At 39.8% G+C, this 576,716-nt stretch overlaps 3 protein-coding genes, 1 long non-coding RNA gene and 1 pseudogene across 23 annotated transcripts; 3 read left to right on the top strand and 2 right to left on the bottom strand.

Moving 5' to 3' along the window:
* Positions 1-58,543: 58,543 nt before the first annotated feature.
* LOC123837168 (uncharacterized) lies at positions 58,544-73,900 on the bottom strand. 2 transcript variants are annotated; one of them, XR_006789157.2, is made up of 3 exons: positions 73,810-73,900; positions 60,316-60,480; positions 58,544-58,793 (listed from the first exon to the last, which is right to left on the bottom strand). It is a non-coding gene; the product is annotated as an uncharacterized LOC123837168 (long non-coding RNA). The 2 variants fall into 2 exon arrangements; XR_010413443.1 differs by lacking the exon at positions 73,810-73,900 and adding an exon at positions 60,722-60,915.
* Positions 73,901-120,316: 46,416 nt separating this feature from the next.
* Positions 120,317-130,071, top strand: SMLR1 (small leucine rich protein 1). Its single transcript, XM_045865442.2, is given in 4 exon segments — positions 120,317-120,357; positions 120,974-121,099; positions 121,101-121,252; positions 129,089-130,071. Coding segments are annotated over 4 exon segments (405 nt in total). The 3' UTR covers positions 129,175-130,071.
* A 5,107-nt stretch (positions 130,072-135,178) lies between these two features.
* On the bottom strand, positions 135,179-345,926 carry EPB41L2 (erythrocyte membrane protein band 4.1 like 2). Of its 13 annotated transcripts, XM_064598102.1 has the most exons (24): positions 345,767-345,865; positions 340,733-340,810; positions 247,132-247,613; positions 246,206-246,415; positions 217,901-218,005; positions 203,828-203,870; positions 199,888-199,963; positions 196,496-196,714; positions 195,060-195,147; positions 189,992-190,144; positions 189,347-189,444; positions 181,513-181,685; positions 176,604-176,776; positions 171,987-172,049; positions 169,928-170,074; positions 168,495-168,596; positions 164,655-164,822; positions 162,581-162,634; positions 161,791-162,354; positions 159,806-159,928; positions 157,882-157,980; positions 156,219-156,299; positions 152,036-152,145; positions 135,179-136,439 (listed from the first exon to the last, which is right to left on the bottom strand). In XM_064598102.1, the coding sequence occupies exons 3-23, from the start codon at positions 247,597-247,599 to the stop codon at positions 152,041-152,043; spliced, it is 3,312 nt and encodes a 1,103-aa protein (XP_064454172.1). In that variant the 5' UTR covers positions 247,600-247,613; positions 340,733-340,810; positions 345,767-345,865; the 3' UTR covers positions 135,179-136,439; positions 152,036-152,040. The 13 variants fall into 13 exon arrangements, with proteins under 13 accessions (XP_064454172.1, XP_045721495.2, XP_045721489.2 ...); XM_045865539.3 differs by lacking the exon at positions 340,733-340,810 and having other exon boundaries at positions 162,040-162,354; positions 345,767-345,926; XM_045865533.3 differs by lacking the exon at positions 340,733-340,810 and having other exon boundaries at positions 345,767-345,926.
* LOC123837977 (U4 spliceosomal RNA) lies at positions 294,778-294,894 on the top strand (annotated as a pseudogene).
* A 40,592-nt stretch (positions 345,927-386,518) lies between the features above and the next one.
* AKAP7 (A-kinase anchoring protein 7) lies at positions 386,519-531,812 on the top strand. 7 transcript variants are annotated; one of them, XM_064598107.1, is made up of 9 exons: positions 386,519-386,672; positions 392,575-392,703; positions 407,781-407,920; positions 416,907-417,043; positions 424,958-425,118; positions 446,265-446,377; positions 468,122-468,269; positions 493,505-493,573; positions 530,678-531,812. In XM_064598107.1, the coding sequence occupies exons 1-9, from the start codon at positions 386,654-386,656 to the stop codon at positions 530,881-530,883; spliced, it is 1,122 nt and encodes a 373-aa protein (XP_064454177.1). In that variant the 5' UTR covers positions 386,519-386,653; the 3' UTR covers positions 530,884-531,812. The 7 variants fall into 7 exon arrangements, with proteins under 7 accessions (XP_064454177.1, XP_064454178.1, XP_045721499.1 ...); XM_064598108.1 differs by having other exon boundaries at positions 529,804-530,819; XM_045865543.3 differs by lacking the exon at positions 493,505-493,573.
* Positions 531,813-576,716: the final 44,904 nt, after the last annotated feature.

A 576,716-nucleotide genomic window follows, 5' to 3' on the forward strand; every position in this document is an offset into this window, starting at 1 on the left:
CATTTATTATCTGTTTCTGTGGGCCATAGTTCAACTGAGCCCTCTGTTTAGGGTCACACAGAGCTGCAGGCAAGGTGTCGATTGGGCCATGTACTAATGTGGAAGCTTAACTGGGGAAGAATTCACTTCCAAGGTTACAGATATTGTTGGCAGAATTTTTTTTTTTTTTCCTCTGTTGTAAAACTGAGGGCCCTGGCTTTTTGCTAGCTGTCAACTAGGGTCACTTTAGCTGCTAGAGGCTGTTCACAGTTGCTAAGGGCTCTCTGCACTTCTTTGCCAGTAGGACTTCTCCAATATGGCCACTTGCTCCACCAAGCTAATAGGAAGAGTCTATAGAGCAAGATGAAATATTTTGTGATACAATGTAATCAGAAGTAGCTTCCCCTCTGTGGCCTAGAAGCAAATCACATACTCAATGGGAGGAGAATATAGAAGGGTGTGAATACCAGGAGGCAGGATCATGGGGCAGCCAGCCTGGAATCTATCTGCCACACCTCTGAAAGATTAAAATTTTGGCTGCTTACATTTTAATAATTCTATAGAAATATTATTGAATATAATTACTGAATACAATTGTTAAACTTACAGAATATCAAGCAAAAAAAAAAAAAAAAGAACAACAACAACAACTTATGAGACAAAAGGCAAAAGAAATTAAGGTGGTTTGACACCTGAGGAACGAAGATATAGAGTTTGCTTTGGGGGAAGATGCAAGTGGGAGAGAAGGGATGTAGGAGGAGGAAGGGCATTAATAACCCTGGTAAAAATGAAAATATTTTTTGTTCTTGTCTTTATGTGTTCTAGGAGCCTGGAGGGGGGCTATTTACTACTAATCATGTGACTTTACACAAGTTACTTTTCCTCTGGGAGCCTCACTACACTCATCCATAAACTGAAGATAAGAATATTTCCCATCACATCACTTCTGAGGACAAAAGCAAATAATGCAGGTAAAGCACTTGGCACAGGACCTGGTTCAGAGTAAGCTCAGCTAACCTTGATGCTCTATGCAGTGCTTCTGCAGATCATGCACTTGCTAGAGCCTTCAGCAAAGGCCCAGAGACTGTTTCCACGTCTTTGGGAATTTGCATCTGCTCACACCAGAGTGAGCACTGCCTCTCCTCCCAAACTGGGGGATTAAAGAGCAACTTCAGGTCTTCTGTGAAAATAAGACCACCAACAGGGAATGTTTTGAACTATGACTTTTGCCATTACTGAAAGATCTGCATGCACGGAGAAATGAGGGGAGCATCCACTAGCCAGACTTCTGTACCTTGATTCTTAACACATCTGTTTCAAAACCAGCTTAGAAGCCTCACCCCTCCACACCCCCCAACACAGATACATCTATTTGGAACTTATAGACCTAAAAGAAAGAGACCCTTATTGCCCTCTTCTAAAAAAAAAAAAAAATAGACATTTCATGTATATTTGAACAGTGATGCAAATACACATTTTGCAAACTAAGACGGTAAGAATAAGCAGAGAGTAGTAAAATCTACCTCTGGAAGGAGGTGGAGACATACATTTGAAATGAAATTGAATCAGGGTATTTTTATCAGTTGTGATTTTAGCTTATAGAATACCTGACATACCTTCTTTTGAATATGGAATCGCTGATTTCCCTCATCACTTTCAGCATGTGCACTCCTTCGTGTTTACTTTATCATCAAGTTCTTCATTTGCTCAGAAAATCAGTTCCCTGGGGCGGCATGCAACCAAATCTCTACCGTAACGCTCAGACTAGTCTGACCCGTGGATACAGGCTGGGCCCTGCCCTGGAGACCCCTCACCACAGGCACGGTGTTCTCAGGTCCTCTAAATAAGAGTTTACAGTTCTCTTGTTCCTCTCCTTTACCTGAGTATTGTACGTTTTTTAAATTATTTTTTAAGTAATGCATGTATATTTATAAGCAGTACAGAAAGGAACAAAATTTCCTTCCCCTCTGCTTAAACACTGAAATCACCACTAACAATTTCTGGTGTGCCGTGAAAAAATTTTACATCTGTATTTTATCTTTTGTTAACACAAGACAAATAGTGATGAGACACCAAATGATCAGGCCATTCTTTTTTGTTTTGTTTTTTTTAATGGTGAAGGACAGTATTTTTTTATTATTATTATGGTAAATTAGCCACCATACCATTCTAACATTTATTAAGATAAAAACTGCCACCTAAACAAATTTTATCTGAAAATTCTAGTGCTTAGAGCACAAAGTGTAGCAGATTTTCATGTGTGGCTCTTAAGTCCTTCTGTATACCAGTCCTGCCTGAAACTGAAGGGGTCTTGATACACCGATATGAGGAAACCAGCCATTTTCTTTTCTGGTTAGAAAAATTCAAATAGAACCACCTAGTAGTTTGGGGAACTCTGGTAATGAAACTCCACTCAAGCAGTCTGATATTATTTGAGATGTCAAAAACCTTGGGGAAATACTTCCCGAGGTCATAACAGGATATAAATAGCCCCATAGTAAAACAATAACAGTAATAGGACATAAAAGCATTGAGTCAGAAGTGCTAAAATTCATCCCTATTTTTCTGGAAAGGTTGAGGAAATACCTTGCTACTCACTTAATCTGGTGCAGACTCAGTTATTTTTATTATAAATTTACATATCCTATTTACATCATATGGTTATTATAGGATTAAATGAAATACTAAGTCTAAAAATCCTTTCAAAGCCAAAAATCATCATTGTCATCATTACATTTTAAACTTGAATGGCTTGTTTTCATTTCCACATTGAATTTTTCCCCAAGAAAGAGAAAAATGATGGTATACCACGAAAAGCCTTTTTGTATTCATGAATAATCCTATCCCAAGAGAGATAAAAAATAACAAACAAAATGCTACAAATATAATTTCTTTTTGCCTGACTTCTAGTTGATAATATATATGCACAATCATGTCAACTACTTATAAACACCTCACTGAAGGGAATATCACATTTATAAAACCTTAGCTGAACTCACTCATTAGTAGCCAATAATTATGAAAAGAATACACTGGTTCTTTACCTATAACATGTTTTAAATTGATATTTTTATTAGATAGTAAATTCAATATCGAGTCCATCGATTCACACACTGTGTTTGACAGGATGGCAGGAACACTGCAAATAGAAATAAGGTGATCTAATAAAGCAGTGTTTGAATCCTTAACCTTTGTCAAAATTGTAAAATAATGTCTAAACAAAGGTTTCTAATACTAAAGTCTGGGTGAGTTGTCCCTTTCATCATGATTAATAAACCAGCACGTGTTGTTATTCAAATTCTGAATCATAAGTTGAACAGAATGCAGTAACATCACAGGATTCTTGTCAATTTGACAGGTTCTCTGCCCCACCCTTTCTTCATTTTGCAGTGATTTACCATAAGAACATCTATCAAGTGATGAACAGCACAACACCAGAAGTACAATTCTGAAATGGGAATGTAATAGCATCATTTGAATAGGTATACAGGCAATTCTCAGTTTGTTTGCCCGTGGGGAGACAGAATAGATACATGAAGTCGTAAAAAGCGCTATAATTTCAAAGCCTCTTGTTATCAAACCCATTCATCATCACCACCATCTTGATCAAAAAAGACAAAAAAACTTAAACGAGCAGGTTAACTTTTCTATGCCCAACACAAAACAATAACCAGAAAATGTCTCTGCCTCAGAATTACTCAAATATTCATGAGATTCATTTCTGGCCCCTATTTTTCCATTTCATTCTCTTGAATAAGTGTTAGTTCAAGAGGTTGACATGCGAGACAATGGAGGAATCTGGACCAATCAACCAGATAATTGCTGCCACCATGAAGGAAGCCAAGAGAAGAAGGGCCAAAATCCAAATATTTTTGTCCTCTCAAAACTTGTCCAAACAAAGCCCTGAAAAAGTGATGTAGCTTTGAATTTGAGCCTAGGTAGATGCTAAGGCAAGACCTCAGATGTGTTGTTTTTCTGGAAAGAGAGTATGGGGGAAGCCATGGCCTAAGTGTGGGAAGTAGGAGATGGGGGATGAGGTTCTCTGTCCCTTTCCCCTTACACAAACACACACACACACACACACACACACACACCCAATCCCACATCCAACGTTGGATATTGTGGAAGGAGGAAAAAGGGCCCATTGTGAGAACCATCCTCACAGCACAACGTGCCATGTCTTGTGCCCTCCTTTCTAGCCATAAGCAGAAAATCATTGAGGCTGAACTTTCCAACTGGCTGCCCATCAACAGGCTAAACTAGCTGTCCTCCCACCACATGGCTGGGAGGGAGAAGACTCACTCCCAGGGGAGGGTGAAAGTAGAACTTGGAGCGGGGGGAGGAGTACACAATTCTGGCATCCTCCCATCCCCATCAAATGAGCAGGGACTTCAGAGCCTCTTTGAACACATCCTCAGACATTATGAAATGACAATAAGGCACACTCTTGGCAGAACAAAAAAAGTACCCCATCTGTTTTCTGGGTGTGAGTAAAGAGCTGACCCAACTGTTGCTAAACAAGGAAGGTTTGGGGATAGAGCCTATGGATAACTTCACTTCTGGGTACAGCATCTTTTTCCTTTTCTCTCTTTCTCTGTAGCTGATGAGGAGGTTTGCGATGACAGCGGCCTTCTCTCTCAGACCCAGCATCCACATAGGATCTTAATAGGAAGATATGGAGGCAAATTCATTATCCTCTTTTTCCTACTGGGGCCTTGTGAGTGTCAAACAAAGGGAAGGAATGAGAAGGGAGAAATTCCATACTTGAGCCCCTCATCCTACAATGCAACCTTTTCACAACTTCAGGGAAGAGGCAGATATGGGCCCATCCCAGGGGAGACCCATCTCACAACCACAATCTTTTACATGAGAAAGGATTTAACTCTGTCAGGACTAAAGAGAAAGGGGATGGAGCAAAAACACCTATCCAGACCCATCAGAGAAGGCTATACCTGACACTCTCCTCTCTCTTGCATGAAATAGAGCTATTTCTCTAGGGTTGAGGAGCTCTGATGTGAAGGCTGTGTGTGCATGTAGCCAAAGGAGAATGTTTAAGCCTGCTGAAATAAATCAATGTTTTGGCCTCCTCCAGCGATCACATAAATAAATATGCTCTGAAAAATATTATTAGAACTCATAGCCCCAAGAAGTTATAGGTTTGCGTTGGTGAAAGTAATTAAAGAACTAATTCCATTGTGTCACTGTAAATGCCTTCAGCTTGGTAACCTGTTGACATGACAAGAATGGCTACTGGTGAAAATAAAATCCAGTTTCCTGCTTTCTTGAGTTTACTTTGGACAAAATGCTTCCTTACTTTGTTAAAACGCAGGATTTTGCCCATGACAGTCAATATAATAAATGAGACAAACAGTCTGTGCCACATTTATACTCAGGATCTATGCAAAATAGGCACATAGACTAATGGGGACAAATCAACAGATACTACTGTTGGGCAGAGAATGACTTAGACCAGTGGGTCCTAAACTACCTGTGCATCAGGTCACCTAAGGAGCATTTTCAAACTACAGACGTCCATCCTCCACCCCCAGATGTCCATGTGAATTCATCTGTCTAGGACTAAGGCAGGCACGTTTATTCAAACTAAGTTCATTGATTCAACATTCAGTACATATTTACTGAGAGCTTATTATGAATCAAGATTATCAGCATATAGCAGTGAATAAAACAAAAACAGTAATCTCAACCTTTATGGAATTTACATCTGTTGAGGGAGAAATGCAATAAATAAGATAAATAGGTAAAATATATAGCACATTAGTGGGGCTTCTGGGTGGCTGAGTTGGTTAAGTATCCCTCTCTTGATCTCAACTCAGGTCTTGATAGGGTTGTGAGTTCAAGCCCTGCATGCCCAGCGTGGAGCCCACTAAAAAAAAGAATTTATATATATATAATGTTAGGAAGTAATAAGTGCTAGGAAGAAAAATGAAATGGAAGAGAAGAGGAAGTTTGGGAGGGCACAATTTTAAACAGGGTAGCCAGAGGGTGATGCTTTAGCAAAGAAGTAAAAGAGGTTAGAAAGTAAGCCAAGAAAAATCTGAAGGGAAAGCATTACAGTAGATGAAACAGCATGTGCAATAGTCCTGGGGTAAGAATGTGGCCAGCCTGTGTCCAAGAATAATGAGGAGGCAGTGTAAGCTGAATTGAGTGAGGGCAGAGGAGAAGAGCAGGAGATGAAGACAGAAAAATAATGACGGGTCTTGCAGGCAGATGTATAGACTCTAGCTTTTACTCTTAGCAGGTCTGAGCTGAGGAATGATCTAATCTGCATCCACTCTCCAACCAGTGTCACTCTGGCTACTCTTGACAATAGACTGAAAAAGAGTTAAAGGGGAAGCAAGGAGACCCCCTAGAAATCTATTGACATAATCGAGGCCATAGTGGCTTGGACTAGGAACGGTAGGCATGGAGGTGACAGAACATGGTCAGAATTTGGATATATTTTTAAGGCAGAGCCAGTAGGATTTCTGATTGATTGGGCAGGGCTGTGAGGAAAAGAACTGAGGCAATCATGTCTTTAAGGTCTTCACTTATACAAGTGAAATTGTCTTACTATGATGAGAAGACTAGGGAAGGGACTAGCTATAGTAGGGAGAAATATTAAGAAGCCAGTTTCAGACATGCTGCCTTTGAGCTTCCTATTAAAGTCCAGGTTGAAACATTGAACAGGCGGTTGGAACAGAGTTCAGGGACACATCTGTGCTGGAAACATAAATTTTGGCTTCATCACCATATGGATGGTATTTAAAGCTGTGAGTCTGGGTGGCATCTGCAGGGGGCTGAGTTAGCTAGAGAGAAGAAGCCCAGGGACTGAGCCTGGGTCACTGCACTCGGAGGTAGAGCCTCTGTGGTAGATACGGTAGATCTGGATTTCAGTAAAATATTTGTCTGTTTCCCGTCAAAAAAATGTTGGTATCAAGCTGACTTCACTCATGACACAACTGGGTTCAAAACTGTAAGAAAAATTATCATTATTCCATTCTGTGGAAGAACATGATTCATGGAAAACTTTAAGGTTCTTATCCGCATTTTAAATCACCACCTTGGGGGCGCCTGGGTGGCTCAGTTGGTTAAGCGACTGCCTTCGGCTCAGGTCATGATCCTGGAGTCCCTGGATCGAGTCCCGCATCAGGCTCCCTGCTCGGCAGGGAGTCTGCTTCTCCCTCTGACCCTCCCCCCTCTCTTGCTCTCTCTCTCTCTCTCATTCTCTCTCTCAAATAAATAAATAAAATCTTTAAAAAAAAAAAAAAAAATAAATCACCACCTTGCAGAAATCCATGAAAGTATACATCCCATCCCCTTCTTCCTAACTGAATATTGATTAAACTTGGGTACCCCACTCCTTCCTCCCACAGCCCCATGCCTCAAGTAAGCTCCAGGGTTAGTCCTGGCTGGTTTAAGGATAATCTCATTCTCCCTTGCTCCCAGAATGGAAATGGGACTTTCGGTCAAGGAGAAATGAAAGGTTTAGCAGGCTGCTGTGAAGAAAAACCTCAAGGCTCTTAAGAGAGAGCCATGGGCCTTATTTCCTTCTCCCTGGAGTTTCTGAAGGGAACACTGGGGACTGTATCCTGTGGCCATCTTGCACAAATGTTGTCTGAGAAATTAATAATAATCCCCATGAGATGCAAGAATCATGGAGCTTAGAGACAGAACACAACCCAGAAAAGTTAAGCGAGGAGTTCAGAGCAAATTAAGGTCAGGATCCAAAGCCTGGTTGCCCGACCTCCAGGCCAGTTCCCCTTTGCACCCCATGGCCCCCTCAGCTCGGCTTTTTTCAGTTCTTACTCTGCACCCTTTGGTCAGGCCCAACGCTCTCCCGAGAACTCCTAATTGGTGTTTCCACCATCTGCTATGAAATATGGCCTTCAACAAGCAGCCGGCAAGTCTGTGATGGAATGCTACAAGGAGTCTTCCTTTATCTATCAGCAGAAAAGATCAAAGGCTCTGGAGGATGCAGATAGAATACCAGTGGCTTGCCTGTCTTGTTAAGCATTCAAACAATTCATGAGTTTTCAAAAAAAAATTAAGAACTAGATTATGCCCTCAGTCTGTGCGTGTTATTTTTGTTTATATCACCAGAAGCTGTTTATCCATACCAATCAGGAGATTCAAAGCAACAAATCTAACCATGGGGAAAGATGAAAACACATGGAGATGGGAAAAGTTACAAAACATGCCCTACTGTCCTCAGATAAATTGGAACGTGGCTTGGAGCTAGGAAGAAGAGGAGTTAGGATCTCGGAGGGGACTGTGCCTGAGGAGGCAACCCAGGGAGGGAGGCCCTGCTGCCCTCAGAGGACAGTGCGTGTTTTTAATCATATGCAAGCAGCGTGGGTGAGTAGGGAGGGAGCACTTGGTTACCATGTGGAAAGCTTTCATCTCCCATAATAAGAATAATGAACATTTATATGGTGCTTAATACGTGCCAGACTCGATTTATAATTTACTACATTCAGATGATCTTACCTATTTAAGACACGTTTGTAGGTACGTACACACACATCCAGAAGTATACATGGTAACTTCTAAATTCTATTGTTCTTTCCATTTTATTTTTTTTTAAGATTTTATTTATTTGATAGAGAAAGAAAGAGAAGGAGCAGAGCGGAGGAGAAGAGGAAGAGGGAGAAGCAGACTCCCCTGCTGAGCAGGAAGCCAGACATGGGACGGGGCTCCACCCCAGGACCCTGGGATCATGACCGGAGCCAAAGGCAGATGCTTAACTGACTGAGCCACCCAGGCATCCATGTTCTTTCCATTTTAAGGAGACACAGAGAGGTTAAGTAACTTGTCCAAGCTCACACAGCTGGGGAGTTGCAGAGCTGGCTTTAAAGTCCATAGTCCTGATCATTATGCTAAAGTCTCAGATACCCCTCATTTTGGCACACAATAAAGGCCCCTCCTAAACTGGCCAGACACTCTGATTATCCTCACCTCTTGGGCTTCTCACATAGCACACCACACTGAACTTTTCCTGATCCTCTCACACTGGCCTTTCAAAACTCTCTGCACAGACTGCTGCTTGTTTCCCTGGGATAAATGCCTTCCCCAGTTCAGCCTGGCCAATTCCTACTCATCTTTTGGCACCCATCTCCAAAGTCTCTTCATCTGGGAAACCTTTCCCAGCTCCAGACAACTCGTAGGCCTCTGAACTCCCACATTGGCTCCTAGAACCCATCCTTTCCTCTGGGACAGCCTTTATCTTATAGCATTGATTTCTCTACTGATAAGTCTGTCCCTCCCACTTAACTCTGAGTTCTTTGATGAAAAGACAATATCCCACACATCTCTGAATTCCCAACCCCTAACAAAGCATCTAAAATACAGTAAGTGCCAAACAGTAAGGAACTGTTTGCTGAATGGATGGATGGATGGATGGATAATGCAAATATATTTAACAGCTATATGGAATTTTTCACCAAATGACTAAAATACTAGATCCCAGGTTCTGTTCTATTCGGTAAGGGGAGTAATTTCAAAAGTATTTTGGAAGTAGAATATAAATTATAACTCTTAAAATACTACATATGGAGATAAATACTTTGGACAGACCACAGATTAAAAAAAAAAAAAAAACAAAAGCCAACATGCAACTAATTTATGCATGGACAGAGATATCAAAAGGCAAGCCAGGGGCGTGGGCACCATCTCTGGGTGTCCTTCCACATCTGTGGCCAATTTCAGGCCTGGAGCCAAGCCTCCCCTGCTTTCAGGTCCTTTGCCTAAAAACCACACCAGCAACAGCACCTGCCGATGGGCATCCAAAACTGTGAAATGATTGGTCAGGGCAGAGAAGGCCTAAAGGTTCTGCTCACTAGGGCAGTGATAAAGAGGACTCTGCACTTCAGTTATTTATATTATTCCATACCTGATCAACAACAACAAAAACCTCAGCTTTCCAAGAGAGGAAGAAAAAAACACCTTTTACAATTTCTTCCTGCCCTAAGTTACTCTGGTCTAGATCACTTCTGAAATTCCATTCTGAATTTTGAAAAAAAATTGACGCTTCCATTGAAGTGATGTTGTGGTGTTTTGTTTTCATCTTCAGGTTTCACTGTGGAAATTAACACATCAAGGTTATAAATCACTTCGGCATATTTAACAGAGCAAGAATGCCTTGGGTTCTGCATCCTAGGAAGGTTTTATATGCCACGTGTGAACATTCGTGAGAAAGTGACTTCAGTTGCCAAGGACCAAAGAAGGAGTCACTTAACCCATTATGTCTTGCTTTCCTAAGAGCGCGACGACAGGTAAAATGCCTTAAAATTTGCCTAGAACGTTTTACCTAGGCAGTTGGCATGTCTTCCTTAAACATTTGGCAGTTTCAATAAAGACTCTTGATAGCCAGGCTGTTCAAGCAGGTGACTGCTTCAGAATAACTGATAGCCAGTAAACTATCCAACTCTGTAACATTTGTCCTCATCACTCAATGCCTTTTTTTCCCCTTTTAAAGTCATTCATTGTAAAGGGATCACCTTTTTATTTAAACTAATATTCATATTTCCCTTTCATCGAAGCATTTTACACTGACTGTTTTTTTAGGTCCAATGGATATGATGCACTCAATCAGAAATAGACACCAATAAAGTACTCAAAAACCCCAAAAATAAGCACAATGTAATACAGCGTCCAGGGGTTACAAATCACTCAGAAAAACCCCCAAATTTTTAGAACTGCTCTTGGATGAAATTTTACATTTTATGCAAGAAAGTTTTCAAATGGAAACATTTTTCTTCTCTGGGTGCCATGAAGCAGCTGTTCATGTGACAAGAAGGCTATTTAGAAGAGTGATGTGAAGCTTTAATTAAAGCCCGTCTGCTGCTTCACTGTTTCAGACTATTAAACACAGTTTCTGTTATTAACATAATACTGGAAATGTAATTGCCTTCAGGTTTTGCTTGTTGAGATGCGAGCCTGCCGCTTTTCTACGCTTCCTTCTTTTTATCTGGATATTCTCCAATCAGTCTCAACTTAGATTGAAAAGGAAAAAGCTCAGGTTCACAAACCAATAAGGCAATCAATGATCAAGAAATGAATGAAATAAGTTAGAAGTTCACCTTGCTCCATAATTATAACTACATTTCATGTGGATCGGAACCACATAGGGAATTCTCATCTTAAGCGCCCGGGAAATTAAAAAGGATTTGTTGATTACACAAGTCTGGTTATATTCTTCCTCTGCCCGTCCTCTATCAAATAATATATCTTAGCACGTTAAATGCTCTGAGGAGTCCCGAAGTTTGTTTAAATCAGCGTAATGTGTAACTTGGTGTTTCTGAACTGTTTGACTATGAAAAACTTCTGTTTCTCACTTATTATCACAGAACTAGTGTCACTGAAGACACAATCAAGTAAAGGCTAAATCAAAGTGTTAAATTAAAAAAATCATAAGAACCAGAAAAATATGGGTAAATAGTTACTGACTACTTTTACATCAGATTTCAGATCAATAAAATAAAAAAAACACAAAGAAAAGAAAATGGGGTGCCTGGGCGGCCCAGTCAGTTAACTGTCTAACTTGGTTTCCACTCGGGTTGTGATCTCAAAGTCCTGAGATGGAGCCTCGCCTGGAGCTCCATGCTCAGCATGGAGTCCGCTTGAGGATTCTCTCTCTCCCTCTCCCTCTGCCCCTCCCCCCAACTCGTGCTCTCTCAAATAAATAAATAAATAAGTCTTCTTAAAAAACATGTAAAGAAAAAGACTACTAACATTTGACTAAACATTATCATATCCATACACCCCAAGATTTTTTTTTTAAGATTTATTTATTTATTTGAGAAAGAGAGGGTGCATGAGTGGGAGGGAGAGAATCTTCAAGTAGACTCCCCACTGAGCATGGAGCCTGACATGGGGCTCCATCCCATGACCCTGAGATCATGACCTGAGCTGAAATCAAGAGTCAGACACTTAACCAACTGAGCCACCCAGGTGCCCCCACCCTAAGATTTTACATAAAAGTACATGAGTTTTGGTAAAATTTGATAGTCAATACCATTAAAAATAGAAAGAGCATTAAAAATCAATAAGGTACATGTACTGGAAAAATGAAAAAAGAGCATCAAATTCGAGTTTAATGATATTCAACAAATGCAACCTAAATAATAAGATGCCATCATTCTTTTGCCAAACTGGCAGCAACTGTCTTAAATATGATGCTTCGTACTGAAGTCCAGAAACTAGGGAACACCCTTGCCCTCCCCTCATAGAGCATAAATTGAACAACTTCTCTAAGCCATCATGCCATATCTTTTGCACATCAGTTCCCTTTCTAGAATTTTATTAAATAGATTTATGTATACAGTTTATCATATTATTTATTGCAATGGAAAGTGTACACATCTAAATATCTGACATTAGAAAAAATCATTAAATAAAATAACTAACATAGTGGAAAATACTCCATGATGCTCTGAAAAGAGTTTCCCATATCGTATGAAAATAGGCACACTGAAAAAAGCAGACTCATACTGGTTATATCTCAACTGCATTTCAGTAATTATATATATATATATGAATAGAAAAAAGACTGAAAGTAATATATCAGCACACAAATAACAATTCTCTCTGGATGGCATGTCAGACGATTTTTCTAAATTCTCTCCAATGAAAAGGAAAGAATGGTTAGTGCTGCCAAGTCCAGAGCTGACTCAACTTTTATTAATTATCTAAGAATTACCCCTAATTAGCACATTATTTAATCATAAGCAGGTGCTAGTAAAGTGGCTTTAGAGATCCTGTTAAATAGTTTTTTAACTTGCTATCTCCATTTTTATCCTTAACTAAAAGGTTTTTTGTTTTTGTTTTTTTTTATATTTTGGGCAAAGATAAACTACACCCTAGTCTGTGTATACAAGTGACAACAAAGATCAATTAATACTGATTCCCTATTAGATGCTACTGTAACTCCTCGCCGAGGAAAAGATTTGAAACAGAAAAATAGACAATTCAACTCCAGTGAATGCACATTCTTTCAAATTACTTAGAAGAGAGTATATTGAAACTTCCCTTGGCTTTGCTTTTCTCAGACATACAAAGGAAAGATAACTCTTACTTCGTGGAATAATTTCAAAAAAAGAGCTAGAATAAAATGGGAGTTGTTGGGGAATTCAGAATTCTAAGAAGAGATGTAGCAGTCCGCTTGAGTTGCTCGGGACCTCTGCAGACATTATTTCACGGACACGTCCCCTGTGCTCTGATTGAGCAGCTCACTTCTCTGTCAATAATTACATTCATGACTAGCAAAACTGAAGACTGTAACAACCATATAAGAATGACAGACATTGATCCACTAGAAATATATACAAGATTAGAATGCACCCTCATTTTCAAGTACAAAATTCAACTCCTATTTCATCATTGCTTTCCTGGAATAACTTTTCTTTTTTTTTTTTTTTTTGAAGATTTTATTTATTTATTTTACAGAGAGAGAGTTAGCGAGAGCAGAAACACAAGCAGGGAGAGTGGGAGAGGGAGAAGCAGGCTTCCCACAGAGCAGGGACCCCGATGCGGGGCTCGATCCCAGGACCCTGGGATCATGACCTGAGCCAAAGGCAGACGCTTAACGACTGAGCCACCCAGGCGCCCCCCCTTGGAATAACTTTTCTAAAAGATAGAAACCACAATTCTTTCAGGACCTTTAAAGTAACACATAATGGAATCCCAGTGTTTACCACCTACTTTCTCCACATTTATCATGAACCTTAAAATCAGAGGACAATTAATTGTGTTTTACAGGACTCTCCTAACCGCCACATCATTTTTGGAGTGATGAGTTTTTCAATCTCATTCTTACATTGTAATACAGGTTTATCCCACTTTAAATTTAGTTCTTGTCAACAGATAAAAAAGGATCATTATCCACATTACAAAAGGACCCTTCTATTTATCAAAGGGATCACTGCAAGAAGATTCCTTTCAAGGATGAGTTCTTACATTTAAAATGTTTCCATTTAGAACAAATTAATCTGCCTGTAGCTTTTCAGTACTGAAGGTGGAACATCAATATATTGTGCATGTCTCATTATAATGCTAGAACTTCCCAGAACAAAAAGCCACTCAGCCATGACTCAAATCAGGGAAAGGGAAAGGAGGCTCAGCCAAGGAGAATCATGGAGAAGGATAAGCAAGAAGAACAGAATAAGATAAGAAGCTTCAAAAGTGCTGAAGATTCTGAAATGAAGGCTCTGAAAAATGTTAATCCTCAAATACCTGGAGAAACAGCAAAATATTAGAGCAACTCCAAGGCTTGTTGACATCACATATATATGTAATTAATCTGCCCCAGAGGCTCCATCTCGTTGTCAGGCCCCACCTGGCAATGAGCCCACACATAGTAGGCCCCAATAAATATTTGTGGAATGGAATTATTAACAAATGACACCAAACAACACATTTGATTAAATTCCACTGAATTGACCCCTCATTTTTGTACATCTGGAAATATGGTGCCAGGGGAAGGATATCACAGGGATTAAAAATTTTGTGCAATCCTCTAATACAAACAAAACACCAAATCACAACTATTGGCAAGGTGATTATTAATTATTCTCCTGACAATGCAAGGAAAGAGTTACCTAAGTTCTGTAGCAGTTAGGACTAATCTAGTTAGTGTCTCTGACTACCAATGCATCCTATGTAATAGATTCCATCCAGATCCCTGGATCAGAAACCAGTAACGCCCTGACTCCTTACCCCTGCTCCACTACCCAACCCACAACCAGATGGGGACCAAAAGGTCTCCCTCGAAGGGGAGGGTCCCACCTGCTCTTGCTTCTGTCCCTCTGCAAGACAGGACCCCTACCAGTGTGGTCTATGACTCTGGCTCTTATCACTTGCCTCTTGGAGATGCAGAAATACTGCAAACAGCAAATGGCTGGCACTTCCAGTTCCATGATCTTCTCTTCAAAATGCGGAGAACCTGGAAAGAGATAAAAGGAGATTTATGTCGTCATATCCAGAGGTCATGGTCCTAATCTGTAAGCCAGGAAGCGGATTACAGTAAGTATTGTGACATCCACCTCTCCTGATCCCATAGCCAAATCTCCATTATTTTTGGTAGTAGAGGAGAGGGAGTAAGTGGATAATAAAAGCTCAGATAATCCCAAACCCAATTTTAGCCAGTAGTTACCATCTCATAGCCTCCCAATCCTTGACCAGAGCAGCCCAGCAAGAAGCCAAATTGCAGCGATGCATGGCTTCAGTGCCAGCCTATGTGTAATCTTCCATCAAGCCTGCCAGCCTTTTATTTTCTCCTGCCATTCACCCCACCACCACGTCCGTTTTCCAGCGTGGGCACTTATGAGGCAAAACAGTAGAATTCATGTGTCCAGAGGAAAGGGAAGGAGAAAAGGACCTTTCGAACTGGCCTCTTGAAAATGGCACATTGTCTTCGTCCTTTAGGCAGCTATGGCATTGGGCTTCCTGAGCTCATTCAGGGGTCTCCACAGGCTTCCCGCCTTGGGAGGAGTACAAATTGGCTAACCAGCTAAAAGGCAGGAACCCTCTTGTGGCTGACAGCCTCCAAGATGGCCCCAGGGATTCCCACTGACACACCCCTTAAAACCAGCAAACAGCAACAACAGGACTTGAAGGGAACATTGAGCAGCACGTCTGTACTTTCAATGGCTGGAAATGGGCCATTTCTTTGAGAGAAAGTATGCTATGGCCAGTTTTTGTTTTGGCCTCCACAGAATAATTACCACCAACAGTATGTTCTATGTATTACCTCTAATGCTATCACTTGCCCCAACCATTTGGTGTGGTAACACAGAGAATCCCTCCCAGTACTAGGACTTGTCATGGCTAGGATGGTGTGGCGAATGTCTCTCTTGGCCCTAGTCTCCACGTCAGTCTCCAGAGCTTTATTCTTTTGTGCGACGTCTCATCCTTCCTTGCCACACTCACAGCCACCAGCTCAATCTGAGCCCTTCTGGCCCCTCTGCTGATTTCAACAGTTTTCCAATGAATTCTTATCTTTCCCACTCCTCATCTCTACATCAAGTTCCTGAAGATCCTCTCATCCCCTTGTTTAAGCACTGCAATGCTGAACTTAGGGAAATGGTTTTATAAATTTTGGTTTAAATACTGCAATGCCGAACTTAGGGAAATGGTTTTATAAATTTATAAAAAATTTATTTAAAAAATGCTTCTGATATAATGTTAATTGAAAAAGACCCGAGTAAGTCCTGAAGTTTCTATTTTCAAAATCCACCTTGAATCTGAGCACGTCTTGTCACCCCCATTTTTCCCCTTCCTATGCCAAGTCACCATGACAATATCGAAATGGTTCTTATTATTCTCTCTACACATGCTACAAAGATCATATATGAATTTCATAATCAGAATAGCCATTATTCTGCACACTGAATGAAGACCAACAGTTTTAGTCTGACATTTAAACTCCTCTGAAATCCAAACTTAACTCTCATTTTCCCCCTCAGTGGAAGCTTCAGGCCTCTTTGGAATCACTGCCGAGTTGGCTGGCCCTGGAAGCTAAGTGCCCAGCATCACAGGAACTGACTGTCTGGGCTGAGATGTCATCCCAGGAAGAAAATATCCCAAAAGAACCTGCCTGACAACTCGAAAAATGAATGTCCTGAAGCCACGCTATGGACGTAGGAAGCTCGGACGACCATGACACTCACAACTGTCAGCAGCGGATAAGGACTGAGAGAAAGACCAGCCATGGGCTGGTCCTTCCTTGTAAAAGCACACCAGAGAAACCCAGGCCCATGAGCACACACGGCAGAATCGGCAACATTCTGCAAGAGCCCCACCAGCTAACCACAGTGTCCAAGTGGGTGAGTGCCATGTCAGATCTCACGGGAGCATAACCACCCCCCACCACTGCCCTTCCAGGCCCGGCTTAGACACATACAGACCCCCCCACACACACACACCTGGACCAGATCCTCACTCTTGGAGTTATACAATGCTAACACAAGTACTGAAGTAGAGGAAACAAAATAAACATCTACCAGCCACGCTAAGCCTCCACAGGCTAGCCCCGCCTGATCCAATTTTATCCTTGAGCCTCAGTGGCCTCAGCTGTTCAAAAAATCAAACTTAACAAGCCTTTCCGCCAGCCTGATCGGGCTAATTCAACCAGAAACATGGGAGAGAGAGAGAGACAGGTGGGAGTAAGTTCAGCTGATAATTCAAATAAACTAATTAAAAGTTTAAGGAATTAGTGTGGACCCTGGGCATAGGCAGAGATCAGGAGAAAAGCAAGAAAAACAATAGCAGCAAAGGGAATAAAAAGAGGAAAAGATGTCATCTGCAAAGTGCTGATCTGAAAGAGGGCAAATATGAAGAAAGGGACATTAAGATCACTCCTTGCTACAAGGGGCCAGCTTGTTGACTAACGTTAGTCACTCATGCTTTCATAGAAGACAAGGGAAGTTCAAACCAAATGTCCATCTCCTGGTCTGGCAATAAAAGGAACAATACCGGGTGCCTGGGTGGCCCAGTCCGTTAAGTTCCTGCCTTCGGCTCAGGCTATGATCCCGGGATCCTGAGACGGAGCCTGACATTGGAATCCCTGCTCAGCGGGGAGTCGGCTTCTCCCTTTCCCTCTGCTCCTCCCCTCCCCTCTCCTCCGCTTGTGAGCGCGCGCGCGTGCACTCGCTCACTCAAATATATAAAATCCTTAAAAAAAAAAAAAAAAAAAGTTGGGCGCCTGGGTGGCTCAGCCGGTTAAGCGGCTGCCTTCAGCTCGAGTCATGATCTCAGGGTCCTGGGATCCAGCCCCGCATCGGGCTCCCTGCTGGATGGGGAGCATGCTTCTCCCTCTCCCTCTGCCCCTCCTCCTGATTGTGCTCTCTCTCTCTCTCTATCAGGTAAATAAATAAAATCTTGAAAAAAAAAAAGAAGAAGGAACAATATAACAAGCACGTGAAATAAAGAATCTTGCCTGAGTCTGCTGTCCAGAAACCATGGACGGAAAAGGAATTACACGGTACTGTTGGATTCTAGCGGGAGTCCTTGGCCAAACCTCTTGTGCTGCTAAATCTATAAAGACATAATTTCAACTTAAAATTTGGAAATAAGTATAGTAAGTGGGCTTCATTTTTTTCTTCCCTAAATGATAACAATGTAATAATGAGTATTATTTCTTAAGTGGACTGTAGGTTTCACGTATGGGAGGCTTTCCCTTAACAAAGAGCCAAAATCATGAAAGGAAAGGGACTTCCCATGGAGAGGAAGGAGTGCTCAGAAATAGACTGTGTGGCAATGAAGACCCAGGTTCTGGGGACGGTCTTCAGGGTTCAAATCCCAGCGGCACCATTTCCTTGCTGTGTGGCTTTGCACAAGTCATTTAGCCTCTACAAGACCCATTTCCTTATGTCTTAACTATAAGAATATTATAATTACAGCATTGTGAGGATTTATGAAAGTCTTACGTAAAATAAGAAAGAAAAATAAACTCATAAAGTAATCTGTATGACACACCACATAGTACAATACCCTGGTACGTAATAAGCTCACAATAAATATTGGCCATTACCATCATTTTAGTCTAATTCACAAAGAGCCTACCGAGAACACAGGGCACGTGAGGATCATAGAATGCCCACGTTAAAGGGGTCTAAGGAACCTTCTTTCTAGTCTAGTACCAGCTTCCTCTCCCCCGCCACACTCCCCTATTTTGACGAGGGAAGAAAATGAGTAGGTGAATTCAAAGCCCATTTTTCTCAAGAAATGACTACCTTATGCTTTCTCTTTGCAACTCGTTAGGAACTGGTTACCTCCAGGACGGATCTTCCAGCAGTGCTGGCTCTTACTTTCTGGTGCCACCAAGTGGTCGAGCTTAATGGCACAACGATGCTTCCCCCAGACAGCACCCCAAGTTCGTATAGTGTAAGATCTGTTTTAGATAGCATTCGATGGCCCCTTCATGCTCCTCAAAGTAGTGGCTAACACTCTGGATTGAGCAAAGATGCAAAAGGTACCAGTGGCTCTATAGAACACGAGGAAAAAAAAGAAGAAGAAGAAAGAAAGAAACCCCTAGTGAGAAAGAGGAGGGCTTGGTGTTGGCCAGCTTCAGCCATTCCTTTGATGCCTGCGAAGTACTTTGCTTGTTTTAAGAAATACATGCCTGGCTTTCTGAGCAGGAAGGAACCCTTTTTATGAGAGACGAGCCCATAATACACATTTGGAGGGAATGCTGAATGGTCAAGTGCTTTTCACAGTATTGGTTGAAAATTAAACCCAAAGCTGAATCTAGCTGTCTAACTTCTCAAATGCAAGTACAAATATGAAATTTCATGCCCCAAATTGCAATTTTATTGCTAACATTTTTAGTAGTCAAATTTTAAAAGGGCAGAAACATACTTTCATAGAATTGTCACTTGTCAGCTCCCTGTGCTACCCAATTACAACATCGTAGTGGACAGTCACTTTCAACTGGCTCATCCAATGCTACTTTTAACCTCTTTATGCACAGTAGAATAGAATTCAGGGAAGTTATTTTCAGAAACATTTTCTCTAAGGAACTTTGTACCTTTAGATTCACAGATTTGGGAAACCTGACAAAAATCCTCCAATTTTTTTTTTAAAGATTTTATTTATTTATTTGAGACAGAGAGAATGAGAGAGACAGAGAGCATGAGAGGGAGGAGGGTCAGAGGGAGAAGCAGACTCCCTGCTGAACAGGGAGCCCGATGCGGGACTCGATCCCGGGACTCCAGGATCATGACCTGAGCCGAAGGCAGTCGCTTAACCAACTGAGCCACCCAGGTGCCCAAAAATCCTCCAATTTTAATTACTAAAAATGATTGGTGGTCAGCACTCCAGAGCAATCAATTCACCAGTCTTTTGTTTCAAGTTCTAGCCTCTGTAGAAGGAAAATTGTAAGACACTATCTTCTTAAAACATCTTCTGATAAGTCTATTTTTTTAAGGTTTGATTAGTGACAGTCGTAGGTGCCTGATGTACTCACTCTCCCCTAATACTTTTTTCTTCCCACTTTTAAAATTCTTTATTCTGTCTAGACCGAGGATGATTCATCCTAGATGCTGTTGTACATGATTTGAAAGTTTTAATTCCTCATTGTAAAATTTTGAGGTGACAATATTGACATTCCACTTTTTAAAATTCTTCCCATCAAAATGAAAGAAGTCCAAAGAACTTTTTTTTCTTAAAAGACTCAATGTCTGAGTAGACTTAAAGGACCAAATATCAAATGTAGTTCCTAGAGGTTATATTTTAACGGGCGCCTGGGTGGCTCAGTCTTCAGGTTAAGTGCCTGCCTCCGGCTCAGGTCATGATCCCAGGGTCCTGGGACCCAGCCCCACATCGTGCTCCCTGCTCAGCAGGAGCCTGCTTCTCCCTCTCCTCCCTGCTGTGTGTGCTCTCTCTCGCTATCTCTGTCCCTATCTGTCTCTCTCTCTCTCAAATAAATAAAACAAACAAACAAAAGATTATATTTTAAAAACATGGCAGCAGAGCAAACAAATCGTTGAAGAGTAGAATTATGATATAATCTAATTTCTTTATTCCATCTTGTAGTGTTATTTAAAATTTTATAAAGTTTTTTTGTTGTTGTTTTTTATTTATTTATTTGAGAGAGAGAATGAGATAGAGAGAGAGCATGAGAGGGGGGAGGGTCAGAGAGAGAGGCAGACTCCCTGACGAGCAGGGAGCCCGACGTGGGACTCGATCCCGGGACTCCAGGATCATGACCTGAGCCGAAGGCAGTCGCTTAACCAACTGAGCCACCCAGGCGCCCTAAAATTTTATAAAGTTTTTGACTCAAAATGTAAATAATGATCTTTCTAAAGCTATCTAGCTAAGGCATCTACTTCATCCATATTAACTATCAATCCAGTTCCTATTCACTTGGCCATTTTAAAGTTCATCATAACTCTTTTGGTACATAAAGCTAGCAACTCTACCACCTGCAGCACTTCAGTCTTGCCATAATAAATATCTCAATCAACTGATAGAACTTAAACATATGGTTGAGAAGGAAATTTTCATTTCAAGTTACATTTGGAACGCTTACTATGTTTAAATGTGAATATTCAGATATTGACAATAAACCAAAATGACAAACCTTGTTCACACTACTTGTGTTGATATATTGATTAGACACAGTGAAAACTGTGTGATGTTGATCAAAAGTTCAAGGATGCCACAAATAACAACGAAAGGAGCATTTAGCTGCTTGGCCTTCCGAAGGTCAAAGCCAACGCAAACTTGAATTATAGATCTGGACCAAATCCAAGGCCCAAACTCAACATTTAGTACAACCCTTATTATTTGTAGTCTTAGAGTGCCCAGCGACAGAGACATTGAGACTGATTCCAGTCTCCTTCCGTCTGGGAAGCGGTGGGCACGTTACAAAAGCCTGACTTTCCTCCTCAGTAAAACAGGAACAATGTAACCAGAAGATGGAATGAGGCTGCGCAGGGGCAGCACTTAGCATAGGGTCTGTCCCACAGATGCGTAAATGCTAGTTGCTGCAATTATTGTAGTTATCCTGATCATCATCGCTAATATTAGGATCATATGTACGTTGGGGGTTGTGAGAATTAAAGGCTACCTATAAATAGCACTTGAAACACTTTGTGCTCATTTTATAAATGGAAGCTGATATTACCTAGGCACCTATAGAACTTTGAAAATTGCTGTAAATAAAACCTTAATTGTGAATTCAGAGCAAATGAAACTAACAGGTATATATACTCTGCTGAAATAGGCATGTCATTTCTTTTTAACACAGTGCCCTTGCCTCCTTCCCCCGTATCGGGAACTCTGCACCTTAAAAGTCCTGGGAAAGGCAGAGCCTGTCTCTTCCTAGAGAGGCTGAAAACACTAGAAGGTGCTTTCACAGCAGTCCTGGAAGCAAAGCCTAATAAGCTCAGCCAATCCGATGCACCCTCTTGAGATTTTCACATCGTGAAGTAGTGATGTAATGCAACAGAAGCGGGAAAGCTAGCTAAGGGACACGGAGGAAGCGATGACATCCACTTTCCTGTGCAGACGACCTGTGGGATTGGGTGCCCGGCAGCAGGGGCTCCAGTGGTCCTTGCCAGTGTGAGGCTGGGACAAGAATTTGCTGCAGCTCTGATGGGCAGCTCTCTCTCTCTCTCTCTCTCTCTTTTTTCCTTGAGCTCGACTTTTTCCAAACCTAGGACTCCAGACTTCCCAACATTTCTGGAAAGTAGCCAATACCTTTTCAATAAATTACTCTTCTGCTCAAATTGACCGAAGTCCATTTCTCTTGATCGCGGCTAAGACTTACAGAGAAATTGGCAGCAAGTGTTGGGGTGCTGATAGAGCCCCAAGTACAGCACCGACTGAGTGCAGGTAAGGTAATGAGGACGCCGCTATTCCTCGCAGGTCGCCGTCCATAGCCATGAAGACAAATAACAACCTGAACGTTGCCCCCTAGAGTTGAGCTTGCAGACTGGGATTCCCAACCTGAAAGTGGGGATGCTTGTGATGCAGGTAGAAGATAACTGTTTAGTTGTTGCATATTATGTCTGGGGTTAGGGCCTATGTGTCTATGAAGGCTCTCATATTAGGAAAGATTCAGGATGTTGGACTGTGTCAGCTACTGTTTATGGTGTTCAGTAAGATATATTGAAAACAACAGACAGATTTAAGTTGAAAGCGTCTGGTTTTATTTTTCGCAGAACCTTGATCCCTAAAGTGGCTATTTTAAAAGCAGAGAAGAAAAGCAAGTATGGCTTTGCTATTTGAAATATGTGAAAAGGAGTCAGATGCACAAACTTCCAGTTATAAAATAAATAAGTCACGGGAATGAAAAGCACAGCATAGGGAATATAGTCAATAATAACGTAATAAGTGCACGGTGACAGATGGTAGCTACACTTACCGTGGTGAGCATTTCATACTGTATGTAATTGTCGAATCGCTATGTTGTACACCTGAAATTAGTATGTCAGCTATACTTGAAAATTTTTTTTAAAAAAGTTCTTTCTACCTGTGGCCTGCAAGCTAAATTGACTGAAAATATGATAATTTACTGCCTTGCAAGATTGTAAAATTAAAATTCTCTATTCGAAACTAAAGTTTTCCAACTAAGGCAAAGACTTAGGCAGAGACTAGGCAGGAAAAAAGGTTGGAGCAGAAGACAAGCCTGATCACCTGGGCCCTGCCTGTGAGCCTCCTGTAAGCCTCATCCAAGTGTTAAATATGCTCCATGTGAAGAAGCAGCTGGAATAAGCAGCCTGACTTTAGATTAAATGGTTGCTTTGAAATATCCTTTATCCTGGATGCAAGGGCGATCAGGCGAAGAACAAAGGCAGATAGGAAGCGGACAGAAAAGCCAAGCCACAAAGGTGATGTCTGGGTAAGATCTCTGGCTCTGGTGTCTACTCCATGGAATTAACCAGAAGCAAGTAAACAAAATACCCGCTCAGTTTCTAAAGCCTCTGTATTACCCAAAATGTTCTGATTCGAGCTAGCATCTTGTGATCGTATAACCCTTCAAAGCAATCACAAGCTGTCTGAATTTGTACCTACGATAAATAAACTGCTCAAGATTTGCACCTCGAAGAAAGGGCATTCCTTTTCCTAAGGCCCATCACAGAGTGCCCACAGAGAACAGTGGACAGAACATTAGCCTGTAGTGCAGAACTAGGGTGTCAGAACGGCTGCCAGGGCATGGGGCATACACTCTTATGATCCAACATGTGCTTTGAACCAATGACCACTAGATGCTATTTCCATTCTCCCCCCGACACACACACTAAGTGAGTATTTACCATTGTGTTCATTTTCCACCATTGTATATGAGATAATGTTGGGGAGGGTGGTGAGCAACTTAACTCTTAACCGGAGATTTCTGCACCAAGAGGAAGATATTACTGAGAGATATTGAACTTGGAGCCGGATGTGGAATCTCAACGAAGCTTTGAGTTGGCTCCCTTTGGGAAGGAGTGACTGCATTAACCCAAGCATATTTGAATTTATCTTAGCCAACCCATATCATACTTGCCAATGGTTGGTTCAGGAACCCAGAGCATAGCATTCCCCCAGCAAATATGGTTATTGGTTTGGGGATGGGCACATGTCCTAAGTAGACCCAATTAACTTAAGGGAAGGTCTTTATAACCCACGGCATGGGAGAGGTTCTTTCTCCCGGCCCCCACTCCCACACTCCTTGTTCCCTCTACCACCTTCCTTCAGTTAGGAACCATCTTGCAAACTTGAGAGAAGCTCACTGATGAACATATGAAGAAAGGAAAGGCAGAGCGGAGAAAAGAGTAGAGAAATTGAGGCAGAGCTTCCATCATACTATACCTGAGGCATATGTTATCTCTGAACTTCTTGTTATTTGAGATAATAAATTTCCTTCTTGTCTAAGACAATTCAAATTGAGGTTTCTGTTCATTTTGACCCCAAAGCATCCTGATACACCAACCAAGTGGAAAGTTAAGGTTTTCAGCTGGAAATTATGTGCCTCAAAACCTGGGATGAGAGAATATTAAACTGGTACAAAGGGCACCTGGCTCCTATACCAGGAGTTATCCAAAAGAGAGCTGAAGCAAGCCATGAGGTAGTTCATTGCCAAATACGTTTAGGGCAATAATTTTATATTTCTCCTATATTTATTTTATATGTGGAAAATGTTATTGCTTCTCCATGCATAATACTGCTGCTATAAAGTTTACTTTTTAAATGAAGTTATCTATTTAAAAAAGGAATCAATTTAAAGAAAAATATTATCTAAATAATAATACAAGTTATATTAGTTTCCTAAGGTTGCTGTAAAAGAATATCACAACCTAAGTGGTTAAAACAACGGAAATTTATTCTTTCACAGTTCTGAAGGCCAGAGGTCCAAAATCAAGATGGCGGCAGGGCCACGCTCCCTCTGAAGTCTCTAGATAAGGATCCTTCCTTGACTCTTTCAGCTTCTAATGGTGGCCAGAATCCTTACGGTCCTTGACTTATAGAGGCATCACTCCCATCTCTGCCTCCATCCTCCTGTGGCCTTCTTGTCTCTATGTGTCTGTGTCCACATTTCTGCCTTATTATAAGGACGTCAGTCATTGGATTTGGGCTCACCCTAACCCAATATGACTTCATCCTCACTTGATTCTATCTGCAACTTCCAAATAAGGTCAAGTTCATAGTTACTGGATGTTAAGTTGTCATATAGAGGCCACCCATTTGGGGCAGCATTTTTCTGAGCATCCGGCCCTGTTCTAATCATTGATGTCTTCAATTGGAACTTAATTCCATTATCTCTGACTAAAATTAACCATCATTGTACTCTGATAAGGCCTTCTGTTACTCTGGGCACTATTTCCTAGTACCTGGCATTAGCTTCTGATTTCCTAGTTCTCTGGTGTCCCTCCTCACAGGGAAACAAAGGGCTTATAATTTGAGACTTAAATCAATTATAGAAAGTAATTATTACATGCTATACTGAAAGAGTTGATCCACAATTAATTACATGGCAAAAACAGGGGAGGTGAATTTAGGAAGAGTAATTTTTCATTTGGAAGACCACAATTGGAATGGTCACTATTTAAAATTGAGAAAGACAGTCTGGGAAGAAAAAAATAATAAATCTTTTAAATGGTTTCATGAAATCTTGGGAGCTTTAGATATTGGGAAGGTTTTCCTGTCCCATTTGTTGAAGTAATAAAGTGTGAAGAAATGTTAAATCTGATTAGCTACGCCTGTCTAGCATTAATCTATGGTCTGAAAGGAAAGAAAAAAATATTCAAAACTTCAATCACTGTTCTTTCCTGTGTTTAATCAGTATGTGTTTAATAATTAAACATTATGTGTTTAATCAGTTAAAAAAATATTCTCCAAGGCTGTTCAGAAAACAGTGGTGTTCAGGTACTCTGAAAAATCATTTAGGAACCCATGGGCCAGTGACCAAGGCAGATACATTTTTCTGAGTATAGTCAAAAGCTGTTTTCTCTTCACAGTGTAAGTTCAGATGCTTCTTAGCTGTTTGTGAACCACCTGGTGTTCACAGACCAATGCAGGAATGCAAAAAGCTGTTTCCATGGTGATGAGACTTTCCTCCTAGCAACCACCCCTCCCCCACCTCCCATCTTTCTCCACTATCTGGAGTTTAAATAGGATTTCTGGGAAGAGCAGGGATGGATGTACAGTAAGTATGTTGTGGTTTTTCCAAGTGCAGTTACTCTCTCTGTAAGTCCTGGATGAGTCTCCCCTGCCCCCATTTGGAGATCGTCACAAACCCATCAGAATCCATCCAAATCTCACATTTGAGATCACTCCATCAGTAGCATTTTATTTAACATCTCAGTATATGAACAGGCACTTCTCTATAGCAGGGGTCAGCAACTACAGCCCAAAGGCCAAATCCATCCTGCCACATGTGTTTGTAAATAAAGTTTTATTGGAAGATGGCCACACCTAGTTGTTTGCATATTGTCTATGACTGCTTTCATGTTCCAGTGGTGGAGGCAAGTAGTTGACAAAACAGAGACAGTATGGTCCACAAGCCTAGAAACATTTTCTTTCTATCTGGCCCTTTACAGAAAAAGTTTTATCAGTTCCTGCCCTAGAGGATGTGCAGTCAAAATCTGGTAAGGGGGGCGCCTGGGTGGCTCAGTTGGTTAAGCAACTGCCTTCGGCTCAGGTCATGATCCTGGAGTCCCGGGATCGAGTCCCACATTGGGCTCCCTGCTCGGCAGGGGGTCTGCTTCTCCCTCTGCCCTCTTCCCTCTCGTGCTCTCTCTCATTCTCTCCCTCCCAAATAAATAAATAAAATCTTTAAAAAAAAAATCTGGTAAGGAAGACTGCAAAGTATAGAAATAGGTACGATGTGCTGTCATAAACACAGAGAATTAAATGAATGCAACTAGGATTTCCCACATACCACTGAGGACAGAGTGGGTTGGAAAGAATCTCTAGAAAAGGTAAGACTGAAAGATGGGAAGCCTTGGGATGTACAAATCTGGGGCAAGGGGAGAGGCATTCTGGGCAGAGGATGGTGAAGGAAACGCTATCCAGTATCCTGACACGTGGAAAACCCATTAACACTGGAAAGAACAATGCAAACATGAGGTGCGTCTCTCACGGTGTGCACAAGTTCATAACAGCTGGAGGAGAGAGAGTGTGTATAGCAGGAAGTGAGGTTGGGGCCAAAGATAGACAGGCTCTTGAAAGTCAAGCAAAGAAAATGACCTGAATCTGTAGGGATGAGGACTCACCAAACTGGAAACTGATCTGATGAAATCTTTGTTAAAAGCAAATTCAGAAAATCTAATGAAGGATGAAGTACAGAGAAAGGAAGCAGAGAGGGAGGGAACCCGGTTACTATCTGTCATCTATGTCGTCCTGATCATGTGCCAGCCACTATTCTAAGCACTTCACCTGTGTTAACTCGCTCACTGCTCCTGACAACCTTATGAAGTAGGTACTGTCATGATTGCCACCTTCTAGATGACAAATCTGTAGCTAAGAGAAGTTAAGTAACTTGCTCAAGGTCCGACAGGTGGAAATTTGCAGAGCCAGGATTTGAATCTCCGTAATCTGGCTCCAGAGTCCAGCTTCTGCTGTAATCAGTTATGAGATTGTTGCAAGAGTATGAAAGGGAGGTGGTAAGAAGTCACTTAGACTTGTTGCCATGGCACACACAAGGGTACTCCATAAATATATTTGATGAATAAATGCTGAATGAAAGAAAAGAAGAAAAAGAAAGTAAGAGGAACAAAGTGTGTATTTTGCCAGGGGTGGGGGATCGGCGACGGGGGGATTCTGTAGCATTCAGAGCCTAATATAAAAGATAGGAAGGAGAAGGAAATGGTAAAGATAATTCTAGTAGTTCTCCTTAGGTTGATTGGAAGAATGAGGGAATTCACACACACACACACACACACACACAATAGAAGGAACTCTGGGAAAAAGGTGATAAATTCAATTTGAGATTAAACAGGTAAAGAATTTGATGAGATGGCAGAGCATCCAAGTAGAGAAACACCAAGCCCTTGAAGGTGTAGGACCAGAACTTAGGAGGGAGCTTGAGTCAGAACAACAAAGTTGGTGGCTGGGCTGCATGGAAGTGATGGAGGGGACAGGCTGTCTTTCTCACACTGATGGAAAAAATGAAGTGATCTTCACTCATGACATGGACACTAAAGAAAGCAAAGAAAACCATCAGATGATGACAAGTTGCAAAACTGGCCTAGTGAAGAGAGTGTGGGGCTGGCTCTAGAGGAAACTGGGAAACAGAGGAGCATGTCCATTCATGTAATGCCTGTTCCATGCCCGGTGCTCTGACACTGCACCCGGTGATCACAGTGGGTCTGAAACAGGTGGTGTGTCTCCCCTTGAGAGCGGAGGAAACAGAGTTAGAGAGGATAAATTCCTTACAGGAGAACACAAGCCAGAAGGTCACAGAGCCAGGATTTAGGCCCAGGTCTGCCACTCCAAAGCCCACACTCTAAATACCACCTGGCTGCAAAAGGGTCCTTCCACGTGTTTCCCAAAGTTCCCTCAGACTCTCAGCACCATCTGATAGTGTATGATTCTGTAGATTGTTCCATGATCCTTGCATCCTGTGAAAGGACAAATCTCCAGTAACTGCTTATGGAGCCACCCCTCCACGGGGTATGTTCACTAAAATGCTCATTTCAGACCAGTTGTTGGGGAGAACTTTGGAGGAATATGCTAGTGTTCCTAAACCTTTGAAAACCCACCTGCCTGAGGCACAGTGATAAGCTCTGAGGACTGGATCCAGGGTATTGCCCCCAAAAACTGAGTCCCAGGAATCTTTCCAAACCTTGGTGTTTAGCATAAAGACATATAATAATTCATTTGGAATAACAAAGATAAGATGCATTAGTCTGCTTTTAAATACGAATAAAAGAAATACCATTAAATGAAATAAAGGTTATTTTTAAAAGGGAAAGAGCTGTCTCTTAATTGACACTTTCTTTTTATTGACCTGGTTTGCAAAACACATATAAACAAAGTTTGGGTTTCAGTTCCATATTAAAAGTATTTTGTGATTTCTAATTCTTTCTTTCTGAGATCAGGCAGCCTATCTCACAGATGTTGGAACAAATTTCTTCTTTGATACTCTCATTTTGTAGTGAAGTCACACTGACTCATTGTATACCTAAATAAATAGATTTCTTCACATAAATATCAAAGTTCACCAACCTCAGGAAAGAATGAAGGAAAACTTATCCCAAGACTGGGATGAAAAGTCTGAATGCCTAGCAGTGAAGAAAATAGAAGTACTGCGTCTCCAGAAATTCATAGTAACAATAATAGTATGTAGGTTATTTCTTCTCATAGAAAATGAAACCAAGGAGCAGCAAATATTTCAGGCAAGCAGCGCGGTGCTACAGACACAGAGCAGATCTCCAATTTCTCTTAAAATCTCACACCTTTGCATGCTGTGGGCAAAGGGAGAGAGCTATGCAAAACTGCACAAAGCATCTGGCTTGACATTTCTCAAGCCTAATTACCCTCCAGGAAAAACAGATCTAGCAGAAAGTAACAGCCTTCCGACCGCCATGTTAGGAGCTAGGGTTCCAGTATCTCTAGGACATGACGACTGGCCACAGTGGGAAAGGCCTCTCAGGATGACACTTCAGAATATTGATAATCTCTGACCAGTCACGAAAGCCCTTGCTGTTGAACGGCAGCTGCTCTAAACGAAGTGGTTAATGGGGACTGAGTAGGAACATTGCGAAAATGACCATGAGTCCACGGAGCAAGGCATGTGCCTTTGCCAAAAACTCACCTGACAATATTCTGGCCTTCACATCTATGCCAAATCTAGAATACACACTCAACTTTCTAGACCTTTCTCCTCCTTTGAGAAAAGGGGTAGTAATTTTATAAAATCTAGGGGCCCTCTTTCTTTCTCTAATGGTTGTTTCAGGTCCTAATCTCAGCATCCACCAGATGCACCTCTACTCTTCATGGAAGACAATGCAGTATCCCCCCTCCCCCCGGTGGACTTTCCTGACACCTTCAAGCTGCCCTGCTCCATACCTTCGTCTAGGTTCCCTTTGCATTATATAATCTGCTATCAGTTCTCTCACTGTTCAGCCAGCACTTGCTAATTTGTCTTCACTCCTGGACTGTGAGTTCCTCAGGGCAAGCAGTTATATCCTCATCACCCAACACAGGTACAGGTGGCAGACACCTTCTCAGGCATTCTCCAAGCCCTGGGAACAACCACTCTCCCCTCCTGTGGTGGGTTGAATAGTGTTCCTCCAAAAATTCCTAGACCCCTTAACCTAGACCTAACTTGGAAATGGGATCTTTGCAGATGTACTTAAGGTAAGAATTGAAGTGAGATCTTACTGGCTTGAGGTGGGCCCTAAATCCGACGACAGTATCCATGTATGAAATGGGACAGGAGACATCAAAAGCTGGAATAGACAAGAAAGGATCCTCGCCTAGAATCTTCAGAGGGAGTATGGCCCTGCCGACACCTTGATTTTGGACTTCTGGTCTCCAGAACCACGGGAGAATAAATTTCTATTATTTTAAGCCACCAAGTTTTTGGTGATTTGTTACAGCAGCCCAAGGAAATTAACATACTTCCTTTCTCTGGAAACTGGCTTCCTACCAATCCACATGGTTTTAGATTTTGGGCAGCCGTGTTGGGACTACAAGATTCTGTTCCCTCACCTCACCCCCAGGGTCCTCACAGTGCTGGGCACATATTGAATCTAGGCCAACAACATTCCTTCCCTGGGAGTTTGGGGAATAATAAAAGAGAAATGTTCTTTTCCCATTCTTCTATGTCATTCAAGTTTCTGCCCAAAGGCCATAGACACATTCCCAACATCCTATCTAGAATTCTTCTTCTCATGACTCTAGATCTCTACTCATGTGATTTTGGAGTCCTTATTTCCACCTGGCATTATATTATTTATGTACTTGTTTCTTCTTTTTGTCCTCTGACCTCCCTCATAAGTATGTAGCCTCCACGAGAGCAGGGACATGGTCTGCTTGGTTGGCTACTGTATTTTCAGCCCTAGGACTCAGCCTTGCACACAGCAGCTCTGCAGTGAGACAGATGAGGCTGACCTAAAGAGAGAAATCAAGGTGAGAGATGAAGAGCACAAATTTCCTGTCAGGGTTCCCATTCCCTGTTTCAATTCCTTCTGAGGCTTGGCCATATTTCTGCCTTTAGCTTCTGGGGGACAGTCTGATTAAATGTTCCCTCCTAAACTTAAGCTAGTTGCTTTATGCTTCTTATATCTACACAAGAAATCAAAAGAGACCCATCTAATACACCATGGCACTTAGTAAGAGCTCTAGCACCTCAGAGGAGTAAATAACAGAATGAAAAACTGAATGAATAGATGTATAATTTAACTACTTAATTCAGTTTGACTCCTAACAGGATTCGTCTTATAAGTAACTAAGGTGATTTGAGAATTGTAGGATGTATTCACCTCCTTCAGAATTTATCTTCTTACCACCAACGTGAGTGTCTGAAATTCTATCACTACAGATTTTAGAAACACTCTATTCAAATATAAATACTCCTGGAAAAAGCAAACCTTCAGCCAGTTACTATTTTAACAGATCTTAGAAAGCTAGGCTTTTCTGAATGACGTATAGTCCCTTTAATGAAGGACATGGGAAATGGCAGGATAGCAAAGATGAATTTTAACCATTTTTCTAGCATATACACCTGGGGAATTATGGATTCTATATTCATGGAAGACTGATTGCATTGATGGCCCAATGAATGGCCTTTGGATCTTGCTTTTATAATGTGATTCTGCAACCACTTCCATCAAGAAGCTGGGTCTGTTTCCACACTGCTTGAATCTCTGTCCTGTGACTTGCTTTGGCCAAAAGAATGTGACAGAAGTAACATTGTACGCAGGCCTCCAGAGGTCCTTCTGCTTCCACTGTTTCATGGAAACCTGCCATTTCCATGAAAACAAGCCAGCGCACCCTGCTGAAGAATGAGACAAGTGGCTACCCAACCCATTCTCTTGGCCAGCAGACAGGTAAGCGAGGCCATCCTGGACCAGCCAGCCTCCAACTGATCTGCCAGCTGTTCACAGATGCACGATGAAATCCAGCCAAACTAATGCCACGCTGAGCATGAGTGATGAGTGAACAAATGCTTGCTGTTCTAATCCATTGATTTTTAGAGCACCACACAGCAATGGCTAAACGACAAAATGCCAGCCTACCCTGGAAATCCCAAATCTAGGAATATGCTGCTTTCCAAAACCATCTGGAAGTCTTAGATTCTGATAACACCTTCTCTGAGAGAATGTATACTGGAAGGCTGGGTTTTCCAGGTTGGACACCTACCTTCTACTTACCCTTCAACAGCACAATATCACCAAGTGTGATGGTGTTTCTAAGGAAATTTCATTCAGTTTCTCACTTGGATGTCAGGAACACAGCTCCCTTTACCACAGGTCTGGCCTCACATCTGGGAATCTCACCTTCTCCAGCACCTACCACTGACATTGACAATGACTCTTGAACCTGGGACAGAGGACTCAGCTGGAAGACAATTGTTCTAGAAAAAGGTATAGGAGAAGTATTGAAGAAAAAGTGGAATAGAGCAGAAGGCAGTGAGCAATTGACACTGGGCTAGAGTTGGAGGCAAAATTGGGCCAGGAGACAGGGCATGATGCAGAATCTCAACAGAAATTGGGAGAGCAAAGGGGTAGAAGTTGGGCTAGTGAGGAGCGAATCATAGCAATGAGATCATATTTGTCTCCCCTCTTGTTTCTTTCATTACAGTGTCTAAAAGGGAGAGAAGGATAGACAGAAAAGCAACGCATCTTCCTCCCAGCCTTTTCCTGTGCCTACTGTGAGTTGGGAAGGAGCCCCAGTGTATGTCTGGATAGAAACAGCTGCCTTTGCCACCAGCCTCCTCCCTTTGCTCTGTCCTGCCCCCTCCTTATTACACTCTCACTACCTATGGTAAGAGGTGAACACGGGGATTATTTGGGCATGGCAGAGGTGGGATTCCTCTAGACAGTCTGGTTACCAGCCTGTCGGTCATGGATAAAACTATGGGGGGTGGGGGGGTCAGGCTTCCATGGCTGGACAGAGAGACCCTTAACAAATGAGGATGAGGATCTCCTAAAGACTTAGTGTGTGTCAGCTGGAGAAAACAGAGGCAGTGCTCCTTGTCATGAATGGAAGAAGGTTTGTTTTATTTTGTTTTGTTTTGTTTTATTTTAAGGTAAGAAAGGAATCTACAATCATCGTCAGGAGCCTGTTCTAATAAATACCCTAGCAGGATAATTTTTTATAATAACGTGTGGGTTTTTTCACTTTGGACCTCTTTACAGGGCAGAGGGGCAGGTTTATATTTGTGTTACAGACTTCAAAGCAGACGTTGCTTGAAAAGACAACTATTGTTCTCCTAAAGCTTCAGCCATTAAAAATATTATGCTTCCCTGTGGTCCTGGAAGGAAAGGAAAAAAAGGAGAAAGGGAGGCAAGGGAGAAAAAGGGGCAAATCTACTGGGTGACCAGTAGACCCATGCTCTCCCTGACTCCCACCACTCGAGGAAGGGGCAAAAACTTAGAGTGGATGCACAGGTGCACCCAGAAGTGAAGAACCCCAAGCAGAAGTGATCCAGCCCCAGCAAAGATTCCTACACCCTGTGGGTAGAAATACAGAGCAAAAATTTGGAGACCAGTAAGGATCTCAGCAATAAGGATGTCAGCAGAAATCATGCTGCCCCTTCTATCATCAGCAAGAAATGAGATAACAAGCATGTGGGAAACAATGGGGAAATAAATGCTGTACAAGTTTTTGAATTTGTAGAGTTGATGGAGATTGTCTTCATTGCATTTCACAACTATGTCATGCTCAAAATCACTGATTCCTTTTACCCAAAGAAAAATTTTGCCCAAAAATATATTAGATGCCCTTTTGAAAGATGTATACTTCATTTCCCCTTGTCATCTCCTGATAAGATTAATGAAATAAGGGGTGCCTAAGTGGCTCAGTCAGTTAAATGTCTGACTCTTGGTTTTGGCTCAGGTCCTGATCTCAGGGTTGTGGGATCCAACCCCATGTTGGGCTCTGTGCTCAGCACAGAGTCTTCTTGAGATTCTCTCTCCCTCTCCCTCTGCCCCTCCCCCCACTCTAAAATAAATAAATCTCTTTTAAAAAAAGATTAATGAAATAAGATAATGCATTCAAAGAACCTAGCACAGGATAAGAGCTGGGTAAATTATGTTGTGTTGTTCTATCTTTATAAGACAGAAATACTCATGCATCAAACTTCTGGTGTCTTAAGATGAAATAAGTGCAGAAAAAAACCTCAGCCCATTCCACAATAACCTTTGCCCACAGCTCATTATAGGAGCAAGTTAACAGACCACTTCGTAGGCAGTAGGTTGTCAGGAAACACAAAGGCCTGGACACAGAGAAAAGAAGGAAAAAGAAAAAGGCACTTTCTCAAATCCATGGAAACTGGAGACTTACATAAATTTCATTATACAATTTGCCATTGCTACAGACTCATATACTATTTTCAGCTTTATTTTGCTTTTGCTTTAAAAAACAAAAGCCATCTTGCAGCTGCCAAAATATTAATTGGGACACCCGTCCACCTGTCACCTTCACCTAGGCTCAGACCCCCTCGTGACTCTGTCACCATTCTCCAGACTCATTGTCCATCTCTGCAGCTCATGGCTCATGTTGCAGTGGAAGGTAAGTGACAGTGACCCTTTCCTGTGCGCCGGACCTCAATGAGGGCATTAAAAATGGAAAACCATCATTCACATATCACTGAACCTCTTCAAGGAGGATGAGGATGTGGTAACTCTGATGATGTAGAGCAAAGAGGCTTTTAATTCCCAGATCTTCATGAATAGAAACCAGTTGTGTCTGTATCTTGACAACCATATAAAAGGGGTAGGGAAAATGGTTAATTTGTGTCCTGACTTTTGGTTACTGGAAATCTTAAACTACAACCCACTCTGTACACCGGCCCCCAAATATCACATAACATATACCTGGCAATCTTTTTTTAGGGCTCTACATCTACCTCTTTATGTCAGCCAGTATCCTTTACTTTTAAGGGGGTGGGTTCTAGGCAGTGGTTATGTTGCAGTTGGCTCAGAGTCAATAGCGTGAATCTCTTCCCAACTCTGCATTCTGTGTTGCACATCAGCAGCTTCAAATCAGCCACAATGGGAACGTTTACACAACAGAAAATGCCAAAAGCCACAAACCAGGGTTGGTTTCTCTTTTTCTTTTTTCTTTTTTTAGATAGATTTTTTTTTTTTTTAAGATTTATTTATTTATTTGAGAGAGAGAGAGAGTGCAGGGGAAGGGGCAGAGGGAGAGGGAGACAAGCAGACTCCCTGCTGAACATGGAGCCCGATGTGGATCCCACAACCCTGAGATCATGACCTGAGCCAAAAATCAAAAGTCAGATGCTTAACCAGCTGAGCTACCCAGGTGTCCCCAGATAGATGGTTCTTAAACACTAATTATCATCATAGCACTGGTTTAAGGAAGGTGAGTGGGAGCAGAACAAGGAATTGATGGTGTTGGAGATGGAAAAATGACAGAAATGAGGTTCATAAAAAAGGGAGTCCAGGGCAAAGAATACCATCACCTACTTCACCATTTCTCCTGAACTCTCTGCTAATGCCCTACCCCAGACTGTAAGGCCTTCCCTGTTCCATACCTACCTCACACATTCATTTACATAGGTACACCTTCAACTTGAAATTTCTTATCAACCCGGCGCCTGGGTGGCTCAGTTGGTTAAGCGACTGCCTTCGGCTCAGGTCATGGTCCCGGAGTCCTGGGATCGAGTCCCACATCGGGCTCCCGGCTCAGCGGGGAGCCTGCTTCTCCCTCTGACCCTCTCCCCTCTCATGCTGTTTCTCTCTCTCTCTCAAACAAATAAATAAATAAAATCTTTAAAAAAAAAAAAAAGAAATTTCTTATCAACCATCTCCAAAGATACTCATAAAAGCCATAGATCTTATTCTCTGAAGCCGTACCCAGATAAAACTTGTGTATCACATATCAAATAATCTTTCCCGAGTATAATACTACCTATTTGCAAACTGATTAAAAATTTTGATGAAAAAAAATATATTTTATATATATGTATTCATTTTTATTTTTTCTGTCAAATGTAATTAAACTTCATTTTTGCATTGAGCTGTCAGTGTTCAAGCAGAAACCCGATGCCTGCCTGTATATTATTTTAGCTGCTAAATTAATTGAATTCTTGCGATAGTGAGAAGAAATGAACTGCTTATAAAGAATCAGTATTTCATGCTCTTCACCACTTTAACTGCCAAGGGCAACCTAATCTATACTTGAGGTAACAGGTATGACTTCTAAATTATTTATTTTTCTTCCCTTGTTTACTAGAAAGGGAAAGCTTTTGTGATGCTGGAAAAAGAAAGTGAATAATACAGGAAATTATATGTCTATAATGTTAATATTGGCACAAAGTTGGGCTCTCAATTAAACCTTATCTACAGAACTAAAATAGTCAAACAAAATACACAATACACATTTATTCTGAAAATCTTTGGGTTGATTTCAATTAGGCTATGGAGGGGACACAAAGACTTAATGAACTATTGGACTAATGACATGTTTATTTGGTGATCAAGAGCAAACACAGTTAAATTTTAATGACATTACCTTCTTTAAAGGACACTTCTTTGTAGGATAATGATAAAAGTGGAAGGTCTCTTAAAGAGAAGATGTTTAATAATACTAAAATTCAACTCTATTGCACATCCATAGCCTCTAAAATGCAATGTGGTAGATTGCATTACTGGCCCAAATTATTCATCCCTCTATATAGCCATGCCCTTTCCCCGGAGACTGCAATTCTGCAAAAATATGTATTTCCTGACCCCTTGACTCCAAATTCAGTCATGTGTTTTGCCAATAAGTAAAGTCTTACATGTTTCAACTTGCTCTCTTGAGCTTCTGTCATCACCAAGAAAGGGAATACCTGGGCTAGTCTATATCTCAGTAGGAGGATAAAAGCACATGAAGAAGAGCTTTGCCAGATAACGCACTAACACACTCTAGCCAAGTCAAGCTTGAACAGAGACATCAGCCAACCTGCAGATACATGAGCGGGCCCAGCCAAATTAGCCAAGCCTTCAACTAACCGGTATATAAGCTATAATAATATATGGCTATTATAAGCTGTGGAATTTTAAAGTGGTTGGTTACACAAAATAGCTAAACCATACATATATAATGTCACTCCCTTTCACAGGTTCTTCTTGAAGAGTGAAGAATTTTACACACACAAAGGATTTCCTGATCAACATGCAAGTGATTATCAAAATCAGACATTTCTACTTCATAACCATAAGCATGGAACACTTTCTTTAAGAATCAACATTATCATATTATATCTATCAAGTCTCAGAATTAGTTCAATACCAGAAACGTTGACCAAACTACCAACATAATTATGTGCTAGGTCCTGGGAACACAGAATTGATGAAGAGCTCTGAACTAGAGTTCAGGGTCTATTTGGGGGAGGAAAAGCTTTTCTCTACCCTTTAAGATTCTTTTAGCTGGTCTGGTCTAAGAATTAAACAGACATGAGAGAGAGTAACAGGATGGGGAAAAAAATGTTTAATTATGTGCATACAGAGACTCAATAAATTAAGACCCCCCAAAAAGGTCAAGACAGACAGCTTTTATACTTTTTAGACAAAGAAACAATAAATCTGTGAGGAAATGACAGGACTAAGAAAACTTATGCTCGGGAGCTTTAATTAATAAGGAATTTAAGGGGCGCCTAGGTGGCTCAGTCATTAAGCGTCTGCCTTCGGCTCAGGTCATGATCCCAGGGTCCTGAGATCGAGTCCCACATCGGGCTCCCTGCTCGGCGGGAAGCCTGCTTCTCCCTCTCCCTCTGCCCCTGCCTGTGTTCCCTCTCTCGCTGTCTCTCTCTGTCAAATAAATAAATAAAATCTTTAAAAAAAAAAAGGAATTTAAATAGAATTTGGGCTAGCAAATTAGTAAAATTTGGGGTAGTAAATTAGTCAAAGTAACAAAGTTTGTCAATATGACCTTTTCAGCTCTGGATTCCCTATCTCAGGTGATAAGACTGTCTTTACCTCCTGGTACGGGGAAGATACCTTTCACATGGGAGATTTATTTCCTGATTTCTGATTTCTGGAGACAAAGAGAAGTCAGAGTGTTCTTCTTACATTGGCTGTTTCTTAAGTAATGTTAATTCAAAATAATCAATATGCCAAAGTGGCACAATTTGGCGTGGCCTGCCCTTGGCCCCCACATCTATCAAGGGCCTGGTGATGCCAAGACAAAGAGCCAGAATCCCTGCCAAGTGCCTTCCTAAATCCAGATATGTTTAGTTCTAATTTCTTATATTGGAAGCATCACTTTGAAAAGACCCTCTTTATCTAGAGACTTGAGTTTTATAAGAGGCTTCAAAGATTCTGATAATATGCACTATTTGAAGATTATAGGCAGATAAGAAGTTGAAATCGTAAACCAGGGATATCCTAAATTCCAGGGAAAAACTCAGGAAGCAATCAGTATGTTTTCATATTGAAGGTGCTAAGATTGGATTTTTTTTCAGTTAACAATAAATTTTCACCAAGTTATCTACTTTCTCCATAACAGCTGGAAATTTTTTCTTCCCAATTTCCCCTGAGTGTCATGGGTTCAACATGTGAGAAGAGAGGAACTGACATTACTCTGGTAGCTGTGGGGTGATTCCAGTGAACAAATATGAAAGGAGATCAATTTTCTAAATCCTTCTCAGTTATTTTTCTGAATACAATATGTAAATACGCTTTTTATACTCAAAATTCATAGTAAGTACATCTGTGAGGAAATCACAATCTTACCTATTTCATAATATTAATCTTCCCTCATAGATAAGCCTTGCAAATATGGTTTTTAAATTCTTTTCTATTAAGAATTTCTATATTCTGGGCGCCTGGGTGGCTCAGATGGTTAAGCGTCTGCCTTCGGCTCAGGTCATGATCCCAGGGTCCTGGGATCGAGTCCCGCATTGGGCTCCCTGCTAGGCGGGGAGCCTGCTTCTCCCTCTGCCTCTGCCTCTCTCTCTCTCTCTCTCTGTCTCTCATGAATAAATTAAAAAAAAAAAAAAGAGTGCCTGCATGGTTGCTAATAAAGAATCTCATTTTTTCTAAAAGTCATCCAAGCCAATAAGCATCTCCAGACAGTGTATTTCGTTTCAACACTACTTAAGACTAAAGTTGCAGATTAGGTGGGCACATGATAAAGTAAGTGTAGAGAGTTCCCATGAACCCACCTTCCTCCTCCAGCACAGGCTGCCTCCACCTGAAGCATGTATGATGCTTCGTCAATAAAGCAGCCCCCTTCTCCACTGTTCTGATCCCACATCCTCAGGATTCTGAAGGAAAACTGGACTGTGGCTTTGAGGGGTTGGGCAGAAATGAGTAGTAAGATAAAGCAAGGCTGCCTCTGTGCAAAGTCTTTCCAGCCCCCTTTCTTCCCTGGTCCCCACGCCTTTTTCCCTTCCAGGGCGAAGCACTGTCTGTCTCTTAGAGCCATGAGGGTTATGTGGCCACCAGCTACCTTTCAAACCTCCTGCCCATTACATCAAATTGCCATGCTTTCTGTACTCCTCACCGCTGAAAACTCCAAACTACATTCCCTGAATCTCAGCTAGGTGGCAGAAGAAAAAGAATTCAATCATACTGACCCATAGCATTGACTCATTCATTCATTCAACTTGCATTTTTTGAGATAGACATCTCATGACAGGTGTTATTCAACTCCCATTTCTTGCCTTTATGTCAGATGTTGAATGGCACAATGACATAGAAAGATGTGTCTAAATGATGTTTACAGACTAAGGATATCTATAAATAATTACCCAACTCCTCAAAGTGTTATCAACCCAAATGATTTTCTGTTGGCAAAATTTTAAACTGTGGTGTGTTGGGGCAACATGAAGAGGGGGAGCTGATGGTGGAGAGGAGAAATTTACCTAAGTCCTACCCTTTAGGCTACTCCCCTTATAATCAGAAAAATCCAGGGAGAATGGAGAGACAAGTGTTCATAAATCGATTTCCTTCCCCCACAGAGAGTTGAGTTTCACCAAATCCCTTTAAACCACTATGTACTTTGTTATTGTAACTGAGGGGACAGCCTTAGAATCAGTGATGTGGAAAAAGTTGGCCTCCGACAGGTGGTTTAGAGGAAATGGATTGTTTGTATGGTAGGAACTGGATCATTCTCATCTTTGTGTCCCCAGCATTGTGTAAAATCAATCACTGAAGAATTGGTTCTCTACTGGGGGAACTAGATAGAAATAATCAGCTATAGAATAGTCCTTTCTGATCCCTATAGTGTAGCCTACAATGGCCCCAAGTGCATTGTATTTGCCCCTCACTGAAAGGGGACAACTTTCATTACAGAGGGACAGACACAACTCTGTCTTATAGTCTTTAGTTTCTGCCTTGTGCCAGCTACCAACAGCCTGGAGCAGAAGCATCACCACTAACCAAAAAGCGTAGAAACCATGGCACCTGGGACTCTTGATTATGGCCCTAGAGTAAGGCAGCATCTTCCAGGTTCTGTTTCCCTTTATTCAGCAGCCCCCAGATATACCCAGGGTGGGTCCTGCAAAAGAAGGGGAGTTACAGTCATTTCCACAAGCAGATTTCCACTAATGTGGAAGTTACTTGCATTTCCATCATGAACACTAACATAACACATTTTATTGTCAGTTGTATGTGATTATAATGCTAAACCCTTTCACATTTTCCCAGTTTCATTATGTGTTGGTTATCCATCACTTGTTTATTTCAAGGAAATATTGGCTTTAGACCAGTTAAGAATGCTATGCTGGTAATAACCCTTTTTTTTAAAAGAAGATTTTACTTATTTGAGAGAAGAGAGACAGCACAAGTGGGGGTGGGGGGCAGAGGGAGAGGGAGAAGCAGACTCCCTACTGAGCAGCCCATCCTCGGACCCTGAGATCATGACCTGAGCCGAAGGCAGATGCTCAACCAACTTAGCCACCCAAGAGCCCCAGTAATACCTCATTTTTTTTAGAGGAAGATCTATAGAGAAGCAGGAAGGTAGAAACTGTCATAAAAGAAGCGCATTGTTAAGGACAAAAAAATTAAAAAGTGTGCTGTTTAAAAACAAATGTTATGCTTATGTTTAAAAGTTTGTATTAGCACTTGACACTGTCTATCAGCTAAGGCATCTAAACAATTTGGACAGTCTAAGAAAGTGCAATTGCAATGATGCCAAAAATAGCTACTTCTGTATTTTTAGACAATACCATTTTAGATCACATTCCTGTGTATTTTCATTTATTCATGAGCTGCCAGATTCTATTAAAGTAGCAATTAGTTATTCAATCAGCCAAAAAAACCCCAGAATTTCCATATCATATTAAGCAAGATGAGATATTAACCTTTTTGTACCTTTTTATTATGACTTTCTTGTACCTTTAAAGGAAAAAAAATGACTTAAAAAACATCTTTTTAATCAAAGTAAAAAGTTCACATGATGTCATTTTAATAACCCTGGAGAGGAAATGTGTTCCTAATGTACAATAAATATTCTGATTGCAGGTTTTGAGTGTGAACTTTTGATCAGGTGGTGTTGCCTGAGTGACAGACTATCAATTGAAGAGGTATAGCTACTGGGTGGCTGGAGCAATGATACTTCAGTAGCCTTACAAGTGACAGAGATACCAGAGCAATTGCAAGAGAGCCCCCAGATCATCAGGGCCTGGTTATGAGGTTTCTTGCTCCCTTTTCCTCCTAACATCTGGATAAATGCAAACATTCTGAACTTCAGAACCAGAACTCTGAACTCACTGTCTAGTAAAACAGAAATGGGAAGATCATTTTTCAAACCACTTACTGTGAAATTTAGGGAAGTCCAAGCATCTACTTATACTAGTGTTCCTTCTAAGGTGTCCTAACTCTCTTCATTGTGTGCTTTTGTAAAGGTGGATTAGAAATCTACAAATTACAGTATTAAGATTTCATGATCAAAAGAGAGAATAGGCTGCAGTTTTAAGATCTACTATTGCTAGGAATAAATGAAATCTTATAGATATTTTTAAAGACACCCCCACCCTCACCTCAAAACCCTGTAACAAGCATTAACTATTACAATTCAATGTAGCTCAAGAGGAAACATAGAGACACAGCTGTACTAATAAGAGAGACCTATCAGAAAAGTGAAAATCACCTACGAGAATATCCTCAATAAGGAGAAAAAACACCATCAATTGACATTTGACAGGTGTTTTAGGTCAGGCTCTCTCCAGAGAGCATTGAAGAAAGAAATTATATCAATATAATATGTAGACAATATAGAAGTTCCTCTTTATCCACAGTTTTACGTTCCACCTTCAGTTACGTGAAGTCAGCTGTGGTCCGAAGCCGATGATCCTCCTTCTGACGTAGGATCAGAAGGTCTATGGTGGCCTAAGAGTACAACAGCTCGGTCACAATGCTTACGACAGTCATCTCACTTCGTCTCATCACTTCACCTCATCACACAGGTATTTTATCAGCAATATAGATATTTTTAAAGACACCCCCACCCTCACCTCAAAACCCTGTAACAAGCATTAACTATTACAATTCAATGTAGCTCAAGAGGAAATTTTGCTCTGATCAAATACAGAAATAATTAGGCTATGGAAACCAAGTCCATGTGCAAACAATAACAATCAGCAAACAGCTATTGAGTATCTATGAGCAAAAATACTATCCTCAGTGCTATGAAGCAGTTCAAGACTAAATACAGTTCAAAACTGAGTAAGCTCTCCAGGGGCTTTGAATCCCATATGAATGATGAAAGAACCCATTTATAAGATAAATTTAGAAAACAGAGAAGCTGTGTTGATGCTAGTTTAGTTATATCTAACAAAGAAGGGCAATAATGCCTATTCCATGGGATCATTGAGAGAATTGTGTCAGATGAGTGTCTGTAAAACATCTAGGGCAGTATTTGGCACTTAATCGACATTCATTAAATGACCGTTGGGCTGATGGCTGGTGTTGTTGCTGTCTTTGCTGCAGCTCTTCTTGCTGCTGATGTTGTTAATGAAGAGATCACACTGAAGAGAGCAATCAGGAAACTCCTGTTTTACACATGACTGGATTTAAGGGACAGATTATATTTGAATTCTAAACAAATGGGAATAAACAATGATGTATGCTAAGGTCCCTATTGAAAAGAGAGTAGAGGGGCGGGAGAACCTAGGAGAGGCTGCCTGGGACTTCCTTCTAGGTCTGCCCTTGGAGAGACCACACACTCAGGGCATGGGGAGATTAATCAGGAATTCAGGGTCAGGAGGGATCTCTCTTCACAATGACATATTTATTCTTGTTGTCTCAGGAATTGAAAGTCCTAAAAGAAGAACAACAAGACAGATCATTTTCTAACTAACACAGCTCAGAAACTATCTCTTCCATATTCCCCTAGAGTGAAGCCCAAAACACTAGAGGGGGAAGTGGGTAGGGAAACAGACTGGGCCTCTGTTTTTCCCAATCTCTTTCCCTTTATCTCTGGTTTTCCCTTTCCTTCTTTCACTCAGAAAATCTCTCCTCTCTGTACTGCAATCCCTAGGCTTTTGAACTCTAAACTGACTTACTTTTATCACAGTCCCCACAGTTTAATGCCCCAGAAAAGGGTAATCTGGGGGTATCACTTACAGTTATGGAGGGGAAAAATAAAACTTTTCCATCTACCCTCTTAGGTTCTTTTCCTGGGGTCCTATAAATTAAAGTGACAAAAAGCAGATTAACAGATGAAAGGGCATACAAATTTTATTTGATGGTAATTTTTACAGGACATAGAGGCCTTCCTACAAAAGAAGTGAAGAGGGCGCCTGGGTGGCTCAGTTGGTTAAGCGACTGCCTTCAGCTCAGGTCATGATCCCGGGGTCCTGGGATCGAGTCCCGCATCGGGCTCCCTGCTCTACCTGCTTCTCCCTCTCCCACTCCCCCTGCTTGTGTTCCCTCTCTCGCTGTGTCTCTCTCTGTCAAATAAATAAATAAAATCTTTAAAAAAAAAAAGAAGTGAAGACCCAAAGAAGCAGATAGGTGTGAGAACTTATGTACCATTTTTAACAAAGAGAAACTGTGGAGACGTGACAAAACAAAGGAAAGGGGATTTTAGGCTTCTAGTGGCTACAAACTGTGAAAAATAAATACATATGGAAAACAAGGACCATTTTAACAAAGTTTGTTTATATGGATCCATCTTGGTGCCAACTTTTCCTCTTTTTCACAGCCATAAAACTGTCCTGGGAGAGGAGATTTATGGCAATCCTTATTTCTCAGGAGTGCCTGCTTTCAGTCAGATGAGGAAAGTTCTGGGAGGGCTTCTTTCTGCACCTGTTGAATCTCAAGTGACTTTGGCTCAAAATAACTCTTATGCCAAAGTGGCATCTTTTGGGGTGGCATATTATAATCCCCTTGAATTACAATGACAATTGTTAAAAAGAAACAGGCCCAAAATGGAGTCACTCATATTAAGCCCCACCGAGACTTAACACCTAACCTAAGGCAGTTTTAGCCTCTCCTGGGAGTGGAATTTTAAACCAGTTTTAAACCTGGAATTTCCTGATGAGCACTAGTGAATTCATATGCATGATAAGACCACCAGCCCTTCCCCCTGAGGGAAGGTGACCTTACCTGCAACAATCCTTTCTTTTCTTTTGCTAATAACTTCCTGGTCCTGCCTGGTTCTGCCTATAAAAGCCTTCCATTTTGTATAGTTCCTCAGAGCTCCTTTCTATCTGCCAGGTAGGGGGCTGGCTAATTCATTAGTCTTTGAATAAAGCCAATGAGATGAGATCTTTAAATGTACTCAGTTGAATTGCTTTTTAACACATGTAAACAAGACAACATTACAAGTTTCAAACTAACTGCTTGGCCCAGGCTCACCCTGTTCATACTCCATACTCCATATGAAAAGGATCTAAGATTGTCACAAAGGTAATATTTTAACTGTTAAGTGGCTATGATGTGAGAAACAAAGGCAAAAGAAAAATTATTAAATTTCCTTACTACCTACAGCCCATTGACAAGTCCTTGAAACAGGCAGAATGACATTCCTCTAGGGACTCAACTGCCTTGATGTTAATACTTTGCTAAGGGCAAAAGGCAATTCTAGTCTGACCACCCCCCTCCCCATTCCTGTAAGTCTACTTTAACATATAAGAATTCCTTTGAAAACTTCCTTTATCTCTAAACCCTCTAAGATACATGTTGGCAATCATCCCGCAAGCATATGGTTCACTGATATACATCTGAAGGGTCTCATCACTGTTTTATTAGACAGTAATAATGACCTTTTCCCAACAATAGCTAGCCCCCTCAAGGTCCTGGAAACCTTGCTTCCAAAATTCCTTAGAGACTTACGCTATCCCTAACCCCCTCCCAAATTGAAAGTATATAATGGGCCACTCCTCATGACCCCATTGCAGCTCTTTCTGCCCATGGGTCCTGTCCCCGTGCTCTAATAAAATCACCTTTTTGCACCAAAGACATCTCAAGAATTCTTTCTTGGATGTCAGCTTCGAACCCTAATAACGTGTTTCAGTTATTTTAAGATCTCTGAGAGTACAACTTTAGAAGGAGCTTCTACATGGCACCTTCACTAATAAAACCTGAACTACAGAATATGCATAAAATCATCTGGACTGTCTCTGCTAAGGTTCCAGGTCTTTGGACATGTGGCATAAGTTGGGCTGGAATTTTAGAGAACAGAAGTGGAAATACTTATTTTATTTATTTGTCAAAATAATGATCTCAATTCTGGTTTTTTTTTTTTTTTTCATGATCTTTAATAGAACCATAACTCTAAATTTATTTCTTTCAGGATATGCCTGATGCAGAAAAAGAAATCAGTGTAGGCATCAAACATAACCTTTGGGAATTAATGCCCGTGCCTAACTTCTAGAAAAGGCAGACACCAAGCTTTTCTTATGATACAAAAGACCACATATAAATTCTCAGTAATTTTTGGTGAGAGTGCTGCATTTTCAAAACAAAATGCCTTTTGCTATTTAAAATGCTTATTACAAGTTTCATGTCAGGGTTACTGCATGTCAATGGCAGTATATGTGTGTTTATGCATTCCAATATCGCCAACACTTCTCTAGCATTCCATTACTTCAGCACACTGGGTTAAGCTCAAACTCTGTTACTATGACAACAGAGATCATCTCTGCTGCCACACCAGTATGCTCCTTTGTAAATCACACTTTTGCAGGTAATTTTTCTAACAAAGCATTGTTTAAATTGCTTCAAAGTTATAGCAATTATGTTTTAGATTATAAACATCAGAGTAGAGAGAAAAGCAAATTGAGTAACTCTAGGATTATAATAGTGCAATTGCAGACAGATGCATTTATACTGGATAGGGCTCCTCACACTCCACACACACTATTGTTGGTTCTGGGCAGAGCAATGCAGACAGCTCATTTCAATCCGCTTTGTAGAATAGGAGAATATCTACCCTGCTCTTTCCTTCCATTTAATCTTCTTTTCATACTGTGGTTTTTCAACGTGTTGCCAGGAACATGGCCCCTTGCATACAACTGAGATGGAAATAACTTATTTTCTACTACTAATTTAATTTCAGCCCTTAAAACTGTATAGTACTTAAATTGTCACATATGGTTCCCACTTGTTTTATATATGTATGTAATTGAGTGGTCTCTCATGAGATTACAGTCAGGCAGGGCTGCAATCACCTCCCAGCTCAAATGGGGCTGAAGGGTCTGCTTCTAAGCTCATTTCCATCACCACTGACAGACCTCAGTTAATCATGGGCTGTTGGCCAGAAGCCTCCCTCAGTTCCTCTCCAGTGGACTTCTCCACAGGACAGCTCACAACATGGAAGTTGGCTTTCTCCACAGCAAGTGATCCAGTGGGGAAAGAGAGGGTATTCAAGGGGAAGGAAATTAAGTTCTACCTCTCAAAAGTATAGGTATTGGGCGCCTGGGTGGCTCAGTTGGTTAAGCGACTGCCTTCAGCTCAGGTCATGATCCTGGAGTCCCAGGATCGAGTCCCGCATCGGGCTCCCTGCTCAGTGGGGGGTCTGCTTCTCCCTCTGATCCTCTTCCCTCTCGTGCTACCTCTCATTCTCTCTCTCAAATAAATAAATAAAATCTTAAAAAAAAAAAAGTATAGGTATTAACGTATTTGTGGACATATTTTATACAAACCACATCAAAGCAATGTAAAGTGATAACTAGTATTACTCTTCTGATGCTTTTTCCAAATCTACTGTGGCTAGATAATACTTTAAGACATTCATTTGTTTTTGTTCTATTGTATCTTCTCTTCTCTCTTTCCACTGTTCAGGAGGTAGCTGGTCAACCTCTCATTGCCCTTAGGGACTTATGTGGCTTTGGGGAAAGCAGAACTGGCCTACAAGTCTAATCCCTTAAAATAACAAAGTATTGGGAAGCCTGGGTGGCTCAGTCAGTTAAGTGTCTGCCTTGGGCTCAGGTCATGGTCCCAAGGTCCTGGGATCAAGTCCCGCATTGGGCTCCCTGCTCAGTGGAGAGCCTGCTTCTCCCTCTGCCTGCCACTCCTCCTGCTTGTGCTCTCTCTCTCTAACAAATAAATAAATAAAATCTTAAAAAAAAAAAAAAGAACAACAAAGTATCCATAGACACTAAAAAGAAGGAGCATTATCTGTGGGTACAAACCAAATATTACAGGGTGAATGCAGGAGGGGAAAAAAAGGGGGGTGGGAGGCTCTGGGGAGGTCGCTAAGCTGACCAAGCTGCACCAACCTGACTCACCTCATAAACCATGAGATGTTAGGGAGACGTCTGGCTGTGGTTTACCTGGAAGATGGGGCATAAGTTCCCTCACAAAAGATCCCCACAGCTCTGGTGAGGCAGAGGAAGCTGAGAGAGCCCCCAGACCTGGAAGGGCCAAGCAGACAAGAGCAGTGACATGTGCTTTTTTAATGACCTAGAACACTCTTTCTCCAGTGACTGCCACTTCTTTGTTCCTATACAAAATATACAATTGGGGGTGGGGGGTTGTTGCCCAGGGAAATGGAGGCATAGAATCAGAAACTGAGTGATAGAAAATGAAAAAAATGCCATCTCTTTCATACTTGAGTTATAACTGAGACCCAACAGCTGCATTCCTATAGTAAAGCCCTGGCCAATGCTGGTGCCAGAACCTTCATGTGAATGATCTCAGCTGATCCTCATGCCAGCCCTCACAGATGAAGCAATTGGCTTAACCAGCTTCCATGATTTACCTACGTTCATACAACTGGTAAAAGACAGCACCAGGATTTTAACCTGACTACAACTCCAGTGTCTGGGCCTTAACATAAAAGTAGACAGAGAACATTAAAGATCAAATGTAAGACCTGGGGGAGCCTGGGTGGCTCAGTCGTTTAGCGTCTGCCTTTGGCTCAGGTCATGATACCAGGGTCCTGGGATCAAGCCCTACATCGGGCTCCCTGCTCAGTGGGGAATCTACTTCTTTCTCTCCCTCTGCTGCTCCCCCTGCTCGTGTGTGCTCTCTCTCTCTCTCTGAAATAAATTAAAAAAACCCAAAACCCCCCCAAAAAAAACCCAAATGTAAGACTTGAAACCATAAGACTCCTAAAAGAATATACAGGTAGTAATCTCCTGGATATCTACCTTAGTAACATATTTATGGATATGTCTCCTCAGGTAAGAGAAACAAAACAAAATTAAACTATTGGGAACACACTAAAATAAAAAGTTCTGCACAATGGAGGAAACCATCAACAAAATGAAAAGACAACCTACTAAATGGGAGAAGATATTTGCAAATGACATATCCAATAAGGGATTAATATCCAAAATATATAAAGAACTTACACAACTCAACACCAAAAAACCCCAAATAATCCAATTAAAAAAATGGGCAGAGGACCTGAATAGGCATTTTTCCAAAGAAGATATACAGATGGCCAACAGACTCTTGAAAATATGCTCACCATCAGTAATCACCAGGGAAATGCAAATCAAAGCTACAATGAGATACCACCTTATACCTGTCAGAATGGCTAGAATCAAAAAGATAAGAAATAATAAGTGTTGGCAAAGATTTGGAGAAAAGGGAACCCTCATGCATCGTTGGTAGGAATGCATATTAGTGTAACCACTGTGGAAAAGAGTATGGAGACTCCTCAAAAAATTAAAAATAGAAATACCATACAACCCAGTAATTCCACTACTGGATAATTACCCAAAGAAAATGTAAACACTAATTCAGAAAGATATATGCATCATTATGTTTATTGCAGCATTATTTATAATAGCCAGGAAATGAAGCAACTTAAGTATTTATCAATAGATGAATGGATAAAGAAGATGTGGGGTGTGTGTGTGTGTGTGTGTGTGTGTATACATATATATATGTATATATATATGTGTATATATATATATATATATATATATATATATATATGATGGAATATTACTAAGCCATAAAAAAGAATGAGATCTTGCCATTTGTGACAACATGAATGGGCCTAAGTCAGACAGAGAAAGACAAATATCATACAATTTCACTTATATGTGGAATCTAAAAAAACTAAACAAATGAATAAATAAATACACATACACACACACAAACAGAAACAGACTCTAAAATACAGAGAACAAATTGATAGTTGCCAGACAGTAGAGGTGGGTGTGGGGTGGGTGGGCAAAAAAGTAAAAAAGAAAAAAAGAAAAACAACAGAGAATAGGAGCATAATAAGTGCTTATTAAATATGTAGCACTCATCCATGAGAACTTCTGAAGGCCAAAGACGATGTCCAATAAAAGTGACCTTGCACATACATAAAGAAAGACAAGATGGTGCTTCTCAGCTAACAATGACATCCTGGGTCAGAACACTGAGTGCATTTGTAACTATGTGTCCATGTCTGTCTCCCCATCAGACAAGTTCCTCAAGAGCAGAGCCCTGGGTCTGTTCAGCTCTCTCAGCTTGGTGCCCAGCAGAGTAGACATAGGTACTCAAAACGGCTTTGTTACCATTAATTTACAATATCATCACTTTGTAATTCTTCAACTACCCCATTCTGCTTCTGAGGAGGAGAAAAGAAGAGGCTCAATAGAAATAATGTATTTAAGTACAGAAGTTTAATTTTCTGTTTGTATTTAGGTACAGAAATAATGTATTTAGGTACAGAAGTTTAAATTTCTGTTTGTATTGCTCATCAATACAAACACAAACAATAAAAATATATTGGTTTCTAGCATTTTGCCAACTGGAAATAGCTATTGTCTCTTTAACTCTGGTATTTGATTCACTAGAATACATCTCTTCTAAGTCAGAGCTTGCTGCACATTAAAATAGAGATTGAAGAGAGTGTTGCAAATATAGAAGGAGATATGCATATGGTAAATTACAGTTAGAGTTCTGGTTAATAAAGTGTTGAACAAAATGACTTTTATTATGTCAAGTTACCATATGTGTTTTGGTAAAGTAGCAATTAACCACCATTCACCTTTATTTAGAGATTTTTGTTGTTATTGCTTTATTTTACTTTAAAGAGAAAATTCTGAATCTCTATCTCACACACATACTTACCCACATATCCACAAACACACACACACAAGGCCTGCAAAGATGTGTTTTCCTTCTTAAATTTGCTTCTGATTACAAAAGTAAATGTTTTGAGAGGTTAAAAATGTTAAGATTTAGAAAAATCAAAAAAGAGGAAAATTCATATAATCATCCAAAGATGGATGCTTCTACCATTTTCCTATACTAGTTGAAATGATACAGTATATTCAATTTTGTATTCTGATTAACATCATAGCGAATGATTTTTTTCCTGCATTAAGAACTCTTCAGATATATGTTACTAAATCAGGAAAGTTAATGAGGCTTGAAACAAAATAATTTCTTGACTTACTTTCATTTAGCCAGAAAACATAGCAAATTTGAATATTCTGATTCCCAGAGCATGCAGGAACATTTTTTATGTAGTCAAATGCACTTCGTTCTGTTTAACTCAACAAATGTCTATTGAATGCCTAATATCTGAGAAATAATAAGCGAAGGGTTTATAAGATGTTGCCCCTGACCTCAAGAAACTGAAAATTTAGTTGAAAAGACAAAATTTTAATACACCAAAATGGTAAGTAATATTGCAAAGCAATATATAATAAGGAATCCAGAGGAGCTGGGTAGACCATAAGGGCCATAAGAGTTCAGGTGTAAAAAGACTACGTGAGGTTTAAGTGGAGGGCAAATGTGTGTGGGTGTTACCCTGGAATCATACATTCACAGGTGTGATCACAAACAGCTCCTCGGGCTATACGTCCATCTAGGACCATTCTGCAAATCTACTCTTCCCCAGTCCCTGGAACTAGATGAGGCTAGTTCCACCAGCATCCATATGACCAGGCAGTGGGGGAACAAGGATCAGTACAGCCCTTCAGAATGCACACACAGGGATGGTTGGCAGTGGCAGCTTATCACCTAATTTCTTCTTGCCCTCATCCTTTGTATTAATTGGCACATGCAAATTATACATGCAAAAATGGATTGTAAACAAACAGTAAAGCCATGCATTCATGATTGAAAATATACAAAAAGATGTGCAACTGTCACAGATTCCCCTTAAATACACCGACCACATAACAGGTTCATGCAGATCACTTTTCCTTAATTTCTAATTTAAAAGATTTTATTTATTTATTTGACAGAGAGAGCACAAGCAGGGGGAGGGGGAGAGGGAGAAGCAAGCTCCCCACTGAGCAGGGAGCCTGATGCAGGGCTCGATCCCAGGACCCTGAGATCATGACCTGAGCTGAAGGCAGCCGCTTAACCAACTGAGCCACCCAGGCGCCCCATCTTAATTGCTAATTTAAACATGAGCTCTGCTCTGAGCTCAGAATGGGTTTGGCTCTTTCTTAAAAATATGGAAAAGATACTTTTAATGTCTTTAAAATAGCTGGAAAAAAATGTTGTTTCAGAAAATTCTATTTGAAACCAAGAATCAATGTTGAAGCTTTCAACTAAAAGATTAATTTTTAGGACAAGAACTGAAAAAAGGGCTCGAACAAACACTGTATCTGAGTGTTAGCTGTTACAGTAACTGTCACAGTGATTGCAATTAAAGTGAAACCACATCACACCCCTGGAAGTATGAGTATCAACAGAAGCAGCAACATTATATACTTAATGTGTAATCTTTCTGTCTTCAGCTTTCTAAGCTCCCTGAAATATTGGAGTCAAATATTGGGTCTAGGACACAAGAATTATCAGCAGAGTTTATAATCCCTGTGCAATATCCTCTATAAACTGCAATTTCCACAAATGTTATTTTTACTGTGACCTTTTAGCATCAAGTCATGGCCTTAGCAAATGAAAAATCATGCCATTCTGTAATATCTAGAAATGCAACACGAACATATTGTAATGAATCTTGTTTCAAATCATTGAATAATTATTACAAATTACCTTTACACAAGATTATCCCCCAAAAGACACAGCACAGGAATATAAGATTTCAAAGACTCCGTAGCCATATAACCAACTTTAAATTGGATTTCATCTATGGCATTTATCTATTTTTAATGTTGGAAAGGTTGTCTTTTGTATTAGAAGAACTACTGAAATAGACATCTGAATGGACAGGGGGAAAGTTTCCATACTTTTATTAAACCATTCATTCTGAAATGAGCAATGCCCCCCCACCCCCCCAGGCACTAGCCTCTGTTGGAGGCAGCCACACCTGCAGCCCATGGGGGGGGCAGCCAGAGCGGGTGGGATACCCCCACCCTTACTTCTATATCCTTTCAGAAGCTGCAACTCCTAGATTCAATAGGGTATAAAGTAGGGGGAGATAAGTTGGCACCGGGAAGGATGGTTCCCACAAGTACTGTTTTTCAGACAGAAACGGAAAGTTTGGTATTAGTGTAGCTCACATTTTCTTGTATTTTATTTGCTCAGAGTATCAAGTTGGAAGGAAGTAGGGTCAGGGGCAAAAAAAAAATCCCATCTCCATATCACAGAGCCACCCTGGAACTTGATGAATATGCCAAAGCTTGGAAATTGGGTTGGAAGATGCACACGTGGACTTGGCCCCCAGCTGTGGATCTAAGAGGCTAGTTCTGCCAGCACCCATGTGGCCAGGAATCACACCCAGGGCATCCACACCCTGGCTGCGGACAGACACTGAATCTAGAGTTCTCCTGTCTCAACTAAGAATTTAAGAGCCTCCATGGAGCTTTAGTCCTCAAGTTTCAGAGTAAGATTAAACTTTTAAAAACATCTAATGCATGAGCCAAACACCTTCTGAATTGTTTTGGTATCGTTAGTTGATTGCAAAAACACACTCCTCAGGGAAAAAGGAGCCAAAAGTCATAGAAAACCAGTTGAGATTAAAAGAAAATCAGAAGCAAACGAAAAAGGAGTTGGCTAAGATAATAAAGACCTACAAGGAAACAAATGTACAATAGAACTTCTGTGGTCTGAATGTTTGTTTCCACCCAAAATTCCTGTGTTGAAATCCTAACCTCCAAAGGTGATGGTATTAGGAGGTGGGGCCTTTGGAGGGTGCTTAGGTCATAAGGGTGGGGCCCTTACAAATGGGGTTAGTGCCCTTATGAGAGATCTCATAGATCTCCCCTGATCCTTCTGCCCTGGAGGACACAATAAGAAGTCTGTGACCCAGGAGGAGGCCCTCAGCTGACTTACAGCCTCCAGAACCATGAGCAATAAATTTCTGTTGTTTATAAGCCACCAGTTCTGTGGTATTTTGGTTTAGCCACCTAAGACAGAACTGAAAGGTGCTTTTCTGGTAGTAAAAAACAGAATGCACACAGCAGAAAAGTGAGCCAGTGATACGGAAAACCAACTTGAGCTCTCCCAGATTGCAAAGGAAAGGGAGAAAGAGATTTTTTTTTTTTAATTAGAGGATAACAGTTATTCAGAACCTAAAAATAAGATTTTTTTTTTTTAAGATTTTATTTATTTGACAGAGAGAGCACAAGCAGAGGGAGAGGGAGAAGCAGGCTCCCCACTGAGCAGGGAGCCCGATGTGGAACTCAATGCCAGGACCCTGAGATCATGACCTGAGCCGAAGGCAGACGCTTAACTGACTGAGCCACCCAGGCGTCCCAAAAATAAGATACTTCTTAAGGATTGTATTTTGTTCCTGAGAAAAAAATAGCTATATTAACAGCAGTACAGCACAACTAAAGAATTTCTTCTGAAATTGATAAAATAACTTCAATATGAAGATGAAGGGAGTTTACTGAGATACAAGCTAAATCAATTAAGTGATGGTGTTATATCCCAAGTAGAAAATTCAATTACCGCCATGTAATTAGACCAAGTTGTTTGTAGTCCTCAACCGTTCACCCCACACACTCAGCTGCTGCTTTACTTGTCATGTTCAAGAATTCATTTTGGACAGTAACAGATTCCAAGCCAGGTGTTTCTCCTTCTCTGATGAGTCGGGACTTCATTGCAAAATACTCCTCTCAATCTTGGCATGAATTCTACCAACCAACAGATGAAACATTCAGTCACAAAGACTAATCCTGAAACTTTCACTTCAGTCTCCCCATGGCCCAGAACACCCACCCCAGCCAGAGGCCACTGATATAAGCGATGCCTGTCTTTTTTTTTTTTTTTAAAGATTTTATTTATTTGACAGAGACAGAGAGAGAGAGGTAACACAAGCAGGGGGCAGTGGGAGAGGGAGAAGCAGGCTTCCCACAGAGCAGGGAGCCCGATGCGGGGCTCGAGCCCAGGACCCTGGGATCATGACCCGAGCCGAAGGCAGACGCTTAACGACTGAGCCACCCAGATGCCCCTTGATAGGACCATTTTCTTTTTTCTTTTTTCTTTTTTTTTTTTTTGAGAATGAGAGAGAGAGAGCACATGAGAGAGGGGAGGGTCAGAGGGAGAAGCAGGCTCCTCGCCGAGCAGAGAGCCCGATGCGGGACTCGATCCAGGGACTCCAGGATCATGACCCGAGCCGAAGGCAGACGCTTAACGACTGAGCCACCCAGGCGCCCCGTGATGCCTGTCTTTGAAACAGCATATTGAAGCTGTTCGGTTGAGGGTTGGTGAGGCTGTCCTATCTGGACATGAGAACCCATGTGTTTATGTGCATATATGGATAACATGGTATCTTGTTGCATATATAGTCTTGTTGTATACAAATCCCTAATGAATGCTTTGGGATTGAAAGGCAAGCCAGTTCTTTATTTTCAATATCAGAATCCAAATGACAGTTTAATGGGCCAAGACTGAAAAATAAGGAAGAAAAAAATTAACAAGAGATCAAGTGGGAATTACCAATTGTTTACAAATACACCCCAAAAAAGCTGATTTATGATGTCTCCCCAGCAACCCCAATTGGCAAAACACGTTGGAGAAATGTCTATGGAATTTACAAGGACAGGATTATGACTCAGGAACATCCACAAAGACATTCTCAGGTACGAAAATGCCCCCAAAAGTCTACACGTGTACCTCTCTTGGAAAAAAATACTTAATAGAAAACTCCGTAATAGTCCAACTATATAAAAGAGTTCTTGAGACTTAACTTACATAGTTTGAGTTCCAAACTTAGAAATGCAATTGAATATGTGTTGTCAGAAGCATTCGATAGCCTGGCAACAAGTCTTTATAGAGTTAGACCTTTCTCAAATATTTCTCTTGTGCTTCTGGGTTTGTTTGTGTGTTTTCCATAATTCCAGAAAATGTGCTTCTTGAGCTGCATCCTTCACCCCCGAGTTCAGCTGGAATCCTTCATTTGCTGTGTTTGATGACCATTTAAAAGACTACCTATGGAAGTCAGGTTCCAGTTCTTGCTAACGGAGGCTAAATTCTTTCATGTAGTTATGGCACCGGACAGGGAGAAGCCCCCAGGCCAGAATTTTCTTGTTTCCCCTGCCTTCAACATACACAATCAGTTTCCTGGAAAAAAAAGTAGGTCCTAGTTTCTTAGTCAAGTAACCCAAAACCTTATTTTTTATTTCTTTAAAATTCATTTTTAATGACCTGAATTACTAAGTTTTTCTATGAAAGATAAGTAAACACACTGTCACTTGCCACTCTGCATCACATCATCCATCAAAATCATTTGAAATAGGGCACCTGGGTGGCTCAGTTCGTTAAGCGACTGCCTTTGGCTCAGGTCATGATTCTGGAGTCCTGGGATGGAGTCCCGCATCGGGCTCCCTGCTCAGCAGGGAGTCTGCTTCTCCCTCTGACCCTCCCCCCTCTCATGCTCTATCTCATTCTCTCTCTCAAATAAATAAATAAAATCTTGCAAAAAAAAAATCATTTGAAATATTCTTCTGCTCATTATGCCAAAAAATCACTATTGTGTACCTTTAAGTATATATGAATATGCAAAGGAAAAAGATTATAATTAGAAGTAAAATATTGATAGTGGTTATCGCTGGGTGGGATTCTAGTTACTTTTATCTTCTTTTCTTTATTTTCCAAATGTTCAGTAATGTTACCATATCACTTTTATAATCCAAAAAAGATGATTTAAAGTCAATTTGTATGATGTATAGGTCATATGATCACAATTATTTCTGAATATATAGCAAAATCTCTGGGCCCAAATACACAAAAATATTATTAAAAGTGATTATCTCTGGGCAATGGATGGTGGATAGTTTTTCCCTCTTGTGCATTTAAAAATTTTTTTCTGTAATGATAAACTATTTTATTATAGAAAAGGCTGTTGGCATAAAACTCAAGGGTACAGGATGGCTTCGAGGAATATATACTCACCCATACCATAAAATATTTATTGAGTTTTATTTCTATTTCACATTTAGAATTTAATAGACTGTAAGACACCCTACAGGATAAGCCACCTGGTGCCCAACTCAACATAATCAAACAGGCAGAAGGAGAGAGGTGACACATTAGGACTGTTTTGTCACACTGCATGAGTCACAAGAGAGCAAGGACTGCTTTAATTACTAGTCATTGGAATTTCTGATTGATATTACAGAAAAATTTAAATCTTGTTAATTTACTTTGGCAGCTTGACAACAGGCTCATTTACAATCCTTTGAGCAAATTGCAAATTTCCCATGCTTCAATTTGGGATGAGGTGGCATTATTCATATAAGAGCATGTGGTGGAATTCAGGGCTAAATGTTAGTCAGAATATATTTTTAACCCATCAGAAGCCTAAGTCATGATTTTTCATGTTTGGAAGAAATGAGACAGGGAAAAAAAAAAAATCGATGATAAGCTTAAAAAAAGATGTGAACATGGTCCAACCTGATATTTATAGCTCTTTAAATCTAAAATTTTATTGTTGGAATATTTTCATAGAACCCTAAGTTATACTGACCCCTCCCAAGAATCTTCCAAAATTCTTTTAACTAATATCTTGAGCAGTGGTTTCTTTTAGAAACTAAGATTTTTCAATCTTAGAATGTGAACTCCACAAGCAGAAGAGATTTCCCTTCCTTCATTTACCTCCATCCAAGCCCCCAGTTCAATGCCATGAACATTTGGAATGTTGGATGAACTCTATTTCTTGGGAGTGGGAAAGAGGTAGGGCTCAGACCAGGTTAAAGAAAAAGAAAAGTGAAAAAATTCAAAGGTATATTTGTGGATGCTCTGAGAACAGTGAAGCCTTTTCATTCATAGAAGATATTTAAAACTTCCATGGGGCGCCTGGGTGGTGCAGTCAGCCAGGCCACTGACTCTTGGTTTCAGCTCAGGGTCAAGAGATTGAGCCCCACATTGGGCTCCGTGCTCAGCATGGAGTCTGCTTGAGATTCTCTCTCTGCCCCTCCTGCTCATGCTCTGTCTCTCTTTCTAAGAAATAAATAAATCTTTAAAAAAAGAAGAAGAAGAAGACATTTAAAACTTCCAGGTTGTGTTTTAGAATCTTCTTCATATAGGCCGATTGTCAAAACAGACTTGAGTGAATATTTATGAAGCATGGATATTCATCTCAAGGGGAAAAAATTTCAAAGCAAAAGATGTGTTCAATTTTTTTTTTCTTTTTCAAAATGCAAATTTATCTTTTCCTGGCTTTTTTGTTCATGATTTTTTTTAAAGCCAATAAAGCTCAAGTTCGCAGGTAAAAGTAAGTAGTATGTTCAGGATGATCATATTTCCACCTCAAGGTTTGGGAGCACAAGGAAATCAAAACCCATTAAAACTAAGACCAGGGGGAGGATAAGCTTGATACCTAAACACATGGTGGAACAAGAGACTAGCTCTCTGGCGGGAGTTTCAACTTCCCCACCACTCCCTCTGGTGCTAGGTACGTCTTAATATAGTTAACTGCCTGCCTGCGTATGCTTTATATTACTCAAAATTGGCAGCCTGGAAAAGCTGCCAGAGTACAGGAAGAAATATGTCTTGCTTCATTATATCTATCCATTTCCTCTTGAGTCTCTGATCTCAGCGGACTTTCAGCTAACGCAGGAAGACAAAGCTGAAGAAAGAACCGGCCTTTATCTTCTCAATAAGTAACTGACAAGCAAACACAGATGCAATTAACGAGTAACTTTTCATGATTTAGACTTCAATATTTTCAGATGCTTAACTTAAAATAAGCCGTTTAAATTCAACCCTCCAGCTTTGAAACTTGTTGTCAGTTTAAGGGTGCCTTTTACATTATTTTACTTTGGTGTTTCGGGTTCTTGATGGAAGAGACCTCCTTCCAGAGTCGCCGCCTCATTTCTTGGATTCAGTATGAGCTCTGGCCTGAATACTCAGGCTCCTCTTTTCCCTCACTCCTGAGACTGGTAGTGTCCTTGCCGCAAGGCAACTTTTCACCTTCTCGCTGATCATCAGTCTCGATTACAGAGTTCAACTCTGTGGATTACAAAAGAGTCAGGTAGTTGATATTCGTATGGACACTCAATCCTTCAGCAGCCCAGACCCATGAGATGATTTCCCTGACACTGCTGTGAATCGAGGAATAAACACGGCCTCTGTAATGAGGGGGCAACTCTATTTCCTCTCTGATGTGCATCTGTGATAAAAACCAGAGGCGCCTGGGTGGCTTAGTTGGTTGAGCACCTGACTCTTGATTTTGGCTCAGGACATGATCTCAGGGTGGTGGGGTCAAGCCTGTTCGGGGCTCCGCACTGGGGGTGTGGAGCCAACTTAACCTTCTCTCTCTCCCTCGCCCTCTGACCTTCCCCCACTCTCTCTCTCTCAAACAAACAAACAAAAAGCCCAGAAGCAGAACAACTAACTATAAAGAGCCCGCAAAAAGCCCCTATGCAAATGCAACAGGGCACTAATAAAATTAAGAGCTACCATCTCTTTAGCCAGGCATTGCTCCAACACCTTTGATGGACTGAAGCCCTGTAATCCACACAACAGCCCTATAACAGAGGACCCATTCCTATCTCCATTCCATATAGGAGGAGACCAAGACACTGGACAGTTTGGTAATCTCTCCAAGTTCACACAGCTGATAAGACAGCATTAAGGGTCTGGATTCCAAGCCAGGTCTGGCCCCAGACCCCACGCTCTGAACCACTGTGTACACTACCTTTCTACGAGTGGCTTTGTACAGACATATATTTTTTAAATGAAAGTCATATATTGTCAACAGTTCCCAAACCCCAAAGGAGGGCACATGCCTGCTTTAGTGATTTTTCTTAATTTCTGGATTTGCTTGAAAAAAAATTAGGTTACTTATATTTTTTAAAACTATAAAAACCAAGTTGTTCAGTTATATGATTAATGAATCACCTTAACTTAAAAAGAATTAAGCTGGAGTGGTGGGGGGTGGGAGGGATGGGGTGGCTGGGTGATAGACACTGGGGAGATTATGTGCTCTGGTAAGCGCTGTGAATTGTGCAAGACTGTCGAATCTCAGATCTGTACCTCTGAAACAAATAATGCAATATATGTTAAGAAAAAAAAAAAAGAAGATAGCGGGAGGGGAAGAATGAAGGGGGGGAAATCGGAGGGTAGACGAACCATGAGAGATGATGGACTCTGAGAAACAAACTGAGGGTTCTAGAGGGGAGGGGGTGGGAGGATGGGTTAGCCTGGTGATGGGTATTGAGGAGGGCACATTCTGCATGGAGCACTGGGTGTTACGCACAAACAATGAATCATGGAACACTATATCTAAAACTAATGATGTAATGTATGGGGATTAACATAACAATAAAAAAATTAAAAAAAAAAGAATTAAGTCATATGAAAAGCTAGACTGTTTCGTTGCCAGAGTCACAATGAAGGCATAAATTTATGAATTAAAATGTATGTCAGCAACATAGTCCTAAATTTTATTCAGGGATGACTTTCTTCCCTTTTTTGAAAAAACAAAAACAGTCAAGCATGCTCTCAGCGGGCAGGTCTAAGTTTAAAATACCTCAATGCATTTGTACCCTTTCCATGATAGTCCATGTTTGCCTCTTGGTTGTCCATCATTTACTTTGCTTCTGGTTGGGTCACTTAATGGCTCTGATCCTTAGCACCTGCAGGGTTATGGAATGGCTTCGAGATAAACGGTGTGAAGGGCTTCGGCGATACCTGCCTATGATAAATCACAGTTATTATCACTGTTGCCATTTCCATTATTAATAATGCTTCTCTCTAGAGGTTGTGCTGGCTTTGTCTGCTCAGTCTGTCTCCCTCCTTACTTCTCCTGGTATTTGTGCCTCCCACTCCCTTCCTCTGAGGGATTCTTCCTAGTTTTGTGGCTGTCCGTCACAGTGCCCACCCATGCTGGCTATAAGGGTGGGTGAGGACTCACGGTGGTCCCGTTAGACACTTACCTGGAATTCCCAGATTGGAGGTGAAGCAAAGTTCTTCTTTTACTTTGAATTAAAAGCTCGAAAAATGTAACCCCAGAGCCGTCTAATGTCACATTTGGGCGGCACACCCGTAGAGGAGCCAGAGGGAATCTGAAGCCAAATCATGGGTGGCTAAGCTAAGGAAAAATATACCTGAGTACAGCTTGGCCCTTATCCTTCCAGGTATAGTAATTACTAATGTCCCATTTATATTCAGCTTTCAGAAATTTGTAATTGACAAACTTCTGACCGAATAGGTTATTCATTCATTCATTTATTCTTTCATGCATTTATTCATCAGATGTTTATTAGATGTCTACCACATGTTGGATTTAAGTGGAAATTTATATATCTGGTTCTTGATATATATATTTGGTTCTTGATATTTATAAGAAACTGAGTAGCTGGACAGGTTTCAGAGGAAAATTATAATTCTGGGTCTGTTTGAATTTTTGGAAGGTCTTAGGCATGAGGGATGGTTTATGGCTTTCTGAAGCAGGGCTGGGGGCCTTGGCTCAAAGTAGGACACTGACAGCCAGACTACCATATCCCTCATTCTGTAAAAATCTGAGTCCAAATGTAATTTTTATTATTTTTGAGAAAACAGAAAGTCCAGAAAAGTACAAATAAGAGAATAAAAATCACCCATAGACCAAATACCAGGAAGTAACCTCTGTGAAAATATCAGTATATCTATTTCCAGTAAGACCTTATTTTGTGAGTAAATTCATGGGTTTGTATATTGGAATTATTTTGATCCTTCAAAAATATTCTATTTTTTGGTCCTCTTCTGTCACAACTAAATTAGATGGCTGTTTAGGATACAATAAAAGATCTTCAACTGGATAATCAGAGCAGCATTTAGCTGTGACTTCTCATCAGGGGCATAAGTTCTGCCTAAGTGACAAATGTCCACGGCCAACAGGTCATGTTCAGCAGGAGATAATCAGAAACTCTGCTTGTAGCTGCCGCTTGAGCAGCTAAGCATGAACTAGATGACACATGTGAGAAACTGGCCGTCCTATTAGACCAAAGAAGAGGCAGTGGAAACCTAAAACAGCTAAGTTTTGAGGCTCAATTAAACTCCACCCTCTTCTTCCCACATTCAAAGAACATCCACTGATCCACTAGTTTCTTCATAAATGAGTTCCATCAGGAAGTGATCCATTACATCCCTCGTAGAATTTAAGGTCACCCAGTCCTGTCTTGATGTTTTGCTAAACTCCATGACTCAGAGGTGCCATGTCCAGAAGGATATAGGATTCTATCCCTGTAGGTAGTTTAGGAACTATTCTTGTGATCATATTTATAATATTCATTTCCTTCAAGAAATTATGGCTAAAATTCTGCCTGAATTATCACAAATCCTGAAGTGATGATATCTTAATTATTAGTTCTGAACCTCTTAGTTCTTATTTTTCACACTAATGAAATCTGTCATAAAGTGGCTCTGGTAATGGTGAAATATCTTATTTCAGACTAACTGTCCTACCAACTACAATTATATATTCTAGACAAAATGTAAAGATTGCCTGTTCAAAGTCACTGGAGAAAGTCCAAAAGGAGGCAGAATCGAGAAGTTATTCAGCACTTAAAAGAAGCAATGATAATGGGTAAGACCCTCATTATTCAGTTTTTCCCTGGATGGGGTGGGGGGCACACTCCAATCCAGGGCATGGAGAATGGTCTCCAATAGAAAGCCCTGATCTTAGTAGCCTGAGTATTTGTGGACTACCACAGTAGCTGGACATTGAGAGAACTAATCTCAAAAAGGAGGGAATCAGAGTAATAGGAGCCTCCAAATCTGTGTATTAACTTCCCTCAAAATCTTAGTTAACCTCTGAACTGTATTTGTGCAGGATAAGAGTCTAAGAAACTCAGAAGGAGAGTGATAGCTGGAAAAGTTGAAACACCTGTGCATTGGTTTCAGTGGCCACTCACCATAGGGAACACAGAGTTTAGACTTCATGACCCACCCAATTAGAGGCATTGGGTAAATGTCCCAGGCTTCCATTAAAACTCCACAAGGGACATGCATTAGGACTTACTCTCAACCTTGAAAATATGCTAAATGAAAGAAGCCAGATGCAAAGAACTATATACCGTACGATTTATTTATTGCATGGTTAGAGAAAATAAATTTATAGAAACAGAAAGCAGATCAGTGGTTGCCTAGGGCTGAGGGTAGGGGTGGGGATTAACTGTAAACAGGCACAAGGCAGCTTTTTGAAGTGATGGAAATGTTCTAAAACTGGATTGTGGATAAATAAAATGTCATATATATGAATTATTCATACATATATGGATAAACAAAATGTCATATATATATGTATATATGTATAGAAATTATTCGCCTTTAAAAGGAAGGAAATTCTGACATGTGCTACAACATAGATGAACCTTGAGGACATTTTGCTAAGTGAAATAAACGAGTCACAAAAGGACAAATATTGTATGATTCCATTTATATGAGGTATCTAGAGCATCAAATACACAGAGACAAAAAGTAAAATGATGGTTTTCTGGGCCTGGGAGGAGAGAGGAATGGGGAATTATGGTTTGGCAGGTATAGAATTTCAGTTTTGCAAAATATAAAGGAGTTCTGGAGATGGATGGTGGAAATAATTGCCCAAAAATGTGAATGTACTTAATGCCACTGAACTGTACATGGTAACATAATTTACTATGAAAAATCATTGAATTATGCACTTAACAATAGATGGGTTTTATGGTATGGAAATTATACTTCAATTAAGCTATTAAATAGACCCTGAAGAAAAAAGTCTTTATCCTCAGACTAAGAGATTTTCCTTGGGACTAATGACAAAACTAAAATAAACCTACTCTAAGAAAGGCTAAAACCAAGATTTCCCAGCTCAAGGGGATCTTTAGGGTTAGGATTAGGGTTAGGGTTAGAACAAAATCACACACTCTTCAGAGAAAGATAACAGAATTCAGGTTGTCTATAATGCACTACCACAATACCAACTATGCAATTAAAAATCACTAAATGTAGCTCATAATCAAGAGAAAAATTAGCCAATAGAAACAGGCTAATAGATGGTGTAGATGTTGGAATTAGCAGAAAGAGATTTTGAAATAACTGAAATGTTTAAAGCACCTATAGGAAAAGATTAGTAGGAGAGGTGAGGAGATAGGGAATTTTAGGAGATATACGGAATTTGTAGAAAACCTGAGAAAGAAAAGAACTAAATGGAAATATTGGAACTAAAAAATGCAATATTTGGAATAAAACATTCATTGGATGGCATTAAAAGATGTTTGGCCATAACAGGAAAAAGGATTAGTGAATTTGAAGATTGGTCAATAGAAGTCATCCGAACTGAGAAAAGACTTTTTAAAAATAAACAGAACCTGAATTGCCTGTCAAATAATATCAAGCAGTCTAATACACATGCAATAGGAGTCCCAGAAGGAAAGGAGAGAAAGAGTCAGGCAGAAAATTATACTTGAAGAAATAAGGACAAAAAATTTTCTAAATTTGGGGCACCTGGGAGGCTCAGTCGGTTAAGCATCTGCCTTCAGCTCAGGTCATGATCCTGGGGTCCTGGGATCAAGCCCCACATCAGGCTCTCTGCTCGGTGGGAAGCCTGCTTCTCCCTCTCCCACTCCCCCTGCTTGTGTCTCTGCTCGTGTTCCTGCTCTCGCTATCTCTCTCTCTGTCAAATAAATAAATAAAATCTTTTTAAAAACATTTCTAAATTTGATCTAAATCAGCAACCTACCAATCCAGGATACTCAGTGAAACCCAAGCAGGATAAAACAAATAAAATCACACCTGACAACATCATAAGGAAGCTTCTAAAAACGAAAGATGTAAAGAAAATTTTAAAAGCAACCACAGTTTAAAAAGATTCATCCCATAAAGGTAACAATAATAATTAGGGTTTACTTCTCATTAGAAAAAGTAGAATCCAGAAGACAATGGAACCACATCTTTAAAATGCTAAAAGGAAAAAAAAACAACAACAAAAAAACCCCTCTCAATCAAGCATTCCATATCTGGTAAAAACATCTTCTGAAGTGCAGGTGAAATAACCTACCTTCAAATAAAAAGCTGATAGAACGTGTTGTCAGCAGACCTCTGCTACAGGAAATGACAATGACAATTCCTCCAGCTGAAGGAAAATGGTACTAGATACAATTTGGATCTATCATTAGGAAGGAAGAGCACTGGCAATGGTAAATATCTTTAAAAAAGAGTAAACTTTTTTTAATTTCTTTTCTTACATTCTTTAAATGTCAATTCACGGTTTAAAGCAAAAGTGACAACAATGTATCGTGATTTATTTCATATCGAGAGGTTGAAAATATGAAAATAGTACAAAAGGTGAAAAAAGGTGTTAATGCAATTACACTATTGGGAGATTGTTGCACCATATGAAAAGTGGTATGTTTGTTCAAATTACAATGTGATAGTTAAGGATGCACACTATTATCCCCAAAGGATGCACAGTATGGATTAGTTACTACTCCAATTTAATAATATTTCCACTAAAACTAAGAACCATCATGTGAAGATTACTTTAAAAGTTACTTTTAAAACTCACTGGAAAACATTATAAAGTTATAATAGGATGCAAACATTTCCAATAGAAAAAGAAGATTTTTCTCTGAGTATTCAGATATTTTCTAAGTCATTCTCTCTCACAGACTCAGAGAAGGTTCAGAATAAATCAAGGTGATGTATTTGATGGAAAGATTTAGACAAAAATACCACAATCTTTCAAATTTTATTATAATTTTTTCCTCATCCCAAGCCTTATAATGCAGAATAAATTTAAAATATCACTATTTTAAAATTCAGTATGCAGGTTTGGACTAGAGAGCAATACTCTCCACAGAGAAACTACCCTGAGAAACTGGTCATATTTTGTGGCTTTATAATAATAAAAATAGTAAATAATTATTGAATGTCCATCATAGGTGCCAAGGATAAGAGTTAAGTACAGAGTTGATGACCTCCCTTACCTTCAAGGAACTCTTCATCTAAAATAACACATAAATAATACAAATATAATACATAAAATACACAAATGACTAACATTCAAGACAGAATGCAAAAAAAAAAAAAATCCAATGAGAAAATTATCAAGTTTAATGGAGATGAGATCATCTCTAGTTGCAGAGATAAGGAAAATCTTCAGAGCATTTGCAATGGACCTTGAAGGACAAGTAGAATCTTCTTGGTGAAGAGTGTGGAGCTAAAACAATATGCACAGAGGCACAAAAGTGGGAAACTATGAAGTGCGTGAGTGGACGATCCAGTTACTCAGTTCATCTCTGTTACGAGGGACTAATGGAGGAGTCGTCAGAAATAACTTGCACAAGCAAATTGGGGCATCCTCTGAAGGGAGATGCAGGTCACCCCTAGAATTTAGAGCTTTGTTCTCTGTGTTATAGGAAGTTATTTCCACATGCCAAGGGGCTGGCATAATCAAACTACATTCTTGGGGAAGATAAATATGGCTGAGGAGCTACAGAGAAGAGAGACTGCAGAGTCCCATAAATATGTCCTGCTTCCCTGAAGGATCACAGCATGCCAGGGGCTCAACTCGGATGACATAGAGACAGAAGCCAGAGCTAATGTCGAGGAAGATGCTGCCACGGGACTCCCAAATCACCTAATGTCACACACGGAATGCCTCCAGAGTCCTAGCTCCACGTGGTGCACAGTGCAGCATATAAAGCTGAGTGGCATCTGACTATCAAAGAACAAATTAAAACACATTCACAGATCACCACAACACAAGCTAGAACAAAACAGAGGCTATATAGAAGTTTTTCCATCCTTCAGGACATGAGCAACCGCGGCTGAACTGGGCAGACAGGAAGCAGCTGGAACTTGAAAGTAGACATGTCTACTAGGATAGAGTCACACTGAAAGGATGGATTCAGCTTCAGGTGGAAGGGGAATTCTAGCTGGGCAAGCAGAACGTGGAGGCTGGAAAGCACAGCCATCAGTGATAGGAAGAAATCCAGATAGGCCATCTCACCACAGGGGGGTCCAATACCCAGTAACACTGTGGCCTTCCCTTTGGACAGAGCAAAAATAGGGGAAGCCAGCACAGCGAATAATCACAGATGCACGTGAAGAGGCAGAGCCACGAGGGCACTAGCATCTCTGTTACCACTCACAAGAGTGAACCTGTTAGGCTTGGGGTCAGGGGCAAGACATCAAAATGGGGAGGGGGCAGCAGCTTGCTCTATGATGAGACTGTTGAGAGTGCCCACATTATAGACACTCTCATCTAGCAGAGTCTAGTCAGGTAAAGAACAAGTTCAGAGGCACAGAGAACAATCACCAAACCTGGGCCATAAATTTGAGAATAAGTGTTAGGATGCAAGCATAAAGCCAATTAACAGAATTGGGGTCCAGAGTCAGTATCAGTCTTAGATATTCAAAGCTGAAGGGACCAGTTAGAATTCTTTAAATCTCCCCTAATCCTGGTCAGGATCTGTCCTAGAGAATTGGACACAGTTCTCTAGAAGGCAAGTCATATGAGTAAGGAAAAGAGGAGGGTGGTCAAGGCTGGGAAGCCAGGCCTCCCCTGGCTGGAATGCGTCAGCCCAGTGGGGAAGCCATTGATTCTGACTGGGAGACTCCCAGCGAAGCATCATTGATGAGACAATATTGGAGCTGGCTCTTTTCTAACAGGTAAGATTTTCTCAAGATGGAGAAGAAATAGAAAGACTTGCCAGGCTGTGGGAACAACGCAAGCAAACAGGGTGGCCAGGATGTCAGTGATTTGCAGGGTAGTAGAGAGGGGTGATGTCAGGGAGATATGGGTAAATGAGGCCCCAAAACCAACCTAAGTAATTGAGACTTCATTCTATAGGTAACCGGTGGACATTAGAGATTTTGAGGTAAGAAGTGACGGCGTGCCATTCTGGACAATAAGCCTGACCATTGTATCTGAACTCTACCTCTCCAACTTCTCAATTTGTGTGTGGGGGGTTTAACCACAGGAATACTGACAATGCCCTCCCTGCTCCAATATTAGATCAAATGGGATCATGGGCCCTTGTGGCTCAGTTGGTGTCCCATGTCTGCCCTACCTGTCCAGTCTGATAAGGAGGCTCCGTTCTCACTTCTTGTGGTCTCTGCAGCCACCTTTCTCTTTCTCCTTTGTCTCAGGGTCTTGACCAGTACTTATCTTGGAGACGACTCTTCAGGCCTTATTCTGTGGGCTGGTATCCCCACATTGGTGCCTGCCCTCTATATAACCCTTGCTCCGCATATTTGTGTGCAATACTCTGGGCTCAGCCTTGCCCACACCTACCCACCTAAGAATTCCCTTTGAGATAGATAAATCTTGGGATCATGACTGTCCCAAGAGGTCACAGTGGGGATAGTAAGGTCATGCCAGATGCTGTTTATGTTGGCACATTGCCCCACGCAAGCTCTGACCTTGGCTTGATGTTCTCACTAGACAGAGGACTGTCACAGCACTCGTTCTCCAGAGGGCTTCATTTTTTAATTTAATTTAATTTATTTATTTGACAGAGAGAGAGAGAGCACAAGTAGGCAGAGCAGTAGGCAGACAGAGAGGGAGAAGCAGGCTCCCCACTGAGGAAGGAGCCTGACATGGGGCTCCATCCCAGGACCCTGGGACCATGACCTGAGCTGAAGGCAGATGCTTCACCGACTGAGCCACCCAGGCGCCCCAGAGGTGCTTCACTGTGTTGTACTGAGTGACATGAGGCCTCACCTGTGCAAGCTGGGAAATGTAAGAAGTTTAAAAAGAAGAAGGAGGAAGTAGGAACGAGGGAGAAAAGAAACAACAAATAAACACATATACAATAGGCACTATTTGTCTGTAGGCTTCTGACTGAGCACAGAAAGCAAGTCATTCAGCAAAAAGTAGAGTCATCCTTGTGAATATTGCATAGCTCCCTATTGCTTCCTTCTCAAAAATGCCTCAGGATAAAGCTAAAAAGTCTTTTTCATTTTCATTTCTCCTTAAAATCGGGAGGAAAGAGGAGAAACATTTCATGGATACAAAGATATCTGAAAGGAACCACAAAAATAAAAATTCGGAATCAACCTTTCTGGTCTAATTAATACATGTATTTGGGTAGAAGAACATTTATTTAATTCATAAGCATATCTATGGGTTCTTTAAAAATTCAAAGCAGTAGTTATCAGGGGTATGTTTGGGATAAGAAGTATACTATGAAATTCCCTATTTCATGAGCCTAGTAGTCTGAATTGAAGTATCAGGCTTGAGATTATAGATCACCATGTTTTGATCCAGTCATACACCTTGCTGCTAGAACTCAAGGTGAGTAATACTTGGCTGCTTCTTTTTCAAATACCTCTGGGAAAGAATTTTGTCAACAGTGTGATAACATAGAAGTGTGGTGTTCTGCACTTCTGATTCTCTGATGAGTGAGATTTTACACAGAAAAAGTGAAATTTGGTAACATGAACAAATCCCAAGAATATAAATTAGTATTCATCTGAATTCAGATAACTTGAAGACCTCTTTGCAGAAAATAAAGTTTTCAACTTTGACAGAGAGCTACTTTCAACTACAATATTTTTTGTAGGCTGAAGAACTAAAATTATCATTTGGATTTATAGAACGGCATTTCTGGGTAAAGCAGCAGAACCTAAATCTGGCTATCTTAAGCAAAAAGACAATTTAATGGGAAGAGTGAGGGCTCCAGCAAGGCTGGAGAATTGGGTCTGGAAAACAAGGAACACAGGGCCCCTGTGAGGCATCAGGAATCCCAGTCCAGGTTGTGGAGCCCCATCCTCCCAGCCTCAGGCCACCACCACTGCTACTCAGACGAATGATCTGATTCCATCTCCAGATTCTTGGAGCATTTTCTCAAGGTTGAAAGTTCCAGAAGGAGTGCCTACCTGGTCAAGCCAGTCCCATGCAGTAGTAAGATGCAGGGACAGGCAAGGACCTGATTCCTTTAGCTTCCAAAAGGGAAGGTAGTCTCCAGCTAGACTACATATGATGGGAATCTTCCCAAAATGGAGAGTAGGGTGCAAACAGGAAGGAGTATTAAAGATTGAACAGTGAAAAAATCACAAGTGTTCATTACAGTTTCCCCGTTTGGGTCCACAGATTTTTTCCTGACTAACACAAATGTAATAGAACTGAGAACATCCTCACTACTTCCCAAAGGGAAATGTCTAAATTAAGTAGTTACTGCTTCCCAGCTCTTAATCCAGGATCTCCAGATGATGTATGTTTCCCACATTTGCAACATGTGACTTAAAAAAAAAGAATTCATCCTAGAAAGTAGGTGAAAGAGAGAGGAGAAAGAAGAGTTATCAGTTAAGATAAGTATGTACACATGATAGAATAGAAAGTCAAATGTAATTGAGGTTCTCGTCCTAATTTCTGTAAATAATCACAAAGTTATTGCTGATATTCCACAGTCAATGTTATCAGAAGCAGCTACCCATCGATTTTTGGCTTTCCTTGTCTTTGGCACTTTCCATGTTCCCTTTGCTTCAGTCAGCATAGGTGGTTGCAGTTCTTGGCTTTCTTGAGTTACCCACAACTTATTACCTGAGGAGCTAAGCCCCTGGAGGTACTGTATATAGGAGGTTGCATTAGGAGGAGGCTCCTAGAGACGATATGGGTTTGATTCATGCTCTTCCCTGGCACTATTAAGAATAGAACTGTATTTTTCTTTGATAGCCAAGGCCTCTTTCTCAATTCTACAACACAGTAATCCCTTTTGATCCTGATAGTCTTAGGGCCTGATGGACATGGACAGTCCTAGGGCATGGAAAGTCCTAGGGCACAGGACAGTGTGGCACCCAATTCACTAACATCATTGTTGTATCCAAGTTGGAAGCATTCCTACCTTTAGGCTAAAGCAGTTGAATCAGCTAAACCCAGCATGCAGGGATAAGAAGTTAAAAAAAAAAATGCAAACAGATTATTAGGGGTAATTATCCTTCAGTTCACAGATCCTAGTATCGATAATCTATATCAAAAAAATCTCTTTGGGTCAGACCATTTATATTATGATGCTGACCCTACTGACCATTATGGAAATAATGCCCATTTTGTCTCTGATAGTTAAGTGGTCTCTGCCACCTCTGGATCCCCCAGTCGACCGTGAAATTAGGTAGCCCATTTCTACTGTGTGGTCTCCTACCAGAATCTCCAGTCTTCAGAAAAGAGCCCATTCCAGAAATGGTGTTTCCTTTACCAATGTATATCTGAAGACCTTGTTGAAGGTAGTAGATTCTTAAGACAATTTATGATGTATTTGGGTAAGATGCTCCCAAGGGATCACTCCATATTCCCCATGTATAAAATAACACATTCTTTTATTCTATGTCAAGACATGTTTTCATCAGGCCCAATATTTTGTGGGCTAGAGTTGAAACCAGGTTTGGGTTAATGAGCCAAACAAATTACTGGAACCACATATGTCTACTCAGGCTTGCTCTGAATGCAAAAATACCTGGTAAGTGCATCCATCTTTAAAAATTCAGTCAGATATATAATTATATTACCCCTGATTTGTCAAGCACCATCCCCCATCCCCCCCACCCCACTCTACAGATTATTTTCCCATAACATTAGCAAAGCCCTGGAATTCTTATGGTATATAAACCTTCTCATCAAAGGAGTGATTTTGTAATTTGCGCTCAAGTCATGTTGAGATTTAACTCCAATTATTTCTCTGCAAAGCGAAGTGTTAAGGCAGGTAGGGAATTTAGAGAATAGGTATCTTCCTTCAAGAACTCTTCCCTCAGACAAAAGAAGTCTTGAAACAAGAGAAGAACGATCTCATCACAGCAGGAAGTGGAAATTGTGCCCTTGGGAAACAGAAACTCCATATAGTAGAGGGTGAGGATTTGGGTTCTTCAGATGCGAGTCCTCTCAATGGACCCCACCCCACTGTCCAAGGGCTGCCTCTTCTTTGATGGATGACCACAGTTTCATGGAAATGACATACACAGCAGAACATTTATTGAATTGATGTCATTTGGCATCTTTCAGGATCAAAAATCTGCTTCTGAATTTTGGCTATTACAGCTTTATAGCTGCAAGATAATAAATTCTTTCATCGTGGTCATCCCTAAATTTCTTTCCATGGCTTAAACTGAGAATTTAGAGATTTGAGTTTATCACTCTCTGGCTTTAAGCCATCCAATGTTATCAGAAGCAACTACCCATCAATTTTTTCATATCTCTCATACCGTTTTTATGGTGGTGACAACATGGTCTGCCAGAACCTTCTCCTCAGTGGATCCTGGAGCACAGATGTCCACAGGCAATCATTTCATTCACTATCTTATCATTGCAAGCTATGGGCTACTGGATTACCATCCCAGAAAAATAATAGGACATTCAGTTCCTCTACACTATCTCAGATTGAGATTGTCTCCAATTCCCCACATTTCCTTAAAGGTCTATTACTTAAAACTCCACTTTCTGATACAAATTTCTGAATAGTCTGGTTAAGAGACTGGGTGGATTCAAATCCTGGCTCAAATTAGCCAATTTGAGCAAGCTCTCTGCATTCAACTGTCCTCCTTTGGAAACCAGGACAATAGCGCCTACCTCAATGGCCCTCATGAGGATGAGGAAGTTAAGACATATAAAGGCTAAGAACGGTGCTTGGCATTGTGAATGGGCTCAGTAATTGTTAGCTTATCTTTATAAAAATAATGGTGATTAATATTACTATTATATTTATTATCAGCCAAAATCCTTTTATAAATTTTATTTTATTGTTATGTTAATCACCATACATTACATCATTAGTTTTTTTTTTTAAAGATTTTATTTATTTATTTATTTGAGAGAGAGAGAATGAGAGAGAGGACATGAGAGGGGGGGAGGGTCAGAGGGAGAAGCAGACTCCCTGCCGAGCAGGGAGCCCGATGCGGGACTCGATCCAGGGACTCCAGGATCATGACCTGAGCCGAAGGCAGTCGCTTAACCAACTGAGCCACCCAGGCGCCCACATCATTAGTTTTTGATGGAGTGTTCCATGATTCATTGTTTGTGTATAACACCCAGTGCTCCATTCAATACATGCCCTCTTTAATACCCAAGCCAAAATTCTTGTATGTAAGTGAAAGAAACCAAATCTGGACATCTTGAGCAAAACAAGAGAAATTATTGGAATATCTGGCATCACAGAAAGGATGGGAAGTGGAGGACCAGCCCTGAGAAGCATGAAGAGACAGGAGAGGGCCTGAGGGCGAGGCCACCACAGTCAAAGGACAGACAGGGCAGCACATACCGCTACTGCTCCTGCAAAAGACAGACCCCAACCAGCTCTAGGTCCTTCTGTCAAGACTGAAGTTGCAAAGCACTCATTAAGCTAAACCTATGTCACATGCTTCTGGGAACTAACTGCCACCAAGACTACATAATGGGAGTTTCTGCAAATGGTAGTTGGGGTGCTATCAGGAAAGAGGAGTTAGATATTGAAAAGCCAAAGGATGACAAGTGTTGAAGTCATTAGGTAGCACTGGTGTCACACAGTGCAGATGACCAGCAATCCATGGGTATGACAACATGGGACCAACACGAAGTTTCCTCTGATGTGAGTCTGAAATGCACGTGTCAAAGAACGGAGGTTTTCAGCTTTCCTGAATATTTGAAGTATCAAGTCCTACCATCTACACCAGGAAATGTCCCCAAAGAGCTAGCTCCACTCCATCTGACATCTTCTCCTCCTCTCCAGACTCACTCCATTTTCCAGGTCAGGAGCCCAGCTTCTTCTCTCCAGCTCTAGGAGAGGGGGGACTTGCGAAACAGAAAGGTCAGTGATGGCTTCAGGGAGGGGGCAGCCTTAGCTCATCTTTGAAGGATGGGTCATTCTGCATGAGAAGGAAAAGATACGGCTGGTCTAGCCACTGAGATGAGGATGAGCAAAGCCAGGCCAGCAGGACTTGCCTTGTCTTTCTGGACGTTTTATCATGAGGATTCTGAGAGAGGAAGACTGAATAGAAGGCTAAGTCAAGCGTTTGTAGGCCCTTAGTTGCCAAGCTAAGATGCGAAATTTAACCTAAGCATAAACCTAAAAGAAAAAAAGGGGATCAGACTCACAGCCTTGGTGACCGCGATGTTTCCAAACGGAGGCTTAATCTGACATTCCTGCAGCATGGGTTAGAAAAGGAAGAGCCAGAGGCAAGGAAACAAGCTAGGGCTGCCAATAATCCCTCCCATCCCACTCCCTTCTTGGGTTTTGACAGGAAGTCGTTCTGGAAGAAACTTAGAGTGTTTGCAGCAAACGAAACTAGAGCTTTTATTATAAAGTCAAAGAGCAGCGAAAGCCCACAGGAAGTATTGGGTGTGATTTGGGTTAAAGAGCCAGCCTGACATATACGGGCAAGGCCCAATTTTGAGAATGCTAGTGGCAGCGGTGCAACAGGGTGAAAGTTCGTCTAATGAGAAGTTATCTATCTTGTGTTCAACTCTAGAATTACTGCTCCCCATTCCCACATGCCCACATTTCACAGTGGAGTCAGTCCTCTGAGTCCTTGACATGGAGAACATTACCAGCCCTTTGTGGAGCTGCAGAATGTAATCAAGAATTATCAGGAGAGGTACTCTGCCAGGAAGGCAACTCTTAAATCAACTGTAGTTTTCAGATCCCAGGTCTATCAGGCATTAAACAGGACCATCAGAAAGGGGAGGGAATAAATGGAAGAGGGGTGTGGCCCACTCATAGTGACCTTGTTGGTTTCCAGGGCAGGTGCCAGGACCCAGGCTTCCAGGATCCATACAATCATTCCCATTTTAGGGTCAGCCACTCCCAGTCAGCCAAAAATGAGTAGACTTGGGTTCTTGCCTAAGGGTGACCACACTGACCCCGTTTGCTCTTGGGGAGTTCCCAGGAGTCAGAATTTTCAATGTAAAACTGAGAGAATCCTGGGCAAACAAGGGCCAGTTGGTCACCCTCCTCTTAGGAGCCTGGTTACAGACAGAAGGGAGCTTCTATCAAAGCTGTGTGTTTTCACATGCAGTAAGGTGATGGCAGTCCCCTGGTGTACAACCAGGAACTATCCACCTCTTCCTGCACCGCATGAGCTCTGGAGGTTCTTACGCAATAGAGGGCAAGGACAGGAGCCTGACATTTGATTTACATTGGATTTTTTGCTAACCTTGGCAGGTGGAAACTTGCAGTCAAGTTAGAAAGACAAGAAAGATGACAGGGGCGCCTGGGTGGCTCAGTCGTTGGGCGTCTGTCTTGGGCTCAGGTCATGATCCCAGCGTCCTGGGATAGAGCCCCACGTTGGGCTCCCTGCTCCGCGGGAAGCCTGCTTCTCCCTCTCCCACTCCCCCTGCTTGTGTTCCCTCTCCCGCTGTGTCTCTGTCAAACAAATAAATAAAATCTTTAAAAAAAAAAAATGACCTTTTCTTGAATAGCTGATGGTTTGGAGCAGTTCCTGTCTCTTCAGATAATATTAACAACTATTTCCTGAGCATTTTGTATGTGTTAGGCACAATGCTAAGTATTTGTGCGCATTATGTCAATCAATTCTCACAATAGTCATATGGGCTGAGTACCATAAACATTCCAATGTACAGCTGGATCAACAGAGGCTCAGAAAGGCTAAGTAACTTGCTCAAGTCCACATGGCCAGATGTTAAGTGAGGGAGCCTGATGGATTTTCAAAGTCTAAACCCTTTGTTATTCACTAAACTCTACTGTCTTATTTATGGATGAAAGTCAGTGTTGACAGGTCTAAAATTTGTGGAAAATATACACAAGAGTTTTTTCTCCTCTATACCTAATAATATTCATAAACTACCATGTTCATTTTTTTTTTAATTTTTTTTTAAAGATTTTATTTATTTATTTGAGAGAGAGAATGAGATAGAGCATGAGAGGGGGGAGGGTCAGAGAGAGAAGCAGACTCCCTGCCGAGCAGGGAGCCCGATGCGGGACTCGATCCTGGGACTCCAGGATCATGACCTGAGCCAAAGGCAGTCGCTTAACCGACTGAGCCACCCAGGCGCCCTACCATGTTCATTATTATTTAATGATGATTTAATGATTGTTATTCTTACAGAATAATTCTTTACTTGATGGAGGGGAATTCACTTACTGGGGCTTCTTAACTGTGACATAAACTTTTTCCCCCTTCTTTCAAGATTTAATGTCAACACAGAGAAAGAATGACATTTCAGGGCAAGGTAAGGATAGTTTCAATTACATTTTAAAGTATCTTTTTTTTCAACTCTTGTATCTCCTTCCTAAGAGGACTGATGACTTCATCCAAAACCATAGCATCTAAATCTCTCCCCTCCTCTTTGCAATCACTCAGCTTCACAAAAAGAGCCATACTCGGAGAACGCTATATACCTTGCATTTTGTTTTGTTTTTGTTTTTGTTTTTTAAGATTTTATTTATTTATTTGACAGAGAGAGAGACAGCGAGAGAGGGAACACAAGCAGGGGGAATGGCAGAGGGAGAAGCAGGCTTCCCGCGGAGCAGGAAATCCCTCGCATTTTGTACACCAGCCCAGTTGCAATCTCTTTGAGGACAGAACCATTTCTCATTAGATCTTAACTCCCAACATGAGATTGGCTTATCAATTTTAAAGGCCATATACATTTTGTAGAAATAATCTTCTCTTGAATGGAGAACTTAGAATGGAAATCCTTGGAGGTCTACAGTGTTCTCAGCTTACTGGTGCTTTTTTAGAGAACACAGACCAAGTAAGAACTTCGCAAGTCACAGCCTCAATTTTGGCAGAGTAATGGTTCTAGAAGAGCAGCAAGTTTTAGTGTCATGGAGGGAGGTATTCAAAAGCAAATACATTAAGCTGCTATCCCAGAGTCTCCTTGACTTCCATCCTGTCACTGAGTCTTAGAAAGTGAACAAGCTTAGAAGTTTTTGAGCTCCAGAGGATGGGTCTCATCCAGAGCTCAGTGTTGGAAACTCTCCACACAAATGGGGCTAAAAAGTCATAGCCACAGGCCAAACAGCAGTGGCACATAAAGCAGATATAGCTGCCTGAATTACCATGACAAGGACTGGTTTATGAGGAGCCATGAAGATGCAGGACTCACATCTCCTTCCAAAGAATCTGCTGCGGGAGCGTGGTTGACTGACTGCCTCCAGCTGACACCCCTTTGGGCCCCCCACTGCCTTCCCACCCAGGCCACACTTCCCCCAGGATGGCCCAGCCAATGACTGAGTATGATAGGGGTGCTGGTGCCAACCCAATCCTGCACAACGTGGGACACTCCCAAAGGCCAGCCCTTGCTCAGGGACTCCCCATCAGCCTGACTCCAACTTTCTTAGACAAGCAGCCCGCCTTCCTGCCCCATCCTCCTTCCTCTCTCCTGTCACAAGTGTGACAGCAGAACTGACCAGAAGAAATATAAAGTGAATGAGCCCCATGCGTAATCTCAAATTTTCAAGGAATCACATTACAAAACGAAAAAGAAACAGATGGAATAAATTGCAATTATAAATATATATATATATAGAATGATATCTTTGGGGCACCTGGGTGGCTGAGTCAGTTAAGCATCTGCCTTCAGCTCAGGTCATGATCCCAGGGTCCTGGGATCAAGCCCCGCATCAGTCTCTCTGCTCAGTGGGGAGCCTGCTTCTCCCTCTCCCTCTGCCTGCCGCTCCCCCTGCTTATGTGCTCTCTCTCTCTCTATCAAATAAGTAAATAAAATCTTAAAATTTTTTTTAAAAGAATGATATCTTTTATTTATCCCAAAATATTATTTTAACATAGTGTCAAATTTTCAGAGTCATTAAGGAGGTACTTGACATTCTCATATGCGTGGCGGATTTTTTGTTTTTCTGTTTGGGTAGTAAGTTTTAGAACTCCAGGGAGTGTTTTATACATCTCAGTTCAACCTAGCCACATGGCGAATGTTCACTAGTCCCGTGTGGCTAGTGGCCATCTTGTCAGCCAGTGCAGCTCCCAAGGCTCTTCCTACCTTCCCCTGCTCCTTTATCTTTCACAGCCACTCTCCTCCAAAACCCCCCGTGTGAGCCACTGCTTCTCGGAGGACCTGAACTGACTGGGTCGGCCTCATTGTCTCTGGTCCATATACTGTCATCAGATGCAGATTCTTAAAAAACCACTGTCATTATATCACTCTCCTGCTCAAGATCCTTCAGTGGCCACCCTGTATTCCAGTGAAAAGTTCTCCCCTAGATTCCCAGCGGCCTCTACAGCATCATGACCTTCCGCACAATCTGTTGGGAGCACTCCCAGACCCGTCGCCCCTAGCCTGCAAGGTCTCTTTCACGCCTTTAATCGTGCATGTTGTTCCCATTTCCTAAAATGCTATTTCTTCTTAGTGAACTTATCTGAGGCTAATTTTTAAAGAATCAATACTGGTATTGCCTATCTATACATGTAATACTTAAAAATTATATCTGGGGGTGCCCAAGTGGTTCAGTTGGTTAAACGTCTGACTCTTGATCTGGGCTCAGATCATGATCTTGGGGTCCTGGGATCGAGCCCTGGGTCGGGCTCCATGTCCCTCTCCCTCTGCTCCTCTCCCCGGCTCTTGCACACTCTCTCTCCCTCTCTCAAATAAATAAATAAATAAATAAATAAATAAATAAATAAATAAATAAAACCTTTAAAATTTATATCTGGATACTGATGTGGGAAACAAACACAGAAGAAAAATTATTATATTTCCTTACTATCTACAGCACATTGACAAGTCCTTGAAATAGGCACAGTGACGTTCCTCGAGGGACTCAACTGCCTCGGTGTTAATTCTTCACTAAGGGCAAAAGGCAATCTTAGCCCAAACCCACGGTCCTGTAAGTCTACTTTAACATATAAAAATTCCTTTGGAAACTTCCCTTATCTCTACCTCCTAAGATACATGTTGGCAATCATCCCCCAAGCATATGACCCACCAATGTTCATCTGAAGGGTCTCATGACTAAGGTTTTATTAGACAGTAATAAATGACCTTTTCCCAAGAATAGCCAGCCCCCTCAAGGTCCTGGAAACCTTGCTTCCAAAATTCCTTAGAGACTTACGCTATCCCTAACCCCCTCCCAAGTTGAAAGTATATAATGGGCCACTCCTCATGACCCTTGAGCAGCTCTTTTTGCCCATGGGTCCTGTCCCCGTGCTTTAATAAAATCACCTTTTTGCACCAAAGATGTCTCAAGAATTCTTTCTTGGCTGTCGGCTTCAAGCCCTAACGTCTTTCCTACATCAGATACCACTGGCATTTTCATTTATGAAGTAATACATGTAATTTTCAGAAGACAAACTAATATTCATTTAGCCAGTGTGTACTTAGCCAGGATATATTTATCCAATAGACAATAAATACTGTGGCAACCCACAAAGAAGTAGAATCTGTAACTCCTGTTCTCAAGGTGTGATGGTTAATTTTATGTGTCAGCAGGTTGGCTTATGGTGCCCACGGATATGGGCACCATAGGCAACACCCATAGTATGCTAGTTTAGATGTTGCTCTGAAGGTGTTTTTTAGATGTGATTGACATTTACAATTAATTGACCTTACATAAAGCAGAATGTGAATGGGCCTCTTGCAATCTGCTGAAGGCTTCCAGAACAGATTGAACTTTCTGGAAGAAGGAAGTTCGCTTTCAGACTGCAGCACAGAAATTCCATCTGCGTTTCCAGGCTATTGGCTTACCCTTCAGATTTCAGACTCAAGACTACCCCAACTCTTACCTGAATTTCCAGCCTGCCCTTCAGATTTCGGACTTGCCAAACTCCACAGTTCCATGAGCCAACTCCTTAAAATAAATCTCTGTCCTGTTTGTATAGACATAAACCTATTAGTTCTGTCTCTCTGGAAAGCCCTAATACACAAGGGTTTTTCTTTCTGTTGTGGAGAGGAAAATTTGGAAAATTAAATGACAGCCCAAGACAACACTATGTTGCCAAAATAAATCATTAAATTGCAACTGTCAAATCTATGCTACAGACCTTCACATGCTCAGGTGTTCAGAAGAAAGATAAATCACAATGGATTAGTGATCTCAGTGAGAGCCCTATCACTCAAGCACTTTGGTATTTAAATTTGAAACTATTTAAAATGATAAAACTAATTTGTTAACATTCCAAACCCACCTTTTTTAAAAAGCACATCCCACATTTGGTCTGTCTGGCCTTTGATAAAGTATGTTTCTGCTGAGATAGAAGAGAATAGAAAGCATGACCTAGTTAAGCTCAGGCAAAACTAATCTTGCAAATTGATCAAAAAACTGCTTTGCAAAAATTCCCTTGTTGAAGTGTCTTGGGAATACCTTAGTAAGATTTTAAAAGATCCCAGTCTAAATCAGTACAGAAAACTGTGGTTTTCCAACATCATACACACACACAAAGACTGTGTCATTTGCTTCATTAGAGAGGCAATTTTATTTTAACATGACATTTTTTAGAAGGCTATGTTGTTTCATCCTCCCTGTGTCACCCTACTTTTCTGCCACACCTACACCCTCTCATGCAAATTTCTAAATTTGGCAAACTCTGCTTTTACATTGCAGCTGATATTGTTGAGTTGTGGTTGTTCAATCATAATCAACCAATAGAATACACAACGCAGAAGAAAAGATCAATAATAAAGCAAACATTTTTTAAATAAAAAGCCTCTTCTAAAGGACTGTTGTCCAAAATATACAAGGAACTCTTAAAACTCAACAATAAGAAAACTAACAACCCAATTTACAACTGGGCAAAAAGGCCTAACAGACACTTCACCAAAGACAATATATAGTAAATAAGCATATGAAACCACGTTCCACCTTGTATTTCATCAGGGAAATGCAAATTTAAAAACCAATGAGATACCAACCCACACCTATTAAAATGGCCAAGTCTGGAACAGGAAGTGCTGGTGAGGATGTGGAGCAACCGGAACTCTCATTCATTGCCTGTGGGAGTGCAAAATGGTGCAGCCACTTGGGAAGACATTTTGGCAGTTTCTTACAAAACTAACATACTCTTACCATTCAATCCAGTAATCATGTTTTTTGGTATTCACTCAAATTAATTGAAAACATGCCCACACAAAAACCTGCCTATGGATGTTTATAGCAGCTTGATTCATTATTGCCAAAAACTGGAAGCAACCAAGATGTCTTTCAGTAGATGAATGGAAAAATAAATGATGGTACATCCAGACAATGGAATACTATTCAGTGCTTTAAAAAAAAAAAAAAAGTTATCAAGCCTTGAAAGGACATGGAAGAAACTTAAATATATATTACTAAGTGAAAGAAGCCAATCTGAAAAGGCTACATACTGTATAATTACAACTAGATGACATCTGGAAAAAGCAAAACTGTGGAAGCAGTAAAAAGATTAGTGATTGCCAGGGGCTAGGGGTGAGGGAAGGAGGAAAATGCCATGATCTGAACTTAGGAATCATATTTTCAGGAATCATAGTTTTTGAAACTCTGCTAAAGGAAAATTTTCTCACTATGAATCTGAGTATAGAATATACCATTTAGAATTACAAGGTTCCAAATGTTCAAATATCTTCCTTCTCGGGTGTTAAGAAAGAATTTTAAACATTTATCAGCCTTTACTGTGTTACTTAATCAACCATTCCATCTTCTCTTTGCCATGTGTGTCTATCAAAACTCACTTCTCTTCACATCTCATGTAGTACTTGTTGGGAGAAGCAATCCGTTATTGGCCCTGAGCTCCCCCGTAATTCCTTGCTGGATGCCCCAAGAATGCAAGGTTCTGACCACTGTTTATCCAAGCCATTTTTTCAGGGTTGAGTTTTCAACTGTAAGAGAAGAAGTGACAACTACCCAAGACAAAGAGCAGGCTTGCTTCCACTTACTATGAAAGTGGCAGATTCCCCAAGTTCAATGTTCCTTTCCTATAATGCAACCCACTGCAGGGCCAAAGCTTCCATCTAGGTCCACTTGGGCCACCCCCTTGTGCAACTCTGGGGCACCAGTCTCTGGCTCCTGCTTTTGCTGTGAGCGATAAAGTTTTTTTTATCTCTAATCCAGGAGTCTCATATCTTCTACTCTGGCAGAATTTAGCCAGGAAACAGAAATAGGCAAGTAGGATAAGTAGGATAAAAACCTTAGACCATTCACAGTTCTTGACAGTATGATTCAAGAAATGCTAACAATTACACATGTCCCACCCTCCCAAAAAGTTGATCTCCACATTGGCTCAAACAGGTCTTAAGCTGTTGAATGGAGAAAAGTATTTAAAAAAGGATCAGAAAAGAACTGGGACAGTGTCTAGAAGGGGTAGCCAAAATTGGGCCCTGCCATGCAAGTTCTGAATAGAACGAAATGCTGAAGACCAACGCTGTAACTGTGTTTGAGGTCAGGCTGCCTACCTCCTTCAGAAAGAGTGCCAAAGTCTATGCTTTGTGCCTCTTACATTTCTTTTGTTAATTTATTCATTCAAGGAATATTTATGGAAGGGCCTGGACAAGACTAAAGAGAGAAATTTTTCAAAAGACATTTATAAGACCAGGTAGGTTGGTATTCTCGTTTTCATTCTGTAAGTTATTTCACATTCTAAATAAAATTATCTCTCTCTTCTTCTACATCTATTCATATGCTCAGAAAGCACCTTTTCAGGGGTCCCTGCACTCTACCCCAATTACCTCTTTATTCTTTATCTTGTCTACAATACTAGTGTTCTAAGTTTGTGAACCTTTTCCAGTGAGATGAAAATGCACTGTTCCATTGTCTGCCAGGTCAGGACTTCCCTTATCAGAGAGCTGCCCCCACTAAGGTGAGTCTCCTATATTCATGCAGTCACTCAGTCACTCAATAAATATTTATTGAGCACCTTCTGTGTACTAGGCACTGTTATAAGAGCTGGAAATCAGCAATGAACAAGATAGAAAATCGTCCATTCTAGTGGGAGATTGGAGAAAGACATTGGGAAGCAAGCAATAATGCATGTTCTTAGATATGGAGAAAATAAAATAGGGTAATTGGATAGGGCATACAAAAGTAAAGGGTATTTTATATTAGATTACTATAGGAAGTGTCTCTGAGGTGATGTTATCACTGGCACTTAGAAGGTGAACGAAAACCTTCATGGATGTCTGGGTACCCAGGGGTAGAATGTTCCAGAGGAAACCATAAGACACAGTAATGACTAGACTCTCCCCCAAACAGAGAGAGTCAGGGTAGCCAGAGGAAGGGGAGAGAACTGAGAGATCTACAAGATCCTTTCCCAATAATGTGGAGTTAATACCCAAACAAAATAAAGACAAAAGTTGTATGAGCAAAATAATGAAGTATCCAATCTTTTACGTTCTCATAGATCTCTCCTAGAATTGTTAAATCACCTGAAAGCAAAGCCTCAGAATCACTTTATCTTAACTCCTCAGTAATGGATATTCATCAGCTTTGCAACGAATTGTAGGACGTGCTGTATCACTGTGTTTCCTCTGCCCTGTCATATCCTGTCCAACATCGTAATATCTCCAGAGGTAAAAAGAACAAAGCACAGAGGTAAATTCTAAGACATCAGATAAAAGTATTAGGGGATTAAATATTGTTGTTGCTAATTAAATAATGCCAGAAAACATTGTCTATGCCCCTGTGAGCCCTGGGGTAGAGAGAAGAAAGGATCCTCCGGGAACTAGCATCAGATCCTTTAAGAGTATTAGGGCCTTAACCAGGGAAAGCATGTTATTTAGAGGACAAGGAGGGAAGAGGACAAACTCGGTTCACTTCATTTGCCTTGGGTTAGTCTTTCCACTGGAGGCAGAGAGATGGGAGTGTCAAATATAAGCTGTTGCTAGAAGCATTTTTTGTTAAACACATTAAAGCTGACTCTGGGTCTTATCTAACTAACTTAGCTGGAGAAGATGGAAAGCTTTTTTCTTTTCATCTTCTTTTTTCTTTTCTTTTTTTTTTTGGAAAGCTTTTTTCACATTTTTACTCATTGTTAAGATTTATCTTAACAACCAAGCAAATTTTTTTGTCTTTTTAAAAAATTTTAATTCCAGTAGAGTTAACATACAGTGTTATATTAGTTTCGGGTGTACAATATAGTGAGTCAACAATTCTATACTTATTCAGTGCTCATCATGATAAATGTCCTCTTAATCTCCTTCACCTATTTCACCCATCCCTCCACCCACTTCCCCTCTGGTAACCATCCGTTTGTTCTCTAGAGCTAAGAGTCTGTTTTTTAACAACCAAGCAAATTTTAAGACCAGAAATCATTGACCCCAGAACTCTACCATTTTAATAAAACTTAATTTTAAAAAATTAATTTTTTCTGTTTCTAGACTTTCTCCATAGACTCACTTATATGTAAAATTACTGTAACAGTTTTATAGGTACGATCTCATGTTCTAATACAGGTTTTTTGTTTTTTATTTGAAGGGGAAGGGAAGTTGGCTCCATTTCTGGTCATCTGAGATAAAGTAGGCTGACTGTCTGGGTGGAAGACAACTCTCTTCTAAATTTTCACAACAGAATGACAACTGTGCCTTCTGTGCATCTGGTCTCTAAGCATATGGTTTGCACTTTTATCAGCAACATAGACTTCATGCAGAACAAGCACTTGTCAGAGAAATCAATTGCAGTCCAAAAGCTCCCTTATATCCAATATGCCAGAGTCAAGTGGACAAGTAAACTACCTATTCTTTTAGGTTCCCCAAGCTCTCTATCAACAGAACGTGCAGTTCCAAAACCACACTATCTCAGCTCTTCAATTTCACACTATCTTCTTTATAAAAGGTTGATAGTGGAGGATTTCATGAGGAAGCACCTTTGTCTGTTTTTCCCTGTGAACCAGATATACCTATGAAAAAAAGACTCACAGTGTAAATGTATCATGAGGTTTCGTTCCTGAAAAATGTTGCTTTCTGTGGAACTTTTTCGTGTGCTTTCTTTTTCTAAAATTAAACCATAAAAGAAGTATGATATAACTCAATGTGCTTGCAGTTTGGCTCAGCTGCTTCGGAAGTCAGCCACATTTGTGACCCATTACAGCAAATATTTCATCTCAGATTATCTGTTAACATCTCTTCCTGCTCTTTATAAAGAGTTTCATTCTCATCATTAGTCTTACATTGTGTTAACTTTTCCAAGTCACATTAAATCCTCTATAATATATATAATATGTACTAAAGAAATGGTACACACTCAAAATATAAAGGAGTCAAGACAAAATCATTCAGGGAGTCAGGATAATTCTGTGGTGGAAGGGGCAAAACCTTCCCCGACTTCATTCCGATTAGAGTAAGGAGGACATTTCTGCAGAAGTATTACTTAAACAAATACGGTGAAGACATATTCTCTGTAGTAGTAAATACATGCCTGACCACAGTGAAGGATTCATAGGGGGAAATAGTGGGGCATGAAGTCGGAAAGATATCAGGGTTAATCTGAAGAGCGCTTTGAATGTCAAGTTTATGAGTTTTAATGTCCACTCTGTAAGTAGTTTCTGAACAGGAAAGAGGCTGATGAAATTGCCTGGATAATTATGACCAAGATGGCACCATTGATGGGTCTACATCCCTCTGGAGGATAGGTCATTTGTTATAGGGGATGTTGAGAGTTTGTTTTTAGACATTAAATTTTAAGTCCCAGCAGGGTATCTTGGTGGAAGTGCCCAACAGATTGTAAGATAGGCATCTGGAGCTTGATACTGATGTCAGGGAGACAGATTTGGAAATTATCAGCATAGAGGAGCGTTAGAGAAGCATCGAGTGGAGATGAGTACTCTGGGCTCACTCTCTTTCAACAAATATTTAAAATAACCCCAGAAAGCTGTGACATCTAAGAGGAAAAAGATTAAGCTCTCCTAAATTAGAGGGCATGGGTGGACAATAGGGCACCTGAATGCCCTCAAAATTCATACTTCCTCTCCGTCCAACAAACAGGTTAAACTTAGAGCAGTCTTCAGTTGCTGGCATTGCTAGGATTAGAGAGTTAATGAATCATTTCTGGGGGGGCGGTAATAAATAATGAAGTTGAAATGCTTGAAAAAAAGAGACAAATGTACGTTGTCTATAAACTGAGGAAACAAAGTCTTCGGAGAATAACAAAAAAGCAATACCGCCAACTCAGCTGGGAAAAAAATGAACAGGGAGCAGCGCCTCAAGGTTGTTCAGGGGCACCCTTATATTGCAAATATTACCCAACGTCAAGAGAAATAAACTGCCACTATGAGAAGCTACAGCCCTCTGTTACAATCACTAGAGAAAACAGGAGGAAAGGGGGCAATAAAGGTAACACTGGCCCTTTTATAGCAAAGGAAGACCTTTGGGATGTGGGACTCAGACACATGATAAATGAGCAATGTAAGTTAAATCCAAAAATAGCCTGGTGCTAATGGGATATTGTCAGAACTGGTTTGCCTGAAACTGGCTGAGTGTAAAAGACAATGTTGCAGAAGGGGAAGCTCAATGTGACCTGTGGGGGGTCGGCGGTGAACATTAGAATATAGGGATGAAGCGATGGAAGACAAAACTGGAGAATGAAGGGGCGAGATCACAGGACAGGGAGTTTGGGCTCCACCCTGAAGGCAATGGGACTTATCAGAAATTTGTAAGGAAAGGGAACAACAGATTCCTATTTATGTTGGAAAAGGGACTCCCATGCAGGTGCCCACAAATGCCTGGGGTGGGCCAGAGGCCAGCAGAGGGAGGCCAGTTAGAGGATTTTGCAGTAGGTTGGCAAGTGCTGCTGAGGCCTGTGGTCAGGAAACCACGGGGGAATGAGGGTGGGTGGGAAGAAGGGTATTGACCCTGATTCTTGCGTGCCATGCACTTTAGACAGCCGTTCTCAGTTAGCTTTTTAGCCACCATCCCTCTTCTTTCCTCATGTCTTTCTACAAATCAGTCTGCCAGGTGATACAATTTTCTTAGAGGTAAAGATGAAGGGCAGAGCTAAGCACTACCACCTCACTTAGCAAAATAAAATATAGAATCTCCAGGGCCTATTGTAGAGCTTAAGAGCAAGTGCTAATGCATAGGCTCCTCCATTTCCTCTTTCTTTGGAGAGTTTCTCTTTTGATTATCATACTCCCAACACATGGGTTCCAGAGGATCTGAAGTCTGCCTTTATTATACATGGGCAAAGCTCTTTCCATGCTTTCTCTTAGCACTGCCGAGAAACACTATGCCAGTTGAGATTCAAAAAGGAAAGCTTCAGAGAGAGACCAGCTCTTCTAAGCTCAGCCCCTGTAGCAAGCCTTCAGATCCATCACAACTGTATTGGAAACATCAGTGCTTGAATGCATGCAGACAAGAATGGAGTTCAAATTCTAAGTCCCCTAAATAGTCTTAGGACCTTAGCCAGGTCCACAAACGCTGTAAGTCAGTAATATATGACTCAGAGAAGAGTTGAGTAAATTTGGACATACCCCTGGAGAAGCAACGGACACTACATGGCTGTGCATATCAGTGAGTAATTTAATTTGGCTACTAGCAAAAGTGACCCAACTCTAGTGCACTAAGCATATAAGGTTCATTCTCCTACAGAAAGGAAGTCCCAGGGTAGGCAGTTCAGGACTGCTCTGACACCTCCAGAAGTCTTCAGGGGTCCAGACGCCTCCTATTTTCAAACTTCAAAGTTACCTCCTGGTCAAGATTGCTGTTGGGCACAATGAAGGAAGAATTCACCCCTCCCTTCTGGGGAACCTTCCCGGAAGGAACTTTCACTTTCATCTCATTGGCCAGAACTGAGTCACAAGACCATACCTGACACTAAGTAGGCAGGAAAAATCTAGTTTTCCACTGGTCACAATGCACTTGATTCTTTTACAAGAAAAGGGAGAATTGACATTTGACAGGTAATTAACACTGTCTGCCATAACTCTTATTAAATGTTAGTCCCCTTCTCTTTTAATTAAAAAACATTCAACATGGAATTTAATAACATATCCTTGGTTTTTCTTGATCTGTAACATAATAAATGGTCAAATGAAGAGTATTTCTGCATCTTTTATTTTATTTTATTATTATTATTTTTAAAGATTTTATTTATTTTTTTGAGACAGAATGAGAGAGCTCATGAGAGGGGGGAGGGTCAGAGGGAGAAGCAGGCTCCCCGCAGAACAGGGAGCCCGATGCGGGACTCGATCCAGGGACTCCAGGATCATGACCTGAGCCAAAGGCAGTCGCTTAACCGACTGAGCCACCCAGGCTCCCCTTTCTGCATCTTTTAAGAAACCATTGAAATAGGGCACCTGGGTGGCTCAGACAGTTGAGCGTCTGCCTTCGGCTCAGGTCATGATCCCAGGGTCCTGGGATCGAGTCCCGCATTGGGCTCCCTGCTCCTTGGGAGCCTGCTTCTCCCTCTGATTCTCTCTCTCTCTCTCTCTCTCTCTGTCTCTCATGAATAAATAAACTCTTTAGAAAAAAAAAAAAAGAAACCATTGAAATATCATCCAAAATGGTCAATATTCCTTGACTCAGACAGTAAATTAGTGCCAGAACAAAAATCCATCTCTCCTGATTAAAGAGGTTTTTTTGTTTTGTTTTTTTTTTTTTTGGTCTGTTTTTCCTTTTATCAGATGAGAGCTCTATTTTTTATTTTGTCATATTTTTGTTTGGCTTGCTATTTTGCACTCAATGTTAACATGAGTCTTAGTCTAAATTCCAGATGCAATCATCTCCCATTAATTTTTTAATTGGCCCTTGTACTTTTACCCTGATTTTCATGATTCTTAGAGCATTTGCACTTCAGATTGTTTTGAAAGTGTCAGGAGGCTAAAATGACAAATGAATCCAAAGATTCAGCACTTGTTCTGAGTATCCATTTGAATGATTCTTGAGCTCCAGTGCTTAAATAATTAATAGAGCATTGAAAACCTCAGCTTCCAAGGCACTATATGAAGAGAATTGCCATGAAACTCATGCCAATGATGTCTGAGGATCTGGAAATATGTAAAGAGTTGTCATTCATTTCAAGTGTAATGCTACAGGGTAGGCAACAGGCGACAGTGAACTCTATCCTCGAGAACATTAAAGCCTTAGAAAAACTTCCAGAACTGGAATAGGTTGTGGCCAAATCGTTTTAAGGAACTAAATCTAATATGACAAGAAACAGGAATTGCTACATGACTGCATTTAATAAAATGGACATTTAAGAGAGGAAAAAAAATCACAAGAGAAATGGAAAAATTCGTAAGATAAAAAGCAGACTGTGACCTATGGTACTATTTAGAGGGCAAAATGCTGAAAAGTTAACAGATAAAGATTGCTCAAAGATCATAGCTTAAAAAAAAAAAAAAAAGCAAAATAGTAGAACTCATCTGGTTAGGACAAGTGAAGACATTTCTTTTTTTTTTTTCTCAACCGCCCACTGTCAGAGAGACCACATTAAGAGGTAAAGGAATGAGCAGAGGCCAAAATGAGTTCCAATCATCTCCAACGAGAAAGCAAGCCGATTTTTAAAATGAAGCTGCTGTCCTTTCTCTTCACCTCACATAGCTCCCCTGATTGCCCATGACACGCTCCAACTTCCGCCCTGTCTGGGCTCACCTGTCTCCTGCAGACTACACGTGAGCCGTGCACATCATCCGTGCACCGGGCACACCCCAGCCTCCTCCTCTTATCTCACCATCTTCCCTCCTCAGGAAAGCCTCCACATAGCTATGCTGTAACCATTTTTTTTCAGAACCAGCTAAAGCCCTACGTTTTCTGAAGTTACTGCCCTCTTATAATCTTTTCTCTCAATTCTGCATTCAGGCTCTGCCACACAATGCTGCGCATCTGCCGACTAACAGCATTCGATGTTCTTTCACTCATGTTGGTCTTATAACTAGAGGGGAAGTCCCCTGGGAATGAAACCACATTCCGCGTCCAGCTGACCTAACTGTACCTGATAAAAGCTGAGACAGAGTGGCAGCTACAGAAAGGGCAACCCAGAACCCGATGCCCTACGGATGCCTCTCCCCCTTTTCTCTTTCTACGCCATTTAATACATGCAGTTATGAACTCCCTCCCAGTACAAGTCCACCACTGGCACCTGACCATCTTTTCCTTTCCTTGGTGGTTCTCCTCCTTGAGAACGAATGCAATAGGGAGATGAGAGGTGAGTTGAGGGGTTCAAATTTCAAAGACTGAGTTGGCTTTGCTCTAAAGGACTTTGCCCTTTGATACACTCAAAAGTATCTTCTCCCTGTTCCTATAGGATCTGAACAAACTGTTATTTTATTTCATATCTGCCAGAAGTCGAAGGGTCCACTGCATTTTATGCCCTTTCTTTTTCTTATATCATTCCAGACACTGGAAGAGGCAAGGAAGGACTGTCCCCCAGAGCTTTCAGAGGGAACTCGGCACTGCCAACACCTTGATTTCAGACTCTGGCCTCCAGTCCTGCAAGATAATACATTTCTCTGGTTTTAAGCCACTATGTTTGTGATCACTTACTTCCACAGCCCTAGAAAATGAACACATCCTCTCATGAAGCTTACCATTACAGTGAAGAGACAAATTAACAAGAAAGTGTAACACAGTGAGAGCAAGTGTGTTAAGGAACCAAAACAGCAATGCTCCAGAGTGTCACCAAGAGCTACTTTAGATTAGAAGGTGAGGAAGATTCGATTTAATCTTTCAGTATTTCCTGGGAAATTTTATCTGGAAAAAATGTATTATATGCAAATTAACTAACTTGTTAAACAATTTTCCATGTACATGTTAAAGATTATTTTCTTTGGGTCATTTTAAGGTGTAAGTGAGGTGCTAGCTTTTCTAGATATCTGGTCTAGGGCACATTAATATATATCTAATGACCTGGAAAGGACAGTGCAAATTACCCTGAGTTGTGGTCATAACATCTAACTTAAGACTAAATGAAGTTGTGAAATAAATCACTTATCGAGGAAATAGATAACAAATGTCATCACAATTCATCATCATCCATGTTATATTTTTTCATATAGCTAAGTAAGTATTGTTTTCATGGTATTATGCAAGTGTTGGGGATACAAAAAAATAAAATGAAAGAGATATGGTCCTGTGCTAAGGGAGTCTGTCATCTATAGGGAAATGTTGACATTAAATAAGTCATTTCAAGTTAAACCAGAACAAATTTGGGTAAGATGCGGGAGGCCACACAGGGACTGCTGACAGTAAAGACATCCCAGGCTCCTATGGTTCCTTTATTCAACAAATATTTCCTGAGGGCCCACTATATCCCAGGCACTGTTTGAGTCACCTGGGATATATCAGTGAATAAAACAGGCCAAGAACCCTGTTTCTCCCCCTCTCACCCCTTCTCAGGAGAGACAGGCAAAAATATCAATAAATGAATTGTTTAATATTTCACAAGAGATAAGTGCTATGAGAAAAGAAAAAAGTAGAGCAGAGTAAATAATATTGGAAATGAGAGGTAGGAAACAGGCTGGCCATTTGGATAGGGTAGGCAGGGAGAGTGTCATTGAGAAAGGGACATTTGAGCAAAGATCTGAAGGCAATGACAAAGTTAGGCAGACAGATATGTGAGCAAAGAAAATTCCAGCAGTAGGAACAGCCAATGCACAGGCCCTAAGGCAGAGTGTACCCGACATGTCCAAGGAGCCACAAGGCCAGTGTGGCTGGAGTGAAGGGAAAAAGAAGACAGGAATAGGAGACAGTGTAACGTGGGACAAGATCCTTTAGGGCCTCCTAAGCTATTGAGAAATGTACTTATCTCGTAATGAATGGAGAGCCATAATGAAAATTGCTCTTTCTTTACCTTCATATAGTCTCAGAGTTACTCCATGGCTCAACTTTAATGTGATTCTTAACTTAATGATCACAGATATTTGCTATTGCCTACAGAAGCCTTATCATTTTATTTCCACATAATAACCACATATATCCTCCTCCCTTCTCCCACTGTTACCCACACACAATCTAGGAAAATTGCATACCAATGAATATAAGGGCTAGCCAGAACTGTGACAGGAAAATGGCATTAATGCATTTATTAGAGATGAAAGAATAAAGCCCATTCATAAATCAAAGTGAGCTGATTTTAAAATGTCACCTAGCCCACTATCACTCTGGGAAGTAGTGGGAGCAAAGATGAATGTCCCTCGATTGACAGGGGGTGGGGAGCCACCTGAGCACCAAGTCAAATGCCCGTGTGTTGTTAATCCTGTCAGCAGTATAAAGTAAAACTGAGCCAAAGGAACATTTGTCACTTTGAAGAGGACAATGAGAAAAAATTGAAATGGAACATTAAGAGGAGAATTTCTCCTTGTTTGAAGAAATCATTCAAAGGCATGACCTGACAAGAAACCAAAATGACCCAGAAAACAGCCAGTCTTTGATGCTGCTCTTCAGACAATAGTTCTGAGAGAGACAGGACTGCCCTCCTCGTCCAAAGGAGAGCCATTAGCTGAGGAACAAGGGGAAGAGTAATATTGTACAACAAGGTCGAACTCTATGCAAAGTGCCCACCTTAAACAGAAACCTTTCATGCAGTTTTCTACTTCTAATTAATAAAGATCTCTAGTCTCTAAACAACATAATTGTAAGCAGAAAACCCCTGCGCCAGAACAAGGTTTACAGCCGTAGGTCTCAGGCAAGTCAGCCTCTTACACCTGGAATGGCCAACTCAGGTATCTTTCACATGATATTTCCTTCATGGCTACATAGCCTACAGCTGCATTTTCAAAGCAGGTGCAATGGTCTTAAGATAACATTTTGCTTCCAGTTATAAAATAAGTAAGTCCTGGGATGTAATGTACAACATGGTGACTATCACTAATACTGTACTGCATATATGAAATTTGCTAACAATGGCCAACTAATCTTCGACAAAGCAGGAAAGAATATTCAATGGAAAAAAGATAAGTCTCTTCAACAAATGGCGTTGGGAAAACTGGATTGCAATGTGCAGAAGAATGAAACTGGACCACTTTCTTACACCATACACAAAAATAAATTCAAAATGGATGGAAGACCTAAATGTGGGACAGGAAACCATCAAAATCCTAGAGGAGAACACAGGCAGCAACCTCTTTGACCTCAGCTGTAGCAACTTATTAGACCTGTCACTGGAGGCAAGGGAAACAAAAGCAAAAATGAACTACTGGGACCTCATCAAGATAAAAAGCTTCTGCACAGTGAAGGAAACAATCAACAAAACTAAAAGGCAGCCTACAGAATGGGAGGACATTTTTGTAAATGATGTATCTGATAAAGGGTTAGTATCCAAAATATATAAAGAACTTATCAAACTCAACACCCAAAAACCAAATAAACCAGTTAAGAAATGGGAAGAAGGGGCACCTGCGTGGCTCCAGTCGATTAAGCATCTGCCTTCGGCTCAGGTCATGATCCCAGGGTCCTGGGATCAAGTCCCTGCATGAGGCTCCTTGAAAGGGGAATATTACTCAGCCATCAGAAAGAATGAAATCTTGTCATTTGCAATGATGCAGATGGAGCTAGAGTGTATTATGCTAAGCGAAATAAGTCAGTCAGAGAAAGATATACCATATGATTTCACTCATATGTGGAATTTAAGAAACAAAACAGATGAACACAGCAGGGGGGAAGAGAGAGAGGGAGAGGGAAACCATAAAAGAGACTCTTAACTATGGAGAACAAACTGAGGGTTGCTGGAGGGGAGCTGAGTTGGGGGAAGTGCTAAATGGGAGATGGGTATTAAGGAGGGTACTTGTGATGAGCACTGGGTGTTATATGGAAGTGATGAATCACTAAATTCTACTCCTGAAACTAATATTACACTACATATTAACTAGAATTTGAATAAAAACTTGAAACACAAAAAAATAAATTAAAATAAAATAAAATCCCATACAAAAATTATGTAGTCACACATCAGAACAAAAAGAGACATGAACCCAAAAAATACACTTTAAGAAAACAAAACGGAACAGACCAAAAGATCTGGTTTTTAGCTTTTCAATATGTATAAAGCCCTACAGTAATTACACAATAAAACACCTTGTAGCTGGCATGTCCCTAAGATGTCTGCATTTTAATTTGGGGATTTTGGATCCTGTCTTACCGAATAAAATTTTCCTAACAAAATTTGGTGGACTTGAGCAAAATTTCTGATGTGCAATGGGAAAACAAGAACCTCAAATAGTTAGAAAGCAAATCACCTTTGTGGATTTAGTTGCCATTGACAGAAAAAGGCCATTGGGCTGGAAAAATAACCATCATTTAGCCAAAAGGCATGATATAGTCTGAAATTAAGGAAAAAAAAAATTCTATTAAGTTAAAACAGCTGGAAAATGAAATCTAATAAAGAAAATATTTAATTAAAAAATTTGCTAACAGAGTAAATCTTAGACGTTCTCATCACACACAAAAAGTTGTAACTGTATGGCGATAAATGTTAACTAGACTTATTGTGGTGGTCATTTCACAATATATACAAATATAGGGCGCCTGAGTGGCTCAGTTGGTTAGGCGACTGCCTTCGGCTCAGGTCATGATCCTGGAGTCCAGGGATGGAGTCCCACATCAGGCTCCCTGCTCAGCAGGGAGTCTGCTTCTCCCTCTGACCCTCCTCCCTCTCATGCTCTCTGTCTCTCATTCTCTCTCTCGCAAATAAATAAAATCTTAAAAAAAAAAAAAAAAAAAACAATATATACAAATACCATATCACTATGTTGTACATCTGAAACTAATATAATGTTATATATCAATTATATCTCAATTAAAAATATATATACCATCTTTTGTATTTTTAAAGAAATTCTCTATAAAAAGGTTGAAACCTTTTTGGGGTGGGGAAGTGGAGAAGGGTTAGTTGTGCTTTACTTTCATTTGAATGATAACTCTTATGACTGCGAACAATAGGAAACACATCAATCCCCATCAGCACAGACTCTTCTAAACAAAAGGTCCTGGAGATTAGCTTAGACAATAGCATTATTTTACTGAGGAAATTGAGCTCACTAGACAGAGTATATAAAATAATTTCATGTCTCTATCCACTGGTTAGTGTTTTTAAGGGGTGAATTTTGAAGCTTTGAAGGAAGTCCAATTCCTAGAAACTCTGTGCTTAAATTTGTTTCTTCTCATGTCCAAGTCAATTCGGTTCCAAAGAGGGGCAGTTGCATTACAGCTGCAGAAAGCATCATTCACGTTGGGGCTTTCCTTCCAGACATGTGCCACACAGAGTCTGGGCGGGATGACTCAATGGCCCATCATGAATATTCCTTTAGCTGTTAGTCTTGGGTTAGGTAAAAAGGATGCACTGATTTCCAGTGTAGATTTTCAAATGAACTGCTCTGGCTTTGTTCTTTCTGAAGTTGGCTAAATTTGAAGTTTAAAACAAATAAGAAGAGCTATTCGGAAGACATTGCCTTTATAAAGGAAAAAACAAAAACAAAAAAACCCTCCTCTACCCTCTCCTAGGTTCTCTGGCTGGGGAACTGGAAGTTAACTAACCAAAGACAGATTAACAAGAGAAAAATGGTTTATTAATGTATGCAATGCTCATGAATGTGGGAGAATCTTGATGATGAGTAGCTCAAAGCGGTGGTTAGATCTTGAGGCTTATATGCATCTTAACAAAGACCAATAAATTTGTAGAGAAGTGACAAGACAAAGGAAAAAGGGTTTAGGCTTTTAGGAGCAGCAAACTGTGGGGAGGTAAATAGGATTATTTTCCTGTTTGTTATGTAGATGACTCTCAGTGTTTCTCTGGCTACTAAGAGTCTAGATTGTCTCTGGTGATTAAGAATCTAAGAGTTTCCTTTCCTTTCCTGGTATGGGAGTGGGAGACCCCATTACAAATGGAAATTAAGGTTCTGCTTTTAGGCAAATGGAAAGGGAGGGCAGAGAGCTTTCTTGGCATCTGCTGTTTCTCAATTGTCTATAGCTCAAAATAATCTTACACCAAAGTGGCATAATTGGGGGTGGCATATTCTGATCTCCTACATTTTTTCCCAGCTGAACTTCTGACAACCACTGCTAATAAGAGATCATGGTCTCCATAGGCAGAAGTGATCTCTATTCTTATTTCCACAATCGCAATTCAGGCCATCATTAGCTAGGTCTATTGCTATGGGTTCTTCGTGATAATATATCGCCTCTCTAGCTTCATCTAGTACTCCTTGCCTTGTATTTCCCACTTTATTAACTCCAAATTATAGTCCCCTACAACCACCTTCCCATTTTGTGCCTCCGTGATTTTGCTCCCATTGTTTCCTCTGCTTAGAATGCCCTTGCCTTCATTTTTCACCTGGCCAACTCTCATGCATCCTTTGGGACTAAGATTAGATCTGATGCTTCAGAAAGTTTCAATCATCTTCTTCTCAACCCATCAGCTATGAAAAGTGACCCTCCTTTAGCAAAAACACTCCATACATTAAAGTACTTATCTCCCTACTAAATTGTAAGCTCCTTCAAAACACAGTAAAAGGAATCTGGGACTTCAGCAAACACATTGTACCTTTAGCCCCTTCTCCTGGTCAAGCTCCTCTGCCCAAGTAACTGGGGAGTTAATCCTCAGTAACATTCACCATTGGCTGTAGTCACTGCCATAGAACATCTCCAAGTAGGTTATAATTATATCATCTAATCACTGCTTATGGGCAATGAGTTGCATATCATGATTCACTCCCTGACACCCTAAAAGCTTTAGTCCTGAGATTCCAAGGCTAGGCAGAGAATTCATTTTGGGCAGTGAGTAGACTGAGTATTTATTTATTTATTTATTTTAATTTATTTATTTTAATATTCAAAGTACCCAGGAGTAAAGCTGGCCTTAGTTACAGGTATGATCAGCCATTATTTGCCTATTTGGGTGATTTGCATTGCAGTAAATGCCTTGGAGACAGAAAGACCACCCTTAGAAATAAATCCCTGACAATTAAAGTATTTCAGCCATCCATGCTCAACTGATTTCGGGAGGATTAGCTCACATTGCCTCAGTATTTACAAGTCCGGTTGGTACAAGAAAAGAAACATGTACTCCATTCTATTGATCTTACATGGTTTCAAATGTTATTTGGTGAGCCAGATCAATGATTGTTCTTAGGTCATTCTTACACAGAAGGATGCTTACTGACATGGATCTGTCATTCAGAGAAGTCTCTAAAGAAATAGTAAAAGTTTAGTGCTCATAACCAAAACTTGTTTCTCATGGTTAAATTGAATAAGCTATGCAAAAATACTTAGAAAAATTTTTTAAAATATTTTATTTATTTATTTGAGAGAAGGAGAGAGCACACGTGTGAGTCGTGGGAGGAGCAGAGGGAGAAGGACAAGACTCTGCACTGAGTGCGGAGCCCGACGAGGGGCTCAATCCCATAACCCTGAGATCATGACTTGAGCTGAAATCGAGAGTCAGACACTTAACTTACTGAGCCACCCAGGCACCCCAAAAATATTTAGAAAATTTTAAAGCACTATAAAATTATAATAACTAAATTGTTTCTCTCTAATTCCCCTTTTTTTAGATTCTTGGTATGGTAGAAAAATTATCCTTCTTTTCTTTTTTTTTTTTAAAGATTTTCTTTATTTATTTGACAGAGAAAGACACAGCGAGAGAGGGAACACAAGCAGGGGGAGTGGGAGGGAGAAGCAGGCTTCTCGCCAAGCAGGGAGCCGATGTGGGGCTCAATCCCAGGACCCTGGGGTCATGACCTGAGCCGAAGGCAGATGCTTAACGATTGAGCCACCCAGGTGCCCCTTCATTTCTTTTTTTTAAAGACTTTATTTATTTATTTGACAGAGAGAGAGAGCGAACACAAGCAGGGGGAGCAGCAGGCAGAGGGAGAGGGAGAAGCAGGCTCCCTGCTGAGCAAGGAGCCTGATGCTGGACTTGATCCCAGGACCCTGGAATCATGACCTGAACAGAAGGCAGACACTTAACTGACTGAGCCACCAAGGGGTCCCGATCTTCTTCATTTCTTTAACACATTAGTAATCAACACAGAGCAGGCATTCAAAACATATTTATGGGGTGAATGAATTGATGAAAGAACAAGAAAGATACAAAGAGAAAGAAAGATTGAATTATTGACCTAAGCAACACCAAGAAAGCAGGCACCCTAGCTCTTAATAACCTCATCTTTACTATAATGGGGTTGAACTAAGTGATCTTGAAAGTTTGCTTCAAGAGTTTTGTGACAGTCTCTTCAACAAATGGTGTGGGGAGAAGTGGACAGCTACATGCAAAAGAAAGATACTAGACCATTTTCTTATACCATACACAAATATAAACTCAAAATGGATTAAAGACCTAAAATTGAGACCTAAAACTATCAAAATCCTAGAAGAAAGCACAAGCAGTAATTTCTCTGACATCAGACTTAGCCACTTTTTTCTAGATATGTCTCCTGAAGTAAGGTAAACAAAAGCAAAAATCAATTATTGGGCCTTCATCAAAATAAAAAGCTTCTGGGGTGCCTGGGTGGCTCAGTTGGTTAAGCGACTGCCTTCGGCTCAGGTCATGATCCTGGAGTCCCTGGATCGAGTCCCGCATCGGGCTCCCTGCTCGGCAGGGAGTCTGCTTCTCCCTCCGACCCTCCCCCCTTTCATGCTCTCTCTCAGTCTCTCTCTCTCAAATAAATAAATAAATAAATAAATAAATAATCTTTAAAAAATAAAAAGCTTCTGCATAGTGAAGGAAACAATCAACAAAACGAAAAGGCAACATACAGAATAGGAGAAGATATTTTCAAATGACATATCTGATAAAGGGTTAGTATCCAAAATATATAAAGAACTGACACAACTCAACATCCAAAAAACAAATAATCCAATCAAAAAATGGGCAGAAGACATAAACAGACATTTCTCCAAAGAAGACATCGAGATGGTCAACAGACACATGAAAAGATACTCAACACCACTCATCATCAGGGAAATACAAATCAAAACCACAATGAGATATCACTCACACCTGTCAGAATAGCTAAAATCAAAAACACAAGAAACAACAAGTGTTGGAGAGTATGTGGGCAGACAGGAACCCTCGTGCACTGTTCATGGGAGTGCAAACTGGTGCAGCCACTATGGAAAACAGTATGGAGATTCCTCAAAAAAACCACAAAAAATAGAACTATGCTATGATCCAGTAATTGCACTACTGGGTAGTTACCCAAGAAATACAAAAACACTAGTTCAAAAGGATATATGCACCCCTATGTTTATTGCAGCATTATTACAATAGCCAAATTATGGAAGCAGCCCAAGTGTCCATTGAAAGATGAATGGACGGGGCGCCTGGGTGGCTCAGTCGGTTAAGCGGCTGCCTTCGGCTCAGGTCATGATCCTGAGGTCCTGGGATCGAGCCCCACGTCTGGCTCCCTACTCAGCAGAGAGCCTGCTTCTCCCTCTCCCTCTGCCTGCCACTCTGCCTACTTGTGCTCTCTCTCTATCTCTCTGTCAAATTAAAAATAAATTAATTAATTAAAAATTAAAAAAATGAAAGATGAATGGACAAAGATGTAATATGTATATGTGTATATGTATATGTGTGTGTGTATATATATATACATATATATATATATATAGTGGAATATTATTCAACCATAAAGAAGAATGAAATCTTGCCATTATGCAACAACATGGGGCTAAAGAATATAATGGAGGGTAAAATAAGCCAGTAAGAGGAAGACAAATACCATATGATTTCACTCATATGTGGAATTTAAGAAACAAGCAAAGGAAAAAAAAAAAAAGGAGAGAGAGGAAAACCAAGAAACACACTCTTAACTGTAGAGATGGTTACCAGAAGGGAGGTGAGTGGGGAGATGGGTGAAATAGGGTGATGGGGATTAAGAGTACACTTACCATGATGAGCACTGATATACAGAATTGTTGAATTACTATATTTCACACTTGGAAACTAATATAACAGTGTATATTAACTATATTGGAATTAAAAAAATTAATTTAAAAAACCTTTTTTGTCAAATACCTAATTACCTTGGAGTAGCCCTGTAAGGTTTAAGAGTCCAACAACCCCAAGATTAACCCTCAAATCACAGAGGACCATAGAGCATATTTGTCATGAAGACAATCAAAACCCTCTGCAAGGTCCCCGAATCTACCAGGATTATCAACCATGACACCCATCTTCACTACACATTACTGACCTGTGTACTAGACAGGGTATGTGTATCTGGAGAATCTCAAAACAAGTCCTGGCCTTCGATGACTTTATGATACTGTGCAGAATTCTTTATTTAGTCAAACCTCATTCCTGCAGAAAGTCAGCAAGCTATGCCTGACAAAAGTAAGGGATCCTCATAGCTGTGGTCTGCAAAGAGAGAATGTACCACTGCTGTTGAGAACTGAGTTGGAATGAGACAGAGAGAAACTGGCAATCAAGCTGGAGAGCTGATGATTCCGTTAAAAAAAGACTAAAATGCCTCAAAGAAACTTTTGCTTAGGGCATCCCAAATGTCTAGGTCACTGTCAGTCGCTTTGCCAGCAATTGTGAATTTTTGCACTTAAAACAGAATATCCGTAGACACCAGAAAATACTACAGGGGGCTTGTGCTATATCAGCCTAATTCAATCTAAAACAGAAAGTGATTAATCCTCAGTAATCTTTCAGAAGGAAAACATTGGTCTCACATTTGTAACATCAACATTTAATGCTTCACTTTTTTTTTTTTATCTTATGGGGAAAATTCTTCTTACTGATTTGGCATAGTATTGATGAAGACAGAGAACATAATTGAGGGAGGTTAAAGAAAAGTGAGCAGAGAAAGAAAAATGTGTCAAATATTAAAGAACACTATACCGCTTGGTTTTTTTTATAAAAGAGTCTAGCTTTGGTAACTGTACAGCTACGGGACAATAGTTATCGTTGCATAACAGTCAAGTCTCATTAGCTTGGAATTCAACAAGTAGGAGAAATAAAATCAATTTTCAGCACTGGTGTGAATAATCCAGTATGTCATTTTACCTGCACTATAACAAAGACCTCACATAGGCCCTTCCTTCCTCAGCCAGGAAAGCTTTGAATAAGACAAGTTGATAGTGAGAATTAAATTATTCTGTTGTTTACTCTCCCCTCCTATTGACAAACCATGATCATTATTCATCTATCTTCTTTCTTTTTCTGGTCATAGCACCTGATGCTGTACTTGTAATACAGAGCAGACAGTCCTAAATATTCGTCATGAAGACAATCAAAACCCTTTCCTGTTGGCTGTGAAATGTTTTTGGCTTTGAAGAAGGTGTTATTAAGCTCATCAAATATATACAGCTAAGATGGGTTTTACCTGAAAAGAAACCCAACTTTCTCTAAAGCAAATGAATATGGGAGTAAAATAAATATTTTCAGGGTGAGGGACCAGGACAAAAAAGGGAAATGAGAAATAGAAGAGGAAAAAGAAAGGAAGAATATAGTGTCTTATGCAAGAATTAAAGTTATCAAGGTGTAAACACTTTTTAATCCATCTTTCTAATTCACTTTACTCATGTAAATGGTTGTCGTGAATTTCCAAATTCAACTGGAGACAAGTAAAGGAAAAATCAGAAGGCACTCAAGTAATGTGCTACAGCCGTCTTATGGGCACTTTTAATCTACTTACTTTTTGGGGGAAAGCCTTTTTCTGAAGCCAGAACATATAATGGGGTACCAGACAACAGAGGGAAGAATATGGAGATTTAAATACTATTCCCAATTCTATTCCTAATGGCCTGTCTGATCTTTAGCTTTCATTGATCCCTACGCTCACAAGTATCATTGAACTTGCTCTTCCAATAGATACTGGATAGGAATCCAGCTCCTGAGCAGGCCTTACAAGGCCCTTGGTAATCTAACACAACCCATCTTTCCATCTTCATCTCTTACCCCTGCCCTCATCCTACCCAGGGTAGTCCCCCTTCCCTAAACACACCACCCTCTTCCTTTCAGATGGGCCATTCCCACTGCCTGGAACCCCCCCTTTCCCCTCCCCCACACCTGCATGACCACATGACAGCCACCTGACACTCAAGTTCCCTTCAAATCCTGGATTGCCTTGGGGACGATTTCTCCAAGCTTCTAGGCCCATGTAACCCCTTGTTCCAAAATGCAGGTTTGTTATTATTCAGACAAGGAGATGATTGCCATTGAAAAGATCATTTGTTATTCACATTTCCCCAGGGGAGGAGGCACGCAGTGCCACACAAGGCCACCTGGGGAAGCACCACAGTCAGGAGGCAGAGGGAGTAAGGAGAAAATGTGGGTAAAAGCCTCATATTTTGGTTTCTGCAGGAAAGGCAAGCCAAGACAAGGCAAGCCAGTTTAGGATTGGCTAGTCTGAACAATTTCAACAGGCGCTGGGGTGCAGGGGCTGTCTTTGGTTGTCTGGAGTCTGGCCCTGGAGTGATTAGGGCAGAGGAAAACTAGCCCTTGAGGGCGACTGCCCCACAGAGGAGGCGGTGGGATGGGTGGGTTCTGGATCACTTAGTTTGCTTGTGAAAGGAATGCTCCCTGGTGGGCAAGTTGTTTACTATCTCTAGGAATTGGCTAGCTCTGGGAAGTGTCGTCTTCCTGGAGTCAGCAAAGCCTCAAGATGTCAAAGCATCAGAATTACGGAAAATAAAAAGGCTTGATTAATAGGCCCCTTCCTGGTGTACTTTGTGTGATACCTTTATAACATTTTGTACTCAAATTGTTTGTCTGTTCCTCAAGATCAGAGATCTCACCTTTGGAACTTGGATACACAAAGATCTAAAATTAAACAAGAAAAAAAAACAAAAAACGAAGGCAGATCATCCTTGACAGAGAACCAGAGATGAGTATTTTAAATAATCTCCTAATGTTGAATTTCCTGGAGTTTTCAAGATCACAAAATTGAAATTGATGACTGCACTGGGAGTATTTATATATAAAATCTATAGAGTCAGCCAGCTATTGGCAGTCCAGTGCAGGTATAAGAAGCTCCAGCCAGGCCCAAATAAGCACTCCTTAAGATTTCACTGCCTTTGGGCCTGCAGACGGGGTCCTCTATCATCTGTATGAGCTGAGCAGCACCTTATATTTATACTATTTCCTCAATATGGATTAAATCAATCATGACAGCAAATAGTATTCTTCCCTTAAATCGTTCACTCAATCCCGCAAATGAACATCCATTAGCCCACACTTGATTTTCACAAGAATAATAAATCAGGAGACAGAATGAGATGGAGACTCCTATTTTTCTGTGAAGATATTTCCCCTTTAAGAAACAAAATGGGAAAATATGTAAAGTAATTGCAGAATACATCTCTCTTAATGTCCTTGATTGTAGCCCATTCAGTAAGAACCCCAGAGAGCAGTGTGTGCCTGATTGGAGGAGAGCAATATACAATAAATGAGGCCTGAGGATTAGGGGAAACAGCAGGTTCCCGATATATGATGTTAACCAAAAGTAAGGAAGGATGGGGCAAAACAGATCAAGAAAATCAACAAGGGGAGAGAAAACAGAACCAGGACCAGTAGATGGAAAAAAAGAAACGCATGCGCTAATGATTGAGGTCACTCATTTAAGACCAACTTTCACTCACTGTGATTGGCAACCAGAAAACACAATCAACACTAAGTGAAATTCATTACTGCCATTGAACAAAATCTATAATAAAAAACAGCCAACTCCTCCTCTTTAGGTCAAATGGAACCACTTAGGATTGCTGTAAATGAGACAATGTATGTGAAAGCATCTAACATACTGAAGAGCAAATGGGGCTATTCAGTAAATGTTAGTGTTCCATTTCCTCCCCTGCATGCAATTTGGGAAAGGCTCCAAAGTTGTCCAGTACGTGGTCAATGGATAAGGGATACATTTATCCCACCAAAATTAAATTTCATGGCTGGTGAGAAATGCAAGATTTCAGAGTAAGAAGGTCACAAAGGGACTCCATGTGTGGTCCTTTCCTACTATTACTCGCACTACCTGGCATTGTCCTTGGCTCTCCCTCAATGACAGCAGACAGCTTCTACCTTTCTCTTTGTGGCCAGAGGTTAGCGGGTGTATGTCCACCCACTTGGCAAATGTGGTGTTTCCTTTGTGTCTTAGCCAACCCAAACATGCCATTAATGGAAGACATCAGCCGAAGATTTGCAGTGTCCTGGCTCTTATCCCATTACTTCTGCCTTACTAAGTGGATCATGGGAGGGGAATCTCATTTCCCTTATTTTCTACCTTTAATTTCCTTTGAGCTTTTTTTTTTTTTTTCCAGAGGAGCAATCACACAACTGAGATTTAGATAACTCTAACATATTTTCACAATTCATACTCACATGTCTTATACGCAGTGGAGGATATCAAATCTGTTTTTACCTCCTAGAAATATGCCAAATTGTATAGAATAAAACAACTGTCCTAAAAGTAAAGAGGTCATCATAGAGCTACTGTGTCAGGTTATACAAATCATGCCCTATCTGAGGATTCCTGATTCAGGAGATAAGTGGGGTTATAATCTAGCCCTTGTTCTGTTTGCTAAGCGATGCCCAGAAGAGGTGCATTTTCCTAATGTATGCAAAGGCACTGTATCAGACAGAGTGACTCTTCTCATGGCAACATTAATATAAAAGAAGAATTAAGTAAACATATGAAGCTTGGTGTTATATAGCCAAATAGATATCGCCAATAATAATAGCAATTAACGTTTGCATTTTCTTCCACATTATCCCCATGGAAATTCATTTTCCATCCAATTTATTTATGGCTTAATTTGAAAACAATAATCTAATCTAATAAAGATTTCTGGATTTAAAAGCTGAAATGGTATAAATAGCAAAATTCATCAAAATTAAAGAATTTCACTTCTGAAGTACAAATGCCTAAAGGCAGAAAGGCACCACCAAATTCTTCTCCCTGAAGGACAAAATTAATTAAGTGCAAAAAAAGATTAGAGACCTGAAATGAATTCAAGCCCCACTATAAATAATGTAATACAAAATACAAAATTCCTCTCCCACCCAACTGACTTATGGAGAATCTGAAAACATACTTTTTTTTAAAGATCTATTTATTTATTTTAGAAAGCGAAGGTGTGGTGGGGAGGGGCAGAAGGAGAGGGACATTCTTTTTTTTTTTAAGATTTTATTTATTTGACAGAGAGAGAGCATGCACAAGCAGGGGGAGCGGCAGGCAGAGGGAGAAAGCAGGCTCCCTGCTGAGCAAGGATTCCCGATGCAGACTGGATCCCAGTGTCCTGGGATCATGACCTGAGCAGAAGGCAGACACTTAACCAAATGAGCCACTCAGGTGCGTGGGAGAGAGACAGTCTTAAGCAGACTCCACACTGAGTGCAGAGCATGACAGGGGGCTCGATCTCACGACCCTGAAATCACAACCTGAGTCGAAACCAAGAGTAGGATGCTTAACCCACTGCAGCACCCAGGTGCCCTGAAAACATACTCGTTACTAACAGAAAAGATTTTCAATAGAACAGAAGATATTTTTGGCCACAGAACACTTTCCAACATTAAACTCCAGAATGGCCTACCCAAATATAATAAATTTGAAGTGCAAAACACTCCGCTTAATAATAGGAAGAGATGATTAAAGAAACCAGCCCCTACCTTCCAGGGATTAAAATCTTAAGTAGAAACAGACTTAAAACTCTAACATGACTATCATAGGGGTGTACGTGTGCTGCAATGGGAATGAGCAGAAAGGAAAAAGGATGACCCTGAAGGGTCAGGAAAAGGTTTGGTGACATTTGAGCTGAGATACGAAGATGAGAGAATCTAAAGGAGGATTAACTTCTAAACCTCAGTGGCCTGCAGTCACAGCCCACTCAGGAAAGGATAGTGTCTGTGTGGCACGCTGGGGTAAACTGAGGGTGCTGACCCCTGCTGGAGCAAGGAACCTGGCTAAGATAGGCTGCCCCCAGGGATGAAGAGATCTGTAACTCAGTACATCTGTAAGCCATCTTGGCCACACCTGGATGTCATGGAACACTTATTGACCAGTTCTGTAGAGTTTTGAGAGTAAATTGGTAATTCTCAATCTCTGTGACACATTATAATCACCGGAGAGCTTTAAAAAAAATCGATGCCATTTAAATCAGAATTTCTGGAGGAGCAGCCTAAATCTAGGTGTGTTTTATTTTTTTTTAAGATTTTATTTATTTATTCATAAGAGACAGACAGAGAGAGAGAGAGGCAGAGGGAGAAGCAGGCTCCCCGCTGAGCAGGGAGCCCAATGCGGGACTCGATCCCAGGACCCCGGGATCATGACCTGAGCAGAAGGCAGACGCCCAACCAACTGAGCCACCCAGGCGCCCCAGATAGTATCTATTTCTAAGCACAAAGGAGTAACAAGCTCCAGAATTACCCTTCCATTGTAAACAACTAGAAAACTAGATAAAATACAGAAACAACTATTTTGAGGCACTAGGCAGTAGAGGACTGTGATCCTTTAGAATAGGGTAAAAAATCAGGTGGTTCCTACCATCACCCAGGATTTTTGACAATCTCTAGACTGCAGGACAGAAAAGGGGAATACAAGTAGAGCTTGAGAATCTTGCTGAGTTTAGGATTCAGAGGCAGGAAATTGGGGAGGATAAAGCAGCTAGAATTTGTGGGGCAGAGTCCCCAACAGGAGGAAGCTAAGCAGAAAAACAATTCCAAAAATCTGCATAGGGATCCCATGAGTTTTTTGCAAATACAAATCTGTGCATGCAAGACTGAAATCCCCAGAAAGTAGGCAGAATAACTTCCAAAAAAAGAACAATTGCCCACTCTTTTATTTGTTCAACACTGTACTAAAGGCTCTAAACAGTGCAATTACACAAGAAAAAGAAATGACAGGCTTGCAGATTGGAAAGAAAGAAGTAAAACTCCTTATGTACACATGACACATAAAAACCCCTAAGGAATTTACCCAAAAAAGCCCTTACAACTTATAAGCAAGCTCAGAAAGTTCTCAAAATACAGAATCAATATACAAAAATTAGTTGTATTTCTATATACTAGAAACAAACCATTGGAAATGAAAATTTTTTTAATTCGATTTATAATAGCATGCCAAATATGAAACACTTAGAAGTAAATTAAACAAAATATGTGCAAACCTGTATTTGAAAAACTACAAAAGATTCCTGAGAGAACATGACAAAGGCCTAAGTAAATGGATACATAGACCATATTTATGAATTAGAAGACTCAATGCTATTAAGATTCTCATTCTCTCCAAATTGAGTCATAGATTCAACATAATCCCAATCAAAATCCCAACAGGTTTTTGGTTTTGTTTTTAATAAATCTGATTCTAAAATTACTTGGAAAAGAAAAGGACTTAAAATAGCCAAACAATTCAAAGTTGGATGACGCACTTTCTTATTTCAAGACTTCCTATAAAGCTACAATAATCAAAAGAATATCATACAGGCATTGAAGGGCAGACCTACAAGTCAATGCAACAGAATAGAGAATTCAGAAATAGACCCACACACAGGTGGCCAGTTGATTTTCAATAAAAATTAATATGCCAATTTAATTCAATGGGGAAAAGAAAGTCTTTTGAACAAATGTTGGGGAAGGAAAATGAAACTTGACCCTTATTTGAAGTGATACAGAAATTTAACTCAAAATGGACTACAGACCTAAATGTAATATTTAAAACTAATATGTAAACTTCTAGGAAAAAACAGAAAAACATCTTCATGATCTTGGGGTAGGCCAAGATTTCGACAAAACACAAAAGGCATGAACCATAAAAGAAAAAATTGATAATGTCATCGAAATTTAAAACGTAAGCTCCTTGAAAAACATTTTTTTTAAAAGATTTTATTTATTTATTTGAGAGAGAATGAGAGAGAGAGCACATGAGAGGGGGGAGGGTCAGAGGGAGGAGCAGACTCCCTGCAGAGCAGGGAGCCCGATGCGGGACTCGATCCAAGGACTCCAGGATCATGACCTGAGCCGAAGGCAGTCGTTCAACCAACTGAGCCACCCAGGCGCCCTTGAAAAACATTTTTGAGAAAATCAAAAGAAAATGAAATTCTCTCCCATGGATTGAGAGAAAATATTTGCGATATGAGTATCTGATAAAGAACTTAGATCAAAAATTCATATTAATTCGTTAGAACTCAGTAAGAAGGCAATACAATTTTTCTTTAAAACAGGCAAAAAAAATGAACACTTTACAAAGGAAGCCATATGAATGGCCAATACACACATGAAAAGATATTCAACATCATCAGTCATCAGGTATATTCATCATGCCTTTTTATTCTGTGTTTTTGATGTCTTAATACTTTGGTTCCTTTGGGATGGACTGCTAATGGCAGTCATCCCTTGATCTGCTGGCCTTACCATACCTAAATAACAATAAAAGGTGCATTTTAAAACACAGGGAAATTCAAATTAGATGCTCAGTGAAATGCCACTACATATTGGCTGACATGATACAATGTTTAAAAGATAACAAGACCAAGTGTTGGTGAGGATGTGGAACATCTGGAATCCTCCTCCTCCGTTGCTGGTAAGACTGAAATGCTATAATCATGGAAGGCTGTTTGATAGTTTCTTACAAGGTTAAACATACATTTACCATAAGACCTGGCAATTCTATTCTTAAGTTTTTACTCAAGAGAAATTAAAATATATGTCCACACAAAGACTTGTACACAAATTTTTTCATAATAGCTAAAAACTAGAAATCGAATGTCCATTATCCACAGATGAATGGATAAACAAATTATGGCACACCTATAGTGATATGGAAGGATATGGAGTGAAAGTGAAATAGTACTCAGCAACTGAAAAATGCGACAGCATGGATGAATTATGCTAAGCAAAAAAGTAGGATGTCAAAGTATACATACCAGGGGCGCCTGGGTGGCTCAGTTGGTTGAGCATCCGACTCTTGATTTAAGTCATGATCTCGGGGTCGTGAGATGGAGCCCTTTGTTGGGCTCAGCATGGAGTCTGCTTGTCCCTCTCCCTCCTCCCGCTTGTGTGAGCCCTCTCTCTAAAATAAATAAATAAAATCTTTTTAAAAAGTATATATACCGTTAAGATTCCGTTTCTATGAAACTCTAGAAAAAGTCAATTTAATCTACACTGACAGAATGTCAGAGGTTACCTGGCGCTGGGGTGGGAAGAATCGACTGGGAAGGGGCACAAGGACAATTTTGGGGACTGATAGAACTATTATATACCTTGACTGTGGTGGTGATTGTATGAGTATATAAATGTGTCAAAACACAGTGAAATATAGACTTATATGGGCAGAACTTATTATATGTAAACTATACCTCAATGAAGTTGATTTTTTAAAAGTAGTATCCTTGAAATAGAATCAAATTTTATGTCAGTCTAACTTATTATTCTTGTACCCATGATGAGGTAATATGTCTGATTATTCTGAAAATATCATGAAAAGAAAATAAATTATATTTGGAAGCAATTACTGAGACCAGATGGTTTCCCGTTCTTCTAGGAGTTAAGACAATATTAACAATATTGCTTTATATGTCTATAAAGAGCCTTATCTCTGTGTACTTTGTATTATTATGTATCTACAAAATACCACTCTGTAACAGTAGCTATACTTTACAAATCTCTTTTTAGGAAGCTTAACTGTTAACTCCGATATATAGGTTCTGTGATCCATCCCCTCCCACCTCCCATCCACCCCCCCAACCAATTCTGAAATTAGGAGGCTTTCGCTTTCCAGCTCCAACACAAAAACCGTGTCCCAGCTCAGGAATCCACTGTCTGGACAGCTATCTACCCTGCATTCCCCAAAAGGAGGACTGGGAACTCTGAGCAGTGGGATGGATGCCCATGAAAAGAATGTCCCCATCTCTGCTTCTTTTTAGGGGCAGTGGGGAAGATAAAATACAGCCAGATGGCTACAACTCATTACTGCCTGGCAGCATTCAGGGTGAAATGAGAGTAAATTAATCAGCATTCAGGAGAAATGAATGGCAAGGGGCAATGTGTATTGAAGCTATTTTAGCACAAGTCAAATTAAACTTGTAGCACTGACAACACGCATTAATCTCCCTATCGCCTCCAGCATCTGTGCAAATGAGCTCCTAGTTTCCTTATACAAACAGCTGTATTTTCCTGTTACTACCTTGGCAGAAAGTTCTAGTAATGGCCTGGTAGCTTACCTCTAGTGATTAACACAGACTTGCGCATTATACTCACTCTGCTCGTGAAAGAACTTAGTCTTCATTGCAGGGATGAGTTTTTAAAGTGCAGCGTCTAACAGAAAGCCGGGCTGTGCAAGGAACAGTCAGATTTGTCCGTCATCTGCAAACACGGGTTTAAATGGCGCTGTGGATGAACTGTTTGGATACCTCAGAAGTCATAAGGACTTTTTTCTAAAGGGAAATAGAAATCAAATTATGTTTTTTTCTAAAAGGAGCATTCTGACTTGTATTTCAAAGATCAGCTATAAATCTGTGTAACAGCATTGTATTAGATTATCTTCTCTGTGACATACATTTAGGAATAGTACTACTTAGCGGGAAAAGGTTGCCTCCCAATTAAAAAAAAAAAAAAAGGCATAGGGATGCCTGGGTGGCTCAGTGGGTTAAACATCTGCCTTTGGCTTAGGTCATGATCCCAGGGTCCTGGGATTGAGGCCCACATCGGGCTCCTTGCTCAGCAGGGAGTCAACTTCTCCCTCTCCCTCTGCCGCTCCCCCTGCTTGTGCTCTCTCTCTCTCTCTCTGACAAATAAATAAATAAAATCTTTAAAAAAAAAAAAAGCCATAAAATCAATCAATGATATCTGGGTTAGATTTCATTTCTGCTTAACATTTTGCTCGGACGTGAATACTTATGTTTTCATTACTTTCATTAGAAGAATAAGCCTTGTAACAATGACTTTCAAACTTTCAAAGGCAACTAATGGTAAGAAATACAGTTCACACATACACACACACCCCACACACACCCTGTTCCCAACACTAAAACAAGTTTCATAAAACAGTTCTGTCTCTTACCACATGAAATGCATTCAAATATTTTTCTCTTTTATTTCATTTTTTATAAAATTCTGGTTGAGACTTGCTAAATTGATTTCATGACCAAACACATGGTACATGTTTAAAAACATGTTATAAAACATAAATGTTATATTTGTACAAATGTGTGTATCTTTTATATAAAATGTAATCCTTGGAACGGACATTGGGTGGCAGAGATTGCCACAATAATAATGGAAGCTCTTCTGTACTGAGCACATGTTATGCTACGGGAGAATACGATTTAAAAGGGTAATTATAGGGGTGCTTAGGTGGCTCAGTCGGCTAAACGACTGACTCCTGATTTTGGCTCAGGTCATGGTCTTGGGGTCATGAGATTGAGCCCCGAGTCAGGCTCTGAGCTGGGTGTGGAGCCTACTTGAGATTCTCTCTCTCCCTCTCCCTCTGTCTCTCACCCCACCTCCACTCACACACTCTAAATAAATAAGTAAATAAATAAATAGATAAAATGTAACTCTTCTAATTTTTTTTAAAGATTTTATTTATTTTTTATTTATTTGAGACAGAGAGAATGAGAGAGAGAGAGCACATGAGAGGGGGGAGGGTCAGAGGGAGAAGCAGACTCCCTGCTGAGCAGGGAGCCCGATGTGGGACTCGATCCCGGGACTCCAGGATCATGACCTGAGCCGAAGGCAGTCGCTTAACCAACTGAGCCACCCAGGCGCCCAAAATGTAACTCTTCTAAAGCAGAAAAAAAAAAAAGCTCCTCTCTGACTTTACTGCACAGAATCTGTGGAATCACTTCAAACCACCTCCCCCCCGGCCCCCGCCACCTCCCAACCCCCCTGCCCTTTAATACTGAACATGACCATCTTTGGTGAATGTTCCTCTGGTGAGAGCCCATTAAGTCAGAAGTGCCTTCCAGAGCCTGCAAATAGCCAGAAAACCAATGAGAAGGGTCATTATCCTTCTGAAATTATGGCAAGAAGCCCAAATTAGAGCATTTAGAAATCACAAAGTGGTCTGCAAGGCTGTCTGGTACTTCTCTCAGGCTTTTCTTCTCTGGAAAATTTCTGTTCTTCAGCAGTGGATTCAGGTTTTGCAGGTATGAAGCTTTACATTTTGTTGCGGGTGGGGGGCTTCCCTATTTCAGAGAAAAAAATACAAAGTTGCAGACAAAATTCTGTATGAAAATGAATATTCACATAGACTGAGAAAATAATAACAAGATACATATTTTAAAAAGCTAACAGCTTTTTTTTTTTTTACATTTTGGAGGTTTTGTCGATCTTTCAGCTTTTGATTTTGGCCTCCACTAGGAATTTCCTTCTTATCATATTTGAGTTTTGGTATAATCAATAATTTTGAAGAACACAAAACTAATCTGAAATCAAGGCATTCCAAGAGGAATTAAATGTTTTTTAAAATTGTCATTATATTATATTGTACTATATAACCATATAATAAAATTTATATTACATACACTGAACTTTCATAAATATGTATTCTTTGGTATTAGAACACAGGTTTCTTCATGTAGTTCTGTGCGCTCTTTTGTCCAGAACTGCCCCACTTAGTCAAGACAAGATCCATCATATACACTAAAATGTAATCCAATACTTGGGGATCTGTAAAATCGCACAAAGATACAATTACTGTTTGTAGGACTGTTGCTAACCGTTGTTGTCCTCAGACACAGTACTGAAAAATTCTATTTTACCCAATTAACTCCAAAATGTATATTCTGTTTGTAATTGTATATACGCTGTAGGAGAGAACTTCCATTTTGACTGAGCACGAATGAGAATCAAATCTTCCAGTTATAATTTTACATGCATGATATTTGGGAGAATTTTCCAGAGTCGCTCTGGCTCCATATATTTCAAACCTATTTCTCTTCCACTTCCCATATACTTCTGAAGTTGAGTACCATAGGACATGTTCAAACTGAGGTATGACCTTTTGCCCCTGAACCTTTAGGTCACCCACTAAGAGTTACTGCACAGTGGATGGTAGGAGTATTCCCGAAGCCTTTCACACACCACAGCTAGACACAACTTAACTATATACCGAAATGACTGCAAACCACATATATATTCTACTAACCCAATTAAATGTGTCCCCAACTCATCTTCCCCAAGACCTGTCCCAAATATGTCTATGGCTACTCCCAACAGGACATGACACAAGAAGCATGGCAGAAGGGAAGTTGAGGTGCAAAGACAATGAGTCTTAATCAATTGCAGTTATTATATTTTTCTTTTGCAAACTTTACAAAAACTATGCCCAAGTATCTATATTTTCAGTACCCTTCCTTGGGTCTGGAAGAGCCTATGCAAATGAGGGGTGCTGGCACTGAAACTTTATTAACCTAAATTAGCATAAATCAGTGTTCTGATCTCTTATTTCATAAACATATTGATTGATTAAAACAGAATGGGTGACGGGAGAAAAAGCCTGAATTGGCAGGACTTCCACCTCTGAGATTCCAAATCTGTTCAAGCAACACACAACTTTTTGGTGTCAAAATGCCCTCATTTCCCTGCCACTCAGAAGGGCAAACATTCACTTTCATACAAACCCCAGAGAGCCGCCTACTTCTGTGATAGCTTATTGCTAATGACCAGAAATACCTGATGTCTAAGGCCACCCTAGATGGGATGGGATTACAAAGAATCTGTGTTCAGGTGGGCATGTTCTAAAGGTCATTTTCCAATGAACAAAATAACCTTGCAAAGTGGAATGAGCTGACAACCGGAAAAATTTCATGAATGAGACAATGTTGATGCTTCTTGAATTGTGGGGGCCAGTGTATGCTAGTACAGTTTCCAAAAACAAAAGCAAATGAAAATAAAAAAAAAACCCCACCATCATAATTTTTCATAATTTATTCCTTATCCATTGTTCCCTACCTAAGAATCTCAAACCTGTATGTTGATACTTAGGGACAAGCTTTATGTTCAGAGCACCAGGACAAATCTTCTTCTTCTTCTTCTTTTTTTTTTTTAAGATTTTATTTATTTATTCATGAGAGACAGAGAGAGAGAGGCAGAGGGAGAAGCTCAGCAGGGAGCCCGATGCGGGACTCGATCCCAGGACCCCGGGATCATGACCTGAGCCGAAGGCAGACGCTTAACCATCTGAGCCACCCAGGCGCCCCAGGACAAATCTTCTTACCTAGTGGCCCATACCCAAAAGCACGGTCTGTATGTAGACCTTAATCTCCCAGGAGCCTCCTGGCAAAAAAGACTTGATGGTCCAGTAGGTTTGGAAAAGGCTCATGCAGTATTCCTTTTGGGGATTCACAATGCACCCTACCAAATTAAAGGCTCTACAAAATCTTGCAGTAAAGAAACCTGCTTACCCCAGTATTCTCTATATTTAACCATTTTTCAAGCAATGTTCAATGAAATGTGGTAGAATTCGAGCTTCAGAGATTAGACACAGAGATGGGCACATTTTCTTGGCCTATTAATAGTCAGTGTTGTCAAGTTTCTAGATCAGTATTTCTCAAAAGTGTAATTTCTATTACTTGTCCTCTTTCTCAATGTGCTCCAGCCACCATAGGTCTCATTACATATCTTTGATCATGCCAGAAACATTTCCATTTCAGAAATTAAGTACTTCCTAGTCCCTCTGCCTAGAACTCTGTTCCTCCAAATGTGCACATGACTCCTTCTTTCACTTCCTTCAAGTCTCTGCTCAAAAGTCAACTTTTCAGAGAAACCTCTGAATTGTGTCCCCTCCCAGAATTCATATGTTGAAGCCCTAAACCCCAATGTGACTAGGGCCTTTAAGGAAGCCATTAAGGTATAATAGGTCATAAGGGTGGGATTCTAATCCAATACAACTGGTACACTTCTAAGAAGAGGAAGACAGCAGGAGTGCCTGTGCACAGGGAGGAGGCCAAGTGAGGACACAGCAAGAAGGCGGCTCCTTACAAGCCAAGGAGAAGGGTCTCCACAGAAACCAACTCTGCCAACATCTTTATCTTGGATTTCTAGCCTCCAGACTCTTGTCTCTAGAAGGTTGAGAAGCAGAAGAGTACAGTGGATAAGTGTTTGGGCTCTGGGTTCAAATCCTAGTTCTGCCACTTTCTAGTGGTGTAATCCTTGATGAGTCATGAAAACTCCGGGAGCTTTTCTGTCTGTAGAATAGTGATGAGGAAAACGGCCCTTACTTCAAAGGCATTCATGTAAGACCATAATGAAACACAGCACAGGCAATGATGAGACCACTGCCTAGAACAGTACACGCATTCCAAAACAGGTCCCTACTATCGCTTACTTCTGTTTACTCCACCGGGACGTAAGTTCTGTAAGGACAGGGAATTGATCTTATCCAGAGATATGTTCATAGTCCCCAGATCAGTGCCTCCAGGGCACATGTTAAGCCCTTAATAAATATTTTTTGCCTGCAAATGTAAATAAATAAAAGCTGGTGGACGCTCTCACAAAGTTCACGAAGAATGGAGATTCTGTATTATCTCTTCCGTGATCACCTTTTTTATTGAGTGAGCACCTTATAACCCATCGCTGCCACATGATTTCAGGGCACTCATTTTTGTGTTGACCGTAGTACTCGTGCCCGGTCATAGTACTTAGTTATGAGCCAAGCTAGGAGAGGCGGTTAATAAAGGGCCAAAGCAGATAGGCTTTCCTACTCAAAAGGGCTGTCAGGACTACATTTACCCTGTGGGTCAGGCTTCATTTCAGCAAAATGTCATGCATATAATTAAATCAAAACACTTTATTTGAAATTCACTAGTTTTGCTTGTACTGAATTTTTTGTATTGGTTTTGTAGCTGTACACAGTCTGATAGCCCAGGTATCAGTCAATGGAACTTTAGCACCTTCCACTGCTGGACTTCAGAACTTTCATTGGCCTATGACATGTCAGTGGAATGAGTCATTCTTTATGGCTCAGGCAGACTGATGCAGACTCCAAATCAGGGCCCTGGTGGGTTTGATATTATCTATAATAGGTCACAATTACCTGAGGTAGGCTTTTGCCCATGTCATTAGAATGAGTCATTCTTTATGGTTCAGGCAGACTAATGCAGAATCTAAATCAGAGGCTTGGTGGGGTTGGTATTACCTGCAATAGGTCACAATTTTCTAAGGAAGACTTGTCCAGCTCTCACCAAGAGTATAATAGGTGATGTACAACTAGTCCCTAGGCATTTTATTCCCAAATATCAAAATCTGCAACCACTTGTTTCTTAAATAATCATGTAAAATCAACAATGGGAGGATTCGCTATTAAGGAAATCAATAGGAGAGTATAATCCCCAATGTGTTAATGTCCCTCAGTTTTCACAGATGTATATTTTCCAGTAATATTAATGATTTTTCGTACTACATGGTAAAGAGCCAGGTAAAGAATTTGCTGTAGTTGTGGTAGGAAATTGCACATTGCCTATGGAATCCCACCCTGAATTCCAGTAAATCAGATAGATTACCAGTGTATCCACTGTCCCCATCCTTCTACAGCTGCTATGCCTACTAAATATAACTCCAAGCAACCAGTTTGGATTGGGATAAGAGCCTTTATAAATAAAAGTTCCCAAGCTCGGAAGGATGTTTTAATCTATTCTAATATTTTATCTTCTAGAAGTTCCCAGTCCTGTGGCATTTTTCATAATTTAAGAAAACCTTTAATACTAGCAGTAATCACGAATCAAAATCTAAAAAGCAATACCTTTTGCAACAGCATAAAACATATGAAACACTTAGGCATAAATCTGACAAAAAATGTTCAAGACCAGCACATTGAAAACTACAAAACACTGCTGTAAAAAGCTAAAGAAGATCCAAAGAAAAGGGAAACACATGTGGTGTTCATGGGTCAGAAGACACACTATTGTTAAAATATCAATTATCTCCTCATATTGATTCTCTGCTCATTTACAGATGCAATGCTATCTCAACGAAAATCCCAACAGGACTTTTTATAAAAATTGGCATGGTAATCCTAAAATTTATATGGAAATGAAAATGACCTGTACTATCCAAAACAACTTTGAAAAAGAACAAAGTTGGAGAGCTAAGAGTACCTGATTTCAAGACCTATTTTAAGGCTACAGTCATCAAAACAGAATGACACCGGAGTAAAGATTAACAACTGGATCAATGGAGCAGAATACGGAATGCAGATATAATTGGACTTCTGATTTTTGACAAAGGTTCAAAGGCAATTCAGGAGCAAGAACTGCTTTGTCAACAAATAGTGCTGGAACAATTGAAGATCTGTATGAAAAAAGAAAGTACTCTAACCCATATCTCTCATCATATATAAAAAATAACTCACGATAGATCATAATCCTAAATATAAAAGCTAAAACTACAAAACAGTTAGAGGAAAACACAAGAGAAAGTCTTTGTGACCTTGAGCTAATCAAAGATTTCTTATCTTTATCTTCTTAAACATGCCATGAAAAGCACAATCCATAGAAAAATAAATTAGTTAACTGAACTTAATTAAAATTTAAAACTTCTGTGTTTTCAAAGACATTGGTAAGTGAATGAAAAGACAAAGCTAGAGTGGGGGAAAAAATCCTTGCAAATCATATATATGATAATTGACTTGTATCCAGAGTATATGAAGAATTCTCAAAACTCAGGAAGAAATAATCTAATTTTTTTGAAACATGCAAAAGTGTTGAACAGATACTTTATGAACTAAAATACATAAAATGGCAAACAGGTACCTGAAAAGATGTTCAACATCATTAGAGAAATGCATACTAAAACCACAGTGAGATTCCACTACCTATCACTGGAATAGCCCAAAACCTGACCATACCAAGTATTGGTGAGCATGTGAGGAAACTAGAATTCTTATAACACTGCTGGCAGAGATATAAAATGGTATAACTAGTTTGGAAAACGGGTTGACAATTTCTTAAAAAGTTAAACATACACTTACCATATGATCCAGCCATTTGATCCCTAGGTATCTACCCAAGAGAAATGAGAGCACATAGCACATGTCCATAAAAAGAATTATGCAGGAATGCTCATAGCAGCTCTAACAGGTTAATGGGTAAAAAATGGATATCCACACAATGAAAAGCTGTTTGGCAATATAAAGCTGTGTATTGGAACACAACAACATGGATGAATTTCAAAATAATTATGCCAAGTGAACGAAGCTAGACAAAAAAGAGACATACTGTATGATTCCATGTGTATAAAATTCTAAAAAATGCAAACACATAGTAACAGATAATAGATCAGGGGTTGACTGCAGATTGGGGGAGCAGGACGGGTAGGAGACTGAGATGGGAAAGGAACAGAGAAAACTTTTGGGGTGATGGATAGGTTCTTCATTTGATTGTGACAATGAGCTCACAGGCATATACACATAGGTCAAAACTTACCAAGTTGTATAGTTTATTATGTCAATTATATCCCAAAAGAGCCTTTTTAAGAAGAGAGTAAACCTTTAAGTCCACTTCACAGATTGCACCTCTTAGAATTCTCCACGTGGGTCAGAATTAGCTCAGAACCAGTCACTGATACTACTTCTCACCCTCTCCTTTTTGGAACTTTCCTTTGCAACCATTTCCTAACTTTGCATCCTGTGGGCTCCTCTCCTACCCCATAGAGCCATTTGGTTTTCTTCCCTGGTTCTCATCCTTCCTCCCATGTCTTAAGCGAGAACGTTCTTTAGGGTCCGCAGCTGGTCTCTCTTTTATTCTCATGTACACTCCTTCCTGAGCAACCTCTCCACCTGCTCGGCCCCAGCTGCCATCTGTACTCTAAGAACTCCCAATCTGCACTGCAAGACTTGTCCTCTCTCCTGACCTCCAGATTTCCACAAGCTTCCCCTTCCATTACCTCCAATTTAATGAGTGCAAAACTATAAATGTTCCCCCATCCAAACCTGCTGCACAGCCTGGTTCAGGTCTCCCCTTCCAGCACTACCATCTCCCCAGCCACCCACAGCCGGCACAGTGCAATGGATGAGAGCACAGGTTCAGGAGTATGGTCCCGGATCTGTCACTTATTACATATGCATCTTGGGAGAGTTATTTAACCTCTCTGTGCCTCATTTCTTCATTTGTTTAATGAGTCTCTTCCTTATAAGGTTACTCCGGAGATTAAATAAGATGCACATAGAGTATTTATGAGGTGCCCAATACAGAGTAAGTGCTCAGTGATTAGTAGTATCATGGGTGACATTTACCTCTCTAATTATTCACCAAGGACTGTTCATATGATTCCTGCAGCCTCTTGTCCTCCTCTTTCCCTTCCCTCTGCCGCCCCCATCTCAGACTCATTATATCTTGATACCATGTTGAGACAGTCTACTCTGATCTTCTCTTCAGTCCATTCTGTCAAAGGCTACCTAAATGAACCCAGGTCAGCTCATGAACTTCCATGATCAAAGACCTTCCATTGGCCCCCCTTGTCCAAACAGTGCAGTCCTTAGCAGGGCTTTCAAGAGCCTATGCCTTGATGCTACCCCATTTTTCTACCTTCATATCTCTGGTCTGAACCCCATATCATTTGGGTACTCTTATTTTTTTCCCTGTCCTCCATAAATCTTGCCCTGACCTACTGTCATGTATTTGTCTAAGGAGGTCATTCCACAGCTCCCCATCCCCAGGCTTAGCTCAAATGCTATCCTTTTAATGACCTTGGTCCAATTCCCTAACTGGAATCAGTCAGTCTCTCCTCAGTGCTTACATTGCACTTTATAGGTCAAATTAGGAGCTTACGTTATTGTCATTTATATATTTGCGTGTTACTCTTACTTACCTTTGCTAGGCATTCAGTGAAGGCCTGAATGCTGAATGGAATAAGATGGAAAGAAAGAACATAACAAACAGTCTGCCTAAAAGCTGCCTAACATCTCCCTGGTAATGTCACCTGCTCATGGAGTTTCTTTGTAGACTGACCCTTTACAAATTAGCATCCTGTTCAAGCTGAAAGAGCACCAGAGAGCCATCTCACTGGAAAGCACCCAAGAGAAATAGCAACAACACCACTCCAGGGAGTGTGGAGGGGGAGAAGAGAAGCAAATAAGGTACAACAGATGCTGACTTAATCTTGGCTATTCTAAATGGCTCTTTCTGCAATTAAGATGTCTCTCTTCCGAGAGGAAGCTGTTTACTGTTCATTGCTTAGGAATGCCAGCCAAGCATCCCAGAGATGCTCTCCATTCTTCTTATTTTATAAATTAGGGTGCTGCTTTACAAGGGGGACTAAGACTCTGCATGGCCATGCAAAATCCCTGGTGAAAAGAATTCAAGAGGCACTCACAACAGCATGTGCTTGATAGAATCTGCCAGTCACTCACCCAGGCAGCTCCCCAGTGGGGACAGGGACAGGGTTAGAACATGAAAAGAGGTTAGAACGTGAACCCAAGAAGGTGGCTGTCAATTTCCCCTCCAAATTTCCCAAATTCTCCAGGAGATTCTTTGATTATGGAAATGATTCTTTCCATTGCTTTTAGTTTAGTAGACCAGTATCTTTGAACTTTTTTCACTAAAGCAGTCTGTGGCAACTCAACTTAGTTAATACATCAGTGTCAAAATGATTTACTGCCCTTTCTTTTCCCAGAAACTCTGTAGTTACCACACAAACCACAACACTAGCATTCAGGGCCCACCTTCTACTGCTAATGGTGGACCACAGAAATGTATAAGCAAAAGATAACTAAGAGTACAAACTACCAAAGCAGTGAGGAAAAACTGATGCATCAAGGGGAGAAGGAAAAGGGGCTATATTACTATCCAATCCATCACTATAACACTTGTGGCAATTACCTCTTTCTGTGTCTATTTCCACTCTCAGAAAGCAGGGACCATGACTTACTATTCTTTGTACAGCCAGCATCTAGCCAAGAGGTTGGGTTCTAGTAGGATTAAATATTTGTTGAATAAATAAATATACCAGTGCACCTCTCAGAAAAGTATTCAGAGGAGGACATACTAGGAAGAGTTTTTACATATGGAAAGAATATTGCTCCTCCTTCCTTGATATTAGTTATATCAACTACATATGAAGGAAAATTCACTCTTTCTAGACACAGGTTCATAGGTACATGAACATGGCTACTAAGTAATTTTCAACTCTGAAATTTAGAAAATGTAGGAAAAATTCTTCCCATGTCTGGGAATATATAAATAAAATATCTATAACAATGAGTTTTGCTTGGAGTCAGGTACTTTTCATTCCAGAGAAACTGAATACAAAGAAATCTAGGCCTCCTGGTGTCATTCCCAACCCTGGCCAGATAAATGCTCCTCTCTGGAATGGTTTGGAGGAATCACATTCAAGTCAGGTACTTTTCATTCCAGAGAAACTGAATACAAAGAAATCTAGGCCTCCTGGTGTCATTCCCAACCCTGGCCAGATAAATGCTCCTCTCTGGAATGGTTTGGAGGAATCACATTCAAATTCCTCTACACTTTGTAGCTGAGTTATAGAGTAACCTGCTAGCAATCCTCTCAGAATTCACAGGGCTGTTGAAATAGAGCAAAGTCCACAAGATTTCCATCGAGATGTGCTGAGCAAAGGCCGGAGCCCCAGAAGAAAACAAGTGCAGACTCAGAGCAAAGCTGCCCTCACCCAGAGCGTGAACTTGCTGGCCCCTGGGGTCTGGGTGATTGGCAATGAGCCCTGTGATGTTGGCATTCATGAGGGAGCTCCCCGGCTGGTTCCTGCTCGCTGGGGTCTTCCTACCTGTGACCTTGCTGCTGCTTCTTCTCATCGCCTACTTCAGGATCAAACTGATGGAGGGTAAGTGTGAAACCACACCAGGCAGTGGCTCGAAGTCCTTTCCCATGGCACACCTTTGCAACTAGCCGATGCACGGTCAGTGTTTCTCAGGGGTGTCTGGGGCAGTACATGGTTGTGATCTGTAGGTACTTCTCACTAAGCGCTCTCTCCAGATACCTTCATTGGTGAACAGGCAGTGCGATCCTTTCAGCAGTGTGGATCCTGAGTGAGGCTCTGCAGGCCTGCGGTGAGGACCCCTTAACTGCAGACCCCGCCCCAGAGATCGAACTGCGAATCAGCCATTTTGACCCATGATTACTTATCTCTCTCTCACAGGGCAATATATTCCACAAATGGTAAAACACGTATCATGGTCTGCCTTCTCTACCTGACAGACACCTATTGCGTGTGACGTGTGTGCACACACACTACTTTCTCACCCACGGAACTTCTATTAAGAAAATGTGCCAAACAAACACTATGCTATCACACTGTTTGGCAAATGTCAAGCCTTAATAGATAGTTGAGGGCTTGGTGTAAGCTTTTCATGAATCTTATAGTCTTAAGGAAAAACAAAACAAAACAAAACAACTCAGGAGCTCAAAGTGATTTGGACACAGGCAGTGGGGTCCTGGATTGAGACTTGTTTATCCTGCTGTAGTTAAATTAATGAAACTGAACTGTGACTTCATAGACTAAGTGTTAATAATGTGCCCAGCAAATATTAGATTAATATTATAGAGGTTAATAGTTATTTTAGCAACAGCAACAAAAACCAGTAATATCTAAGTTGGATGGTGTCATATTAAAGCACTATAAAAACAAATTTGAAAATCATTCCTTTTCCACAAAAACTTGCCAAGTCCAGGCAATGCCTTTATGTATGTCATTCTATAAACAGATATTCAGAATCTTGAATGAAGACTGCCATCATATATGACCTAAAATCAAAGAGAAGTACAACGGGGGATATTTCTTTTTTTTTTTTTATGGGGGATCGGTTAAGGGAGAGGGAGAGAAAATCTTAAGTAGGGGCGCCTGGGTGGCTCAGTTGGTTAAGCGACTGCCTTCTGCTCAGGTCATGATCCCAGGGTCCTGGGATCAAGCCCCGCATCGGGCTCCCTGCTCGGCGGGAAGCCTGCTTCTCCTTCTCCCACTCCCCCTGCTTGTGTTCCCTCTCGCTGTGTGTCTCTCTCTCTGTCAATTAAATAAATAAATAAAATCCTTAAAAAAGAAAATCTTAAGTAGGCTCCACGCCCCATGTAAAGCTTGATGCGTGGCTTGATCTCACAACCCTGAGATCATGACCTGAGCCGAAATCAAGAGTCAGATGCTTAACTGACAGAGCCACTTCTAAGTGGGATACTTCTTTTTTTTTTAAACTTTTTATTGTTATGTTAATCACCATACATTACATCATTAGTTTTTGATGTAGTGTTCCATGATTCATTGTTTGCATATAACACCCAGTGCTCCATGCAGAATGTGCTCTCCTTAATACCCATCACCAGACTAACCCATCCTCCCACCTCCCTCCCCTCTAGAACCCTCAGTTTGTTTTTCAGAGTCGATTGTCTCTCATGGTTCATCTCCCCCTCCGATTTCCCCCCCTTCATTCTTACCCTCCTGCTATCTTCTTCTTCTTCTTTTTTTAACATATATTGTATTATTTGTTTCAGAGGTACAGGTCTGTGATTCAACAGTCTTGCACAATTCACAGTGCTCACCATAGCACATACCCTCCCCAATGTCTATCACCCAGCCACCCCATCCCTCCCACCCCCCACCACTCCAGCAACCCTCAGTTTGTTTCCTGAGATTAAGAATTCCTCCTATCCGTGAGGTCATATGATACATGTCTTTCTCTGATTGACTTATTTTGCTCAGCATAACACCCTCCAGTTCTATCCATGTCATTGCAAATGGCAAGATCTCATTCCTTTTGATGGCTGCATAATATTCCATTGTGTATATCTATCTATCTATATATATTATACATAATGTATATATATACACATAATATTCCATTGTGTGTATATATATATATATATATGTGGGATACTTCTAAGATGAGATTTAGAACATAAATTCTAGAGGACAGGGAGCACCTTATAGAATCATAAGTTTCCAGTCATAACATACTCAAATATCCCCTTAGCCTTTCATTTTTTCCCCTCATTTTTATGAACAACTGTCTTGTTGAATGACCCAGCTATATTCTGTCTTGCTCTACAGCATTCATGTGATAAATATTTTTCTTTATTAACTTAGTTTATCTTCCAAGACCTCAAGACCAGTCTACCGGATGTTCAGTCACCTAGCCATTCATTAACACTGACTGAGTCCTGGAAAAGAGCCTCTGAAAAAGGAAGAGAAAATTAGAAACCCCCAGGATCCTAACTATGGGATTTTAGCCTTCCAAATTGGTTGAATGCCAAGCCATTGCAAACATTTCTATTTTGGAAGTCTTTTAAAGCTGTTGGAATGGCCATTGTCATTCACAGGCATGCCAGGCACCCAGTGACACTGAGCACCCTGTGGAGCAGTAACAGGATGCTGATGTCACAGAGACTTGAATCATTCATGTCACTCCCAAGTTTCATCTCTGGCTGCCTATTTGGGGAGATAAATGTTTAGTATCTCAAAAATGTATGAAGCCTTAAAGGAGGCAAACAACAGACCAAGATAGCCTCATGGATTCCAAAGTCTCTTACTGGCCTCTACTTATCAGTTATTATAGGTCAGATCATTCAGCAGGACACCTGGTATTTGGGACAGACTCTTCTTCAAAAAAGGATGAATCTTGGTTTTATAGCCTTACTTATCCCTGGGTGACTTTTGGGGGAAAACATCTGTAATCTGCAAAAATTAAAATTAAACAGGTCTACAGTATTTTGCTTATTTAGATAATGTAGATAATTACAAGGTATAGACATATCAATCACATTCCTTCAAAAGGTCCTGGAGAAGGCAGCCTGCCCTTGAAAGTGTGGCCCGGCATCACAGAGGGCTGATGCAGGACAAAATACAGGCAATGTGTACACACAGTACCAAGCCCCAAGGACATGCTTAACGTGAGTTCTAGGATCATTGCACGGTGACCCTTCATTCTTTGACACATCCCTGCCCTAGACAATGTAAGGTGTCTAGAGATCAAAGCTTCCATGTTTTGCAACACAGCATATAACCCAAAGGAAAGCGAGAAGGTCAGCCCTATACAACAAAGGCCAAGGCCCCCCAGGTAGAGTCTTTTCACCAACTTTGAGGCTTGTTCCAAATGTGCACCATACTTTTGGGTAGGAAGATTTCTCATGCATTCATTCAACACATATTTGAGAAGCTACCATATACCAGGGATTGTCCTAGATTCTGGAACAGATTTTTACTATGGGCTTTCAGAACTGAGAGAACAATCCCAGGTATAGAAAACCACAAAAGGCATCTGGCAAAATTATTAGAAGTTGGAGGAGAGACATTGCAAATCTCTCTGTTTCTGGCTCTGGCCTCATTTACAGGTCTGGTCAATGGCCTGAAGAATGACCTGCCCTTCTCCCTAAGTCTTGTCCCAACATTAGAGCAGAGCACTCCCACCAGAAGCAGAACCCTCCAAAACAGCTAAGGGGCCCCCACAATGATGTAATAAGCCTCCACTTTCTGTGGTTCTTCTCCATGGTTCCCTTTTGTTGGCTCTCACTGAAGTGTGCCTGGAGCTTCTGGGCTATAGGTAAGGAGCACAGGAGGGGTGAGTGAGGAGGTGGAAGGAGACAGCAAAACTCTCTGCATCAGTCACTTAATGCAGTAGGGGTCCCATCTGAGGCTTATTGTTGGAAAGAATACTAATGACTGTTAGCACGCTCTTGCCAGCAGCTTGCCAAGGAACCATCTGCAGGATACCAAGGGAGGACTGCCCTGCTGACTGGACCAAAGCAGGCTTCTCTGTTGTCGGTTTTCATTCAGTTGAGACTGGGTCCCAAGTGTGGTGGGGTAAGACAATGAGGGTCCTGGGTACTATTCCTTGTAGGTACCTGGCCAGGATAGCAGCTGAGGGGCACCTTGTACTGTATTACTCTCTCAAGAATTTTCTATTCCAACTGTGCTTTGCTTATCTTTCCCTCTTCTCCCCAATGAGAACTGTGCATCCTTTTTTGGAATAATTCCTGATTACGTTTTCCAGTGTTAGCAGACAACCTTAGCCTAAACATATTTTCATTTTTATGTAGATCTGTTCCCTTTATTTTCCAAATTTTCCTTTAAAAAAAACTTTAAGAACACTTTTAAAGGTTAGTTCTTTCTGTAGCTGTTTTCCTAAGTGTAAGTAGTAATATCTTTTCTATAGTTTGAGGGCAATTGAGATCACTTGACCCCAAATAAAATATCACCAGTTTATATCTTCATTTAGCAGTTCCCACTTAAAAACTGTAACCAGATGGTCAAATGTCATGTCATTAATCTTCCAACTGGGTTATGGCAAGTGTAATCACTCCTAATTTGTTTCTGTAAAGAAAAGGACATTGACAGATTAACTGGTATGTTCACAGAACCCCAGAGTCCTACATTCTGAAACAGAAAATCAGCTTGCCAGCTCCATACATCCTAGTTCATCAGCCTAGAGAGGCATTTTAAGATGTGATGGAAAACATGTGGAGGTATTGCAATCACTCAACATTAATCTCTAAACTTGAAGCCTTGGGAGGTAATGATGCATGTAAATTTAATTAGTATGTAGACAACATCAATTTTCTCACAAAGGAAGAAAGAAAATTCTCTAGCATCCTGCACTCTTCAATCTCTGTCAATTGCCTTGAGGAGTAGCTCTTGAGGTGGATGTCTGAATCTTGAACTTTCCATCAGCAAAACCCTTCATCAACCACTCCCATGGACCTTTCATACCTTCTAGAGTACAAGTTCTGATTATCTTACCTCCCCAACTCCTGAGATTCCTAAACCTCTACTTCCAGTATTATTCTTTGCCCTCCAAATACCATCACCCTGATCAGGGACAAATTGCTCTCTGAATAACCAACACTGCCCAAATAATCATTATTTAAAAAAAAAAAAATGTCTATTGAATGCCTGAAAGTTTTTGTATAGAGTTAGATCCAAAATAAGGTCTGGTAAGTGATCACATTCCGGCCTTCAGCAACTTAACATTCTAAAACAAACATCTCAAGTAGCAGATGGCTAGACATCTTTCACTGAACTTCATATATATGCTTTAGTAGTCAGCAGTCAAAAGGGAAAAAGATAAGTATTTGGAAAAAATCAGAATAATTTAAGGGTTATTAGAGTAAAATTGTTAAGAGCTCAGACTATGGAATCAAACCAAACAGGGTTTGAATTCCCAATGTCACAATGGCCACCCAACCTTTTGAAGATCAATTTCTTCATCTGTAAAATAGAATAATAGCAGGAAATAGCTATAAGGTTGGTATGGGGATTAAATGAAGTGATACATACAAGGTTCTTAACAAGCCTATTCCAAAAACTATTAGTTGTTATTATCCCTGCTAACTTATAAATTCCAAGAAGCCATGTTTTGTCATTATAATAATAGCTATTATTAAAATTACCTTGTAACAATTAAGTAAATTGCCCAAACCACTCACCTAGAAAATGGTAGAGACAGGAACTGAATCCTGGCCAGCCAGCTCCAGAGCCAGCCTTCTCAGCCAGCACACAACTCCTGGAGTATTGAACACAGACGACATATTCAATAGACATCTGTTGAATGGATGAATACTTTTGGCCCAGGCAAACAAACTTACCACAAACAAGGAAGGCAACTGTGGGAGAATTTTAAACAAGGCAAGGATTTTATGAAAGCTTTGAGAGGCTTTCATCTCTTCATGTAACAGGAGTAATTATTTCTGACGGTGATTCCTTAGCATGAAGATGTCACCCTGAGTCAAAGAGGCTGCATTTCTTCACCTGTGGCCCAAGAGGAGAACTTCATGGCCTGCAGAATGTCCACAATACCAAACTCAGGTGTTTTCAAGGCCACCTGCCAGTCTCACCTGTCTAGTACCTCTCAGCACGCTCCTTAATAGGCCGATGAAGTAAAGCGATAGGGTACAAGCTCCTTCAGGAGAAAGGTGAATTATCACTCTTGTTCTCTGTACCTTGCACCAGACACCATGTACTGGAGAGCTAACTCCTTGTGGATTGATGAGCTTCCTCTTGGTCTCTCTGTTCTGCTTCTTCACTCCTACTAGAGTTCTCTTCCTTCAATCCCATTACTCAGGTCACCAATTTTCAGATCTACAATTTGTATTCTGGTTCCTCATTCAAAGCACTTGTCGTGTAGTTAGTCTTCATTAATGAAGACTAAAAGGGAAGAAATTACTCACATTTCAATGAGTTTATTATCTAAGCCAGGGGCCATCTCAAGCAACGCCTTTGAACTAGCAATCATCTAATGGACAGGCAGTGTAACCGAGTGGTGGGAGTGTGGGCTCTGGAATCAGACTGCCTGGGATGGAATCCTGAATCCATCCATTTCTGGGATTGTAGGCAAATTGCTTCCTCTTGATTTCTCCCTGCCTCAGTTGCTCATCTATAAAGTAAGACTAACAAGGATGACTACAGCATAACGCCATAGCAAGAATTAAATGTGATAAGACATGCAAAGGGATTCACACAGTGCCTGGCACATAACAAGTACTCAATAAATATTAGCTATTAAATCTTGAGGCTCATGTAGCCTATGGCTTGTCATTATCCAATGCATATGTAACACCTCCTGACTATGATGGCAAGCCGTCGTGGAGGCCTAGAACTCAGGTCAAGGAGAGTGCATGTGTCCTGGGGTACATTGCATATAAAGTGCCTGGCAAGGGGTAAATTGCTTGGATTTGATATTGGAGCCAAAGGGAAGATTTCCAGGCTCAAGTCTATAAACATGTACTACCTCCCATAAGATTATAAGCTTCTGATCTCGGTTTTAGATGATATGAATAATTATAATTCTGAAAATAAACAGATTCAGTGGTGTGTGTTGGTGGTGGTCAGGAAGAGAGATGTATTTTTTTGATGTACCAGGAAGATCCCAGATCCCAAGGGATACTTGTTGGGATCTCAAGGGATATCTCAGGGCTAAAGATCAAATGTGTTATTGCCAGCAAGATAACAGTTGAACCTACAGGCGCAGAGAAGAGGACACAGAATGATGGTATATAATAAAAGCAAAAGGGAAGAAAATAACTGGAGCGTGGTGGGGCTTGTGTCAAATGTTCCAGGGAAGGAAGCTGGGGGTCGAAAAATGCCACTAGATTTCATAATTAGCATATCATTGATGAGCTTTAATAGTTCAGTAGAGTAGCTTTAACTGAGGTCATATTTTAAGGGGTTAGGGAATGTGCAGGTGGTAAAAAGTTGAAACTGTCAGTTTTCAGTAAAGGATGTCAAAATGTAAAAGGGAGAAGACTAATTTGACATATCTAAAGACCAAATGCCCAACACATTTTTGGGGGCAGGGAGGGTCAGAGACAGAAACTCTATCTTACTCATTTCCACATCCCCACCCCCGGCCTACAGACATTGCTTTATCAATGCTTATTGAATGAGGGAGTCTTAATACATTTAATCAACACTTAATCTGCTAAATATTAAGTATACTTAGCTACAGTTATTACAGTGGTAATTTGTCCACTACAATCGGGTCCATTCTTTCAAAATAAGCATTTCATTTCTGTTGGAAGTGGTTGGGAGGTGAGGGGAGACCCTGCAACGGCCTTGCTCTGGGGACCTGGCCTTGAGTAACTTGCAGAAATGCTGGCCAACAGCCACGCATGAGTTGTACATGACCAATGGCAGGCACTCAGCTGCCTCCAAAATACTAACTGATAATTTTCCTTTCAGTTAATGAAGAACTGTCGCAGAGCCCCCATGACCAGCACAAACGCAAGGCTGGCTCTTACCTGTACCAGCGGATGAAAAGAACGTGACTTGGGGACTGATCGATCCATGGCTAAAGTGCAGCGAATTTCTACTGGTCAGAGAGCAACGGTCAATGGCTTAGCTATTAAAATAAGTTCATAAATTCGAACAACAGCACAAATGGAATACTGAAAAGCTTGTTCTGAACCACTTTGCAAAGTGGCAGCTATTACCCAGGGGTACATCTACGAGACTCAGTTAAATAGCAGTTCGTTGGAGAGTACCAAGAATATAAGATTCTCTTGGATGTGCACTATGGGCTGGACGCTTGGCAACGTTTTCACTTTTATAGGACTCCGTCTACTCTGAAGGACACTATTTTAAGTAAAATTCTTAAGTATCCTTATTACATAATCCCATGGAAGTGTACATCATTCTGATTTTATAGGTGAAGAAATTCTGGTAGAGAGCAAACGGAGAGCAAAAGACAAGTGCCTTGAGAGCACTGTGGATTCCCTCTGCGAGAGTATTCCCACTTCCTCCGCCTGCCGCATGGCAACTCTAAAATGGCGCACTTCCAGGCATCACTTCCGGCCCTGAGTTTGCTTCTTTCCCTTTTCCAGCTACCTTCACAAACCACACCACCCTTGTGATGACCCACAAAACAAGTGGAGTCTCTCCATACTAGATATGGATCACCCACGAAGGCAGCTTTCAAGCAAGCAATGGCTTGGGAATATTGTCAATTTGCTGGTGGGTAAAGGGAAGAAGAGGACATTCACATAACTCATATGGAGAATAGCTCAAGCATTTGCCTCTAAAACCAAAACATCAGGGAGCTATTTCTCAATACGGAAGGAAGTCAACATTTCACTAGCAGAATTCTTTTCTCAGTGGGAGCCCCAAGGAGCCAACATAGATAACCAAAAAGAAACACTTAATCCAAAGTGGTCATTAAAATAGATTTGAGTACTCTTGTGCTCACCACAGTTTTCTAGTTAAGACCACAAAAGATGCTCCCCATGTCCTAAGTGGGAGTCTGGTTATATTCCAATCTTTGCATGTGAATCTAACAAGCTATTAGAGTGATTAACTTTATAAAATGTACTGAGTTTGGTCACCTGTAAGAAATGCACCGACTTTTGTAGTGACATACAATCTTACGAAAGATGGTATGAATGACCAAAAGCAAGGACGGACCACTGGTGCTGGGTATTTTCTTAGCTACCCCTCTCCCCACTTCAAATTCTTCACATATGTCCAGAGGCATTAGTCTCCATTTGCCCCTCTTGCATAATGTAAAACCCAGTGTTTGAAGACACTCATTCTGTGTTTTATTGCATTTGATTACAATGGAACTGTCTGCTGGGGCTTTCAGACTGAGGTAATTTAAAATAACAGCGTTCGTGCCATATGGAAGGAATAATAATATTCTATCAGTTCTGGAGGGATCTCTTTTTAGCCCCCGATGGAAATCAGCTTATGTCAAAATGCTTTCTTTAACAGAAGGCGTGAAAGGATGCATCGTATTCCCAGCTGCCAGCCAAATCTGTGGTTTGGCCACCAGGGTTGGCTCCACCTTCTTCTGGAAAGATGGGAGCCTGGCTTTTGGTCCTGGTGGAGGCAAGCCCACCATCTCTTCCTGCCCAGGGAAAAAGCATCCCAGCTACTGTGATAACGGATGAGCTCCCAACACGTGTTTTCAGCGATAGGCATAACCAAGGAGTTTAAAGCAAGACCCATTTCTTTTGTTGCTGTTGAGAATAATTTCCAATGAAGTCCTGAGCAGATCCGTGGTTTTTATGTGTAAAGAGAAACAGAAACATGTTTTCCCATGGAAAGACCAAGTCCCAAGGGTTTTGCTACAATCTGCTTGAAGGCACGGCTGCTCAAATTGTCAAGGCCTTCCCAGGCGCTGCCAGTCAGCTACACTTGCTCTTCAGATGCTCACGGCCCAGTTTAAGATCTTCTTCTGGCTTGGCTTGCTTTGGCTCGTCTGCAGGGCTCCTAGACCAGGTGGCAGCCTCCTTACGTTATCCTCTACTCTGCTCCACCCTGTGTTCCAAAGCCTCTCACCAGGGGCCCCAAATGCACACACAACCCCACAGGGTCTCACAAGGGCTCCTTATCTTATTTCTAATGTTCTAGTACCTGAAAGAATTCCCACCTGTTTCCCCAGCCCGAGACCTTCAACAAAATAATGCTCTTGTTATGTTGCCAGGTATTCAGTGAAGATTCACCGAAGAATTTTTTTTCTTTTTTCTTTTTTACAGAGCTAAATAAAGCTGTTAATACTAACTTCCTACCTCTCTTGTTAACAGTGCTGGGAAACTGCAATCCCATACAAGTTGACCAAACAGAAAATGGGGCAAGGAAGGACACATGTTATGTTCCCTGAAACGTTATTCCCAACCCTTAAAAAGCAAACTTACTTATAATTAATTCGACCAGGTAATAGCCTCTAGTATTTTCTAGAATTTAGTAGCAATTAGAAAATCAAGAACAGATAAAGACTCCCATACACCAAAAACAACTTTTCCTTGAAATCTTAAGCTCCTTGGCAACGTTGTGTCTCAGAAATCAGAATTCATAGCTATTAAAACACATTCTGGAAATTAATTTTCTGACTTGTTTAGGAACAGAATTTTTAGAACAAATACTCTTGAGATTCTTGCTTTCTGACTTTATAATTAGTGTGCTAATCAGAAGAGACCTTATCAGAATTTACACAATGGTATTTTCCCTGGCAAATGAGTGACGAACAACAGAACAGAAAACATGCATTCAAAGCATTTTATTTAAAATTACCACCAAACATATTGGAAATTTAAAAATGCCTTCCACTGTTGTTGTTTTTTTAGTTATTCAAACCCATATTCCCAAACCCAGATTATTAAAAGCAGAGGTTCCTAACTTTTATTTAGATAATAAAGAAGCCTTTTGAGAATTTGATGAAAGCCAGGAATTTATTCCTAAGAAACATGCATACACCCACAATTTCGCATATATTTGGGGAAAGTTCAGACCCTTGAAATCCATCCAAGAGTCTGTGGTTAGGAAGCCTGCAGCTAGAGTCTCGGAGTATTTGCACTGCCTCCACATGGTGGACAATGAGTAGACCATAAGAGGTCCCTGACATTGTGGGGTTCTCAGGGAAGTGAGTCCACATACCTCCAAAGCCAAAACCTTTTCAACAGACTTCCCAAGTAACCCTAGAATAGCACAGAATTGTACTAGGGAAAGCCCTCAACACAGCTCAGACTGGCATGATCTTCCATAAATTTGCCAGTGGTGGATCACCTCATGCACAGTGCTTTTATTACTGACGATGCCTGCCATGTTTGGAGGGTTATTACTGTGCTAGGAGCTCCGGTCGGCATTGTACACATTTTTATCAGAATATCCCTGCACTGAGATGTAGAAGTACCCTCACTTTAAGTGCCTTCATTAAAGTCACATGGTTCAGTTACTCTGAGTGGGGGACTCAAAGGTCCAGCTGCAGGGTTCTGAGGCCTTTGTATTCGAAGCAACAGATCATTTTATACAACCTGAGGCTGCTATAAATCTAAGCTAGCACCATAATTATACACAGGGTCGGTGTTTGACCCTGTGGCCAAGGGTCAGGAGTGCAGCACCTAGGATTTGCCAGCTGGCCATGTTTTCTTCCGGAGCTGGTGCTGCACCACAGCCTGATCCCGGCAAATACGTGAATGGGTGCATGCAAGAATCCATCCAAGTCCAGGCTGGCTTCTGTCAAACTAATCAAGGTATATTCCCTCCTGTTACTGTCTCAGCAGTAACATTCAAGTGTCCCAGTCTCTCGTGCGAGCACGGAAGACAGGCGGAAACTGACCAGAGCTCCATGCAAAGAACAACCATGTATTCTTCTCTAACAATACATGGAGGAAGGGCTTAAAAAAAAAATTATGGGGCTTAAGGGTATTTTTTTTAGCCTTTTATTTATTTTTTAAAGATTTTATTTATTTGACAGGGAGAGAGACAGTGAGAGAGGGAACACAAGCAGGGGGAGTGGGAGAGGGTGGAGCAGGGAGCCCGATGCGGGGCTCGATCCCAGGACTCTGGGATCATGATTATTTAGGAATATTTTAACAGGATGATATAATAAACCCTTATTTACCATCACCTGGCATTAGCAATTACCCACTAATGGCCAATCTTATTTCATCTGAACCACAACTCACTCCTCTCTACCTATAATTGAATCTCAATTATGTTTTCAGATATCAAATAATTATGTGCATAAATAAGGGGAAATACTTAATGAAGTCCATGTTGGGCAGTGGTTATGGCTACAGTCTGCTTCATTGCTGGAGTCCTGGTGATAGTCATTCCACGAACTGTGGGTCTATGCAATGAATAATGCAATGTACAATGTATCATAAAACAGAAGCTACTCATGACAGTCAAATACCAAACATCTACCAACTCTACATATTTTAAAAATAACCTCATTTTTTATCCAGCTGTGGCCCATGGAAAACGCACTGCTATTTCCTGCATTCCACACAGGATTGCTTATAAGGCTTATGTATGATGTTACCTGTAAAAACCCCATGCAACTAAAAGGAATTATTGCAAGGAATTATTGCTTATCACCCCAAAATTATATGGCTTTTAAGATAAACAATTACACCCAGACATCTCTCACCTCAGTGAACACTGCCGACCTATTTCTTACTCTATCACTTGGGGTTTTGAAAGCTCAGTTTACAGAACAAGCTAATATCCTGGGAAATATTTTCTAAGAACTACAAAATATTAAGAACGGCAGCCTTGCTGCTCCAGCTACACATGGCATGACTTATCAACACTGTTCCCAGCTGCTCTTTGGGTCCTAGGCCCCACAGATGCTCTAGGTGTCTCCGGGACCCCAAGCCCTGTCCTTGCTATCTCAGCTGACTGAAACTGAGCCCTAATCAAACACAGCATTTCCTGTTCCCTGGAGCTGCCGTGGACACTTCCTATCAGGGCAATTATCACTGGAAGGATGGACGGATCTGGTTCTCAAAGAACTCTTAGTAAATCCAACCTCTGCTTTAAATATGAACACTATCCATACAAGCTTTCTGATGAGAAGTAGATTCACAGAACCACATTTGGCCCCTTAATGTCACTAAGGCTTGGCTTGCGGAGATCGGCTTCTCCAAAGAGGAGTGGTTTCTGTAATAATTCTGCAGGAAGTGAGAAAGACCTCTCACAAGGTGAGAGATAATTCAGTGGGAACAGATCCCAAAGAAGACAGTCATGTAAATTGTATTCAACGTGCTCACTTGAAAGGACTAGAGAAATTCTATGTAACATTTTAAAACGGAATAGACCCTGTTGGTCATTTGCTGTGTAATGTTTTCAATGTGTAGAAGAAAATGGAGCACTTAATCCGATGTGTCTTGGCAAAAGCTTCATAATGAACCACCCCAATTAGACAGGGACGCGGCCCCCTTGGCAGAACCCATTCTGCTTGTTAAGGCCCACCGGACAGTAGAGCAAAACATGAAGCAGAGGAGGGTTCAGATGGTGGAACTAAAATATTTTCTGAAAACAAAACAAAAAATACACAAAGAAAACACGTGGAGTTTTCCCTCGGAAGATCTGCAAGGCGGTGGTGGGCTGCGTACACAGGCTGGAGGAACCTGGCATTCCAAGCAATGCATTTCCAAACCTTCAATGCCGCCTTAGCCATTTCGCACTGGTGATGCGGGCCACAGCAGCAAATTATTATTTTTTTTTTTTTTAAGATTTTTTTATTTATTTATTTGAGAGAGAGAGAATGAGAGAGAGCTCATGAGAGGGGGGAGGGTCAGAGGGAGAAGCAGGCTCCCCGCCGAGCAGGGAGCCCGATGCGGGACTTGATCCCGGGACTCCAGGATCATGACCTGAGCCGAAGGCAGTCGCTTAACCAACTGAGCCACCCAGGCACCCCACAGCAGCAAATTATAAAAGATCAGAATAACAGAGTCTAAAAAATGCTGCATTTCGCCACGTAGTAAGACTTTTACCTGAAAATATCGCTCATTTGTTTTTTAAACCTTTATAAAAAAGAGAAGCGACAAGTTTAGAGAATAAACACACTTTATTTTATAACAGTATTACAGAAAGCAAAATATCATTTAATACAACTTGAAGCTGCTATAAATCTAATCTGGCATCGTAACTATACATAGGGTCAAAAGCAAAGGAAAACATGTTCAATACCGTTAATAGGTCCCTATCAGGTCTCTGGTGTCAGCTGTAAATGGTATCGCTTCCTTACAACCATCAAAAAAACCCCACCACAGCCCCTGCTCTTCTCCCCAGTGTCCTCAAACCTGTGTGAATCATCCAACTATCTGAAAGAGATATACCTGCTCAATAACAAAAGGTCAGTTTTACAAGTAGACAGGGAGGTTTAATACAAAGCAAGTGTTCTACACAAAGTGTTCAAATAATGGAAAGTCTTGAAATTTGGACATGTTAAGAAAGAAAGCACTAAGGTTTTAAGCTGCCTGAATTTTTAGCAGAAGGGAAGAAACAGTAGTTTCTCTTTTTCCTCCCTCCTGGTTCTGGAATGCTGCCGAAGAGCATGTGTCTGAGAAGAGTTGGCACTGTGGCGTGACAGGGTCTCGAAACACAGTGCGTGGTCAGTGAGCTTCTTTGTAATTCTCCAGTCTGGAGCGTCTCTGACTTTCAGTAAAAAGTCAGAGGACTGGAAAGTCAGAAAGGGCCCAATATAAAAAACAGCCCCGATGAAATTCTCAAACATTAGAAAATTTTCAGGATGTAAGAAATGCTTTTGATCTGTATTAATATTTTCTCATACGGTATATTTACCGCAATCGGAAAACTCCGTAAATATTTACTGTAAGGATTCAATGAAAAGGATCCGGAAAACAGGAAAGCCACTATTGGAAATTAGTCACAGAGTTTCCTTTCCACACAACAGCACCTGTTCAAGTGAACACACCTTACCAGCATGGGGCTGGCTTTGTTCACTATCATTTGATCAAAATGAGTGATAAAAAGCAGGTAGTTGTACACAAAGTAAACAGGAAACAAAGACAAAACTCCCTAATTAAAAAGAAAAGAAAAGAAAGAAAGAATTAAGAATATTTAGAAGTGGTTATAAAACAAAATAATGTATTAAAATGCGAGGGAACGGTATAGACCAGAGCTGTTAAGGTAAGGTTTGGTTGTTGGCATTTTAATTCTTCAGGCTTCTGGTCATTGTTACCAGTCGTAGTATAAATTCGCTGGAGTAGTGGTGTGGCATTAAGACTTGGAATGGTCAAAATTCTTCAGGTTCACAAAGTTGAGTGTTGTTTAAAAAATGGAATTTCTAGGAAGAAAAAAGAGAGAAAAGACTTAAATATTCCAAAGACAGGGGCTTGAAAAACCACGTTAAGTAATGTGCCATCCAATTCCAAATCAAATAACCAACAGTTACGATTTGCCTAGTTCTACAGTAAATAGCATGCTGACCAGAAGACAAGCACGAAAGTCTATTCCACCCCCAGGGGCCTTACGATACGTGGAGGACTGACAAGCACATAGAAACAACTGGCAAATAAGAATACACACACAAACAAAGAGTTAATTATAGAACAGAGAGAACTCATTCATTAACAATCCAAAACAGAGAAACCAATGTAGGCTTTAACATTAGATTCAAGGAAGGTGGAAAAACAAAGTCCATTCTGACTTCTTTGAAATGAATGGAAAAGGGGCTGCAGGTGAGGAGAAGAGAATGGGGCAAGAGGCCAAGAAGTGAGACAGCACATGGTGTTAGTGGGCGTATGCAGAGTATAGGGGGCAGGCAGCAAGAACGAGTGAGGAACAGGATAGTGAGGAAATGGACATTACTGGAGAGAATAACAGGGTGAGGAATGGAAGGTCGGGTACTCTTTAATACCAAACTGAGGAGTACAAACTTGATCAAACAGACAAAAAAAGGACTGAAGTCAGAAAGAGCATTCAGACAAAAGACCAGCTGCCAGTTTACTGCTATGATCCAGAGGTAGAGTGCAAGGGGCAGAAGACAGGTCAGAGAGCCCAGGGGGCGAGTCCACATAGCGCATGACAAGCCCAGGAGAGGGGGAGGCTGGTTTTGAGGAAGGCTTGACATTGCCTGGTTTATGTTCTGAAAACATCACTGCAGCTTGAGTCTGATGAAGAGGCCAAGGGTGGGGAGGAGAGAGACAGGAAGGCCAGGTAGGACAGCTAGGTGATGAGGACTCAGACTTGAGTGAAACCAGGTGGAAGGGTGGACGGAGAGGCACCAGGTAGGAGCGCAATCAGAGGGCGGGGACGAGCAAGAAAGTACCAGGGAGCTCGACCAGGTTTGGAGTCTGGGACCTCAGGACAGGCGTAAAGCCCAGGTGAGGTCTTAGGACCAGGGACGTGGATTTGCAGGCTGTCGCAGGGGGCAAGTGAAACTCACAGGTGAACTAGTCTTTGTAGGTATAAAGAAAAATGAGAGATGTGAGCCCCGGGGAAGCCCACAATCGGAGGGAGGGAGGGAGGGAGAGAGGGAGGAGAGAGGACTAAAATGGGAGTGGACAGGGAGGCAGAGAAAAAAATAAGGATGGTGCATTATTCCCAACAGAGAAAAGGGTTTTGAGAAGGTAATTTTTCACTTTTTAGTTGAAGTTTTGGCAAATGGTAGGTGATTACAGAAGACAGTGGAGAGTGGTAATTAAGGTCCTTTCTAAGAGACACTGGCCCCAAAGTCAATCAGAATAAACATTCTTTTGGTTAGATAAAATTAAGTCTTGTTTTCATAGAAAAGCTCTCCACCATTGAGATTTATCACAGGTATTATTTTAGCCTCTTCATTATACAGGACAGATTGACTAATCAAATTCATTGTCTCCCCCCTGTTGTCTGCTTTAGGCTATTTCATTACTCATTAAGACTTCTGCTTGATTCTAGAAGTGGGAGGGGGGAATCAATGGAGAAAACACTAAGTCCTCTTTTTTTTAGGCTAGTAATTACGAACAGAAACTTGGGGGGATGGTGATCAGGAATGGATCAAACTACCAATCAAATTGGATTTGGGAGTTAGCTGTGACCTCAGTCACGGGATCTATTCTTGCTCTTTGGGAGCTGGTTGCTCTGTTCTCTTTGCTCAGGGAATATGCCTCATTTGTTGAACGGAGCTATCACTTATGCCCAGCTTCTGTTATAGAAAAGGAACCTCTCATGTTACCAGTGCCTGGAAACCCAGAGAAAGAATGAGGTTTAGGATCCTATCCTCCATCTCCTCTAGACTCCATGTCATGTTATTTCACTGAATCTGCTTTCACCAAAAATAAAATTTCAATTTAGAAAGGAAAGCTAAAATTAAACTTGTTTCCAAGTCATTAGCAGACAAGTAAACAGGAATTAGGAGTGTGTAGGAAATGAATGAGAGATCTTGATTTCAAAGAGCTTCAACATTTATTGAAATATATGTGGAGAAAAAGACAGTTACCCATGTAAACTCAAATGTCATTTACTTTCATTTATTCTCAATCAAACCACGAGAAAGAAAGAAACCAATTTCCTTTTCTGGTAGTAAGTATTACAAATGACAATCTTAACACACTCTTAGAATTCCAAACAGTTTTCAGAGAGAAAGAAAATTACATTTATTGTAATTTTAATGTTAAGTACATTTTTTTCCATCTCATTCAAGTGCATTTTTTCCTCGTTCTTTAAGAAGCAGTAAATCAAGTGTAACTCTGAGCTAATTAGATATTCAGTATTTCAGAACATCCCAATTCCTCATGTTCTGGGTGAACAGGGAATAATTTATTGTAGGAAGTTTATAATTGACACATCCACCTCTCTTCTGACTGCTTTCTGTACTAAAACACATACAGAAATATATTCCTGCAAGTAGTAAACATCTAAGGTTTTGAGCTGGGAAGGAGAAAAGATAAGAACGGAACCACCAATTCCATTGGTACACAAGCATCAGACATTTATATTTTTCCTGTTCTGGCATTTATCTGTGAGGAAAACAAAAACAACCCAAAACCTTCATATTTGGCTTTTTTTTTTTTTTTTTAAACAGATTACATTTTGGGTCTAAATGATTTATCACCCATTCCAATCAAACTGAAGACTGTGCACTGGTTCTTCATGTAAGACCTTCATGCAAGAACTCGTTTTTGTTTTTTTTTTAAAGTCTGAATTCTACCTCATATTCGCTATAGTCTGGACATCTTATTTTGTCAATACAAACGGGCAGGCATTATTATTTACTACTGGCTTTTTCCTTTGGGCGACATCATAATGTTCACATAATGTTCACCTTGAGTTTGGATAAGATCACAGCTATGAAGTATATGGATTATACGTTAGATATCAGAATTTTGGTCAAGTAAACAATAACAGAAGCCCAAACCACTTCAGTTTCCCTCCCCTAGACTATACAATGTCAGTGAACATTTGTTAACTCCTATAGCTCCATTCCTTGGCCTCTGTCCCCCCCTTTTGGCCAATGTGGGAATAGGTCCGTGTGGCGGCCTCATCCAATCCCAGCTCTAACTCTAGATCTAAATTCCTCAAGGACCTGCGCCGCTGCCTACCTTGCCCTAAGTCCTCACAGAGGGTTCCAGAACACTCACATTTATCTTAGGAGCAGTGGGCAACCAGTCACATTCAAGGACAGAGCTTCTATGACTTTGAAAAACACAGCTTTAGAGTTTCCAGAGACAGGGGCTTGTAGTGTGGGGCTCAAACTTGAGCGTGCTCTTCTCCAGAAACTGATTCAGTAAACTGCAAATGGGCACTCATAAAAAAGCATTTGACCGAAACCACTAGAAATACTGCCTGTAAGTGGGAAAGCGCTTATCCAGAGGGGTCTCAATAAAAATGCAAAAATGTGCTTTTTATCAAAAAAATAATTAAACTAATGCAAGATACCATAACATTTGTCCTTGGATTAAGTAAGATTCAATTACTGTAGGGCAGTATAGCCAGAGATCTTGAAAATATGAATAAAATATTCATGTGAGAGACAATCCAACTATTTCCTAAATAAAAATGAGATCCATGCACTCAAGTGTTCAGTTTTAAATATAATAGTTTATGGTTATGGACGTCAGTTACTCCTACTGCTAGACTTTCTTCCTTGGGCCTCCAATTTGCATATTTGATTTTCATTTTTTAAATAATTTCCACTGTAAGATAGGAGTCCTAGAGCCAAAAATGCAAGTAGGATAAATCTCTATTTGGGGGGGCCTGGGTGGCTCAGTCGGTTAAGTGTCTGCCTTCTGGTCAGGTCATGATCCTGGGGTCCTGGGATCGAGCCCTACATCTGGCTTCCATGCTCAGCGGGGAGCCTGCTTCTCTCTCTGCCCCTCCCCCAGCTCATGCAGGCACGCATGCTCTCTCTCAAATAAATAAAATCTTTGAAAATAATTTCGATTTGGTTAACCCAGGAAGGTCCATTCTTAAGTGTTTATAGCATCACTATAGATCCACCAGTTCTCAGTGAGTTCTGCCGACCCTGAGGGTCACTCAGACTCTTTTCAGGGGGTTGCGAAGTCAAAGCTATTTAAAAAAAAAAAAAAAAAAGCTATTTCATCATCACACGAAGACGTTAACTGTCCTTTTCAGGGGGTGGACATTTTCACCGACAGTGCAACAAGGGGGAGGGAGTACACCCGATGGCATCTTGCCACGTGTCAAGGCAGTGGCACCAAACTGTACCAGAAGTCGCTGGACTCATAACCACCGCACGCTCTCAGTAAAGTAAGAAACAAAGAAGGCAAGCCAGCCTCACTTAAGGATGTCCTGGATGAAACACAGAAAATTACGGTCTTACATCTCAACCGCCGAGTTCGTGTCTTTTTAACATTCTGTGTAATGAAATGGGAAATGGGCACAGATCACTCCTGCTGCATACAGAAGTACAATGGATGTCTAGAGAAAAAAAAGAATGCTTGAATTGTGAATTGAAGAAGCTGCCTTTTCACAAACACCTTTTTTATTTGAGAATTATTGACGGACAAACTGTTATTCTATCTGGCAGGCATTTTCTTTTTTTCTTTTTTTTTTTTAAGGATTTTATTTATTTATGTGACAGAGAGAGACACAGCGAGAGAGGGAACACAAGCAGGGGGAGTGGGAGAGGGAGAAGCAGGCTTCCCGCCGAGCAGGGAGCCCGATGCGGGGCTTGATCCCAGGACCCTGAGATCATGACCTGAGCCGAAGGCAGTCGCTTAACCGACTGAGCCACCCAGGCGCCCCTGGCAGGCATTTTCTTGAAAATGAGGTGAGCCTGTCATTTCAAGGAAAACAACTGACTTGTGGCCAGTGATAAAATTCAAGCTTTCAGGTGAAAACTGGAATTTTGGAAGACTGTATTCTGGCCACCATGAGCTTGATAGCTTCCCATTATTATTATTATTATTATTATTATTATTATTATTATTATTATTTTATGATTTTGAGAGAGAGAATGCTCACGGGTGTGCATGCAAGAGCAAGCCGGGGGAGGGGCAGAGGGAGAGAGGACAGAGAATCCTCAAGCAGACTCCACGCTGAGTGCAGAGCCCAATGGACGTCTCGATCCCATGACCCCAAGATCATGACCTGAGCCAAAATCAAGAGTCGGACGCTTAACTGAGCAACCCAGGTGCCCCAATAGCTTCCCAATATTTAAAGACTCTTCCTAGGAGCTCAGTGGCAACCAGTAATGTGTCCCAATCACTTTGCCTTTTCCAGGATTTCATATCATTGTAACCACACAGTACATGTAGCCTTTTCTGACAGATTTCTTTCACTCATTATTTTGAACTATTTTAATAAATATTTTTAATTTGTTCTGTTTCATTTATAATATGGTAATTTTGATTTATACTGTGGTAACTTTTGATATGTATAATTCACAGCAACGAAAGCTCTTTGGGCCCTTCAGTAAATTTTAGAGTGTAAAGTGTTCCTGAGATCAGGAAGCTTGGGAACTGCTTGTGGAAAATCAGCTATCCCTAACCTATCACCCTCCTTTCCTTCTCTCACACAGATTTGTATGTCTGCTGAACTCAGAGGGCAACATTAAATCTAGTGTTTTCTTCCTTTTTGGCCAAATGAAAGACAGCACCCGTTCAACAAATAGTTCAGGGAAATAACTTTGCTTCGCCTGGTTTGTCTGAACGTATTAATGATGTTACGGTGCCCCTCTGGTCTCAAGAGGCTTTCACGTGAGCCCCTAGAGACTCCCATCTCACATTTAGGTCTTAGACTAGGTTCCCCCGTCCCCTCCCCCATCTCGGTCTCCTCTGAGCACCAACTATATTGTGCTCGATAACATACTTCAAAGACAGAAGTTCAGTTCAGAGTTTGCTAGAATCACATCAATTTAGTTAAGTATTTTTGCTTTCAAGAGTCAATTTGAGATGTTTTCCCCAAATTTCCACGTGTTAAAAACAAAACAAAACTGTCTACCTTTCACACAACTGTAGTTCTTTCCCTTCCAGAGGAGGTGTGAGGAAGAACATCTTCCTTCCCTCCCCCTGTAATGGTAAAAGCTCTCTTCTAGCTTTTAAGCCAATCACACTCCCTTTACCTTCGAGGAGAGGGTGAGCCGTCAGTGTCACCATCGGGCCAATTAACTGGGTTTTCTTTAAAGCTAACAGTAATTTTTCTATTAGAATCTTTATACTTGGCACATTTAAGTCCCTTTACTTAAAGAATTACTACCACACAGCAATTGCAGAATATCCTGTCAAACGAAAACATCAATTTTACCTCATTTTAAAATATAATTATTTTGTATTATGGTTTTACTTGTTCACTTAGCTTTATATCATAGCAACTTCAAAGACATTTTGTACAAAATTAATTTTTCTAAAACGCGTTGTGTTTCAACTACATTGGTGGGAGCTTGTTATTTCAAAGATTCCCGTCATGAAGCCTTCTGCAAAGCAGTGTGTAGTGTGCATGCGGGCTGACTATGGGTCAATCCAGCTCCGCCACTCACCCACTGTGTGACTTGGGTGAGAGACTTGCCCCCTCTAGGCCCCCGTGTCCTCATCTACACCTTGGATGATGGTAAGAACTAACTGAAATTACAAATGGCAAAGTTCTCAAAACTGGGCACAGAGTAGGCATTCAGTGAGTGTTAGATAATATTTTTATAGATTTTCACTTACCATATTTCAAATTTTGCTCAGTTTGCTTCCAAATTAAGCTCAGTTCTACTCTTAAAGATACAGGTGTTGGTTTCCCCCATTAAAAATTGCCTGAACCAGAATAATGGTTTCCTTACAGGTACTTCATCTAATCTAGCACGCTTTCAATCAATCCTACCGTCTACCGATGAATTAATCTTCCTGAAGGCCAGTGCTGAAAAGGCCCTTCCCCTGCTCAAATACCCTATATAGATGACCTACAGAGCAAAGTCTAAACTAAGGTACTGACATGGAATGTCATACCCTCATCAATATGCCTTTGACAACTCCTTCCAGCTCTGCTGGGAACCCAACACACAGCTACATGTAGGAGCTGCTCTTCCTGATACCCATCCCGTTGCTTCTCCACATGCTCTTTCCTCTCTGCTCACCTCTGTATGTGCAAATCCTGCCCCCCCCCACCTTTCTGGGGAGGTCTCAGACCTGCCAATCAGAAACTGTTTCTTCTGTCAACTTCCATAGCCCTTTATCAAGGGTTCTCCTAAAACACTACTTTTCACCCTATATGTTATTTACATTCATGTTCTTACGGGTTTACCTCTTTCTTACAACCATCAAAGTGCTTCAAGCGTGGTATTTTCACAAGAGTATACATTGATGGATCTATGAATGAATGTAATAGGGACTGGGGTGCAAAGGCAAGAACTAAGAACAGGCGCTTGGGAGGGGAAAAAACAAAATTGGACTTCATTTCTAGGAAGAAAGCACTACTGCCTGTCTTTTCCATTACGTTCACCTGCTGATTTAAGCGGAAATTTTGTGGTTTCATTTTTCTCTTCTTTTGTTAAATAACTACATCTATAATATCCTGGGAGGACTCTGCCTTCTTTTTAAAAATGGCTTTCCCAAATCTCTGAAAGCTCTGACAAAGATTTCTATGTGTAGTTTTAATATTTGGCCCTAAAGCTAGCATGAGGTCTTCTGGTTCATTCTGCTAGGTTTAAATCTTGTGGGAACTTGATATGAAAGCATTTTACAAAATCTTAAAGCTTCTTTTCAGTAACAAATGGACTAGAATAAGGTTACACTCAGTATACTGTATTCTGGCTAATAAGCCTATTTCAATCTTAGGTTCATAAGAGAGCGAGATGAGGAAAACATTTCTCTGTAGCATCAAATAAAAGTTATGCTTAGAAAAACAGCATCAAAACTGTTATCTTTTAGGGAAAAAAACCCTTGGAACCATATATGAACTCACTAAATATCTGTCTTGTGTTTTCCTTCAACAGGAAGCTTAGTGGGAATCAAAAGAATTCATCTCTAGACCCAACTCTCTAGCTTATTATTAGTCTATACTTTTATTCTAACGTCTTCAAATCCAGTATGTTACTTTCTACTTATAGCACGTCCCAATTTGGAAAGAGCCATTTTTCAAATAGCCACAGGTGAGGACTGGTATTATACTGGACAAGTCTAGACACATACTTGCTCCAAGGCTAACGGAATTATTTTGATGCATGAGAGTGAGACAAACATAGGGCCAACATGCCCTCAAATGTAATCCTCCTGGGGTCAGGAATATCTTAAGCACACACACTGCTTGGTTACCATAGCAAAATTCCCTCCTAATGCCACCCACAAATTTACATGTTTAGAAAATGGTATCTGGGATGACCAACATTTGAGGTTCTTCAGACAGAAGAAACTATCCTTAGGTGTGCACATGGATGGCATTTATGAGGCCTGAGTGTAAGTGACTGATGCAAATTACTTTATTCTCTAGGATTCTACTTCCTTGTTAAAAAGGGTTGGGGGGAAGAAGAGACTCTAATTTTAAACTGTTTATAATGAAATATTCTTTCGATTTTCATACTCCTCAATATGCCCTCATCTAGGGTATAATAAAGTCACGACCACCACGCCCACCCCCTCAGAGGCCAGGAAAAAATGCTCTTTCCTCACCAGACAGGCAAAGATTTTTTAAATGTTTTACAATCTTTAGTGTCAGCAAAGGTGTGGGGCAACAGGGATGCTCATAAACTGCAAGTAGGAGTCTAACTTGTTCGAACCTTTCAGGAGGAAATACTGGCCCTAGAAAACGATGAAATTCGTGCTCCCCCCCCCCCCAAATGTACACATGAATATGATCTTTGCAGCTGCGTGTTGAATTGTGAGAACTGAGGAATAACCTAAATGCCCGTTAACACGTGTCACGTAAATCCTCACGTGTCTGTTCGATGGCTGACGAAAAATGAGGAGATACTGCCAAGGAAGATTACCTCCAACATACTGTTAGGGGGAGAAGAAAACAGGCTATAGAACAGAATCAACAGTACCAGCCCACATCTACAGAGGCGGGAGTGTGGGAGTGTGTGTGTGTTCACACACATATACACTGTGAAAAGGGAGTATCTATCTCTAGGAGCAGAGGAATTATGGATCATTTACATTTTCTGCTCTCTCTCCCTTTTTAAAAACTATAATCGCCTCTGTTATTACCAGAAAAAAAAAAAAACCCAGTAACAATAGTTCCATTTGCAACAACAACAGTCAATAATAATTTTGTCCGAGAGCAGACCCTGGGGAATTAGTGACCCTCGTGCTAACGAATGCACGACAGCAGTGGCGTCCAGCGCCTCTTTTGTTGGGTAGTTCAAATACATTGTAACTGTCTCACCGATAGCACCTGCCAGGTTATGAACGTGAAGCAGAACATTCCACAGCATTCCAAAGTGAAAACTGGCTGTGTCTGAAAGCCACTGAATCCGAAATGGCTTTTCATGTCTGTGTATAAATCTGCATTTTAGCATTGATTAATCTACATTGAAAACTAATGCTAATTTTAGGTATGAGAGTCATAGAACTAGGCAAATCGAATAAAATTAAAATGCAACACATGTGATATGCCTGAAAAACTCCTGGCTCCTTAACTGGAAATGGTCATCTAGAAGTCAATAGGCTTGGGCTTCTCCTTCAAAGACAAAGTGATGCTCATCAGGGCCCACACGTAAACGAGCAGCTCGTGATGAGCGAGAACTCAGTTCAACCAACGTGGCTCTTTTCTCCTTCGAGTCAGTTAGATAGCAAATGTTAATTTCCTGTTTGGCTCTCAAGTTCACCTCGAAACTCTGAATATCACCCTGACTCGGAAATGTTAGCTTGAAGACAATATTATCTTATTTAGAAATTGGTGTTCATGGATGCACAATAACAAAGAAAGCTTCTTGAAAGCACTCTCCATGTAAAATCCCCATTTCCTCAACCTGTGACAGGGCTCCATCCCACCACCTGGCTGACGCAGCTCTGACCAAGTCCCAGGCTGATTCTATACCAACAATTCCAGAGGACATGTTCACTTGATTTACTATTCAATACTTACTCTCTCCTTCTTGGAGTTCTCGTCTTTTGCAACTTCTGTGGCATCCTTTCCTCCCCGTTTTCTTCCTACTTCCCCATTCCGCCTCCTGCATCTCCTCTGACCTGGCCCAGGGTAACATCACTCAAACCAAAGGCTTCCTCACTAGAAGACACATTCAGGTGACCTTCAAACCTCTACCTTTGGCCCCTCAGCCTGTTGTGATTTCTCTCAAAGCTCTTGGATACCTCCTGGACCTCTCCCTGTAGACATTTCACGTCCATCTCAAACTCAGAATCTCCGGGGAAGGATATTCCAATGTTTCTTTTATTCTTAGGAGCAAAAAGGGTTCCTACAGCTGACTTGTTACGCTATAAAAAGCTCTTACAACGTGCCTTGGAAATAAACTCCTATAAATTCTATTATCATCCTCAGGTCTCAGGTCACAGATGGCAGAACTGAGGAACAGAAACGTGGAAGAACTTGCACAAGTCACATACCTATGAAATAGATTTGAACCCAGCAGATCTGCGATGCTGCATTTCCTCTTAACACTCAGACTATGGTAAATTTCCAAATAACCATGCTGTGTGCGTGTGTGTAAGACAGGGCCTTACAGATTCACTTCCAAGCTTCCTCCATACTGTCTATGGCAGGTCCACTCTCCTGTGGTACCAAGAACAAAAAACACACCTCTGCTTCAAGACAGCTGAGCTGGGAAGACTGGCCATATTGCGCGTGGCTTGTGGAAAAATAACACCTGTGTATCCCAGGACTGAAATTACAGGTACCACCATCAACTCGTTTGTCATGCCAGAAGCCTGGGATTCTTCCCTGCTCTGCCATCTTCCCAAGTCACTAATTTCCATATCGTGAAGCAAACAGACACTGAGTCACAAACCTCTACCCCCTTATCATCTCTCAAATACATGAGGCATACCCTCCCCTTCACTTTTCCAAAGAGAGCTTAACCGTTTTAGCTTGGCTTGTTGAGACTATGGTCAGGCCTCTGTCTCTCTGGCCCCCTCACCTCCCATCGCTCTCCTCCTGCACGTGTCCTGCAGCCCGGCCACGTCTGATTTTGCACCATTCTCGGAGTGTGAGGTTCACCGTACCAGCTCTTGCCTGGAATGCCCCCTTCCGTGCCTTTCTTCCCTGAGCTATTCCTACTCCCCTGGGAGCTCAAGTGCGAAGCCATCTGACACCCATCCTAATGTAGAGATCTTGCCCTTTGGCTCCCACCAAACGCAGTCCAGAACACATCCTCAAACCAGAGACTCTATTCTGCTGCCATGATTTATTGTGAGTGCAGACCTTGTTTGAGCTGAACCTTCAGGGTACACAGGGGACACACAATGGGCATTCTGCATATATTGGTGTAATGAGCAACAACAACAAGAGTAAAATGAGTGGGCGGATGAGAGAGGCTGCTTCCTCCATCATTCCCTCCTTTGGCTGCTCACTGCTTTCGGCTGAAAAGGAGGCGTCGTTTGCTTTTTATCCTACACATCAGTGACGACTCCAGGAGTCACAGGGACTTGTCTGAAGTCTGGCTTCAGAGGGGACGGTGCCAACTGAAGCAAAGTTGCGAGCTCCCCGTCCTGGGGCTCGTCCTCCTTTCTGAGGCCGCACAGACCAAACCAGCAGTCAGGACTCTTCTTCCTCGCGGGGACTGTTAGGGGGACACCATTCCAGCGGCGACAAGGCTGCTAATATGGGCTCATAAACATGCATTTAGGATGAACCGGGGAGGGAGGAGTCCTTCAGTTACAAAGATTTAGTCAAGGACTCCTCTGAAGCGTATGTTTCCTTCTTCACGGAGTCTGTGTGTGGCTCCTCTCGGCCTCGCAGTGGCCAGCACCCAGCGGAGTGCGGCGGCCTCAGGAGGCTCGGCCCCCCGCACGCTCTTCTGGCACCATCTTCCCGTGTGCTCCCCTCGCCCCTACTCTCAATGCTCCATCAGAAGCTCAGAGCTCCTCCAAAGGAGGAGGTCAGGTCAGATCAGGACGAGAGCTTCTCATGTCCGAGAAAGGGAGACGGGGCAGATACATCACCAAGAGTTATTTATTCTTCTTTTTCTGGCGTTCAGCGACTGGCCTGCTCTTTGCCTTGGCCCACCTGCTGCCTCTGTGGGATCCTGGCGGGGCAGCCAGTGCGTAGCTGAAGGAGTACACGCGCACTCGTCCTCCCAGCCCTGACAGGCACCAGCGAGGGAAAGTCTTCAAGAACAAGTTGAGCCAGCAGGAGGTGGGGGTGCTACAATGACTCGAGACGCTGGGGTAACTCCTATTCGTCCTTCAGATCTCAACTCAAACTTGGTTTCTCAAGGGAAAGCTTAAATTTACAGCAGCGTTAAGTCTATTGGTTCTCTCCTATCCCATTATTTCCTTCAGAGCATTTATCACATTTGCAATTACATTTTGTTTCTTAATATTTACACCTCCCCTCCCAGCGCAGATCCTTTCCCGAGGAAGGGGACTCTGTTTGTTCGGTTTACCAGTTTGACCATTTGAATCCTCAGTGCCTAGCTCTACCCTAGCACACTTTGGTTCTCATATTTTTTTGAATGGATGAATGAATCTTCCCAAATTTATCTAGTTTGCTCACCTTACATGTGAATTTACATTTTAACTGCCTAAATCTGTTTAACAAGGCTGCCTATAAAAGGTGTCCTTTGAGACAGGCAAACTTCAAAGGCTCTGTGTGTGTGTGTACATGCATGCCCACTGCAAAGATGAGTATAGGGTGCTAGGAATAACAGATATAACTCATTCACTTTAAAACTTATTAAAATGCCACAAATGAAAGTGGGGTATTGGTAATGCTCACATTGGTCACTAATTTTTGTCTTATGTTCCTGATTAAGTAACATAATTCAGGAGAAATACCCAATATTTTTATATTTGTGTTAACACTAAATTTTCTCATTCATTACCTTATTATATTCTTATAATAAAGCCTACGAATTAGGAAAGGTAGATTGTACCAGTCCTGCTGACTTGCCCAATGTCACACAGTTTGAGATCTAGCAAGATTAAAATACAGCCCTTGTTATTCTGATGGCTAGCCAAGAAAGTGCTCAGCCTTGCACATAACACAGCACATTTATTCGGTTAAATGGATATTTTGCTTATGCTCAAGTTTTAGATGATTTCTGCTTGTAGGCCTTTTGTACACCCTGTGTTGAAAACAGCATCTAACATATAAAAAGTAAGGTTGCTAGACACAAGGCGAGTATTGAAAAGCCAGTTGTATCTTCCTATACCAGCAACAGCTAGAAAAGATTTATAAGACCGCTTCTGGGTAAAAAATTACACAACTTTATTGGAAGACATTAAAAAACACCTATATAAATGGAGAGAGATATTTTATGTGTGTGGGAAAGAATACTTAGTATCATAAAGATGTAATTCTTACCATTCAAGCTACAAACTAGATGCAGTTCCAATTAAAATACCACAGGTTTATCTTAGAACCCAACAATCTGATTCTGAAATTTACATGGAACAGAAAGAGCCCAGAATAGACAAGATACTCCTGAAGAAAAAAACACAGTTGGGGAGACACATCCTACCAGATACCAAGACTCATTTTAAAGCTATAGTAATTTAGACAGTCTGGCATTAGATCAGGGACAGACACATGGACTAATGGAAACCAAAGTGCCCAGAAACACCCACCACACATACAAGAAACTAGATATATGACCTGCAGATCAGAGGGGAGAGGATGGGTTCTTCAACAAATGGGGCTGGACCACTGGCTACTTTTCGAGGAAACAAAAATAAAAAACAGTGAAGTTTTTCACCACACAGAAAAACCAATTTCTTACGGATAAAGAATTGATCTATGAAAAGCAACATTCAAATACCTGGATCGATAGTATCCCTAACATTTCAGGCTATGGGAAGAGCATAAGCCATAAAGGAAAGTGTGATAATTAAACTACATTAGCTTCCATTAATAACAACATTCAATATACCAACAACTATATTGACCTATATCGAGAATAAAAGACAAACCACAAACCTGAAGATATTTGCAACACATAAAAATTAACAAAGGACTAGTAGGCAGAATCTATCAAGATCAGTAAGAACAAGAAAGTCAGATGTAATTTCGTATCAATCAGTTGGGCATAAATTAAAAAGTCAGAGGGGAGACAGGTGCAACGGTGGGAGTCCTCACTTCCTGTGATGGAAAAGCCCTGGGCCTTATCACAAGCTGGAAGATGTGTATTCTGTGACCAGCCATGCCTGTGGGCTATTAACCAATCAGTGTACGGATCATTTTAAAAACAAAAAAACAGAACAAAACAAAAACAAAACAAAAAAACAATCTTGGTATATGTGCTATGCAATAAAACCTACCTTTTAAATACATACATAATTCTGAACATTTCTCATTTCACTTAGAATTCTTCAGCACAACTTTTAATGGCTATATTTTAGTGATCACAGGGAAGCAGCATTAAGGCATAACCAATCCCTACTGTGGGCCATTTAGATTTTTATACATACTAGCAAAAAATTTGAAACAATGTGAGAAATACTCTTGTAGGTAAGTCTTTGTATACATCTCTGATTATTTAAGATAAATTCTTAAAGTGGTTTAAATGTTAGGCGCACTTAATGTGGGTTTTGCCAAACTCTCCTCCAGGAAATGTTACTAGTTTATAAAGCTGCAGAGGAGTATCATTTTCCCTCTCACAAGCTACCCAACACTAGCTAAAAACATAAACTTTGCCAGATTTATAAGTGAAAACTTACACACTGAATTTTTAACTTGTATTGATTTAAACAATGAGGCTGAACATTTTTTATTTATTGTTCACTTAGCTTCTCTGTAGTTTACTGGATTAATCCTTTGCCCATTTCTCTACTTAAGTGCTTGAATTTTTTGATGAGACAGAAGAGTTAGTGACAGATTCACGATATTGACTCCTTCTCTGCCAGGTATATTGAACTTTGTCATTTTATCCTTTAAGTTTTAAATTTTTATATAGCCAAAGCAATCTTTTCCTTTATGGTTCATTCTCTGATATACAATTCTTCATGTATATTTTAAGGGAATTAACTCCTCTCCCCTTTGTGCCCCCTACAACAAAAATGCCTCATCTAAATGAAGGCAATGGCACCTTCCTCAAAGGGTCACTGTAAACGTTAATAAAGAGAACTTACACTGATGTACTTGTTAATAGTAAAACAACACAGAAATGTCAATTATTAGCAGTTCTCAATACATGGCGGTTATTAACATCACATGCCCATCGGTCAAGAGAGTTCATAATTTTATGCAGGGAATGTGAGCAGAGGTGCTTGGGATAATGAAGTCTGAAGACTCAAATGGACCATAAGAGAGACAGACACTGTGATGGAGAAGTACATTTCACGTCCGCCGGCAGGGTGAGGAGCTCGAACTGCCAGGACAGAGGCCCCAGACGATACGGACTCTTACCTTACTTAGTCGTCCCCTTCCTCCAACTCCGTTTCTTTGTGCACCACCACTCTGGTGACCGACATGTCCGGGTGCTGCTCTCGGGCTTCCCGGATGGCCTGGGCCAGCGCCTGCCAGGGTCAGGAGAGAGCGCCGTGAGCGGGGGAACAAGCTGCTTCTCGGGATGGCAAAACACACGCATGCTGCTCAACCGGGATTCCATCTCCAGCAAAGATGGTTTTATTGCTTTGAGGAAGCAGGGATTTGAAATGGGCTCACAGTTCATTTTAGAGAACGTTTCTCATTTCCCCCAATTCCCATTTTCCAGTCTTTTCAAATAATGGTGCATGCAGAAGAAATGCGCAGACTCTGAACCCCAGCCTTGTACCTGCCGCGAAACTTGGAGGTAACAGATCTTCTCTGACCCTGATCTTCTCCCCTGTAACCCGAGACTAATGCTAAGCTGTGAGGATCATTTTAAGGTTCGCTGTACCGTCTGGAGGGAGGATGTAAAGCATCCAGCCCAGCGCCTGTCCTGTACACTCACGGGGCACTTGCCGTCACCCACTGCCTCAAACGCCCAGACGCAGGAGCAGGCCTTGCTCATCCCTACCCCCGCGGGCTCTCACTAACTGACCGAGGTAAAATGTTGGCTGAGCTGTTATGTTGCAGGAGAAAGATCTCTAAACTTCGAGGGCACAGAACAATAAAAACAGCCGCAGCAGTGGTGACATACAATCAGCAAAGGGAAAGGAGAGAGAGGACTCTTGAGCAAGTGCTGGTATTTTACAGGCAAAACCACTGGGGGTGCAAAGGTCAACAGGGGTGCTCAAGGCCAAGCTGCTGCTAGGCTGTGGGCAGGAGCAGGACCCGGGGTCCCCTCCGCTGCCGCACAGGCTCTTCCCAGACCGGGCGATGAGGAGGCTGGCAAAGTTTCTACGTACAGGTGCTGTGACAAAGTGGAAAGAACCTATTTTTTTGAGGGGAAACAAGTTTAAAGATGTCTTGGGGAGAAAGTAAAACACCACGGAACATCATGCAAAGTCTAGGAGAGACGTCTAAGACAAAAAGGAAAGTTCTCGAGGAAACCACGCCTTTGAAAGTGGCAGCACGGGTTTTCCCGTGCCTCCGCCATCCGCTGGAGGGGACGGCTGCACTTCTGACCGCTGAACGGTTACTGAACAAAACCTGGGGCCTGAGTCCGCACACGCACAAAGGTAAAGCTACAGAAAAAGAGGTTTTACACCCCAAATTTTTACACAGAGCTCGGAAGACACTTGAGGGTGCTTAAATTTCCACTAGGGAACAAACTCTGGTGACCCACCAGGGTCAGGACCAGAGCGAACCCAAGCAGGGGACTCTCGCATTCGAGCAGCACAACTGTGGTGGGCGCAGGCGGGCTGGAGGGCGAGAGTGGGGTACGGAGAAGGGCGGCGTCTGATCCTGGAGGACGTCGGAAAGTGTTTCCAGGTGTGTTTGGTGGGGATGCGGATGGGAGCCAGAGTGCAGCAGACTGGCTCCACAACTGCGTGTGTTCAGAGGGAAGTGAGAGATCGGAACAGTCAAAACGGGCTACTCCATTTCGGTTCGGGAATCCAGTTTGGGAAAGGGACAGCTCCGATAGGAGCCAAATGTAGCTACAGACGCCTTGTCAGATACTTTTTAATTCGCGTTCATTACAAAGATCTGCCTACATTAAACCAGTACAAATGTTAAAGGGGAAATACAAATGATGCCCAAGGGAAGGGAACACATATGAAACATGTTTTAATTAGCAGAAAAGTAGGGAAAACCAAAAACTGCTTAATCGTCTTCAAACACATTTGAAATCCGTGTACCATTAGTTCCATTCATTCTGTATTATCAGTACATGAAATTAAATACTGCAAAATGTTAATTTACGATGGCAAGAGTAAAGACTGTGAGAAAACTATCACATCCTCCTGCCAAATTGAGAAGTTATTTTACTAGAAAGAAACACTCTGAGGAGTAACCGCAGTGTCCTACGTCCCTGGTGTGGAGCTGAGCGTCAGGACGTACACAGGGTAAACGCCTGCAAAGCAAGGGTCTCTAAATGAACGATTCCTTTTTTCCTATCTTGCTCAGAGGAAGGGTTTCTTTCCACTATTAAAATTCTTTTAATATAGGGCAAGGAATTGAAAAGGGGGTCAATGATATTCAAGTCACTACATGATCGGCTTCTGTTGTTGGCAGGGAAGGGATTTCCCTCTAATTTTAAATACTTCCACGGTCTCATTACAGGCCGTAAGGACAGAGGGAGCTTCATGAGCTCCCGGTGCAAGCATACCAGAAGCCACAATTAAACATACTCAAAAAAAGTTGATGCATCTTATAAGTAAACATGAAGAAGTTACGAGAACGTTAAATATCTCTTCTCTCATTTGGGTATTTGCCCTCGGTTTTAAAACAGGCTGAAGCACCACATTGCACAAACAAGGCCCTGTCCCTGCAGTCACAGGTAAAGCTACGGGTTTTTTCCTAACGTAAGAGTCAGGAATATGTGTTATTTTGGTACTTACATTTCAAAGTGTGTTTTCATTACTTGCTATTCAGAGGCAGTATTGTTACAACAGGCCCAAAGACAAGAGAATGCACATAAAACCTGAGAATAATCCTTGGAAGGAAAACATGGCATCAGAAAGCCAGAAAGTGCAAAGGTTCAGTGGAGGCTGGGAGAAGACCCCGATTTTCACTTTCCATCATGCCAAAGAATGTGGGCTCCCGCCTCTCACACCATAGGAATTCAATAAATGCTGGCTGGGCTAGAGTCCCAGCGGGGAAAAAAGAACAGAGTTTGCTCCAGCTTAGGTCAGAGGAGCTCGAAACTGTCCCAGCAGAGAAGAAATCCTCTCTACGGGGAGCTGGAGGCTTTGTTTCCACGGGGTCATTCATTTTCCCATGGCGAACAGACACAGGTACTGGTCAACTCCTAGGAATCTCAGAGTCAGGGCAACCCTTTAACCTCTGATAGCTCTCAAGGAATGAAAAAAATACATCAGGAAAGACGTAAGGAAAATCACATTTACAGGGATTTACAAAATGTTGTTTTCTTTTTAGGCAGAGAAGAAAATCTATTTCTCTTTGGTCACACAGAGTGAGCTTTTTTTAAATGAGAAGTTCTGTTCTCTAAAATTCTCTTTCCTGAGTTCGATGTTGTGTTGAAAGCTGGGTAACCCTCATCTGTTCTGACTCCCCAGCTGAGATGGTCAATTGAACATTTCCTTTCCTTCAAGTTGTTATAAAAGAAAATAGCTTGGTGTCCTTTAAAGTGGAGTTAAAATCACTCAGAAAATGACAAAACAAAAAATTCACATCACTTGGGACCACAGCCTAAAATGAAAGCTACCCTCGGGGTAGTAGGTGGCTCAGTCAGTTAAACATCTGCCTTCGGCTCAGGTCATGATCCCAGGGTCCTGGGATCGAGCCCTGCATCGCGCTCCCTGCTTCTCCCTCTTCCTCTGCCCCTCCTCCTGCTTGTGAGCACACGCACTCTCTCTCACTCTCAAATAATCTTAAAAAACAATTAAACTAAAGCTACCCTCAAAGTCACCAGATGAGTTCCACTCATCACCTGGTTGTTAAAGTCACGCAGCCTGATCAAGTTAACATTAAAATGGAAGCACAATTCTTTTAAACGTGTTTCTGAATCCATGTAAATTCTCTACTTTGTAAGAGACTTCAGATTTCCTTCTCCCACTCCTCAATAATAGTAATAATTAGGGGAAAACACCTAAGGGTAAAGAGCCCAATTTTTCTAATGTTATTAAAAAAATACTTTATAAGTTCCTAAAAGTAGGCATAAGTCAAACTTAGAGACTTTTCTTAGTTTTTGGAAGCTAGTGTCATTAAACTGCCATTCATTTTTTAATCTATGACTTGCCTTTAAGCCAGGCCCACATGAATAACCAGTGGTTGCCAGGAATCCTCTCGATTATTTGGATTCAAAAGTGCACGTGAAGCCAGTGGGAAATAAACAGCAATCCATGTTTTATGCTGGTTTGGCATTAGGAAGGCTGAAAGGACAGGCTGTATCTAGGTTGGGAAGTGTCTCTGTGCCATGCTTAGGAGGTGGATTCATCCAAGAGGCACTGGGAGAAGGGGTCTGACCCGGGGATAGGACGTGACGACACATGCCCAACTTAGAGACATGGTCACTCTCAGAAGCAGAACTTCAGGTCTTTACCTGGTCATGATCGATGTCTGCATCTCCTGTGATCACGATGCGTTTCTCAATTCTTGTTTCAGATATTCCACCTTTCACAGTCTAAAGGTTATAAAGAAACGAAAGGGGGGAGACAGCAATCACTGACGCATGTGTATACTCAATGAGAGGAAATAGAAGGGAGCACATCTAGACCTTCTGGTCATTAAGGCAACGCACACTGAATGGAGAAGGCGGACATTCCAGACACTGTGTTTAAGCTCAGCAGAGATTCCTATTGATAAAGTTGTAGCACCCATAAGTCTTCCTCAACTGAAAGCAACTTTAAAACTAATTTATCGAGATTCAAGGGAAATTGAGATGAGATAGATACCATTTAATCCCAATAGTTCTGTTGGGACATTCCATTACAATTTCCCGGAGTTTCTTTACTCCCAATTGGCCAATTTGTTAAAAGAGGAAAGAAGAAATAATTCTCTGGTTTATGTAGAGTTACAAGGAATTCTAACAATTTAGGTCCCTGGTTTAGGTTTGGGAATTGCTTGATGTCATAGTTTTGACTGCCTGATTCTCAGACAAATCCATGGGTAATTTTGTTCATTTGGTTTAGGGCAAGAAGATAAAAGAATCTGGCTTAAGATACAGAAGATACATGAGGGCGATATAAAGATTTGTGGTCAGTGATAACTTCTGTACGTCGCTGTGCCTGCTAACAAAGACCGCGTGAGCAGACCGGGGACAGGAGCTCCGGCACGAACCACCACCCAGAGTCACTGGCTCGGAGCAAGCTGGCAGAGCCTGGGACATGACTGAGGCTGACGGGATCATACGGCTGTGACGCTGAACTACGAGCAAATAACACACAGTCCTGAGAAAGCACAGCTCTGATAAATTATACACTACGTCCCAAGTGATAGCACTTTACTGTAAGAGACCAGGTTTATCGCAAGCCTGGATAACTGGATAGCCCTTAAAATGAGCACCAATACCATCTTGCATTTACGTGGCATTTTTTTAATTCATAAAGTTTCTGGCTGAAATACAGAGTGAGGAGGGTATAAAGGATACATTTAAATCCTTCAAGCACTAACAAAATGTGAGAGATAGGAGTAAATCTGATGACAGCAGCATGCGTTCAGAATCACCTGGAGGTCTCCTACAACCACTCCCAGGGTTTTGGTAGATCTGGAGTGGGGCCATGGGACTCACACTTCGAACAAGTCCCAGGAAAGACTGCTACTGCTAGTCCAGGGACCATACTCTGAGAACCATTGGTCATCTGGTGTTAAAACTTTAGAGGATGAGAGAATGATCTGGAAAAATGCCCCATATCCAACATATGAGCATCTTGAATCAATGAAGGGAAAATTATATTACTTCGAAAATTCTGAATGATGGTCTTCATTCACTTGCTTCGGTTGGGAGGGTTCATTTGTACTTACCAAACTTATGCTTCCGCTTCTATTATACTCTCTCTCTCCTGTAGCTGGCTGATGTATGACCTATTTTTATCCCCTTGTACTTTACAAAAATACATTTGTCAATGGAGCCCAATTTCTTGGATACTTTAAGTCCGGGCATTTTTATTCCACCGGCATGGTCTATTACTTTGAAGCTTGTACAGGAACAAAGAAACAACTCAGAAAAGGTCCTGTTTGCAAGGTCTCACCCTGGATTGCTTTACCTTGGTGATATGCGTTGTTGTCGTTGTCGACACAGACTCAGATGTGATGGTTTGTGCCGTGAGTAACGTCCCCGAGTCACCACCGGCCCCGCCGTCAATCTTTGGATAGTTGGAGGAAAAATACAAAGTAATGCTTAATTTCCATTATGTTGTCAGAAAAGACCCCTCCCCGTCGAATATGCATCTTGTGAAATCTTCGAGGTCGGCAGAAGACGTTTTCTGCCCATCCTTTGCATGTTTGTAGCGGTGATTTACTGAGCAGGAGGTTGGCTGGCCTTTAAACAGAGTAAAGGCAAAGGCTAAATGCACGTGGAGAAGCAAACCTCCTGGGAGGGAGAAAAAAAAGGAAGAATCAAGTAGAAAATGGGACTGAGAGCTACAAGGGTCATGAGACAGTTTGACCGAAGGCCTTTTGCGGAAGCTAGAAAAAGAAACTAGAGAACCAGACAGAGAAGTTTCCACAGTGACCGGAAGTGCTGAGTTCATTGTTTTTTTAGCACAGGTGGTAAAAACAGATAAACATTTTCTCATTTACGAAGCCACAGAACATGACTAGGATAGACTAAACCTATGTGATTTGGTAATTTGCTTATCTCTAGTAGATTTTTTAAAATAACATTGTTCCTGTAATAGTTTGTTATGAGCATATATGTGCGTACATAGATTTTAATATGTATGCATGCATGTGCTCGCTCTCTACATATATCATATATAAATCCCAGGTATATATCTAAATAGGTTTTGACTTGTTTGCTTTGATACTAAAAAAGGTAGAAAGTTGTAGAGTTTACCAGGGGAAATAGGAAACAAATTAATAGCCTAAGAGTACATGTGAAGATCACCAAACATACTTGTTTCCCATATCCTGACATTATCACAAGGAAATAACCAGAAAGCCCAGAGCCTCTTGGACTAAGTTACGGGGAAACTTCTCTAAATTTGAGTCATGCACCTGTATTTCTTTACTAGGGCACTTACTATATACTACAGACACACGAGTACATGCTCTCCCACCACACCCATTCATAAGAAACCTGTTTTGGTTTATGTGGATCTATGCACACACATGGATAACATGTCTAAAATAATTTTGAGGAGTATTTAAACATACCCACATTAAACCTTTTAAAAAAGATTCTGAGAGAGGTCGATAATCTGCCACCCTCCACCATGGTACAATCCTACTAAAGAACACTAAATTTCTCAGATGAGAAAATAGTTGTGTAAATTTCTAAACAGCTCCATTTTGAAATAATGAACGCTTTCCCCTTTTTTTATTACCCTTAAGGCTAGACATCTAAATGCATATTTCAAATCTTTACAGAATCAGTGTCTGAATAATGTCTAAAATTAAACCCACAAATCTGATCATTATTTTGACACACAGTATATTTACATAAGATCGGCAACATGTCTTCAGAAAATAATCCCACGTGAAGGAGAAGCACAGAAGTGTGTGTGTGTGTGTGTGTCTGTGTCTACACCTGGCAAGCAAGAATGAGTTGACTGGATCTATCTGCACGGAGTTTGGGGGGTGGGGTGGAAGAGCCTAAATCTTACGAATCCACAAATTACAACAGATCCAATAAACTTTGTAAGCGACCTGATTCCCAAGTGTATATCAACATGGACAGAGAGATATACATGAACAACTTATAATATGGACAAGACTGCTACTGCCTATCCTAAATAATCCTGTGTATGCCCTCTCCCCCGCCCGTCCCCGCCCCCCCAAATTGCTGGGCCACCAATTTGACTGCAGCTCTGTCGTAATCTAAGAAACAATACAGCAGGTTCGATTGCGATTATGACACCGAGATACGGAAGGCTACATCAAGGTCAGAAACACGTAAACTAGAAGACAAATAAAAACAGACACAAAGTAAAAAAGAACTCAAGTAGTCCAAATCTAGAGTTTTTGTACCTGTGGAGACTCATATGTGATGGTTTTGGTCTCAGTTTGAACAATAGGGACTTCCTTGGTGGAGATTTCTGTCCTTTGTGAGGCATCAGAAATTGTTACCATCTCTGTTTTTACCACTGGTGGCTGAGGTGGAAAGGAAGGGAAAAATAAATTCTAGAGGTCATGAAGTAAAAGTGTTTAATGGAGCCTTCAAAAATAACTGCAAAAAATATATCCAAACACACACTCAAGCACAAGAGTAAAGGTAAATAAAAGATACAAAAGAGAAATGCTTTCCTTCAAATACCATATATATGTATGTGTGTATATGTATGCATACACACACAGACACACATATATATGTATGAAGACTAAGCTAACATAATGGCTCCCTAAATTATGGTACACTTCAAATTACCATGGTCCCAATTACATGTCAGACGTGGTGTGCACTGTGATATATAAACTTTAGCTTTGGGGCAAGCTGTAACAAAATGGAAAAGAAAACAAAACGGAATGAACTATGTGAAGTGACCTGTCTCAATTTTTACTGCAGTTTAAAGAACCACGTGGTTTGTGTGAAGGCTCATTGTCTTTAATTGGCACATCAGGTAGGGAGACTAAGCTCTTCCCCCAAAAAGTCTCTTCTACCCTACCGACAAAGAGATTCTACTCTAAGAATATCTTCAAGTATGATCTTTTCAATTATAATTGTCTAAAACTTGCAGTGCTTCTTTTGTGTTATATAAGTTAAAATATTACATCTAGAGTTATTCCACCAACATGGCATTAAGGCTTCGAACAATGAAAACATTAAACAACAGGGTCACGGCCTGTTAGCTTGGTAGTCTGCTGAGCGTGTAGGTTTATTACAACACCAGACCATACTACTACCAAAATACTACAGTACTTTGAGAGAAAATTCCCAAGTGTAATTATTTAAAGAGGAACAACCATATATATGTTAAACGCAGAAAATAAGAATTCAGAGCGTTCAAAGACTTTTGAAATGTCTTCTCTGAAGTGAAGCGGGAAGTTTAAAATATAGTAAAAATCCATTTAATTATTTCAAGACAAAGTCACTTCAAGATTTTCCAGCCCATCAAAGAGAGCCTACATCGTGGGCATTTAATTTTAGAATCAAGAAAGTCTCATGACTCCTAATTCAGAGACACCCACACCTCATGACCGAGACTTAATTTACCAGGAGTGTGGAGAGTTCTCTTTCTTGAAGAGAAAAAGTTAAAGACTCCTATCCAATGTAGATAATCCACAAAACAGATGATCAACTTGCAAATCATCCAGAATTGAGGGAGGACAGAATGAGAAGAGTGTCCTCCTATCAAACAGGCTAGCCTCTGGCCGCGCACAAGAAAAGAAAATGCTCTTAAAGCAATCTGTACGCTCTCTGGAATCTAGAAACAGCAATCACAGTGGTATTCGAGAAATATGTTTTCATCACTGACGGATGCGGGACTCCGAGCACCACGGTAATCAGAACCAGCAGCCACCTCTAAACATCTAAAGCTGAAGGGAGAATCAGCCAAAAAGTCAAGCCCAATCATGGTAACGGCCACACGCACACGCTCACGCTCACATTGACCGTTTGTCAAAAATACAGATACAATTTTTCTCATTAAGCCAACGAAAAAGGCTTTTAGCACAAGGAAGCAGTGCAACTAAAGACAAACAGTTGAAAACATCCAAAACGTGCAAAGAAAACTTTAAGTGTGAAACGAGAAGGGGGAAAAAAAAATGGTGTGGCTGCTGAAGGCAAGTTTACTCTGTCAGGTGGATCCAGGTGCAGTAAAGAAGCCAGAAACCGTGAACAGAGCTGGCAGAGAATCTAGAGAGCAGTGCTTTTCCCCTTCCTCCCAGGAGAGACAAAGACCAGAATCTCGTAGAAAAAGCTGGAGGAGGATCGGGAGGACAGGAGAAGGAAGGCAGGTGTTCTCCACCTGAGAAACAGCTCTAGAGTTTAGCTCCCGCTCGGGTCTCCCATTTACCTCTGAACAACAAATAATTTGTGGCAAAACATCAATGTCAACATGAGACACCTCTCCGTTAACTGTGTGTTGCTCGTCCTCTGTTTCTTCGCTCATGTCTTGCTTAACAGCGCCTTCGTTTACACTCTTCTCTGCAGGTATCTGTGGGGCACCTACATTCTCCCGGATCACTGTTTCTACTGCGCTTACACTGGCACCTGCTTGTCTGACTGGGCTGGCTTCTGGTACCAGTTCCTCCCTCTCTACTACCTGGGCTGCTCGGCCGGCTTCTTCCTCCACCTCTTCGTCCTCCTCCTCCCGTTCTTCCCGTATGGTGCCCGCGGTCACACGGTGGTGGGGCCGGTACTCGCCCCCGTCTTCCTCCTCGCTCTCGCTGCCGTGGCTGCTCTCAGAAGACAGGGAGGTGGAGTCTTTCTGGGTCAGAGGCTCCACCTTACGCATCTCCCCAGGACCACTCCCAGGTGATAGCTCTTTACCGTTCATTTCTTCCGTGATTACTCTTTCGTCTTTCCCAACCTCTGCCTGTTTCTTCTCCTCCACTACATTCAGAGTCTCATGTGAACTCTGCACAAAAAAGAAATGGATGAGGGAGAACAAAAATACATGAATAAATAAAAAACAAAACAAAACAAAAACAAAACCGATGGAAACCAAAGTTAACCAATGATGGTAGGTTCATGTCATGGAGAAAAACACAGATGATTGTGATGGCTGACTGAAAGGGAAGCGGGGAGAACGTGAGGGGGTCAGAAACATCAGGCGATGGCGTTAACATGGAAAAGGGGAGAACCTTAACATCATCACTGGCTCCGGTGCAAGGCCCTTCGGACTCAGGAGCGCGTTTCTGCGAAACAAAAAGCAACCGAGGACACAAATCAATACAGTTTTACACCTCAACACCCACCAAAACAAACATCTGACACTGCAAAGACAGAACAGCAAGAATCCACATCCACAAAAATCTTTGCTCAAGGTCACATGGAGGACAATCCAGACAAAAATGCGAAAAGCTTACGAAAGGAAACAAAAACACAAAAGAGCCAGCATCCTCCCAAAGACATAAAATGCTCTTATTGTAGTTATACCCATCAGCTCTCCTTATTTAGTTGATAGGGGAGGAAAAAAAAAATGGAATTATACCAAAGCTGCCTGATTAAAGTTGAAATTGCAAAACTTTAAAAAACCTATTCAATAAACGGTTTTGATTTTAAGCAGACTACAAAGCCTGGCCTGAAACTCTGATTCCTAAGTGAATACAGCCTTAATGAGATGGCACCTTTATTTTCTGCTGGCTCATTTAAAAAAAAAAACACCTGCAATTGGCAAAATTATACTTGGTGTCAGATAGCTATTAATACAAAAATGTTTCAGAAATGGTTATTAACCTCCCAAACTATATTATAGATTGGCAAAAGGGATATTTTAACATTAGGGTGGATATCAATGATAGCTCCAAGTGCCTTCTTCTAGAATTTAGCTCCTCCAACTAGCATCTTTGGAAACTGAAATGAACCAAGTTTATTATCCGAGATGTTTATTCCTGCCCCCCCCCCCCCCCCCGCAGACATCTACTTCTTGGGAGTAAATTCACTCTAAGTAGTATACTACCTAAATGTTTAATAAATACCTGTTGACTAAATACACTAGTAATATAAATAATTATGCTTTGCTATTGATAACCAGTGTAGAAACTTTCTTGCAAAGGAGTTTTGAAAGCTTACACTTTTCCTTAAACTTGTTTTGAAAGGAGGGGAGGGGCTATTTAAACTGATAAAAATGAAGCCTCGCTAACTTTTTAACATTCGGGTGACATTAGACCCTGTGATCTCACTGGGAAAGAGTTCTGCTAGCGGTAGTAGCCCTACTTCTTCAAGAAGGTATCTCCATGCCGCACGGAGCGGGGCAGTGTGCCTCTGAACCCTGCGGCCAGAAACGAAGCCTGCGGCGGAGCTGCCAAGACTGCATGGGCAGGAGCTGGGTCCTGGATCAGACAGCAGCATCCCCCATTTATCTGCACCTGTGACGTGGGCAACCGTGAGCAAAAGGCCCTAAAAGGGCACACTTCTGACAGCACCCGTCAACATGTACTCTCTCTCGGATCTGTGCTGTGATTCTTAGTTGCGTGGTGAGGCCACGTTTTCACGGCTCGAAATCAGTAGCGTGTACATCGGTACAAGAGAAAGATCCTTCCAGTTTTTACTGAAAACCCAGAGGTTTCAGATATTAAACTGGAAGACCCTGAAACTTTTTTGATGAGTAACACTTAACTATAAACTTCTTTATAAATAAAGATATCCAGTGGTCAGAACAGTTCTAAAGCAGACATCCCATCATTATTATTCCAGGTCAGTAAATTATTATTACTTAACCCCAAATGGCCAGATGGGCTCTGCCCAAGTTCAGGGAATCCCTAAGGGTCAGTCCAAGAAATGAAAATATTTATTTCACTGGGCATGGCAGGCACTTCGTATTTTTACACATGAACAGAATTTTAAAAATAAGCAGCCATCAGGAGAGGCCTGAAAGGTGTTTCGACTTTAAAAACTTTTCTGCCAAACACACTTCGCTTCCCTTAGAGTGAGGGCTTCCTTTCCCACAACAACTCAGACTCTGGGCCTTACTGCTTTAGAGGAGTCTCTGAATTTAGGCAGATTTTGTGGGCCGGCAGGGGACCAAAAGCGGCAGGAGAAACATCCGATCTGTGGTTTTCCCTCATGTCCAAATTCAGTCACTGTTTCTTGAATGTTTCTCCCAGGAAGACTTAATTTTAACCAATGAAAGCACTGGAGAGAGGGGTTCCTAAATATTCGGGGGGAAAAATCATACGTGGCGTTTGAAAACAGGGGAAACAAAGTAAAATGCACCTCAGGCAAGCGTGAGAAGGGCGAGGAAGAAAGCGGTTCGGGAGGCGCGCTACAGTTCACAACAGCGCCCTCTGCTGTCCGAGTGGTGGCTGAGATGAAGGGGGCTCGCAAGCTATCAGCAAAGCCCTTTTCACTCAACAAAATGGACGTTATTTCCTCTTCTAGGCTCTGGAGAAGTCAGAAAAGGAAGAGCAAAGAATTAACAAGGAGTCAGAACAGACAGCAGTGACCTGCTGAAAGGAAAGGAAAGGTTACACAAGAGAGAATCACAGAACAGCATAAACTGAGAGACAGGCGAGGAGTTGGAAAGATTCTAGCAGGCGTCTGTGGCGTTTTGCCTAAATGCTAGCTTTCCACTCTGCTTGAGAATCTGAGAGCTCTCACCTCCGGGAACTAGCTTAAAAAAAAAAAAAAAAAAAAAGCCTTAGTTTATCCCTGAAGCTTTATTTACAAACTGAGCACAACTGATCTACCCACACATTGAACGTTATTTCATATATTCCTGAAGGGGCTGCTCGGCTTCAGCCTCTTTCTGCCCAGAATGGTCTCTTCAGGGGCCCCTACTCTTGGCCACGCTTGTTCCTGTGTAAGAGCTTGAGTGACCCCACCCTCCTGCCTCCAATGCCCTTCCCGGGGCACACTGGGCCTTGCCGATTTTGTCACCTCTCTGAGGTCCACTTAATAGTCCCTATGTTGTAACGGGCCTCCCTATCCATTCCAGCTCCTCTAGCCTCCTCCCTTCTCCATACCGCTTGAATGGTCTGTACGATGAGCGCTCTGACAGCAACCCACAGACATTCCCTCAGACATGCTAAATAGGCCACAGGATGAAGAGACAGGTAGAGAAAACAATTCTCAGTAGGAAGACAAACTCAGAGGTGAAAACTCAAGTGAGCAATGTGAAAACCATGTGTCCCTGAGAAACCATGAAGGCAAAGTTCATGTTGCCATTTCTGGCCCTGAAACAACAGTCCCTAACCCACCTGAGGGCACGACGGGAAAGCCAGGGACTGTCCCAGGTACCTGTAATGCCAACAGCAAAAAGTCGCCATAAAGCGAATGTCAAAATTGTGTAAGGATACTTCCTAAAAAACCCTAGTGTTCAGAGAGCCTAAGGATGAATGAATAAATAAATGGCATTTCCGAGATGCCCCTTGCAACCCGGCACTGAGGGGGGAGTGAGGAGTAGGGACAATGAGAGGAGATGGGTGAGGTGCAGAAGCACTTGCAATATTCAGGAGAGAAAAAAACATCTTCTGGGTTAATTCAGCTTAATTATAATCTCCATAATTACACCACCCCTCCGGGCCGGGTGGGTGGAAAGAGTGTCCTTCCTGGTAAGAGCACTGGGGAGCTCAAGTGCCATGCATTTAATTATTCAATAAAACATCTTCAAAAGTACCTTACAACCACAGTCCATGTAATCTCTACTAGACTCATGAGAATACAAGTATGTCATAATGCTTACAAAAGAGGATATACAAGAGTTATTTACTAAATGTAAATGTATTCTACTAAATGATTTGGTTTCCAATTTTCTCTCAAAATCATATTCAAACTGAAGCCATTCTGAAAGTTCAGGGTATTTAAACAAGAACTACTACTGTTTGGGGGAGCCGGGTTGGCTCAGTTGGAGGAGCATGGGACTCTTGATCTTGGGGTTGTGAGTTTGAGCCCCGCACTGGGTGTAAAGATTACTTAAAAAAAGAAAAAGAAAAAAAAGAAAGAAAAAAGAACTACTGTTTATATTTTATCTATGAAACCCGTATTATAGAAATCTAGAAACTTTGGTCAAATTAGACTACTCTCATGCATAACTTTTTATTTTACATTCATTAAGGATTAAAATTTAAGGAAACCCTACAAATCAGTAGCAAAATGAAGATGCGGCAAAGACAAATTTTAAAGGTATTCTGTTAAAAGCCAAACACTCCGGTAGACTTAACTGCTCACACACTTTCAACTAATAGTAGTGAAAGGTTATTGGCAGGGAGACGGGGGTTACCATGTAAGTGGTCCATAAATGTTGGGTGAATGGGTGAACGGAGGCGTGACTGCAGTTACAACAATCCACATAAATGCCAAATAAGAATATATTTTCCTGCAGATGCTGGAGAGGAAAACAACAAAAAAGCAGCCACTTCAAGTATAGAGAAACCATTCAGGAGCGTTACAGGAGGTCAATTCCAGATTTAGATTCCACATAACAGGATCTTAATGTAACTTCTACGACAATGAGTGAATGAATGATTTCTATTGTATATGGTTTCTGTTGGACGATTCTAAACCATGACAGCCTGGAAAAATGATAATTTTCAACATCTTCACCAAAATTCCCAATCTCCTATTGCAAAAAGTACAAAGACATCATTTTAAATTGATCAAATGCTGTCATGTGTCTTGCTTCTGGAGGATAAATTTTCAAAATTATGTAATATTTCAAAGCGTATGATATTAAAGTCATTTTACACACAGTCTGACAGGCTTTGGATTTCAGGCTAACCTTTAAAGTATATAAATATGCCACTTGGTTTAGCTTTATAACATTATCTTTCTCATTTGCGGTCCTCTGGAAATATTTCATCTCAGCCACACCTCCAATTCCTTTAGGGCAAGGCTTCATCTTCCAGTCACCCTGCCTCCTCGCCCACCCCACTGTATCTTCTGATGAATGTGACTGTCTATGGATTAACAAGACCAGACTTTGCGGAACGGATACATTTTTTCCTTATCACTGATTTCTGCTCTCATTCACATCCGCCCTAGGACACATTCCTCATCCAGCACCAGAGGGATCTCTGTCCGACATGTGCACTAGGTCATTACCCAGCTTAAAACTGTCCAATGGCTTCCCATCATTCCTATGATAGAATTCCAAGCTGTCAGTCTGGTCTTTAAGATCCAGAGTGGACCTTCTGACCTCTTGGACTTTTCCTAAGCCCTTGTCATCTAGACTTTCAGTTCCTTGAACTAGTTCCTGTCTTGGGGCTGTTCCATTTCCTCTTCTTTACACATGGAAGAATCTTCACATGTCTCTCTCCTTCTCTTCATGTCAAGGTCTCACCTCCAAGGCCATCTCTTTCCTGCGCACAACGGGAAAGCCGCCTTCCCAATCACCCTCTAACAGGACACTATATTTCATCTTCTTAACCCTTATTCCTTAGTACCCTACATTTTCTAATTACTGACTAACATGTCTGCTATCTCCCCCACTGGACTCTAAGCACTCTCGTCCCAGCAAATGACAGGCCAGTCAGCTGGCTAAGCAAAATTAGTAGAAACAGAAGAGGTCTGTAAAAGCAATGGAAAGCTAACTTCCCCAGTAATATCAGATATTTCATATATGCGGGGAGCACAGAGATCTGAGTGGCTATTGTGACACACATTAGATCTTTCTCCCACTAAAAATCTTAAAAATGAAAGTTCGCAAGGTTTCCAAATGTAGTTAGAAAAATAGCTACCTACATCACACATGCTTGTAACACCTCGACAGTCTGCACACAAGCGTTGTACTAATGGGTGCATCTTCCCACGAGATCATGGTCTCCCAACTGTCAGCCACATACACAACAATGTGGGGTTACTGATCACCTAAACTGGTTGACATGTCTGCATTTCAAATTGTGGATTTTCAAATACAGTCCTCCTGCAATATGGTGTTTCTCACTAATGATCCTATGTTTCTCTATAAGGAAATTTCATTTTTTAAATGCTCAAAAAATTATTTCAACAAAATTTTAGGTGACTACATAAGAAAAAAAGGAGTATCTTACGGCTGTGGACAGAAATAAAAGGAAAAGGGGAAAAGCAAGAGTAGATCCAAGAATGCAAGGTGAACACCTTGTCTGTCTCCTGGACTTTTCCTTCAACTGTCCGTGTTGCTGCCATCTGATGCTTCTCCTTCACGGATAAAATATCCTTGAAAAGATGATCTCCTTTTCTCTATTGTTTCAAACAATAGACATAATCAACAAATAAGACAAGTACATTACATCTATAGCAACACAAACATAAAACAACTGTGTGGGTCAGCAGAACGGACCGGATAAAGCAGCACATAAAGGGAGGACAAGATCTTAGCACGTCATTATACATGGTTTCTCCAGAAAACGCAACCCTCTAGAGCTGACTGCTGACATAGGGGCATTAATATCTTCAGGAAATCTGAAAATAAGAATGTAAGCTGTATACAACTTTGTAAGACCCTGGTGTTTTCGAACTTAATGTTGTCATCCGTGGTTTTCTCGGTTCAGCGATTATTTTTGCGTCTGTTCTCAAAGAGCTATTCTCCTTTCACTGTCACAAACTTACAAATTTAAAGCAACTAACAGCTTTGCCTTTTTCAGAAAAAGTGAATAAAAATAGCATGCGACTAACACAAGTGCATACACATTTGGTAACACTCGAGCCAGATGAGAGAGATGATGAGCTTCAGGGGAAGAGAGGGCTGTAAGGAAAAGGGGAAACACGAAATTGTTGGGTAAAACCTTCATATGCTTTTTAAAACAGCACATTTAATAGAGTATGATCATTATCTCAAGTATGGTAAATGAGTCCATGAAAGTTCTTGGTTGATAACAGATTTTGGAGCTTCAGAAGAGAAGAGATGCAGATGAGAACGAATGGAGAAATAGATGGAGAATATCCTCGAAAGGCAACACTTATATTGGTAGCGGGAAGAAATAAACCATGGAAAGAAAAAGAATGAGTTCGAGAGATGTTATGGTTGAAAATCCTTTTAAAACAGTAGTCTACATTTCATTACTAAGAAGTTTCAGTTTTAAGTTGTATAACATTCTGCAGATTTTCAACAGGGCTCATTAGTTTTCAGAGCTAAGGTTAACTCTGTATCCTCACAGTAATTACCTTAAACCACTCTAAATACGATCTATATTCCTACATCCCTTTAATTATTAATTATCAAGTAAACTCTTATTATTTCAGTAGTCCATAACTGAAAACCTTATTAAATACAACACAATATCAGTTCCTAAGCCACCCTATAGAACATTTCATTACTACTCATTTACTTGAGTAAAATAGTGAAATTATTCTGCAAGTTTTGAAAATATTTTGAAACTCACACAATTTATTAAGAACTATGTCAATAAGTATTACATTGTTAATATTTAGTATTTAAAACATTGTTAGCAATTACATTAAAAAGAAGGGAACGTTCTAACCCTCTGAGAATCAACATCATAGATTAGCAACCTGAGTTCTACCGAAGAGCTGGAGTGAGACATACAGCCAACAAACAGCTATTGACATACCCCTTGTGTCTGTAGGGACAGAGGTGTGATACGTCGTTTTTCCCATTCATTAGGGCGCGGCTCAGGTGTGGATTCCATAAAATTGCGCTTGAGTTCACTAATGCTAGCCTGATGTCTCAGTATGTCCTCCTGGGCCTTATCGAGGTCCTAGCAATATGTAACGTAACAAAGGGCGGAAATCCAAAAGGAAAAAAAAAAATATCCCAGCAGGACAAAAATAAAAAACCAAAAAATAAGACAAAGCAAACTTATGATTAAAAAAAACATAGTAAAGCAAGAAAAATGCCAAGTCTCAAAAGCCATGTTATCACCTATGAATAGAAATAGTTTATCAAAATTTGAAAATAGAGCCAATGCATATATTTTTTTAATGATTCCCATTTTAATAGGTTCTGGTTTCTTCTGCTTAGAATTTTTTTAAAGAAATAGTTACTTATATTACTCGAAGGAAGCCATGGGATCACTAGTACTCGAAATGGCTAATCACCTTCTTTCTAGTAACTGGATTTAAAATGCAGCCTAGGACTTCGCTCCTGCAAATTTACCTTTCTCATTCAGGTTATTACCACAGCTGCATTCTGTGAATACAGTAAATGAAGTAAAAACAGAGAAAGGTATTCAGAAGCACATTTGGCCTGATGGGAAAGCCAGACCAAGATCATCAGAGAGAGAGAGAGAGAGAGAGAGAGAGAACCAAGGGTTGACTTTTTCTAGGAAATTCCAGCAATGGCTTTTAATCCTTAAGGAATAAAAATACTGGCTTCCAGAGGCTCCTTCTGTTTGGCCTCTCTATAAAAGAGGGAACCTCGTATACTGGTTTCGTGTACTTGCCAAGCACAACTGTGAGGCCCAGCCACCCCACACACCAAATGGTCCTTATACAAGACAAAGATACAAGAAAAACTATCAGGTCAATTTTCACTGGACTAGGCCCTGACAAATGGTATCTGTGGGAATTTTTAGATTGGCCCTGTCTTTGTGGGAATAAAAGGTAATTAATGTTCAGGAAACACTTTTAAGTGAATTTTAAATCTTTTCTTACATTTCAAAATCATGGGGCCACCTGCGGATTATAGCTTTCATCCCACTCCCAGAGGAACAGGTCATGCATCTGATAAAATTAGATCTTCCACATTCATGCACAAGCATAGTTGCTCCTCTAGGAGCTTCTATAGCCATTTGCAAAAACTCATGATAATCTAAAACTCTTTGCATGGCATGGAAAAATGACTGTGGCTTGAGATCAGGCACATTTCTTGCATTTGTTCAAAGCAAGGTTACATATTACACTGTAGAGCATTTTAGTAAGTTATGCAAAATACATTTCCAATAGTTATCAAAGCTGCCAAAAGCAACCAGATTAGTCAGATTACTGAGCATTGCAATTCTCCACTGAATACATCACCATTTTACTACCATAAAAGAAGAAGGGGAAAAACAAAAACAAACAAAAAACGTTCTCGTGTGACACGGGGAATATATTTTACACACCTGATTGGTTGGTTAGTTTTTTTTTTCCTTTCTTTCTTCACTTTCTTTTTAATCCAAACAATCCCATTAATCAACATTTTCTCAAAGGTAATTACTTTAAGTGAACCACATTCCTAATTGCATGGATTTAATCAACTTTCCCCCATAATTGTGAACACGGATCTAAAGCCATTTAATGCCAAACCAACAAATATCTATTCTGGGTGAATATATATTAAGGATGGGATGTTACTTCAGATTCTATATCGCAGAGATGACCCCTTAGGAGAGAACAGATTTACCTGTAGAACTTTAAGAGTAATAGATAAAAATTCTACTCATTCGATTGAACAGAATTTTTTTTTTCCCAGTTGTCACTTTGAGAACTTCTAGTAGATCTATTCCTACCGAAGCCACTTTAAAAGAACAAAGTCGGACAGCTAACATGCACTCCAAGTCGAACTGTCCCCCATGCAGTTCATGCAATGTGCTTGCGGGAAGTTGCCGGCCAGCCAGCCTGCGCGTGACCTCCCGTCCACAGCAGCCTGGCAGCCATGAGGACAGAGTTGTTTTCTTAAAGTATACAAACCTCCAACATTAAATTGCTATGTCTGACATAAATATTATCCCCTTCTACTCTCAAGGAATTTTTCTGTGAAATTAAATCACACACAGGGGGGAAAAGGCAAATAAACATAAGTGTATCAATCAGCAAGCACCAGAAACAACCCTGAGTTGGATAGTCCAAGACATTAAAATACAAGAGGAATAAAAATCTTAAGAACCTAGAAGCCGTAACAAGCAAAACTCACATATCAACCCCGAAAGTGTATTACCCCGAACCCACGCGCACGTGCACACACACACACACACACAATAGTTATGGCAGGCAGCAGTCACCGGGTATTTAATTTGGGGGGGGATGGAATAAATATCCACCTCCTCCAGCTGTGTCTCCTCTTCTTCCATTTTCACCTGAAAGTCATACAGCAAATGGCCAGAAAGAAGGGGAGCAGTAGTAGAAACTCTACCCATGGGTGCAAAGATGTATTTGAACTGAAATGGTGAACTAGAATTACCAACCTTTACTGTTTGGCCCTCAGAAGATGCCGAACATAAAGCCACTTTGGTCTTTCTTCACCTACAGTGTTGCACGAATGGTGGAAGGAATCCTTTGCAAAGGTGGAATGGAGAATGGAAGCTTCACTCTTTCTCAGTCCCTAGATTATGTGCTGTTTTTGAATGTTTTTGCTCAGAAATGAAAATAGGAGAGTGTAACAACGGCATAATTCCATCTGTCCTAATGTGAAAGGTCTAAATCAACTAGGACGAGGGCAAAGTAGAATGATGTGAAGTGAAAACCAAATTTTACACCAGGGACAAATATTCACCCTCTAATTCAGTTTTTTACCATAGATTTCTTTCCTTGGGAGGAAAATTGGTTTATTTTGCTACCTGCATGTTAAAATTATATTTAAAAGTACTCATATTTTATAGCCACTTTTCTTTCATAAAAGTCTTTAAATAAGAATAGTTTTTCATAGTTGGATAATCCTCAGTATCTAATGACCCAAAAGAAAAAAAACCTGTAAATTTAAAACTAACTCATGGAGATGAAAAGCACAGCGTAGGGAATATAGTCAATAATATTCTAATAACATCATATGGTGATAGATTACAGAATTGTCAAATTGTTATGTTATACACCTGAAACTAATGTAACACTGTATGTCAATTATACTTCAATAAATTTTTTAAAAAAGCATAAATCCTGATAACTACTGACTCAAGGAAAGGAAGAACAAGAAAGAAAAATAATGATTCTGAGACCAAAGGACAATAGTGTAACCTTCACATGTTAATTTATAGCAGGATCATACATATTCCTTTTCTTCTTTAACTGGAATGACAGTGTTAAATCTGAGAGTTCAAAATGCCTTTTTTTTTCTTTAAACCAAATATTTTTGAGGTGAGCAGGGAGCTCAGAGTATCTTTTTATCAGAACGGAAAATAAGAGCTATCCAAATCTATTAAGGATCATGTGCCAATTCCTTGGTCAATACTTAATTTTCTAAAATGCCAATCTTCGGCATTCTTCAGGTAACCTTTAGGAATAGTGGTTTCTCCCAGTATGCCTAATCATAGCATCGTCTTTACATTTTTCTTTATGTTTGCTCTAAATTGTGATTTTTCCTTATGTATGGCCAGTACCCACAGGATATGAGACACTAAGTCACCAGACCACATGTAGCAAAACAAAAACATCCTGCACATGTTAGCACCAACCTAGTAGTGCAGAGGTGGCCCTATCCAGGGGTAAAAATCCTCAAACTGGACACCTAATCTTAAATAAAAGGACACTAAGTAGCCCAACCTTAGGGCGAATAGTGTTAAATTTTCAAAAAGCCATGTTTCATTTTTCCAAATGTATTTCTTAAAGATAAGAGTATTATCTTCCTTACAAATACCTGACAGTGACTCTTTCCTAAAACTACATGATTTAGAGTTAAAAAAAAAAAAAAAGCTACCTGAAATTCATTTGGTTCCCAAATGTTACAGTAACAGGGAGACAAGGAATTTCTGAGTAAAGGTTACAGATGCATCCTCATAACTGCAAGAACGAGCTTGGCTTTCTAATGAGAAATAATAATACTAAGGAGTTCTACTAATACACATCAATTACAGTTATATCCACTGCATCCTAAGTTCTATATTGAAACAAGTTTCCATCCTAAAGGAACAGCATCGATAGCACTGATACTTGTCTGCAAAACGAACAGAGCCAATATGGATTGTTAAGGGCAACACAGGTTTCCTGTTATTGTTTTGTTTTGTTTTGTTCTGAAGACCTAGTATGGTCTAGGTATTTACAAAATAATCCATAACTTTGCTCTCAACTTCGAATGTGTGGACCTGGTCCATGGAAATCAATGAAGGGAAAGTACTTATTTACATGTATTTCTCATGCACTAAAACACCATGTATGCGAAAATGTGCGGATCCTACTATTTTGAGGGTAATCCGTGGTGAAATTTATGCACATGTTTACACTCTACATTAGGAATATGTAGTTTTGTTGAGCCCACAAATTAAAGCTTATGGAGGAGTGTCGGCTGCTTCCTCTTCCTCGGTTTTGTCATTCAAGTCCCAGTCATAAGAAACGTTGAAGGAGGCGGCTTTAGCCTCCAGATAGCAGAGGGATAGAGCCAGAGGAAGGGCAAAGGTGAGAGAAAAAGGCACTGACTGAGAAGCAGAGAGAAGGAGTCCGAAGATGAGGATGAGGGAAGGCAGGAATGAAGGGGAGGTGATAGGAAGGTAGTGCTGGACGTCTGTGGGGAGGAAGGAGACCCAGACCTTGGGGAGGCTGGGGAAAGCGAGATACCCATCTTCATCGAGAAGGGAGGGGAAGCTAGGTGGGAAGCATTTGCAGAAACGGAAGGAAAAGTACCCAAATTCAGAATCCTTGTGGTCAGCCTCGTTTAGAGGCTTCTCCTGGGTGGGAGGACCATCAGGCTGGGGAGGGGCTGCAGCAGGACCCGAGAAAGAATCAAGGGTGGGGACTTGGCAGTCCCCCAGCTCTGACGGCTCACCAGTGGAAGGGAGCTCTAAGCTGTCTAGCGTGATCTGGTCGGCCTCCCCAAAGGGGTCTTCCTCCGAAATGTCTGAAAGCAAGTCCACTTCAGGGACTGGCAAAAGGTTTGGGGAAAGAGATGAAACACAGCGAATGAGTGGTGAAGGTGGGCACATGGAAACAAGCTACTCTCGGAAGCAAACCCATGATTGAATGTGAAATCGCACAACAGATACATTCAAAGGAGAAACAAAGGCAAGAGAGAAAGAGAAGAAGAAATGGGCAGTTAGTGAAAACTTGTACTGGCAAGTAGGGATTGTTATTAACACAGCACAGTTAGAACATGAATTAAATGATCCACTTTTAAAGAGAAAAACTGGACTACTTTTATCACGTAATTTTCTGACTAGTTGCAAATAGATCCAATGAAACTTAAGATAACATTCTTCCTTTTAGACCCGGCTGCTGACAAGCATTCAAAGCTTTAGCAGAAAGACCAGCACACCTAGTCATTTGCTAAAGATAAGCAGAATTTCCTTTGGAATTTAAGGTTAACTTTTTAAAAATAACTGCATGCATCAAATTAACTAGGCAAAATGGTAGGGAGACTCTGAGAGGCTGAGCTCCTATGTTTCAGATGTAAGCAGCCACCCTCCTGGGGGCCTCATTAGCATAATTATAAAAGATTTATTTAACAAGGGTATTCAGAGGACGTGATGGCCGAGCCCTTGGGGTGTAAGGGTCCCTGAGCCCTCCTCTATGCTGACAGGTTGTCAGGGCAGGAATTCCTGAGCCACTGGCAACTCCTTCATCTAGTAGGTTCTTTATAAATTCATGTTGCAGGTCTTTACATTTTTCAAAAGTTAAAATTTAGAGAACATTATAAATCTATAGCAGAATTTCATTTCCTTCTTGTGTTTACTTCCAATGTTATCTATAAAAAAGGTGCTTTGTGCAGATACAGAAGAGAGATCCAATGAACTCAAAGCCTCTTCAAATCCACCTCCAAGTGACTTTACTTGCCCAAGGTAAAAAGCTATCATAATATAATAGTGACAAATTTGAAAACACAGTATAAGTTACTTCTCCATTCAGTGGGGTGTATGCCCCAAATAAGGAGATAAGCAACACACCATCTTCTCATTCACTATTCACAAAACAACCACCCTTTGCTTAAGGATTTCTTCTTCATCAGAGATTAGTGAAAAATAACATTTTTCATAAAGACTATCTTTGTTCATTTCAAAAAAAAAATTCAAGTCAACATAATTAAAAACTCAAGAGAGGCTATACTTTAAAATTTACTTGTAACAAATATAAATTTCAAGTCACCATAGCTCTTATAATATAGGGATTTAACTAAAAAGGATGATTTTGCAGATAGGCAAAAATTTTAGGCCACTGAACTACTTGTTTGCATTAATATAATTTACATGGAAATATTTTGCTTTGAACAATCAGAGAAAGATTAGAGACCTTGTTCAAACCAGTAGGAGCCTACATATTGGGAACTTATATCAACACAGAACATACACTGACTAATTTTAAATGATGCCTGAGTTCTGAAACAACAAATGTAACAGCCTGTAGTCTAAGTACACATTTAAAATCACATTTTCTTCTAATTTACCATACCTTTCCTTCAATGAATTGCACATGTGGGGCTTTAGTTGGGCTTCTGAGCTCCCTTCTGCCATCCCCATCTTGTACCATGGCAGGGCTGACAACTCCGGGGCCGTAGGCTGAAACCTCCCCAGCAGGACCAGGAAAATTCTTCATAAGACTTTGATCAACAACACCAACTGGAGCTAGGAAAGAAGGGTCACTTGGGATTACTTCAAGACATTTCAATGGTCAAACTTACAAAGATAAACAGGCAGCATGCAGACATTTAGCAGGAACACTGCTTGAGCTCTGAAGATACGAACACATCAAACCCATTTTTAAACTTTTACCAAATTCTAAATATATTCTAAATTTTAACCGATTAAACTACACCAGGCTCTCAAATCCGATTTTTGAAGGTTTAGAGTCTGATCAAGGAATTGGCCAGTAGGAGGAGCTCTAAGACCAGCTTAAACAGACATGGGGCATAATGTCAGAATCCCAACGTGAGCAGTATTTGAGTTCTCTAGGGTCTCTTTGATAGTGCCTGAACTTATTTCTGAATCTATTTACTGCAACAAATAATTATCTAGAAATTAAAATGACTTGCTTCAATAAGTCTTTAGGATTCTTCCATAAAGAAACCTTTAATTTGAATACCATTCAAAATTGTGACAAGACAGTCAAGGTCGACATTATAGAATTGTTTAATAGTTTTCATTTTTCTAACCTCCCCTCTGAATGCCTCAACTTGACCTACAGTAAATCTAATACAGAGACACCCTCCTGACCCAGCAAACCTGGCCCTCATGTATTTCCTTCATCCCTCCTGCAGATGAACAGGAACGGATATTGTGTTGAAATTTCGGTCATATGGCAGATCAACCTAAGACGGCGTCACATTTCAACAAATGCAAGTGAGAAGCAGCGACAGAGCCTCTGTCCCTCTGTAGCTTCTCCCCCAAACCCCCAATCACTGAGGTTATTTCACCTGAATAAAAAGTGCTTGACTGACAGGGTGACTGACATTGGTTCTATGCCCCCATAGAAGCGCAGTAAACACAAAGGCCTCTAGGCAGCAAGCTCCTGGAGGGCAGGGATGTGTGTGATCCACCATATTGAACTGCGGAGGCATCAAGCACCTCTAATCTGTGTATTACAAGAAAGCTCTTGGCCCACACCCTTCACGTACCCTGACCAAACCTTCCGTCTTCCCCAGCCTTGCCTTTTCCACCACATACCACGCTCATACTCACACCAGTTACCCAAGCCAGAAACCTTGATGCCTCTGGCCTTCATCCCTCAACACCATCAAATCCAACTGAACCTAAATGTGGCCAGTTCTTCCTCCTCTATTTTTACCACCCCAGGCCATTTTAAGACTTTGACAGTCCTTAAGTACTCCCACTTTTGAAAACCCACGCCAAAATCACAAAATGAACTCACATCTTCCATGAAGTACAATTATTTTCCAGGATTTTTAACTTTTGAGAGGATGTTAGTAATTTTCCTTTGGAAAATCTACGACTATGTGTAACTCTTTTAATTTATGATTATGATTTCTAAGCACCCATTACGCATACTCAAATTATTGCAAATGGAAAACTCTGACCTAGAAATGGTTTTAGATATAAGGATATCAAAATGTTAATGAATATCAAATTTAAAGTTATATAATGAAGTTGACAAAATATTTATTTTGCATGCCTTTACACACTTATTAATTTCAGTGTGCAGGGGGGCAGGCTGTTTGTTTTGCATTTTGAAAAAAATAACTTTTTTTAGGTCTTAAGCACTTGTAGAACCCTGAGAAGCCTGTAGGCCCCAGGCCCTGAGCTTATGGTGCCAAATGGCTAACTGGCTACAATCATCCAACGCAAGATCCCCATTCCTCTCACCTGGAGTATTCTTAACCAGTCTACCTGCTTCCTGTCTTGTCCTATCAATCATTCTCAACATTGCACCGAGTAATTTTTTTTAAAAAAAGGTAATACTATGCACTTACATGCTTGTGTAAGTGTGCACACGTGTGCAACACACACACACACTTCAATAGCACTAGAATAAAAACCACATTCTTCCTCATGGCCTGCAAGGCCTTGCATGACCATGACCTGCCCCCAGGCTACCTCTTCCCATCAATTACAAAGCTCTAACTAGTCTTCGTTCTGTTCCTGGACTGTACCAAGCTCTCCCTCATCTTAGAACCTTCAGACCTGCTGCTCCTGCCACCTGGAATGCTTCATTTCCTGCTCCTCCTCATCCTTCAAGTCTCAACCAAAATGGTTCTTCCCCAGATGGGCCTTCCTTCTCTCATGACCCAATCTCAGGTCCCTGCTTATTATTATATATTATATTCTCCATTTTCAGGAAATCACTGTCTCCCCCACTCTCAAATGCATCTTGGTTGTTCTCTTAAATGACTGCCTTGTGTCCTTTTTGGTTTGATTTTCCAATCTTGGAATCCACTGTTTTAAAAAAGCTGTTCTAGACTGATTTTTATTTTAATGCTTCATCTTAGATAGCACATTCATTTTTAGGTTGCATGCAAGCACTGAAGATTTATTTTCATTTGTCAAAGCTTAAAGGAAGGAATATTTATGAATCTAAATTAGTCTGGTCTAACTTAAAAACTAAACAGGGGCAAGAAAATACAACACATGCCGTCAACAGCAACAACAACAAAAAGGTATATTGATGGGGAGTGGTGGTGAAAATAAAGTTTAGTACCAGGTTATAGCCTCACTTTGCTTTGGGAGGGAAAAAGCCTGGAATCCCTAATCAGATAGTTCAGTGGCTGTCTGGTCATGTATTGGCACGAAAAGCCTTTATTTTTCACAATAACACAATAATCCTTTTGATGACTTGCCCATCTGATGAATTACAGTGTCCAAAACACGAAAGGAAAAATAATGGATCACTGTGCTATGCTTGTTGCTTTTACTTGTAAAAATCATTGTTATCAGATACAGACCTACTATAACCCTCCGCACTCACCACTCACACAAGATGGTGGGTTTCCTTGAGCAGTGTTTTATCTATGTCAAAACACAGTGGTTTACTGCTCTTTCTAAAGTCTAGAATTTGCAATATAAGAGTTATAAAGCCTCACAGTTTGAAACAAAGGCTGAGACAGACAGTACTCCAGCAACAGGAATGACTTGTCTCAGGGCATTAACCACACTGACTGCAGTTACACAGCACTTAAATAAATTCTCTGTGGTAAGGGGCAAGGCCTGTCAAATATTTCCATGAGTGGGCACATTTTTCACATTTACTTGAAAAAAGTGCTCAGTTGTTGATGAGTTGAAAAATACACTGACAGCTATCGTACATTAAAAATTCACTAAATTTAAATTACTACCTTTGGAAATGTGGACATTTATTTGAACCACAATTTATGACCCCCTTGCGTACCTGTCATCTCAAAATTAAGGGAGATTCTCCAGAATCAAGATTTAATCACTATATATACAAAATGCCCACCAACAAATCCCTGGATGTATCTGTGTGTCTGCCTGGACCTGTTTTCCAAATTTATTCTGGGAAAAAATAGATCAAGGCTGAGAAGTGTCTATCTTTCATTAATGAGAGAGCATTTTTAGGATCAGACCTATAAACACAGAGAACTGATGGTCGCAGAGAAAAATGGGGCCAGGGATGGGCAAAATGGGCAAAGGGAGATACAGGCTTCCAGTTACAGAATGAAGAAGTCATGGTGATAAGAGATACAGAAGAGAAAATACAGTCAATGATACTGTAATCGTATTGTGTGGTGACGGATGGTAGCTTCATGTGTGGTGAACACAGCATTACACAGAAGCTGAATCACTGTTGTACACGTGAAGCTGATGTAGCATTGTTACATCAACTATACACAAAAACTCAAATTTTATTTATATATATGTACATATGTGTATATATATATATGAGTGCATTTTTATCTATTAGCATATCTGTTTCAGCTACTAGAAGTTGTTCTAGTTCATATTTCAGAAAAATGTCAGTAATAAGGAGCAACCAAGAAAGGTTTTCAGTGATCAATAGTAGTGAAACAAATTTTTAAATTTAATATTACTATTTTTGTATATGTTTTGAGATCAACCAAAAAATGTTGGAAAACTACTTCTGAGAGAAAGTCATCCACATCAATTACTTTCTTCCAGGAAGAAAGTAAAATGAAGTCTCTTAATAAAGCATTGTAATATAAAATTAACTTTGGGTCCTTTACAGAAAACCTGCTATTAACCCAAAATAATATACATATATGAAGGGAAAGAACATCAATTTATTTCCATACGTAAAATATATAAAACTACAATTATGTAGCTAATTCTAATAAAATAACATACAAAATTTATACATATCTCACCCCCCCCACCCCCCGTCTTGGCTGAAGAACTAGTGATTACACTGTATTTCCTTTCCTTTTGTTAAAGCACTCCATTCCAACTAATCTTTGGAAGTTATGGATGGTTTCTCATATGCCAGAAAGTTTGGTAAGCTTCAGTAAGGGTTTTTAAACTCATAAAATTAGAACATTTTAAGTTCCTTTGAATAGAGGTTCTCATCATACCAAAACCCTTGGAATTCCACTTTTGCCATTAATTAACAAGTTCAAGAAATTAAGACACATAAAATACATCACAATTAAGTCAGATCAGTAACAGTATATCTGTCCAACCTCTTATCCACGAGAATTCTCAATATTTGCGTACACTGACAGTACAAAGAAAATTTAGGCTCAGAATTACAGCTGTAAAACACTATAAAACTTTCCTTGTGAGTATAAGAAACACCATTTCATTTATGCAGAAAAAAATAGCTGTCCCTCTAGGATGTTTCTGAGGACCTCATTAACTATAATATATCAACCCTTTCTGATCCCACCAGATTAGAGAAAGATTAAAGGCATCTAAAGCATCATAAATGTGTTTACCTCCATCTAGACTCCTGGAGACCCGTTTGCTAGAGGTACGCTCAAAGTGTGGCGCGGGCCTGTCAATGAGGGTGCTTGCCTGACGGGTCTGGGCTTGGGTGCGGCCGCTGTAGCGGAATTTGGACCCCAAGGTCAGGAACTTGGCCTTTGGTGGCTGCTCCGGAGACACAAGCCTGTAGGGAGAAACAAAGAACAGAAATAGGAGCCTTTATGAATTTTCTCTTTTTAAAAAAAACGTTGAAACTTTCTATTTTAATATCCCACTTTAGTAAGATTACTCAATTTAAAGAGCAAAAGGCTGCCTAAAGTTTCTAATGAAAAAGAACATTATTTATAAACCCTCCTACATACAGAGCTTTAGGCGAGTGATAAGATGACTAAATCCACAGCCATGAATTCATGAATAATAGGTTTCCCTCAACCTGAGCAAAAGAGCAACTGTTCTCAGCGTATATCAAATGCTATTTATTTGTATTAGCTTAAATCATTTATATAAACACATATGTCTGAATTCTTGCTCCTCGCTCTAAGTGCCAAGTGACAATCCATTACCATTAGTAATTCTCAATATTTATGTCTATTTCTCCTGGGAAAGAACTTCCAAATGCAGGACTCCACTGTGTCAAGTGACGCTTTCCCATGAGGAGACAGCACGCGGGAGACCGGTAGAGATGACTAACATCCTCCCTGCCAGCACAGCTCCACCGCTCACACCCAGGGCTCACGATAAATGAAGGCCAACTTTCTTGATGGCAAATACTTTCAGACTTATGCAAAACTATGCTTTTAGTAAATAAAGCCAATCTTGTCTGGCATACAACTGGAATTGTCTCACTTCCATTGTCTAATCACGAGTTGGCAAAACGTCTTAACAAAAAAAGATAATCTTGGAGCTCGTATAGCATTTATTAAACAAGATGGCTTTAGTTGCCAATTCCAGAATATGCACTTCATCAGAATGGTTCCTTTCATTCTCCAAGGAGTGATTTCCTATAGAGTTCGTTACCATTTCAAGTATTTTTAGTCCTTCAGCTCAGCTTTTTTTGTTCGTTTAGAAATCTTCTTCTGCTTAAAAGCAACAAAAACAGATTCTAGTGGAGGTAAAGCTACTGTGATAATAGAAGAGGCAATCCTCCATCAATTCTCAATGATATTAACCCGGAAAAACAATGTATTGGGATTAAACTGATGAAAGAAGAACCAATACTCTCTGGCCCTCTTGGTGGTAATCTATTCACTAAGGTAGCAGACGACTTTCTTGAAAACTTCCATTATCTGCAAAAGATTTTCAAAGGAGACACAGAAGATGCTGCTGAGAAAATCTACTCTTATGATGGCCAGTGCCTCAAACTGTACTTTGGGAAAAGCTATATATTCTTAAATTAGAATTCTGGAATACGGGCGCCTGGGTGGCTCAGTTGGTTAAGCGACTGCCTTCGGCTCAGGTCATGATCCTGGAGTCCCGGGATCGAGTCCCACATCGGGCTCCCTGCTCAGCAGGGAGTCTGCTTCTCCCTCTGGCCCTCCCCCCTCTCATGTGTTTGCTCTCTCTCATTCTCTCTCTCTCAAATAAATAAAATCTTTAAAAAAAAAAAAAAGAATTCTGGAATACTAGAAATTTAGGCCATAACAGAACTCTTATTTGTGCTCTGAATTATTTTTCTCAAACAGTTGAGGAAACTAAGGCACAGAAAGATTAACTTTCTCAGCATCCTGATGATAAATAAGAGAGGCATGGTGAGAAATGTGGTCATTTACCTTTCTCTCTCTCTCTCTCTCTCTCTCTCTCTCTCGTTAACTATGACAAGGTTTCCCTACCTAGCAACCAGTTAAAGAGGATCTAAGAATGCTCTGTAAGCAAGCAATAATCTACAGAAAAGAAAGAGTCACTGGCAGGCTCATCACTGCAATAATAAAGAAATATTCATTCTTGGGGCACTTGGGTGGCTCAGTCAAGTGTCCGACTCTTGATTTTAGCTCAGCTCGTAATTTCAGGGTTGTGAGGTCGAACCCCACATCAGGCTCTACGCTGAGTGTGCAGTCTGCTTAAGATTCTCTCTCCCTCTCCCCTTCCTAACCCTCTCTCTAGCTCTCTTGCCTCCCTTCAAAAAAAAAAAAAAGTCAAGAAATACTCATTCTTGAAAAACAAGTTAGCTAAATCACATGTATCTTTATCATCTATTCATGAAGTATACTCTATAGTTAATGGAAAATCAACCAGAGGAAAAAAGAAGTATTTCTAAAGAATACCTCAAAGGGAAAATACGCATTGGTGACCCCAAAATAAACTACCCTATCCCCCAAAATTATTAAACTAAAGACAACAAGCATTGGCAAGGATGCAGAGAAATTGGGACTCTTGCACACCATTGGTGGGAATGCACAATGATGCAGAAGTTATGGAAAACAGTATGGAGGTTCCTCAAAACATTAAACACAGAATTACCACATGATCCAAAAAATCCCACTTCTGGATATTTATAAACAAAACAAAACAAAAAAACCCTGGGGGGGGAAAAACCCTGAAATCGGGATCTTGAAGAGAAATTAGTAGCACTCCTATGTTCATTACAGCACTATTCGCAATAGTTAAGATGTGGAAACAACATAAACATTCACTGAGAGGAACGGATAAAGATGATGTGGTCTATGTGCAGGGCAGAGTGCTATTCGGCCTTACAAGAAAAAGAATTCTGCAATACTTGACAACATGGATGGACCTTGAGGACATCATGCTGAGTGGAACGAGCCAGACACAGAAAGGTAGTGCATGATTTCACTTATATGAGGAAGCTAGAACAGTCAAATTCATAGACTCAAGCACTGGAATGGTGTACCAAGGGCTGGCAGGAGAGGGAAATGGGGGGTTATAAGTCACCGGGCATAAAGCTTCAGTGAAGATGAGTAAGCTCTAGAGATCTACTGCATGACACGCGCCTACAGTCAACAATATGTCATACACATGACGTTTAAGAGGATAGATCTCATGTTTTCTGACCCAATAAAGTGTAATTATTCAAAAGCAAAAATAAGAGACGAGAAGTAAAGAGAAGAGTGAGGTTGGGGGTATCTGGCACCCATGTGTAGGGTCACCTCAGTGGACTGCATCTCTCAAAGGCCAGGTCCTCCTAGAATGATCAGCTTCACATGAGGATTTACTTACTGGTAGCTCTCATTTCCAGTTCTAATAACTGCTCCCCACCCCCAGCAGTGACAACACCCCTTTAGGCCTAGGGGTGTTACCAAATCCTATTCATGAAACCCTACTCAAATTAAAAAATAAAATTTAAACTAGAAACAGGATACCTGATTGTGGGAATTATGAAAAATCTTAAGGGACATATAGGTAAAGGGATAGATCTTTTTAAAGATTTAGCTTTCTTCTTCTTTTACAAAATTAATTGAATGCACAAAAAAAGAAAACTGAAACTTCAGTCTTCAGAAAACAATTTTAAACAAAATTAAGAAAACCTCCATTAGTGTTTTCTGACTTTCTGGTTATTAGTTTATCTTATATAACTTCACATGGATCTGTGCTAGGTCCCATATGTTATTATTATGTTATTATTGAGCAGGTGCTCAATAAATACAGGCTGGACCACTAGAGAGAATCCCATGGTCACCTTTTCCTAGAGGGCACTTGAATTTAAGTAGCCAGAAAATCCAAAGACATGTCTACCTATCCATTTTTCAGAATCCTCTTTCTCACTATTACATAGTCACAGCATTGAAGAACAGCTTTTGAAATCTCTTACGCCGGGATTTTAGAGAAGGGGAGTTGGGCTATAAGTTCTAGAACTTCTAATACACAGCAAGAACTACTGCTGAATTTTCAGTCTTAATTTAGTAAACAAAACAATCCCGCTGCTAGAAAAAGCCCTTTGTAAAATGAAGTTCTTGGTTTTATTTTTGCCCCCCCCGTTATGAAAGTGGGCTCTCATTTATATAGACTGGGATATGTAACCAGTTCAATATCTAAGTCCAGGTGAGGAGAGTTCTATACAACCATATTTCTTTAGTCTAATTTGTTTTTAAGGTAACAGACGATTGGTTGCCATTTAAATACATATCAGATTATCCACTTTTGCATTTTGTAAAAGATATTTTAAAAATATAAACCCAAGAAATACAAGGCAAGTATTTTAAAGGCATATATCTATCTAACACAATGTAAGTTTAGGAAAGTCATTAACTAGAGGATTTTTATTTTATTTCAACTTGAGATAAAATACTTCCGTGTCCAAGTGGCACTGGTGTATACATACACAAAATATTAACTTACAGATTAATTTTCTGACAGCGAAGAAATCCTCAGTTAAGTTGCAACTAAACAGAAGCAAATACTAAAACAAAAATGGACTGAACACAGACATTTATTAGTTTTTTCTAAAAGAGTATGTTTGGCGGCTTAAGTCAATGGTAATGCAAATAAATTTCCTACAAAAATGTAGGCTAAGCAGCAAAATGTTTCAAGATCACTGAACAATTATTTCGTCTTGACATTACTTTTATTTACCAACCGAGACCCTACCATCATAAAAACAACATCAAAATCACTACAAGACCTCAATCATTTCTTTTGGGCATTTAAAAGCTGTAAATAAGGACCTAATCATTCTAGAGTTTTAATGGTTCTGAGCAAGATGATCTAAGGACCAGCACAAAAGAAATCAACTTTTACATATTTTACTGCTTAAGAAGCACAGTAAGGATTTATAATGGGAGGATTTTTATAAAATTAATATTAATGTTTTTACCTATGGAAAGTAAAGGAACGTTTTAAGAAAAACCCACATTTCAGTTACTAAAGTCAATCAGACATTTAACAATAAAGCTATGAAGCAGCAGATGAGACTAATTCACTTGGAATTACTCTGGATCTGCAATGCCAAGTTTAAATGACCGTTTAATGCCAACCTACGGGAACCTCGTGTGAATCTTGTTTATACGCTGCCGCCACCACCACCACCACCACCACCACCGAAGCACATCCGCTGTGAATACGGCCAGGGAGTATAGCACAGCGCGTATGCAGCAGGCCCTGTGAGCTGCAGGGCCTGGCTCTCAACTCCATCTCCACCTGTGACTGTCTATAAAGCCACGGGCACGTCTCTTAACCTCTCTGTTCGCAGTTTTTCCAAGTGTAAAGTGAAGATTACAATGATGTTGTAAAGATTAAAAGAACTGATCCATGTACAGCACTTAGAAGGGTGATAGGCCCTATCAAACACTCAAAGAAGAATAACAGCTTTATTATTATGTTCTTGTTCCACTAATATTAGTCTGGCTGAGTGGCTATCAATCAATAGAAAGATCTGTGTCTTTAATGGCTTCAATCTGAAAGCCATTTTAATTTTCTGAAGAAATCCTTTGCATCTTTTGTGATAAAAACAGAACAAAATCCAGATGTGACTCAAAGCACTCTGCAGATGAATTATGAATGCTCTGCTTTAGATACACTGCTTCCTACCATTTGTAAGAAAAGCTATACAAGGTTTAAAGATCTAAAAATCCTTTTGTTAACCATTATCTCAAAAGTCTGCAGAAGCAAACTGGTCTACTTTTAAACTGGAGTCGTGGCATGTCAGCAAAAATGGAGCAACCTAAGGCTTTGAAGGGCTAACAGACATTTCAGAAACACTTGCTGGAAGAATCCCAGAGGAAGGACCACACAGAGGTGACCAGTGTGGGCTTTGGAATCACAGAGCCAGGTCCCCAGCTCTGCGCAGGCGCCTGGACCCTGTGCCCTCTATGGGCATCCAGCTCTGAGCCACTTGCTCAGTGGGGGTGAGCAATAAATGAGACAGTGCAAGGTAAAGCAAGGGGTAATGTTTCTGACAACAATATACGCTCAACAAATGTAGCGCCTGTCATTTCTAAAATAATTATTGTTTCTATTATCATTACCTGACAGGAAAGCCTGCTATCTGTCCTGCCTTGATCTGTGGCATTTAACTCATAAATGTTATCTACTAGCTTTATTTGAGGCAGGCTCACGTTGTCTTGAGAAATGTGTCATGGCTTCCAAGAGAAATTACAAACTTTTCACAGATTTATATGCTCAGTGTAACTATGTCAGATGGATTCAAGTATATTTTAGGAGTTACATTTCCCTAAAATGAGTATATTAGAGCAGTCCTGAAAACAGATTATGTGTCAGTTTAACTTGAGTCACCTGTATCAGCTAATAATTCACCTTAAAAATAGCATACTGAGGTACCAGACTAAGAATAATGATGATACTGATGGTGACGAGAAACATTATTATATACCAGAAATAGTGATACATTTGTTTTGTGTGTTTTCTCACTTACTTTTCAAAGCAACCCTATAAGTAGGTATTATTTTTACCATCGCACGGATGACGAAAGTGAGACTCAGAAAGGTAATTTATCCACAGTCACACACCCAGTGTGTGGTGGGACAGGAGTAGCAAGCAAGAGTCCAAAGCAAAAAGCTTCAAGATGGAGGATCCAGACACTTAGCTATATAGGCCACAGTATTATGAACTGAAGAAATAGGGAAAATGACCAGGTAAGAAGAGTAATGTAGAAATATGCCCTTGAAGACGAGGATAAGAGGAGATGGGACCCAAGCTGAATATAGCTAGAGGGTCTAAGGCGATCTTCTGGTTTTCTTATTTGTCTATTTTGATTTTTACAGGAGTAAGACATGGACATGTTTATTGGCCAAAGAAGGCAAAGGCACTCACTGGAGAGTACATAATATACAAAGCATGATCCTATGTGAGGCATAAAATGAAGGATCAAAACTCCATAGGGAATGACTGTATTTTCCTTGAGACAGGATAGAGGGAAAGAATGAACAGAAAGAGGAGGAAATGCTACATAATTACGGGCAAAAGAAGGAAAACAGAGGGTATGTGAAACCAAGAATGCTCATGACCACAGCTTTTAGAATCCGCGACCCACGCAAAAGGGGCATCTGAGGAGAGAGGCCAGGTTCCTAGGGGCTCAGGAAGATCATGAGTATTGTAATGGGAAAGGTAGTAAAAGGTCTGACTGTCTGGTAGCTCTGAGGATCCAGCCGATATGGGAAATAACATATCTGTAACAGCACTAATCCAGAGTTGTGCGATTTGCTCTTACAAGGAATGAGTGTGTATACCAGGAGAGCTGTTGCTGAAGGCAGCGTCTGCAAGCACAGACGCAGAAGTGGTGAGGTCGAGACATGGGACTGACCCAGGACCAGCAGCCTGGCAGGCTGATGTGCACAAAGGGCACATGGTTGGATCATCCTGACAGGGCAGCAAAGGACAGACCCCCAGGGTTTGGGCTAGTTGGGCAAAGAAGTTAAACAGGAGGGAACTGGTAAGAACAACGAAATGAAGCCTGTGATGAATGATGGTGGCAAGAGGAATGACAGCCAGGTTTGAAGAGCGTGGTGACAGTAGGAAAGGTAGCTGTAGTCTGGAGTTTGGGACCACTGTAGACACAGATCGGCTCTGAGTGAGGACAAGGCACAGCCAAGGAGATCTGGCAGGGAGGAGAGCAAAAACCGTAAAGTAGGGCGTGGCTGCATCTGTCCTCTCCACGACCACCTGTTAATCTGCACAGGTAACCAATAGCTGTTCTAATGAATTTTAAGCCGTTGCATTAAAATTACCTGTAGAGGGCGCCTGGGTGGCTCAGTTGGTTAAGCCTTCGGCTCAGGTCATGATCCCGGAGTCCTGGGATCGAGTCCCACATCGGGCTCCCGCCTCAGCGGGGAGCCTGCTTCTCCCTCTGACCCTCTCCCCTCTCATGCTGTTTCTCTGTCTCTCTCTCTTTCTCTCAAATAAATAAATAAATAAAATCTTAAAAAAAAAAATTACCTGTAGAAAGTATGATGTTCCACGCACACTTTCCATAGCCTTTTTGCTGCCCGATGGTTTAGCAGTTTGAATCCAATGGTGCTCTCAAACTGTTCGAGCTAGAATAAATCAATAAACTAAATCAGCATATTTCCTTAGAAGTTGATTAGAAGCTACTGAAAAACATGGATTCAGATGTTTCTGTAAGAAGTTAACTTCTCAAAAAAAGGAGACATTCGTATACCCAGTGTAATTACACAAAATGAATTTTTCGTAGACTGCAATACTAGTTTCTATGAAAAGCAAGTACAACTACGGACTCTAACCCATGTCCACTACAACTCATTCTACCACCCTCCTATTGATCTCTATCACTTAGCTGTTTCGACAACAACAAAATAACGGCCCCCCCAACTATGTGGCAGGCACTTACTACCCTTCCTTTTTGCTGAAGGGTATGGGTGGCTCTTGCTTATTTATTTATTTTTTAGCAACATGGAATTTCATGCAGGTTTATCATTAAGAACTCTGACCTTTTTTGCCAGGAAAGAATACAGAATAGTTCATTTTATTAAAATTCAATGGGAAAAATTCAGCGCACGGCCATAAAGAAGAACACTGGCCAAAGCTGTTCAGATATGCCCAGGTGCACGTGACATTGCTTACCTCTGCTGGCCTAACTTTAATGTAGAAGTTACTGCGCTTATAGGAAATTTTCAAGATTTTCGGCCAAGCGAAACGATTGATTCTCAGTCTGTCTTTGTAAATGAGGAGCCCGTTAGCGCACACACCCAGCTTGATGTCCACGCCTTCCGAGTCCTGCCAAGCATAAGCCATTTGACCATGGTTAGAGCTGTCAAAGTTACATAAGTCAGGAAGCTCATTATCCCGCCCTCTCCTTAAACCATGACCAGGAACACCAACTTTACAGATTGGTATTTAAATCTCAGTGACAGTACACAAGTGGACACAGAACACCTTAAATCTATTATCTTCCGGGATCAAATCTGATTTGTCAAAGAGGTGTAGCCACCTGTCCACAGGATACAATATTCTCCAAAAGGCGTAACTTTTATGTTCCCAAGCCTGCCTGCAAGAGCTGATGGGAAAGAAGGGAAACAGAACTCAATGTAGACATTCTGAAGAGATGGGGTTTTCCTGGAGGCTATTCCAGCCCTTGGGGACAGTCTGTCAGCCCACCCTCAGGTGCGGTCAGCCATTTTACTTCAGGCAAATTTATTTCAGATGGACTATGCTAGCTAAGAGCTGTTAAATTTATGTCTCTATTCGGCAAAACACCAATCCCTCACAGAAAAGTTCTCTTGGAGGCCGACTGCTGAAATCTCTGAATTCTTCCGAGCCACTTCTCAATAACTCAGAGGGCTGACCTCCAGTCTGCATTATAGCATTGCTTTGGCTGGCATATTTCAACGGACTGCAGACTAATCTTGAATTTATTCAAATGGTTTTCGCTCCCAGCATTTTAACTTGGAATAGATGACAATCGAGAATAATCACAAGCCTGAACGATTTTTAAAAATCAAATAAATTACAGATCAAAGTGAAATAGTGTCTCCTCACATTGCAAGTAATATTTTTTTTTAAGATTTTTTTAAATTTATTTGAGAGAGAGAATGAGAGAGAGAGAGCACATGAGAGGGGGGAGGGTCAGAGGGAGAAGCAGACTCCCCGCCGAGCAGGTAGCCCGATGCAGGACTCGATCCCGGGACTCCAGGATCATGACCTGAGCCAAAGGCAGTCGCTCAACCAACTGAGCCACCCAGGCGCCCCACATCGCAAGTAATATTGAGGACACAATAGCACGACACTCAAAATACACAGGTCGTTGTCTAACTTTTAAGGGAAGAACTGGATCTCATTCAAGATACGTAAAATTGAAGATTATTATTCAGAGAGATCCACATTTTCAGAAATCATTTCCAACATGGCAGAAATTTTTTTTTCTTTTTTTTTTATTCTTATGTTAATCCCCATACATTACATCATTAGTTTTAGATGTAGTGTTCTGTGATTCATTGTTTGTGTATAACACCCAGTGCTCCATGCAGAACGTGCCCTCTTTAATACCCATCACCAGGCTAACCCATCCTCCCACCCCCCTCCCCTCTAGAACCCTCAGTTTGTTTTTCAGAGTCCATCGTCTCTCACGGTTCTCCTCCCCCTCCGATTCCCCCCCTTCATTCTTCCCCTCCTGCTATCTTCTTCTTTTTTCTTTCTTTTTTTATTCTTATGTTAATCCCCATACATTACATCATTAGTTTTAGATGAAGTGTTCCATGATTCATTGTTTGTGCATAACACCCAGTGCTCCATGCAGAATGTGCCCTCCTCAATACCCACCAACAGGCTAACCCATCCTCCCACCCCCTCCCCTCTAGAACCCTCAGTTTGTTTTTCAGAGTCCATCGTCTCTCATGGTTCGTCTACCCCTCCGATTTCCCCCGCTTCATTCTTCCCCTCCCGCTACCTTCTTTTTTTTTTTCTTAACATATATTGCATTATTTGTTTCAGAGGTACAGATCTGAGATTCAACAGTCTTGCACAATTCACAGCGCTTACCAGAGCACATACCCTCCCCAATGTCTATCACCCAGTCACCCCATCCCTCCCACCCCACCCTACACTCCAGCCATGGCAGAAATTCTTACTGAGCCTGCTGAAACAAACACCACATTTAACCTAAGTCTCAAATTCAGTGGAAGTGTAGCATTTCAACAGCCTTGTTACTGAATCATCTAATACAAATCAGATTACTCTTTTAAAAATAAAAGGACAGTACTAAGTAACGCATGCCAATTGCTTTCGCTGCTGCCATACCTGAATAATTCATATTTACACATAAAATTACATTGGACAATCCAAGCAGGTTTAAAAATCTCATCTATAAGGTGCTTTATTCACCCATATCTGGCAGCCCCAATTCTCTCTAGGAACAGAGAAAAAAAGCTGGGATGGATCAGGCACAGGTGCCCAAGCAAGTTGGCACCAGTCACAAATGATGCGTTTGCCAAAAACATCACTGGCCATGGCCACAGGGAGGAGGCCGGAAGACTGCCCAAGACAGCATGTTCTAACCACAAGTAAGGAGGCAACACTGACTTGAAACATTGAACAAAGTCATCTCTAGTCTGAAGCAATCTTCAGACAGGACACTGAAGCTATTTTATCAGACTTAGGAATAAACACAATCTGGAACCAAGTAAATCGGTTCATTTTCCGTTGTTCCATGTACTGCTTCAGAATTATCAGTATTTGTGTGAATACGAATTACAGATGAAGAGTAACAAGCCAAAGGGAAAAAAGCATGCCTTAGTCCTCCATATTTGACTTCTGCCAATCACTCCACAACCAAGTCAGAAAAATAAACTAACAAAAAGGAACACCTCAGGGAGCTGCCACCTATGCATATCAGCAGGATCCCAGGCCCTCTGACCTTGGAATGGGCTCAGCCCATGGAAAGTTCTCATAGATGGGAGAGAGGAGAGAGAGAAGGGAGGTCAGGGATGTGTCCCTGTGAGAATTGCAGCTCCTCTGAAGACCGTCCTCCCCACACACAGATCTCTCCTTCTGGGTTCTGGCAACCACTCTCTCCACCCTCACCCCTTCGGAGGAATTGGGAGGGCTGCTGGTATGAGCCCAGAGGTGTCCCAGGCTCATGGTTTCCCTGTACCTGTGTGTCAAGAGTCTTTCCATTCAACACTCTTCGGCCTGTCCTAATGGGAATGTGCTATTAAGAACTTCTAATAAAAATAATTTTTTTACTTAAATATAATCAAGACAATGAAAGATGTATGAAGGCACAAACTTCAAACTCCACCCAAAGTTCTTTTAAATTGCTACAGACTTTCTTCTCAACAAGCTACAAGTATCTTCCTCATCAAATATTATGAGTCTATCAGATGACAAACAGAATGAATAAATGTTACTCTGAACTTGTTAAAAAAGCAATCTGTCCTAACCCCACAGCAAGAATGGAAATTATACTGAAATAGAGCCCACAACTTTTTTTTTTTGCTTTTCTAAGGTACACCTTAAAAAACAAGAATCGTGAAACCTTGCCAAGTATTGCCATCTAAGAATTGGTTTTTAACTAGTGATCAACAAATTAAAAAATTTACATGTGGCCAGAGTAATGGGGTTTAAGAAGAGGAGAGACCCATGGGCTTTTTGGTCCCAAACCTGTTCTCTCCTGCCTCCCCTGTCTGGGTCTCTTGGCTGACCCCGCCTGTCTCCATCACAGAGAGAAAGGAGCTGGAAGACACACAAGTGGTAGGAAGCCCCATTTCACCTCCTACAATTTATCAGAAGGTATCAGGCAAATATGGGAATGCTTAACAATATGCGGCTTAAGCAAGTCGTTCTCTGCACTCTGTCTTACGCAGTTGTAAAATAAAAAAAACACTCAAATCTCAAATGAGGTGGTGTAAGTGGAAGGACTTTGAAGAATTAAAGGCATCTAGCACCTAGCAGTTAAAAATGATGATGCCAGAGACTATTTACTGACATGGAAAAATCTTTTAACAGAGCAAGCAAAAAACAATCAACCAAGAAAAAACAAACCCCTCACAAAATGATACCTGTAGTATGATCCTACTGAAAAAATGCCTCAGAGTTCAAGTGCTCAGAGATGGTTTTTGTTTTTTTTTTTAAAGAAAACAAGAAAATGTTTCAAAATAGCAATAGTGTTTATTTCTGCATAAAGACATTTCAGTGTTTGTTTTTTTTTTTTCCCTTGCTTGCTTCTATTTTCTGTAATGTACACCTATTTACTTTTATAACCAGGAAAAACAGTTAAAGAATAAAGGAAGCCACTGGAGAAAAAAAGTGCTTTGCAAACATGAAGTACTATCAGCACAAGAGCAGGAATGATTAATCTGAGGCCTAGGGAGGGAAGAGATCTTTGGGTGGGAGGCTTTCTAAGAGATTTCTCCAATCACACAGTCAGAGATTCCTAGGCTACATGTAGGGATTGGCAGGCTCTTTTAAAGCACATTTTTCAAAACCAAATTCATCTTTCACCTTACCTCCTGCTTTCCTCCTGGGCTCTCCGAGCTCTGTGATCATCCAGACTAGGGTCATGAAGCACGTGATGCTTATTAGTGGCATCCTCCCTACTCAATCCCTTTCTCCTACCACCTAGCCCATCATTCCATCCTCCTCCCACCTCTCAAATTAGGCTGCAGGTGCTGCACCCCCTGGAGCCTGGGCCAGTCTCCTCCATCTTACAAGAAGTACTAAAACAGACCTGCGGAGAAGAGCCCGACCCTCAGGCTCATTCACAAGCCCAAGTTTTTTTCAAAAATGGTTACATCCATACTGCTTTTGCCCTTTCATGGTTGCTAGGAACTGCTCTTTTCTCCCACGACTGAGGTAGGAGAGGGGGCTGGGAGAGAGGCAGCACTTGACACAGCAAAAGCTGGGATGCAGAATAAGCCAGGACAAGGGGTAAAGATGGCTGACAAGGGGAGTCTTACGATAAGTACGTATGAAAGGGTATTAATTGAAAAGACTGAGAAAAGAAGTAGGGCGAGAATCAATGGTCCTTCCCACAAGCATAAGCCCCACCGTTAGTCACAGAATATTACAGACACCCTTGGGTGAGGGCGAATAGCCTTTTCCTAAAAGTGAGCTAGGCCACTCTGAAACTGGAGTCCTCTCAGAACTTCTGTCAACAGTTGGGAAAAGATGCCACTTCCCAGGACACGGACAGTACCTTGGCATGATGTAGGTCAACACCATACATGGAGAGCCTCTTTGCATTTTCTAAGAACTGAGAATCAGCTTGTGCTGGAGATAAACCCCTGAGAATCAAAAGAAACAATATTATCTTATTGGCAGGTGCAAGGCAAAGGTGGCCAAAATGGGAAAGGAGCTTATGAGCTCAGAGCATCCAGGCTGGAGACGGTAACCCGCAAAATCTGCAGACAAGCAGGAAATGGGTGAGAAGGCTTACCTCTGAACCTCAGGCATTTTTCCTCATAAGATAAAAAGGGTAAGGGTAGAGATTTAGATTATCTTAGAAAATTATTTTCAGGTTTCTCTCCACTGGGGAAATGGGTGTAACATAAATTACCTGAGAGTAAAAAAGTGATCTCATCTTTCTGAAAAAGGCAAATTCTTGCTTCCTACTCCTTCATTTTATTTCACCAGGACTGATAATAATACAGACCACAAGTACTTGTATTTGATTTTACACCTACGGTAGTTAACACAGATCACATCCTGCCCATATTAAAATTATTTCCATCCCCCTCTCTAGTCACAACTCCACAAATTTTCGGCTCCCACAGAGCAGGACTCCATATTCACCGTGGCATTTCAGGACCTGCTATTTCAAATTCGAATTATACAGTAAATACCTATTGAGTAGAATTGGAATAAAATTAATAATATAAGAAATACTGCCTTTTTTTTTTTTACAGAAAAGTCAATGAATGAGGTCTGTTTAAAAATTTCTAATCTCTGAAAGTTCCTTTCCAAACATTTTTGTCAAATTTTTACATAATTTCAACCCTGCAATATGGGACAAACTATGATTTTGTAGTGAGAGTTTTTTAAACTTGTGCTAAAAAACACATTTATTTTCACAAAGATATAAAAGTTCTTGAAATGTAATATGGTATATTTACTATGGTATTAAGTAAGTAAAGCCTAGCTGCTAAAGCAAAGCTCATCTTTTGTGGATAGAGAAAACCCCTGTGTATTTTAGTTACTGCTCCCAGATCCATCACCACCCACATTTCTGATCCAAACCCTGAAGCCTCACTCTCTCTCCAGCTTTAGCAAATAGGATAATAAAAACAAAAGGCAGAATACATAGTAAATGCCAAACAAGGACGTGTGTGTGTGTGTTAGGGGACAGGTTTGGGAGGAGGCGGAAGGAGATGTCCTAGGGAGAAGTAACTTCTTCCAATAAATGAAAACACTGGGGATCATGGGATCATGAGCACTGTTCTTCATAAGAGAATGATGAACACAATGAAAGGCTATCGCAAGGGCTACAGGTTGTTTGGATTAGTACTAAGTGAGGTTCCAGAAGGAAAAGCTGGATAATCCCGTAAACTATGCTCAAAGGTCTCTCAAGCGTTAGAAGGGAAGCTGGTTAAATCTCCCATGGCTGTTCTCTCTCCGGGAAGCGAGTCACCACACCTGTGGGTTTTATGCAGCTCTGCCACCTTCTCTTCCAGCTCCTTGGTCTGTGTGGGGGCAAACTGGAAGTCACTGAGGTCACTATTGCCATGTTCTTCTAGATCATAGTCCCCAAGCTCAGCCTGCAGAGTATAAGATCCCAGGAGGGCGTGCGTCACAAAAGAGCAAGGCAGGCGGCCAGAGGCAATGTCCTGCCGGAGCTGAAGGCACAAGAAGTATCTGTGAGGAGCAAGGGGGAGCAAGGGGGAGAAGAACATCAGTTAGGACTGTAGCACTAGTAATCCTTGAGTTTTCAGATTCCTTTGAAAACAAACACGATATAGGCAACTCTTTACATCCATAGCAAAAACGGTCTTCTCTAATAAGAAGTCCACCCAGCTCCTGGGGCTCCTAACCTGTGGCTTATTTACAGAAAGTGAGTCTAATGGGCTCCATAACAGAAGGGGAAATCTGAACTGCTATTCTGGTCACAGCGTATTATTATAATAGAGAGTTTTGTGACTGAAAGTAAAAAATTCTAATCACTTAGACTGTTCTCCTTTGATTTAAAACTGTAATCAAAATTTGCATGTCCCTCAAAAGTTGTAAAGACTAAGGAAATTTTACCAACACCTGCAGTTCTTATGCATTTGCCCAAAGAGCTAAGGTCACCCACCCTTGATCCTTCCTAACCTTTCAATACTAATCTCTTTTCCTGGAAAAGAAAACTGAACAATTATAAGTCAGTCTTTACTATAAAGCCCTTACTTGCCCGTTCACTCCAGCTAAAGCGGCAACTAGTTCAGTTTAGAATAGAAAAAGCATGAGCTTCAGGGCCAGGCACAGCTGATGCTGCGCGACCTTGAGTGAGTTCATTCACTTGCCTGAGGCTAATTCCCCACCTGTAAAATGAGAATTCTACCCCCCTTTGAAGGTGAGGATAAAAATTAGATAATATAAATAAGACACACTGCATGTTACCTAGGAATCAATACCTAATAGCCATAATAATAATAATCTTTATAATAATGTTGTTATTTAATGTTCCAAGTGGTTTTACCACGCAGTTAGTTATAAAACATTCCGTTTTCCACTAAATGACACACAGAACCATGTTATTTATATTCTATGAGGATTGGGGGGGGGCAGTACCAACTCCTTTGCTGACATTTTAAAACCTGAGTTCTACTCTCGAATTTAACAACTTGCTAATAAGATTACCATCGACCCCTCCAAACTAAATGGCCCCACGTTCTTGAAGGCCTTTTACAGAGTGTCATCCCTATGAGCAGTTGGCCACCTTCTTTCGTTGCCCGGCTGGCATCCACGGCCCGGTCCCACTCCTGCACTCCGTCCCACATGTTCCAGCCGGAGTACTGTCGCTGGGCCAGCCCCGTGGCTGAGGGGTCGGACAGCACAACCCCCGGCACATGCTGTCAGCTCTTCCCAGTCCAGTTATACCTAGATTACCACCAAGCCCGCTGTCAGGCGGGACAGAGACCCGGTGTATCGTAGGCCTAGTGCCACAGTCAGCAAAGTACTTGCCACGCTGTCAAGTGCTCAACAGTCTTCTGAGGGAATGGAAGTCCCCTCACTGTCGCTATAGTCTGAGGATTTTTATGCACTGCATGCAGGAGCTCTCTTTCTAAGGAGGATTACAGTCCCTTGATCCCTGAAACACCACAAGCACAACTGCATTAACTCTAGAAAACTCAATTTTAAACTGGGCTTCCAGGGTATCCTTCGATTCTCGAAGTCTAATCAAGAACAGTGCTAGTTCTCCATATTTTATGGCACTTTGAAGACCTCAGCACAAAGATTCCATCTATTTCTATTTCCATCTATTTCTTGCTCCTTTTTAGATAATAGTCTCGACTTTTCACATTGGTCCTTTCCTGTTTTCAAAGATGAAGTCGAAGGCCCCAAAACTCACAGCTTCTTCTTCTTCACAGAGCAGGACCCGGTATCCTTCAAACATTATTCTGAACAGTGTTCCTAGACTCTTCAAAAGCCACCTCAGCTTCCAAATTTTCACTCAAGTCATGGGAAAGATTTCAGTCATGACATTTAGGCTACCGGGCAGGGGGCTGGTCTCAGGCTGCCTGCCAAGGCTTTTGGTTAGTAGCTCACCAAACTATCGCATTTCTCTCACCACACACAGTGAGACTGTTCAAGCCCCATTTCAAAGAAAATCCAAAGCATTTACTGATGCTGTAAATTGCAATCACCAGAGGATTACCATCCCCCAAACAAATTACTGCAAGAAGTACATGTACAGAGAGGGTGCTGGGTCACAAAGCCCCAACTGCAGTGCTCAGCGGCATTCCTGTGGTGAGGCTCTGGATCCAGAGCACATCCCTCTGTTAAGTTTTATGCTCCCAAGCAGCTCACTGTGCAGTTACGAAAGCTATGGTTTATTGTTTACTAGCTGAAGCTAATTCGATCACAACTTTCTTAGTATCAGAAAACCCCTATCTAGCAACAAGTAGCAATGCGGGGGAGGGAGGCTTGTCATTTATCCAGTCTTGGAAAGGAATCTCCGTTATTCCTCTTTCACGTGGGTATCATGCACTCTTAAGCACTGACAGGACCTGATGTCTGACAACAAAACTGAACTAGCAGAAAGCATCAGGGGCACAGGAACCACAGGAATCAAAAGCAAGACCCTGTGGTTTTCTAAAAGTGTATTCTGAACACAGTTTTCCTTGGCCATGTAATCTATGCACCTATTCTTACCAAAGCTAATAAGTCCTATCGCTGGTAACCAAGCTGAATAGGGCTAAGATGTCAAGGCTCTTGTGGATTAAAATGTTCCGTGGTTACTATTTAAATACTCAGTCCCTCTCAGAATCAGTAAATGCTCTCTTGCTCCTCAACTGAATCTTTTATTTGCAACTTAAGCATCTGTTTGTATAGCCCAGACAATCTCAAAGAAGATGGAAATGAAATAGCTACTAAGAAAGCCTACCTTATTAGTTTTCTTTCCCCTTTGAGGTAGGGGACCCCCCAAAATTGGCTTTTTAAAATAATTTCCTTTTTGTACCCTTCTATCACTTTTGTGATTGATCTGAGACTAGTACACAGGTACACAAGGGTTATATAATAAAAACCATCTTAGTATTGACCTGAAATATTAAATATCAATGATTTTTAAAAGTCTAACAAGAAACAAAGTTGCCAGCGATATAATTTTTTTAATGTTCCATTACTCAACTATAAATAGAGAAATTAAAGGAAAGTGAATAAAAATTTTAAAACTGGCAACATTTCCAAGTATTTCCGAGTACACTCATTTCCAAGGAAACTTCTAGAACTCAACTTATGAAAAAATATCTTGGTTTTAATCCTGAAACTACCATTCTTCTCCCAGGGCACAGAAATATATAAGAGCTGTATTTTAAAATATAACTTACCTGGTGAGATCTTCAGTCAATTGAGAAGGATCAGGAGGATAAAACTTCACATTAAAGGTGAACAGCCAAGGAAGATCTGTAATTATTAAATATGGGTATTTATCCAACCAACAGAATGACCACTTATTTTGATAAAAATTAAAGGTTAATGTTCAAACAGTACACACTAGTCCCACTGTAAATCAGTTTGGAGAATTTCATTTTTTAGTTTTAAGAAAACTATTTACAAAAACAATGAAAAATAAAAATTACATAAATGACCCAACTATTAGAGAACAGATTCACTTTTGTTTTTAAAAGATTTATTTATTTGAGAGAGAGAGAGAGAGCACACATGTAAGTGGGGAGGGAGTGAGAGAGAGAAAGACTCCAGGAGACTCCTCACTGAGTGCGGAGCCCGATGTGGGGCTCGATCTCAAGACCCTGAGATCGTGACCTGAGCTGAAATCAAGAGTAGGACGCTTAACAGACTGCCCCACCCAGGTACCCCAGATTCACTTTTTTATAAACATTTACTAATACTTCAAATGTTTTGTATGGTGATATAGTATGCAAAAATTTTACTATAACCTCCATGTAATCGTTTTAAGATTTGTTTTAACCACATTATCTCTAAATGCCAAATATTTCCTACTGTTTTTTAAAAAAAAAAAGTATTTTAAGATTTGTACATTGTTGGGAGAAGGGAGGCAATAATTGATCGCTATAGCCATTCAAGAAATGATTAATGGGCTATCTGAAGAAAGTGTTAAAAGAAATCCCAAAGAAGGGAAAGAATAGTAAAACACCACAAAACTTTAAGACAACAGAATTATTCCCAGGTTTTTATGGAGTGGGTGTAAGGATACTCATCATATGTAACATATGCTTGGCCGTACTGTGCCACAAAGAATGAATATAGCAAACAACCATGTCAGAAATGAATTATAAAAAGTACAACATCGCTACCTGTACACTAACATTTAATTAGTGTTTGATATGTCATGCTTTGGATGGCTTTAAAAATAAGAAAGAAAAACACAACTCTGGGCAGACGGCAGGTATTGTTTTCTTAAAGGAATCCAAATAATTCCACTGGCCAGAACTTAGGGTTGTGCTCAAAGTTTATAGTATTTCCAAATATCAACAAAAGTGTGTGCATGTTATTTCATTCTATCCATATCTGAAAGCCTCGTGGGTGCTTTACTTTGTGGACTTGGAAGAAAATTTTACTGAATCCCAGTCTCTTTTCCAACGTGTCATTTTGTTCTTTGTTCATCATCAGTACATTACACTTTTCTCACTCAAAAGTCAGCAAATACTCGTTGAATGGCTACTGGGAACACACACGCACTTGTATTGCATTTAGGTTCGGTACATCACTATTCCACTAATAAAGCCAATCCTGCATTTCCGTCCTGCGTCACACATTTAAAATACCATAACGGGATACGGGACTTTCCTGAAGAGCGAGACTTCCCGGTCCTATAGCACATGCTGGGTGGGAATATGAGCTCTTCAAGGTGACTGCTAACCCATAATGAAGCAAAGTCAACACAAGATTATCAGTTCTTAATGGATCCTTATTTTCTGTTTTCCAGGTATTACCATAAGCAAATGCTTGCCTGGATAGGAATGCAGGGATAAGTTTCTAATAGAACACTTATATTTTAGCACTAATAATGCTAAACTGTAAATTAAATATTACCACAAAATTTCCTAGCGATATATGAATAGTCCATCTAGCTATGGACCATTTATATAGTAATCCCATGCAGGTCTTATTCTCGTCCATCGGAGGAAGCTTTTCAGGCAAATTTTAAACAGGAACTAAGAGGCTGTCAGTTTTCAAAAGTAACTGAAAAAAGATTAACGTTTACCTTTGCTAATTGCCTATTAACTGAAAAGTAACAAAGTATAGCAGTAGCTTGGTGAAGATAAAACTAGCAGTTCTTTGGTCCATTTTAACACGAACAGAAAGGAAGAGGTGAAGGCAATAGCTAAAACTTTGTCCTCAGCCAATTTCCCCATCAGGACAGCACAGGATTCCATTTAGAGAACTAGCTCCAATTGTCCAAAAAGCCAAATCCTAATTGTTACTGTTGTTCCTCTTGCCAAACCACAAGGGCAAAAGTCTTGAAATAACTCTAAAAAAAACTTCACAAATAATCAAAACACAAGACTGTGATTGATTCATAATCAGCAAGAGTCTTGCCTTCCAAAAATTAGGAATCTCCATGGTTCTCAAATGAGTGACAAACAAACACAATCAAACACCAAAACAAGACCATAGGAAACAAGTCAATGGAACATCGATCACGTTTCAGAGGTTATCCTGTTCTCTCTACGGTGTGAGTCACTTGGCAGGTCTGGTTTCAGGTAAAGTGAAAGAACCAAGCATCCGTACCTTTTTGAATTCACGTACTCTGCAGAGCATAGAACAACTGTACAAAAGACAAAGGAAACATTCCAAGGCTCTCCTGTACAGTTTCTTCCATAATGTCAGCATAATGCTTGCGTGTCTAATTACTCCTTTTCTTTTTTTCCCCCTTTTCCATTATGAACCAAACATAAATGGATGAAACACCAAGATAATAAATGCAGGGGGGAAGAGGGGGGCTGCTGGAAAGAAGGGGTAATAATAGGGTGGCCAACCATCCCAGTCTGCTTGGGATTGTTGGAGTTTCAGCACTAAAAGTCCTACATCCTGAGAAATCCCTGTCCTGGGCTAATCAGGAAGGTCATTCTATTCAAAGATATTTTCTTAAAAAAGGAAAAGAAAGAGGAGTCTACAAGAAGAAATGGGAAAATAAGGTATATGCTCAGAATTTTAAAAGGGAGCAGAGAATGATAGGAAAACTACCACAAAGATGAATGACTTCAGGGAGAAAGAAAAGGAAATGAAGAAAACAACCGTAGAGAACCTAACACAAGACATAAGGGAGATAGTAAGTGACAGAAGGGAAGCGTACAGATTCGTTCCAGCACATTGACGTCAGGAATAATAAAGAAGTAGGGGATGAAACCAACCGTACAAAGGGCGTTGCGCAGGCCGGCGCTCAGGGAAATGGTTTCTCCCTGGACAGCTCTGGAAGGGAGTCCAGAAAGGCTGGTGACAACTGTGTTCTCCTGTGTAAAAATTTCAGCTCTTCATGGCTCTCTCCCTTTTCTGCTTTGGTCATTCACCCACCCTAGAGTAACTTAAGTATCCAGAAACCTAGCAGAGAGTTTTCTGCGGTGATGACAGTTCCTGGCACAGATACCCTAAAGCCGGCCACAGGCAAGGCCCCCTGCAGAGGCAGAACCCCTGCAGGAGCTGTAGTTGGTGAGGGGACACGGCTCAAGTCACTTCGGGAGTCTACCATGAGAGCAAACGGGAAATGCGGCAGGAGGGACTAGAAACCCAGACGCAAAGATCACAAAGAGTGGCCTTGGACAGTGGAACAGAGGAGGAGAGAAGATGATCATCACAGAGGACTGAAGAGATGGCTCTCTAGGCTCTCCTGCCCTAGTCTGCACTCCAGGGCGTCTAGGAGCAGTGTATCTACAGCTCTGCAGCCAGAGACAAGCCTATTAATTAAACTAGCTACACGCTTCCAAAACAAAGGAGACAAAGCCATTGTAACCGGTTGCCTGGAGTAAAATTTACATCAACAGTGAAGGTTACAGAAAGCAGCTCCTCATTCTTACCCCCAGAGGAAGGGTCAGATATCACTTCATAGTGGTAGACACTGTGAGGGAATATTTAGGACTAGGAGTCTAGAACCTCTTGACCAGAAGAGTCACTAAGCCATGTATGAAATAAAGTCAGGATTCTATAAAAATAATGTTAGTATCCTTAGCTTCCTTCACGATATAAATGCACTCTATCACTAGTATTCTAGTCTACATTCCTATGAATTTTATTACAGACAGAAAGAGATGTAAAGATGAACTTAGATAAGTATGATTATTTACTCACTTCGCAGTTGTCTCTTTATTTCTTTTGCAGGATCTAGCCAGTTCTACAGGAGGAGGGGGGAAAAAAGGTTAATTAAGCCATAAAACATATTCCAGAGTCCAAAATGGAACAGTTTACAGTTCACATATTTAAGTGTACACATAAATTCCTATTCCAAGCAGCCTTCACCTATTAGCATTCCACTGGGCTAAGTACTGATTTGTTTTTGAATCTGTGCGTGTTATAAATAAAACATTAAATCACTTTTAAGGTGGGTCTCTTGGGCCTCATTTGCTTGGATCTGAAATCAAACATCTATCCAAATGATGAGACACAATATATCCACATGTAGTCTTTATTCTGTAACAGAACTGCCAGCAATCAGCCCCTGAGGACACTGAAATGACAGCTCAGCCAAGGACAACAATTGGCTCTTTAAAATATATACACCCCAATCCAACACAATTATCTCAACTCCTAAAGCCAACTTCTAAACTTTCTTTTTCCCTGCAACTATACAATGCTATGGAGAAGTACCATCAGATTGGAGCTGATTGTGTCCTTCCTGCTCTTCATGTAACATCCTTTTTAAATTTCACGTGAAGTGGGAAGTCAAATCATAAGGAACTCCCTTTCACTTCCCCCTTTCTACCCTTTGAGAAAGTTAATATAAAAAAATTCTAGGAAACCACTATATCTTAAAGCAAAAATGACCAAATTGGAACTATATACTGATTGAAATAGTTGAGTTTTAAATATTGTGGAGGTTAGGGGTGCTGACCCCCACATACAGTCAAAAATCCACATATACTTTTTTTGACTCCCCCAAAACTTAACTGCCATAGCCTACCGTTGACCAGAAGCCTTACCAACAACATAAACAGGTCAATTAATGCATATTTTATATGTTATATGTATTACACATTGTATTCTTATAACAAAGTAAGCAAGAGAAAAGAAAATGTCAAGAAAATCACGAGCAGATACAGAACCATCCTGTATTATTGGAAGAAATCTCTGCATAAGTGGACCCACACTGTTCAAACCTATGTTATTCAAGAGTCAACTATAATTGGCTTTACAATAAATAAGTTTCATTCATTCTAAAAGTATCCCAAATAATGTAACATCTGTGCTTAAACAGAATTTTCTTCAGATATATACAGCAAATAATTAAGATGTTTGTTGTTAGACAGAAAATAACAGCCCACTATCTTAACAATATACTGAATTGGTATAACAGAACATTAACTCCCACTATTAAAAAGTAGTAACAGGAGGCTTTGCAACAAAGCCGCATAGACCCCCCGGGTTTTACTACACTGCTCATGGCTTGCACTCAGGGCAGCAAGGATCCAAGGTGTGCATGCTCTGTTTTAACACTGGTGATATTCAAATGTCTCAATAAAGAACTACCAGAGCTTGGTTAAGTTTCATATTACTGGTGTCCCAGCTGCATGGCCCCATTGACGAGGAGGGCCAGGGGGATGCTCCAATGGTACCTCCGGTGCTAAGTTAGGAAGCAGCTCGAATTCTCCCCTTAAGAAAGAGCCTGGCATTCAGTTTCCTTGCCCTGCAGCTGCTGTCCCAACAGCCGGCTCACAAATGGCCGGCTATGAGGCGTGCGCAAGAGCGAGAAAAACACATCATTCAGTCTCTAGCCCAGGCAGGGGAGAAGCTGGGGAAGAGGCGAAGGAGGGTCGGATGTGTTATGGCATTTCATCCAGGGAAGCAACAACCACAGTAAGGAAACTGAATCAGAGACAACGGCTGCTCAACTGAAGGGGGGGATCCCCTCAAAACATGAACACAGAGAAAGAAGAGAGTAGAAGGGAAATGACTTCACTGGTCTGAAACGACTAGACAGACCCTTCTAGGTCTCTGGTTTCACTATGTGACAGTTGCTACAGATGCCTGGCCGCAGAAGAAGGCGGAGGAGAACGGCGGGAGCAGCATCATCTTCTGTGACCCCAAGGAATAACCCTGTGTCCCAGTCACTCGGCACCTTCCACTCTCACCTGCAGCCCCAATCCCTTGCACAAATTCCCTGCTGGGTTTCTGCACAGCATGGAGAGTCAAAGAGCTCTACGGGCCCAGGAGAATGAGTGAGAAGTTTCCTTGCACCAGCCAGCCAGATGCAGACGCGGTGTCATTCTCCCGGCCACTTTCCACAGTATGGCCAGCCAGAATATTGAAAGGCTGAAGTGGCTTCTTTCCCTTTTTTCAGATCCCTACCCACACACGAAGTGGGCCGAGTTTACCTGCTGTGACCAAACAGCAGCTGCAGAAGGGACTCCTGCCACTCACCTACTGGTTTCCCTTTGCTCACCACGCTCACTTCCACACTGTGAGCTCTGCTCCCACCGAGGTCAGGAGGCCTCCTCCTCCCTCACACAACTTTGTAAGGGTAATCGTAGACCCTATTCCTTGTACTTCCTCCACAGTACTTAGCAGCTTTAGACAACCAGTAAGTACTAAATTAATAGCTGTTGACTGATAATCTGCCCACTGCCATGCTCTGGTCATCTTAAAAAACCACAAGTTATAGTATTTTTTTTTAGGGTTGCTTTTATATGAATAATTAGCTCCAATGAGTACCAAGATCCTGAGTAGGATAGAATTTTATCATCTAGGGTCATAAATTCATAAGTAAAAAGGCAAAAAAATGACAATGTGACTTTTAAAAGAAATACAAGTCTATTATCTGCATTATCAACTACAAATTAATAACATATAACATCTAAATATATAACAAATAAATACTTAGCAAATAAAAATAAACTTCTTGGTTTTGACACTTGAAGAGTGCTGGATGGATCAAGAAGTAGACACAAAAGGAGGGAAAAAAAACACCAAGAAGGGCATAAATGCACACGGGTATATGAATGTGCATGCACGGACACACACATGTACACACATACCCCCCCCACCATGAGAGATGATGGTGCAAAATCCCAATTCTTTTAAAGATTTGGCCACCATATATATAGACTTTGGAATGAGAGCTACATGGAGTCCAATTCTGGCTTTCACCAACTCTGTGACCTTGGGCTCATTCTTTGGCTTCCTTTAGCCTCAGTTTGCTCAATTCTAGATGAGGATCACAGTATGTACCTCATAGGGTAGTTCTTTTCAACCATTCCTTCAAATGCCTCCTGAAGAGTTAAGTACAAATGCAAAGTCCTTTACCCAGTGCCTTTAACAGATGGGCTTTTTTGCAATGATAAATTGACCTATCCCCTTTGGAGAGATATCCCTTCTTCATACAGTTTTATATTTCCAAAGGTAATATGTTACCTAGATTAAAGAAGTTAATAGTTATATGATTATTTCTAAAAAATTAATAAATCAGACACTCTATATTCATGGGCCAGATGAAATAAAAATCAGTCCCCTTTTTCTTAGAGAAAACTGTCTGGATAATGTCAGCCCTTTAAGCTGTCCTTCTATAGGAAAGAATCTTCGTGGAAACAAAGGCTACACATTAAACAGCACAATCCCTTCTCTAATTACCAGTATGACTAGTCCATAGCCTTCTATGTACATGTTAAAGTATTATCTAGCTAACCTTTACTACGTTTTGCCTGATAAGAATCCATCTGGCAAATTTGTTAAAAAGACAGATTTACCCATGGCCCACCTGAAACATTCTCCAGGGAAGGGGCCTGAGAATCTCTGTCTTAAGTGACAGTTGCAGGCAATTCATAATCACGCAAAATAGGGATTTTTCTCAGTGTTTCCCAAACTTTAAGGTATAGGCAACAATGCAAAGCTAAAAAGAGCTAAAACCCACACCGGATGTCAATAAAATTTATCTTGGATTCTTAGAAATAAAAGTATATTGGCAGCTACACTTAAGGACAGGGACATTCATTCACTCAATCTGGTATCCTTCTCCTCACCTTCCCCTTTTTACCCCCACTCTGTACCCAAAGTATGAACTCAATACATATTTATTTTCTGAATGAACATCAGGGAAACCAAGGAATAAATAAAAATTACAAGGAATCCTATCACAGGCTTCCAACAGAAGTAAACTAAAATTAAAATGGAGTCCTAGAACCCAGTGTTATTGAATCATCTTAGAACATGAAACGGGAAGACTATGAATCAGTTGGGGGGACAAATGATGTATCTTCACTTCCACTAACCTCTCATTGAAATTTAGCATTACCATCAATTATGAATGTAGGAGAAAAAAGCCTGGTTAATATCAGCAGTACCTTTAGCTTTGTCATAGAATTCACTAGACTGCCAAAGGAATAAGTGACACAAAAAAAGGTTAAAAACAAAACAAAAACCTGCCTTAGGTTACAGAAATCTAAGGAGCAAAGCAAATATCTATACACATATTTCTTTTTACACTGAAGTCCTTCTATCAGTTAGAGAAGCTCCTTTACCCTACTCCTGATCACTACAAATCTGAGGGTGAAACAGTCTTGGTTAACCAAGTCTTCTCTACAACACTTCTAATACCTGTTACCAGAAAAAGGGTTTAAAAAAAAGTGATTTTCAATTATCCTCTAACAACAAAAACATCTACAAAAAGATAAAGCCCTGATCACAAATCATTACATTTAGATTCACAGGATGCTAGTGTTAGGAAGAACCTCTGAGACTACACGGTCTAAATGTCCACGAATAATGGGAATGGCCTAACGCCTACCTAACTGGCTACAGCTGTTGGCACACTTCTGGAACCATGAGCCACTTGGGCTTATTAGGGCCCACTACTCCCTTGGCTTTTGTAACATTCCAAACCTCTACAATTCTGTCACCTCAAAGTGATCCCCTACATCGGTGCTTCTCAAACCTTAAAGGTTTACCCGAGTCCCCTGAAGATCTGGCCAAAACACAGATTACAACTCAGTACGTCCACCGTAAGGACCTGGAATTTTCCTTTCTAACAAATTCTAGGTAGTGCCAATGCTGGGGCCCCCTGGATCACCCTTTGAGCAGTATAGCCACAGATTGCTTTTAATGTCTTTTCCCAGAAGTCAAAGGTAGAGAGACATTTTTCAAGTCCTTTAACTGGCTTGACCAGTAGATGCCCAGGCTTCACTGGCTAAATATTCTATTGTTGACAGCCTCCTGCAGAAAGCCCTAGCACATCACACTGCCTTCCACGTTCCTGTGTCTTTGAACTCCACCCATCACTCTAAACAGCTGTATCCAATAATGTCAAGCCCTACAGTCTTTATTCCACCAAGGTGCTAACCACTTTCACCTGACAAAGAAGAACAGCCAAGCCCATCAACCAACAGCAACCCATTTGTGGTCCTCAGTGGTCTGCAGGCCACTGAGCAGAGCAGACCTAGATATGGACCCAGGACACCCTCACAACATCTACATCCAAATCCCGCCCTCCCCCCGCCCCCAAGAAACATCCATCTCGCCTGATTCCCTTTCAGGCTGGATGCTAAGACCCCAGTGTTAGAAGTTTTTCAAAATGCTTAGCTGTGCCTTCCTCACTCATGCTTGGTGCTTGTCAATCTGGCCAGGTGAGAGACATTAAATTCACCCGACCCTGTATTACCAAACGTTAAAAGTATAAGTAAGTTTGCCTAAAATCTGCAATTTCCCTTAAGAATTTATAGCACTGAAGCAGATCCCTTTTATTATACCTCTGCCTAAATTAGGTCTAACAGAACACCACCCTAATGCTGGTGTTAGCAGAAAAGTTACAGACTTTCTACGTTACAGCAGAATGTTCACTATGCATTTGGGAGAACATGACTCAAACTTCTGCTTATGGGATTAGAAGGTACCACTAGGCTGAATATAGAGTTTTATTAAAGAATAGTTTATATATGACAAAGAGTCTAATAGTTGTGTTTTTCTAGTTTCTGGAGGGAAATGGTCAGGCTATCAGACAAACACTTTAATCCATTTTCATAAAGTTAGCTGTGGATATCAACTACACTTCTAATAAGCTCCTCTTTCAATATGGCTTGAAGCAAAATAACATAATCACTGGGCCAGATACCAAACTCTATTAACATCAAAAATTCAAGACAATATTTTTCCCTTTAAAGAGAGTCCAAAACCCTTAATGATGGTTCCAGTTAGACAGGAATACAAGAACTATATGGACTTGAAATTCCATATATAAACGAGTAACATGTTGCTTGATTCCACATATTTTTAACGGCATTTTCCATAGTAAAGTTTACATAAAACTTCTCAAGAGACATTAAAAAGTTCTAACACTAATAATGATAGATTTTCATACTTAGAATAAATTGAAAGGCTTCCAACTCAAGATCTCAACCATGAGACACAGTACTACACTAAAATCGAAGGAAAGTTTAGATTTTCTCTCCATGGAAAATTTTCATACAAATAACTATGGCTTAACCTCACCTTCAATTCATGTCGAGATAAGTGACTGAAACTTCTATAAATACAGGTAATATTCAGCATGAAGCAAGCGGCTTAAATTCCTTTACCCTATAGCATCCTATTGTTGAAACTGTATGGGTTTCAAACACAACAGGACTCATTAAGCTAAGCTGATACAATGGTAATGATATTCTGTGGAAAAATTTAGGACACCATTCAAATCTATATTAGAAAAATAAGAGTTCTTTTGCCTAGATGTCTTGAGGACTGAATTTTGTTTACATCTCTGAGAAGGAATAAAAAAAATTATACAAAAGTTATGAAAGCCTATCAGATTATATATGAAAAATATACTGCCAACTACATGTGAGAGTTCTATTAGTTTTTTTTTTAACTTTAGAATTTAAGAAAATGTTCTGAAAAGTTTCTATCTCAGAAAAGACACCCCACTGTTTATTCCCTCAATGTTCTACGTTAAAGCCTAGATAACAAAGTGTGTGCCTAACTGTAAGGGCATTTTCATCTCCCGTTTCACAAGAGAAACTACAAAGTAAAATAAGGACTTAGGAGTTCCTTATTTAACATTAGCATTTTTTTTTTTTTTGTCAGTGAGGATCCTATATAGAACCCCTCCAAACTTAACTTTATCCTAATATTCTCTGCCTCAAGGACCTGAGCCTCTCCTGGACTCCGGCCATCCCTGCTCATGCTGAACGCGAGGTCCTGTCATCATACAGAATGCTCCACCTCGTTAGACTTCATCATCCCATTCTCAGATACAACCTCTTCCTCTCCTTCTAAGTTTTCTACCCATTTATTGTCACTACACCTGCTCTTCAGCTTCTTTGGACTTTCATCCCTTGGCTCCAGCCATCTTCTCCCAAACTGTTAGCCCAGTTCAGCTTCAGTTATGTTCCCTCCCGGGTCCCCCGTGAATAATCAGCTAGATTACCATCCCAGCAGCAGTTCCAGTTTTCAAGATCTTCTGTCCAAATTATAGTAACCACCGTGAACACAGCCAACTGGGAACCCCCACGATACTCCATTTCTCCACTATTACACCCAGGGTGCAGGTGGCACACACCGATTTAGTCTGTTGCCATCCCAACTGTACGATCTCCAATCTTGGCTGCACTGTCAACAGCAATCCACATACCTGTCCTTAGTCATCAGCCTCTCTGGGTCCCCAGTGCTACCCCCTAGTCACTCTTAGCAGAGGATTCCACCCTCTATTTCTCAGAGCTTTGAGGCCTCACCTCACTTGACAAAGACTGACTTCCAGCTCACCACTCCTGAGCTTACTCCTTACAGACTCAGGGTATGAGGCTGCCCACTTTATTCAAGGCTTAGCCTCTTGACTTCGGAACCTTCCATCATCCTTTCTTCCTCTCTCTCCAACCTCACCCTTTCCTCGGGCATTCCCACAGCCGAAGTCGAAGTTCTTTCCATCCAAGCAAATCTGTCAACCCCCAAAATCCTTAGTAAACGCGCTGCACTGTCCTATATAATAGCCAGCAGTCACAAAAGACTACTTAAAATTTAAACCTGTACTAATGAATAAAATTTCACTTCACTTCCTCAGTCACACCAGCCATATTTCAAGGGATCAGTAGCCGTCTGTGGCTAGAGGCTGCCATACTAGATAGACAGAGCAGGTCTAGAATATCTCATCATCACGAAAAGTTCAATTGGACGGTGCTGGTCTACATTCTCTTGTCATTCTCCCACCTGTCCTTCTCCTCACAGCCAGCTTTCCTTAAATAATACTTTATACCCACTCTCACATGCTTTTTTTTTTTTAAGATTTTATTTATTTATTTGAGAGCAAGCGAGAGAGAGCAGGAGCAGAGTCGGGGGGGGGGGGGAGGGCAGCAAGAGAGGGAGAAGCAGAGTCCTTGCTAAGCTGGGAGCCCGACTCGGGGCTCGATCGCAGGACCCCGGGATCATGACCTGAGCCAAAGGCAGACACTTAACCGACTGAGCCACCCAGGCGCCCCCATCCCACTCTCAAATTCTTTACTGTTAACTTTCCTTACCCCTCACCTACTCCCTGATCCCCAAACATCATCTAGCCAACAGCCTACAAGCATTTCCAACTTAGCAAAATGAAAATGAGATTTTATCTCTGCCCCCAACCCCAAACTGCTGTTCCTCCCCCAAAGTCCCAGTGTAAAAGTCCCCAATAAGCTCCCCAGCTACCCAAGCCCCAAGCGTGGGACTTACCCCCAAACCCCCCATCACCCTCATGCCGCAGAGATGATGGGTCACAAAGTCATCTACAGACATTCCCTACTTAGTATCTGTCTCTTCGTCTTTCCTCCTCATGTCACTGCCCTAGTTTCTATCACCTCTGGACTAGACAACTGACCTTCCTGCCTCGGCTCTCAGTCCCCTATAATCTCCCTTCACACCACCAACAGATTACGCTTTCTGAAATGCAAATCTGGCCATGTCACCATTTTTTTTTTTTTTTTTTAGATTTTATTTATCAGAGAGAGAGGGACAGAGGCAGGCAGAGGGAGAAGCAGGCTCCTTATGGGACTCAATCCCAGGACCATGGGATCATGACCTGAGCCGAAACCGACTGAGCCACCCAGGTGTCCCTGGCCATGTCACTTTCTAAAAACCCTTCATATCAGGATAAAAGCCTAGATTCCTTAGCACAAGATACAAGACCTTCCAAAAAATGTTTTTTGCCTAGCTTTCCCAGGATCATCAGCATTCCCCACAAAGCCAACCGAAATTAATCCATGATGTAAGTTAAAACACTGTGCTTGCTGAGAAAACAGAGCTTCAAGACAAGTACCCAACTCCTCCTTCCAACTTGCCAATTGCTCACAGTTAAGAACTGTTGCATTTTCTATTTTTTTCCTTCCTAGTTTACCTGGTTTTGAATCTTACCCTCAATATTTACTGCCTCGGTGGCCTTGGGTTAATTATTTAACTTCTCTATGCCTCAACTTTCTATATTTATAAAGTGTGGTTAATAATACCAACCTTTTAGGGTTGTATGAGACAACATGTGTGAAGTGCTAAAATAGTGCCTGGTGCATTGTGAGAATCCCAGAATGATTAGCTATGAATAGTCACGTCTCTTTTATTTGTGTTTTTTTTTTGTTGTTGTTGTTTTTTAAAGTAGGCTCCATGCCCAGCATGGAGCCCAGCCTGGGGCTCACAAACTCACAACCCTGAGAGCAAGACCTAAGCCGAGAACAAGAGTCAGACGTTTAACTGAATGAGCCACCCTGAAGCCCCTGTTCGGAATATTTTTTATGATAAAAGCCATCTGGCATCTTTTTAAATCAAGTTATAAATAAGTATGCCTAACTAGGAGCCTCAATATAAATAGGATATTCCCACCCAGAAATAGAACCACCCCTCTCTACTCTGGAGTTCCACCTGGAGAATTTCTTCTGTGCGAGCAGCCACTCCCCATGAGGGAAACAGGGAGGGAGAGGAAGGGAGAGAATCTTAAGCAGGCTCCACACCCAGCGCAGAGCCTGATGTGGGGCTCAATCTCACAACCCTGAGATCATGACCTCAGTGGAAATTAAGAGTCGGATGCTCAGCTGACTGAGTCACCCAAGCACCCCGAGCACCCATTCTTTAAAGCATATATAAAATTTACTTGTTCTTCCAAAAGTTGTTATCTGACCTAAAGTCAACATGTCTTAAAATGACACTCATGATATACCCTGCCATCCCCCTGACCGGGCCCTCACTGACTCACTAAATGGCACCTCCATCCATCCAGAAATCCAGGCCTTATGGTGTTATGTCATCAGATTGATTCTATCTCCTTCCTTAATCTCTCTTAAATTCTTTACTTGATTGGGGCGTCTGGGTGGCTCAGTCGATGAAGTGTCAGACTCTTGGTTTCAGTTCAGGTCATAATCTCAGGGTCCTGGGATCGAGCCCCATGTTTCTCTAATAGAGAAATAAATCTTAAAAAAAATTGTCTTTTGCTACCACGACTTCAACTGAGGCCACGTCCTGCTTTGGGTGAGCAGTGCTGTTCAAATCCCTCTCATCCAGTCCCCCTGGCAGCCCAAGCCCACCCGCTTTAGGTCACTCCTTCCTTTAGCAGCATTCTCTCCTAGCCGTCCTCACCATTAATACCCTTTCCTACAGAGTGGTAATCAAAATTTAATAACTATGTAACTCAGTTTTTCACGGAACATAAGTGGGGATATCCGTGAAGGCAGAGTCTTTGTCCTAACTATTTACTGTTAGATTTGCAGTAGTATGCAGTAGTACATTGGTTTGCATGCAGGGAGTGTTTTTAACCTAAAGTTTACCATCTTCTATTTTTTTAGCATATAGTTCAGCAGCACTAACTATATTCACATTATTGTGCAACAGATTCTGAAACTCTTTCATTGTGCAAAATTGAAACTCTATACCCACTGAACAACAGCTCCCCATTTCCACCCCTGCCCCAGTCCCTGGCAAACACCGTTCTACCTTCTGTTTCCATGAGCTTGACTATGGATACCTCCTATAAATGGAATCACAGTGCTTGTCTTTTTGTGACTGGCTTATTTCACTTAATATCCTGTAGGTTCATCCATGTTATAGCATGTGACAGGATTTCCTTCTTTAAGGCTCCATAATATTCCATTCACCACATTTTGTTTATCCAATTCATTCATCGGTGGACACTGGGTTGCTTCCACCTCTTGGCTATTGTGAGTAATGCTGCAATGAACATGGGTGTGCAAATCTCTCTTCAAGATCCTGCTTTCAGTTCATTTGGATATATACCCAGTAGTGGGATTGCTGGATCATATAGTTCTATTTATAATTTTCTGAGTGACCTCTATACTGTTTTCTGCGATAGCTACATGATTTAATATTCCCACTACCAATGCACAAGGGTCCCAATTTCTTCATATCCTTGCTAACACTTCTTATTTTATATTTTTGCTAGTGGCCATCCTATTGGGTGTGAGATGGCACAAAGGCAGTATTTAATAAATATTTGTTAATGTCTACATAGACTGAGATTACACAGATAAAAGGGTATGGAGTTCCTACAGTAATGGGAAGAAAGACTGACACAAATAAGATTTGTGCTAAATGTCTAGATAACAGATGGAAGAAATGGTCAACTCTCCTTGAGTGGGGAGGAGGAGAAATGATGGTGGAAAGCGGTCAAGGTAAATTGCCCAGAGGTGGATACTTAAATCTTAAGTAGGCATTCAAATAAAAAAAAAAAAAAAGGAGGAAGGCTCTTGTTAGGAGAGAACCTTGGTGTGGAGTGAATCCAGACTGTATGTGGTTGGTTACTGAGAAATGAAACAAATGAAGTAGAGCCTTGTCAACCATACTAAGAGGGTTAGATTGGATCCATTCAATGGAGCTAAACTAGGGAGTGCCAAGATCCCATATGCGCTCCTGAGAACTCAGTCTAGCAGCAGTGTGAAGCATGATCCTAGGGACCAGACCGTGCATCCACATAGGAAGCTAATAAAATAGTCAAAGCAAGAGAGGACAGGGGTCTAAACCAAAGCAAAAATGTGGACCAAGAGAACTAGGAGAGGGATGTTAGCGAGTAGAAAAGACAGACCTTTCTGACTGATAAACAATGGAAGGAAGTGGAAAGAGTGGAAGGGGCCAATAACCCCTCTTCAGGGGACACATGAAGTTTAAGGGGAAGATGCCAGTTTGCTTGAGAGAGTTGAGCACGGTGTACAGTATGCAGTTAAGAAGAGTCTGAGATTCAAGTCAAAGACACGGATTAGACACATATATTGGAAGTCATAAAAATAAAAACTAGTGAATCCTACTACCTAAATAACATTCTTTCTTATGTAAATCTAGGGTTGCAGAAATACCAGATGTCTTTATGTAGCATATCCTATTTCTACTAACAGAACATGTTTTTCTACATGTTTTACAACATACTAGATGGTTTCCCTCTTTCACAAAGCTTGAATGCTCTTACGACCCTCCCCATATGTAATCTCAGAAAAAGTGGATAATGATAGCCAAATTCCCATCACTTTCTCTTTGACAGTTTTGAGGACCAGCAGAAGGGCACATGGTTAGAAATATTATCAAGACCACCTTTTAATTTCAGGTCTAAAAAGAGCACCTAGTTTACTTAGTCGAATATCTAATATGTTACTACTTCTGAGAAAAGCATTCTAAACAGGATTCTAATAAGAACACTTGCATACTATTCTGCAGGCAGGCATGCAATTTCATTGTCTTTCATTTAAGTGTGGAATTAAACCAACAATTAAGTATCAAAGCTTTAAAATTAGGCAAATTGGGAAAACTTAATTTACATGTAATTATTACCCTTAATACCCTGTATTTCATTACCAGGACATATAAACAATGACAGCATGTGGGCAAATAAACTTCACCACCTATGTGCATCTACTGACTATTTTGTTCTATCGACTGTGACATAAATGTTAGATACAAGGAAGGAACTTCTTTCCCTGTGACCAGGTGCTGGGGAGGGCATCCTCAGACAGCACCATCTCAGCAAGTCTGTCCACAGCCACAATCGAACAGACCTAAAAGGGCTTCACTCTAGGGTGCAACAGGACCAAACCTTTACCCTTCCGTCCTACACTCAGTATCTTCACCACAGTTACATCCCATTACTCAAAAGTCAAGTAGAAGAGGAACAGTCCTTTCTTAACAAGGAGAAGGGTGCTAGAGACTGAATGGATGTGCGAGGCCCCCCCCATTCATATGTTGAATCCTAATCCCCAATGTGACAATATTTGGAGGTGAGGCCTTTGGGAGGTGATAAGGTCATGAAGGTGGAGCCCTCGTGAATTAGGGTATAGTAAGTCCCCTCATAAAAGAGGATCAGAGAGCTCCTCATCCCTTCCACTTGTTAGGACACAGAAGGCCCTATCTATATGACACTGAACCTGTTGGCATCTTGATCTTGGACTTCCCAGCCTTCTGGTGTTGTTTATAAACCACTCAGTCTACGGTACTTTGTTAGATATGCCCAAACTAGTCGACTAAGACAGAAGGCTGCAGGTTATCTGGTTAATTGCCAGACTGGATTAATAGTTCTCTCTTTAATTTACACATGAAACTGAGAAGGCCTGACATTCCCTGGAATGCGAATGCTTAGCATTAAAGCATTAGAGTACTCCGATGCTCCTGCTTAGTGTCTTGGGAAATTCCTGGAGCAGAACAATCTCAACACACTTGGTGTCAGGCAGATTTGCACAGGGTCCTGGCTGGTCAAATCTACCACCTGAGTCAGGCTGGGCCCCACCTCCTTTTTTGCCTCCCAGTAACCCAACAACAGGGCAAAGACCACATTCACCCCACACAGCCACCACAGTCTGTACAGCAAGGCAAACGCGCCCTCCCAAGCCTCCAGATAAATACACATCGGTACTCTTGACATTCCTTCCAATATGCTTCCTTCCCGGCTTTTTAGGCATGCTTAAGTACTAGCATACAAGTGAATTCAAGAGCTAAAAATTCAACATAAAAAATTTTTAAATCAGTTCTTTCAGTCTCTAATACTTAACACAGAATAAAACATTCTATTCTGTCTGCTTACAGTATTAGTGGAAAAACATACACACAATAGCAAAAAGTTATAGGTGATTCTCTCTGCACAGGTTTTTAATATTTACCAAATTTCTACAATGAATATAAAAATATGTCATAAATCATTTTAAAGCAAAATTTTATACTGCTTAAGAAAAAAAATACAGTATTTTTCTAAGATGATACACATGAACTTGAAATCATTCCACTTACTTTCTGCTCAGGGCTTTCCTGAAATAAAAGTCCAAAGTAGTCCTTTTCCAGGAGATTGAGATGTTCACACACTTTGTCAAATAACACTTGTCCCTTCACACGTTTCTGCGGGAAAAGAAATGGTATCTTTACTTTTCAAGCACTAAAGATTCCATGAGTACTGTAAATAAAGGACTTCACATCGGATAACATTATTTAGCATAATATAAAATATTTGTTTCCCAATCTTTTATAATACAAGAGTGATTAACAACTTTTTCACTTTAGAATCCTCCCTCCCCGCAGCACATATACAAAGCATAAATTCTAGAATGAAAGCATGATCAAATGCTCTATGCTTTATTCCCTACTCTACAAAAATATAAAAAGGACTCAAAAAGTAAGGTGCTAGGAGTTCATTTATTTTTAAAATAGTACAGAAATATGTCCAAACTGCCTCCCTCAATTCCTCAAGGTGGCTTATGTCCTTTCTATAAGGTATACTCCCCCAGGAAAATCATTTGGCCCAAGTCTTCACTGTATCCTAACATGATTTATCCCATCGGTACTTAGGTTTGATTTCTGTTCCATGATATTGGTAGAATAGGAAAAAAAATTGTTTTCAATTCAAGCTAAGCTTTTTCTTGAGAATGATGAGACATTCACTCTTCAGAACAAAATTTTAAGATACAAGGTAATGGAACTGGGAGAATAAAATCAGTTGCCTCCAAGGATGTAACATACTTTTTTTGCCTTAAGTACTTTATTCTGTTTTGTTTTTGTTTTGCTGGGGCCCCTGGGTGGCTCAGTCGGTTGAGCGTGTGCCTTCAACTCGGGTCATGGTCCTGAGGTCCTGGGATCAAGCCCCAAGTCAGGCTCTTTGATCCTGCTTCTCCCTCTCCCCTCAGCTCAAGCTCTCTCTCTCGCACTCTCTCTCTCTCTTAGATAAAATCTTAAAAAAAAAAATACTTAAAAAAAAAAAACTGCTATCAACAGAGATGTAAAAGCCTTTAGCAGCTACAAAAGAAAAGCTCATTGTCTAATCAATGGCAAAACATAAAGTGGTGACTCATTCCTAATTAAGATGCACACCCTGGGCAGGCCCAACTGTGAGGTCAGGTCAGACACATGCTTTCTCTTCCCCCACATGGATATAAGCAGCCACTGGACCTCACGTGAAAACTGAATGCGCCCTCAGACATTTTCATCTTCCAGATGAATGCCCTTACACTCTCAAAATGGATACTCATTCGTTCATCCACTGTGTGGAAATTAATGTCTCCCACAGATGTATCTTAAACAATGCAATAAGATATGAAGGACATTTCAATTCAAATAAGTACAACTCTGATAAGGGATCACAAAAGATAGTCTCAGAGAAACTCAATTCAAAGGCTGGTTTCTATCCTCGGACCTTTTCTTCCTCCTTTTTGTGGAAAAGAGGAAGCAGAGGTGGAAAACTCATGCCTAAAAGACGTGCAAAGGAGAATCTGGAACTTTCATTATTAAACCTTTTATAGTAATGTTTCTTTAAAAAAGAAGAAGAAGAAGAAGAAGAAGAAGAAGAAGAAGAAGAAGAAGAGAATTACACCAAATAGTAGAGGGAAGAAAGAAAAAGCAAGAGATTATTTCAACATAGCCAGCACTGTACCTTCACTGTATCACTAGAAATTCAGAAAATTAAGTACATTTAAAATATGTCTGCATATTCAAAGTACATAAAATAGAGTAGTAAGGAAGAGTACTGAATTCTGGATTCCAAATGACAAAGTTACACATACATTTCCATTATTTACAAATTATGTGACTAAGGACAAGACACTTTACTTCTATTTGCCTTAATTTGCACATCTGTGAAATGGGGTAGTAGAAGCCACCACAGGGTGCAGTGAGTGCTAAATGAGCTGTAATACATACGGGAGCTTGGAACAGTGTGTGTGGCACATAGTGCTTAATCACTATTGGCTCCTATTGCTAGAAACTGGAGAGTTCTGTAACATGAAAAGTGACTAATTTCGCCTACACGAGATTTTGGCTTAAGCGTTTACAATGAATGGTTCTAAATTTCATTATTTGATCTGCATGAAATTATTAGCCTATATAATTAAAACTTTGAGTTTAGAGGTACTTTAAATTAACTTTATGAGAAGGGAACTCAAAGCATGACAGCTGGCTTTCTTAAATGTACAGTAAAATCTATGGTCTCTTTTTTATAGGAACCTGGAGTAGATGTGAAGAGGTATAGTTGCAAATAATAGCAAAGAATTTTTTTTGAGAGACAGTGTGTGCATGTACATGGGTGGGGGAAGGGTGCAGAGGGAGAGGCAAAGAGGGAATCTTAAGCAGGCTCCATGCTCAGCACGGAACCCGACACAGGGCTCAATCTCACGACCCTGAGATCATGACCTGAGTGGAAATCAAGAGTAGGACGCTTAACTGACTAAGCCACCCAGGTGCCCCAAAGAATATTTTAGAGATAATCAATAATTTAAGATAGATTTAGTGAATTTTCGGACATTAATTTCAACAACATTGTTTACTTCTGAATGTTCAGTGAGTAGAAAACTGCCCATCATAATAGGTGGTCAAAAAATACTGAGTCAACTGAGAAAACATTACAGTGTACTATACGTAACATACTTATTTTTAATGAGATGACATGTAACCTATTCAGGCTTCTAGTGACTGACCATAGCTATAATTTCAGCATCCATTTTGTAATTAGTAACTTTCCTTATCTGAGATAGCAAAGACAGCAATCAACTATAGCTCCTGACACATCTATCTACTTGGACGTCATCCCCTATGCATTTACAATGAGATATAAAGGACTCGCAGGGGACATTTTATCTACTACAAAGCAGAGATTATCTTCTTATTTAGAAAGACACTAAAAACTCAACAGAAGCTCATATAAGAAGTTGACCTTTAATCAGATAAAGCTCCCAAACTTACCATTTCTAAAAATATCTGGCTCTATGTGACAACTACTTTCGAATGAGCAAACTACTGAAACCAGTTAGCTGTAGATATCATGAAGAAATGTTAACAGAATCAAAAGGAGAGTCATGCTATTTGGTGATAATGCTATTTGAAATTAGGGCAAAAAGGATATTTCAGACAACTAACATCTATGAGCACATACCTCAGTTCAAAGAGAAAACATATTCCAACATAGGCTTAGAGTAAAACCTTATTAATAAATCATACTTTCTCACTGGTTTCCATTTCAAAAATAGAAACATGCTCTCATGGACAGAATTCCCCTAAAGAATTAAGAGAAAAACACGCACAAAGCTCACCACCACAATTTGACTTTGGTATGCTGGGCAGCACACAGGGAGCCACACAGGGGCTGGAGTCAGACCCAGTCCCTCCTTCATTGAACAGCCTGTAGGCACTTTACTATTACTACACAAGCGTGATGATAGCAAACCACTGAGTCTCCTTAACTGTAAAAGGAAATCACAAGTATCTCACAGCTCACTGTGAGGGTCAAATTAACCCAATGAGACAGTACATTCAAAGTGCCAAACCAAGTGCCTTACTCGGTCAGCTAAATCCTGTTAGCAACTGTTCTTTCACTAGCCCACATCTAACAAACACCAAAGTATCTTCTAGATGCTCAGATTGCTTCTCTGCTATACTCTCCTCCCCTTCTCCAAGAAACAGATATTTTAAATGCTTGATTAGATCTTAACTGCACACAGATATTACTTAAGCTTCCATTCAGCAACTCCACCCTCAATGAACTCAAAGTCTGGCTGGAAGACAAAAATGCACAAAAACCGTGGGACATGTACTGAAAGACGCATGTACCAAGGGCTACGGCAACACCAAGAACAGATGAGTAACGGGGTCGGAGAAAAACCACAGCTTCACCAAGACTGTGGCATCTGAAATGAATCTGAAAGGAAATTATTTCTGTCACAAGGCAGACAAAGAGCATATTCAAAAGAACTTCTTTTTCACTTCGGATGTTTATAGAATCTGATGGAGCCAATTTCTCTTCAAAAGATATTGGAGAATATAGTAAGATGAAAAAAGTAACCCATCCATAATGGTCAAACCAATATGACTGCCAGGTGTACTATTCCACCCTCAGATGACTGCCAGAGCTTGCCAGGCTAAAAGGCTCAACACAGACTGATCCAGCATCTAATATGTATCAGTTCCTCTATTAAAACGTCATGAAAACAATGATAAATAAGACATAGTGGTCCTGGAAACGTTACAGTCAAATGACAGAAAATAAAAAGGAAATCCCCCAAGGGAAAACAAAATCCTATGAATCTACCTCTCTAGAAATAACTAGCTACCTGGTCCAATTGGTCCAAAGAATACTAACCAAAGGCCTATGAGATAGCTTCATACAATAGCTCTACTCAAAGACAGTATCTTACTCTGGGGATAAAGATTACCACATACAATCACATCTTCCCTCAGCAAGTTTAAATATAAGGTGTGCGTGCGCGCACACACACACTCATACAGCAGAGTGGTATAAACACAGAGGTGAAGACAGTGAGAAGGCAATAAGCAGAAGCCAAGGGTATCAGGAGGCAGACTTCTAGTAGGCAAGCACGTTCCATTGGTCCCGCTAGTCCCATGAGATGTTTCATATATACCTACATCCCCCGAAAGGGGAGTAAGAGTGGGATAAAGGAAAATTCTGCTTAACTACTATGCATCAAACTTCCTGTTTGCATGTAAGATATCCTGAGTTCTATGATGAAAAAAACTTGTTTTCCATCATTCAACCTGATGTTTCCCAAAATTATTTGGCTAAATAAAGCACTATCTTGTTTTAATACAACACTTACTAACTTACTCCACATCAGAATTACTGTTCTACAGACCACATCTCTAGAAATGAGGGAGAAAAATATTACCATGATCTGGCACACAAGCAGATTTGGAGACTGGCATTAACATTTTTTATTAATATGATTTATTACACACACACACACACACAGTTTACTCATTATCTTTTTGATTCAAAAATACCAAAAAAGAGAATTTGGTTTAAACTGATTCAGAATTGGATACGTCCAGCTGTCTGGCTGAAGCAAATGATTCCCAGATATAAAATCCCAAGAAATATAACCAAAAAATCAAAGCACACACAAGGAAACCAATTACTGTTATTGAGTATTAGACACAGTATCAAAATTAGATCTTCAGGGACTGTAGATAATGGAATTATCAAGTACAGAACACTTTTTTACCTGTTTAAAGAAATATTATATAATATCAAGAAATAACTATCAAAAAGCAGATTCTGAAAAGAACCAAATAGAATATGTAAAAGTAAAACCTATAACAATAAATTGTAATCCAAATGGACAGAGTTTGACACAGACAGAAAACCAGTGACCTGGAAAATGGATCTTAAAAAACCAGAACACAGCAAAGAAAGATGGAAAATATGAAAGAATTTCAGACATAGAAGACAAAATTCTGATAAAGTCTATGTAGACCTCCTCATTCTAACTGAAGGGGTACCTGGCTGGCTCAGTCAGTGCAGCATGGGACGCTTGATCTCGGGGTTGTGGGTTTAAGCCCCACGTACGATGTAGAGGTCACTTAAAAATAAAATCTTAAAAAAAAAAAACCTCTAATTGAAAACAATACAGAGAATAAGTGAGAGGCAACATTAAAAGACATAATGGGAACGACTGGGTGGCTCAGTCAGTTAAGCATCTGACTCAATTTCTGCTCAGGTCTTAATCTCAGGGTCGAGAGATGAGCACCACGTCTAGCTCTGCACTCAGCACGGAGTCTGCTTGAGATTCTCTCTCTCCCCCCTCCCTCTGCCCTTCCCCACTGACGTGCACATGAGCACTCTCTCTAAAAAAAAATAAAATCTTTAAAAAAAATTTTTTTTAAAGATAATGGCTGATTAATGCCTAAAACTCTCAAATTAAGGAAACTCCATGGGTCTCTAGCCACATAAAATGAAATCCAGTACTCTACAATTACTTTCTTCCATTATTTTATTATTCTGACTCATTAATATTCAAAAGGTTTTGACATTTTTAAAAACGATACAGCAAAGCCATCAAGACAAGAGGGAAAGAAACATAAGCTAAAGAATAAGGACTGACCAAAGTAAATGATAACAGAAAACCCAGAGAAGTTACTCTTAAGCAACCTAAAACTGATCTGCTTTTGGAAGCTAATTCAACAAGGCAAACAAAATAGCACATTTCTTCTTCTCTCATAAAGAAAATATATCAGATTATCCCATATTAAATACTACATATAAAATGTAGTAACATGGAACATTTAATAAGTACTCATCTGCAATCAAACTTGCCTGAGTATGCTCTGTCAGCAATATGAACCCAGTGGCTCACAACTTCTCTTTGCCTTCACTCTGTTCACAACACACTCCACAAAGGAAAATTCACATCATTCAGGGGACAGGAACCAACACACAACTCGTAATTGTAATATAAAAAGATGTGTGGGGGGTATGCCAGTTGAAATGATTCCTTCTCCCCTCCAGATTCTTGTATGTACCATCTTTCATGAGAATCACTGATTCTCAACCAGACTAGAAAAGATATTGCAGGAAAATGCCAGTGACCTGGATCTGAATGACAGCCCTGAATGACAGCCCTACTTCTTAACAGTTATGTAACCAGAGGCAAGTTACTTAACTTCACCATTCCTCAGTTTCTTCTCTTTAAAATACAAATACTCCTTGTATAATAGCAATAATTAAATGAGGTGTATTTAAAGTGCTTAATAAAATATTTGACACCTTATATGGATTCATTAAAAGACCACTGAATCACAGGACCTTTCTGAGTTGCTCTAAAAATAATTGATTTTAAATATGATTAAAGAACTTTCACACTTATTTCATCCAATCTCACTTCACAAATGAGAAAACTGAGGTTACAGAGAGTTTAACCTACTTTTCAGACTGATTTCCTGAATTTCTTTTGAAGAACTGAATTCTCATCTGTGATATCCATAAACATTAGTACTCTATATTTCTATCCAGGAAGACAATTTTCTTTTTTTTTTAAGATTTTATTTACTTATTTGAGAGCGAGAGAACGAACATACAGGAGCAGGGGAGGGGGGAGGCAGAGGGAAAAGCAGACTCCCTGCTGAATGGGGAGCCTGACACAGGGCGATGCATGGCTCAATTCCAGGACGGAGAGATCATGACCTGAGCAGAAGGCAGATGCTCAATCCACTGAACCACCCAGACACCCCGGCAATTTTCTCCTATTATCATTGTTTTGACTTTTTTAATAAACAACAATTTGGATTCTATTGCATGAAAGGACTACAAATACACATTTGTTAACCGAGCAAAAAACAGATTTTGTTTTACTATCTACACCTAAGATACCAGTACAACCAGTTGTCATAGCACTTTGGGGTATTGCCCCAGATAAAGAGGATTGTGGACTGGCCAAGACATACTCTAAATTTCTTTTTTACCTTGATTTATTTCTAACTGTTGAAACCGTACCTCTAGACAAATCTCCAAATTCTCCTTCCCTATGAAAATTATTCCAATCTCCCAATATTCATCTTTCTCCTTCAAGCACTTTATTGCACATTTATGGTACTTACACTTATATTCTACTCCTTTTTTGATACTATGTTTGGAGACTGAATTCTTTAGGCAAAAAAAGTATGTCTTACTTACTTTAACATCTCTTAGGGCAGCATTTCATTGAGTAACTAGCTCACCAGTAGGCCAAAATATATCCGTTGGATGGAATGGCTCGGTGCCATAATGCCAGCCAAAAAGTTGGCAGAGCTGAGTCTAGAATTCAAGCCTCTGGCTAGCAGTCTTAAGCAATCTCCCGGATCTAGCTCATGGACTACCACCCATAGCTATTCAGGGAACTAAACCAAACACACACTGCCAACTACATTCTGGGAGAAGAACAGCCACAGACCTACATTTCATCTTCATAATTCTACAGTGTACTTAAACTCTTCTTTAGTAATTAGAACATTTCCAAACACTTCTTGAGAACTAGAGGAATGACAAAAGCAGAAAAGTGAATCTGCCTCTTTCTCTTAAGAGCAGGCCATGCCCCACGTTCGCACAGAAGGGGACAGTGAGGTTTTATAGACTCTTTACATTCCTTCACTAAGACAGACAGCAGTTTCACTGTCATTTCCTCTTGCTAACTGAAGGCTTGTCTTTGCTTTGTATCCCTTCTTACACTAGAATCTTTACGGACTACAATCTGTGTCAACTGCGATGCTAATAAAGCACCAAGTTAATTAAACAAAACCATACAATAGTTTTCTTTTTTAAGATTTTATTTATTTGATGAGAGAGAACACAAGCAGGAGAAGCGGCAGAGGGAGAGGGAGAAGCAGGCTCCCAGCTGAGCAGGGAGCTGGACCAACGGATGAGGGACTCGATCCCAGGACCCTGAGATCATGCCTAAGCCGAAGGCAGACGCTTAACCAACTGAGGCACCCAGCCGCCCCAAAGCCATACAACTGTTAATAAAACTTGCCAAGTGCACTTCAAAGAGAAATCTTACTTTCTACATTAAATGCCAACAAGCTTTACAATCTATTCTCCCCTATCTGCCTCTCCCTAACCCCATTTATAGCACAGACCAGCAATATAAAAATCAATGGGCTGAAAAATTAAACAAAAAAAGCCCTTTGGTCTACTTGCTAGGTTATCAGATTTTTTTTTCTTCTTTAAAAAAAAAGCATAATATATTAGAGCTATCCAAAAGAGAAAAAAGAACAAGACAATTTAGATGGGTTTAAAATATGTTATTCAAGGGTTGGAAGACTAACTTTTGGGGCCTTTAAAACAAAACAAAACAAAGCCATCTATGGCAGACCCAGCTGAAGGAAGGCCGGCTGGAATTTAAGAAGCTGAGCAAAGTTCCCTGAGCCTGCTGTTATTTGTGGCATTCACGACGGAGGCCAAAACATGACATTTCTGGAGGCCTCTCAACTTGGAGGAATTTGTGCATCTGCTTACCCGGCAGATTGCAGCGGCCGCCACACCCCACTGGCACTGTGTAAAGCCCCACCGCTGTCTCCGTGTAGGCCCCTCCACACTGTAGTTATTGTATGCCGAGGACACGGTGCTGGGAAGCGCACAATGCAATCCATACATGACAGCCCTCGAGCTCTGTATTTTGCACTAGCTCTAAACTACACTATGCAAATATAAAAGGCCAAGGAAAGAAAGGTATGCAAAGAGCAAACGCAACAACTGACACATTGTCACGGGGGGGCTAATCAACAAAAACCATACAGAAGAGGAAGAGAGCTCTCAAATAGTCTAAGGCCATCATTTTCCAGATCAATCTTTTCCTACCAATCTGAGTGAGCTGTCGATACACCTCCAGTTCATTCAAACCCCAATATAAAGGAAGACACCATATCCAATTATTGTGTGTGTGTTGAAAATGTAAATTCCAGAAATAAATGAGCCATTTGCAGCAAAAAAAGGTTTTTAAGTTTCCCTGATAATTAATAAGAATTAAGTTTGAAAAAGTTTCTCCAACTACTCAAAAGGATGTGTGTATTATATAATATATATGTGTGTATAAAATGTGTACAAATATACATACATTATATACAGATATGTATCTTTCTTATTTTGAATAGAATGAAAAAGTTTTCAAATTCTTTCATTAGTGAACAGGGAAACTATATATATATACATACACACACACACATCCATAGATAGATAAACATGCATTATCAAGATTATGTAGCATGTAGGTTTCTTATAAATCACCATAAAGTATAAGAAATTTTTCTTATGTAGTATTCCTTCAAGATGAGGCTACAAAAGGAAAGAAAGAAAAAAAAACCTCTCATAGACCATTATAAAAATCTCTTCTTTTCCATTACACAGGATTCAGGGATTAGGATAAACACGGAGCAAATTCTGCATGATGTGGCCATGAACAACATAAAATAATGTAGTTTTAGATGCCAGAAATACAAAGGTGAGCCTCTATGCTAGGGTTTCCTTTGAAATTATTGCAGAATGTAGGTACTCGAGGGTATTGTGCCGGCTATTCTGGCCTAGTGTTTGTTTTTGTTTTAGTAGCAGCCTTTTTTTTTGAGAGAGAGCACATGTACATGTTTCAGAATTCTTAACTGAGCATACAATTCAACTCATAAGCAACCAGGTAAATTTAGATTGCAGACGAGATAGAAAAATAGGATTCATCTTTATACTGTGTGGAAAACAGCAAAAACAACAAAATCCTGCTATCAATATTATAAACAAACAAAACACACCATCAACCACAAATTCGAGTCTATGGACTTGGCTTTTTTTCCTCCCAAAGCAAATAAATGCTTACTTTTCAGCCTTAAAAGATAAAACATTGAATCTTTAATCCCTCATCCACAATCACATTCTGTATCTCTAAGGTGGTTGCAGTTTTTATTTCTGGCAACCCAGAGGTTTTCATCAGTTTTCAGGATACAAGAATCGCTCAGTGACCAGAGAGCACCCCCTCGGAAGATCTCTACCTCCACAGTGCATAGCAGGCCCGCTCCCCTCACCAGCATGTGGGCTGGCCGGTGAGGGGGTGGTAATCCCAAAGCCACGCCCTGAAACGGAGATGCAGAAAACCTCACAAAAGCCCCAGAGCCGTGGATCTTGAAGCTTGTTACACAAACCCTATTTGTTGATGAAATGTAAATATCTGCACACAAATTTTATGCAAGGGATTTTACTTATTTTTTCACTTTAACCAGATGAAAATAATAAATGCTCCTGTCAGTTCTAACATCTGTCAATTGCTCAGCCATTCATTCAACCCATTCATTCATGGTCCTTAAATGCCTTCCTTTTGTAATAAAAGTTTAATGAAATGGTATTATAGTGTATGAGGAAGAATCATCTCAATCTCTATTTTCTCTAAGTGATTAAGCTGTCAGATAGCCTGCAATTTCTCCTATGCAAAATCCAACTATATTTCTATTCCTAGAGTTCTAGTTTATTTTGGTGGTAAAATAAAGGAATTCATCTTTGACCTCTTTTTTTAATCCAACTGGTTATGGACAATGTCTCCTGACTCTCCAATAAGAAGGCCTTGTACACTAGGCATTGGTTTATTCAAAATTTCAAGATAAAGTGTATCGTTTTCAAATCTTGTGGGTTTTTTCTTACTTGTAAAAGTACTAACTGAAGTTTAGAGTCTAAGGAAGTTCTTTAATTAACAAAGTCATTGTGAATATATAAGTAGTGTATATTTCCCTTATGGGCCTTCCAAGTCACTAAATTATTGATAAAATATAAAAATATTATCAGGAATTTATCCAAGGCATGGGATTTTAGTATATTCATTAAGAACAAGAAAAATAGTAGGATCCTGAAAAAACAATCAGGGTTTTAAAACATAACAATTGCAGCTAGTGCTTATCAAGCCTTTACTATATGCAGAGCATTGCTCAAAGCAAATCCTAACCAGACAAATTCAGCCACAAATCATAGTGAGGAAAAGGCTATCAAGTGAACCCAGACAGACACTTAAGACCTCCTGCAGTCTCAATGGAGGGTCTCTACTCCACTCACTTTCCTGCCACTAGACGAAAATACCTCGCCAGCCATAATATTTCAACAAGGAGCTAATTTATGAATTGCCCCTCTCCCTGGGGAGCAGATGCTCTGCACGAAGTGCCCGGCAGACAGGACGGTACAGCCTTTCCAAGCAGTTCTTAACTCGGGCTGCACAGATTTAAGCCTGGCATCAAAACCACTGAATCAGCATCTTCAAAAGGTGACACATGGACATCTGTAGTTTTCTTCATTTTTGTATCAGATTTTATTTCTTACAACAGTTTTAGGTTCATAGAAATTGAGAAAGTACAGAGATTTCCCATAAATTCTCCAGCCCCACAACTGTGTACCCTCTCCCATTATCGACAGCCCCCCCCCAGGTACATTTGCTACATCTGATGAACCTCCATTGACACACAGTCATTATTACCCAAGTCCATGGTTAACAGCAGGGCTCACTCCTGGTGTGCATTCTATGGGTTTGGACAAATGCATAATGACATGTCTCTGCCATTGCAGTACCATTCAGAGTAATTTCACTGCCCTAAAAATCCTCTGTGCTCCTCTTTGTAAAAAGCTCAACCAAGGATTCTGACCATGAGACAAGGCTGATACAAAGGTCACCAAGAGATCCCCTCTGCCCAAGTAAGACTGTCTGCCTCACACCCCAAGACCGCTAGCTTTCAATCTATCACAACATCCAATGCACTATACTCCCCCTTTCCTCCCTTTCAAAGGCTTAGACACAAAAGCCAGAACCCACAGCATAATGCATCGAGTTCAAGTTTTCACTTCAAACCCTTTAAAAAAGGACTGGTTCACAGAGCCTGGTAATATACAATTTATCTGACAATCTTTAATGACAACTCTACCTGAAAGCTACCTTTGAAATAAAAAGATCTCCAGGTGGAAAAACACAAGACACCCACCTGACCCCAGACCATATATAGATCTGATCTCATCAAAACCAGGCCCAAGAAAACTGTTCTTACCTCTACCGGCCAGGAGTGCTTAACATATTTTTTTTTTTTTTTAATAACGGACCAAAGTGGAAGTCAAGGTGTAATGCAGAATAATCTTAATCGCTTAAATATTGACTTTATGACAGCTGTGAAATGGAGGGCAACGGATCTGATGCAAAAAGAGAGGTCTTGAGTTTCTTAGCAACAAAAATTTCCTTTATACCTCACCATCTGAATTTCTGATTCTTGAATTCAATGACAAGCAATTCTGGGCAATCTGAGAAAAAAAAATATGTTTCATTTTGAGATAGCACAGTTTTTAAACATTGATCTGAGGCAACAGTGTTTCCATTCAGCTTGACATTTTTCCCCATTAAAAGTTTTTCATTCCTGGGTGGGGGAATGGGTTAGCCTGGTGATGGGTATTAAAGAGGGCACGTATTGAATGGAGCACTGGGTGTTATATGCAGACAATGAATCATGGAACACTACATCAAAAACTAATGATGTAATGTATGGTGATTAACATAACATAATAAAAAAAAAAGTTTTTCATTCCTGATGGGTGACTAACAAACTAAAGTAAAACCAAAGAAAAAGTGACAACAAGGTCTTTGTTCACCAAGTTGGGGGGGGAGAGGGGGCTGGGTGAATCTTCAAGACTTTGCCTGACTTAAAATACACATACACATAAATTAACTCAACTATATAAGGAGAAAAACTGAGGTTATCCGAGAGAAACATAGGGATTCAGAAGCAAGAAAGTCAGGAAGTGTTTGGGTTAATGCAGCTCTGAGGCATGCTCCCCAAAAGGCTACCTTACCACCACTGTGTCCACCTGACCCAAAGATGCCACAAATCCAGCCTTCTAGCCCCCCCACACAAACTGCCTTAATTGGCTTCAGTAGTGAAATTTCACCACTTAGGATTCTTTAGAGAGAAGAGCTTTCTTTTAAAATGCAAATATCTCTTAGAAGGCAGTACAGGTAATCAATCATTCACACATTGAAGTCATTCACTCAAATCACTGATCTTCTCATTACTGAGCTGAGAAGTCTGCTACATTTGAGGAATTATTCTAGAAGGAGAAAAAGTAGGCAGGAAACATAACATTTTTTTGTATTACACTGCAAAAGAGTAATATCATCATGAAAGTAGGAACAAGAAAGTCTAAGGGAGAAAAGTACCAAGAAATAGGAAAATAATCTGGGGGGGGAAGAGGTTTACATTTTTGGCCTGAGTTAAGAAAGGGAAGTAGAAATTCTGTCTTTACCAACCTGCTCCGAGCACCCAGAATTCAGTTCAAAAACGTAAGGTATGGACTTTCACAAATCGACCTGGAAATGTAATCATTTGTACATTGTCTCTATATGAAAGCACACTTTCCAAATAAATCATTTGCTGATGTATGGCATGTCCAGACAACCTGTTCATAAACTGGAAACTTCCTTTACAGTGCCTCTCTGCACTATGTATTTGAATACCCAAATGGTCAACCCCATGCCATCCTGTATTATTTCTTCCCTAAAATGCAAAGTGACACGTGACATCTATTTGAAAATCACAATTTTTTCCAAGAGAAATAATATTTTTGCCTGGCAAATAAGTTTCAGGTCAATCATTCTTCCCAACATGAACTCCCATCCTAAGTCTATCAGGTGAATAACACACCCAGCTAGAAATACTGAAGTCCATGGTACAGTTTCCAACAGAACTTAGAGATAGGTTCCCCAGTAAACGTTATGCTAAGTAAAATCAACACATATGAGGGGTCAATGTTCTGACTGCAGGAAACCCAGGAATGCATGTCTAAAATGTTAGGGAGGGAGGGAAGGAGGGAGAGAGGAAAGCGTGTGTGTGTGTGTGTGTGTGTGTATGCAGGGAGAGAGGAAAGCGTGTGTGTGTGTGGGGGGGGGGAAACCCAGGAATGCATGTCTAAAATGTTAGGGAGGGAGGGAAGGAGGGAGAGAGGAAAGCGTGTGTGTGTGTGTGTTTGTGTGTGTGTGTGTGTGTATGCAGGGAGAGAGGAAAGCGTGTGTGTGTGTGTGTGTGTGTGTGTGTGTGTGTGTGTGTGGAAACCCAGGAATGCATGTCTAAAATGTTAGGGAGGGAGGGAAGGAGGGAGAGAGGAAAGCGTGTGTGTGTGTGTGTGTGTGTGTGTATGCAGGGAGAGAGGAAAGCATGTGTGTGTGTGTGTGTGTGTAATCCCAGTTTACAGACCCAAATGGGCTTCTTGGAGGGGAAGGAGTGGGAACAACAAAAAGTGAGAATATATCAGCATCACTTGGATGAAGGATACTTGGCCTAAAAGCATAATTATTCTTGACCTTGGCAGATGTATTCACCCTCCAACAGTGGCTTTGGATCAAGCTACAAGTGGGTTGAAGACACCAGTTACCATGTTGATGTAATACCCCTTGCTCTGAATTTCATGCTCACAAAGATATTTTAGGATTATCACCTGGCATCATTCAAGGACTTTATTATGAAGAAGAGAATCAGTTGACCAATCACCTGTACACATTTCATTCTTCCTGGCAGTTATCTTTAACTGTAAATCACTTCCTGGCATTCTAATGATTCTGTTCATAGGGCTGATCACAGCAAGGGCCAACCGTCTTCTCCCTGACTGCCTTGGGCACAGTGAATAAAGAAGTAAGGTATGCATGTATGCCCCGAACCAGACCCTACACAATGATCTCCCATGTCCTATCTTGTTGAAGCCCCCAGCCCCTGCGGCATCCTACTGGTCAACACTGTGAGCTTACTCTGCAAACTTCAAATATTATTATCAACTCTACAAAATTATGAAAGACTTCAGCAAGGCAGGGGAAAACAGTAATCTAAGTTTCTTTTGACATATATTGCAAGATATATCCAGATTTCAAAATGTTGAAATGAAGCGAACTTTAAGTTTAAATTTGAGAACTACTATACCAACACAGAGCTTGGTCTATAACAGCTCACCTTCCCTCCATCAAGTTCTGTGGGGAAAATGAGATAAAATTCCACAAATTAAAAAGCTTTACAGAGAGGCACCTGGGTGGCTCAGTCTGTTAAGTGTCTGACTCCTGGTTTTGGCTCAGATCCTGATCTCAGGGTCGTGAGATCGAGCCCTGCTTCGGGCTCCTCCCTCAGCAGGGTTTCTGCTGGAGATTCTCTCTCCCCCTCTCCTTTGGCCCCTCTCTCCCCTCTCTAAAATAAATAAATCAATCTTAGGGGGAAAAAAGCTTTATAGAAATGTTAACATTGGATACTTTCCCAAACCACCACATCCAGAACAGCTTCTTCCTATTGGAAAGCAGCCTGAAATCCAGCCTGAACCCCGGTAGGCAGCCTTTACCCTCTGCTGCACAGGCTCTAACCAGGAGACCCACTACTCCTCAGCAGGATCACCAATGCTTGGTCCACAAACGCTTGGTGAACAAAACCATACCTTTAGGTAACAGATAATGACCCAAATCAAATGAATTAAGAAATGAATTACACCTATTACAAAAACCAGTAAAACATTTTCAGTAGAATAGCGTTCCCATCCTTCCATTTCCTATGACCCACCTCCACATGCAGAATAAAATGGATTATCCAGACACCTGCAGGAAATAATGAGACAAGAAAATAAACTAACAAAAAGCATCTGTGAGAAAATAATGAACAAAATATCAAAACAGACGCTGCTAAAGCTACCACAACCAAGTAAAAGTCTTTCTATGGCAAGAGAACCCAAGAGCCTCCTGAGAGCTAGGATATGTGCTATATTGAGGAGGATGGCCTACCTCACTTCATCCTAGAGTTCAAATGTGCTCATTGCTCAAATTTTCTTAAGTAGAAAGTGGACTGCCAATTAAAGACGGTAGATTAAACATAACCCATTTACTTCTGCTCCATCTGGAAGCTAGTTAGAATAGAAAATGATGTAAGAGCACACATGCATATATTCATTTTTTTCCCCCACCCTGAGATGGGGGTGGGGAAAAAAAGAACAGAATCTGTGCCAATGAAATTTTGGAAAGCAGATTGAAAAAGGCTGGGAGATCAAGTCCATGCATTTATGTTTCATGTTTTCTTCACAACCTCTCCGAGCCCACCTCTTCCGTGATGTTTAGCAGAAGTGACCCCAGTGATACACTGAATTGTAAAATGGGAGGATTTCTAGTTAGAGCCAAGCCAAGAAAAGCCTGAGTCAAAACTAGCAACACTGGCTTGCTCCCAACCAAGGTTTACTATCAAGCTATCCCTGACCAAGGAGGAAGTCGGCATTAAAATCTATTCTTATAACCCCCTATTTCTGCTTGGATATTACTATAGAGCCATTTGTAAATAAAAAATGTAATGGGCTAGGTGTTGCTGGGTTTTCCTAAATATTTCATTCTTCAAAATCTAGAGGAGTTCCTTTCTCCCCAGTGAAGAGTTGCCAATTTTAGTCCATGATGTGATACTTCTATGTTATTTATCTAACCCCTAAACAGTACTTTATCAATTACGTTAAGATCATACTCTTGGCTTTGTATGTATAGTTTACCCTTGAAAGTAAAATTCATAAGCAGCTTGAGAGGAAAAATAGTATCTTCAATTTTTATCTTCTCAGCAAAAGTAGGAACCAAATCAATATTTGGGGATAAAAATTATTTCTGAACACAAGATATATGTAACTGAATATGATTTTTAAAACCAAATTTGCAAAATACTGTGCAAATATGACTTTCTTAACTTCCTATTTTCTTAAAAATGACATATCATCATGAAGGGACATCAGCAACCCAGGCATTAAAATAATTCCTAAGAAATGAAAATACAACTTTTTGTCTAACTTTTTCTATTATTCACTGTAAATAGCAGGAGTTGGCATAAATCTATGAAAAAGTATAATCTCTTTAAAAGTGACTAAAACTGTTAGATAAATAGAGGCTGGTATCAAACTTCTAGCCAAATTTTTTTAATATCTTCTTTTAAATGTTGCTCAGTACCATGTCCACTAGGACTTATTTCAAAATTTTTTTAATATCTTCTTTTAAATGTTGCTCAGTACCATGTCCACTAGGACTTATTTCAAAAACCAGAAGCAGCAACTTCTGTAGGCTAGCACATCCTCTGCAAATATTTGCTTAGAATGTATTTTGACATTTGATTCACATAGGCTTTCTGTGCTACACAAGAATAGCTTATAGAGCATTCTTATTTGATTCACTTTAAATTGCTGCTGACAGAAATATGAAAAGAGATCAATATGACAAACAGATCATAAAATTCAAATGAATTTTCCTAAGTAAATAACTAGGGGATACACAAAATCAGACTCAACCTCAAAACAGGTTAAAATGGCATATTCCATAAATGAAATGCAGTTGGGAGATGCCATGAATAAGCAGAATGGAGCTTTTGTCTGGAGGTGCCTCTGAAGAATATGAGAGTTTAAAAAAAAAAGTTAAAAGTAATATTCCTCATAACTTTTCTGTCAGAGTCCATGTATAACTGTTGTAGAACATAATGAAACAAATCATAAAAACAGCAATCTGACAGATCCTTTACCAATGCTTGACTCATTTAGCTACCTTGCATGAAGAAATTTTTTCTGAGTTAATCTGGTGCTTTTTATACATCAGATTTTATGATGTTATATTGAATTCAAACCCTTTAAGATCCAAATGTTAGTATACTGTAATATATGGTACTATAAATACTAATATTAATGATACATTCTGTCCATGTTCTTACTGGACCAGAGTATGTATCCTGCTGTAGAAGGGACAGGATGAAGTGAATGGCCCCATCATTTGTGAAATAAACACAGGGATTCCCAAATCCCTGACCCCCTTCAAGCTCTACACACACCTCCATAGGAATCTGGAGGGGGAGGGGCAACAAGGAGATGGGATCAGGGAGGGGAATATTCAACAAAATTTCTACAGTTGAGAAATACAAGTCAGGTACCTCATCTTTAATTTCCTCAGAATAAAGAAAGGTAACTAAAAATAAGAGTAACAAAAACAGAGGGATTCTGAATAGTGCGTTAAAAGATTTTTTATGTTTTTTATTGGCTGAGAGAAATAACATTGCATTTCTTCATTTGATGAATCCTGCCAAGGAACTAAAAAAAAATTTTTTTTGAGAGAGACAGAGTGTCGGGGGGGCGGGGGGGGTGGATCTCATGCAGACTTCCTGCTGAGCACGGAGCCCAACATGGGGCTCAGTCTCTCGACTTCTGTGATCATGACCTGAGCCGAAATCAAGATCGGATGCTTACCTGACTGAGTCACCCAGCTGCCCCAAAGAGCTAAAAATTTTTAATGCCCATATATTTTAGTGAATGAGAAAAATGTATCAGAACAGATTTTAAAGTACAAACCTTATTCTGAAAATGACCTTCCCCAGCATTTCTAATCTTACTAATAAACCTTCAAATAATTTTCCAAACCTTCCAAAACAGAAAAATAATTCAATGACCTGGTGCCTGTTCTACCACCTCCCTCAGGTTAGAGTGAAAACGTATTACCTGGTATTAAGTGGTAAATGACCAAGGAGTTAGCTTTGCCCAGCGGCATGCGTGAGAAAGGGCCAGGAAGAGAAGGAAGTTGCCTTCAAAATGATGTGAAGATGGTCACTCAGGGTGAGAAGTTACTTTCCAGTGTCACATTTAATGCTTTCAAAATACCATTGACACAAGGGCAACCCCCAGCTTTTGAAAGCAAAAGTAAGGGAGAAAGAAAGGATAAAGCATGTGATAGCATTCTTGCCTGCCTGGAAATGAGAACTGTGTGCCTAAGAGCAGCACTGGTAAAGAGAGGCAGGGAATAAGGTATTCATTATATGCCCTCCACGCCCAGCCTACCCTCGGCCAGCAAGCCACGCCCCACGACTGCTCCCATGTAAGTGAAAGCACTCATCTGCTCTGGCAGTCTGACATCCTGGACAGGTCCTGAGCTCCTACAGGGCCAGGGCCACACCTCACCTGCCTCTGCCCGGCTCTCCCCTAGCGGTTTCACAGCCTTTTACACGAGCTTAATTGTTCTCATTCATTCAAGCCCTTGAAGTGTTTCTATTAGAAGTTAGCCTGCTGTTTCTAAGTATTTAAAAAGCAGGGCAGTGGTAGACAGAAGTAGCAATAAGGGGTGGGGGGGTGGGGGGAGCAGGGAGGATACACATATTTATACGCACACCCAAATCTTTTCTAATTGGAGGGTGGAGAGAAAAATTGGGAACATAAATAAGGAAGTGTGATCACTTGGCTTAGATAAGAAGGATGAAAATTGTATACATATACAAGAAAGTAGAGAAAAAATAAAGCAACAATTACATTCTATGAGTAGTGTATAAAGTCCAGTGTTAATGCCCCATGGGGAGAGAGAAGAAAGGTCCTTTTCTCAAGGAACTAACAATCCAGGTGAAGAAATAACAGGAGAAAAATCAAACAACAATGCAAGAGTTTACCAGTTTTTCAACACAATACAAGTGATTCTTTCAGAAGCCAGTGAATGACTGACTGACAAGTTAATGGTGCAAACAAGTTCACAGGAAGACAGAGTTGGACATGACACCATAGTGAGAAATCATGTGGCTAGAGAGGCAATCACAATGCAGAGATGTTCTGATCAGAAACTTGAAAAAATCATTGAGGAGGTGCCTAATTAGAAGACCGAATAGGCTGGCAGGGGGAAACTTGGAAAATCCACTAGTGATAGAGTTCAAAAGACAGTCTGAGGTCATTCCTGAGAGAGTCCTGAACACCCAGCTAAAGAGGGGCATGATAAATAGGCCATGCTCTGCCCTGCTCCTGTGACTCCCTAGTGTTCTTCAAGCTGAACCAAGTATTCAACCACTCACGTGGTACGGCAGCCTCTTGCCACTTAGTCAATACGAGTTATTGGACAGAATTATCATCTTAAATTTTTTAAGCTAAAGCGATAGTTGGATAGACAGCCAGCAGCATTCCACCTGCCCCTATGCTGTTGGAATTTTATATTGCACATAATATGTGCCAATTAAATTGTTCCAAGTTCCTAATCCATATTTGAATCTAACACCATTTTATGGGAGTGTATAGAGTGAGACAACTTCTAGATCCTCCAGGAGTATGTAGATAGTTAAAACTATTTAACTAATAAACCTAGTAAGGGTCAGTGCCAGAGGTCTGAAAAACCACCTTGGAGAGTGAAAGCAGAATAAGCAATCAAGTAAATAACACCCACTCAAAAGCGATGATCTCAAATTGGACTTCTGAGACCAGTCCTCTACACAAGAAAAGTCAACCTTGACACATTCTACTTTCTGATAAATACTTTTATCATCAGAACACTGACGAGAAGAGCCTACATTCTAATTGCCTTATTCACAGTGCTAAGGAAAAACTGGTCCTGGCATTCCTGTGTGGGCAGAAACAATGCCCTCAATTCTCAGACTAAAATCAAACGTGGGAACGACTTTCAGATGCCAGAGGAAAATGTGAGCAACTCTAGCTCAGAATGCACATTCACTTTTGCTCCCAAAGTCTTGCAGGAACTTTCACATTTATTTTCAGGCTCAAAAGATATACAGACTTATCAGCTGTAGTAAAACCAGCGCAATCATAGAAACAGAGGAAGCAAGTATTCTCATTCTTACTTTGCAATCTGAGGATAGAAAAGAGGAAGTGACTGCCCCCAAGACATCCAGAGTCAAAAGAAAAGGAAACATAGGTCTCCTGACTTTATATCCACGGCTTCAACTAAATCTTACTGTATTTTTTCCTGAGAGGAAAGAGCCCCGCTGTTTGAACACACTGAATGTAGAAATGATCAGCAGCAGGATCACAAGAGTCCTATAGCTGAGTCTCTGGAACATGCATGCAGAACCCAGGAGACTCCCTAGAATTCTTTCCATTCAATTTCCGGTATTAAAGGAGCTTGTCGCATACCATTAAATATCCCTATAAGATAAAAACAGATGTTATCAAAGAATAGAAATTATAGTTTCTTCATTAAAAAATATAATCCTCAAGGGCCGTCTGGGTGGCTCAGTCGTTAAGCATCTGCCTTTGGCTCAGGTCATGATTCCAAGGTCCTGGGATCAAGCCCCACATCAGGCTCCCTCCTCAGTGAGGAGTCAGCTTCTCCCTCTCCCACTCTCCCCTGCTTGTGTTCCCTCTCTCACTGTGTCTCTCTCTGTCAAATAAATAAATAAAATCTTTAAAATATATATATAATCCTCAAGAGTTTCCAAAAAAATATTTGAGAACTTTTATTATCAATAGATGATAAACCAGTATAAAATATAAATTGTAATTTTCACCAAATACAATGAAAAAATACTTCACACAAAGATTTGGAACAAATGCACACAGACTAGGCCTTGGGTCAAAATTAATGCATGGCTTAGCAATAAGCTTATTGTTACATAAGCCAAAAATAACATTAATTACTGTCAAGCCACTTCCATATTGTTTTTTCATGTAACTATAATCATTCTCTAAAAATGCCCTCTTATCCAATATTTATGCTCACAAATACTGTACTTGTGAGGCATTTTTATCCACTCTTAACAACATATACTGTTACCTCAAAAGAATGCAGACTCAAAAGATGATAATTACTTTTTGAAATAGTGCTGCCTTGGTTCCCTGAGCAATCTTATTCATTTAATTCCTGAGGTTCAAGAAAGAATAGGCTCAGATGGCCCACAGGAGAAAAAAATGAGGAAACAAGCCTAAAATGAACCGAACAAGGAATATAGGGATATAGATGGACATATGGAGATTCAGCTACCTATTTTAAAGAAGTAATTGGAGAAACAGATGATGTTAGGACACCAAACAATAATAAAAAAAATAGCTACCTATTTTAAAGGAGTAATTGGAGAAACAGATGATGTTAGGACACCAAACAATAATAATAAAACTAACTGAAAAATTATTCAGTTAGTACAGTAACATTTGCATGAAATGCCTTAAACAGGGTACTTCTGCTGACTAAAGGTACTGACAGGTACCACAAACAGGAAACTGTCTAACTTTCCCAATGCTCGAATCACACTGATGAAATCCTATCTATAAAGACCACTGATATGCATCTTAAATGTAGTGAATAAAAAAGTCCCCCTCCTGGGGCACCTGGGTGGCTTAGTGGTTAAGCGTCTGCCTTCAGCTCAGGTCATGATCCCAGGGTCCTGGGATTGAGCCCCACATCGGGCTCCCTGCTCGGCGGACAGCCTGCTTCTCCCTCTCCCACCCCCCCTGCTTGTGTTCCCTCTCTCACTGTCTCTCTCTGTGAAATAAATAAAATCTTTAAAAAAAAAAAAAAGTCCCCCTTCAATTCCTGTGGCCACACAGCTGCCTACTGTGCTCTAGAATCTAAAATCTAAATAGCACTCTTGACCTTGCTGGATCCTTTGTCCCAATGACTTTACAACCTCTTCTGTGTCTCCCCAGCAAATTTTGCTCTATAGGTCAGCTTGAATCCTCCCATCCTGGCATTTGAATGCCCTCTAGAACCTCATCTGACTCTATAAGATCTCTAAGTTAGGTCATTCCAACTCCTTGAGACTCCTGTACAGACCATGCTTCCCTCCACTGTTGTAGGTGCCCTAGAAGTCAAGACAATCAGGCCCTCTTCAGTGGGGATGCTATAATCTAAAGGTCTAACTGAAAATGAGACACATGTGCATACAAAAAGAAAAGAATAACCAGCATCTAAAAAGTCACAATAGAATCTTTAATGACAATGAACAGATGGAAACAAATCTAATCTCCCAAACCAAATAAAGTGAAAGTATTTATTTCCCACACTGTAGTCATCTTCCGTGAGTGCTTGCAAGTTCATCAATAGCTACGGTTTCCCACAACATACTTCCCCAAGTAGTCCTTAGACACTGATTTCCGGTGTAGAGCTGCGGAACTACAGATAAGCAGCATCAGCACATCACCCTCTGTCTAAGGTCAATGCTGGGACAGGAAACACGAGAGCACTCGAACCACATGATGGCTGTCCTCTGCGCTCTGCTCCTGAAGAGGAAGTAACAGAAGGTCTGATGCGTATCAGACTCATACTAATGATACTAAGCAAGCAACCAGAGAACCAAAATGGGAAGAAGCACTGGATAAAAGAAAATCAACCAAAATAGGAAATACAACTTAAAACATGTGCATTGTTAGAAGAGCTACTATGGGGGCGCCTGGGTGGCTCAGTTGGTTGAGCAACTGCCTTCGGCTCAGGTCACGATCCTGGAGTCCCGGGATCGAGTCCCGCATCGGGCTCCCTGCTTGGCAGGGAGTCTGCTTTGCCCTCCGACCCTATCCCCTCTCATGTGTTCTCTCTCATTCTCTCTCTCTCAAATAAATAAATAAAAATCTTTAATAAAAAAAAAAGAAGAGCTACTATGACACTGATGAATTATGGCTTATGGTCAGATATAAAGTCACACTGCTTAGAATTCTAGTGAAACGCCGGTACCTGAAATCTGCTTTGGGATCACATCACTGAAGGCTACTCAACATTTCGTTTTTTCTTTGTACTTAAAAGGAGAAAAAAGTTTACTCAACACATACATGCTATACACTAATTTCAAATTTATCATTCTCAAAAGTTCATTTTTAATGATATTTTAAGTAATCATTTAAATGAAAAGACAACTGTACATTAATATAGTCATAAAAATAAAGATTCCTATGCTTTTACAACCAATTTAAGTCTCAGTGAATTTAACTTTGGTTAATTGCAAACTCTGCTGCATTTAACTTTGCATTCTTTCTCAACTCTGCTCCAAGCAACCCAACAACTTCATTCCCCATGAGTAGCAAAGTCATAGAAGAGGGAATAGTCATACAGATAAGAATGTTATTTTGTACCATTCCAAAATGAGATCTGACATCTAATAAATGAGTGCTAAACAGATGGGAAAAAAGTGGGTAGGCACAATGATTAATATCAGACTTTATTAAATCAACTGTGTCTATCAAACACTTAAATATTCCTAGAAAGAGTAGCAATAAACAAAGAAAAATACCAGACAAATCAAAATTAGATGGCAGAATATGGCCACATATCAGTTATCATATAAAATAGCTAGCCTAAACTCACCAGTTAAAAGACTAAACTCTCAGGGCACCTGGGTGGCTCAGTCAGTTAAGCTTCTGCCTTGGGCTCAGGTCATGATCCCAGGGTCCTGGGATTGAGCCACGCATAGGGTTCCCTGGTCAGTGGGGAACCTGTTTCTCTCTCTCCCTCCACTACTCCCCCTGCTTGTGCTCTCTTCCTCTCTCTCAAATAAATTCTTAAAAAAAAAAAAAAAAAGACTAAATTCTCAAAGGGGATTAAAAAACATGTCTCTTCAAAATACAAGGGCACAATATCTAAAACCAAAGAAACTGAAAAAGTCCAGGCAAATCCTAACCAAAATAAAGCCAGAGCAGTAATATTGATGTCAAAATAAATTTTAAGGTACTATATGATGGTAAAAAGGGAAAAATTTTGTCCATGTAGGCATCTAATAATCTAGCCTCAAATTTTATAAAGCATAATCTTACAGAAATATGAAGAAAAATTATCAAACCAATAATTATAGGGAGAGATCTCAACACACCTGTCATATTAGTTGATAAACTAAGCAGTTAAACAATTAATAGAGATAAACAACATGAGCCACATAATTAATAAGACTGATCAAGAGGACAGATCTGAACACCAGACCAAACTGTAATAGAACAGGGAATCTGAAGATTCTTCCCACAAGACATACACACATATATTCACACACACACACACTTCGGAAATCTAAAAACACACTTAGAAAAACTTTAGTGGTCAAAAATGACATTAAGGAGGTCACGTGATGTAATAAGCACTGGGTATTACATAAGACTGATGAACCACTGAACTCTACATCTGAAACTAATAATACATTATAGGTTAATTAATTGAATTTAAATTTTTAAAAAAATAAATAAAAGGAAACAAAGACCCATAACGGGATGCAAAAATATTAAGAATTGAGTGGCAATGTAAAGCCCTATGTTCAAAATTTGTGCTTTCAACAAGAGATACTTGAAGGGAAAACTAGAGCCAAGCACTTGTATATTTAATATTCAACTCAAGAAATTAGAAAAACAGCAGGGTAATCCCAAAGAAAAAATAAAGAGCAAAAGGGAAAAAAAAATTCTACAAAGTAGAAAAGAAAATACAGAAACAATAAACCCAAGTTGTTTCTTTGAAAAAAAAAAATTAAAATGGTAAATCTATAGGAAGAATGGATGAGGGGGAAGGCAAATAACACTAGAAATAAAAAATGGAATAAAAATTGAATGCACAAGACGACAATGCTATGAAAAACTTCATGCCAGCAGATTTATCAAATTAGATGAAATGGACAGTTACGACCAAAAATTTGAATGACTAAAACTGACTCAAGAAAAAACACTATAAGGAAATTGAATCAATGATTTAAAATAAACAACAAAACAAAAACAAAAACAACAAAACCTACTCTCCAACTCTCCTCTTTCCACCACACCAAGATAGTTTTACAGGCAAGTTCTACCAGATCTCCAAAGAACAGATAATCCCTCTCTTATCCAAATTTTCCAGAGAATATTAAAAGGGACGCAACTTTATGAGGCTTATAAAGTAGGTCATGAAATCTCATAAAGTGGATAGAAGAAAATTAAAAGTAAGATATGCAAAAACCCTAGATTAAAAAATACAAAATGAATGCCAAATCATTACGAATAAGTAGAGACAATGTTGAAAAATTCACCTTGGTGGTTATTCACTGGAATTTAAATTGGCACAACCACTTTGGGGATCAGTTTGCAGTGTCGGGGAAATCTGAGGAAGTAAAACTGCATCCTATCAACATCCAAATTCCACTATGAAGTGTCTACCCTGAACAAACTGTTGCATGAGTAAACAAGGCAAGGTGTATGATTATGTTCACTGAAGCACTGATTGTTACACTACATAAAGAAATGGAGCCTCTGGAGAGGAATGGAGAAACTGGTTTAGTCATTCACAGTAAGCTAGACAGTAGCTAAACAAAGTAGATTTACATGCTGTAAAAAGGGACATACAGAGCAAGAGAGGAGGGATGCAAAGGAAACTTCAGCCAAGTCTTCAAGGTTTTAGTTCTTAAAAAAAAAAAAAAAAATCTGAAACACATGGCAACATGGGAACATCTGATGAAAATTTTTATGGTGAATATACAACTGTCAATTATTTTCTAGATTTTTGTAGTTTTTACATACATCGTGACTTTAAAAGACCACAAAAATAGATTTAAACCATAAAGCACACTGGTAAATCTTGAGGTTTGGTGATACAAAGAGATTCAGAGATAACAGGGACCTTCTGAATTATCTAAGCAATCTTATATTCTATAGATGAAGTTGGTTTCTGGCTCAAGGTCAAGTTATCATCAAGCTGGTTCTCATATTCTAGACACCCTAACTTCTAGGATAGGTAGGAGAAACAAGGGACATGTGGTCAAGTGTAACTGAGTCAAGTTCAGACCAGCATTCCATTGTTTTCCTTGTTGTCCCTGCCCAACCCCAAACACACAGTGTCAGTCGGTCTCCCCGCCCCCCCCAGCCCCTCCCTGTCTCTCTCAGAGCTTTAAGGATTTTTAATCCTCTTTCTCCACTCCTGTTCTTGAAATAACTGAAATATCGGAATAATTATAACTAAAACGAGTAAAATAGATAAAGGCAAGGACTAGGAGTCATTCATCTTAGCACCCTCCAACCTTGTACTCTAATACATGTTTAAATATATAATAAACTACTGTTCAACTAGATAGGTCTATTTCACCAAGCTGAATGAATGCTTTCATTGTAAAGTATAACTTCTATTTTTAATAAGCAAGAATGCAAGGAATGAAGAAAAAGTAATTTTAATATTTAAATAGATGAGAAGACCCCTCTTCCCCTCAAAAAAGACTACTATTTAGAGACCATATTTTAAGTGAACAAAAGAGGTCCCACGTGTAGCAAATGAAACAGGGTAGTTTGGTGGTCAGGTTCATGACGTCCGGAGTCAAACTGCCAAGTCTGGAATTCTGGCTCACCCACTAGCTAGCTGGGAAAGTCTGGGCAAGTTATGCAAACTCTCTAAGCCTCACATTGCCCACTGTAACAAGGGGAATACCCACAATCATACCTAAATACCTACCTCATACAGAGTCTCACAAGTGTTATGTGAAATCATCCATCCAAAGTAGCTGACACGGTTCTTCAGTGAACATCAACTACTAGCATATGTTCTTGTAAATAAAGTAACTTAGCTATGAAAAGCAACAAGCTCTTCTGACAAAATTATAAGGCACGAGACGCTTTAAAAAATGATATTGGTTTTGGTCACATCCACACTAATGAATTATATGCCTTGTAAGTCATAAGTGTTTTTTAATTAAATGAAGCTAAAAAAATGAGCTCGAGTTTAAGTCGGTATCTGACTCAGGATTAAAAAAAAAACCACTTAGGGAGGGTTAAAGTGCTGAAATTAGCATGGCTCTTGGAATAATCAACCTAGCACCACTGGTTCTCCTCAAGTGAATCCCTTACAGACAAGGCTAAGAGGTCAACTATTTAACGCCCATTCAGAACAAACACCTGCCAATCCACATGACCCGGGCAAACTAGCCAAGCCCCCCCTTCCCGCCACCCTCCCCCCAAGGGTCAGGAAATACTGTCTGTAATAGAAATGACCCACTTCCAGGTTTTTTTGGTTTTTAAAGCAAAACTGACAGGCTAGCTTATAGGAACACAACAATATACACACTGTGCCACCCCACCAGGGAGGGCAGCTTCGACTTCCGCTCGCATTCTAGGTATCAGGACCACTCTCCAGCGGCACCCTGTCTCACCTCCAGGTCACAGCTGTACTCGGTGCCGTCTAGGAGCATCACTTTGCACTGGACCGTTTTGGTCTTCTTGCTGGCTTTCTGGAAGGCCTTCTCTGCCTTTAGCTCATTGGTCTGCACTTCCTTGGTCTCCCTCTTTGCTACTTCTTCTGACTTGTCTTCCTTCATTTCCTTCGCCTTCTCTTCTCTCTCCTTACTTACCCCTTCAGCGGGCTGTTAATGGAAAAAAGGAAGTTCATACTAAAGTTAACCGATCTGCAGAAGACCAAGTATTCAAAGGAAAATCTTTAGTAAGAATCGTGATTGTTATAAACCCCGTCAGCCTAAGATTTTTAAAGACTTCAAGATTTTGCCGAAAAGGGTATTTCCCTGTATTGCCCTTCCCCCCATCCACCGCCCATTTTCTCATTTTGCCAATTTGGTAATTTCAGCATCACATGAGTAAAAGAAACTACGTCCTGGCAACTAAAATTTAAATATCATTTTAAATAATAAAATTTCCAATTATAATTTCACACCATGGCAAAACCTGGGCTTCATTAAGCAACCAAAATGTTCACACCTACAAATCTACTTCTTCCTACTCACTGAACACTTACATCAAATCAAAGGTATAAAAATCCATACTATTTAAAAAGGAGAAGTAGGATTCGGAGAGTATCTGTTTAACCTTAAAAGGAAGAGACATGAATTTTTTTTTTATGGTTTGCATAGTTAATTTTTTGGCCTTATTATTTTGACAAAGATTTAAAAAACGAGTAACGAGAAGGCTGTGGCAGACTACCCCAGGCCCCATATTCCAGACACAGTAAGCCAAAATAGTATCTGAATACAAGAAATCTGGACAGGATTCCAAAGAAACAACTCCTTTTTGGTATGTGGTTCAAACACCAAGCTTTCATTTCCAGACAATTCCTTCTCAAACATACCTGTGCCTCAGGACAGCTCACGGAGGGCTTCTCTTCCTTGACATCAACTTTCATCTCCTGCTCTTTTCCCTGAGCAGTTTCTTCAGCATCGCCCTTGGCCTGCCTTTCTCCTTCAGGAAGAGATTGCTCTCGATCTAAAATCTCTTCCACAACAGCTTGGGCAGGCTCTTTTTTATCTCCTCCGTCTTTAGCTGCTACTAAGGTATAGGACTTCTGTTTCTTAAGCCACGGGGGTATGAATCGAGAAATGCCCCTGCTCTCAGATGGATCCTTCTCTCTCTTCTGGCGGCGTGGACTACTTTGGCTTTCAGCTGTAGGAGATGACTGGGAACCTTTTTCCTCCTCTGGATCGGAGGACTGATTCTGCTGATTTTCTGCTACTTCTTTAGGTTTCTCCTTGGTGGCATCTGCTCCTAATGGCTCAGATTCCTTCTTCACTTCAGATGCGGAGCCTACTTCCGTGGTCATGGTTACAGCTTATGCTGTAAACAAAACAAACAAAAAAATCACAAAATGTTATCTTACAAACTCTCTCAGTTTTAGTTTGGAGGTAAGGAACAGGGGGTGAGGAAGGGTAGGGAGGGAAATTGTAGAGAGATGATAGGGAGAAAATGGGTAGAGAAGGAACGCTCATAAGCACAAGACAAAATGGAGATTGCTACTCTTAGAATTCTCCATCAGAATCAAAGAACCAGAAGTGCCATCACAATAGAACTAACTGATTCTGTACTGGTAGAGCTTGAAACCGTTAACAGCTTAGAGTGATTACATTTATTACGTTTCATCTGGCCATAAGTAATTTTCCCCGCAAAACTCCCGTTTTTTTAAGGGAAATTACTTTTCTCTCTACTTAGGATCCTTTATTCTATAACACAAAAAGTTAATTGACAATGTTAGGAAGTACAAAGACACATTTCACTGCAATTTCACGTAGGGAAATCAAATTCTACAAAAATCTGAGGTATAAAAAAAAAGTCAGGTACTATAAAGATGAATCCTAAATGTGGAGTGCTTAATGGTGAAAAAATTAAATCTGGGGGAGAAAAGGGTTTTTTTTTTTTTTTTCCAATTTAAATCCCATAATATGCCAACATTATTTCAATGCAGCAGTTAGTCTTCTGAGACTACTCAAACTATAATAAAAAATCTAACCCTCCATCCCACTCAACCTCAAACATGGTTTTTCCTTGTAGATGTGATTTTAAGATAAGTACCTCAGGGTCCCTAATCTGAACCAAATGAAGACATTTATAGGGGTAGTGAAAAAGTGTGCATCTAATAAGTGATCCTATCACAACTAATGAAAAAAAACTGAAATTAAATCTGAAAGTAGCCCAGTCAGTTAAGCAGCCGACTCTTGACTTCGGCTCAGGTCATGATCTCAGAGTCCTGGGATTGAGCCCCACAGTGGGCTCTGTGCTCAGAGGGGAGTCTGCTTGAGGACTCTCTCTCTCTTTCCCTCTGCCCCTCCCCCCTGCCCACACTCTCTCTAAAATAAATCTTTAAAAAATAAATAAATCTGAAAGTAAATGGTTGTCTCAATTTCACATAAGCAAAGAGGTACTTTTTAAAGTATAGCTCCCCCACTGACATTAAAAAAAAAAAAAAATAGACAAGAACAGCAGAGAGAGTACAATCTCTCTTCTCTTGACAATGATAAAAGGCCTGGCACCCTGGCCAGTAACAAATTTTCCACCTATCTTCAGAAGTGGTACAAATCTTGAATATTTCAAAACATAACATACCCTTGTTCCTTTTTAAATCTTTATCGAGATATAATTCACAAACCATAAACTTCACCCATTTAAATTGCATAGTTAATGGTTTTGAGTCTACTCACAAGATTGTGCAACCATCACCACTATCTAATTCTAGAACATTTTCATCATCCCCAAAAGAAATTTTGTAATCCATTAATAGTTATTCTCCATTCTCCCCTCCACCAGCTCCTGGCAATTACTTTCAATCCATATGGATTTGCCTATTCTAGACATTTCAAATAGACGGAATTATACAACATTTGGCATTTTCACTGAGCATAATGCTTTCAAGGTTCATCCATGTTGTAGCATGTATCAGTATTAAACTTGTTAAAATATTCTTCACCATCTTTTGCAAATCATGTATCTGATGAAAGTCTAGTATTTAGAATATATCAAGAACTCCTATAACTCATCAAAAGACAAAAAATTTTATTGTGCGGGCGCCTGGGTGGCTCAGTTGGTTAAGTAACTGCCTTCGGCTCAGGTCATGATCCCGGAGTCCTGGGATCGGTCCCACATTGGGCTCCCGGCTCAGCGGGGAGCCTGCTTCTCCCTCTGACCCTCTCCCCTCTCATGCTGTTTCTCTGTCTCTCTCTCTTTCTCTCAAATAAATAAATAAAATCTTTAAAAAAAAATTTTATTGTGCAAAGAATTTTGAGTAGACATTTCTCCAACAAAAATATACAAATGTCCAATAAGCACTTGAAACAACGCTCATCATCATCAGTCATTAGGAAGATACAAACCCAAACCACCATGAGATGCCACTTTATATACACTAAAGGAAGACTATCATCAAAGAGACAGACAGTGGGCACCTGGGTGGCTCAGATGGTTAAGTGTCTGCCTTCGGCTCAGGTCATGATCCCAGCATCCTGGGATCAAGTCCCGCATTGGGCTCCCTGCTCAGCAGGGAGCCTGCTTCTCCCTCTGCCTCTGTTTCTTATGAATAAATAAAATCTTTAAAAAAAAAAAAAAAGAGACAGTAACAAGTACTGACGAGGATGGGGAAAATGTAAAAGTCTCAACCTTGATGGCAAGAAGGTAAGGTGGTACAGCCACTTTGGAAAAGTTTCTCAAATAGTTAGCATAGGACCTAGCAATTCCACTCCTACGTACACACCCAAGAGAAATGAAAACATACGTTCCCAGCAAAACTTGCAAACAAATGTTCATTACAACCTTATTCATACTAGTCAAAAAATAGAAACAACCCCAATTCCTACCAACTGATGAATTGATAAACAAAACGGGTGTGTCCATATTAACTGTGTGTCCATAATATTAAGTCATAAAAAGGACTGAAGTACAATATATGCTGCCACACACAAACCTTGAAAATACTATTCTAAGTGAAAAAATACAAAAGGTCTGGGATGCCTGGGTGGCTCAGTCGGTTAAGTGGCTGCCTTTGGCTCAGGTCATGATCCCAGGGTCCTGGGATCGAGTCCCACATCAGGATCATTGCTCAGCGGGGAGCCTGCTTCTCCCTCTGTCTGCCGCTCCCCCTGCTTATGCTCGCACTCTATGACAAATAAAATCTTAAAAAAAAAATACAAAAGGTCACATGCTGAATGAATGATTCCACTCATATGAAATTTCCAGAATAAGCAAATCCACAGAGACAAAGTAGATTAGTGGTTGCAAAGGGCTGGAAGATGGAGAAAATAGGGAGCAATTGCTAATAGGTACAGGGTTTCCTTTGAAGGTGATGAAAATGTTCTGGAATTAGACAGTGGTAATGGTTGTACAACCCTGTGAATACACTGAAAACCACTGAATTATAAACTTTAAAAGGGTGAGAATTCAGTAATAAAAAATAACTTAAAAAATGCTATTCACAGGGCACCTGGGTGGCTCAGTGGGTTTTAAGCATCTGACTCTTGATTTCGGCTCAGGTCATGATCTCAGGGTCGTGAGATGGAGCCCCATCAGGCTCTGCACTCAGTGGGGAGTCTGGTTGTCCCTCTCTCTCTGCTCCTCCCCCTGCTCATGCATGCGCTCTCTCTCGAAGTCTTTAAAAAACTGTTATTCATTTCCAATATGTGAGCATGAAAACATTCAGTCAGCCTGCCTATATTTAATGGGCCCCTACAACGTGCCAGGTACTGGGCACATGAATAAAAGACTGCCTTTGAGAAGCTAAAGGTGGTGTACAACTAAGTCGAGAGCACATTGCTTAAAAGGCGCAAGACAGACACTTAACCCAGATTCAGAGAAGAGGTAAGCCTTTCTGCAAAAGTGGACATCCGAATTGCTTTAAAATGAAGAGCCTTCGGTCAAGGGAGTCAGGATAGGAGGCGTGTGCCAAGCACAGGGACGTGTAGCAACATGAGAATATTCCTCCCACAGGAAACCACAAGTACTGCACAATAATCCACTGTACGAGTGAAGTGGGAGCTTGCTATGGGGACAGGAAGGAAGGAGGAAGACCAAACAGCAATGACAAAGAGGCAGAAGCCAGGACATGAAAGGTCTTGAGGTTGATTTAAAGCAGTAAGAAGTCACACAAGCATTTTACAGAGCGAGAGGACTAAGGTAATCAGAACCACATTTTCGATAGCCCAACCTGGCTGGAAAGTACAGGATGAGAGAAGAGACTGAAAGAGAAAGACATCCAGAAGACTGTCCCGATAACCCACACATGAGAAGATGATGGTCTGCACTTTGGCAGGAGCAGCGAGGCGAAGAAGAAATGAATCCAGTGGTAAAGAGGTAGACGACATGACATGGCGTCCACAATGAATGCAGCACGTCAAACAGAGGAAAGGGCTCAGGTCATGGGAGGAAAAGCCTCAGGTCACGGGAGACTGTGGTGATGGTCAAACCACCCATTGGAATAAGGAACACAAGCAAAAAAGGGTCTGACGGAGACAAACTTGGTTTTGAATTGACTGCGATTGACCAGTTTGTCAAATTGACCACTTGACACACGGGTCTTGAACAGAGACCAGATATGCGTGGGAGATGCAGATTTGCGAGGTGTCATCACATGCGGGACAGTTAAAAGCAGCAATGATACGGACACTGCCTAGAGAAGAAGGGTAGTTTGAGCTTAGAGGGGCCTGAGAAGAACTTTATCCCCACCCAACATTTCAGGGTCAGGCAGAAGAAAAGGCATGAGGGAGAGGAGGAATACACAGTGAGACCAGGAGCTGAATGGAAATGATGTCCCTGAGGGCAATGCTACAGAGGAGGAATCTTTAGGTAACTAGAACATTTACAGGCCAATCTTACTTCTCATTCTTAGGCATTTATTTTTAATTCTATCCATGTTTGAATATTTGCACATATCAATTCACTATCTCTATAAAGTATAAAAGTATTAAGTGTAGGTCTGTTAGGAACATGTTTAACTTCTACTGTGTCGACATCAGATCACCAAATGTAAACACCGTATTTTGTCAAACTGGGACATAAACCCCATAAATAAAGCTAGGTGGGCTACATAGGTTTCGGCCTGTTATATTGAGCAAAAATTTTATCATCAATATTCCTGAAGATCAAAAACTGGCGATTTGAGTAATATTAAACTATATATATATATATTTTTTAAAGATTTTATTTATTTATTTGACAGAGAGAGACACAGTGAGAGCGGGAATACAAGCAGTGGGAGTGGGAGAGGGAGAAGCAGGCCTCCCGTGGAGCAGGGAGCCCGATGCGGGACTCAATCCCAGGACCCTGGGACCATGACCTGAGCTGAAGGCAGACGCTTAATGACTGAGCCACCCAGGCGCCCCAGTATTAAACTATATTTTTATGTAGTTTTTGTAGAAAATATTATTTCAACATAAACTAAAATGTGCAAAATATTAAGGCATCGCCTTCCTTTAGGAAGACAAGAGGCATGATTTGTTAAATCATTATAAGGCTAATATGACTGAGTTTTCTTCGCCAAAAATTTGAAATGAAAATTCAGGTAAACAGAATGAAGTTATTATTCATAAGCCTAAGTTGTTTTTTACCCTCAATTTATTTAAAATTAATTTTAATAAGAAAACCAGTCGTTCTCTTTATCAGCTTGATTTTGTTGTTGTCTAAATTCCACATATAAGAGACATCTTAAGGGGTCTTTCTCTGACATTTGACTTAGCATATGCTCTCCAGGTCCATCCACGCCACTGTAAATGGCAAGATTCCATTCTTGTTTATGAATGAGTAATATTCGTGTGTGCGTGTGTGTCACAATTTCTTTATCCATTCATCCATCAATGGAAACTTGGGTTGTTTCCACATGTTGGCTATTGTAAATAATGCTACAGTGAACGTGGGGTGCATATACCTTTTTGAGTTAGCGTGCTTTCATTTTCTTCTGATAAATACCCAGAAAAGGAATTGCTGGATCGTACGGTAGTTAATTTTTTTTTTTTTTTTAATTTTCTGAGGAACCTCCATACTGCTTTCTCTAGCGTCTGTATCACCATTAGGTATTTAAAATTCAAAACCATGTATTCCAGTAAGAGCTTTACATGAGTTCTTGAACTGGTCCCATATTGCACAGAAAGTCTTCTTCCTTCCCATTTTCCATGTACCACTTAAGTGGAGATTATTTACATTAATCATGAAATGACCAAAGTCGATTTTTAGTATATACTCTCTAATTACATTTTGAGAGTTGAACCAATGCCCTGGTAAAAATTAAAATAAAAATGTCCCATCCTTGTCCAAGCTAATCAAGATAATTGGTAGCTCTCTAATTACTCTGGCTATGAGAAATAATCTGGAGACCAATCAAGTAAAGTTGATTTTTGGTCAAAATATTTTAGAAGCAATGAAATATAAAACTAAAGTTTCCACTACTATGTTAGAAGCATTAATATTTGTATTTTAATCTTAAGAGCTATCACTTACTGGGTCAGATATCATACACATTAATTTCTACTCTTCAAAGCATCCTACAGGGGAGGAATTATCCCCATTTTGTACGTAACAAACAGAGAGTAAAAATTAAGTGACTTGTCCAAGGCCACTGAATGGAAGTCCACACAGCCGTGTACACGTGTTTTCACCTGTATTTCATAATGTTGGAAAGACTGAATCAACCAGGGCTCTCGGCGTAGTCCTCAAAGAAAATCCATACCAGTTTGTGAAAATGACTACAGAATGTGAATCTACTGTGATTCACTATAATTAGGGCTGGCCCTCCCCCAATAAGAAATTTACACATGAGTTCCCATCACAAAGAAAAATCATGTTTGAATGTTATTACCTGGCTATTCACAACTGAGCTGATGGACAGAAATTAAAGACAAGGCGCTAACACAGAGACAAGGAGCACAGATATAAACCACACCTTTATGCCTCACAAAGTAGTCTTCCTCAATCACTACTGTATTCACATTTTTAAGTTGTAAGAACCTCAGAGCTGATCAGTAGCGTCCATCCAAATACAAGTTACAAGATAAAAAAGCAGGAGGGAAGTGGGTGGGAGATGGGTACATGGGTGAAAGATATTAAAGAGGGCACTTGCTGTGATGAGCACTGGGTGTTGTATGCAAGTGGTGAATCACTGAATTCTACTCCTGAAACCAGTACTGCACTGTATGTTAACTGGACTCTAAATAAAATTTTTTAAAAAAACAAGAAACAGTAGAATTGGCTAATTGTATAAAATTGTATTTTGTAAATACTCAAAAATAAGGGCGGATATAATTATATGTAAATAAGTACATTCTTAAAATAGTTTCAAGAGATCAACAAAGCTCAAACCTTCTTTGTTGACATAATGGTTTCTTGAACAAATCACCACCATCAAGAAAACATGATTATAGCACATCCATTCACCATAATTATCATGCCTGTGACTCTCAAGAGTTTCAAATGTGGATAAGCCTTTAAACTCCATCACCCACTAAAACATGGAAACTCCTGCAGTGGAACACAAGCCCTCCCACTAAAATGAAAGCCCCACAAGGGCTGGGATCTTTCTTTTTTCACTGCTATGTTCCCAGCATCTAGACTGGCACGTAGAGGTACCAGTCAGAGTGCTATGAAATCGTCTAATCTAATATACTCATTTTATCTTATCAACAAGGGAACTGAAGCTCAGAAAGACAGGAGATTTGCCCAAGATCACAAAGCTAGACTGGGGAAGCCAAACTCAGAACTGTGGTTTCCCAAACTCTAGCTATGCTCATTCCACTGATTACCTATTATAAATACAATTACAAATACCTAAAACCCATCATTAGTATAGTTATATAACATACTAAGTAAAGACCTTTCTACTTATCAGCAACCAAAAAGAATATTGCTGTGACCAGCCAAGCCCATTAGACAAGCATGTGGTTTTGACACAATTACCACATTGGCATTCTCCATCTGGGTTGATAGAAGTGTTCATTATTGTAACGGCTCCATGAGAAACAGCATGCATCAGTTCACACGCGACCAAGCAGAAAACCATCAACAGAGGATCAGCACTGGTTAGGTAAGAAGTTGTGTTATGCAAAACCATTCTTTTTTTCTTACCTTTAGAATGGGAAGTAAATCCCAAAGTGCCGTCTCTATCACCAACCTAAACAACCTACCACATAACATCATGCTAGTGAACACACTGGCCCCTAATCAGAGTACCACAACAAGCAAAGCAAAGCAGATACACAACTCTAGACACTCCTCCAAAGAACTTCAAGCAAGGGGTTCATGTTAATTATTGGGTCCAGATGTTTCCTTAAAACCTCGAGAGAACCAGCGCTACTCTAAGAGCCCTCGCTGTGTCCAGCAAACAACAGGGCAGGTGCTGCTGCCGGAGTGGCTCTCATCCTCAACTGAGATCAGAGCAATAGGAGCTCTTGGATTTCTACCAACAAAGCTCATTCCATTAGATAGGGGACTCCAGATTTACAAAAGGGAAAAGTATGCATTTCTAAATTCCAAAATGGTGGTAAGGGAATCATGAGAGGCTTTCCTGGGAACTTAGAGAAAGAAATCAAGCTGCACAACAAATATCAAACTTCTAGAATACCGGCAATGTGTGCACGATTTCAAGGTTGTCACTTATCTAGGTCTGACGAAACTGGTTTTCACCTAATGTAACTGGCCAGAGGATACAGAGAGAGCAACTTTCTGATACCCACAATCTCTGGCTTACGTTCATGTCCCCCAACAGCCTACAGCCCAAGAGAAGGGTCTTTTAATACCCAACCACATTCCCTGAAAGCATCGAATGTGAGAAAAAACAAAACAGCAACCCCAATATAGAAATGATTCGGCAGCCACCTAACTCTACTTAGGAAATAATAAGAGTCGTGCTTCTCAAATATATACAAGTAAAAAGAGGGGAGGAGGGAAAAGGAGGAGGATGAAAGGGAAGAAAAAGGAAAAGGAAATATCTGGAGAGGGAAAGGAGTAACAAAAACAGGCCAACTGCACGTAATTAGAGCAGACTGCATGTAATTCCTCTCTCCCTTGTAGGTTTATTTTTCTTAAGTGTCAGAAGGTCTATAGAATACTATATTCCATATTGAAAATATGTATAGCTACATTCCAAAGGGACGATTTGTCATTTAAATTATCTATATGGTGAGGATAGACGAGTTATTTTTTTAAACAACCCAATGCTGTCCACCCTAGTTACCTTAACACACTCTATGGCTTTTTGTTTTGTTTTGTTTTTAAAGGGATAAAGAATCTATAAAAGAGAACTATTTCTGTAAAGATATAAGCTAGCATCTGGCTTAAATTAAACCCACATACACAAAAGATACGAACTGTAGCCCTCGGCTAGTTCAAGCCTAGGCAGGATCAGATTACATTCAGAGCATGTATTTCCTCCACCCTTTCTCTTTTTTAACAGAACTAAAGTTTTGCTCGGCTTCTCTCTCTCCTCCACATGCATGCAGCAGGCGCCGGCTCCAGGCTGGGCCACAAGGCAACGATCTACTGGTCTAAGGCCATCATGGTCGTCTCCTGCCCCCTGCCAAGACGACTTGCAGAAAAAGTCTGCTGGTGGGCTTCTGGGAAGATTCCTCCCTCTAAAAAGAGCCACAAGGTGAAGAAGGCCCCTCTTCTGTCTCTGAGCACTGTATACCTGACTCCTAGAAATGCCACTGCCATCTTGAGGATCCAAGAAGGGAGAACATCTGAGGACAAAGTGACACACAGCAGGGCCAGCATGCTGCACATGGCCAGGTTTTACATGGGAGCTTCCTGTTCTGTGAGAGAACACAGTCCCTACTAAGAGAACAATGGGACACAGCTGAGCCGGGGTTTTCAGTTACTTGCAGCTACTATTAGCCTCTGCAGAGTCTGAGGCCAGCATTAAAAAATAAGCTCTGGGGCGCCTGTGTGGCTCAGTGGGTTAAGCATCTGACTCTTGATTTCAGCTCAGGTCTTGATCTCAGGGTCTTGAGTTCGAGCCCTGCATTGGGCTCCATGTTGGGTGTGGAGCTTACTTTAAAAAACAAAATCAAAACAAAAACAAAGTGGTAAAAAATAAGCCCTAAGAAACTAGAAACACATACAGAACTATCTCAGGTAATTATTACCCCCACTGGGTTTTATGGCCCTCATACCTAAGAGCCATGGTTGTCAAAATGTTCTATTTTTTTCCTGATGCTCAAATTCTTAAAACCTAGTATCTGAATTAATATCGGAGATAAATGATTCTTTATTCTAACTGTAAATAAGAATGAAACAAATCTTAGAGTTCCTCAAAGATTCCCTTTCTTCATATATTGGGGGGACCTCCCCCCAATAAAAATCAAGACATAATTTTCAATAAATTTTCAATTTCAATTCAGTAACACCTAAGATAAGTGCTTAAAATCTTATTTTTTAAAAGCCAAGTCCTTGCTGCTCTCATTAAGAATTATATCAAGATGATTAGCGCTGGACGATGTATGGAATTGTTGAATCACTATACTTGTACACCTGAAACTAATACTCCATATTAACTACACTAGAATTAAAATTTTTAAAAACATGACATCAAGAAAGATGTGTGTCAGGCAAAGTCTTTTCTACAAGCAACTAGGGTTATTCCCAAAATAGACACCCCTTCCTCGAGTGGGGCTCAATAACCAGATGCTGTGCAGAAGTCATTAGGATCCCAATACCGGACATCATTCTCATCATCAAAATGCACATAAACCTTCTCATATTGGACCCTCCAATAGCACACACTAATCAAAGTGAGAGAGACATCCAGAACCCTGCTGGCTCTTCATTAAGCAGTTAAGCACTGTGTGGTCAAAATTATTGATGAACTGCATTGAATTCCTTCTTTCAGACGGGGCCCCAATTTTTTTTTTTTTTTTTTTTTAACAGCCAGAGCTGGAGCTACATTCTTTCTGTGCGAAGCTATCTAATCTTTGGATAAAATAACATAGTGGTTTGGAGATCAAGCCTGGGAACTAAAAGAACAGGATTAGAATTCCAGCTGTGTCTCCCACTAGCCATATAACCATGGATGTTATTTAGCCTTGCTGTATTTCATTTTCCTCGTAAGCAAAACAGGGATAGAATACATACTTACTGGGGTGCTCTAAGGATTAAATTAGATGCTCTACATAAAGTGCCTGGCACATCGTAAATTCATAATAAATGGTTAGCCACTGTCATCAAAGAGGGGTTCTGGGAAAAAGGGACTATGTCCCTTTGTTCACTAAAAATAAAAGTAATAGTAACAGTAAGAACAGAAATAATAGTGACAATATTAGCTATTTATTGAGCATTGTTCTAGTGACTGCATGTGGCAATTCCTTTAATCTTCATGACTCTTTGAAGTAGGAATTAAGATTATTTCCATGTGACAGATGGAGGAAAGACAAGATAAAGGATTTTCACAAAACTACATAAACCAATACACGGGAGAGCCAGGATTCAGACCCAGGCTGTCCAGCCCCAGAAACCGTACACAATATGGCCACCAATCCCAGACAGCTTCACTATCCTAGAACCAACACCTAGCATAACGCCTGACAATTCATTATCTGTTGAAAAAGCAAAAATCAAACTATTACTACCCATTTGGTGTTTACAGTCCTAAGCAATACATTCTAACCGAGCCGCCCCTGATAAATTTCACCTATTTTCAGGATGTGGGTTGTATACTTTAGGCCCTTCTCTCGAAAAGAATTTCTTGAGTCCTTTCACATATAGGTACCAGATACCAGCAATGTAGATGAAAAGAATCCTGCTCTCGTGGGGGACAGAAGTAGCAAGACTAGCATTAATATATATTCAAACCACTCATCACTGATTCAGAAATTTGGGTCATTTAGATTCAGAAATTACTACTAGTTTGAGAAGCCGACAGTTTTCTTTGAAATAACCACTGTCATATCTTCAGGAAGTCACACAATGGCCCTACATGGGAACTCTTGGTTAAACACTCTTGAAATACAAAAATGCATCACACTTTTTAAAGAGCACTTGATCCTCATTCTCAGTTGTGTTTGCTGGAGATCTATTTGCTCTCTAGCAAAATTGAAGTAACTTGACTAAAAAAGCCAAATAAAACCGTCCTGGTTATAAATTTCTTCAACATAAAAAAACGACTTTGTTTTGGATTTTTGAACTGGCTAAGGCTGACCAACCCCCAACTAGGGGGAAAAAAAGTGGCTAGAGAAGTACAAAGTTAAAGAGGAATACAAAGGACACAAACATGAAAAGATATTCCATCGCACTCATAGTAAAAGAAATGAAAACTAAAAACTCAGAATGGAAAAATCCAAAAGCTTCATCATGTAATCACTGAACAAGACTATGGAAACAGAGGCATTCTTATATAATCGCCAGAAGAGAAAATGGGTGCTAACCAATGGAATTTTCCAACAGCTATCAAAATTCCAAATGTGTATACACTCTAAACCAGTTATCCTGCTTGCGGGAACATATCCTATAGATACACCTGCACATATGTAATGTAAAATAATTATGTCTGGATGATTCATAATAACATTGTAGTAGCAAAAGATCAATGCCCATCAATAGGTGACATTATACAGAATACTATGCAGCTATAAAGAAAGAGTACAACAGAATACCATGCAGCTATAAAGAAATAAAAAGAAGGTATCCATCCCAGTTACAGAAATATCTCCGAGTTACACTGTGAAGTACCAAAAGCAAGATTCAGATCACACACGATATATGAAACCCTACAGGTTGAAAGCCAGGTGTGGCGGTTATAAATATGTGAATACACATACACATTCCTGCATCTATATGCACAAAAAAAATAGGGAAGGACACCGAAGAGAAATGACAATGATTATTATGGGGAATGGTGTGAGGACATTAGGTAGATGAGGTATAGAGGTATAAATATGGGACACACATTGTTCAGTGAAAAGTCCGCACAAACTGAAGCACTTAAAAGCTTTATTAAGAGAACAGTATTTTGCAATAAAATATCCAATGCATGAAGTGAACCCAGTGTGGTTGGTCTGCTTCCTTGGAGACAATCCAAATGCCAGAACTGCCATAAGCGACGGAGCCACCTTGCCCTGTCACCTAGCTCTGTCCTCACAAATGAGTTGTATGGGGGCGCCTGGGTGGCTCAGTCGTTAAGCTTCTGCCTTCAGCTCAGGTCTTGATCCCAGGGTCCTGGGATCGAGCCCTACATCGGGCTCCCTGCTCTGCAGTAAGCCTGTTTCTCCCTCTCTCACTACCCCTGCTTGTGTTCGCTCTCTCACTGTGTCTCTGTCAAATAAAATCTTTAGAAAAAAACACACAAATGAGTTGTATGGGTGCGAAAGCCTTCCAGTCTGTTCCAGCTTAAAAGTAGCATGAAGATAGCCTAAAATAAAATTGATTTTCTGGCATATGAGGTTTAAGATCATTTTTACATCCTCTAAAGAAATGGATTTCCAGTAGCCTCCAATTCAGTCTATATCACAAACCCGCCCCTTGCCCTATATAGGCTGCTCTCCTAAGCAGGAAAAGCTCAAAACCTAAGCTTTTAGAGCAGACCAACATCTTTCAAGGAAATCAATTCTTCTTTGGAAAAAAAATTCACACACACACACACACACACACAGCTCCTGAGAAAACTTTGCTCGTTTTTTATCCTTTTCCCCTTCGGTGTAGAGTTAAAACAAAAAGGTGTCTTTTGTTAACAATAACAGTGGTGCATTTGCAGGTAGGCCAAAAAAATTATTCCTATTCTTTCCTGGAGGAGTGCAAACAGGGAACCTGAAAACAGATTTCTCTAAAAGTCGAAAAATTTTTTAAAGGGAAATAAACCAGAATGGGAAGATTCTTATTAAACTTCTAAGCTGGTCAAACATAAACATCCCCGATCTCTGTCAGCAGCTTCCTCCACGTTTATCGGGAAAAGCACGAACAAAATTGGCCGGACAAGCACGAGGTCATGTTCCCTGTCTACACCTCTTCCCTGCCCACGGCTGCTCCTAAACTCACATGAAGAGGGTAAAACTTTTGTACAGATGAGTAACTGCATTTCCTAGTGCAGCATCATGCATCTGGTGGCTTCTCTATAAGTGTCTTTTGTGATGTTCCTAGTACCTGGGAAACATTTGTACCACCATCACATAACATCCTATAGAAAAGAAAAACACACTAATGTGCAGTTTCTTCCAATGTCATCCACACCAGGCTCAAAATAGGACAAAGCCAACACCAGCAATCTCTCCTCATCGTAACCGACACCAGGCAGTGGGCTTTTTCTGAGCTCATCCCACAACTACCTTCTGAATAGGATCCTTATCCAGCCCCATCAGAAAACTCACTTGGTATCAACTGGTAACCTATAACCAGCCTAATATTATTTCTGTGTGAATCAAACTCCAAATTCTTTAGCTAAAAAAATTAATTCTTTAGTTCAGTAGGCTTTTCCCAAATAAGCTAACGACAAATCCACCAAGGTTAACTGAACAGGATAAATGCACAGGCTGCAGACGCTGCATTTTAATAGGTCATAAGACAAAGTCTTGTCAAAATCAATCAACTCGCCACACTATGACAAGGCCACCAAGCTGGAGCCTACACTGATCTCACACTTTCAAATCCTCTTCTCCATAAGCTTTGAAACACTGCAGTCAACAGGCATAAATATCTAAACCTAGCCAAAAAATATCATTCACTTTTAAAATTTTGATCGTTAGCACTTCTGCCATTTTAAATATTTACAGCACCACCAAAGAGTTATGCCAAAGCACAGCATCTATTCTTAAAAGAGGAGACTAAACTGCATGACTTTTCTAGCTTAGGTAAGCAGATCCAAATGTTGACACTAGTCTGGTGGATCAGCAGAAGGTGCCGTAGACTGTTAGCATATGGACCCTCCAAGCCCAGGAGGGAAAAGCTGTAACTACAATGAAGTTAGAGACATGCCATTTGGAATGCCTAAAACCCTTTTCCCCCACAAGTACTGCTACTCTGAGCATTAGTTTAGTTCAAAGACGACTTCATTTATTAGGAAGAGCCTCAAACAACTACTTCTTAGGTGGGGCTGGCTAGGACAAGGTTTTGCTTCGGCTAAATATATTTCTTTCTTTGGCGGTAAGAGTCTCAGAATTCAACATTTGTAAACCTGATTCAGTACAGAATTCTGCTGGAGAATATGCCAGGCATTCAACCTCCGGGCCCCAGAAAAATCCAAGCAAGCTCGATGTCAAAGTTTAAAACTTCCCTTTCCAACTCTGCGATCCAGGTGGGATGGTGAACTGAAGGTCATCAAGGTATCCTAGCACGTGTCCAGGCACAGGACTTGGACACGGGGCAGGGCACCTCCGATGGGTGGGCTCTCCAGATCACCAGGATCGCCTGCAGTTATTTATTCCCACACCCAAGCTGCCAATAGTTTTAAGACACCATTCTTTGTTGGGCCCCCAAACAGAAAACTTCTACTTCCCAAGTACGCATGTGCCTCCCTCCCGCAGATATACTGGCTCATGACCTCAGCGGGTAGAAGAGCATTCGTTCCCCACAGTGTCGGTGATAAAGAAATGTGCAGAGATCATCTGGTAATCACAGTGGTTCTGCTTGTTTTGTGAGAAATTAACACGGAAACAAGGCTCTTTTTGAAAGAAGGTTGTGAGACTGGTAAATTCTATCAAGAAAAAGCAGGAAGATAATTTTTTTCTAAGTCTGGACATCAGAACCTGGGCAACAATGGGGAGTTGTCCCGTTTCTTCAATGTGACCAGAGATTAAATATTCAGTAAAAAAGAGGTTAATATCTATCCTTTATTCAACTCATATTTAACTCAGGGTGTGACAACATCAAAAAAAAAAAAAAAAATCAAAACAACATACAATTCTCCATCACTGTTAATGGCCACTAATGGGCAGATGCTAAAAAAAAAAAAGTGAATTCAACTCTGCTAGTCACAGTACAACTTCTTTTCATTAAATGACTTAACATGAAAATGAAGCATTTTATAAACTGAAATCTGTCATCCTTTAACATGTTTAAAAAGTAACTACACTATTAACCTTACATAGCCCTCATTGTGCTTTAGGAGTAATTAACTTTCATATAGTATATTGTACACTGAATGAATCAACTGAACAACAGGACAAGTATGTAGAATAAACCAGCTAGCTTCATTATTCTCATAGGTCAAACCTGAACAAGCAATATGTTAAAGATAACCTGACAAAGTTCAACATCTGCCTAGAAAAATGCAAACAAGTGGGCCAAAACTAAACTCTGGCCACAAAAAATACACTTTTCATAGGACTTGGACCAAATAGAACATGTTCCCTTGCCAAACAGTATACGTACCCAGGTTCCATGTACTCTGTACATTAGTATTTTCCAATTTTCAGTCCCCTGGATATTGACAGTCTCAAAAGCAAACTTTCTTCAAAAGCAAAAACAAGCAAGCATATACCACAAAAGCCACTGCGACAACAGAAATTTCCTCAAAATCTCCCCCTTAAAATACATACGCAGCTTTTTAAAAAGTACACCGAGCCCGTTGTCTTCTGTTCCCTGTCATTAGAAGGCTGTGGAAAGCTGATGGAAATCCAGCTTCCAAAAGCTTAATGAGCAAGCCTGGCCCCACCCAGGCTGGACCCTGCTGGCGGAGGGCATGCTCCGTAGAAAAGCCCAGCTTGGTTCCAAGTTCCTTCATTCCTCAGCTAGAAAATCCACACAGGTCAAAGAAAAAGTCATCTTCCTGCTGCCTGTTCTACCCACTAGATGAACACTTTACAAAAAGAACGGTTTTAATAATGACTGATCTTATGATTATAGTTTTTATAATTCTATTGCTGAAAAATTTTTCCTCCGTTTTTGTATCATTTTGGCTTTGCCTTGGGTTTGTACCCCTCAACTTTTTCTTTCTCCCCCCTCAACTTTGTTTTTATTTCTGTCATTTTAATCCACCCTACAAATAGACACCAAAAGTGTATGTATACAACATATAATCTAATCTTTCTCTATAAACACTATCATTTTCAGATACAGAAAAACTGGGTAGACACATAGGTATTTCATTTTTATGTCTTGGAAACTGGACTATTTTGATTCATTTGTAAAAGAATTTGCTTATTCACACTGTATTTAAAAATAGAAACTCATTTTAATTTAGAGTTATAGGTACCATCATACAGTTACAAAGCTGATAAATCCCTGCTTTATTGTTGTCAATCCTAAATGAGAAATGATGGCTACAAAAGGTAATCCTATATCCATAGGTCATATGAATACAAATACATAATGGAAAGCAAAATACATTTAAAGTCACTAAAGGAAAATGCATTAATTTAAAGATTCAGGTAAAAGAGATCCGAGAAATGACTAAATCTTCCTTAATTCTATAATCCCAAACCATTCCACCCTTTTACAATTCCACAGTCTAAATTTGGGTGTATATGTGTGTTCCAATGTAGGTATTTACATTAGTAAATCAGGACCAAGATAGACTCTGGATCTGAGTATGCATTTTTACAACCTCACCCTGCTACCATATTACTCTCCAACAAGCAGTTCTTAGGTCAAGGAGTATTACATGCTCACTTCACCCACAGAGTCTTAAAGAAAAGTCTTCTTAAATTACAACAACAACAAAGCACTTCAGATATTTAAATCAACAAGTTGTCACCTGTATCCACAGGTAGAAAAGGTAAGCTGTGCTTTATGGTAACTTAGTGAAAATATGTTCTAGTGGCATCTCTGAAGAGACTGATCTCTGTCAAAATAAGTACAAAACTTAAAAAAAAAAAAAGAAAGAAAGAAAAAAAAAAAAGGCCATTCTATATAATGGAATTTAAACTTTAGTATCCAAAAGGGAGATTTGGTGAGTTTTGGGTTTTTGTTTTTGTTTTTTTTTTGGATTGAACTTTTAAGTAGAGCCAATCTTATTCAATTCAAAGCATCATCTTTTATTTAGATTATGTTCTTCCTTTAATGCTAAATGTGTTTATTAAATACTGCTGTGCAATGGTGGATTTTCTTCAATATACTTGAAAAAATACTGGCTCCAAACCTTTTTCTGAAATATATTACTCTGTGGAATCCCTAAGTCTCCAAACTCCTGACACGTAGCACTGCATCGAGTGAAGCTGACAATGGTAGATCTCTACAATCCATCCCAGGCATCTTGTATCATCCCTGGACCCCCTACACTCTTAACTCTCCTACTGCCATAGACTGAATTGTGTCCCCCCAAAATTCATATGTTGAAGCTCTAACTCCCAGTGTGATGAATTTGGAGATGGGACCTTTCAGAGATAATTCAATTTAGATGAGGTCACAAGGGCAGGGCCACCATGATGGAATTAGTGCCCTTATAAGAGACAACGCCAGAGAGTTTAATCATTCTCTCATTCTCTCCTGTCCTCTCTTGCTTCACTATGTGGCAGCCGTCTACACGCCAAGAAGGGAGCCCTCACCAGAAAGAGACTATGCCAGCACCTTGATCTTGGACTTCCAGCCTCCAGAAATGCGAGAAGATGTGTTTAAGTTGCTCAGTGGTGCTGTCTTATGGCAGCCCAAGCTGGTTAAGGCACCTACTTTCTTAATAATGGAGCCCAATGTTACTGCTCAAACTCCTCGGCTGTCTTCAATATAAAAGATCCTGCTCATAAGACATCTGAATTTCATTGTTTAAACAAAGATTAAGAGAAGCCAGGAAAGTGAGTTTTATGGCACTATAATTTGGAAATAGAACAAACCATTCATTGGGAAGATAAAAAGAGAACCCAGAAAATATAAACGAGTGTCCAAATCCATACACCCGATAAGTGGTAGAGTCAGCATTCACACCAATTCGATCGGTCTTCAAAGCCAATGCAAGCGTGTTGGCAGTAAAACGGTAAGCACAGCTGCTTCCCAAAGCCAATGGACTTTTCCACCAACACTGCGTTACTGCTATTTTAACACCTTTGTTCTCCAGATGAGTAAACTGAACCCAAAGAAGTGAAATAACTTCTACAAGGTTACTCAGTAGGTTCCTGGCAGATAAGTACACAAGCCAAGTCCAGGGTCATTTAAAACATTCACTCCCAGTAAGATTTTAAACACACTGAAGTACACAAAATACATAAGGTGAACATCCACAAATGTCTTCCCCAAAAAAACTGTTAACACAAATTTGTATCTATTAAATCTGTCTTGGGAAGATCCTAAAGAGTCATGTTCTGACACAGTCTCATTATTCCATTAAAAGGGAATAAATGGTAGATCTCTATGATCCATCCCAGGCATCTCGTATCGTCCCTGGACCCCCTACACTCTTGGCTGGCTTGGTCAGGGGAACATATAGCTCTTGGGAGTAGAGATTACTTAAATAAAACTTTAAAAAAGGCATGGGGGGGTGGAGAATTAGAAGTTTATCCTCAGAATACTTTTTGTTCTTTTAGAAGGCTATTTTTTAAGTATTCAAGGGAGTTGGTTGGGGTTAGAGTATGAGACATTTTTCCTATATTTGTATATGTGGGTTTGTATATAAATAGAATTTTATGTTAAATCCAGTATCGTAATTTCTTGACTTTTAAAACTGTCCTACTTTCTACTTTATGAAAACAAAAAATGTAATTGATTAGGATGTAGAGGACCCAATAATCTAACTGGTCACTCATAGCTCCCAAACTATAAGAGACACAAACTCTGTGCAGAAAATAAAGTTACCAGTGTTGCAGAAAGACAATGAAGACCATTCCTTTCAATCCGCCCACCTTTATTCATCTAGCTTCTGCCTGAGAAGCATAAATTATCATCATCTGTCACACCAGAAAAAAAAAAAAGCAACTATTTTTCTGGCATAACTCTAAAATAACCTAAAAAGTACTCCCCAAAACTCACTATTTTTGATTCTACTGATTTTACAGAGAATCCATTCTTCCTACTTACCACTCAGCATGCAAGACCATACTTCCTGAACAAACATGGAGAAAAGTTTTATCACTCTTTTCGATCTGGATGAGCTTCAACTGGTCTATAAAATGTTCTAACAGCCCACATTTCATCACTGTTATCTGATATCTAATGTCAGCAAAAAGAAAAACAAACAAACCCCACTGCACTAGTTCCATGGCTTCTATGCATAAGTTCTCCTTTGACCACATACCACCCGCAGTCTAGCTTCTGTCAGGTTCTAAATTCAGAATGATTTCCACAACTCCGTATGAGTCACTTGCAAAGTCTTATCCCTACCACATTTTTAAAAATGTAACGTTAGAAAGTACTATAGATTTATGAGACTTTGGGAGAAAAAATAGGCTATATGGCCCCAGATTTTTTTTTTTTTTTTTTAAACAAAGGGCTTGTAGATAAAGAATAGGAACAGGTATGGTGGAAGACAAAGCATAAAGAGGCGGTGGTTGGGAATCCATAATCAAAAAGTTAATGTTCTGAAACCATCTAAAAAGTGTTAAGATAAAAGGATTTGTTAGGAGCTTTAATTCAAAAGTCAAAAGCATCACTATTAGAATTATACTTTCAGGCAAGTACAGGAACCCAGCATTTACTTGAAAATGTATTATTTTCACTCAATTATGTCTAAGGATCATTTGCTGAGTTCCTCCTTTGCATCAGGCACTAAAGCCTTAGGACTCAAAGCTTCTTCCCCATTCCAGCCCTCAGAGAATTCACCAGTCTGGCAGGAAGGCCAGATACGTAAATAATTACACCACGTGTGATAAGGGCTAAAGCAGAGGGACAGGAAGGGCACAGCCAAGTGGACAACTCCCTTGGGGAGGCCAAGGAAGGCCTTACAGACTTACAGTGTTTAGGCTCATTTGTATCGTTTTAAATGAACAAATACTACCGTTAATAATGTGGCAACGACACCCACTTTGCCTTAGATGTTAAAGAAAATAAAAGCACCCATCACAAAGCCCATCACAGAAAAAGCAGAAACAAAGACCTTGCTAGCACCTGTGAAACACGCTACATATGGCCAAGTAAAATGGGGTTTTTATAGAATAAAGAATTTAGAGCCAAAAGGGATCTTGGCATCCATGTACTTCTAGCCCTTGCCTTTCACAGATGGGGAAGCTGAAGCCCAGAAGTTAGACGACTTGTCCAGGTTATGTGGTAAGTCCGCAGCAGAGCCCAGACTGGAGGTCACATTCTTACTAATAAATAATCCCACTGTCTTTCCCTGTAGCAGGTTACCCTGGCTGGATGAGAAGGAAAGAGCAGAGACACTAGTATGGAGAAAGCAGGGCACAGAGGCCCCTTATGGCTGGCTCTCCAATGGCCAGAAGGAATTAAGAGCCCCCAGACGAGGCATCTGGTAGACCTCAATCCTCCCCAGCTCTGCCCCTACTCCCTGTACCCAAGAAAAATCCTATGCCCTCCCATTCCCCCAAAAAGTAGGTTTCAAAAAATAAAGAGGTCACTGCCAAGAAATTGTGTACTCTTCCCAATCTGAAAGAACATTACATTCATATTCAGAGTCTGATGTATGTTGCCATGGCATCTTGCCACTTAGCTGGCAACTAAACCAGTAAAATGAAGGTCCCAGCAGAACACCCACCTATAGAATGGGACTGTTGTGAGGATCACAGGAGAATCACCACAACAGCTCCTGGTAAAGTGCAAAATGCTAAACAAATGCAAGTTACTATTAAACACAGAATGCCAAGGGTCAAAAAGTTCTTCTAGGCTTTCTCCTAAAAATGGCTGAATGTATCATTATATTTATTTTTAAAAATCAAATATGAACATACGGTAATCTCTTACCAATTCCGTTTACCTATATGTCCCCCCCTCAACATGTGGAAGGAAAAGTGTTTCTCCATCTTAATCCACCCTCTGTAACTTCCCTTCTTTTCTTTCCTTTCCTTTAAAATGGCACCACAATTTCCAAGAGACCTCACTAGAACAATATAAATAGCAAACAGGTCAATACCAGCCTCCTATCAAGAATCCTGTGGTGTACAGTCGAACACAGCTCCTGCCAGGGCAAGCCGGGGAAATGTTACGGTGTATGGAATAAGCAGTGTGCAGCTATGGACTATGCCCTGAGGAGGTACAACGCCAGAGCGAGCCTCTCCTCACATTGCCTGTATCAGTCCTCCTTCTGCATGGCTTGGGTGCTTGTCTGGGCACCCGGGGTACTTCCAAAACCTTAAAACTTTGTTAGCTCTGTCATTTGAAACTGTAGCTCCATTTTGTAGCTTCGCCTTTACAACTTAACTCTCCTAGGTTGAATGATGAAAGAAAACCCCAAGCACAGGTGCTAATGTGTCTTCTGTCCACAGTCCACAGGCCCTGCCCACGCAAACAATAAAGCTGGGCCAGCATCAAGCCAGAGTACTCACCATTAATTACACGTTGCCTAGGAGATCTTGATTTCAGTTCTGTACTCTTGGGTTTTGCTAAGATCCATTCATTCAGTGAGGATTGCTCTTTGTTTATGGATAGCTGTTGAGGTTACAAACCTGGGTAAAACTTGGCTCCAGCAGTGCAAGAGAAGGGTATTTAAATAAAGAACTATAGTGCGAACAGAAGAAGAGCTCGAATACAGGCATCAACGATTCGATAGTAACAGACTTGATGAGGCAAGAACGCTTCCCACAGTGACATCTGAGCTGACCTTGAAGGATAAGAAGGAGCTTACTGGGCCGACTGGAAGCGGGTAGAAGCACAGCCCTCCCCGTGTGAACAGTAAGTGAAGGGCACAGAATCAGGAAAGATAAAAGCCCCGAGGAGAACGGCAAGTACCTCGTCCGCCTGGAACATGGGGTGGGAGCGGAGGAGATGGACAAGGGAGGTAGCTGCCAGGTCATGAGTGATGGGTATGCTAAGTTCAGCTGCTTTAACTCTACCCTGCAGGTGATGGAAAATATTAATTTTGCATTTCTGGAGGATTATTTTGGCAGTCATGGGAGAACAAGGGACACAATGAAAGGAAACTGGTTAAGATGATGCGCCACTGATCCAGGAAACAGCTTCTAAACTAAGACAGAGGCAACAAAGATGCAAATGAAGGGATGGGAGTCAGTACAAAATTAGGAGGTAAAATGGATAGGACCTGATACTGAATCCTATCGTGGGAGTAATGGAGAACAAATTTCCCAGGTTCCTGGCAGCCAAAGGCCAGACAGTGTGGTGCCATTAACACAGACCGGGATTTCCAGAAAGCATAGGAAACGGGAATGAAAGAAGCCCAAGCTTCCATTTTAATGCATTTGGACTGAAGGGACGGTGTACAGCCAGGTGGGAAATCAGGATGGTTGAAGATGTGTGTCTGAACAAGAGTTTGGGTTTCCATGCTAAGACGTGGAACTCGCTGGTCCCTCGGTGTTATTTGAAGCTATGGAAGTAGATGAAAGCCCAGGCAAAAGAGTAAGAAAAATGCTCATTGGGGCGCCTAGGTGGCTCAGTTGGTTAAGCGACTGCCTTCGGCTCAGGTCATGATCCTGGAGTCCCTGGATCGAGTCCCTGGATCGAGTCCCGCATCGGGCTCCCTGCTCAGCAAGGAGCCTGCTTCTCCCTCTAACCCTCCCCCCTCTCATGTACTCTCTCTCTTTCTCGCTCTCTCAAATAAATAAATAAATCTTAAAAAAGAAAAATGCTCATGATAAAGCCAGGCAGACAGAAAGGAAGCTATCAGGGAGGCTGGAAGGATCAGCCAAAGAGAAAGACAGAAAACCATGAACGTATTGCCAGGAGGGAAGAGTCAGGCTGGGAGGAGTGCACAACAGGGCCAAGGGCACATTGCTTCAGGCACCAAGGAAGTTTTTAAATTGTTGTGAGAAGATTGCTGGTAACCTCAAAGAGCGAGTTCAGTGGACAGCGGTAGAAAAAGCCAACTGGCTAAGGAACACTGGAGAGGGGAGGGTAAGAGTTAAGTGTAGAGTCACCTCAAGTTTAGCGATGGAGGAAAGGCTATGGATAGGGAAGGAATAACTACAGGAAGTACAAGGTTGCGGGAAGATGTTTATGCACAGGAGACATTTGGGTGGTTCTGTTTGCTGCAGGCTTTCGGTGGGAGAGACCAAGTAGGAAGAGATTCAAGACGCAAAGGAGAAAAAGGAAAATGGATGGCAGGTAGTTCAAAAGAGGTAGAAGAAAAAGGATCAAAACCACAAAAGAAGCGGTGCCTGGCTGGCTCAGTTGGTATAGCACGTGACTCTCAATCTCGGGGTCAGGAGTTTGAGCCCCAGGCTAGGGGTAGAGGTTACTTTAAAAAGTGTACACGCACGCACACACACACACACACACACACAATTCATCTTGGACAGAAGGAGGGACATCCCCACTCCAGGGACTACAGGGAAGGTAACTGGAAATACACCAGGAGCGGAAGCAGCTTGAGGAAGTTAGTTAGAGAGATACGAATACATCTAAAGCCCTGTTCTCCATCCCAAATAGCTTCGATACCTTCTTTGGAGCTTTTTTTTTTTTTTTTTTTAAAGTAGGCTCCATGCCCAATGTGGAGCACTGTGTGTGGCTTGAAACTCACGACCCTTGGGATGCCTGGGTGGCTCAGTCAGTTAAGCATCTGTACATATTTAGGAGGTAAAATGGATAGGACCTGATACTGAAAAAAAAAAAGAAACTCATGACCCTGAGATCAAGACCTGAGTCAAGATGAAAAGTGGGATGCTTTTTTTTTTTTTTTTTTTTAAGATTTTACTTATTTATTTGACACAGAGAGAGAGAGCACAAGCAGGGGGAGCAGCAGGCAGAGGGAGAAGCAGGCCTCCCGAGGAGCAGGGAGCCCGATGCAGGGCTCGATCCCAGGACCCTGGGATCATGACCTGAGCTGAAGGCAGATGCTTAACGACTGAGCCACCCAGGCACCACCGAAAAGTGGGATGCTTAACCAACTGAGCCATCCAGGCGCCCAGACACCTTTGGAGAATTTAAAGGAAGAAAAGAAAAACTGAGGGGAAAGGGAAAATTTGGGGAGAAAATATGGTCAATCCCCTAGAATATATTCAGTGAGAATTCTCTTAGCATTCATGTCAGCATACGATTCAAAACAGGTTCAATGGAACTATTTTCAATATGAAGTTATTGGTGTTTTAAAAACTTTGTTTGGGATAATCTTAGAATAATCTTCTAATACATTAACTTGATTTGTAAACAAAATCTAGTTAACTACCCAGAAGAAATATAATCAAATAAGTGCCATCTTCATGTCAGTTTAGCAGCAGAAAAGAAGTTAAATAACTCACTGAAATCACAAGGTTTGGAGAGGGCTGTTTTAATTGCAGCGTGTGCCAAGTATTTGGCTAAATATATTTCACAGGATACAAAAACTGTAACTGTAATTCCTATTCTCACACTGTGAAGCCTGTGTCTCAGTAAAATGCCAGTTTAAAAGACAAGACAATAAAGACCACCGTCACCACCAGAACCCCATAAGAATATGTGAAAGGTTATAAAACAAAACTCCTTTTATAGAGTTGAATCCTTTCCAGGATGGGCCTTTAAGACATTCTGACAGTGCACACAAATACTATCTCTGGAACAAAACCAAAAAGGCACAGCTGCAAGACATCTTCCCCTGAAGTTGTAAGGGACTCAATAGCAGTCCTTCCTTTGAGCAAGGGAGTCTATAAAAGCCAGAAGCAGAGCTATTTCCCCCTACCAACTGCTTCATGGAACTACTTTTTCCTGATCCAAACCATAGCTTTATTAAAAACCTAAAATGGACAGCATGGACAGTAAAACTTCACAATAGATTTGTAAAAGAATTTATAAATAAAACTTGAAAATAGTAACTACTCTATGATTTTCATTAAGAAAAATCCCCAAGTGAACCAAAACTATCCTAAGAATACATGGAGATACATATTTTTTAAATTATAGTCCATCACCATCACAAACAGGAAATTTGGATGGATTAGCAGGATTTTTTTTTCCCCAACCCTCTAAGAAGTTAGTGACCAAAAAAATTAAGATGATTAGTAGTATTAGTATTCTCAGTGCTGATGTATTTTGAATTTATGATATCTGGATTATTTATGACAGCTAAGAGTGAAAAAGTCAAAGACATTTTGAAATCAATTAGGAATAACCTACAACAATTCACGTAAGCAAATCAATGGTTTACTTCTTATGCTTTCCCTGCTGTAGTTTTGACTGTTTCTATAGCAACACCAACAAATACTCTTATACAAATATTTCTGCAGCCAAGATAAAAACCAATAACCACTTCTCTAATTCATTTCTATTACGGTTTCCAACAAAAAATATCAGCCTTCCGGGGCACCTGGGTGGCTCAGTCCATTGAGTGTCCAACTCTTGATCTCAGCTCAGGTCTTGATCTCAGGGTCGTGAGTTCAAGCCCCACGCAGGGCTCCACGCTGCGCATGGAGGCTACTTAAAAAAGAAAGAAAAAAAAAAAAAAAGCCAGCCTTCCTAAACTTCATTCTAGAAACTTGAATACCTATGGCTTAAATATGCCAACTGCAAATACTGCAGATACTCTCAAATTCTTCATACAGGGAAGTTAATGACAAAGAAGGTATAATTCTGTTACCACTCTGACAATAACTCATTTTGAACAACAAAGAGACAAGAGAGCAAAAGAAAGTAATTACTAACCAATTACTTACTTGGAAAATTATCTAAATTCTAGAGAAATAGAACACTGAAAACTTTGTGCCAAAATGTAAAGAATTCAATATTCAGACACCAGGAGATAAGCAGATTTCTCTGCATAAGTTTCAGACATGCTTTCAAAATCTTTTGTTAGTGCTATGGTTTTGAAGTAAACAAAATATTTTACTAATAGCAATAGGTCTGCCTATTTTGTGAGCAAGCACTCTGCAGAATGTTTACAAATGCCCTTATTTAAGCCTCAAAACATCTCTGCACAGCAAGTGTTACCAAGTTCATTTTATACGTGAATAAAATGAGGCTCAGAGAAAGGAAATAACTTCCCTTAATAAGCATGGGATACAAAAGAGTATAGCGAGTAATTGTCAGTACTATTGTTAGACAACCTGAATTTGAATCCTGACTTAACCCCCTCACTATGCAGGAGATAGATACACAAGATTTGAATCCCATTCTATTTTATTTGAAATACATCCTTGACATTACAGCATGACGCTTATGCAACTTCCCAGTTATACGTAACCAAATGCCAAACTCAGCCTTTCCTGAAAAGCCTCACCTACCCATGCCTGACACTTCCAGGTGAACTTTATACATAAGGACTATACTCAACTGCTTCTACTCTAACCCATACATTTTCTCAAAAATATCTTTTAGAGATACATAAGGAAAACTGCAAAAACACAACTGAAAGTTCTGGATCTTTCTACTTTTCAAACATGTACATATACGTCAACAGATACTTACCTGGCATATAAGGTTAATCGCTAGATATACCACATCATGCCTTCTTTAAAGCATGGACAGCCATTTGGGAAGACCAGAGCAGTTCAAATAAAAAGCCATCGCTATAAACTTGTGAGTTAACTGTAAATGCATTAAAAAAAAAATGTGTCCACAGGTACTACAAACACATACACCAGATTTCCCAGAACAGTTCTGATTTCAAATATTCTATCCACTGAGTAGTGGGTTTGGGACTAATGGGTAACTGCAGGCTAGAGCGGTAAACAGAAGAAACTTAAAACTTTGCAAGAAATGGTGGATTCTCATTGATAGGAAAGAGGGACTGCAAGATAGGGTGGAAAAGTCCTCGGGGTGAAGCAGCAAGATGCACAAGGCACTCCAGGAGATCTGGGGGGAACAGGAATCTTAAGTAGGGCGGTGAGTTCACCATTATCACTGAATCAGTCACATACAAAGGTGGTAAGCCAGAGGCAATGCTGCAGTAGGATATTTGGAAGGACTGTTGAGGGTTTTGAAGTCCAGGATAAGGACTCCAAGCTAAAGAAGACAGGTTAGCCCCTCCTAAAGTTTGCTGGGAGTTTTGTCTTGTTTTAGTAATAGCTTTATTTAGCTACCATACAAGTTGCCCATTTTAAGTGTACAATTCAGTGACTCTTACTATAGCCAGTTGTGCAACCAGCACCACAATCAATCTCAGGACATTATCAACCCAAAAAGAAAGCCCAAACTTCCTAACTTATTCTATGAGGCCGGATACCAAAGCCATCACAAAAAAAGGAAACTACAAGCCAATAAGCCTAACGAATACAGAAGCAAAAGTCCTTCACAAAATACTGGTACACTAAATTCAGCAAGATATTAAAAGGAACTTACACCAAGACCAAGTGGAAATTATTCCAGGAATACAAGGGTGATTCAACACACAAAATTCAATCAATAAAATGTTCTTGAGAGATAAATACAAGATTATCTCAATAGAAAAAGCATTTAACAAAAATCCAACATCCTTTCATGATAAAACATTCAACAACCTAGGTATAAAAGGGAACTTTCTCAATGTGATAAAGGCCATCTATAAAAATGCCCCTCACACTTAATGGTAAAAGACTGAAAGCTTTGCCCATAGGATCAGAAACAAGACAGATATCCCCCCTCACCATCTCTATTCAACACTGTACTTAAAGCCAGTGCAATTAGGCAAGAAAAATAAATAAAAAGCATCCAAATAGGATAAGGAAAAAGTAAATGATCTCTATTTGCAGATGGCATGATTGTTAGATTAAAAATCTTAAAGAATCAAAAAAAAAGGGCTAATAAAGGAGTTCAGCAAAATTGCAGAAGATCAATATACATATTCAATTGTATTTCTATATGTAAACAATCCAAAAAATAATTCTAGTTGGCATCAAAAAGAATACAAAGGAATAAATTTAACCAAGGAAGTACAAGACATGTATACAGAAAAATATAAAACATTGTTCCTAAAAAAAAATCAAAGACAACATAAATAAATCCATGTTCATGCATTCAAAGATTTAATAGTGTTAAGATGGCAATAATGCCCAAATTGATTGACAGATCAAAGCAATCCCTATTAAAATTCCAACTGCTCTTTTTTTTTTTTTTTGCAGAAATGGACAGGCTAATCCTAAAATTCATATGGAATTGCAAAGGACAACAGATAACTGAACTAATCATGACACAGAAGAACAAAGCGGAAGGATTCACCCTTCCTGGTTTCAAAATTTATTATAAAGCTAGAGTAATCAAAACATAGTGGTACTGGCATAAGGACAGACATACAGATCAGAACAGACTTGAGAGTCCAGAAACAAGCCCACATATTTATAACCAATTGATTTCAACAAAGATGCCACGTCCACAGGAAGGAAAAGACTTTTTCAACAAATGGTACTGGGACAACTGGCTATCCACATACAAAAGAATGACTCTGAACCCCTATGTCACACCATATAAAACAACTCAAAATGGACCAAAGATTTAAAATACATAACTAAAACTATAAAATTCTTTGAAGGAAGGGAGTATAAATCTTCCTGACTTTGGATTTGGCAACACATTCCACAACAGAACACGTAAAACACAAGCAACAAAAGAACATATGAATTAGACTTCACCAAGATTAAGAACATTTGTGAGTCAAAGGACACTATCAAGGAAACAAACAAAAAAAACCCCACAGAATGGGAGAAAGTGCTTGTACCCCACACATCCAATAAGGGCACCTAAAATGCAGAATATATAAAGCATGCTTACATTTCAACAAAATGACAAACAACCCAATTTTAAAAGGCGCAAAGGACTTGAATATATATTTCTCCAAACAAGATGTAAAACTGGCCAATCATCACAGGAAAGATGCTGAACAACATTAGTCATTAGAAATTGGAAATAAGACCAGAGAGAGATACCTCTTCAAATCCACTAAGACGACTAGTGGGGAAAAAAAAAAAAACCCACAGCCAAGTGTTGGCATGGAATTGGAGAAATCAGAACCCTCATACATTGCTGCTGTCAGGAACGTAAAATGGAACAGCAGGTTCAGAAGGTGATGCGAAGAAGGGGGAATGGGTAGTAACGGCTTAAGGTATACAGGTTTCTTTTGGGGAGATTAAATCATTCTGAGGTGATGAGGACATTGCAGAACATTTTGAATATAATAAAAACCACTGAACTGTATATTTTAAAATGGTGACTTTTAGGTTGAGTGTATTTAAAAAAAAAAAACAAAAACCCTTTAGCTATCATTCCCTAAAACTCCCAGAGACTTTCTTCTGTCTCTATAAATTTCACTATTCTGGACATTTTACATAAAAGGAATCCTGCCATATCTGGCCTTTAGTGTCTGGTTTTTTACTTGGCGTATTATTTTCAAGATTCATTCATGTTGTAGCATGTATCAGTACTTCATTCCTTCACATGCCCAAGTAATATTACATCTTATGGCTAGACCACATTTTGTTTATCCATTCATCAGTTGATGGGCATTTGTGTTGTTGCTACTTCCTGGCCATTACAAATAATGCTGCTGTGAACATCTGTGCACCACTTTCGTGTGAACATAGGTTTTCACTTCTCTTGGGCAATGTGTACCTAAGAGTAGAACAGCCAGACAAATGCAAGTTCTATGTTAAAGTTTTCGGAAACTGCCAAACTGTTTTCCAAAGTGGCTGCACTATTTGACATTCCCACCAGCAGCGTGCACAGGTTCCAAACCCCTGAACATCTGACTGTGGCAAAGCACGATGATGACAACTAAATGTTGTTCAAGAAAGATAAATCTGAGGGGTGCCTGGGTGGCTCAGATGGTTAGGCGTCTGCCTTCAGCTCAGGTCACGATTTCCGGGTCCTGGGATGGAGCCCCACGTCAGGCTCTGGCTGGCTCAGTGAGGAGCCTGCTTCTCCCTCTCCCTCTGCCTCTCCCCCTGCTTGTGTGCTCTCTCTCTCTCTCTCAAATGAATAAATAAAATCTTAAAAAAAAAAAAAAGATAAAAAGATAAATTTGAGGACCCTGTATTGGAAAGGAGAGATAGTAAAAGCAGGGATGGTCCAAATGGAAGGCTATATAAAAAGGCTCCTGTGGGGGGCAACTGGGTGGCTCAGTCAGTTAAGCATTGGACTCTTGATTTCCGCTCAGGCCATGGTCTCAGAGTCTGGGAATCCAGTCCCGCGTTGGGCTCCACACTCAGCGCAGAGTCTGCATGTCCTTCTCCCTCTGCTCCTCCCACTGCTCACGTGTGCGCATGCGCTCTCTCTCTCTCTCTCAAAAAATAAGTAAAATCTTTAAGGGACAAAAAGCTCCTATGGGTGGGAGAAATGGGGGAGATGTTGGTCAAATGGTACAAACTTTGTCATGAGTAAGTTCTGAGGATCTGATGTACACTTGAATGATGACTAAAGTTAATAAGACTGTATTGGATGCTTGAAATTTGCTGAGAGTACATCTTAAGCATTCTCCTGTCCCCCACCTCCCCACAAAAAGTAACTGCGAGGTAATGGATGTTTAATCTTCATTGTGAGAATCCTCTCACAACGTATCTGTATATCAAATCATCATGCTGTACGTTTTAAATATATTACAATTTTGTCAATTGTACCTCAATAAAGCTGGGGAGAGGAGAATAGGCTGGTGTGCAAGCAATAATAGTAAAGACAAATAAAGGACTGATATTAAATTTCAGAGAAAAAAAATCTATAGAAGTTGATATCTAAATAGATAAAGAAGAGGCATAACTAAAAAATAATACCGAACTTTCAAGTCCAGAAGACTAGGAAAGGCTGCAAGATTTCGGATCTTTCAGCCACTAGGGTTTGACGTGATGACAGGATACCAAAGTTCTTAGAGAAGATTACAGAAATCAAGGAAAGGAATGATGATTAGGGAATCACCCCAGAACAGAAAGAAAATTATCCTAATTCTAGTATTTGTTACTATTAACTTTTTACTGTATTTCCAAGAAGGGACTATTCTTGAAAGTTCAGGTAACATAAGAGAGAGAGAGAAAAAAAGAGCATCTTAGGAGCCAGAATTTCCTCAAAAAATTTTTTTAAAGGACCATCTGAGGACGCCTGGGTGGCTCAGTCATTAAGCATCTGCCTTCAGCTCAGGTCATGATCCTGGGGTCCTGGGATCGAGCCCCACATTGGGCTCCCTGCTCACCAAGGAGCCTGCTTCTCCTTCTCCCCCTCCCCCTGCTTGTGTTCCCTCTCTCGCTGTCTGTCAAATAAATCAATAAAATCTTAAAAAATAAAAATAAAAAAAATAAGACTATTTGGCAGGGCATCGGAAGGGGCTAGAACTAGATAAAAGTCTGCATGACAAGAACAGAGTTCAGGTACTATAAAAACTAAACATGGTAGATGGAATCTACCCACGCAAAGAGGTACAGAGTCACCTACGTGAAGCCTCAGTGTCAGGCAAATGCACCACAGGAACATGGCTGCGAACTAGCTCTGCAGGACAAGATAAGTGCTAAGGATGAAGGACAGGAAGCCAGTATCAGATCATTCAGTAATCATTTGTTCATTCAGCAAATACTTATTGAGAGCCCATCAGATGCCAGACAGCTGTGAACACAGATATGATAACTGCCTTTGTGGAGCTTAGAACCTGATGGTGGAGAAACGCAAATAAAAAGTCAACTGGGGAGAAGGGAGGTTATTCAGTAGGTACATTAAACAGGGAGGAGGAGGCCCAGTAGAAGAAAGAACCATAGAAGAATGGCTACCCATAGGAAATTATATCTACATTGAGACCCAAGAGTAGAATATGAGTGGCAACATGTACGTAAGTCTAGAGAGGAGAGAAACTGGACAGGTGAGCAGGGAAACCTGATTAGCATGCTGAAATCTACAACAGCAAGAACCTTATAAGGTAAAAGCTACATTAAAAAGTTTGGGCGGGCGCCTGGGTGGCTCAGTGGGTTAAGCGTCTGACTCTTGGTTTGAGTTCAGGTCATGATCTCGCAGTCATGGGATCGAGTCCCACATCGGGCTCTGAGTTCAGCGTGGAGTCTGCTTTAGATTCTCTCTCCCTCTCCCGCCTGTGTGTGCGCCCTCAAATAAATTTAAAAAAAAAAAAAAAAAAAAAGCTTGGACTTCTTCTGGAAAGTGGTATTTATAAAAGGATTTTATGCACAAAACTAAAAAACTTTACACTGTAGTCAGGGTAGTAGTTTTAAACAACAGGTTAAATAAAAACTAGAAAAAAGTAGGAAAACCAGACAGATCATGACATATTTATCCAGACAAGAGATAGTAACTGCATTGTTTTAAATAAAATATTAACAAATGCATAGTCACCGCCTCCCTCTCTTCCAAAGTGAATTCTGCCATTGTAATTTCAATTCTGAAAGCAATTTGACTGACTTATTATGGAATGGGCTGAGTTACTAAAGAATAGATCCATAAAGAACACAGGAGAGACTCAAGCTAAAACTGATAGAGTTGGTGTTTATTGTTTGGGAAGAGGTTGGTTTAAGGAAGAGTCTGAAGGCTGCTTTATACTGGGATGAGAAGGTATCAGAAAAATTTATAAACCGATAAAGAGAATTTGTTTGCTGTTCTTATGAAATCGCTTGTTTTTCAAGAGAGCACAGTAAAAATAAATAGTTTGTCAATTTTTTGTCAAAGTTGAGACTTACACTTCTTTGGCTACCAAGGTTAAAAATGGACCATGAGAGAGCTAAGCTTTATGCAAGTTACCATGTCTGAATATGGAAGGTGTCAACGAAATGAGGTGGATAAATTCAAGAAATATTCAATTAGGACAACGGTAAGACTCTGGTGACACATGAGAGTTAAGGTCGAGAGAAAGAAAACAAAGATAAAGAGCAGTTAATTAGATAGCAAAGCCATTCACTGAAATAGTTAAAGGAGGAGTAAAAGGTCTGGAGACAAGTTAATAACTTCAATTTAAATTGAGTAACAGAAAAAAGAGGTATATAGAACAGAATAAGCCATTAGATAAAATGGAATCAGAAAAATATTATTCAGAGGAAGATAGAAAAAGAACAAGGACAGGACAAATAGAAAACAAATAGCAATATGGTCCCACAAACACCAATAATTAGATTAAATATAAATGATCTAAACACATCAAATAAAAGACAGAGATCATCAGATTGAAAAAAGTTAGGACCCAATTCTATTGTGTATAAGAAATCTACTTTAAATGTTAGGACTAGGAACAAGAGAAATGGTATTAAGAAGCAAACTGTGATATACAGAATTGTAACAGCAAAGCAAAGAGATGGCCCTAGACCACAGAAATGAGGATCTCTGATTAATGGAAGAGTGAGGGGGGAAAAAGTCTAGGAAAAAAACTCATAATATTACAAATAAGTGTGGTCCATATACAATGCTTAGGGTATATAAGTAAATGTCCTGAAGGTTCTTACAACCTAATCACACAAATTTTAATTACTAAACTGTCTAAAATATGTCAACTTTATGGTTGTAATACTCCTTTCCTACCCTTATTTCCTCTTTCCTCTTCTACCAGGTTAGTAATGTGCACCTCCATGGCTGTGTCCTTTTCCACAGCCACACAAAACATGATGACAGTCACATGGTGGGGGGTGGGGCCTTAGGAAATCTGTGTGCTACACGAAGTATGCATTTCAGGGCCTTAACAATTAACAAAGCCTTCTTCACCTCTTCCCCATTGCACTCCTATTTAATAAATTTAAGCTAAGATTCTTTCAAATGTCTAATTTATGTCTCATAAAATGGAAAGCTCTTGAATACCCATTTTGCCTCCCTTTGTAAATCTAATGCTATTTTTGTTCTTTGACTCCCAAAATGCTTACCTTCTTTAAAATAGCGATACACAACAAAGGTTGTTTGAACTTTATCACATAAACACTTCTTTCTACCATTTTTTAAACTTTGAAATAAAATTCTCAAAGAACATTGTGAGTGGTGCTAATTACTAGGAAAGGTGGGAACAGTATGATGAAGATCCAATATGCTTAGCATGTTATCTTTGTTTCATCCCTCTTTAGAAAAAGATGGTCTTTGCAAAAGAAAAGCGTAAAAAATATTTTTTTGAGCTTTTATTTTGAGAAGACTGAAAAGTTCACATCCATGGTTGTAATTTGTTTCTCTTGGATCTAAACATACACCCACCCATTGGCTTCAGAAAAGTGCTTGGACAGAAACCTGAGACAGTGATACTTCCTGGAATTTCAATTGAAAGAAAAAAGAAAGAAAAGAAAAAGAAAAAGTATCCTTTCCGTGAAGGGAAAACCAGTAGCAAATAATGCAAATGTTCTTTTAAATTAATACCAATCTATAAAAACCTATTCTTGCACAAAAGATACATTCATTCATTCAACGAATAGTTCTAGAACAACTATTAAGAAGATTTATAGAACTATTCCCCCTCTCACACACTTGATACACAGTAAGATTCCACTGAATATTAGCAAAATGGCTCAGTAAGAAAAATTTGTTTACCCACAGTTTTGCAGGGCCATTCGTAGTTCCCAAAATGTCTCTCCCTTCTCTTTGCTACTGACTGGTTCCCTCTCCATGTAAACAATCCTATTCTTAGGAGAAAAGACTACAATCTTACACCCATATCCCCACAGCTTAACACAGTACTTGGCATATAGTAAGGTAGCCAAAGAAACATTTGATGATGAATGAGTAATCAGATCATATTCATTTAGTATGCAGCTACAAACAAAATCCCAGTAACACACTGAAATAGACTCAGTACAGGAATCACCAGATCCTTTCCTCGCTCTTCATCCAAGCTCACTCAGTTGTCCTCTCTCTGTATGTACTTCTAAGGCTGAAATGATCATTTTTGAATTTTTAGTATCAGTTGGTCTTACTGTGAACTTATCAGCAGCTCAGGCTTATTCATCTTTGAATCCCCAGCCTAGAACACAGCAAGACTGGGCTCCAATTTGTCTCATAATAAAGTGCAACAAATTCCAAAAATACCTGCTTAAATCATATTCCCAAGCTTCAGATTATTATTCTATAGTAAACACAATATACTTAATTGGTAACAAGATTTACCATCACAATTAAGTTAAATATTTGATCCTAGTCCCCTGCATAATAAATAGTACCCACAAAGGAAAATTCATAGCACTAGAAATACAAAATGAGGCTTCCTTGGGTAGGCTCTTTTAATGAACAGTAAAAGTCACCAGAAGAGATGCCCAGGGTAAACAGGTATTCTCCATAAAACCTGGCATGTATTATTTCTAAAACACAGGTATCTGTAATTAGGCCTCTTTCTTCAAATAATAATAATAATAATAATTTTTTAAAGGCTTCCAGTGGCTCTGCAGGGAGAATGAAGACCAAATGCCTCAGTATAAGCTACTGGGTTTAGCCCTTGCTGGCTCCAATCCAGATCTTCAGCTTGTCTTCTGCTTCCCCTCCCCCGACCTCCAGCCATACCAGCCTCCTCAACACAAAATAAATTTTCATGCTTCCGTGTCCTCATTAATGCTGACTCTCTCTTCTGTCTAGACCGTCTACTTCCCGTGTCTATCCTTGGAAGAAAAAAAAAAAATCCAACCCAAGTTTCCAGGTATGAGGTTAAAAATAAACAGTTTGTGATCAAACCTAACAATAACTCTTCTACTGATTTTTAAGCCAGAGGATACACAGAATAAAATGTGGGGTCAGGGGGAGCCCAATCAAATTATTTGGTAGTTTATGGTGCACACACACACATACACACGCTCTCCAATCACAAGGCCATGAAAGAGAAGTCCAGTAGATGGCAAACCAACCCAGCAGGGACCCTCTACCATTCCAACAATACCCACCAACAGAGTAACCAGGATACCAAGAACAGTGAAGTCAGACTAAAATGGGTGAAGAGTAGTGCGGTCCCTCCTCTGAGACAGCCCTGACATATACATGGTAGATCACCAAGGCAATCCTCCCAATGGACAGAACCAGGGGCAGGAGGATCTGATCAGGAATCACATTTCAAAGACAGGTTATGCCTAGAGCAGTCACTGTTATTAACTTATCTAATTATCTACCCCATGATCCACACAACTGATGACCTATAGAATGTGATTTACAGCTATTCAAAGGGACAGGACAGGGCAAAACATGGTCCTGGGGGAAACCTGAACAATGGGACTGACCACTGCAGACAGGCTGAATGGAATTGGAACCAGAGGCAGGAACATCATCAGTAGACCGTGTTCTGAGACAAAGACATTGCCTATAGATGCAGTAGGTCAACAGGACTTTATACAGTCTGCCCTTGGTAAGGGAAGGACCTTTGCAATATGCCTATAGAAGCTACGCTGAAAGTACACACACATTTATGTATTGTCCTCAGAGGTACAGAAAGGTGTGTGTACATACATACGTATCTATAGACAAGACGGATGATATGTAGCAGCACTCTTAACCACTCAGCATCCACCCTCAACTTCCCCTTTGTCACCATCTCCCTGACCTTTTCCTCCCACCAGAGTCAACCCCAGTCTAAGGATTTTAACTAGTTCTATTCAAACCATCTGGGTTCAGCCATAATTTGGCTATCTCCTATCCTTCTCAATCTCATTATCCCCTCTAATTCCATTTGTTAACCATACTGGAACATCAGAATTCAATAAACGCTCAATGAACTGACAAAACAACACAGTTATGACAAGAAAATTTGTTTTTGCTGTATTATCTATAGATCAAAAGTAAATATTCTCCCCCATTGAACCCCAGAGTAATGAGAATGGGGGAGGAGGATAGTTTTTCTCTTCTGGAGAAGAATGGGTCCCAGTATCCACCAATTCCCTGGGGAGAGTTTCCTTCTACTTCCACCCCTAAACTCTATAGGAATATCCATATTAAGAAAGAGTTTACTTCTGCCACTGAGTTTATTGTAACAGGATCGGTCCTGTACCAGTTGTATATTTATCTTTAAAAAAACAAAACAAAACAGATGGAATGGCATGACACAGGGCTTGGTATCATTATATAAAACAAGTCCAGCTGATGGCTAGACATATACAAACACTGTAATCCCTGTGTACCTCTGCCCCAGATGACAGGAGCTGGGCTACAGCAGAATCAGCTCTTGTTGGAAATCAGTGAGCCAGCTGTCCAGGAGGAGCCAAGGCTTATGTGATCAGATCTTTACTTGTTTCAAAGGCTCCTTAACAGTTCTAATAGAGACTTGTTATGCTTTTATGATCCTGGAAAACATCCAAAATGATCAGCCTATCCTTTTTTGACACATGTATCTTCAGGCAATAAATGTACACGCTTCCTACTAATGGAGAACTTCCAAGTGAGTCCATATAAATGAAATGAGTGTCCTATGGATTCACCTTTCCAAAATTAAGTACTACCAGCTTAAGAATTTACAGAGACACATTCGCCATATTTTGCCAAGGGAAAATAAGCAGGTTTAAAAGGATAATGCTGTTGTTTTAACCCATGTGTACATATTCACAGATAAAAGACAGGAAATGCTCAGTCCAAATGATAACAGTGGTTGTTCCTAAATGCAGACAATGAGAAATTTTTTGCTTTATTTGTAGTTCTTTATATTATTGAGTTTTCTTCAGTGACTAGGTTACTATGATTAAGAAAAAAATTTAAATAGCTTAAGGTCCATTAAAACAAAATATATGAAGTTTTCTCTCGTTAGTTCTGTATTCCCAGCTTTAGCAGTTTTAAAGGCAGCGCAAAACAGGATGAGTAAATCCCAGTAAAATTATAATAAACTGGTACCATGCCATGTGGTATAGATTTACCTGAAACACAGAGGTACATTCATACTATCCCTCTTTGAGCTCGGCACTGTATACAAGAAATTACTGGACTCTAAGAAGCACACACTTTCAGACACTGTTACATCAGAGGCCTTTTTTTTAAAGTTAGATTTTAACTGGATTTAAAAGAATGAAAGGAATTTCCTGGATTTTATCAGGGCAATTTCCCAACAGATTTTTGCCCCCACTTCTTAATACAAGGATTAAAGCCACTTAGCAAATTAGAGCTCATTCTTGCCACTTAAAATGCTATTAAAAACATATAAATTAAGAGATCTTTGAGAAGCAATACACATCAACAAAAGGCTTAGAACTCCGGCTCAGAATTAGTTGCATGAACAGTGTCCTATAAAGTTAGTCAAAAAGCAGCAAACATCTGAGGGCCTGAGTGCAGAAGGGATCGACTTTCGGACCACACAACACTACGGAGAGACGGGGATCGCATATCTACATTCGATCAAGAAAGAGCCTTTCTTTGTTTTGTTCTCATATGACAAGTATCACTGTCAAGTTTTCACTACAACTTCATTAAAATACCAAGCCATACACACGCACAATTTAACACAGCACAAGGAGGACAGGGACATATTTTTCAGAACTGCAAAATGGCATCTGCAGAATGTCTCAAAGGAATGACAAAGGCACTTCTTTGGCCCCAACAAAGAGAACAATGTTTCCACTAGGACACTACAGGACTATTGCATTTCAAGGGGGGGTGGGGGGAAGCCAATAAAAATTAACACAAAACAGAACTGAACCAGTAGAATGACAGTCTGTAGGGCAGAATTAAAAGAAAGTATTGAGGATGCAAGTTTCACTAGGAGCACACAAAACTAAGAGTCCTTACTGTTCTTTAAAAACTGGGCAATTTCAAATATTAAATCTGAAAAGAAAAATTACAACTCCAAAACTGAGAACATAAAATTACTTATCTCAGCAACCAAATCAACTAAGATTTTTAGGTTCATAAACACTGTGCTTCTGTGATTCATGTTGTACAACAGGTAGCTTATAAACAAACTATGCCATCATTATGCTGAACAATCTACACAGATCATTTCGTTTCTCATGACCACTCAGAAATGTAGTATCAATGCCTCCATTTTACAGATAAGGACAGTGACTCAGTATCACGCAGATCTAATCAATTCCAACTCTCTCCCTTATTAGCTAGGACTTTGACTTTCTTTCCAAGACATTTTTACTTTAAATTTTGGGACTATCAACGTCAAATAATATTCACAAGGATTAAAGACAAACTACTGTCCAAGAACTTTCCTAAAATAGCATACTACAATGGAACTAGAAGCTTAATAAATTGGGGGTGGGGATATCGGGATATACCCACTTTTAATCAACCAAGTAACATTTTCAAAACATTATTAAGAGAAGGGCTTAAGAAACATCTTCAGGGAGGGGAAAAAAAAAAAAAAAAACAGAATGCCAAGGACCAGGATTCATTACAAAAAGTGAATATCTGAACATGCTGGATGAAGAAAGATCAGAATCAGGACCTTATGCTGATTGTTCCTCTTTTACTTGAAGTCTGTGTACTTTATCTGCAGTAGATAGTATCCTAGACAACAATTTGAAGACTTTTACATTGTGGAAAAAACAGTTTTAATGATAAACAGCAGACTCTGATTAAAATAAGTAGAACCAGTAAATATGTTACCAACGGGGACATTTTTCTCATAACGATTTCTTTCTCATCAATTGTTAGCCCTACTTTGAATCTCTACCCAACTAATCTTCCTCAACTCCGGTTATGATCACACCATTCATCTGTTCAGACAAACTCAGTAACTGCAGAAAGAAAACCCAAATTCTTCCATGCAAAACGCAGAGTCCTCCAGGCTCTGGCTGGACCCTCCTTTCCAACCTCTCTGCTCAGGTCTGTCCAAGAAGAATTCTACTGTTGAAGAAAATCTACTCCAATCTGCAGGCTCACTCCACTGGCCTCTTCTCAAAAGTCAGCTGGTTGGAGCATGCCCATCATCTCCCCTACCACGGGGCCAGTCCAGCTCCCAGGCTACGAGCTTGCCAAAGACCTCCCCACCACTCCCAGCTCAATGCCACCCCTCCCTCCCCCTCTTCCCTCCGCACTTGTCCACAAGCCAGGCCCTATGCCCACATCTCACCTACTAAATACGTCTGTTAATCCTCTCTGGACGCTTCAGAGCAAAAAAACACACCCCTATGCACCAAGTTATAGTTAGTATGTTTGCGTAGAAAGAAATGAGGTTGTAAGAAAACGTCTTTAAGAAACTTAAGCACCTATTTTTTCAAACAATCCCAGGCATCATAAGCTTGTTTTTCTATTATCTAACATAATCATCTTAACGAGTCAATAAAGAAGGCCTAATATTAAACAGCACTCTAATGGAATATTATTTTGGCACACTTATAATGAGAAATCTCAGACCATCTTTTAAGATTCATATTACTGAAGTGTGAGGTGTTGTGGAATTTACTACCTTCAGTCTGCATGATTGGTTCTCATGGATTAAGACTCACCTAAAGGGCCATTATCTTCAAAAAGGTATTAAATTCTCAGAAAAACAAGGAAAAAAAAAAGTGGTTCCAAAGTAAGTCCTACGACAATGTGTTTTGGGATACACAGTCCCCCTGAACCATATAATTTCAGATACGAGAGGGACCTGAAAGAATTTAGCCAATCCTTTACATCACAGATACTAGAGAATCTAAGAAATTTTAAACGGAGTGAAGTGACAGAGATCTTTTTAGAATGTCCTGAGCAGAGGCAGAAACCTAACCTCCTGGCAAAGGATATCGGCCAGGTATTTCTCATTTGTATTAATGTGTTAAATCAATCAGGTGATGAGCTCACGTTTCTGAATGAATTTGCCTCTGAGCACCTTCTGAAAAGCTTACTTTTCCCAAACACACTTTTCTCTTGTATCTTCTCTCAATGCACCACACATTGCTGACCTTCCAATTCTCTACAGGTGTAAAAACAGTATGAAATTGTCGAGTAGTAGTTAAAACACAACAGCCACGGGCATTACTATAATCTCTCCTTCGTGCGTAGCATTTATCTGATGAAAGCACGGAGGATCTTCCTTTCACCGCTCGAGTGGGTACAGAAATCACAGCAGAAAGCTGGACGAGGAATGGCTGGAAAAGAGAAGGGGCACCTGTCCAGAAAAGCAGCAGCTATGGCTATCAGAACTGAGACCTCAGACAAGAAATTCACTACTTTATGCTTCTGGAACACACACTCAAAATTGTGCAACAGTTACAGAACTTTTAGAATATAGCTATATAAATACAATGGAAGCCTGTCTTCCAGGAAACCCGGCCAACCCAAATACCTACCGCACACCCAAATCTGGACCAGATCTGTGCGGGTTTCTCACTGGTCATCACTCTCTACTGACTTCTGCTGCAGGACAGCACCCTTAGCAGACAGAATTCACGGATATTCATTCCGTTCTGGGAGAATGGCATTGTAACTAACACAAATACCACTACCTTCAAGCGTCAAAACAGCGCATCCAAAGAAAAACACCAACTCACGTTTACCAGTAATGCTTTCACTGGGTAATCACAGAGCTCTTCAGAACTCACACTTGCAGCCCAGGTCTGCAATCAGTGTAGCACCTTGCTCAGTGGCAGCGCACAATCCAAGGACACTTGGATTAGGATAAACGCCTTAAGTCGCAGTGCTGACACAATTCAGTTCCTAACGCTTATGTCAGAGGGGGCCCAGCCCGGGGCAGGCAATAATACGACAGATACTAGAACCCAACAGTAAACAGAAGTATTTTCAGGAAGTAGAATTCCTTTTCCAATCATAAAATTCCCAAGTTACTTTACTCCTTTTGCAGAACCAAACAAACAGGTGAAAATAATTCCAAAAGGCCTAGAGGGTATGCAGACCATCACTGCTTAAATATAACAAAAAAAGACTCCAAGAGAAATAAACTCACACTCTAGCAACACGTGAAACCATCTGCACAAGTACATTGCAACTACACGTTTAAGGGAAAAAGCGCAGACATGGGCGCATGCGCACATACATCGCACACGGGGTCTCGGGTCCATAAAGTGATATGGCTGCTTTCCTGGGCAGCTCCTGAAATCGGTCTCCTTTTGCAACACATCTTCTGTGTCCTGACACTTTTCTACAGTGAACAAGTCAGGAGACAAGCAAGCCACTGATCCAAAAGGATTTGATTCTTTATATTATACTAAATTAAACAAACTTTTTGGTACAACACTAGAGAATAAATTAAGTACAGTATCATAAGAAATGCAGAGCACCGTCAGGAAAAAAAGAATTTTTTTTTTTAATTCTGTGTCTTCCTACTCTAGCTGCTCAGGCTATGTCCATCCTATTTCTCCAGCACTTAAGCTGTCATCTCTAGTCAAGTTCCCCACCCATCCCAATCACTGGAAAAACTTCTGGAAAAGCACCAAAAGTATAATCAGCTTTGCCAAATGACATTCAGATTCTGTCCCCACCCTAATATTTGGCTATTTATCCTTATTTCTCGATCTCTTTCCATTCTTTCTCCTGTCCTCCGGCCCCCACCTACAAATATATCCTAGTAATTATTTCCTTTCTTCCCCACTCCCTATTCCTCAGATTTCTACACTAAATTTCTTCATTCCCTTCGTTGTCTTTAATTCTTCCCTCAAGATGCAGAAAGCCAAGACGTACAAAATTATTAAGTCTTCAAGATGCAGAATTTAATATGCTGGAGACTTCCTGTGGAGGAATTTTTTCCAAGAAAAACAAGAACGGAGGATTCTCCATCACCTATTTTTTAGACATCCTTCCCAGCTCACTAAAGTCACTGCAGCTGTTTTGGTTTGTTCTCCATTGACCAAGGGTCAAACAGAAGTGAGGGTGAGTCTGAGAATGCGTGCGCCAGTACATCGTCTGAATCCGTAACTGCCTCAAAAAGGACATCTAACTACCTGTTGACCAAAACAGATGTGCAAATCATGCTAGACTTGTTTCTTCTGCAGAGATAGTCCTGCGATCGACGGTGCCTGCATGACTAATAGCTCCCAGAGGTGAAAGAAGAGGCCATGTGCCCTAATTTGCCCTAACTGTGCTCAGCACCTTTTTAACAAGTCAGAGTAATAACAGTGTGAACCTAGGAGGTGCTCCGCTAGAACTGTGAAGACACAGCAAAAGGAGGGGAGAGAGGCAGGCCGGAAGGGAAACGACAGGACAACCTCCCCATCCTTGAGGAGCTCATAAACTAGACACTAACACATGCAACCCCAGGGAAAGTTACCATTCATCAAATACCCAAAATGTCAAGCCATAAGACGGGGTGAGCAATATGCCAGAGGAATGATGCCGCTAAGAATTCCTATGGGAATGCAGCAGAAGAAAGCAAATCTATTCCAGAGTAGAAGAAATGTGGCACAGGAAATAAGAGTTTGGTAAAAGCACTAAAAAGTTTTAAGAGACTTATTGGCTTTAACATGGAAGAAATGAAAGGCTTCAAATCTACGGATGTTTATTCTAAATGTAAAGCCTACATTTTTAACTTCCACTCCTCTCGGGTTCACCTCAAATAACCCTAAGGTAGCAGCAATTCAGCCATATCACAATGGTTTTCAAACTTCTCCAAAGTACCTGGGACAAATTAGCTACACAGGTGTGTTTGGGGAGTTTCAAGGTTTTACTTTTTTTCGTAGTCAAACTTAAAGTTAGATGGATTTAACACTTTAAGGCAAATCTAATGATCTCTAATGTATCCTAGAGGATAATACCTCACAAATTCTCCCCAGTAAATAAAGTGAAATAGGCAGCACGGTACAGTGAGAAGTAAATAGGAATCAGTGGAACCAGTTCCAATTCCAGCTCCGAAACAATTTTGAGCAAGTCACTTAACCCCACTTTTCTAAATTTCCTCTTCTAGAAAATAGAGGAAAGATGAATTCTCTCTGAACGTGCCTTACAGTTCTAAAATTCTACATTAAAAAAAAAAATACTTGGCATGGTAAACTGCACACAAAATAAAGTTGGATGAAAATGGACATCAAATCCAAATATACAGTATGAGCCCCAAAGTCTTTATAAGCTAGGAGTAGGGTACAAGGATAGACACAGACTACTAATAGTGATTGTGTTTGAAAGTGAGAATCAAGCTTTTACTATTTATGGTTCTCTGTATTCCAAATTTTATTCAACAAACATGTAAGTTTATGATTAAAAAGATCCAATCCCTTGACTCCAAGCTTACCATTTGGAATCAGAGCTCTTCAGCCTCTATGAAATATGCCGGAAATCAGAGTTCTCTTAGAAATACTATAGTCCAACCTTCAATTAGGGGGGGCAGCAGAGGGGTGTAAACACTCAACTTGTTCTTCCACAGCTATTTTTCTCATCTAGTCTGAAACCCCTCCTCTGTCCCCACCCTTCCCCTTAAAAATCTCTTGGGAGTGATTGAACGCAAGTAACCTAAAACTGGAATTTCTGGGACTGTCTGCTTCTCAAAAAGTACTGTATTTTCATCTCGCTACCTCTACACACACACAATTGAATTTCATACTTATTTTCGCAACAAAAGCTCACAGTAGTCCTTAAGTATCCTTTGTAAAAAGGGAGGAGCGGGGCGGGGCAGGGCAGGCTACGTAGGACAAAACGATGTGGCACCTGCGGGGGTGATGTCATCGCCAGCCGTGGCTCTAGAAAACAAGCTGTGGCTAGGATCCCCAAGCCGACCTCACACTATTTAACAAAAACAGTCCTTCCTGGCCCTAGAAAACCTCACTCACATTTGACTGCTCTGCCGAGGAAGCCCTATACTTGCAACTTTGCAGCTTTAAACACTTTGTAGAGCACAGCATCAAATACCGTCTGGACCATCTTTGGAGAGCTACGCTTAGCTGCTCTAAATTGTATTTAGTATCTGGCAGGCCTGAAAAGGACTAACTCTGCACTCCTGTCCACAAGCAGGATATAGGGACTCCCGACTCATGACAGGCCTGATTGAAAATAAAAAAAAAAAGAACCACACCTACACCCCAGCTCCAAATGAAGTGACTGACTTGGTTGCGAAAGGGGTGGGCACAGCGGGGAATGAGGCCAGGTGTCAAAAAGTGAAATCCTCGGGCACCTCGCTGGCTCGGTGAGTGGAGCACATGACTCGATCTCAGGGTTGGGAGTTTGAGCCCCACCTTGGGTGTAAAGAGGACTTAAAAGTAAAATCATAAAAAAAAAAAAAAAGTAAAATTGAGAGGTGAGCCTCAATCTTCATTCTGTAAAATGAGGCTAAGAAAATACAATGCATGGCTATTCATACAGATAATAATAAAATACTGTTGGTAGAATGACGGTTTTAAACATAAACACTAAGTTCATGTTAGCTATTATTTTCTTGCCCCACAGTAACGGTCATTAAAGGGAATACGAACTCCTCCAGTTTACTTAAGATCCAATCAATCTATAATGTGCCTGAAAGTACTTGAAAAATTAATGGCAAACTTTAAACACTTCTAAGGAAAATACACAAGGAGTTTTAACTACTTGTTAAATACAAACATATTTGCTCCCCAGGAAGAATGGGTGGGATATGACCCTTTCTGCCACCCTCTAGTCATAGTAGAAAACATCCACGGAAGAATCCCTATCCGGCCACTCCTCCAGCAAGGGGCGCACCCAGAGATGAGGTACCTGACACGAGCTTGGGGTAAGAACTCGGGGTAACGGGCTGAAGTGCTACAGGATCCTGGACCTCCACCCAATCTCCTAACTCCCCTACCCACCAGGGCCTGGTTACCTTTCCCTCCCTTTTTAAGAGCCACAGAACGTAGCCTCCTGCTTCTTTCCCACTGCCAACACCTGACCAAGATGATCCAGTATAAAGGGAAACTAGACTCTCCACCTCCCAGATTCAGTCTAGAAAGCAACCCAGGCCTTGCAACTTACTACCACAATTTTACTACTCCTAACAACGGGGACGTGGCTGAGGAAAGGCTAAGTGTGCGTGCCTGTTTTCACCTACATTCTAAGGCCAAAGCCAAAATTCACACTCGGATGCTAATGCTAATATTTCTTCATTTTTAAAAAATCCTGAATACAGTAGGAGGAAGACGCTAGAACTTATATCTTACAAATCCCAAGACTGCTTCTACTTGATTTTTTATAGAGCTGATCTCCTCCTAATCCTCTAAAATTTTCAACTATCTATTGCTGAATGTGTTCTACAGTCAACCCATCACTGAAAATCGCAGAAAGCTCTCTCCCTGTGACCCAGAGCACACCAACAGTCTCCTCTCCTCACTGCCTAGCTTTTAAAAGATCTTAGCGATGACCCAGACTCTGGTACTTCCCTAATCGGACAGTGACGCTGCAGAGACCCAGGGCTGAGTCAGAGCTCACCCTATATCTGAGCCACACTTCTCTCCACCACCTTACAATGTTCCAAGCTACTAGGGAAGAGGGGAGCTGAATCTCAAACCTTCACATGTATAATGCATTCCAAATTGAAATCATTTTTATTATCATACTCCTACTCCTTTTTATAAGGCCGTGTGGGTGGGGGGGGGTGTGTGTGTGTGAGAGAGAGAAAGAGATCCTGCCCTCCCCACCATTTTAGTTACCCATTCCCACGGTCATACCCCAAGCACTGGCTTTCAAACTTTTCCACATGTGACCCGGAGTAAAAGATTTCCTTCCCTCCAACCCAGTTTGCAAATACAATGTAAACACACCCAGTTTTAATGGAAACAAAGATTTCAAAAGACTATGTGTGATCCACTCTGATCCAGACTAATGCTTAAACTTAGGCAGATTGTGCTAAATCCAGCCCCCACCCCTGGGTTCAGTGAGCCTTCTGCCAGTGGATTTCCTCAGCCAGAAAAAAAGGGCACCTCTTTCCTCCCACTGCCTCTCTCCTTCCCTCTCCCAAAGGGGAAGCTTTGTGCAGGGGCCGGATCACAGCCCATGAGGCTGATCCGAAGCATGATTATTGCTAATTGAAAACTCTTCCCAAAGAGGGAATCTTCTTTTAATTCATGTAATAACTCTGCAGAGGCTAGATAAGACCCTGACTCCCATGCTGTTTATTCTTTCTCATATTCTAAATGCCAGTCCTAGCCTTTTTTTTTTTTTTGGCTGTTTGCATTTATTTTTTTATGTTCTGTTAGTCATCATACATCATTAGTTTTTGATGCAGTGTTCCATGATTCATTGTTTGCGTATAACACCCAGTGCTCCATGCAGTATGTGCCCTCTTTAATACCCATCACCAGGCTAACCCATCCCCCCACCCCCTCCCCTCTAGAACCCTCAGTTTGTTTCTCAGAGTCCATAGTCACTTATGGTTCGTCTCCCCCTCCGATTTCCCCCCTTTATTTTTCCCTTCCTTCTCCTAATCTCCTCCATGCTATTCCTTATGTTCCACATGAGTGAAACCATATAATTGTCTTTCTCCGCTTGACTTAGTTCACTTAGCATAATCCCCTCCAGTTCCATCCATGTCAATGCAAATGATGGGTATTCATCCTTTCTGATGGCTGAGTAATATTCCATTGTATATATGGACCACAGCTTCTTTATCTATTAGTCTGTTGAAGGGCATCTCGGCCCTTTCCAAGTTTGGCTATTGCGGACATTGCTGCTATGAACATTGGTGTGCATGTGCCCCTTTTTTTCACTACATCTGGGTCTTTGGGGTAAATACCCAGGAGTGCAATGGCTGGGTCATAGGGTAGCTCTATTTTTAACTTTTTAAGGAAACTCCACACTGTCTTGCAAAGTGGCTGTACCAATTTGCATTCCCACCAACACTGTAGGAGGGTTCCCCTTTTTCTGCATCCTCTCCAACATCTGTTGTTTCCTGCCTTGTTAATTTTTTCCATTCTAACTGGTTGTAAGGTGGTATCTCAATGTTGTTTTGATTTGAAATTCCCTCATGGCTAATGATGTTGAACATTTTTTCATGTGTCTGTTAGCCATTCATGGGTCTTCTTTGGAATAGTGTCCATGTCTTCTGCCCATTTTTTGACTGGATTATTTGTTTTTTGGGTGTTGAGTTTGAGAAGTTCTTTATAGATTTGGATACTAGCCCTTTATCTGTAGTGTCATTTGCAAATATCTTCTCCCATTCTGTGGGTTGCCTCTTTATTTTGTTGGCTGTTTTCTTTGCTGTGCAGAAGCTTTTTTAAATGATTTCTTGAAAAATCCTGCCCTAGGCCTATAATCCTACCATTATCTTAATTTCCTGCATCTCAACCTTTGATTATCTTCCATCTTTCTAGCTCAATCCCTCTCGAACCCCAACTCCAACAATTCTTTGATCTGAGCAGCCTGTGCCCCTCCCACTTCCCAATGCCAAGTCTTTGTTACCCTCCTTCATTACCTTGGATCCCATGGGCCACCACGATAGCCTTAACTCCCAGCTCCTCTCTCCTCCAGCATGTTCGAATGTTCCACCTAACTCTGACCTTACTTACTTGCAACCATGCAGCAAAACAAAAATAGCTATGATAACTTTTCTCAAAAATCACAACCACAGACTTTAATTGGACTCAGAGATCTTCAGAAATCCTAGGACAGTTCCCTCATCAACCCACCCTACACTTCCACTCTCCTGGACACAGATTTCACATCTAGGCAAAAAGCTAAAAAAGCAACAACAAAAAACTACAGACTAAAAATATAGGACACTGGAAATTGGATCTTCCTAAGTAAGGGTTCAGCCACAATCTAACTACAGCTGTCCTCCAAGAAGGAAAACCAGGTATTGCTTAACGATCTCATAGTTGTAAATGGAAGTTACCAGAGGAAAAAAAAAAACTTTGCAGTACAAGGCTGACTTCCAATAAGTTTAAGAGCATTTTGCCATTAAAGAATAAAAGAAAAAGTTTATTTACTCTCAGAAGTGTTTTTGTTTTTTTTTTTTTGGAAAATGTTTGCCAATATTCTCCTTAATTCTCTTACCAAGTAGTCCATGTGCAACTCCGCCCTGCCTCTCTAATCAGACAGGCAGAACAGTGTATTGTCCAAATATAATTTGTTCAACCATGCAAACACCTGTGAGATCAAGCATGTTCAATTTGCAAGGGACAAGTCCAATGGCATGGCCACAGTGATAAGAATGGATGCCCTGTTAGGGGGCCTTTTGCTGAAAGAAAGCTTTTCCATTATCTCTATTTTGAATCAAAATGTCAAATAAATGCTTTCATGTAACTCAACAGAAAAATAAGACACATACATTATAGAGTTGCTATTTATTCTAACCCAGGCCACTAATGGGGACACTAATGCACATAAGAAAAACCCCAGAGTAAAAGGAGTCTGCATCTCTTGAATTCAAGGGCCAATAGAAGGAAAGCTATGAAAACATAATGTGCCTGAGGAGGCCATAAAAGGTCAAGCCCAGAATTTAACGTACTAGATAGGAGCACTGCTACAGGGAAATCACCGCAGGACTCCAAGGGTCATTTCTATCACATTAAAACACAGTTCTTCCCCGGAGGGAGGGAACACACACGACTCACACAGTTGAGAAATCTAGACTGAAATCACACTGCCAGCAAACAGGCAGATTATGTTCCAGCACAGGCAGAGAACACAAGAAGATAATCAAGCTTGAAGGAACCTCAGGAAGACGACATGAACACCACTTGGACCTGCCATCCACTGGTGGCCAAGGCCATGGGCTAGCCTACCAGCCTCAGTCAAGCAGAATGAAAAAAAAAAAAAAAAAAATGTGCACAATGGTCCAGTTAATGTAACAATTCCTACCTTCCTTACTTACACTCCTTCCCCAGCACCCTTTAACTTTCAAATACCTACTGTTTTCTCCTTTGGTTTTAAGGTTGCTAAACTGTTTGCTTCTCCTCTTCCTCCACCATTCAGTCATTCAACATTTAGGGAGTAAGGGGTCACTATGCACCTAGCACTGTGCTAGGACATCACAACCTAGTAAGCGACACAAAGAGAAAGCCACCGATTACAAATTCATTGTAGGAAATACCTACATAAAGCAAGCTGGTAAGAAAAAGAAAAAAGAAAAAAAAAAAGGCTAAGAGCAGAGAATGGAGTGAGGTAAAGTGGAGCCATCTCTAAAGGACCAAGGAGCTAAGAAAGGTGGAGAATCCCACGCACTTGCCACAGCATCAAGATACCACTAGGAGTGGGGTGCCTGGGTGGCTCAGTTGGTTAAACGACTGCCTTCGGCTCAGGTCATGATCCTGGAGTCCTGGGATCGAGCCCCACATACGGCTCCCTGCTCAGCGGGGAGCCTGCTTCTCCCTCTGACCTTCCCCCCTCTCATGTACGCTCTCTCTCAAATAAATAAATCTTAAAAAAATAAAAAAATACCACTAGGAGTTGTTCCTTTCAACTTTTAACATTCAATCCAAATCACAAAGATGAGACCCAACAACTCACAAGGTAATCAAATACAAAAAAGTCAATTTCCCTAACGTGGTAGTTATTTGCTAAACATTGTACCTAGAGATTTCTTCTTTTTAAGCTCACCTAAAAATTCCACTTATCCACTGTATTTTAGTTTTCAGTTTACAAAGTTAATCAGTGCTTGACCCTGTAGATATGTGCGGACCTACATACGTAGAGCATTCACAACTGCATACTCTGCTACTCAATATAATTATGAGAGGCACACTCGGACCTTCAGTCCAGTCAAAACTTGGGTGGGCATCCCTTTTATTCTTTTGCTTCTCTCTCACCCCAAACCCAGGGAGTTCATGTGCCATTGGTAACAGGCAGTGCATTTATCGTAACTGAGATAATGGCAAATAATACGTCAAAGCTGTGATCTCTTCTAAGTCAGGATGGGGGCTGAAGGTAAAGTAGCAAACAGCAGAAAGACACTGCAATGTAAGATCAACTTGTGTTATTTGGCTTAGGGCTGGGTGAGCAGACAGATGGAGAGCCTCTTCCCTCACCTCTCAAATAGAAAATAAAACTCACCTAGTTACCATGCAGTTGTTTTGCTATGAAAAAAAATCTCATGAAGACAGAAACCACTTCTAATTAATTAGATTGGATCCGTGTCCTAGAATAGCTACATCAAGGTTTTCAACTTCTGCACGATGGACACTTTGGCCCGTAATTCTTTGTTGTGAGGCACTGTCCTGTGTATTGTAAGATGTTCAGCAGCAACCCTAGGCTCTATGCAAGATGCTAGCAGTGCACCCTCAAGTCTTGGTGATCACAAACGTCCCCAAACAGCACCAAAGGTCCCTCCTGGGACAAAAGCAAAAACAAAGACCCACCCACCTCCTCCCCAGTTGAAAACAAGTGCGCTAGATTTTGAGCATCAGGTTATTTATTAAATATACAATGAAGAGGAAAGTGACATTAACAAACAGGGCAAAATATTAAGAAAAAGGTTAAGTCTTGACCAGCTATTGTCTGCATCTCAATGAAAAGCTAAGAGATATCCCCAACAGAAGAGAAAGATCAAAACCAAGGCCAAAAAAGTAAAGCGAAGTCTGGAACATTTAAGCCACAGTTAGTACAGGTGTGATAGAAGCTGCAGTTGGGAAAAAGATTAGTGAAAACATTAAAAACGAATCAAGTCTATCCTCATTCCACATATCCAAGCCCATGCTACGAGGGAAAAAAAGAAAAACACCACAAGTTTTAACAGACTTTAAATCTACAAAATGAGTATCTGATATCTGAAACCGTACCTATTTTGAAATAATTAGGAACACACAGACCAGACTCCAAATCCAACAGCCCCCAACCATTTTCTAGCTACATGATGGCCCTGCCTAAGCTATTTCTCTCATCCAGAGAAGTAAATGACTTAACCAGTATGAGGGTATTAGCATAGTGCCTGGTAAGTAATTAAGTACTACCTCTATGGCAATTACCAATAGCTTCATATACATATTTTATAAACATACTTCTCACACTGCCAAAATGAAGAAACCACTTATATAAAGTCAACTAGGAAAAAAAATTCCTGTAAAAATACACACCCTACATGCCAAGATTTACCAATACATTTTAAGGCAGGAGAAAAGTGAATTACCATTCAAGCCCATGGTTACAAAAAAATATAAATGCTGAGGGTTTGTTTGTTGTTTTTAGGTACCACATTATGCACCACCTGTGCTAATTCCAAGTATATTTCCCCAAGTTTTTATCCAAATCAACCAAAATAACACCACTTAAAGCAGCGGAGTTTAAAACTTCACTCTATACATTTTCTACAAAGCCTAACAGTCAAGTGGGAAAGAAGAGCATTTTCTCACACATACCCGGAGCCAGTCTGAAGTTGCTGTTTGTGCCTCACAGAAGTTGTTTTCTAGCCACAAGCTACTACAAATTGTTCAGACCTTTTGGCAGCAACACAGGAAACTGCCCTTTTCACCCGTTCTCCCACAAAAATGTAGTCAATTTCTAGGCAGGCCCATCTCCCAAGGCTACTGGCTTGATGGAGCCAAATGCACGCCATTTTTCACTTAGCAATTCGAAAGGGCCCCAAATATTTTGCATTTTTGTGAAGAAAACTGAACTCAAGTCACTGAAGACCTGTGGACAAAGCTCTGCATGAAATCAGCTCATAAAGTGTGCTCCACCACACTTTATACCGGCCTCTGAAATTTATAGGGCATTTGGCATTCCAGCTGTTTCTATTTTATCCAGCTCGTCCAGGATGCAATAGGCAACACATGAAGCCATTTCCAGCACTTAACTGTCCTTGGCTTCCCACTATTCTCAACTCGCCATGTTTCAAGTAAGTAGGTAAAAAAAGGTACATCTGCCTTTCGATTTAAATAAAATAATAACCTCAAATGTTCCCTTTGAATCTGGGGTTTTTCCATAATCTTAAGGATCCCATAAAGGTACCTGGGCAAGCCACACAGATGAAGTGCAAGTTTCTCTCCACTTTTTATTCGGGCATACAAATCAAACTATATTTTTCTCCCTCAAATACGTAAGCGGAGGTGAGAGTAGGAGGTGGTAAGTTACTGAACAACTGGAACATTCAATTTGAAACAGTAAAGCTGAAATTGCCTTTTGAATGCAAAATTAAAGAACCCTTGAAAACCAGGATTCCTTTTATCCCATTTGGTTTAAAATTTCACAGACAGGGCATTTATTAACAACAACAACAACAACAAATAAAGAAGACTGAATGGCAAGAAGCATCTGCAGCCACTCACCAAATAAAGCTGTACACTATCCTGCCCAGGGCGAATCAGATGCCAAAAGGCAATCTGATGAATCAAGCTCACAATTCACAGACTGAAAAAGAAAATCAGCCCAGCATTTTCCAGGGAATGGTTACTGTCTCCAAAAATGACTTGTAACCTCGGAACAAGTTCCAGTATGACACAAAGGCAACCTCTCCAGAAGGGTACAATATCCGAAACTGTCCAGAAACCACCGAGACCAAAATGATAAGCAAAGGAACCTGGATTCAATTATACACACCCATTACTTTGATTTAATAAAAGATAATCCATAGAATATTTTTCAGAGTCCAACATTAACTGTAATTTAAAATATGGTCAAGTTCAGAACTCCTTTTCAAAGATACACTGAATTATTGTAGCAAAATAGATCCTATAGATTATACTAGGGAAAAAACCCGGAAGGCAAACCAAAGAATCCAAATTTAAAATTCAAAGAAAAATTCTTACCTGTCTGGTAGGTAGAGACCTGGCTTGCCTGTATCTAAGTACAAGAGGCACACCTTGTTATTTTAGGTAATCTTCCCAATTTAAACAGATTAAGGCACATGGGGCAAGTGCTAACTGCAAGCACACGTTCATTCACTGCTTGCACTGACTGATAATAAACCAAACCATCTTTCATCTCCACAAGCAAAACAGAGTATCAGAGGGATTTCAGCTTATCAGCATCTTCAAAGGATATAGAATTGTTAATACTTATGAGAAAGTGTCTACGGAAGGATCGGGAAGAAATGGCCTCCTTGCTGGAGGCTTACTCTGTAGGCAGGACGTAGTGTGATGTGCTGCAGAACACCAGCAGCAGAATGTGAGACTGTGAGACAGACTGTGAATGTGAAACAGACTGTGAGACTATCACCAAAGGAACAGAGAAAGCCCTTCCCGAGTTAACTGTCCCCATCCTCACAGGACTTACTTTCGAGGAAGTAAGCAGCAACATAAGAAGAGTTGCCCCAAGGTTATCCAGAGGTCTGGCATGAGAACTCAAAGCACTCAAGTTCAAACACATGGGTTTTCTGGCCCATGTTAGAAAAAAATCAGCTTGGGAAAATTTACTTCAGATTTGAGCTAAATAGGCAACCAAGGACTCTCTTTACTACTGTTCCATGTTTCAATTGCTCACACATTAGAAAACCCATCTTAAAATATAACCCGCAGAAGAGAGAGAAAATGTAGACTTGAGCACTGACTTCTGTCAGTTCTCATCCCACTTCCACCCCATATTCAATTAGTTTTTATTGTGCAGTTACTATATTTAAAAAAGAGCACAGGGCTGACAGTGAGAGGGATAAAGAGCGCACAAGACTCTGATGTATTCGTTACCCAATGGGTTACGTTTGCATCTGTATTTACACACAATAAACATGTTCAGGGTGTTTTGTTTGCTTGTTTGTGTGTTTTTGTTTTTAAGTATCTCTGTGTGGTTTACTTTATGGATGGCAAGGGCACTGAAGGCCCTTCATGGGAAAACCTCTGCACATGGGGCTTCAATCAAGCCGGCAGTTTCTTGAGGATAGGTTCCGGCTCCGAATCGTCTACATCCGTGTGCTGGAAAGGGTGAGAAGAGCAGTTTCCTGTGTTGCTGCCAAGAGCCTGAACGATTCTCAGGAGCTTGGGCTGGAGAAGAACTTCTCTATGAGGAAAACTGTTCACTTCCCAGCTGTCTTAGCATACTGGTGTGAGATAATGAGATTCTTCTCTATTTACTCTTATTTTCTGCTCCGTCTTTTCCAGTGAAATCCTTCCCTGGAATTTTAGAATTCTTTAATTCTTTAAATGATCTGGCTAGTGAAAAGAATGTTTGAAAATGATGCTTATTGAGAGTTTAATGGAAAACCAATTTCAGCACACGTCTAACTGTGGAGTATTAAAATCTTTCCTAAAACATAAATAAATTAAATTAAATCCTTCCTAGTCTTCTCTAGCCACAATATAGTACTAATTGTGTCCAGGTATTCACTTCCGGAAAGTTCTTCATACACACACACCACCACCAGACTGCTTGTTCACTCCGGAGAACACCAAAATGAGCAGGCTCACAGCCCTTAATAAACCAGTCTAGTATGAAGAGAAAGGGCAGAATAACAGGAGGGGGTACATAAGAGAATGTGTGTTGTTGTAAATTCACTGGATGATTCTTGTGCACACCAAGATTGAAGGACTGTGCTCACTCGACGCCCCCCATCCCCCCACCCCCCCGCCCCTGAAAACCAAAAAAAGCAATAAATCAGAAAGTCTACTTGAAAAACAAACAAAAAAGACTCACCATTGGATCACTCAAATTAGACAGCCACTGCAATTCTATTTAAAATATAAATTGTGGGCGCCTGGGTGGCTCAGTTGGTTAAGCGACTGCCTTCGGCTCAGGTCATGATCCCAGGGTCCTGGGATCGAGTCCCGCATCAGGCTCCCTGCTCAGCAGGGAGTCTGCTTCTCCCTCTGACCCTCCCCCCTCTCATGCTCTCTCTCTCTCTCATTCTCTCTCAAATAAATAAATACAATCTTTAAAAAAATAAAAATAAAAAAATAAAATATAAATTGTTCCGCTGCATAAATGAAGTATACCTACACATTAAAGTGTTTGCTGGAAAAAACTATAAAACTACTATAAAAAGAACTAGAAATCAGAAAGTTAAATCCAATTACTGCCACTTAATTTGAATAAGAATAAAAATCCTGCATGTGTATTATCTCAGAAAGTAATTAGAATAATTAAATGAAGCTATACATGAGTATTTTTACAAAGTGCTTTAAAAATTTAACATCATAGGGACGCCTGGGTGGCTGAGTCAGTTAAGCGTCTGCCTTCAGCTCAGGTCATGATTCCAGGGTCCTGGGATCGAGTCCTGCATTGGGCTCCCTGCTCAGTGGGGAGCCTGCTTCTCTCTCTCCCTCTGTCTGCTGTTTCCCCTGCTTGTGCTCTCTCTGACAAATAAATAAAATCTTTAAAAAAAAAATTTAACATAATACCACTTGCTCAAGGATCAACTCTGGTTTTAACATCCCCAGTAAATAAGACACTATCAGGAATAAAACAGTGACTAACATTAGCCCGATTTAAAAAAATCAATTTTTAGGCTTCCAGAAAATTCACTCATGAGTAGAAATATTTGCTTATTTAAGGTATGTATCTCTCTCAGTGGCTGTAGCTGATGACATTGTTTTGCATAGTTTCAATGTTGCTTTCATATTTTTTATAAGTATTATCCCCAAATTCATAGTCTTCTGCATTTTTAGTTCAAGATTAATTTTTTTCAGATTTATCTATGCTCGTATATGTAGCTCTATGTAGTTCATACATGTAGGTCATTCTTTTTAACTCCCATATAGTACTCCATCATAAATAAACTTTCTTTTTCCCAACTGGGACAGAGTGTTTCCACTACTTTGCTATTAAGAGATCTCAATGACCACTGCTTCCATGTCTCCTTGCAGAGGTACAAGAGTCTCTAGAGTACGTATCTAGTGGAATGCTGGCTAGTGAGGTATGGTCAATTTTACCTGATACTGCTGAAATGTTCTCCAAGATGCTTGTACCAATTTCTATTCTCATCAAAAGTGAATACAAGCAACAACTTCTCTACATCTTCCTCAATGCTTGATATTTTTACACTCATATTATGATGGTTATGGAAAAGTCTCTTTTAACTTGCATTTCCTAACTATTAATGAGAGTTATATGCTTATTTACTGGCCACTTGGGTTTCCAGTTCTGTGAACTGCCTACAATTATCCTCAATTTTTCTATTAGGTTGCCTTTCTTATTGATTTATAGGAGTTGTTCATATAACCTAGACTTTAATCCTTATATTTTATGAGCTATAGTAATCCTCCCTTGAAAAGCCACCTACAATGGCTAGAATAGACCAAAGTCATTTTTCTCGTTTGACTACAAGTATGGGAGTAAGTGATTCATGGCTGATGCATCTAGTCAAGAACATCATCATGGAACTAGCCTTTTATCCTCCTGCCCTGCCATCTTGAACATGTAGCTTCAACTTCTTCATTGCAACAAAGCTGCTACAGCTCTAAACTTGATACCCACATTCCAGGCAAGAGGGGAAACAGGAAAGACAAAGACAAGACCCCATATTCTGAAAGCAAAGCTTTTCCAGAAATTCTTAGCTTACCTCTATTGCACACAACCTCTGAAGGACATCAAAGGAGACAGCCATCCATTTTTAAGTGGGCACAAAATAGGGTTGTGTTTGTAAAGAAAGGAAGGCAACTAACAATTGTCTTACATCTTCCACCAATCTAAGACTTTTTTTTCCAATGTAGTATATTTTCTTGTATGGAAGTTTAAGAGTCAAATTTCTCAATCTTTATCATTTGTATTATCTGTGTTCCCTACTCCCCAACAATGCTCATATTTTCATCTAAAAATTTTAAAGACTGGCTTTCTGCCCTTAACTCTATTATGCATCTACCATGAATTTTTGCATATAGTATGAAGTGGGGAATGAAATTTCATTTTTTTCCCCATATGAACAATCAATGGATGTACTGACCCTGCTTCTTTAATAGTTCACCTTTCCCTACTGATTTAGACCACCACTTTTATAATATAACAAGTTTCCTTATTTTGGTTTATATCAGTTTCTGGGCTTATATTGGTTCATAACAGGTTCACTGGTCTAATTACCTATCCTTGCCACATTTTAGTAACTTGGATATGTGTGGTATGGCAAGTCTTTCCAACTTGTTCTTCAAAATTATTTTGGATATTCTTGAACACATGCTCATTTACATATGAATTTTAGGATGAAGCCTGCTTTGGATTTTGAGTGGATTTTCACTGAAACTATAGATGTATCTGAGGAAAACTGGTATCCTTACAGTATCAAGCATTCCCAACAATGAACAGCTCTCCACTTATTCAGCCCTTCTTTTACATCCTTCGATGTTCCATAATTTATCCACAAAGATTTCAATCTTACTAGATTTGTTCCTAGGAAATAGAACTTCTACACTATTAGGAATTAGAAGTAAGATTTTTACATAGTATTTTTAATTGGCTATCCCATGATTCACTTGGGTTTTGCACTCAGAATATTCTGTAACTTGTGAAAAAATAGTTTTCATTCCTCCTTTCCAATACTTAATGCTCATTTCTTGTTACATTGTATTGACAAATTTCAAGAACCACATAAAAATGACAAAAAGTAGTATTTTTTATTTTGACTTTAAGGATATGCTATTATCATACTGTTAAGTATAATATTAGGCATTATTTTGAAAACACATTATTTAGCATATTAAATAATTATATGTATTCCTAATTTAGTTAGCATTTTCATGAATATTAAATTTTCACTAAATTGCTCATCTAGCAATGATAAAATCTATTAAAGGAATCTGAAATGGTATATTATTCCTACATTCTTTTTTCTTAATTTTATTTATTTATTTGAGAGAGAGAGAGCATAAGCTGGCGGGGAGGAGTAGAGGGAGAAGCAGACTCCCTGCTGAGCAGGGAGCCGGACTCGGGACTCGATCCCAGGACCCCGGGATCATGACCTGAGCCGAAGGCAGACGCTTAACTGGCTGAGCCACCCAGGCATCCCTTATTCCTACATTCTTGAAATGAGTTCCATTTATAATAGACTTTGGGGGGAGACGGGTTTACTGGGTCCTTACGTATATTTATAAGTGACATTAGCCTATTTTTTTTTCTACTATTCTGATCAGTATCTGTTATCAGGGTTATGTTGGCCTTCAAATTTTAAAAAGAATGCTTTAATATAGTTCTACATTCTGGAACAGTAAAGGAGTATTCTGTTCCATGGTAGTATAAAAACACTTTCCTATAATTGAGGCCCAGTAACTCATATTTTTTCATCTTTTCTATGATTATTTTTCTTTTTTTTTAAGATTTTATTTATTCATTTTTGCAAGAGAGAGAGAGCATGAGAGAGAGAGAGTACAAGCAGGGGAAGCAGCAAAGGGAGAGGGAAAGGCAGACTCCCCACTGAGCAAGGACCCCCGATGCGGGGCTCCATCCCAGGAACACGGGATCATGACCTGAGCTGAAGGCAGATGCTTAACTGACTGAGCCACCCAGGTGCCGCATCTTTTCTATGATTATTAACTTCCAAGATTTTCTATGCCTTTTTTTTTTTTTTAAGATTTTATTTATTTATTTGACAGAGAGAGACACAACGAGAGAGGGAACACAAGCAGGGGGAGTGGGAGAGGGAGAAGCGAAGCAGGCTTCCCACTAAGCAGGGAGCCCAATGCAGGGCTCGAACCCAGGAGCCTGGGATCATGTCCTGGAGCCAAAGGGAGACGCTTAACGACTGAGCCACCCAGGCGCCCCTTTTCTATGTCTTTTGAAGGAAAACATTTATATTTTCCTGGGAATGTTTCTATTTTGCTAATTAATTTCTAAATTATTACCAGAGGTGTATCTCTACAATGTCTCCTGGTCTAAGGCTAGAAAATTTTTTCTCATTTTTTTCCCCAGCTAAAATAGCTACAGGTTTGTCCTTTATCTGGTGACTTCCCATCCCTCCTCCTCCCAACACAAAATTGGCTCTTAGATATCATTTACATCTTTTTTTCCTCTTCCAATTTTTGTTCAAGTCATTGACTCCCTCTTCCTTATTTACTGGGGCTTATTCTTGGTTTTCTTTCTATTGTCATAAATGTAATGTTAATTTCCTTTTTTTTTTTTTTCATTTGACCATAATTTAAAGCTACGAATGTCAGGGCACCTGGCTGGCTCAATTGGTAGAGATGGTACTCTTGATCTCAGGGTTTTGAGTTCGAGAGCCCCACAGTGAAGGTAGAGTTTACTTTAAAAAAATAAATGAAATAAAGCTAGGAATGTCTGGTTACAGTTCCTACAGCCTCTCTCAACCTTTGCTGTGTAGTGTTCTCCTTGTTACTGTGTTCTAAATAATCTGTAGTTCTAGCTTCCATATTCTTCTTGACCCCAAGTGGTCTCCTCTCCCTTTCTATTACACACATTCCAAGATGCTACCAACACTGGAGTTATCCACAACTGAATGAAATGACAGTAACAAGACCAATGAGTTGATTTTCCATGCTAAATATCTATGGTGTATTTGGTGAGAGATGCAAATCAACAATTTAGGCTCCAAATCAGAAAGCCCATCACTGATGATTAGAATCAAAGTTGTTCAGTTTACTGACGGGCTTTCCCATGACACCCAGCATTTCAGTCACGGTGCTGCTCATGCTCTTGGAACAATTCTTAAGCTCACTCTTACTCCTCCCTTTCTCATCGCTTCACAGGGGTTAGTGAGTGCTGGAATCCTGCCACAATGACTCACCCAGAAGAATATCATTTCAGCAAGCATAATCTCAAGATTGTGGAGGACTTACTATGTAATATGCTGGTGGTTGTGGCTATCTGTTAAAAACTACAGCAAATAAGAATTACTGAAAAATACCTAAACACCCTGCATAGACTCAAAGAACCACATTCCAACATCCTCCTGAGCAAAAACCCAGCCAAAAACACCAAACTGATACAAAACAGAAAACTCAATTAGGAAAGCAAGGAAGGTATACACCAAAATACATGGCAACATGTTTTTCTAAAAAAGAAAAAAACAAGCAAAACCTCAGGAAAGAGGGAATCCTTAAAAAAAAAAAAGAAAGAAAGAAATGGTGGGGCACCTGGGTGGCTCAGTCGGTTAAGTGTCTGCCTTCAGCTCAGGTCATGATCCCAGGGTCCTAGGATCGAGCCCCGCATCGGGCTCTCCGCTCAGCGAGGAGTCTGCTTCTCCCTCTCCCTCTGCCTGCTGCTATCCCTGCTTGTGCTCTCTCTCTCCCTCTCTCTCTCAAATAAAATCTTTTAAAAATGGCAATAATAACAAAAATAGTAAGAGCATCAGCTAACACTTCCTGAATACTTCCTATGCATTCTGCTAAGAGTTCTTGCGTATATTAACTAATTTAATCCTTACAAAAACCCTATGAAATAGGGATTACTCTGGTTCCCATTTCATGGATGAGGAAAGCAAGGCACACAACGACTAAACCCAGGCATTCTGGCTCCAGTAGTGATCCTAATTACTACACTATATACCACCTGAATACTCCATGCTTTTTACTATCTCCTATAGATAATTCTCCATCTGCTTTATATTCTAATCTTTGTGTCTCTCATCAAAGGGAACAGTCTCTTAATTGTTTTATTTTGTTTTTAATAAATTACTAACATGCTTGTGTTCAAAGCCTGGCTCAACCAATTAGCTGCCACGCAAGTGATTTAATCTCCTTTCCTCCATTTCCTCAGCTTCAAAATGGAAATCACTGATAGCGCCGATCTCATAAATTGAGTGTGTGGTTTAAATAAATTGAAATGTTCTAGTTGTATTACAATACCTGTACCTGGTGAGCAATCTGTGTTAGCTGCCATTATAAGAATAGTGTAATCATCATTTTCAGCCATTGTTCTTAGGGGGTATTTCCTTCCAATTATAAATAATATCCTATAGGGGCGCCCGGGTGGCGCAGTCAGTTAAGCAACCGACTCTTAGTTTTGGCTCAAGTCCTAATCTCGGGTCATGAGATCGAGCCCCACGTCTGGCTCCACACTCAGTGGGGGAGTCTGCTTGAGATTCTCTCTCCCTCTCCCCCTGTCCCTCCTGCTCGTGCTCTAAAATAAATAAATAAATCTTTTTAAAAAATAATAAATAACATCATTTATAAGCCTTTTAAAAATCTGTTAAAAATCGGATTCTATAAGGCTAACCTCTTGTGGATATCACAGATAATAATTAAGTAATCAAATATGTCTATGGATAAAATTCTTGTGACATCATCATATCTTACTCGACTCCAGAACATGATTTGCATGAAAAAAGGATTTTTTTGTCTGTTTTATAAATCATTCTATTCCCATTACCTACAACGTTGGTTGGCACTGACACATATTTGTTGAATAAATGAGTAAAAAAGTGCTTAATCTCAAACAAGTTAGAAGGAAATGGAAAAGGTTATGTCCTAGAAAACTGTTATTAGATAAAAAGTTTTTTTTTTTTTTAAGATTTTATTTATTTATTTATTTAACAGAGAGAGAAACAGCGAGCGAGGGAACACAAGCAGGGGGAGTTGGGAGAGGGAGAAGCAGGCCCTCCGCCGAGCAGGGAGCCCGATGTGGGGCTTGATACCAGGACCCTGGGATCATGACCTGAGCCGAAGGCAGATGCTTAATGACTGAGCCACCCGGGCGCCCCAGATAAAAAGTTTTACACAGGGGTGTCTGGGTGACTCAGTCGGTTAATCATCTGCTTTCGGCTCAGGTCACGATCCCAGGGTCCTGGGACCGAGTCCTGCATCGGGAATCCCTGCTCAGCGGGGAGCCTGCTTCTCCCTCTCCCTGCTGCTCCCCTTGCTTGTGCTCTCTCTCTGTCAAATAAATAAATAAAATCTTTATTTTATACTGCCATTTTAATATGCATATGTAATTACTAAGTAGTAAATCAAACACCTGGAAAGAGTTCATTATTTAACCTGCTACCTTAAAAGTTTATTACACAATCACAATGACCCAAAAATCATTTGAAGGATGTAAACAATTTTACTCTGTATTTCTTTTCCTGTTGTCCCTCTAAAATTAGTTCCATCTAATCTTCAGTGAGCCAAAGTTTTCAGTGGTTACAAATACAAATTTCCCTTTCCTGAAAAGAACTCTATGTCTACAGGAGTATTTAACTTCCTTTTCATATCAAATAAATAAACTTTTTTAAAAACAAATATTGGAGAAACCTGCCAGTTTATAAGTGGCACGGAGCCATTTTTATTTAACTCCCTCAGGATCTATTTATGGAAGCCTCCCTATGACTCAGGCACGAGGCTAACCTGAGAAAGGAGGACGGCAGAACATGGCCCACGTTCCCCAAGCACTCCCCGTCACTGTTGGCGCTGGATGCCAACACAGAACTGTGAAGCAATACGAAAGATCTAGGGCATGGGCAGAATCACAGAGGAAGGAAGGAACTGCTCCAGGCAGGCGGGCAGTGCCAGCAAACCTCACCAGGATGACCGCCTTTCCAATTCAACTTGGAAGGTCAGTACAAGTTTGACAGATGAGGAAAAGGAAAAACAGGCAGAGGGAGTAACAGATAACATAAGTCCCAGCCATAGAATAATGCGGCATATTCAGGAGGAGAATGAGTAATTGGTAAGTTCGTATCACTGAAGTGGAGGGTTTATGGTTGCAATTGCACCAAGGGCAAAGCGGCCAGGAGGGGTGTACGCTCAAAAGGGTCTCACATCCAGGCCAAGGCACTACGAAACCTCCCCTTCTCCAGAGGTTCCCATTTCTGTCTTCGGATTACATGTGACAGACAGTGAATAAGGAGGACCATGAGCCGAGCACTCAGGGCAACGATGAGAGCTACTCGCTAGCACAGGACAACTCACTGATGTTTGAAACAATCAAGTTCCCCAATGAGAACGAGCAGTCTCTGAGGGCCAGGACCATGACTTATTTATATCCTGAAGGACTCCTGCCACATTTCTTTTATTTAGTAGATGTCAAGGGCCTACTATGCACTAGAAATCAAACTTAGCACTGGATATTCATGAATTTATACTGTCCCAGCCCAACTAATTTCAGAGCCTCTCTGAGGAAGTGATATTTAAGGTGATACCTGAGGAAGAGGGAAAAGCCAGCCTGTAGGATTCTCAGTTCCTATCATCTACTTACATTCTCTGCTGATGTTTAACAATAATGAACCTCCTCCTTAACACACCTCTATTTGGAGTCAAAGCCATCCTCCTTTTTCTGTTTCCTAATCCGCTTCCCCTATAGTCCGCATTCTCTATGGGTATCATCCCAAAACTCAGTCCAGCCCATTTCCTTCCCCACTGGAGGCCTCATTCTACTACTCTACTTATTTCAAGTTCGTTTTGGTTTTTTTAAGCCACATGCTTTTTTATTGCTTGCGTATAAATTATCTAATTGAGAGGCAATGCCATGCAGTGGTGAACAGTGTAAGTTCAGCACTCAAACGCCCACAAGTCCCAACTCCACCCCTGGTAAGTATGGGATCTTAGGTGCCTCTCTCCCTAATGATAGGGATAGGGAGATCCAATTCCTAACTTGTTTTGAAGATTAAATGAGATAGTACATACCAAAGTACTTAGGATAAGACCACAGTGTTAGCTATTTTATTATGAATCATTAAACTAACATCTTCAATACCTTAAGGAATGAATTATTACCTCTTAAACACACTTGTTCAAGATCAGACAGCCATTAATCCTAATACAGACTATCCAAATGTACATTTCTGGCCTTAATAGCCAAAGTCACAGTATCAACTCACTGGCCCATATTCATCTCCGCTTAGATAGTCTACTGGGGCTCTATCAAAAATCAATCATCTTGGGGCACCTGGATTGGTCAGTTGGCTAAGCAACTGCCTTGGGCCATGATCCAGGGATCAAGCCCCTGGTCAGGCTCCCTGCTGAGCAGGGATTCAGCTTCTCCCCCTCCCTTTGCCCCTCCCTGCTGCTCAAGTGCGTTAGCGCGCTCTCTCTCTCAAATAGATAAATAAAATCTTCTAAAACAAAAAATCAATCTCCCCACAAAACCAACTTCCCGTTGGGCTTTCACTTCTGGGTTGCCTCTAATTCCATCTTCTCCTTCACCCATGTTTGTCTTAACTAGACTCTGTCCCCTGTTCTTTGCAAAGGTTGGTAGATTCATTCCTTTGTCTTTATTTCCACAGCAAACTCTCTACTCCGAGCCCCTTAAGGTATGGAAATACTGTACAAGCAGCAAGGCAAGCTCAGAGCCGGAGTATCATTGCAAGTAGAAGCTGAACCCGTGCGCCAGCCTCCTGGTCTACCTCCCTGCTAGCAGTCTGGGTCTATTTCAAACTGTACACAGTTCATGGAAGCAAAAGGAAACCTTTTGCCTTACAGAGGAAGGAAGTGCATTGAACAACGTAAATAAATGTCACATGGTAAGGGAAGCCAGTGTGCATCACAGCCTTGTCTCTCCTGGTACACCACCAATTCAGGCCTCTCCCACACACTACCCTGCATGACTCTGCCAAAGCCTATTTATCTTTTTAAATGTTATTTTCATCTTTCCACCACTTAGCAGCTACAACGGCCCCCTGTTGTCTTTCAGGTCAGATTTCAGCTCCTCTAGTTGGTAGGGAGGGCCCCTCTGTAGTCACCCCAGTCTTAGCACGGATGGCTGTCCCACCATCATTCTTCTACCCCACCCCCTGCTCTTCCAATCTAATCCATCAGTTCTTCCCAAAGTTCTCCCCTTACTATAAAGTCCTCTAGGTACTTCAATAATACACATCACTGGTCTTCAAATTACTGTTTCTGTTACACCTATTCAGCTCATTGTCTAACATTATACATAAGCTCAAATACCAGAATTCTTACCACTTTTATATCCCTTATTCCAAGTACATGCCGGGTATGGGGCTAGACAAAATACACGGGAAAAATACAAGTTTTCCTAATAAATGAAAACCAAATACTAAAAAGTTAAACTTCCTGTCTACATCAGTGTTGGGTGTGAAATTTTTTTCTCTTCTTTCTGCAAGCCCACACCATTAGGTGTAATGGAGTCCTTTAAATCTGAAATGTGCTTAATCAAAACGGCAAGGCCTATAAATTGAGACTCCCATCCAAGTATGTATTTTAATACAGCAAAAACTGACAATAAAGCAAATAAGCTTCCTTTCCCCAGGGCCAGGCCCCAACATAACTGTTACAGCTCCCCCTGGGACACAGCAGATTGGGCTCGGCAGGCTGCAGCCTAGCAAGTCAAACAGTTATTACCCATTACCTCACAAACCTGCAGAGACGCAATGTTTGCCCAAAAGATACAGGGCCAATGGTGAATATAGCCAATGATTATTTAATGGTGCCTCCATGAGCCAAACGTCACAGCAATGGGACTGGCATCACTCCGAAGAGTTTATAAGGACATTACATCAGCAAAAAAGAAAATACTTGTGCGGTTTAAGCTCTTATCCCAATGTTTATCACAAGACAACGCTTCGCTAAAGGATAGCAGCTTGTTCATCTTTTTTAAATAATGGATAATCTCTAGGGCCCTTTAATCATTCTTCAGTTTTCATGCCCTATAATGATCAACCCTTTCTGCATCACACCAGCAAAGCATGTAAAGAAACTGTGATGTTTTTCATTATAATAGTTTACAAAGCTGAGTGTGCATGTAGCTTCCTAGGTAAATATGCATTTAAAACAGGCGCTGCGTAGGAGCACCTGGGTGGCACAGTGGGTTAGGCATCTGACTCTGTTTTGGTTCAGGTCGTGATCTCAGGGTTCTGAGATCAAGCCCCAAGCCAGGCTCCATGCTCAGCGTGGAGTCTGCCTGAGATTCTCCCTCTGCACCTCCTGCTCATTCTCTCACTCTCTCAAATAAATAAATAAATCTTTATTTTAAAAAAAAAGACAGCACTGCCTGAAGATAGTTCCCCAATTAGGAAAACTTCAACTTATTAGGCTCCCCCACCCCCAAAAAATCCATTAATGCAACAAAAATGTACTGAGTTCCTAAGCTAGGAATTAGAGATTTAATAATGACCATGAGTTTGATTCCCCCCTAAAAAATTTAAAAAGAATGCTCTAGAAAGTATTTATTCATGTTTCCAAGAGTCTTGCAATATTCCAAGGTCAATTCAAGTTTCTGCTGATACCCAATTTTAAATAGTTTATTCAAACTGCCAGTGCTTGGAATATTTTCAAGAAGGCAAAGTGAAAATTCTGTACCATAACTTCTATCATAAGTGCCTATGCAAAATTCAAAACATCCCCCATATAGTGTAATTATTTGGTGACTGCAAAGGTAATTTCAAAAGATCTGACCAAAAAATGATAACAGGTAACAGAAAACCAGTATTCCAACATGTGTTTATAAATTAGATATCAAAGTTTAAAAGTTAGCAGTTATAATTCATGAAGTAGATTTGTCCTCCATTACTATTAAACAAAGAGATGATAGCAAATCACCAACTCACATTACCAAGAACTCTAGAATATCAGAATTACGGATGCCGTCTAAGAATTAATACCTATTTGAAAGACTATTTCCACAGAGGGAAAAGCAATTATTAGGCCCCTTAGAAAAGTATAAGCTAAACAAGTCCTTCATGACACAGGCAAAGTGGTTTTCTGTTCTGTGTACACAACCCATTTCCCCTTCTGAGACTGCCTAGTCCTGTGCTATTTGTCACTAACAGACTGGATCATTCCTCAGTGTGACGATGTTGCTCTCCAGAGAATAAAGCAATGAAATAAAAATATTCCATTGTCCGATGCTCGGGACATACTAGACTATACAAAAAGTTGACTCTAATTGGTTTATTATTTTAAAAGAGAAAATGTTAACTAAGAATGTATGATGAAATTGTTAAATCTGATCCAGTACCTTGAACACTAAAACACTATACTAAGTATGTGTCACGGAAGTAGCCCTCAGACAACAGAACTTTTTATGTCTCCATAATCAGAAGAAAAGGTTATGTAACATCTAAATCATACAACAGATGATCTAAATCATATACTAAGTTATACCAGTTTCATGGAACATTCTCCAGAGTATATTATCTACTATAGGTAAATACATATTTATACACATATTTTTCTCTTCATTACTCTCCAAACATATTTAAGTAATCAGGGGACACAAATGTTATAAATAATTACTTAAAGCAACACTTCTCACTCTGAAATAATCTGAACTTGTCATATCTTTATTCCTTGTGTCTCCAATACTCCACACGTCCTATGAAAGTCTTGTTGCATTTGTGACTGGCCATACTACTGAGGGTACCCCAGAATGACTGCTCAACTCAGCTGGAGTGCTACAAAACAAAAAAGGATCTACTCTTAAGGCAGCACAATTCTCTCTCAAGTTTTGATCAGTTGCTTTTATCAAAGGGCAAACAATTCAACCTTCCTTCCCATCACTGTAACTCATTAGTGGTAACACTGGAGAGAGAATATTGGAGGGAAAATGAAAATCTTAAACATTCCATATTTACATGGGTATTTTCCTCCCTGGTGTCTCTCCTTTCCAAAATTCAGGTAAGGAAATACAAGACTTTATCTCCTTATGACTTATTTCCCCCTTTGGGGGGCTATACTTGGGAAAAGCATCAAGTGAATGCTGTGGTCTTCTCTATTTGCTTAGGACTGAAAAGCTGAACAGTTCAGTGTTATTTTGCAAAAATCTGAATGTATCACTCCACCCTTCTCCCCACTTGAGCACTGATGAAAAGACATTGTTAGTACATTCCACTAGTCAAATTCTGAAGAATGACCTGGGTAAACAGAACATTAATCACTGTCCTTTCAAAAGCTAAATTTACATTCTACAATTTCTTCCTATGGAAATAAATTTTTGAAAACACCCAGAAAGGATTAGAGCTATCACAGTTCTATTTTTAAATAGCCAAGTTAATTCCAGAAATTAAAAGTGCATTTCCCTCCATGGAATCCTGATTCACATGTCAAAGAATGACTTAGACTTTATAAATTTACTTTGGAAACTTTGAGACACCTGTCAAATTACAAACCAACTGCACAAACATTCCGGTGACATTTAACTGCCACCAAACTGTTCAACGTTGATCTTTAATCGGACACAGCTGTTAGTGTCACACCACCTCAGAGTCTGAACCAAGATTTGATTGTTCTGAGCCCTTTACCCAACAAGGAAATCCTCAGGGGAGGATTTGTTCTGTTTTGTTTTATCCATGCAGCAACCCCCAACCCAATGAGGATAACAGGTGGATTGCGGCCATCCACAATCACATGTATGCTCACAGTCTCTCTCTCTCTCTCTCTCTCTCACAGAGACACACGCACACATTCCTATTCACAACCACTGTTGGCAGTTCTTCAACTATTTTAACAAAAGGCTCAGAAGGCTTTCTGAAGGCTTTCTTAGCTCAGAAGGCTAAGAAGAGTAAGGACTCAACTATCAGGGCTCCAGACTAGAGGCTGGGAGAAGGGATATCCTGAAGAGCAAAGCCAACAAGGGGCAAAGGTGCACTGTAAGCGCTGAGCGACTGTAGGGCCTGTGGCCTTCCACTGGGCCACGCTGCCTCTCCAGCCTGGCGGGGCTCATGGACCCTCTGGGCTGTGCGAACCTCCTGTTCGCACCACTGCCCTTCCAACCCTTGGTTCTAAAGCATTTATAAGCCTCTATTGCAGCAGGTGCCCCATAAACTGCCAGAACTACATCAGTAGACTTCTACTGAAAGTATTTCTCCATTGCCTAATAGCCAGAACTTACTTGTAAACTGTTATATCTTCAAAAAACAGAAAGTTACTGACAAGTCATTTTTATGTAAGCTTTCCTTTGTATGGTAATAAGGTCAAAGTAAAATATGCAGCCTCCCCTGTATATTTTAGATCCTCAAATAGTACCTCTTTAAAATGCACTGCATTTCTAAATAGGCAATTTCTCAAGCATAATTTCCTTAATCTGAATCATTTATGTAATGACTCCACCAGACTCATCTTGTAAAAATGTACTTGTAGTCAAATATAATTATATGTATACAGCAACAGCTGCTAATAAATTAAATGACATCCTTCACCTAGAGGTGCCAAAGGCTCTAACTAATTCAAAAGTTTATAAAGAATGGTAGAGAAGGGGCGCCTGGCTGGCTCAGTCGGTTAAGCGTCTGCCATCAGCTCAGGTCATGATCCCAGGGTCCTGGGATCGAGCCCCGCATCGGGCTCCCTGCTCAGCGGGAAGCCTACTTCTCCCTCTCCCACTCGCCCTGCTTGTGTTCCCTCTCTCGCTGTGTCTCTCTGTCAAATAAATAAAATCTTTAAAAATAAATAAATAAGGGTTTAGCAGAGTACTTTAGAAAGCTATGTAACAGAACAAAGGCTTCACCTTTCCTTCATTTTCTTTCATCCGTAAAATACAGTGGCATTTATCTCCTACCTCTTTTCAGCTCCTGAGAACGTAAGGGGAATAAATGAAGTAACAATTTTGGTCCCTTTGAACAAAGTTGCTTATATAAACCTTATTTTTTTCTCACAAATCAAAGACTAGCTTGCACAGGTAACAGAATCTCAACGGACCAAAGTAAAAAATCATAAATGTCACTATCCCTCTACAGAGTATTTTCAGATTCGTACTTCAATCTCAAGAACCAATGGGGCAGGACGACCTCACCTCAGAATATTATAGGTTAGGCCCACTCGCCAGGTTTAGTAGCCCAAGGCAAGGTCTCAGGTCTTGAACTTTAAAACCTAAGTTCTATTTACTACACCACTTAATGTCCCAAATCACAGAGAACTTATATTTGTGAGAAACTATATGAAAGAAGATGTTTTCTTATCCACCAGCCCTGCCAAAATAATAATAACAAAATAATAAAAAGGTAAACTGACCTCATAATGGTACCTCCTCATTTGCGTTACCTTTAAAAATCAGGGGCTAACAACTCAACAATAACAAAAAACAACCGAATTCAAAAACAGGCAAAGGTCTTAAATAGCCATTTCTCCAAAAGGGGATATACAAATAGCCAATAAGCACCTGAAAAGATGCTCAACATTAGGAAAATGCAAATCAAAACTACCTTCACACCCACTAGGGTAGCTATTATAATTTTTTTAAGGAAATTAAGTGTAGGCAAAGATGTGGTGCAATTAGAAACCTTATGAATTGCTGGTGGGCATTTAAAATGGTATAGCCACTGGGGAAGAGAGTTCAAGGGATCCTCAAAAACTTAAGAATTACTCTGTGACCCAGAAATTCCTCAAAAATTTAAGAATTACTGGGGCACCTGGGTGGCTCAGTTGGTTAAGTGACTGCCTTCGGCTCAGGTCATGATCCTGGGGTCCTGGGATCGAGTCCCACATCGGGTTCCCGGCTCATTGGGTAGCTTGCTTCTCCCTCTGACCCTCTCCCCTCTCATGCTGTTTCTCACTCTCACTCTCTCTCTCTCTCAAATAAATAAAATCTTTAAAAAAAAATTTAAGAATTACTATATACCCAGAAATTCCTCTCCTAGATATACACCTAAAAAAACTCAAAGGAGGAACGAAACAAATACTCATACACCAATATTCATAGCAGTATGTATTACTCTCAATAGCCAAGAGGTAGAAACACAAATGTCCATAAACAGGTAAGCAGGTAAACAAAATGTGGTATCACATACAATGGAATTTTACTGTCTTAAAAAGGAATGAAATTGTCATTCGTTATAACACGGATGAACCTTGAAAACACTATGCTTAGTGAAATAAGCCAGACACAAAAGGACAAATATTATATGATTCCTTTTACACGCAGTACTTAGAATAGGCAAATTCAGAGACAAAGCAGAATAAAGGTTACCTGGGGCTGGAGAGGAGGAACAAAGGAGGAGTTACTGTTTAGTGGGTACAGAGTCTATGTTTGGGATGATGGAAAAGATCTGGAAATATATAGTAGTGATAGCTGTACAACATTGTGAATGCACTTAATTCCACTGATCTGTACATCACAAAATGGAGAAAAGGGTAAGTTCTATGTATTTTTAATTTATCTTATGTATATTTTACCACAATAAAAATAAAACTCAAGGGCTAAATCTATAGTCGCCAAAAACTGAAGACATAAGCAAAGAAAGTACTAAGTGTTAAAACATCCCCTAATGAATACAGTGAACCATAAAGTCAGCATGCCAGCTTCTAATATAAATCAGGTTTAATATTGTTGCCAACTGACACCAGAGACCTGTTTTCCCAAGCAAATGAGAATATTACCCATGGTTTCAGATCCGCCAGAAACAAACTATGAATTTGATACCTAAGACCAACATACCTGATATAGAGAGATGGTAGACAGAGATGATATAATCCAACTCACGAGAAGTTAGAAATGAAGAAAATGAAGCTCAGTTACCTTTCCATGACCCTACAATCAGTTAATGATAAAATAATGACTAGAACAACTCAGGGCTCTTCTTTCTCCTAAACCAATGCCTTTCCATATTCAGTTTAGTTTGACCACATTACTTATCCGCCCTCTCAAGATATAGATAGCATTCATTTTTAAAAAGCTTATTCAAATGTCCTGAAAGCTGTATTTCAAAGATCACCCTACAACTCTTAAATCAACTTCCCTTGAGGGGGGAGTTGGGGAGGGCTCATTCTCATACTCCTGATCACTAAAGAATTAATAAGCTGACACAATATCCGATGGAGGTGATTTCAAAAGAACAAAGACTAAACTCAAATCCTAGAAAACTGGAAAATCAATATACCTAAACAGCTTAAGGGTTTCACTTTGCTAACAGGTAGAAGGGACAAAAGAGTCTTCACACCTAAATGCCTGACTACAAAAGGACAATCACTGGCGTCACCCACATCCGTAATCAAATGTACCTGCACAGCTTAAGCATCCCACTAGCTTGGAAGCTCTCAGTTAAGTTGACAAAATTCAAGACGCTATTTGAGAAAAAGCATCCAAGAGCTCACTTGGGTAAAAAGACCAATCTTATATGGGAAGTTATTTGCTAATCTTCTAGTTTAGAAAGAGATTCAGGACTATTTAAAGAAGGCAACACACAATACAACAAGCAAAGCCAGAAAAGACAATGAGCAACTAAAATGCTACCACAAACTCTCACAGGTAAATATATACATAAACTCTCATTACGGCCACTAAACAAGGAAAGTTATGGAACTCTCCTGCCCATATTCCACAGAAACTTCAATCAAACACATATCTCTGTCCCCCTCCAAGATCTAGGGCCTAAAAATTTGAGAAAAACTGCACATATCACCTTCCACTTCCCCACTCAACACCAATGCCTTAATCTTCGAAATGTGGTCCCCAAGTGACGCTTCTTCCAAGTGCAGTCACCAAATATTTACTGAGCTCTTCTGTGAAAGATGCTATCGCAGCTACAAAGTCATTAGTGACCTGTTCACTGTTATCAAGAGACTTATAATCCAGTGGAAAATAAAAGATGTTTACACATAAAAAAAAAACTTCAAACGTGTAGATGAGCTTGGCTCTGGCATCAGACCAAACTGAGTTAAAACCTAAGCTTTGACCTTTTAAGACTTTAGCTCTCTACAACTCAGTTACCTTATGGATGATGGATGATGCGGACAATACCTATCCTGTAGTGTGACTGTGAGGTAAAAATGAACAAGCAACATGCTTATTAACACAGTGACTAGTGCAAAGTAAGCGCTCAGAAGTCAGCAATATCCTTGTTCGTTATTATTACAACAGAAACACAAATGCTGCCACAATGCATTAAATGACATCAAAGTGTGGAGACCAGAACAGACTCTTACTGAGGGGATCGAGCAAGTCCAAGAGAGAAATGCTCGCATTCAAGTTGCATCTTAAGAGAAAGGTCTTGTGGAAAGAGAACAAAGAGACCTGAGTTATAACCTGGTTCTGAAGCTAGCTAACTTGTTTTGTGGCCTGGGCAGTGGGGGAATATCTAACACTTTAGGGTCTCGGTTTCTTCATCTATAACTTGAAAAAGGCTGAATTAAGTGACTGCTAAAACCTGCTGGAGCCAACATTCTGTGATTCGGTGTAGGAGCCGGGTAGGCACAGTGAAGGGAAAGAATCCTAGATACAGTTTATGGAATGGCTTACAAAAATTCATAAAAATATACAGCTGTACAAAAGACAGGGAAGAATCTTCTTGCTAGAGCATAGGATCCAACTGGGGGGTGCCAAGGGATGAGACTGCTCATTTTGACTCCCCTTCCAGTACAAGGGAGCTACTAGAGGTTCCCGAGCAGGAGAGCAGCATAAGAAAATAGCATCTAACCAACAGAAGGAGGATGTGATAAAACAGCATAGAGAGCAGAATAAACTGAGATACGAAGATTAAGGTGGTGATAAACAATCAGGAAACTGAATGGATGGAATTCTGGGGTGATGGATGGGAAACGAATGGGAACTAGCCATGGAGAAGACTTACAAATCCCCAAATTCTTGCCCCAAGTCTTTAGATTAATTTGAAACATCGCTTTTAGAAAAGCCCCTTAAAGTCTCTAGGTTCCCTTACAGAATCAAACTTTTATTTCTTCCAATTCTAAAATTCTAGGATTCTAAGATTCTGATGCAACTAATCTGGTTTGGGGCCTGGGCTTTTTCCCCCAAAGGTCCCTGCATGATTTTAACGTACAACCAGAGTTGAGAATCATTGTCTCAAGGAAGAGAAAGAGGACAGGGAGCAGGTAGCAGTTACTTCACAGGACATCTCTGGGTAGGCCAAAAGCGATGGGGACAGGATTCTCAGGTTCAACTGGTAGGAGCTAACTTATCCTCAGACTGGAAGGAAGCCACCTTTCCCACGGAGGGGCAGGAAGGAGGTAATAAGGATGGGTAAGTCAGTGTTGGGTAGAAAACCAGTTGTTGTCAGCTGGTCATCTCCCTCTTCTCCATGTCAAGAATCGGTTTCAAATACCAATTATTAAGTCAATTCACAGTACTATGAGTACTTCAGAAATTTCTGTATGATAAAAAGATTATCAAAGTCAGTCAATATATTCATTTACTCCAAAACAAGCTAAATATTTTAATAGTCTGACTCTATTAAAACTTCTGTTTCGTTGCTGGTTTTCATTCACCCCACAAACATCTGTATATTGCTTGCTGTCAGTCACTGGAAATAGACAATATATAGGAAGTAAGAATACACAAATTTATATAGTAAGAAAAACTGATCTTCTCAGGATTCTAAAATCCAACCTGGTAAGTGCCACAACATTTCTTGGTGGACACAGAAAACAGATATATTAACTCTACTGTGGAAATCAGAAAAGACTTTACAAAAAAGCTGACATGTGAGCCGTGCCTTTAATTTCTTTTCTTCAAAAATGTCATCTATCTTTAAAAGGCCAAAACGTTGGGGCGCCTGGGTGGCTCAGTCATTAAGCATCTGCCTTTGGCTCAGGTCATAGTCCCAGGGTCCTGGGATCCAGCCCTGCATCGGGCTCCCTGCTCAGCGGGAAGCCTGCTTCTCCCTCTCCCATTCTCCCTGCTTGTGTTCCCTCTCTCGCTGTGTCTCTCTCTGTCAAATAAATAAATAAAATCTTTAAAAAAAAAAAAAAAAAGGCCAAAACATCTAAGGATCTTATTCACAGAAAAAAATCTTCAATAGTTTTTTTTTAAGATTTGTGTATTTATTTATTTGAGAGAAAGAGAGTGCACGAGCAGAGTGGGGAGTGGAGGGAGAGGGACAAGCGGACTTCCGTGCTGAGCACAGAGCCTGTGGAGCACAGAGCCCACGACAAGAGGCTCGATCTCACAACCCTGAGATCATGACTTGAGCTGAAATCAAGAGTTGGACGCTTAACTGACTGAGCCCCCCAGACAGCCCTTCAATCACTTCCAACAGATATTTCAGAGAAGAGCAATGGCTTTAACAAGCATTCTATTTCCTTAAAAATATTTCTTGTGTAAAAATAAAACATACACATATATATACACAAAGATACACAAAAACAGGTATCAATAAAAATGTATGATAGGCTACAGTTACCTATGTTCAGGAATCGAAGGTGTATTGAGGGCAGATCTTCATTTTGATATTTTCTTTTTATTTCTAATTTACCTGACTTCCACTTGTTTTTACTTAAGCAATTTTACCAAATATATTGCCTATATGATGCCTCAAATCCTTTGTTACAGTGATGAAGAAAATAAGTACCTCTCTAAATACACAGACTGGTATTTCTCCCACAAGAGACGCCAAGCCTGTATGGTGTTATATGGACAATCCAGTACAGATTTCAATTGCACTAATTCACAATTCATTAATATCATGAATGGGAAAGAAATCAATCAAATTGTTCCAGTTGCTCTCACAATTTACACAATTTACAGAATAAAGTTTATTTACTATATATGATGATATTCATAGTTTCTGCAGTTAAAGCAACTTCACATATTTTTTAAAGTGTTGGCTTTTGTAAAAAAAAAAAAATTGATGGTCTTATAGATATAAAAATGATCTTATGAGGTTATCTTAACAAACCAAACATGCCTAACACTGAAAAGGAATACTTCTAAAACACAGTATAATCTTTTATTTACTCCCAAACTTAAGTCAATGATGAATAAATACAGAATTCCATAGTACTTCTTTCTATTCTCAGAGAAGAAATGGTTTTTCAAGACACAATATTTTGTTTTTATTAGTATAGTATGCAGCTGTATTATTTGTACTTCTGCCCAACATTCAGAAAATGTTCAAAGTAATTAAAAACTGGCAATTCGTATTTAATACTTAACAAAAGAGGCATGATAGTGACTACTGAGGACATAACAATAAAACTGAGCCACATTTATTCTGGACAAGAAAATCTACTAAACTGAAAAGAATGATTGCTTATGGGATAACCATTCCCCACATTAAACTGTAGAAGGGGAAAAGTCAATTTAGAAAAGTAACAGGTTTTTAAAAATGTCAGACAGTAACTTCCCAGAGGTTCAGAAACATGACGTAAGTCTTATGATATACAAAACAGATCTTCACAAATTCAGTTATACATTTAAACTTCTGATGAAACTTGATCTGTTTACCCAAATCAGAGGAAATAAAGGTGTCTGTAGGAAACAGGCAGCAGCTTATCGATCCAGCATTACGAGGCTGACCTTCTCCATGTGGAATGTTTAGCCACATTACGTTGGACTAAATGGCAAAGGTTAGGATACAAACCCCTTCTCGTTTCCTGATGATGGACTTTATAACTCTGAAATATGTTGAAACCCTTGCTTTTCCAAATTCACAGTCCTTTAACCCAGGGCTCAGGAAGCAGACCATCAGAATAGGAAGAAAGTAATAAAGATGTTGTTCAAGACAAAATCTGACAACATTCACTCTTGAAATATTTTGTTCTGGGGCACCTGGCTGGCTCAGTCAGAAGAGAATGAAACTCTTGATCTTGGGGTTATTAGTTTGAGCCCCACATTGGGTGCAGAGATAATTTAAATAAACTAAAAAAAAAAAAAAAAAAAAGAAGTATTTGTTCCAATAAAAACCAAACAGTAAGACAACTGTATAGACGGTAAAAAAAAAATCACATAACATAAAATGACAAAAGACTTTCGAGATCACTAACTTCACCCTATTTTCCTATCTGTTGATGAATTAGGACTTTGGTAGCAAGGTTTTACTCTGCTCTACGGCACTTTTCTGTGACACAGATGCTTTTTTTGTGCTATGGCTAATAAAGATTTGACCCTGCTCTCCAAATGAAACTTTACCGCATTTAAAGAAACATATTCCTTGCTTTCAGAGTCTGATAGGATCATGTCAAAAGGACTTCGGCACCAACTCAAAGGGGCCCCCATTGGCCAAAATTGGGACAATTTCAACATTAAAAGAATGATTGGGGGTGCCTGGGTGGTTCAGTCATTAAGCGTCTGCCTTCTGCTCAGGTCATGATCCCAGAGTCCTGGGATCGAGCCCCGCATCGGGCTCCCTGCTCCGTAGGAAGCCTTCTCCCTCTCCCACTCCCCCTGCTTGTGTTCCCTCTCTCGCTGTGTCTCTCTCTGTCAAATAAATAAATAAATAATCTTAAAAAAATAAAAGAATGATTTAATTGACTGTACCTGATTGAAATACGATGAATATATAAAAATCCGCAAGCCAATAATGACACTCAAAAAAGAGAAAGACAAAAAACATGAACTAACTCTTACACTAATGGCTTATTCTGAAATGTGATAAAGGGAAAAAATTTTATCCTACACTTCAAGTAAAAATTGTATTTCACAGAAATCAAATAGCCTGCATTGAAGAAGGAAAGCTATTTTGCACAGAAAATTGCAAGCTTATAAAGTTGAAGGAATGATGAAACTTAAAAATTCCATTTTAGCATACAGAATTTCGGTCTTACAAAATTAAGAGTTCTGCAGATTAGCTGCACAATAATGTCACTGTACCCCTAAAAATGGTTAAGATGTTAAATTTTAATATTATGTGTATTTGATCACCACTCTTCTTTAAATCCCATTTTATGATCACGTTGCCACCTCCAATGACATAACTGATTCGAGTGAGAGTCACAAATGAATAATATTATTTAGATGATAAGGAAGTCGATGTTTGCATGGTGCCAAAGTCTCACTCCTCCCAGATTATATGCTACTCTCAAAGGGGAAAATATAATTTTATAATGAGATCAATCTTTATCTTAATCAATCTTAGCTACAATAATCGTGAAAAAACATGATATGGCCCCTGATAAGATGTACTATGAAACATACAATTTGACTATTAAATACTCTTACCAAAAATGTTTACTCTCAATTAACTGAGCCTATAGCTCTAAATTGTACTTCGTGTTAAATAAAGAATATGGAAGATGACTTTGAATACCACCACATGGAGATAATCAAAGAGTCTGAAGAAAGAGTCAAAAAGAAATAGTCTACTAGACACTGGGCCTCTGTTTATATCTCTCCAACAGGTCACTGTCATGAAAAGACAGTGAAAAGGGATGGGAAGAGAACAATTTGAGATGACAAGAGACTTAAGTAACAAAACCAATAACCAAATGTAGTATGCACTCCTTGAAAGGATCCTGGTTTGATAAATAAGCCATATAGGATGTCACAGGGATGATTAAAGAGATTTTAACATAGACTGGATATTAGATAATATGGGAGAACTATTGTCAACTGGTTGTTATATATAAGAATAGTGTTCTGGTTAAATGGGAAAATGTCCATATTCTTTTTACAAATACATAATAAAGAAATTAGGGTGAAATGTTATGAGTTCCATAACTTATTTTAAATTACTTCAGAGAAAAAAATATATGGTAAAAAGTCAGTGCAATGAAAAAGAGTATCTAGGCAATGATCATCAATGGCTGCTAAAAACTCACCAGGCAAAAGCTTGATGGGAAATTTACAATGGATGGATCAAGTTGACTGACAATACCTGAACCCACTGATCAACCTTAACCCCAAGAAGACAGCCAACCATACACTATGTGTCTTGAAGAAATGCAGTAAGAAACACAATGGTGATTCTGATGGTGACCACCACCATCAGAATCAATTAAGCCCCAGATCTACCTACAAATTTAAGAGGAGAATCACAAAAGAGAAACATATTAACCACCACCAAAGGGATGCAATCAACAAAATCCTAAATGTGGGAAATCCTAAAGAAACAACACAGTTTCTTCAGCAGAGAAACTGAAAGAGAAAGAGGAGAAAGCAACTACATATAAAGATACTTAAGAGACATATCAACCAAATGAAATGTAGACCTTATTTGGGTTCTGACTTGAACAAGCCAACCATAAAAACATTTATGAAACAAATGGGAACACATGAAACTCACAAATATTTACTATTAAGGTAATATAAATTTTTAGATGTGACAATGGATTTGTGGTTTGTTTTTTTTTATAAATGCTTATCTACTACAGACATATAAAAAAGTATTTGAGTAAAGTGATATAATATCTAGGGCTTGCTTTAAAACTATCCAGCTAGGGGTGCCTGGGTGGCTCAGTCAGTCGAGCATCTGCCTTCAGCTCAGGTCATGAACTCAGGGTCCTGGGACTGAGCCCCGCATCTGGCTCCTTGATGAGCAGGGAGTCTGCTTCTCCCTCTCTTTCTGCCCCTCCCCCTGCTGTCCGTGCACTCGCTCTCGCTCTCAAATAGTCTTTTAAAAAAATAAAAACAAAATAAAACCATCCAGCAAGGCCAGAGTAAGGAGACAGGCGTCTGGTGGCATGTAGATGACACAAAATTGACCATATGTTAATAATTAGCTAGAAGATGGGTTCATGGAGATTCACTACTCCATGTTTTATAGGTTCCATAATAAAAAGTTTAAAAAAAAAAAAAGAGAGGGCGCCTGGGTGGCTCAGTTGGGCGCCTGGGTGGCTCAGTTGGTTAAGCGACTGCCTTTGGCTCAGGTCATGATCCTGGAGTCCCGGGATCGAGTCCCGCATCGGGCTCCCTGCTCGGCAGGGAGTCTGCTTCTCCCTCTGACCCTCCTCCCTCTCATGCTCTCTGTCTCATTCTCTCTCTCTCAAATAAATAAATAAATAAATAAATAAATCTTTTTAAAAAATAATAAATAAATAAATAATAATAAAAAAAAGAAAGCAAGCAGGGAATGAAGCCTCATCAAAGCACCTTTACCTAATCACAGAATCTTCTTCACCTACTACCTAACATAATAAATACCAACTAAGGTAAAATAAAATCTAGCAAAAGATTTACCAACACTGACAAGAGAAGGAAGAAGCTTGTAAGGCGTATGCCACAAGCCCCACCACAAATGAAAAAAGGGAAGAGCCTGGTGAATAGCAGTGTGAACCCATACCCAACTTTTACAAAGTGTACTGAACATGAGGGGGAAACTAGGTGGGGGCATATGGATGTACATTACACTATCTTCTCTATTTGTACATCTGAAGTTTTCCATGATAAAAAGTGATCACCACAGAACACATTTACTTGATTTTCCACACATATTGATTGCTTTCTGACTTGCTGTCTTCCCACTTTTATCCTTTTACTTGCAACCGACAAAGGAGGGGGCGGGGGCCATGGTCACCAACAATACTTGCTTACTGAGTGGGAAATTTAACTAGCAAAACCGAAATGTTTCCATATCGTGCTAGAAAAATCAAGACTGATTTTACTGTAAAATGTCTCACTTTAACTGAAAACCTGGTTGTGGTCTGTAGAAATTGCTAAGGCATCTGCTTTCTCCCTTTCTTTTTTGGAAAGGAAGTTGGACTAGAAACTCTTGTGTAATTTGTATTTGGATGTGGTGTTTGCAGAGGATTATTATCTTCCCAAATTTCTAAGTGGTTCCATCTGTTTTTATGGGAAATTTGGCTTAGAATGATTTGAGAAAATGAAGAACTAAGTAAGAAATCCAATCGCCTTTACAATTAGTCTTGGTATACTCTTTGAGTGGTTTTAAGAAGTAACAGAACCAAAGACATACTCATAGCAAAAAAAAAAAAATTTAACTGAACCTGAAGCTGATAAAAAGCGTCTATATAACTATCAATTTACAAAACAGAAGAACAGGTTAAAACTATGCCACAGGAATAAAATCAGCAAAATAAATCATTGTAGGAATGATATAGGACAAACAATCCAAGTTCTTAAAAAAAAATAAATTACAAGAAAATATAAAAGAGGGGCACCTGGGTGGTTCAGTTGTTAAGTGTCTGCCTTCAGCTCAGGTCATGATCCCGGGATCCTGGGATCGAGCCCCGCATCGGGCTCCCTGCTTGGCGGGAAGCCTGTTTCTCCCTCTCCCACTCCCCCTGCTGTATTCCATCTATCGCTGTGTCTTTCTCTGCCAAATAAATAAATAAAACCTTAAAAAAAAAAAAAGAAAATATAAAAGAGAAAAAGAGACAGAACCTATAAAGAAAATCACTATTCCACAATGTAGGCACCTAATTTGGATCCTATTTCAAACAAAAACTGAAAGAAAACAAAAACAAGTTAGAAATCTGAACAAAGTGAATATTTGATGATATTAAAAATTAACCATTAATTTTTTTAGATGTAATAATGATATTGTGTGGCTCAGTCGGTTAAGTGTCTGCCTTCGGCTCAGGTCATGATCCCAGGGTCCTGAGATTGAGCCCCCCATCAGCCTCTCTGCTCCGAGGGGAGCCTGCTTCTCCCTCTCCCGTTCCCCCCTGATTGTGTTCTCTGTCAAATAAATAAAATCTTAAAAAAAAAAACAAAACATATATTGAGGGGCACCTGGCTAACTCAGTCAGAGGAGCATGGGACTCTTGACCTCAGGGTCATGAGTTGGGAGCCCCATGTTGGGTACAGAGATTACTTAAAATAAATAAAATATTTTTAAAAAAGGAAAGATATATTGAAATATATGTAGATGGAACGAAAAGATGCCTAGGATTTGCTTCAAAATAATCCTGTTGCAGGTAGTGACTAGGGATATAGATAAAGCAAGGCTAACTACCAGTTGATCGCTGTTAAAGCTGGGTGATGGGGATGCACTGGGTGGAGAGAGGCATCATACTATTCAATTTCCCCTGGTACATATTTAAAACTTTCCAAATAAAGCTGTTTCATTAAAAAAAGGAATAACAAAGTTAACTTATGAATTTTTTAACTTAAAAAAATTTTTTAATATCTAAAAGAGAACAGTGAGACATTTTTTACCTAAAGTAGAATATTAACAAATAATTTAAAATTAGTATTTTTCATCTTGAGATAACTTTAATCGCCTTATTAAAATTTTAGCAAGTCAGAAAATGAGAATCATAAAATCTTAAGACTTGGTGGCCTCAAAGTCCCACCTCCCACCCAGTGACTCCCCCTCCCACCTCCCACCAGGCAATTACCAGCCTCTGGAGGAGGTCCTTCAAACCCTAGGAAAGTCACTTTCTCCCAAGACAGCCCACTCCAGTCTCTGCCTGCTCCAACTGTCAAAAAACGCCTCTTACACCAAAAAGGAAACTTTCTTTCTTCAGATCTGTTTTACCCATGAAAAAAAAAGGGTTTTTCAAACACAGATCACAGTCCATTCATGAGTTGTGAAATCAAGTTAGTAAATTGTTGACTGGTATTTTTATTATTATTATTATTATGCAGAAAAGAAAATCTCAGAGTGAATTGTACATAGTAAAGCTAAGACCAAACTTATGAAGCTTGTTTCTGTTCTTTACATACACACACACACACATATATATATACACACATATACACATACACACACAGACTTCCATACTGATAAAGGGCCAAGATATAAAATCTATGTCTTATGGTAGGTTTTGTCAAAAAAAAAAAAAAGTTAGAAACCCAGCACTCAATGGGCGCCTGGGTGGTTCGGTCGGTTGAGGGTGTGATTCTTGGTTTCAGCTCAGATGAGGATCTCAGGGTCCTGGGATTGAGCCCTGCATCGGGCTGTGCTCAGTGGCGAGTCTGCTTTAGATTCTCTCTCTTCTCCCTCTCCCTCTGCCCCTTCCCCCACTCATGCACACTCTCTCTCTCTCAAATAAATAAATTAAAAAAAAAAAAAGAAAGAAAGCCAGTGCTCAAAAGATAGCTCTTAAAACACCACAACAAGTTGATTGCCCTTCAGTTATCTCAACAGCTAGTTCCTCCTGTTGTTATGGTTTCTCCTAACCTCAACATCCCAGGCACCCTTCAAGGACAAGGCTTTAGTTTGTCTAATCTTCCACTGGTTTTTATCATAGTATCATGCACTATGTAGTACATACTACATAGCCCTTAAAATGCAGTACCTAAAAACCAACAAAATATTCCAAGTCAAAACAGAATAATCAATGACAGCCCACATTCCACCCTACATATTTCACATATTCACTTAAAAACTTCCTTTGAGATACTGGCAGAGACTCCTCACAGTGAAAAAGACTTAGCTTGGAAAGACTTAACAGATTATGATGGCAGGTTAAGTCTTGGGTGAGTCAAAGGCTGAGGACAGAATCCCAGGAAACAGGGAAAGGCTGAAGAGATAGTGAGAGGAATAGAAGTCTTCAAAGAACAGAAGTAGAACAAAGCACTGCAACATGTCAAAAGAGAATTTCAAAGACAATGCTATGTCAGGAATGTCAAAAATAATACAGGGGAAGAAATCATTCAATAGATTTGACCACAGGGCCATCTATTACCTGGGTTAGAGTAATGTCAGCGCACTGGTGAGACCACAAGTCAACATGCTTCGTACTGAGGAACACAAAGGCATCTACTACTTTTTAATAAATCTTCCCATTGAAAAGAAGGCCAACACTGCACTTAGAACTCTTTGAAGGAGCTTATAATCAAGCAGACTTAACATTCATTTCAAAAAAAAATTTCATCTTACTTATTTCAACCATTGCAGCTAACAAGACAATCTGCCTACGGCTTAATAGGTTTCCCTACAAACATCCATGACATCTGTAAATCTGATCAGCAGTCCTTGTCTGTCATCATAAAACTCACTGGCAAAAAAAATATTTTAGATAGGAGATAGCCAAGATTAAAATTTCAGTAATAATCACTGCCACAGACTTCCCACAACTGAACAGCATTTTCCCAAAATTGCTATAAAGATTCCATGAGGGGCGCCTGGGTGGCTCACAGTCGGTTATTTGGCTCAGGTTGTGATCTCAGGGTCCTGGGATCGAGTCCCACATATGGCTCCCTGCTCAATGGGGAGTCTGCTTCTTCCTCTCCATCTGCCCCTCCCCCCTCCATTTATGCTCTCCTCTCTCTTCTCAATTAAATAAATATTTTTTTAAAAAAGATACCATGAAAGCTTTATCAAATGTTTTGCCAAAATCCTATGTCTATGTTTTTCCTCTAAGGAAGGGCACTTTAAATGACTTTCTCCATAGAGACGAATGAATGAGCCACAGACATCTTATATGGATTAGGACTTAATTCAGGGCACCTGAACCATTTAAAAGAAAGGCACAAGAAGCAACATCACTTCCCCAACGTCACACTTAGTAACTGGCTGAGCTGGGACTTGGGGCTAGAACAATTTTCTTTCTACCCTCTGCTCCCAGGAAAAAAAGGGAAGAAAAAAAAGGATCAGGTACCTGGTTTGTTAAAATTCCAGTCACTAAAGACCCAGGACAAACTCCCACAAAAGTCTTTTCTTTCAGGACAGATCAATGATAGCCGAAGTTCCAATACACCTGACACTTGAAGGTACTCAAGTAAAGGCAAAAATTTTGATCGTTCAATGGTACTTTGAACTACTGACTTCAGCAACTCCTCTGTGACCTGTCAACATTCCAGCTGGACTCAACATTCCATTGAAAAAAACAGTTGGGGGAAAGTAAGACAAACATCAGTAGTTACCACCTTTCTAGGATCTGTAGGCTTCTACCTGTCCCCCTTTCTCCTTTATAACTATAGCCAGTAAAGGAACAAGAGTAGAATCTCATTAACAGCTTTCCAGTTTCTCAATGAAAACTACCCCCAGTGATCAAATTAAAATTACACACTAATGCAATAGTGTAGGATTGGCCATGGTTCAAAATAGTTACCACTGGGGAGGAGAATGCAAGTAGGAATAGGATATGAAGAAGGAATTTACATGTATCTTAGGGATAATAGAGGACAGCAGTTACGACTGTACACTCTGGAGCCAGACCACCCAGGTTCAAATCCCTCCTCTGCCATTCATTAGCTGAGTGACCCTGAGCAAGTTATTTAACCTTGTGGTGCCTTCGTTTTCTTACAGGTGAACCTAGAACAACAGTACCTACCCCACTGGGTTACACAGCAAGGATTCAACAAAAACACTAAGCAAAAGTGCTCATAAAACAGTATCTGACACATATTAAGTATTCAAGAAATGTTATCATATCTTCTAATTCAACACGTAATGTCTTTACAAAGAAAATAAACTAGACATTAAAATATATTTCAATAGAGTACATATTAAAATAATTCAGCATGTAATGACTTTACAAAGGAAACATACTAAACTGTATTTTAATTAAAAGTAAAAATTAGGGGCACCCGTGTGGCTCAGTCAGTTAAGTGTCTGACTCTCGATTTCAGCTCAGGTCATAATCTCAGGGTCGTGAAATCTAGCCACACATTGGGCTCTGTGCTGGGCGTGGAGCCTGCTTAAGATTCTCTCTCTCCCTCTGGCCCTCCCTGCTCACGCACTCTCTCTCTAAAAAATTAATTAATTAAAAGTAAAAATTAAAATATAAAATAAACTACGTCTCACATAAAAATCCTGCCTTTATTAATTAGGAAATGCATTTCAACTACTAAGTGATTGTCAGCTTCAGCTATAATGCCAACCTTTTGATTTACAAATAGAATTTATAAACTAATATATGATCCATGTTTGAATCATGCACTTTCCCTCTATACTTCCAGACCATACACATGGCAGGTTGATCTGATTTTACAATAACTATGTAGTCCCATTAAAATTCAGTCAGCTGAAAAAAAATGTTTCACTTGGTCTACTTCTAACATATTGCCAACTAAACCATGCTAAGCAAAAGAAGAATGAAAGAGAGAGAGAGGGAGCGTGGGAGAGAGGAAAGGAGAAAAAAAAGGAAAATCTAAAATCATTCAAGTCTGGTGTAAATACAGGAGCCATGAGGGGGGAAAATGTATAGAATAGCAACACCACCTTGAGAATATACTGGAGTTTGAAGATCAGCTCTGATTTGGTTTAGAAAATACTGGGGTTTTTAGCACTGGCTAAAAAGCATTTCCTATGTCCACAATGCTACATTTAGATGAAACTGCTTTCACTGATCAAAACAAGAGTCAGATATTTATTCCAAAAACATGGCAGCTGACCATGTTGCAAAGGAACTAATTTCTATAATTCTAAAAAAGCAGTAATGAACATGAACTTTATTTTGGAGACTAGAAAGCACATGCCAAGAAGAAGGGGCAGGAGGAAATATCTTACCTATCTACAAATGAAATTATATGATGTCTAGAATTTGCTTCAAAATAATCCTGGGAGGAGGGTAGTATTGAGAGTGGAAAGAAAAATATAGACGAGACGTGACTGGCTATGGCCTGGTAATTATCAAAGCTGGGTGAGGGTACCTGGGGTTCACTATGTTAGTGTTCTCTCTACTTCTGAATGTATCTTAAACTCTCCATAATAAAAAGTTTAAAAAGAAAGACACTTTTCTGTAACTAAACAACGGTAGATTCCTTTTGCCAAAAACCACGTCAATAAATAACCAGATACAGTAAAAACATGACTTTAAAAAATTCCACCAACCAAAAACAGGTCCTGAGAAAAGTGCCACATTGTCCTTCACTGCTATCATGTGTGCTGCACGGAGCAAGTAACAAACACGGAGATCACAGATCCATGGAATGCTCTAAAACCTACCCGTGGTTCTTCCCATTTAAGCTTGCAGCACTGGGGACGAAAGTGAACTGGCCTCAATGAGGAGAAAAGCTCGAGCCACATCTCCACTACCATGCTGCCCACATCTACAGCTCTTCACTGCAGAGCTGCAAAAGTTAAGAATATCTTCCACATACCTTTATTTTTCTGTTGCAGGTGGGGGAAGTGGGGGGGGAGTGAACAAATGTATTCATATTCCCATATGTGTGCAATTTAAAACAGACAATCTTGGCATTAAAGAAATTAAGACACAGGCTTTACTGATGTTGATTTTAATGGCTAAGATCCAAAAACAGTTCTGGTTACAAGCTCATGGATAAACTCTTGATTCCTTTGTCAGTAGACAGACCCAACTCATTTCTTGACACTTTAACCTTTCCCATACACAATCTGTATTCATTTTATTAAGAAAAACGAGTTTCCCTTTTTCTCCTTAAGAGAAGTGGATTAAAGAAAAATTTTCAAGGAAGGTGTTCATTTAGCAGCTTTTCTACCAGAATCCAAAAGCAATTAAACAGAGCATACCGGGAAAAAGTGAAAGATTATCACAGTGAGAGCGGGCTCCCCAAACGAAGGGTGAATATGCACCATTGTCTAGCATATGACCCTGCCACATTTGCTTTTCAAATCCTAGTGAAGGCCTTTGGCACCATTTTCTAATAATCCTGTAGGACTTCTACTTCCTTGTTTTTTCAACAGTATCTCAAAATGTTGACACACTTATTGAACTATTTTTGGAAGACCTAGCTCTGTGTACCTTCAGGGTTCAAGATACAAATAGATGAGAGCTACAGGACAGACCTCTAGCTGCAAAACTTGGCAGGCTTCCTGAGTTCTCCAAGAAAAATTCAATTGGCAACTCCATTAGCAGCAGAAGAGCACAGAGCAAAGGCAACAACTCTGGACACAAGGAGGCCTTGGCTGTGCCTGAAACCCCATTACGAAACTGAATGACTCTGGGTAAGTTTAACCTCTTCCTGACTCATTTTTCTTCTCTGTCAGACATAGGGTATGAAATCGTTTTAAGAATCAAGTGAGAGGGGCGCCTGGGTGGCTCAGTCATTAAGCATCTGCCTTGGCTCGGGTCATGATCCCAGGGTCCTGGAATTGAGCCCCGCATCGGGCTCCCTGCTCAGCGGGAAGCCTGCTTCTCCTTCTCCCACACCCCCTGCTTGTGTTCCCTCTCTCGCTGTGTCTCTCTCTGTCAAATAAATAAATAAAATCTTAAAAAAAAAAAAGAATCAAGTGAAAAAATGTTCTATTGATTTACTTTGAAAAGAAAAAAAAAAAGCTTTACAAATTAAAACAATTTTTAAAAAAAAGAAAAGAAAAGAAAACCATTAGAAGTCTCTGCCGCGACCATCACATACAGTTTTATGCTGTTATCTATTAGGAGAAAGAAAAAAATCTATCAATGACCTTGATGAAGAAAATGATATTTTGAACACACCCAATGTTTCTCAAACTTCACTCACATACCAACTTTATAGTTTTTGCCAAATCCAAACACTTAAAGATAGTTATTTTTAAATCAAGTTACTTAAAAAATACCTACTTTATTTTAGCCTTATGCTAAGTTAATATCAATGAAATCATAGGTTTGAAGCACTTGTCTGTTTTTCTGATGTACACTGACATATATATTTAACCAGTAAAAGAAAAAGATTCATCTGTGTACTTAACTCATTTTAACATACCACCACACTTTGGGGAAATACTATCCTGATCTACTGTCTGCGACACCTTCTACATGAAGGAACAGAGTACTTGAATTTATGAATCTGTAAAACCCACCAAACAATTTAACCTACACTAACCACACACACATATGAGTCTTTGGGTCTTCTGGGGCTTCCTCACACCTTCCAGCCACTACCTTATTCAGAACTCCATTTCTGTTGCCCCAAACTCCATACACAAAAATCCCTCATATGTGTATCTTCACATGCGTGTAATTCCCACTTCCTATTCATGCCCTAGTAATGAAATTTTTCCCCTGAAAGTAACAGAATCCACAGGAGTTCAAAGTTTCCTCTAATCCCTGAATCAATATTCAAAGAATATTTAAATACATGTATGCAAACCATGTATCAGTCTAAAGATAAACTAAGGTATTCAGAACAGTATAAAATTAGGTTGCCATGTCTTTTTTTTTTTTTCCCAAAGATTTTATTTGAGAGAGAGAGAGAGAGCACAAGCAGAGGGAGCCGCAGAGGGAGGAGAAGTGGGCTCCTCGCTGAGCAGGGAGCCTAATGTGGGGCTCGATGAGCCGAAGGCAGATGCTTAACTGACTGAGTCACCCAGGCACCCCAAGGTTGCCATTTCTGAAACATATCCACCAAACTTTTTACTGTGTATTTTTTTTAAGATTTTATTTTATTTATGGGGCGCCTGGGTGGCTCAGTTGGTTAAGCGACTGCCTTCGGCTCAGGTCATGATCCTGGAGTCCCTGGATCGAGTCCCGCATTGGGCTCCCTGCTCAGCGGGGAGTCTGCTTCTCCCTCTGACCCTCCTCCCTCTCGTGCTCTCTGTCTCTCACAAATAAATAAATAAAATCTTTAAAAAAAAAAAAAAGATTTTATTTTATTTATTTGAGACAGGGAGAGAGAGAGAGAGAGCATGAGCAGTGGGGAGGAGCAGAGGGAGATGGAGAAGCAGACTCCCCGCTAAGCAAGGAGCCCAAAGTGGGGCTCAATCCCAGGACCCCAAGATCATGACCCAAGCTGAAGGCAGATGCTTAACCAACTGTGCCACCCAGGTGTCCCTACTGTGTATTTTTAAATCTAATTCAAGTACATACTGTAAGATTTGTAAGCATTTGTACTGAACTAATCCTTGAAATTATCACAAGAAAAAAAAATAATATTACATTTGCTGAAGTCTTCCTAGGAAGCACCTTCTTGTTCAAAGATATATCAGTCATCCACTCCCATCCACCCTAGATGTTAGCTCAATCATCTGACTTTCTCTTTCTCTCTCTCTTCATATATATGAATATGGATATATATATACATATATATATATATACATAAAATATAACTGAAGTTCAACTCAGTATCTGGCATGAAAAAAAGGACAATTTTATTATGGCTGCAGTCCTTACCAAACTGTGACTACCATAGTCATCTTGGGAATTTTATTTTTATCAATTTAAAACCCTAAATCAGTGGATTGAACATGAGTTAATTTCTGTTCCCTCCCAAAACCACATTAAAATGACAGTAAGGAAATTTTTTTTTTTTTTAAAGGGGAGGGACAAAAAAGGGACGGGATAGGCCAGCAGATGCAATATATCAACAGAATTTGAGAAGATGGGAAACAGATGTACAAAGTAACTGACTTAGCAAAGCAGAGGAAGCCAAAGCTGAATCCCCATTCTGGTGGAGGCCCACAAGAAGCAATCTGCATGCTGGGAGAGGCCCTGAGAGCCTAGGAAGTGGAGGTTCCAGATGCCACTGAGGGCTGAGATGAGAGACAGAGCTGAAAACAGCTCGTGGAACACTGAAAGTCCTCCTCCTCTTTCCCTCTCTCTCCCAACCTTTGCAGCCAAAAGACAAGAAGTTCACTCTATAAAGCAGTTGAAGGAAGTCTCCAGAATCCAGACCCAGAGAGCGGATGTGAGGGGCACACATAAAACAAGGAGGCCCGATGACTCAGTCAACACATATTCACAAAGTGCAAAACAGACAAAATATTTACCTTCTTGTAGTTTACACTCAGATGATAATAATATGTGCTATAAAAGAAAGAAAGAAAAGGAAGAGATTTAAGGCATACTAGGCTAGGTGTGGGAGTGGAGCTGTAGTTTCAAATAAATGATCACAGAACACATAGATCTGAAGGAGTTAAGGGAGTAAGCAATGCAGGTATCTGAGGGAAGAGCATTCCAAAGGGAAAACAAGTTCAAAGGCCCATCAAGTAGGGTTAGATTGGAGATACTATACACAGGGGAAAAAAAGGACATTACCAAAAAGGAAATTCAGTGACCAAGGAGCAGCTTGGAAAATAGGAAAACAAAAAAACTCAGTAGAGAGATTAGAAGAAAACACTGAAGAAAGCCAACAGCCAAGCAAAAAGACAAAGAGATGGTATAAGACAGAAACAAAAAACAAAAAAACAAAAAATACTAATAAAATTGGAAAGTCAATCTAGAAAATTCAACATCCAAATAACAGAAGTTTCAGAAAGATCAGAAAACATAGAGGGAGAAATTATCATAGAGGAATATTTCTAAAAGACAAGAATTTCCAACCTGAAAGAGCCCACTGAGTGTCCAGCACAATGAGTAAGAAAACTCCCACACCCAAAGCACACCATCATGAAATTTCAAAACACCAAGTTCAAAGAGAAAATCCTAAAAACTTCTAAGGAGAACAAACCAGCCACAAACACAGAAGCAGAAATTAGAATTGTGTCGCTCCTTCTCAACAGCAGTGGTATGCCAGAATACAACAGAATAATTCCTGAAAAAGTCAAAGGTTAAGTAATCACTAACTTAGAATTCTATACCCAGCCAAACTATAAAAGCATTCACCTTAAGAGTACAAACAGGCATTTCAGGGGCACCTGGATGGCTCAGTCAGTAGAGCATGTGACTCTTGATCTCAGGGTTGTGAGTTCAAGCCCCATAGTGGTCATGGAGCCTACTTAAAAAAAAAAAAAAGGCATTTTAAGAGTGGGAAAAAAGCTGCTTTAAGACATGCAAGGTTTCAAAAAATTCACTTTCCACTTGCACTTTCTTGGAAACTACTGGAGGATATAGTCATACAAAGTAAGAGTTAAGAAACAGACAGAGCCCAGTAACCTGGGAGCCCAGTAAGAAAGGCAAAGGGAATTCCCAGAATACAGCTGCATGGTAGCTCCAGAAATAAACCAATCCAGCAAGATGGAGGTTTCCTAATCTCAAAAATAAGAACTGAACTAAAAGAGCAGTTTTTGATCTTCTGTTTCCCAAAATGCTTTCAAAAACTGCTCCCAAAAATCTCTCTCTGATACTCAGACACACACACACACGTGTGCACGCACGTAAACACACACTTTACTAAAGTCTCAGGCAGTTCATAAACCACACTGAGCAGTACCTTCCCCACTAACCCCACTCCACATCAAGCGTGTCTAAACTAAATACTCTCGATGCTCCCTTCTGGCCCCTAAGGTGAATGAACCTAAGGGATAGCCTGTCTGGACGAAAAGAAAAAGAACCTAAGAATTATGGCAAAGTGTAAATTACATTTTAATTTAATGTCTTTAAGATAGTGGGATGTGTATTTATACCGGTAGAATACATAGGAAACTCAAAAATATGATTAAACTCAGCACTGTTGTTATCAGGGTGGTGGTTCCACCTCAACAGATCTAGAAACCTGAATTCAGGGTTTAGAAAAGATGATTAGAGAGGAGATGATCAGACCTATATGAAAAGTTTCCAAAATCACAGTTCTCTTGGGGTGCCTGGGTGGCTCAGTTGATTAAACATCCCACTCTTGGTTTCGGCTCAGGTCATGATTGCAGTGTCATGAGATGGAGCCCCTTGTCAGGCTCCATGCTCAGAGCGGAATCTGCTTGAGATTCTCTATCTTCCTCTGCCTCTGCCCCTCCCCCTGCTCACACTCTCTCTCCCTGTCAAAATAAATTAAATCTTAAAAAAAAAAAAATCACAGTTATCTTGGAATAAGGCAATCAGAAGGTAACATAAGTCTTTATGTATTTGAACATTTTTTTCAAAGAGGTTGATAGTGAGGCCATAAAAAGAGCAAAGCAAAAGGAAACTGGCTTTTCAGTTACAGAATGCAAGTTTTAGTTTAGATACAATGAACTTCCCTACCTGATCTAGACAATAAGGTGTCCACAGATGAACAGACAAATCACTTTGGAACCCTTTCCATGCGTTCTAGTTCTTAACCTAGAAAGAACGAACACCATCCCCATGACACTGAAGTTAGTTACATATGCAAAATGTTAACTTGGCTACCTAAAACAAAGCCTTACTGAAGATATTTCTTGGAGTGAATAAACAGATAATTCTTATTCCTCACATGTATTCCATATTACTATAAGGATTATTTAGGAGGCAATCTACATACATCTAGACCTTTATGGCTCTAATTTGCTAAAGTGAAAAAATATTAATAGGCAGAGCAATATCCATGAAATGAAAACATATTTCCATATTATAAGTAATTGAGAATATGATATTAGCCCAAATTCAATCTTCAGGAAAAAAATCCAGAAGCAGTATAAAATGTAGTATTGTCCCTATACTAACGGGTAAGTGACGTCACTTTAAAAATGAGAAAATTGAGGGGCGCCTGGGCAGCTTAGTCAGTTAAAGGTCTGCCTTAGGCTCAGGTCATAATCTCAAGGTCCTGGGATCGACCCTGCGTCCAGTTCCCTGCTCAACAGGGAGCCTGCTTCTCCCTCTCCCTCAGCCCTTCTTTTTTTTTTTTTTTTTAAAGATTTTGTTTATTTATTTGAGAGAGAGAGAATGAGAGAGAGAGAGCACATGAGAGGGGGGAGGGTCAGAGGGAGAAGCAGACTCCCCGGCGAGCAGGGAGCCCGATGCAGGACTCAATCCAGGGACTCCAGGATCATGAAGTGAGCCGAAGGCAGTTGCTTAACCAACTGAGCCACCCAGGCGCCCCTCCTCAGCCCTTCTACCCCACTCATGCTCTCATTCTCTCTCTCTCTCAAATAAATAAATAAAATCTTTTTTTAAAAATGAGAAAATTGAGAAAACCACTGAAATTCTCATTAAAATAAATACTATCCCAAACACTGGGTATTGAGAGAAGTTAGACATGAAAAACACACATCTAAGAAACCCACACAGATCTCAATCCAACCACAAAGTGAGAAAAGCAAATCCCCGATATGAAATATTGCCTACATGACATTTCTACATGAAATAGTACCAGGTTCTACATCAACTCCAACTTTCAAAGAATCTTTACTAAAAGCACCTCCAAAATATTCTCCAAAGGTTCAGTGAATAGATTTGTCAAATATATTAAGTACAATGTTATAGATACTTCACATAACAAATATATATACATATATACATGAATATATTCCCTCTCTCATACAAAATGCACACCCATACACACTTTACAGAAAAGCTTTAAAAAGCACTGGTTATCACTATCAGTTATTTCTAGCTATTAGAGATGACTCCTCTCTTTCCTTTTTTGGCTTACCTGTAACTTCTATATAACTCAAGTATTTATACTTGGGAGGCCATTCCCCTATAGCTAATGATACCAGCCATGACTCCATGTTAGATTTTAGTCTGGGGCACTGCCCAGATGAATGATAGATATCTTATCAATATTGAGTTGCTGATTTGTGCCAAAACGTGGCATTTCCAAAGGATGCTCTGTCTGGAATCTGTGGGGGATTTATATACAAATCTTCTATTAACTCAGGCCTTCCAAAGAGTCCGGAAATGTTTGTTGGGGGAAGAGGACAAGGGCTGAGAGTGGATTTGCTGACTCCTAAAGGTCCAGACCCGAGATTCCAAGATTCTATAAAAGGGCAGTAAATTAGGGTTTGGCTAGTATTTGCTAGACTACTGAAGCCAGCATAAACATTTACTTACAGCTTTTAAATCTGTAAGGGTACCCAGTGGTTAGGTACAGTAATTCTGAATCTGAGAAAGCAAACAAGGCCACTGGAGATGTTTCTAAATAAAGGTGGGGCGGGGGAGGTAGGCACATTTCCTTTGTTTTCTCCAAGTAAAAACAGATTTTAGAAATGCAAAATTTGACTCTCAGCAGTATAGATCCCTATAAGCTACTATATTGCCTTACAAAAATATTAGCAAGGCATACTTTTCCAAAAAGGTGACACACAGCTTTCAAAAAGACTAATTCGGTTTAAAAAACAAAGACAAAAGTCCCATACTTTTCTGTGGAAACAGAAACAAAGTCAAATCTTTAAAAATACTTAGCATTCTACTATATAAAATATAAACCCCACACTGCTAAATAAAATGGCAAAGATAAAAACCCTTACAGTTCTCTAGCCACAGTAATATGAGAGTGGTGATTCAGAGCAAAACCTGATGTTAAACATAACTATACAATATTACTAATTACAGAGTAATTTTACCAATAAATATTTTGGTTGAGGACTGCTTTGTCATCTTTGCAAGTATTTTTAGTTGAAAGCAAATGGTTGGGTAGTACACATGGACATGGTTATGATTTTTAAAAATCTATTTTAAAATCTGGTGACTGGATAGGTCTTCTAAACTCGATTCTTTATAACTGGCAATTTGGAAAGGGTAAGCCACAGGAACGTTACGTTACAAAGCAAAGGACCTAACAAGCTCACCAACTCAGATCAGCACAAAGCTAAACTGGAAAGTGTCGAGTACTCACAAATCTAATAATGATGGGCCCGGAGAGTCACTAACACCTGTATGTGTACTAAAAGCTACCTCTCCAAATACAGTAAGAGCTATCTGAATTTCCCTGTTTTACATTTGCACAGTTATTTTTTGCACAGTTATTTTCCCTTCAGATTCATCCCCTAAATCTGCAAATCTGCTTCTTTCTATTCGGGATTAAATTTCTGATTTTAACGTACATACCCAGTTGCATACATACCCAATTTAATTAACACATCCCAATTGAAAATATTCCATAACAGCTTAAATTTTTTACAGAAGTTGGTAATAATTTCACCAAAATTCTAACTTTGTTAAATTATCACTTTTAATCGTTTTAAGCAATCCCCATCCAATTCAGACACTAAGAATTTGAAGTGGAGGGCTCAAGTCACCCACCTATTTTCTCTGGAAGGTCTTTGCACACAGTGCTCTAACTACTAGGACTGGAGGTAAAAGATTAAAAAACTGTTATGACTAGGTCTTTCTTAAAGCAGGGTGTTTTAAAAGGAAAGAAACTGTCCCCTCCCCTTACTCTAAATGAGCAGTCTCTTGTTCTCAGCAGTCCTTCTGCACACAAGACCACTACTGACTTCAGTGGGAATTCTGCCCAAGAAGTGAGGAAGACAGGATAGGATTAAATGAGCCCTAAATCCACGCCATTGTTCCAAGTCATTATCACTTGTACAGTTCTCCAATAACCTCCAAAGAGTAGATATCTGAGGTTTGATGGTGGTTCTCAAACTGAATTACAGAACTGATCACGGGAGCTCTAACAGGTGACACTGCCTGGCTCTTTAAAAACTGTGTCAGCCTGATGTATGGTAGTCGTTTGGCCCTTATCCTAATCCAAGATTGCGTTGCAATGCAGCCCCATCAGTGACTGCAACAGCAATCCAGTGATTTCTCACAGCAATGAGGCTGCAAACAGAAACTGAACAGGAGTAAGTACTATTGGTTTCCCAGTAAAAACTATTCAAAGCCTGAGAATCCTACATCCCAGCTCCTGCGGCCAAGAAATTGACTCAGTTTTCCTCAAGTGTTAAACCTAAGGTGAAATGTGATAGAAAGCTAAACTAAACTGCTAATTCTCACACAATATTATAGATAGAGAATATAGAAATAATGCATTCCGGTGAGAGAAGAAAAAAGGAGGGGGAGGAGCAAAGAATATGGACGAATAAAGGCAAAACTGTAAGAATCATTAAAGAAAAAAAAAAGCTTACATAAGAGTAAGAAGAACAAGTCTCTGGCACGACACCCCAAAGACAACATTTTGGAGGCAAGAAGTTCAAGAAACTGAGGAAAAGATGTGATTCAAAAAAAAAAAAAAAATCCACTGCTCCTCCCTCTTAATCACGGCGGCAGCGGTTGTAGTGATGGAGAATTCAGTTTAAGGCATCCTAAATTAGTAAGGAGGGCTTCTCAAGAGACCCTCCCAAAAATAACAGACTGTAGGCGAGAGCTCTTCTAATCTCACCAAAAAACCCTGACCTCGGAGGAGGTGAGCGATTTTGGAAAGTGTAAGGACCGACGACGCCCCCGCAGACATCCCGGCGGCTGGGGGGGGTGGGGGGGGCAGCGTCTCGTTTGGTTCCGTTCTTCTCTCCTCTCCCCCTGCAGCTCACCTAAAACCGTTCCCAACCCTCTGCCCCCCGCCCCAGAGGAGGCAAACGAGCCATCGGGGCAGAGATGGCCTGGGTGTCGCAGTTGTAGGGAGCAGAGCGCAAGAGTGCACCGCTCTCCGCAGCGGCCCGGGCCGCCGGCGGACCCGGGCGCGCGCGGGCTGACGACGCGCGGAACGGCTCGGCGAGGCGCGTGGAGCCGACGCGCCCCGCTCGCCCAGCTCCTTGCAGAGCCCACGCGCGCGGCCCGCCCGGGAGGCGCGGCGTCCCCGTCCGCGTTTCCTCTCCCCAAACCATCCTCACGAAGAACGCCGCCTCCGCCTCCCCGGAGCCCCCGAGTTGTGCTCCACGCTGGGCTCGGCTCGCGCGCCGCGGCCCGCGCCCGGGATGGAGCCGGATTCCTCCTCCAGCCTCTCCGCGGGGCCCCGGGCGTGCGACCCTGAGCCCACGGGCACCTCGGCGGGGCCGGCGCAGCCCTCACCATGCCCCTACCTCTCCCGGCTCAGACCAGACGTGGCCCCGACTCCCGGGAAGGGAGATGGGGGGACCGCAGTGGAGCGGGGAAGCGGGAATCCGGCCTGGAGCAACAGGACCCGGACCTCCGGGCGGGAATGGGGTCCGGCAGAGAGGGGGAGGAGAGGAGAGAGGGAGCGGCAGAAAATCCCAAAGCCGGTCGCCCTCCCCCACGGTGGGACCGTCCCGCCACCGCTTCCTGCCAGGGATCAGCTTCCCAGCTGCAGCCAGAGGAAAAATCCGAGCCGCTCTTGCAGCTCAGCAGGGACTGGCCGCTCGGCCCGGGCTCCCCCGACCCAGGCCCGCCATTCCGCCGCCCCGCAAGCCTCCTTACCCAGACACTGCACCTCCAGGGACTCGCTCGCCGCGGGGACTGGTCCCGCTCCAGCCCCAGCAGCCGGGCCGCGGCGCCCGCCTCCTCCCTCCGCTAGGTTTCAAATTGAAATTCCCTGGCTGGGGCCGTCAGAGGACTCGGCGCGCCAGCCCCGCCCCCTCGCGGCGGAAGCCCCTCCTGCGCCCCCGCCGGACGCGCCCCCAGCGCGGAAACCCCCGCGGGCCGTACCACGCCCCCCGCTCTCAAGCCACGCCCCTGGGGCGGCCCTTCCCGCGGGATTCGCCGTCGTGGTCGCCGGGTACCCAGAGCTGGAGAGATGCGTCTGGCGGCCAGAACTGCCCTGGTTAGTGACTGCTAATGCCCGTGTGCAAGGCTTTTTTACCCGCTACATGCCGCCCTTAAATCCTTTTTACCAACTTTTTAAAAGTTATTTCTTCAAAGCGCATTCACTGACTAATCCTTTATTGAACACCTATTCGGTAGCGGACACAAGGCTAGACCCTGGAAACACGGAAATAAGAAAAGTGCGTCCCCCTCAGTTGAGACTGTTAGAAGTGCTTTCACAGCGAGGGTATTGAAAAGGAACCATTTATTCTTCCTGTGGGAAGGGCTGGAGGGATTGGGGAAATCCCACAGAGGAGGGACTTTTAAGCTGAACCCAAAGTCTGAGCAGGATTTTTCCAGGCAGCGGCCTGGGAGCCTGGGTTGCTGAGCAGGACAAGGCTGAAGAGGGGGCAGACCTAGGTTGAGGCGCGCGCGCGAGTGCGCGCACACACACGCACAAGATACCTCCCGGTGCTTTTCTTTTATATAATAACACGACTTTTTCTCAGATTCTGCTTATTGCATCTTTTCTGAACGTTGGCATATCAAAAGGGAGGCGCAGGTCATTGCCTCGGGCATTGCCACCCATGCACCTCTTGTTCTTTACTTCCTCCCTCCTTTAATGAGGGCTTTAGTGACTCTACCTAGGCCAAAGTCTTTTCTTTGCTAAACGTAACCTTTTCTAGAATGAACAACGTCGAATGGAACCTTGGTTACAATATCTTCCATGTGCAAGGTGCTTTTCAGCTGACAAAGCCCCTTCACATTTTTTATCATTTGATACAGTAACTTTATGGAAAAGGCAGGGCAAGTATTATCTCCAATACATCAAAGAGAAAATGAAGATGGGAAGACAAACTATTTGCTAAGGTCTTGCAAGTAAGCAATAAAAATAGTAATAGCTAACATCAATTGCATGCTTTATGCACTAGATGTTGTTCTAAGTCCCTGATGTATGTGAACCTACTTAATCCTGCATGTGCTAAGTACCCACATTAGACTTAATCTAATATGGGCACTAATATGGAGGGAGAGGAAACCTGATAAGATAGCAGCTCTGATGAAAAAAAAAACAGGAATTTTATGAGAGGATACCATGAGGAATGTTGAGGCAGATTTCCAAAGAAACTAACAAAACTGAAGCTTCAGGATCCCTCATTTTCACAGGCCTGAAACTAACTGTATATTTGTAAATTTTTTTTATTAAAGAGAGTCCCTAAAGTTATGTAAGCTCTAGAGCCCATAAAACCCCGGTCTAGACCTGATGGAACCCTTTAAAAATGCTCATGCAAAATAATAACATAAATATAGGCATAACTGATAAAATATCCTTATCATAGGAAATGATACCCCTCCTATGTCTTCTGCTGAAGCACGTGAATCACTTCGGTAAACTACCTTTTAAGAAGGATATTGAGAAGCTAAATTATATCCATTGATGGGTAGCCTTGATAACGTGGGAGCCAGCAAGATTTAGGCTAAAGAGATGATCAAAGATCATGGGAAGGTTGTTATCAAATATCTAAAGGCTATTGTGTGGAAGAATTAGACTTTGTGTTTTGGATACAGCCTTACAACATGTCAGTGGAATGGAGCAGATTCTGTGATGACCTGGGAGGAACTGAAGGTAGAAAAATCAAATTCCAGGAGCTATAAGGAAGGGAAGAAAACAGATGGAACATGGTACAATACAGATGTCAGCAAACAACAGGTGGTATTCCAGGCAAACAGGGAGGGCTTAACAGGGAGAGAAACAAAGTTTGGACAGGCAGGACAAAGTCCTGAACAGGTGATACTCAGAGATGCAGGCAAAGCAGCATAGGGCAGGACCACCAGGCTGTAGTTCAAGCCAGAATATTAATCTCCAGGAAAACAGGTTGATAAAAGCAAGGCTGGGTCTTCCCATTACACAGACTAAAGTTAACAGGCAAGGGACTGACACATAGAACAGCATAGGGATCTGGTTACCAGACCTGAGAGTCACCACATTCAATTTAGCATCACAGCCTCAATCTTAGGCACCATCTGCAAGCAAAGCCTGTCTGGCAATATAACTAGAAGTTTACCCAGGATCTCCTTAAGCCCTTCCTTACCAACTCATTCACACAGGCATGCTCCTAAGAAATCTTGATCCCAATACACTGGTGATTCATTCTTTTATCTTTGTGCCTCTGGGTGCCAAGCCCAATCAGGTGGAAGTACTGGACTGGCTCTGAACTGAGAACCTGCCCTTCCTTGACATGGTCCACAGGCAGGGAGACCTGACAATGCACTCATGTCCTGTCTGATAGAGGCAATCTCAGAAATGCATGCATTCCCAGTTCCACGGCCATAAGCAATAAAGACACCACGTAGATGTCAATAGGAGTCACTCTATCACCTGGCCAATCCTTGGAGCTGTTTTAGTTATCTGTGGCTACATGACCCCCAAAATTAATGACAACCATTTGATTGCTGTGATTCTTTGGGCATTGAAGCAGGGCTCAACAACAATTGGGAGGATCAACTGTGGATGAAGGATCCAAGATGGCTTCACTCACGTGTCTGGCAGTTGGTGCTGCCTGTCAACTGAGGAGCCTAATTTCTCCTCTACAGAAGCTGTCCTTTTACAGCTCTCTCTCCATGTGGCCTTTTAGCAGGATAAGCCAGACTTCTTTACGTGGCACCTGGCTTCTAAGAGGTTAAAAAAAAAAAAAGCTTACAAGGTCTTTAAGACCTAGGCCCAGAAGTCACACAGCATCATTAATGCTACATTCTATTGGTCAAAGAGCTAGCCCCAATTCAAAGAGAGGTATCAGAGGCTTCACCACTTGAAAGGAGTGGAATGTGTGTACAGGGATGAGAAGAATTGTTGGCAGCCATCTTGGTAAACCTTTCACCACAGAAGCCATGTTTTTCTAGTCTAGTATTAGAATCTGCCCTCAAGCAACCCTTCTCCTTTCCATCTGCAGTAAAGTTTTCCCCAAGTTTTTCCTCAAAAGAAACACAAATCCCCTTTTTTTTATCTAAGTCACACTGAGTGGTGGTGATCTCTTTTTGAAAGACCATTCCCAACTATTGCTAATAACAAGTATAAATTTCTCAAGCCTGCCAAACTGAGGTATTCCCTCAATTGTAGTTGGAGTTGTGCCACATACACACTCCTGCTTCATTTGTCTCAATGACAGAGAAAGAGGCCTGGACACGCTGATTCCCTTAGGCTGGAACAGAATCTCCACTGTTGCTCTCCATGGGATTTCATGGTCAATTGCTCCCTAGAACTGAAAGCAGAAACAGAATAGGGCCCAATAAAAAATCCCCCCAAAAGCTACATTTGGAAAGAGTGAAACAAAGATGTATTATTTCAGCTTAACAATCTGAGTGTCATTATGTACCAAGCCTCGTGCCATGCTCTGGACATACAAAAATGAGTAATACAACATCTCTGCTGTGGTGAAATTCAGTCGGGTAAATAATAAAGCTGGTAAAAGGAATCAGGAATTCTGGTTCCTATCTGTGCCCTCAAATTGTTCTCACTACCTAACACAGACAACATTTACTCTGCCAGATGACTCTCTGTCATTTTATTTAGAACATCCATGAAATACAAAGATGAAACATTGGGGTTTTTTTTATATCAGTGCATCATTGAGTCCCATTTTATACCAATTCAATTCAGGCAGTGACACAAAGCAAGTTTGTAAAAGTTTTTATTTTACTTTGATTCTCAGTAACAAGAAAGGTTATAGAGCCTTCCATGTGTGCCTGATCTTCAGTGGGAAGGGGCTGAGAGGCCAGGAGTAAAAGTCCCAGGCCTATTCACAGACATAAACCTAGAGCATAAGGAAAGGAAGAGTCAGTGGAAAGAACCTTATGAGCATGGATCCCCATTTTGCAGGGAACAGGCAAATGTCTTACCATGGAAAATGTCTGAGACAGACACCAAAGTTTAATGAAAATGGATTGGCATGTGATTCCTCCTACAGCCCCATGGTCAACAAATCTGCAATTGCTGAACTCTCCCAGACAGTGACTGGAGGGAGGGCTTGCTTGGTCAAGTGAAAGAGAAATACTATAATTCCAGTACCCACTTACTTAAATATGGGGATTAGGGAGGCAAAGTGAAGCAGCATCACTGGACTTTGCTAGACAGGCAGAGCTACCATACAATACCATAGAAAACTTCTGATGTGGCCCAATACTCTGGCCTCACTGTAAGGAATCCTGCTTGTAGAGCGTAGTTTGTAAGTGGCCTCCACAAGTAGTGGTAAAAACCCATCAACAGTTACAACAGCAGAAGGGACTGTTGAGTAAAAGCATCAAGAGAAAAATGTCAGAAGAGCAGTCTTCTGGATGATATGGGCTTGGCCTGGGATATCTATGTAGCCCAGACCTGATTGGATAGTTTGTAAAAGAGTCCCTGGAGATAGTGGAGACAGAAGGATTGGAAATGGAATATTACAGTTTCTAAGCAAATACATTCCTCCACTTGGAAAATGGACCATCCTAGAGGTCCTCAGGTTATTCAAAACAGATGTACAGTAGAAGGTTGGTTTTAGCAAGATACTGTCCTTCAGTTTGGTTTTGTGTGGTTCCCTGAGGTACACAAATGTATTCTACTTATTAGAAAACACTTAAAAAGATAGGAATTTTAAGGTTATGTGTATGGCTTCCTATTCCTATTGCTTCCTGGGACACCATCCTCTCCAGAGGAATATCTTCCTGGAGAGTATAGTCACTGGGAAGAAATACTCAAGAACCACTGGACTTTATGCTTTATGAGGGCAGGGACTGTGTCTGCTTTGTGCACCAATTGATTTTAGTTCACGAACAGTGGCTCATGTAGGCCTTCTTCAGTAAGTTGTTGAAGGAATGAAAGCATGAACCTAATTGAAAATGGATGAGGTAAACTACTTCCCACATTTTGACAGATCTAGTGTTGAGTGGGAAATTCACAGGGCATATACCTTAAAATGATGGATACAATATTTTTAAAACTATTTTTTAAATACATGGCTGAACCTGGTAGAAAAGGTGAAGTAATTGTAAGAGGCCAGAACCTCTGAAAAGAAGATCGTGCATCACCCAGAGATCTATATATCGAACTGGATTCCCTGACAAGGTGGGACTTTGGGTTGTTTCCCTTGGGGAGGGTCAGTGTATGTATGTTCTTTGTGTGGTAAAACAGATACTTGCTGACGAGAAGAACAGATTATGGCAAAGGCAAGGCTACGTGGTCACCAAACTATATTTTCTTTTCCTCTGAGGCATAAAACTATCCACATCTTTGAGCCTCCTTTGGAGCTAAATGTGGCCATGTGAGTGGGTTCTGGCCAATGGAATATGGGTGGAGTTGATGTAAACTGTCTCCAGACATGGTCCCTATTAAAAAATCCCCTACATCATCCTTCACTCTCTCTCTCTTCCTTTGTTTGCCAGGTGTGGAGGACCCAGAGAACTCCAAGGTCCTAGGGGATGATAGAGCTTCTAAAATGTAAGAAGCCTGGGTCCCTGAATGACTGTGAGGAGCAAAGTCTTCCCTCACCCCCACTTATAACCCATACTGGACTATGAGCAAGAAATAAGTAAGAAATAAGCCTTTGTAGTGTTGAGCCATTAAGATTTAAAGGGTTTTTTTTTTTCCCCATAGCTATTGGCCTATCCTGAAACTACAGCAATGCTAAACCAAACCATCCAAAAAATGAGAAAAGAGGAAACATATTTCAAGTCATTCTGTCATATCAAAACACAGTAAGAACAGTACAATAAAGAAAATCTTGAGGTCAATCTCAACAACAGGCAGAATAGTTCAAGTCCTAACTGTAGACACTAACTGTATACATCTTTAAAAAAAAATTAGTGCTTGGCTTATAACTGTTTAACTCATTGGCTCCTAAGTAAATAGTGGCTTAGTGAAATTTTTACATCTAAAAAGCAATGCACTCTTCATCTGAGAGTCTCATGTATCTCTTGTGAGAGAATAATGTGTCTCTTGTATCTAGTATGTAACATTTTTTTTTAAGATTTTTTAAAAATTTTATTTATTTATTTGAGAGAGAGGGAGAGAGAGCAAGAGAACGAGCAGGGGGAGCGGCAGGCAGAGGGAGAAGCAGACTCCCTGCTGAGCAGGGAGCCCGATGCGGGGCTTGATCCCAGGACCCTGGGATCATGACCTGAGCCGAAGGCAAATGCTTAACCAAATGAGGTACCCAGGCACCCCCAGTATCTAATATTCTAAAGTGTCTGTTCTCAGGGTGCCTGGGTAGCTCAGTCAGTTGAGCATCTGACTGCTGGTTTTGGCTCAGGTTGTAATCTCGGGGTTATAGGATAGAGCCCGGAGATGGGCTCTGTGCTCAGCAGGGAGTCTGCTTGGGATTCTCTCTCTCCCCTCCCTTTGCCCCTCCCTGTGCTTGTGCTCTCTCCCTCTCTCTCTCTCTAAGATAAATGGATAAATCTTCTTTTAAAAACAAAAAAAATAAAATATCTATTCTCTAAAAAAAATTGAGATCAACTAAAAGAATGGGACTAAGGACAATCTTTAAAAAGTGGATGGAGGTGATACTGAGATAAGTCGGTCCGACTGCATTTGAGCTCAGTGCTGTCAGTCATAGCTGTCTCGCCAAGTTAATAACACTGAACATTCCACCAACCAGAGGAGGAACCCAGTGGCCAGAATTCCAGGATACATGGGAGTTTTCAGAGAAGAAAAGTTTAAGATGTGAGAATAGTCTGATTGTGGTATCTATCAACTGAATTAACCACCAGCCCTGATTAATCTTATCTACCCGGTCAGACAGCTTCCCTTGCTGCCTCACTAATACCTGTTCAGATCTCCAGAAACTCTGACCTCAGAGAATAGCTTTCCCAGTTGGTTTGAGTTATAACTTTAATATAAAAAAATTCTTTTGGTCTGTCTTGGAAAAAGCTAACAGACAAGGATAGACTCCGCAAAATAAGAGTAGTGTCTAAATCTCATGCCACAAAAAAATTAATAATGTTGTCCAGAAGTTATTCGGGGTTGGGGGGGTGGTGGATGAGAAAATCCACAGTATAGAACTCAAAACTTCCCCAAGGGTAAAAGTCATCTATAATATGCATGCAGATAAGAAAGAGTGAAAGAAACATAGTAATATGTAATTCTTTTTTTTAAAGATTTTATTTATTTGAGAGAGAGAGTATGCTTGTGTGATAGAAAGGGCTCCCATGGGGTGGAAGGGCAGAGGGAGAGAGAAAAGCAGACTCCCTGCTGAGTGGGGAGCCCAATTTGGGGCTCAATTCCAGAACCCTGGGATCATGACCTGAGCTGAAGGCAGATGTTTAACCAACTGAGCCACCCAGGGGCCTCAGTAGTTCTTTTTTAATAGCTGAATTGGTGGGCACCTGGGCGGCTCAAGTTGGTTAAGCGTCTGCCTTCAGCTCAGGTCATGATCCCAGAATCCTGGGATCAAGTCCTGCATCGGACTCCCCACTCAGGAGGGAGTCTGCTTCTCCTTCTGCCCCTCCCCCGTTCCTGTTTGTGCTCTCATGCTCTCTCTCTCTCAAAAATAAATAAATAAAATCCTTTAAAAAAAATAGCTGAATTGTTAGGTTATAATGTATTTAACTTGTTCCTTTACCAATGGACATGTATGTAGTTGAAATTTTTTGCTTCTATAAGTAATGCTTATAATAAAATTAATTTTCTTCTACATATGTCTATAAGTACATGTACAAGTATATAGAATTAATTTCTAGAAATGGAGCGATTGGATGAAAGAGTATTTGCATTTAAAATTTTTATATATGTTGCCATATGATAGTATTTTTCATGGCAAATTACTTCATGTGTCACTGGCCAGACTATGGATTGACTGGGTAAAAAATTGATGACCGTATTAGTCAGGGTTCTGGAGAGAAACAGAACCAATACAATATATAGAAATATATAGGGTGCCTGGGTGGCTCAGTTGGTTAAGCGACTGCCTTCAGCTCAGGTCATGATCCTGGAGTCCTGGGATCGAGTCCCACATCGGGCTCCCGGCTCAGCGGGGAGCCTGCTTCTCCCTCTGACCCTCTCCCCTCTCATGCTGTTTCTCTCTCACTCACTCTCTAATAAATAAATAAATAAATAAATAAAATCTTAGGGAAAAAAAGAAATGTATATAAGAGGAGATTTAGTATAGGAATTGGCTCATATGGTTATGGAGGACAAGAAGCCTCACCATTTGCTACCTGCACATTGGATAACCAGGAAAGCTGGTGGTATAATTCAGTCCAGGTCTGAAGGCTGGAGGTCTGAGAAGGGGAATGGGGGGCTGTTAGTGTAAGTCCCAGAATCCAAAGGCCCCCCAGACTAGGAGCTCTCATATCTACAAGCAGAAGAAAATGAATGTCCCAGCTGAAGAAGAGAGAAATAAAATTCACCCTTACATCAGCTTTTTGTTCTATTTGGGCCCTCTGTGGATTGGATGATGCCTGCCCACAGTGGTGAAGGCAGATCTTCTTTCCTCATCTATAGATTCAAATGCTAGTCTCTTCCTAAAGCATCCTCACAGACACATTCAAGAATAATCTGGTCTATCCTTAGCCCAGTCAGATTGATATATGTAAAATTAACCATCATAATGACTGTGCTTGGGATGGCTGGAGATGCAATGTGGGGGTGTGTGTATGGGGTGGGGGGGTGAGTTTGAGTGGTCGACAATATCAACATCCCTATTCAAGGAATGTCCTGGTTCCCATCTTCTCTGCAGGTACTCTGGATACCACAGGTACTGTGTTTGAATCATTCAATGATATTTTAGGTGCAGGGGAAGTTAGGTCCAGTCTTGAATAGCCTAGAACATATGTAGAGAAAACCAGAAAACAGATTCTTTGAAAGAATGAGGTTATTCCAGGCATAGTTACTGTGCCAACTTAAAACTACTTCCAGGTGAAATTTTCTTAGGCAGGGTCAGAAAAAGAGCAGAGACCTGTGTGTGTAGTCAACTTTGATTTTTTTATATTTGGAAAGTTGTATTTTCTCAACTTGTTTATTTTTATGGTCTTGAATTTATCTGTGTTTTGATTTTTACAGCTATATTTTTAAAATGTCCAATCTGCCGGAAATATAGTGAAAGAAGAGAAGATAAGGAAAGATTTTGTGCAAAGCTAGGCAACAGGCCAAGGAAATGGAAAGCTGATTGTGTCCAGACATAACAGCGGCGGCAGAAGCAAAACTTAGGGAGATTCGGAACACTTCGTGATACTGCCTGGTTGGCATAGTGGTGAGTTAAATATTTTAGGCTGAAGAGAGAAAATTGGGATCTGTTCCTCTCACGTCAAAGTTTCTTAAATTTTCAGCAGAAGATACACTTTATTTTGCAACTGATGATCTTTAATTGGAGAGTATTTAGGGAAAAAAATATAGTTAACTAATTTTATACATTCAGTTAGGTGGGGATCTAAAATTTCTATAAATAATGTTTCACAGTTTTCTATGTAGAAGCCTCACATCACTTTAGTTAGATTTATTCCTAGGTATTTAATTTTTTTTTCATGCTATTATAAATGGCATCATCTTAAAGTATTTCATTTTCTATTTTTTATTGTTGAATAGAAATGCAAATGGTTTTAGTATGTTTGCTCATATCCAGTGATCTTAATAAACTCAATTTTTAATTCGTTTTTCTGTAAATTCTTTTGGATTTTCTATGTACACTGTGGTTGTTTTAAAATCTTCCCATAAATTCTCTGAGACATCTCTCTTTGGAAGAGCCTAATTTCCCTCCATTGAGTGTGGACAGTACTTGGTTACCTGCTTTTCATAAAATAAAATGTCATAGAAATGCCAGAGTGTGACATCTAAGGCAAAGTTAGAAAAGGCGTTTTGGTTTCAATCTTGTCCTCTTTTAGATCATTTGTTCTGGGAAGCAAGCTGCCAGACCATGAAGACCACCAAGCAACTCTATGGAAAGACCCATGTGGAAAGAACTGAGTGAGGCTTCCTGCCAACAGTCAGCAAGAAACTGAAGGCTTCTGCTAACAGCCATGTGCAGGAGCAATCTTGGAAGTGGATGCTCTCAAACTTGCAGGCGAGCCTTTGGATGACCTACCTGATGTCATGCACTACCTTACACCAAAATCAACCACTGAAACCACTCCTCAGTTCCTGGCCTACAAAACCCGTGAGATGATAAAACTTGTTGCTTTAAGCTGCTAAGTTTGGGGTAATTTTTTATGTAAAAATAGATTACTAAAATATACACTATTATGCTTTATTTGCCAATAATAGTTTTATTTCTCTCTTCTCAATCCTTTTATTATGTTATTCCTTGCCTTAGTATGCTAGGTAGGATCACAAGGGTATGAGTAGAAGTGATGATAGTGTGTCTCCATATTGCGTTCCTCGTTCCAAAGAGATTTCATGTATTTATCATTGTTTGATGGTTATGATAGGCGTATTTGGTAAATATCCTTCTTCAAGGTAACAATACTCCTTTCTATTCTAAATTGCTAAGAGTTTACTTTTTATTTATTTTTTTGATTTTTCTAGAGAGAGAGTGTGTGTTCACACTAGAGCGTATTAGTGGAAGAGGAGGGGCAGAGGGAGAGAGAGAGAGAGAGAGAGAGAGAGAGAGAGAGAACCCTAAGCTGGCTCTAAGCCTGGCCCAGAGCTGGCAAGGGGCTCGATCTCATGACCCTGAGATCATGACCTGAGCTGAAATCAAGAGCTAGACTTTTAACAGACTGAGCCACCCAGGTGCCCCTACTTTTTCTTTTTTTAAATTAAGAATAAGTATTGAATTTAATTAATATAATCATATATAATTTATTTCCTTTATCTGGTTATGAGGTGAATTATATTAATTGATTTCAGAATGTTAAACCAGATTTGCACTCCTATTATAAATTCAATTTGATTGTGGTGTGTTATCTTTGTACACACGGCTATATTAGATTTGCTAGTATTGTATTTAGGTTTTTTGCATTTTCATTCATAAGAGTAAATGGATTATAACATTTCCTTTTTAATAGTATCCTTATCAGGTTTTGATATCAAGATTATGTTGGCCTTATAGAACAAGCTAGTAAATTTACACTCATTTTCTATTTTCTGGAAGTTTCTGTAAGGTTGGAGTTATTTTTCCTTAGTGTATAAATCATTCACTAATAAAGCCATCTGGGCTTATAATTTTCTTTGTGGAAAGTTTTAATTATGGGTTTATATTTTTATTTTTATTAAAGTCTCAGTAAGTCACATTTTTTCAAGGAATTTTTTATTTTTGAATTTTCAAATTTATAGACATTAATTGTTCATAATGTTTTTATTATCTTTTTTATGTCAAAAGGATCTGTAGTGATGTCCCTTACTTCATTCCTGACCTAGGTCCTTGTGCTTTTTCTCTTTTTTCTTGATCCATCTTCCCAGAGACTTATCAATTTTATTAGCTATTTTATTTATTTATTTTTTTAAGATTTTATTTATTTGCGAGAGAGAATGAGAGACAGAGAGCATGAGAGGGAGGAGGGCCAGAGGGAGAAGCAGACTCCCTGCCGAGCAGGGAGCCTGACGTGGGACTCGATCCCGGAACTCCGGGATCATGACCTGAGCCGAAGGCAGTCACTTAACCAACTGAGCCACCCAGGCACCCCTTTATTAGCTATTTTAAAGAAGGGGCACCTGGGTGGCTCAGTTGGTTGAGCCTCCAATTCTTTTGATTTTGGCTCAGGTCATGATCTGAGTCATGAGATGGAGCCCTGGGTCAGGCTCTGTGCTCAGCAGGGAGTCTGCTTGAGATCCTCTCTCTCTCCCTCTCCCTCTGTCACCACCCCCCAAGTAGGTGCACACTCTCTCTCTCTCAAATAAATAATAAATCTTTAAAAAAAAAAAGAAAAACCTTTGACTTTATTGACTTTTCTCCATTATACAAGTGTTTTCTACCTAATTAGTATTTGTTCTTATCTTTATTATTTCTTTCATTAGCTGTTGTTCTTCTAAAATTTTGAAAAAGATACATGGATAATCGATTTTCAATACTTCTTATCTAACATATACTTTTATGACTATAAAATTCTCTCAAAACATTCCAGACATTTTGATGTTATACTTTTGGTTTTATTCAGTTAAAAATATTTTTAATTCAAAATCTAGGTGTGTTTTACAGTATTTGATATCAAGACTTACTGTAAAGCTCCAGGATATGTGATATTGCTAGAAAGATAAACAAATAGACCACTGAAACAAAATAGATTGCCCCAAAACAAACCCACACATCCTTCCTGGTCACTTGATTGATGAGAAAGGTGCCACTGCAAGGAAATGGAGAAAAGATGTCCTGTCAATGAATAATATTGAGTCCATTGGAGGACTTAAACAGGAAAAGAAATTAATCTTGACCCATACTTCCTTCCATACATAAAAATCAGTTGTAGCTGGATTATTGACCTGTGTAAGTGGTAAAACCAAAAAACTGCTATCTATGAGATCATATAAAAGAATGTCTTCATGATGACAATATCTTAGAATTAACACATGCATGTACACACACACACATACAACACTAACCATAAAAAAAGCAAATTAATCAATTGAGCTTCATTAACATTAGGAATGCTTGTTCATCAGAAGATACCATAGAGAAAGTGAAAGGCAACCTGAGGTGAAAGTGAATGTTTGGAATTCATGTATCTGACAAAGTATTCTTACCTGGAATTCATAAAGATCACTTACAAAAAAAAAAAAAAACTAAATGAAAAATTGGCAAAAGACATGGAAACTTCACTAAAACACAATACTCAAATGGTCAACAAACACATGAAATTGGGCTCGACTTTACTAGTCACCAGAGGATTGCAAATTAAAATTACAGCATTACGCCACTATATACCCATCAGAATGGCTAAAATTGAAAAGAATGATACACCGAATGTTAAGGATGATGAGAGAAGAAATTGGTAAAACCACTTTAGAAAACTACTTGGCAGTATACACGAAAACTGAACATATGCACATCTTATGGCTCCATAATTCTACTCCAGGGAATATATTCTAAAGAAATGTGTACATAAACGCACCAGGACATATATGCAAATATGCAAAGCAGCATTTTTTGTAACAGTCCAAATAACAGAATATCCACAAACAATAGGATTATAGAATACCCATATAACCAGTGACAGTACAATAATAAAAACGAAGTAATTATAGCAATAAACAAACATGGATGTACCTCAACAATATAACGCTGAATGAAAAAAGCCAGACAAAAGAATATATACCGTGCAATTCTATCTATATGGAGTTCAAAACAGGCAATAAATCTATGGTGATAGCAATCAAAGATGATGGTTAATTTTGCCAGTGAAGTAGTGACTGAGGGGGTTTCTGGGGTGCTGGCAATGATCTATTTCCTGATATGGGAAGTGGTTATACAGGTGTGTTAACTTTGCTAAAATCCATTGAGTAGTAGTAAACTTATGATTTGTGCACTTTTCTGAATGAATGTTATACCTCAATAAAAAAAAAAAGTTTAATTAAAAAACAAATGCTGACAGGCACCTGGGTGGCTTAGTCAGTTAAGCATCTGCCTTCAGCTCGGGTCATGATCTGGGATCCTGGGATCGAGCCGCATCTGGCTCCCTGCTGAGGAGGGAATCTGCTTCTCCCTCTCCCTCTGCCTCTCCCCCCTAGCTCATGCTCTATCTCTCACTCACTCTCTTCTCAAGTAAATAAATAAAATCTTTAAAAAAGTGCTGAGGAAAAAAAATATAGATCTTTTGATCTCTAAGTGGTGGTGTCTCTCTGCATTTATCTTAGGCCTTCACAGCAGAAAGAAAGAACTCCTCACACTGTGAATATATTTCAAATTGTCTTAAAAGTATTAACACCAGTTTAAAAATAGCATAGATTATACCTTTAACATTTGGTTTAATAGGATTGATTTATCTTCTTAACTCCAACCTGTTAATTACTGCTAAGTAACAGCTTTTATTTTTAATTCTGAAAAAAATTTTTAAAAGGAGCATGATTGTCAAAAATATGCTTTTGTCCCTCAAAATTATAGATACTTTTAGTTTTCATATTTGAATAAATACATTTAATATTTCTCAACAGCAGTTTTGTCTTGTATTCAGGAAGATCAAATTACTGACTTTAAAATAAATATGTGGGGGCGCCTGGGTGGCTCAGTTGGTTAAGCGTCTGCCTTCGGCTCAGGTCATGATCCCAGGGTCCTGGGATCGAGCCCCGCATCGGGCTCCCTGCTCAGCGGGGAGCCTGCTTCTCCCTCTCCCTCTGCATGCCTCTCTGCGTACTTGTTCTCTCTCTCTATCTCTCTGTCAAATAAATAAATAAAATCTTAAAAAAAAAAAATGTGGTGGAAATGTATTTCTATCTATATGGCCTTGATTCCCAAGGTCTGTATTTTTTATTTTTGAGCAACATATCAACATGAATTGGATATGATTATTCTTGTGAGTTATCAAGAAATTAGGATTGTGGCATAATTATGTTTGTGTACGTGTGCACATCTAAAGAAATATATCATTCATCACATATAGATTCTAAAATGAGAAGTGTTTTTTAAAAAATCATAGGATATGGGATGCATAGCTTGTGGGAGAATTTATCTAGTTAAAGGGGGCTTGCCCTAATATTATTGTCCTTGTTATCCATCAAAAAACCAAAGCCAAAGCCAAAATGAAAAAAACAAGAAAGGATAGGAAACAAATTAAGACCGAAAACAATAGGGTAAATGAACAAGTTACTTTTTTCCAGTTTGGTAGCATGATCCCTTCTTTAGATCACAGAACAATTTTAGTAAAGAGAATTGCCAGAGGAAAGGATGAGAAACAAGACCCAGGAAACAATGTAAAACAGGGAACTGAAAAACACTTCTAAATTAAGTGTTTAACCAATTGTTTGGAATTCAATGGGGTTCGTTCTAAGCAGGTGGAATTTTCTGCTATGATTATATTTATATATTTAATAATATATGCCTCCTTTAAATTCTTTAAGCTACATTCTAAAAGCCAGTTTACTAGAAGAGGATTGAAGTCTTAGTTCTTAACCATTCTTACTGGCTTAGTGCTATCTTATAAGTCCTTCTGGAAAAGAAATGCATGTTTTTGTACTCCCACCAATTCAGATGGAAAGGGTGGTGATGGTCAACAGAGTAAAGACAATCTGGGCAATAGAGTTCCATCCGAAAGTGTGGGAGGAGTGCAAGTTCACCGCATGTGCAAACGACAATGGCTATAAGTGACACTTTCTGCTGTATTATTATTCATTTAAATTTCAGGTTTTCCTTTTTGTTCTTGTTATTTTCTGCAGCTTTCTGATATTGTCTATCTTTAAAACAACAACAAAAAAAATCAAACTTTTTAAAAAGACTTCTTTATTTTAAAGAGAGCGCAGAAGGGAGGGGCAGAAGGAGAGGGAGAGAAAGTCTTAAGCAGACTCCATGCTGAGTGCGGAGTCTGACATGGGGCTTGATCTCAGGACCCTGAGATCTTGCCCTGAGCCAAAACCAAGAGTCGGAGGCTTAACCGACTGTGCCGCCCAGGTGCCCCCCCCCCAAAATTTTTTTTTTAATTTTCCTCTCACCTACAGTCATAAACCCTTTTTGGTTTGTTTTTTGTTTTTTATTTTTAAGTCAAATTCCTTTCTCTGATTCTCAGACTCCTTAGGATTTGGAGTGTAACCATTGTATCTGAGCATCTCATGAATATTTCTCCATCCTTTTCCCAGTTTGTCACCTTTCACTAACTCTTTACTATTCATGTCTCCAATCTGCAAATCTAGACTTTTTACTTCCCACCACACAGATTGTCATTCCCTTTGACATTATCTCAAGTCCAATAAATTGTCTAACTCTTGTTACCAGTGGTCTGTGAGTTGACAAGGCACTCTGCTTGACCCTTTGTACTAGAGAAAGTATCCTTTGATGTCAATAAGACTTTTCAGTATATCAAGTTTGCTGGAGAATTGGTAAACATGTAAAGGAAGAGATAGGAACATGGGAAATCAATTTGTCATTATTTCTATTTCATTTACTTTATGATCTTACAGAAAAGTCTAAAATCCTGTATTTATTATGAGACTATAACCATGTAAACTACTTTGAAGTTATGACTTCAAAAAGGTTTTCAACATCATGAGGTCTAACCGGGCAGAGAAGACTTACTTTATTATAAGTCTTATTTAATCAGCAAAGAACTTTGATAATTTACAAAGTTTCTAAACAAAATTATCTAAACATTTGGAAGCTATTAAAGAACTGAAGAAGTTATGCCACAGTTACATTTAGGAAGGTATTTTTATTATAAATTCCTTATAAAGTAAGTCTGTGAAAAATAAAACTAAGTTACCATTACCACTTTATTCAAATTTCTTATATTAATTAGCCTAGACATTTAAAAATATTATGATTGAAATATAAGTTTACTCTTTGGGAAAACAATGACTTAGAATTTACCCTGTGATATATATATATAAATTTTGACTTTAATAATAATATATCATTTATATACATTTGCACGTTAACAATATTAAAATATTACAGACTTAGAAGTCAGCAGAATTAGCTTTAAATTCCAGCTCATCGCTTACTAGTTGCATGAACTCAGGCAAGGTTTGTTTTGTTTTAAGATTTTTATTTATTTGACAGAGAGAGACACAGTGAGAGAGGGAACACAAGCAGGGGGAGTGGGAGAGAGATAAGCAGGTTCCCACAGAGCAGGGAGCCCGATGCCAGGCTCAATCCCAAGACCCCAGGATCATGACCTGAGCCAAAGGCAGACACTTAACAACTGAGCCACCCAGGCACCCCCAGGCAAGGTTTATCAACTCAGAGCCATGATATTCTCCTCTATATGGCATAGAGATACCCTTTCAACACAAGATGATTAAATAATGTAATACCTGGAAATACCTAGCACAGCACCTAGCATTGAGTATATGCTCAGTAAGTTTTTCCCCCTTCTTTCCCTTCCCTTCCATTTTGCTTCCTCCTTCCTTTTACCACTGGTGTCAATATGGGACACTGGCTTTTCACTTCAGGGTCTAAGGGGATGGTGCCTAAGGGTTTTTTAAAAATTCCCTTGTTCTTTATATTTTTCCATTGTTACCAACGGCTTAAACACTGGAAATCCTCAAGAGGACTATGTGTTTATTTCAGGGACAGGAGTGTAGGGAAAAAGCTGTAAGAGTGTATTTTGTTTGACAGTAGGTCATGGATAAAGGCAGAAAACTCGTTTTCTACTGAGCCCTATTCTGAGCCTTACAATACCTCAGATTTATAATACTGGCTCATTTTTATCCTACTACTCAGGTCTGCCTGACTCTAAAGCACATGTTTTTTTTCCTCCAAAATGCCTCACTTGCTTTTATACATGTGCCTAAGGGATAAATGGTAGATTCTGGTAGGTGGTAGATTCTGGTCTAGTGGTAGGAGGAAAACTCATGTGGAGTTTTAAACCGCTGACTTAGCAAATGGATGCAGAAGGCCAGGACAGATCTGAGCAGGGGGCTATTTAAAAACAAAAACCGAAAGGGGAAAACCCAAGGCATAAAAATAAATCAAGAGTAGTGTTGCCTGAGCAACTGTTCACTGATTCCCTGAACTGTGGAAAGGTTGATGAAAATAATAGCCGAGAATCAGAGCAAGGCCTGAGGCCAGGATGTACCAAATTCAAGGCAAACGCAATCAGCTTAGGCTTAGCTGTAAGTGGAGGATGCACTGAAAGGAAGTTGAAAATATATCAAAGAACAGGGGTGCCTGGGTGGCTCAGTCGATAAGCGTCTGCCTTCGCCTCGGATCGTGATCCCAGGGTCCAGCCCCGCATCGGGCTCCCTGCTTAGCGGGAAGCCTGCTTCACTTCTCCCTCTCCCACTCCCCTAGCTTGTGTTCCCTTTCTTGCTGTCTCTCTCTCTCTCTCTCTCTGTCAAATAAATAAATAAAATCTCTAAAAAAAATATGTATATATATATCAAATAACAGGGATGCATGATGTCAGGTAACTCATGATTTAAATCCCCAGAATACCGTGGAACCTTCCCGAACTGGGGAGAACTCCTTCAAGACCATCAATCAAGCTGGACAAATGGGGCTAAAAGGCAACATTCTCCTACTTACAGTCCACTCCCGGCCAAGTCTCTGTTCTGCAAGGAGTGTTCCTGTTCCTGTGAGTCATGCCTATCAGCCAGGCACACTTTATTATATATTTGTTGTATGAATGATGATAGAAAACAGAAGGTATTGATTTCATAGCTCACTATATAGCTGTCTTTCTCTTGGGTATATCTTTGCCATGACTCCTGATACTTAAAAAATAAATTTTTTAAGGGTAAGTAGCCAAGTTAAACTATCGTTCTTATGTTTATCTAGAAAGTGTGTCACTAATTAGTGATGAGTAAAATTAGGGATTCTGATCAGATAGATCTGGTTCAAGCCTTAGTTCTACCCTTTACAAACTGAGTGACTGTAAGCAAATGACCTAACCTCTCTAAATTTCAGTTTTTTTCACCTGTAAATACAGGCATTTTTGATAGTAGCTATTTCAGTTGGAGGTTGACAAATTGAGATGTCAATATCATGCTAGAACACTTCAGACCAAATCATCTAAACTTTTTACTTTTTACTTACCGCTACCAGACCCACAGGCATTGGCTTGTTGACTGTACCTTCACAATATGTCCAGATATATTTGCTTTCAAGCATCTCCACTGCTCTTGTCTTGGTCTAAACTACCATCATCTATCACTTGGGTTATTACAATAACCTCCTAGCTGCTTTCAATGTTTCCACTCTTGCTGATGCCCCCTTCACACTTTTCTCAATGTTGTATCCAGTACCACCTTTTAAAAAAAGATTTTATTTATTTGAGTGAGAGAGAGTGTGTGCATGAGCAGGGCTGTGGGGGGTGGGGGAGCAGAGGGAGAAGCAGAGAAGCAGACTCCCTGCTAAGCAGGGAGCCGAATGCAGGGCTGATCCCAAACCCCTGAGAGCATGACCTGAGCAGAAGACAGCCTCTTAACTGACTGAGCTCCCCAGATGCCCCTTGTACCATCTTTTGAAATAAAAGTCAGGGGCACCTAGATGGCTCAGTTGGTTACGCATCTGACTTCGATTCAGATCATTATCTCAGGGTCCCGGGATTGAGTCCCACATCAGGCTCCATGCTAAGCAGGGAGTCTGCTTCTCCCTCTCCCTCTCCCTCTTGCTCTCCCCCTGCCCCTCCCACTGTGGCTCTCTCTTTGTCAAATAAATAAATAAAATATATTTAAAAAAGAAAGAAAGAAAGAAAGAAAACTCAGATCAGCTCAATCATCTGCTCAGCACACCTCCGTCCCTAGAGTTTCCCATGTTACTTAGAGAAGGACCAGTCCTTGCAATGTTTTCCAAAGACTCACAGGATTTGGTCCAACTTGCTTTTCCCTGTCTTCATCCTCTGATGCTCTCCCATTTTTTTATTCCACTCCAGCTCTTCCCGGAACACACATTCATAACTACCTCATGTAGATAATTTGCATTTGCTGAGCTCTCTGAACGGAATGTTTTTCCATCCAGTGTATGCAAGCTTAGCTCTTTCTCCTTTCTCAGATCTTTATTCAGAGGTTACCTCCTCAGAGAGGACCTCTTTCACTACTTTACCTAATATTGCACCACTCTCTCTCTCTCTCTCTTCCCCTCCTTCTCTGACATCCTTTCCTCCCATCCACCCTCCCTCCTTCCTTCCCTTCTTCCTTCCCTTCCTTTCTCTTCCTCCCTCCCTCCCTCCTCTGCTTTCCTTCTTTTTCTTGGTTCTTATCACCATCTAACATCCTAAATGTTTTACTAATTTATCTTTATTTTTAACTATCCCCCTAGAATATGAGTTCCAAAGAAGCTGTGATTCTTAACTGTTTTATACCTTAGCCTGTTGTATACCTTTGCCAAACAGTGCTTGGCAAATAGCAGTTGCTCAATAAATAAATATAAAGTACATGTTGAACCAATAAATGAATGATTAGGAAGCCAAGATATGGCTCAACCATTTATCTATCTATACTTATACCTATTGGACACGTCTCCCTGGATGACACTGATTTTAAGTGAAAACTCATTCTGATGTTCAACTCTAGCTAATGAGAAAACACCTCCCCAAAACATAGCCCCCACTATTGGGGTGAAGATTCTCCAAGGTCTAAAGAAAGCAGGGAAGGAAAGGGAAGCTTCTAGAAGTTTTTAGTCAAGTCAGAATTTAGGTAGAAAATGCTGGTTGCCAACCCTCCCCTTATACACACACACAAACTGAGCCACTATTGGTAGGCAAGGGCCATAAATTGGGGAAGATGTGGCCTCTCGTTTGGACCAACCAAACATTTTGGGATCAGGAAATTCTGTCTGAGCAAAGAGAGAATGTCACTCACAAAAGCCTCTTGACTCTGGGGCAAACTACTTGGATGTGGAAGAGAAATGTGGAAGGAAATTTCATCACAGGAAGGCAGCAGGACTCCAAAACATTCTGTAAAAGTCTTTATAAACTTGAATGTTTTAGACTATTTCTGTACCTTCTCTTTATTCATTCATTCAACTCTAAAATTTTTACATAGCATAAAATCTCATCTGCAGGGAGAGATTGGTGAACAGCTTGGAGAAGCACTTCCCAATGTCCCAACCATTTACATACACTCCACAGCCTTTTGCTGCTCATCTGTAACTAAACAGTTGCTTGCAAGAAAATGCTGAAATCATGAGTTACTTTTTTCTCACTACATTCATTATAACTTTTCAGAATATGTTACCATGGAAGATTTCATGTGAGAGATGGAGGCAGAGAAGTAAGGGAGAGAGATGGAGGCGTGAGAAAGATTAATCAGGTTAATAGCAAGCAAAGAAAGAGGCATTATCCAAATTTGAAAGGAATAAAACTTTGCATAAGTTGACAGGGAGGAAAAAGGGAGCTGGTGACAGTCCATCTACAAGAAGGTCTTTTGCTCTAGAATTATCTTACCACAGTCACTTTTTCGATTGCCTCTAAAAGAACTAATTATGTGGTTTTCTTAGGTCTGAACAAATCCTTTTTTATACTGCTCTTTATGGCAGACTATAGCATGAGTCAGAAATTCCAAAAGCATGATGATCTCCATCCTTTGTAGCACCTGCTCCAACTTTATGTTAATCATTTGTGGATAATCTTGAAAGCTGAGAGCTACACACTTCCTACTGTTGTATCTAAAAATCGATGGTTATGATACCAGATTCAGTTGATGAGATCATCATGCTTTGTATTTTCAGACTTTAATTTTGACTTCAAAGTTTTCAGAAAAATAAATTCCAGAGAAAGCATTATTTTTCCCATAAAAGACTTGAACATACTTACTGATACATTAAAAAAAAAAAAAAAAACTGAAAAAACATCCTGCAAAGACAATCATTTTATAGTGACTTCAGGCTGCTGATATATTCTAAAGGCCTTTGTTAAATGGGATTTCCTTTCGTTGTGGCCAATTTATCTTTTTACTGTTAGCGGTGTGGTAAGGCTGACAACTCCAGAGCAGCTTAAATCTTTATTCAGAAGTATCACACCTAGAAAGAGGAGGTTTTCTGTTGTTTTATTGTGGTGAAGTATATAGAACATAAAATTTACCATTTTAGCCATTTTAAGTGTACAGTCCAGTGGCCTTAAGTATATTCACAACATTATATAACCATCACCGCTTCTCATATCTAGAACTTTCTATCATCCCTGACAGAAACTCTGTGCCTGCTAACTACCAACTAACGATTCCCCTTGACCATCAGTTCCTGGTAACTTCTAATCTATTTTCGGTCTCTATGAATTTGCCTATTCTAGATATCTCCTATCAGTGGAATCACCCAATATTTGTTTTTTTGTGTCTGGCTTATTTCACTTAGCATAATGTTTTCAAGTTTCATTCATGTCATAGCATGTATCAGAATTTCATTGTTTTTTAAGGCTGAATAAATATTCTGTTGTATGCATATACTACAATTTGTTTATCCATTCATCTGCTGATGGGCATCTGGGTTGTTTCAACCTTTTGGCAATTGTAAAAAATGCTCCTATGCACATTGGTATACAATGTTTTGTTTTTAAATATAATGATGTTTATTTTCTCCTAAATGATTCAAAGAACTTTTTCTAAAATTATTGTCTGGCCTCTTGGCAAATATATCCCCACCTCAAACCTTTAGTTAAGATTATTTTTTTAAAGATTTTTAAATTTATTTATGAGAGAGAGAGAAAGTGACCACAAGCAAGGTGGGGGCAGCAGAGGGAGAGGGAGAAACAGACTCCCTGCTGAGCAGGAAGCCTGATGTGGGACTCAGTCCCAGGAGCCCAAGATCATGACTGGAGCCGAAGGCAGGTGCTTAAGCAACTGAGCCACCCAGGTGTCCCTAGTGAAGATTATTTCGTAAGTCATTTTAAAAAGTCTCGGTTTATCAAAAGACCAAATTCCCAGTGGATCATGGGCAATTCTGCACAGGTCCATGTGGGGCAGTAGCCCACACCTTGGAGGCTGCATATTAGAACCCAAAATACTGAACTTTCAATTCCTACACCGGAATAACCAAATTAGATTCTGGGAGTGGACTAGGATATTTGTCACACTCCTCTCCCGGGAGTGGGGGGCAGGGGGACTGAAAATTCCAACCCTCTAATCACATGATTGATTCTCCCGACAACCAGCACCCCCTCCTCCCCATCTTAGGGGATTTCTAAAAGTCACCTCATAAACTCAGTTGTAGTTGAAAAGGCTTGGTATGAATAACAAGACATCCATTTCACCTGTATGGCTCAGAAGTGACTTCAAGAACTGAGGATAAGAGACCAAATACCATAATAAAACATCCTCCCATTTCTCTTACCAGAAAATTCCAAGGGCTTTGGGAGCTCTGTACCAGAAACAGGGACAAATGTACAAACACGTATACATACAAATGTATATACATACAAAAATACATATAGACATTTAAAATCCAAAATGTGTTTATTGGGGTAGCTTCCCACTCGTCTTGATTCGGAATGCTTTCAGTGCTGCTTCCATCTGAAGGAGCATCCTTCTGCAAGCCTTGCTTTTCCTACGGCAGGTTGGCAGAGGACAGCAGAGCAGCCAACACAGAACTACTGTGTGTGCCTGGCTGAAGATGGTGGGGATTTTATCCTGTCCTGGGTATTTCACGTCCATGAACTAGGACCTGGGGCTCTGCACCAGGCACTTCTTGTGTTTCCTCTTTTCCTCATCTAGAGAGGGATGAAGGAGATCCTTTGTGAAAGGCATGTTCTTGTGAGGAAGTCATCGCTGTTGGAAAATAGATTTCTTATTATAAATCACAATATACACCTCCCCAATGTAGGAGGCCATCATACAGTCTCATTAAGGGCCTAAATAGAATTTAAAAGGTAAAGAAGGGGAGAATTTGCTCCCCCACACCCTGGCTGCTCGAGCTGGGACATTGGTCTTCTGCTCCACGACCGAGACTTCCACCATTGGCACTTCTGGTTTCTAGGGCTTCAGACTTGGACTTGGAACTACATCACTGGCTCTCCTGGGTTTCCAGCCTGCTGACTGAAGGTCATGGGACTTCTCAGCCTCTATAATCACATGAAACAATTCCTTATTTTAAAAATCAAGTATATAGGGGTGCCTGGCTGGCTTAGTCAGTAGAGCATGTGACTCTTGATCTCAGGGTCATGAGTTCAAGCCCCATGTTGGGCATGGAGCCTATTTAAAAAAAAAAAAAAAAAGAAATGTGGGATCTCAGGCCCCACCCTAGACCCGCAATAATAGAAATAACCCATATCTAGATATTGATATGGAAATATGCTCCTATTGGTTCTGTTTCTCCAGAGAACCCTGATTAATAGGCAGTTCAGTTATTCAGAAAACAAAAACAAAAAACAAAAATAGGAGCCAAGTATAAGAGAATTGTATGGGAAGCAATTCAACTTCCAGCAATATAAGGCTAAGAACTATAATCAATCTGAAGGTATTGTCTTTATTTTTCATCTTTTAGTATGCAGTCATTTGAATCACTTCTGTACCAGTTGCTGAAATTACTCATTTAAGGAGAGCTAAGTTTGCTCCATCTAAATACAGAACCCACATAAGTGGAAAGATGGTAAAATCTTTCCAACTCCTGGTATGAAAATATTTTAAATATTTATCATTTAGTTTCATACGTGTATTTTAATATTTTATTATACTGCCTGCATCTTTCACGTTTATCTACAACCGTGTTTGACAGTAATTTCATTGATCAGGGATGGACAAATTATGGTCCGTGGACGGTTTTTATATGGCCAAGATAGAAATAGTTTTTACATTTTAAATGCTTTTTTTTTTTTTTAAGATTTTATTTATTTATTTGAGAGAGAGAGAGAGAGAGCACATGAGAGGGGGGGAGGGTCAGAGGGAGAAGCAGACTCCCTGCCGAGCAGGGAGCCCGATGCGGGACTCGATCCCGGGACTCCAGGATCATGACCTGAGCCGAAGGCAGTCGCTCAACAGACTAAGCTACCCAGGTGTCCCTAGAGGTGGATTTTTATTTATTTTTTTAATTTTATTTATTTATTTTTAAAGATTTTATTTATTTATTTGAGACAGAGAGAATGAGAGAGAGCACATGAGAGGGGGGAGGGTCAGAGGGAGAAGCAGACTCCCCGCTGAGCAGGGAGCCTGATGCGGGACTCAATCCAGGGACTCCAGGATCATGACCTGAGCCGAAGGCAGCCACTTAACCAACTGAGCCACCCAGGCGCCTGATTTTAAATGCTTTTTAACAAATCAAAAGAATAATGTTTTATGACACATGGAAATTATATGGAAGTCAAATTTCAGTGTCCACAAGTAAAACTTTATGGGAACACAGCCACATCCATTTATACTAGGATGGGGCGTTACGTGGCTGCAACAAAGACCACATGGCCCTGCAAAGCCTAAAATATTTGGAGTCTGGCTGCCTACAGAAAAGGTTTGCTGACCTCTGTCCTAGATAGCAGAAGGATGCTGGTTTCATTTCCTTTGTGCATTAACTGGCCTTTCTAATGAAGGCGATAATTCAGATATGACCCTAGCACAGGTTTTGACCCGGCCACTCAAAATCTACTGGATAGGAAGACGTTTACTAAGCTATTTTATAGTCTATAAAGTGTGCGTAATAAATGTCTATCTGCTAAATTAGTAAGTAAATAACTGGTGAATCTGGGGGTGCTTGAGTGGCTCAGTCATTGAGCGTCTGCCTTCGGCTCAGGTCATGATCCCAGCGTCCTGGGATCGAGCCCCACATTGGGCTCCCTGCTCCACAGGAAGCCTGCTTCTCCCTTTCCCACTTCTCCTGCTTGTGTTCCCTCTCTCGCTGTCTCTCTCTCTCTGTCAAATAAATAAATAAAATCTTAAAAAAAAAAAAAAGTGATTCTAAAGGGAGATTAATGGCATGATTCCACCTATGAAATGTATTTCCAGTGTCGTTATAGGCAAGTTACTAAAGCAAAGAAATTGTAGCCAGAAGTTTACAAAGTTCTGAACGATGTTGTAAATATGAGGTTAATTTATAGAAACAAAAGTATAAAATATAGTAGGATCCTCATGATACTTTGTGAGATGAGGAATAACTGTGGTACTCTTTTGTACCATTTAAAGATTTGCTGATTGTCTTATGACAAATCATTTTCCCCCAAATTAAAGATGTGCTAATATTAAGATTTATTTTGGGGGGCGCCTGGGTGGCTCAGTTGGTTAAGCGTCTGCCTTCAGCTCAGGTCATGATCCCAGGGTCCTGGGTTCGAGCCCCGCATCGGGCTCACTGCTCGGCGGGGAGCCTGCTTCTCCCTCTCCCTCTGCCTGCCACTCTATCTGTGCTCTCTCTCTATCTCTCTGTCAAATAAATAAATAAATAAATCTTTTAAAAAAAATAAATAACTGGTGCATCTGATAACATGTGGCCTCAGCAAGAAACTACAGAAAGACATTCTTATTCCTGCTGTACATTTGCACAGAGCTCAATGGCACATACTTCAAGAAGCATATCCGTATCTGATATTATAGCTCTTTCCCAACAGATTTATAGGATGTTAAAGTCACGGGGTAGGGGGACACCTTGTTAACCAGAGACGGTATCATAGAATCATAGATCTAGAAGGGCAATATTTCATACAGGTGTTGACTTGAAGCAGAACTAGGTCTGAATCATTCCCAAAAGATACATTTGCTCTTTAATAATAATAAAAATGATTCAGAGACAATTGTAACTTTCTGTGGTTAGATATTTCAGAAGGTCACAACTAAACTCCTAAAAAGTACTTCCTATTCTTCACCTTTAGTCTGCATATAGTAGCATAAGCATATTTTTGAGGCCATTCATTCAGTAACTTTATAAACAGCATTGGCCATAAAGTTTTGCAATTGTGTCTCCCTTCTCCTGGTCACCTTATTCTTAGTTTGGGGGCAGTGCTTGGTATATTTTTATGTGTTTAAAGGTTACCACCACTTGGGGTGCCTGGGTGGCTCAGTCAATTGAGCCTCGCACTCTTGTTTTTTTTGCCTAGGTCATGATCTCAGGGTCCTGGGATCGAGCCACATACCAGGTTCTGTGCTTTGCAGGGAGTCTGCTTGAGATTCTCTCCCTCTCCCTCCCTGCCCTCCCCTCTCTCTCTTTCTCAAATAAATCTTTATTTTTTTTAAAAGATTTTATTTATTTGACAAAGAGAGACACAGCGAGAGAGGGAATACAAGCAAGGGGAGAGGGAGAGGGAGAAGCAGGCTTCCCGCGGAGCAGGGAGCCTGATGCAGGGCTCGATCCCAGGACCCTGGGATCATGAATCGAGCAGAAGGCAGATGCTTAACGACTGAGCCACCCGGGTGCCCCTCAAATAAATCTTAAAAAAAAAAAATTATCACCACTTCTGGCATCCCTGGTACTCATAAAGATGGGGATTAATAAATTGTGATAGTAAGAATATTAGACTTGGGGGTGCCTGGGTGGGTCAATTGATGAAGCATCCGACTCTTGATCTCAGCTCAGCTGTTGATGTCAGAGTTGTCAGTTCAAGGCCCACGTTGGACTCCACACTGGGCATGGAGTCTACTTAAAAAGAAAAAAAAAAAAAAGAGAATTTTAGATTTGGAGTCTACAAATCAAATGTGAGTTCTGGCTTAAGATGGTGCCTACAATATTGTGGATGCTCGGTGAATATTTGTTCTCTTGTCCTTTTCTCTGTGAAGCTGGATGATTGACAGACTCTCTGTGAGCAGCAGTTTTCTTACCTACGAAATGGGAGATATGGAAATCATATGAGATGTTTTTTAAAACACTCACTAACCCTATGAAGCATTATGTAATTGTGAATTATTATAAGGAAATGAGAATTTAAAAATATAAGAAAAACTTCTCTGAGGTTGACTCTCAAAGGTCAGAGAGTCAACTTGGACATTGTCTTCCCCCCACCCACTACCAGATTTTGAGTTCAGAGAGATTTTTTTACTTGATAAACACAGACCTCAGGCCAGCCTTTCTTAATTCTGGCCAGCACGGCACTTAGCAGTTATCAATCCCCCAGTGAATTCTAAATGAGGGTCCTGACTTGTGCTGAATTTGCCTTGGAGGTTTTTCAGTACAAAGATTTTTTTAATGTGTTTCATTAGAAGTTATAATGAATTATCGATCAAATATTGCAGATTACTTTGCCCAATGGTGTAAAGAATATACATAGATTTTTCTAAACAGGCTTTTTTTTTTAATCAGAAGTTAAGAGAACAGCATCATTCGGGCTATTTTATACTAGACTGAGGGGAAAGCCCATTTAAATACACATTGACTATTTCAAATCTCAGAAAAAAAGTATTTGATTTTAACAATTATAAATACACTTATTTATTTAATTATTTTTGTGTTTGTTTGTTTGAAAGATTTTGCTTCTAAGTAATCTCTACACCCAACATGAGGCTCAAACTCACAACCCTGAGATCAAGAGTCACACACTCCTCTGACTGAGCCAGGCAGGCACCCCTATAAAAATACTTTAGTGTTTCCTTTTCATAAAGGGGCCATGGTTTTGTTCTAGAAGTAAAACTAACACTTTGTTTTATTTCTATTTCTCTTTGTCTGAGGGCAATATTTTGGCTGTTCAGCAAGGTCACTGTCCCAACTACCCAGTCTGCTGTTGTCACATGAAAGTAGCCGTAGATAATATGTAAATGTGGGCAGGGCTGTGATCTCATAAAACTTTGTTTAAAAAACAAAAGACCAGCCTACAAGCTCTAGTTTTCTGACTCCTCTTCTATGCTAGTAAGTAAATATCACCAGAAACAGCTTACTCTTACCCAGAAGAGTAGCAGTACAGAGAGTCCTGTCCCAGGGCTGTATCCGATCTCCAGCTAGCCCACAGGAAATCTGATAGTCTTGCCATCCCAAAGGACTTCACACTGGTCTATTACATGGTGACATAATGATTGGAACAAGTGAGAATTCACAAGGACGCTTTATGATTCTCAAGGCATGTGCCAGAGGGTGGAAGATAAACTCTCAATAAGTTCAGGGCTTGCTAATTTGGTCAAGTGCCTAGGAATCCAGTGGTTCAAGGCCTGTCAAGTTATAGGGAGGGGAGGGGGGGAGATTAAATTTCTGCAACTTGCATCCCCTACCACTAAGAAACAATTCCTAACTCATACTGCATATAGTTTCATAAAGTTACCTGACTACCCTTGAAGGTAATGAGTCAGATATTATTTGTTGGTACTTAGCATCATTTCCATTCCCTTTATGCTCTCCCTTTCATCATGTGGAACAGTGCCCCATAGGATTAATGAAGATAAGACTATTGGGAAATTTAAAGTTTATTTTTCAGAGACCTGTTTCTCCCTAATTAGCTATTGTTTCTTTTCAAACCCCACTAACAAACCACTAACTGTCTCTGCAGAGGCCTGGACTGACACAAATGAAGGTCATTGATATGGTTCCAGCCTATAAATGAGCAAGGCCCTGCATTCCTTACCTGAGATAATGATCCCAAGATCCATCTCAGAGCATGCCCATAGCCCATCTCCTTGTCCTCCAGATGAACTCCTGATGCCAACATTTGCCTCATTTTAAAGTTAAGTCTCCACCCCCAAAATGAACATGGGATGTATGTTACATACATGTTTGCTCAATGCACATGCTCCATCTTTCCTCACCAATAGTATAAATTTTCCTGCCCTTTTCATCAATATGTATGTGATCCCAACCCCTATGACTATAAAAAACTTATTCTAATCCTTAGTCGAGTGAGCTACCCTTTTGTCTCCTCATTTGGCTGCCTCTGGAATAAACCCTTTCCTTGCTACACACCCGATATCTCAGTGATTGGCTTTGCTGTGTGTTCTTGGGTTTAGTTGTACCTGTGACTATTCCAAGTTATCACCCTCTCTCTCCCCTCCAGCCGTAGGCAACCACAAATCCACTTTTTGTTTCTATGAATATGCCTAGCCTGGACATTCCTAATTTTCCCACATCCTCAGCAATATTTGTTATTGTCTATCTTTTTGATTATAGCCATCCTAGTGGGTATGAAGTATCTCGTTGTGGTTTTGATTTGCACTTCCTTAATGACCAAATATGTTGAGGATCTTTTCATGTGCTTACTGGCCATTTGTATATCTTTGGTAAAATATCTGTTCAAATCATTTATCTGTCTTTTAATTTGGTTATTTTTAAAAAGTATTATTGAGTCAAAGGTGTTTAAAAAAAAAAAGGTCTTCTAGATACAAATCTCTAACCAGATATATGATTTGTAAATATTTTGTCCCATTGTGTGGGCTGTATTTTCACTTTCTTAGTAGTGTCCTTTGAACTTTAAAATTTTGATGCAGTCCAATTTATCTAGTTTTTTATTTTTGTCATTTGGGTTTATGGTGTCATATTTAAGAAATCATTGCCTAACTCAAGGCAAAAAGATGGAATCTTATGTTTTCTTCTAAGAACTTTATACTTACCATCATTTTTAATATTACTTATTTAAACATGGTTCTATAATTTAATTTTTAATAATAGCTGGTCTTATTCATCAGGTCTCAGTTCCAGGAGTTTAACAATTGGCTCTCGCAGTCTGGCATGAGCCAGCTCCAGCTCATCATTGGTACCAAGAGTGTACAGGGCTGGGTGGACCTAGAATAAAACATTAGAACCAATAGGAGAAAGAAGCTACTGGTCACTCACCCAGATCACTCATCCAGGAAAGCAGGGGTGCCCAGGGGAATCTAACCTCACTCCGAAATCTGGTCTTCCTAAAGGCAAGTAGAAAATTAATCTAAGGCTAATCCCATGAGGGACTCAGGTGTGGTTCCAGAAACAGCAGTTAAGAATGGGATTCCTTTGGACTAAATCAGAAGACAAGTTGGGGGCTGGTGGTGGCAGCATTAGATTGATTTATATTCTATAAAACCCAAGAGATTAGCGACCAGGGAAATGAGTTCTAACTGAGAGAAAGAACATTGGTAGGAAATAAATGCGGTAGTGGCTCAAGTCATTAGATGGAACGCAGAGAAAGCTCCCATACTGTCACCAGACAGATCACCAGTCTTTGTGGAGTATGAAAGCAAAGTCAAATGATACTAACTACTCTGGGCTAGACCCATTGACTGGTAAGGAATATGAAAACTTGAGAGAGACAGAGGATACCAGATTTCAGAGTTAGCAAGAACAAAGGATTGAAGGACATCTCGTTCTGGTAGAATATCATTTGAGGTATCTGAATTGCTCTCCCCTCACAACACTTTCTCCTTGATCCCTTGCTGCCAAAACCAACTAGAAATATTGGATGAACTATGTAAAAATATCTTTAAATGTTTCACAGGGTTGGCAGAACATTAAGGGATCTATAGAAACAACAAAAAGAGGAAAAGAAAAAGAGTCCTGAAAGACAAATGATCTGTAAAGCTGATGTTCACCCTTATGATCAACCTAAGGGACCTTTGAGTGTACATTTTGCAAATTACACAATATGAAGAAGATAGCAGATACAGCTAAGGAGCTATGCAAGATTGTTCCATAGATTTGAGATTCTAATAGGCAACGCTATCAGTATGAGTGAGCAAGAAATGAATCTATCCTAAAGAAGAAGATCTTGCAAATTTACCTGTCTCAACCTTTGCCCTGGGAGAATGGGGGAAAAAAAATTCCCTAAGACTTCATAACCTTAAGCAAGTCCTTATGGGGGTTTGAGGCCAAATTCAAGCTACCTATGTGTAGGGTTGCCAGGTTTACCAAATAAAATAGAGAATGCCCAATTAAACTTGAATTTCAGATAAACAATGAATAATTTTTTACTATAAGCATGTCCCAAATATTGCACTAGAAAAGAGTGTATAGAAATGAATAGTGGTGGCTTTGAATGCATAACAGAACTTGTACTTAATTTGGTAGGCAATCTTAACTGTATGAGAAATCAGCCTCAAAATCTCATCACAGATAGCAAACCAGCTTTCAGAGTCCATGCTCTTAACCATTCCACTATGCTATGTATGGATGAGGATGCCTATTTACAGAATCCAGTGAATTTTTGGCAAAATATTAGGCACTTGATAAGTATTTGACTATTAGAAAAATTTCAGTATTGCTGATGATTTGAGAAGTACAACTGTAGGGGCACCTGGCTGGCGTAAGTAGGTAGAATGAGCTGACTCTTGATCTCGGGTCATGAGTTCAAGCCCCATGTTGGGAACAGAGCTTACTTTTAAAAAAAAATAGGGGAAGGAAAAAAAAAAAGAAAAGCAACTGTAAACATTTGGAAAGTACCAAATGAATAGTAAATTCAATACAGTGAGGGCTTTTGGGGAGCAGATACCTTGCCTTTACACTTTTTTTCTTTAACCTGTAGAACAATCTGATATATTACTAATAAAATTCATTAAAAATCAAACAAGTTTCTCTTAACTTGGTAAGTTTACTTTTGATGTATGCATCAAGAAAATAATACAAATGAAAGGGGAAAAAAGTCCAAGGATATTTGAACTTTCCTATAGTGTTGTCAAAATGATCAAGATTTAGGGACTGGCATAATACCACAAAACATCATACCATAGTGCAAATTATGCTATATATATAAAATATCTATATATATATAAAATATCTATATATAATAGATATTTTTAAATAGCTATTGGAAAAATATTAAAGAAAAAGGTGGCATAAACTATTGTATATTATTTATATGGAGAAATTATATTTAGAAAATGTACTGTGTTACTACAAAATGATAAAGATTGAAAGTCAGAGGACCTTGGCTAAGGTTGACACCTTATGATGAGGGGATTTTTGCAGTTTTGTTGGTTATAGTTATTTTGGCTTTGTTTCATCATATAGCTAGATCAACAGAAAATAAAAGATATTTTTTTATTTGAAACCACATAATATTTAAGCAAAGGGCTGTTAGGTAGTGAATATATTAAAATAAATGACTATCACTAAGGAAATCCTTTACTGTGTCAGGGAAAAGAGACTCAAGTTTCCTCCAACTCTGATTCTATTTCTTTCCGGCACTTTAAAACTTTTTCTATTTTTTTCATTCCTTATATCATCTAATTGATACAGGATTCAAAGAAAACCACATAATATAATTGCCAACTATACTCTGATGGGCATGCAAATAAGATTAGTCTTGCTAGTGCCATCTTGTGTAATATTGTTTTAAATATCAATTACACAACTGAAAAAGGAGGAATACTTATGCCAAGTAAGCAATAAGGTGATTAAATTTGGAAAGATGTGAAATCTGCTAACCCAGGTATTAATATCCTATTAATATAATCTGTTACTATGTTGCTGAAAAAGAATCATGACATGCATTTAAAATGGACAAGGAGAAGTTCAAACATAAACCACATCAATACCTTCAAGCACATTAAGAGGACAGTGAAACCAACAAATAATATTTAGCCCCGATGACCTACAAAGTAGAATCTGACATAGCTTGTAACACTTTCATTTCAGTATTCAGAAGATCTTACCAGAAAGTAACAACAAGAAATCACTAATGCAAAATGGTCTATTGGAAAGCATGATGGTTGACATGATTTATATGATACAAAAAATAGCCAAGAAAACATGTGGTTTTGAGCTAAATCTTATAGGATAAACTATCAGATGAGAAACAAATTCCCAGCACTAATCAAATTCAGGAAGCCTAATTAGAGCTGTTAAGCCTAATCTCACAATTGGCATGTGACCAAAACATGGTCAGAAGTACCAACTGCTTTAGTGTATAAAAATAGAGATTATCTCAAGACCAACAATATAAGAACATTATTATCTCTAAGTAATGATACAAACTAGTACATTCCTCATAATATTAAATGATCCCATTTCATTTGATTGAAGAAAAAGAATCACGTTCTTGATAAATATATTCTTACGGTGATTATTTCTTATTTTTACCTGGAAAGGAAGAAGTGTAGTAAGTATGTAGTAATTCAGGAAGCTGATGAAATGTATTCAAAGGAAAAACAAGATTCTGATTGTAATCGCAAAGACAATGAAAGTGTTCTATCCATCATCCCCTAACTCCATACACTCTCCCTGGGTGTCCTCAAACAAACCCATAGTTTCAATGACCACTTGTATGTCTCTAAAACTTCTAAATCACCCAAATTCTTCCTCCAGTGTCTTCTCCTCCCAGCAAATGATTCCGACACCTATTTTCATGACAACGTTAGAAAGTAACTCCCTTGACACAGCCCCATCCAAAAACTCAACGGAATCCATCTATCCTACCAGTCCTTCCTATTTCTCTTATCTAAGATCAATGCCTTCATCTTGTTCTGACGTTATACTCCTAATATTACTTAACCGGTTTTATTCCTTCACTGTATCTCTCTCTACTAGTTCCTTCCCATGGGCATTTAAATGGAACGGAGTTGAATGACACTCCCACCCCTCAAAAGCTAGTGAAACTGCTCAAATTCTGGTGGAACATGAAAGTCCCACCACCCATGTACAATTGCTGCAAATTCTTATGCACTTACAACCATAGGACCCTCCCAGCCTCTAAGCAAGTTGTCCTCATGTGCTCTGTGTTCCTCAGCCTTCTCTTTGGTTTCTACAGCGAAATTGCTCACACTTAAAATTGATGGATTTAATTATTGATTTTACTCAAGATGCCTGAGGCATGAGGAGAAGGGTTGCATTACCCCCCACACACTTACTGTCATCTTGCTCCCTCAACTTGCCCCTCTCCATCCTCTCACTTCTCATTCATCCACTTCATTCTGGATTGCTCTGAGAACTCCCAACTCACCCCACTTCTAATGTCTTGGTGCCAACCAATTTTCTTTCTCCACATTATTGTTTGCTAAGTTTTGCCAGGGCTTGTCTTGCAATCTCTTAAATCTAGCATTTCCATTTCATTTCTGGGCCAATACCTTAGTTCAAGTCTCTGCCTCTCATTCTTTGATGACTACAGTACCACAGTGAACTAACTAGACTTGGGGCTTTGACTCTCTCTGCCTTCTCCAGTAAATCCTACACAGACATAAGAGATGTGTCTTTCTGAAGCCAACATTCACCATGTCAGTTCCAAGGTCAGAGGTCTTTAGCAAATCCCAATTCTTATGTAATAAAGTCCCGATTGCTTATCCTGGCATTTAAGACCTTCTATAATCTGGTCCCAACCTAATTTTCCAGCCTTATCTCCCAGACCTCTGAACCAGTCAAACTGGTAGACCCACTCTCTCGTACCTACTTGCACAGTCCTGACTTCCAGCTTGGAATGTGTTACCCCCTGTGCTCTAACTCTCTCACTCCACTCATTTTCAGACCTGGTCTCAAATATTACCTCCTCTTCCAAGCTTTCCCTGGCTCTCTCAGGAAATCTTTATCCTTTGGACACATTATCTCATTTCTTTTGATCTGTATTAGGGTGACAATTGTCTCTGTTTGCTTAGGACTGAGGGGTTTCCTTGGACATGAGACTTTCAGTGCTAAAACTGAACAGTCCTTGGCAAACCAGGACTGTTGGGCACTCCACCTATAATATATGTGGTGAGAGTTCTTGGGAAGGAAGGGAAGGCAGTGACTTTTGTGGAAACCTGCTGTGGAAATTCAGATGTCAGGGCTGTCAACAAAAAACTCCAGGGAGGGAAAAGGAAGGTGAGGACACTTATTGGCCCTAAGGATAGGCCAGGTGGGGCTGAAACCTTTAGATTAACACATAGCCAAAGGGATCCCATTTCTGCAGTTCCCTTCTACACACACACACACACACACACACACACACACACACATTAATTTATTTATATTAAATAAATAATTAACTTTGAAGGAATTAAGAAGAGCAAGGGTGAATACAAAGATACATTCCAAGTAAAGGAGTTTTATCTTTTTTCAATTTTTATTTTTTAAGGATTTATTTATTCATTTTTTTTAGAGAGAGAGAGAGTGCACGTGAGCAGGGGGAGGGGGCAGAGGGAAAGGGAGAGAATCCTCAAGCAGACTCCCTGCTAAGCTCGGAGCCTGATGAGGGGGCTTAATCCCAGGATCCTGAGATCATGACTTAAGCTGAAATCAAGAGTCAGACACTCAGCGGACTGAGGCACCCAGGCACCCCCCACAATGAGGAGTTTTAATAAGGAGCTAAGTGGGTGGGAAAAGTACAAATCTTAAAACCAAGAGGAGTATCTAGATGGGTAAACAACCTTTTCCTTTTATTGTTACCTTGGAAACAGAGTAGGAGTTATTCAGTGCTAGGAGAATTAAATACAACCCAGAAGTTAAGGTCAGGCTTTGTGGAGATTCTCTAATGCTAAATTGAAATCCAAGGTGAGTTAGAAAGTTTTGCTAAAATGGCAGCAGATTAGAGAATTTTGTTAGATTTGCAAGATGCACTTGCATTTCAGATCTGATATAGAAGAATATTCAGATCCGTTAAGAAAAGGAAACTGTTGTAATTGTTTCTTCTGTTATAGAAGAAAAGATGAATGAATGAAGATGTATTATATACAGATGAATGGTGAGTAAAGGAAGCATGTATCTGTTAAATGTAGATGCATGTTAAAAGGGATGGAAGGACCAACAGGTATCTAATAATCATGAGGCATTAGGTGTACATGAGACACCTGTAGACAGGGGTACTTGTCTCTGTACCTTTCCAATAGAGCAAGTATGTGTCAGCAGCTTAGGGAACCTCCCAAGTATGGGCCCCCTCGCATGAACCTCAGTGCTTGTCCACATAACACATATAAGCAGAGAAAGCTGATGGAGTAGCAGAGATAGACAGGATGAATGAATATTGCATACTCCAGGAAACACATTTGTATAAAGATTTAATATTCAGCCATTGAAATTATGGTATAAAAGAATATTTAATGACTGTGAAATTAATCACAATATATTGCAAGGAAAAATGCAGGTTACAAGGCCAGATGCAATATTATTCTATATTTATAAAATACATGCTATAGCACACGTGTGTGTATGTATGTCTATATCTAGAGAGATATACTTCTGCTTGATATGTTATAGTTAATTTTAAATGTTATTCCATGAGTTTTCCTGAATTTAAAAATTGTATAAAACAACACAAGTTACATATATAAATTAGAAATCAGAGGGGCGCCTGGGTGGCTCAGTCGGTTAAGCGTCTGCCTTTGGCTCAGGTCATGATCCCAGGGTCCTGGGACACAGCCCCACATCGGGCTCCCTGCTCGGCGGGAAGCCTTCTTCTCCCTCTCCCACTCCCCCTGCTTGTGTTCCCTCTCTCGCTGTGTCTCTCTCTGTCAAATAAATAAATAAAATCTTAAAACAAAATTAGAAATTTGAAGTCAGAAATATTTAAAATAATTTAAAATGTTGTTTCTTGACATTTAATTTTTCAGACCTTTTAATTGTGACTGGCTACTGAAATAAATCTATTATTAAATAGGTGTGATGATTTTTTTTAAATGTAATAAACGTGGCCTCCCTTTGTCCCCTTTATTATTCTTTTTAATGTAATGAACAGTGATTTCTTAAACAAATGTTATACTCAAACATTAATTTAAAAGCATACATGTTTTATTGTTAAACACACATTTCTCATCCAACAAAATGAAAGGTCCTCCTGAGTTGCCCTGGATGACCAAGGGCCGCAGTTGACTTTCTACTGATAACTGGCTATGTCTTGTGGAACTGTGTGACTTCATTTTCTTTGATAACCATTTGTAGATGTAGTTTATTGGGAGGACCAAAGAAACTTCTAGGACAAAAACTAAAGCAGCAATAACTGTTTTGGTAGAAATGCATGGGGATGAGACCATAACCCAAAAGAGAACCAAGGAGTTGGCCAGATGCATGAGCCAATTCAGCAGCAGGCCCTGAAGGTCAGAGAGGGTGGGAGCCCAGGAGTGTTGTTGCAGCTTGAACTGGAACCCTTCCAATCCAGTTCTCTTGGCACTGTACATTGTCCTCTGGGGAGAAAAAGGCTGTGCGTGTGAACTGCTAAAAGATAAACTGAGTCATATTAAATTTTTAAGAGTTTATTTGAGCAAACATTGTTTTGAAGCTGGTGGCATCTAATCTAGCAGAGAGGAAGGAGCTCTGGATGGGGAGCTGTACAAAATGAAAGACTCTTATGAGCAGAAGGGATGGGAACAAGGAGGTTATACTAGGAACAAAAACTGTGTGGATTCTCGCAAGGTTATTTTCCTTGAGGAGGTGGCAGGGATCTATCAGGCAGATTCCTTAACTAGTGCTGATCAGGTGACTCCTGACTGACTGGTTTAAGATTCCATTTCTAGGACAGTTGAAACTATAATTAAGTCTTGGTTTGGTGATGTGGGGCTTGACATAAGTGATTCTGTTTTGGGCCTGTTGTCTTGTTTTTAACAAAAGGAACATGCTATCTCAATGAATTATCTCTCAGAGGTCCAAATAATCTTCTGTGTCACCTTATCCATTGTTAAAAAACAAAATTCAACTGAATACATTTGAAGATCAAATTGACTTTATTCAATGATTCATCAAAAGGGGCAGCATATCACCTAGCAAATAAAAAGGAGCTCTAAATAGGTGAACAAAATGTGAGACTTTTATAGTCAAAAGAGGGCAGGGACAAGGAAAGGGCAGATTACATTATCTTTCTTTGGGGGATAGAAGGGGTCTATCAGGTGGATTACCTCACTAGTGCTGACCAAGAAATTCCAAATTTACTGGTTTAAGATTACTTTACTGGGAGAGGTTGAAATTGTCATTAGGTTAGATATGAAGTGCTGGTTTACTGACGTGACACTTAGCATAAGTGACTCCATTTTGGGTCTGTTGTCTCTGTCTCCGCCTCTCTCTCAGTACCACCAAGCAGAATGTAAAGCACGGGGTAAAACTGGTGTTCTCATTTGCAAGAGATTGTAACCCTGAGGACTGAGACGATCCATGTGGCCAGGTGAACCACCAATCAGCCGAGGTCTGGTGAGGACCAAGAGCTTCCTGGAAAGGAGACTGAACTGGAGGGGCTCAGAGAGGCAAAGGCAGCCTGGAAGATTCATTAGCGATGTCAGACACCATTTAGAACCCCAGATGTATTTTGGAGGTATTTCACCAGAGTTCTTGCTACAGCAGGTAGGTTCATTTAGCAATTAACACTCACATGTTAATGTCAGTGTCAGCTGTTTTTTTGCCTTAGGCTGTGAAGCTTTAGGACATCATTACTTATGATACTGTTTCTTTTTTATGAAATTTATTTGGGTGTGTTGCTTTCTTTTTTTGACATATCTGAGTATTTAAACAGATCTGATGCTTATAAAAGTTTCATTCATTCAACAACTATTCATTGAGTAACCTCTATGCACTTGGAAATACTAAGACTTTGTCTGCTTTCAGGTGGTGACTAGGAAATGTCTGGTAAATAAAGGTTGTTTAATAAGGTTCATTATGCAGATATGAGTTACTCTTCTCTGCTGATAGGATTTCTACCTCTTCCGGAATTGGGGAACATCTTTACAAATGGAAATTTATGTCACCCTCACAAAGTGAAATTTATGCCCTGCTTTTAGCATAAAGGGAGAGGGCAGAATTCTTTCACTGCTGTTTCTCAATTGCTCCCAGCCCCAAATCTTGATGTCCAAGTGACATCTTTTGGGGTGGCATATTCTTTTTTTTTTTTTAAGATTTTATTTATTTATTTGACAGAGAGACACAGCGAGAGAGGGAACACAAGCAGGGGGAGTGGGAGAGAGAGAAGCAGGCTTTCCGCTGAGCAGGGAGCCCGATGTGGGGCTCGATCCCAGGACCCCGGGATCATGACTGGAGCCGAAGGCAGACGCTTAACGACTGAGCCACCCAGGCGCCCCTGGGGTGGCATATTCTTATCCCCTTCAATATAGGCGTGGGTTACGTTTTTTTTTTTTTTGCAGCTTTTAGTTTCTTATTGCAGAAACTCATGTTTCTTTCTCTGTTATTAGGTGATCAGTTCCTTAAGAAAAAGACCTGTCTTATTCACCTGTACAACCTCAGGGCAGTGAATGTTAGGGGAACCCGTTGTACCTCTCTAATCAGTCCATAATTGCTATGAGTGTGCAAATCATATACTCAACTTGCTAGAATCATTTTAGAATCAGAGTAACAAGCTTTATTACTTCCCGTGCATGGTCTTTACATCAACTATCGTGGTTGTGCCAAGGTCGTCTTTGCTTCCATTCCTATCCTAGGATGCATTCAAGATCAGTCAAGCGGCATTTGCGAAATAGGCTACGTTAATTTGAGGGGTGCACCTAATTTTTCTTACTGCATGGCTTCTTTGCACTTAAAAGTCCAGTAGAATTCTGTTCCAAGGTCAGCCCCCCATTAAGTAAATTGCTTTTTCTCCCATTTTACTCGTACCAGTGCTTTAATCTGCAAAAAATCAATTAGCTGGTTTCCATTTCTAGGCAGAAAACCATTGTTAAAAATTCGAGACTTTGCCACAATTTGCCTTTTTTTTTTTTTTTAAAAAAAAGCAAAGTAAATAAGACATTTAATTATACAGACGGACATGGTCTCATTCTTGTACATCTCGCTCTTTCCAAATATTTTGTAATCAGAACTATTTTGGAAGCTCTTTGCAAAACTAATCACACGGATCCTTAGAAGACCGCGGGCCATGGAATGCTTGCAGGCAGGTCCCAATCTCACCCTAATCTCAAAGCGTGGGGCGGGAAAGGCCGCGCCACGGGAAGTGCCTGAGGGCTGCCAAAGGCCGCAGGAGGCCTCCCGGTCGGGAGCGCAGCTGGGGACGGAGCGCCGCCAGGCAGAGAAGCGCCCCCAGCTCTCCGCCGCGCCGGTCGCGGCGCCCGCTCTGCCCTCCCCGCGCGGGGCTCGCGTCGGACGCCCCAATCCGGGTACCACCGGCTAATTGGCCGGCCCCTTCCGCCGCTGCCCGGCGCCGGGTCTGGCCATGCAGCTCCCGCGGGCCCTGCGGCTCTGGGGGCTCGGCGCCTCCGCCCGCCTGCTCGCCGCGGCCCGAGCCCCCCGCGCCGCCCCCCGTGGCCACCGCCCCCCGCCCCGGCCGCGCGCCCCGGCCGCGCGCCCCCGGCCCCGCCCCGGTCTCCGCCTCCGCCTCGCGCCCACCTCTGGGCCGCAGCGCTTGGCAGCCGCCGCCACCGCCAGCCCAGACGCGCTGTCCGCTAGCGCCGCCGCCATGGAGCGCCCCGGAGCCGGTGAGCCCGGGCTGCCGAGCGGGCCGGGTGGGGCGGCCGGAGGCTCAGCGCTCAGCCTCGGGGAGGGCCGGGCCTCGCCGCCCCGCCGGCGTCCCCAGCGCGGGGAGCGCGGGGAGCGCGACCTCACGTCCTCCGCGCTCGGGGTCTCCTCTCCGTCAGTGCCGGCGGGACTCCGGGCCGCGCCGAGGAGCCTAGTGCAACCCGGCGTCCTCCGAGCTGCTTGGAACCCGGCGTTCCAGTGCGCGCGCTCTTGGTGTGGCGGGAGGCGAGGGGTGCAGACCTGCCCCGAGTTTCACTTTTGCTTCCCCCTTTCTGATCTTGTGACCTTCAGTTCCAATTTCAAGCTCCCCCCCCCCATGGTGTTTGTGTGGTCAGTGAAACCCAGAAAAGTCTCGGTTTTCGTTGTCTATCCCAGACCTTAAAGGTCTGAGCCACCGCGCTGTTTCATTTAGGATTTTATGCTAGGTGTGGAAATGACCTCTTTTAAACTGGCGCCAAATCTGTAGTAGGGTCCAGAATTCATTTCCAGCTTAGGTCAGCATTATTGTGAACGGAACTTGGTGGGTGGAGCTAGTGAGGGGTTGGACTTGGGGTGAAAGAGACCAAAAACCAATTAGAGAAAAGACGCTCATCTGCGAGACACTTTTTGTAGTATAAACGCATAAAAAGAGAAAGAGCCTCAAAATGTTAAAATGTGTTACATGATAGCCGTTAACGAATAGAAATAGGTGTACAGTCATTATGGGAATGAATGATTAAGACTCGTGGGTGGGTGCGGAGGGCGTAGAGAGTGGGTGGGGGATTATCAGGGAGAAAGGAGACCCACACCCTGGCTCTGTGCTTCATGTGTGGCCTTGAAGTTCAGGATACTGGTGGCATTATCTGGGTCTTTTTCCTTACTCATACTGGGTTGGCAAAGCTTAAGATGTTTTTGGAGTTTACTGTCTCCCTATGTTCCTTTTCACCCAGTATTAAGTCCATTTCTTTCTAGTAGTGGATTGTATTTTTGTTCTCTTTTTATGAAGAGGAAACCAAAGCTGACTTGTTGATTATCACACAGCTCAACACTTATCTGGATGTAAGATGCTGCTATTTTTAGTGGCTAGGCCCTCACTAGCATGGACGGCAGTGACCCTTTCCATTGGTTCTTGGGGAGCATACCTCCCAGATATACCTAGTAGAGTGAACAGAAGAGTCTTGCTTAATGAAGTCACATTTTATTATCCAAATAGGAAGCTTGCATTTTGTGTGACAGAAAGCAAAACTGTCCTTTTTTCGTTTGTTGACCTGTCTTTAAAGTCATTTGCTGAAGTGCACATATATCTTAATGTACGGTTTTATAATATATTTTAAATGCATTAATTCTTTTTATAAAAGTAATATTCTATTTAAAATATTGGAATAGGGGCGCCTGGGTGGCTCAGTCGTTAAGCGTCTGCCTTTGGCTCAGGTCATGATCCCAGGGTCCTGGGATCAAGCCCCACATAGGGCTCTCTGCTCAGCCTGCTTCTCCCTCTCCCACTCTCCCTGCTTGTGTTCCCTCTCTCGCTGTGTCTCTCTGTCAAATAAATAAATAAATAAAATATTGGAATAACAGAATGAGGAAGAATACAAATATTTTGAGTACAGCTAGGTCAGCGTTAGAAATAATTTATATCCTTTAGACTTTGTCTATATAATTGTAATGACAGAAGATATGCAATGTTGTATTTGCTTTTTAAAAAGTCAGTATTTGTTATAAACTTTTTTCGGTTGTTGCAGTCTTTATAGCCATTATTCGTAGTTGTCATTAGAGTGAATATGCTTCATTTGTTTCTCTGTTACTGGGCATTTAAGTTGTTCCACTTTCCTTTAAACAAAGCTGTGGTGAGTCGGGGTCAGCATATGTGATAGATACAGATATGTTAGTAAGAAGAACATTTTCATAGCTTCAGAGTGTTTTCTGAAAGCATTCCCTCACTTTACAGCTCCATAAACTACGGATGTTGAGAGGCAGTGGGGTGTGTGGCCAGAAAAAGAAGTTTTGACAGTAGAGTGACAGGATTCAAATTCCAACCCCAAACTTTGCTGTAACCTCGGGCAAGTTACTTAATTGGCTAGTCTGTAAAATCAGTAAGTTAATAGTACCTCCCTGATAGCATGGTTGTATGGATTAAATGAGTCATTATCTATACTGTGCTTCCAGCTCTGCCTACTGTTACTACATACTTAAGTGTTAGCTGTCGTTTTATTTGGATTTGTGCAAAAGATAGAATTTTATTTTGACTCTAGTTAGACCACATTTTTAGTACTCAAAATGACCATTTTATGGTTTAAATGCTTTATTTAAGAGTCCGTTATTTTAAGGCAGTTTTTCAAAAGCAACATACTTCCAGCTTCTGTAGAAAGAAAGTGCAGTTACGCTGGATGTCTTTCAATCCCGTCTGTCACCTTCGCCCAAACAGTGGAGCTTAGAGAACTGGAGGAAGGCTTCCAGATTTGAACTCTGTTGAGAAACATTGTGCTAGAGAATGACCAGCAATTTTTGAAGAGTGATTTGGGAGTGGCATTCTCTTTTTTCTGAGTTAATAATTCATACCTACAAAATTGTTTCTATTATTCTGTAGTTTCATGGGACAAAGTTTGTATTTCAAGTTCTAGACTGTTGATTTTGACATAACATTGCATTCAAGAGTTTATATATGTTTTATTTGACAAGATGGAGAATGATACTGAGCAAGTACTAATATCCTTCACCTTTTATTTTTATGTCAAATGGGATAATAGTACCTTTCCTTCATCATCCTGTGAAAATGAGAATCTGTGATGTGCTGAAGCTGCCATTTAAACACCAGGAATGAGTTTTCTTGGGCATTGGCATAGCTGTACTACAATGTAACTTGAGTGATTATTAACCACTCTCAAATGTGTGCTTACCTGTATCCAGTCATGCAGTACAAATGTATTGATCACCAGCTGTGAGCTGAACACTGTACTAGGCATTGAGGAATCAAATGAAGATAAGACGTGGCACTTAAGGAACTTAGACTAGGGAGGCCGTACTTATCGATGGGGGTGTAATTATGAAAAGTGCCCCCTTTCACTTTCACAGGTGTCCCAGTTTGGGTGGTAGATTATATGATCGCTGTAACTTAGTGTCTGATGGAGAAGACTGACAAATGGACGCCTGCATGTATTTGTCCTGTGACTGGAGGAAGCACTAGGTCCTGGGAAGGAGATGGGATTGCCTAACTCAGCCCTGAGCTGGGAATCAGGAAAGTTTTCCCTAACAGGAAGCATCTGATCTGAGTTTTTACTTTTAAGTTGATTATTCTCAACTCTTAACATAATCTCTTGGTCTGGTGAAGATTGAAGTTCGGAAGAAATGGAGGGGGATCTTTGGGAGCAGTGGTTTTCCGACTTCCATTGCACATTAGAATCACCCTGCGAGGCTTCGAGAAAATACCCGCAGCTACTCTGATGTCCAGAGATTCCAATTTGATAGGCCTGGAGTGGGACCCAGACACTGGTAATTTTAAAAAGCTCCAGGTGATTCTAAAGTGCAGCCAGGATTTAGAGTTTTTTAACCAGGACAACGATGTCATCTAGAAGAGGAGATACGTAGTGGGGCCTGGAGAGTTCCTATGAATTGCCTGGGATCACACAGTTGGTGAGGTGGCAGCACACAACACTGGAATATCTGCCTCCTAATTTCTGGTACCAAACCCTTTCTCTTATAAGGCCAGCTTGCCTTGCATCATTATCCAAATGCCACTGTTGTCACCAGTGACCATTGTCCCTTCCTGATTCTGCTTTTGGTATAGCCAGAGTGATCCACAGAGCACTTGTTCTCTAACTATTGGTTAATGGAGCTCAAGATAAACTAAAAGTATTTCAATAACTTTTTTCATTTAAAAAATGGCAAGATTTAATTCATCATGCCGTTCAAGTCTTCCTTTTGCCTTCACAGTATGTGGTTAGAGCACAGAAGTCAGCCTCTTAGGCCATTCCGCGTATTGCCAGGAATCCAGTATGTTTCTGAGGGGCACAGGGACTTGAGAGCTACAATTGAAATGCCAGTGTTAATGGGCCAATTTCATATCACTGAGTTCTTTTTTTCCTCCCAGCTTTATTGAGATGTAATTGACAAATAAAACTGTATATATGTAAAGTGTACAGTGTGATGATTTTTTATAAGTATATATTATGAGATGATTGCCACAGTCAAGTTAATTAACATCCATCACCTCACATAGTTACTTTTTTTTTTTTGGTGAGAATGCTGAAGGTCTACTTTCTCAGCACATTTCAGGTATATAGTACAGTATAATTACGGTAACCATGCTGTACATTAGATCTTCAGAACTTATTAATAAGTTCTTAGATTAAGAATACAATAGAGAAAAACAAAAGTTGGGTTTATTTCATTTTGTTCTGATTTTCATTCGGCTCTGTGCATATTTAACTGCCCAAATACTCTTTGTTGCTACCTTTTCAAGTGTAGGCTTCATGGTCAGTGATGATTCTTTATGTGCCCAAAGGTACAAGATATGTATTGATGTATTTTGTTTAGGTATAAACTGCATTTATATTTTTCAGTGCAGACATAAAAATAGAGAGGAAACATTTACTTGTTTTCACATATTTCAAATAGTTGTAAGTCTGTGATTAGGCTCATAGTAAACTAATATTGAACACTGTTTGCCAGACACTCATACTTGATAAATAAATAGTATCATTATTAAGAATGTACTATTACTTTTTTTCTTTGTTTTGGTATCAAACATGACTATATATAAATCTTTTTGTATTTTTTTTGCTTTTATCTAGAAAATGTGCGTGTGCATGTGTGTGGTGTGCGTGTGTGTGATGTGTGTGAGAATAGAGATCACTCAAATTGCAATAACAATTTAGATTTTTTGGTATACATGTTTACTATTACTTTTCATGATAGTTATTATGTTGTATGTTGTAAGCCATATTCTTAATGGAATGTGGTTTATGTATTATATTTGGAAATAGAGGGTTACAACAACAGAAAGAATTAAATGACTTCATTAATATCTTTAATGGTAAATTAGTCTTTAGTAAATACATAGGGTAAAAATTATACAATTACCCCAAGATTTTGTTCAGTCCTAGTTCAGACAACATTTGTGTTCTGTCAATAAAAGCATGGAAAATAATGGTACTGGGACGACCACCTACTGATACATTTAGCAATTTTATCAGTTTAAACAGACACCCTGTTTCCCTTAACCTCCACCCAAGGTATATGATTGTTCCACCCAGAACTAGAAAACAGAGACCAAATGTGAAATGTGGCTTTAATATTAACAAATGTCTTTAATATTAGCAAATAGTTCAGGGCTGTCAGGAGAACTATAAAATCTTTTGCTTTTTAATCATGGAATTTCTAGGAAAGCATATTCAGAACCATGCATGTTTGGAGCCATGAATTTCCAATGTTAATAGAATAATGGAGAGAAAAAATTTAAAAGTCTTTATTGAAAAAAATAAAGGTCAGAACTTGTACAAATGAAAACACATACATGATGTCGTTAAAAATGTGAAGGAGACTGACAGAACTTTGTTGATTTGTTTTCAAAAGTATGTGGAAAAAATGTAGTTTTAGAGTTAAGAAAATAGCTATAAAAGATCTTAGGGATTGTTGATTAACTCAGTGTTCATCTAACCCCAAGTTGAATACTGTGCTTCAGAAAATTATTAAAGCTGTTTTACATAAAAGTGCATTTATAGAAATGTAGAATATGGTATAAATAATGTTTATATAGCTTTACAATATATTGGAATACAAGTATCATTTCTCAACAGGTGTTAATTTATGTTGAATTTGGTTGACTTGTTTTAGTTTAGGATATAATTTTAAAAAATAAATAATACATTTTTCTTTTTGATAAAGGAGGAATAAATTCCAGTGAGTGTGAAAATGTATCAAGAGAAAAAGAAACGTCAGAAGAATTTGAAGCTAATGCTATGGATTCTCTAATAGACATGCCATTTGCCACTATAGATATTAAAGATTGTGGAAGTAAGTACTGAAAATGAGACAGGTTTGCCTATTATCCAGGTTACTTGTGAATAGAAACAGGGAAAAACACCAATGTATTCTACAAATGTTTATTGACTATATACTCTGTGCCACTTACTTTGCAGTCTTATGAAGAACCTTGCTATGATTTGATATAGTTTTATCTTGAATGGGGTTCTATAACTGGGGGATCCATAAGAAATTAGTTTGGTCTTCCCCAGTGTGGAGTGCTGCCTTGCAAGGAACATCCCACCAGTCCCACTCCTGCCTCCATGGATCTAGACTCTGTCTTTTTGGGGTCCTCATTTACTCTCAGTGTTTAGCTTGCATTTTGAGCAATGAAGCCTGGTGGTAGTTTGAAAAAAAAATTAGTTCCATCTCTTCATCTAAGAAAAAGATGAGACTCAGAGAAGTTAATTAGCTAAATTCACATAATTGAAAAGACTATTTAGGGGCACCTGGGTGGCTCGGTTGAGTGTCAAACTCTTGGTTTTGGCTCAGGTCATGATCCCATGGTTGTGGGATCAAGCCTCCCTTTGGGCTCTGCTCTTGGTGGAATCTGCTTGAGATTCTGTCTCTCCCTCTCCATCTGCCCTTCCCCCCCTTTTTTGTGCGTGTGCTCTCTCTCTCAAATAAATAAATCTTTTTTTTTTTTTTTAAGAAAAGAATTACCTACAGAATCTGTGATTTCTGATTCTTTAGTCCTTTCTTTGAACAGCTATAATCTCATGAGATGAATGCTGTACATGATGCTGTGGGCTTACATGGGGCGAGGCTGTATCAGAGAGGCATGTAGCCTGGATGTGGGGGTAGTGGGTGTCCTGGAAAGCCTTCGTGGGGGTTTGATAGGAGTGAATGCCTGGTGGATAAGTATGAGCTCTCCAAGGTTCTTTCCTCTATACTAACTGTCCTGGTACTTAACTGATCCTCTGGATTTTCTATGGAGTGATGGACAAGTACAGATTCCTCTTTTATTTTGAGCAAATAAAATGAATATATCTAAAAAATGCAGTCACTTCTTTCTGATTTCATCACTTTCTCTAACTTGGGTATAAAATAAAGAAGAATTTTCCTGAATAACCGTGCCTACATGCCTGTGATGGGCATCTCCCATCCACCCTTCCTGCCCCTGAGCCCCATTCTAATCTGAATCATTCCCATTGGAGTGCTCTAAAACTTGTTCACTGTGCCAGCTCTAGGTACTTGGGACTTAACACACCTGACACAGAGCTTATCTGTTTGAATAAACAGCTTCTACTTGGGACTGACAGTGAACTACTGCAAGAATCCCAGAGAGCAAACACTATTTCTGAAGCTGCTGTATTTTATCTCCACTGGTGGGGAGAAACAATGGCCACTGGGACCAGAAAGAAGGAAGAGGATGTGTTTGTGGCTCTGCACTCCATTCTTGCTCTGAATGGTCTAGTTCCTTCTTCAGAGGATGGGCATTGGGAAGATTGGCCAGTCGTTTATACAAGAAGATCTTTTCTCTGTGGTATAGGTTATATTTATTACTAAAGAGGTGTTGTCTGTGTAAGTTAGGAGCTCAGGTCAGTCCGCACAAATCCATTTTTAGCTGTATAGCGTTGTACTACTTTTCAGTAGTTCAGTCTTTGTGAATAAGAGGTCTTTGTGGATTAGTTTAGACTCCAAACCACCAAGTACCATATTATTTTTGTGGGAAGATAGATTTCAAATTCTGAGCTCCACTTTACACACAGTCAGTGTGGTATGAGAAAAACAGAAAACTTGTGTTCTGAGTTTTGGTTATTTCATTTTCTACTTGTGTAACCTTAGACACTTAAACTGTATGAGCTGGGCTTTTCAACTGTGAACTGTGGTTAAGTTCCTCTTGTTTACCTCACAGTGTTGCTGTACACATCAGAGTAGGTAATGTGTGTAAGAGGGCAATTAAAATGTTAAACAATGTGGGGCGCCTGGGTGGCTCAGGTCATGATCCTGGAGTCCTGGGATCGAGTCCTGCATCGGGCTCCCTGCTCAGCGGGGAGTCTGCTTCTCCCTCTGACCCTCCCAACCCTCCCCCCTCTCATGTGCTCTCTCTCTCGGTCTCTCTCTCTCAAATAAATAAATAAAAAATCTTAAAAAAAAAATAAAATAAAATGTTAAACAATGCACAAATGCTATTTACAAAAGCTTTGAAACATATCCCTCAGTTATTTGGGGGCAACTTGTTCTCCTTTTTATAATAGCATTTACTAAGACACTAGAAACAAATACTAAAATTCTTTGCAAACTTGAAATTACTCGTTTTTGTGAAAGGAGATTTTTATAGAAATGCACAGAAACTGGGAGTTTTGTTGTCAACTCTTAAGATAGACGGGGTAATAGTGTTTGTATCCAAAACACAGGAAAACTGGTTTGTGGCTTGAATGGACTTAATGTGGCTTTCTCTTACATTTAGTAACATGGAAATTTAATCAATTTACTGGACTGTGGTAGACAACAACGTTAAAATTCTCAAGTTGCTGGTTGTTGCCTTTGGTTCTTTCAGTTTCCTTTGGTGGGTGGAAATTGTGAGTTTACTGCCAAGAAATTCTTGCTGATAGAAACTCTGGCAGAGCGATGAGGAAAGTACTGCTAACAAGAACATCGTGGGAAGGAGAATCCTTGCCAGTAAGAAAACTCCTCCCCAAATGCTTGGTTCAGAGTGTCTTCATTGCCAACTGTGGTACCTTTAGTGTGGGTGCTGTCATGATTAGGTGTCTTGGGGTTTGGTTGGCTGAAATGGGTCTTTACGTTTTTTGTTAGTTTTGTTTTTGAGAAGAGACTGTTTTACTAGAATTATACGGTAGAATATAAAATGTATTCAGGGTGCCTGGCTGTCTCAGTTGGTTAAGCATCTGACTGACTCCTAATCTCAGCTCAGGTCTTGATCTCAGGGTCACGAGTTCAAGCCCCACATTGGGCTCCATGCCCAGTGCGGAGCCTACTTAAAAAGAAGAATATAAAATGTATTAGAATATTATGTTGAATTAAATATAAGTTGTATTAGAATTATATATACTATAATATAAATACACACATTGGAAATAAAATATCCAAATTTATGTGCGAAAGAAAATCTTTTAGAAATGTTGAAGAGCCACATGTTCTGGCTTTATAGGTTGAACATGTTCTGGGAGAAAATATAACATTAATGAGTTGTTGACCTGGGCCTGGATGGGTCTGTTCTTTTTACAAGGTGGAAGTGTCATATATAGAAACCCAGCAAATCATCTAGGGAATGCTTAGAGTTGCTGTTAGTCTTGCCTCTGAAAGTTGAACAAGAGTTTACAATGAAGAGTCATTCTGTTGCTGGTAGGAATAGCTTAGTGTACTTCCCATGGAGTATAAATCTGTGGAGAGCTTTAGTTTAATTGCCTCAGTTCTCTCGAGAGAATCATAGTTCGTAACTATCAAGCTACATTTAAATCAAGATTGAAAATAAAATATTTGAGTGTTGTTTTTTTTTCTTTATTCCTATGTCTTTCATAAGTGTGGAATTCAGGTCTTATATCAAAGTTATAAATCTTATTTTACCTCATACAGAATTCTAACCTTGTAATTATTAGAGATTTTAAAGATATGGGAGATTATTATTTTGTTACTTATTTATTAACTAATACCATTAAGTTGTATTTTTTAAAAAAGTACTTTAACTCTTAAGTATTTTAAAATATCAAATGAAACCTGCCTTTCCCTAAAAGATTTTTTTTTAATAGAAAAATGTATCAAATAAAGATTGAATGTCAATATCTGGTACAGTAAGTGATTATCCTGAGTGAATTTTAACTTATTTTTTTTTAAAGATTTAATTTTTTGAGAGAGAGAGTGCACATGTACGAGTGGGGGAAGGGCAGAGGGAGAGGGAGAGAGAATCCCAAGCAGACTCCCTACTGAGCATGATGCCTGATGCAGGGCTTGATCTTGCAACCTTGAGATCGTAACTTGAGTCTTGAAATCAAGAGTTGAATGCTTAACCTGCTGAGCCACCCAGGTGCCCCTGCTTTTTTTTTTTTTTTTTTTAAGGAATCTCTACACCCAGCATGGGACTTGAACCCACGACTCCTGAGATCAAGAGTTGCATGCTCTACTGACTGAGCCAGCCAGGCACCCCTCCTGAATCAATTTTTTTTTTTTTTAAGATTTTATTTATTTATTTGAGAGAGAGAGAATGAGAGACAGAGAGCATGAGAGGGAGGAGGGTCAGAGGGAGAAGCAGACTCCCCGCCGAGCAGGGAGCCCGATGCGGGACTCGATCCCGAGACTCCAGGATCATGACCTGAGCCGAAGGCAGTCGCTTAACCAACTGAGCCACCCAGGCGCCCCTGAATCAATTTTTAAAAAGGATGAAGTAGGGGCGCCCAGCTGGCTCAGTCAGAAGAGCATGTGACTCTTGATCTCAGGGTCATGGGTTTCAGCCCTATGTTGGGTGTACAGATTACTAAAAAAATAAACTTAAAAAAAAAGGTAAATTACGTTCTGTGTCATCTCTGATTGGGGAAGCATGGAGTACATATTCCAGATTTTTATGAAGGGGCTTAAGGCAAATATTTGTCTCAGTACAAAGGTTTTACATCTTTTTCCTTTAAACACACACACACACACAAACACACACAAAAAAACAAATAAGAAATTGGAAAAGCCCAGTGAATATATTAATTCATTCAACACACATTTATTAAGTGCCTGCTGTGTAACAGGTACTATTGGTGCTGGGTAAAGGATATAGAAGATAAAATTCAGTTAGTACATAAATATATGGAGAGTTATCCAACCTCAGAAGTATAAAGGATGCATGTTAAAATATGATTGTAACTTGGGCGCCTGGGTGGCTCAGTTGGTTAAGCGACTGCCTTCGGCTCAGGTCATGATCCTGGAGTCCCGGGATCGAGTCCCACATCGGGCTCCCTGCTCAGCAGGGGGTCTGCTTCTCCCTCTGCCCTCTTCCCTCTCGTGCTCTCTGTCTCTCATTCTCTCTCTCTCAAATAAATAAATAAATAAAATCTTTAAAAAAAAAAAAAAAAAAAAAAAAAAAAAAAAAAATATGATTGTAACTTACCAGATTGGCAATATCTTTTCAAAATAATACTCAGTGATTTTAATGTCATGTCTACATTGCTTATGACAGTGTACTTTATAAGTCCTTTTAGAATGGAGTTTGTTGGGGTCTCAAGCAGTGTTCAGACTCAGGGATTCCCAACGTAAGGACATAGTCTTACTTGCAGAAAAAAAAATTATTCATCAATATATGTGTCACAGCATCTTTTAAATAGTAAAAATATTGGAAAACCCCCCAAATGTCCAAGATTAGGGAGTGAGTGAGTAAGTTAGACTAGTGCCTTAAATTACATGTTATGAAAAGAGTTTTTCTGAAAACTATCTTACAAGAAATATTTCCTACCTAAAATGCAAAGTGAAAAAGTATGGGGGAAAAAAGTATGGGTGTTTGTGTACAATTGTATAAATACTTTATGTGACCTGTCCCCAGAATTCATAGTGGTTGTGTTAAGATAGTGGGTTCATGAGTAATTTTTTGGTTCCTTTGTCTAATCTTCAAATTTTGTGAGTGTTTTTTATTCTTTTTATGAAAAAATACAATTAGCCAAACTGTGGAAAGAGCCCAAATGTCCATTGACTGATACGTGGATAAAGAAGATGTGATGTGTATATATATATATATATATATATATATACATATACATGTATACATATACATATAAACACACACACACAATGGAATATTACTCAACCATCAAAAAGAATGAAGTCTTGCCATTTGTAACAATGTGGATAGAGCTAGAGTGTATTATGCTAGGTGAAATAAGCCAGAGAAAGATGAATATCATATGATTCCACTCATATGTGGGATTTAAGAAGCAAAACAGATGAACATATGGGAGGGGAAAAAAGAGAGGGAGGCAAATCATAAAAGAGACTCTTTTTTTAAGATTTTATTTACTTGAGAGAGAGAGAGAGCACACAAGCAGGAGGAGGGGCAGAGGGACAAGCAGACTCCCTGCTGAGTGGGGAGCCCAACGTGGGGCTCAGTCCCAGGACCCTGAGATCATGACCTGAGCTGACACTGAGTCAGACGTTTTAACTGACTGAGCTACCCAGGTGCCCCAGAGACTCTTAACTATGGAGAACAAACTGAGGGATGATGAAGGGAGGTGGGTGGGGGATGGGCTAGATGAGTGATGGGTATTAAGAAGGGTACCTGTTATGATGAGCACTGGGTGTTGTATGTAAGTGATGAACCACTGAATCCTATTCCAGAAACCAATATTGCACTGTATGTTAACTAACTAGTTAAATAAATAAAAATTTGAAAAAAATGGAAAAGAAAAAATACAGTTAGAATTTGTGAATGTGCTTAAAAACTTGCTTTTAAAGATGTAAGCTTCATTGACTCAGTAAATAGAGAGCTGGATAAACTTATTCCTCTTTGATCCTGTCCACTAATGTTACTCCTGCACTTCCTAATAGTGTTAAACTGTGGTGGTTACAGCTACGGCTATGGGGTCAGACTGTCAGGGTTTTACACTTTCTCTTAAAAAGTTTTTTTTGGGGTCATCTGACTGGATCAGTTGGAAGAGCATATAACCCTTGATCTCAGGGTTGTGAGTTCAAGCCCCAAATTGGGTGTAGAGCTTACTTAAATAAATAAGTAGACTTAAACGCTTTTTTTGGAAGTATAATTAACATACACCATTATATTACTTTCATGTATACAACATACTGATTTAACAATTCTCTATATTATTCTTTGCTCATCATAGTACATGTAGTCATCATCTGTCACCATACAACGTAATTACGATATTTTGACTCTATTCCCTGTGCTGTACTTTTCAACTCCATGACTTATTTATTTTATAACTGGGAGTTTGTACTTCTTAATCCCCTTTACCTATTTCACCCATCCTCCCCTCCCCTCTGGCAAGTTTGTTTGTTCTCTGTATTTAAGAATCTGTTTTCCCTTTGTTTCTTTGTTCATTTGTTTTTTTACATTACACATGTAAGTAAAATCATCTGATATTTGTCTTTCTCTGTCTGACTTATTCACTTAGCATAATATCTTCTAGGTCCATCCACATTGTCACACATGGCTTCTTTTATATGGCTGAGTAACATTCCATCGTGTATATATACTACATCTTCTTTATCCATTCAAGTATCCATGGACATTTGGGTAGTTTTCATATCTTTGCTATTGTAAATAATGCTGCAATAAACATAGGGTGCATATATTTTTCAAATTAGCATTTTCATTTTCTTTGGATAAACACCCTCTAGTGGATAAACACCCTTTATTCTTTTGCATGTGGATCATATGGTATTTCTATTTTTAAGTTTTTAAGGAACCTCCAAACTCTTTTCCACAATGGTTGCACCAGTCTACATTCCTACCAACAGCGCATGAGGGATCCTTTTTCTCACATCCTTGCCAACACTTATTTTTTTGTCATTTTGATTCTAGCCCTTCTGACAGGTGTGAGGTGATTATCTCATTGTGGTTTTGATCTGCAATTTCCTGATGATTAGTGATGATGAGCATTTTTTCATGTCTGTTGGTCACCTGTATGTCTTTGGAAAAATGTCTCTTCAGGTCCTCTGCCCATGTTTTAATTTTTTTTTTTTTTGGTGTTGATTTGTACAAGTTCGTTGTATATTTTGGGTATTAGCCCCTTACTGGATATATCTTTTGTGAATATATTCTCCCATTCAGTGGATTGCTTTTTTCATTTGTTGATGGTTTCCTTTGCTGTACAAAAGTTTTTTATTTTGGTGTGATCCCAATAGTTTATTTTTGCTTTTGATTCCCTTGCCTGAGGAGGCATCTAGAAAAATGTTGCTAAAGCCAATGTCAAAGTGATTACTGCCTGTGTTTTCTTTTAGTTTTATGGTTTCAGGTCTCACATTTAGGTCTTTAGTCCAGTTGAGTTTATTTTTGTGTATGGTGTAAGAAAGTGGTCCAGTTTCATTCTTTTGCGTGTAGCTGTCCAGTGTTCCAGCACCATGCTTCTTCACTTTCTTTTTATAGATTTTTTTTTTAAGATTATTTATTTATTTATTTGACAGAGAGAGAGAGAGACAGCGAGAGAGGGAACACAAGCAGGGGGAGTGGGAGAGGGAGAAGCAGGCTTCCTGCGGAGCAGGGAGCCCAATGTGGGGCTCGATCCCAGGACCCCGGGATCATGACCTGAGCCGAAGGCAGACGCTTAACGACTGAGCCACCCAGGTGCCCCGCTTCTTCACTTTCTTATTGTGTCCTTTGAGCAAATGTCTAGGCTCAATTTCATTATCTATAAAATTGGCATAATAATTGTAGCTGTTTCAGGAGTTGGGAGGATTTAACTTATTAATACATGTAAAGTTTCATCAATCTCACCAAAATTTTTTGCCTAAGTATACTTGCTAAATTAAATATTTAAACAAATTTTCATCCTGAGAGCAATATTTTATAATAATACTATTGTATGCTTTCAGCACATTGCTAACTGCTTTATGTTTTCTTATTTAATCCTCAGAGAAAATGAGGGAGATAAAATTTTTTAAAGAAAATTTTATCAATTTGTTAAAGATTACTCAATAAGGGGTAATAATGCTATGAAATGGAGAAGATAATATTGTAAGTCATAAATTCAGGAGTTTTAAGAATGATTACTTCAGGGGCGCCTGGGTGGCTCAGTCTGTTAAGTGACTGCCTTCAGCTCAGGTCCTGATCCCAGGGTCCTGGGTTTGAGCCCCGCATCGGGCTCCTTGCTCCGTGGGGAGCCTGCTTCTCCCTCTCCTACCCGTTTGTGCTTTCTCTCTCTCTCTCTGTCAAATAAATAAATAAAATCTTAAAAAAAAAAAAAAAGAATGATTACTTCAAAGATTTTGACTGCTTACAGAACAAGGAGAAAAGAGAAGATTTATCAAAACAAAGAATCTAGTTTGTTCCCAGCCTTTTGGCTAAGAGGAAATGTGAAAACAATCACCCAACAATAACAGATGGACTGCCTAATTAAAGTAATTTCTCCCATAATTCATTCTCTTGTAGTTTTTTTTGAAGGAATAAAACTTAAGGAAAAATTAGATAATTTGCATAAAATGACATGTGCTTTGGATAAAAAAAAAATGCATGGATCAGAATTGTAGCTTTTATCGATAAGATGAGATTAATTAGAGCACATTGCAATGGTTACTGAAATCATTATGAAAATTAACAGTGTAATAAATTCAATTTATGAGATGAAGTTATGAGCTAAAATCCAGTGAAAGATCCAGGGCTCATGGCCAAAGTGTTCTCTGTTTTGCTTCTGTGATCACTGATATTTAATGCTTTTATTTGTAAACTAGATATTACATGAATACTTTGTTCATTATTGTTTTCATATAAATTAAAATTATACCAGCTGAGCCAGCCAGGCACCCCACAAAAGAAAATTTTAGATAATCCAATTGAAAAGAAAGTTAAATAGTTATGGATAAGATTAGAGAAAGCTAAGGGAATTTAGAAAAACCCTGTATGTCTTTGTTTTTACCAAGAGGTTTGTTTGTTTGTTTTTAAGAGGTTGTATTTGAATTGGGATTTTACACTATGTCATTCTCATGATACCAGAATTGTTTTTTTTAAATTAAATTAATTAATTAATTTGACAGAGAGAGAGTATAAGCAGGGAGAGGAGCAGAGGGAGAGGGAGAAGCAGGCTCCTCACTGAGCAGGGAGCCCAATATGGGGCTCGATCCCGGGACCCAGTGATCATGACTTGAGCCAAAGGCAAAGGCTCAACAGACTGAGCCACCCAGGTGCCCCGATACCAGAACTGTTAAGAGTTTTTATATAATTCTAACTATTATCTTTCAAGATTATGGTTTTCCTTCTCTGGATGTCTGTAAAATGGACTTATGCAATGTTTGAAATGGCAAAAATAAGTCGCTACAGGAAGAACATTTTAGTTTTAAACAGATAAGGTATAAAACAACTTAAAATGCTAAAAGCCTCATGGTCTCCTAAATACCATGTTTTTAAGTCTGTTCATATTGAGTAAAATACAGCAGAAATGATTCAGTGTCTTAGTTCACACTAAGGATACATTTTACATTGCCACCCAATACCCATGTGTACGCAGAAACCTGGACATGGAGCAGTACTTATATCTGCCATAAACAATGTACTGACTATACTGCTTGTATTCTATCCTATTCTGCAGTATTCTTTTTTTTTTTTTAAAGATTTTATTTATTTATTTGAGAGGGAAAGACTGAGAGAGAGAGCACATGAGAGGGGGGAGGGTCAGAGGGAGAAGCAGACTCCCCGCCGAGCAGGGAGCCCAATGCGGGACTCGATCCCGGGACTCCAGGATCATGACCTGAGCCAAAGGCAGTCGCCTAACCAACTGAGCCACCCAGGCGCCCCTATTCTGCAGTATTCTGTTCTGCATTCTAATACTCTTCTATTCTATTTATTCCATTTCATTCCCTTCCACCCCATTGCATTCCATTCCAGGTTTTAAAAAGTGCTTTTAGATTATCTTCTAAGTTGATTTCATAACCCACTTGTAGTTTGATACTAGCAGTTTGAAAAAAGAAAAACAGGGCGCCTGGGTGGCTCAGATGGTTAAGCGTCTGCCTTCGGCTCAGGTCATGATCCCAGGGTCCTGGGATCGAGTCCCGCATCGGGCTCTCTGCTCCTTGGGAGCCTGCTTCTCCCTCTGCCTCTATTCTGTCTCTCATGAATAAATAAATAAAATCTTAAAAAAAAAAGAAAAACAAGAAAAACTAGACTATAGGTTCAGGATTCTCTTTCTACTATATTAGTTTTGAAATGAACTAGAGGTGATAAAATCAGCTGTATTATTAATTTGGACACTCTTCTTCTTCATCTTCCTCTTCTTCAGGTTATTTATTTATTTATTTTAGTAATCTGTACACCCAACATGGGCCTTCAGCTCATGACCCCAAGATCAGGAGTCACATGCTCTTCTAACTCAGCTTGCCAGGCACCGCTGGACACCATTTTTTATCTAATTTCACCATGAAATGTCCTAATTGGTACAGGTGTTAAATTAGTACCTTTATCACAGATGAGAGAAAACTGTAACTAGAAGAGACTCTAGATAGAGATTATCTAGCTGTCCCACTCCTGTACCTGCCCCTAGTTTTTGTTTTTGTTTTTGTTTTTTAAAAAATACTTAATTATGGAAACTTTCAAGCGTATTCAAAAGTGGAATATTAGACCGAGCCTCATCTCTTTATCACCTCTTCCTCACTGGATTATTTTGAAGTATATTTCAGATAGATTTTATCTGTAAATACTTTAGTATGTGTCTTTAAAAGATAAGGAATTTAAAAAAAAAGTATATCCAAAATATCCATCCCGTGACAAAAAATAAGAGTAATTCCTAATGTCATCAAATATTCTGTCAGTATTCACATTTCTCTGTGTCATAATTTTTTTAAAACTGTTTTGAATTAGGAACCAAAATCTATACATTTTATTTGATTGACAAATCTCTTCAGTTTTTTTTTTTTTCATCTATAGATCTCCCTTTGTGTGTGTGTTGTGTGTGTGTGTGTGTGTGTGTGTGTTTATTGAAGAAATCAGGCTGTATTGATGTACCTATATTATGGTCATTTAATGTATTTCTCTGTCCTTTGTATTTCAGTAAACTGGTAGATTAAGGAATCTCGATTAAGTTTTGGAATATTGGCAAGAAAGCTGCAAAAATGCTATGAATTTCCTATTGTGTGACGTCAGGAGGCATATAATGTTTGGTTGTCTTGCCTTTTTGTGATGTTAAGATTTATCAGTGGCTTCCCATCTTGTCACTTGATGTACCCATTAAAATTCCCCATCAGCTTTCCATTTAATGGATCATCCATTGATAATCTTTGGGTTGATCCATTACTCTGTTGAGAGTTTCAAAATGATGATGTTTTAACTCTGCCTTTTTGAATTACTAGCTGAAAATTTCTATGAAGAAGAACTTTGCCTTAGTTTACTGTTTGATTCCCTGTATGACTCTTTGCTTATAAGGAAAAGCAGGATAAATGCTTGATTTTTTTTTTTCTCTTTTATCACCAAGTTTGTAGATTAATAGTTCTTCAGACTAATCCAAAGGTGACCTGTGAATTTTGTTTTTAATTTTTCCTTTGAGTATCATAATGAACTGATGGATTTAAGCGTAGCTGATGTATTTCACACCATTGAAGTTATTATTCTATATGATGCTGTAATTGTGCCGTCTTTGGCCAGTGAGGGGACTTTCAAATTGACATGGTGCCAGGAGTCTTTGAAGATCCAGGCTCTTCTGGTATATTTTATGCCTCAGACCTAGAATAAGCTCTTCTGTATGGATTGGCCAACTTTTTAAGTCTCAGATAGGGAAATGAAGTGATTTGATGGAAAGATGCTTGTTGGAAGACTTGTCTTTGGGTCCTTGCTCTTTTCACCATCTAGTGCTGCCTCTGCAGGGCTGAAACACACATTACTGGTTGCCTCACCAGCAGCTGTTCCCCATGCTTTTCCTTTCATAGATTACTTTCCCCACATAGGCATAGGTTGATAACTTCACTGTCCCAGCTTCCAGTGCTGCTTGGGGTTAACCCTGTGTCTGGATTTGGATAATTGGATATAAAAGGAAGGATGCTGGGAACTTATTTAGAATTAGTTTGTGATTTTACCTTAAAAAGTGGGTGTTTTGCTTTAGAAATATTTTTCAGTGTTATCTTTAATTTTTTAAAAACTGCTCAAGATTGTTCTTCATTTTCCATAATCATAGAGAGTACAAGTGGTCTGGATGATGAAAAACAATGGGTAGTTCACACTTCATCTCCGTTTCTTTTTGGAGTCTTCTAAATGATGTTAGCAGATACACATTTATCTCCCTAATTCTGTTTGGCTCTGGGTAACATCTAATAATAGCTAATGATAGTGCTTAATTTGTACCAGGAAGTAGTCTAAGAGCTTTCATGTATTAACTCACTCAAAAAATGGCCCTGTGAGGTAGCTACTATTATTATTCTCAAATTATGGAGGAGGAAACTGAAGTAAAGAGAGTTCTTGTGACTAATTGAAGATGTCACAGCTAGTAAATGGGGCTGGGGACAGGATTCCAACCCACAAACTCTGATCCAGACTATATTAAAATTGGTTTCCATTTCTAGAGTACCAGTTTACTAAGAGCAGATGGAGGTGGGCTAGAAATGTATTCAGATGTGGCTTTAAAATATATATGGTACTTTATTAGCATATTTTGTGGCTTCTGTTTAAAATTAGTAGATTTAGGGGTGCCTGGGTGGCTCAGTCGTTAAGTGTCTGCCTTCAGCTCAGGTCATGATCCCAGGGTCCTGGGATCGAGCCCCGCATCAGGCTCCCTGCTCTGCAGGAAGCCTACTTCTCCCTCTCCCACTACCCCGCTTGTGTTCTCTCTCTTGCTGTGTCTCTCTCTCTCTGTCAAATAAATAAATAAAATCTTAAAAATAAAATAAAATAAAATAAAATAAGTAGATTTAGTTTGTTACTACAATCAAATGTAGGACTGTTTCTTAGATGTCTAAAATTACAAGCAGCTCGACAACATATTGATTTGATTTTCCATATTTAAAGAATTGCATGGGAAATAAAACCCAATGGCATCATATGAAGCAATTCAAATGATGCTCATGATACAGATGAGAATGCGGCAAACTTTTTCTTAGCAATAGAATTTATAAAGTTCTCACTAGCTTACATGTATACAAGAAGCTGATGATAATTTATATTTCAAACACATGTTCTCTGTGAAGATGTATCATTTTAATCATATTAATCATCAGGTATATTGTTGAGAAACATGGTAGTGAAGTGGATGCACAAACATACCAGATAATTTTGCCCTAACTCATAATGATATAGTTAGACTTATTACCCAGGTTACCTTGCTCTTAATTTACCCCTACCTTCTAGATGTCACAAGTGTATGTTACTCCTAGAGTATGTTACTCCTGTCTGTTTCTACAAACCTTTAGTTTTTAAGTTTTAAACATACTCTACTAATTTTCTTAGAAGTTAGCACTAAAATACTATTTGTGACATTTATTTAAACATTATTTACTCTTAATTTTTTTTATTTTTTAGAATTCTTTTTAAAGTTTATTTATTGTTAAGTAATCTCTACACTTAATGTGGGCCTTGAACTCATGATCCCAAGATCGAGTCACGTGCTTCTCTGACTGAGCCAGCCAGGTGCCCCTACTCTTAATATTTTAAAGAACAGTAGGGGTGCCTGACTGGATAAGTTGCTGGAGCATGTGACTCTTGATCTCAGGGTTGTAAGTTTAGCCCCCCATTGGGTGTAGAAATTACTTACAAATAAAAAAAAAATTTTTTTAAGAACAACAGAATAAGGAAAATTACTTCTGCCCTTTGGTTTTGCAGAACTTCAACAGAGAAGCAGTTTGATCCAGTAGAAAACATACTAGAAGGAGAAAGTTAAAAGGTCTAAATGCCAGATTTGACTCTGTGACATTGAACAGTTTTTAAAAGTTTTTCTGCGCTTCTGTTTCCTCATGTATAAAGAGTTCAGGCTTGTGTAGGCACACGGGCAGTGTGCTGTTGGTTGAGCTCAGACTTCCCACAGTCCTTTCCAAGGCATTGTGTGTGTTGATCACTGGGGTCTCTTAGAGTTGATCCCAAAGATGGGAAAAAAAAAATTGTGTCATAGGAGAGAGCATGGTTGTTAGTTGCGCTTTAGATCGTGGGCCAAATCTGGCTAACTATCTGCTTTGTAAAGAAAGTTTTATTGGAACACAGCTATACCTATCCTCTGTGTTTGTCTACAGCCGACTTAGCCGACACCTAACCTAACTGCCCCCCCGAGGAACATAACCAATATCATGTTGACTAAGACCATATGATCTGCAAAGCCTAAAATATTTGCTCTGTGGTCCTTTACAGAATACTTTTCTAGCTCCTGCTTTAGATTTCAAAATGACTATTATGAATGATTGCTACTTATGTAGTGCTTGTTTCCTTTTTTTTTTTTGACTAAGTTATCTTTGTTTAAATACATCAGACATATTATTGTTTGACTTTTTCCCTCTAGTCACTGATGTACCTCACACAAATTTGGAGAGAAGTAAAGAAAATGAACGGATCAGTAAAGATCAAATAAAGAAGAGGAAAAAAAAGCAAAAAGATTATCAACCCAACTATTTCCTATCCATTCCGATCACCAACAAAGAGGTGCTTTTTTTTAATTGAAGTATACTTGACATGAAATGTTACATTGGTTTCAGTTCTACAGCATAGTGATTTGACGATCTATATTGTGCTATGCTCACTGTCACACAGATGGTGTAGCTTCCATCTGTCACCAAACAACGCTATCACAGTACCATTGACTATATTCGCTATGTTGTGCCTTTCATCCCCGTGACTTACTCATTCCATAACTAGAAGTCTGTATCTCCCACTCCCCTTCTCCCATTCTGCCCATCCCCCAGGCAGCCGTCAGTTCTTTGTATGTATGGATTTGTTTCTGCTTTTTTGTTTGTTTATTCATTTGTTTTGTTTTTTAGAGGTGTTATTTTTTTCTTTTCTTTTCTTTTTTTTTAAAGATTTTATTTATTTATTTGACAGAGAGAGACAGCGAGAGAGGGAACACAATCAGCGGGAGTGGGAAAGGGAGAAGCAGGCTTCCCGCTGAGCAGGGAGCCCGATGTGGGGCTCGATCCCAGGACTCTGGGATCATGACCTGAGCCGAAGGCAGACGCTTAACGACTGAGCCACCCAGGTGCCCAAGAGGTGTTATTTTTTTTTTAAAAAAACTATTTTACTATAAAGTTTTATTTTAAATTAGATTTAAGATACATTAAATGCTTGTAAGCCCATTTGCTGTCAGCCCTTAAGTGTCTTTGGTGGCATTTTAGTTGGGCTATATAAGAAATAATCCTATTTGAACAATAGAATATATTTAAACAGTAATTTTGAGAAATACTATTTAAAAAACCATATTTAAATAATAATTTTACAAAAGCCTTTTAAAAAGTGTTGCCAGATGGCATGTCAAGTTTGGTTCTCTCTAAGCATTTGCTCGCCACAACGGGGGAGCCTTTCAGAAGCAGAGAGTAGTGACCAGGTAGAAAAAGAGGATTCTGAAATCTCTGCTAGGAAAGTAAAGTGGGATTTCTTGCTGCTTAGTCCTGTGTAAGGCGATGATTATTGCAACACAGTTTCTTTAAAAATTACTCATTGTTGTGCCGATTTAATATTGCATGATAACTTGGGTAGAAATCTATTAAAAATCTGAAAAATTAATGTGGTATGAATAATAGGAAATGGGACCAGTCGATTGGCTCAAACTAAGAAACTCTTGTACGTAGCTGAGAGCTATAGTATCAGTATCTAATAAAACTGCTAGAGCGGTGAGGTAGGAAAGAACAGCTCACTTGGAAGATTGATTGTTTTCACATATTGGTGCAATTTGAGAGGCAGATCGGAATTTCTATTTGATTGTGGACTATGATCTCTTTTACTAGTGTTAAACAACAAAAATTCCGAGTAAATTTGAAGATCCAGTTGGCTTTATCGAACAAGTCATGAATTGGGCAATATCTCATGTGGCAGAGAGAAAAGTACTCCATCAGGCTGCAGAAAAGGAAAGGGTTTTAAAGGTAGAGAGGGAGAGGAAAGAAGGAAACTATTAGCAAAGAATCCATCGTTTTAGGTAAGGTCACCCTCCCATGGAAGGTGCTGACCAGGAAATTCCTTATGGACTGGTTATGTTCCTAGGGGGGCAGTTAGGTTAGGTGTTAAGTCTTGGGTGGGCTGACATGGGGCTTTTAACATGTGACTCCATTTTGGGTCTGTGGTTTTTTTTTTAACACTAGGCACATTTTGCATTTGTTTCTCCCCTTATTTAACTAGAATGTTTCTAGGGGATGCTAATGAATTTTTAAAGCAAAGGATTTAAAGCAAATGAAATTGAAATCAAATGAATAAATATCAAAAGAAAAAATAAATATTATTGATACATTCCAGGAAATTTCTAGTCTGTGAAATCACAGTTTAGCTGGGGAGAGAAGATACATAAAAAGAGAATTTCTATTACCTAGCAATACAAGGTTTTAGAATTTTATTTATTTATTTATTTATTTATTTATTTATTTATTTATTTATTTATTTAACAGAGAGACACAGCCAGAGAGGGAACACAAGCAGGGGGAGTGGGAGAGGGAGAAGCAGGCTTCCCGCCGAGCAGGGAGCCCGATGCGGGGCTCGATCCCAGGACCCTGGGATCATGACCTGAGCCGAAGGCAGACGCCTAACGACTGAGCCACCCAGGCGCCCCAAGTTTTTAGAATTTAATGCAGTAATGAATTAGATTTTGATTTTACTGCAACACACCAGTAAAGAGTGGTGGGTTAACAGTACAATAGTCCTTAAAAGTGTTCAGGTGACACAGAGTTTAATGTCATGAGCAATTATCTATTATGTTACATATTATATAGTGCATTAAAATACCTATGAGTTATTTAGACGGGTTTCCTTTGAAATTTAGGATCATCTGCACATATGGGAGTTAGAAGAGAGGTGATGCTGCTTAACTGATAAGTCCAAAGCCAGGTCCTTAGGCCCCAGAGTGTGAAACAGGCAAAGTGACTTCCCCACGGACACACGATTTGTGGTTGGAAGAGACCCCAGGTTCCTTTGCAGCGTAGAGATTGTTCCACTACACTCCATCAGTATAGAAGTTTGGGAAGCACTTCTGTAAGTTGCTCTAATTAGGCCCTTCCTGTAGTCTGTCTCCCTTCACTCCTCCATCTGTGGCTCCCGTGGTAGTCTGAACAGCAGCTCAATGTCCCCTTCATGTCGGCCCTACCCCTCCTCTCCTCATTCTGGCCTCCTGCCTCTTCCAGTGAAGGTCAGTGGGGTGATATGGTGGGGAAGGGGATGAAGATGAAAGGGGGTCGAGAAATTCTTTCCTTCTGCCACTTAGTTCAGGATTTGGGCCACAAAAGTGCCTGGAGCAAGGGGAAGAGAAAGAATGGTCTACATCTCTTAGTTTTCACCGTGTAAGCTGCCGTAGCTTTTGTTTCTGCTTCCCACTCTCTGGGAGGTTGTGTAGAAAGTGGGAAGAGTGCAGCGTTGGAGTCCTACAGGCCTTGTTTGAATACCATCTGGGCTACAAACTCGCTGTGGATGTAGGTCAGGTGACTTCATTTCTGTAGTTTACATTTCTTTAGGTGTAAAATGGAGGTGATAATTATTTTCTAACCCCAAATCTGGACATGTCACCCACCTGCTTATATCTTTCACTATTTTCCTGTTGGTTTTGGGACAAAGACAGAGGCTTTACCATGTTCTATGAGGTTCTGCATGGGTCAGCTTTCTCCACTTTGGCATTTGTCCCTTCTCCTTGAGCCTCTCTGGCCTTGAACTTGCCAGGTTCCCTCTGCCCCCAGAGAAAGCCTTTTCTGTCTGGGAGTTTTCTTTCCTCTCTTCTTGGTTTTGTTAATGCCATAATTTCAGCTCCAGCCTCTTCACTGGTGACCACCTCGCCTCAGTCACCCCCACCCTGCCACCTCCAGGCTCTCATAGCTTTCGTTTTGTGATCTACCATCCTTGCAACCTGAACGTGTTCGTCTTCCGCACAAAGTTCTTCGGCTCATTCCCAGTACCTAGAGCAGAGCTTGGCAGGAATAGAAATATACACACACAAAATACTGTCATTTCAGGGCTGGAGATGTGTTTGTGGCATACCAAGTCACACCAAAACATTTACAATAATTTACAGATAAGAAATACAGTGTTATAAATGGTGGTTTCATAATACGGGTTTAACAGCCATCATTTGAGGGTAGGGTGACTGGTAGTTATGGGGAATGCATGTTTCAAGGGACCTGGAAACCAAATAATTTAATGTTTCCCTCTCAAGAGACTTATTTGTAGGTAACAGAAAGCTTACATACGAATATAGGGAGGAGAGGTAGGATGGGACAAGATTAGGAGATACATTTTATATCTTTTATATGAACATCTTTTTTGTTTGTTTGTTTTAAAGTATCAGATGTTAAATTTTCTTTTAAAACTACTTATGAGCTTTTGTGGGAAGGCCTGGGAAAAGAAGCAGCATTTATAACATTGTTTCAATGGGAGACTGTATTCCAAGTTCCAATTAAGTGACCTGCAAACAAGCTTTTAGAAGCTAGCACATTCACAATGAGTTGCTCTACTTTTGGCCTCTACTTGTTGGCATCTACTTTTAAAGAAAAAAGTATTCAGACTTATATGGGTCTTTGATTTTTAAACCTATTCTTAGATGTTTGAAATTCTTCATTAATGGAAATTCATAATTTCATACTTTTAAGAAATAGAATTGGAAAATGCATTAGAATGGCTGCATAAAAATATCCTAGTTTCAAGTATATGAAAGTATGTGTTTCTCCATTACCTGCAATTATACATTAGTTTAAAAATAAAAATAAAGAAGGAAAAAATTTAATGGAGTTATAATAAATCCTACATGTTTCCTAAGTGGCTAGAATTATTTAATTAATTATTAATTCTAGTTGGATTTACTCATATGTTAGTTTTAGGTGCTTTCTTATGAGTGGTAATATTAAAAGGTAAATCAGCACTGAAAAAATGCAAGGGGACAATTAGAAACTGAATTCAGGAGTGTATTAATTTTTTATAAGATAATTTTTTATACTAATGGAAAAATATGATTTTCTTTGGGGGTTTTAAAAGGCATTTGTAACATTTAATTCCATATTTCATCATTTTGTAATGTGAAAATTGCTGGTCTTATAAACATAATAAAAGTATTCAGTTCTTTTCTGGGATATGTAATTGTAAAAGTATTTGCTATCATGGTGTGTATGTTAAGCACTTGGTAGGTTTGAAAAATTCTCCTATTTGAGAATGATTTTTTACTTTTTTTTTTTTAAAGATTTTATTTGACAGAGAGAGACACATCGAGAGAGGAAACACAAGCAGGGGGAGTGGGAGAGGGAGAAGCGGGCCTCCCGCGGATCAGGTAGCCTGAAGCGGGGCTTGGTCCCAGGACCCTGGGATCATGACCTGAGCCGAAGGCAGACGCTTAACGACTGAGCCACCCAGGTGCCCCAGAGGATGATTTTTTACTTTTACTCCAGTTTTGCTCTGTCATCAGTTTTTCAAGTTCTTTTCATGGTTGTAGACAAGCAAGAAAAATGAAAGTATTCAGCAATGAAGAAAAGTTACGTAGCGAATTGAAGTGATAATTCTAGTAAATCTTAATGAGGCAGCAAATTTAGGAACAATATAAGTTAACAGCTTCAAAAAATTCTGAAAATAATGTCAAAAGATGGGGTCAAAGACATTCTCCTACTCTGTGTTGGAATGTAACTTCTCTTCCTCATGCAGAAGCACTGTAACTTTAAGGCTTTTTCTTTGCACTCATATATGCCTTGAGTCCATTAGAAAGCTTAAAAGATATACAAATGAATTTTCTTACTGCATTATTTTTAGGCATGTGGAATATGGCTTAGTGGTGAGGTTTAACAAGTGGATGTTTGTTCTTGTTCCCTAAACACAAAGATAATAATGAAATATTTAAGATTTTAATAATGCTCTTATTTTTAAAAGTTTCTCTCAATATCATATTTAAATATGACTCTATAGTATTAGGTTTTTAGAATGTGCCTGTGAAGTACTGTCAATGGCTGGGGATTAGGGTGACAGACAAGCTTTAATAGCTTTATAGAATTTTAAACAGTGGCTGTAAAAATTAGTTTTCTTTGGCCTTTAATGACATTGGTACTTTTTAAAGTGGCTTACGGAGGAAGACTCTGAAGTTTTTTTCATTTTTCTTTTATGTTTTAAGAATGTAATTAGGAATAAAAAAGGATTTATGAAGCTCTTAAGATGATATCAAGGAATATTATAAATTAATCTGGAGCATCAAAGCATAGCTGGAAATATATTACTCGATTCAGGACACTTGGCTGGCTCAGTCGGAGGAGCATCCGACTCTTGATCTCAGGGTTGTGAGATCAAGCCTCATGGTGGGTGTAGAGATTACTTAAATAAATAAAACTAAAAAAAAAAAAGATATATATTACTTGATTAGATTATCTTTAGAATTTTCATAGGTTGAAGGTAATCCTGCATCGTAAGTACTGTGTGACATTAGAGAATTAACCTTCAAAGTATTTTATGGTTTTTAATTTTCAGTGTGAATGGTCTGAAACTGTTTTATCATGCTGGACATTGCACTAAAATGCTGCCTACACAAATGAATGCAATTTTTCGATTATTATCCTGAATTTCCATATGGTTATTATTTGAGCCCAGAATGAAGAGTGTTTTTATGAAAAGGTAGATGTTCTACCCATTAGGTTCAAGTAGCAAGTCCTGGGGTGCCTGGGTGGCTCAGGTGGTTGAGTGTCTGTCTGACTCCTGTTTTTCGGGTCAGGTCATAATCTCGGGGTCCTGGGATTGAGCCCTGTGATGGAATCCGTGCTCAGTGGGGAGTCTGCTTGGGGTTCTCTCTCTCCCTCCCCCCTCCCCCCCTGCCCCTCCCACTGTCTCTCAAATAAACCTTTAAAAGAACCAACCAACCAAACCAACAAACAAAAAACAAGTAGCAAGTCCCCAGTTATGACATAAATATCTCCAAACATTGCCAGATGGTACCCTGGAAGCAGAACTACACGTAGGGTAGAGGAACATTGATTTTAATATTGGCAGTGTTCCATACCTTATATTAGGCAATGAGTTTGTTTTCTTTATCTGTGGGTCTCTTTCTGGTTTTTATTTGTTTATTTGTTTTGTTTTTTAGATTCCACATATAAGTGAAATCTTACGATATTTGTCTTTTTCAGTCTGACTTATCTCACTTATCATAATACCCTCCAGGTCCATCAATGTTTTTTGCAAATGGCAAGATCTCATCCCTTTTTATGCCTGAGTAACATTCCATTTTATATATATAAAAATATATATTTATTTATCCCCTCTTGAAAATAAACCAATTCCTTCTATCTGTTGCATTTTTTCTCATGTGTTGTAATTTATCCTTAAGTTCTTTGCTATTTTGGGTATATGATTTTGAAGAGTTTTTTTTTTAATCTTCTGTTTTTCAATTTATTTTAATAGAGTTAATACCCATATCTACCACATAGCAATGTTCAGAGGCTTCAGTGAACTAATATGTGTAAAATGCTCACTTTAGTACCTAGAACCTAGTGATCACACCATAAAGGTTAGTTACTGCTATAGTTCTTTAAATACTGTTTTTTTGTTTTGTTTCCTTAATTAAAAACTATTTTTTTTTTGAGAAAAAACTTTATTTCTATAAGTAAGGGAGTAGATAATTAAATTGGAACCCTAGGCTATTAAAAAAACAAAGATATTCTATGTATTTAATATTTGGAAAATGTCGAATAAATTTTAGGTGAAAAACACATTTTAGAATAATGTGGACTGATATTTACTGGTATGTCCTCGTGCCAGTTCTCTTCTTTATTTTATTTTACTTTATTTTAATTCTACCGTAGTTAACATACAGTGTTCTGTTAGTTTCAGGTATACTTTTAAATATTGTTTTTATTATTGTTACTAGTCACCATGGTGAGAGGGTGGGTTAGGAGAAATGAGCATTTCCCTTGAGGTGTTTACAATTTAGTTTTATTGATAGTAGAGGAAAGTGACTCTGTATGATCTTTGTGTACTATTCGTCAGGAGCGCTTTGTTTATCAGGCTATCAATATTCTTTTGCTAGGTTTCATGGAAGTGACATCTTGCCTTGGGAAATAGTATGTTGGGTGTTACTGCATAACTTCCTCCCAGGAAAACAGCATTTCCTGTGTCACTGTCTTCCAGATGGCAAGAAGCAGAGAAATGCTGAGATTATTTTGGGTGATGTGGATTTATTGTAAAGATACACGGGAAGTCAGATCCCAGGATGGCATCTCATGATTTGTTCAGTCACATTCTGCAGATAATGGGAACATTGTTCAGCATAAAACAGCTACTCTAGTATCAGAACAGTCTGCTGTACTCATGATTCTGTTTTTTCTTATCTCTGCTATTTTTTAATGGACTCTGCTTCTGTTGCCAGCCCCCTCTCCTTCCCCTTTGCTCTCTGACGAATTCTGCTGCCTCAGAGCTTCTGTGTGCTCTCTTTTCTCTGAGTATTGCTCAGTTTGCTGTTTCACATTCCAACCATCTTCCAGTACACTCACATGGAGAAGTTGACTGGAATTGTACCTAGCTGGAAGAGGAGGAGGGAAGAACATCGTCCCCCCTGCTTGTTTCAGAGCAGAGACTGAGAGGGGGCAGTCTGATGAGAGACGAGGGCTCTCACTCCATGCAGACTGTCATTGTTTTTGTAACATATGCATTTGGACCTCTTTGCAACTCTCCATGGTTATGCCCCTCCTCACACATCTGGAAAAATGACAATAGTCACTCCTGTTGAGATTATTGCTGTCCTAAAAAATTTTAAAGGCCATGAAGAATGGGTTCTCAGACACATTCATTTGGGGACAAATAAATAATACTTCCAACAGGAATGGAATGTTGTCTGCTGGTTTGACCTTTCTGTGGCAAGAATGAAACTTTTTTTTTATTTTAGGAAAGATCATAATTATCGTGAGTCATACTGCATATTCCAAGGACAAGTTTCTGAAAAGATGCATGGTCACTGAGAGGTTGTCAACCAGTGGGCTCAACCAGTGACCCAATTTGTAAAATAAGGGTATTAGGCTTGATGTTTGTTTCTTTCTTTTTAAGATTTATTTATTTATTTTAGAGACAGAGAGCGCGTGCATGAGTGGGAGGGGCAGAGGGAGAGGGAGAGAGAATCTCAAGCAGACTGCATGTTGAGCACGGAACCCGACGTGGGGCTCAGTCTCAGGACTCTGAGATCACAACCTGAGCCAAAATCAAGAGTTGGATGCTTAACTGACTGCACCACCCAGGCACCCCTAGGCTTGATGTTTTTAAGATGAACAAGGATTGTATGATTTTTAAAAACTTATACATCATATTAAGCTTCCCAAGTCATTTTATCCAGGATATTTGAGAACAAGTAGGTAATTAAGCATTGCTTGGTTGAAGCATCTTGACACAGTTCTAATTTTGGTTGTTGCTTATTTTTCTCTTGATTTACAAATTGCCGTAAGGAAATTTTGCTTGCCTAATCTATGTTTTGTGTGTATATGTGTGTGTGTGTGATTAGATTACAAGAGGAATTAAGATCCTGCAAAATGCAATAATACAACAAGATAAGCAACTAGCCAAAGCAATGACCAGTGATGGCTCCTTTCATATTACCCTGCTAGTGATGCAGCTATTAAGTGAAGATGAAGTAAACATGTGAGTAATATGCCTTCCTTGAATATCACTTTTCAAGTTACTACTTTTTTTTTTTTTTTAAGATTATTTATTTATTTATTTGAGAGAGAATGAGATGAGAACACATGAGAGGGGATAGGGTCAGAGGGCAAAGCAGACTCCCTGCCGAGCAGGGAGCCCGATGAGGGACTCGATCCAGGGACTCCAGGATCATGACCTGAGCCGAAGGCAGTCGCTTAACCAACTGAGCCACCCAGGCGCCCAAGTTACTACTTTAATATGAGTAAACATAGCAGAACCCAGAGGCATTGAAATTCTTTTTTTTTTTTTTTTAAGATTTTATTTATTTATTAGAGAGCACATGAGAGGGGGGAGGGTCAGAGGGAGAAGCAGACCCCCCGCTGAGCAGGGAGCCCGATGCAGGACTCGATCCAGGGACTCCAGGATCATGACCTGAGCCGAAGGCAGTCGCTTAACCAACTGAGCCACCCAGGCGCCCGAGGCATTGAAATTCTAAGGAAGCATTCTTTGTTATAATTTTTTTTTTATTCTTATGTTAATCCCCATACATTACATCATTAGTTTTAGATGAAGTGTTCCATGATTCATTGTTTGTGCATAACACCCAGTGCTCCATGCAGAATGTGCCCTCCTCAATACCCCCACCAGGCTAACCCATCCTCCCACCCCCCTCCCCTCTAGAACCCTCAGTTTGTTTTTCAGAGTCCATCGTCTCTCATGGTTCGTCTACCCCTCTGATTTCCCCCGCTTCATTCTTCCCCTCCCGCTACCTTCTTCTTCTTCTTTTTTTTTTTCTTAACATATATTGCATTATTTGTTTCAGAGGTACAGATCTGAGATTCAACAGTCTTGCACAATTCACAGCGCTTACCAGAGCACATACCCTCCCCAGTGTCTATCACCCAGTCACCCCATCCCTCCCAACCCACCCCCCACTCCAGCAACCCTCAATTTGTTTCCTGCAATTAAGAATTCCTCATATCAGTGAGATCATATGATACATGTCTTTCTCTGTTTGACTTATTTCACTCAACATAATACCCTCCAGTTCCATCCACGTTGTTGCAAATGGCAAGATCTCATTCCTTTTGATGGCTGCATAATATTCCATTGTATATATACCACATCTTCTTTATCCATTCATCTGTCGATGGACATCTTGGCTCTTTCCACAGTTTGGCTATTGTGGACATTGCTGCTATAAACATCGGGGTGCACGTACTCTTTCTGATCCCTATTTTGTATCTTTGGGGTAAATACCCAGTAGTGCAATTGCTGGATCATATGGTAGCTCTATTTTCAACTTTTTCAGGAACCTCCATACTGTTTTGCAGAGTGGCAAGAAGACCTAACAATTGTAAATATTTATGCCCCTAACATGGGAGCAGCCAATTATATAAGGCAATTGATAACAAAAGCAAAGAAACACATCGACAACAATACAATAATAGTGGGGGACTTTAACACCCCCCTCACTGAAATGGACAGATCGTCTAAGCAAAAGATCAACAAGGAAATAAAGACTTTAAATGACACACTGGACCAAATGGACTTCACAGACCTATTCAGAACATTCCATCCCAAAGCAACGGAATACACATTCTTCTCTAGTGCCCATGGAACATTCTCCAGAATAGATCACATCCTCGGTCATAAATCAGGTCTCAATCGGTATCTTTGTTATAATTTATTTCAACTAATAGTCAATGTACAGAATTAACAATACAAATATTCCCCCTAATTTAGACTTTTCAACTCTGTTATTGTTATCAAATAGTAGCCCTTGGTCATGCAGTTGTTTTGCCCATGTTAATCATGTAAGCACTCTGGAGGCTGACCATTTAGGTTAGGATTCTTGGTAAAGATTTTGGAACCATGGCACAACCTGATTTGGGGCAAATTGTCCACTTTTTAAGTAAATGGGAAAAATAATAGTACCAGTACACGTAAGAGCTCCTCGTACAGGGCCTGGCACACGCAGGCAGCCAGTGTTGTTAGTCATTAGAACTGCCATTCCCTTAGGTCAGTAGACAATTACCATTTTACCTTACTCAATCTTAGAGTACCTGTATACTGCCCATTCCGAATTCTAGAGTTGTGCCGTAAAGGTTGGGTATGAGTCATTGGCTGCTGCTTTTCAGCCTGGAGTGGCGAAACCTTGGTCTTCCCCCCAGTTCTCTGGGTTACTCTGTCTGTACGTATGATTGCTCCTTTCCTTGTTACCTTCTATATAGCTTTCTGGATTAAGCTGAAGCTTTAGCTCTTTGGAAAACCAGAGTCAGAATGCATTGCAGGTTACTTCTGTTTTCTACCCTGACATGTAGTTTCCTGAGGGAATGAAGAACAAGGCGTGCATTGGGAGGAGGGTGAGGGAAAGGGAGAAAACAATGAACTAGTAACTCAAAATATGAAGCCAAATTACGATTTTTGTAGTTATGTCTTTTAAACAGTAGACCTTCATGTCTCTAGAGATTGGTCTTCTGATCTCTTCTAACCTGATCTACCCAAGAGCAGGTCTTGGGCACCCTGCAATTGCAGAGAGGCCTGGAAGATTTTTTTACTTGCCTCACTTTCACTGTTCACTTTGCCAATCAGAAGACAAAATACTTTGATGCTCTCAAAGGAAAAGAAGCCAAAGGAGAAGGAGAAGATGAAAGCCTGACAGAAGAGTGGTGCCCTGTGTGTGTTAGAACAGTGAATTAGTCAGTGTTCTCTGGAGACACAGAACCAATAGGATGTATGTCTGTACGGGTATCTAGATATGTTGATATCTCGACATATCTGTATCTACACTTACATACGGAATTTATTTTAAGGAATTAGCTCATGTGACTGTGGAGGCTGGCAAGTCCAAAATCCAGGGAAGAGTTGATGTAGTCTCAAGTTCAAGGCAGTCTGGAGGCAGAATTCCTTCTTTCTTGGGGGACCTCAGTCTTTTCTCTTGGTGAGCTGGTGTAAGGGGTGGCAAGTGGGAGATCCTGAACCAGCAACAAATTCAAAAGAACTTCAGTGTGGTCAGTAAAAGCACAGACAACTTTGAGGAGGGTTGTAGATGGCTGCTGTGAGTCTTCTTGTCCTGGGCTGGAAGGAGTATGGAACCCCTCCAGTGCTAGGTGGAGTCTTCGAGGCATGAAGGCAGACACAATGTTCTGGCTCCCCTGTTGGGGTTGAATGTTCTTTCCAAGCCTGGCCCCCACCAGTGCTGGAGCAGAGAATTAGGAATGGTAGAGACACTCACGTCGGTTTGGGGTTCTCAGGGTATGGGGAAAACGCAAGCTCTTTGGAGAAGTTCCTGTTTAACTAATGCTAGAAGAATGTGGTGTCACATAGGTGGTAGATTAGAGTTGAGGAAGATTTCTAACAGACGGACCTGAGGAAGTTCCTTCAATTCCCCATTGCCTATCAAGACATAAAAATGGATGCAGAAGTTTCTTGTGCCCTGGTGGGTGGACTTGGAAGTCCAACTCAGAAAGAATTGGTGAATCAGGAGCTAGGTAAGGGATGAGGACACTGCTGAACACCCATGTTTCTTGACCAGAGATCTTGTGCTTCGGCAGTACCTGCTGGTACGAAGCCCAGAAAGAATAAGCATGCTGTCATGTACCCTGATATAGGGCGCCCAGGGATATGACCAGACCAGTCCCCCCGAAATGGGACTCTCTGAGGACTCAAACAGCAAGCAGTTGAGAGATCTTCCTCAGTTCTTTTAGAAGGGTATGCTGGATTCCTTGGGAAGGAGGAGGAGAGAGGGAAGGGAAAAACTCCTGAAAGGAGGTTTGAATTAACTGAATAATTGTACCCCAAAGAGACTTTTTTAAACCAGAAAAGGTTGAGTCACCATTGATCAGTAGGTTTAGGTTTATCTTTGTCATCAGAAATGGGTCTTGGTGTTGGTGTATGGCATATCTCTGTCAGCCTCGGCTCCCCAGCTTCCATCCCCCATACAGGTATTATTTCCTTTTATTCTCTTAATGGTATTGGGAGGTAGCACAGAAATGCCATCTCCCTTATACATATGAGGAAGCAAGAGCCCTAGTAATTAAGCAAATACTGGTCAGTAGAGAAGCCAGAACTAGTCAGTTTTCTTAGTACTCCATGGGGTGTGTGTGTGTGAAAGATGGGGAGGCGCAAAGAGAAGGGTGGGGTGGAGGCAGGAGGGAGAGGATGAGCACAGGGCATAAGAGAAGTGGGAAAGATCAGTCTGCACAGATATGAATGGCTTCCTATACCTCGGTGGCCTCTACTGATGAGCACGTGGTGTCCAGTGGGGTTGGGATGAGGGGGCAGGTATGCTTCCAATGTATCGTACTGCTTACATTTCTCCGTGGACGCAAGACTGCCTTCTGCAGGAGACTTTTAGAAATATTTGGGGGGGGGGGTATTTTTGGGTGTCACGATTACTGAGGAGTGCTATGGGCATTTGATGGGCAGGAGTGAGGGTTGCTAAGCCATCTGCAGCGCATGGGACGGTCCTGAATGAGGCAGCATCGTCTTGCCCTAAGTCATGGCATCACATGTTGAAGAATTCCTGTACGGAGAGCATGGTGACTCTGTGTCATTCAGGCCTGTGTTTTACCAGGGCCTTTTGCAAATACTTTTAGTTTTGTGAAAAAACGCAATGTTTAGCAAGTCAACTTTGTGTTGGAAGTGGCATCCTTATGCAACTTTATGATACTGGGAATATTCTCTCTACTAGAAGATGATGACCAGATATTTGCAGTTTAGTAATTCTTCTTGACAAAAGTTATAATAAAAAAATCTAAGAAATAATGAGATTTGCTCTACAGACAAGACAATGTTTTGCAACTCAACCAGTGTTAATTACCAGTCATGTGCAAGATACTGAACTAAGTGCTTTGGGGAAAATGAAGATGAATCAGGGATGGCTCTTATGCTCATGGATTATACAATTAAGTTGACTAGATACCATATGAACTCAAATAACTATAATAGAAAAACATAAAAACTGGTATGTTTCATAAGATATAAAGTATTAATGGAATTTCAAAGAAGTAAAGATTTGCTACTAGTTTGGGAAGCCAGGGAAGTGTCTGTGGCAGAGTTTTTATTTTTTATTTTATTTTGTTTTTTAAAAAGATATTTGAGAGAGCGAGCGAGCATGCAAGAGGTGGGAGGGGCAGAGGGAGAGGGAGAATCCTCCAGCAGACTCCCTGCCGAGTGGGAAGCCTGACGCGGGGCCCCGTGCCAGGACCCTGAGATCATGACCTGAGCCAAAGTCAAGAGTCAGCCGCTTCATGGACTGAGCCATCCAGGCGCCCTAGCAGTGTTAACTTTTAAATAAGGAACAGAATCAAGATGTGACTTCGCTTTGGGTAGCTATATAGTTAGAGAGAAAACGATTGGGTTTTCTGGTAAAACATTATTTATATGAAGGATTTTCTAAGTCTCTAATCTTTTCACTTTACCTTTCATCCTTTACTGTATAATATGTTGACATCTGTATTATCAGTTCCTTGTTCTGTGTTCTTAACTTTTCAAAATGTAGTATCATTATTTAGGTGTTTAATGATATATTGACCAATGGGTTGGGTATGGAGCATGCAGAAGCATTTTGTAAAATCATGAATTTCTTCAGGGCGCCTGGCTGGCCTAGTCAGTAGAGCGTGTGACTCTTAATCTCAGGGTTGTGAGTTTAAGCCCTGTGGTGGGTGCAGAGATTACTTAAAAAAAATTTTTTTTTTTTTAAATCATGAATTTCTTCAGATACCACCTCAGGTCCTTTGCCCTCATGATGTAGAAGAAAGGCATAGAAATTTGTAAGGCCAAACCCAGCTGCTGAGTTGAAAAGATGGTTGTCCTGCCTTAATTGCAAATAAATACACCTTTGGGTCTGAACTCTAGTTTCAGAGTTCTGTTTCATGTATGCATTTACTTTTTACCCTTTTTACCATGAAGAAGTCTTTCCATAAATCAGTCTTGAAAAGATATTCTATTTAAAAGAATTTGAAAGTTAGTGATACTTACCAATAGACACTATGACTTTTTCTTACTCTGTGATCAGTGACATCTCATCGGGACTTATTTATTGGTTTATGCTCCTAGAGAACTGAAAAAAACTGAAACTGGTCTGAGTTTAGATCATCTCTATTTCTTTAATGAAAAATGGCATAAAGAATTCACTGTGAAAAGCCCTAACCTTTAGCATGGCCTGCGTTAGTGCATAGTTACATTTAAAATGAGTATCTTGAATTCCCCAGTTTACGAAAGATGAGCCAGAAGTGGCCATTCAACTTTCACATGCTCTAACTCCCAGCACGCAGTGAAGGACAGTCTTGCAGTAGACCTATGTACACTGTGTCTTTTTGGATGAACATAAATACAGTCAGGAAAGATTGGATTTAGGATGCGGGTTTGGAGGTACAATGAGAAATGTTGACCTTTCCAAAGGTATTTTGAAGTATTGTACATTTTGTTATGACATAGATGAGAATTGAAACTCAGTATGAAGTTATGGATGAGATCTGTTACAAACTTTATATGAAAACCAATTTAGAAATATGAAAGAGCTAGAAAAATACCTACATTTCTTTTCACACATTTGACATATAATTACTGGTGAACAAATCACACCGATCAAGACAGTTTAAATTAATGATGTTTCAACAGAAGGGTGTTTTAAAGCCCTTTACATTATGTAAGACTGTACCCTTCTTTTTGGAGTAATTGCTGCCCTCTAGTGAGATTTTAATTTTTTTTCTCATAACAACATACCTACACCAGAATTCTCTTAAAGATGGAAATAATTTATCCTAATTTTCAAAATATTCGAAACCTGATCATGTTTAATTCATTCATATAGTAAACATTTGTTATTATGAAGAAAAAGAAAGCATTTGAAACAGAGTAGTCCTTTAATCACATAGGTTAAACAGAAATAAACTTATGTGGTTGTAGTTGGCAAATATAAGCTTGTATTTTGTTTAATCCAGTTACAGTATTACCTTGTTATAGAGGCTATTATAGTTTAAGAGATAATGAATATTAAGTTTTAGTAGAGTACTTTGCAAATAGTATTTACCCTAAGTAAATACAATAAATACTGTATTAGTACTTTTAATAAGAATCCAGAACTTTCCACAGAATCTAATAGGAGCTCTTTTGGTATTAGGTTTTTGGAATATATGATCAGTAATTTTTTTTGAGTTGTCTGTGCAGTGTTCCCTGGATTAAAAACTTCTTGGGTGCCTGGGTGGCTCAGTTGGTTAAGCGACTGCCTTCGGCTCAGGTCATGATCCTGGAGTCCCTGGATCGAGTCCCGCATCGGGCTCCCTGCTCGGCGGGGAGCCTGCTTCTCCCTCTGACCCTACCCCCTCTCATGTGCTCTCTCTCATTCTCTCTCTCTCAAATAAATAAATAAAATCTTTAAAAAAAAAAAAAACTTCTCGGTGAACTATAAAATAGTATTTTCTTTCATGTCTTTGATATAATATAAATTATAATTAAGTAAAGATTTAATTCCCTTCTTCCATAGTTTTTGTTTAAAAATCAAAGAGGGAGACAAACCATGAGAGACTCTGGACTCCGGGAAGCAAACTGAGGGTTACAGAAGGGCGGGGGGTGGGGGATGGGGTAACCAGGTGATGGGTATTAAGGAGGGCATGTGTTGTGATGAGCACTGGGTGTTATACGCAACTAATGAATCATTGAACACTACATCGAAAACTAATGGATGTATTATATGTTCACTAATGGAACATAATAAAAAAAAGTTAAAATTAAAAAAAATTAATAATAGTTTTATTTTAATCATATAGATTAGGTTTTGAAGTTATTTTTGAACTTTAAACTAATTAGAACAAATACCAAATTTATCTTTCTAAAACTGATTATTTGTTTGGTTTTATATATTTTATTACTTAATATGTTACTGAAAATTATATTATCTCTTACCAGTGGTATTGGTGCTCTTTTGGAATTAAAACCATTCATAGAAGAAATCCTCCAAGGAAAACAGTTGATTTTGCCCTTTCAAGGGATTGACACTTTTGGAAATCAGGTTGGATTTGTGAAGCTGGCAGAAGGAGATCATGTAAACTCACTTTTGGAGATAGCAGGTAAAACAAACAGCAACACATCCATGTGAAATCTCATCTGTTGAAGAAATAATCTCCTCCCCATCCCCAATTCTTGTAATAGAAATTTGAAATCTTTTAACTTTGGGGAGCCATTATAACCTTATTTTATAAATGAGCTGCTCTAGCATTTGCATGTGTAGGTAAGCAGCCAAATAAAATACCTGAAGTTATCTTGATTTTTTTTTTTTTTTGAGTATGGTTGACATCAATGTTACATTAGTTTCAGGTGTACAACATAGTGATTTAACAAGTTTATACATTATGCTACATTCACCGCAAGTGTAGCTACCATCTTACCCAATATGTCACTATTATGGTGTCACTGACTGTATTCCTTATGTGGTAACTTTTATTCCCATGACTTTTTTTTTTTTTAAGATTTATTTATCCACTTTAGAGAGAGAGAGGGGGAGAGAGAGAGAGAGAATGAGCATGGAGAGAGAGCATGGAGTTGGGGGGGAGGGGCAGATGGAGAGACTCTCAAGCAGGCTCTCTGCTGAGCAGGGAGCCTGACGCAAGGCTCCATCTCATGACCCACGAGATCATGACCTGAGCTGAAACCAGTAGTCGGTCACTTAACTGACTGAGCCACCCAGACGCCCTCCCATGACTTACTCATTCCATAACTGGAAGCCTGTATCTCCCACCACCCTTCACCCATTTTGCCCAACCCGCCCCCCGTCCTTACTGCAGCCATCATTTTGGTCTCTGTATTCATAGGTCTGATTCTGCTTTTTGTTTGTTTATTCATTTGTTTTGTTTTATTTTTTAGGTTCCACTCATGAGTAGAATCATATAGTATTTGTCTTTCTCTGCCTGACTTATTTCATTTAGCATAATACCCTATAGGTCTATCCATGTTGTCTCAAATGGCATGATCTCATCTTTTTTTATGGAATATTCTGTTGTATATACACCACATCTTCCTTATCCATTTGTCTATTGATGGACAGTTGGGTTGCTTCCATATTTGGGCTATTGTAAATAATGCTGTAATAAACATAGTGGTGCATATGTCTTTTTGAAATTAGCGTTTTTGTTTTTGGGTAAACACTCAAGAATGGAATTATTGGATCCATATGGTATTTCTATTTTTAATTTTTTGAGGAACCTCCATACTGTTTCCACTGTGACTGTCCTATCTCGATTTTTTGACCTGAAGATATGTTGATTCTGGGCTCTGGAAGGTGATGGGCTGGACTTAAATATCTGCTAGGACTGTCCTAATCATAAATCTGAAAGATTCTAGTGCTTTTCATGACATTTGACATATACTTGGCATTTAATAAGTATTGACAGTATGGATAAGAATTACCAATTGCCTATTCAGGCTTTGTGGGCATTGTCAGCCCCATTCCAGAGAGTCCGTGGGTGAGACAGCAGCTTTTCCTCTGTGCTACCTTTTTTCCCCTTTCTTTTTAGGTTGTACTCTCTGAGCAGAAGTTCACTGGTGATGTTAGAAGGTCTGACTGGTCACTTTGTGCAGCATAATTGAAAGTGTTTAGTGAAGTAGAAGAAGAAAGTTATAAAATCTGGATGAATGACTTTTGAGTTGATCCAGAGATTGTAGTTTGGTTGGTAATCTACATGCTGTAAAGAATTTTTATCTTCATATCATGTTGGATCATTTCCTGTTATTTCATTTCAGGTTTAGTGATCTTTGGTTCATAACACAATTATCATTGGTCCATGCTTGTTCCACTTTATCTATCAATCATCTGTCGGCCATCCATCCATCTCTATTTTATTTTATTTTATTTATTTATTTTTTTCATCCATCTGTATTTTAAAATGGTATCATAATCACCTGGGAATCTGCCACCAAACAAAAAACACAAAACAAAATCCATGAAACAAAAGCTAGGACACTGGTAATAACCTTAACTGTGTTATCCTTTTCATTAATCCATCCCATGGCCATAATTCATTTAAGCTAACCATCATCCTGAAGTTAGTGTTTATTATTTCCTTATATTCTCCCAAAGTATATGTATTTTTAAGTGGTTTTAACCTTATCATGTATATGAGTTTTTGAGACATACTTTTTTTAACTTAATATTACATTATCTTTATGTAGTTTTATAGTTACTCATTCAGAGGTACATCTTGGGGTGCCTGGCTGGCACAGTCCGAAGAGCATGTGACTCTTGATTTTGGGGTTGTGAGTTTGAGCCTCACGTTGGCCGCAGAGCTTATTTAAATAAATAAATAATTTTAAAAAACCAGAAAAACGAAAAACAAAAGGGCTTCTCTTTTTGGGTTAAGGGAGACATTGAGGATCAAATTTCATTTCATTGTTGGTTAAGTTTTCTTTTGTGGAGCAAAGTACATATCAACAAACATGCAAACAATATTTATGAGTCAAGGAGGAATTAAAATTATTAGTTGGTCAAGAAAAAGGCAACTCTAACAGTTTTGATAGCAAAGCATTTGGGAACCAATGCCCATATATGGTTAACAAACTTAATCTGTTCTTCCTAACTGTTCTGGAGAAAATGCTAGATTTAGGTTTTTTTCTTTTGGAATATAAATATCCCTGATCTCAAGAAACACTTCTAATTAGTCATTCATTCATTGTTCTTTTGAATAATTCAATGGGTGCTTGCAACATTGAGAATTCCATCCATTCTTAGCAAATATTCTCACAAAGGCAGTTTCCAGTATTGATGAAAGATCCATTGTGTGCTGAGGAATGTGAAATCTTGCCAGCTTTAGTATGACTATGAGCCCAAGGGTGTTGGTTTGTCATTTTAGGAAAGGCCACTGCCCCTGTAATTCTTTTCTTGATGTGAGAGACTATTGCTTAAAAATACATACACTTTTCCAAACTTTAAGCAAAACATTACAAAAATGGAAAATAGAGGGAGAATAGCATTCTGTCCTCACATAATCACTGTTTGTTATTGCTTGCTTTTAATCTTTTATGTGTATTTTGTACTGTTGCTTTTGATTATAGTTTTCATACACTTTTATAAGAAATCTAAATATTTAAATGTGTATATGGAAAATTTTTGTTGAAGTTTAGTCAATAAATGGACTAATACTCCATATATATAGTGTTCAGATAGAATGTTCAATACAGAGAATTTTTGTCAGCATTTTACTTCATTAGATTTATTTTAACAACTTCATTAGATTTATTTTGACAAGAATGCCTCAGGATTAGTATTGCTTTAGTCCAACAGTGATCAGTAAATAATGTGATTTGTCTTTGTATCACATTTTATAAACTACTTATTCAAATAATATATTTCTACTTTTAGAATTGACCAGGGTGTACTACATTTTTTTAAAAGTATAATAAACTATGTGTGTGTATATGCCGATACAAGAATATTAAAATCTTATTTGTTCAAAATAGTGAAGGCAGAGCTAGTTTGACTTAATGGAGAGCAGCATTTTTAAAGAAAATAAATTTAATTATTAAAGTATTGATAAAGAAGTTTAAGTACATATTATAAGTAAAACTAACTTGAAAAGTTGTTGAAAATTATAATTCATGAATAGTTTGATTTACCTAGTTTTCATAGAGTTTTAAAATTTATAAGTTAAAAGAAACATTCTTAAAATATTATATAGTTGTTATGAAAAAAGAACTGAATTTTAGGCCCTAATACTTGAATTCATTGCTGAAAAATTTCAGGATAAAGAATAATTTAGAGTTTTTAATGTGTAAAATTGAAGAAAATTATTATACATTTTGGACTAATACAGTCTGACTATATGTGCTTTTACCATCAGTACTTGAATTATGCATCCAGATGTGCTGTTGCTAACTGTTGTTTCTGGTAGCTGCCTAGTGGGCTGAAGAGACCAAGCCCATCTTTGCACACCATGTCCATGTAGGTTTAGGGGATAGCTGCTTGAGGAAGCCAGTAAGGTGTGTGGCATCAGAACTCTGTGTATCAGCTTCCTATCTTGACCTTGAGAGATTCTGTTTTTCCAGAATAAAACAGCACCTACTTTCTCCTTAGAAGTACACGGTAGCTCATAGAGCTAAGAAGGTAGTGAAAATTATGCATTTATATGGCATTTCTCCACATCTTACAATGATGAAATTGCATTGCAAAGCTGTAATTTTGTTAAGATGTGTATTAGATTGAGAGATTGCTAAAAGTTTAGCCCACTAGAATTACAATAGTTCTTGCAAATCTTTTTTTTTAGGAAAGTGCCCTTGGTTAGCATAAGAAAACATTCCAAGTATATTTATCTCATATAAGGAAAAGTGAAAGGTTTTTAGGATGTTCATTTGAACATTATACTTTCTCTTATGCTGACGGACATTTTCCCCAAAAGATGGGGAGCATATGCCCTATGTTTTCTGCTTGTTGTGGGGAATCTCTTTGGTTGCTGGTATCTTTGGGCCTTTCTAGGCTGCTCTATTACAGAAGAAATATAATATCTTCTATAACAGAAGATGTTAGAAGTCTTGGACTTCTCACTACCACAGGCAGGTGGGCATCCTTCCCCTTCATGGCCTGGGTTAGTCTATGTTTAAAAACATCAGAACACCTTTGCTACACTTCATTTAGAATAAGCAAAGACCAGCTTTTCTCCCCAGTCAGGATGTCTGAATCACAACCCTGTACCACTGAGGACTTTCAGAGGCTCTGTTGCATGACCTGCTTCTGTGTGCACGCTCTCCTAGACACAGGTCCCCCACTCTTCCTGTCCCTTCACATCCCCTTTTCCACTGTCCCTGTAGGGGAGGAAATGTGTTTTTCCTTCTACTCTCCTGGATTGTCCCTCAGGGACCCTGTAAAATTAGACCAATAAAAGATTAACAGAAAAACAAGGATTTTATTAATGTGTGCAGTACACATCATGTAGAGAAGATTCAGTGAAGAGTAACTCAAGAGGGTGGTTAGAACTTGGGCTGATATGGATCTTAATAGAAGAACAGTAACTTTGTAGAGAAATGATAAGACAAAAAAAGGGGTTTTAGGCTTTCTGGAGTGGCAAATTTTGGGAAGGTAAACATATGGGGTGCTCTAAAAGAGTAGGGTTTGTACAGGTCCATCTTGGAGGGGATTTTGGGCAGTCTCATTTTTCAGAAGTGTCTGCTTTTAGTCAGCCAAGGAAAGATCTGGAAGGTTTCTTTCTGCATCTGCTGATTCTCATTTGCTCAAAATTCTTGTGCCAAAGTAGTGTATTTTGGAGTGGCATATCATGGTTCCCTACCTCCCCTCTTTTATTTTACTTGATTTTCAGTCAAACACTTAAATGGATTTACTTTGTGCCATTATTCTTACCATCTTACAAATATTAACTCATTTAATTTTAGCATTTCTATGAGATAGAGACCATTATTATCTTCCTATCTTATAGATAGGGAAAATGAAGCACAAAGAGGCTAAATAATTTAATAGTAAGTCATAGAGCCAGGACTCAAATCCGGGCAGTCTGGCTCTAAATTCTGTGTGCTTTTTTTAAAAAAAAAATTATTACTATCATTCATTATAATATATGTATGAAATATAATGTACATAAAGAACAGTATTTGGTACAGAATAAATGCTCTCAAGTTAGCTATCATTATCATCAACATGAAATATTTCCAAAAGCATTTTTACTGATTAGTATTCCATTGCATCCTAATTTATTTTACTTTTCCCCTGTTGTCGGGGTCGGGGGATTGAGTCCCGTGTCCAGCTTGTGCTGAGCGTGGAGTCTTGCTTGTTCCTTCCCCCCTATTACCCCCGCTTGTGCATGTGCTCTCCCTCTCTCTCTCTCTCAAATAAATAAATAAATAAAATCTTAAAAAATATATTTATTCTTTTAGCAACCTTCTAATATGCAATACAGCATTATTAAATACAGACACCATGTTGTACATTACATCCCCTGACTTATTTATATTATAACTGGAAATTTGTACTTTTGACTCCTTGCACTGGTTTTGCCCACCCTCCACCAGATTCTGTGTTTTTAATCACTACACTAGTCGGTTACACTATAAATTAGCAACTGGACTCCTGGCTTTCAGGAGCATCCCCTTTACCTTCTTGCCTTAGCTGATCTATTTGCTAGTCTGAGATCGCAGCTTCCTCTGGGTGCAGGCTGTTCTTTCCACCAGTGCCTCACACCATGGGGCCCAGAGATGTCATCCATGTTCTCTTAGTTCTCTGTTGCTTTGTCCCCATTCTACCCTCACATACAAGCCTTTTCTTATTGGTAGTTCATGCTATTAGAGTTTTGTTACCCTCTACCTCTCCTCTTTGCTGTTGTCCAAATATTTCCTCTCACTTTTTGAGCACTTTGTTTCCTAGCTCACATTGTGACCTTTTCTTGCAGCACCATGAACACAACCATCCAAACATCCTGTCTCAAAGTGAGCTGTGGATTGGAGTCTTTTAGAAGTGACATTGCATTCAGTTTCCTACTTATAAAACAAGCATAATAATGACTTCTCAAAATAAACTGAGATAACATACATGAAGTGCTTAGCACAGTGTTTGGCACGTATACAAGGGTAAATAGATGGTAGCTATTATCATTAACAATAATGATAAATCCCCACCACCCGCACTGCTACCATCACAGCTATTACTTTTCTTAAAATCCCTTGACTTCTTTGAAGGTACCCTCTAATACTCATACTCTGCTCTCCCAGTTCATAAGCATAGTTATACCTTTTGGCTATTCATCCACCTGAACTCTTCTAAGACCGTAAATCGGATATAGCTGTCTAGCACCCTAACTTCTCACCCTTTATGCTGTTTCACTTTCTTTCTATGCTGTGGAACCTCATGCTGTTCATGCTGTGGAACCTCACCGAGGTCTCTGGTCTCTTCTTCCTGGCCAACATAGTTTATCTTAAACTGGTCACGGCCTCATGGTGCCTCACTCTGTTGGTGGTTCTTTCGGGTGTCTTGTCTTCTTTTTCTTCTCTTTCACCAGTCTGGCAAACACTGATGGTAGATCAGTTTAGCCATTTGCTTTTTTACCCCAACACGTGGGCAAAATAAACTCCAGACTCCTTGCTGTGGTCCACGGTGTCTCCATGTTGGTCTCCTGTCTCATCATGGTTCATCACGGACTCAACGAGTTCATTCTTGCCGTGGAACTTTTGCAAATGTCTGAGTAGACCCTCCATTTGGACCTTTTCATTCTGTAGCTCAAATGTCACCACCTCGGAGAGCATTTCCTGTGCCCTGTAGAGAGAGTCTCCTCATAAGTGCGCCCTCTGTCACTGTACCTGGTGTGTCTCTTTCACAGGCCTCATCACAGGTTGTAATTATGTAATTTTGTTTGACAGTGTTTACTGGATGAAGCTCCATGATGGCAAGGACCATGACTGTTCTGTTGACCATTTTTTACTTAGTTCCTTCTAGAATGTGTGACATGAAACACACGTTAATGAGTAGTTTTATCAGATGCGTGAGAAAATGAAGAAATTGTACAGTCCTGTAGATTGGTTCTCCTGCAAGTATAAGTTTTCCAGACTCAGCAGCATCCTGTTCAGCAATCCCACTGCTCCTGCTTTTTTCTTTCTCCTGTCCCCTGTCACTGCTCCAGCCTTTTCTTAGGTTCCCTTAACCTTCTGCTCTTCCCTCCACGGATAAAACTGAGGCTGGGACCTGCTTCATTTGTTCCCTGTATGTAGTAAACCTACTGCTACTGCATTTGGCTCTTTAAATCCCATGTCTTCTGTTTCCCTAAGACTAATCTCTTCAGCTGTGTTCTTGATCTGGTGTGGCTATCTGGATCTTGCTCTACCAGTTCCTTCCTCTCTTCACGGCATTTCCGCATTTCCAGCGTTTCCTCTTCATCAGCTCATTTCCCCAACTTTGTTAACTGGATTATGCCTTTCGTATCCCCAGACAAATAAACAAACAAGAAACAATGTAAATAACAGAAAACTTAGCACTCCCTTGACCTTGAATTTCCCACAGCTCCTGCATTGAACCTCTCCTTCCCTTCTGAGCCCAAAATGTGTAAAAGCGTAGCCTCTGATATCTGTCTCCACTTCTTTACGCGTGCTTACTCTCCTTTCTTGAAGCTCCTGCAGTCAGTGGGTTATAACCTACTATGTCACAACACAGGCCACTGATCGCTTTCTGATTCCTAAACCTAATAGATGCTTTAGACTCACCTTTTCGCTACTGAGATACCACTTTCTTGGTTCTTTTTTTAACCTCTCTTAGTACATCTTCTCAGTTTATTTTATTGGCTTACCTCTTTATTTCTTAAGTGTATTTTCAGGTTTCTGAACCTTCTTCTTTACTGCTTAGCCTTGTTTCTGCTCTCATATTTACTATTTTGGTAACCCTCTCCATTATCCTAAAAGGAACATGGGCCAGAAATGTAGGTGTCATCCTAGAGCCCAGAAGGTTTTTTGTTTTTGTTGTTTTTTTTTGATGGTAGTCATCCTAATGGGTGTGAAATGATATCTCATTGTGACTTTGATTTTCATTCCCCTAATGAGAGTGATTTTGAGCATATTTTCATATGCTTGCTGGCTTATTATATATCTTCTTTGGAGAAATGTCTCTTTCTTCTTCATTGATTTTTTAATCAGATTGTTGTTTTTTTGTTGTTGTTGAGTTGTAGTTCTTTTTTTTTTTTTTTAAGATTTTCTTTATTTGTCAGGGAGCGAGAGAGCACAAGCAGGGGGAGTGGCAGGCAGAGGGAGAAGCAGGCTCCCCACTGTGCGAGGAGCCCCATGCAGGACTCGATCCCAGGACCCTGGGAACATGACCTGAGCCAAAGGCAGACACTTAACCTACTGAACCACCCAGGCGTCCTGAGTTGTAGGAGTTCTTTATATATTCTAGATATTTAGTCCTTATCAGACACATGATTATCAAATATTTTCTCCCATTCTATAGGTTGCCTTTGCATTCTATGGATTATTTCCTTTGATGCACAGCTTTGTTTTTCTTAAAGGGGTTCATGAATTTTGTATATTTAAAAATATTTAAATGTAGTTAGTTAGCTCAATATTTATGAATCTTGCATTAATCATCAAAATGTACAGTAACTGGTACATTTGAAAACATTCAGAACTTATAGTATCACTTATTTAAATGGAAGGTATTTCTCTTTTTTCCAGCTTTAATTTCTAACTTTTTAATTTTTTAAAGTTTTTAAATTTTTAACTTTTCAGTTTTTAATTTAATTAATCTATTTTTATTTTTGTTGTCTGTGCTTTTGGTGTCATGTCTAAGAAATCATTGCCAAGTCCACAGTCATGAAGTTATGTGTTCTTTTAAGACTTTATAGTTTTAGCTCCTATGTTTAGTTTAGTCTTTGATCCATTTTGAGTTAATTTTTTGTATATGGTATAAGGTAAGGGTTTAACTTCATTCTTTTACAATGTGGATATCCAGTTTTCCCAACACTATTTGTTAAGAATGTCCTTTCCCCACTGAATGGGTCTAGGCATTTTTGCTGAAAACCATTTGACCATATACAAGAGGGTTTATTTCTGGGCTCTTTGTTCTGTTCCATTGGTTTATAGGTTTACCTTTTGCCAGTACCACACTGTTGTTTTTCCTTTTTTTATATAATTTTATATAATTTTTGTATAATTAACATATATACAGTATTATATTAGTTTCAGGTATACAATATAGTGATTCAACAACTCTATACAGTACCCAGTGCTCATTATGATAAGTGTACTCTTTAATCCCCGTCACCTATTTCATCCATCCCCCAGCCAGCCTCCCCTCTGGTAACCATCAGTTTGTTCTCTATAGTTAAGAGTCTGTTTCTTGGTTTGTCTCTCTCTTTTTTATCTTTGTTCATTTGTTTTGTTTCTTAAATTCCACATATGAGTGAAATCATATGGTATTTGTCTTTCTCTGACTTATTTCACTTAGTATTATACTCCCTGGTTCTATCCACATTGTTGCAAATGGTAAGATTTCATTCTTTCTTATGGCTGAATAATATTCCATTGTATACCATATCTTCTTTATCCATTTACCTATCAATGGACACTTGGGCTGCTATTGTAAGTATTTATTTATTATTTAATTTATTATTTATTTATATTTGTTTTTATATTATTATTTATTATTTATGGCTATTGTAAATAATGCTGCAATAATCATAGGGGTACATGTATCCCTCTGAATTAGTGTTTTTGCCTTTTTTGGATAAAGATTCAATAGTGCAATTACTAGGTCGTAAGGTAACTCTATTTTTAAGTTTTTGAGGAACCTCCATACTGTTTTCTGGAGTGGCTGCACCACTTTGCATTCCCACCACCAGTGTAAAAAAAAAAAAAAAAAAAAGAGGGTTCCTTTTCCTCTACATTCTCACCAACATCTGTTGTTTCTTGTGTTTTTGATTTTAGCCATTCTGACAGGTGTGAGCACACTGTTTTGATGACTGTAGCTTTGTAGTAAATTTTGGAACAAGGAAGTGTGAGACTTCCAACTTTGTTCTTCTTTATTAAGAGTTTTTGGCTATTTAGGGTCCCTTGAGATTCCATATGAATTTTAGGATGATTTTTTTTTTCTATTTCTGCAAAAAGCATCATTGAAACTTTGGTAGGAATTACATTAAATCTGTAGATGGCTTTGGGCAGTATTGCCATCTTAGTGGTATTAGGGCTTCCAGTCCCTAAATGTGAAATGTCTTCCATTTAGTTGTGTCTCCTTTAATTTCTTTCAGCACCATTTGTAGTTGTCAGTCCTTTGCCTCCTTGTTAAAGTTTATTCCTAAGTATTTTATTATTTTTGGTACTATTGTCAATGGAATTGTTTTCTTAATTTCTTTTTCAGATTGTATTATTGATCTTTTATAAAACTCATTTCAAATGTCATTTCCAAAATAAAGGCTTTTCTGATTTCTTCAAAATAGAAATGACCATTTTCTCTCCTAATCTCCCCTATATTCCATAGATGGATATTTACTGTAGAAACTGTAATATTTCACTACATTTGATTGTTTAGAAATCAATGTTCCTCAACTAGAGTGAGAGCTCTTTGAGGGAATCTTTCATCTTTGTCTCCCCAGAGCCCGCTATGTAATAGAGGCTCAATAAATATCTTTTAAATGGATATGTAAACCAGTGAAAAATGTCTGATGTAAACATAAAAGTGTAATTGAAAGAACATTTAACCTTATGTAGTCTCTCTTCCCTTATTTATATTCATGTCTAAATCTTTGTATGACAGTAAAATCCAGTCCTGGTGTCTAGAATCCCTGATGGGGGTGTGCCTGGGTGGCTCAGTCGTTTAAGCATCTGACTTCAGCTCAGGTCATGATCTTGGGGTCCTGAGATTGAGCCCCACATGGGGCTCTTTATTTGGCAGGGAGTCTGTGTGTCCCTCTCCCTCTGCGCCCCACCCCCACTCGTGCTCTCTCTCTCTCTCTCTCTTAAATAAGTAAAGAAATTCTTTAAAAAGAAATGGAATCCCTGATGGATGATGTACCAGCATTCTCTGACAATTTATTTGGCCTAGCTGGTTGTTAGGATAAGGAGAGGGACTTGAGAGATCATTTGTAATGGCCTCATCATTTTTGCTGTCAAGGTTAAGTGACCGGTCCAAGAACACAAGTTGAATAATAGGAGAACTGGGCCAGTGTTGGAATGCTCAGTCTGGGTCTCCTTCAGACTCTACTGCAGTGGAACGAATGGGATGCCTCTGGCATCAAGGTGTAATTTTAAAGACTCGCTCTTAAGAATGAAACGTTTTAAAATTCTATTTGACAGTTTTACACAGTAATCAATTGGAAATATATGCTTAAAATGATGAGTATAAAAATTTTAAAATGAAGTTCGTTTCAACATTATGCCTGCCATTATGTATCAAATAACTTACTAAAACCATCTAAAAATGGAACAGTTTGAGGAGCATATGGAAACAAGAATCCTTTAAATAGTAATAACAGGAATGACAAAAACAGTTGTATGGCTTTTACTTAAAGTTTTAGATGGCCAAAAAGTGATTCTAAAATTTTACTGAGATCTTTCGTATTATATGTGACATAGTTTTACTGTAACTTACAATGGTATAAGAAAGTATCTTCCAGATGGAAAGCAAGAAAAGACCTTATCACCTCCTATTGTATGGTGTATTGTCTAATCACAGATCAGTCTTCTCAAAACTAAAATCCAACTTATTATTTCTTTTGCATCTAAAATAGAATATTTAATCTTAAGAATATATTAGGACTACCTAATTTACATTTCGTATTCTAGACTATTTTTATTAATAAACTTCTTTGTATACCTCAATAAAAAAATAAACCTCTTTGTGATTATTCTCAAATTATATATCATGCTGTCATATAACTATCCCTCATAATGTTAGAAACAGAAAAAATAACAAAAGAAAAGAAAAGGAATTTATAAGAACATGTATATAATTAAAAAGATATGATTTTATTAAAATTGATCTGTCATGGTTTACTTTCAGACAACTTTTAACAATTTCTTTACATTTTAGGTATAAATTTATTGTTGCTACATACTTAAGAGTTCACATAAAGAAAACTCCTATGTAAAAATATGTATATTTAAAATTTAAAAAACACAGAAAACTTCCCAGTACTTAACACACTCAATAAATGTTTGCTGAATAACACAAACTCGCCTAAACAGGTAAAACTGTAATGTATTTGTTAGGATTATAAAATATTGTTTCTTTATTAAATTATTCATTTCAGTCTTCTTTTATATAGCCAAGTCTCTTGGTGTTTAAAATACATTTTACAAAATTGTTCTTCAGACATTTTGCATCTTTAACTATGAGGTAAATTATATTATTTAGGAAGTGTTTTTAGCTGACTTTTGAAGGATGTCTGATATATTTGCTGTGTTGATTTTCTATTTAGTGCTTGAAGGAATGTCTGTGGTACTAGGAGGAATTGAACAATCTCTTAAATTATTCATAAGCTTTTCCTCCAGAACATGAGTTAACGTAGATGAAAAATGAGATGTGGTTTTCACACCAGCAAAATCTCTTCTTATCTCAAGCATGGTATTTCCTTAACCATTATCCTGTATTCTGGCTGAGCAATAGATTATACTGCTAATAGGAATAAAAAACCAATACTAAGAAATATTTTTCAAAAAAAAGGCAACAGGGTGCCTGGGTGGCTCAGATGGTTGAGCGTCTGCCTTTGGCTCAGGTCATGATCCCAGGGTCCTGGGATCGAGTCCTGCATCGGGCTCTCTGCTCCTTGGGAGCCTGCTTCTCCCTCGGCCTCTCTCTCTCTCTGTCTCTCATGAATAAATAAATAAAAATCCTAAAACAAAAACAAAAACAAAAAAAGGCAACAATTTCTTTTTCCCCTATTTCTGTCTACCTAGAGAAGGTACTATACTGGAAAAACACATTAATAACAAATTATATGTGCTTTGTGACACATATTATTTAAAACAGTATTGTGAATAGATATCCATCATCAAAGATTTCAGGCCCAGTGAGTAATGAGAACTCTTGGGTCAAAATTTAAAGTAACTGAAACTTTGGGGCTCTTGGGTGGCTCAGGCGGTTAAGCCGCTGCCTTCAGCTCAGGTCATGATCCCAGGGTCCTGGGATCAAGCCCTGCATCGGGCTCCCTGCTCAGCGGGAAGTCTGCTTCTCCCTCTCCCTTTGCCTGCCGCTCCCCCTGCTTATTAAAAATAAAATAAATAAAATCTTAAAAAAAGTAACTGAAACCAGTAAATAGAAAAATATTGTATCTTTACAATCAATTGATGAGATTGTCATATCAAATAAAATAATATGTGAAAGCTAATGTAGGTAGTAATGAACAATACAAATGCTTACTATTTTAATTTCTCTTAACAAAACTTCTTTCCTTATATCTTTGTAATTTTTAATAACTCTGAACATTGTTGAGTCCTCTTTATTGGGCCCAGATCTGTCCCCTGAGACTGTAAGCTCTGTGAGAGCAGGGCTGTGTTTGCTGTCGCGAGCAGACTGTGTGTCTGGCACATATGGGAAGTGCTCAGTAAATAAATAAAGAAATGAATTTTTGCTTTCACACCTTCATGCTGTTTCTGTTTTCTGGATTGATAAGAATATGTTGCTGAGTTGCTATCAGCAATTCTTCTATGTGATAATTCTTCAAGTACTTGAAGACCTAGAAAATATGCTCTGATCCCTTAAATCAGATCCTAGGAACTTAGTGAGTCCACCATTGTATATGGTAAGCCATCAGACATTGCCAGTATTTGACAGTTTTTGACTCATAAAAATGATGGTTTTGCATGATTCAGCCTCCTATTTTAACTCGAGGTCTATCTAAAACAGTTGTGGGTATGCCATAATAGAGAGGGTCAGAGCTGGGTTAGAAGAGTAGTTGAGGAAAGATATCCTGCTTATAATTTACGTGAGCCAAAAGATAAGTTAATTATAATAGTAGTTGTTATGAATACACTGTTACTGTTTTAAAATGTGCATCTGCTGGACTGTAGTCTTCTTTTTTAGCTGCCCAGCATCTAAACTCTTCCCCACTGTCTCCCGTGTCACATACCTTCTTCCACAGTTTGCTTTGGTGCTGGGAACATGATCTTGCTTTGGTCTAGACTTTGAATCAGAAGCTAGGACTTTGAACAAAAAAGGACTGTGCAGAATCTGTCCTGGGGACGGGTGTGTCATCAGTGGCAGGCAGGGGGCAGCAGTTCTGGCCCTCCGTGTGCTGTCAGGGTCGCAGGACCCCAGCTGGAGCAGGTGTGGTGGCCGCATACCTGTGCTCCAGCATAGCTCTGGACATCTGCTTGGCCTCCTAGCCTTCCAGCCTGCTCTTCCATCCTCCCGGTGTTCTTTTTTTTTTTTTCCCTTAAAGATTTATTTATTTTAGAGAGAGAGAGAGAGCATGAGTGGGAGGGGCTGAGGGAGAGGGAGAGAATCTCAAGCTGACTCCAAGCTGAACGTGGAGCCCGACGTAGGGCTTGATCCCCTGACCCTGAGATAAGGACCTGACCCGAAACCCAGTCGGGTGCTCAACCGGCTGCGCCACCCAGGCATCCCCTGGTATTCTTACACATTTCTTCCCTGCTTAACTCAGCTAAAGTTGCCATTTGTTGTTTGTAACTAAGAACAGTGTTGGGTTTTTGTTTTTCTTTTTTTTCCATCTGAATGGTCCATTGCTTGACTTTCTTTATTACCATAGAAGAGAGAGGAAAAACCATTTGCTGCTATGACTAGCAGTGATGGGTTTTAGGACATGCCCCACATTTACAAATGGTGATCAAAATGTCACATTTAGCACATATTAGCATTTAGTAGATATTATGAAAGTAAAATAACAAACTAAGATTTTGAACTTTATTATTTTTTTAAGATTTTATTTATTTATTTGACAGAGAGAGACACAGCGAGAGAGGGAACACAAGCAGGGGGAGTGGGGGAGGGAGAAGCAGGCTTCCCGCGGAGCAGGGAGCCTGATGCCAGACTCGATCCCAGGACCCTGGGATCATGACCTGAGCCGAAGGCAGACGCTTAACGACTGAGCCACTCAGGCGCCCCAGTAAACTAAGATTTTGAACATGTGGGGATAATATTTTGAGATACTGAGTTTTTCTCCTTGTATTTCTTGTATCCTTTGTTCTGTGCCTAGCCACCTCCCGGACAATGGCACCCATGTTCTCAGAAGAGAGAGAATATAGCAAGAAAAATAGAGAAAGGCTTTGGGATTTCAACACCTAAACATAATGATACGTTTTTCCTGCTTTGATGCTAGAAAAGATTCTCAGTGTCAGGCAAAGAAGAGAGCTAGAGGCCAAGGTAGAATATGAGTTCTTGCCTTTCCATCATCCCCTGAACAGAACAGCAGAAACTCACATCAGTCCGAGAGCAGGAGAGACCCTGTGCCTTCCTCCTGGGGTGTGTTCATAGCGCCAGCGAGCCAGAATTCCCTCTGCTTCCAGAGTGGCGGTGGAGGTGAAGTGAGGCTGGTATTGGGTGGTGGGTGGCCTTCTAGGGTTCTGACCTTTCCACCTTGGCCCCAGGAAATTCCATTATTTTCGTGTGCTCAAGAATAGCAAGGAAATGGTAAAGGGCCTGAGACAGGTCCAGCGAGTTCCTGCTTGCCCTGGTATGGTGTGATGATCCATAGAATGAAATCTTGCATACCTGAGAGGGCACAGAAGTGGCAGAGTCATTATATATGGGAATGAGGGAGGGTCCAGCTACAAAACCAAGCATGGTGCATGTCTCAGGAGATGCCAGATGGTGACCCAAGAGCCAGGCGCTACACCCCCATCTAAACCACTCTGACGCCCCATTAGCTACCTTCCCTTCAACTAAAATACAGCTCTAGGGAAAGAGCGGAGCACTTTGAATTGCCTGAGATTAAATTTCTTCCACCAGGAAGAAATGTATATTCTAGCTGAAATATAGATGAATAAAGAAAGTTACTCATACACATAAATTTTCCTTGCTTAAAACCCCCAGAATTTCCCACCATACTGAGAATAAAATCTGAAGGTTTTACCATGCCCCCCTCATATTCCTGCCTACTTCTCTAAATCCATTCTTACCTCTTCCCCAAATGCTGACTCACCCTGCTCCAGGTATCCTATCTTTTTAAATCCTTTTTACTGTTTCTGGACCTACTAAACAGTCTTCGTAAGTTCTTCTTTCTGCCTTGAGTATTCTTCTCCCCTCAGGTGGCTTCTCAACGGTCTCCTCTTCAGAGCGGGCTTCTCAGACCGCCATATCTAACATCAAAACCTCTTTTCTTCCACATCACTTTGTAGATCCTTCACCTGCTTTATTTTTCTTCATATCACTGATCAATCATACCTGACAGCACCCAGCATGTGTGGACGTTCCCTGAGGGCAGGGGATTTGCTTTGTGCATTGCTGTCGTTCCCACACCTAGAACAGTACCTGACAGAGTAGCTGTCAGTAATTATTTGCTGAATGAATGAGCAAATGACCAGATCTGAGTTTGTCAACTGCAGTTCATAAGTGCTGTACAAGTTTTAAAATAAGCTAACCAGATTTTACCTTGTATTTAAGAAATTTTCTTAGAGGGGCACCTGGGTGGCTCAGTCAGTTAAGCATCTGCCTTTGGCTCAGGCCATGATCCCAGGGTCCTGGGATCGAGCCCCGAGTCAGGGTCCCTGCTTAGTGCTAAGGGAGCCTGCTTCTCCCTCTCCCTCTGCCCCTCCCCTGCTCACACTCCTCAGATAAATAAATGAGTAAATCTTTAAAAAAAAATAACTTAGAGGGGAGAAAGAAGATTTTAAATTCTTTTTTAAGAAGTTTATTTATTTTAGTAATCTCTACACCCAGTATGGGGCTTGAACTCATGACCCTGAGATCAAGAGTTGCATGCTCTTCCACTTGAGTCAGCTAGGCCCCCCAAGACTTTAGATTCTTCACATAGGAGGTAGCATGAACGTTGTAGTCAGTTAGATTTGAGTTCAAATTCTATCCTCACCATGACTTAGCTCAGTGATCTTTGAGTAAGCTATTAACATTTCAGAGTCTCAGTTCCTTAATTTTTAAAAATGGGAATAATAACTTACCTCTTAGGGTTATCTGGAGGCATAGATGATCAAGCATACATAAAACAGCTAGCACAAAGGTGATGTTCAATTCAAATTCAATAGGTACTATTAAATACCCATAGATGCTAAGCACGTGCTCCAGACACTGTGGGTACTTAGCTGATTAACTCCTAAGCTCTGCTCCAGGAGCTCCTCTCCTGGGAGGGCAGGTCCTCTTCCCTGCTTTTTATCCTTCATGCCAGCCGGCATACCAGATATCACTGATGGGGCTAATAATTACGTCATTGGTAAAAAGAAGGTGTCCGTTTGAATTTTCTCTTGTGCAGGTATTTCTGTTTTGAAGCTCTGCTCTTCTCTATTATTTTATTACTTTTGTATGGACCAGTCATTACAGCAAACCCTTCTTTTTCTCAGAAAGGATACTATTGTATTGTTCACTCCCACATCTTTTTTATTTTGTTCACTCCCACATCTTTTTTATTTCGGGTTCCCATTAAAAAAAAACTGAAGTCTTACACTATGTAAAAAATAATCAGATTGGATGGAAATATATTTGGTTTTGTTTTCATCCAGGTATGTCTGGTTATAATTCTATGTATCATTAGTAATTTCCAGATTCCAACAGAATTGGTGGTTAAACTAAAGCATTCTTATGACTCTAGTATTTAGTATTGTGTTAAAAACATCTTTTATTTTTTAGGACACATTTTCTGGAAATACTAGATAATCTCCCACTAGGTTCATGAGTTTTAATTGTTAGAAAAATTAAAGCATATTTAACATTGAAATGTAATGTAAGAAATAAATGAATTTAAAAGGAACAATTTTTCACTAAACATTTGGATTGGACGTGGTTTTATTTGAGATTCAAAGACATTTTTTTGCCTTATATTTCACCTGTTTCTATTTTTTGATGGACATCACTGGCAGGATTATTGTTACTAAAGGGACCCTCTCTGTGTGTTTTTTGAGCATTGATTTTTCAAACTGTTTTTGGGTAAATGTTGGAATCCTTTTAGAAAATGAAAAGCTACTTAGAAGCGCATGCATGAAACAGGGGAGCTTCTCTGACCGAAACCAGTGTGTGTGTGGGCGTGGTGGAAGATGACAGAATGCCCTGCCTTACTTTTCCTCATTCAGTTGCTGGAGCAGCTTTTGTGCCCTTCACTGACCTTGGTTTAAGCTGGGGTTTTATCCAGTTTGAAACATGGTCAGAGTGGGAGCGACGGCATCTGGATTCCAGTGCCTTCTTTACTACTAATAAGGAGAGTGACTTTGAGCATCAACTCCTTATGTTTCAGTTTTCTTATCTTTAAAATTAACTTAGGTATTAGCCCTACCTGATTTTGAGGTAGAAAGAACAAATGTAAAGTTGTTTACCAAAGATCTTTGAAAAGTATGAATTTTTCATACATATAGCAAAGAATTCTATTTGTGCATTCCAGTATGATGCTCGTGCACTTGTAATAATGTTATATTGCTAATGTCTAGTCAGTTATTGTGCTTATTTAGTTTTTTTTAACTTTTTTTATTCAGAAGTAATACATGCTCGTTGTAACCACTCAAACAATATACAGATGTATAAAGAAAATGTTACTAGTCTCCTCTATCTCTATTCAATGTCAACTCAACCCTCATCCTAAGGTATTTTATACCATTTTTATGCTAATAAAGCATAGAGAATTTTTCTTCTTTAAATAGGCCATGAAATCATATTATTGTTATATTAACCATGCAACTTGCCTTTTTTTGCTTAATAGATCATGGGCATCTTTTCAGGTCAATATGTGTAGCTCTGATTCTCTTTTTCTTATGATAGTCCTTAGTATGCTGTATGGTAATTTAATGACCATTTCTTTATTGATGAGGTTATTTCTGCTTTGTGTGAATTCAAACATTGCTAAATATCTTCTATATAGAATTTTATATGCTGATAATTTTATTTTTGTGTATTTTCCTAGAATTAAATTTGCTGGTTCAAATACTTGTGCAGTTTAAATTTTAAAAATTATTGCCTAGATTATTTTCTGTCATGGTTGTGGCAACTCTCATTCCCCAACAGGCATTATTTCTTCAAATATTTTCTCTGTCTTCCTCTTGCCTCTTTTTTAGGGACTTCACTTATACATATATTAGACAACTTGCAGTTACCCCACACTTACCGATGTTCCTTTTCTTTTCTTTTCTTTTCTTCCTTTCCTTTCCTTCCCCTTTCCGTTCCCTTTCCGTCCCCTTTTCTTTCCCTTCCCCTTTTCCTTTCCCTTTCCTTTCTTTCTTTTTTCTCTCTGTATTTTATTTTGGGTGGTTTCTATTGCCATGTCTTCAGGGTCACTAATGTTTTGTTCTACAATGTCTAATCTGTCATTATATCCAGTTTATTTTTCTCTAGACATTGCAATTTTTATCTCTATAAATTTGATTTGGGTCTTTTTTATGTTTTGCATGTCTCTACTTTTTGAACATAAAGAAAACAGTCATAATAGCTATTTTGATTCTTTTATCTTCTGACTCTAACATTTGTGTCAGTTCCCTTTGGTGAATTGATTTATCTCTTCATTGTAGGTCACATTTTCCTGTTCATTTGAATGCCTGTATGCATTTTTTATTAGATGCCAGGCATTGTGAAGTCTGCCTTGTTGGGTTTGGATAGTCTACTTCTTGGGCTTTGTTCTGGGACACAATTAAGTTACTTGGAGACAGTTTTTTTCCTTTTGGATCTTGCTTCTAAGATTTTTTAGATGGGACTAGAATAGTACCAGTTCAATTTTTCCCCACTACTGAGGTAAGACCTTTCTGTTCATTCTACCCAGTTTCCTAGAAATCTCGAGGTTTTTCCAGCCTGGCTCATGGGAACAGACAATTCTCCTGCCCCTGTATGAGCACTGAGCACCGTTCCCTCTAATCCTTTTGAATGTGTTTCCCCATCCTCAGGTAGTTTCCTAACAAATATGCACTGGTCTATACTCAGCTGAATAATCTAGGGCAACCCTCTGTAGATCTGTGGGGTTTTCTCTCTGCACAGGTCTCACTTTTCTAGGAATCTTGCCTGTGAGCTGTAGATACCTTTGCCTCCCCTACTTTCGACTCTTTTTGCTTGACCCAGTGAGATGACTAAGCTCCACCTGGGTTTCTCCTCCTTGCACAGGGGCCTAGACACTCAAGGATGAAAGCTGGGCAGTTGAAGGGCTCACCTTGTTTGTTTCTCATCTCTAAAGGATCACTGACCTTCATTGCCTGATAAGTAGAGTATCTTACAAACCATCATTTTATATACTTTGTCCTTTCATTGTTTCAGATGGGAGGGTAGATCTGATTTCTGTTATTCCATCTTGGTCAGAAGTAGAAGTTTTAGATCTTACGGGTTACAGATAAACTAGTCCTTTTTATGCGTATGGGCACTGCTAGGATATTCAGTGAAAATCAGCATCATATCAGATAAATGCTTATTTCATTTATTAAATGTTTCCTTTTCAAATTGTTGCTTTTGTATGCTTAAAGTTTGAAATCTCTGCAGATTTAATAATGTGTTGTCCTACACATTGTGGTTTTATTCTTTTTTTAGAAAATAATATCTCATACAGGTATATAAAGTATTCTTCATTATAAAATAATTTGTTACTTTTTGAATTGCCATTTTTATAATAAAAGATAGCCATGTGTTACAGTAGCATTTTTGTGTTTTTATTTTCTTTAGAGGCTGCAAAAAGGACATTTCAAGAAAAGGGCATTTTGGCAGGAGAAAACAGGAGTTTTAAGCCTCACTTGACTTTTATGAAATTGTCCAAAGCACCATGGCTCCGGAAGAAGGTGAGTGAACATTTTGATTGTAAGCCTTGTGTTACCAGCTACACCAGCCTTACTAAGCATGCTCGGGGCATGAGTGACATTTGTAGTGGTTCTTGACGCCCTACCACTCTGGGTCCTGGGATTCCAAGTCAGTTTGTTTTCCACTCCCAGGGATGCTGAGTTGGCTCGTGAGACTCCATGCAGGCTCTTCCAGCTGTGCCCTCCTTTGCCACTGGGGCTCTTCTACCGCATCCTCTGCCAACATTTAGCTGCATATTCGGACCAACATTTCCTGACGCTGCTTCTCATGCCACATCCACTTCATCCCTTGAAGAGCATCGAGGCAGTGCCAGGGTCCCGTTTTACTGCTTTCTTTGCTTCTGGTTGTTTGCAGCCTGCTGCCCTCCAAGCTTCCTCCTCTGGCCTGCATACCCTGGTGCTGCTCACTGGAACTGGGTTCTTCATGGTGGGACAAGCTTCTTTACCCCCCTTTACCCAGCTCTTTCAAGATTTCCAGAAGACAACCTTGTGCTTTTAGCAGTTGTCTCCACTGAGGGCTTGGAACAGGTGTTCCATGGACTGGGCAAGAGGGTAATTGAGGAACCCCGATCCCCTCGTTACTTGAATGTACTTCTCCCTGAGGATGGGCAGAAGTGACATGAACTGAGAGATGTGTCTCTTGACCTCCCAAATCTCAGGGTGACTTTCGGCCTTCCCAGGCCACCCCCTCCTCCCGCAGTTTGAAGTAACTTTTGGTTTTCTTCTGATTCGTGAGCTTTTCTCCTAGAATCCTAAGGGCACCCTTCATTGTTTTTCCTGTTTCGGCCTAGGGAGCTTCTCATGCAAATTTAGCCATCTGCTGACCTGCTCTAATACACCAGAGTTTTGGAGATAGGCATGCAGATTAATATTTGTTCCTGCTCTCCATGACCCCTTGCTGCAGTTAAGACTGATTTGCAGCTCTATAAATGAAGGCCATGTTTATTAGTAAGTAGATTCTTTTCTAAATTGGGTACCTATTGTATTTAATGTCTCTGTGCACAGAAAGTCTTTTTGATCTTTTAAAACATGTGTTTGGGTGATTGGCCATCCTGTGGTTGTGCAAACTATTGTGAATACCTTTTCAAAAAGATATGTTGCATGTTTTTTTTTTTTCTTTTGATAACTATGCCCCACATTCAATAATAACTAAATCAGGTACCATTCCTGAATATTTAGGTAAAAATAATTTGTGTAAATAATAGATTTTGAAATTTGGAATAACAGCTGACAAGACTTGCAGACTGACCGTTTACTTCTTTACTCGTTATCTTTCTTGTTTTCAAATGGATTGTCCTCTTCCCAGTGATTTCACACTTAATCACAGAATGACAAATCAGTGGTGAAGGTAATATCCACATTTCAAAGTGTTTCTTTGTCTGTATGGTATTAACTTTTACTTGAGAGTACACAAGGACATTTATCACAGGAGTGTTTAAACTACTCTAGAATCTGAATTTTAACATTTCAGACTAAATTTAAATGATTTCTTGGCAGTTAATTTCCCAGAATCTGCTCCCTTATTTTGTAGAGCAGGGATATGAGACTTACAAATGTGAAGTGGCCCATTCTTCCCTGACAGAGCCCTGTGTGGAATCCACCTTATCCCTTTCCCAGGCCCAGATTCTTCTCTCCCACTGGCCACGTCCAGTTCATCCAAATTAATTTCTGTCATCACGTGAGGAGCTCCCTGGCCCAAACCATATTAATTCAGCACATATTTACTGCATGCTTAATACGTGCCAGACATGGGCTGCTGGGCCCAGAGTTATTATCAAAATAGAAACAGTCCCTGCCTGAATGGTATATAAAATCTAAATCAGGGGTGCCTGGTGGCTCAGTCATTAAGCATGTGCCTTCGGCTCAGGTCATGATCCCAGGGTCCCGGGATCGAGCCCCGCGTTGGGCTCCCTGCTCCGCGGGAAGCCTGCTTCTCCCTCTCCCACTCCCCCTGCTTGCGTTTCCTCTCTCGCTGTGTCTCTCTCTGTCAAATAAATAAATAAAATCTTTAAAAAAAAATCTAAATCAGGTTGTATTTTGTTTAGATTAGAAAGCCTAATCTTTAGAAAATAAAGTATGACCTCCCTGCCTTTCAGAAAGCCAAATGAGAAATTTCTCTTTTCAATAATAGAATGACTCCATTCCTATGTACCACTCTGATGTCCAGTATTTCTGAATGCTTAAGAAAGTATATTTTAAACTTTGGGATTCATGTGTCAACGCCGAAGCTGCAGATTTCCACCCTCTAGCTTCAGATCTGGAGTTGTACCTAAAGATCGTGACTTTTGATGTTTGATCAGTGCTACTGATGATTCTGATCCAGATTCTCTGTAGAGTAGACTATTCAGAGACCTGCAGGTTTAAATAAATAGCCAACATTTTCTTTGTGCACTTATTCCAGTGTAAAAGTTAAAGCCAGTATGAGAAGGTATCATGCATAAAAGTGCATTTTTATTATGCTTTTTGGTTTGGAATACAGATTATTTGAAAATATGTGTTTCTTCAGTCTCTTTCTTCTTAACTTTTTAGCTTTCCAACTATCCTCCTTTCTCAGCGCTAATTCTCTATTGGGCTTTTATTCGGGTTCACTCATTTGTAAGGGAGTGGACATTGATAAGATCAGTAGTGGAATGTATTGCTAGTGTTCAGTGTTGTTTAGATTGATAACAAAATAAGAGAGAGAGAGAGAGGTGGGAAACAATAGGTTTTTATCACTGGAGTGTTAAGTTTGTCTTCCTTCAAGTACTTTATTTTAAAAGTGATTTTAATTATAAAAGTATTAGGTGAATATTTGGTGATTGCAAACAGTCCAAATAGATGCAAACCTATAGAGTGATACATACGATTTTTCCTTCAGCACCACCCTACCGCCCCCTTCTCCCCAATATATTTCTCTGTCTGCAGGTTACCACTACTAGGATATTCTTCTGACTTTTTCCTACACACTGCAAATGTATATAGGTGCAAATACCTGCATATAGTTTCTTTAAAACAGAAATAAATATACATTATTTTGATTTATCATAATTTATTCTCCCCTTGATGAATAATTACATTAATTTCTGTTTCTTTGCTCGCACAAACAGGGCTGCAGTAAGCATCCACGTTCATTTTCCTTTGGGTAGACATGCCAATATTTCAAAGAACCCATTTCTTGAAATGGAGTGTCAAGGTTAAAGGGTATTTTATATTTCAGCTTTTCAAAAACACCGTAAATTGCCTTTTAAAACAGTGGCCCCAATTTATACTTCCAACTACATTGTATTAGAGGAACATTTGTTAGGATAAGCTTGAGGTAGAAGGACCATCAGAGATTATGAATGGTGGCTTGGTATGGCCCTTTGAGTTGTGAATTAAACAATTCCCATAAAGAAAGTTAAAATATTCATATTCTTTAACTAAGAGGTTCATGCTGCTGGGATTATCTTAAACAAATAATTTTTTTATTGAGATAAAATTGATATACAACGTGGTGTAAGTTTCAGGTGTACAACATAATGATTTAATATATTAATATATTGCAAAATGATCATCGTAATAAGATTAGTTAACAAATCCATCATCTTATATAGTTACCTTTTTTTGTTGTTGTTGTTGTGAGAACTTTTAAGACCTACTTTTAGTAACTTTCAAATATACAATATAGTATATATATTTTTTACAATATAATATTTTAACTATTACCACCATGTTGTACACTATATCCCCAGGACTTATTTATTTTATAACTAAGAAATAATTCTAAAGAAGAAACTCTTTATGTATAAAGGTGTTTACTGAAGCAGTATCCATAATAGAGGAAAAATTAGAAATAACTTCCATTACAATGAGGGAATTTTTAGGTCAATTACGACAAATCGTATCAATGATTTAAGAAGCTATTAAAATAGATAACTTATAAGAACTGTGGAATAGCATAAAAATGTAAACCATAATTAAAGTTATATAAAGATAGTTTCCTTGGGTTTGTCTTCAACACAGCTTAATGTGCTTCCTTGTAATTTTGGAGGTAAAAGATAGGTTCCAACAATTGCTCTTTTAGCCCTTAATTCTTCTGGTAAATCAGTGAATACAGCTGACCTTAATGTTACCTGGAATATAGTAGATTCCCCTTGACACACCCAGAATTTCTCTCTTGGTTGGTTAGGGGCTTGCTTAGGTTCTGAGGAAGAGTGGAGCCTTAGGGGGCTGATCATAGATATGGTGATGGGCAAGTTAGATGTCTCATGAAAATCAAGGGTAAAGGGAAGCCACAAGATGCAGAAAGCTTGAAGGTTTTCCATGATCTTGAGGAGTGTTCTTTGAGTTTCTGGTATGGATGGGTGATGCATAGTGAAAGTATCTAGAAAAGAGCTAATGATGTCTCCCACTAAGATGCTCTGTTTTGAGGTTGGTGTACTCTTTGTATTTCAGTTTGACCTGCTGGAAGGCCAACCGGAAATCATTTTTTGTAGCGGGTGGATAGATACTGGCGTACTCCTAAGATACTGGTGGTTCTGTTGTCGGGGTAGACATGATAATTATTAGTAAAAAGGGGTGTTCTGGGTAGAGAAGTGCCCTGGATCTTTATAGGCCAATTCTGAGATAGTTAAGATGATCCATTCATTATTATCTACAGGAGCTGTAACCTATTATTCTGTGATAGGACCTCAGTTTTGTTTTTTTTGTTTTGTTTTGGTTTGGTTTGGTTTGCCATATATTGGTTATTTTTTATGGTCTAAAAAGCTGTTATCCATGCCAGTGTAAAAAAAAAAAAATTCAGAGTTGGAGCCATAATTGGTCTGTTCATGAAGGTAAAACATCTCCTTGACATAAAAGATGTGGACAGATGTCAGGTGCAGGGGATGAGTGTTTACCACCACTGGAATGGTCATAAAGATCTAGTGTGAGGATTTCCCAGTGGTGTTGAGTGTTGACTGCAGAAGTCCCTAGGCTTCTGGGGTGCCATCCTCTGGTAGGCTCCTATTTGTAGGTAATACCATTTAATAGAACTAACCAAAAGCCCAGTGGGATAACCAAAAGTTCTTTGTGAATAGATTGTGATCAGAATTTTGAAAATACAGAAACTCTTTTTCACATTTCCTGATAGGGATCTTCCTCTGCTACAGCATGGTATTCTGGTTCCCAAGCTTAGAACTGAGTTCTCTACTTTAGATTCTGAGAAATGTAAGATTTTTCTTGGCATCATATATTTTTCTAACACTAGGAGGCATTTAGTCGATGTGTTTCGCACATACTTAGTTGCATAAAATTCTAGTAGGGTATATTGCATAAGAGAATATTGAAAGTAGTTACTGTATATTTTAAAGCTAGTTTGATTATCATTGTGCTTTTAGAGTTGTAGTTTCTTTCATTAAATAAATGGAGCCTCAGAGAATCTTATTAAATTCCCGCATGTCTGAAATAGTAACTAAAATTAAAGTTCTTTGTGTAGTTTTCTTGGAATATATTTGTTCTACATTGTTACTCTGCAACTTGTTCACCTCCATGCTTTTTATACTCCCCTTCTTTTAGATACATTTTTCTCACCGAGTGACCTTGTATTTCTGTGATTTAACCATTGCAAAAACTGGTTGGTTAGAAGTGTGTGCTAACACTTGGTGGCAGAAGAAGACCAGTTTCAAATCAAACACATACCTTAATGCAGATCTGGACTCCTTAAGAAATAAATGTGATCTTTTCATGGATAAATCAGTTGTTTTTAAGCATTAATTATTCTCTGGTCTTTTTCCATACTGTTCCTGATCTGTGACTATTTCAAATTACTAATGTAGCACTAAACTATCAAAGCTATAGTTTATTAATTGGCACTTCCTTGTATCAGCTTTTCACAGAGTTAGACAATGAGAGAACTTTAGAATGAAAGAAATGATCTCCTTTGAAATTGTTAGCTATTACTGTCACTTAGATGGGTTTGTTTTGAATGCAGGATTTGATACGCCCAAAACACGGGTGGAGGGGTGGTTATTGGAGCCTAAGATGATGAGGCTGAGGGGAAGTAGGGAGGAGGATACAGGGTAGTCATCAGTAGAAATGGTAATGGGAAGTGGAAAAGGAGAGCATATGGACGAAGGTTGTGTTCTAACAGTATAATTAAGGGGGAAAACTCAGTCCCTGAATTCTTTGGGGATTCAATATACAGGACCAAGATTGTAAGACAAAATCCTCACATCCTACCAGTATTTACTCTTCTGTTTTTAGCAGTTAGCACATTTTCTCAGGAATTTTTTAAAAGATTTTATTTATTTATTTGAGAAAGAGAGATCATAAGCAGGGAGGAGGGGTAGAGGGAGAAGCAGACTCCCCGCTGAGCGGGGAGCCTGATGCGGGACTCGATCACAGGACCCCGGGATCATGACCTGAGCTGAAGGCAGACGCTTAACTGACTGAGCCACTCAGGCGCCCCTCAGGATTTTGTTAAATGGGCTGATCTAAGTTAGCTGAAGTTAGCTGCCACTCACTTTCCTGGGTCTGCATGATAATGTGCCTTTATAAGCCATTTCAAAACTCAGAAATACTAGTTTAGTGTAGGAATAGAAGACTGTTCCTTCTCAAGGAGGTCTCTGTGATAAATTTGAAGGAGCATGAGTTTTCTTGTTTTAGCTTTGTTGTTTAGCATTGGACAAATCTCTTAACTTCTCTTGACCTTTGCTAACTCATAGTTAAAGAAGGAGTGTAGTCTTACTGACCCCTGACTCCTGTGCTATTCTGAAATGTCTATAAAGTCAGCATTTTGACCAAATAGGCGAATTTGGCTTCACATAGAGGTTTTTCTGGTGTTTGTTGTTTGTTTGTTTGTTTTTTAAAACCTCAGATAGGTTATCTTATATGCAGAAAGGAGGAAAGTCTTTAAGTATAAGAAGATGGTGGCAACTTAGATTTGGATCTTTCCTTTCTGCTCCTGGAAACCGCACAGAGCAATAGAGACAACAGGGAAAATATCACAAGCTGCATCTTCAGTGAAACTAGGAGATAGAGAAATCTGTAAAAAGCAAATGATGTGCAAGTATGGCCAGAAGCATTGGGGACCAGCAGGACTTTCGTGAGACGCTGCTTCAGGATGGGGAAGACTATAGAGGGAGGGGCAGGCCCCTAGGTGACAGATCTCAGAAATGATCAGCAAATTCTCATTCCTAGAGGGTGAGGACTCCACCGTAAGGAGGTAGAGAAAGTGTGAAAGGGGACCCGGGGAGGTGAATCTCAGGGAGCACCAGCTTCCCAAGGGGAGGGAGTCCCTCCCGCAGCAGGGAAGGAGCTCAGGGCTGGCAGCCGAGAGGCAGAGCCCAAGTTCACAATCGTCCCTCCCTGTAGCCGACTAGGAGGGAGCCTTGAGCAGAGGAGCCTGCAAGACTGCCCAGCCGCTTCCTTCACCCCCTCCCTGAAAGCGGGCACTGTAGGGATCAACAAGCCTTTATCCTTCTAGATAAAAGCTTGTCTCAAAATATCCTTGGTATAAGGTAAAGCAGATGGCTTCAGTAACTGGGTCCTGGATCTCCCAACGCCGAATGACTTAATTCCTCGTGATTTTTAGTTGTTTTCCAATGTCTTCATATGACCAGGTGCACTTAGATCTAAGGCTAGAGTGGAATTGGATTTTTCTTAATTAAAAATCAGTAAATAAACAAAACACAGCAACACATCTCTTTTCGTTTTAATGGCTTTTTAAAACTAAAAATCCAGTGAAATCTGCTCTGAGATGGAATACTAATTTCTCCTGAGATATTCTAGGTGCCATTAGTCAGTTGTGTCATCTACTGGGTGTCAAAGAGCATGATTTATAGCAAGTGACTTCACTTATGTTTCTAATGCATTTTTCAACTTCATGCTGTTGTGTTGTCTCTTTCTCTTATATTGAAAAAAAAAAAAAAAACCCCACACTGACTTTGCAATTATTTAGCAATTGAAAATGATACCTACACAGGTAAACTGAATATTCATTTGAAACCATTTACTACTTTATACATCTTTAAAATTGAAACATATGGGAAATTATAGACAGAAAGCTGAATTATTTAAGGGAGGATTCTAGGAATTGACTAATGTCAGAGGAGCAAATGATGCCGGGTTGACCCTAATTCTGTTAGAGATTTTGAAAACTTTGAAAACTCTAGAAGAAATGACATAGTCAACCTAATTTTAAGTCTGTGCAAAGTGGAATGGAGATTTAAAGCAAGTATTTTCATTAGCATGTCTTGAAATTTTTCTCTCGGACTCTCTCTCAGGGTTTTACGTGAGGCAAGGATTCTGTGATCAAGCGAATGTTAGCAGTGTTGCATTAAATAAAGTTAATCTGATTCTTTATCGAACACTTCCTAGGAATTTTGAACTGCTAATATTTGTCATAACTCTCAAGGGCTTACAGCAACAAAGATTTATTTTTTGCTCACAGATGTGGGTCACGTGTGGCTCTGCTCCGTATTGTCTTTACTGAGGACCCGGGCTGGACAGCCTCCACGTAAGACCATGCTGGTCTTTTGGCAGAAGGAAAAGGGAGATGGCAAATCCCAGGCTGATTCTTAAAGCTCAGAAATGATTCACATCATTCCTGCCCACATCTTATTGGCCAAAGCAAGTCACATGGTCCCTTCTGAATTCAACAAAGCGGGATGTGTAATGTACTTGTAGGAAGGGACACTACAAGGAGGGGCAGTGACTATTTCAAACATTTAATCTACCTCAGCATCATTTCCCAGATGTACTTGACTAGCAAGTCCTTTTTTCATTGACCGTCTTATAGCACTAGTGTTTGGCAGAGCATGGTTTAGGAAATGTTGATCTTGATAATTCAGGCCTACGTGATATTTTTGCTTCAAACATCCAGATTAAATGGACATTTTTACTTATTTTCTAACATTTGCATTCACAGACAAAATTCTGACTTAAGTGTAATTTCAGGAGCACTGTGAATTGTGTAAGACTGTTGAATCACAGACAGACCTGTACCTCTGAAACAAATAGTACATTATATGTTAAAAAAAAAAAAAGAAGAAGATAGCAGGAAGGGAAAAATGAAGGGGGGGAAATTGGAGCGGGAGACAAACCATGAGAGACTATGGACTCTGAGAAACAAACTGAGGGTTCAAGAGCGGAGGAGGGTGGGGGGATGGGTTAGCCTGGTGATGGGTATTAAAGAGGGCACCTACTGAATGGAGCACTGGGTGTTATATGCAAACAATCATGGAACACTACATCAAAAACTAATGATGTAATGTATGGTGATTAACATAACATAATTAAAAAAAAGAAACAGTTTTAGAACTGGTATTAAAATATACAATAACAAAGGAGTCAAGGTAATTAGAATTGCATGGGTTTGGCTTAACTCTTTTAAAATATAAATGTTCTGTCTATCTCAACTATTACCATTAGTGTTGGGAAAATTTCTTAACAAGTCTTTTGTAGACATTTTGAAACTCTGTTAATTCCATTTTCCTAGTTAAGGGCAGAATGGAGCATAATGATCTTGTATGAAACTGGCAAGCCCCACAGTGGATTGATTATGGTTAAAGGCAAAATAGAACACATGATCCAGAAAACTTAAACTTTATTCCAAAACAGTGTTGATAAAGAATTATTTAGTTGATTTAGTTACAGTAGCTAATTTCTTACCCACTTGACTAGTCACATAAAAGCAAACCAGCTAGTATTATTTGGATGGTAATAAGATTTTCTCCACCACCGGAGAGTGGTCATTCACCTCTTGTTAATTTTAATTAATTGCATAAGAAAAGAAGATAAAGCTGTATTTTTTCTTGAGAGCCCCAGTTAGATTTGAGGAGAAATTAAGGCTGCAATCCAAAACTGTACTAGTTTACATTGGAATTATACTTCTATTCCTAAATATGAGCTCATTACTTTTGGCCATTCATTAGAATATTATTCTCTCAAGGAGAGGTACCTTAAAAACAGAGTAATACTAGTTTGAATTACTAAGTTGGCTCAGTTCTCTTTCTCTTGGTTACTCCAATAAGTTAGAGAAAAAAATGTTATTGGCCTCTTTGCCAGGGCCAAACTTCCGTTATGTGTAGTTGAAGACCTAACAAAACTTGCTCATGTCACCTAAGGGACTAGCCACTTGTGACGACAGGAACTCCAGCTTAGTTCCTGCAGTAAGGGTTCTTTCTCTTAAACCTACGTGATGGCACCATTTTGAATTGTTGCCCAAACTGATACCATTTGGAGACCCGTCTTTAAGGCCTTCTAAGTACAATTGTGGCTGTGTACTGCCCTCAAGCTCATGGCCAGTATAAAGACTTCCTTCTTTAGCTACTGCCTTCCCCGCAGCTGAAGTTGATGATAATAATTCGTTACAGAACTTTATTTGGACCAGGACATTTCTTGCACAGCAATTTCATGTTTGGTTTCTAGCACTCCCGTGAGATCTTACTGAGCCATTGCCTGGGAGAATGTTCTGTGAGACCCTCTCTGGTGGCCCTGCACCTCCAGCCACATCCCTCCCTATGCATATGCATTGCACCGTTCGGGATGTGCTCCTCTTGGATTCTTACTTCTCACCCTCCCGGACCTACCCTGATAATCCGAGGATGGTAGATGGAGAACTTTGTACTCTTGGACTTCCAGCACAAACATCTCTAGAACTTAATTCAGTGGGATTAAGTGTGTGTGGGGAGAAATGGTCACGTGGGAATAAACTGAATGGATATGGAGTCATGTCACATATCCGTCTCAGCGGGTTGTAACTGTCTATGACATATATCCCTACCGGCAGGTGCCAAAACTGTAATCCCTGTTGGCAGGGATATGTGTGATGGAAAGGGGTAGATGTGTGATAGGTATGGTGGATATGGAGGGGATGGTGTCAGGTGTGGCCAGTCTGGCTTTCCTGAGGCCCAGCCCACCGTGATGGCACAGACCAGGAATAGCCAAAGAATATACCAGTACTTTTCTGCATACTGTTATCCTAAGATGCAGATCCCTCGCTTCTTGTTAAGTTTTCCATCAAATTGTTTTCCTTCCAAACCCACTGCCTTATTTTTTTTTTAAGATTTTATTTATTTATTTGACAGAGAGAGATATAGTAAGAGCAGGAACACAAGCAGGGCGAGTGGGAGAGGGAGAAGCAGGCTTCCTGCCGAGCAGGGAGCCCGATGTGGGACTCGATCCCAGGACCCTGGGATCGTGACCTGAGCCAAAGGCAGACGCTTAACGACTGAGCCACCCAGGTGCCCCCCACTGCCTTATTTTATTAGTCTAGAAGTACTTCTCGAAATTTTGAAAAGATACCTAATTTAAAAAACTTCTAAAAGAGAGAGTTGTATGAAAATTTCTGGTTAGTCTGGTATCTTTATCTCTGTACTTTTTTTGAAGCAATATGTAATCTCATATTCATAGATATATACTGACAGTGAGTCCATTAGGGAAACTGTATAATCCCTGTAATTATATATTTCAAGAATATACCACAGGGAGATTTTACATTAAGTGTGATTAAGTTTGAAATGAGGACAAAAGAAAGATTTCCAATTGTATATTATATATAAATTTATTTTGCATAGCAATGTGTATCATATTAAAAAACGAAATCATTGGATACATGTCTTGCTCTACCTGGAGAGAAATACTAATTTTGAAGTTGGTTTAAGAGGTACACATGATTCCCAGGTTGTATCTTTGGTGACTGTTTCATATGTAACTATTTTTTTTTCTACCAAGCTCTCTTTCATCTAATATGATATTCAGGGAATGTTTCCAACCAAGTAAAGTGAAAAGGCTTGTATCATTGAGCACCTTTTGACCTTGTCCCATTTCCTAACCTATGGCACGCTCATGTACATCTTAGTGTTACTATTTCTTTCCTGCTCTTTCACTCACTTCTCATCAAATTTCCTGGTTGGGACACCTTCCTCTGGTAGGTAGGGGCTTCTGTCCTAAGGAGTGTGCACAGAATAGGCCTGGGCAAGTGAAGGAAAGCACTCTCCTGAGAATGATGGGGGAGCCGGAGGAAGGAAGAATGTTGATGGGAAGAAAACCAAGGACATTGATTAATTCATAAGATAGTGGGAAAAGAAGCAAGTACTAGATGCATAGAAGTGTGATGAGCTACCAAAACATTCTAGGTCTTTCTTGCTTAATATTAGAAGCCTATAGTTAGTGACGTTTTTGGATGCGTTAAGCTATTTTGTCAAATATATGGCCCCCTTCTACACTATCTAGGTATTTAACTCTCATTTGGATCATATCTGAGGCTACAGTTAGGTCTGAAGTTCTGTCTATAGACAACCTAACCAATTTAGGTGAATGGTTTTGACCTCTAGGCTATAAATTCAGAACACATTCAACCACAATATAAGTATGTTGCAGTATATAAGTCAGTGTTATAGGACAAATTACAATTGTTAGGATTTTCTGAATATTTTTTTTTACTCTCCTGTTTGATTGTTGAGACCCTGAGAAGTTTTTACATCAATGGCTTGCTGGCATTACTTCATGTTGGGAAGTATTGATTAGAAGGGAAAGCTATTGACTGAAGGAGGAGAACATTTAAGATTAAGTTGCGAGTGAAGAGAGTTTGGTAGAATACTGTTGGTGGGAATGCAAACTGGCTCAGCCACTCCTGAAAACAGTATGGAGGTTCCTCAGAAAGTTAAAAATAGATCTACCCTACAATCCAGCAATTGCACTCCTAGGTATTTATCCATAGGATACAAACATATGATTCGAAGGGGTACATGCACCCCAATGGTTATAGCAACAATGTCCACAATAGCCAAACTATGGAAAGAGCTCAGATGTCCATTGACAGATGAAAGGAAAAAAAAGATCTGGTACACACACACACACACACACACAGGAATATTACTCAGCCATCAAAAAATGAAATCTTACCATTTGCAACAATGTAGATGGAACTAGAAGGTATTATGCTAAGCAAAATAAGTCAATCAGAGAAAGACAAATATGTGATTTCACTCATATGTGGAATTGAAGAAACAACACAGATGAACATGGGGAAGGGAGGGAAAAATAAAATAAGACTAAATCAGAGAGGAAGACAAACTATAAAAGACTCTTAACTATAGGAAACAAACTGAGGGTTGCTGGAGGGGAGGTGGGTGGGAGGATGGGGTAACTGGGTTATGGGCATTAAGGAGGGCATGTGATGTAGTGAGCACTGGGTGTTATCTGCAACTGATGAATCACTGAACTCTACCTCTGAAACTAATAATACACTATACATTAATTAATTGATTAAAAAAAATTGTGAGTGAATAGACCACATATGGTGAGAAATTTTGAGGTGGGGAATATTTTATGTTTTATCTTTAGTTTATAGAGATAAATGGTTAAGTTGGTGAATTCAGGAGAACATGTTGTTATTTCTTCCAAACAGCAAAATATTCGGGGAACAGATGTGACAGGGAGGAGCAGGCTGCAGCTTGTTTACATCTGAGTGACCACAGGGCTGTGGTGAGCCAAGCACACAGCTGGGGTTGGATCAGGGGGAACTGAGAGTCCAACTGAGACTGAGTTGTATAGGAAGCAGTCTTGGATGCCTCCCTTGCGAGATTCTTTGTTTCAGTGTAACGAGAAAAGCCACAGGCGAATATAATAGTCACATGGCCAAACAACGTATGCTATCCTCAAGAAGGCTTGAGGAGGAACTGAGAAGAGGTTTACTAAATAGACAAAGAATGAGCCTATGTAATTTTCCAGGGAGCTGGTGACCTTGAGAATGTCCTGGGGACCGTCAAACTGTTACCTCTTTGGCTAAGTATGTCATTAGTACAAAGGAACTAAATGTGGATTCTTCTTCTGTTCTCTCTGATGCCAGCACCTCGTGGAAAGAAACTCCAGGAAGTGATACAGCATATTCTCTTGGTGATTTTGTGAGGTGGCTTGCGCCATGAGGAGTTAGACATCATCTTCACCCTGTGCCGGCTTTCCTTGCCACTTGACACCACCAAGGAGCATTCAGCTCCTCTCAAAGTGTTAAGATAGGTCGAAGGGGTTATCAACAGTAGATTAAAAACAGAGCTCTAGCAGCTACATTTCTCCTTATTACTTGCTGAAAGGTGTAATATTAAAAATATTAGATATAATGCTAGGGTAAAGAGTTTCAACTGTTTCTTTTCCTAAAGCCTCAAGATTAAACAAGGCAGTAGTGCTAAAAGCAAATTTATAAATAGAGGGATTGAGGAGATGGCTTATCTAAAAACCCCATGGTGATGCTCCATCATAAAGTAAAATGAAGAACTGAGAAATACTGTATACTCAAACAGCTGGTTTAGAAAATGCAATCTCTGCCAATATTTTACTTGATTATTTGGGTGTTGACAGTATAAGAAGAGTTCTTTTTATAGGCTGGATTAGATAATTTTTTCCATTTATAAGTAACCTCTATGAATTCTTTTTCATTTCCCTCTATGAAATACATTTGTTATGGACATATAATTATCACTTGATTTATTAATGCAACATGTTAAAGGCAGGTATTTTTAGAATGCAAGAGATTCCCAAAGTAATTTTCACATTGGTTTTAGAAATATGGTAGTACATACGATTATATATTAAGGATGATTAATAGCCTTAGAATTTTAATATTTTAAAAGAAGCAGTGATGAGCTTGACTATTATCATTCTGTTCTTTTCAATTTGCCTGTACTCTCCACTTATCCTGAATCTGAATCACACCACCTCTTACTAGCTATGTGTAGTTTAGTAAGTGACCTAATTTCTGTGATTTAGTTTCCTTCTCTGGGGGTAATAATAGTACCAATCTCATAGAGCTATTGTGATTATTAAATGAGTTAATAAAAGTGTTTCGAACAGAGCTTGTACAGAGTACTATGTATTTTCTATTACTGTTGTTATACAGATAATAGAGCATAATTTTTTTCAAATTGACTCCAAACAATAAACAAAGTACCATTGTCTTTTCTATTTTCCATCACTCCTACTTTATCATCTCTAAAGTTAGTGACAGGCACGAGGCAGGGGATCAGGGCCTCACCCAGGCAGCAAATGGGCATGCTAGACAGGGGGACCAAGGTGGAGCCCAGCCCCGAGGGGTGACCCAGAGAGGCAGGGCGAGGAGACAGGAAGGCTGCCAGGCAGATCTCGCCCAGGGGTGCTGGATACTGGATCTGAAATCAACATGTTATTCTAGAGCCCAGGAGCTCATGTGGTGAGGCTCCTTCATCTCCTTCTATCACTTTCAAGAACAGGCTTGGATGGAACTGAGCCTGAATGGGAAGAGACTCCATTTTCCCAGCTGAGAGGGGCTGAGGGAAGGCTGCAGCTAACAAGAAGGTAATCAAGGGGTCTGTATGAGGAGGAAGATGGAAATGAAACAATGCAAATAATGAAAAGTGTAGTTATGCCAGGACATGAAGGAAGGAGTCATTAAGAATTATACAGTAAGGGGCGCCTGGGTGGCTCAGATGGTTAAGCGTCTGCCTTCGGCTCAGGTCATGATCCCAGGGTCCTGGGATCGAGTCCCACATCGGGCTCCCTGCTCCTTGGGAGCCTGCTTCTCCCTCTGCCTCTCTCTCTCTCTCTGTCTCTCATGAATAAATAAATAAAATCTTTAAAAAAAAAAAAAAAGAATTATACAGTAAGGGGGCGCCTGGGTGGCTCAGTTGGTTAAGCGACTGCCTTCGGCTCAGGTCATGATCCCGGAGTCCCTGGATCGAGTCCCACATCGGGCTCCCTGCTCAGCAGGGAGTCTGCTTCTCCCTCTGACCCTCCTCCCTCTCATGCTCTCTGTCTCTCATTCTCTCTCTCGCAAATAAATAAAATCTTAAAAAAAAAAAAAGAATTATACAGTAAGATTTGCCTCAGAGAAGTCCCATGTCAATACATATATCCTTTTAATAACTTTGAATTGCCAATATGTAACTTTTCATTACGGGCAGTGACCATTAAAATGATTTTAGTTTTTTAACTAATGCTATACTACTACAGATATATAAACTTTTCCAATTATGGAAGTGAGTGGAAAAGATTACCATTCTTGGGGCGCCTGGATGGCTCAGTAGGTTCAACATCTGACTCTTGATTTTGGCTCAGGTCATGATCTCAGGGTCCTGGGATCAAGTCCTGAGTTGGGCTCCATACTCAGTGGGGAGTCTGCCAGAGATTTTCTCTCTCCTCCTCCCTCTGCTCCTCCCCCTGCTTGTGCATGTGTGTGCACGCCCTCTCTCTCTCTCTCTCTCAAATAAACAAGTAAAATCTTTAAAAAAAAAAGATTACCAATCTTTGATGAGCTGACCCCCAAAATGACAAATCAGTTTGGTTTGGCTCTTAATTTATTATTGAATTTTGGTTTCATGTCATTATCACAGGAAACATACATTTCTTTATAGCCACTCATAATAGGAATAAACTATTAGAAAACACAGCAGAGCTCCAGGAATGTCAGGCTTACTATCAGTACGAGACATAATTTCTTTGTCTCATATGCAGCCTATTTATGTTTTCATCACGGAAGTTGTGATTATTGTAAGATAACAAGTCACAATAAGAAATTATCTGCTATTGTTTAAAAGTCTTAACCTTTTTAAATGAAACTGGCATTTCATTGTTCCTCTGATCACAATAACTTTGTCACAGAAATTAAATTTTATCTTTCAGAACCTTAGAAGGATTTTCATATTCAGATTGGAAACTAAAGTGAATTTTCATATTTCATGGCTTTCTTTACTTCTATATTGAAAATAGAGTTTGGTGCATAAAAATACTAAAATATGTCTGAGCCCTCTTTGGTACATATTAAATTATAGATATTAAATTATACACATCATTTAGCTAAATGTAAGTGGTATGGTGAGTGCTTTCTGAATAAATAGGTTCTATTATTTAGCAGATGCAGCCTCAGATGATTCTAAAAATACTCATCATGGTCTCAATGGCATTTTTCCAGTATTGGCTGTTTGGGTGCCAAGTTACAACCAAGAATGAAATTCTCAGGGTTTCATGGTACATTGTATGAAAGATTATCAAGTAGCTCTGAACACCACTGGTAATTCTCCTTAAACTGTGCCTGAAACTAGGCTAAAGGAAAGTAAAACTTTAGTTATTTCTAATGACTAATTAAGACAGTCTTGAAGAAATTTTCTGTTTGATGTTTCTTGCTACTCATTTATTGTTTCAAAGTCAGATATCTCGTATTTAACTTCCTATTTTGTCTTTCAGTGTTATGTTGCATAAGTGATCTGTCGGTTATATTGGGTAAAATTATAAATGTGAAGCCCTTGAAAATATACCCTGTCCCTGCTAGGCTCAAGGCAAAAATAATACTCAGGTTTAGTCCTAGGCAATCACCAAGCATGTCCACAATTCCGGGGGTGCAACCCTTCATGTGGTTTGGTTGAAGTTAGCCTACACATTGTTTCCCTACCTTTGAAATAGTCCCAACTCTCTTAGCCTTTACAGGTCAAATGTTTCTGGCTTTATCCACTTTTGTAATTTTCTTTGAGCTCTTCTAATGTGTTATACTTCCATTGATCCTTAAATGACAAAGTACCTTGGGAAGAGTCTGGCCTATGAAGAAGGGGAACAGAGAATAATGGGGGTGGGTCTAAAACATGAAAATAATGCTAACCCAGCCTTTTTAGCTTTGAACTAGAACCTTTGGGGTGCTATCTCTGGGACTATTTTGGCAACTCAGTGGATGCATCCAGAAAATATGAGCCTTGGAATGCCTGGGTGGCTCAGTTGGATAAGCATCCAACTCTTGGTGCCGGCTCAGGTCATGATCTCAGAGTTGTGAGATGGAGCCCTGCATCAGGCTCATGCTCAGCGGGCTGTCTGCTTGACATTGTCCCACTTGTGCTCTCTCTCTCAAATAAATAAATCCTTTAAAAAAAAAGTGAAAAGAAAATAGGAGCCTTCTTAGCCTTACCCTGTACCCTGAATGATATCCAATTTTTATATGCTCATTTATTTTCTTAGAATGCTAGTCCTTTCTTTTCTTATGAAAGAAAAACACCACCTGCTGTAGCTGGGTGGTGAGACCAATTCAGATACATTTTATTAGAAAAGATGTATATTGCTATGGGAAAAAGAGCCTAAAAAAAAAAAAAAAGAAGAAATATATTGCCAAACAAAAAATTCCCTAGAGAACAAAGATCATGTTAATATTATATATCAGACAAAGCAGATTCTTATCTGTTTTTAGATTCTTTATCACTGAAGATGTTTTCTGTTCAGGGTGTATAATTTCAGTGCCTCCTAAGGCATGCCTTTTGAACCACAGTTCTCTCTATAAATTATGACTTAAAGACTTAATTCCATTCCACTCTCTAATAAAAATTTGCTCCTTAAAGACTCATGTTGGAAGGCATCTGTGAAGAATTCTTGCAAAAATGGCTGGTCCTTACTTTTTGCTAAAATTAAATAAGCCTAGTGGATTGTCATTGTTATGTTTCCCTTATTTCTTACTTTAAAGAAATAATGACATCTTACAAAAACCGAAATGGAGATGATAGTGGGTAGCCAGTACTGGCCTTGACATCTTGAAAACTGAAGTTCTTTTTTTCCTGCAAAGTTATGACAAGTCTTCTTCTCTCTGGTCTAAGGGAATGACACACCAGCCTGCCCTGCGTCCCACCCCCAAATAGCACACATGCACACCCAAAAAAGCATTTAAGAAACAAACAAGATAGGTCAGTTTCCATTTGCTCAGAACCTTTTTAAAACGTTTCTGAAACCTTACCTCTACTGAAGTTATTCCTTAAAAAGTTCCTTAAAGTTCACTATTAATAGGTATGTATGTTATATGTAATATATGTAGAACAGCATTTATCATATAACTATGATAGCCTTTACTCTATTTCACTATTTTAAACACTTTTGTAAGTTCAGTTATTTAGTCCATCTAACACTTTGAAGTAGGTTCCATTGTTAACCTCATTTTACAGAGGAGGAAACTGAAGCAAAACCACATCTTGAAAAGTAGCAGACCTCCTTTGAACTCACACATTTCAATTGCTCCTCGGCAGCCTGCTCTGCTGGGGCTTCCTACTTCCCAAACCAAATGAAGGCCACTTGGTTTCACTCGTACTGAACTTCCAGTGAGCAGCATTTGATGTTGTCAACTACCCTTTTTTTGAAAGTTGATCTTCTGCATTTGTGACAATTATTAACACACGGTTCCGTGTCACGCAGATGCTAGGCACTGGGTACATTTCATTGAATACAAATCAGACAAAATTCTTTTTCTGTGTGGGACATACATTCTACTGGGAAGAGACAGATAATGACAGCCCATGAACCATCAACACAGCAAAGTAAATTTCACAGTGCAGTAGGAGGTGGTACGTGCTATGGAAAAATGTCTGTAAACATTTATAAAGAGGGAAGGGTAAAAGGATTTGGGAGTGCATATTAAAGGGAGTGGTCAGGGGAAGTTCTATTAAGAAAGTAAAGTTTGAGCAAGGACTGCAAGGAGGTGGGAGACTGGTCATGAGGCTATCTAGGGGGAGAACATTTCCGGGAGAGGAAACCAGGGGTACACAGGCTTTGAGATGGGTTTGCACTGGTGTGATCAAGGAAGGCACAGAGTCGAGGCTGAGGCCGGAGAAGGGTCAAGGGGGAGGAGTAGAAGACAAGGCCCAGGAAGTACTGAGCAGACGGAGCAGGACCTTGTGGGCTGTCCTGGGGAAGTTGGTTCTTCCTTTGAGAGAAATGGGGACCCTTTGGAGAATTTTGAGTGGAGGAGTGACCTGATGTGGTGTGTGTTTTTATAGGATAATTCCGGCTGTAGATGAGGCAAAGGTGGGAAAACAGGAGGCTATTAGGATAATCCAGGTGAAAGAAACAGGAAGCTCGGACAAAGGCAGCAAGGGAGGCGTGAGAATTAGTCACGTGTTGAAGGTAGAGCCAAGAAGATTGGCTTGGAGGCAGCATTGCAAGAAAGAGGCCAATTCAGGGTGACCCCAGGGTTCTGGCCTGATCAGCTGGAATAGAGTTGCTGTTAACTGAGATGGGAAAGTCTGTGAGTGGAGCTAAAGTTAGGAAAGTCTGTGAATGGAGCTCAGTTTGGATACAGAACAAGAACACATATCAACAAAAACATGTTAAATACAATATGAAAAATTAAGGGCAACTGAAATGTCTAACAATAAATACCTGGATGAATAAATTGATAATGCCCCCATACAGTGGAGTATGGGAACTGTATGGGGCAGTTAAAATTAAAAATATTAAAAATATTTTGCACATCTGTATATTATTGACATATTAACATAAAAAAGCTGATTGCTAAATAGTACTCATGGCTCAACCACATTCCTATAAAAAAGAAAAAAGTACTTTGTTTTGCATAGGAAAAATAAAATACGTAACAAAATTATAGTAGTTGCAGTGTGGGGCAATTTAATTTTAAATTTTTTGTTTTTATATCTTTTTAAAATTTTTGTCAAAACTTTTTGTGAATAAAAAGGGAAAATATATATTCTACCTACATTTTAATAAGATTTATATAAATATAATCTAAATATAATATATGTCTGCATAGAAAAAGACCCAGAGGGGGTTGCCTGGGTGGCTCAGTCAGTTAAGCGTCTGCCTTCAGCTCATGTCATGATCTAAGGGTGCTGGGTTTGAGTCCTGCATCGAGTTCTCTGCTCAGCGGGGAGTCTGCTTCTCCCTCTCCCTCTGCCCCTCCACCCCTCTCTGTCTCTATCTCGTGCTCTATCTCTCTCTCTCAAATAAATAAATAAAATCTTAAAAAAAAAAAAAGACCTGAAAGATGTACCCACAGTATTAATGTATTTTCTGTAAATGGCAGGGACATGAATGATTTTTTTTTAGATTCTTCGTATTTTCTTTTTCTTTTTTTTAAGATTTTATTCTTTAAGTAAACTCTACACCCAGTGTGGGGCTTGAACTCCCAACCCCCAGATCAAGAGTTGCATGCTGCACTGACTGAGCCAACCAGGTGCCCCTAGATTCCTCATATTTTCTTATTTTTAAAAAACAAGTATTGCCAGGGTAAAATTTTTAAAAGTTATAAATTAAAAGGAAAAGTTCACACATGGTCAGCCAGTAAACTTGCCCTGTAAGGTATTGTATCTTCATCTTATGGACTATGTTTGGGACTATGAGGCTGGGTGCAGGACCATTGCATAGGAAGGGGTGGGGGGACATTCATTCCCATGTTTTGAGAAACTACAGAGGTAACAATGTTTTCCACCATTATTTTTCACCAATCAGCCCTCTTCCTGCTATGAAAGATACTGAGAACAAGGAGAGGCAGGTAGAGAAGGACTTGGAAGATCACTGACCCCCTCCTCCAATTCAAATAACCTTTAACTGTCTTCAAATGATTCTTCAGGAAGGAGTTTAAAAATTGCAACGATCTTATTAAAACACTTTATACACTATAAAATGTTAAGATCTATATCACTTTTAAAAAATTCATCCATTTCTCCATTGTTGTTGATGATTACTCTTTTTTTGATACCTCAAACTTCAACCTGATATACTTTATTACTTCAGAAGCTTAAAGTATATGAAGTTCTGAATGCTGCCAAATTTAAACCCCACACTCTTTAATGATTTTTTTTAGGTAATAACAACTCATCCTAGACAGGGAGACTTTAAAAATAGCTTTATGACCATTTTGTGGTATCCATTTTCAAATGCCAGTAGGCAGAACTGTATACCAAAGTGTAATATCAGGTTCTAAGAAAGTGATATAGATATGAACTAGCTGCCTCAGTGGAATGATTGAGTGATGTGATTTTGTTTTGTCATTTCAAGGGAGTGAAAAAAATAGACCCCGAATTCTATGAAAAATTTATCAGTCACAGATTTGGAGAAGAAATGGTACATCGCATAGATCTTTGCTCCATGCTAAAGAAAAAACAAAGTAATGGTTATTATCACTGTGAGTCTTCAGTTGTGATTGGTGAGTACCATTTAAAGACTACTTACTATCTTCAGTTTTTATTTCTTTAGCATCATTCCTTTTGGCAGATATTTAGGGCTAGTTGTATATATTTCTCTCAATGACATATTTTTGTAAATATTTTATTTTGGCAATAATACATTGGAAATTTTATAGAACATATTTACTATTCATATTTATCAGTCAAGATTTTAGTTCCTATGGTTTTTATACTTTTGTGCTTTAAATATAATTATAATGAAGTCTTGAAACGATTCAAAATTCATTCCAGTTTAATTTTATTTCATGAATATGAAGAAAGCATCTTCTCCAGTGAAGGCCTCTATAAACACACTATTCCACACCAGGCATTTTCATGTTTGCTGCTTTTAATTAGGAATTAGGAATAGAATATTCCAGGCCAAAAAGTTTCATTCTGAGAAGATAAGGTCTAGGTGGCCTGCAAAGATTGAAAACTTGTCCTTCAATTTCTTCCTCAAAGGAAACATGGTTTTTTTTGCGGAAACAAAGATTCATATGTGAATGCTTCTATCATCTTATCAGGGAGATGGCATGTGACTGAGACAGACTCATACACAATTATGTTTCCAAGTGGAAAGTGTACACATCAAATGAAGATATTTTTTAAACAGAACAGGGTTATTCTGCTGTGTGAATGTATTCAAAGGAATCTGATCTCTTGTGATGCAAATGTGCTATTTCAAACCCAGGCATTATTCTTATAAAATTGTGAACTTCAAAAAAATTTTAAAGATAAAATACAGTTGTGAACTTCAAGACAACCGGATTTGTATACTTTTGAAGTAACAAAGAAGAAGTAATCAAAGAAGATAAATACCTGTATTTAAATATTTCAAGGTCTTCAACCAAGATAATTTCTCTCCATATCAGCTTGAAGAAAACCTGTGGAAGTATACTTAATACTGAAGTTTATTAATGCAATAAAGAAAATATTCCAGAGACACAATTTTCTTTACAAATTCTCACTAGACGTTTTCAGAGAAGTCATCATTTTACCTTTCCCCAAGACCTTAGCTATCTTAAACGGGAGATATTCAGTATGTCATCTGAATTTATATTCTGAAACATTTCACGTCTATTTTAAGACAGATTTTTGTGTTTTCAGAATCTCTGTTGGAGAGCTATCTTCCATCGAGGTTTTGATGAGGACCAAACATTTCCGTTTGGGATAGTAGCAAAGGACAAATTTAAGACTTTCTTGTGTAACACAGATGTGGGCTAGCTTTCTGTATGTTCTCTGTGTACTTACGTTAGGCCAACGTTGAAGGAGAACTAAGGAGAACTCCGTGCTCTTCTTTGTAAACAAACGTATAAAAAACCCCGAGCAATGTGTAGATTTTCCCAAAGATATCGTGGGATTGGCATCAGACAGCTTATACCATGTGTCACGTACATTGCCGTTAGACAGCTCTGTTCAGCTCACCCCAAATCACGATGCATCAACCAGTGAATTTTCTGTTTTATTGCTCTTTTCCGCTTAGTCTTGAAAAGTCCCCTTATTCTAGGCAACATCTCCAGATTTTCCCCTCAGGCTTCTTTATCTCTCATCTTTTTTAACTCAGAGCAATTTAGCTTCTCTTAAACCACCAATCTTGTATCCCCATACTGATCATTTAACATTTTAAAAAATGGTTTTTGCCTGTTACAGACGCTCTACTTTTTCTGTCACATTTTGGGATGCCAAAATGAACTTTAAAATCATATTTGCATCTAAAATGATAATTATTATGTTATAATTAACCAATTTTAATACACACTAGAATTCCTTTATCTACTATTGATAGTTACTGATTTTCTCAACCTTATTTTTACCTGAGTTTCATAACAGAATATTTAGGAAGATTCAGGACACTTTCTTTGTTTCTTGATCAGATTTAATTGGCTTCTTTCTGATTTGATCCTAACTCAAGTTTAAAGCCTGTTTCCTATACCTTGAACCAGTATTTTATTGTGTTAATATTGTATTGTATTAATAGAGTGGGACAGATTTCCATTCTTAAGATATTTTGCATTCAGAAGTCTAGGGTAGAAGTTGGGTTCAAAGACTCTGGGAGTTGTTTATAAAACTTTGTATGTAGGTACATAAGTGAATTTTTCTGGGGAGGGAATTCATTAGATTTGCATTATTTGCTATGTCTTAATTTGTTAATAGTGAATTCTTGGGGAGTAATATTTTCTTTTTGGCTGTCTCAATAATGCCATTTAGGGCATCTTATTATTATTATTATTATTTAAAAAATATTGGGCGCCTGGGTGGCTCAGTCATTAAGCGTTTGCCTTCGGCTCAGGTCATGATCCCAGGGTCCTGGGATCGAGCCCCACATTGGGCTCCCTGCTCAGCGGGGAGCCTGCTTCTCCCTCTCCCACTCCCCCTGCTTGTGTTCCTGCTCTCGCTAACTCTCTCTCTGTCAAATAAATAAATAAAATCTTTTTTTAAAAAAATCAATGACTACATGGTCATCTCCAAGATTTCCAATTGGTTCTTTTCATATTGTCCTGTTCTGTTCTTTGCCTCATGGACATTATTCCTTCATTTATCTCTTTGAGGATTTCAATATAATTAATTCTTAGTTCTTTTCATATATTTAAAAATATTTTATTTCATTTTTCTTTTTTAAAAATAAATTTGGTGTGTAACATTGTATAAATTTAAGGAGTACAAGGTATTCCTTTGATACATTTATATATTGTGATATGATTGCTGATGTAGCAATATTTATCACATTACATAATTATAGTACAATATTTGTGTCTATATTAATTATACTGTAAATTAGATCTTTATGGCTTATTTACTACTTGTTATAAGTTTGTACACATTGAAACACCATTACTCTTAACCCTCTACCACCCAATTTTCTGGTAACCAGAAAAGTTTTACTGTTTTTTACAGGTTTAACTTTCTTAGATGCCACTTACAAGTATCATACAGTACTCATTTTTCTCTGACTCATCTTGCTTAGCATGATGTGCTCACGGTCCATCCATGTTGTCACAAGTAGGAGGATATTCTCCCTTCTCATGGCTGAATAAAATTCTATTATGTATATGTACCATATCTTTTTTATCCATTCATCCATTGATGGGCATTTGGGTTGTTTTTGTATTTTGGCTATTGTGAATAATACTGTGATAAACATGGGAATTCATATATCTTGTTGAAATCCTCTTCTCATTTCTTTGGGTTTATATCCAGTAGTAGAACTACTGGATCGTATGGGTATTTCTATTTTTAATTTTTGGGGGAAACTCCATACTCTTTCATATAGTCATTGGACCAATTTACATTCCCACCAAAAGTGTGAAAGGGCCCCATTTTCACCATATCTTTGCTAACATTTGTTGCCTCTTGTCTTTTTGATGATAGTCATTCTGACAGGTGTGAGGTGATACTGCATTGTGGTTTGGATTTGCATGTCCCTGGTGATTAGTGACGTTGAGCATCGTTTCATGTGTCTGTTGGCCATTTTGAACAAAAAAACCCCAAATAATCTGATTTAAAAATGAGTAGAAGAGCTAAATAGACATTTTTCCAAACAGGACTTTTCATATTTTTAAAATCTCTAGTTCCTTGGGTGTGAATTCTTCTATTTGTTGGATCTTCTGTGGCACTCCTTTTCCTCTGGGGCTTTTTAGCTTTTTGAGCACTCATTGTGTTGAACTTGTGTGGTTTGGCAGATGTCTCACCGGGAACACTGCTTTGAACTGGGCAGCTGACAACAGCAAACCATCCTTGTCCATAAGAAGCTAGAATTTGTTCTTTTTGTGTCTTTTATCAACTTGTGAAGGTTTTGTTTGTTTTGTTTTGTTTTTTTATAGTAAAGACAATTAGCCCTTTACTATATTGGCTCAAATATTTTCCAGGTTTTATTTTACATTTAATTTTGGTCACAAGGCATTTTTCACAATAATTGCTTTTTAAAGTTTTGTTAAATTATAGATGAAAAATTCTTCTGTGATTTCGTTAATTATTATAGTTAAGAGTCATCCCCAAATCAAAGATTTGATGCATATTCATTTATATTTTCTTCCAGTTTTGTTGTTGTTGTTGCTTTTGCAGTTGAGCTTTTAAACTACCTGATCTGATCATTAATATAAGTACTCAGACCCAGAGGATTAATACAGAAATCCGGTTACTAAAAGTGAGTGTGAAGTAGGGATTTAGTTTTAGGAATGTATTTTTATGATATTTTTTTTATACCCCAGCTCTGTTCCAGAGATCATAAATTAGCAGCCTTTCATTTTGTATTTCACTGGCACAGAGTTTTGTTGTTTTTTTTTTTCTTCTAATTTTAATAACTTGCCAACATTGGGGTAATTTTATGTAAAAAATCTGGGTTCCTGCTGCCTTCGGAACAATTAGAAAATGTGACACTGGTTCTACATTCTTGCATGGTAACAATTTTCTGGATAGAGTAGTTGGCACACTGACCTTAGAAGTAGCTGCCTTTTATCATCCCCCTTACTCTGTTTTTCTTACCATAAATTTGCTGAGCATGTTCACACCATGTGCTTGGTTCCAGAAGGCATCTGAATTTGGATTTCCCCTGCCAGTTACTGCTATTCCCTGTGCCTACTTTATATTTCCATGCTGAGCATTTTCCTCTCCCTCTTCAACCATCATATACCTTGATCTGAGTTGAGTGTTAGGAGAGTTTGATAGGATATGCAGGCAACATTCATATTTTCAGATACAAGAAAAGGTTCTACATCTTAGTTCTCTCATAGTCCAAACTTTAGGTGATATTATGCCTGCTTAATATTGGGCTGCAACTCCTTACAAATCTAACTACAATAGTCAGCTAAAATTCAAATCCAAAAAGAAAAAAAAGGTAAAAAAACATTTTTTTCTGGTGAAACTAGGAATGAAATATGGCTCAGATATCCTGGAGTGGTGGAAGCTGTTCTCAGTGAGCTACTTACAGGAGTTGGGTGAATTAATTTTTCTCAGGCAGCTATATTCCATTTATATTTCCTTAGGGAAGGTAATTGACTAAATGACACCCTTTGTAAGATTGATGAGCAATTTAATGCTTGCAAAGACTAGTTTACTTTCAGCTGTCAGACATATCTTAGAGGAGGCAATGAGGAATTTGGAAAGGTCTAGAGGTATTTTTTTGTTTTTGCAGGCCAGCATATTTCTTTATAATTTTTGCAAGTAGAGGTGGAAGCCATAATTTTCTAGGAACCTCAGCTATTTTTTGACTTAATAATAATTATTCATCATTAATCTAATGAATGTTATTAAGTGTGTACAATGTATGTGCGTCTCTCTTCGGTATCATGAGATACAGAGAAGTGTAAGACATAGTCCTTAAGAGTGATAGTCACTGGCAATGAGAAATGGAGAAGAAGGAGGACTAGACAAATGGGGGTTTGCCCATAACAATAGTGGGCTTTGTTAGGATGTAGTGGAAGAAGCTTATGATTTTACCTCCTAGAAGAATGTGCTGGTGAGGAGAGGCAGAGCTCAAAGAATAGGATGAGACTGAGTGGGCAGATGGAGAGCGGGGAAAGGTCCCCATCTGGGAGCAGCAGATTGGATTTATGGGGGAGGGAAGCAGGCTGGAGGCAATATTAGTGATAGGAGGCACATTACAAAAACTGTAATGACTGAACCTACCGTCTAGTTAGCTGATGAAGGTATGACAAGGAGCTTGCTAGGTTATTTTTATGAGGAGTGGGTGAAGGAGTAGGAAAGGAGATGCACACAGTCACACATACTGAGGCAGTGGGTATGTAATAAAAAAGACTGAGTAGATAGGTGTAGGATAAAAGGGGGTGAAGTTTAATACTTCACATAACAACACAGAATTGGATCCTGAAGATAAGACTTTGAATTAATTTCAGACTATAACACAGAGGCAGTGAAGGGGTTAGGGTTGGGCCAACTGTTGGCTCAAATAGAAGCATACAGGTGTGCACAGATAGGGTTATAGAAGACAAAAAGGGTCATGGTTAGATAAATTAGAATTGACACAGCTGTAGTCAGTTCAGTCTGTATCCAATGTGCAAAAGATCAGAACAGAGAGATACCAGACTCAGACTTTATGGGATGAAACACTATGAGAATTCTAAGTGATGTGAGTCAATGAATTTATTCTGTCCAAATGTGCCTTTTTTGAGAACACCCTTTAGAAACCTGGACAGCTTAGACAATCCTGTCAGTCTTAAAAAGTTTGACTTGGTCCACAGAGGGATTTCTAGTAGTTTCTAGGTGGTGGTTCAGCCAGTAGGAAAAGACTTTTTGGGGTACATCAGGGGAAACCCTTGGCTCTGAGTTTGGTGCTTAAGCTTCAGTGCTCCTTTCCCCTTAGAGACCAAACAGAGCTTCCAATGTACTGAGTTGTCCACTTCTGGATTTTGCCTGGTTTAGTATGTAGGCATGAGGATCTTCTTTATGGAAGATAATACTGTCAATGTAATTGACCCCTGGTTGTTGCAGCAAGAAGGGATGGAGGGAGAAGGAAGTCAACAGTTTTTCTTCCTTGGGTGAAAGCCATAACTAGGACAAAAATCTTAGAGCTTTCTAGAATCCTTAAATCTGAAACTTAGATCAATGATAAATAACAAATTTTTAAAATGTTTAATTTGAAAATATTTGTTTTGCTTAAATGACATATGTTCTCTTGAAGGTCTATTTCGTGGAAAGGGATATTGGCAATAGATATGTGCTTGAATGTTTACTTTTCTCATGTGAACCATTTACTTTTTGCTGTAGAAAAATGTGCTTCACTGTGCTTATCTAAGAATGATTCAATATCCTAATAATTTATAGGGCTACACTTCAGTTGGGTTTTAAATTCTTTTTTTAAAATTTATTTATTTGAGAGAGAGAGCGTGCGCGCAAGTGAGGGGGGAGTGGCAGAGGGAGAGGGAGAGAAAGAATCTCAAGCAGACTCCCTGCTGAGCGCAGAGCCTGACATAGGGCTCGATCTCACAACCCTGAGATCATGACCTGAGCCGAAATCAAGAGTCAGATGCCTAACCGACTGAGCTACCCAGGCACCCCTGGATTTTAAATTCTTTTAAAACAGACTTTAGTTTACTAGTTCTCAGAGTTTGGACCATGGATCCCTGATGGTCCCTGGGGTAATTTTAGGGTCTGTGAGGGCAAAACTATTTTTATGATGCAAATGCTAAGACATTTGCCTTTTCCACTGAGTTAACATTAATAGTAACAGTGCAAAAGCAATGGTGTATGTGGCCAATATGAGTCAAGGCACTTGCAATTAAAAATATTAAAAAAAAAAAAAAGCCAATTTCATGTAAGAATGTTCTTGCTGAGTAGTAAAATCTGTTAGTTGTATTTGATTTGTCTCTGTATGTGTCTTTTTTAGTATTTTGTTAATGAAAATGAGAAGTGTGCATAAAGCACTTCTGCATATAGAAGAGGGGGAAAAGCACTTGTGTCATTGTTTAAGCTACCAGCTAAAGTAGCCACTTTCTTTTCTGGAACGTCATTTTTTCTTGAAAAAATGACTTGCAAGCTGTCATTTTCACATTTGGGTATTTGGCCGGCATTTTCTTTAAAATACACTTGTCACATGAGGGGCATCTGACATTATTTACTACTAATGATAAAATTCAAGCTTTCGGGCAAAAACAAGACTTTTGAAAAACACTAATTTGTTACCATGAGTTTGACAGTTTCCTGAACTTCAAGACTTTTTCCCACTTTTTATTATGGAAAATTTCATAAACAAAATTAGCTAAGTAGAGTAATGAACTCCATTTTCCCAGTTTTTTTGCCTCTGTCACACTACTTTTATTTTACTGAGGTACAACTTATATACAAAACTGTATATATTTAAAGTGTATAATTTGATGAGTTTTTAAACTGTGAAACCATTATCACCATCAAGATCCTGAACATTTCCATGACCCCCAGAAGTTTACTAGTGTCCCTAGGCAGTCCATGGTGATATTAATGATTGGTCCAATGTGGTTTTGTTTTTGTTTTGTTTTGTTTTGTTTGTTTTTGTTTTAAGTAGGCTCCATGCCTAGTGTGGAGTACAAGATAGGGCTTGAACCCTGAGATCAAGACCTGACCTGAGATCAAGAGTCAGACACTCAACTGACTGAGCCACCCAGGCATCCCTAATATGGTATTTTTTGATGTTGTGTAAAGAAATGTGTCAAAATATGGAAGATCTGCATAACTCCGCATTTTTTAAATGACCAATATGTGTTACAAAGACATGGATAGATAAAAGATCCATTGAAATTTCAAGATACCAGAAGATTTGAGTGTAGAGAGTAAGAAAGGTTTATAAGTTTTAAGATTTCACATTGCAACTAAACTTTAAGAAACTACAACTTGTTGCGTTTTGGTATAATATCAAAGAAGAATATCCACAATTATCTGAAAAGGCTATTATTCTCCCCCCTTTTAAAAATTTGTATCTAGGGGTGCCTGGGTGGCTCAGTCGTTAAGCATCTGCCTTCGGCTCAGGTCATGATCCCAGGTCCTGAGATTGAGCCTTGCATCGGGCTCCCTGCTCAGCGGGAAGCCTGCTTCTCCTTCTCCCACTCTCCCTGCTTGTGTTTCTTCTCTTGCTTTGTCTTTCTCTGTCAAATAAATAAATAAAACCTCAAAAATAAATTTGTATCTATGTGAGGCTGGATTTTTCTTAGGCTGCAGATGAAACCATATATTGCAACAGATTGCAGAATCAGAGATGAGGATAAAGCGGTCTTTGATTATTCCAGACATTAAAGAAAATTGCAAAAATGTAAATTAATGCCATTCTTCTCACTATAAAACTTTTAATTAAAATATAGTTGTTTTTCATAAAAATGTTCTTAATGATAATATTTTATTACTTATCATAAGGGTTTATGATATTTTAAAATGAATTAATAAATTTTCAGAAAATTCTGTTTTAATTTTGAACATAATAGATACTGATAAATAATAGCCCACATAAGCCAAAGCTCTTTGAGTGGGGAGAAAGATGGGAAGATTATTAGTAATTTTTAAGAGTGTAAAGTGGTCCTAAAACCAAAATATTTACAAATTGCTGCTTCAGTTCATGGTCCAAGAAAACCATGAAAAGATTTAATCCTCAGACAACTCTCCAAGCTTAATTATGTATATATATATGTGTGTATATATATATATAGAGAGAGAGAGAGAGAGGACATGCAAGCATGAACAGGGGTGGGGGGAGGAGAGGCAGAGGGAGAGGGAGAGAGAGAGAGAGAGTATCTTAATCAGGCTCCACACTCAGTGCAGGTGGAGCCTGACATGGGGCTTGATCTCACAACCCTGAGATCATAATCTGAGCCAAAATAAAGAGTTGGACACTTGATGGACTGAGCCATCCAGGCACCCCTCTCCAAACTTAATTTTGATCAATATTTTCTTTTCTTCCAACAAATTAATTTTGATAGCTGCACAGTTAATTTCCATTTAAGCTTTCTGTGGTAAAAATGTAAGAAGTGCAAAAATACCCCAGACCGACAGTAGCATATCTATATGAATGACACATTTAAAAATCATTATTATGTGAAATTGATATTCTATAATATAGAATGCCTCTTTTGTGGTGGGCAGGACCAAAAAGTTTGTCTTGTTTTCTTTTGCACAGGCTGACAGGGAAGACGATTAAGAAAATTTCATCTCTGCTTAGACCAATTAAGATGAATCTATTTCGAGCATGTTAGGAGAGGGAGAAGTGAAAACACAGTTTATCATCTGAGAAAACTGTACATTTTTTTTCACTTTAAAACTTTAGCAGTTGGAAATTTCCTCTGTTCAAAATTATCAAGTAAATTAGTAATTGCTGAGTACAGAGTATTTAATTATTTACTTTCTGACACAGAAATTGAGTGACCATGTAATTTATCATTTAAATGTACCCTTGTGAGTATACTAGGCTGGGATAAAAGAAAAAAAAAAGAAAGCCAAGACTGTCCAGATTCAACTGGGACTGTGTCATCCTGCCTAGAAAGCAGAATGCTCTTGAAATAGTAGAACCTTTGATGTGTTAAAATTACTCAGATGCCCATGTTGTTCCTTTTCGTAATCTAACTGTCCTCCTCTTAAATGTTTCTTTGGTGAAACATGTCTTCTAAAAAGAAAGTGTTTGAAATTTCATTATTACATGCCCTTAGTAAAAATAAAAAGCAACTGATAACTGGAACTCTCAGCTTATTTCTTTACATTTGCTTGAGTTAGAGGAAGCCTCAGATTAAGTAACTGAGAAAATTAATCTTACTGATAGCTCACTGTATTTTAACTGGTGTATCAGCTATTAATCTTTTTTTTTTTTTTAAGATTTTATTTATTTATTTGACAGAGAGAGACACAGCGAGAGAGGGAACACAAGCAGGGGGAGTGGGAGAGGGAGAAGCAGGCTTCCCGCCGAGCAGGGAGCCCGATATGGGACTCGATCCCAGGACCCTGGGACCATGACCTGAGCCGAAGGCAGTTGCTTAACAACTGAGCCACCCAGGCGTCCTATCAGCTATTAATCTTGATGCTAACACAGAATGGAAGATGTGGCTCAGGCTGGTTGAAAATGTAACTATCTGTTGGCCTGGTTAAAAACCTTATGATTTATATTAGATGCCATAGGGACCTTCCGTATTAAAGGAGCAGTGCTCTGTGGTAAATTTAACAATCTGACAAATTAAGCATCAGTGCTAGCATGATACAATAGCAATTTATGTTATTTTATGATTTATTTATAGAGCCTTTGGTTTTAAGTGTTTTAGGAAATACAAAAGTGGAGACACCTGGGTGACTCAGTTGGTTAAGCGTCTGCCTTCGGCTCAGGTCATGGTCCCAGAGTCCTGGGATCAAGCCCCGCATCGGGCTCCCTGCTCAGCGGGGAGCCTGCTTCTCCCTCTGCCTGCCGCTCTCCCTGCTTGTGTGCGTGCACACTCTCTCTCTATGTCAAATAAATAAATAAAATCTTTTTAAAAAAGGAAATATGAAAGTAAATATTGAATTTCTAATAAAAGAAAAAAACCACTACATGAATGATAATATTGGAGTGCAGAGTCTTGTGGTCAAACAAAGGCGTTAAGGTGTACAGTAAAACTAGTGTTAGGAGGCCCTGCCAGTTGCCGAAAGTTATGGCTAACTAACCCATCACGTTGCCTAATTGACTCTGAATACGCTTTTTCACCACATTAGTTATCGCTCTAAAGGTGCTTAGCACAGTGCCTAACAAATAGTGTTATAAAAATGTTAGTTATTCATATTAATAGCTCTACCACTCATATTAGAATACTTATTGCAATGGTGTTCTTACTTTTCTAACATCAGAACACCCATTTTAGGGCGCCTGGATGGCTCAGTTGGTTAAGCGACTGCCTTCGGCTCAGGTCATGATCCTGGAGTCCCAGGATCGAGTCCCACATCGGGCTCCCTGCTCGGCGGGGAGTCTGCTTCTCCCTCTGACCCTCCTCCCTCTCATGCTCTCTGTCTCTCATTCTCTCTGTCTCAAATAAAAATAAATAAAATCTTAAAAAAAAAAACTGTCTTATTAGAACACCCATTTTAGGTAATTATAGACTTGTGTTACTCTTAATGCTTTCCTTTAATGGCCTGTGATTAATATTGGTGCATTTAAAAAATAAAAATGCATGGATGTATATCGTGCTTTTGATTTATGTATTTATGTAATATTTTATATTGCATATATATTTATATGTAATTAATATATGTAAGTACAATGTGAGGATAGAAACCTTAGCTTTATTTTTTCCTGGCTCTAGGAAAAACACAACAAAGTTGGAAATCTATCCTCTTTAATATAGTGTTATTTAAAAAAACCCAATTTGATAATGTGATGAAATCACGAGACAAGTATGTAAAACTCATGAAGTTCATCTCCCATTTCAGGGAAGCACTAAGGAATTAGAGAGGATTCAGAACAGTGGAGAGACAGTACATGCACTACAGAGAGAAAAATGCAGTGACCCAGGAGTTCCTTGAGTGAGACAGACCTTGTTGTAATGGTCACTGCCACTTCCCAGCTTGGTAACCTTGCGCACATTACTTCATGACCCTAAACCCATCTGTAAGATAGGGTTCATAATGATGGTTAACTCATGAGGATGTTGTGAGGACTGAATGAGATAATGCACTAAAAGCACTTAGCATCGTGCCTGACTCATACTCAGTGCTCACTCACTAGTGTCCATTATTATTGCTGTGTTTATTACAGTGTGTGTAGCATTCTTTTTTTTTTTTTTTTAGATTTTATTTATTTTAGAGAAAGAGCGAGCAAGCAGGGGGGAGGGAGAGAGAGTCTTAGACTCCACGCTGAGTGCAGAACCCGGTGTGGGGCTCGATCTCATGACCCTGAGATCAGGACCTGAGCAGAAACCAAGAGTCAGTCACTTAACCCACTGTGCCACCCAGGCACCCCAATGTATATAGAATTCTTAGCCTAGGACAGACAGGGCTAAAGAGTGACTTAAGGAAGGATCAGTAAAAGGGAAAAAAGTCATTTTCCTTTTAATCTTTACTGGGAATATACTATTTTAGGAATTAGGAAAAACTTTGGACTCTAAAAGATTGATTGTTAAACACTGGGACGAGGTGTTAAGGGATTTGTTAAATGTCTTTACTGACCCATCTTTCAAGGTGGAAGAGGGAGTACCATTTGTGAGTCCTCTAACCTGGAGGTCTGAGTGAGCTCATGAAACTTCTTCCATCATTATCATTCCCAACTTCTCTATTTTGTGTTAAACTGTTGTACTTCAGTTTTTGCCAGAGCTAGGCTTTAATTATTATCGCATCTGATTAATTGGAAGAGAATAATATTCTCATTGTCCATCTGTCTGAAAATCCAATTCCAGTATATTCTTTTGTTTTCTATTTACTCTTAAAATGGGAATTGGAAGGGAGGGGGGGAGTATAACCGTAGTGAGTAAACGGCTCTTGGCTGTTGTACTATTAGTAGAGTGAACTTGGGATTCGATATTGCCTGAGCTATCAGGCTAGCTCCCTCGGGGCATTTGAAGAGCTGCAAGCTGTGCACATAAACACATTTTATTGTATTTTACTTGTGCAATTTACTGAACAGATATTTATTGAACCTATCAAGTGCCAAGCATTATGTTGTATATTAAAGATCAAAGGTGGGCCAACACAGACTATACTCTCAGAGTTTACGTCCTAGTGCAAAGTCATGCAAACAATTACAATTGAAGGTGACAGTGACTGTAAGGCAGTTAATGGGAACCAACTGAGTGTACATGTAATTCAGCCTGGGATTGTCAGGAAAGGCTGCACTGAAGAGGGAAGAATAGAGTGAGGGAAGGATAAAGTGAGAATGTGGGAAGGAGGACAGGTGAAAGGGAGGTGTTTTCCAGGTTGAGTAGCTTCCCAGAGGAGTGTAAGTAATAGACTCTGCACGTGAATTACCCATCCTTCAGATCGTATCTTAATTCAGATCTAATTTTGTAGGGGATGGGAGCCTTTTGGAGCTCCAAATGACATGCTCAGATTTGTACTTTAGAGAGGCCATCCTACCAGTAGTATGAAAGCCCGATGGTGGGGAGAACAGGGAACTGAATCAGTAAGATAAGTAAGGAGACTGGAGCACTAGCCTACGCAGGTCCTGAAGATTGTCTGCAGTTAACTTTGGCAGCAGAGGTGGAGAAGGAGGGGTGCACTGCAGATCTAGGTAGGCAGGAGAATCAGTCTTTTCAGGTTTATGGCAGATTATGAAAGACAGGGGAGAGGTCTAGGATGGCTCCCATATTTGGGGTTTGACAGCTAGGTCAACTGTAGTGTCCTCCACCAATGTAAGGGATAAAAGAGAAAACATTTTGGTGACAAGGGGATGAGTTTGACTTTAGACATATTAAAACAGCGGCGGCCCAGTCAAGTGACACATCCCAGAGGGAGGTGTGGGACATAGACGACCTATCCGAGGGATAGATTTGGGATTCAGTGGCATTAGGTTCACAGTGAAAGCTGTGGCTATGAATGAAATAATTGAGGGGTATCTGGAAACCTGGGACTTCAGACTAGTTTTGCAGCTAGTTACCTAAGATAACTATTGCAGAGGAAGGAAGGAGATTTGAAACCAAGGGGCTAAAATAAAAAGTGGTGGAAACTGGTTAAGCAAATAATGACAAATCTGTTTATTGTTTCTTGTTGGTCTATGGGATCTGGACAGCAATGGCATAAAAATGCCCCTTTACTATGCAAGTTTCCTTCTTTTATTGAGAAATTTGTCCTGGTAAAAACAGGGACCATGAGAGCTGAAGAAACTGAGTATACTCATTTCCCTTTACGAAATTTAAATTCTCTGTTTCTATTCGTTAACCCATAAAGATCCTTGACTATTTTATCTAACTTGAAAACATTTTATATAAAATATCTAGAGCACTAACTGTAGCTAATGGAGAGAACAACATTTTGTCAATTCATTCACTGGGGTTCTACTTGATCTCCTACTGACGAGGATATTCAGGTGAATATTTTGTCTTGCTTCTGGCTATGAGTAAAGGAAACTGCATATGATCATCATAAATTTTATATTTCCTACCAGGGATCCATAGCTGCCAAAAATATTTCCCTTGCTAACTCTCTGATCAAAGCAAAAGCTTTTATTTAAGAAGTCAGTCTTAGCATTGTAAGGTTGAGGAGAAAGGCAGTTAACAGTTTTGATACTTGTTCTCCAACTATGCATTCAGGATAGAAGTGTGCCATACATTTATCCATAGATGATCGTTTTTGCTTTTGTTTGTTTGGTTTTTTACTAGTACGGCACTCTCTTTCAATTATTTACTTTTCAGGGCTTTTTCCCTTTTCTGCTATCCAAAATTATTTATTGACCCTTTCAGTAACTTTACTAATTTTAATTGACCACTGGAGACACTAGGGGTTTGCCTGTTATGAATCCATTTTCTTCCCCTCCTTCTCTGTTGGCAGAGCCCCTCCTTCCCCATGAGTTGGCGAACTTCAGGGCATATGGGCCTGGCTTTGGGCCTGCCGGTGACTCGTTCCATTCTTCTTGCCAGTATTTAGTTTAGGAAGTGGCATGTGACCACATCTGATATTTGAGGGGAAATCTACATGGGAACTCAGAACATAGTGTTTGGGCTGAGATTTAGAGATTTATAGGAAAGAGAACATCATCTTTTAGCTGGAAATTGTTGGGTATACATGTGATGCTGGGACTTAGTGGCCATCTTAACTAGGGGACACTAGGGGACTACAAACATATGCACTGTGTATGGGAGACCAGAAAGGGGAATCTGGATCTTGTTAAGCCACTGAATTAACCAACCTGAAAGCCATTCTATCTCTGATTATAGGAGATAATGAATTTCTTTCTTTTAAAGACTCAAAGAGTTTTTTGTTACTTGCAGCTGAGTGCATCCCACCAGATACACATTTTGGATATGAAAGAAATGTATTAACAGAAAATAGTCATAGTGATGTGATGTTGGGGTTTGGGAGTGAACAGTCAGGAAAGAATTCTTGAGACGTGGTTTTATTAAAGCACAGGGATAGGACCTGTGGGCAGAAAGAGCTGCCCTGGGATTGTGAGGAGCTATTGATTATATATTTTTAAGCGGGGAGGGGCAGAGATAAAAGAAGTTTCCAGAAGGATTTTCGTTTGTTAAAGAGGATTTACAGGATCCTGGAGGTCTGGTTAATGCCAAGCTAAGGTTGCTTTTTGCCTCTAGCAAAGCAAAACAAAAACAAAAACAAAAAAAACATTAAGGCAGTTGTGAGTTCCTTGAGGAATGTCGCTCTCCTATCTCAACCACTTGTCAATGGGCGACTGCAAAGGTGTAAGGACATTTGATTTTATCTACATTTCTTTTGCCTTTGTTTTCCACATCATCAGTATTTTGGCTTTATGGGTATTTACATTTTTTTTTAGTTTGTTTGTTTATTGATTGATTGATTTTAGTAATCTCTACACCCAAAATGGGGCTTAAACTCACCACCCCGAGATGGAAAGTCACTTGCTCTTTGGACTGAGCCAGTCAGGCGCCCCAGTTTTATGGGTATTTAAACAACAGTTATCAAATGTTGTTAAAAGTGTCCATAAGCAGAATGAATAGTGACATAGTGTATCAGATGAATGTTACCCTGGGCCACGGTAGATCAGGACAAATACTGAGACCTGCCAAAACCAATCATGATTTCACTGCCTTTCATCTAGTATAAGTGAATATTCTTTTTATTATTTTGGGGATTTACTTTCATTCTTCCTCATCCCTTTCACTGTTATTAGAGAAAAAAAACCTTTAGTAATAGTGCACTGAGTTATTAAAGCACCTTTTATTTGAGGTCTTCCAATCCTTTATACAGCAGGAAATGTGACTGTTGTCTCGCCCAAGGTCAAACAGTGGAGCACTTTTAGAGCTAAATACAGATTGACCATATCCCAGATAAAGAATAATTAGGAACTGTGAAAACCCCCAGTAAATTAGAAACTATACAACCAAATTTTTGTTGTTTACATTGTTAAATTGCAAATAGAATCTACTCAATTGGGTCCTATTGGCTTTTTTGAAATATATTTCTTTTCCTGCTGTGAAGGATGTTGCTTTCTCTCTGAAATTCTCAGGGCATTAAGGGATTAAAAGCAGTTGAATAAGAAGGCAGCCATGTCAAATAATACAAATACTGGCCAGCAGATTAAGTATATTCTTTGCTTTCCCTTTAAAAAAAAAAAAGGTTTTAACATCCCATCATTTAACTTGTCCTTGAGTTAAGTAACTCCTGTTGGTTTTTGTGATTTCATTGTTAATGCCTGAAAAGAAGGACAGAATGTAGAAGCAGGACTAACAGCAGCTAACTAGAATAGATAGATGACTGTTGCTGGCCTTTGTTCTCCTGTTACTGCATTGCCTTTATAAAACTGTCCAGTGGGATTTACCACAAGGCGAATGCCCCTCCTGCTCCCGTGGGCACATGCCTACAGATTTCTGCCTCCGAGTAGGAGGTTTGGCCCTGGCTTTCTCTCTCACTTACTTTGGTTGTACTCCTTGTCTCGAAAGTTAACCTCACCTCAAGAGCCATTGTGATCATCATATCAGGACATACTAAGTGTTTAATAAATAGTGGCTAGAAGCAAATTGAATTGATAAAATGGTATAATGTAAATTGGAGGTGTCCAAGCAGATAATGTAACCTGTCAGCCCATCCTCCAGGCTCCTACCTCAAGAGCTCCACTGCTGTCTGTTCTCTGAGCAAGAAAGTAAGTTCTCCTCCCTGATTTAGTTCTTACCAATTAAGGGAAGGGCTGCAGCTACATATACATTGTTGAAAGTTGGGCCATGCACATAGAAAATAACTGATTGAGGGAGCCTGGGTGGTGCAGTCGGTTGAGCATCTGGCTCTTGGTTTCGGCTCAGGTCATGATCTCAGAGTCATGAGATCAAGCCCCGTGTCAGGCTCCGTGCTCTTCGGGGAGTCTGCTTGAGATTCTCTCTCTTTCCCTCTGCCCCTCCTGCTTGTGTTGCCCCTCTCTCAAACAAGTAAATAAATCTTAAAAAACTGAAGAAAGAAAAGATCTTAATAATAAGCATGGAGAAAGCATTTGAGAATTGGCACTAGGTAGACATGCATCAGCAGAGATTTGGGAGTGACCATTATGGATTGGTAAAGAAGGACTTCTTTTGTAATTCTAGTTATCTGCTTGTTTCCTCCCCTTTCCTAAATGCACATATGCTGTATATGGTACATTATGTTTTTCTCCTTGTGTTTTAAAAAACACATTTTTCCTTCAGTTACCTACTGAAACTCTATAGCATATGGCAGTTTCAAATGCAAATACCTCTAACTTTCAGTTTTAGAGAAAAACAAAACACTGGAAAGAGAAAAAAAAAGTCTTTGTTGAAAATATGACTAACGTAGGAATAATAGTAAAAAAATATTCTTGGTTCCCAAATTTCACAGTTAGATCAAGATTCTTTTACCTGGTAATTAAAAATAGACCTTTACCAGTGAGATTTACAGATAATCCTTGAAATTTTTCAGTTATAACTTTTTCAGCCTCTTTTTCTTACAGACAGACATTCATAAAAACAGCTTTCAAAGATCCATATTTAATCATGTAGCTTCAGAACTTTGCCCTTTGGTTACAAAATGGCTGCAAAGATGTAGCAGTGGGTAAAGAGGAGAGGAACATCTGTTAGGTCTGGGTGATATATGCTTTGTGGATTGATGATTGAGAATTGAAATTTGGTTTTACAAGAACATAGAGACACAGGATACAATATTGAATATGTGCATCCAACGTTCTTAAGGCCCAGATTGATTGTCTTTTGGCACCCTGATATCAACATAAGAAATTGGGATATATTCCAAAACAACCCAATTTTTATGAGTTGTATTTTCATGAATTGTCAAGCATTTCTTGAACTTAACATACATTTTCACTGGAACTGTGACATTTCTTGGCATAACAGTTTCCATAAGCATGCCACCTGCTGTGTAATGAAATCTTCCTGAAGTTTGTCTCTTGCTCTTAAAGGCATGTCTCCTAAGGGCTTGGTTCCAGAATTTGGAGGGATAAAGGATTTTTTCCCTCTCTTTACACTTCATGACTTAATGTCCTCTTTCTCTCTACTCTTTTTAATAAAGGAACATTTACTTTTTTATTTTCTTTCTCGTGTGTTTCTGTAAGTTGTCAAATGCAGATTCCCTTTAATTAATGAGTTGGAGGTCTCAGAAGAGGTGGTAATCTGGACAGTTTTATAGATTCAGAATCTTACAGTGAGATTTGTTCTTTACCTTGAATCAGACTTTCATTTAGCCAGGTTGCTCAGAAATCCAAGTATATGTGTTTTCAGATTGAAAATAATGCTACCCAGTGATACAGGGAATAGAGTTTTGGTCATAGTTAAGAATTCTCTTGTCCCCTTAGAGATAGTATTGTCAGAGCTGATCAAAGCACATGAAGAAGAGTCAGCGGCCACTCCCTCATACTGTTTAGTTTCCGTCCTACCATTTTAACCATTGTCACAAGAATCCAAGCAACTGGAGCAGACAGGTATCTGTTGTAACCATGCTTTGTTTGTAGCTAGGCCTATGAGAAAAGAAAACACGAAAAGGTTATAGCTTTAAAGTTATGAACATGATATCATATCAGGTTTTCTCATTCAGGTTAACTTCTTTTTAAAATCTTCTCCTAGTTATGGTAGATCTCTCTATATGACTGAAAGGAGTCTGTTAATCCTCTAACAAAATCCCATTAATATTCTCAGGGATTCCTCGTGACTGATAGGAGTTGCTATTTTTCCTGGAAGGTGAATGCTTTCAGGGGCCATTCTGGTATTTCTGTGCTCTAGATAGAGTCCTCCCCACAGCATGGCAGGCAGCAGAGCTAGGCTCCAGCTCCTGTAAGGGATCTGCCTTCATAGGATTAATATTACTTGTGCCCTATGAATAAAGGAATTTGGTGACAAAACATGAGAAACCAAGACATTTAAACATATTACCATTGAGCTTGGTTAAATAACTATTTTTCTGTGCATTATTCTGATACTGTAGTAAGCTGCTCATAAGGTATATACCTGATACCCCATACAAATTGTGTTTAATAATACAGAACTCTGGGATGAGATGCTCAGGATTTGTGCAGCCATGCAAATTGAGTTCAAATCCCATTATTGTCCTATATTCTCTGAGAGATTTTGGCTTAGTTTTTTTCTGAGCTCAACTTTTTCCCTCTGTAAAAAGGGGATAGAAATACTCTCTACCTCACAAAACTGTGGTAGGGATGAAATGAATGAGTAAATGTAAAGCACTTAGCAAGAGCCTGGCATATAGTAAGTGTCCAGTAAATCTTAGCATTTATTCTTGCTCAGTTTATTACTTGATTGTTTTTGTGAGATAAGGAAGGGCAAGGAGGGGCTTGTATCTTGTACTATTCAAGTCAGTTACAGGCTGTTGTATTCCCAAACAATTGGGTAAATGATGACTAGATCATCATTTCTAGGTCCTTCTGTAAGGTAGCTATTCAACTTTCAGAAAGGGGCATGTGATGGTGGGGAAAAAAATCAGTTTTTTCACCAGTATTCCCAACCTATGTATAGTTTGTTTTTCAAACAAACAAAAATCCAGACTTATGAATGTCTCCGTTATTTTGAGTTGAAAATGTGGGTATATGGAAACTCTTATGAAATCTATAGAAGGGAAATTCCATTTAATTGTATATTTAATGACTCATCTTTATTGAAAGAAACACAAAAATATGCAACGTGAAGACCATTTCTGGAAATCCTGGGCTGAGAGTAGCCATGACCTACAGTATGAAACTATACCCTTCCAGAACAGAGAGAAACCTTAGTGAGAGGAAACCAGACTCCATCCTCTCCTTGAGGTTAAATGATATGCTAATTATTTGCAAAATTAAAAGCCGGTTTAAAAATCCCTGTCTTGAATTTTTCAGTTGTTTTTCTAATCTTGTATTATGATTGATTCACTCAGTGCCTATGAAAAAAAATCTCTGACATTAGAGAAAGAGAGAGATATTTGACATTATATGTATTTCCCCCTTGGACTGCAGGATATCCTGAGGTATATACTGTTACTTATATTTTTATTCTTAATTGCATATTGTCAGAAGTAGTGCCAATAGGAATTAATTAATGAAGTGAAGTTGGTGTAGGGTTCATCACAGAGTATTATCCCCTGAGTGCTGCATCTGAGTGAGGGGCCTTTTTGCTCGGAGTCCACATGTATAACATGTATAAGCAGTAACTCAAGATGGCAGCTAGTAGGGCAGGAGATTGGAACAGGAGGAGGAGAGATTACTGGCTGGTGCTAAAAAGACAGAGGTGCAAATAGCTATAGTTATCTGTTCTCTGCCTCTTTCCTTCCTCCCAAACACTATCTACTTTGCAACAAGTTAAAAACTTTATAATGAACTTAACCTGATTTTCAGGTCTTACAGAGGAAGATAATCCAAACTCTGACAAAGAGGTCAATATTTCAGAACTGCTAATATCTGGCAAATCTGGGATTCAGACCTCTGGCTTTCTACTTTTTTTTTTTTTTTTTAAAGATTTTATTTATTTATTTGACAGAGAGACACAGGCAGAGAGGGAACACAAGCAGGGGGAGAGGGAGAAGCAGGCCTCCCACGGAGCAGGGAGCCCGATGTGGGGCTCAATCCCAGGACCCTGGGACCATGACCCGAGCCGAAGGCAGACACCTAACGACTGAGCCACCCAGGCGCCCCTGGCTTTCTACTTCTAAAGGTTTTATGGCGACATCAACGTTGATGATTAGGGAATGCCAAGAATTACTCATTTTTTTCAGTGAAGAGTGTTTACTACAAATATTTCTTTCTTTAAATGCAGGAAGTAATGTTTAACATAAAAAAACAGACAGCTGGGGGCACCTGGGTGGCTCAGTCGTTAAGCCTCTGCCTTCGGCTCAGGTCATGGTCCCAGGGTCTTGGGATCGAGCCCCGCATCGGGCTCCCTGCTCCGTGGGAAGCCTGCTTCTCTCTCTGTCCCACTCCCCCTGCTTGTGTTCCCTCTCTCGCTGTGTCTCTCTCTGTCAAATAAATAAATAAAATCTAAAAAAAAACCAAAAAACAAAAAACAGACAGCTGTTATTTTTCCAAACTGCATACTCTTCTTGTTCAGAGGGGTATGAAAGCAGGCATCCTGCATCCAGAACCACGGCAAGTTGTCATGGTCATCCTTCCACCTCCTGGTAGATGGGTGTGTGTGTGCCTTGCTAGAAAATAGAGGAGTACGGCCGGAATTTGGATGGCATTTCGGGCACTAAGAGCTGTCTTTCATTCCTGTAGTGTCATAAAGTAAGGCTGTTCCCTATTTAAGGGAACAGATTCGGAGCTGTTACTTGAAGTCAGTTATCTCCTGTCATAAAGTTCAAATACTGTGTTTTAAAATTAGTCATTGTGCTGTCCCTGAATTTGCTTAGCCACGTCGTGGATTCATTCTGAAAGGTGCTCTTATCTCCAATCTTTTTCTCAGTGGTGCTTCTAGATTTGGGGAATTTTCTGGGCTAATGACATACTTGATGCTCTGATTTCAAAATTCGTAGTACTGATTTAATAGAAGAACATAGCAGCGTTTCAGAAAGCAGACGTTTAACCTTAAAAGCTACACTGTAAAGTGCCGACAACAGGATTGTCTTTTGCCCCCACTTTTTCCCTGTCATTCCTACAGTTGGTGCAGCTTGCAGGTCGTTAGTGGTACTTCATTCAAGTTGTGTTTTCAGTGTTCTGCCACGTCAGGTTCCTTACTCATAAAACAAACAAAGAACCCCAAATCTCCTGGGGATAAAAGAAAGCTCTTCCTCTTTAAATAGCAGGCCGAAAATGTAGGCTTTTTGTTTTTCTTCGGCTTTCTCGGTGTAATTACTATATTTGTCTGCGGGAGAGAGGACCACTCATTGTGGTTTGTTCTGGACGATCTTGCTTCAAGACACACACAGTTCTGCAGGCTGTGCTCGAGGCACGGAGCGGAGGCCGGGAGCTCTCAGCTGGGTGAGAGAATTGGGCGAGCATGGGGCTACTTCTCTCACTGAATGCCGGCCCCAGAGCCCTTGCCGCTGGCTGGAGGACTGGGAGGTGGAGCCTTTTTGCTCACGGCGAGTCCCCTTCTCCTTTCTCTCTGCCGGCTGTGCATTGGCTCTTGGAGCTCGGGCTGCTGCTGGGAGTGGAATAGGCAGGGCGTGCTCGCAGATCGCAGGGCGAGCTGCAGCTTCTATTTGGGGCACCCGGGGAGAAGAGCACCGGGAAGGAAAGACAGCACCAGTGCCATGGGTCAGCTCTGCTGTTTTCCTTTCTCAAGAGATGAGGAAAAGATCAGTAAGTGTGATTGTACTGGGCAGGATCCGAAGTGCTTGACTATTTTGTGTGGTTGTCTTCCAGGGGTCGTTTTGGGGTTTTTTTCTTACGGGAAAGATAACAGAAGAATGAGCTGTGATTTTTTTTTTCCCTGTGCGTTTCTTTAAAAGGATTGGTAGGTATGTGGTTAATAATTAACTGGGGAAAGTACCGTGACTCAATAAATAGGCTGTGTTAAAAATACAAAATCCTGAAAACTTATTTTTGATTTTCGTCTGTTGCTAATCCTACAGTTCATCCTTACCACACTATCTAGAGTCAGAGTTTAGTTTTGACTTTCTTTAAATCACTGCATGCAATTTGAGATGTTGTATAAGCCGGACTTCATTTTTCTTCTCTGCAATTGGGATATTTTCAGGGCAGTGCTCGATAATAACATAGAGAGAAGAAAAGCTGGCTCTAGAATGACGGATATTACACATTTGCAGGTATTTTCACGTGTCCTCTGCTTTGTTCTCCGTGGAGGGGATTCAGGTGTAACTGTTAAGACAGCTCTCCAAACAGGTGATGCTGCTTTGCTTCCCAGCAAAAACCTTACACATATTTTTAAGCCGATGCCAGGCAGATTCAACATCTGCTTATGGTTGGGAAAACAACTTAAACTGATGACACTTGCATTAAATTCTTTTCCTCACTGGATTCTGTGTATTCGCTTACATTTTGACTTTGTTAAATACAGTACTAGCATTTTAACTCTTGTGCTGAATAGAATTTGCCTTACAATAGTTGCCCCCAAATACTGAATTTTTAGTTCCTTTTCCATAAAGTGTTTATAGTCATACTTTCTGAATTTGCAGCCATATCATCAGGGCTTTATTTAAGTAAATTTAAATAGGTCTATAGAATCTCATGATATCTGGTTCAGATACTGAAAGGTCCACATCTGGCTTATATTTCCTGCTGCTGGTTCTTTAGGAAACTAGCCAGGGGCAGGTTTTAAAAGCATTGATACACAGCCATACCTGTTCACTTGGGAAATAAGCCAGCTTTTATAAGAAATCTTCTGGGAGTGCTTTGGAATAAATGTTGGGAGACTTTGGAGCATTGGATTATTAACAAGAGCCAATAACTGTGCTCTAAATTTTACTTGTGAAAATGATAGTGTACAATATATGATGACCCTGAGCTTAAAACCTGAGTGAGTTTACAGCAGAATTGTTCTTTTTTTTTTTTTTTTTTGTAACAATGAGCATCAGCATTAGTTTGGCAGCCTGAAACTTTCCAGGTATTTGTCAGGATGATTTATTTGTAGTTCCCGAGGGTTTTGGTTGATGGAGTCATTGCTTGAACACCATCTGTATCTGAAGAACCGTGGTATGGACAGATGTAGGGATAGTAATTCTCCCCTTCTCCCTCTTTACCCTTCACCATTTCCTGTTCCACCGCTCCCGGTTTTCCCCCGGAACCCCTGCTTTACTTGTATTCTGCTTCTCTCCTTCCCCATGTGTAAGCAGTCTTCTTGGTGCTGACAGAAGTCAGGGTTCACCTCATTAAAGAATTTGCTCTTCTCTGTCTTTATCTGGGATCGTAGGGTGCAAAGTCTCATGTTTTATGCACAGTACTGCTTCATATTAGCTGACAGGGAGTGGTAGAGACTGCCTTTTGGGGTTACTTCCTCAAGTTCCAAAATTTTAAAAACAATTGAAGGCATTACACTGTGTCTGAAGAAAGTTCTAGTTCAGAAGTGCAAATGAGGGTTGGAATCAGTGCATTTGCTCCCCTTTCTTCTCCTCCACCCCCACCGGCTGCTGACCTTCCCCTGTCCCCTCACCAGTCTTGCATTTGTCTTTGATTTTGATGTTGCTTCCCTGTTTTTCTCCTCACGATCTGCTCCACACTCCATCACACATCCCATCAGCTGTTTTCCGATGCTGTGTTTGATTTCTGTGCTACCGGAGGGTCTAAAGAAGAGCTTCTCTGCCAGGCACTGCTTCGCTGCTGGTAATACATGCCTAACAGTACTTACAAAGGGGACTTGAGAAAAAAACGGCAGAGAATTCATTAGCCATGCCCCAAGAAACACGTAAATTAGCACTAACTAGAGATAGCCAGTCCATAAGTTGTGTTGATAACGGGTAAAAGCATCCATGGTAGACGTTTGGGGGGCCCAGCCTTCTTCTGATCCTGCTGCTGGATTGTACAGTAACCTCCTGGGTCTTGTTCATCATTGTATCCCCACCTAGCAGCCTTGTTAGCCTGCTCTGAACCACATGCTCAGTGGGGACCTACTAGAGGCAGAGTACAAAAATGCAAATGCCTACACCCTTCAATTCTGCTGTAAAGGATGATGGCTCTGAAATATACCTCCTCAGGGCAGCTCAAATTATGGAGAACTACATGAGGTTTGGGTGAAAGTTTACATTTGTGGATGTCATTCTCAAAACACAGGTGAGTTGGAAAGCCCGTCCTCTACCGTCCTGCAGAGGTACAGACAGGATATCCCCAGCTGGCCAAGTGGTAAGAGTCAAGTGACCCCTTCTCCCCTCCCACTGCTGCTTTATCCTGCTTTGACCCTTGGTGGTGGTGGTAGATGGAAAAATATTCCCATTTAATTCATTGTTAGTGTTACTATTTTAATCTATCAATAGCGAACAAGATGATTGTTTAATCAACTAGTTGTGCAAGGGGCCTAAGTTTGTGTGAAAAGTTAACTGCCTGCGTAGCCAGAAATCTTGGTAATGGGGTGAATCGTCAAATACAGTAGAACCCATAATGGTTTATTTTTCAGCTAATGCAGCCCAAAGCAACTACACACCTTTTTGTTTAAATCCCAGCAGTAAGCATTTTCTTAAACTGTATGCTTTGGGGCCACATTAAGTAGAATATAATGATAATAAATGCATGTTTCTTGCAAGATTAATAAATGCATTTATTGCAAGATCAAGCTCTTTCTGTTGCTACACAGGAACATACTTAACATGAAACATTACTCTAGATACTGTAGGATTAACAGATGTTGTAGATAACTCTCAATGCAGTATTTTTGCTGAATTCTTATATAGCACTGTTTTCTTTGCATTACCTAATTTCTCATAGTGAGTTTCCTGAAGGGAATGTCCACGAACAGGAATGTTACTGTACAGGCTTACTGACCATTGTACTTTATCAATCTCATGAAATAGACCTCGGAAAAAAACCTAATAATGAAAAGCAGATACTTCTGTAATGAATTAGAAAATATTCCACTGGCTCTTCCCCTATTGCAAATTTTCCCATTTGGAAGTACATTGCTTTTATGTAGAATGAAATAGATGAATGTCCAAAGATGAACCATACTGTCTCATCAGCTAGTCAGGTTACTGTCACCGGAGGTTGCCAAGCATAGAATGAGAAGCCATTGCTAGGGATGTGTAAGGGTGAACAGAACAGCTAATAAATGGATACCCTGGCAACTTGGTTACTTTCTAGCCCTGATATTCCGTGATGCTGAAAATAAAATCGTATGTATTTCAACAAGACACATATTTTAATTTTACAAGTATGTGTCTTCTTATTGGAGTATAATTGACATACAAATTAATTTCGTGTGTACAGCATAGTGATTTGGACATGAGTCTACTTTGGGAACTGATAACTACAGTAAGTCTAGTTACCATTTGTCCCCAAAGTTAATAGAATATTATTGAATGGATTCCCCATGCTGTAGATTATATTTCCTTGACTTATTTATAGATGGAGTTTGGTACCTCTTGATACCCTTCACCAATTTTGCTTCCCCATCCCTCTGGCAACCACCAGTCTGTTCTCTGTATCTGTGAGTCTGGGTTTTGTTTTGTTGGTTGGTTTTAGCTTCCACATGTAAGTGAAATCATGCGGTATTTATCTTACTCTGTGTGGCTTATTTCACATGGCATAATACCCTCAAGGCTTGTCCATGGTGTTGCAAATGGTAATATTTCATTCTTTTTTGAGGCTGAGTAGTGTTCCGTGTGTGTGTGTGTGCGTGCACGCACACACGTGCATTCCACATCTTCTTTATCCATTCATCTATCAACACTTAGGTTGTTTCCAAATCTTGGCTATTAGAAATAATGCTGCTGTGAACATACGCATGCATGTATTTTATCAAATTCATGTTTTTGTTATTTTGATAGATACCCAGAAGTGGAATTGCTGGATCATATAATGATTCTATTTTTAATTTTTTGAGGAACCTTCATACTGTTTTCCATAGTGGCTACACCCCCTTACATTGTGCATGAGGGTTCGTTTTTCTCTGTACCCTCACCAACACTTGTTATTTCTTGTCTTTTTGATAATAGCCATTTTGGCAGGTGTGAGGTGATATCTCATTGTGGTTTTGATTTGCATCCCCCTGATGATTAGTGATGTTGAGCATCTTTCAAGTGCTAATTGGCCATTGTATGTCTTCTTTGGAAAAATACCTATTCAGATTCTGTGCCCAATTTTAAATCAGATGTTGTTGTTGTTGTTATTGAGTTATATGAGTTCTTTATATATTTTGGATATTAACCCCTATGGGATATATAATTGGCAAATATCTTCTCCCATTCCATAGATTGCCTTTTAATTTTGTTGATGATTTCCCTGTCTGTGCAGAAGCTTTTTTTGTTTTGTTTTGTTTTGTTTAGAGGCTTTTTAAGTTTGGTATAGTCCAATTTGTTTATTTTTGTTTTTGTTGTCCTTGCCTTTGGAGTCAAACCAAAAACCACATCACTAACATTATTATCAAGGAGCTTACCACCTGTGTTTTCTTCTAGGTGTTTTATGGCTTTAGGTCTCACATCCAAGTCTAATCCATTTTTGAGTTAATTTTTGTATATGGTGTAAAATAGTGATTCAGTTCCTTTCTTTTGCATGTGGCTGTCCAGTTTTTCAACACAATTTATTGATGATACTATCCTTTCTGTATTGTATGCTCTTGCCTCCTTTGTCATAAATTAATTGACCACGTATGCATGGGTTTATTTCCACTCTGTTCTGTTCTATTAAATTGTGTGTCTGCTTTTATGGCAAAATCATACTGTTTTGATTACTATAGCTTTGTAGTATAGTTTGAAATCAGGAAGTGTGATACATCTAACTTTGTTCTTTTTTCCCAAGATTGCTTTGGCTATTTGGGGTCTTTTGTGGTCCCATACAATTATTAGAATGATTTGTTCTAGTTTGTGAAAAATGCTGTTGGAATTTTGATAAGGATTGCATTGAATCTGTAAATTGCTTTGGATAGTATGGACATTTTAACAATAATAATTCTTCCAGTCCATGAGTGTGGAATATCTTTACATTTATTTGTGTCATTTTCAGTTTTTTTTTCATCAGTGTCTTATAGTTTTCACTGTATAGATCTTTCACCTTCTTAGTTAAGTTTATTTTTAGATTTTTTTTTTGATGGAATTATAAATGAGATTTTTTTCTTGATTCCTCTTTCTGATAGTTTGTTATTAATGTATCGAAAAGCAACAGATTTTTGTATTTTAATTTTGTATACTGTAACTTTATTGAATTCATTTATTAGTTTTAACAGTTTTGGGTAGCCTTTTCTGGGTTTTCTCTATATAATATTGTGCCATCTGTTAAAATAGTGACAGTTTTACTTCTTTCTTAGCAGATTGGATACCATTTATTTCTTCTTTATGTCTTGTCTGATTGCTGTGGCTAGGAATTCCAATACTATGTTGAATAAAAATGGGGAGAGTTGGCATCCTAGTCTTGTTTCTGGTCTTAAAAGCTGAGGGTTTGTCATATATGGCCTTTATTATGTTGAAGTATATTTCCTTTATACCCATTTTCTTGAGTTTTTATCATAAATGGATGTTGAATTTTGTCAAATGCTTTTTCTGCATCTGTTGAGATGATCATATGATTTTTATCTTTCATTTTGTTAATGTCACATTATTTGATGTTGAACCATCCTTGCATCCCTGAAGTAAATCTCACTTAATGTTGGTATATGATCCTTTTAATGGATTGTTGGATTCAGTTTGCTAATACTCTGTTGTGGATGTTTGCATCTATGTTCATCAGAGATATTGGTCTATAATTTTCTGTTTTTATGGTGTCCTTGTCTGGTTTTAGCCTCAAGGTAATGCTGACCTTAAAATGAGTTTGCAAGCATTCCTTGCTCCTCAATTTTTTTGGAAGAATTTGAGAAGAATAGGTATTAAATCTTCTTTGAATGTTTGGTAGAGTTCACCAGTGAAGCCATCCAGCCCTGGACTTTTGTTTGTTGGGAGGTTATAAGTGTGTGTTTTAACAATACACACATATTTTACTTTTGTATGTGAAATATTTCTCAGTATAGTTTTTTGTTTGACATGAGTTATGAGGATAGTATTTGTTTCATAAATATGAGCCAGATATCAAGGTAGTTTGTTTCTGATGATTTGGAATTTGGTGATATAACAGTAATACATAAATTGAGATAAAATGTTAATTTCATGTCTGGTGAACACTTATATTTTTGAACCTTAATTACCATGGTGGATATCATTCAGTTGCGCTCAGAGAAGTCTATGTTTAGATTTTCTAATTCCCTGGAGGGCTTCCTAGAAATCCTATAGCCTTATCCTTTGCTCCTCTCATTTGTACTTAGATACACCCACTTTGAGGTTATCTTTTGTATGTGTGTTCTGTCTCCTCACAGATTTCAAACACCACACATGCAGGACCCATGTTCTATACCTCTCTTCACAGCTCTAGAGCCTAGCATAGTGTGTTACCCAGAGGAGGCATGTTCTAAATGTTTGTTAGTGAAGAGAATGAGACACATTTCCTGTTACAAGTACGAGAGAACGGGAGTCAGTCTGACATCAGTCTGTCAGAGGACAGAACTTGGAATGACTCTGGTTAATGCTGTAACCTGTAAAGAACTTTGGTTACTGAATGTACCAGAGTAGCATTTTAATTGGTTCTCACTTAGATGCTACAGCATGTGTCCCAGGAAATGTGTGATAGGGAACCTGCCATCAGTGGACAACAGTGTTCATCATCCTTGCTTGCCTGTAGAAATGCTTTGGACACAGGGACACAGTGGTTAACTATTCTGCTGCTGCCTATTGAAAACCTATAGCCTGTCCCTTGGCATGAAGTTTTTACTATAGAAAGAGCACAGGACTGGACGTAAGGAGAAGTGGGCGAGAAACTCAGCTCTGCTAGTAACAGCCTGACTCTGGGGAAGTTACCAACCTCTGTGGGCCTCGCTTCCTCATATTTAAGAAGTAGGGCTTGAACTACCATGATCTTGAAAGTTAGCTTCTCCCCATTTGTCCCCTAGAAGTAAGAGTCTAGGGAATAAATAAGATAGAATGCAGTTCTTTCTTCTTCCTGCTCTTCCTCCCTCCTCTTCTTCTTTTTAACTTACTGCACACTTCCTGTGTGTCAGGTACTATGCCAAGTGGGATCATTCAGGAAACTGCTTATGAAGAGAAGCTATTAGAAAATAGATGCTTCCTAACTGTCCCAGTTAACAGGGGAAGTGGCTGGAAGCCCGTAGTTTGGAGGCGTTCTCAGTTACAGTCGTCCAGAGGTGCTGGGGGGCCGAGAGCTGGCAGGAGGCTGGGACCCCAGGCGGTTCGTTCCCTGCTGCCCCGTTTCTGAAGCAGTGAGGCACAGTGCAGGCAGTGATGCTCTGTGTAACCGGAGACCCCGTTTTGTGTATGTTTCCTGTGGGTGATATTGGGGCAGCACCAGTAATGTTGTGTGATATAAAGCATTTAACCATAGTCACTAGAGATTAGATTTTTTTCTTTACTAAATAATGTATACCCAAGAGGTTTATGTTTCTAAAATTAAGTAGAGGAACTCTAATGCAAATTCTCATAGTTACTATTCCTGTCTTCACTCCCTGATTCCCTTTGCTAATTCATAGGCTATATAGTAACTGTTTTCCTTTTTGTTGCTGTTCTCAGACCTTTTTACAGTTTTCCTGGATTGTATGATCAAATGCTGAAGTAATTTTCTTTGGGAGTACAAAGGTTGTAGAATTTTTCCCAGCCTCTAGTGCAGTCACTGGCTGTGTGAGCTCTACCCAGATGCCCTGTCGAATAATGTGATGTGACCTGTCCCTGTGTCTTCTTTCCTGGGGGAGGGCCGTGTGAAAAAGAAGTGGAGAATCTGATGTACATAAGGATTTTGGCTAATAGAAAAAAGCTTCGTGTATTACCCCTTCCTGGGGCATTTGCATTTTAACAAGCCTCATTATCGCACGTGCTCTTGGGAAGTATTTGTAGTAAAATAATAAAATAAATTAAGCAGCAGTAATGACTAAGTCCAAAATAATCTCTAGTGGAGGAATTTCAGGCAACTAGTAAAACTCTTTCAGGGCATCTGATAAATCACTTTCTATAGATAATTGCTTTCCTTTTAATTAAGTTGGCCTTGCCTAATATGTAGGTCTTTCAGCTTTCATCCACAAATTTCTGATACCCACAGTAAAGAAACTCAGAAGAGCTCTAAAATTCTCAGTGCTGAAAGCAAGGGGTTTTGGAGGCAGATAGACTCAGCTTACATCTTTGGTTCTAATATTTGCTATGTAACTTCTCTAAGCCTCCGTACCTTCATCTTAAATATCTACATATTATGAGAATTAAATAAGCTAACGTGTATAAAATGCCTGACACTGTGGTTAACATATAATAGACCCAGTAAATATCATTTCTCTGTAACAAATGAGAGTATACTGCATAATTGTAGTCATTTTAGAAGTCAGCTTGGCAGAACCATGGTTTTATTTTTAGCATGCCCAGGAAGAGAAAAAAGGGACTTATAGTTTCAGGCCTTGAATTGTTGAGTAGTCTTATCAGTGTGTTATTTTTTCCTTTGGGACACTCCCTTGCTTTCTCCTTGGGATCTGTCCGTCAGGATGCCTTACTTCCCTGCCCTAGGAGAGACGTGTGGTCCAAGCAGAGTTAACTGAGAGTCTTCCCTAAGACTTGATAGAGGGTCTGTCTTCCTTTTGGGTTGTGAGTGTAAAGGTTATAAACATAAGATTGCTACTTTGTAGGGAGTCAGTGGGAGTCTTCTTGAGAATGAAACCAGCACAGAAGAAAGGAGGCCAGAGAAGGAGAAAGAGTCAGTCCTGATGATAATATTAGCCTGAGTTCAGCCATGATGAAGATCTTCTTCATTAAAGCATGAAGCATTAAATACTCCTCTTTCTTTGCTTAAGTTTGCTTGAGTTAAATTTCTGTCACCTATAACCAAACAGCTTCAGATACTATATAATTATTGAGGACACTCTATATAAGAGTAGACCCATTCTGGAACAAATATTTACAAATCTGGTGAAGAAGTAAAAACTCAAAAAAAAAAAAAAAAGTAAAAACTCTGATTTCTCCTGAACTTTCATGTTCCATTTTAATGGCAATAAAATTTAGCTTCAAGCAAGAGCTGTTATGAAGAGTAATTCCATCCACTTCAACTAATATTGTTGAGCACCATACATTTGGAAGGCTCTGAGCCAGGTGTTATGGAAGGTGCAATGATGATACATGGTCCCTGTTTTTGGAGAATTTCCTTTTAATTTGCATGGCTTTTTAAAAAGAGAATTGTTGGAGCCCAATGTGTATTATGCCCTGAGTGGAAAAAGCCAAGATAAAAGGTCTTGGTGTTCTCAGTCAAACAAGCAAAGTCACAGCCCTTCCATACCAGGAAGTTACGTGGCTGCATCCGCCAAGTCCAGGAAGAACGAGTTAATTACCACTGAGGGTGGAGGTTGCCTCAAACCCCTGTCACAGGCAGTGGGTACAGCTTGATGCAGGCAAACACCGTTTCTACAATAAACATTTTAGAAAATAAAGTTTCCTATGACAAACATTTATAATGCCAAAGGTACAAGTTAACAGAACTTGGAACTGTTAAAACCAGCCTTTACATTATATAGTCAAGTTCTCTGCCCTTAGCAAGTAGTCATAGACAAAAACTGAACTATACGACAAAAATAAAAAGAACAAGTATAGTTTTAGCTCAAAATCTGTGGAAACTGGGATATAAAGGATGTTAATTTTCCTAAAGGCTGAGTCAAAGATATTTGAAGTTTATAATTTTCTGTTTCTACATACTGCCCCCGAAACTTGTGAGTTTATTCAAGGACATTTGTAAGCCTAAGATATATGTACAGAGAAATTGTAATGCCTGAGAGAAAGTGTTGTGAAAACAGGATGCTTGGAGTAGATGGAGAGAAGGTTTCACATTCCTAAGAGAGACAGAGCTCACCCAGTTGGTAATGCAGATGGGAGAGGGAAGGAATCTGATGGAAAGGGTGACCCACTTTCTTACATGATCCTGCAGCCCTCCCCACCACCTCTCCTTTGTCTTGTGGTTAGAATGTTGGTGTTGGCTTTTGCCATGTAAATTACTGCAAGTTTCAGTTTGATGTCTTGCATCTGACTGTTAGAGCAAAAATAAAATTCACACTTTCTAAGCATTTAAAATATTCAGCTAAAGTTAGCTGTGAAGCTCAGCTTGTTCAGAGTTTTGATTGATGTTTATGATAGCTAATAAAATGGCAAGCAGATGATCCGTTCATCTAAGACCTTCTCTCTGGATCTGTAGCAGTTGGATCTTATTTAACATTCTGACAAGTGGGAGTGTGTCCTGAGGAGGGAGGCCAGGATGGTGAGGAGCCTGGAAACCACATCATAAGAGGAAGGCTGAGGGACTATGGCTGCTGAGCTAGGAGAAAAGAAGGGGGATGAACTAGTTGTCTTGAAATATTTGGAGGACTCTTTAACATGGAAGGAAAAGAAGAGTTATTATGGTTCCAGCGGGGCAGAATTAGGACAGTGGGTGTATGTTCTCACACATCTTCTTTTGGTGATTTTAGATATATAAAACCCAGTAGTATTTTAATTCTGCAATAACTCTAGTTTTTTTTTTTTTTATACAACTATGTGTATTTATAGATGTGTACCTCTCCACAAATACATATGCAAATATATAAACATATGAAGAATTTAAAAATAAACAGTAGGAGGATTCTAGCTCTCATCAGTTGACCTTTGAACAACATGGGGGTTAGGAGTGCTGACCCCCTGCACAAAGATCTGTATATAGTTTTTGACTCCCAAAAACCTTAACCACTAATAGTCTATTATTGACCAGAATCCTTACTGATAATATAAACAGTTGATTAACACATAGTTTGTATGTTATATACATTATGCACTGTATTCTTATAATAATGTAAGCTAGAGAAAAGGAGATGTTATTAAGAAAATCATAAGGGGGGCACCTGGGTGGCTCAGTCGTTAAGCGTCTGCCTTCGGCTCAGGTCATGATCCCAGGGTCCTGGGATCGAGTCCCACATCGGGCTCCCTGCTCGGCGGGAAGCCTGCTTCTCCCTCTCCCACTCCCCCTGCTTGTGTTCCTGCTGTGGCTATGTCTCTCTCAAATAAATAAATAAAAAATCTTTAAAAAAAAAAAAAGAAAAAAAAATCATAAGGAAAATATATTTACAATACGGCACATATATTTATGGAAAAAATCTGCATGTTAAGCGGTCCTGCTCAGCTCATAACCATGTTGTTCAAGGGTCACCTTAGCAATAACTCTAGTTTTAAATAATGAAAATACTGAAATGGAGTCCTAAGCACAGAGAAATTATCATAGTCAAATTTTGCATTAGTAATTCTTTTTTTCGAAGCTTTATTTATTTATCTGAAAGAGAGAGAGAGAGCACAAGTGGAAGGGGCAGAGAGAAAGGGGGAGAGAATCTCAAGCAGACTGCGCTGAGTGCAGAGCCCCATGCGGGGCTTGATCTCACAACCCTGAGATCACGGCCTGAGCTGAAATCGAGAGTCAGATGCTTAACCAAGCACCGTCCGGGCTCCCCTGCATTAATAATTCTTAATTTGAAGCCATCTTAAATGGAGGACCAAAGTTTTTGTGAAAAAAATGTATGCCTCTCTATTATTTTTTTATCTTGTAATAACCATTAAATGACCATTTGAACTCATTTCTTCAAGATCAACAGACTCGCTTTAAAATAGAAATGTAGGGGCGCCTGGGTGGCTCAGTCAGATAAGCCTCGGACTCTTGATTTTGGCTCCGGTCATGATCTCAGAGTCGTGAGGTCAGTCCCTGCATTGGCTCTGTGCTGAGCGTGGAGCCTGCTTGGGATTCTCTCTCTCCTTCTCCCTTTGCACCCCCCCCCCCCGCTCCCCGTACTCTCTCACTCTCTCTCAAATAAATAAATAAGTAGTTAAAGTTGAAATATACTATACAACTTTGGGTTCTTACCTAGGTATGTTTTTGTATTATGTATACATAACATTAAATGTTGATTGTTGAATTCAGTAGTAACTGTGGGCAGTTGGTATCATTAAGTCCTAGAAGTAACAAGCTGAGGTGCATTGCCTATTACCTTTATAAGTGAAATTTTTATGAAAATATTTTGCCCAAATTTGGACTTTAAGTTAATTTCCTCTAATATGGGTATAGGAAATTTAAGATACCAATTCATTGTTATGCTGCTGTGTACCATTACTATATACTGTACACTCTACATTACTTAATCTCCTCTGTAAAATTCGACTTACAGATTTGTAGCTTTTGTAGAACCTAAAAATGTATACATAAAACTATATGAAATTGGAATATTAAATTCAAAGGCATAATAGATTGTTTTATGGGGAAGCAAGTTCACAAAATATGCAGTCTTTCTAAAAAAAAAAAAAAATCAGCCTTACAGCTGCTCCTAATTTGGTACTGTTTGCTCTTATGTCTTAGTCCTCTGTAAATACCACACTGTGGGGGTGGGGGGAAGCTACAGAGACAGTCGTGTCAGGTAGGATCCGGTCAAGCAAATACACCGGTTATTTTAACAGAGAGAATTTAACGTAGGGAATTAATTAAACAAATTTTGGAGGAATAAAGAATAAAAGGCAATACTGACGGAAAACATAGGTAGTGACTTTCAGGCTGGGGTCACTTGGGGGAGGGACCCCAGGGAGCTGAGACTCAGGCCTTGGAGGCGGGGCTGCTGTCTCACCTCAGAGCACACAGCTGGGCCCTGTGAGGCTAGGGTGCTGGCCTCAAAGGGGGCCACTCTGTTTTGCTCTTCTCTCTGAGGGAAGGCAGTGAGGCTGATTCTAGGAGTGAGGAAATAAATGAAAACTGCAACCAACGGGAATGAGTGGCTGCCATCAGGGGGACAACCCCATGGGAACAGTGAGCAAACAGCCAAGGGCAAGCTCCTTTCCCCCTTGTGCAGCTGTCCCATGTCCCTCTGGAGCTTCTTCTTGGAAGAACCATCTATAAAAGCTGTGGGAGGTACAGGTTGTAAACTACACAGTCCTGGAGGGTACTCTACATATCATACATATATGTAGCTGGCCAAGGAGAAATCCATTTGCCAAGTCCAGTATCATAAAGCTGAATAAAGCTGGGTTCAGGGCTGAGAGACAGTCGTTCAGTAACTGGCACAGAGTAATCGGCTGTGTTTTAACATTATCTTCTGTTTTCATTGTTCCAAGATAAGCATTCAGTTTGTCAGTTTGTGGTCCTTATTTCTTTGGGGACAAGAATAATAATTGTATTAAATAATGGTGTATAAAATACCACAAGTATTTATAAATTATGTAGAAATGTGAATATTTCAAAAGAAATAGTTTAAAAATAGGTAGTAGTAATCAAACGAATTGTTAAGATGTTTCTAAGGAAATCCATCATCCAGATCAATTTAGTAAACTTAGAAAGAACAAAAATTTTTAAAACTAATTCATAAACAGTTTATGAAATTCTTTAAAAATAATTTCTCTTTTGAAGTTTAAGTATGTGTCCTGCAATCTTACCAGTCTTACTCATAGTATGATTTTTTTGTGTGTGAATATGTCTCTTTTTTTCCAGCTTTATTGAGATATAATTGATATATCATTCTGATGAATGTCTTTACACCAATTCTCTCATTCCAAATTAATGATGTTCACTGTGAACACATGACAGAGGGACAGGTTAGTGAATTAGGGGAATTACACCTGCAGCCAGGCAGAGGTTAGTGTTTGGAATGATAAGCAGTACTCTCATGGCTTTGGAAATTAAGGGAACCAAAGGCTCAGATGCCAGGAGGCCAGGGCAGTCTGTGGAATGTTCTGAAAATTCTGAGGAATTCTTAAAAGGAGCTGGGATCAGCCAGTCAGAACAGAAATAGAAAAGGGCAGTCAAAAGAGTCAAGGCAGTGAGAGGTTAGATGCCAGGAAGTTACAGACATCAAGACAAATTTATTCTTTTTTTATTAAAAGGGAGAACTTACTGGCTCATATATACAAACAAGAAGATGGGTAGAGTTGACCTTGAGGCTGACTGACAGGCACTGTGAACCCTCTATCTCTTCCAGTGGCTTCTGTGTTCTCACCCTCTCAGACTTCGCTCTGTGATGGGGATGACTTCCAGCAGCTCTTAGGAGCATTTTTCCCACTCAACTTCTGAGCAGAATGGGCTTCTCTTTCCTAATCCCCATATATAAAATCTGAAGAAAGGTACAGGTTATAAATTATACAATCCTAGAGGGTGCTATACATATCAAAGACATTGTAATTTATGTATTATGGCACAAAGCACTTTTATATACTAATAAGAGCTATATGTTGTGAAAAATTTCCAAGAGATAGAAATGAAGTGTCTTGAGGAAGGGACACTTAAAAAAATTTACACGGGGCACAGTGTGGACCAGTGGTTTCTCTGGTAGACCAGCAGCCCCACTGGAGTCATATGGAATGTGAGATGAGCAGTTAACTGAACCGGAGAAGTGAAGCGGGTGCTCTGATTTATCAGAAAGGGTTGGTGGTAAGTGAGGAAAGGATTTGGACCAATCATTATAAAGTAGATACGTCCTGGAAGCCCTGTGGGGGTGGTCAGCAATGGAGCAGTCAGTCACTGATCCTGAAGGAACCATGTATGCTCTTTCAGTTCTTGACAAGGAGAACCGCCATGCATCCCCTCTCATTCTAAATTTTGGGAAGCTCAGAATCCAGTTCATGGCTCTCATGATCTGCACTTCTGTGATCTACACTTCCCTCTGTTCTTTACTTGCTGTTATAATTTATGTTTTTTCTTGGTGTAGATTTTTACTTTTTACTTATAGTGTACTTTTTACAGTATATATTTTTTGCCACTAATTATCTCAGATCTTCTTGAGCTTGGATGACGAACAGACAAATGATGAAAAGAAGCATGTGGCTGAAGGGATGGAAGGGCCCTACTAGGAAAACAAGAGCAAGGTAGAAGCTGTGAAGGATTTTGACACTCACTACACGTGCATAACGCACATCCTGAAGTAGATATGTTCCTGGAAAGTTGCATAGAAACTAGACTTATGTGATTATTTTTATCAATTGTGATTTACAGAAAATCAGTTTCAGTGCCTCACATTCAGTGTGGTGCATCTAGAAACCTAAAACCATCTGTACCTCATTGTTTCAGCTGAGATCTGTTCATATGTCTGCTGAAAGACCTGTTGTAAGATTAATTAGTGGTAGCTCTCCTTTGTACCTAAGAAGGAATGTCATTCAGTTGCAAAAGAATGTAAATGCAAGCTCTAAAGAACAATACATAAATTTCTTATTTGCAGTCACTCCAACATTGTTTTAAGAAAAATACTCTATAAAGTGAGTAGGTTACTAATAATCATGTTTGCTTACAGAGATGTATAGGAAGTATCAACAAATAGCCTTGTAACCTTGTAAGTTGAAAGCTTTCACTTAAAACAGTAAGAATAGTTAATTGTATTGAATTCTTTCTATAAGGGGGGCACTGTACTAAGTGCTTTATATTATTATCTTACTTAATTTTCACAACAGCCCTATGGCATAGAACTACTGTTATCCCTGGTTCGCAGATAAAGAAAGTGAACCTCAGAAGGGTTAAACAGATACCAGGGATACAGAGCTAGTAAATGGAGGAGCTAGGATTCTAGTCCTGGTATTCTGACCCTATAACTTAACAAGAAGCATTATAAATATTTTCTAGTTGGAAGTCTCATTTTAGTGGTAAAGACATCACAGAAAGTATCATAGAAATATATTTCCCAACGCCAGATATGCAGCAGCATCATGGTATAATGGCAAAAGTGTCCTGACTTTGCCATATTTAGTTGCATGGACTTGGGCAAGTCTCTTGGCTTTTCTGACCCTTGGTTTTCTCATAGGTAAAATAGTGATAATAATAGTAAGCTTTTGATTTAAATATGTGGGGGGAAAAAAGGTAGGCACATAATAGGCACTTAATATTGGGTAGGCTTATTATTATTAAAAGGTTCCACAAATATGATAATTACCACTGAGTAAAGTAACGTTGGGTGTTATGAAAGCACGGGTATGTAGAGCCTTGGGACTCCATATGCAGGACACTAGGTCTTCGAAGGAGCTGGTGATGAGGATCATGACTCCTCAGCCTCTGAGGCTCCTGGGAAGAGACTCTAAGCAGCTGTAGGAGGGACAGGCTCTGGTTTATTCTTCAGAGAAAAACACTGGACAAGACCAGGGTTATCTCTGATCTCCTCCTTCTGACTGTGTTTTCGGTGCCCTGCTTTCCCCGGGGACATTAGGCTTGCCATTAGGGTGGCCTGGCGAGTAAGCCCCATGTGACACCGAGTGTTCTGTGCTCACCCTGGGACACGTGGGCAGGTTTCTTACCCAGACCTGAGACTGCTATGCTGGCAGCAGTTCTTCCATACTTGGAGATCAAGAGCTTGGGAAGCAAACATCAACTGACACAAGAAATGAGTTCATTTACATTTACATACCATTAGCGCATTACTCAACAAGTGTAAATGCTAGTTTAATTTCCTATTGTAAGAATTCACATATTCAAAGAACTTTAAAATATTTTATTTATTTATTTATTTATTTGAGAGAGAGAGCAAACACAGAGGGAGAGGGAAAAGCAGACTCCCCACTGAGCAGGGAGCCCGATGCGGGGCTCGATCCCAGGACCCTGGGATCATGACCTGAGCCGAAGGCAGCCGCTTAGCTGACTGAGCCACCCAGGTGCCCCTCAAAGAACTTTAATGAACAGTAGATATCACCAAAGAGAACTTTAAAATAATTTCATTTTCATCTGAGTGCTTTCTGGAAGCCTCTAGTAAATTGATAATCATAGGTCATTGAAAAAAGAAAAGTATATCTTAAATTACTTTCTTCAGTTATTCTTCCTGAAGCTAAAGCAGTAAATGCACGAGTTCAACAAGCTTCAGTTTGTTTGTTTTTTTAAATGAGTAATGAGACTATATTAATGAACGCAAGTTGGCAGTAAGGCGAAGAGTGTGTGAGGAAGTGGGGGCGGCCAGGACTGCATTGGTCAGGAGGTGAGGGGAAGTGGAGACATTGCCCCTTGGCATCTGTCCCTCTTTAAGGACTCACAGTGTTCCCCTCAGGGCCTCTCAGTGGTCTGTGGGGACAGCAGAGCAGGATGACTGGCCCCTTTTATAGCTGGAGAAACTGGTTCCAGTGCTCAGAACTCAGTGCTCACAAGTAGGCTCAGTTTCTTTATTCATTTTTGTTACATGCCCTGAAGAATGGCCAAGGATGACCTTAAATTGTATTTTCTCTTGATTTTATTTATTTTATTTTATTTTTAATTTTTTTTAAGTAGACTCCACCCTGGGCATGGAGCCCAATGTGGGGCTTGAACTCACAACCCTGAGATCAAGACCTAGGCTGAGATCAGGAATCAGATGCTTAACCGACTGAGCCACCCAGGCGACCCTCTGATTTTATTTTCATGACTAATCATTTTCAAGTTTTCTTTAGCATCTCGTATTCTCTGTTTGACCTACTATTTTTGCTTTTACAATACCTGATAGATATGGTCCACAGATTAGTCAGTATTCAAAAGCAAAATACACTGACCAGATAGTTTTATGGGCCTGGATTTTCATTGCTCAGACTTTAAAATTTAGGTTTTAGAAACCAGCAAAGAAAATGAACAGTGGCAGTTTAACCTATTTTATGTGTTGGCTAGTTGAGTAATTAGATTGAAAATCTTGTAGTATAAAATGCATTCTATAGTCTCATCCAAAATGGGTTTGGTTTAGGATTAGGCAGCTGAGTTAAAAGGAGCTATGTTTTGAATAATTTTTAAAGTATGATTTATTTCTTTCTATGATATTGAAGTATTTATGATGCTCTTAATCACATTGTAGTTATGGTTGTATTTTAGTCTGTCTCACTGAACTTAATGACTGGTTATTTGCATTGAACCTAAAACAAAATGAAGTAAAATCATTGGTTAGTGGCATATCTGATGTTTTCCTATAAAATTATAGGGACATTCTTAGACCAAAGCTTATATTTTTAAACATCAGCAGAAATGTGAATACCTAATTTTCCTTAACATTATACCTCATGGGTTAAAATAGGGAATTCCTTGAAGACAAGACTAAATAATTTGTGTAGAAATAAATGATGTGCAAACTACTTGGTATGCCCTGCAGAAGTCTCCATAATCTCTCCCCTGAGTACATTTGCAGCCTCATCATTCTCCTTCCTTCCCACTAACCGGTCATTGTATACTAGCCCAAGTTCTGCAGTTACCTGAGCAAGCTGGTTGGCCTTCCCACTTCCACCACGGTCATGTCATTTCTCCCCTGGCCCCCCTGAGATACACTTTGAAGATCCGGCTCAAGCATCACTTCATACAGGAGACTTTCTTTTGATATTTTCCCCTAGTTAGAATTGACCACTCTCTACTCCGTGTACCCACTCTGTGTTGTACATCTTCCCTTCCGAGCATTCACGATCTCTTCTTTATCTCTTCACACGTATTTCTACCTCTGCTACGTTGCAGGTGTCCTGAAGGCAGGGCCCATGTTGGATTAATTTCTATATTCAGAGCAGCAATGCTAATCACATACAGAGGGAGTTCACTGAATGTGTGTGGAAGGAAAGATGAAAGGAAGAAGGAAAGATGGGGGATAGAATGAGGGGATTATACTCCATTAATCAATATCCATTATTTAGTATAAAGATCTTAATCCGGGAGTGAAACTTTCTGAGTTTCTTGGTTTTGTATTTTTTTTTCCCCAATTAGCCAACCATTAAATTATGTGCTGTTTCTCTCATGTACACCCTCACTTCCCCGGGGTGTGGGTGCACCAGAGAGCTGGGGGCTATCTGCCTGGGGGCCAGTGCCCTGGATGAACTCATCTGCCTGATTTTGAGTGAGAACTCCAGATTTTCATCACTTCTACTATGTGATCTTGTGTAATCTCTTGTGTTTCGTTGTTCTTGCTTGTAATATGGGAAGAATAACACTTATTTTACCTCAAGAGGTTTCTTTGAGAACCGGATGCAATAATGTTTCTGAAAGCACTTTGAAAAGTGTGAAGTGTTGTCTGAGTGACTGGAGGGAAGCATTCCTGTAACTGCTGTTTGTGACCTGGCACCGTGGGGGTTTTCTCAGTCTGGGGGACCTTTGACCAGGGTGTGTCCTGATTGCTTGAAAAGAGGAAAAGTGGTATCTACAGTTACGATTTATTTCACCAGATTAGATTGATGGCAGCATTTATGCTGCTGATTTGCCTTGGTGAACATTGCCTTTAGATCAGGAAAGTGGCCTTTATTTCTGCTTGAATCAACTCCTAGCCTGGAATATCAGCCTAAGAAGAGAAGTATGTATTACAATGAGCAGGTGTGTTAACCCAGCAAGTGAAAATTAATCCCAGCTGGTTGTGCTTTTAAGTTTTATGTACAACTCTCTCTCTCTTTTTAAAAAGATATTTATTTATTTATTTATTTATTTATTTATTTATTTATTTATTTAAGGGGGGAGGGGCAGAGGAAGTAGGAGGGAGAGAGAATCTCAAGCACACTGCGCACAGAGCCACAGAGCACCAAGCCTAACATGGGCCTCAATCCCATGACCCTGAGATCATGACCTGAGCCAAAACCAAGAGTCGGACGCTCAACCAACTGAGCCATCCAGGTGGCTCTGTTTTATATAAAACTCTCTTAAATATTAAAATGATAAAAAATTACATGAACATGGTAAGTTTTACAATTTAAAGCAATACTTATTTTCTAGCCCCCTTATTTTTCTTCCAGATAAGATCATCATGCTTTTGACATGTTTGAGACTACCATTTATTTCCTCTCTGTCATATGAATAACTTTCCAGGGATAACCATACTTCTATTGATACTCCTTTGTACCAGGGCTTGTGTTTGAAATCTCTGCTGCTTTTATGATTGCTCGAATGGCACTTCCCAATCAGTTTTGCACAAAAGGATGTACAGTGGTCCTTGAGCAAATAGTCAAGGATATTGAGAACTCCTTACATTCCCAATGCAAGCAAATACAAGAATCAAAATTCAGGGAGGGAAAAAAAACCCATGGTCTCTAAATAGTAGAGAGCATTTTGTGATAGGGAACAGTTTAGAAGCAATACAAGGCAAAACAAATGAGCAAGACAACCTAGTGAGTACAGTGCCCCTTGGACATAGATTTCAGCAACAGAGTGACAGTGATCACTTGTCAATCAAGGACTGGCTGCACATGAGTTTGCTCTTTCGGAGCAGATTAGACCAAATGATACATGTTTTGTACACTGAAGGGGAGAATTAAAATGATTTGGGGTTCATTCATGCTCAGAAACCACTCCTGTCTATTACACTGGAAATTATTTTTCAAATTTTTATATTGAGCGCCATAGAAGAAGATGATGCAGAAGGAGAGCAATGGAGAATCTGAAGCGTGCAGCTGTGAGAGATTGCAGTGGAGATGTGTTATCTCAGAACAGAGAGAGGAGCTGAGGAAATCGCCCTTGTTACCAGCTACATGCTAACTGCAAAGAGTGACAGGGCACTAGGCATTTCCATATTGCCAAGTCCACATGGTGACCCCAGTAGACCCCCAACTTTGTCCCTCATCATGAAGTTGTTCTCCTTAGTATTACTTAAAATTGAGGTGTCATTGACATATAACAGAATTCACTCTATGTCTGTGTGTGTGTGTGTGTGTGTATACAGTTTGGGGAGTTGTAATCAACATGTAGGGTCATATAACCACCACCACAATCAAGACTAGGAAGTGTTCCCTTATCCCCCCAATCCTCTTGTGCCCATTTAAAGTCAACCCCTGCCCTTGTCCCCAGCCCCCAGCAAGTTTCCAGAATGAAATCCTGCCTTATGCAGTCTACTGACTGTGACTTCCTTCACTTACTATAAGGCACTTTAGGTTCATCTGTGTTGTTGATGTATCAGAATTCATTCCTTTGTATTGCTGAGTACTGTTCTGTTGTGTGGATGTACCACAGCCTGTTGATTCATTCACCAGTTGAAGGGTATTTTGGTTGTTTGGGGAAATTAGGAATAAAGCTACTACAAACATTTATGTATAGGTTTTTGTGTGACCATATGCTTTCATTTCATTTGTTTTCAATTCTGGCTAGAAATGAGATTGCTGGTTACATGGCAAGAATATGGCCAACTTTCATAAGAACAACTTTTGTAAGAAATTTCCAAACTGTTTTTACAAACTGGCTGTTCCATTTTTGCATTTCCACCAACAAGAAGGAGTTCCAGTTGCTTTACATCTTCACCAACACTTGATATTGTTAATCTTTAAAAGTTTAATTTTAGTGGGTGAGTGATAGTATCTCATTGTCATTTTAATTTGCCTTTCCCTGATGGCTGGTGATGTTGAGCATTTTTCACATGTTTATTGGCCATCTGTATATCTTGTGGGGTAACTCTTCAATTCTTTTGGCCATTTTTAATTTTTTTTTTTGTCTTCTTACTAAGTTGTGAGAATTCTTTTTTTATTCTGGATACACATTCTTTAATGGCTATGACTTGCAAATATTTTCTCCCATCCTGTGGTTTGCCTTTTTCCCCTTAACAGTGTCTTAAGAAGAGCGAAAGTTTTACATTTCGATGAAGTTCAATTTATCCTTTTCTTTTGGTAGACTTTTTTTTGGGGGGGGATCCTATTTAAGAATCTTTGCCTAATCCAAGGTCACTAAAAATTTCTGTATTTTCTTCTAGACATTTTATACTTTTAGCTCTTGTATTAGCTCTGTGATCCATTATGAGTTCATTTTTCTATCTGCTGTGAGGTAAGGATCACATTCCTCTCTTAAAGCCTATGTCTTGGGGCACCTGCGTGGTTCAGTTGTTGAGCGTCTGCCTTCGGCTCAGGTCATGATCTCAGGGTCCTGGGACTGAGGTCATGATCTCAGGGTCCTGGGATCGAGCCCCGCATCTCGGGCTCCCTACTCAGTGGGAAGCCTGCTTCTCCGTCTTCCACTCCCCCTGCTTGTGTTCCCTCTCTCGCTGTGTCTCTGTCAAATAAATAAATAAAATCTTTTAAAAAAATTAAAAAAATATATATAGTCCTTGTATCATGTGACCTTGCCGAACATATTTTTGTAGATTCTTTAGGATTTCTAGATAAATGATAATATATACTGAGAATGAAGACAATTTTACTACTTCTTTTTCAATCAAGAGCTTTTTACTCATTTTTGTTGTTGTTGTTTTGTCTGATTGCATTGTCTACTACTTATAGTACAACACTGAGTAGTAGTAGTGAGAGCAGATCGTTCCTGATCTCAGAGGAAAATCATTGCCTTTTACCTACTAGGCATTGCTGTGGGTTTTCCTAGAAGCCCTTTTAAGCCTAAGAATGTTTCTTTCTATTTTTAGTTTGCTAAGAGTGTGTATCATGTTTATCATGAATGATTATTAAATCTTGTCAAATTCTTTTTCTGAATATATTGAGATGATTGTATTTATTATTTGTTAGTATGGTGAATTATACTGATATTCAAATGTTAACTCAATCTTGCATTTCTGAAATAGACCCCTCTTAGTTATGATATAGTATCTTTTTCATGCATTGCTATATTTGATATGGCAGTATTTTCGTAAGGGCTTTTATATCTCTATTTGTGAAGGATACTGTTCTATAGTTTTTTTTTTTTCACATGTCCATCTGGCTTAGGTATCACAGAATGAATTGGGAATTGTTCTCTTTCTCCTATTTTCTAGAAGATTTTGTGAATTGGTAAAATTTCTTCCTAAAATACTTGGTAGAATTTACCAACAGTAGAACCATCTGTTGAAAGATTTTTGTAAAAGATTTTATTTATTTATTTGAGAGAGAGAGAGCATGAGCCAGGGGGAGGGGCAGTGGGAGAGGGACAAGCAGGCTCCCCGCTAAGCAGGGACCCCCGGACCGGGGGCTGGATCCCAGGACCCCAAGATTATGTCCTGAGCCGAAGGCAGATAGTTAACCGACTGAGCCACGCAGGAGCCCTGAAAGATTTTTTTTTTACTATAATTTCAATTTTTTTTTTAAGATTTTTTTTTTTAAATTTATTTATATGACAGAGAGAGACACAGTGAGAGAGGGAACACAAGCAGGGGGAGTGAGAGAGGGAGAAGCAGGCTTCCCGCGGAGCAGGGAGCCCGATGCGGGGCTCGATCCCAGGACCCTGGGATCATGAACCGAGCTGAAGGCAGACGCTTAACAACTGAGCCACCCAGGCGCCCCAATTTCAATTTCTTTAATAGGGCTATTTATGTTATGTGTTTATTCTTGAACAATCAGGTAGTTTGTTTCTTTTAAGGAACTTGCTCATTGCATCTAGTTTGTTGCATCTATTGGCATAAAGTTGTTAATAATATTTCCTTATTACCCTCTTAATGTTTGTACCATTGATGGTGATATTCCCTCTCCCATTCCTGATATTGGTAATATATATCTTCTATTTTTTTGTTCTTGATCAGTTTGGGTAGAGAGTTGTCAATCTTACTGATTTTTTTTTTCCCCAAAGAGCCAGCGTTTGGTTTTATTGCTTTTTCACTATTGTGTATTTGTTTTCTGTTTCATTCTACTATTATCTTTATTATTTCCTTCTCTCTGTTTACTTTGGGGTTAATTTGCTTCTCTTTTCCTTTGTTTTTAATGTGGCAGCTTTAATAAAACTGATTTGAGACCATCCATTCTTATTTTCTAATCTAAGCATAAAATGGTATAAATTTTCCTCTAAGTACAGCTTTAGCTGTATTCTACAAATTTGATATGTCGTCTTTTAATTTTCATTCAGTTCAGAATATTTTCTAATTTCTTCTGCTTTCTTCCTTAATCCATGGATTATTTAGAATTGTGTTGTTCAATTTCTAAATAATTGGAGGATTTTCAAGATATCTTTCTGTTAGTGATTTCTTATTTGGTTCCACTGTATTTTGAGAACATGCATGGGATGTGCTGATAATTTTAAATTTATCGAGACTTGTTTTATGGCTCAAAATATGATCTCCTTTTGTAAAGGTTTTCTGTATACTAAAAAGAATGTGTGTCCTGTGGTTGTTGGGTGGAGTGTTCTATAATCGTCAGTTTGGTGGATTTGGTTACTAGTCTTCAAGTCTTCTATATTTTTATTGAATTTCTCTCTCTTTGTTCTATCAATGTTAGAGTGGGCTTGAAATCTCAAACTCTAATTGTGGATTATCTATTATCCTTTCAATTCTATCAGTTTTTACTTCAGGTACTTTGAAGCTCTTGCTATTAGTTGCATACACATTTAGGATTTTTATATCCTCTTGATGAATTGATTTCCTTAAGGTTATAAGATGTCCCTCTTTATCTCAGGTAATACTCTTTTTTTTTCCTGAAATCTGCTGTGTTTGATATTGACTCTCTAGCTTCCTTTTGACTAGCTTTAGTATGATATATCATTTTCCATCCTTTTCCCTTTAACCTTTCTGTGTTTTTATATTTGAAGTAGATTTTTGGTAGACATCATAGTTGAATCTTATTTTTTATGCAAATTAACAATCTTTAATATGTTATTGGAGTGTTTAGACCATTCTGTGTTTTACATGATTAGCAGTATGGGCGAATTTAAACCACCCACCTTGCTTGTTCTTGTCCTATCTTCTCTTTGTTCCTTTTCCTCCTCTTTTACTGCCTTATTTTGTTAAGAATTTAGGATTCCATCTATGTTTATTATTGGTTTATTAGCTATGCCTCTTTTTTATTTTTACTTTAGTGGTTGCTCTAAGGTTTTAAAATACACATTCTTAACTTAGGATGGTGTGCCTTCAAATAATAAAATGCCACTTCACATTTAACAAAAGAACCTTGCAACAGTTATTTCCATTTTCCCACCCAGTCTTGGTGCTATTGTTGCCATATACTTTATATCTATGTATTTTATAAACTCCATTTAAAACAGTTCTCGCTCTCTTTTTTTTTTTTTTTTTTTTTTTTTAGAGAGCGAGAGAAAGAGACACAGAGTAAAGGTGGAGTAGACATGGAGAGAGAGAAAGAATCTCAAGCAGGCACCATGCCCAGTGTGGGCCCAATCCCACAACCCCTGACCATGACCCTAGCAGAAATCAAGGGTTGGACCCGGGATGCCTGCGTGGCTCAGTCTGTTAAGCGTCTGCCTTTAGCTCAGGTCATGATCCCAGGGTCCTGGGATGGAGCCCTGCATCGGGCTCCTTGCTCAGCAGGGATCCTGCTTCTCCCTCTGCCTGCCGCTCCCCCTGCTTGTGCTCACACTCTCTCTCTCTCTGACAAATAAATAAATAAAATATTTTTTAAAATTAAGAAAAAAAAGAGTCGGACACTCAACCGACTGAGCCACCCAAGTGCCCCAAACCAGTTGTCTTTTAAAGAGATTAAGAATGAGAGAAAGTCTTTAATTTGTATCTTCATATGTACCATATGTACAGTTTTTAGTTCTTTCTTGTCTCTGAGTAGATCCAAATTTCCATCTGGTATCATTTTTTTTTTCTGCTTGAAGTTTTCCTTTAATATCTCTTCTAGTGCTGGTTGATTAACTCAGCATTTATATGTCTGGAAAAAATCTTTTAGCCTCATTTTTGAAAGATAATGTGTCTGGATAAAGAGTTCTATGTTGCCTTTTCTTTATTGTTTAGTACTTTAAAGATATTGTACTCTTGTCTTTGGCTTGTATTGTTTCTGATGAGTAAGTTTGCTATCATTCTTGTCTTTGTTCCTCTGTGTGTAATGCATCCTTTTTCTTTTGGCTGCTTTTATGGTTTTTTCTTAATACTGGTTTTAGCAACTTGATCATGATGTTCCTTGGTGTGATTTTCTTCACATTTCTTAAACTTGATATTTTTGAGTTTCTTGAATTTAAAGTTTTTATTGAATTTCAAACATTTTTGGCTGTATTTCTTCCTCTATATATTTTTTTCACACTCCACTTCTCCTTTCCTTAAAACCCTTTCCTAATTAAATTGAGTCTCTGGTCCAATATTCCTGTTTCTTAACTGTCTCTGTAATGTGTCTCTTACTTTCCTACTGCATCTACCAAAAATTCACGTCCTCATTGTTTCTCTTTTTATCTACTGTAAAAACTTGTCTCTATTTTTACCCCTCTCAAATCCTTCTTCCATATTCTACATGGCTATTACAGTGAATTTTCTAAAATATGCTATCCTTAAAATTCTTCAATAATTGCCTATTGCTTATAGAATGAACTTAGACTCCATAGCCTGATACATAAGGCCCTTCATCTGTACTTGCTCTCCAGCCTTCTTTCCTCCTCCACCTCCTCCACCCTCCCCATGACACTCTGGACTCTTTATACCGGTACCATGGAATTACCTTCAGTTCCTTAAGTGCATCATGCATTTTCATTCTTCTAAGCACACATTCATGCCTTTGTTATGTCTGAGAAAACCTTCCTACTCCCTCTACTCCCATGTCTGAAAACTCCTATTCACTGAGCTGAAATATCTCCTTTGTGAAAATTAACCTTGTTATCCCTTTCCAATTCCACTGAACCTTGAACATATTCTACTATTGCACTTAACCTATTGTTTTACAATCATTGTTTATTGGTCATCCTCCTAGACTGACTTCTGTGTGATCAGAGACTAGATTTTATGTATGTATGTACTTATTTATTTATTTGAGAGAGAGCAAGCAAGGGGAGAGACAGAGGAAGAGGAAAAGAGAGAATCTTGAGCAGGCTCCATACTCAGCGTGGAGCCTTATGAGGGGCTTGATCTCACGACCCTGAGATCATGACCTGAGCTGAAATCAAGAGTTGGACACTTAACCAAGTGAGCCACGCAGGCACTCTGATTTTATTTATTTTTAAATACTTAGCAATGGCACATAGTAGGCACTTAATACAATGTTTGAGTAAATTAATGATTGGCTTATAGTGAGTATTGAACTCATTCTTCTTAAATAAATTGAACTCAGATCAAATCATAATACATGTACTAATAAAATAGCTATCCTATTTCGAGAGCCTCCTATCTTCTAGGTACAATGTTAGGCACTTTCCATACCTTATCTCGAATGCTTCCAACAGCAATGCAAGGTATATTATCCTCACGAGTGGCCTATTGAAGGGAAATGTAGGTTTAGAGAGATTGTGAACAAGGTTGTGCAGGTAGAAAATGACAGAATTGGATTTCAAGCTCATACATATATATTTTTCTCTCCTTACACACATATTAGGAGTTTTGTCACATCACTACCCATAGTTCTAGCTCATCACCAAGGCTTCCAATAAGAAATGATAGCATTACAGGGCGCCTGGGTGGCTCAGTCGTTAAGCATCTGCCTTCGGCTCAGGTCGTGATCCCGGGGTCCTGGGATCGAGTCCCACATCGGGCTCCCTGCTCAGCGGGAAGCCTGCTTCTCCCTCTCCCACTCCCCTGCTTGTGCTCCTGCTCTCGCTATCTCTCTCTCTGTCAAATAAATAAAATAAAAAAAAAGAAATGATAGCATTACAGTAGAAATTGCATAGAGAACATTGTGGATCATAATAGGGGACTCAGAGAACTGATGTTACAGATAGATGGAAAAGGGAAATCTCTACAGGGCTATTATATGATGTCTGGAAAGATTTCTTTGGTAGGCTGTGTGGCCTACAACCATCCAGCAAATGTGTCTTGTCCCTTCTCTGATATGACTGTATGAAGAGCAGTCTTAAGGGCACAAGTCATAGAAAGCATCCTAAGCCATGTGATTTGGAGTCTTTGCAAGGATCCTACAAGGTTCTTACAAGGGTGTGTGGGTCAAGGGGTTGGCTTCAGGCTATGCCTTGGGGAACAATGGAGGGAAGTGAACACTCTGGAGGGGCCAGCACCAGCTGTGTTAACAAAAGGCCCGAGAGGCTCATACACGTAGTCATCATGACAGCTTTGGCTGAGCCTGTGTGGGTCGTGCCCTGGCCCACTCAGGCTGTAGGGGAACTGCCTGTTGGGATCTTATCTCCCCTTTGTTTACCCTAAGACCTATTAGTGATATTCAGTTTAACTGCATGCTGTTCACCCCCTCCAATTTAACAGTGGTGAGGATGGGGTGGATGGAGGGACACACAGTATAGTGTGGGATCCCTTGGGGGTGGAAATTATCCATTTTTCATATAAGGCATCATCTGTGCTACTGAACCCAGAATAAAACTTATAAAGACATGTTGTTTTTTTTTTCCTTTTGAAATTTATGTTATAGAAAATATTTAAAATACAGTTTTGGTATTTTGTTTCTAAAATTTTCTGGGGTGTGTGTGTGTGTGTGTTGGAGGTGGGAAGGAATTTTGGTATTTGGCAAGAGGAGGGGAGCTTTATTTACAGGACCTCTATTTCCTGCGGTGTTACAGCTAATACTTCAGGCGGATAAGTGCCAAAGGACAGTGTGAGTTTAAATGTGCACTTGGGGACAATTCTTGATCTGTCCCTCATCACAGATAAGTTGCAAGTGGTGTGCTAGGAAGTTGAGTGTGCCACCCCAGTTTTTAGAATAGCCTGCAGATCTATATTAACATTTCTTTTCATCTGAGGGTAGATGAAAGAAAAGGTAAGCTCAGTCAAAGAAAAATCTGCTGCTAAAGGGGACACAATTATGCTTCAGGAATGTGGAGGACAAAATGGTGCAAGTGATGGGAAGATGCTTCAGAAGCCTTTGTGTAGATACCACATGAAGTTCCTGAGAGTTGGGATGTGAGCTAGTGAGAACTTTTTTTTTTTAATTTAGACTTTATTTTTTTAGAGCAGATTTAGGTTCACAGAAAAATTGAGAGGAAGATACAGAGATGTCCTGTACACCCTCTGTTCCCCACATGCATAGCCTCCCGCACCATCAGTATCTCCCACCAGAGTGATACTTTGTTACAATTGATGAATCTACACTGACGCATCATTACCACCCAGAGCGTTTACTTTATAGTTCACTCTAGGTATTGTACATGCTCTGGGGCTCAGACAAGTATATAATGTCCTGTATCCATCATTATGGTATCATACAGAATATTTTCACTGCCCTAAAAATCCTCTGTGCTCTGCTTATTCATCTCTCCCCTCCCCACCCACCCCTGGCCACCACTGATCTTTTTACTGTGTCCATAGTTTTGCCTTTTCCAGAGTGTCATATAGTTGGAATCATATAATACATAGCCTTTCCAGGTTGGCTTCTTTCACTTAGTAATATGCATTTGAGGTTCTTTGGTGTCATTTTATGGCTTGATAACTCATTTCTTTTTAGCACTGAATAGTATTATTCCATTATCTGGATGTACCACAGTTTATCCATTCACCTGCTGGAGGACATCTTGGTTTCAGGTTTTGACAGTTATGAATAAAGATGCTATAAACAAAAATAAATATAAAATTGAACTAAAAGAGTTAACATGAAAAAAAAAAAGATGCTGTTAACACCCATGTGCGGGTATTTGTGTGGACCTAAGTTTTCAGCTACTTTGGGCAAATACTAATGCATGTGCTTGCTTGACTGTATGATAAGAATATGTTTAGTTTTTGTAAGAAACCATCCTCTGTCTTCCAAAGTGGCTGAAACATTTTGCATTCCCACCAGCAATGAATGAGAATTTCTGTAGCCCCGTATGCTTGCAAGCATTTGGTGTTGTTGGTGTTCTGGATTTTGGCCATTCTAATAGGTGTGTACTGATGTCTCGTTGTTGTTTTAATTTGCATCTCCCTGATGGCTTATGATGTGGAACATCTTTTCATATGCTTACTTGCCATCTATATGTCTTTTTTGGTGATTTTCTATTAAGACCTTTGGCCTATTTTTTAAGTGAGTTGTTTGTTTTCTTATTGTTGAGTTTTGAAGAGTTCTTCGCATATTTTGGATAATAGTTCTTTTTAAAAATATTTTCTCCCATTCTGTGGCTTGTATTCCCATTAGCTTGACATTTTCATTTTCCACAGAGCGGAAGGTTTTAATTTTAATGAAGTCTAGCTTATCAGTTATTTCTTTAATGGGTTGTATCTTTGGTTTTATATCAAAAAAGTCGTTGTACCCAAGGTCATCCAGATTTTCTCTTATGTTATCTGCTAGGAGTTTTATAGTTTTGCATTTTATAATTAGGTCTGTGATGCATTTGAGTTAATTTTTGTGAAGGCTTTGAGGTCTGTGTCTAGATTCATTATTTTGCACATATGTGGATGTCCAGTTGTTCCAGCATCATTTGTTAAAGAGACTGTCCCCCTGTATTGCTTTTGCTCCTTTTTGAAAGATCAGTTTTTGTGTGGGTCTATTTCTGTGCTCTCTCTGTTCTGTTCCAATGATATATTTATCTATTCTTTTATCAATACCAGACTGTCTTATTACAGTTTTATAGCTAGTCTTGACGTTGGGTAGTGTCAGTCCTCCAACTTTGTTCTCTTCCTTTAATATTGCATTAGCTACTATGTTATTTTTTCCTCTCCACAGAAACTTTAGAATCAGTTCATTGTTATCCATAAAATAATTTGCTGGGATTTTGATTGGGACAGTTGAGTACTTTTAGTGTGGTTGTACTTTCTCCCTTAGTCTTACATGGCATTGTAAGCAAGATTTCTTTTATTTTCTTTTATAAATCTTAGCATGATTTATTCTTTTTTAAAGAGAGATTTTATTTATTTATTTGAGGGAGAAAGGAGAGAATGTGAACTGGTGGAGGGGCAAAGGGGGAGAGAGAGGGAGGGAATCTCAAGCAGACTCCACGCTGAGCACAGAGCCAGATGTGGGGCTCAATCCCACGACCCTGAGATCATGACTGAGCCTTAACCAAGAGTCAGACACTTAACAGACTGAGCCACCCAGTCACTCCTCTCATGATTTAGTCTTGTCAAGACAAATAGATATTTGTGGTGGGTGGGGAATGGTGATGGTTCCTGAAGCCCACTGTGTGACATCAACTAAGCAATTAACTCACACAGAAGGACAGCTGAACCATATTAATGTTGATCTTAAATTATTCTAGTAGGTAGAACATATTTTTATTACCACAAAGGAATTTACTTTTTTTTTTTGACCACAAAAATAAATTTTCTCTCTACATTGGGTCGGTATCAGAGATTTCAGGTATTATAACAAAAATAGAATCATGGGTGCGTACAGTGGATTAATGGTGTTATAATTCTTAGAGTGTGGAATTGCTTACTTGAAATTTGTTGAAAATTTAGGTCTTTTTCAGGGACAGTACTTTATTTGGTGGGCTTAACAGAATTTCTCATTGCCTTTCTTTTATATTTTTAGTATTCCCCTAAGAAATTGATTGAAGATATTCTGGGGGAGACTTCTAAAATAACAGTGTCAAAGACAAAGTTTAATCTGTCACTTTAAGTAGGTATGATATTAAATAACCCAACTAGACCAAGAAAGAAAATTTTATCAAGAATTTGCTTCATAGGTTGGAAATATTTTTTGCATGCAAAAAATATTGGAATATCAGAAGATAATTTGTGTACCCTGCAATGGAATGTTGAAATGCTATTTAAAATTTTTTTAATTTAATTTAATTTTATTATGTTATGTTAGTCACCATACATCATTAGTTTTTGACGTGATTCATGATTCATTGTTTTTGTATAACACCCAGTGCTCCATGCAGTACGTGCCCTTCTTAATACCCAACACCGGGCTAACCAATCCCCCCACCCCCATCCTCTCTAAAACCCTCAGTTTGTTTCTCGGAGTCCATAGTCTCTCATGGTTCATCTCCCCCTCCGATTTCCCCCCCTTCATTTTTCCCTTCCTTCTCCTAATGTACTCTATGCTATTCATTATGTTCCACAAATAAATGAAACCATATGAAAATTGACTTTCTCTGCTTGACTTATTTCACTTAGCATAATCTCCTCCAGTCCCATCCATGTTGATGTAAAAGGGTATTCTTCCTTTCTGATGGCTGAGTAATATTCCATTGTATATATGGACCATATCTTCTTTATTCATTCATCTGTTGAAGGGCATCTCAGCTCTCTCCACAACTTGGCTATTGCGGATATTGCTGATATGAACATTGAGGTGCATATGGCCCTTCTTTTCACTACATCTGTGTCTTTGGGGTAAATACCCGGTAGTGCAATTGCCGGGTCATAGGGTAGCTCTATATTTAATTTTTTGAGGCACCTCCACACTGTTTTCCAAAGTGGCTGTACCAACTTGCATTCCCACCAACAGTGTAAGAGGGTTCCCCTTTCTCCATACCCTCTCCAACTTTTGTTTTTTCTTGCCTTGTCAATTTTTGCCATTCTAAGTGGTGTAAGGTGGTATCTCAGTGTGGTTTCGATTTGAATTTCCCTGATGGCTAATGATGATGAACATTTTTTCATGTGTCTGTTAGCCATTTGTATGTTTTCTTTTGAGAAGTGTCTGTTCATGTCTTCTGCCCACTTTTTGACTTGATGATTTGTTTTTTGGGTGTTGAGTTTGAGAAGTTCTTTATAGATCTTGGAAATCAGCACTTTGTCTGTAGTGTATCTTCTCCCATTCTGTGGGTTGCCTCTTTTTTTGTTGACTGTTTCCTTTGCTGTGCAGAAGTTTTTTATCTTGATGAAGTACCAAAAGTTCATTTTTGCTTTTGCTTCACTAGCCTTTGGAGATGTATCTTGAAAGAAATTGCTGTGGCCGATGTCAAAGAATGAAACTTGACCATTCTCTAACACCATACACAAAGATAAACTCAAAATGGATGAAAGACCTCAATGTGAGACAGGAATCCATCAGAATCCTAGAGGAGAACATAGGCAGTAACCTCTTTGAAATGCTATTTTAAACTAGGCTTCAGGTAAAAGGAAGGTAGCCATTTATCTTAGAGGTCACTGTGGAGACCTACATTTATTCAAGTAGTAGGCAGAAGAAAAATACAGTATAATTTTAATCTTAAGCTGCCTCTTGTTAGTTAAGTTGAACTAAGTCTGTTGAAAGTGGGACTACAAATATGGTCTTACTGGAATAGAGATACATGTTTTTAGAATTGCTGCCCACTTTCAAGGCTCTCTGATGAACCTTCCAGTAGGGTATTCCTTGAGGTGACATAGAATAGTCTTGAGTATGCTTTGTGGAAATCATAAGGTGGAATTCAGGACAGATCTGGAAGATTCATTTATAAATTTCTTTGCTTTTTCGGTTGATTGGTTAGTTATTGTAGATGGTTAATATTTGTCCCATAGGCTGGATATTTTGTCATATTGACCAGGTTTATCAAGCCAAGTGGTTGGAGATTTTCACACGACTATTTAGATTACTCTGGAATTCTCTGCTCTTGCTTTAAATTTTTTTTTTCTTCTTGCTTTAAATTAATATTAAATGTAGATTTCTGGCCAAGGTGTGCTATCCTTATAGCAAGATAGCAACATTTAAAGTCCTTTAAGGACTTTAATCAACAGTTCATTGGACTGAAAAATATTTGTTGAGCTCTCATGAGTGAGGGATGACGGAGAAGCCTAGGACATGGTTTCTCTACTCAAGACCAGATCTTTAGCAGAGTGGACACTCAATCAGTAGTTGTTGAATAAATATATTAATAAATAATGCTCATAATTTGTGAAGAAACTAAGAAAGGAAAACCAGCAGGACTTTGTTTTGTCCTCTGCTGAGTCCCGTAGGCTAGAATAGCCAGGCATATTGTAGGTCCTCGGTGCCTATGTGAATGAATGACCGAATGACCATGTACCATCCCTGCAGCCAGAGTTCTTGGAGCCTCTTCCAGCTGGGTTAGTCAGGGAAGGCTTCATGGAGCAAAGGGATTTTGATGAGCGAAAGGGAGGGCCATCTAGAAATAGAGGATGGTGTGGAGGCTCCTCACGAGAGGTTGGAAGCTGGCAGTGGAAGCACAGCAATGGTGGCCGACCACCAAAGGTAAATTTTAGAAAGCTTAGGAAAACGGGTTTAAATTTTCCTGTAGAGACAATGGAGACTAAAAAGGACAGTTTAGAAATATTAATCTAGAGAAGAGAAATTTTAAAAAGCACTTTGTTGGGGCTTGGTGATTAAATGGGTCACCGTTTAATGAGGGAAATGAAGCAGTTAGAGATGGTGACAATCTTGTTTTGAGCTTGGTTGACTTGGTTAATAGTAAAAGCATAATCAGAAATAGGAAAGTCAGAAGGGAAAAATTAACATTTTGTGGGAAGGTTTTTGTGTTTTAAACCTCTTAGCGTTTGAAGTAATGGGAATACTTCATAGTAGACTGAGAAAAATCTCAGAAACACAGATTATTTGACCTGAGGCGTCTTAGGGAGTGAGTTATGATTAGACTCCAGTACAGCCCTCTGTCTTACTGATGATGTGTCAGTGATGTGATGACTGATGTTATCTTAAAACTGATGAGTGTAGGAAACAATCTGGAGGAATGCGTTCTCTGGCCTAGGTGCATGGCACAAGTAGGGTGACGGATGCGGTCATTTCCAGTGTTCTGGAGGGCACTTAGAGTATACCTTCATTTGCAGTTTGATTTTCCCCTTTTTAATGTTTTTATGGCTTTTTGTTGTTTTGTTTTGTTTTGTTTTGTTAGAGAGCGAGAGTGTGTGAGCATGAACTGGTGGGGGTGGGGCTAAGGGAGAGAGAGAGAATCTTAAGCAGACTCCCTACTAAGCGTGGAGCCCAATGCAGGGCTCCATCTCACCACCCTGAGATCATGACCTGAGCTGAAATCAAGAGTCGGGCGCTTAACCGACTGAGCCAGCCAGGCGCCCCACCCTTTTAAGTTTGAAGAGCCATTATACAAATAGTTCCAGATAGGTAACACATTTGGAGGTATCAGCTATACAGTATAAACACTATCTTGTAAGATTAAGATAAAGTCCTTTAAGTATTACACAATATGTTCATTCCTTCTTACTAATAAAAAGAGTCTTAAATTGCCCGCAAATATGGTATCAGTAATGAATTTCTTTTTTTTTTTTAAAGATTTTATTTATTTGACAGAGAGAGAGATAGCGAGAGCAGGAGCACAAGCGGGGGAGTGGGAGAGGGAGAAGCAGGCCCCCCGCAGAGCAGGGAGCCCGATGTGGGACTCGATCCCAGGACCCTGGGATCATGACCTGAGCCGAAGGCAGACGCTTAACGACTGAGCCACCCAGGCGCCCAGTAATGAATTTCTTTATCTTTCTTTTGATAATATCCTGATGTATTTATGTTCAGTAACTTCTATGTAGATATTATGGAGTTGAAGCTTACTCAATTCTAAGCATATTTTGCACCACAAATGTTCTTTCTAGAACTTTTGATCATGAGTCTTGAGTGCCATATTGCCACTTCTGAGGGGAAAGCAGTTGCTAAGGGCTCCCACTGGTAGCAAGTCTAGATGAGTCTTTAAGCTATCTCTCATCTGCTTGGATGTTTCTAGGAATGATGGTTATAAACAGAGTTGGTCCTGGACATGTGTTAAATAGAAGTGGTGGGGCTCAGAAGGAGGGTTGGAGACCAATTCTCACCCTTAGCATATGTGCTTTTGTACTTAATCCCTGTCATATGTAAGGATAGAAGGTAATTATCCATCCTCCAGCTCACACCCTTAGTAACTACCTGTCCCAGATCTGAGGGTGCGAGCACAACACTGGGCTTTTGCCTTCTGGAGGCCATGGGTGATATTCCAAAACTGAGCTGACCTTTATGTGTGAGCAGTCTAGTTACTTCTTTTTCTTCCCCAGCTTTATTGAGATATAATTGACATATGACACTGTGTAAGTTTAAGGTACAGAATGTGATGATTTGATACACCTATAGATTGCAAAGTGTTTGCCACAAAGACATTAGTGAACACATGCTTTACTTCACATAATTATATTTTAAGATTGTTGGTATAGTGAGAACATTAAAGCTCTACTCTCTTGCAGCATTCACGTGTATGATATAGTGTTGTTAACTATAATTGCCATGCTGTCCATTAGATCCCCAGAACTTACTCATCTTATAACTGAAAATTTGTGCCCGTTGGCCAACATTCCTCATTTTTCTACTCTTGCTCAGTCCCTGGCAACCACCATTCTACTTTCTGTTTCTTTGAGTTCAGTGTTTCTAGATTGCACATATAAATGAGATCACACAGTATTTGTCTTTCTCTGACTTCTTTCCCTTAGCATAATGCCCTCAAGTTCCATCCATGTTGTCACAAATGGCAGGATTTCCTTCTTTTAATGGCTGAATATTTCATTTTATATAAATACCACATTTCATTTTCTTTATCCATTCATCAGTGTACACTTAGGTTGTTTTCTTGTCTTAGCTATTGTGAGATATATTGTGATGAACATGGGAGCACAGATATCTTGTTGGGATTATGATTTCATCTTCTTCAGATATATACCTAGAAGTGGGATCACTGGATCATATGGTCATTCTACTTTTAATTTTTTGAGAACCTTCCATACCGTTCTCCATCATAGCTGCACCAATTTACATTTCCATCAGTAGTGCACAAGGGTTCCCTTTCTTCCACATCCTTGCCAGTATTTGTTACCTCTTATTTTTTTGATAATAACTATTTAATAGGTGTGAAGTGATATCTCACTGTGGTTTTGATTTGCATTTCCCTGATGATTAGTGATATTGAGCACTTTTCATGTACTTGTTAACCATTTGTATATCTTACTTGGAAAAGTGTCTATTCACATCCTCTGCCCATTTTTAAATTGGATTGTTTGTGTTTTTGCTATTGAGTTGTATGAGTTCCTTATGTATTTTGAATACTAACCCCTTCTCAGATATATGATTTGCAAATATTTCCTCCCATTCTGTAGATTGCCTTTCATTTTGTTGATTGTTTCTTTTGCTGCGCAGAAGATTTTTAGTTTGATATAGTCCCACTTGCTGATTTTTACTTTCATTGCTTGCTCTTTGATGTCATCCAAAAAAATCATTGCTAAGACCATTGTCAAGCAGCTTTTTTTCCTTTGTTTTCTTCTAGAAGTTTTCTGGTTTTAGGTCTTATGTTTAAGTCCTTAATCCATCTTGAGTTAATGTTTGTGAGTGTGCATAAGATAGGAGTCCAGTTTCATTATTTTGCATGTGGATGCCCAGTCTTCCAAGCACCATTTATCGAAGAGGCTATCCTTTCGCCATTGTGTTTTCTCGGCTCCATTGTCAAATATTAGTTGACCATATATGCATGAGTTTATTTCTGGGCTCTAGATTCTGCTCCATTGGTCTATGTGTCTGTTTTTATGCTAATACCATACTGTGTTGATTATTGTTGGATGTTCTGTATATATCTGTTAGGTCCATTTGATTTAAAGTATAGTTCAAGCCCACATGATTTTCTGTCTGGATGATCTATTCATTGTTGAAAGTAGAATATTAAAGTCTCATACTATTATTATAATATGCTGTCTGTCACTCACTTGAGATCTATTAGTATTTGTTTATCATATTTAGGTGCTCGAATGTCTTTCCCTTCAGTCATCTGCCTTTCTGGGTCAACAGCTCAGTGGAAGGAGATGAGGGACTAAATGGGCATGAGAGATGAGCTCCTTGTGTTTTTTCCCAGTTAATGGAGACAAGGAAGAGAGTGAGTGGGAAATGTCTAGCATAGGAGGAATAGGTGAGAATCAGCCCTTTTGCAGTAAAATGAAAGGTAGAATAATTAAACCTTGATCATCACTAGCAGGGAAATAAAATGGCCATAAAGTATTTTTTTAAAAGATTTTATTTATTTATTTAAGAGGGAGAGAAAGAGAGAAAATGAGCGAGTGAGCAAGAGCACAAGAGCAGGGGGAGGGTGAAGCAGACTCCCCTGCTGAGCAGGGAGCCCAATGCAAGGTTCAATCCCAGGACGCTGGGATCATGACCTGAGCGGAAGGCAGATGCTTAACGGACTAAGCCACCCAGGTGCCCCGTGGCCGTAAAGTATTAACATCTAGTAATTTACTCTCATCATCCTAACTCTTGAAGAGTTTCTTATTTCTTAAATTGCAGTGATCGCACTGAGAGTAAAAAGAATATTAGTTTTACAAGCTTATTTTAAACCAGTTCCTAGCAGTAGTAACTGCCTTTGTCTTTCTGGGCGTGCTGAGAGTTGATTAACAACCAACCTATGGGCCAAACATTTAAAACACTAGGGATCCTAAGTAGTTAGTTGATTGGGAAATCTTGATCGCCTGACATTTGGCAGTGGCGAAGGAAAAGCAGACGCAGATCTAGTTGGTGAATTCACGTGCCTGAGGCTCCAGGTGATGGGCACATGGACTTTAATAGTAGCAAATAGCCATGGATGAGAGAAGAACAATAATTCTAGAAATGGGAAGCTTCCAGCATGGCGAGGTGGCATATTTTTAGATTGGGGTTAATGAACTACTTTTCAATCTGAAATCTTCAGGAATAGGCAGTTTCCTGTTTCTGCAAATACCAAATGAAAGGCCAAGCCATTATTCTTGGATTTATAGGTCCAATTTACCAGATTGAAAGGACACTTGCTCTCTTTAACTAAGCGAACTAGCCGGCCCCTGCATGCCGAGTTTCTGTGGCAGTATGACCTCAGTGACCTCTCTTCTCTATTGTGGAATGTAGGTGATAAGAATGGAAGTGAGCCCGATGATGCTGAACTGGTAAGGCTCAGTAAGAGGCTGGTGGAGAACGCGGTGCTCAAGGCTGTCCAGCAGTATCTGGAAGAAACACAGAACAAAAGCAAGCCAGGGGATGGGAGCTCTGTGAAAACTCAAGAGGCTGATAGGAATGGCACTGACAGTGACAACAACAGGAAGTGAGAGCCCAGTGCAGGCAGGCCCCCGCTGCTCCGTGAGAAGCATCCCGCTCCCCTCTGCTGGGTCAACGGACTAATTTGCATTGTGCTGTTTCAGTGTCTCTTGTCCAATCTGTGGAGATTGCCCACCACTTTCATGATCAATGTGTTCGCATTTCTGAAACAGAAGAGAAATGGAGTGCTGGGACTAGCAGAGGAAATTAACTTACAGAAGAATGGCCCAAGTTTCACTTGCCCTCCGCCATGGCCGAGGGAGAGGGAACTTTGGGTTATGCCTCGTGGACTCAAATTAAAGGCCATGGAAAGGGCCTGGCCATCAATGGAATACTGCCATTTATATTGCTTAGCAGGGCATTTGACCACTTTATCTGAGGCCAAAACACACACACAGCTAACAAGTGCTAAGTTTAAATAATCACTGTTGAAATCGTTTTCCATACTGTTGGTCCATAATGTCTCACGTCCGTCCTACATCTGCTGTTGCTAAGCGTTGATTTTTATTTACAGTAAATTGGTTTCGTGCAAATGATATATTTTTGGCAAAATGCAACCTTTTCTATAAAACGTGGGCAACATCTTACAGGTTTCTTTTAACCTTCTTTTGATAAGTCTGTGTGCCATATTTCATGTTTTTCACTGACATTTGTATGTAAAATGTATTATATAATTTTTTTTCCATAGGCAAGAAACCTATTGGACTCCGGGACTTAATTAATGAAGCTTTGCGTCGAGAAAGGATGAGTCTGAAGTCCAAAGTGAAACAGATAAAGGAACTTTTGTTAAAGCCTGAGACTCAGGCCAGGATTAGGAGGGAGCTTTTTGAAGGAAGATCTGTTAACAACAGTAATCAAGGAAACCAGGTTGATTTCAGTACAACTTTGACATAAGGTCTACATTACTACCATGGTACCCTACTTACTCAATGCAACCTTGTCAGATTATTTCATAGCTCTTTGGTAAATACCAAAGAACTGTTCTGATAGTGTCTACACAACAGGAAGCCAGCATTTGGTAAGGAATTAACAATTTCTTGCCAAAGAAAACTGATTCTGCTCTGTTACGTTTAAAGCTAAACTTGTGTTTCAGCATGTTTGTTTCTGTAATATCAAGAGTTATTTTATAGAAAGGACTTAATTAGCTGTTGTGAGATGTTTCTTGGGTTCTCACAGATAACACATACAGACTGTGAAAAATCATTTACGTACAAAAAATACAGTATTTTAAGGGTCACTTGCCTTCTGTTGATGTGATTTTTATTATTAAATCAGAAGTAGTATTGTCCACACAAGTCTATACCTAGTGTTACTTTTAATGGGAATTTGAATGTTTATTGAACACTAGTACTTGAATGAACATTTCTAAGTGTAATTATTACAATTACTGGTTAAGAATGTTTTATAATATCCATATGTATTATTTTTCAATGATCAAAATGTAGTTTGCTTTTTCATTTCTTAATGAGTAAATGTTTGGGATTTTTATTTTCTACTTTTCTGAAGATAAGCCCTAGGTCTTACTGTATCCCTTATAATCTGAATTTGTTTGCACTGGTTCATTTTTAAAGACAATTCTTGAAAAATTTCCCCCCATATGATAATCATTGGTAACAGCTTTTTCTATAGTCATTGCAAAATTGCTGCTACTAAGAGATCATGATGGAGGGGAAATTGGAGATCAAATATGTAATCATTTCAAATGTAAAATCCAGTTTACTCATGGATTTTAGCTATTTTTTCACTGGGTAAATTCGACATTTATTTATAAATGAGTTTATGCATTTTCATGCCTCTTAATAAATGTACTGTTTTCCCTTGTTGCCTCTCCTCACTTTCTTTCTCATTCTTGGAAGTTGTTGGCTCTGTGCTGGCAGAAGGAAGTCATAAACAGGAGCTCGGATAGTTGTAGTGTTTCTTCACCTTTATTTATGTCCTCCTCCTTCATGCTCAGAGAGCAGTTGCCAGAATACCTTTCAACTTCAGATTTTTAGATCACCTCAAATCAGTCAGCTTCACAGAGAATTAACAACAGAACATTAAATGCAAAGAAAATCTAAATAGCATCCCACAAACTGCTAATTATGTGTCAGTGAAGTGACAGCAGGAGCAAAGATGAAAGGAGCGGATCCTTCCAAATGTAAGACAGGGAGCTGCTTACCATGAAATCCCTTGAAAGGTAGAGGGCTTTCCTGCTCGAAGACAGCTTCCTTAAAAAAACCTGTGAGATAGGAAGCAAAGATATTTTGGGGCCCACCTTGTTTTTCAAATGAAGAAACAGACTCGAGGAGACTGAGTGCCTAACGCAAGGCCGCTGCTGCTGGGAGCTGGCCGTGAGCGACAACCCGACGCCCCTTCTCAACGTTCCAGGGCTGTTTTCACTGTCCTCTAATTCAGGGTAACAGGATTTCAGGAGAAATAGCTCTTCTCAGCCTCTATCCATAAATATCTTTATCCTCAAGGAGCTGGTTCAGTCCTTCCAAACAACTTGAAAGGCTGAAAGAGTGTCCTTTTTTGCCATCTGGGGTCACAGGTCTTTAGTTAAGAATCATCGCTTCCATTGGTTCCATGTCTGTGCACCAGATGATTTAGGCACATTGTGACATTTTTCCCTTCGGTGACCCTACTAGGAAGTTATTGGACTGTTTAACAGATTAGGAAGCTAGGAAACTGGGGCTGTAGATGGTGAAGTAGCTGTAAAGCTAAATGGCTATTTATAAAGCTAATAAAAGGTAGGGCTTCTTGAGACTTGGGTCTTCTACTTCAAAGCCACTGTCTTTCTACAATGCAATACTTCCTCTCTCCCCCCCAAGTATAATACATTTCATGAGTAAAGGATGGGTAACAAAGGGGGTCACTTTCTTTTGACTAAGTAAACTCCCTCGCAGTCCTGAAGTTCTATAACGTATATGAGATCTGTCAGCTGATAGAATGGAACTGGCGGGGGAGGGAGGTGGAGGGAACCCCAGGTATTTAATTTAGGGATTAAAGATTCTAATCCTTATCAATGAAATCTTCATCTAAGCAGGTTTACAAAAATAATGGAAAATACACAATAAAACATGTTTTCTTCATAGTTCCATTCTTAAAAACCAAGTAAGAATTTGTAAAAATCTAAGTTTGGGATCTGAAATATTCAAAATGACCTTTTCCCCACTAATCAGAGTCCTAGAATAATCGCTTGTGGGGTTCCATCACCAGAATATGTTGTCCCAAAATGGTAGTAGTTGGTCTTGGTTTGGTCCAGGAGGTGCATTGTGACTTCTAGACCTTCTGCCACTGAGAAGTGATTTTTTTTTTTAAATAACTTGAACTCACAACCCTGAGATCAGGACCTGAGCTGAAATCAAGAGTTGGATGCTTTACATTCTGTTCTATTTGTGATATTTCTCATCTTGAGGCAGGGAAACTGCAATAGTACATACATTTATGACAAAATTCCAACATTTTTCAGTCACTGGAGAAATAGTAGATCCTATATGAATATTTTAAGGGATGTTAAAAAGTCATTTTCAACAGCAGGACAAGATTCTGTCAGCTTTGAACTTGGTCCTGTTTATAGACTCTTAATATTACTGTATTAATCTACTTCTCAGTCTAGGCTAACTATAGCCCTTTGAGATATACTAGATTTATATAGAGAGCATACTTAAGATTCAAACTGTTCACTCCAAAACCGCAAATGTGCCTCCACCCAGTTATTCCAGTAGCCAGATGTCCTCCTAAGGAGGTAAATAAAGCAGTTTTAACTTCATATTCTAGATATCATTTCAGACCTATGACCAATAAGATATATTTGCACTTTTGCACTCAATCACAGGTACATAAACCAGCTACCACATATGTCACAAATTAAGATTTATTTCATTATAGAATTAAAGACAACGAACCTGTAGTATATCCAAACATAACTTGAATGGATAAACCTGTTGTCAGCCATTGTTTTCATCATATTCAAGAACTCTTCTATAATAATTTTTTCTTTGAACAAACTTTAGATGTATTTCTGAATTCCAATTTTTCTCAGGTAAAGAGAATCCATATAAAAGATAAATAGACCCAATGTACTTAAAAGAAAATAGTTTCCAAGTGCCTACATGAATTTCATAGCAGCACATATGCTAACAAGACAAAGCCTTGGATTATTTCATTCACAGTAAAAATGAATATTAAAGAAATTCACTTTGAGTCAGTGAATTTAAAATTCTGATGCTAGCTACAGCACTTTCCCCCCGGATCACTGTTCTGGGAGTAAAAAGGTAATTTGAGAGCTGAAGGAAGGTGTTAATTATTATCATCAGTGTAATACACTCAAAACTACTTATTTGCATCTGTTAAGCGCAACTGATAAGTTTAAGCAATTTAGGATGATTTTAAAATGTAAACTGCAGTAGTTATTCTATATATTCTGTCATTAGTCACTTATTGGAAGGTCATTAAGTTCTGTTACAGCATAAAGTTAGGAATAATACAAGTGAGAAATCAATTCACGCTTTCCAGTAAACTTACGTTGCTTTCCCTTTAGTGGTTCAAATTATTTCTGAAAAGCCACTCTCCTACCTATATATTTACATGTTATGCAGTATCCTCTGACCCATCTGCTTGCAGTCCTGTCAACTTGAGCAACTATATGGCATCCGGGGCTCTTGTTCTCAAGTAGCCTCATAGCGAATTGGCACGACTCTTCGGATTATTTCCCACACTTCCTGCCAAAAACCATGTAGGCGCATAGTCGCCATGATAATGTCTTTGAATCAAAGCGCACTGTCCTTTCCTTGCTTATTCTTTAAACCCACATAGATGGTAACTTATCCATAATCTAAAAAAAAAAAAATTTTTTTGTAAGTGCTCGTGTGGGATCTATAAAGCTGTAGGTGGTGAAAGGACAAAGAATAAGTCTTATTGCTGGACAGGAATTACAGTGCTGAGAAAGGAAACATAAGTGATATGTATGCACCACTCCAAAAAATATCTGATATGGTAATTGAGACAGAGAAAATAGAATGAATATGGAACAGTGGGGAAAAACTAAGTATATCTTTTTAAGACTCTGGAAGGCAAATTTTGAAGCTATTTTTGTCAGGTTTATGCTTGAGAAATATCTTTATGGAGGGGCACGTGGTAAGGGCTTTGGATGATTTCATGGATATGTGTCACACTTAGTGATCTCCCAGCCTCTTTTGAACACCTTCCTATTTTAGGGGAATTTCCTACCTTGTGAGCCCTGTTTCCCCAGGGTAGAGGGCCTGAGGTAGAGGCCAGGAACTCACCTTCTCAGCCTTCTTTGTCACTGGGGTTCAGACCGGGGCTAACCTGGGCTGACCCTGGGTGACCTGGGCTCCACCAAGACAGAGCGTGACTCTGCATGGAATCAACCCATTCTGGAGAGGACAGTGGGGAGACAGACATCCAGCTCTTAGAAACAGTAGTGGCAAAGATGCCCTCTGGGGGCTCCCATACCCTGTGTGGGTGGTATACAGTAGCAGAGGGTAGTGGCCACAGGGCTCCCCTGGAGCAGCTGGTGGTGTAATGGAGCCTTTTTCCTGCTGTTTGGCCACCCAGCCTGATTCTCTAGACCTGGGGATTCTGTGAGCTATGAAATATCTTTTACTATCAGTTCTTTTTCCACTCAAGCTAGCTAAAGTTGGTTCTGTTACTTGCAACTAAAAATCCCAATTAATACCAGCTATACTCCACTGAATCAGTGTTTCCACACAAAGCACGATTGGCATGTTGAATTGGACACTTCTCTGTAGAGTGGGATGGTCCTGTGCATGGTAGGAAGGTACCATTCCTAGCTTCCAGGCAGTAAACATCAGCAGACTTCAGTTATTGTGACAACGAAATATGTCCCATGCATTTCCCAAATCCTCTCCAAATGGGGGCAACATTTATGAGCAGAGAAGAGTCAGGATTCCTTTTCATGCCCATTCTTTCAACAAGTAATTTAGGCCTTAAAGAGGACATGCTCACTGGGGCTCTGCCCACACTTCATCAGATATCTGGATAGAAACAGAAAAACAAAACCACCTGCACACTTTATGCAACATGGATCAAAAGACCCAGTTGCTGTACATGGAAAATGGCAGAAAGGACCAATTGTAATGGTAGTGGTGTCATTGTTGAAAGAATCTTAATGGTTTATGTAATTTGGGGGTCAGACTTAGAATTTTAAAATGATATCACATGATGGGTATTATAATAATAGGGCTATTTCCTATTCATTTCATAAAAACAAATATTTTACATTGTGTGCTTAAGAGAATAAAATGTATAATAAACAGATGTAGGGATATTTTAATATAATAAATTAGAGATACGTTGGAAGTACAGAAATGCTTTAATACATGAAAAATATTAGTTTTCTCCGGGAGGCAGGCTAGACAGATTTCAGCCATAAAAATGGGAAAGAGCTATTTCTGGGGGCTCCCCTGAAACCCAGAGGTGGCTTCCTGAGTCAAATAACATGTGTGGAAATATAGAGAAGAGTTAAATGGAGAGTTTACATCAAAGGAATGTAATAAGTAGAAGAAAATGAGTCCATCATATTAACTATAGAGTGTGGAAGATTCAAACTTTATGTTTTAAGAGAAATGACCAGTCTTTAGTGCACTCAGAATGCCTGCCTTTTATGCTTGTGATAAAAAACTTATAGTCTGTTGCTTTCCATAATGAAGTATTAAAAAAAAAAAATCAGTGAATTTCCTAGATCTAGCTAGAAGAAAATGATATAAATTAGGATAGTTAGGCCCGGGGAAGATTGGATTATTGTTGCCAATTCTTCACCCCTCCCTGTATCCATTTCCATGTGACTGCCTGTGTCCTATGTCGTAACAGTTACTCCCATCGAAGGCAGAGAGTATTTCACTGCCCCCTTGATGTTGGGCATGGCCACCTGCCTTGTTTGGCCAATGGGATGTATGTAGGTGTGAAGCAAGCAAAGCCTTGGAATTTGGAATCTGTGGAGCACACCTGAAATATTTCTGCAGCCTGGAGCCCAGCCCAGCCATGAGCAGTCATGTCTCTGCAGACATGTGAGCGAGAAATAGATGCTTACTGTTTTTTTGTTATGCAGCGTTATTGCGGCAAAAGCTGACTAGGTGGGACATACACGTCAAACTGAAACACAACAGCAAATTTGAGCAAAATTGTGCAAAAAAAAAAAAAGCCATAGTATTCAGGCAGGATGTATCATTTTGGGGCTATATGAATTTTGTATCATCTAATTTAGTTTAGTATTCTATCATTTAGTAGTTTTGCTTTTAAATAACTTACACAATACGTTTGTATCTAAATATAAAATATTAATAGTGATGAGTTCTGAGTGGTGGGATTACAAGTGAGTTTACTTCCTATTTTGTGCATTTTAGTATTTTCAAAATGTCATATAATAAACATTCCTATAAATAAAATCTTAAATGCTACTTTAAAATAAAAATATTTAGCTATCAGTTGATTTCATTGCAGCCTTTACTGCGTAAAGATTGCATTACTCAGAAATAAGGCCCATTCATTTATTCGTTCAGCATTTCCCATGGGCCAGATACTGGGCTGGCTGCTTAGTAAGTGAAAGATCCATTTGTTGGAAAGATGTATTTATTCCTTTCTCTATAATCCCTGTTTCCCCTCATCACCTACCTCATTTCAAACAAGACCTTGTCTTTGGTGGGGGGCTACAACCAAAATAAAAAGGAGGCTGATTTTCATATTTTTGGCTTTTGAGCTCCAGTGGTCCAACTCTTTAAAAAGAAAAAAAAAGATTTATTTGTTAATTAGAGAGGAAAAGTGGAAGAGGGAGAGAGAAAATCTCAAGCGGACTCCCTGCCAAGCACAGAGCCTGATGCGGGGCTCAATCCCAAGACCCTGAGATCATGATCTGAACCAAAATCGAGTTGGACACTTAACCAGCTGAGCCACCCAGGCGCCCCTCCTTCAGCCCAGTTCTTGGTGTCAGCCGTAGGTTTGACAACATCATAGGATCTTGCAGTTGGGCGCTGTTTACTGCCGTTTCCCGTGAGGCACCAGTAAGCAAGGGTACAAAGGGAGTGACACTCAGACCCCTCCGGGTGGTTAAGAACATGAGGAAGGGGTTAAAAAGAATTTTGGGAGAGGAGGAGGTATTTGGAGCAAGCTGCACTTTATACATTATGCTCTCCATGGCAGAATATTTGCTAAGAGCTGCACCCCACAGACGACTCCATCCAAGCCCTGCGCTAGGAGACTTGCCCAAACTCTACCAGGCTGTTAACATAACAGGATGAAGTGTCTGGGATGACCCAGCCCTTCTTTGCGTTTCTGTATGGAAAAGATTAAGGCTGCCAAGAGATGCGCCGTTTGTTCCAGCCGACACTTGACCTCCTTTTCTTCTTTCACTAAAAGAAATTAAAATGGCAAAACCTTCCTCTGTCCCTTGGAGAAGTATGTGTATCTCCTTCTACCCAGAAGTGTGTTTGTCTCAAAGACCTGAAAGCCATTCCCTTGAAATGTCATCATCAGGAAGAAGGGGGCGCCTGTCCCTCCCTCTTCGGGAGGGTAGAAACCTAAGTTCCACAGATGCCAGTTAGCCTACCCAGAGAGCCTAATCCTGTTTCCAGTGACCCACCCTGCTACTTGCCCTCTGTAATCTTTCACTTTTCTGCCTCTGCTCAAGACCCTGCTCTCTCCCTCCCCACTGCCTCATTCTCCCTTTCAAATGGCAGGTCACCTCAGTGCCAACCTCAGTGGTGCTCAGAGGACTAGCTTCAGGCATCTGAGACCACCAAAGCCCACCGTGGGAAATCTATAGGATGAGGAGGAGACTGGCTCCCAGGCGGGGGGCAGGCGAGCTTGCTGTGGGGTTGGGGAGGGGAGAAGGCATTGGCCAGCAGAGGTGGGAGGCCAAGGAAGGAGAATGGACCCGCTCAGGGCAGAACTGTATCCTCCAGGTCCGGGGAGGGCCTAGCCGGAACCCGCAGGAGCCCACAAAGAAAGAAGAAACTTCCATCATGTTTTCTCCCTGAGGGATGCCTGTGAGAACCAAGTGTCAGGTCCTAAGAGCAGAAAGTCAGCCAGCCTAGGGAGCACTGTTGCCTCCCCTCATGTCTCCTCTGGCCCTGAGCTTCCACCACGGGAGGGAAAGGCAGTGAGGGAGGGCAGTGCAGGGCAGGAGGACCAGCCCTCTCCACACTGCAGCCTCTCGGCCCCAAGCAGCTTGAGCAAGTCACCGCCTAGGCACTGGCAGGACGAAGAGAGACATCCTGGCAGGCGAAGAGAGACAGAGATGGCACATGCTACTTCAAGTGGCTGGTGGAGTATATATTCCGCAGAAGAGGAAACACACAATCCGAGGGACTGTTAGAATTGTCTCCTGGTGAAAGAGAAGACTCCCTGCACCAAATAAAGCCTAAAGGGACGGGGAAACAAAAACAAAGCTGTATTTGGCTAATGTCACGAGTCCTGTTTGCTCAACAAACTGGTCGCAGCAAGACGACTGAATCGGACTCCATCACCTCTGTGGCACCCCGGGAGAGCGTCCACCCTGGGAATGGCGGGGGCAGGATTGTCTGTCGTGGAGGGAGTGGCTGGGCTTGTATCCTCCATTCCTTCCCCCTGTTGCTCTGGACAGTTGGTTGGGTGACGCTAGACCCCCTCCCCAACATTTGAGTTTGGGCAATCTGAGAGCAGGGAGCTCCTTTGCATCATTTCTGGTGGGAGTGCCAGAGAGGTGGCCAGCTTAGGATAGAAATGCCCCTTTTGCTGCTGTACTGGAGGTCATCTGTAAAAGTAGAAATGGTGCCGGGGCTTGTTTGGGCCAAAGGAAGTGTAAGAGAGCACCCGCTTCCATTGCATGATGAGTTTTCTGAGGGCTCAGGGTGCCATGAGAGATCTTCATCTATCCCAGAATGGGCAAAAAACATAGTTCACAAGAAAAGTTATAAATTGGCAAAACCATGTATCATATACAAAGATACGGACCTCACTAATAATTAAATAAAACAAGTAAAACAATAATGAGGTACGTTTTTTAAACCCATCAGGGCATAGAGAGTTAAGTTAATGATAATATACGAGGTTGGTGGGCGCCTGGGTGGCTCAGTTGGTTAAGCGACTGCCTTTGGCTCAGGTCATGATCCTGGAGTCCCGGGATCGAGTCCCGCATCGGGCTCCCTGCTCGGCGGGGAGTCTGCTTCTCCCTGTGACCTTCCCCCCTCTCATGTGCTCTCTCTCTCTCATTCTCTCTCTCAAATAAATAAATAAAATCTTTAAAAAAATATATACGAGGTTGGTGAAGTTGTGTGAATCAGGAACTCTTGAATCATTTTGGTAGGAATATGAACAGATACAACATTTTGGGAGGACAATTTGGTGAAATTTATGAAGATGAATAAACTGAAAATGTTAACCCAGACATCGGTTCCACTGCGAAAATTTTTCTAAAATTATATTTGCATGTTTTTGCAAAACTACAAGTACAAAGATGTTCATTGCACCATAGTTTATGATGGCAACCACAGCAAAAAAAAGAAGACAACTAAAATTAAATCAATATAGGTCTGATTAATAAGTTGTGGTATATACCAAGTATGCCACTGTTAAAAAGAATAAAATGGATATAGATATTTTGAAATATAAAGATCAGTAAGTACATTAAGCAAAATGCAAAGCCCAAGACAATACCATTAATCTGCTCCTATTCAGGAGGTTTCTGAAAGGATACCCAAGAAATTATTGAAGAAGATGCTTCCTTTGGAGATTATGACTGAGCGTCTGGAAGAACGCTGGGATTCACTTTCCATCAGTGTACACTGGGAAAAGTAAGCAACCCTTAGACCCAGGGACTTAACCCATGTCAGGGAATGGGAAACTGGAAGATGGAATTCAGAACAGCAAAGCCTTCAAGGAAAGTTCAGTCTCTGATGTAGGGAATGAATGGAGTCACCTGCTGGACAAGGACAAGAGAGCAGGGGATGGAAGGCAAAGGGGGAGAGGTAGGAATACAGCTTTCTCAAGGGTAGAGAGGCAGATATTGAGCCAGTTATGGTAAGTGTCCAGAGATCCTTAGTGACAGACCCTCTGACACACCACCAGAGGAGCGTTTCTCCTCCTAAGGTTTACCTCAGGGATTTGCTACTAATACAGGATTTAAAGGGCTCGACATATAAATGGCAGAGATGGTACGGTCACTCCTGTTCCCAGAAATACAGCAACACAGAAAAAGCTTACCCAGGAAGGGTTTTCAGGCGGAGGCGCTAGAAAGAGCATGGACATCTGAATCCACAATCACCTCAAGGGGGACGTCTTTTCCCTCTGAATCTGATGCTGGGTCTGAAGACAACACTGTACGGCAATTGTGTGTCTTCGAACTTGAAGGACCAGACTCGAGTTCTTTAGCGACTTGCAAATGGCTGAGGGGGTAAGGAAACCAGAGAACGAGGACAGGAGCCACACACGATAGTCTTCTTTGAACCTTTTGTTCATAGCATCATTTTTTTTTTTTTACCTTGAAAAGCTGATTTTATTTTTTTCCAACTTTTTAAAGGAATAATGGACAAATATAATTGTTTATATTTAAAATGTATGATGTGATGATTTGATATACATACACATTGAGGAGTGATTTGCCAAAGTCAAGATAATTAGCACATCCACCACCTCAAGTAACTTTTTGTGTGTGTGAGTGACAGTGCATAAGATCTGCTCTGAACAAATTTCAAGTATACAGTGCTGTATTATTAACTATAGTCACCGCGCTGTACGTTAGATCCTCAGGATGTATTCCTCTTATAACTGCAAGTTTGTACCTTTGACCCACATCTCTCCATCCCCCATCCCCCACCCCAAACCCCTGGCAACTACCATTCTATTCTTCATTTTTATGAAATTGGCTTTTAAAAGCAATAGATTCCACATACAAGTGATAACATACAGTTTTTGTCTTTCTCATTTCACTTGGCATAACGAACCTCCAGGTCTGTATGTCATGACATCATTGATACCCGGTTACAGAACAAACCGCCTTTCAAAAATGTGCAACTAGTAAAATTTTCTTACAATTTCTGGTTATTCTTTTAATGAAGGAAGAGAGGGAGGGAAACATTAAGAGGCACACCTTGATGGTGTAACAAAACATCCCGTTCTTTGTTTATCTTGTTAGTTATGTATCTTGCTACTTGTGTATTTAAAAATAATGCCCAGAGCTAGAGACACAAAGTGAAAGTCAGGGAAATGGTAGAATTGCGTGCTTCACGCCCACCATCAATTACTTGAGTCTGAGTTACATTACTTGGGCAAGCAGCTTAGAATGCTTAGGTGACACGGAAGTAACAATGTTGTAATGATGCTGGAGATAAGAATTTTAATGATGCTCAAGTAAGAAGGCTACAGCGGCCCTGATTAAGACTGTAGATGAGAGGCTGAAAACCCAGCATCATTATAACCAGGAGAGTCTCATTGTTGCATGGTACAAAATAGGCCCTCAAGTAATTTCTAAACCAATTCAAACATTTCTATTCAGCAAAGTTCATTTTTTCGGTATACAGTTTTATGAGTTTTTATGCTTGCCTGGATTCTTGTAACCATCACCACAGACAAGATCCAGAAAAATGTTCATATCCTGAAGAATACCTTTAAGCTGCCCCTTTGAATTCAGACGCTCCCTCCAGCCTGAGCCCCGGGCAACCATTTATCTGTTATCTGTGCCTACATTTTTGCCTTTTCCAAAATGTCACATAAATGGAATGATACGATATGTACCCATCTAAGGCTGAGTTCTTTCACTTAACATAATACATACATAATTTTTTTTTATTTTTAAAAGAATGTTTATCTTTGCTGAAGACAAGATAAAGGAATACAGGAGAGACTCAGTTACTGTAGGACTGGATAGTATACATGGATTGTATCTTGACATCCTAAAAGAAATGGAGAAGTCACTCAGACACTGCTGAAACAGTTTTCCTTCATCTGTAACAAGAGCTTCATCTATTTAAAGCATATGTATTCTGATTTGCGTTTTCTATTTTGGGCATGTTCAAAAGAAAGTCCTCTAGAGGCATGATGGAAGAAAACTCACCTCCCTGCAGACTTCCCTTAGTCTCTGCATGTGGATACCTAATTACTCAGTTTTTGATTAAATTCTTTAGTTAGTTGGGCACCGGAACTTACTCTGTTGCTGGCAAGATAATCCTTAGCAGCAGATTTCCCTGTTCGCTGGAAAACTGTTGACCTTCCAAGTCGTCATAGGTTTATTTACCACAGGTTGTGCTGTGGGGCACAATTATGGGCAACACAGAATTGAGTTGGAGCTGCAAGAGGTGAGAAGAGCCAAGGCTTGTATTTTGTGGCCCGAGGGGCGTTTCCAGCGTCCACCAATGTGTTCCCACTTCCGTTATAAGCAATGCACTCTTTTTGCTGCTGAGTGCTGCTCTTTCATACGAAGGAAATCATTATTTAGGGAGGGAATAATGTGCTTTGGAATTCCCATTGCGATGAACATATTTAACAGATATGTAGTTCAGTACCTGCTGAGTAAATAAAAGCAGCAACCTCCATTTCCAGATATCCTCCCACACGCGCGCGCACACACGCACACACGCATTCTCACTTCTATGTGTTGTGGCAGATTGGCTTTCAGGGAACAGTCTACATTGCAAACTGGTTTGCTGTGGAGTTTTTAATGCTACATTGCCATAAGGAAGCAGAGGTGCTGTGGGATGTGTAAGGTAGAGTGGAGCCTAGAGAATGGCTATATGAAAACTTGCTTGATTTCTTCAAATGGTTAATATCAGGCGATTTGAATTGATCTTTTCCAATGAGCTCAGTTCTGTACTTCCTAGGATTTTCTTCAAAATGTGTTACAATTACAAATGGCTTTGTTTTCCATTTTAATTGTTGACTGCATTTCCTTTGAGGGTCTCTGTTTATTTAAAACTGTGTTTAAAATGATGAGAAGTTTGTGATCAAGAGACAGAGTAGTTCAATAACCAAGCACAGCATTGAAATAGATCTATTAATATCATCCCTCTTGTGCTGATCAGACTGGGAGACCCTTCACTGATACGTCTTTCACACTGGAGAAAGATCAAGTACTGTACCAAAGACTAAAAATGAGTAGACCATTGTTTATACATACTTTATTGGGAAAACTGAATTGACTTTATTTCTTCCAGCTGGGTTAACCTCTTTTGAATTCAGGAATGTTATGATGAAAACTCTGTTTGAACTGTATATGTTTGGCTGTCATCCAAACAGCATTTACTGCACTCATTTGTGCACTCATTACACCTTGAACATATTCTTATAATTATTGGACCAATGTAGTTGTCTTTCCTTCAGGTGTCTTGGAGGCCTTCCATGACAGGAACTTTTCCTTTGTACACATAAAGTCTCAATAAATATTTTTGACAGAATATTTACATATTGAGAATTATATTTTTTTCCCATTGTTTCTAGACCAAAAAGACAATGTACTATGGCTTTGGAAATGAAAGTTTAGAGATCTAATTTTCCATAAAAAATAAGTCAGTCATTTTCCAGGTCATTCCTCCCTATATTGCAAGAATATCCCAAAAGACTCATCAAGTATTTTCTGCCTTAGGTGCTATTTACTGCTATTCTTCTGCCAAGGAGCTGCCCAAATATCAGCTTCTGGAGCTTTATCATTCACTCCTTATGTTCTGCCATAAATGTCTCTGTTGCCTCTTTAGAAGAACGCTGTCCAGAACAGAGTGGTGTTCTTTGCTCCAACCCAAAGGTGGAAACACCAAGATCATAGTGTGGTACTGCCTTCCCTTCAGTCCTTACTGAGTAAAGCCGTAATTATTCCTCACAGAAATGGATAGTATTCCCCTCACCTCAATATTGTGGCACACCATATCATCTGGGCTTTTAAACACATTGCCTAGTCTTACAATGTCATTTATGAAAAATGACTTCAACCTTCCACTCTTGGCCATGATGAAGTATCAATGACCAGAGATAATTCCCCCCCCCCCCCACCACAAACAACTTGAAAACTGGACATAATATATAACACAACTGTGTTTAGATATTAGAAACAAGCAGAATAATGTGATCTTTGAGAGAAGAGAAACAAGCTCTACATGTCTCAGCTTTCACCCAAAGGCAAATTCCAGGCTGGGAAGGGAGCCCTCCCAAAACATGGGTGGCCTTACAGAGTTGAAGGTGGAGATCAATGTTCAGGGAAGCTGTGATGGCTGGAAGTTGTGGGTCAGAGTTCTGGAAAAAGGAGAGTTACACATAAGAAGACTTCCAGGAATCTGTACAGGGGTCCTCTTGGATCTTGGCTAAGTATTAGGCCACACAAGTATAGCATGAAACTACAAGGCAAAGAAAGCCAGGGGTGTCATAAGCAGAAGAATTCCCAGAGTTCACACAGGACAGGGAGATGTTTCAACTGGCCAGGCAAAGTGAAAATTCCTTAGTGATCATCTGAGACATATGATGGAGATCTCAGAGTGATGATGCCTTAGTAGTAGAGCTGAACTGTCTTTTGAATGAAGTCTACCCTAGCACCATTCTAGCAAAGCTTAAAACAAAGCTTGTTTTTGTTTGATCCAAGGGATCAAACTAGCCTACTATCTTTAAGACAAAGACCACTGATCTTTAATGGAAGGCAGCAAAGTCCAGATACTCAACACCTCATAATGACAAAGTCCAGCATCTAATAAAAGAAAAAAATTACTAGATATTCAAAGAAGCAGGAAATGTGACCCATGACAATAAGAAAAATTGTCAAGAAAAATAGACACCAAAATGATGAAATTGGTAGATAATATTGTTAGGACAGGAATGATAAGTATATGAAGTACAAAAAGGAAGACATAACATAATGAAAAGAGAAGGGAAAGATTAAAAATGGAACTTCCAGAGATCAAAAATAAAATATCTGAAATGAAAATTTCACTGGATAGGATTAAGAGCAGATTAGATACTGTAGAAGTAAAGATTAGTGAGATTGAAGACGTAGCAATAAAATTAGCCAAAATGAAATAGAGAAAAACCATTGGAAAAAAAAAAATAAACAGAGCCTTAGTGACCTATGAGACAGTATCAAAGAGTCTGGCATACTTACAATTGGAGTCCAAGAAGGTATTACAGTTGCATGAGGGATGGAAAAAATAGTTGAAGATATAATGCCTAAAAAAATTCCAAATTTGATAAACTATAAATCCCAGATTCAAGAAGCTCAATAAATCTAAACAAGGATAAACACCCACATATCCACACTTTCATATACTCAATCCCATACTGACAAATCATACATTTCTAAAGGCCAGTTACAAGATAAGAATGAGAGGGACACCTGGGTGGCTCAGTCATTAATCATCTGCCTTCGGCTCAGGTGATCCTCTCAGGGTCCTGGGATCGAGCCCCGCATCAGGCTCCCTGCTCGGCGGGAAGCCTTCTTCTCTGTCTCCCACTTCCCCTGCTTATGTTCCCTCTCTCACTGTCTCTCTCTCTCTGTCAAAAAAAAAAAAAAAATCTCAAAAAAAAAAAAAAAGATAAAAATGAGAGCAGACTTTGGGGCATAAACTGTATAAGCCACATTTAAAGTGCCAAAAGAAAACTATATTAACCCAGAATTATATAACCAGCAAAAAATTCTTCAAAAATTAAGGTAAGAAGAAACTTTCTCAGAGACAAAACCTGAGAAAATTAGTTGCCTGCATACTTTCATTACAGGGAATGTTGAAGAAAATTTTTCAGGTGGAAGGAAAATGATACTAATAGATAAAAGTTAATTTTTAGATGAACATAAAAGTTAATTTTTGCATTTGAAAGGTGAGTATTCTTAAATTGAATAAAAAGTCAAGACTCAATGGTATGCTATATACAAGAAGCACACTTTAATTATAAAGACATAAATTAAAAGTAAAAGGTGAGAAAATATATACTGTGCAAATACTACATACAAGAAAGCTGGTGTGGATATGTTAATATCAGTCAAAGATGACTTCAGAATGAAGATTGTCAGGGATAAAGTGTGTCATTTCATAACAATAAAGGGGAAAATTAATTCATCCAGCAGACAAAACAATAATAAATATGTATAAATCCAATAACAGAGTTCCAAAATACATGAATCAAAAATGAAGAGGACTAAAGTAACACTGTCAAGCAACTTGACCTAATTGACATTTAGAGAATACTCTACTCAAATAAACATTCTTTTCAGAGAGGAATTAAGATAGAAAGAAATAAGAGAAAAACTTCTGGAAAATGCTTAAACATTTGGAAATTAAGCCACAAATGTGCAAATAATCCATGGATCAAAGAAGAAATTACAAGGGCAGTTATAAATTATTTCAAACTGAGTGAAAATAAAAACAAAGCATATTAAAAGTTGTGGATGCAGCTCAAGTAGTGATTAGAAGAAAATTTAGAGTTTTAAATGTTATAGTAGAAAAATGAAAGGTCTCAAATCAATGATCTAAGCTTCCACCTTAAGAAGCCAGAAAAAAAGGGATGAAATTAAATACAAAGTAAGTAGAAGGAAATAGTAAAACAAGAGCAGAAATCAATGAAATAGAAAATTGAGAAATAATTGAGAACATTTTTAAAAAACAACAAATCCTTATTCTATGAAAGAAAAACAAACAAACAAGGCTCTTGCCAGACCAATCAAGAGAGTGTATTTAAAACCTAGAAGAACTAATAAATGAGCTTAGTGGGGTCATAGGATACAAGGCTAAGAGACAACTGTAATTGCATCTTTGATGTATTAGCAATGACAATTAAATACTAAAATTGTAGAAAGTCATTTATTATAGCATCCCCAGACATGAAATACTTAGCAGTAACTTTTATAAAATATGTAGAAGATCACTATAGTGCAAACTACAAAACTGAGAGAAATCAAAAAAGACCTTAATAAATGGAGAGATATACAATGTTGATGAATCAGAAGACTCAACTTCTGTTCAGATGTCCGTTCTCCCCACATCAATCTATGGATTCGGTAAGATCTTTCTCTTATTTCTTATTTAAGTAGTGTTTGCTTTCACTTTAGGCAGGGGGAATTTTCCCTTTGAGATAGTTCATCTGTATGTTCTCATGAACTGGAATGCCAGTATTGAGCTCAGTCTCTGGAGTTTGTGCTGCATGTAGAACATGATATATTTTTTACTTATTCTTCCATTAAATTTAATATCTTGGAAATACGCTTGAGTGGATGGAATGTTTTCTCTGGCAGCAAAGGTGATAATATCTCAAAATTAAATTTAGTAAGATTTTCTCATTTTAAATTAGTTCTCCTTAGAAACCATTCAAGAAATAAAAAGGGTGAATGAACTGATAATACGTATCCTGCTTTTCATAAAACAAAGTTCAATAACTGGGGTCTCAATTGGCAATGGTTAAGTTCACAGTGATTTAAGACTTGGGAGATTGTCATTGGAAATGAAGTTGACAGCAATTACCTTTTCTTATTCTTTATTGCCTTACCTCTCAAAGGGCAGTCCATGGACCAAGAAAATTGACAACCTCAGGACGCATTTTAGAAATTCAGAACCTTAGACCCCACCAGGATAGATTTAATCAGAATCTGTATTTTAACATGATTCATAGGTGATTCTGTGCAAATTAAAATTTTAGAACTGCTGCACATTTATTCTTCCTGACAAAACCTCCAGCTAATCTGAGCTGGCATATTTCATCCTGGAGAACAACGAAGCAGCAGTGATATCAGCAATACATATTATAATCTCACTAGGACAACTGTTCTCAAACTTAACACATAAAATCTCTAATAACTTCGAGTCACTATATTCTCTGACAAGACTTTGAATCAAAAAGCTAACCATGAATATTTAGACAGCTTCATGGAACAGAAAATCAGAATTATAAAATGCTTTAACCTGTCAAGTACTGTAGGAATTAAAATGAGAAAAACTTCAGGAGATTCGTCAAGATTGTTGGTGGGGGTGGGGTTGGCAAAAACCCATGGGGAAATATATTAAAAGGATAATGTTGGTGACTTCAAAAATCACTTGTGAATTTTTCCCCCCAAAAATTGTGCTTAGTAACCAAACAAATGCAAGGACTATTAGAGCAGACTTCTAATTAACGATCAGCCACTGCCTTCTCTTAATGTATTTGCTACTTAATCAACTGAAGGATGCTACTTTATATACAAAATAACATAGTTTCCAAGCACCTCTAAAAGTGTTTACCTTCACTCAGCAATCGAATATTTACTGAACACTTACTGTATGCCAGATATGCTAGGCTCAGATACAAGGCTAGCCATGACATATTTCCTCCCTTTGTTGAGTTAGAAATGTAATACGTTGCTGAGTTGGAAATGCAATAAATGTTAACATAACCTACAGCTACAGAGCTATAAGAACAGAGAGGAAGGAGAGATTCATCCTGCCTTGAGATTTAGGGAATACTTTGCAGAGGAGGTGACATTTGAGACAGGCTTTTAAGGGTTGACTAAATCCAATGGCTCTATAATTTCTCCTGATTCACCTGTGGGCTTTAGATTTATTTTTAATTTTTTTTAAATTTTGAGCTTCTTTATCAAGTATAATAAGGAGCTAAACAAAGGAAAATGAGATTAAAAAAGAAAATTTGCCTACTGTAGTTTAGCAGATTACTGAACATCAAAGGAAGTGATGTAAAGCTTTGAGTAAGTGGAATAATCTAATTATATGTTATGTGGTGACAGTTCCTCTTTTTTTATTATTGTAGTAAGAACACTTAACATGAGATCTATCCTCTTAACACATTTTTAAAAAGATTTTATTTATTTATTTGACAGAGAGAGAGAGCGCACAAGCAGAGGGAGAGGGAGAAGCAGACTCTCCGTGGAACATGGATGCTGACTCTGGGCTCAGTCCCAGGACTCCGGGATCATGATCTGAGCCAAAGGCAGACACTTAACCTACTGAGCCACCCAGGCATCCCCTCTTAACACATTTTTAAGTGTACAATACAGTGTTGTTAACTATAGGTACAATGTTGTACAGTGGATCTCTAGAATTAACTCATTTTGCAAAACTAAAACTTCATACCCTTTGTGCAGCAACGGGTATGAAGACCCTGGCAACCACCTTTTCCCCAAGACCCTGGCAACCACCATTTTCCTTTTCCCCAAGACCCTGGCAACCACCATTATACTCTTTATTTCTGAGTTTAACTACATAAGATACCTCATATAAATGGAATCATGCAAAAAAAAGAAAAGATTTTGAATCATAAGAAATTATTCTCAACGTATCATTGAACTTTTGCAAGCATTATATTTTGGATTTGGCTATATATGTAATTTAAAATTATATATGCTTTAATGAGGTCTACACATACAATTGAGACATATGTAATGAAAACAATTTTATGATTTGCCTCCTAATTTAGAAAGAGGCCATTTAAAATTTTTGTGTGTGTACATTTTAGGTAACAGTTCACTCATTCATTCATTCATCCATTTGTTCCTTCACTCATTTCTTGATTATCTATTCAGTGCCTATAATGTACCAGTGATATGAAGTGGGGATAAAACAGAGTCCCTGTTTTTACGAAGATAATAATAGCTGGGGAGGGAAGGAAGTGCCATAAGCATTGGGTGCTGTGACTGACGCACTTATGGGGTCCAGGGGCTAAGGAGAAATTCCACCTTATGGAAGCAGTTTTTAAGAGGGGCTCAAAAAAGGAGATACAGCTTGAGTTAACTGTTGAAAAATGCTTTGGTGAAGAGTCAAAGTTGAAGGAAAGTGACTGTGTTTGTCCACTTTGGAAAACAGTGTGGAGGTTCCTCAAAAAGTTAAAAATAGAGCTACCCTATGACCCAGCAATTGCACTATTGGTTATTTACCCCAAAGATACAGATGTAGCGAAAAGAAGGGGTGCTTGGACCCCAATGATCATAGCAGCAAAGTCCACAATAGCCAAACTGTGGAAAGAGCTGAGATGTCCTTCAACAGACGAATGGATAAAGATGTGGTCCATATATACAATGGAATATTACTCAGCCATCACAAAGGATGAATACCCAACTTTTGCATCAACATGGATGGAACTGGAGGGGATTATGCTAAGTGAAGTAAGTCAAGCAGAGAAACTCAATTATCATATGGTTTCACTTATTTGTGGAACATAAGGAATAACATGGAGGACATTAGGAGAAAGAAGGGAAAAATGAAGGGGAAGAAAATCAGAGGGGGAGATGAACCATGAGAGACTATGGACTCTGGGAATCAAACTGAGGGTTTCAGAGGGGAGGGGGTGGGAGGGTGGGTGAGCCTGGTGATGGGTATTAAGGAGGGCACGTATTGCATGGAGCATGGGGTGTTATACTCAAACAATGAATCATGGAACACCACATCAAAAAGTAATGATGTACTCTATGGTGACTAACATAACATAATAAATAAAATAAATAAATAAATAAATAAATAAATAAATAAATAAATAAATATAAAAACCAAATACTGTTAAAAAAACAAACAAAGAAACCACATGTTGTGAAAGTCTATTCACATGAAATACTATGTATGTGTGTGGAGGGGGTGTGTGAGGGGTTTTATAGGCATAAAGAGATTCAAGAAAGGATGGCCAATCAAAATGTTAATGACACTATTTCATGGGGTTGGCATTCCAAGGAAAATGAGTAGACCCAGAAGTAAAACACTTCTCTTTTTAAGGGCAGATGAGTTTCCTCTTGTTCCTTAATACTTAGCAGTTTTATTCCCTTTTAAAGCATTCCAAACATTGTTTTTCTTGATTTTCATGTCAACCCCATAAGCCTGTTAGCATAAGCATTATTACTTTTATTTTTCAGATGAGAGGACAGAGGCACATAGACTCGTAGATAATAAATGAAAAACGAATCCATAGTCTCCTGAAACTCAACCTAGATTATCCTCTAAGTGTAGTGCCTGACTTGTAGTTAGCAGAATCTTTGGAAGCTGGTTCTAATAGTAGCCTATGGGAAAGCAAGATACAGTATGAAATAATACATGAAGGTGCTTATATGTAAAGACCACTTTACATACATTATAGCAATCTTGTAAAATAGTTTATTATTAACCATGTTTTACTGAAGAGGTTAAGGGACTGGCCTAAAGGATGCAGAGTAAGTGTGCGACCACTGTGGGACCCGGTCTTCTCATGCTCTTTCTGTCATGCCATAGTTAAAGATTTCAGTGATCACTTGGGGTGCCTGGGTGGCTCAGATGGTTAAGCGTCTGCCTTCGGCTCAGGTCATGATCCCAGGGTTCTGGGATCAAGTCCCGCATCGGGCTCCCTGCTAGGCGGGGAGCCTGTTTCTCCCTCTGCCTCTGCCTCTCTCTCTCTCTTTGACTCTCATGAATAAATAAATAAAACATTAAAAAAAAAAAAGATTTCATTGATCACATTCAGGTACAGCACCAACACGATAAATAATTTAGGATGAATAAATTTCAGGGTGTAGTTTTTCCTTCTTTCTTAGGATTTCCTCTCCTTTTTGCTTCACTCTTTTCCTGCAGATCTTTGGATTACATGCTCATTTACCTCCTAAAGTGTACAAATCGCTCTTCCCCTCTCTCATTTCTTTTACAAGTTTGTTGAGGACTAGACGACATCTCACACATCGTTGCACCCAACACGATGCCCTGCAAATACAAAGTGCTCAAGAGAGGGCTATTAAGTGAACAACCGAGTGGATGAATGAACAGGAGAATGAAAACTGTGGTAATGTGCCTAAGGTCACACAGAGAGAATAGAGTGAAGCGAAAGCAGAATCGAAGCTTTTTCCTGCAGGTCTGGAGACAACCTGATGCTGCTCAGCTTAACAGCAAAATCTTGAGATGAAAAAGTTCCAACAAATGGCACCAGAGAACCAAATTTAGATCTTTTGCCCGGCTCTTGTTTTGTGGATGACACCGGGCTAATTCCATATTTGGAATTCCATTTCCATACAGAATTGAAGTTTGATGAAGTTTGAAATCCAAGTAGCCAAAGAAAATGCTCAGTAACTGCAAATGCAGCGTTTGTGCTATTCTCCAGTCCTAGAGGTCTATCCCCAGGATGTCATCATCAGGTATGTGCATGTTGCCAACAGCCCTGGCTGGACAACTGGTGTCTAGCCTCAGATCTACCGTCCAATATCTCCCAGACCTGAAGTAATCTAGTGAACATTTCCAGACTTTGGTATTCCCTATAGCTGACTGACGATGTTTGTGCGGCATGTGGGTTGTATTAGATAGCCAATCGAGATTTTTGATCTCGAAGATTTTTTATTTCATCTTGCCATGCATAACCACCATTCTCTTTTCGATTGCTCAAAGAACACTTTTCCTCAGATTTCACACGCAGTTACGATGTGGGTTTGCAGGGATCAAAGAGCTGTGAACAAAGAAAATGCTCAGAGAAGTACTGCTAGAATAATGTCTCCTGCCCTGAGTGCTAGAACTTAAAATATTTATTCAACAGATATATACTGAACGTCTCTGGTGTGCCAGGCCCTGGGGGTATGAGATGAACAAAACAGTTATGCACGAAAAGTTGACATTAATTAGGGTTTGGGTTTGGCAACATCGTAGAGCTTGAATGAGGCCTTCTGGAAAAATGGTGGGGTGGCAGCCATAGCAGAGAGGGTGGAAGATTGTCCAGGAGATGAGGCCACAGATGTAGTAAGAACAGACACCATTTTGAGAAATTTGGTTATGGAAAGGAGGAGAGAGAGAAATAGATGGAGTGGGGTGGGGAACTCTTTGATTTTGTGTTTGTTTTTAGTGAGAGAAGACAGAAGGGAGAGGCAGAGATTGAAGACACAGGAAGGAGAAGGGATGGGGCTCTCACTCGTTGAAGTACTTGTTAAGGGACAGGATGTGAAGCACACATAGAGTTAGCCTTCGGTGAAGGGAAACACTCCTCTATTGTAAATCCTGACCAGATTATGGAGAGGGGATGGGATTCTGAGGTTTTCCTAGAGTACCCCAGAAGAAATGGGTTCCCTAGATGCCAGTGATGAATTGCATGGTCTGCGTGACTCACCAAACCAACCAAAACCTGTGAGATTATGTCAGAGAGCCTCTGAGGCCACACTGTATAGAATGTTGGGAAATATCCATGTGATACTCTGAGAAGCTGGAATCTTGGTTGACATAGTTTTTCTTCTACAGAACATATAATGTTTTGTTAGTTACCAGTCTCAACTAGTCTGGAGACTAATATGTTGTGGGCAAAGAATTTGTATTAGTTTCTTCAGTAAGATATAGTTATTGATTATCCAGTCTTAAGCCAATGGGACTGTCAAAACTCAGGTAACTTGTAAGAGAGGACTTCAACCCAGAGACTACAGGTCTATATCCTGTGATGAGTTGAAGAAGGTGTACTGAGTTTCAAAGATCATCTTTCTGCCAACTTCCTCATTTCTACTGGATGTTCCTAATGACCTCCTCCCCCACCCCCCACCGATTTTCCTTTTCCCAGGGATGCTCCTTCCGGCTTTTGGATACAAGTCTCTGTTGGATCCTACTTGTCCATATGCTTGGGCTAATAAATTTAATCTCAATTCATCTTCTTAGATTTAGCCCAGTCTGTGCTAAGGTATTCAAAGACTTTTCAGTGAACTGAGTAATCCTGTCTACCATTACTATTAGTTACAAAATGTTAGGGAGGCAAAATTTTCTTTGTCAGCAGAAACCTTCCAAAAGATCTCACAAAGCTTTAGCAACATCTGCATTTCTTATAGAGTGTATGTTTTCTATAGTGATTCAGTTACCAAGAGTGGATTGGCAGCAGGATTTTGTCAGTGGCCGGGTGATGCTGAAGATAATCTCTGACCAGTCCTTGGAAGGCTTCATCGGTCTTCCAAATGTTTTCTTAACTCTCTCCACAGACTCCTTTAATCATGGCTGAGGTCTGGATATTATTAGATTTATCAGGGACTGGATATGAAATCCTGCACCAGGCATACAGTTAATAAAATTTCTTTTACTCAGAATTCTGCTGTCTGTCCAATCTGGTTATCAATTCTCTTTTTCAAGACTGAGGATTAACAATAGAAAGAACAAGTTCAGATGTCCCCCTTCTCTGAATGATTCATATTGTGTTTACAAAGGAAACAGTTTTTCCATTTCTTTCGATAAACCTCCAAATATTTTGACAACAGGTTCCTCAATAGGATACCAAAATTACATGAATAAAGGAATACAATTCACAGTCACCGAATATATACCAGGTACCACAGGTTTTAATATAATATACCTTGGCACAGACTCAAAAGGATTAGTACTAGGACTGAGCACCAAATTTAGGTTTCTTCTGTGCTACAGTAATTAACAAATGACCGTGAACATCAGCCACCTGGATATCCCAGTCTCTATGCTGCTTTCCTTTTCATAGTGCAAGACAGCATTGGCTTGTTACAAAGAAATTTATTATAGCTATTTTAAACAACAGTCTTTCCAGTTGTTTCTTCTTATAATCACAGAAGAAAAATGAAATATCTATAAACACCGTCAGACTACATTTAAATGTAGAGGCTTAAAAAAAATGTTTTTAAGCATTAGGCAGTCCAAAAGAGTTCAGATTTTTCCTTCTATGCTTCCCCTTCCCTGATTCACTTTTTAAGTTAAAATATAGGGGCACCTGGGTGGCTCAGTCAATTAAGTGTCTGCCTTCGGCTCGGGTCATGATCCCAGGGTCCTGAGATCAAGTCACGCATCAGGCTCCCTGCTCTGCTTCTCCCTCTGCCTGCAGCTCCCCTGGCTTGTGCTCTCTCTCCCTCTGTCAAATGAATAAACAAAGTCTTAAAAAAAATCAAAGTATAATTTACATATTATAAAATTCACCCATTTTAAGGGCATAGTTTGGGTCTTTATATTTTAACAAGAATAAAAATAAGTTAAAAAGTAAAACCACTTATTAACTTTTTTTAATTGCACAAAACATGAATATGGAATAAATTGAGAACTATTCCTCCAAAGACTCTAAACTTGGGATTGATTTATAGGTGTACTGATTCCTACTTTCCAGGATCAATTTATTCCCAGGTTATAGAAATGAATTTGGAGTAGAGAAAAATATTAAATACTGTTCACTTCATTTTATGAAATAAACACAATCCCAATATCAAATAGATACAGACAAGATGCCATAGCCAATCTTACTTTATGTGACAATTTATAAACAAAGGATCTAATAGAATTTAGTAGTATGTAAGATAATAACCTATCAGGTGCAATGGAGTTTATTTTAGGAAAACAATGGCAGTTAAATCTAATATTAGGAATTACTGAAATAACCTGAATGAGTAAGTTAAGAATGGAATATGTTCATCTCAAAGTAGGTTATATAAGTATTTGAGAGAATCCTCTTATTTTTTATTTAAATAAAATAAAACTAACCTCTTTGTGATGTAAAAATGGAAAGAACATTCCTTAATGTGATAAGGCATATCAATTTGAAATCAACAACCTAGAGCCCATTTATTGCTGAAATTCAAACACATTCCCTTTAAAGTTAGAAATACATTAGGTGATCCTGTATCAATATTATTATTTAATAACAGTCTAGAATTTCTAGGCAGTGCTATTGGATATAAAACTGGATTAATAGAAAGATATTAGAAAGGAAGTCTCAACATGATTATTTTTGGATGACATTATCATATACTTATCATACATCATCATACATAGACAACTCAAGAGACTTGACAGAAAAATTCTAAGAATTAACTGAAGTTCAATGAAGTGGCAGGACACCTGACAACTATACCAAAAGTCAACATTTAAGCCAAAAATGAGTTTAAATGTAATGAAAAAAGAAGAGGCACTCACAATTGCAACCAATATTTAAACTACACACCAAATACTTTAATAGAAAATGATCAATTATAGGATTCATAATATTCATGAAATAATCTCAGAGAAATAGTTTAGGACAAGTATAGACCTGTCCTAGTAATGAGCCCTAAGAGAGGAATGGATGTGTACGGAGTGCACAACTTCCTTAACATGAATTTATAAGAAGTGCAAAAGCAAATTTTTTCTAGGGGTCTCTGAGTATTCATCAAGGCATTCCAAAGTTATAACCATGCCTAAACGTAATTTGGTGAAAGCAGTCTAAGGGCTAATAATATATCTCAGAAGTATGGTTATCTGATGGTCTGGCTTGATTCAAAGACAGATTAAGATGAAAGCAGCACAGAATTGTCCTGGGACTAGCGGCTGTTGGGATTGGGTGATGTGTACATTTAGGTTCATTATACTATTCTGCTTATTCTGGTCTATTCTTGTGTGTTTGAGATTCTCTATAAGAAAAGGTTAAAAAGCAAACTTAAAACAGCAGCTTTTAATATATGCTCAGCTGATCCAGAGAGGGATTTCAGTGGCTCAATCACCTTCCTGGACTTATATACAAAATGTTGTCTATATGAATGAATGTGAATTTTTTTTTTTTTTCTAGGGAGGAGGTCCAAAACTCTGATCACATTCCTAGGAGTCTATTTACTAAAATAAGAGCAATTGGAGTAAATAGCTTTCCTAACTTTTGGCCAACCCTCTGTGAGGATTATTTCTTTTGACTATTGTTTTTACTAGAAATTAAGAAATAGAGATTGAGGGCACCTGGGTGGCTCAGTTGGTTAAGCATCCAACTCTTGGTTTTGGCTCATGTCGTGATCTCAGAGTCATGGGATCGAGCCCCGAGTCAGGCTCTGCACTCAGCATAGAGTCTGCTTGTCCCTCTCCCTCTGCCTCCCCACCCTCTCCACTCAGTCTTTCTCGCTCTAAAATAAATTTTTTAAAAATTAAAAAAAAGGAAATAGAGATTGTAAGGTTATGATCTCTTGCACAAACCCTGAGGTACAAATGGGACTTGCTGTGAGGGTTCTTGGAATCTTTGTGGAGGAAGAATTTATGATTGAGGAACCTAAGACTTGAAGGGAAAACAGAGTTGGGGGCGGGGGACTGAGGATGCAAGTGAAGTCCTGAAAGCTGTTATAATAGGCTGTCAACCTATTAAAACAACATAAATGGGGCAACATGTTAAATAAAGCAAGCAAAAGTGACATTTCATAAGTCCTAAAAGAGTTAATTATGGGCATTATAAAATTAATTCCCATTTACCATTTCTAACTCTGCAGAACTTATTCATCATCCTCTATTGAGCTGCTTTCAAATTCATTTTGCTTTGTTGCTGATAATATGTATTTTAAAAAGCCCTCCTCCTCCCTGCCTCCTACTGCCTAGTTAGTTTCATTCTTGATCCCAATGTTCAAGACCTTTTAAGTTTTGTCACTAGAAGATGTTGATTCCCGCCTCCCAGGCCCACGATGTTCTAGAGGCAAATAAAGTGAAATAGCACCTCTTAAGAATGTTCCAGGGCGCCTGGGTGGCTCAGTTGGTTAAGCGACTGCCTTCGGCTCAGGTCATGATCTTGGAGTCCCGGGATCGAGTCCCACATCGGGCTCCCTGCTCAGCAGGGAGTCTGCTTCTCCCTCTGACCCTCCTCCCTCTCCTGCTCTCTGTCTCTCATTCTCTCTCTCTCAAATAAATAAATAAAATCTTAAAAAAAAAAAAGAATGTTCCAGTGCCCTCTTTTAGAAAAGACTCAGTCCTGTGATGATTTTTTTTCTCAACTTCCAAATTCTCACATACAGTTTCATTAGAAAACTCCTACTCTGTCATCTGCTTTGTCTCCTTTCCTTTTATAAGTAAATGGTTTTTTCTTTTTTTAAAGATTTTTTATTTATTTATCTGAGAGAGAGAATGGGAGACAGAAAGCATGAGAGGGGGAGGATCAGAGGGAGAAGCAGACGCCCCGCTGAGCAGGGAGTCTGATGCGGGACTCGATCCCGGGACTCCAGGATCATGACCTGAGCCGAAGGCAGTCGCTTAACCAACTGAGCCACCCAGGCGCCCAAGTAAATGGTTTTTAATCAATGAATAAAATATGAAAGTCCAGCTGTGATGGTGGTGATGGTGATGGTGATGATGGTGATGATGATGATGGTAACTCTGGGCCAGGCACTTTTCTCTGTGCTTTGCACGTATTAACACATGCAATTCTCACATCAACCCTACAAGGTAGTGTCAGAAATATTATCTGAAACCTAGTAATAGGGAAGAGCTAAGTTGGTGTCTTTCCAGGGCATGGCCGGGCTTGCAACTTGTCTTGATTTTTCTATTGCCTGAACAGACTATTTTGCAACTCTGCCCAGGCAGAGGTTAACTTGTAGATTTGTGTTGAGACACAGAGAATTTCTCTTGGGTTGGTGGGCCAGTGGCGGGGGGATGCGGTAATCCCAAAGGTTACGGTTCATTGCCCTCTTGGACATTAACCTATTTTTGTTTCTAACCCTGCAATCTTTTCTGAACATTTGTTTATTACACTGCCTATAAATGCATATCTTCTCAAATGCTCTTTGGGCCAGTTTTACCATCTTACTGTTCCCTCATTAACTAATGATTTAAATAAAATCCATGACACAATCACTTTTTTAACCTTTTGAAAATCATACTCTCTCTTTTTTTTTTTTAAGATTTTATTTATTTATTTGACAGAGAGAGACACAGTGAGAGAGGGAACACAAGCAAGGGGAGTGGCAGAGAGAGAAGCAGGCTTCCCGCCAAGCATGGAGCCCGATGTGGGGCTCGATCCCAGGACCCTGGGATCATGACCTCAGCCGAAGGCAGATGCTTAACGACTGAGCCACCCAGGCGCCCCGAAAATCATACTTTCAACACTAGGTGTGTTGCCTTATAACTTCTTAATGATTGTGTACTAGTCTATTGTGAGGACTTCAATCAATTTACTCAACTGATTTCCTCATTGTAGGGTACTGAGGTTACTTCCAATATTTTTCCTTTTAAGAAAAAAATGCTATATGAAATATTTAGTGTTCAGTTGTTCAATTATAACCATACAAATGGAAAAGTTTGTACCAGTTTATATTTCAACAGAACATGAGAATACTCACTTTCACATTTCACATCTCTCTTCCCTGAATGATTCTCAACAAGAGTGACTCATACACATAAATTAAAAAGGAGGGATTGATGAAAATGCATAACTAAAATTTTGAGGAAAGAGAATTTAGAATTGGGAACAATTTACTGCACTATGTATTAAGGGCAAATTCTACGATTTGAGAATGAACTGAGAAGGTTTGACAAGTTATTTTCTAACTAATCTTTTTTTTCTTTTAAAGATTTTGCTTATTTATTTGAGAGAGACAGACAGCCAGAGATAGCGACAGAGATCACGAGCAAGTGGGGAGGAGAAGGAAAAGCAGGCTCCCTGTGGGACTTGATCCCAGGACCCTGAGATCATGACCTGAGCTGAAAGCAGATGCCTAACTGACTGAGCCACCCAGGTGCCCCTTTTCTAACTAATCTAACATTTGTGCCTGGATGGCTGCCTACAGATAGGGCAGTGGATTATTCATAGAGAGAATCAACTTCTTTTCCTCCCTCATTTTTTTCCCTTCCTTCTTTCCCTCTCTCTCTCCTTCCTTCCCTTCCTTCCTTTTTTTTCCGAAACACGTATCTAGATGCTTTACAAAAAATGGCTAATAAAAGCCACAAATTTTTACATCATCAAGGAGGACAACAGTAATTTCAGTGTGGAAAATACAATATTTATTATGAACACCTAACTATGTATGGACTTGCACAAATAACCTAATTTTTAAGAAGATTTTATTTATTTATTTTGAGAGAGAGAATAGGGGTGGAGGGGCAGGGGTAGAGAATCTCAAGCAGACTTCCTGCTGAGCATGGAACCCACAGGGGGCTGGATCGCATGACCCGGAGATCATGACCTGAGCTGAAATCAAGAGTCAGATGCTTAACTAACTGAGTCACCCAGGCACCCTGAGAATACCTAATTTTAAGCCATATTGTTTCGTTCACATCACCATAGTCTATTTTATAGTGGAAGTTAAAACTTATTTCTTAAAGTTAAATAAAAAGGAAGAAAAAAGATAAGTGAATTTTAAAAGATTTTAGTAAATACATGTTTTGAAGTACATAGAACATGGCAACTTCCACTATCTTATCTATCTAGAACTTAATTCTATTTTCAAGGCATCAGAAATGTAAATTCTTGAAGCTTGTGGTTTCTTAAAGTCAACCGTGAAAGCAAGTCCCAAAACATTGCTATCACTACTGCTCGTTCTACAATCTTTTAGTGCTTTACAAGTATTTGTTTTAATATTTAGTGAGTGATGTCACTAAGCCCAGACAAAGAGTGCGTGACTGGAAATGTATTCAGGGCTCAAAGAACTAAGAGGAGGAAGAGAGGCAGATGCAAGGAAGAGAAACCAGTGCTCCCAGAAACAAGCGGAATGTGTTGTGTTCTTGCTACCGAAGAATTTCTAATAGAGTGAAAGCATTGACAATTTGTCTTGAACACCTTACAGCTTCCCTTTTAGTTCCAGAGTGATCTGGAGTTGGGAGGGAAATATACGTATATTAACTAATTTAAACTCGTTGATGACTTAATCTTGAACATGAACAAACCTAAGGGTCTGAAGGTAAATTAGGCAAACTTTGCCCCCATCTCTGAGATTCCCCAGGGAGGTGAGAACCATGCAGAGAAAGGAGAAGACAAGCAGTCGATTGCTGAAGAATCAGAAATTGTGGGAAGTAGTGCTCACATCTCACCAAATTGCTAACCTGGCATCAGACCTGAGTTTGAAAAAAAACACTCTTGGCATGCTATACCAGGAACTTCATGTTGTTCTTCTCTTATGTGTTTACTGAATTTCCGCTAAAAGCACTTAGCTCCTTCTGGTCCTTAAACACGGTCCAAGTTTTCATAACCATTAAGGTGAACAACAACAAGAAGGTTGCCAAAGTCGTTAAGCTCAGTGATCAAATATCCAGATGTTGGGGGATGTTTACCAGAAATTTTCCCTAATGAGCCAGACCATTTGGCACAGGTTATGGGTGTTGCTCGAAAGGCTTTCTTGGAAATTAGTTCAAGAATATCCTCTTTGACAAAAGGGCCGGACCCCACGCCTGAGAAATTAAAGATTTATTTCTAACTGAGTCATTTTCAAGATTAAAAGACAAACTAAATTGAGTCTGGAGCAAGGGTGGAGTTTGAAGGGTTGAGTTTTTCTGCCAGCTCTAGAATATAGTTTTAGGACACATAAGTGGAGTTTTAATGCGTTGAACAAACTAGGTAAGTGAATAAATATGCATTGGTCTCTAGAATTCATACTTTCTCCAGCACGGTAATTACAAGTACTTTGCATACCTATAGTCCCATGAAAAATATTTTAGCTGAAGAAAGGGGGGGGGTATAGTATAATGATTTTTCCAAGCTTCTCTGTTTGATTTCCTTGAGGAAATCTGTGTTCTCTGAAGTTTGGTATTCACCAGAATCTGCCTGATGCGACACTCCTCATGTCTCCATGCCCAAAGCCCAGCCCAGGGTTCCAGCCCAGGTATGACAGGCCCTGGGGTGCCCACGGAAATCCTAGAGCTGCCACAGTTTGGGATCTCCTGGGTGTTGCTCTTGTAGTACCAGGCTGAAGAAGGATTGTAAGAGAGCCATAAGAAGAGATACTCTAGGGGAGACGGTGGGCCAATCCAGACGCCTGAAGGCTTTTTCTGAATGGGATTATATATAATGTGTTTGTACCCCATAGGTATTGGAAATGTAGTTATTTGTCCTGGGATGAGGTAAGAGTGGGATTTGCCTCTGTGAGAGAGGAGGTAAAAGTTGAGATTGTCTCAAAACAAGGATCCGAGTATGTTTTCTCCTAGGTCAGACTTTGGGTTTAACTTTACAGTCAGACAGTTCTTTACTTTCAGGGTTGCATTATACCTTCCTGCCTTTCAGGTAACAGAGAAAACAAGTGTGAGGGTGGTAAATGGAAGCTAAGTGGCGCTTCTCCAACTGGGGAGCTGGAGAGAGGACTGGGGTTGCGGGGTGTGGTCAGGGTCACTCGGGAGTCACAGAAGAGCCCTCCAGGTCAGTGTCTGCAGGGGAACGTGTCCCTGCTCCACGCCCGGGGGAGGTAGCGACGCATCTCCTCCAGGAACACCAACTGGAGACAGACCTTCCATCTCCCGGCCCTTCCCAAAAGTCTTCTCTTCAACCTTCCACGATCTGATGTGAGACTCAGAAGAAAAGGCCAAAGATGTTTTCTTGTGAGCGGAGGGCTGGATCCAGGGGACACTTCGGGACATCCTTGGAAAACTGTAAAATAAAAAAGTCTGAGACCCACTGTGTCCAAATCATGTAACTTTGGATCCTGTAAGGTGAGCTCTGAAATGACAAGGCTCAGGGCGGGAGTGGCTTTCCCAACGGAAGTACCCTGCCTTTGGAGAAGCTCATCACCGAACCTAATTTGATTTTTCCGCATATTCCCTGTGTTCTTTTCATTTCTCAGAAACCAATTTCAGAGGTAAATAGCTGCCTGTCAACTTCACAAATTAAACAAATGTCATATAATTGTATAATTCTTCACTATTTCCCAATTCTTCTTCTTCTGATGCCTCAGACTGCTGAAGGAGTGCATTTATCCACATTAGCTTGTTAATCTAAATCCTAGGCAACCTAGTTTCCAAAGAAATTGACATTTATATTCTTTTAATGTGATATGGCAAATGGAAGGCTAGTATTTATTGTGGAAATAAGTATTTCAAGCACATGGGTTTATTTCCAATTTCCTTTCTTCTCATTATTTCTTTTTATTCTGATGTCTCCAGATTATTGCAGACTTTTTAAAAAAAATCTTTTTAGATTTAAGTATTTTCTGTGATGATTTCTAGTCCTGATCAGAAACACCAGATGAAATAGATAGATTTCAGGCCTTGTTTGGCATCATATGTAAATATGAAGACCAATGGACATATCTTTTTATACCAGTTCCAAACAAATACTAATAAAGTTAGCTTAAAATGTATATTATTAGTTATAAACTCCTCAGGTTTGAAAAAAGCTGTTGAAATTGTTAGGTGGATTGCACAGCTGAATGCCAACAATAACAATAAAAGTTCTAAGTTGAAATAAGCTCTTTGCATGCATTCTTTCATTTAATCCTCACAATGCATCATGAAGTGGGTGTTTCAAATAAGGAAACTGATATTTAGAAATTAAGCAACTTATCTCAATCACTCAGCTAATAGGGAGCAGATTCAAAGTTTGAATTCAGGTTTTTGGTACCAATGCTTTATACTCCTAGAAAGTCTCCCTAGCCAGAGTGAGAATAATTCATGTAGAAATATAGTCATACCTTTCCTTAAGATTCACTAGATCTCCTTCTTTGGTTTTCAAAGATTTTGATTCTTAATTTAAAATTTTGTCTATATGAATTACCATATATTTAGTATCAAGGAAATAGGCTGATAGATGGTGTGAGTATTCAACCTGATATCCATAACTGTTTAAAGACATTCATAAAGGGGCGCCTAGTTGGCTCAGTTGGAAGAGCACATAATTCTTTTTTTAAATTTAATTTTATTATGTTATGTTAGTCACCATACAATACATCATCAGTTTTTGATTTAGTGATCCATGCTTCATTGTTTTCGTAGAACACCCAGTGCTCCATGCAGTACGTGCCCTCCTTAATACTCATCACCAGGCTAACCCATCCCCCCACCCCCCTCCCCTTTGTAACCCTCAGTTTGTTTCACAGAGTCTATAGTCTCTCATGGCTCGTCCCCCCTCTGATTCTGCCCCCTTCATTTTTCCCTTCCTTCTCCTCATGTCCTCCATGCTATTCCTTATGTTCCACAAATAAGTGAAACCATATGATAATTGACTTTCTCTGCTTGACTTATTTCACTTAGCATAATCTCCTCCAGTCCCATCCATGTTGATGTAAAAGTTGGGTATTCATCCTTTGTGATGGCTGAGTAATATTCCATTGCATATATGGACCACATCTTCTTTATCCATTCATCTGTTGAAGGTCATCTTGGCTCTTTCCACAGTTTGGAAGAGCACATAATTCTTGATCTCAGAGTCGTGAGTTCAAGCCCCATGTTGGGTGTAGAGGTCACTAAATAAATAAATAAATAACTTTAAAAAAAGATTTTAAAGAAGTTCATAAAATTTGTCTTTGCAATATACCTGTTCTAATGTGTGGTTGTAATAGCATGATTAGAAACTGAAGCTACACTGTGTCTACCTACCATCTAACTATTTTTTTCTAATTCTGTATTTCCAGATGGTGTACATTTCTTTGTCTTATGCCTGACTTTTTCCTGGGTAATTTTATGCAAAGGCCCAGGCATTTTTCATGTCTTTGAAATCAAATCTAGTTCAAAGTCCCTCTGACCTTAATGGCTTATTCAGTGAATGGCACACCCCGACCACTTGCAGAAACATGCTCTCTAGGTAACATGCCTCCTGAATTCATGGCTGGCACAGACGATGGTAACACAGCTTTCTTACTCTTTTCTTTTCACCTCATTGTATTATTCCATTCTGGATGTGTACGTATCTTCTTTGGCATTAAAAATTTGGTTGTGCCATTATTTATTTTTATTTATCAGCAGCTGAACAATCTCATTTATGACAAATCAGGATCCTAATTAGTTAATGGGATAGTATCAGATTCCAAGTGTATGTATTTTTATTCCTAATTTTGGTCCAGAAATAGAATTTAATGTTCAGAAGAATAAAATTACCTCAACGAATGTTCAGTACACAACACATTGACCATTATAGTTTCTTTGGCTGCTTTGAAGTTCTTTGGATATACATATTTGATTTTGCTTTCACATCTGCCACCAAGATCTGGTCTCATTCTGTTGGATCAAATAACCATTGTAGAAATTTAAAAGATGACCCTTTGACTTCTTATTGTATTTTGTATTATTGTTGTGCAATAAAGTTTATTTAAAAGAAAAGCTAATATAGAAAAGAACCCACGGGGGAGTATATCAGAATTAAATCTCATGTTCTTTGCAACTTCCCCAAGGCTAGTTTCCAACCTGCATTGTTTTCACAATAAAGCAGCTGATTTCACATAACATCTGTCGCTATGGTGACAATAGGACAATGATAGCTGGAAAAGCTAATAGTGTTTTTCTAACTTGCCTTCTGGAATGTGTAGCAGACATGAAAGCAGGAGCAAAGGGATTCCTGCAGGGTGAGGTCAGTGATGAGCCCATCCAGTGAGGCATTGTCTCTCCTCCGAATCAAGGACAAGAGCCTTTGCCAACCAATCCTTTCGCGTTTCTGCTTAAGTGTCCAGCATTTCACCTGTTTGACTGCCTGAATTTCTTGAGAAGAAATCAAAAGAGTAACAATAAGCATTGCTAGGAAGAGCATGATGGAAGGAAAGAAAGAGGGATGGAGAGATGAAAACATAAGTGCTACTTGTCATGGCTCCAAATGATCTGAACCCGGGAAAGGGAGAGAAGGGGAGAGCAATTGCATCAAAGGGTAAATGGGGAGGAAGAGAAGAAGGCATGGAGGTGTGACTTGCCATCAGCCGCAGTAGTTACAGCCCGTGTGACTAACAAGTTTAAAAGCATAGCTTTTTATATGGTAATCTACACGTGCCTCTGGCTGTGTAGCGTTATTGGAGCACAGATGGAAATATGGAAGGATACATGGATACATGCAAGCAGTTAGCATGGGTTACCTTGGAGATGGGGTGTATGTGGGGGGGAGGAGAGGAGAGAGGCAAGTGGGTGCCAAGAAAAAATAAGATGAAGCATGTATGTGATCACAGTGTTGAAGTTCTCTAAAATTATAAAAAGATGTAGAAAGAAATGAACTCTCCTTCAGACTTTGGAGGGACTTAGCACAGACAATCCCATGGCAGTTGGTGAAGGGTGTTTTGCTCGGGCATGTCAAGGGAGGAGCTGATATGGCCTGGAGGACAGTATGTAGGCTGTTCTAATGCTGCCCCAATACTTAGTTGCAGATTCTTTTCCCACAATTTTCTTATGCTTTTTTCTGGGGAGTTGGGGTGGGGCTTGATGGTAAGATAGGGAAACCTTGGTGAGGTAATTTTCTGGAAAGGTAGCCGGCCAGCATTATACCTAAAGGTGAAAACAAACAAACAAACAAACACCACTGAGTGATTTGAAGAACGTATAAAAGCTCTCTGTTTAAAAAGATCTTACTTAGAGAGGCTGCTGGGAAGATGGCGGAGTAGAATGTCCCTGGGCTCACCTCTTGCGTGTGGTCATCTAGAGAGTACCCATGTCAGCATAAATAACCCAGAAAGCAGTCCAAAAACTGGCAGAACAGACTCTCTGCAGCCCGCATAAACAAGAGGCCAGAGTGAAGCAGATGCACCCCCTCCGATCGCTCTTGGCAAGATCTCATCAAAGCCGTGCCACAAGCCTGGCAGTGTGCATGTGGCCCAGACAAGGGTCAGCACCACTCCAAAGTGAGTCCTGCCCCAGGGAGAGGGGAAGATAACCACACACCAATCTGACTGTGACCCCAGCAGTGGGCTAGGGGCAGGCAGCAGGCCCCACCCACCAACAAAAGCTTCTCCGGGGACAACACAGGGACAGTGCCTGCAGTCTGGTGCTCCTGCATCTCTGGCAAACGCCTGGTCTGACTCAACTCAAGCCCAAGGCAGTCCCGGACCAGCCCACTAACACCACGGGCACCAGACTCTGCCCACAACAGGCAGAGAGCCATCGCAGACAACAGGACTGAAGGCAAATACATCCCGGCCACAACGGTAGGACACCCCTGGAGCAACACACATAGGAGACCCCCCTGAGCACCAGGTTCTGGGGAACAGACATTGCACTGCAGGACCTCTTCTTCATAAAGCCACTACTTTCAAGTGCAGGAGACGTAGCTGACTTTCCTAACACAGAGAAACAGACAACACAAGAGACAGAATGAGGAGACAGAGGAATATGTCCCAAATCAAATAACAGGACAAAATCAGAGCAGGAGACCTAAGTGAAACGGAGGTAAGTAATATGTCTGATAGCGAATTTAAAGTAATGCTCATAAAGATACTCGCTAGAATTGAGGAAGGAGTGTAGGGCCTCCATGAGACCCTCCACCAAGAGACAGAAGAGGTAAAAAAGAACCAATTAGAGCTATTGGACTCACTAAATGGAAATAAAAATAGACCATCTGGAATAAATTGCAAGCAAAAGGAAGTAGAAGAAAGGATCAGCCACCTGGAGGACAGAGTCGTGGAAAGTAATCAAGCCAAGCAGATGAGAGGGGGAAAAAATACACAAAATGAGAATAGACCCAGGGAACTCAGCAACACTGTCAAGCATAACAGTCACATGATAGGGATCCCAGAAGGAGAAGAGCGAGAAAAGGGGGCAGAAGATTTGTCTGAAGAAATAATAGCTGAAAACTTCCTGAATCTGGGGAAGGAAAGAGAAATCCAGATCCAGGAGGCACAGAAAGACCCCAACACAACCAACCCAAAGAGGACCTGCGCCAAGACACAAAGTAAATAAGATGGCCAAAAGTAGTGATAAAGAGAGAATTTTAAAAGCAGCAAGAGAAAGGAAAGCAGGTACATACGAGGGAAACTCCATATGGCTATCAATGGGTTTTTCAGCAGAAACTCTGCAGGCCAGAAGAAAGTGGCATGATAAATTCCAACTGTTAAAAGGAAAAAATCTATAGCCAAGAATACTCGATCCAGCAAGGCTTTCATTTGGAATAGAGGGAGAGATCAAGTTTCCCAGAAAAACAAAAATTAAAAGCAAAACTGGCCACGTCCCTGTCACATATGATGCCATCAGCCTGTGGGTCCCAAATTCATAGTCCAGCCACCCTCCAGCCAGAGTCAGCATGCACAGCCTGCCACCTGCTCGATGCCAAGTCAACACGCCTTGACTGCAGACTGACAAGGACTCAAACTGACACTCTTCCCCTCAAATTCCAGCCCCTGTGCTCAAGTTTGTGCACAAAAGTGGGCATAATTATAACAGCAGAATGAAGCAACCCAAACATCTAACTATTTCTGTAGAACATAGAATGGATAAAAGGAGTTGCTAGGCTGAGAACATCTCCAACAAGCACATCAAAGAACAATCTATATAGCATGATTCTGGTTAGTTAAAAAAAAAAAAAAAAAAACTGGGAAGAATAAAACAAGATGAAACCAGAGAGGGAGACAAACCATAAGAGGCTCTTAAGCATAGGAAAGAAACTGAGGGTTGCTGGAGGGGAGGTGGTGGCGGGGGGAATGGGGTAACTGGGTGGTGGGCATGAAGGAGGGCACGTGCTGGAATGAGCACTTTGTTTTTTATGCAACTGATGAATCACTGAACTCTACCTCTGAAACTAGTAATACACTATATGTTAATTAATTGAACTTAAATTAAAAAAATAGGAACCCCCCCCAAAATATCTTACTTATAAATGCCTAAAATTTCACTTACAGTTAGGCAAGGAATAGTAAATAGGTTTCAATTCATGGGCATCTCCATTCCATTGGTTGTCTCTGTCTAGTATGCCATTATAATTATGTATTGTTGTCTGTCAAATCATCCCAGAACTCAGTGGCTTAAAACAACAATAGACATTTTATTATGACTTGACTTCTCTAGGTCAGGAATTTAGGAAGGGCTCATGTGAATGTCTCCCATGAAGGACACTCAGACAGTGATTAGGGCAGTGGGCGTCGGGAGCAGTTGGGGATTGACACGGCATCTCTCTCTCTCTTTTTATAGATCTATCTACGTCTATTGATTGATCAACTAATTTATCCATAGATAGTCTCTCTGCAAGGCTTTCTCATAGCATGGTGGCCTCAGGGTGATTGAATGGCTGAAGACTTCAAGGACATGTACTTCACCTTTAAGAGAGAGCATTTCTGCTAAGAAGGCAGAAGCTGCATCATCTTCTATGACTTAACCTTAGAAGGCCACCAGAGTTGCTTCTGCTACATTCTGCTGGTTACATGGGAGCCACAAATCCGCCCAGACTCAAGAGGAGAGGAATTAGACTCCACCTCTTGGCTGGGAGGCAACAAGGTGCTGGAAAGCTCGTGGGAAGCTATGGCCATCTTTGAGAAGCACCATCTGCTAAAGGTGCTTTATTGAGAAGGGTTTCAGGCCACACCCATGGTGCATGGGAGCGCGGGAGCACTGGAGTGTTGTAGCGTGCAGTGGGAGGTGTGTGTCACAGGCACTGATGAGCCAATGCAGCCTGTGTTATGTATTTGCCCTCCTTGCATTATGCACTTTCTTCTCTCTAGCCCTTTTGTCAAACAAGTGACCTTGCTAATAATATTCCCATATTATTTTCTTCTTTGACAAAACAGATTAAGTCTGCAAACAAAAAAGGCAAGAACAAAACAAACTCCCCCCAAGTCCAGGGTGACTTAGAGGATGCAGCATGGCAAGAGAGTAGGTAGAAAGAGTTTGGGGAAAAAATAGCCAAAGGCTGGCTCTGGAAGATGTCATAGGAACCTACTGTTGTAAAGCTGTGGAATGCGGAGAATATCTGTATATTTTTCGGGTACAGATTGCAGTGGTGTATACTTCTTAGACAGGAAAAAAAGAATAAGTAACAAAATTTGAGAGAACTTTATACAGAAATTAAGAGCTTCAGTATGACAAAAGAAAACATTAAAAAGTCAGAAGACAATCAGATAGGTTGGAGAAAAAATGTCTGCAATACACATAACAAAGGATTATATTTCAAAGAGCTTCCAGCAAATGTGCAGGCAAATGATAAACAGCCCAATAAAAATATGGCCTAAGGATATCAACAGGCAGTCCACAGAAAAGAAAGGGAAAATGTCCAATAAATATATGAAACTTCGTGATCTGGAAATACAAATTAAAAGAAAAGTGAGCTACCATTTTTAACCATTAGGTTCCAATATTAAAAATAATGACAATATTGGGGCACCTGGGTGGCTCAGTCAGTTGAGCTTCCAATTTTGATTTCATCTTGGGTTGTCGTCTCAGGGTCATGGGATCGAGCCCTGCATCTGGCTCAGAGCAGAGCCTGCTGGAGATTCTCTCTCTCATCTCCCTCTGTCCCCTCCCCCCGCTCACTCTCTCTCTCTCAAATAAATAAATAAATAAAATCTTTTAAAAAAATCATGACAATATCAAGTGCTGGCTAGGGTATGAGGAACTCACTAACATTGTTGGTGTGATTGTAAATTGCCAGAACTTACACAAAAGTAATCTGGTATTTTTATTAAAATTGAAAATGTATATGTCTTTAATGCCACAATGTACACGTTTGAGAATATATTCAGCAGAAAAAATTATTTGCTTATAAATTTAATGCATATATTAAAGAATGTTTATTATGACAATTTTCTTATTTACAAAAACCAGAAAAAAATTAAAGGCTTGTCAAGAAGGTAGTGATTGAATTTTTTAAATTATAGAATTTTAGTCTATAGAATACTATGTAGCCAAGTAAAATGTTGAGGTGTATCTCTACATATGTCTTAAACATATATCGATACAGAATAAAGTTAAAAAGTTACAGAGTAATATGTATGTGTAGATTCTATAGTTTATAATATGCATAACAAAGAAAATGATAAATATATGTGCATATGATTAGTTAAATAAAGGAACTATAGAGGGACTCACTTGAAATTGTTAGTGGGATTAACAAAGGGTTGTTAATGCCTACTTGGGGAGACAGGAAGGGAAACAACTTTCCTATAAACATCTTTATCTTTGGAAATATTTCTGGAAGCATGTATTGCTGTTTAATCCAAAAGACTAGAGAAAAGGAATGGCTAGCTTAGCTTCAGTGCAAATAAATACCTATTGAATGAATAAACGAATTTCTTGGATCCATCCCCTCACTTATATAAGTCTGTTTTCTGCTTAGAGGGAGCCTGGGATCTCTACACTGAAATCCCCCCCACTTTTTTTTTAATCAGTGATCAGGGGCGGCTGTGTGTCTCATTCGGTTAAGCGTCTGCCTTCGGCTCAGGTCATGATCTCCGGGTCCTGAGATTGAGCCCCGCATTGGGCTCTCTGCTCAGCAGGGAGTCTGCTTCTCCCTCTGCGTCTCCCTCTGTGCTCTCTCTCTCAAATAAATAAACAAACAAACAAACAAATAAATAAATAAAATCTTTAAAAAAATAATACATCATAGGGATAATACTTCTTGTTCTTCCCATGAGGAAGGTTATTCCAGTAAATCAAGTTTCTATTTTGATAATTCAAGCCTACATAGGATTGTCAAAATAATTCTAGCAAAACAAAAAACACATGAAACAAATGTAAATGGCTCCGCTTTTCCTGTATGTAGAGGATCAAAGATTTGCGGCATAGATGTTTCCAACCTGATTCAGTTCTTTGCCCCAATTAACTAGAAAATGCTCATTTCATGCAATTACAGATCTTTATTGCTTTTCATTATAGAATGTTTTCCTTAAGGAATAGACCGTTTTTGAGAAAGCCTAATTTTCTGCAGTGATTAAAAAAATTATAACACCTCATCTTTTCGAAAATTGAATTTGAACAAAATCCAAGAACAGTTTAAAATTCAATTTCCTGCCTTGGAGACTCCGTCAATACCTACCACCTACCCAGTAAAAGTCTATGTTTCTTCTCATTGTGTTTTGATCATCTGATTATAACAATGGCTTAGTTTTTGATGGAAAATCTTGTTTTTTCTACCCACACGATTATCTCTATGTGAACCTGGTGGTCACTAACTACATTCATTCTTTAAGGGGGCGGGGCAGGGTGCCTCCTTCAATGTTCTTGCCTCTTCCTTAGTTCCTATTACTAATGTCACCAGCTTGGGAGTTCTTTATCACTCACCCAGCAAGGAGCAGGGTCTTCTCTGCAGATAATATATGCACCTGCACCTCACCTCCTAGGCTGCTCCGTGAAGGCAGAACACCCTCCAGACAGAGAAGCGTCCCATAAGCTTCTGCTTTCCCAATTTCTAGGTACCTGGTCTGGAGGCACTACAGAAAGGCTGTGCCCCTTCAGGGAGGGAGAGTTCACTTTATTCTCCCACCTGCAGACAGGGTGTAACTCAGGCGGCTTTGAGAGTGTTCGGTGGCAGGAAATGTGCTAAAAATGCAAGGTTTTTTAATTTTTTTTATTTTTTTTTATTTTTTTATGTGTGTGTGTAGGGAATTTTTCCAGGGAGAGGGGCTTAATTTAGAAGGTCTTCACAACTGCCAGATTGAGGAGACACGCAGCCCTCCCGTGACAGTGATAGGCAGCCCGTAGGAGGCTCAGAGCCAAGGGGCAGACTGCGAGCTGCACATTTTTCTCTGGGGACAGACATTTCTCAGAGAGATCGCGACTCAGAGGGAACTACTCTAATTCTGTGTAATTAAGGAGTGAGATGGAGCACAGAAATCCAACTGATGCCATTTCAGTGTATAAGATCCAGATTTGGAGCAAGTACGGGAAGCCTGAAAATGTTGGGATGCTGGCATTAAGTGTCGTCTAATGAGGAAATGACCATTCCGATGAGACCAGCCTGAAAGAGAAGACGAACAGGGCACTATGCAGGTGCCCAGCAGAGAAAAACAATTCAGATCAGACCAGAAAAACGATAATTCCTTGAACCATATCTGACTAATGATTTTCCTGATTCCAAATGAGAAGGGATTGAAAGTTAATAGAAAAACCCCAGGATATTTAAACTGTAGTTTTAATATATTAACATATATCTTCACGCCTGAATTACCTTTAAAAATAAGCTTTATGTAATTCTCCATTTTGTGTGTGTGTGGTATTATGCATTCGCATCTCCCTCCTCAGGGGTAGGTCAAACGGAAGCTGTCTCAGTCAAGAATGCCCTGCGGGTACTGAACTCAGAGAAATCACAGCATCATGCACATTGGTGCTGCAACAGACTGCCGGTCTCACCCACACTGGGCCCTCAGCGCTGCCTAGTGTTCCTCTCAGATGTGGTCACTATGAAGCCCCCTCGCCCATTCTTGATCTACATGCATGGGCCAGAGAATGTAGGGAAGTGATGAAATCACAGTTATTAGCCAGACCATACTGGCTGATCAACTGAGGAAATAAGTCATAAAATTCAGTTCGAATCGCATGTATACATTCTCTAAGGCCAGATCTTAAAGACCCACACTTGTTAATTACAGATTCCCATTCAGTAGTAGGTCTGCAGTGGGAACCAGAAATTAGCCTTTTACATAAGAATCTCAGGTGAGGGCTCCTAGGTGGTTCAGTTGGTTGGGTGACTGCCTTCGGCTCAGGTCATGATCCTGGAGTCCTGCATTGGGCTCCCTGCTCAGCAGGGAGTCTGCTTCTCCCTCTGACCCTCCCCCCTCTCATGTGCTCTCTATCTCATTCTCTCTCTCTCAAATAAGTAAATAAAATCTTTAAAAAAAAATTATTAAAAAAAAAGAAAAAGAATCTCAGGTGAATCCAATACAAGTGGTCCATGGCCCATCATTTGAGAAATGTTGCCTAAAAGAAACTCTGGTTCCTGAGCTAAGCAATTTGCAGACTTATTAGTGAGTGAGCAATTGAAATTTCATGGTAGCTATTTCCAGTCTATGTGTGTAGAAATGAGCTGAGATACAGGTGTTGTCAAGAAGCAGAGTTTTTTGGGCCCAGTTGGCCTGTCACTCTTCAGGCTGCCGTAAGCATTTCCCATGCCCTATATTGTTTTCCTTCTTGGATTTGCTAAATCAGACTGCTATAAATATGGAAAAAAAAAAAAGGAAGATTTTTCATGCACATTAAAAATAATGCCCCAAGTTTACTCTCCCCACCAAACCAAGTAAACCAATGAAAATAAAATCTACAGTAGGCAGAAAAGGGTGCCACCATACAATAAAAAGAGGTAATGGGAATAATGATAATGTCAGCAAAAATGCACTGTAGAAAAAGAAGGGTCAGCCTTCAGGGCCCAGTGATAACAGGACTCTGTTTTCTCTATGGGTAAATGCCCGTTTAGCCACTCAAGTTAACACCATATATAAGTACTTGTGTGTTAATTTTCTCCTGAGTATATACTTAAAATTGACAAAAAAATTTCTTTAGTGTGTTTGCAGAAACATGAAATCCTCGCTCTTCTGAAGAGAAGATAAACGGACCGGAGGCAGGATACTTTTTGGAGATCACACTTCTGGAGCCTCCCTACAAAGCGAATGAAGGAGATTTATTCTTCTTGGCCTCTAGGTTTAGGACAAATGTTTTTCAATTGGCATGTCCCTAAAACGAGGTAATTTAAAAAGCTGATTTTAAAACTCTTCTCCCATCTTCTAATTTTGTTAGAGTAGGCAGTTAGAATGAGCAGGAGGGGAGAAAGGAGGGTAACACAGGGACATTTGCCAGCGACTACCCACCCTCGGCCCAGAGACCCATCTCCCTTGGACCAGCCCCTTTTGCTATTTAGAGAACACTGATAAGCACAGGCTACGGGCTTCAGGGACTTGCCCAACTTTGGAGCATGCGCACTTAAGAAAGACTGTGTCTGCTAGAAACCCCAGGGATATTGTAATATCATTTGCACTGCGCTTGGGGCCCTCCGTGGGTTGTGCTTAGGCGCTCATGGGAAGAGACTACCACAGACTTGCGCACAGGGTTGGAGGGGAGGAAACCAAGGCCGACACAAGGGTGGAGTGATAATGACAAGATGGGAGGGAGAAGACCCAATCACTTATGGGGAAGTTTCCTTCCCCATAAAATGGAAACAATGTCTACTTTGATGTTTGCCCTAGGATCGCACGAAAGAGGGTTGCCAGATTTAGCAAATAAAAATAATGCCAAGAGGCGCCTGGGTGGTGCAGTTGGTTAAGCATCCAACTCTTGGTTTTGGCTCAGGTCCTGATCTCAGGGCTTTGAAATTGAGCCCTGTGTCGGGCTCTTCTGCAGTCAGTGGGGAGTCTGTTTGAGATCCTCTCCCTCTCCCTCCACCTCTCACCCTCCCCACTAAAATAAATAAATAAATCTTAAAAAAATATAATGCCAGTATAAGTGAACCCCATGCAATATTTAGACTATACTAATATTAAAAAAAATGTTACTTATCTGAAATTAAAATTCACCTGGAATCCTTTATTTTTCTGTCATTCTTAGAAATAGTATGTGATAATAGCAGCCGTTTGTTCAGTGCCCTTCATGTGCCGGGCACTGCTAGGTACTTGGATCGCTCCGGCTCTATGGTAATAGCAGTCAAAAGCAGTTATTTCTAAACCCATTTTGCATCTAGGGTGGAAGTTTTCCAAAATCAAATAGTCAGTAAATAGCAGAGTTGAGGTTCGAATCCACCATTTCCTGCTGTTTCTTTAGTTGATGAAAGCATTTTGAAATTGGAGAATACCCAAGTGTTTATTATTACAAATGGTCTCTGGTCATCACTCCTATCCTGGGTACAGCAGAAGGCGCTGGAGAGAGTAATGGGAATATGGAGATTAAGAGGTGCCACCGAGTGTAGAAAAAAGCCTGTATTTTCTTCTCAACTTCCAGGGTGATGGTCTTGTGCCAGGAAATCTGTGTTTCTAGGGATACCGAGGCAAGGGCGTCGGGGCTCTCTAACAACATCACAGTGTGTGATGCAACACAGGGGATGTAATGTATCTACTGTCAAGCCCATGCCCGGGCAGAGATTTGTTGACTAACTAGACTTAAAATAAATTGTTATGCAAGCCACCATATTGACATTTTTACCTTCTCAGTAACCTTACATATAACCAGAATACCCTAAATAACAGCTACCTTTGTCTATTGCAAATGACAACTAAACAAAGATGCCATCAGGGATTTTTCTCATTCCTCCCTTACCCTCCCCCACCAAACCCATAACTTCCAATCTTTTGAGTACACTCAGAACTTCATTCATTCATTCATTCATTCAGCACTTATATAGCACTTTCCAGATACTGTTCC

The sequence above is a fragment of the Mirounga angustirostris genome, unplaced genomic scaffold (genome assembly GCF_029215605.1).
Source record: "Mirounga angustirostris isolate CCGP_5_RB_7025 unplaced genomic scaffold, mMirAng1.0.hap1 SCAF_8, whole genome shotgun sequence".
NCBI classification, from domain to species: Eukaryota; Metazoa; Chordata; class Mammalia; order Carnivora; family Phocidae; genus Mirounga; species Mirounga angustirostris.

Bases quoted from the DNA above. Each gene is read 5' to 3' on its own strand.
- EPB41L2 (XM_045865533.3), bottom strand. From the start codon at position 247,599: ATGACCACGGAAGTAGGCTCCGCATCTGAAGTGAAGAAGGAATCTGAG. The intron at 157,981-159,805 runs GTACAAAAACTC...AACTATCCAAAG, and splicing joins TCACATATGAGTCTCCACAG to ATTGACGGCGGGGCCGGTGG. The intron at 152,146-156,218 runs GTAAAGACCTGA...TGACCCTGGCAG, and splicing joins CAGACATCGATCATGACCAG to GCGCTGGCCCAGGCCATCCG.
- AKAP7 (XM_064598107.1), top strand. The intron at 468,270-493,504 runs GTGAGTACCATT...CTCAAAACACAG, and splicing joins TGAGTCTTCAGTTGTGATTG to GTGAGTTGGAAAGCCCGTCC. The intron at 493,574-530,677 runs GTAAGAGTCAAG...TTTTTTCCATAG, and splicing joins TATCCCCAGCTGGCCAAGTG to GCAAGAAACCTATTGGACTC.